This window comes from Oncorhynchus tshawytscha, linkage group LG12 (genome assembly GCF_018296145.1).
Source record: "Oncorhynchus tshawytscha isolate Ot180627B linkage group LG12, Otsh_v2.0, whole genome shotgun sequence".
Classification (NCBI taxonomy): Eukaryota; Metazoa; Chordata; class Actinopteri; order Salmoniformes; family Salmonidae; genus Oncorhynchus; species Oncorhynchus tshawytscha.
Window position 1 is genome coordinate 66,601,293 of NC_056440.1, and position 552,619 is coordinate 67,153,911.

At 43.1% G+C, this 552,619-nt stretch overlaps 15 protein-coding genes, 16 non-coding genes and 2 pseudogenes across 51 annotated transcripts; 22 read left to right on the forward strand and 11 right to left on the reverse strand.

The window, feature by feature from the left end:
- Nucleotides 1-497: 497 nt before the first annotated feature.
- Nucleotides 498-27,899, reverse strand: LOC112263707 (AP-1 complex subunit gamma-1). 6 transcript variants are annotated; one of them, XM_024440235.2, is made up of 24 exons: nucleotides 27,792-27,883; nucleotides 27,588-27,671; nucleotides 17,906-18,109; nucleotides 16,440-16,564; nucleotides 15,580-15,721; nucleotides 13,875-13,971; nucleotides 13,093-13,169; nucleotides 12,625-12,633; nucleotides 11,791-11,886; nucleotides 11,615-11,695; nucleotides 10,350-10,504; nucleotides 10,125-10,238; nucleotides 9,806-9,946; nucleotides 9,219-9,273; nucleotides 8,814-8,936; nucleotides 8,489-8,578; nucleotides 8,236-8,360; nucleotides 8,004-8,108; nucleotides 7,749-7,890; nucleotides 6,982-7,108; nucleotides 6,545-6,640; nucleotides 6,164-6,324; nucleotides 5,880-5,978; nucleotides 498-5,714 (listed from the first exon to the last, which is right to left on the reverse strand). In XM_024440235.2, the coding sequence occupies exons 3-24, from the start codon at nucleotides 18,104-18,106 to the stop codon at nucleotides 5,613-5,615; spliced, it is 2,463 nt and encodes an 820-aa protein (XP_024296003.1). In that variant the 5' UTR covers nucleotides 18,107-18,109; nucleotides 27,588-27,671; nucleotides 27,792-27,883; the 3' UTR covers nucleotides 498-5,612. The 6 variants fall into 6 exon arrangements, with proteins under 6 accessions (XP_024296003.1, XP_024296001.1, XP_024296004.1 ...); XM_024440233.2 differs by lacking the exon at nucleotides 27,588-27,671 and having other exon boundaries at nucleotides 27,792-27,899; XM_024440236.2 differs by lacking the exon at nucleotides 27,588-27,671 and having other exon boundaries at nucleotides 17,906-18,127; nucleotides 27,792-27,897.
- Nucleotides 27,900-27,928: 29 nt separating this feature from the next.
- On the forward strand, nucleotides 27,929-41,776 carry LOC112263708 (zinc finger protein 821). Of its 8 annotated transcripts, none has more exons than XM_042330948.1 (6): nucleotides 27,929-28,053; nucleotides 37,865-37,984; nucleotides 38,082-38,205; nucleotides 38,953-39,051; nucleotides 39,582-39,748; nucleotides 39,904-41,776. In XM_042330948.1, the coding sequence occupies exons 2-6, from the start codon at nucleotides 37,947-37,949 to the stop codon at nucleotides 40,835-40,837; spliced, it is 1,362 nt and encodes a 453-aa protein (XP_042186882.1). In that variant the 5' UTR covers nucleotides 27,929-28,053; nucleotides 37,865-37,946; the 3' UTR covers nucleotides 40,838-41,776. The 8 variants fall into 8 exon arrangements, with proteins under 8 accessions (XP_042186882.1, XP_024296010.1, XP_042186880.1 ...); XM_024440242.2 differs by having other exon boundaries at nucleotides 27,931-28,053; nucleotides 38,102-38,205; XM_042330946.1 differs by having other exon boundaries at nucleotides 27,939-28,073.
- Nucleotides 41,777-45,409: 3,633 nt separating this feature from the next.
- On the reverse strand, nucleotides 45,410-56,821 carry LOC112264201 (ataxin-1-like; the record flags this gene model as incomplete). The annotated part of the gene is made up of 2 exons (XM_024440765.2): nucleotides 45,410-52,985; nucleotides 55,904-56,821. Coding segments are annotated over 2 exons (2,328 nt in total), but the record flags the coding sequence as incomplete, so codon positions are not given.
- A 4,533-nt stretch (nucleotides 56,822-61,354) lies between these two features.
- Nucleotides 61,355-91,279, reverse strand: mtmr10 (myotubularin related protein 10). Its single transcript, XM_024440244.2, has 16 exons — nucleotides 90,658-91,279; nucleotides 90,422-90,482; nucleotides 82,076-82,212; nucleotides 81,022-81,094; nucleotides 75,421-75,563; nucleotides 67,539-67,632; nucleotides 67,054-67,201; nucleotides 66,557-66,644; nucleotides 66,237-66,325; nucleotides 65,833-65,963; nucleotides 65,608-65,677; nucleotides 65,006-65,076; nucleotides 64,707-64,879; nucleotides 64,232-64,402; nucleotides 63,895-64,077; nucleotides 61,355-63,614 (listed from the first exon to the last, which is right to left on the reverse strand). The coding sequence occupies exons 1-16, from the start codon at nucleotides 90,712-90,714 to the stop codon at nucleotides 62,991-62,993; spliced, it is 2,313 nt and encodes a 770-aa protein (XP_024296012.1). The 5' UTR covers nucleotides 90,715-91,279; the 3' UTR covers nucleotides 61,355-62,990.
- Nucleotides 91,280-103,924: 12,645 nt separating this feature from the next.
- On the forward strand, nucleotides 103,925-162,456 carry myo1ea (myosin IEa). Of its 2 annotated transcripts, XM_024440245.2 has the most exons (29): nucleotides 103,925-104,251; nucleotides 123,331-123,474; nucleotides 124,672-124,761; nucleotides 125,307-125,401; nucleotides 128,964-129,051; nucleotides 133,790-133,879; nucleotides 135,063-135,194; nucleotides 138,519-138,653; nucleotides 140,262-140,394; nucleotides 141,692-141,888; nucleotides 141,990-142,070; nucleotides 142,817-142,903; nucleotides 143,018-143,104; nucleotides 143,982-144,149; nucleotides 144,756-144,841; nucleotides 146,196-146,277; nucleotides 146,693-146,799; nucleotides 147,486-147,584; nucleotides 153,076-153,220; nucleotides 155,673-155,787; nucleotides 155,963-156,132; nucleotides 156,229-156,374; nucleotides 157,901-158,047; nucleotides 158,274-158,431; nucleotides 158,545-158,634; nucleotides 158,743-158,956; nucleotides 159,196-159,231; nucleotides 160,530-160,699; nucleotides 160,837-162,456. In XM_024440245.2, the coding sequence occupies exons 1-29, from the start codon at nucleotides 104,249-104,251 to the stop codon at nucleotides 160,911-160,913; spliced, it is 3,372 nt and encodes a 1,123-aa protein (XP_024296013.1). In that variant the 5' UTR covers nucleotides 103,925-104,248; the 3' UTR covers nucleotides 160,914-162,456. The 2 variants fall into 2 exon arrangements, with proteins under 2 accessions (XP_024296013.1, XP_024296014.1); XM_024440246.2 differs by lacking the exon at nucleotides 159,196-159,231.
- Nucleotides 162,457-162,532: 76 nt separating this feature from the next.
- ccnb2 (cyclin B2) lies at nucleotides 162,533-165,477 on the reverse strand. 2 transcript variants are annotated; one of them, XM_024440247.2, is made up of 8 exons: nucleotides 165,085-165,477; nucleotides 164,609-164,725; nucleotides 163,985-164,230; nucleotides 163,737-163,895; nucleotides 163,423-163,659; nucleotides 163,120-163,260; nucleotides 162,881-162,991; nucleotides 162,533-162,774 (listed from the first exon to the last, which is right to left on the reverse strand). In XM_024440247.2, the coding sequence occupies exons 1-8, from the start codon at nucleotides 165,106-165,108 to the stop codon at nucleotides 162,670-162,672; spliced, it is 1,140 nt and encodes a 379-aa protein (XP_024296015.1). In that variant the 5' UTR covers nucleotides 165,109-165,477; the 3' UTR covers nucleotides 162,533-162,669. The 2 variants fall into 2 exon arrangements, with proteins under 2 accessions (XP_024296015.1, XP_024296017.1); XM_024440249.2 differs by having other exon boundaries at nucleotides 164,876-165,477.
- A 3,761-nt stretch (nucleotides 165,478-169,238) lies between these two features.
- rnf111 (ring finger protein 111) lies at nucleotides 169,239-220,391 on the reverse strand. Its single transcript, XM_024440251.2, is given in 17 exon segments — nucleotides 169,239-170,799; nucleotides 171,206-171,309; nucleotides 171,853-171,945; nucleotides 172,264-172,359; nucleotides 172,542-172,622; nucleotides 173,096-173,213; nucleotides 173,422-173,547; nucleotides 173,705-173,891; nucleotides 173,894-173,911; nucleotides 173,914-174,063; nucleotides 174,680-174,932; nucleotides 176,266-176,618; nucleotides 176,780-176,974; nucleotides 184,300-184,457; nucleotides 194,924-195,050; nucleotides 210,133-211,118; nucleotides 219,963-220,391. Coding segments are annotated over 16 exon segments (3,081 nt in total). The 5' UTR covers nucleotides 211,034-211,118; nucleotides 219,963-220,391; the 3' UTR covers nucleotides 169,239-170,678.
- Nucleotides 220,392-229,673: 9,282 nt separating this feature from the next.
- Nucleotides 229,674-241,287, forward strand: sltm (SAFB-like, transcription modulator). The gene is made up of 19 exons (XM_024440254.2): nucleotides 229,674-229,854; nucleotides 232,108-232,195; nucleotides 232,279-232,403; nucleotides 232,608-232,635; nucleotides 233,749-234,226; nucleotides 234,846-234,889; nucleotides 235,292-235,398; nucleotides 235,656-235,805; nucleotides 236,150-236,259; nucleotides 236,349-236,500; nucleotides 236,590-236,750; nucleotides 236,836-236,975; nucleotides 237,071-237,251; nucleotides 237,470-237,594; nucleotides 237,952-238,128; nucleotides 238,316-238,660; nucleotides 238,762-238,909; nucleotides 239,021-239,181; nucleotides 240,867-241,287. The coding sequence occupies exons 1-19, from the start codon at nucleotides 229,720-229,722 to the stop codon at nucleotides 240,967-240,969; spliced, it is 2,958 nt and encodes a 985-aa protein (XP_024296022.2). The 5' UTR covers nucleotides 229,674-229,719; the 3' UTR covers nucleotides 240,970-241,287.
- Nucleotides 241,288-241,342: 55 nt separating this feature from the next.
- Nucleotides 241,343-267,553, reverse strand: LOC112263715 (ubiquitin carboxyl-terminal hydrolase MINDY-2). Of its 3 annotated transcripts, none has more exons than XM_024440256.2 (9): nucleotides 266,533-267,553; nucleotides 265,549-265,606; nucleotides 256,805-256,869; nucleotides 251,164-251,322; nucleotides 250,355-250,457; nucleotides 249,395-249,537; nucleotides 248,335-248,508; nucleotides 246,128-246,304; nucleotides 241,343-245,455 (listed from the first exon to the last, which is right to left on the reverse strand). In XM_024440256.2, the coding sequence occupies exons 1-9, from the start codon at nucleotides 267,430-267,432 to the stop codon at nucleotides 245,282-245,284; spliced, it is 1,953 nt and encodes a 650-aa protein (XP_024296024.1). In that variant the 5' UTR covers nucleotides 267,433-267,553; the 3' UTR covers nucleotides 241,343-245,281. The 3 variants fall into 3 exon arrangements, with proteins under 3 accessions (XP_024296024.1, XP_024296023.1, XP_042186883.1); XM_024440255.2 differs by having other exon boundaries at nucleotides 241,343-245,458; nucleotides 266,533-267,552; XM_042330949.1 differs by lacking the exons at nucleotides 265,549-265,606; nucleotides 266,533-267,553 and adding an exon at nucleotides 259,428-259,734 and having other exon boundaries at nucleotides 241,343-245,458.
- A 2,886-nt stretch (nucleotides 267,554-270,439) lies between these two features.
- Nucleotides 270,440-351,394, forward strand: adam10a (ADAM metallopeptidase domain 10a). Its single transcript, XM_024440257.2, has 16 exons — nucleotides 270,440-270,585; nucleotides 288,526-288,676; nucleotides 320,666-320,784; nucleotides 329,806-329,964; nucleotides 337,854-337,954; nucleotides 338,606-338,773; nucleotides 340,880-340,972; nucleotides 341,342-341,525; nucleotides 344,277-344,440; nucleotides 346,262-346,445; nucleotides 346,603-346,753; nucleotides 346,900-347,083; nucleotides 347,199-347,307; nucleotides 347,471-347,691; nucleotides 347,909-348,035; nucleotides 348,198-351,394. Exons 1-16 carry the CDS (start codon nucleotides 270,519-270,521, stop codon nucleotides 348,305-348,307), a joined length of 2,292 nt encoding a protein of 763 aa, XP_024296025.2. The 5' UTR covers nucleotides 270,440-270,518; the 3' UTR covers nucleotides 348,308-351,394.
- On the forward strand, nucleotides 299,877-302,459 carry LOC112264258 (annotated as a pseudogene).
- Nucleotides 351,395-354,458: 3,064 nt separating the features above from the next.
- trnar-acg lies at nucleotides 354,459-354,531 on the forward strand. Its single transcript has one exon. It is a non-coding gene; the product is annotated as a tRNA-Arg (tRNA).
- A 1,619-nt stretch (nucleotides 354,532-356,150) lies between these two features.
- Nucleotides 356,151-356,223, forward strand: trnar-acg. Its single transcript has one exon. It is a non-coding gene; the product is annotated as a tRNA-Arg (tRNA).
- A 1,615-nt stretch (nucleotides 356,224-357,838) lies between these two features.
- On the forward strand, nucleotides 357,839-357,911 carry trnar-acg. The gene has a single exon. It is a non-coding gene; the product is annotated as a tRNA-Arg (tRNA).
- A 1,614-nt stretch (nucleotides 357,912-359,525) lies between these two features.
- trnar-acg lies at nucleotides 359,526-359,598 on the forward strand. The gene has a single exon. It is a non-coding gene; the product is annotated as a tRNA-Arg (tRNA).
- Nucleotides 359,599-361,211: 1,613 nt separating this feature from the next.
- Nucleotides 361,212-361,284, forward strand: trnar-acg. The gene has a single exon. It is a non-coding gene; the product is annotated as a tRNA-Arg (tRNA).
- Nucleotides 361,285-362,898: 1,614 nt separating this feature from the next.
- Nucleotides 362,899-362,971, forward strand: trnar-acg. The gene has a single exon. It is a non-coding gene; the product is annotated as a tRNA-Arg (tRNA).
- A 1,614-nt stretch (nucleotides 362,972-364,585) lies between these two features.
- Nucleotides 364,586-364,658, forward strand: trnar-acg. The gene has a single exon. It is a non-coding gene; the product is annotated as a tRNA-Arg (tRNA).
- Nucleotides 364,659-366,272: 1,614 nt separating this feature from the next.
- Nucleotides 366,273-366,345, forward strand: trnar-acg. The gene has a single exon. It is a non-coding gene; the product is annotated as a tRNA-Arg (tRNA).
- Nucleotides 366,346-367,960: 1,615 nt separating this feature from the next.
- Nucleotides 367,961-368,033, forward strand: trnar-acg. The gene has a single exon. It is a non-coding gene; the product is annotated as a tRNA-Arg (tRNA).
- A 1,614-nt stretch (nucleotides 368,034-369,647) lies between these two features.
- Nucleotides 369,648-369,720, forward strand: trnar-acg. The gene has a single exon. It is a non-coding gene; the product is annotated as a tRNA-Arg (tRNA).
- Nucleotides 369,721-371,334: 1,614 nt separating this feature from the next.
- On the forward strand, nucleotides 371,335-371,407 carry trnar-acg. The gene has a single exon. It is a non-coding gene; the product is annotated as a tRNA-Arg (tRNA).
- Nucleotides 371,408-373,021: 1,614 nt separating this feature from the next.
- Nucleotides 373,022-373,094, forward strand: trnar-acg. Its single transcript has one exon. It is a non-coding gene; the product is annotated as a tRNA-Arg (tRNA).
- Nucleotides 373,095-374,708: 1,614 nt separating this feature from the next.
- On the forward strand, nucleotides 374,709-374,781 carry trnar-acg. The gene has a single exon. It is a non-coding gene; the product is annotated as a tRNA-Arg (tRNA).
- A 1,615-nt stretch (nucleotides 374,782-376,396) lies between these two features.
- trnar-acg lies at nucleotides 376,397-376,469 on the forward strand. The gene has a single exon. It is a non-coding gene; the product is annotated as a tRNA-Arg (tRNA).
- A 3,324-nt stretch (nucleotides 376,470-379,793) lies between these two features.
- trnar-acg lies at nucleotides 379,794-379,866 on the forward strand. The gene has a single exon. It is a non-coding gene; the product is annotated as a tRNA-Arg (tRNA).
- Nucleotides 379,867-381,458: 1,592 nt separating this feature from the next.
- On the forward strand, nucleotides 381,459-381,531 carry trnar-acg. The gene has a single exon. It is a non-coding gene; the product is annotated as a tRNA-Arg (tRNA).
- A 636-nt stretch (nucleotides 381,532-382,167) lies between these two features.
- LOC112264202 lies at nucleotides 382,168-391,269 on the reverse strand (annotated as a pseudogene).
- Nucleotides 391,270-394,706: 3,437 nt separating this feature from the next.
- Nucleotides 394,707-414,784, reverse strand: aqp9b (aquaporin 9b). Of its 2 annotated transcripts, XM_042330950.1 has the most exons (7): nucleotides 414,518-414,784; nucleotides 412,984-413,110; nucleotides 410,176-410,313; nucleotides 409,826-409,944; nucleotides 406,188-406,405; nucleotides 401,671-401,857; nucleotides 394,707-394,868 (listed from the first exon to the last, which is right to left on the reverse strand). In XM_042330950.1, exons 1-6 carry the CDS (start codon nucleotides 414,632-414,634, stop codon nucleotides 401,695-401,697), a joined length of 882 nt encoding a protein of 293 aa, XP_042186884.1. In that variant the 5' UTR covers nucleotides 414,635-414,784; the 3' UTR covers nucleotides 394,707-394,868; nucleotides 401,671-401,694. The 2 variants fall into 2 exon arrangements, with proteins under 2 accessions (XP_042186884.1, XP_024296026.1); XM_024440258.2 differs by lacking the exon at nucleotides 394,707-394,868 and having other exon boundaries at nucleotides 399,025-401,857; nucleotides 414,518-414,782.
- A 4,687-nt stretch (nucleotides 414,785-419,471) lies between these two features.
- On the forward strand, nucleotides 419,472-444,921 carry aldh1a2 (aldehyde dehydrogenase 1 family, member A2). Its single transcript, XM_042330951.1, has 13 exons — nucleotides 419,472-419,691; nucleotides 431,206-431,310; nucleotides 432,075-432,215; nucleotides 435,182-435,311; nucleotides 436,712-436,773; nucleotides 437,523-437,651; nucleotides 437,920-438,033; nucleotides 441,279-441,381; nucleotides 442,377-442,561; nucleotides 442,890-443,054; nucleotides 443,304-443,461; nucleotides 443,699-443,773; nucleotides 443,971-444,921. The coding sequence occupies exons 1-13, from the start codon at nucleotides 419,569-419,571 to the stop codon at nucleotides 444,041-444,043; spliced, it is 1,563 nt and encodes a 520-aa protein (XP_042186885.1). The 5' UTR covers nucleotides 419,472-419,568; the 3' UTR covers nucleotides 444,044-444,921.
- A 33,245-nt stretch (nucleotides 444,922-478,166) lies between these two features.
- polr2m (RNA polymerase II subunit M) lies at nucleotides 478,167-481,279 on the reverse strand. Its single transcript, XM_024440260.1, is given in 8 exon segments — nucleotides 478,167-478,783; nucleotides 478,785-478,855; nucleotides 479,198-479,429; nucleotides 479,558-479,771; nucleotides 479,774-479,842; nucleotides 479,845-480,075; nucleotides 480,545-480,627; nucleotides 480,940-481,279. Coding segments are annotated over 8 exon segments (1,083 nt in total). The 5' UTR covers nucleotides 481,062-481,279; the 3' UTR covers nucleotides 478,167-478,722.
- Nucleotides 481,280-483,715: 2,436 nt separating this feature from the next.
- Nucleotides 483,716-518,267, reverse strand: LOC112263721 (myocardial zonula adherens protein). Of its 4 annotated transcripts, none has more exons than XM_042330952.1 (14): nucleotides 517,793-518,267; nucleotides 516,670-516,750; nucleotides 495,100-495,186; nucleotides 493,964-494,131; nucleotides 493,662-493,754; nucleotides 493,418-493,531; nucleotides 492,703-492,777; nucleotides 486,509-486,634; nucleotides 485,879-486,007; nucleotides 485,661-485,755; nucleotides 485,464-485,569; nucleotides 485,243-485,326; nucleotides 484,851-484,957; nucleotides 483,716-484,752 (listed from the first exon to the last, which is right to left on the reverse strand). In XM_042330952.1, the coding sequence occupies exons 1-14, from the start codon at nucleotides 517,856-517,858 to the stop codon at nucleotides 484,338-484,340; spliced, it is 1,746 nt and encodes a 581-aa protein (XP_042186886.1). In that variant the 5' UTR covers nucleotides 517,859-518,267; the 3' UTR covers nucleotides 483,716-484,337. The 4 variants fall into 4 exon arrangements, with proteins under 4 accessions (XP_042186886.1, XP_024296032.1, XP_024296031.1 ...); XM_024440264.2 differs by having other exon boundaries at nucleotides 484,851-484,912; nucleotides 492,703-492,855; XM_024440263.2 differs by having other exon boundaries at nucleotides 492,703-492,855; nucleotides 493,964-494,128; nucleotides 517,793-518,266.
- Nucleotides 518,268-525,215: 6,948 nt separating this feature from the next.
- Nucleotides 525,216-545,281, reverse strand: LOC112263722 (cingulin-like protein 1; the record flags this gene model as incomplete). Its single annotated transcript, XM_042330953.1, is given in 11 exon segments — nucleotides 525,216-526,953; nucleotides 527,350-527,513; nucleotides 527,622-527,730; nucleotides 528,072-528,196; nucleotides 528,455-528,538; nucleotides 530,763-530,852; nucleotides 537,819-537,980; nucleotides 539,461-539,631; nucleotides 539,769-539,921; nucleotides 542,425-542,529; nucleotides 545,075-545,281. Coding segments are annotated over 11 exon segments (1,512 nt in total), but the record flags the coding sequence as incomplete, so codon positions are not given.
- Between the last annotated feature and the right edge of the window lie 7,338 nt (nucleotides 545,282-552,619).

The following is a 552,619-nucleotide window of genomic DNA, read 5'->3' on the forward strand; positions in this document are numbered from 1 at the left end:
CATGGAAGAACTGGGATATTTTCACCTCCCAGGAATTGTGTACAGATCCTTGTGACATGGGGCTGTGCATTATCATGCTGAAACATGAGGTGACAGCGGTGGATTAATGGTACGACAATGGGCCTTAGGATTGTGTCAGTCCATTCAAATTGTCATCAATAAAGTTTGTTGTGTGCAGCTTATGCCTGCCCATACCATAACCCCACCATTGGGCATTCTGTTCACAACGTTGAAATCAGAAAACCACTTGCCCACACAACACCATACACGTGGTCTGCGGTTGTGAGGCCGGTTGGACTAATTCTCTAAAACAGCGTTGGCTTATGGTATAGAAATGAACATTCAATTCTCTGGCAACAGCTCTGGTTGGCATTCCTGCAGTCAGTATGCCAATTGCGCCCCCTCAAAACATGAGATTTCATCTCCTGAAACCAACACTTTACATGTTGTGTTTATTTTTGTTCAGTGTATAAGAGTTGATAAATGAATGAGTCCGGTCAAAATTTTGTTTGACTTTATTTATACTCTTGATCATCATTTCCTCCAACCCAAAGACAATAATACACAGCATAAGTCTAAAATATCCCATGTAGTTTACAGCCTCTCAGCTTTAATCATCATTATTATTCATATTTTCAGTCCATTCACACCCACCTTGAAGACATAGGACTCTGATTCAGTTCAAAATGTTTAACCTGTCTAGAAAAGGGAATTTCAAAAAATGTTTTTTCCTCCCCTTCTCAAATCAGATATGTTGTCGTATAGTCGGGATAAATCTGAGGGTTACATATTCAGATTCTTTCAAAAGTACAATGGACGCTTTATGATTTCACAGGGAACGGGATAAGTGGCTAAAGTCAAATGCGCCTTCAAACCCCTTTACACACGGAGAATTCACCTGGCCAAATATAGAAGTAAAAAACAATTACATCCGAATGAGTGGTGTGCACTTTTAACCCCTTCCACCACCAAAAAAAAAAAAAACAATTTTTCAAATGTACAACCCAACAAGGTGGTGTGTTGTATTTGTTGAAAAATGGGACCTTTTCTTGCATTTCAAAAAGAGGATTACTTAGAGTAGAAATGACACTATTTACATTGGTTCTCACATGCAGCTCTGAAGTTGTGAATTAAAATCCTTGCAGCCAATTTCACATCCTTACTAGGTGACTGTAGCAAGACATGCCAACACACTCATATTTACACACACACACACACACACACACACACACACAGGCTGATTAGACAAACAAAACGCTTCAAAAGCTGCTCAGACCTCTGAAGGGTTCTTGACTTTACAAATGTCCTTTTTAAAGATGCAGTGTCCAAACCAATGGGATTTCACCTTCATATGCATTTCTCATTTTCTCATATATGGGGGTACTGTATCCTTAAAAGCGTTAACTGGTCAAACATGATTGATGGAATCGATAAAAACAACATTCAAGACAAGGTACAAGTATGAGATCTTTCCCTTCCCTATAGCCTTCTATCTTGACCAGCTCCCCCTTGTGGAAATGAGCTCACAGCACAGCTAACATGCAGCTTCAGCTCAGTGTTCTAGTTGTGTACTATCACAAGAACAGGTTAAGCAGCACTGCATTAAGATCACAGGTCTCCTGAAAAGAATGTAGACAAAGGCCATACACACAGCAGAGAGATCAGCCTCACACTTCAGTCCTGATTTTTGAATTGGATTTCAATAAATAGAAAGGATCATATTTCCTCTAAAAGAGCCTGAACTTCAACTGCCCCGCTGGCCCGGTCCCTGTAACAGAACCAGGCCTATTCTCTGCTCTCTTTGAGCCGTACAAACCAGTCCATAAGACAGGTTCCTTAATGCAGTCATCAGGAGCGATGAACAGACCCAGTAAGAGTGGATGATGACAGGCAGCCAAGAGCACATTGTATCTGTCAACCACATGAGGGAACAAGGCCTTACGACTTAATGAACCATATCCACCACACAGATTAAACTTCTCATAGCCTGAAAACTCAGGATATTCAATCCCCATCTTACAATAAAGGTACGTGCAACAGCATCACAAGAGTAAAAAAATAAGACCTCACTCAACACTTCAGAGAAACTCTGGGCCCATTCTCACATCTCTGAAATCCAATACAATTAATGTGGGGAGGTGAGATGCCAGATGAATGGGGAGAAAATCTATAGGACTGGAGAAAAACACAGAGAATGAGACTTAAAAGGGGGCCAACAATGAGAATTGCTCTCTTAGAAGGACCATGTGCACTGTAGGTAGGTCATCCGTCATTTAATTAGCTTGCATGTCTGACAACATTAAATTCTCCAATTACTTTTGCTGGGGAGAGAAAAAAAACAATAAAGCACATTACAGGCCAAGGGAGGCATTACAGCATCTTAGCAAGAGGCCTACTCCTCTTAAGGGGCATATGAAAACAGATTAGGCCTTTCTGGGGACCCCGAATACCGACAAGGTGCCACCTCGGTGCTCAGCTCAAAGACCTCTCAGTAGTACAGTACATCACTCACAGACAACACCAGTTCTGCCCAACCAAACCTTAAGAGGACATGTATAAAAACCAATAGCAGCCTAATCACCCACTAAAATCTGCAGGAAAAAAAGATGCATCCAAACTTATGAAGAGGATGCAGCTCATTTGCATCGTTTCAAGATGATTCTTTTTTACATACATGAATACAATTATAGTCCTTAGCTAATCTGTGTAAGTCTTCAAATGGGGTTTTATTTCATTTGATCATCTTCTGTGTTGTTTCGTTTTACAATAATATACAATGTACAGGCAGCCGATTATATATCTTTTGTGATGACTGATGGAATAGGGAAGTCTTTTCTTTAGACCATATTTTAGACTAAGATCTATTAAGACAATATACACCGTGAGTAATTGGAAGTCTTAGAAAATGGTTGGTATCTAAAAATAAAAAGGGATGAAAGAAAGGATATTTGACTAACCTTAAAAGCCCTCAATATATACAGAAAAACCCAATATAGCATTTAGTCAAAAACAGAAAAAAAAGATGACTAATAGAATGAAAAATCATTTTCTCCATATACACATATCAATGCTCAAAAATATTTCCAAAGCTTATTTCCAACGCTAATAGCATCTCCAATTTGGTCACAAAAGTTTGATAGTGTAGCATAGTGAATATCAATAAGCATATAGTGCGATTGAACATCTGAAGGTCTGAACACACAGCATCATGGGGCAGCTAAGTGTGTTAGTAATGAGATGTCCTACAGGTGCCCACTTGATTGCAGATCATACAGAAGACTAAATGCAGCTATCCAGATACTGTGCTGTTGATAGTTAAACAGGAAGAGAAAACATTGTGAGGTATTCAGGTTCATGTTTCCGACAGCTTGGTCGGGATTCTGATTTGGAGAAGTATGACAGCCAAGGAATCACACCAAGCTACACTGATATCTGACTACATCATTTCCACTCTAAATGCTAGAAACTCAGTGTGAGATGTCAATAAAATAAAAAGGGCACATTCTTCTTCGACTCCTACCTTCCATCCAGCCTGTCCGTCTTGCCTGCTCTCTAGTCAGGATATAACCCACAATAAGCACTCCCTGACACACAAACCCTCGTCACACAGATCAAATGAGACCAGTTTAGGGACTTCCCATCTAGTTATGTCAAAAGGCACATAATTTTGATATCAGACAATAATGTTTAAGACAAATCACTGCAAAAAAAAGAAAAAGACTACCACAAAAATAGTGCCAACAAAATGGCCAGCGCCCTCAGAGAGGACAGCCACAGAAAAAGCCTGCAAAGAAAAAGCATTCAGTGCATATAACTACATTCAAAATAGACTTAATGTACATGTCGTCTCTAGGCTGGCTATGTCCAGCCAGGTTAATAGTCTTAAGAGAGATATTTTGACGACTCAAAGCTGTAAATCTTACATTTCCGGCTGTTTGTTCAGATGCGTGGAAGATTCAGTACTTCCAAAGTTAATGTATTCAATGAAACTGTTTAAGGATTTTCCTTTAACTAAGATGTGTCTCAGACCTGCACTGATACACAATATCCATATTGCTTCAATAACCTCAGCTTGATCTAAGCAATTAACCGTTGAATTTAACAAGATGGATGGAAGAAACTGTAAATAGTGCCCATCTAGGTGGGGGAAACGGTGCTATACAGGGCAGTCAAACAAAGTAGAAATGTCCATCCTCTGGATTCCACCTCAGAAAATAAACTTTTACAAGATGCGCCGTGCTATGGCTACCACACTGCTGACCAAACGAAAGAAAATGGAACCATACTCTGTGTTAGCCAGCCCATGACAAACAAATACACTCCAGCTTTCGAAATATGCACTTTAGCCATTTACAGTATCTCAACCCTGCCGAGAGGCCTCTCTGGCAAAACCAAGGTGAATGGGATTCAAACAACTCTCAAACTGATGTAATTCAAAATGACTCCACACATCTTTTGCCTTTTAAATCACTCATGAGATGGAGGGTCAAATTAAGTTAACCCCAAAATGAATGAGTGCTCTGCGTCTTTAAAATCCTTCTGCTGCCAAAGTTAATGGATGTAAAAGAGCAGACCAGGTACAACTGGGAAAAGTCATCATGTGAATGTTTGTATAATCTCGGTTAACGCAGGACTAAAATCTGGCATGATTTGTTCAGCTGCGTGATGTAGTTGTGAGTCCACACGTATTAGAACTTGGGAGTTGCGGTTTGCGAAGTCTCCACCCTCGCAAAAGGAAACCCTTAACCAAAGCCCCCCACTTCCCCCACACAAGCGAAGCAGTCGAAGTTTAAGCACCGCCTTTGGCCAATCCTGATACATCCAAATAATCAGTGACGAAAACTGATTCTACGCATTCCATCCCAACAGATTCTTCGGTTTACACCCAGAATCTGTTCATGAGAGATTAACCTTTGTATTGCAACCCAAAGACCTTGCATTTGAAGCATAGAGCTGGAGATCTTTATAATAGAACGTGTTATAGTCACTTTAGAGAACAAACTAGATAAAATACTGAGAGCCAAAGTACTCCAAGTTTCCAAACCCAATTCGGGAAAGTGGTGAATGGACAGTATGCAAATTTCATAGAGTTAATTAAGTTGCACCTCATTCAGACTTGAAAAAAGGTACAAAAAATATATATATACCCATGTTAAATTCCTGTAAGATTAAAAACATGAAACAAGGAAAAACAGACTGCTTAATCAAGTGCTCATTGTCAACAGCTCTTTTCTATGGCGGCTTAGAGGGGTGGGCGTACCACAGAGAGTGCAATGTGGGCGTACGTGCATTGAGAGGGCAAGGAGATGGAAATAGTGGCAACTGCAAAGCAGACAGATTGAGGTGAAACCAATCAAGGAAAAGGGTTAGTAAATTAATATGTTTTCACATATTTCTGGTGATGTCTATCGTCATTGCTGTCGTTGTTGTCGTCATCATGGTCTTCATACCATCGTTTTTTTGTGTGTTTGACATTCCGCTGCTTCCCATGCCACCCCAGGGCAGCAGTCTGCAGTGATGTCACAGGGGATCAGTCTGGGTAAGGGGGGGGGAGAATCTTTCCCATAGTTAGTTCCATTGGTGGGGTCTTTAAGCGCGAGAGGGCACGGTCATCATTGCCAGGACTGAGGAGGGAAGTTGTTGACCTCGGCCAGATCTTGGACAGGTGAGCCTTTGTGGGTGTACGTCAGCTTGACCCTCATGCGGAGTTGTTGCTGTAAACCATGAGAAAGACATGTTTATTAAAGCAATATGAACTACTCAATGTAGAGCTGAACTCTATAGGAGCCCTCTGCACTAAATTCCTCTGATAGCACCAATAGATCAGGAAACTGAATAAGAATGTGAGGAAGATGAGGACAGACAGGAACATCTCATACCTTCTGTGGGTTGAGAACTCTGATGACCTGTGTGACGCTTCCCTGGTTGAGTGCTGGGACAATATTACTGCTAGGGGACAAGAGCTGCAGCTGGAATGTCTGAAGGAGAGGGACACACAGAGCGTAAAAGACTGCTCCTGCCAAGTCTGCTTCGTAGGACATACGCCTGCATATTCACAACTTTGACTAAGCTGTACAATGCTACAGAGGTCAATCATAGAACCACACATATTTTTCTTAATATTACATAGTCATACACATGTGACTGTCCAGTCATGGCTCACCTTTGGAACTGCAGCCTGGAAAACAAACTCTGTCATGTCAGCCTCAGTGGTGTTGGTGGCGTGGATAGTGATGACTGCTATGTTCGGGTTCGGATTGGCCCTCTCAAAGGTGAACTCTATTTTCAGGCCATTCTTGCTATACGCTGTCATGGGGGGAATAGCTAAAGACAAGAACGCACAAGTCAATACAATTCAGAGTGAAAAAGTAGTACCAAACATGATAACCCCCAAAAAACATTATAGAAACATGTATACGGTCACATTGTTTTAGAAGGGATACATAATGACACAGTACTCTACTTGCTAAACAACATGGGAGAGTGGTTGGCTTTGGTTCAAATTAGAAATTTGAAAACTTCACTGATAAGTGCTAGCTCTCACCTGCTGAAATATCATTAAACAGGGGCTGTGAGGAGAGGCCATCCAGGAGGAAGGGGGGCTGGGAGATGGGCACAGAGGGGGCAGGAGCTGGACCACCTAGGGAGGGGGACAACAACACAGGGGGTTCCAACAGGGTACAGGGAACCACACACAGATAACAGTGATACCACTGGTGATAGTTCACAAGACAAGTTGATTCCTGACCAAGTCAAGCAGGATGTGGAGTGACTAATGTGGTTTCTTTATGAAGGAAGGTGCAGGCAGAGGTGACAGAGAGAATAGGTGGTGAACAGTCACACTGCAATGAAAGAAAAGAAACCAATCAAGTTGCCCTGACCAAGGTTGGGTCCACCTGTGCTTGGGGCTAAAGAGAAAGAAAGTGAATGAGTGAGTGAGTGAGAGAAAGAAAAGGAGAGAGAGAGAAAGACTGGTCCTACTAGACAGTGAGAGGTCCCCCAATAGGTCGAGCAGCTCTCCTCCAGCCGAGGCAGGCTTGGTGGGCAGGGTGGTTTGGATCACAGGCACCACATCATTACCTCCCAGCAGGTCTAACAAGTCATTAGCCTGGAACAGAAGAGAAACCAAATAATAAAGCACATGTAGATTGAACCTGTAAAACAGGGAGGATTTGGACAAAACAACAGTGCTCTGAATAACATCTCATTTATACTTTGTTTTAAAACATGACAGATGGTAAAATATTTTGTAACTCAAATCAGAACTCTACAAAGGAAAATGTAGACTGCTTCATATTAATTTGCAGATTGATATGCCACAGTTTAATTTTCCTACCAGCAGGGGTCCTTGTTTGAACAGTGTGTAAAAAAGCATTAGCAGACTCACTGATTTTTGGACTTTCACCACATGAATAGAAATCAAAACTTAAAAGAATGTGTGTGAGTGTACGTGCATTTGTGCGTTTTAAAGAGCTTAAGGGCTCGATTCAATCTGTATCGCTGAAGATCTGAGCTACAGCTCAATATACATTTAAAAAAAATATATATATTCACGCATCAGCAAAGATTGCATTCACAGTAAAAGCTGCTGCATTTGTCAGCTCAAATGTAAATTAATTTTACATTTCAATTGAGTCTAACGCTGAACTGAATCAAATGTTGATCCACTGATTCAGCAACACGTCGTCTGTGACAGAAAACCTTCCATCAATGGTAAATACAGATTTGTCATGTGACCTTGCCCTCACCTGGTTGGCTGGCTGGGTGACTAGGGGCGGGTGTTTTGTGTCAGGCACCGAGGGCTCTGTCTCCCCATTGGTCTGCACAATCTCTGTAGGGCCATTGGAGGCTGTTTTCTCCATGATGGGCATTCGCTCTAGTAAGGCAGGCCTTCAGAGAGGAAGAGAATAAGATAGGTCAATTTCCTTGACAAGGAGAAGCACCAATCATTTCTACAGAAAAGTGCTTGTAATGAATGGGAATACATTTGGAGGCATACTCACCTCATGTGATCATATTTCTTGAAAAGTGCATTGTACTCCACAGCTCTCTGTTGCAGCTCCACGTCGATGCTGCTGCCGTATATTGACACCACCTTCTTGATTCGGCTGGAGATTTTAAGACACAAATGTTAACCTTGAGTGTGCGTCCTGCCATCCATTCATTTCAAAGCTAAGGGATAAAAATCATCATAACCTGTTGGATATTCTCTCTGCTCAACACAGATGGACTTACTTGACACTGCTGAAGCGAGTAGACAGCTTCATGATGGCAGTGAGGGAGTAACCACGGGTTACAGGGGTGGACAAGTTGGACACAAGAAGACCTTCCAAAACATCCAGGACTTCATCCTCTGTCACCTGGTGCAAACAAAGGGGGAGAAAATCTATACATTTCGACTTCTTGAGGTCGGCAGTGCACATAGATGTGTTGTGTGTAACGTTCTAGATGAAATAGTTGAGGTGATTGAGTGCTTCAGGAGGTCTACCTGGATGGGCTCCTCCTCCTCACACTGTCCAGATACCAGCAGGTCTCCATACTCCCCTATACACCAGGAGGACACCTGGACCAGTGGTTGCTATGGGAGACAAACACTAATAGATCAGATTCACTGTAACCAGTCCTCATCAGAGAGGAAGGGAAACATCCGCACACTGTTTGCTACTTCCAAATGTGATCTTTAGTGATCCAATAACATTTCAATCAACATATTCATTGTCAGGTTCCTCTTATTTGTCTGGTTACTGGGCTGTTTCAATGTGTGTTTTCCTCTTATCATACAAGACGTGTGTGTGACCAGAGATGTCACGGACCTGTGAGATGTCATCCAGCAGGGCTTTGTAGAGTCTCTGCACCGTGTAGGCATGCATCTCCACACTGTTGGTGATGAGCTGGATGAGGTTGGGGACAGAGTCGTCTCGGACATAGCTCCCCGCCTGGACACAAACAGGTGTTAAAAGAAACCCGTCTCAAAATGGACAATGAGGCAGATGATCATTTTGTTTAAGTCCAGCGACAAAAACACTTTCAAGACAAGACACCAAGAGCCTTGGTCACCATGGTAAAAAAAAGCAGCGGTTGTCAGATATGATGAGATCATCATTTGTAGTTTTCAGTCGATGGATCACTCAAGGATTCGTCACGCAACAGTCAAGCATAATGACTTATTTCACCATCGTCTGTGCAAAGAAAAGTATTTGATGAAATTATACATATACCGTTGTCAGGACTCTCATGATGGTGTCAATGTGCCATCTTTTTGAAGGAGCATATCTGTGAAACAGAACACGCATCAGTCACATCTGCATTACCCTGAGTGAAGGATCATATAACCATGAACTGAAAAACAATTGGCCTGCTGTCAGAAAATATATGGTATCAACAACGTCATGTTCTGACGATGGATCACTCATTTATCATCATACAGCATTTTAGTAAGTAAGCCACACACATTAACCGGAGGTTGCGGAAACAATAGTTAATCATTGGAGGTGCATGAGGCCACTGGCTGTAATCTATTCTCGAAGCCTACATTCCTAATGCAAGTAAACTGAGGCAAAAACTACTGCTGCCATGGCCTCTCATGCAATCACTACTAATCCTTCTCGAACCACTACTACAACTGCTGAGCAAAGGCCAATACTAACAAAATGAGGTGGTAAAGAACTACAAGCCGGGATAATGTTGAGAACGGTTTCGCATGGTGCAACTACTTAATGTTGCTATGGATCTAGCAAGAGCCTTCAGATTGGCAAAGCCTGATTTCTACAGATCTTCCTAACTGGACCACACCCATGAGCCTTACTTCTCTGCAGCCAGGAAGACTCCGGATGCACAGTCTGCTTTGAATTCTGGGTCACAGGAGTCCAGGAAGTAGAGCAGCTCCTTCATCATGCCTCGGATGTTGTTCCCATTCACCAGGGCGAAGCTCAGCTCCATCGCACGCCTAGCGAGGAGAATGGGACGATAAGACAAGGAAATCTCTACATCTGACCCATATCTTGTGCAGATATGTACTTGTGCAGACATGTACAGTGACGAGCAATGTGTTGTACTAGTGTGTTATGTACTAATGTCTATACTGTATGTCACTCATGTTCTCCTCATTTAGGTGTAGGTCTCACCTCTTGATGGACACATCCAAGTCTTTTAGACAGTCCACAATGGTGCTCCGATGCCTCTGCACTGCATTGTGGTCCGTCTGTACAGTCTTCAGTAAGGACGTCAGTGCCACATATCTTGAGGGTGGACAGAAAGACACCACAAAGTCACATTAAGTGTTATATTACCTGGGACTATGATGACCTATGTTCAGATCATTCAATGAATTAGTTCCCCAAGTGTGTTACCTAATATTTTTGTCATTGTTGAGAAGGAAGCGTCCCAGTATGTTGATGGCCAACACCCTCAATCCACTTTCTGATTTGATGTCCATTATGGTCAGTACTGTCTCATAGAGGATTGCATTGCCTACATTTTTACTGGTCTCGGTGTTGGTTGCCACCTACAAGGGCGAAGAAACCATTAGTCTGATTAGTCATATCTCTAGGGCAGTAAGCCTCGAGTACTCTTGGAACTCTAGGGGCAGTATTGTCATTTTTGGGGAAAAAACGTTCCCGTTTTAAATGGGATATTTTGTCAGGAAAAGATGCTAGAATATGCATATAATTGACAGCTTTCGATAGAAAACACTAACGTTTCCAAAACTGTAAAGATATTGTCTGCGAGTATAACAGAACTGATGTTGCAAGCGAAAGCCTGAGAAAAATCCAATCCGGAAGTGCCCCAGGTTTTGAAAGCGCTGCGTTCCAATGACTCCCTATATGGCTGTGAATGTACCATCAACAAGCTTACGTATTCCCCAAGGTGTCTACAGCATTGTGACGTAGTGTTACGCATTTCTGCTGAAGAATAGCCGTATGGGGGCACATTGCGTAAGTGGTCTCATGGTGGCTCCGAGAGAGATTCTCACGTAAAGTGCAGAGGTAGCCATTACTCCAATCGGTCCTAGAGAAAAAGGAATTGTCCCGACGGACATATTATCAAATAGATATTAGAAAAACACCTTGAGGATGGATTCTAAACAACGTTTGCCATGTTTCTGTCGATATTATGGAGCTAATTTGGAAAAAAATTAGGCGTTGTGGTGACCGCAATTTCTGGGCGATTTCTCAGCCAAACGTGATGAACAAACAGAGCTGTTTCGCCTACAAAAATAATATTTTGGGAAAAATGAACTTTGGCTATCTACCTGGGAGTCTCGTGAGTGAAAACATCCAAAGTTCAAAGGTAAACAACTTAATTTGATTGCTTTTCTGATTTCCGTGACAAGGTTGCTTGCTGCTAGCAAGGCATAATGCTATGCTAGGCTATTATAAACTTACACAAATGCTTGTCTAGCGTTGGCTGTAAAGCATATTTTGAAAATCTGAGATGACAGGGTGATTAACAAAAGGCTAAGCTGTGTTCCAATATATTTCACTTGTGATTTTCATGAATAGGAATATTTTCTAGGAAGATTTATGTCCGTTGCGTTATGCTAATTAGTGTCAGATGACGACAACGGTCCTGTTCACGGGATGGGGTGTCACTAGAGTATAACCGCTCTTCTCACCTGTGCAAGAATGTCATTCATTGCTTCACTTGAGTCGTCATCACTCCTGCCCAGAATTCGCAATAGTCTCAATATCCGCACCTGCAATGAGGTCAAGGGGCATCACTGACTGGCCTAGCCAAGTTTGTTACAGAAGATCAAATGATTGGCACAAAACACAAGGTCAAAGGTCTCACTTGCAGGAAGGGGTCACTGATGCCAGACACATCATGCTCAGGAGAGTATCCAGACATGATCAGGTTCTTCAGGATTCTCACCAGCTGTGGAACCAACTACAAAAGACCAACAACAGGAGAGGAGGGGTACCATCAAGGGTCAAGGTCTTTATTTCTGAAGAATCAGTGTCCTACCTTGTTAATGAAATAACTGGACAAAGTATTGTGTAGAATGTGCAGTTATTCTTTACATTCTCTCAATTTAAATCATCAATGTAACTTACATTTCTGGGTTATGGTAATCAAGACAACATTGATTGTATGAAAACATTGGGTTAGGATGTTGAGTTTTGAAAAGCTAATCGAACCGTGATGTCACATTCAATCACACCTGGATGAAATAGAACCCTCATCATAATTCTTACCAGGAATGCTAGGCAAGAGTATTCATAAACAAATATATTCGCATTGGTGCAAATTTTCTGAAATATATATTTGTACGTATACAGACACATACCTCCCTTTTAACAAACATAAAACCATCAGTGTCTAGTGAAAACACCTGAGGTGATCAATTGAAAACAGACCCATGTTGTTTTCAACATACGGTGATCAAATGAGTTACACATTAGGTTAATGATGACACATTGATAATAGTGAGAGATGTCTAAGAAACATTTTTAAAAATCCTGTCATGAATTCAAAAGAGAACACCAACATATGACCGCTGTCAACGAAATCAAAAAGACAAAAAGGAACTTGACAGAACATAGATTTGATTACATCTACGGTGACCGTGTGAAGTGATTACTAGTTACAGCATGCACCAGCTATGAAACCAGAATGTACTCTTACCTTCTCATTCTAACACAATGCAGGAATTGTAACAAAGACAAATGACAGAAAAAATATGAGGTAGATGTTAGGGAAGATTCACTTTTAGAGAGCTCAAAGTCATGTTCTGATCATGAACATGAGGGGTGGGAGACTGGCTCAAGGTTGTTATGGCTAAGGGAAAGAGGTACAGAGCCACTAGAGATACAGCGAGGAAATAAGCGAGGCAAGGAGATACGACTGAGACATAGGCCTACTTTTAATGTAGAGCAAACCCTATGGGAAAATGTAATCCAAGGTTTCAAAATGCAAGATATGTTTGAAGTATATCCAAAACAGTCATAGTGAAAGGAAAATGAATACTAAGGGAGAATGAAATGTAGAGTGAGCTAAGGACAAATGCTTAATTAACTCCCTGAAGACTTGCGCTGTAACCCAAAAACTCTTTGATAGTAGAAATTTCACTAATTAGATGGTGGCTATCCATACCTTTCTGAAGTGTAAGAGCATGTCAGGACTTCTTTCACACATTTCAGTGAGGAGGACAACAGAAGTGTGGAGAACACCTTAAGGAGACAAAGAGAAACTAGTTTGAAAACAGCATCCCTGGTGAACCGTAGTAGTTAACAAATTTGCACAAATTTCCTTGCCAATTCCCTGTGAGTGAACGTTTTAACAATGTCACAGCATTGTTTCTAAAATAAGGAACAGTCTATGGGGGAAGCTGTTTGCTGGTTCCGTTGTGGTGGTTTATAGTCTGGATTCTCACTCTTAGTAAGTTCCAGTTTAATGCCATTAAGCCCTATTTTAGCACTACAAAAACGACTACAGGTATATATCTAGCATCAACTCCCCAAATCCTTACCTTGACCATTGAGGGGAAAACACAAAACTGACCTTACAATTTCTAGGGGCAACTTCATCTATCAAACTCGTTTAGAAACATATTCGAAGTGATAACACTGGTTCTGACAAGAGCGCCGCTTTATAAAGCTGTCAGAACATCAGCCATTGTACTATGACAACCATCAGTGTCTAGTGAAAACACCCGAGGTGATCAATTGAAAACTGTGAAGGACGCAGCAGCTCCACAGCTCATCAGGACACAGTCATTAATCTAACTCTCGTCACTGAAGGACATTTCAACTGTATAGAGGGCACCAGCTCAATTATCCGTTTGAAGGACACAGCATCCCCATTTTACCTGTGAGTGACCAAACCCAATGCTCTCTGTGCAGGACACAGTTGCCCCCAGCCCCCGGTTGTCTTACCGTGGTTCTTCTCACTCAGCAGGTTCTTTGTGGCTGGGAGGAACATCTCCATCAGCTCTGGGACCTTCCTGATGACGTGGACTGCACACAACGCCGCCTGGGGAGAAAATTCTAAATGTTTTCGAAGTCCTCAACTATGACGTGCAAGCGCAGACATGCCAACTTTAAATCATTTTTATGACTATGGCTTTAGCGTGGCGGCACCCCCGGCTCCCACGACGGTGCACGCGCAACACCCACACTGCTCAAATCATAGGCAAATGCACTTTACCATATAGGGCCATCTACTGAATACCAACCATACCTTATCACAACACAACTGATTGTCTCAAAATGCACCAAGGAAAGAAAGGAATACCACAAATTAACTTAAGGCACATCTCTAATTGAAATGTATTCCAGGTGACTACCTAATGAAGCTGGTTGAGAGAATGTCAGGAGTGTGCAAAGCTGTCATCAAGGCAAAGGAAGGCTATTTGAAGAATATCAAATATATTTAGATTTGTTTAACACTTTTTTGGTTACTACATGATTCCATATCTATTATTTCATAGTTTTGATGTCTTCACTATTATTCTACAATGTAGAAAATAGTAAAAAATTTGAAGCAGTAGGCGTTCTAAAACTTTTGAGCGAGAGAGAAATTAATGATCTCAATGACACTCACATTTTTCTAGGTTACATTTAGGGTTTTTTGATTTTTCAAATTAATAGGTGAATGTATGTGGATAGTCTAGTAAAAACAAACTGGATCCTTAATTTTGTTTGGGGAGAACATTTAGGATAATTCAATTACAGGATGGAATGTAGTGGTTTAGCTTACTGTAGGCTGTTTGGAATATGAAACAACGGAACTAGGCCTATATCAGTTTGTTTCAGATCTTCATCCCTGACCTCATCCATCAAGGTCTGACTACTAGGCTACCATCAATCAACATGCCTTGTCATTGGTGAACTGATTATTATCACAACATTACCTACTGTTGACATACAGCTGGATCAAGAGGCCAGATCAACTGATTATTATCACAACATTACCTACTGTTGACATACAGCTGGATCAAGATGCCAGATCAACAACTGATTATCACAACATTACCTACTGTTGACATACAGCTGGATCAAGACACCAGATCAACAACTGATTAAATCAACATAGGCGTACTAATCTTAACACAGTCTAATATAACTTTCTGTGAAGGACAGTATTAGCAGAACAGCTCTCTGCCATGTCTGTTGACTTAACACTAGCTAACTACATTTGTCTTAATGGCGAAGGAGCTAACTACGAAATAATGGTGGCCACGTGCTTGATTAACACATACAATTTTGGAAAATGTATTCACCAAATAGTTCATTATCCATTTTCACTACCCTTATTCGTCACACATCAGCGGTATCAACGGACAAAGTGGAGAGCTGCCATTCAGCTCGAGGGAGGAAATTAGTAGACTACTACGACTACAGGGGGCGTGCCGGAGTGGAGAGCTAGAGATGTTTTATCCTCGCCAAAGTTCTGATTGGCTCAGCTCCAACTTCAGACGGTTATGCCAATAGAAGCGTATTTTAGGGTAGTTTTTCATACCAGCATACTTTGACCTCAAATTGTGTGCAGGTTGGTAGGTCTGCTGACACACATCAAACTAACCACCTGACTAACACTACTTTGTAAAGAGTGAATGTGGGCTAGGTGAGAATGAGGTACCTTTTTCCTCAGGTAGGAGTTGGATGTTTTGAGCAGCTTCTCCACCTCTCCAGCCAGGTCTCGACACATCTCTGAGGAGCCCATGCAGCCCAGGGTGCACAAGGCCAGGCCCTGGACATACTGTGTGCTGTGATTCAGATCACTGAGGAAGGACAGGGGGAAGAATGAGTGGATAGCAGATAATAATAACTTTATATAGTGTATAAAGTAAGAGCTTCACATCATAAAATAAAAGTACTAGCAAAGAAATAAAGACTGGAGGAAGGAGAATGAAAAAAGAGAACTAATTAAAAATCATACATTAAAAGCATCTCTAAAGTGTGTCTTCAACAGGGATTTAAAAATAGGCACTGAATCTGAAAGCCTGATCTCTGGCAGACCATTCCAAAGTCTAAGGGTCTTAATGGCAAATGCCGGTCTCCTTTCGTTTTCAACTTAGACTTTGGAATGTGGCTGTGTCTCTGTTCATAGGGAGATAACAGATCAGAGATATAGGATGGCGCTGAGATGTAGAAGAGAAAAAGGAAAGACGGAGAGAAGAAAATATAAGATAGACAGGGAGAGGTGGGTAAAAGGGAAGACTAAGGATAGAGCAGGGGAGACAGGAAAGAAGAAAAATGTGCATGAGAGCAAGAGATCGAGAAAAAGACGGAACAGCTGATCCGGCAGGTTATGGGGCTGTTTCCATATCCAACATCAGAAGCGCACACTGCTGACGAGAGCACCACTCATGAGTAACAATTCTGGCAGTAACAGAATACTGCCATTGGTGCACATCACCACCTCCTGCAGCACAGCTCTCATCTCTACACTACAAATAATTGTATGCATGTAGCCAATGCGGTTCTGGCCTGCCTTACTTCTTGATGCAGTTTGTCATTAGTAGATGGACGTCCTGCCTCTCGTCCAACAGTAGCATGGCTCCCAGGTACCCTATCCGCTTGTCAGTGAACTTCTGGGACGCAATCAACTTCAGGCACTCAAGCTGGAAAACAAAACTCAAATCAATTTGAATGTCACACGCACCAAATACAACAGTCCAACAAGTTTTTATTTTTCCCCTAAAAGCATTAAGTAGAAAATGTAAAATAAAAGTAACAAATTATTAAACGGCAGCAGTAAAATAACAAGCGCGCCTATATACAGAGGGTACCGGTACAGAGTCAATGTGTGGGAGCACCGGTTAGTCGAGGTAATATGTACATGTAGGTAGAGTTAAAGTGACTATGCATAGATTATAAACAGACAGTAGCAGCAGCGTAAAAGAGGGGTATGGGTAGCCCTTAGATTAGCTGTTCAGGAGTCTCAAGAGGCTTGGAGGTAGAAGCTGTTAAAAAGCCTTTAGGACCTCGACTTGGCGCTCCGGTACTGCTTGCCATGCGGTAGTAGAGAGAACAGTCTATGACAAGGGTGACTGGAGTCTTGGGACAATTTATAGGGCCTTCCTCTGACACCGCCTGGTATAGAGGTATTGGATGGCAGGAAGCTTGGCCCCAGTGATGTACTGGGCCGTACGCACTACCCTCTGTAGTGCCTTGAGGTCGGAGGCCGAGCAGTTGCCACACCAGGCAGTGATGCAACCCGTCTGGATGCTCTCGATGGTGCAGCTGTAGAACCTTTTGAGGATCTGAGGACCCATGCCAAATCTTTCCAGTCTCCTGAGGGGAAAAGGCTTTGTTGTGCCCTCTTCATGACTGCCTTAGTGTGTGTTTGGACAATGATAGTTTGTTGGTGATGTGGACACCAAGGAACTTCAAGCGCTCAGCCTGTTCCACTACAGCCCTGTCGATGAGAATGGGGGCGTGCTCGGTCCTCCTTTTCCTGTAGTCCACAATTTGTCTTGATCACTTTAAGGGAGAGGTTGTTGTCCTGGCGCCACACAACCAGGTCTCGGACCTCCTCCCTATAGGCTGTCTCATCGTTGTTGGTGACCACTGTTGTGTCATCGGCAAAATTGATGATGGTGTTGGAGTCGTGCCTGGCCATGCAGTCATGAGTGACCAGGGAGCACAGGAGGGGACTGAGCACGCACCCCTGAAGGGCCCCCGTGTTGAAGATCAGTGTGGCGGATGTTTTGTTCCCTACCATTGCCACCTGTGGGTGGGCCGTCAAGAAGTCCGGGATCCAGTTGCAGAGGGAGGCGTTTTGTTCTAGAGTCCTTAGCTTTGTGATGAGCTTTGAGGGCACTATGGTGTTTAACGCTGAGCCGTAGTAATCCATTCACAAAACTGCTCTCTTCAGCAAGAGACACATTCACTGCCAGAAACAACAAGACACTCACAGATGTAGGTTAATAAATTAAGAACAGTGTTCTTTTTAAACATACCTGCCCAAAGTGCGCTGGGTAGCCCAGCATGTGCATGTAGAGTAGCTTAGCCACATTTCTACAGCGGTAAGTGTTGTCTTCCTCTCTGAAGGACGAGCGTATGGCAGCACACTCTTTCTGGATCATCTCACGCTCCTCTGCCTGGGTCCGAGCCGTCCGGATGGTCCGGATCAGCTCCCGCAGTCTGATCGGCGCTGGCATCCTCTGGAAAACACGGAGAAACTAAACATGTTGGAACAGGTGGCCTTGGTGAAGGGAAGGCACTGGCTGGGCGAGAGCCAACTGCTGCACTTTAATTTTTTTTAAACAAGGGCCATACTGCAAAATCACATTCTAATCTGACAACCAGTAGATGAAAGTAGACCTGTCATTTTGAAAGTATGGAAAAAAATGACAGTAAGATCAGTAACTTTGTTTCTCAAACATTTGTATTGCTTATGGCGTTACTACAGACGTAAAATGTAAATAAAGAGCACAAATCCATTAACATGTATGCCTGGGCTGATGTGGGTCCACAGAGTGTCTGTCTTCATGCATTTCTGAGTTAAAGTGAAATTAGCTGGGGGGCTAGTAAAATCACCTGACCACCACTTCTGTCTAGCTCATTATAGTTATCATTAGGAAGCCATGGGTGCTCACTCATTCTATAAGATAGATGCATACTCTTGTAATGGTATTTTTGGCAGCCTATGTGATTATAAATATTTGAATAGCAAATTAGCATTGTTCTGTGAGTACAGCCTCAAATGTGACAAGGAAATGGAGAATTCCTTGCTCAGAAGCTTGTGAAGAGAGCTCTAAGGTTTCAAACCAGTGGAGGGTGATTAAATATTGAAGGGGCACATGCTTGGAGGTGAGATAACATTCTCCAGTATGTACATCCAGTACATTCTCCAGTATGCAGAATAATAACAGGAGCACAGTGCACCAGTTCTAAAACATCAGCCAGGTACAGACCTGGCAAACACAAGAGAACTCACAGTACCGTGCCTCTACGATGTTACTAATGTACTCCCATTCTAACAAGAACGCTGCTCCATGAGAGGATGCATTCAGAATTAAATGATTAGACAAGCATATAATCTCTCACCCCATTAATGATATGTGTCCAACTCAGAGATAGAGGAATTTGATTTGTTTTTTTATAGGTAGGCGGCAAGATGATAATGACAAATACACTGTACTACTTCCTATTTGATAAGTAGATTTCCTGTGTGTTCTAACACTCACCATCAATCGAGTTCACATTGGTCGTCCCAAAGCCTGTGGTCTCAGAGGCCGGCAAGGTACAGCAGGTTGCTTGTCCTGCGCATTGACCACCTAGTCTGTATGTGCACACTACCACAATCCAGTGACCTCTGGTCAAGAAGAAGCAGCCCACATGTTGGATCTGTGCACTAGTTGACTAAATTGGTCTCATGCCCATTTCAGAGGATCAAATATACAAACAGGTAAATGAGACCTCGACTGTAAGTCAAGAGTACAGTATGAAGATTGGAGAAGCAGTTTTAGCCTTTAGAAATCCCCGATCACACTTGTAGGCGATGTCATGAAAAATCTGGCTAGCTAAGCTCATGAGCAGAAATGCATCGTCGGGTCTAACAGTCATCTCGCGCCGAACTGCGCATGTGCAGGCCGGCAATTCAAAGTCACCCCTTCGATATAAAAGCAGTTTGATGAAAATGATGTCAGTTTCATGAGATTGGAGTAACAACATGTTCAACTACTTAAGACATTTACTAGAATCTAGGTTGCCTTTAGACTTCGAGAAAATTAACAACCAAGGAAGATTCACTTCTCTCATTGAATTTTCAAACCATCGCCTGGTCTGTTTGGTCCGTTTTGCAAGCGTTCCCGAAGTCTCACGATGTTGCGCCTCTGGGTTTAGAAACTCTACGTTTAAACCCTGCGGGAATTAGTTGGGTAAATGGTGCATGAGCACTGAGCTGCATCACAATCCTTCATGAATTGTCTGCTAGTGAGGATGAGCCCAGCGGTGGTGTGAGAGCAATCCGGAAACAGAGAGAAAGGATTGCTCTCTTGGCACTTAAGAGAGCGAGACAAAATTGCTCAATAGGCTTTTGGCCTTAAAGATTCAGTAAAAAGAAAGTAGTAATACCAACTGTCACAATGAGAGACCGTGGAAGGGGAAACTATGAATGTGTAATAACTGCACATGAAACACAGACGCCAAGTCATAGGAAGTGATTCGTACGACAAGAGACCAACAGATCTCAGCATTCCAAAGGCACAATGTCATTGGGTGTGCTAAACAAACTCTACTTCCTGCTTTTAGAAACCCCTATAGCACTGACACGTTTGACTTTCAACACCTGAGTTAAAGCAATGAACACTGCAGCCTACCCTCTATTGTAGTGCATTCAGGAAGTGTACACTTACAGTACTACAGCAGAGTGACAGAGGATGTAAGAGAAACCCTGGGCAGGCTGGAGTGGGCAGAACAAGGTCAAGGGCCTGGCACCAGCAGTGGGTCTGGAGGAGGCCTTGTTTATTGCAGTGAAGGGCCTGGTGAGAGGGGTGTGTGTTAATGCACCACCACCACAACAGGGGATCCATCACGTGCCACTATGCCAGGAACAAAGAGAGTAAGTTATTTCCGCTGGCTCCTGCGTGCGGAAAAGAGGTGCTTTATGACTTCCCATCTCAAAAGATGCATGGCTCTTATCGGTTAGCATGGATAGCATAATTGAGACGTTACAGCAAGAGGGACAACAGTAATTAGTTGCTGAACAAAGCCATTTTCTGCATCAAGCCACCTCAGAGCTGATGCTGTTGCTGGAAAAAATAATGCACTTGCTAAATGGACAGAGCAGAGGCTCTCTTAGAACTAGGGAAATATAAAGGCTGGTGTTGTAGACACAAAAAGGTCCAACAGAGGACAATCCAATTAATAACACCAGTTATGTTATCACCACATCAAAGACTTTTTCCAATACCACGGTATACAGTATGACTTTGAGTGCACACAAGTGGTGGTATTTCTATTTTTTTTTTTTTTAAATATAATTTAGGCAACATGGATCTTAATCCAGGAGGGGATTGTTTGTCCCTGCTGTAACCAAGAAGCTTGATCTTGACATCTAGCCACTTAGAAAACCAAATGCATAGCTGGAGCTCTGAGCTGGATATAACCTCGATTTGGCACGTCTTAGATAATTAATTTACACTCACTGGACAGTTTATTCCAGAACAGCCTGAATTATTTGGGGTATTCGACAAGGTGTCAAACGTTCCACAGGGATGTTGGTCCATGCTAACGCATGGCATCACGCAGATGCTGCAGATTGGATGACGGTCCAGTCATGCTGCGAACAGCCAGTTCAAAATCTCCCCAAAGATGCTCTATTGGGTTGAGGTCTGGGGACTGTGCAGGACACTCAAGTAAACTGAAATTTTACTGCTTTCCGAGATGCCGTTCTGAACACCACTGTTGTACTGCGCTGCTATTTGTCCGTTTGTGGCCCACCTGCCAGCTTGCATGATTGTCATTCTCCTTCGACCTCATCAACAAGAGGTTTTCCCCCACAGGGCTGCCGCTGACTGGATGTTTTTTTGTTTGTCACAATGAGACACTACCGTGTGTGAAAAGCCCAGGAGGATAACCATTTCTGGATACTGAATCGGGCCCATCTGGCACCATTGATCACACAATGCTCAATGTTGCTAAAGTCACTTGTTTTGCCCATTCTAACATTCAATCGAACAGTAACTGAATGCCTCCTTTATATAGGAAGCCACATGACTCACTGTCTGTAGGATCAATCCAGTTTCGGGAACAGGGTGGTGTACCTAATAAAAACTGGCAGGTACTATATTTGTGTGTGAGATATAGAGAAAAATGTCAGGTCGAGTTAGCCGCACCGTGGCGTAAGGCTGGGCGATCAAATTCATTTGCATGTACAGTAAAGGTCTATGGTTTACATACACCTTAGTCAAATACATTTAAACTCAGTTTTTCACAATTGCTGACATTTGCAATAAAACGCAAGAGAAGTGACGCAATTTCCCTAGTTAATATTGCCTGCTAACTTGAATTTCTTTTAACTAAATATGCAGGTTTAAAAATATATATTTCTGTGTATTGATTTTAAGAAAAGGCATTGATGTTTATGGTTAGGTACATTCGTGCAACGATTATGCTTTTTTTTTCTCGCAAATGCCCTTTTGTTAAATCATCCCCCGTTTGGCGAAGTTGGCTGTCATTGTTAGGAAGAAATAGTCTTCACACAGTTCGCAACGAGCCAGGCGGCCCAAACTGCTGCATATACCCCGAATGTTACACAGAATGCAAGAGAAGTGACAATTTCCCTAGTTAAAAGAAATTCATGTTAGCAGGCAATATTAACTAAATGTGCAGGTTTAAAAAATATATACTTGTGAATTGATTTTAAGAAAGGTGTTGATGTTTATGGTTAGGTACACATTGGTGCAACGGCCGTGCTTTTTTCACGAATGCGCTTGTTAAATTCAATGATTCAATGATAAATTAACAGGCACCGCATCGATTATATGCAACGCAGGACAAGCTAATAAACTAGTAATATCCTCAACCAGGTGTAGTTAACTAGTGATTATGGTAAGTTTGCTTTTTAATTTTTAATTTTTTTTTACAAGATATGTTTAATGCTAGCTAGCACCTTACCTTGCCTCCTTGCTGCACTTGCATAACAGGTAGTCAGCAAGGCATGCAGTCTCCTCGTGGAGTGCAATGTAATCGGCCATGATCGATGTCCAAAAATACCGATTACCGATTGTTATGAAAATTTGAAATCGGCCCTAATTAAAATCGGCCATTCCATTTAAATCGGTCGACCTCTAGACCATATGAACTTTTTCCCCAATGTGCAAACCGTAGGTTGTTTTTTTAAATGGCGGTTTTGGAGTAGTGGCTTCTTCCTTGCTGAGCGGCCTTTCAAGATATGTCGATATAGGATTAGTTTTACTGTGGATATAGATACGTTGTGCCCGTTTCCTCCAGCATCTTCACAAGGTTCTTTGCTGTTGTTCTGGGATTGATTTGCCCATTTCGCACCAAAGTACATTCATCTCTAGGAGAGAGAACACTTCTCCTTCCTGAGCGGTATGACGGCTGTGTGGTCCCATGGTGTTTATACTTGCATACTATTGTTTGTACAGATGAAAGTGGTACCTTCAGGCATTTGGAAATTGCTCCCAAGGATGAACCAGACTTGTGGAGGTCTACAATTTTATTTCTGGAGTCTTGGCTGATTTCTCCCATGATGTCAAGCAAAGAGGCAACGAGTTTGAAGGTAGGCCTTGAAATACATCCACAGGTACACTTCCAATTGACTCAAATGATGTCAATTAGCCTTTCAGGAGCTTCTAAAGCCATGAAATCATTTTCTGGAATTTTCCAAGCTGTTTAAAAGGCACAGTCAACTTAGTGCATGTACACTTCTGACCCACTGGAATTGTGATTTCCCTTATAATTCCCCTTATAATTCACTGTCTGTAAACAATAGTCGGAAAAATGACTTGTGTCATTCACAAAATAGATGCCCTAACCGACTTGCCGAAACTATAGTTTGTTAACAAGAAATTTGTGGAGTGGTTGAAAAAACTAGTTTTAATGACTCCAACCTAAAAGTCTGTAAACTTCTAACTTGAATTGTACATTATATACATGATTCATATTCAATTTCTAATTTTAAAAATGTAATGGCATTTTCATAGACCTGAAAGCCTCTTTAGTGATGGCAAAAAAGCAGGTTAAACTATTGTTGTTATAAAATGTGGGTCTTATGGTCGTGGAAGGCTTAAATTTAGCCTTGGTAGAACTTCACAAGCCCTCAATTCATTAGATTAATCGCTGAATGTTTGACCTTTAATTGTATAACAAAAGCGTATTTAGATTTGAAAAAAAATGGTTGTTCAAAATAAAGGATTTGGCTATACACCCATTGTTGACAGGTGTATAAATACGGGTTGTTTTTCATGATTTGGGCTAGGCCCCTTAGTTCCAGTGAAGGGAAATCTTAAAGCTACAGCGACATTCTAGACGATTCTGTGCTTCAAATTTTGTGGCAACAGTTTGGGGAAGGCCCTGTCCTGTTTTAGCATCACAATGGCCCCGTGCACAAAGCAAGGTCCATACAGCAAAGGTTTGTCGAGATCAATGTGGAAGAACTTGACTGGCCTGCAGAGAGCCCTAACCTCAACCCCATCGAACATCTTTGGAATGAATTGGAACGCCACCGACGAGACAGGCCTAATTGCCCAACCTCACTAATTCTTGTGGCTGAATGGAAGCAAGTCCCCGCATCAATGTTCCAACATCTAGTAGAAAGCCTTCCCAGAAGAGTGAAGGATGTTACAGCAGCAAAAGGGGGACCAACTCCAAATGAATGCCCATGATTTTGAAATGAGATGTTTGACGAGCAGGTGTCCACATACTTTGTCATATAAATGTACACATTGTGAATATCCATATGTTTAAGAAAAACAATATATAAGATTTTTAGGCCATATCGCCCAGTCCTACCGTGGAGTCTGGAGGAAGTTAAATAGATCAAGGAAGGTGCAGAGAAAGGCGCATAGTTGAACGAGACAGTATGTTGATAATGTAAGAATTCGCTGTGATCAAAGTGCAACGGAAGGTCAGTGCACATTCCAGAAGAGCAGGGGGACTCAGACTCCCTCCCTTCCATTAACATTCAAACGGAAACTGGTCAGCATAGATGAGAACCCATGGTAAACCGTCATGGCTAAGAGGTGTTCTTCTTAGGCACAACGCATTAGCAACCTCCGTCACTCCCAGATAGCACAAGAAAGTACAATTAACTGCAACAAGTAATTCACACCCTATAGTCCAGCAATCTGTTTTAATGCATGAATCATAACACACATTCAGGCCTGTCACCTAGGCTTAATGACTCGAGCAAAACAAAGGCTTATATTTCCTGTGAAGAGTAACCAAAGGCCCCAATCAGCCTATGTGCTCCTAAGTGTGCACACACAACGAATACGGAAAATCCAGTCTCTGCTAGACTAACAAAGACTTATGAAATGTCTGTTCTACTACAACGTTGCAATAACTTTTAAGCACACATTATTTGTAAGACATGATAATTTCTTTATTATGTCCCCAAAAGCTGGCACAAAAGACACGTTTAGTCTCGACAGAGGACAGGTTGAGCACAATAGGTGGATTAGGAAGACCATAGGTGGAGAAAGTTTGCACTTGCTGAACTGTTGAGCAGCAACCACCAAAGACACACTCACCAACATCAGTTTTGCTCAGCCTTACTCTCCCAGGACAAAAACAGTACTGTTTAGCTGTGTGGCCACGCTACAGATTTTTAGCCCCGCTATATTTCACAGGAGCTTGAACAGCCAACAAGCCAAAAACATTTCTGTCAAATGGAATGACTGACGTGAGACATTATCCTGATCAATTAGAGGGGGAGGATCTCAAACTCCCCTGAACTTATTCCTGTTCCAGTTGAATTAGGCTATTGTCCTCCACATGCATACTGATGCATTGGATCATGTTATTTAAGACAGCTTTGGGAACAAAATGGCCATAAAGGAAGACATAATAATGATATATTGAATGTTATCAACACCCTCATATAGCCACAGAAGGGATCATATCTGACACCAACTGTGGCAGATTTCCTGTGTGAATGGAATTGCCCATTCCTCTCCTGAGACTCTGCAAGATACACAAGCCTGCAGAGCCTAGCAACTAGTGGCAAGAGAAAACAACCTCACACAGAAGAGTCCACTGGGGACATAGGCTACTAAATTTCCAATGTCCAGAATCCAGAGACAACGCACACCATCAATGAGGCTATTTCCAATTGAGATCCCAGACACTACTCAATAATACAGCAACTGGAGTATGTGCCACAATTTACTTCCTCCTTAACCAAAGTTGTGCAGATGAAGTTCATTAAGCTACAGAAACAATTCTGAAGAAACCATTGTAGAGGGACCGCTCCTTTCAACACAATATCCCAGCATATTGTCCTCTTTGCCACTCATTTTGCTGTCACTGCTCAGCCAAGCTCTCAACGAGATATTTAATTGGTTGTGTTTTTATTTTACTAGGCAAGTCAGTTAAGAACAAATTCTTATTTACAATGACGGCCTACCAAAAGATATCCTGCGGGGACAGGGGCCTTAGATTAAAAATATATATAATATAAGGACAAAACACGCATCACAACACTACATAAAGAGACCTGTGACAACAACACAACATAACAGCACAAAACATGGTACAAACATAATTGGGCACAAACAACAGCAAAAGGCAAGAAGCTGGAGACAACAATACATCACACAAAGCAGCCACAACTGTCAGTAAGAGTGTCCATGATTGAGTCTGAATGAAAAGATCGAGATACAGCAGGCTGCTACCTCCATTCCAATAAAAAAACAATTCTGCAAGTAGTATGACAGAACATTTATACAAAACATTGGACCTACATGGTTTAGCCAAGTATTGGCCTACCAATACATGTGTGTACTGTAGACAGAAAGCTTTCATTGAATAGGCTTAACATTCAGGTACAAACATGGGCACTTTTCAGCTGGTTTAATGCAAATACAAAGAACATGCAATGAAAAAAGCAAGTCTGAGTATATGACACTGATGTTGACTTCAGGAGAATCGACTGACAGAAGAGGTGTCAAAAGGGAACTAGGAAATCACAATTTTAAAGGATACAAATATTTTAAGAAATTGCAGCAAGCTCAAATAAAACAACCCAATGGCTGTAATGGCACATAAATAGCCTAATAAATCACAACCAGTATGTGAGTATTGTAGCTAACGTTAGCTAGTTAACGTTAAGTGGCAACAATACTATAGTTGCTAGCTAGCTTAAGTAACCTTGACTTCATTGCAACCACGTAGAAACATTTACACCCAAGCTAGGTATAACACACACCTTATTTGAAGCGTGGGTATACGTTACAGTTCAACTTGAACACATAATGGTATTGCTCTCGCTAAGTTAGCTAGCTACTTAGCTAACGTAATTGGCTAGCTAAAGTAGTTAGCTAGTTAACTTACACGTCGGTACCAATGGTCGGTATTTAGCTACATTCCGCATACCGAGTAGCTGGCTAGCTAGTAACGCGTTAGCTGGGTAGGGTGGTTAGCTTGCTACGGTAGATCACAAGCCCACGGAAAGAGAGTTAAATTGCTAGTCATCTCTTGAACACAATAGTTTACGAACATTTAACCACACCTGTCAAATTTATTATGCATTGTCACGTTACCACTAGTTAGCATTAGCACTAACAAGCTAGCAATCTAACGTCCGAGCAGAGGCCATTTCAGAACGAGCATGGCACAATTACAGCTTTCTAATTTCTCAGAAATAAGTAAACCCTTTTAGCAAGTGGACATACAGAGCATAGCTAGATAGCTAGCTACGCAATAACGAAGAGGCCTTCATCGCACTGACTTAGCTAGCAGGTTAGCTAGCTCGTAGGATTAGCTAACTAACAACTAGATAACGTTAGTTACCTTGCCCTACATACCTACCGGTACATCTCGTTTCAGTTACACAGCAAATAACCAAATGCAATGTTGACATACATTGAAGGCGTGTAGGCAAGTAAAAGTTCAGTAAAAAACAGATTTCTAAGGTTAAAGATCGCACAAGTACAGATCAGGTAAGCATACCAGCTAGCCGACACCAGGCTAACGCTCCTCTGACAGACAACCCCCCCGGTACACTGGCTGGTTAGCGCAGCCTCACTTCCGATCCTGTAGCGCCAACATGGATTATTGTCACCGCGGTTTAAGACAAGGTCGTGCTGATTTTTCAGCTATAATCAAAATAAACAACTCTGTTTAACTGACATAGTTGTATAAAGTTATACTCACTAGCCGTATTGATACCAGAAAATAGCTGGAATCTTCTCTATTTGCGACGGAGGGAGGAACAGACCAGACATTCAAAATGGTGGCTCTCCTAGCCTCAGCACTTCTACCGCAGGCGGAGGGTTACACCGAAAAAAACTAAACTTCAACGTTTGTGGAATGAGAAAGGAATGAAGACCTCAAACAGGCGAGCGCGCAAATTATTTACAGAACTCTCAATTAGCTAGCAAATCCACCAGCCTCGACACTGCTATGTGATATTTGAGTGAGTAACATGGGTTGCTGGTATGTATGTAAGCATTTTGGTTAATACGAACATGTTTATTTTATCACTGCAATAATGCTATAGCTAGTAGTAGCTAGCTAAATAACCCATTAGCTAGCATATGCCTGCCTTTCTAGCTGCACTTGTGAGACGTTTAGAGATATTAATGCACGCTTCGAGTATTGGTATTATAGCACGCAACAGTCTGATTATTTTGCTTGGCTGGTGTTCTACCTAGCTAGGTAGCTATTTGTTGTATCGTATTTTGTTGTATTTAGATGTGTCCGAAATGTGCGGATGAGTAATATTGTCTTTCAACGTCGTGCTGCGGTTCGCACACCTCACCTCGTGGCGGACAGTGATGACGTCGACATGTAATGTTATGACATTTGTAATTTTGTGAGGTGTGTGGGCTCCATCTAGTGTACTTTACTGACAATTCCGCTCTAAGTTCAATCAGGACATGGGCTTCATCGTAGCTTCTTTTTTTTAATGAAGTATACATTTCTTTCTGCCATCTGAAAATATACTGTACATAGATTGAATAGGAACAACTGGAGGGTTGTTTGAACCAGCGTCACCAGGTTTCAGACTAGCGAGCACACTACTACATGTGCCATAGAGGTCCAGACCGCTTGGCAGAAGCAATAGTACACTCCCATACTTGGAGGCACTATATTCTCCAGAAAATATAGTATCCCATGCACAAACCAGAATGTGAACAGGGGAAAACTTCCATCAAAGGCCAGAGAAATCATGGGTTTCCCACTGCTGGTACTAGTAGTGTAGGTGCCCTAACCCAACACCTAGCAACCTCATCAAAAGAGTTTAGGATCTCTTGGCCTAATGGCAAGGTCCCAGGTACCACTCCGACTTTGCTACACTGGTGTCAGAAATGGGATGTCCCCGATTGCACCTGTGCCCCAAGGGTGCAGGCACGGGGAACTAGAAAAGTGCAAGCCAGACTATTCAAAGGAAGGGTGTAGCTACCTTACGATTCTGATCTCTTAGTGTAACAGCTAAGGTGTTTGACAGTCGCAAACCACCCAGCTGCAAGCCCGGCCAGTTGGGACTTCCCTTCTCCAAAATCGGAGCAAACAGCTGGAGCAGGTTTTGAACCAGCAATGCTGTGGTTATGGGGTGAATCGAGTGTAGTACCACCTGTAAAGACCACTTGGTAGAGGCTGAAGTGCACGACATGCCATGTAATGTTGAAGATAGCGCAGACTGAATTTTGCAACAGGCATTGATTCAGTTGGTGTAAATTGTGTTACTTTTGAGGGGCTTTGTGTATATAGGCCTATTTAAAATTCACAATATTAAAATTGTCGGTGTGTTTTAAAATCACCTAACATACAGCCTAAAATCCTTAAAAAATATGTAATATTCAAATATTATGATATACGAAATGAGTGAAAGAAGTAGGCTCAATGTATTATTGTTGGCAGTTGACAGAAGTTCACTGCTCTTATGTCATTACAGGTTATCTACCCTCAAATGTTTTGAACATCCCACAATGCGGTGCACATTTTGTGAGCATAGATAACAGCTGTGCCTGTGGGATGAAAATCAAGACCATACCAAGGTCAGGGAGGCAGTCCGAGATGGTTTGCTAAGATGGATGATGAGGAGACCTGGCTGACGATTGTGGCACATTTTGGGAGCATGGAGAGGCCGGAGATAGCCAGACTACTAAATTGGGCTAAGGAACAGAAGATGGGTATTGGGAAAAAGGCCATTAGTGCGTGTTCTGCAAGCAGTACTGTGGCGTTGTGAACGAATTGACAGAGTGATTTGAATGTGTGCTTCAGTAAGGTTGGCTTCTTAGCATTCATTGCCATGGTTATACATTCCATTTCTGCAGTACAATGTATATCACAGAAAGTAGATGTTGTGGTGGCAGTACTTGGGTGTATAAGGTTTTACTGTGGAAGAGATACAAGGTGTGTTGAACGAGAGTCCTGTCCTCCCAAGCCGTCAAACTATTTGATGGAGGTTTTCCCCTGTTCACATTCTGGTTTGTGTATGGGATCCTGGTGTAGGATCAGTTAGGGTCAAAGTAGTGGAATGGGGTGGTGACTTTTAAAAAAATGAAATGGGTGTAGGGTTAGTTGGTGGTTCATTTTTATTTACCCCCCCAACCCTTTTTTGTATCACAAAAATGTACATGATCGACCACACACTACCGCACAGTAGATGGCGGCATGCGCAAACAAAATGTGCGAACTTCATTATAACCGAAGAAGAAGCTGTGCCTAAGTATCGTTGCAGTGCATTGGCAAAGCTACAGCAACGTAGGATTGTAGCTGCTTGGGGCTGCTGAGCAAATAACATCTCAGTCCGGGTTGGATAGGACCCTATCGCAGTTTCTATCATTTGAAAAATATATTTAGATTGACTGGAGAGTGCTTTAAATTGAAGTGAATCAGATTGTATAACCAGGCCATTTGTGCTTTTATTTTTTTTTGTTTAGGCTATTTGTTTTGTATTCATTTAAATGACCCTGGTGTAAGCACCAATGGTGTAAGCTGTGTTCATCTCTGCCTGGGTAGACCATTTTGATCAACTGGTATTTATTTTAAATAATTTAAGTGATATTGTTGTACTCTCGGAAGGGAGTCCCTTTACGGAATACAGCTGGATTGCTTAGGGGAATCTTCAAATCTGTCTGGGCTAGGAGGAGATTCCATTTTCCCATCCGGGAGTGGGGGATAATATGTCCAGGCGAAAACAGAACAACCCCTTCAAAGTTCATTGTAGGTATCTAAGATATTGTAACTGCCATTTTTACTTGTTGAAAAGTAGTGAGGAGGATAATTTCCATCCATCGAACTAGTCGATTGTTTTTGCCACGGTTGCAATTGTGAATTGCAAGACAATGTGTCAATCACCATCGTTGATACAAGCGCCTGATACAATGTTTTAGTTCAACCTATGTGGCGCGACGGCAATATTTTAATAATTTTGATGATACATTGAATCAACGCGCGTGACACTGACGACTGTCTGTATCTTTGAGCCAAACAAATGATCATTAACCATTATTAGGCTACTAATACTATGATATTTGTATGGAGATGACAACCTCACAATTGCGTGCGCAGGTCGTTTTCTCTGAGGGAAACTATTCAGATAGTTATTTCCATGTGTTTACCGGAGCTTATGTTGGTGGGTTTTAAGAAGATTCTTTGATTGAGACGGCATGCACACCTGCTGTGGCATGCTGGTCCCTGTTTTCAACTCTTGTTTTGAGAGTATGATATAGCCTACCAATGCAAATAATGTTAGTCTTGAGAGTAGGACAGATTTCACCCTTATTGGTCTCAGAATCCATTTAAGATCCCTCATAAAATGTCAGTTTAAACTAGGTACAACATGCTTTTGCTTTGAGTGTACTTTCTGTTTCTCTGGATAAGCGCTCCACATTGACATCTTAGATTTAAATACAGAACCAGTACAGCCAGTGGAGAATAGCAATGTTGGTTACACTACTGGCACTGTCAATGCCTGTGGCCACTAAAACACGTTTTATTTCTCTATTTTTAAGTTTATGTTCCATGAGTGTTGTTGTCTCTGTCATAGTCACCAGCTTAGGGGAGGGTGTTTTTCAGTGTCACTGACTACTTTAGCTACTCTGGCTATCTGCAAGCACCATTCCTCTAATTCCAATGGGAGACTACTCCAGAGCTGGTATAGTGTAGGTACCACAGGTTTGGTAGCTGTGTAGTTGCCTGACAAACATTTCTACTGATCGTAATGATGATGTCCTTTTCCTATGCATGTTAAAAGGCCAAACTGAGAGCATGATGTATTGGCCTGCTGATCCTTCATAGTGTAGGCTACTGGATGCCTGAGGACGCATAAGTCCACCCAAGGAGATCGAACCCAACGATACAGTGAGGTCCTTTAGGGTCCTTTTCAAAATAAAATAAAATTTTATTGGTTACATACACATTGTTAGCCGATGTTAATGTGAGTGTAGCGAAATGCTTGTGCTTTTAGTTCCAGACAATGCAGTATATCTAACAAGTTATCTAACAAATTCACAACTACCTTATACGCACAAATGTAAAGGGATGCATATGAATATGTACATATATATATATGGATGAGCGATGGCCTTGCGGCACAGGCAAGATGCAGTAGATGGTATAGAATAAAGTATATACATATGAGATGAGTAATGTAGGATAACATTATTCAAGTTGTGTTATTTAAAGTGACTAGTGATACATTTATTAAGTCCATTTATTAAAGTGGCCAGAGATTTGAGTCAGTATGTTGGCAGCAGCCTCTCTGTTAGAGATAGAAGCTGTTTTTCAGTCTATTGGTCCCAGCTTTGATGCACCTGTACTGACCTCGCCTTCTGGATGATAGAGGGGTGAACAGGCAGTGGCTCAGGTGGTTGTTTTCCTTGATGATCTTTTTGGCCTTCCTGTGACATCGGGTGCTGTAGGTAGGTAGGCGTGTCGAAATACGTATTGCTCTAATGGCCTCAATAATCCCTATGTGCTAATAACATCATCTGTCACGGGAAACCGTAACACAGTAAGGATGCATTGTGTTTCTTGACTTATTGGTCCATAGAACTCTGTTGTTCAAACACAGTATAGTACAACACACATTATCAATCTTAAGGTGTTTTTTGGGGGGCTTCTACAGTGATGTCTACAAGCTTCACGTACTACTTCTGACTGATAGTTATGAAATAACAACTGTCTTTTTATTATCCTCAGAATGAACCAGACCTTCACACTTTCCTATGACCACATATAGTTGGTGCAAGACAAATTCACACACATACCACAGTTTATAAAATGATAATTGGCCATTTTCTTAACCCACCATCAAATTAAACATTATTATAATCCTTAAAGTGTGTGTGTGTGTGTGTGTGTGTGTGTGTGTGTGTGTGTGTGTGTGTGTGTGTGTCGTGAACTGATGTGAAATGTCCCTCGATGTAGAGCACAGACATTACCAGCATGGGAAAACTAATCAGATAGCCTGTCTGAGCCAATCATGGCTGGGGTAGCGGGAAAGCATAGCAGCTCTGTTAGAAGTCTCATTAGCCCTGAAAGGGTTGGTGATGATAAACAGGTCCGTTTTGATAGCATGCGTTGATAGTCAGGTTGTATCAGAATAGTCTTCATTGTGGATCTATAATGTATCATCTTTACAACACACATACTTGAGGAAGCCATACAGATGGGTCATTTTGTGTTGATTTCTCGGAGAGCAGAGTTGGGATCATTTCAGACACTTCACTGGGGAGAAGGGCTCCATAGAGAGGGAGGGATTCTGGAGAAAAGGGGTGATGGTGGTGTCCTCCTTGCCTTAATTAAATACCAGGCTGTCAATTAGGCGACGTGAGAAATGATCTGGGAGTCTGGGATTAGCTGATGTCTGTGTTTCACCATTCCCATGGTCCTGAACACCATAGTGCCTGTACACAGATGGAAGGCAGGGGCCCCAGCACTTCCTGGAGACTCAGACAGTATTGTGTGACTGTGTGTGTTGGAGCAGAGGGTGGGTAAAAAAGAGGGGAGCTTGAATTCAACAGGAGCCCCATTGCTTAGTGTTTGAGTAGAGTTTTGGCATTCTCTCTTTTGTCTGTTTTGTTTTGTCCCCCCTTCCTCCTCCTCCTCTCTCCCTCTGTGTCTGTTGGCTGATGAGTTTGTCTTTGTCTGGATTCAGTCAGACACTGCGTCACCTCCTGCCTACAGACACGCAGACTCAGAGATAACATCAGAGTGGCAGAGACATGGGGACGGCGGGAGGGAGGGAGGGAGAAGAGAGACAGATGTACAGACAGACCCTAGCAGTGGGGGATGGGTAGCTCTCACACATCAATCATTCGCTGTGTGCTGTGGAGCCAGTCTGTAGCAGTTCATAGTTCAACAATCAGACCCACTCTACCAATGCTAATGAGTGCCTGGATCACTATGGGGATTGTGCCCAAACTATTTTCACATACCATACTCCGGCAAAAAGTTAATGCAGGTATGACAGCCCTGTGAAGATTAGAGGGGAGTTTAAAAAAAAAAAGATAGCTGAAGATTAATCCTCAACCCTCTCACACACAGACCATGCTCCTCAGTGGTGTGTTGCTCCAGGATTAGAACAGAGGCTGTAATTACCTCTGCCAGCCTCAGGTAACTGGATGAGAGATGTTCCTTCCATCACACTGAATGGAAAGACTGGACAGGAAGGGGAGGGGGAATTCATTGCATTCAGAAGCAGAGGGTGATAACTGGAGGGCTATGGAACCTAAACTGTTGCAGTTTAAATATATATTTTTACCCTCGAGATATCTAAAAAGGATCCAAATGAAATCCCCATTTAATGTATTCTGATACTGTTTTGATACTGATGACAGGAGAGGTCCTCAGGAATGAGTACTGTCACTAACAACTGAAGAGGTTCTGTGCTCCCATCCCAACCGTGTCAAGCTTGGGTGTAGATAGGAGGGGAAATGGGATACGAATGCAATGAGCAGAGATGCTGTAAAATGTTAAGTACCATGTGAGGGGGTTAAGCAGACACACATGGGCTCCACTGGTATGAGGCATTGGCCTTCCCCTCAGAGCTGCTGGTATGGATATAGAACAGTCAGAGCTGCGTATGAGCAGGGAGGACAGAGGGTGAGCCAGGCTGTGCAGTGTGTGGGTGGTACTGAGAGAGAGGGAGAAACACTGCCTTGCAGGCTGCTACTGGAAAGGAGTGCAGGCTGCTTCCCCCTGGGAGGACTGCAGCATGCCTGGATAAGCGTGTGTGTGTGTGTGTGTGTGTTCGTTCTGCTTCTGTGTAAAGTGGGGGTCTGGTTATGTGTGCATGTGTCAACGTGCGCTACTGCGATGTGTTGATGCAGCATTATATTGGCATGTCAGTGAATATGAACGCATCCTTGTCAACTGCATATAGGCTAGGTGAATGATTGTGTTTTAAAGGTTCAGGTCTTTCATGTATTCTGTTGTGTTTCTATAACCGTCTTGTACTAGTGTATTATAGCAGCTATGCTGGGTTTATGTGTGTAGCTACTGCTCCTTTAATGCTGGATAGGCTTGCTATTCTAATCTGAAGCACTTTCTTCAGTAGACTATGTGTGATAGATTGCTTGGATTTTTGTGGCTAGTCAGCACCTACACCAGGTAACTGAAGTACAGACTACACACCAGGCTCTCTGGTGTTTGTTATGCCCTCCTTGTTGAATATTACAGGTCTGTGCTCTAGAAATGTCTTCCCCTGACTTCATGATCACGCTCCGCCTTGCACTACTGACCTGTCAATCTTCTGTTCCAGGGCTGTCATTCCTATGCCTAGCACGTTTTACCTCAAGGCTTTGTCTACTGGTTGTATTTTCCTGCATTGCCTTGTAATATATATTATACACACCTGACTCTATATCAAATGAATACAAATCTTTTTTTCCTGTCATTGAGGATTGCCTCAATCAAGAATACGATGGGAAAGTGACCGCCCATTTTGCCTTGGTTCCTCGATCTTCCGGTTTTTGAATGCGCTTCAAGGTTATATAACCAAATTCCCAAACTCTGTCATTTAAGATATACAATTATATTCTTATTTGTGTATTAATTTACTTCTACCCGATGCCTTTTAAGATGTTCATTTGCGTCCTGTTTGCATCTGTGTCTGTTGCGTTTCAAGAACATTTTTAAAAAAGAATGAAAGTCGACATGTAGTGGTCACACTTTCCCATTCTATCCACCGTTATTTTTGAAACGTTATGGGCACAGCCAATCAACGGAAGTGATGGATTCGACTTTCGCTTTACTTCTCTACTGCAGTTCGCCGGTGGCAAATTAGCCAGAGTCAATTATTTGGAGTCATTTTATAGTATACAGTTTAAAAGTCAAGTAAACGAGTATATAAGCGTAATTTTACATTTATTTCATTCAAGTTCTCTGTTTGCTAGACCTACTAGGCTAGTTCTGTTGTGATAATAACATTAGTTGTGTTGTCAGAGTTACAGGCCAGGCACCAAGCCAATAACTATAATGATAAACTATAGGCTACATAACTATAACACGTTGGTGAGCATCCACACTAGAGGAACGTTTATTGTTCTGAAGTCCTACACCTGTCAATAAACCGATCAACGCATCCTACTGCACGCTGCCTATTAATAAGGTCACCATGCGTTCTCTAACACACAGATACTGGTTCAGACCATTCGGTACTTTCAGGGTCTGTTCATTGTCATAGTGACAACTGCAACTAAATCGTCAATGTAGGCCTAATGTAAAGCAATATAGTAACTCCTACTGTATTTAAATGTAGCTATTCAATAACAAACACCATATTGCCTGCCCATCTATTACAGCATGTCATTGCCTCATTGCTCAAGTGGTTTGCAAGTGATTTCCATTTTTCTAATGGTTGTCAATTTCTTTGGGTCTTATTTTTCACTGTGCTCATCTCTCTGTCCTGTGCAACTATTTGCAATGCATCAGTGCAACAGTGTTATCATAATAACCGGCCAAAAGTGATCACACCAATGCACTTTCTCTCCTCAACAATCCGCAGGTACTACAGGACTTTGTTCAAACTAGGCATCACACCTGACCAACTGAGCTTATTGATCAGTTTAATGATTGCCTAAATTCAACACACCTGATCCTCCAGGTCGATTAAATAATAAACATGAAGTGCCTGCTGCACTCCAGCACCAGTGTTGTCTACCCCTGCTATAGCCTATTGTGAATGAGAACAGCTGGAGAGAGGCTAGTAATGTGTAGCTGAAGTAAGAAGCTCAATATTGACCAGTCAAAGTGCAAGAAAAGTTTTACTGTAATCAATTGCGTACACAATTATTGTCCATGTTATGTAGGCTAATTTGAATAATCTCTCAAATGCCCTATTTTGTAAAAAAACAAAAAACAACAACAACTGCATATTTCTACAGCCTAGGCTTTGATTTTGCTACCATTTGGATCGGTTTGGGACTATTCTCAACAGTTTAGAAAGTCCAGAAAGGTACATATGCAGGCCACTCATGTTTTGTCAGGATGTAGCCCAGTGTTAAGATAGGCCTACTATAGGAAAATATGGGCTTCTCCTTTCCAACTCCCTGCCCGTTCTTAATGCTGTAGCATATTTTACATTCAGCAGGTAAGAGCAAGCAGGTATATCTCCTCTAATAGGCTAATTTAGTAGGTTAAAGAAAATAAGTGTCCAGCAAGCTTTTGTAGTCTGGCTTTTTCTGGGACAGGCTTGGGATGTAGATCTCCTAAATTAGAAACGTATGCATATTAGCTCATAATTCATAAGCTCAATGTTAGACTTAATACTGCAGTGAATATATCCAGTCAATTTACGAAAGGAAAAACAAGTTTATTCGATCAGGAAATCATAGGTAGCCTACACTGTGTGCTCCTGAGGCTATGCTGAGTGCTCTCCCTCCCAGTCCCCTGGTACCAGAAATGTTTTCAATTGAGTACAAAACTCTAGTCTAGGGTGTAGGCTATTCACTGTAGTTTATGTCATTTGAATAACGCTCAAAAGCCTAGCGTTTTTAAATGTTCATTTAGAAATGGCTGCATGTAGCCTGCCTGATTGGGCAACCATTTGGATCAGTTCTGGGGTTTTCTCAGCTGTTAGCCTACAAGGTCCAGGCACATTAGCAGGCTAGTGATATGGTGTATTTTTCAGGATTTATCAGCGAAAGGAAGTTGTATCCATAGTTTCTGCATTTGGCTTCCGTGTTTTAAGTGTTTGAAAATCAGGTGGATATGCCTAGTTCACCCCTCCCTCTGATGGTCCTATCATCTCCCTGTGACTCCTCTGTTCACAGGGCCCTTCCACAGCACCGGCTTTGCAGGCCCCCTTCACACTATTAACATGGATGGCAGGGACGATTTCATTGAGGACAGCGAATGCCACAGCAACAATTCCCAACAGGACAGCATTTCAGGTAGGCATTTAGGGCATTTCCCTGACCCTAATGTGACACTCTCTGTAGGGGGTGTCGTGAGAGAATGACTAGCTCTGTTGTCTGTCTATATTGATAGGGCTGTGTTTGCCTCCATAGAAGACAGTGATAGCGACCTGGACAACCACGACTCATCCTCCAACACCTCAGCTGACGACCACATGACCTCCACCAAGAGAACACACCACAGGGGAGTTAAAGAAGTGAGTGTCACTGTCAGGGTTACCCATGGAGGGGTGTTCTCTCCTCCTAGCACTGTGTGGTCACTGAGTGCAGGCCTGCGTGGTTGCTGATTCACACGTGTTTCCTTCCTGATTTGATAGTGTTCTACAGATCTCAGGGTCATCTGGCCCTCTAGACTTTTGTGGAAAGGTTATTGCCCCACCCCGCACTGTCCATTTTCCAGAATTATGTTATTCGATAATCGTACAAAAAGAGAGATGCAGTACAAGAAAATGTCTGAATAAATTGCGTTAGTCAATTGTAAACTGGCGATTCACAGAATATCCTCACACCTTCAGACCCCAGAAACAGAAAGCATCTCAGGTTGTGTGGTGTGATTCACACCCATGGCAGAGTCATACAGTGTGTCATAGTGACAGTCAATGAGTCACTGGGGGCCTGAGGGTAATTCTCTCTCTCACCCTCAACCCACCCAACATACACACACAACCTTTTGACCTACCCTTCAGGATTCCTGCTCCCTGGACCAGCCATAGAGGTACTGTAGAGAGGATGAGCATATCCACCCTTTAGATGTACACATGAAATCCTCTTCTAATATTTGCCCTACATTCTCAGTGTAGGCAGAACCACCATTACATAACCTACTGTATTATTACACAATCATTAGCATACATATTACTGATGAAACATATCTGTATGGTAGCTCCACATAGCATCCACAGTATCTGAGGGTACAGTAGTACTGACGCCTCTGTGTTTCTCAGGAGAGCGAGGAGGGGGCCGACCTGATGAACAGCTGTGTTTGTCCTCTGTGCACCCTGGAGTTCAGCAGCCCCGAGCAGCTCATCACACACGTCTACCAGGTGAGGACAGTACAGTACAGTACCAGACAGCCCACCTTGGCACCAAGTATTCAGACAGGGCCAAAGCCTCCTTAGCCTCAACGGTTGGATTGGGGGGATAATGGGCTAGGGTTAGATAATCACCTTTAAACCTCCTACTGTCATCACTACACTAAAGAGGGAAGCATAATTATGATCCAGTCATGTGATCATCTCTGGGTTATGTGTCAAACCTAAGGTTTGGATGTTTCATCCAGTTTGAAGTTATGCCAGTGTTTTGTAACTGAGACAGAATTAAACGTTTACCAGCAACCACTTCCTCCTCCTTCCATTTGTGTACTTTCTCACATGATGGTGTAGTGTTAACACAATTGTAGATATGTGTATTTTTAGATATGCACTGTTGGGGTTTGCCCTCACTTTTTTATGTCGCTTATAAAACACACTGACAAAGAAAACGATTGTGGTCTACCTAATTAAATGACTATAAATGTCCATCGCTCTCCCTTTTGCTCCCTCTTTCTCTGTCCCCCTGTCTCTCTGTGGAGCAGCACACATCATTGATGGGCAGCAGTAAGAACTACGTGTGCCCAGTGTGTGGGCGCGCGCTCAGCTCGCCAGGCTCCCTGGGGCGCCACCTTCTCATCCACTCTGAGGACCGCCTCTCCAACTGTGCTGTGTGTGGGACACGCTTCACCGACACCAACAACTTCAACAGGTCTGTGCCTCCTCCACCACTACTACCTAATTTCAGCCTTTCACACACACAATGACATGGGTTATCTACAGAGTTTAGAGAGTTAGGCTGTCTGTCTGCGCTAGCCTGTAACAGCTGTGTCCTGTAACTACTCACGTCTCTGCCCCCCTACACAGGGAGAAGCTCAGAGAGGTCCTGAACACAGGCAGCAGTATGGAATGCAGCAGTGGAGATGAGAACTGTTCCATGTCCCGGTCTCTCTCCGGCAGCCCCATGGGCAACACCGGTCATGGCCTGATACACGGCCACGGGCTCGGCCACAACCAAGGACACGGCCCAAACCAAGGCCCAGGACACAACCCTGGCCGTGGCACAGGCCACATCCCGGGACAGAACCACGGCCTGGGATACAGCCCCGGACACAACCAGGGACACAACCATGGCCAAGGTCCCGGACACCTCCCAGGCCACCCACTCCCCTCACTGCACCACAGCCTTCTCTCTTCGCCCCCCTCCTTCCCTGACACCCTCAGCCCCTCTCCAGGCCTACCCCTGCTGCCAGACATCCTGAGCCCCATGCCTGTGCACCCGGCCGGAGTGCTGCTGGTGTGCAACAGCTGTGTGGCCTACCAGCAGCTGGTGGACGCCCAGTCTCCCATGAGGAAGTGGGCCATGCGCAGGAAGAACGAGCCGGTGGAGGCACGCATGCACCGTCTAGAGCGTGAGCGTTCCGCCAAGAAGACCAAGCGGGAGCACGAGTCGCCCGAGGAGCGGGAGCTACGGAGGCTGCGGGACCGCGAAGCCAAGCGGATGCAGAGGCTGCAGGAGACAGAGGAGCAACGGACACGGAGGCTTCTGCGCGACAGGGAGGCCATGCGGATGAAGAGGGCCAATGAGACTCCAGATAAGAGGCAGGCTAGGCTGATCCGTGAGAGAGAGGCCAAGAGACTGAAACGGCGGCTGGAGAAGATTGACCCCTCTCTGAGAGGTCAGATAGAGCATGACCCAGCTGCTATGGCCGCCCTGACGGCAGACATGAGCCTGTTCCAGTTCCCCTGCCCCATGCCTGTCCCCTCTCTGGACAACGGCCTCTTCATGAAGCTGCCCTAGCAGGACCAGGTCACTGGGGGCAGCACACTGGACCACTAACAGTTACAATGACTTACTCCACTACGCCTATGGGTTGCCATGGTCACAGATGGAACCATTCTATGCTGGTTGAAATTCCAGCAGCTTCTGTGTCCAACGACTTGATACCCAAACTCCTGTGTCAACAAATAACATTAATTTATTACAGACTAGCAGGAAAGTAGAGCAGGGTCAAGAATGTTTCACTTAATGATATTGATAAAGCATGTTGTCAAGAGATTTTCTGTTCTGGGGGCTAGCAGACTTTGACTTAGCAGCCCATTGTGACAGGAGGAGTTACACCCTTCCATCTTTTGCACATGGACCTTCAGTGGTGGGAGTGAGTCACGTAGCCCATAGCTCTTTCCCTCGCCTCGGGTCCCTTCTGCTAGCCCAGTCGCTGGAGTTTACCGGTAGCTACACCTCTCTCTGTCTCATGCTGCCAACGTGGGTCTCTGCTCTGGCTAGCTCATATCCACCCAATCAACTACCTCAGTAAGGGGCTGAGGCCGAGCCCTCTGGTCTACGTTCTGACTCCAAGCTTCTTTACACGTACACTACAGAAGAGAATGCGGGTTGTTTCCTTAGTTTGAGGGTTTGTTTATATCTTTAGGATGTGCTTACTGGGGGAATATTCAACAGGACAGAACATTCAGAAAGACAGTCAGACATGTATTGTATAAAACAGGAACGAAAGAAAACGTGCCTGTTCTATACATCACAATTCTATCTGCTATGCTCAGAATATTCTGTACTATTTAGTGAGCCCTGTTTTGAGCAACATTCTCCTTCATTCCAGCATGTCCTTTTCAACTCAATATACAGTTGAAGTCGGGAAGTTTACATAGACTTAGGTTGGAGTCAAACCTATTGTTTTGGCAAGTCGGTTAGGACTATCTACTTTGTGCACGACAAGTAATTTTTCCAACAATTGTTTACAGAAAGTTTACTTCACTTGTAATTCACTGTATCACAATTCCAATGGGTCAGAAGTTTACATACATGAAGTTGACTGTGCCTTTAATTTTCTGGAATATTCAAAGCTGTTTATGTCATGGCTTTAGAAGCTTCTGATAGGCAAATTGACATCATTTGAGTCAATTGGAGGTGTACCTGTGGATGTATTTCAAGGCCTACCTTCAAACTCAGTGCCTCTTTGCTTGATATCATGGGAAAATCTAAAGAAATCAGCAAAGTCTTCAGAAAAAAAAGTTTGGGTCATCCTTGGGAACAATTTCCAAACGCCTGAAGGTACCACGTTCATCTGTACAAACAATAGTAAGCAAGTTTAAACACCTTGGGACCATGCAGCCATCATATCGCTCAGGAAGGAGACACTTTGTCTCCTAGAGATGAATGTACTTTGGTGCGAAATGGGGAAATCAGTCCCAGAACAACAGCATAGGACCTTGTGAAGATGCTGGAGGAAACGGGTACAAAAGTATCTATATCCACAGTAAAACGAGTCCTATATCGACATAACCTGAAAGGCCGCACAGCAAGGAAGAAGCCACTGCCCCTAAACTGCCATTCAAAAAACCAGACTACAGATCGTACTTTTTGGAGAAATGTCTTCTGGTCTGATGAAACAAAAATAGAACTGTTTGGCCATAATGACCATCTTTATGTTTGGAGGAAAAAGGGGGAGGCTTGCAAGCCAAAGAACACCATCCCAACCGTGAAGCACGGGGGTGGCAGCATCATGTTGTGAGGGTGCTTTGCTGCAGGAGGGACTGGTGCACTTCACAAAATAGATGGCATCATGAGGCAGGAAAATGGTGTATATTGAAGCAACATCTCAAGACATCAGTCAAGAAGTTAAAGCTTGGTCGCAAACGGGTCTTCCAACTGGACAGTGACCCCAAGCATACTTCCAAAGTTGTGGCAAAATGGCTTATTAAGAACAACAAAGTCAAGGTATTAGAGTGACCATCACAAAGCCCTGACCTCAATCCTACAGAAAATTTGCAGGCAGAACTGAAAAGCGTGTGCGAGCAAGGAGGCCTACAAACCTGACTCAGTTACACCAGCTCTGTCAGGAGGAATGGGCCAAAATTCACCCAACTTATTGTGGGAAGCTTATGGAAGGCTACCCAAAACGTTTGACCTAAGTTAAACAATTTAAAGGTAATGCTACCAAATACTAATTGAGTGCATGTAAACTTCTGACCCACTGGGAATCTAATGAAAGAAATAAAATCTGAAATAAGTCATTCTACTATTTCCTGACATTTCACATTCTTAAGATAAAGTGGTGATCCTAACTGACCTAAGACAGGGAATTTTTACTAGGATTAAATGTCAGGAATTGTGAAACTGAGTTTAAATGTATTTGGCTAAGATGTATGTAAACTTCCGACTTCAACTGTATACTGCCACTACTGTAGGTCTCTTTGCCTTTTATTAGTCACATTGACCTTCCTCAATCTGTTTTTCCCTCGTACCTTCTCAACACTCCAAGTAGTTGGTAATAATTTCATTTTTACTTTATGCATCTTCTGTTGCATTGACATTTTTGGCTCATCAAACCACAATCTTTGCTGCTGTTATTGTTCTGTATATGTTAGTTACCTCTAGGACATTTAAGACTCAACATGTGAACTGAGAATGCTATTTTATTAGCATTTTTCTAAATGCCCCAAATTGTCATATTTCCTTCCTCACCCAGCCAAGGTATTTAAAAATGCTCATGTGTCAGGGTAAATGCTATATTTTAAGTAACGAATCTCTGCATTTTTCAAGTGATCTCACTTTGCAGAGTTCTCCAATGAGCATGTTCTAGACTCATTATTAGACCTGTTGACCCTTGACTAGTTGGGAGAGATCTCTGGTCTTATCTGTTTCATTGACCTCATTCCAATTGATATTTATGCAACATGATGTGAATATATATATATATATATATTTTGTAAAAAAAAAAGAAATTGGGGATATTTTGTTTGTTGGTGTATATAATAGCTGCAATTACACATTTTGCCATGTTTGGTTCTGTACTGTATGTATTTGTTTTTTCCTTCTCTTTGGTCATTTGTTCTCAATTTCTTTCCTCAAAAGGTTACCTCTGATACACTGTTTCACAACTGAGCTCTGCAGACACATTGACAACATTACATGATTAGTTTTCTGGAGTATTCCTCAAGACAGGAACTAAGATGGGTTCTCAGTTTGAGCCACTACCAGGCTAAAGCCCACAACAGAATAGTATCCCGCTCAACAGGGAAAAGCTATTATATTCTAATTGTCCTTAAGAGTCTAGGAGCGGTTCAAACCTCTATGCAACAGTGCTGTTTATTCCAAGGGAAATTTTACTCTTAAAACTATGCAGAGTGCAGGAAAAAACAAATGGACTCAAATGTATAGAATTGTGCAACTCAGGCAATGCAACTCAGTGAGGCCTCTTTGGCCATAGATTCAGCGCCCTGGACCATTAACTTATTTTCAGTAGGGTCATATCACTATCCTAATTTAACATACACAGAGAGCAGAGCCATGCTGCAGACAGTGTTGTCACACACGGTCATTATCTTTGCTACAAAATCTGTATCATTTTTGCCAAGTACTAAACGTATGGACACCTTTTCAATAATGAATACTGGGTATTCTGACTGATTTGAACTGGCAGCAGTGTCATCATCCTCACACAGTGGAATAATGCTATGGAAAATGTGGAGTATGCTCTTCAAACATTAAAATACTACAAAGGAAATGGTATTGACAGTTTCCCAGGTTCTGTTTGTGCTTTTGAACAGCACTGTAAAGCTCTGCCTAGCGTGACAGTCTGGATTAGCACTGCATGTCGTGAAACTGCATTTGTATTCTACTGTTATTCTATGCCTGCCTGTTTTTGTTCAATTTAATCAAGACTGTTCTTTGAACTTTGGCCTTTTTACTAGTCTATCAGGATATTCTCTTGATGTCCATGTTTACAAAGGAAATCCTTTTAAGAAGGCCAAAATCAATGAGGGTAAACAAAAGTGAAAAGGAGAACACTATGCTAGTTCTGTTGTCACAATTCTCAGAATGGTACTTTTACGGCAGCTGTTCTGCTACTGGATTAACAGATGTACAGATCATATTAGAAAGCAGGAATAGAATGTGGAAATAAACATTGACACCCGCGCTGTGTGTAAATTCAATCTCTCTTCTCTTTCAGTTCACCCTATGCTCCAGTCAGCAAATAAAGCATGCCACTCAAATGGACTGGCTCTTTCCAGGCCACAGTGGCCTCTCTATTCATGGCAGACACAGACAGTGTAATAAACCTCTATAACACCTAGACAGTAGTGCTGTCCAATGCTAACTCTGGGGTGTGAACAGAGCAGGAACATGGAATGAAAGGAATATCACTGGTGTATTGTTCTGTAGTTAAAAAACTCTATAGGTAATTCAGACAATCCTGAAACTCAAGTTTGACCTCTGTGGTAATTAAATAATTGATAACCCAAAGCTGCAGATGAGATGGTTTATGACCCTGGAACTAGCTCCAGAACCCACATATCACCTCTCCATGTGGACCAGTCAAAGAAGAGACCAAATAAAACACAACTCTGGACATAGGGTAATAGTAAGTATATATATATATATTATTGTGTTTACTTAACAAACATGATAAATGCAATGTCTCCAAGAAGTTAGCTGTAACAATAAAAATACAATATCTTTGTGTCCTTAAGTACATAGAATTAAAACAGCAAAACAAAAACAAAACAGCCTTAAGTAGTTCACAGCGGTACAAATATACAGTACAAATCTATTTTTATTCAAAAAGGGTACAAATAAAAAAACGCAACAAAATATAGTTATTAATGCTTTGTAAAGTTCAGGTAGGTGTAGGGTACTGTATTCTAAGGGAGCACTTTGGATAGACAACTAAGGCTTTTGATACGAATCAATACATATTGGTACGGCCATACGATATTAAAACTCACTATACAAAAGTTTATACAACCTGGATTATATTTGAGGATTGAATATTACATACATCATTGCATATATTTAGCAGATTTTATACTTTAAAAAAAGATGCTGTTTCTTTTAAAACTAGTCAAATGTCACGTAAAAAGCAGTAACTTTAGTGCCAAAATACAAATGTAAAATCTGAAAATACCCAACGACTCCATTAACTTTTAACCATTCATCTTCCTGATTTAATTCTATTCTGCATCTCTAGTGCCTGGCAACAACACCATCCCATCCAGTCTATTTACCTCAGTCATACAAGATCAGACCAACAGGGCTACTTTATACAGGGGTCATAAAGCCTTTTTCCATAATCACAAAACAAAAACAGACCATACAGTTACCAATAAAGGAAAGTTGTCACTGGTTTGAAAAGCCTCACATTCTCTCCCAAATAGATCAGACAGGACCAGAACAAAAATACATTGAGCACAACCTCTCACCTTCAGGGACCTACTCCCAACATGCACTCACATTAACAGAGGGTGGTGTGTGTGTGTAAAAAAAACAACAGTGAGTCAGTTACTGGTCCAGCTTTCAAGCAGCGATAGGGACTCACCCTAACATGATCCCTCACTGTAACCTCTCCCTATCTGGAGATACAGTCCATTTCCAAATGCCTTTCTGCTTATGAATAAAACACCAGGAGAGTGCCAAGAGGGGTCAATACAACAAGAGTGAACTGATCCACCTTTGCAGCTACAGAAAAACAGGGAAACTGGGTCACTTATAAGCATCATTCCATTAACACATTGTACAGATCTTAAGGCATTATTGACAAGCTTGATAATAGCCATACAAAACATTATCTCTACAAACATGCACAACTGACAAGTGATTGTTTCATTGGGTTTTGTGTTTAGCGCTAATAATTAAAAACTTCAATTAACTAACCGTTAATTTTATAATACTATAAAGGATGGCAAATTAGTGCAATTTTCTTTGACTCTGTAATAAGAGTGAGGTCAAAAACGTACAGGTCAAATGTTTCCCCTTTCTTACGATGGTTAGAGTCAAGAGAAGAACCTAAAAAACGGCTGAAGTAGCTCTTTCACGCTCCGAGCAGAAGTCTGAGAACGATGCTAGTCTGAGTGTAACAGATGGCGTGCTGCTAATGTGCCTGTCCACCTGACTGTCTGCTGAGAGTCAGAGTGGTCATACAGCCACTGCCTCATACCGTGTTCAAGACAGAGAGGAAGAGGTAAATAAACAGGAGGCACTGCTTTGCACCTAGAATGGTTGTCCCAGACCAGAATACTGTGTTTGATCCACATGGTGTGTGGCAAGGCAAGGGGAGGAGAGGACGTGGTAAGACACAGAAGTGCTGTTTGTTAATAATATTTTACTGAAGTAAGAATATCTGGCGGAAAGAGTGTGTTGATGAGCTGTGGGGTGTTCCAGGAAGCAGGATCATTACCGTAGCCAGGTAACTTTGATAAACAGTCAAATACATCTCTTGATTTTTATTTAGAAAACTAAACCCGAATATGGATTGTTGGTTGTCAAGTCAATTATACCATTACAAATGTCAAAGTTCATATATCTAGAAAAAAATGCAGTTCTTCCTGTTTTTTGGGGGACTGTTCGCTGGCTAACTCATTGATCCTACTTTCTAGAAGAGCCCCCAGGGAGGTGGGACATGAGATGCAACCCATTCACAAAACATTTGACAACAGTGCACAGACACAGGCAGGCTGTTTACAGCATCCTTTTTCAGAACATCTGCACTCTCCACACCATCTCCTATAAAATGTGAGACAGGCCCAGCTGAGAGCCCTTGGTAAGGCAGTACATTTTGGAGAGTAAAAGTTCACCAAAGAGAAGACTCTGACCCTACAGGGCTGAAATACACACCGTAACATTCATACCATATCTAACCAATGGATTGCTACACGTGACCAAGAGAGATCGTAAGGCCAAAATCTAACTGGATATCCATGCACATAATTTGAATTTCAGCACAAATCCATAGACGTCAATGACAAATTTACATAAAAATTTGAGTTACACATGCATACCCTTCTCTGGTCACGATTTGGCCTGTACTACCTGGCAGCGTAAGGTGGAGGTAATAGGCTGAGCTGACTGGAACAAAACACTGTGCTGAACTTAGGTTAGTGACAACTAAGGGTCTGAACAAAAACAAAATAAATCCACTATATTCAGACACCCAATGGTGGGCAATGATAAGCTATAGTACTCAGAGAGATCAGTGTACAATGACTGCATCAGCCACCTTCTTATATACACATTACAAACCTGTCCTACCCCGTAGTAGGTACACTTGGTCACTGAAGAGCAGAATACTTCAGAGTTTACTGCATAGCACACCCTTAAACTACATGACATTTTCAGGTATTCTGTTTAACTGTATTGCTTATAGCATAAAAAATGTAACAAACGTAAATTACTGTAAAAAATAAATTAATAAGTATTGAGCGGTTTATGGCTAAATGTCTACTGCTCCACTGTGGAAAATCATCCAGCTCATCTCTATATGGCATTTAACCACTACCGTATTTAAAAACATTTATATTTCAACAAAATGTCAAATTGGTTGTTATGACTGCATCAAATGGCATGTGACTCTGCCCTGATCAGGCCTAACGGACCGCCCCTCTCCTTCAGGAACATTCTCTCATGGCTTGTTGTCAAAGACTGTCTGAGGTTTTATCCTCAGTGAACCGTGTGTCCTTGGAGGCTCCACTCAACAGAAATGTTCTGGAGGCAGTAGGGTGGTGGGGTTGGAAGGGGTGTATGAACTAGATTTGACACAGCCGTCTATAAATAGCGTGGATGAGGGACTCAAGTCCGTTAGAAGGCATTGGATGTCACCACACACAATCACCAGTCTTCACCTCAGAGCTCAAAGCCCAGGATACAAGGACAGACAGGCCAGCAGATAGATGCTCTAACACACAGTTACCTCACACAGTATCGGTGAGCCTGGGATATTAATGCTTGGATCTGTGTTGGAGCACATCATGTGACATCAAAAACAAATACACAACATTTGCAGACAAGGACTATCGGTTCAGAAGTGACCAGAGACATTAAAACTAGACAAAACTGAGGTGAAATGTCTTTCTGACAAGAGGATTAACAGTGAAGACATTTTAAAAGAAAAACGTAATTACCATAAGCTAAGTGGAATGTCTGTCTGCTTTATGGAATGACATATCAAACTAAATGTCTTTCTGCTTTATGGAATGACATATCAAACTAAATGTCTGTCTGCTTTGTGGAATGACATATCAAACTAAATGTCTTTCTGCTTTATGGAATGACATATCAAACTAAATGTCTTTCTGCTTTATGGAATGACATATCAAACTAAATGTCTTTCTGCTTTATGGAATGACATATCAAACTAAATGTCTAATTGCACTTCATCTTGATTTCATCCACTTGAAGTTTCTGTGACTAAAATCTGTGTCCGAAAAAGGAAACAGCAGCATTTTTTCTTGGCTAATTTGTAAACAGTGTCAACCATGCAAGTCAGTTTCTCTATTGCCAAAACTACCTTAAGAACACTTCAAAAAAATGTAATAGCTACAAAAACATTTTCCCTTCATAAAAAAAAAAAAAAAAACTATTTGTGATTCCCATTACAAGGTCAGTGTGAATCAACAGGTGAAGTTTTCTATGTGCAATACAAGACAATCTTAAGGTCCACTGGAAATAATATTGCCATGGACAGAATAAAACAATTCGACATGTACACAAGTAGATTAAAAGACAAAGGAGAGGACGAAACAGAGGACAGTTAAGATGCTCACCACTGATTTGGAGTCAAGCCTCTCTTGGAGATGCACTTGAATAAAACCATATAGAGTAACTATATAGGGTAACCATATAAAACAATAATGAATATTATCAGTGAGGACCAGAGCCCGAACCTCCAGTCCATCAAAAAGGAGACTATTCTCTTCAGAATAAATGCCTGGTTTTTGAAATAAAAATCATTTCAAAAGGCATGCTTTGATTGTGAATCTGTAATAACAAAGATCAAAACATTTCAGAGCCAAATTGTGCATCACCTTGAAAAGCAGGAACGTTTCAGGTCAGGGTTAAAGATAGTATTAGGTCTGATACACAAGCTGTATATTTATATAAAAACAATAACAAAATATACAGAAAACCCCAAATAAACAGAAAATACACTATTGCTTTGATTTTGGTAACTGAGCAAGGATTGACTGGTCTCATATACCCATTTCACACAGTCGCGTAAGCTGACCTGGCCAGATAACATATGTAGTGCCATCCTGCTTTTAAAACAAACAGAGGCACATAGTTAGCTAGCCATGAACAACCCAAAACAGGCTGGAAAATGGCAGGATAACCTTAAACCAATTATATTCACTGGAAAGCAAGCCAAAAGATCCCCCCAGTTTGTGTTGGGACAATAGTGTGAAAAGGGTATGAAGCAGGGCCAACTCAATCCCCTCCAACACACACAGGATTCCCCCTCATAAGCCCAGGGGCTGCTGTACTGAGAGAGCCAACATGGCTCTATGGGGAGGTTTCACTCTCTCAGCCAGTACTGCTCCATGCAGGCATCATTCCCACAAGTGACATTGGTGGAGACCAGCCCGTGCCTCCAGTAGTGGTGTCTACTAATATAATGACAGTAAACAGTCACCAGCCAGAGGAATGCTGAGAGGTGTAGCAGGCAGGGAGGGCTGCATTCGGGATGATGAGTGTTGTGGTCACTATGATAATCACTATGATACTGGAATGCATGATCTCTTTTGGTTTCTTTCGAAAGGAAAACTGACATGTAACCGTGGCACAAAGTGGGGTTGGGGTGTAAAATTAAAAACGGGGAAGCGTGGTTTGTGCATTACGAAAGGAGTGAGCGGTTTCCTAGGTTCTGATTGGTTGATTGAAGGAGCTGATTGAAAGACCTCTAAGGCTGCCTACCCTCCTCTCAGACCCTCTCTCAGCAGAGTGGGCCCTACAAGGAGAGGCAGGGAGACGAGGGAGAGTGTCTGTGCCTTGGTAGAAGTCCTCTGCTCCTACTAGAGAAGCACACTAAGTGACGATGACACGTCAAGAGTCTGCATCAAGAGAACCAACATCATTGGAGGGAAAAGCATCTATGTGCCGATGCCAGCAATTCAGCTCCGCAAGTGTGCCTTTAGTCTTTTTTTCTTTTTGGGAGAAAGCTTTTGAAGGTAACAGACCAAAATAGAAATGTGGGGGAGACAGAGCATAATAGGATAGCTATGTTCTTGTCACTGTCAGACCCTATGTCTGTCTACCAGACATGGGCTACCTATTCTCCCCAGTCTTGGGTTTCCAGAGATGGTTTGGTCAAAGAAGAGAGAACGTCCAATGAATGCGATCACCTGTGATAAGGATGGTTCTGAGGGTTGGTTCACCTCTGATAAGGATGGTTCTGAGGGGTTGGTAGGGATGAAGGAAGATGCAGTTTGAGGACTTTGGTAGGCGATTCACCAGCTACATACACTCCCTGCTTCTGCATCCGCTCCCTGTCAGCCTGGGAGAACAGAGACCCAATCTCCTGATCACTGGACCAGGAGCTGTCCTGACTGACTGACTACCAAATAGAGCGGACCTGACCAGCCACAAGACCAGGTAGTTCCTCTGAAAACAAAGAGCTTGTAATCTTATTAGGTGTGCAAAATATTAAACATTCTGAGGCTACATTTCCACTATTTATCCCCTTTCTCCCTCTCTGATGCTTTCGCTCCTCTGACAGTCTCTTCTGTGGTGTGGACTGCTGTGGTTGGTGCTACTTCCCAGCGTTAGAGCGCCCCTCAATGGACAGTTTGACCTCCTGTGGGATGAAGGAGGGTCGAGAGGAGCCCAGCTGAGGGTGCCCCCCTTCCTCCACCTTCATGCATCTCTGAAGGCCGGGGGCGGACCAGCGCCTCTGAGACGCGCTCGACACTGTCGACACCACTCCCACCCCCGCCCCTGGACGAACAGAACCCTCCGTGTGCAAATAGTAACTGCTCTGGCTCCTAGTGTGCTCTGCTGAAGTCCTATTTGGTCTGGTAGGCATCTCACTCTGCCCAACACCCCCTAGTTGCATGGGCTCCTCTTTATCCCCCCTCTCCCTCTCTCTGTGGACGCGTTCCATCCTGAAGTGAGGCTGTGGCCTGGGCTGCTGGGGGGCAGGGGGACCCATGGGCTGGCCGATTGCCCCTGATGTGGAGTTGGCTTTGGTGGAAGTCCTGGCTTGGGTCTGCTGCTGCTGCTGCTGTTGTGGTTGTTGCTGCTGCTGCAGGGGCTGTTTCTGTTGCTGGGACGGCTGCTGCAGAGTGATGGACACACACACGTCTCCTACCTGCAGGTGGTGGCAGGCCAGGCCATAGAGCTGGGCCGTGCGCTCTGGGCTGCAGGAGGACCAGCCCTGGCCAAACACAAAGAAGGGGTGCTCCGGGGGCACGTCGATGGTCACCTTGCTCTGCTGCTCGCCAACTGTGAAGTGCAGCACCACCAGGCCGGGTCTCTGCTGGCTGGTCCTGATGTCCACCACCATGCTGGAGTCGATCTTCAGCCCCCCGCTCACCTCAGCACTCCGCACAAAGTCCTGAGTCTGCAGGTCCTCCACACGCTTCAACTCCCCCGTGGCCAGCTGGATGATGGCCCCCTTCATGAAATGGGAGGGATTGGAGGGGGTAGGGGTGGGCGCCGGGGCCTGCGTGAGGGCTGCTGTGACTGGGACAGAAAAAGGCTGCTGGGGGTGCTGCTCCACGGTGGCCAGCTCCACCACAGCCCTGTCTGGGAGGCACACTCTGGCTGGAGATTCAGAGGCTTTAGAGTAGGGGGTGGGGGAGGCCATGGTGACAGCAGAGGTGTCATCATTGGTTTGGCTGGGGTAGTGCTGGGGTGGCTGTTGATGTTGGTGGGGGAGGTGGTGATAGTCTAAGGGGACCAGGACTGTCTGTCCATTGGCCAAGATGACAGCGTGGCCTGGCTGCCCTGCCTGCTGTTGATGGGCCATCACTCGGGGGTCTCCATACACCGCAGGGTGGATCGCGTACCCTGTCCGGCCAGCACTCTCCCCTGCCTCCCCATGAGCCTCTCTGCCTCTCTGAGAGCCCTGGGATAGGTTCAGGGGACCAAAGGACACCTCTTTGCGGCCTCCACTCACACCTTGGACAGGAGAGGCTAGGCAACCAACGACCTGCTGAACCTTGAGGATGACAAAAGATTAATCTTATTAACACATTTCAATCAACCTTTTTAACTTTAAATGTAATAAAATTGTTGTGTCTGAGAAAAAGAGAAAAAAAAGACTTAAGTTTTGTCCTCTTGTACCTCCTCTCAACCACCATTATTAAGCCTCAGAAAGCAGTGGTTTCCTATCAACTCTAATCGAGACCACAAACCAGAGCATTTTTAGACTTTCCTAGAAGCAGCAGGCAGTGTGTGGATGTGACTGATTGCCCAATGATCAGCACACCCTCAACAAAGTAATAAAGGAAGGAAGTGGAGGGGAACATGAATATTGTGCCACAGCAGACACTATAAAAAGTCAAGTGCACTAAATAAAGTCAGAATTTTGGACAATTCATATCAAAACTCCTTATTCGAAAATTGAAAATAAAACATTTATTTGACTTATGGAGTAGATTTAAAATAAATTAAAATAAGTAAATACATGCATGAAAGTAACAAATCAAATCAAATTTTATTTGTCACATACACATGGTTAGCAGATGTTAATGCGAGTGTAGCGAAATGCTTGTGCTTCTAGTTCCGTCAATGCAGTAATAACGAACAAGTAATCTAACTAACAATTCCAAAAAAACTACTGTCTTATACACAGTGTAAGGGGATAAAGAATATGTACATAAGGATATATGAATCAGTGATGGTACAGAGCAGCATAGGCAAGACACAGTAGATGATATCGAGTACAGTATATACATATGAGATGAGTATGTAAACCAAGTGGCATAGTTAAAGTGGCTAGTGATACATGTATTACATAAGGATGCAGTCGATGATATAGAGTACAGTATCTACGTATGCATATGAGATGAATAATCAAATCAAATCAAATCAAATTTTATTTGTCACATACACATGGTTAGCAGATGTTAATGCGAGTGTAGCGAAATGCTTGTGCTTCTAGTTCCGACAATGCAGTAATAACGAGCAAGTAATCTAACTAACAATTCCAAAAAAAACTACTGTCTTATACACAGTGTAAGGGGATAAAGAATATGTACATGAGGATATATGAATGAGTGATGGTACAGAGCAGCATAGGCAAGATACAGTAGATGATATCGAGTACAGTATATACATATGAGATAAGTATGTAAACCAAGTGGCATAGTTAAAGTGGCTAGTGATACATGTATTACATAAGGATGCAGTCGATGATATAGAGTACAGTATCAACGTATGCATATGAGATGAACAATGTAGGGTAAGTAACATTATATAAGGTAGCATTGTTTAAAGTGGCTAGTGATATATTTACATCATTTCCCATCAATTCCCATTATTAAAGTGGCTGGAGTAGAGTCAGTGTCATTGACAGTGTGTTGGCAGTAGCCACTCAATGTTAGTGGTGGCTGTTTAACAGTCTGATGGCCTTGAGATAGAAGCTGTTTTTCAGTCTCTCGGTCCCAGCTTTGATGCACCTGTACTGACCTCGCCTTCTGGATGACAGCGGGGTGAACAGGCAGTGGCTCGGGTGGTTGATGTCCTTGATGATCTTTATGGCCTTCCTGTAGCATCGGGTGGTGTAGGTGTCCTGGAGGGCAGGTAGTTTGCCCCGGTGATGCGTTGTGCAGACCTCACTACCCTCTGGAGAGCCTTACGGTTGAGGGCGGTGCAGTTGCCATACCAGGCGGTGATACAGCCCGCCAGGATGCTCTCGATTGTGCATCTGTAGAAGTTTGTGAGTGCTTTTGGTGACAAGCCGAATTTCTTCAGCCTCCTGAGGTTGAAGAGGCGCTCCTGCGCCTTCCTCACGATGCTGTCTGTGTGAGTGCACCAATTCAGTTTGTCTGTGATGTGTATGCCGAGGAACTTAAAACTTGCTACCCTCTCCACTACTGTTCCATCGATGTGGATGGGGGTGTTCCCTCTGCTGTTTCCTGAAGTCCACAATCATCTCCTTAGTTTTGTTGACGTTGAGTGTGAGGTTATTTTCCTGACACCACACTCCGAGGGCCCTCACCTCCTCCCTGTAGGCCGTCTCGTCGTTGTTGGTAATCAAGCCTACCACTGTTGTGTCGTCCGCAAACTTGATGATTGAGTTGGAGGCGTGCGTGGCCACGCAGTCGTGGGTGAACAGGGAGTACAGGAGAGGGCTCAGAACGCACCCTTGTGGGGCCCCAGTGTTGAGGATCAGCGGGGAGGAGATGTTGTTGCCTACCCTCACCACCTGGGGGCGGCCCGTCAGGAAGTCCAGAACCCAGTTGCACAGGGCGGGGTCGAGACCCAGGGTCTCGAGCTTGATGACGAGCTTGGAGGGTACTATGGTGTTGAATGCAGAGCTGTAGTCGATGAACAGCATTCTCACATAGGTATTCCTCTTGTCCAGATGGGTTAGGGCAGTGTGCAGTGTGGTTGAGATTGCATCGTCTGTGGACCTATTTGGGCGGTAAGCAAATTGGAGTGGGTCTAGGGTGTCAGGTAGGGTGGAGGTGATATGGTCCTTGACTAGTCTCTCAAAGCACTTCATGATGACGGATGTAAGTGCTACGGGGCGGTAGTCGTTTAGCTCAGTTACCTTAGCTTTCTTGGGAACAGGAACAATGGTGGCCCTCTTGAAGCATGTGGGAACAGCAGACTGGTATAGGGATTGATTGAATATGTCCGTAAACACACCGGCCAGCTGGTCTGCGCATGCTCTGAGGGCGCGGCTGGGGATGCCGTCTGGGCCTGCAACCTTGCGAGGGTTAACACGTTTAAATGTCTTACTCACCTCGGCTGCAGTGAAGGAGAGTCCGCATGTTTTCGTTGCAGGCCGTGTCAGTGGCACTGTATTGTCCTCAAAGCGGGCAAAAAAGTTATTTAATCTGCCTGGGAGCAAGATCCCATGTAAGTAATGTAAGTAACAAATGTAAGTAACAAAACCTCAAGTCTTACCTCCAGGTCAGTGTCTGGGGTGCTGCGCTGCCCAGGCGAAGCCCTCTCGTCCAGCCTGCGGCTCTTCAGGCTTCTGTCCTGTGCGTGCTCCAGTGCTGCAGAGGCAGATGCTGCCTGCAGCAGCCGTGCATTCCTGGCATTGTAGACTGAGTCCTGGAGCATCTCCCTGGCTGCCTGCTCCCTCTCCCCTCCATTCACCTCCCTATCCCCGTCTGTCTCCTGCTCCCCGCTGTAGGGGTCCCAGGGGGCAGGTGCAGCCCTGGTTCCCCGAGAGTGGTAAAAGACTGGCACTCCCCGAGGACTGAGCTCTGCAGCGGGCAGCGCACCCAGGTGCTGCTGGTGCTGGGCAGCCTGCTCCGAGGTCAGCATCAGCGGGACACCTCCGGACGACCCCACTTTGGCAAAGGCATGGGCAGATACATGGGTCTGGGTAGGAGGGGAGACCACCCCCTCCTGGATGACTGACTGGTAGGGGACCAGGTGGGGCTGGGAGAGGGTGCCCGAGGGAGAGATCAGGGAGCTGGGGACAAAGCCAGGGGGGACTGCATAAGGGACTGCACCATATGGGGAGACAAACTGGAAAGAGGAGTGGGGGATCTGGGCATAGCCTAGAGGGGGATAGGAGATCCCTGGATGATGCTGTAGGAGAGATGAGGGGACAGTGTAAGCTGGAGAGATATGGCTTAACACTGGGTGTAGACTGGTCTGGGAGTAGGAGACAGAGGGGAGAGCCACCCTATAGAGCATGCTGTACTGGTCAACGGGCAGACCTTGGAGGCCCTCAGCACTCTCTACTCCATAGTGTAGACCAGGCTGGGCACGCAGCCACTCTTCTGCTGTGCCTCCTCCCTGAGTGTCACTACTGACCCCTGAGCTCTGAGTGGCCACTTCCCCACCCCCTCCTCCCCCCACCCCACTTCCTGCCCCTCCTCCCGCACTACTACTACTGGTGCTGTTGTTGAGATCCCTCTTCTTGGGAGGCAGGCACTCCTGATTGCGCTCGTGACCTGGCTTCATGGTGGTGCCCTGTAGTCTTGTCTGGGCTTGAAAGGCTCTTTATTGTGCAGCACGGGGAGTGGAGCCTGTCAGCCAGGCAATCAGCACCACAGGAACCAGCTCTGAGAACCTGAAGCTGACCTCGTCCACCGTCTCACCTAGAAACACAGAGAGAGACTGTGTGACCAGCCGTCAGACGACCCCAAGGATTCACCTTAACATACTACATCAACACATACTGGACCCACGTCACAAGCCAGGCTTAGAGAGCCAAGATGTTTGAGAGAGAAAGTAGATGAAAGGAAACTTGTGTTTTCAGACCTAGGCACAGGAGATCCACAAAATGGGCACAAACAAACCAAATTAACTGAATTTCAGTTAAAGATGCACCATGCGGAAATCGCGCCGCCACTTCCTGGTTGCTAAAATTAATAGTCTGCCTGATTTCAGTTTGGTGACATAACATGCAAGTATAGTTTAGAGAATCACTATCTTCTAATCGCTTTGAAGTATAGTTTCTATAACCAAAAGTAAAATATGCTAAAACAAAACTTTAGGGACGAATAAGCATTACAAGCATTTCTCTATACTTGCAATAACATCTGCTAACCATGTGTATGTGACCAATAACATTGGATTTCACTAGAAATAGCACACATAGAACACATCTACCACCTCTTAGACTTGCTTTCAATGAGAATCACAGATCTATATCACACTTCTGTGAATTTGGTCAGGTCGCCCAAAAAGTTACATATTGCAGCTTTTAACTCTGGATATTATTTCCTTGAATAATTAGGCCTCCGTGTGATGACAGGAGGTGAGAAAACCAACAGCACCATAAAGATTAGGCACACACTTCAGCTCATTTTATGGTCTGTGCCATATTGCTTTCTCCCCATGGCAACAAGTTGTTACTTGCTGAACTGTATGGTATAGTGAATCACAGCACACAAGAGATAGGGAGAGTGAGAAAGAGAGTAATGGAGAGACTTCTATACACCTCAGCTGCTGCAACCAGAAATTCTTTCAGATTATTCAGAACCCTTTTTTTCAGCATGCCTAATTATATTGTCTCGTCCCATGACACTGCTGTGTATTTTCTCCACAGTCAATTGGATTATTAGTTGGAAGCCATGGGAGGGAAACGTAGGGGTGAAGACAGATTTGAGGCTGTTAAAACACCCAGGCATGCACAAACACAACAACCCTCTTCCACCCACACATATCCTCCCATTCTTTATAAAACCTTATATAAACGTCTTAAATGACCCACATTCACATCACATGGCTCACTTTCTACGTGCAGAGGAGCGAAAGACAGCAGGGTGCTTGATATTTTCATAAATTTAGTGCTAATTTCCCCCGAATATAGCCTATTTTTGGCATGTCCATTAAGAAATGTTGCGTTATTCGCTACAGTAGGCCTATTTGGTGAAATATTCTGTTTTCATCTTCTTTGAATAGGAGCAATGCTCCTAAGCATAGATCATTTTTTTGTTATTCGCAACGTAGAACATTGGACAAACTGCACTATCTGATATCAAATTGATTAAACTCTCTTGCTAGTTCTCTGGCTAAAACTGAAATTTGAATTTGGATGGGAGTCAAAAGTAGCAATCTGGTTGGGTGTTTCCTCATGTCATTCATACAAGATTGAGAATACTCATTATCAAATAATTGGATGACAATTACCTACGGTTGTGGGCATAGTTAGAAAAGTTAACTTTCGTGGAATCAAAATAATAGTGAAGTGAGAAGGCCAGGCAACGTCAGAATTTATGGCTGGACGTTTATCAGCGAACACTAGTAATGGCTAGCTAGTTAGCTGAATAGCCATTTATCACCTGTTATTATCGTTCAAATATAGTATCTCCAAACGCCACTACTTCCTGTCTTCTCGTGCACTTACCTCCAAATATCATTGTGGATATGCCTCAATTGCCTTACGCTTTCGGAACAGTTAATATGATAAGGAAATGTGGATGAAATCAATGCTGATTAGTCGAGCTCATATCGGAGGCCAGCAGACGAAAACCCAGTGGCGCTCCTAGATGACGTCACACACAGTAAATTCAATTTCCTGGATGATTTTGAGGCATATAAATCCTATCATTTTCATAAATTTGAGCTTCATGGCCAATAAAAAACATACACACGTTTACCTTCTGCTAGGAATACCTGAATTGCCATTTTTCCCCGAATGTCTGTATGCACAAATGAGGGAATTATCTATTTCCCTTCGGAACACACATTGCCTTGTTCCTCTCTAAATGGCAATCCCCTGGCAATGAAAACAAGTGGTATTTTAGCCCATTATGGGTCTCTCCTTGGGATACTTTAGGAGGTTCTTGAATTACAAATGCAGTCCTTTCTCAGATTTACAGTACCGGTATGTTATTGTGACGAGTTGTTTTTGCAATTTTCCCGGTTGATGCTCCAGTATTACAGCAGGGGGTGCTGGTGACCTTATTGATATACGTTAGAGTGTACAGTAGCTTTGCATTTTATTATACATACACTGACTGTAGTGTGACCTGATTTGACTAATATCAGACCTGCATATAGCATGGTTAATATATTAATTTGCTGAGAGAAAACACACAGAGGCAGAACTCCACTCCTTCCTAGAGGGAATCTCGCTACTTAAACGATCAGAGGCCGACCAAGAAGATCTCAACTCCCCCTTCACTCTTGAGGAGATCCTGGAGGCAATTACCTCCATGCCACCTAATAAGTCCCCAGGCCCAGATGGATTCCCCAGAGAGTTCTACAAAGCTTTTTGGCCCCAGCTTAGCCCTATTTTCAAGCCAATGCTGGAGGATTTTTGAAAAAACAGAGTTCTCCCAGACTCAATACACATACAGTGGGGCAAAAAAGTATTTAGTCAGCCACCAATTGTGAAAGTTCTCCCACTTAAAAAGATGAGGCCTGTTTTTCATCATAGGTACACCAACTATGACAGACAAAATGAGAAAAAAAAATCCAGAAAATCACATTGTAGGATTTTTAATGAATTTATTTGCAAATTATGGTGGAAAATAAGTATTTGGTCAAATACCTGGGCATTTCATCCCAAATATGTTCTCACTCGCCTATAGTAGGCAACCCAGACTTGCCAAAAGCCCTGAGGGATGCCAATTTTAATCTTTGGCATACTCTAGGAATCAGGACCTTTTCAGACCTATTTCAGCAGAAAACCACTGAAATCCTTTCAAGAGCTCTGCAGTGAATTCAATGTGCATAGATCCCATTTTTTTGTATTATCTTCAAATTAGACATGTCATTTCCTCATTTACTTCCAAGAGAAGGTTTAGAACTCAGTTGAATGAAGTTGAAACCCTTCTTGTCACAGCACAATCCATTAAAGGCTAAATATCTTACATCTATAGACTCCTTTCTGAGAAAGGAGGCTCCTCCTTTACTCCTTTGAAAATAATCTGGGAAAAGGACCTTGGTCTGACTATCAGTGATGAGTTATGGGCAGATGTTTGTGACAGGGTATACTGCTCCTCTACTAATGTAAAAATGAATATAATTACACATTTTATTACACTCCTTTGACTCCATAGAATGAAAACAGACATTTCTCCTAACTGTAAATGTACCTCTGAAAGTGGAACCTATATGCATGCATTTTAGAGTTGTAGATTGCCAAAATCTGGCAATCTATACATACTGCTGCACAGAAAATACTAGATGTACAGTAGATATGACCCCGTGTATCCATCTTCTTAATGACCAGCAGGACTTTGTTCTTGATCCTGACAGAAAATTTGCTTATGACGATGACATACTTTGCTAAGAAATGTATTCTTCTATTGTGAGCCTCTAATACCTCTCCTACATTTCAAATGTGGATTGACCAGATTGTTGACTTTCTCCCTCTTGAAAAGCTCACTTATGACCTCCGCAAGAGACAGCCCAAGTTTGATAGACTCTCCTCCACTACTCAACTATATTTCAAATTGGACAGAGTGAATGGGGTGATAAGGGAAATGAGCAGATACATGTGTAAGGTGCTGTAAAATCTAAAAACGAATCATTTGCGCATCATCTCAGCGAAGGCTGGAAATAGCGAGTAAGAACCTTGATAGTGCTGCTGCAAGTTTTATATACATATTTATTTTTTTATAATTACTGTTTGTGTGTGTGTATATATTTTTATTTTATATATTTTTTAAAGTCTGTCACATCTGTGAATGTGGAATGCGTTTTGTTGGTTGATTGAAAAACAAGAAAAGTTAAAACAAATTGAAAAAAATAATGGAATATCATGTGAAATATCTTCAGTTTCCCTCATTAATCTGTGTTGCAGACATTGCTCATAGTCTTATTTTGACAGCTTTCCAATCCAGACCAGTCACAAGCATTGCAGCTACCCTATTGGGTGTCAAATACCGAGTCGAAGAATATTCACACATCTACCCCCACCAATAACAAAAAACAACTTCAGACATTTGACATTTTTATTTGCTCTATATTCCTTTACATTGACATTTTGCCTTACAGCTGTGATCCCCTGTGGTCAGTGTTGACAGTGCTTTTGAAGGGGGGGGGGGGAGAGGGTCAACATTGCACTACAGACCACTCAATTGTCCAACAAGTGCTCTGCAATGCCATAAATGTGTATCTCCAAACTTGATCTAACACAGTGACACTCCACAGAGCAAAGGTAAAACATAACATTAATCCCAACATGGTGTTCCTTCAGATCAAGCACTTCAAATTGGCATCCAGGTGCAGCTTTTGAAGTACTCGGTCTCTCCTAATGTCATTACTCTGGGTGTAACATGCATAATAGAATAAGTGATAGAAGTGAACCGGTACATTGAACACAGTAAGTAAAGCCACATTTCCATCTAAAAAGGCACTGAGAATTTCCTACATCCCTGTATTTGAACATTTGCATAACTGAATAAATATGTGCACTGTTGATCAATATCAAATGGTGTCAAATGAGGAGCACAATTGTTATACAATAACAGTGCTGAGTGCACCAATGGTGTGAATTAGTGGTAAACTAAAACAAGGGCGGTGCATTAATGGTATAACTAAAAGTTGGGTCTAAAAAACAGTAAGTACCATAATTAGAATAGAAATAAAAACAGTATATTATTTTCACCTTCTCATAAAACCACCACCATTAACAGTAGTTATTTCATTCAGCTTCACTTCTTATTTGGGATTTGTCTTGTTAATATCAGGTGAAGGAGCAATGAGGGCTCATTAGAGAAAACAGATTCCAACTGTTTACATGTCTCCACTTCAAACCCACTCTGAAACACATCACCTGACTATGGTGAATAGACATGATGATTGTCTGAGCATCAGTTCAGGCAGCGTCCAGCCATTAGCAGCATCAGTTCAGGCTGTGTGGGTGTACAGTAATGATAAGACTGGTATCCAGCCTGCCCAGTGGTTCTTTACTGCCCACAGCGCCAAAACATACATGTCCAGATACTGATGCATTTCAATGCCAAAGCCAACAAGGAAAAAGTTAATTGATGAATGTCCACAAATTTCTTGTCTCAAACGGTGAATTTTTCAGTGCCGGTTCGCTGGCATTTTATTGGTGCACTACGTGATTGATGATCATTTCCTGCAAGAAGGCCTAATAGTAGATAGCCCCGTCTGTCCTTCGCCTTTCACTATTCATGATTTGGTTTATCTTCATTCTAGAATTAATGCAGTACCTTACCAGAAGGTCTCTAGAAATACAACTAAACTATATTAAGTGATACAAATAAAGCGATAAGTGTCTACCACAGATTTAACTCCTCACAGCTCCTTTTTCCCTTCGCAAAGTGTCATCAGCACTACATCCATGTCACTACAAAATCATATTCCATTAACATTCTACGTACTGAATCTAAAACTATGAAAATTGAAACCGAAAGTGACTTCCAACAGAGAGCAACCCTGACAAAACCCTGAAGAAATGTTCGATTTAAGCAAAGACAAATAATCTTGTGCAAAAACAAAACAGCCACATCATATTCAACTGAGCTAGCCTCCAGCCTCTAGCATGATAGGACATCCCTTCTGGACTCTAAGCACTGATTTGAGTGAGAACTTTAGCCACGGGACCTCAGAGTGCCTCATTGGCCAGAGTTTCAGTGGAGAGCCATATCTTTGCCCCGTTCAGGAACTTGCTGAGAGGAGTGCCCAGGATGCTGCGGCGGCACATGTTCCCCACGGGAGAGAAGGGGAAGGAGGAGCTAAGGTACTCTGGAGTTGAAGAGGACGCGTGGGTGGAACCGGCCTTAAAGTACATCCTGCTGTGGTCTGATGGGGGGGCGCTGGGGGTGGAGGTCTTTGTGCTGGCCGGAGTGGCCCCCTTGTACTGGCGTAGCTGGCTCTGCAGCTTCTCTACTTCATCAGCCAGCTGGGAGAGCTTGTGATATGCGGTAACAGGGCCGCCCTTAGGGATGCTGGCTTCAGGGACCCAGCGCAGGAAGTAGAGCCTCCACAGGGCCAGGTGTGAAGGCAGGAGCTGGGGGATGAGCATCCCCTGTAGGTCTGCGGGCCGGGAGACCCAGTCCCTGAAGAAGCGCTCTGTTGGGCTCTCCACCACCTCTCTGATCTGGGAGAAGTCTGGTTTGAGCCGCGACACCAGGGAGTTCCGTCTGGTCAGGGTGAGGCTGTCATGGCCGTCCATCAGGATGTTCCTCAGGGAAGAGGGCATCCCACGGAGTGTAGAACTGTAGTTTTTCTGGGAGATAAGGAACACACACTCATTAACAAGTTATTTCATTTAGAATGTACATGCATGTAGATGGTGTTGATTTTACTTTGAGGAACATGACATTTTGATCTTCATGAATTCAGGTTATTTCCAGGCATCTGGGACTGTCCCTGGATAGTCTTGCATAGCTTTTCTTGCAAAGCTCCTTAATTTACCCATCTAGAATTTAAATGTACTTATCCTGTTATGGGGTGGTTGAGAACTCTTTGTATTCATTTGCATTCTCAAACAAAGAGCGCAAACTGACCTTGGTGCGTCTGAAGGACTTCACTGCTCCATTCTGAACACAGGTGGCACCTTTTCCAACATACATGGGGTTGTTGAAAAGGGCCTGGTCTTTGGGGGTGAACTGCTGTGACCAGTCCCAGACAGGGGGGAAACGCAGGGCCTTCTCCCCCCCCACAGGGATGCACTTACTCTTAGCAAAGTCCTGTGGAGGAGGACAGGTAAGGTCACTAATACTGCACACAGCTACACACAGTTCTGAGGTGCGTTGACGGAGTTGAATACAACCGCAACTATGTTGTGAGGGTTGAGGGGGAAATTCCTGTGTTTGTCGCTTTTTGTGTGTGAGAGCTCCTCACCATGCTGTTCTCAGTGCGTTGCTGGGGACAGTTGAAGAGAAAGGTGCTGAAGACAGGGATCCACATGCTGTCACTGAGCACAGTCAGGTACATCTCAGTGAACTCAAAGGCTGCTGGGTACTGATTTATAATCTGCCACACACAGTCCAGGAACAGCTGGAACAGAGGAGACTGAGGGGATGGAGGAGGGGAAGAGCGGAAAGGGAAAGAATATTGTGATTAAGGGCGGCAGGTAGTCTAGTGATTAAAAGCGGTCGGCCAGTAATTGAAAGGTTGCTGGTTTGACTCCCTGAGCCGACTAGGTGAACAATCGGTTGATGTGCCCTTGAGCAAGAAAGTTATCCAGCGTGGCTTACAGGATGAATTAAGGTTAAGAGTGTTTGCTAAATGACTAAAATCACAAAACAATGACAACATTTCAAAGTACAACTCCATGTCAAGCTCCATTTCAAGTATGCAAATAGACAGAGCCTACCTCCTCTTTGTCATTCTTCTTCAAATGGTTGCACCGGTCGAGGAAGCGATGGCCAGCCATCACCCACTCCTTCTGCACCAGGCTCTGGAAGCCAGTGAGGCTCCGGAAGTGAGGGTCTAGCATCAGTTGTACCAGAGAGGACACCACACAGCTCAGGTCCCGGTCTTCTTCCTCTGGAGAGAGAAGAGAGAGACAGAACAGAAGAAAGAGAAATACAGGTAGTAAGACCGACAAGACACAGACAGGAAACATACAGAGAGAGAGAGACAACTAAAAGACAAAACCATGTATTTCGTTACCTTGCAGAATGACAGACACATGTTTTCCCTCCAGCAAGTAGACTACCTCGGCTGAATGCTTCAGGAAGGCCCTGGAGACAGGAATAGGAAACGATACAGTTGACTTTCCTCTAGGTACAAATATGTAACATTTATACATACAGCTTAAGTACAACATTCATTAACTCTGACCAAAACTTGAGTCCAACCAAAATGATCCTGTAGTTGCACCGTAAATATTACCACCATTAAAAAGTGGAAATAAAATGACTAATATATTTTTTTATTTGACCTATATTTAACTAGGCAAGTCCGTTAAGAACAAATTATTATTTTCAATGACGGCCTAGGAACAAACGGTGGGTTAACTGCCTGATCAGGGGCAGAACGACAGCTCGGGGATTTGAAACTGCAACCTTCCGGTTACTAGTCCAACGCTCTAACCACTAGGCTACCCTGCCACCCCTACCAGCTGGTAGAGAGAGAGAACCAGCAGGAGCGTCTGTCAATGCTAGTACTTTTCTAAATGAAACTTCATGCAGGACAAGACAGCAGCACTACCCGTGTAAACAACAAGGTGAGCCAGCCTGCTGAGCCAGTGGCGTCTAAGTATTTGTACATACCTGACATACTCCAGCCATCGAGAGCTTTCCATGGACGACAGCCACTTCTCCTCAGACTCCTCAAAGGGCTCTGCACACAAACACAATTAAATATCCCAAGCACTTTCAGAATGCCTAAGAGCAGCAATAAAAGCCTAAGAACAACAAAGTGCCTTCATAAAAAACAAATTAACAAATAGATCACAACATTCATTTGATTGATTGATTTCAATTCCCCCGACTTACCGATGACACAGATCTGCCGCACTTTGACAAAGGCAGCCTGGATGTCCTGGATGTTGGGCAGGTTCTTGTCCAGGTCGGACTTGAGGACGTCACTGCGCTGTGGGTGGCTCTTTGTTATGGCACTACAGATCCTACCACAACACAAGGCAGGAAAAGACTGTTGGAAATAGTCTTAACAGCACTACTTATTTCATAAGCAGTTCATTTATTTCTTTGCCAAACTATTCTGTCCAGACTCGCAGTACCAATCTCACTTGTCAGTTATGCCAAAACAACAAATCACAGTGCTGACATGATAAGCACACCATTTGAAAGAAAATTGAAAACAGATGGTTGTAGTGAACAATATGAAAACATCAACAAATAAAATGTTTTCATTGACATTCTATTCAGTCTTATTGTACCTCTGGTCCAGCTTCCTCTGCTGCAGTGGGTCACTGATGCTGGCCATGCGCACCAGGGCACTCCCGTTGGGGTGATTCCAGCACCACAACTAAGGGAAACACACACCACCTTGTCATGGTTCAGCAGTCACACACAAACAGTCTCCCTCGTTCTCTCACATACACTCAAAATGCAGTCACTCCTCTCAAAGCACTTAAAAAAAATAAATCGGCATCATTAATGCTTGATAGAAACAGTCTGTCTAGGGAATTGTCTAAAACAGCGAGAAAGGCTTTTATTAAGCAAAAGCTGTTTCTGAGATGAGAGGCTGGCCACTCACAGGGATGCGGTGAGCAGTGAAAAAACATAAGTACTGCTTCAGGTCTTGATCCGCCAGGGACACTGGGACCACAAAGTACTCTGGGAGACTGGAGAGAGAAAGATAAGGAGGGAAATATGCATTACAGATGCTCCAAATGGCAAGAGGTTAACATTTCATGCCATTGAGTCAGGTGCCATATTAGCCACAGCAGATTCTGAATGGTTGATCACAATATGAAAAGAAATAACTCAAAATCTATGGCAGCAAGTGAAGCAATTACTACATTTCCATCTCAACAAAGATTATATTACATAACGTGTCAATGTAAGCCATTACCTAAGTGTGTTACATAAAGTATTACCATTCTGCCTGATGAGGATTATGACACTAATGAGCTATGTTAATCATAATCCAAATCTGGTAATAATCCATGTTATCATTTAGAAAATGAGCTCAGGCCTGCAGTAACCCTCCCTCCCCCTCATCCCCACTCCCCTATACTATGTGGGCCCCACCTGGGTGAGACGACGTAGCCCTCGTTGATGGAGCACACCCTCCACTCTGCTGCACCTGTTCTCTTGATCTCTCTGTCCCATTCAGAGGGCCGGTCAAACAGGGGCATCTGCAGTCCTCCACCGGGATCTACTCCATTAACTCGCTCCCCTGAACATGTAGCAGTGAGTGCTTGCTAATTAAAGACACACACCTGCTTGCTGTGTTTCCTTCAACTCAAAACATTGCAACTGTAAATATATGTTCTTTATTGAAGATCCACATTTGACACAACCAATGCCCCGGTGTTCCAACAAAACTCAATTGATCACATTGTTCTGTTAACAGTGTATTCAGCATGTTTTCCTTTAGGTTCCTCACATGTCAAGACATGTACAGTGGGGATGCTATTGATAGCTAGAACAGTTTGGCAGGCCACAGGGAATAAGGGTGTGTCAAAGCCTTTTCAGTCAGAACCAGATGATTAAGCAGTGTACTGTATACCTACCCAAGGATCCATAGTATTGCTTCCCTACGTACTCAAAGCCAAACAGCAGCTGGGGATCAGCGGGCTGGGAGTAGTGAGCGATGGCCAGGCAAACCTTAAATCACAGGGTGGGGCAAACACATGACGTCAAAAGGAAGGAACTGAACAGGTCCAGCAAATATACAGTGTCTTTGGAAAGTGTTCAGACCCCTTCCACATTTTGTTATGTTACAGCCTTATTCTAAAATGGACAACATTCATTTTTTCCTCAGCAATCGACACAAACCTCAAAGACAAAGCAAAAACAGGTTTTGATTTCTTTTCAAATGTATTAAAAATAAAACAAATAGATTTTTAATACATTTGTAAAGATTTCTAAAAACCTGTTTTTGCTTTGTCATTATGGGGCATTGTGTGTAGTTTAATGAGAAAAAAAAACTCAGCCATTTTAGAATAAGGCTGTAACGTACCAAAATGTAGAAAAAGTCAAGGGGTCTGAACACTTTCCAAATGCACTGTAGGGCCTAGTTATACGAGCCTGAAAGTCAAAAAGCAGCAAAGGAAAACTAACACCACTGTATACACCTTTATATTATACTAGGGAAATTGTTTCCATAGCTAGGGCTGGCAGTGAGGACTAGTGAAGAGCAGAATCAACAACCTCTGAAGAAGCAAAACAATCAAACAAGTGAAATGCAAGTACAGGGACAAGGTGGAAACGCAATTCAACGGATCAGACACGAGACGTATGCATTTATTATGGATCCCCATTAGCTGCTTTTCCTCTGTCCTTTTTTGTGGCACCTGACCACACGACTCACGGTGCGACAAAACTAGGGCCTGTAGGACCTGCCTATTGATAGTGTTGTTAAGAAGGCAGAGCATCGCTTTATTTTGGACAGACTTCTCCCCATCTTAGCTACTATTGCATCAATACATTTTGACCATGATAGTTTACAATCTAGGGTTACTCCAAGCAGTTGTCATCTCAACTTGCTCAATTTCCACATTATTTATTACAAGATTTAGTTGAGGTTTAGGGTTTAATGAGTGTTTTGCTCCAAATAATGCTTTTAGGCTAACATTCCTTTCCACCCACTCAAACTAACTGCAGCTCTTTGTTAAGTGTTGCAGTCATTTCAGATGCTGTAGTAGCTGATATGTATGTGGATGACCCCCACACTATACAGACACTCTGGCTTTACTCAAAGTCAGTGGCATTTCATTGGTAAAAATGGAAAAAAGCAAGGGGCCTAAACAGCTACCCTGGGGAATTCCTGATTCTAACTGGATTATGTTTGAGAGGCTTCCATTAAAAGAACACCCTCTGTTCTGTTAGACAAGTAACTCTTTATCCACATTACAGCAGGGGGTGTAAAGCCATAACACATACGTTTCTCCAGCAGCAGACTATGATCGATAATGTCAAAAGCTGCACTGAAGTCTAACAAGACAGCCCCCCCCAATCATTTTGTCATCAGCTTCTCTCAGCCAATCATCAGTCATTTGTGTAAGTGCTGTGCTCCTTCCCTATAAGAATGCTGAAATTCCATTGTCAATTTGTTTACTGTGAAATAGCATTGTATCTGGTCAAACATAATTTTTTGCAGACGTTTACCAATGGTTGGTAACAGGCTGATTGGTCTTCTATTTGAGCCAGTAAAGGGGGCTTTACTATTCTTGTGTAGCAGAATGACACTAGCTTCCCTCCAGGCCTGAGGTCACACACTTTCTAGTTAAATTGAAGATGTGGCAAATGGGAGTGGCAATATAGTCTGCTATTATCCTCAGTAATTGTCTATCCAGATTGTCAGACCCCGGTGGCTTGTCATTGTTGATAGACAATTTTTTCACCGCTTCCACACGGACTTTACAGAATTCGAAAGTACAATTCTTGTCTTTCATAAATTTGGTCTGATATACTTGGATGTGTAGTGTCAGCGTTTGTTCCTGGCATGTCATCCCTAAGTTTGCTTATCTTGCCAATGAAAAAGTAACTCAAGTAGTTGGCAATATCAGTGGGCTGTGTGATGAATGAGCCATTTGATTCAATGAATGTGGCAGGGTCTACAGGAAATCACGGACACCGACGTCACACTTCCAGACAAACTAAACACCTTCTGTGCCCGGTTTGAGGATAACAGTACCGTCGTGGCCTGCTAACAAGGACTGCGCCCCCCTCCCTCTCCTTCTCTGTGGACAATGTGAGTAAAACATTTAAACGTGTAACCCTCGCAAGGCTGCTGGCCCAGACGACATCACTAGCCATGTCCTCAGAGCATGCGCAGACCAGCTGGCTGGTGTGTTTACGGATATATTCAATCATTCCCTATCCCAGTCTATTATCCCCACATGCTTCAAGATGGCTACCATTGTTCCTGTACCCATGAAGGCAAAGATTACTGAACTAAATGACTACCTCCACCTAGCACTCACTTGTCACCATGAAGTGCTTTGAGAGACTAGTCAAGGATCATATCATCTCCACCTTACCGGCCACCCTAGATCCACTTCAGTTTGGATATTGCCCCAACAGGTCCACAGACGACGCAAATCACCATAACACTGCCCTATCCCATCTGGACAAAAGGAATACCTATGTAAGAATGCTGTTCATTGACTCCAGCTCAACATTCAACACCATAATCCCCTCCAAACTCATCATCAAGCTGGAGGCCCTGGGTCTCAACCCCGCCCTGTACAATTGGGTCCATGACTTTGACGGGCCGCCACCAGGTGGTGAAGGTAGGAAACAACATCTCCACTTCGCTGACCTTCAACACGTGCTCAGCCCCCCACGTGCTCACCTATGACTGCGTGGCCAAGCACGCCGCCAACTCAATCATCAAGTTTGCAGACGACAACAGAAGTAGGCTTGATTACCAACAACGACAAGACAGCCTACAGGGAGGAGGTGAGGGCACTCGGAGTGTGGTGTCAGGAAAACAACCTCTCACTCAACGTAAACAAAACAAAATGATTGTGGACTTCAGGAAACAGCAGAGGGAGCACCCCCTATCCACATCGAAGTGACAGCAGTGGAGAAGGTGGAACGTTTTACACTTTTCTGCATACACATCACGGACAAGCTGAAATGGTCTACCCATGCAGACAGTGTGGTGAAGAAGGCACAACAGCGCCTTTAAAATTGTTAAACATTTTGGGTAGCCTACCACAAGCTTCCCACAATAAGTTGGGTGAATTTTAGCCCATTCCTCCTGACAGAGCTGGTGTAACTGAGTCAGGTTTATAGGCCTCCTTGTTAGCACACACTTTACCAGTTCTGGAAACAAATTTTCTGAGGTCAGAAAACAAAATTTACAAAGCACTGACCACAAATTTATTGAGGTCAGGGCTTTCTGATGGCCACTCCAAAACATTGAATTTGTTGTCCTTAAGCCATTTTGCCACAACTTTGGAAGTATGCTTAGGGTCATTGTACATTTGGAAGACCCATTTGCGACCAAGCTTTAACTTCCTGACTGATGTCTTGAGATGTTGCTTCAATAAATCCACATGATTTTCCTCCCACTTGATGCCATCTATTTTGTGAAGTGCACCAGTCCCTCCTGCAGTAAAGCACCCACACAACATGATGCTGCCACCCCCGTGCTTCACGGTTGGGATGGCGTTGGTCGGCTTGCAAGCCTCCCACTTTTTCTTCCAACATAAAGATGGTCATTATGGCCAAGCAGTTCTATTTTTGTTTCATCAGACCAGAGGACATTTCTCCAAAAAGTACGATCTTTGTCCCCACGTGCAGTTGCAAACCATAGTCTGGATTTTTTAAATGGCAGTTTTGGAGCAGTAGCTTCTTCCTTACTGAGCGGCCTTTCGGGTTATGTTGATATAGGACTCGTTTTACTGTGGATATAGATACTTTTGTACCCGTTTCCTCCAGCATCTTCACAAGGTCCTTTGCTGTTGTTCTGGGATTGATTTGCACATTTCGCATCAAAGTACATTAATCTCTAGGAGACGGTATGACAGCTGCGTGGTCCCATGGTGTTTATGCTTGCATACTATTGTTTGTACAGAAGAACGTGGTACCTTCAGGCATTTGGAAATTGCTCCCAAGGATGAACCAGACTTGTCGTCTCCAATGTTTGAGGTCTTGGCTGATTTCTTTTGATTTTCCCATGATGTCAAGCAAAGGAGGCACAGAGTTTGAAGGTAGGCCTTAAAAATGCATCCACAGGTACACCCCCAATTGACTCAAAATTATGTCAATTAGCCTATCAGAAGCTTCTAAAGCCATGACATCATTTTCTGGAATTTTCCAAGCAGTTTAAAAGGCACAGTCAACTTAGTGCATGTAAACTTCTGACCCACTGGAATTGTGATACCGTAAATTATCAGTGAAATAAATCTGTAAACAATTGTTGGAAAAATTACATGTCATGCACAAACTGGATGTCCTAACCGACTTGCCAAAACTATAGTTTGTTAAGGAGACATTTGTGGAGTGGTTGAAAAAAATAGTTTTAATGACTCCAACCTAAGTCTCTCTCTCTCTCTCTGAGCCCTAGGACCATGCCTTAGGACTACCTGGCACGATGACTCCTTGTTGTCCCCAGTCCACCTGGCTGTGCTGCTGCTCCAGTTTCAACTGTTCTGCCTGCGGCTATGGAACCCTGACCTGTTCACTGTGATTACTGTTATTTTACCATGCTGGTCATTTTTGAACATATTGGCTGATGTAAGAAGGGATATATATATATATATATATATATATATATATATTCGATTTGAGATAAATTTGATGCAAACTTCCGACTTCAACTGTAGATGGAAACAGAAAAGTCTGAGACTTTTGGGTAAAACACTGGGGTAAACCATGTATGGAAATGTACCACTTGTCAGGTCAGGGAGTCTGGAAAAACTCCTGGCCCCAACAATACAATCTAAGGGAGATGGTCTGCTAAAATCTTTAAGATGTGACACCAGATTATTCTGTATTGTGAATGGAGAGAGGTGTCGGTGACTCCATAGGATATGATGTCCTCTTTCAATGGAGTTGTGTCTTTGAAATGGGTCTTTGAAATGAGTCTCAACCCCGCCCTGTACAATTGGGTCCATGACTTTGACGGGCCGCCACCAAATGCACTTTGAGGCACGTTCTGGCTGCCCTCGGAGTCTACTGACCACAGTGTTTTTTCTGTTCACATTTTACAGGAGTTGTTTTTATTGGCTAAAGACTCAGGAACCTGCATGGAAACTTTCAATAACACTTCAAGCTGTGCCTTGGCTACAAGGGGCCTCTACCTTTACTACAAGATTCCACCATTTAAACAGCTGAAAGTATTATTTAGCCCAGACATCCTCAACAGCTGAGGCACTAAGTCATGTTGTCTGCACCTTGAAGGGTAGATTGAACTCACACAGGAATACGATGAAGAATAAAATAGATTGTCAACCTTGAATTTGACCATTAAAAAAAACCAAGTATATTCACCACGTGATGCATTTCATTTTAAGTGAGTGACGAAGACATTCAATTTGTGTCTCACTATTTCTAATGAAAGGCAAACTTTGAGAAGCAAAGTTCAACCATTGAACCATACTCATGCATTTGTAATTGTGCCTTGGGACTATCTGGGTAGCTAAGTTGCACCAAGAATTCAGACTTAAGCGTGGCTGCCAGGATCTCATTTAAGTGAAACCTAGGAAGGCAAACCTTAGCAGAACGCCTATTTCTATTGGGATAGAGGGCTGAGTCTGGCGTTTGGAGTTTTCCATCAGTGGCAGTGGCATAGAATTACACAATGCTGTCCATTCATTGGAGGAGCAGCAACCAAAACACAGGATGCAAGGAAGGAACTTTTGTGTTCATGTATGTGTGTGTGCGTGCACACAAGCGTCTCCGTGTGTATTTGAGAGAGAATGCTCGCAACTCTGTAATTTCCTTCGGTATAATAAGCCATTATAGAATGGCTTCATTCCATATGTCACAAAAGAAAAACAAGGACCGAGCCCTGGTTTAGCTCCCCACAGTAATTACACTGTGTGTCCCCATATAGAAATAGACACAGGGAGCGCAGTTAAATCCCACTATGTACCATTACAATACTTACAGCAGAAACACCCATTCATAAAAAACACCATGTGTAATCAGAAACAACCAGGAGTTACCATTGGACTTCAAAACAGCAGTCATAACAATGCCCAAGACACAACAAATCAAATTGTCATGGGTTCCCCTCCCTGAAGGTAGAGTAGCCAGGTAATGTTGATAGTTACTTCTTAGTTCAATATCTTTCAGGTGTGTGTTGAGGCGCTTCAAGTGCTAGCTCCCCCCTTCTCTGACAAACTGCTCCCATGTGGCATGCGCTCTGGCTGGAGATCTAAGGTTACGTGTGTACATAGAAGCAGGCTGTCAGGAAGATATGAGGTCTGCAGACTCCCTGCCATGGCCATGCAGAGGACTCAGGGCTGCTGCTAAGAACTCTTGGAGGCCTTCCTCCGCATAACACATTAGAATGAACTTACAGCCCCCTGGCTTCTGAGACCTTGGACCAGAACCCGGGGTGCAACATGTGTGTTTACAGAGTGATCAGAAACTAGAGGGCTGAATGGATGTTTTGTTCCCTGGTTATTTTTTGTGGTGACTTTAAAAAACACCTCTATCCAGGCTTCACATGTTCCAAGGGGCTTGCAGGTTATACACAGGGTGGCTCCTTCTCCCTGCACACAGCCTCACATTGTCCAGCATGAGCTCAACAGGCCCACAGGGCTCAGTAACTCCAGGTGAATGCGCTTACCAGGCCTGTTAGTTTGTTGGCTTTGCTGTCAGAAATTAGGGAAGTCATTGTTTCACACCAAACCAAAACAAACAGTGAGTAAAACAATCCAACACACCTCTCCCACAACTCTTCACATGGGGGTCCTGGGGCCCTTTGAGCAGTGCTTTGGTTCCACTCTAAAGACATGATACATCTGTGACTATAATCCACCACTCGCTCAGAGAGATGAGTCAGAGTCAATGTGGAATGTTCATTTGACACTCATTTCTACATAGGTTGCCTAGCAACAACAGCTGTTGTGCAGCACTCCGTGACATGTGTATCAAGTCATCCTGTACACATATCTAAGCATAATCTCATTGACTTTGTTTTCTTACTTGAAAAGAAAAGTACCATAAAAAGGCAATACAAATGTAAAGCAATACATGCTGATAATAACATGCTGACAATGCCACCCTGACTCCTCCTGAGTCAGGCTGAGCTAATTCTGGCCAATCTCAGGCTCTCAGCCAGCCAGATGGAAGGGAGGATGAAAGAAACACCGACAAGAGGGAGACAGACTAATCCCCTCATCAGAGAGCAGCTCAACAGGGTGGAGAGAAGAGGGGTGGAGAGAGGAGGAGGGGTGGAGAGGGGAGGAAAGACAGAGGAGGATACAGGGCAGCCTACATGGCCCCAGAAGGCTCCAAGGAGACGCTCTCCAAAAGCCTCCTTGGTGTGTTTGTCAATGGTGTTACCATACACACGCTGTTTGGTTTTCTGGGAGAGGACATGCTACATGGCATTTTTACTCATCCAAAATAAAGGATTAACTAGTGTCATTGCCAGCATGTTTGCTCTCATACTCACATAATGGGATTGAACTATGATAATCATGTAGACTAACAAGAGATGATTAAAAAATATTTAAAATCTAACAGTGGCAGTCTTTTAGGAACAGCTATACTGACAGCAGAGGCATTCCACAGTGAATTACCAGTGAAATCCTCTTAGAAACTAATCCACTGTAGTGGTGAAGCAGAGTTGAGTTGGAGGATTACCATGCTAGATTGCTGGTAACTCGCCTCAGGTTCAATTCAAGAGTCAACACCATGTCAATTTATATAGTGTTCATACATCAAAACAGTGTCCATTTTGTTCAGAAAGCTTATATCACAAACCTTCTTGGCGCTCTGGGGCCCAGCCTCGTCGAAGCGGAACCTGATGATTCGGAAATCCTTGCAGTAAAGGATGAGCTCGGTGGGATTAAACTTCAGCTTTTGGTTGGAACACAGAACCTTCTGCTTCCCCTTAGCATCGTTCACTGAGAGGAACAAACACAAAACAAAGACCAGGGGCGAGACAGTGCTTATTAGGGCTAATGGATAGTCAAATAGTAACAGTAGTAGCCTGGTCCCAGGTCTGTAGGACTAATGTTTTTTCTTTAGAAGAGTTGGGATAAAGCACAAACAGTAAAGATCTGGGACAACGCTAGTATAGTGAGGGGTAATGTATATGTGGGAAGTGGGAAACTGAGTGACCAAAGATTCCACAGAAAAATTGATTATCTATGTCACCACAGAGCTTCAGAGAAATTCAACCAAGTAGGAACTTAAATTGATCCACCAGACCTCAGCTGTCTAAAAACAAATGAGGAACTTCATTCTTCATGTTCAGATGATACAGAATAATCTTTTGAGGTTCCTCGAGTATTACATATGGTAAAACATCTTCCACAAGACTCAACTGTTTATTTCAGTTATAATATAGTGAACAAAACTATAAAACGCAACATGTAAAGTGTTGGTCCCATTTTTCATGAGATTAAATAAAAGATCCTAGAGATTTTTCATACGCACAAAAAGCTTTTCTCAAATTCGTTTACATCCCTGTTAGTGAGTTTTTCTCCTTTGCCAAGATAATCCATCCACTTTATAGGTGTGGCATATCAAGAAGCTGATTAAACAGCATGATTGATACACAGGTGCACCTTGTGCTGGGGGCAATAAAAGGCCACTCTAAAATGTGCAGTTTTGTCACAACACCACAGATGTTTCAAGTTGACAGTGTGTACAATTGGCATGCTGACTGTAGTAATGTTGTAGTGGAAAATTACTAAATTAGACATACTATGCCGTTTTTACTTAGATAATTGTCCATTGTTATATGCTCGTGTTTTTTTTCTCCTGATGCAGGCTTGTTGTCTTGTGGGACAGTTATAAGTCTGGGCGTGCAGATAAGAGCTGGGTGCGACCGCAGTATGTAACATCCCGTTTGTACTATCTGTAGGAACTCCTCTGTATGGAAACATGCAGGAAGGAACAGACAATAGTGGTAACGTCAGCTATCTACAGAGACAAACTAAACACCTTTTATACACTGTTACGCACCCCTGTTTGCACACATCTGCTAACTGCCACAAACAATGAGGTTGGACTTTTCTATAAAAGCTGAGGGCCAACTCGGTGTGTAGAGCTTTCAACTCTGACTATTCTTAGTGATGGTTGATTGCTTCATTTCTGAAAATCTAAGAATAAAATTGTTGTTTGAAAGAATCTGCAGTCTCTTCCTATAGAATTTCTGACAATTTGGCGACACGGATGTGATGGCTAACTCCGTTTCCTGATTGCTCCCGAGGAGACCGAGGTTGCGTTAGACATGGCAGGGAGCCCCACACTCCGACTAAGCAGAGCAGAAAAGGGACACTCTCAGACCGGCAGGGAGAGTCAGTGAGTGGATTTGCAATTCCAAACAGACTAAATAAATTAAGGGTGAGACTGATTTTCTTAAATGCAACCTCCAATAGGGGAAAGTTCTGGGAACTTGTAAAAACCTGTTCTAAGAACACTTTGAAAATCCTGTTCTCTGAAGGACGTAGATTTTTATTTATATATATATTTTTAAAAAGGTCATACCAGCTATAACTTTAAACTTTACACTGAAATGTGCATAGGAGAAACTACCAAGTTGCTACAAAATGTAAAATTACATATAGTAATTAAAAAAATAGATGAAGAAATAACTCATTTTTAAAATTATATCAAAGGAAGACGTTCCTAACCAAATACTGTTTGTTTTGTGTGTTTATGTTTCCTGTGTGTGTGTGTATTGACGAGAGATTTATATGATGATTACCCTAATTTTGGTAATATGTGTTGTCAACAACAGTTATATTTGAAGTGGGACACTGGTGTAAGACATTAGGTCTTCCATATTCTCCAGTAGAACATTGGCAGACGCTTCACTATTAGTTCTAATGCAAAGGAATCAAGTGCCGTGACCAACTGAAAGGCACAAATACCATAACTTCTCTCCTGGGAAGTGGGTAACACTATCTTGGATTTTGTTTTTTTAATTGGCACATATTAAAACCTGTGAGTGAGAAAATCTAAACTCTTGACACCATTGAGAGAAGTGCAGAAATAACCATCATAGAAAAGGTAAACTATAGCAAAGCAATAGAGGCACTAAAAGAAGCACAAGAGCATTCTACCAATTCGGCTCAAATATGGGAAAAACATTAATCATGGATAAAACTGGGTAGCATTTCCCTGCTGACGGCAAATTTCAAATCTAATAAAGAATTCAGATATGCTATTGTGAACTGGCACATTTTAATTTTAGCCTAGGCAGTATATTAACTATAATCTAACTACCCAACGTTTATTAACTTGATTATTCACGTCATTCTTAGTTAAATGGTATAGTCGTTGTGCGTTCTCAACGGACATTTAATTCTGGCTATTGTTGCCAGCAGCACAGTTACAGTCACCAACACTTTGGATAACCAGCTCTGCTAGGGAGAGTAAAATGGTTAGAGTGAGGTGATCTCTTATGTGTGTCTGGAAGTAGCTAACAAGCTAGCCAACTTTAGACAGTTAGCTTGGGTGCTTGACTACGGTTGTGAGGCCAGAACGCTCAGATCAAACCTGCTCTTAGTCGAGAGCGGGTAGGGTGCGCTCTGAACAGTCTGAATCCAAACACCTGAAGTTGTAAAATAACAAAGCTAGTAATTTGTTATGCTAACAAGCTAGCAAGAGGCTGCATAGCAACAGCATCAACGTCCGGTAGACATGCTAAGCTCAACTGAAAGGTTACGGTTTGTTTACAACGTACTAAAATGAACTAATAGCATATAGTATGAAGTATATAAAAATCAAGTATGTAGTATACAGTATATTATTATGGGTATTTGAACACAGTTTGGGTATGTGAGTATATTGAGCAAATGTGTACATATTTTGGTGTCCCGGGTGGCGCAGTGGTCTAAGGCACTGCATCGCGATGCAGAGCCCAGGCTCTGTCGCAGCCGGCCGCGACCGGGAGGAATATGGGGCAGCGCACAATTGGCCTAGCGTCGTCCGGATTAGGGAGGGTTTGGCCGGTAGGGATATCCTTGTCTCATCGCGCACTAGTGACTCCTGTGGCGGGCCGGGCGCAGTGCACGCTAACCAGGTCACTAGGTGTACGGTGTTTCCTCCGACACATTGGTGCGGCTGGCTTCCGGGTTGGATGGCGCTGTGTTAAGAAGCAGTGCGGCTTGGTTGGGTTGTGTTTTGGCGGACGCATGGCTCTCGACCTTCGCCTCTCCCGAGTCTGTGCGGGAGTTGTTATCATATGAATATTGCGGTGGTAGCGGAAAAATCTCAAAGTGTAGTGTGTGGGGCCTTTGGTCATTGGAAAAGAAAGTGTGGGGGCAATAGAGCTTGAAATTGGCAAACATTACACAAGAAAAGTATTATATTTAGTGGGGTAACGGGAAGAATCGAAAGCTGATTTTGGGGTTGGATAATCCCTGCAATAATTTTTTTTAAACTGTGGCTATTGGGTAACATTGAATTTGGCAGTATGTCTGAACGAGAGCACGAATGATGTTTACAAATAGTCCAACTTTGTATCACGCCACATTTAAAGAATCCCTAAAGGGTGTCAATTTGAGGGTTCTGTGTTGATACAGTATATGGATTTGTTATTGGCATAAAAAGATGAAGAAACTCAATGTCCACCAGCGTTGTTGCCAGAGAATTGAACGTTAACTTCTCTACCATTCTCTGACAATGTCCACCAATGTCGTTTAGAGAATGCAGTATGTCCAACCACACGAAATACAATAGACCAGTGTAACCACGCCAGCCCCTCCACATCCGGCTTCTTCACCTGCGGGATTGTCTAAGGCCAGCCACCCGGACAGCTGATGAAACTGAGGAGCATTTCTGTCTGTAAAAAAGCCTTTTTGTGGGGAAAAACTCATTCTGATTGACTGGGCCTGGCACCCCAGTGAGTGGGCCTATGCTCTCCCACCCGTGGCTGTGCCCCTGCCCAGAAATCCAGTGGTGTAAAGTACTTAAGTAAAAACACTTAAGTCATTTTTGGGGGTATTTTTTTCAACTTTTACTTCACTACATTCCTAAACAAAAGTATAGGAAAATGGTCTAATTCACACGCTTATCGAGGCAACATCCCTGGTCATCCCTACTGCCCCTGATCTGGAGGACTCACTAAACACATGCTTTATTTGTAAATTATGTCTAAGGGTTAGAGCGTGCTCCTGGCTATCCGTAAATACATAAAAAAACAAGGATGTGCTATCTGGTTTGCTTAATATAAGGAATTACATTTACTTTTGATACTTAAGTATATTGAAAACCAAATACTTTTACTAAAGTAGTATTTTACTGGGTGACTTTCTCTTTTACTTGAGGAAAAGTAAAGCTACCTTAATAGAAAATTACCCAAGTACGACAATTGGGCCTAATGAATTTATTTCAATTCATTGATTTCCTTATATGAACTGTAATTGTTGCCTGTTGAGTTTATATTTTTGTTCAGTATTTAATGATCTTACAACAGGAAGAGGAAGATATGCATGTTTCCATGGTACACCAGGAATCCAGTCTTGGCCTGTGTACCACCACCTGCACACACTTTCAACCTTACAAGACAAGGATAAGACCTATGCCTCGTCTCGGTTTGTGGTGGGTGGAGCATTGGGTCAGTGTTTTTGCCAAGCCAAGGCTCTCATAAAAGGACCTTTGTTGAGGGCGTACTGAGTAAAAAAAAAAAACTTTGCTTCATGCTCTATCAGCTCAGCACAAGAGCCCCACGCTCCCAGCCATGTCAGCAGAGAGTGAGGCTAGGAGTTACACAAACAAGATTAATCCGGAACAGGCTTTTCAGCCAGGGCCCTCTGTCTGGGCTATGACCTCATCTATGGAGATACTAAAAACAGATCGGTGACCAGGGGGAGCAGGCAGGCAGTCACCAAAACTGGTTTAAGTCAATGGTGTGTATCTAAAATCAGCCCGGTAGAGGACAGTCAAATAAAACCTAAACACAGAAACTGAGGTCAGCCAGATGGGATGTGATTGAATCTGAGAGATGCGACTGGTCCCTCAGCCAACAGAAAAAAAAACATTCAAGGGGATTTCAAAGGAGGAGAGCACAACCTGCCCATTGTGCATTCATAATTTAACAGCTGGGTGTAGATGAAGCATTATAGCTGTAGCGGTCCAAGTGTGGGGTGTCTGACAAAATCCACTATATTGGTCAGAGACAGATTCGTGAGGGGCAATGCGTTTCATAGGTAATTTCTTTTACACAGGCGTTGAAAAAATAATAACATTACCTGTCAGGAACCTAACCTGCTCTTTTTTTCTGGACTAAAAGGACTGTCAGTGTCATATGTAGGCTACTTTCCACTGAGTTCTATTTTGGTGGAGAATTCTGTTTGAGTTTGTTTGCCATCTTGTCACCATGGTTACCATAATGGCACATGGTCTTACCTGTCACCACTTGCTCCACACACGCCAGGGGAACATCGTGCTCTCCAAGCAGCCGGTTGGCAACCTGGAACCTCTGAGAGAACACAACAGAGATGAACATGGTGAGGAGAGGAGGTACCTGGGGAAAAAGCACACAATAGTTCCAGGGAGACAAGAGGTTTTAACTGCAGCGGAGTGAGACTGCACCACGTTATCAACAGCTGAGGGGAAAACATTTGAACCATCTGGAATTGCTCTGCCAGGAACACTGATGATACTGTCGTTTTTGCATTTCAGTGAAATTTAAATGATTAACATGGAATCAGCTGATGAATGGAGATCATTGACAACTTTTGAGCAAATGTGTGAATCTAAAAGTTAACCCATTTGAACTGAAAGGCAAATCCACAACTTTGCAATCAATGACAATCAAGGTTAAATTTCTAAGAGTAGTGCAATCCTTCCATGAGTCCTATAAACTTCTGTTTTTCAAGTAAACAGATCTGGGATGACTCACTTAAGTTGTTTAAGAGGTGAAGGCATCAAAATAAGCTTAACACAAAACAGGCAGTCTAAAAGCACAGGGTGGGAGGTTACATAAAACATCTGACACTGGAAGAAAGACAGCAGTGTCCTAGAAACCTTTTTGTTGATGGGTATTTTGCAACAGACAACAGGCCTATCCCACATGTTGCTTATCGTGTGACAACCTTGACCACACTTTCTCCAATAAACTCAGGTGTGATCATGTAGGGTCAGTCTCCCGGGACACAGATTAAGACTAGTCGTGGAATAAAAATACATTTTAAATGGAGATTGTCTCGGATTAATCTGGGTAACCAGCCCATAGAGCTACGGTCATTTTTGGGAGAGGGGCACACAGAGTGCACCACAGGAGGTTGGTGGCACCTTAATTAGGGAGTACGGGCTCATGGTAATGGCTGGAGCGGATTCAGTGGAATGGTATCAAATACATCAAACACACGGTTTTCATGCGTCTGATGCCATTCCATTCGCGCCGTTCCAGTTATTTTTATGAGCCGCCCTCCCTTCAGCAGCCTTCTTGAAAACATACCTGCATGGGGAGGGCATCATGGGTGATGAAGGAAACCTTGAAGTTGGTGCATATCAGCTTCCCCCACAGGTCACCATGGCTGCTATCTGCTCCAATGCACTTCCTCACAAAGCTCACTTCGTTCACCACAATCTCCCCTGAGGATGACAAACAGGAAGTAACATGAACTATGACATTTAGGTTTCAAAGAAAAGCGGTAGAAAACATAGGCCTAAAAGGGACATAAATAGAAGGTGAGTGTTAACCACACAGTTATTTTAAGTCTTATAGCGATGAAACAGGGACTGATGGCTGAGTAATATGACATGAATGAACCTGGGGGAAATATGCTATGGAAGTGGAATGATCACGTACTAAAATGTCTTTCTCCTAGTCTCATTCATGCTTCTGCCATCCAGCCAGAGGCATCCTGTTACACTGCTGGAGAGTGATCTGTGCATTTCTCCTCTCAGGCCCTCGAATTGGCTCTAATGATCCCACATTCCAGTCTGAGGCATTGGGTCAGGGTGATGGAAATACCTGTCAGAGAATAGCTAGACCGCTTCATGACAGAGGAGGTCAACACAACACTCTGTTACCTAACTTATAGGCCTTATAGCCCGTTGTGACCTCTACACTTTAACCCCTCTTTGGTTTCAGTGGCATCTCAAATCAAATTTTATTTGTCACATACACATGGTTAACAGATGTTAATGCGAGTGTAGCGAAATGCTTGTGCTTCTAGTTCCGACAATGCAGTAATAACCAACGAGTAATCTAACAATTCCAGAACTACTACCTTATACACACACAAGTGTAAAGGGATAAAGAATATGTACATAAAGATATATGAATGAGTGATGGTACAGAGCGGCATAGGCAAGATACAGTAGATGGTATCGAGTACAGTATATACATATGAGATGAGTATGTAAACAAAGTGGCAAAGTTAAAGTGGCTAGTGATACATGTATTACATAAAGATGCAGTAGATAGAGTACAGTATATACGTATACATATGAGATGAATAATGTAGGGTAAGTAAACATTATATTAGGTAGCATTGTTTAAAGTGGCTAGTGATATATTTTACATAATTTCCCATCAATTCCCATTATTAATGTGGCTGGAGTTGAGTCTGTGTTGGCAGCAGCCACTCAATGTTAGTGGTGGCTGTTTAACAGTCTGATGGCCTTGAGATAGAAGCTGTTTTTCAGTCTCTCGGTCCCAGCTTTGATGCACCTGTACTGACCTCTCCTTCTGGATGATAGCGGGGTGAACAGGCAGTGGCTCGGGTGGTTGTTGTCCTTGATGATCTTTATGGCCTTCCTGTGACATCGGGTGGTGTAGGTGTCCTTGGAGGGCAGGTAGTTTGCCCCGGTGATGCGTTGTGCAGACCTCACTACCCTCTGGAGAGCCTTACGGTTGTGGGCGGAGCAGTTGCCGTACCAGGCGGTGATACAGCCCGACAGGATGCTCTCGATTGTGCATCTGTAGAAGTTTGTGAGTGCTTTTGGTGACAAGCCGAATTTCTTCAGCCTCCTGAGGTTGAAGAGGCGCTGCTGCGCCTTCTTCATGATGCTGTCTGTGTGGGTGGACCAATTCAGTTTGTCTGTGATGTGTACGCCGAGGAACTTAAAACTTACTACCCTCTCCACTACTGTTCCATCGATGTGGATAGGGGGTGTTCCCTCTGCTGTTTCCTGAAGTCCACAATCATCTTCTTAGTTTTGTTGACGTTGAGTGTGAGGTTATTTTCCTGACACCATACTCCGAGGGCCCTCACCTCCTCCCTGTAGGCCGTCTCGTTGTTGTTGGTAATCAAGCCTACCACTGTTGTGTCGTCCGCAAACTTGATGATTGAGTTGGAGGCGTGCGTGGCCACGCAGTTGTGGGTGAACAGGGAGTACAGGAGAGGGCTCAGAACGCACCCTTGTGGGGCCCCAGTGTTGAGGATCAGCGGGGTGGAGATGTTGTTGCCTACCCTCACCACCTGGGGGCGGCCCGTCAGGAAGTCCAGTACCCAGTTGCACAGGGCGGGGTCGAGACCCAGGGTCTCGAGCTTGATGACGAGCTTGGAGGGCACTATGGTGTTAAATGCCGAGCTGTAGTCGATGAACAGCATTCTCACATAGGTATTCCTCTTGTCCAGATGGGTTAGGGCAGTGTGCAGTGTGGTTGAGATTGCATAGTCTGTGGACCTATTTGGGCAGTAAGCAAATTGTAGTGGGTCTAGGGTGTCAGGTAGGGTGGAGGTGATATGGTCCTTGACTCTCAAAGCACTTCATGATGACGGAAGTGAGTGCTACGGGGCGGTAGTCGTTTAGCTCAGTTACCTTAGCTTTCTTGGGAACAGGAACAATGGTGGCCCTCTTGAAGCATGTGGGAACAACAGACTGGGATAGGGATCGCAGGACACAACACAAAAACCCACAGCCTGACAACCTGGTGTCTGAACTGAAGAGGATTCCCTCCATTTACACGACTTCTCTCTCCTCCTCACAAACAGATGTTTTGTAATTACCTCCATAGCCCAGATGCACACAGCTCCAAGAGGTATTTATTTTTCAATATAAAAAAAGAGCTTGTGAGTCACATACACTGCTGACTGTTTCTACTCCAGGATCCTTCTCGCTCTCTGGCCATTCAGTGGGAGTTCACAGACTCAGCCCATGCACTACAGGCTTGCCAGGGAAACCCCATGCGCCAGAGAATGGGGATCAGGTGGGCCTAGCTGTCCTCCTCCCGGGAAAATGATCTGAGGAGAACTGAGAACCCAGCATAAACTTTTAACTGAGCACAGCCTCAAACGGACAGAGACTGCTTTGGTTAGTAAGGCTGCTTGATGGATCGAGGTCCTCCTCAAATTTTACATCCAGATCAAAACCCCTCATCAAAGACCGGCATACCCAGTCCTAAACTAGACCGTAACTTTCTAGACTAAACCATGAATGTTGTTTTTATTGATGTTGCCGCTGCCTGTGTCACTGAACCTAAGAGGTCTGACAGTAACGAGCTCGCAAACTCACTGGCAACTTGGATGGACATGAATGTTTATGACAAACCGTTGTCTCTCAAACATTTGAAATCTAAACCATGACCAGTTCAATGAATGCAGCTGATACCGTCGCATAGCGCAAAGTTCCTGGCATTTCATGATTGGTAAATTCATGCTTAATCTATGTATGAAGTGAAGACCTAAAGTAGAAGAGACTATGATAGACTAGTACATTACATGAATGCAGTGCAGTTGTGATTCCCTCTCGTTTTATATCGTGGCAGTATGGTTGTGAGCGACACTGCAGCGTCACTAGGCTATAGGCCAGCCCATCCATAACAGCTGGAGCTGCTTTGCAGAGGGTTACCGTAGGACAGGCAGGGAACAGCCAAAGAGAACCAGGCCCAGCACTGCAAACAGGATCCTCACATGTCAAAATGACAGTTTTTCCTCAGTCAGCGTGAGCTTAACCCATTCAGCCCAACAGTAATCTGTCACTTTCCATTTAGCTGGTTTCTTTTGATGCATTCATTATATACACTGCATTGTCTATGAGCAAATTAGAGCCTGACCGTATATCCAAGTTAGAGCCTGACCGTACATCCAAATTACAGCCTGACCGTAAATTGATATAAAGACAGCGTACAAAGTGGAATGAAATGCTGACTTCCAGGTGAATCTTGCACTGTGTAGGCACTGTGTACGCTACTCCTTGTATAGGACATTTCACCCAAGGCTAGGCTTATTTGTTCTTGCCTGTAATCCATGTAAAACATTGTTTACAAGCTACATTATATGACCCGTGTCACTGCATTACAAGTTATTTGATGTAACAATAAAACGTTACAGCCTGTGAGTCTTATTGAAGATAGTGGGGATAGTAAAGGTGGAGATCTAGGGTCATGTTTCTCAGCTTGGATTAAAGATCAGACAAGGAACAGAGAGAGAGAGAGAGAGAGAGAGAGAGAGAGAGAGAGAGAGAGAGAGAGAGAGAGAGAGAGACTGAAGAAATAGGTTGCCGCTCTTGTAATTGTGGGACAAGTCAGCAAGCGCCCACCATCAAACACTACCATGTTCACTTCCAAAGCGGCAAGGTAGCCTAGTGGTTAGAGTGTTGGACTAGTAACTGGAAGGTTGCAGGTTCAAATCCCCGAGCTGCCTGTTCAAGGTTCTGCCCCTGAACAGGCAGTTAACCCACTGTTCCTAGGCCGTCATTGAATTAATCTGCAGGCTTGATGAGTTAACAACTCTTTTGTGGAGGCAGAATGCTGACGGGTCTGACACAAGAGTACAGTACAGCCACACACAGCCTGGACTGCAGCCTTGAACCCCCACTGGACAGCAACTCTGCCAGTAAGTAACCTGGGTTACCACAACATCTAACAAACAGTACTGTGGTCATGTCATCAACCGCTTACATCATAACACTCGCTGTTTATCACAGAGTTTGTTACTTTCAGTGCCTATTCAGATAAATGTCAGTTGGCCACGGTCATGGTAACACAGATCCAGAAGAATCACAAGGCCTATCCTGTGTGTGATTGGCAAGTCAAAAACATGTATATCATGTAACCATACTGGAGGGAACAAACGCTTCCAAGGATGAGATTCTCCTTTTTGACTAAGTCCACAAACCCCTAAATCCAATAGGGCTATTAATGTGATCAGACCTGCCAACTGACCAAACTAGCCACAACCTGGCTTTGCTTCCTGGGGTTTTGTAGCTTTCAAAGCAGGCCGCCTGTGTTTATGTACAGCACCTAGCAGACCAGATCACAGTTTGGACAGCTGGTGGCGAGGGACACAGGCTCAGACGCAACACGGTCTCTGTATACAGTGATTATCACAATCCCCTCTGAGTCACACGAGACTAGTGAGAAATGCCTCAGTTACAACAAAGATGGCAGTTAAAAGGGACAGATATACGTCAGCATTCCACCTGTACAATAGTAGAGTACAGTGCGCCAGTAACACCATCACATACCATCTACTGCATCTTGATGTAATTAAATGTTTCACTAGCCATTTTAAACAATGTCACTTTATAATGTTCTCATACCCTAAATTACTCATCTCCCCATTATTTTTATTTCTACTTTGCACATTCTTCCACTGCAAATCTACCATTCCAGTGTTTTACTTGCTATATTGTATTTACATCGCCACCATGGCCTTTTTTATGCCTTTACCTCCCTTAACTCACCTCATTTGCTCACATCGTATATAGACTTGTTTCGACTGTATTATTGACTATGTTTGTTTTACTCCATGTGGAACTCTGTTGTTGTATGTGTCGAACTGCTTTGCTTTGTCTTGGCAAGGTCGCAATTGTAAATGAGAACTTGTTCTCAACTTGCCTACCTGGTTAAATAAAGGTGAAATAAAAAATGTATATACTGTACTCTATACCATCTACTGAATCTTGCTATCTTGATGTAATGTATCACTAGCCACTTTAAACAATACCACTTCATATAATGTTTTCATACCCTACAGCACTCATCTCATATGTATATACTGTACTCTATATCACCTATTGCATCTTGCCTATGCATTCCTTTACACTTGTGTGTATAAGGTGGTTGTTGTGAAATTGTTAGGTTATATTACTAAGCATTTCGCTACACTTGCATTAACACCTGCTAACCATGTGTATGTGACAAATACATTTGATTTGACATTGTTGATGGATAGCGATAAGACATGTCATTCTGAGAAACTCATGACTTTGCCCATATTAGCCTAGGTTGTGTGATTATCGGAGCAGAACTCCCATGCTGACAAACTACGTGGTGAAGAGAGACGGAGGACAGCATTAGTATGTGGCCAGAGAGGTGAGAATGTGTTTGGGAGTACAGAGAGTTAGCTTTGCCTCATGCAAACACCACTGCCAGGCACATTTTTTCACCACCTCAGGAGAGGCCTCAGCTCACATTCTCCTACTGAGAAAACAACAGCGGGACATCTATTACAGTACCTGTCTAACTATCATTACAGATGCCTACAGTTGAGATGATCATGTGTCATAAAGGTGACAGTGTGTCAGCGAGGAGCCTAAACAAGACAGTCAATGTTGGTCGTCTATGTTTGGACACCCACACACTCCAGAAACACAAGTCACATACAAAGTGAGAGTAGGAGAGAGAGAAAGAGAGTGGGGGATGAGAGAGAGAACTAGGCCTAGAGGAGGAAAAAAATAAAAATATTCAGAGAAGAGGGAGAATCTCAACCAGACAGTTCACTAATTAGAGGTGGGCAGCCAGCAAAGGACCAGCCAGGGATGGAGAGAATCTGAGGAGGACAGAGAGATAAACAGAGAGCTCCAGAAATTAAAGGGGTAGGACAGATTAACAGAGAGAGAGAGGGGAAGATAGAAGAGAGGCACAGTTGAGATGATTTGTTGATATGAGTTAGCCCCACTGTGGTCCTCTGTCTGGTCAGTTTGGTGTGGACTTGAATGGCTCCTTCAATCAGAGACCCCTTTGAATGGGTCACATTCAAGTTGCATAGCAACACTGCCAAGGAGCTGGGAAGCCCACAAACAAAGCCAAAGTCTCCCCATTCAAGGCTACCTTCACAGTGCCATGAACTAAAGATCAGAACATAGGCCATGGTGTAAAATCAAACCTGAGATTCAATGTAGGCTAAATTGTTTGTAGTCCAGTTGAGGGAGAGGAGGTAACTACCTTATTTTGTAAAGCAAGGCCAGGTGGCACTGCGTGAGGGCCTAATGTTTACTTTCACTGCCAGCATTCATTTAAAGACACTGGCAGAACCCAGAAATAACACTAGCTAAACCTCCAGTCAAAGAACAGCGGCCATCCCTCTATAAAAAATACCAGCATCTTAAAATGATCAGCTGAAATAGAGCAGCGAAATAGAGAAGAGTAGAAGTATACAACCAAAGCAGGGCTATACAGTACACCTGTTTTACTCACATATGCGCCTAAATATTTTACTGTGCGATCCTAAAAATTAAGGATTCTAGCATTATTACATCAAATATTTTTTCCCTGCGCTCCTAAATTTCTTTGTGTACGCAAACATTTTACAACTTAGGCGCACATGTGTTCCTTGTAAAAAATATTTTAAAAAGGTCAGCGTAGAGCCCTGCAAAGCAGAGAAAATAACAATAAAGTACAACATTTTGGTTTTATTTCAGAAGCGTAAAAAAAAACATGCTAATTGCTTCTAGAATGAGGGAAGGTCTATCCTCTGTTGCTTAATTATAAGGAGTGAACGCCTCAAAGGGAAATTAGTCCCACAGCACAACCTCTGGTTCATTACTTGTCCTCAGACTCAGATATAGGCCTAATGACACTTCAAGGTTATATGGTCAAGTGTTTCTCAATCTTGCTCCATTATATCAGTGAGATTCTGCCTCCATAACAGCCATGAATGAACCGAAATGCCAAAGAATGTTGTTACACATCCTGGCTTTTTTGGAACAATAGTTTATGGGGGGAGCAACATGAATTGAGTGAGAGGGTCATGGCCCCTCCCTGTACACAGTTTGATAAGTGATGGTTAGATATATACACAGAATTTTCATTTTATTTCTAATGTCTCCTTGTATATCTTAATATACTGGAGCAAAATGTAATATGGAGAGGTTGGGTGTCAGTTTAGCTCACACAAACACTGCCAACTTAATGTAAAAAAAAATAAAAAGTAAACAAACCTGAGGTCCTGCCACACATTAAAAACTCATTGGTGGAGAAAAACACACTAAATGTGGTAAATAGCTTTTAGTGACTGATGCCCTGTGAACAGGAAATACCCATGTGAATCTCTTATTGTATTCTCCTTAAGACAGTCATTAACCAACTCGCATCCTCTCTGAGCTGGAATTTGACTGCAAAGGCAGGAAGGAATATATGAACCAGCCCATTGTTAACTAAGGCTAAATTATGCACCGTTAGTTGCAGTGATGAAAAGGAGGCCAGGCAGGCACTGCATTGCCATGGTGACTTGAAACAGCCCAGAGAAAGAAAAAAAAAAAGAGATTTAGTTGGATTAGATTACCACAGCCTAATGTGACAATTAGGGATGCAAATGACCTGTGGGCAAAACCACAAGTGAGGTGCACTGACAGAGTACACATTCAAAACAACCAATTACATTTAGCTGAAGAGATACAGGAGTTCACTGGCTGGTCATTGAAATATCAGTTATCTTCTACCTTAGCATGAGAAGAAAGAGTATAACTGGATGAGATCAGCCTTTACTGGTTATTTTTCAGGAGTGAAATATTTTGATGGGTGGTTTAATAATTTTTGTAGCCTCTACGTACTCATCACATAGTTGTTAGTTAAATAGAACAGGCAGAGGCAACAGGTTAGCTGTGGCAGAGGGAACTGTAAACTCACCTGGAAGTAACCTGGCCTCTAACTTCTTGATGGGTGGCTGTGGGCATTTTTTCAGATCAGTCTGCATGAAAGGTAAAACAGAGACAGTTTGTTAGTCTATAATAAGCTAACTAAATGCACAACATATACAGTAGCTAGGGATTTAACAAGTAATCCTACCTAGCTAACTACTCAGTAGTACAAGTTATAGTATACTGAGGACAAAGTAAAGTAGCTAGTAAAGTAAGGTTACTCACCTGTAAAGGCGGAAGGTAGGATTTAAAGGTTGGTTTCATGGGCTTCACAGAAAACATTATTAATAGCTCGAGTCCAACAACTAAAGTTGATCAATGGATACTTCCAAGACTTCAGTGAGAAAATAATGTCAAAACGTAGCTAACGTGTAAGCGCGATAGCACAACAGCTCAAAAATAAACTGCTGAATATGTCAAGTAGTCAAATACAATCCATTTTTCGAGATAGATTTCTCCATTTGGATCAGGCTGAGAAGGCTGGCTGGCGATCCCCTTTCGTGTCAACACACAGCTGTTGTGCTGTGCTGGCGAGCTGTGGGTGTCCTAGCGAGCTAGTAAGCTAGCATTGCAGTTCGCAGCTAGCAAGCAAGTTTTAGTTCGTGAAACAACTTGGTAGAGAAAGCTATCTAGCAAGCATTCCATTTGCAGAACTTTGCAAACGCCTTGCTGCAGAACGTTGGTCCATTCATTAGCTTGCTGGAGAAGAACTCCACAACGTAAACCCTGATGGCATACCGCAGTGATACTTTGGTATTTAGCTAGCTAGCAGCATTATATCCAAAGCTTTGCTATCGTTTCGCTTTATAGGCACAGCGGCCATGTTTACCTTCGGGAGGAGACAGAGACAGACAGGGGAGGAGTTTCGGGGCGGGCTATGTTGCACCCCCAAGTACAGACCTGGGACCAGTTTTAACTGACTGTTATCCAGACTATATAAAACGTAGGGGCCTTTTGACCTACAACTGGGGTCAAAAAGTGATTGACCTACAACTGGGGCCCCATAAAGTGATTTCTTTCAAGCTCTTGATTCCTCAAGCATCGTCTGATCCATTCATATGTCGACTTAGGGCTCATTATACACTATCCCCAATTGATAATCAAATTGATATTGCAAAGATTGCATATCAAAATAAAAACTGTAGGACTGAGCACTACCACCATTTAATGAAAATGTTCAATCCAGCATGAGTGGATCCAACATCATCATTAAATTTGCCGATGACGCAACAGTGGTAGGCCTGAACACCGACAACGACGGAAAAGGACTACAGGAAAAAGAGTACCGATCACGCCTCCCATTCTCATCGGCGGGGCTGTAGTGGAGCAGGTTGAGAGCTTCAAGTTCCTTGGTGTCCACATCACCAACAAACTAACATGGTCCAAGCACACCAAGACAAGAGAGCACGAAGAGGGCACAACAAAACCTATTCCCCCTCAGGAGACTGAAAAGATTTGGCATGGGTCCTCAGATCCTCAAAAAGGTTCTACAGCTGCACCATCGAGAGCATCCTGACTGGTTGCATCACTGCCTGGTATGGCAACTGCTCGGCCCCCGACCACAAGGCACTACAGAGGGTAGTGTGTATGGCCCAGTACATCACTGGGGCTAAGCTTCCTGACATCCAGGACCTCTATACCAGGCGGTGTCAGAGGAAGGACCTAAAAATTGTCAAAGACTCCAGCCACCCTAGTCGTAGACTGTTCTCTCTGCTACCGCACGGCAAGTGGTACTGGAGTGCCAAGTCTAGGTCCAAGAGGATTCTAAACAGATTCTACCCCCAAGCCATAAGACTCCAGAACATCTAATCAAATGGCTACCCGGACTATTTGCATTGCAGACTGATCCTAGCCCCCCAACACATAAACAATTGCAGCATATTATCTATGCATAGTCACTTTAATAACTCTACCTAAATGTACATATTACCTCAATTACTTAAGACTAACCGGTGCCCCCGCATATTGACTCTTTACCAGTACCCCTTGTATATAGCCTCGCAATTGTAATTTTACTGCTGCTCTTTAATTATGTTACTTTTATTTCTTTATTTTTTTTAGGTATTTTTTCTTAAAACTGCATTGTTGGTTAAGGGCTTGTAAGTAAGCATTTCACTGTAAGGTCTACACCTGTTGTATTCGGTGCATGTGACAAATAACATTGATTTGATTTGACCCCCATCCCAAACAAACCCATGGTGGCCCCACCCCAACCCCAGTCTAAACACAATATCTACATGATATGAGTAACTATTGGTTGTTAATAATTCATACTTTCGTTCCAATCCTGAGGTGGTCAGGTGCATGACGTCTGTGTGGCCTAGGGGTCAAAGGCCTCATATTCAGTATTGAGCACGACCACAGAATAGGGCTCAGCAGCAACATCCGCATGTTCCTCAGCCCTGTTCTGTGCAGTGTTCCTCGGCCCTGTTCTGTGCAGTAATAGGATCTCTCACTTCAGTCATCTTCAGAAGTGATTAGGGACCCTCCTCCTCTCTTCTGCTCACAGCATATGGGGAGCCTACACCCAGAAAGAGGAAGTAGTGGGACTAGATGGGTTTGAGCTGCAGTCAGCAGCACTGTATTTCTATGAACAAATTCACACATTCCTATTATGGAATAAACATGCACAATGCACACTCACAGTCTGAGTCATGCGTCTCCTCTCCATCTTGATCTCTGTAATAGATCAATAATAAGTATTATCATTCTAGAATAAATATGAATTGCATTAAATCATTAGTAGCATGTTTTTTAAATGTTTATTTCACCTGTATTTAACCAGGTTGTAACGATCTTCTTCATCTGAGGAACAGGAAAGATCGGACCAAAACGCAGCGTGGTAAGTGTCCATTTTAATGTAATATAACTGAACACGAAATACAAAATAACTAAGTGACACAATGAAAAGTCCTGAAAGGTGACAGTCCTGAAACAGTCCTGAAAGGTGACACAACACAAAACAACTACCCACAAACACTAGGTAGGAACAGGCTACCTAAGTATGGTTCTCAATCAGAGACAACGAAAGACAGCTGCCTCTGATTGGGAACCATACCAGGCCAAACACATAGAAAACATAGAAAAACAACATAGAATGCCCACCCCAACTCACGCCCCGACCAAACCAAAATAGAGACATAAAAAGGAACTAAGGTCAGGGCTTGACACAAGTAGGCCAGTTGAGAACGCGTTCTCATTTACAACTGCGACCTGGCCAAGATAAAGCAAAGCAGTGTGACAAAAACAACAACACAGAGTTACACACGGGATAAATGAATGTAGTCAATAACACAATAGAAAAATCTATGTACAGTTTGTGCAAATGTCGTAAGGTTATGGAGGTAAGGCAATAAATAGGCCATAGCCGAAAAATAATTACAATTTAGCATTAACACTGGAGTGATAGATGTGCAGAGGATGATGTGCAAGTAGAGATACTGGGGTGCAAAAGAGCAAACAAAAAAATAAAATTATGGGGATGAGGTAGTTGGGTGTGCTATTTAAAGATGGGCTATATACAGGTACAGTGATCGTTAAGCTGCTCTGACAGCTGATTCTGAAAGTTAGTGAGGGAGATATAAGTCTACAGCTTCAGTGATTTTTGCAATTCGTTCCAGTCATTGGCAGCAGAGAACTGGAAGGAAAGGCGGTCAAAGGAGGAATTGGCTTTGGGGACGACCAGGAGTTTATCCAAACTCCCTGGCCTGACAAGTGGTGCATTTCCATACAGGATTTACCCCAGTGTTTTACCCAGAAGTCTCAGACTTTTCTGTTTCCATCTATAGTTGAAGTCAGAAGTTTACATACACTTAGGTTGGAGTCATTAAAACTCGTTTTTTCAACCACTCCAGATATTTTCTGTTAGCAAACTATAGTTTTGGCAAGTCGGTTAGGATCTACTTTGTGCATGACACAAGTCATTTTTCCAAAAATGGTTTACAAACAGATTATTTCACTTATAATTCACTGTATCACAATTCCAGTGGGTCAGAAGTTTACATACACTAAATTGACTGTGCTTTTAAACAGCTTGGCAAATTCCAGAAAATTATGTCATGGCTTTAAAAGCTTCTGATAGGCAAATTGACATAATTTGAGTCAATTGGAGGTGTACCTGTGGATGTATTTCAAGGCCTACCTTCAAACGCAGTGCCTCTTTGCCTGACATCATGGGAAAATCAAAAGAAATCAGCCAAGACCTCAGAAAAAAAATTGGAGATCTCCACAAGTCTGCTTCATCCTTGGGAGCAATTTCCCAAGGATGAACCAGAGATGAACGTACTTTGATGCTAAAAGTGCAAATCAATCCCAGAACAACAGCAAAGGACCATGTGAAGATGCTGAAGGAAACAGGTACAAAAGTATCTATATCCACAGTTAAACGAGTCCGATATCGACATAACCTGAAAGGCCGCTCAGCAAAGAAGAAACCACTGCCCCAAAACCGCCATAAAACAGCCAGACTCCGGTTTGCAACTGCACATGGGGACAAAGATCGTACTTTTTGGAGAAATGTCCTCTGGTCTGATGAAACAAAAATAGAACTGCTTGGCCATAATGACCATCATCATGTTTGGAAGAAAAAGGGGAGGCTTGCAAGCCGAAGAACACCATCCCAACCGTGAAGCACAGGGGTGGCAGCATCATGTTGTGGGGGTGCTTTGCTGGAGGAGGGACTGGTGCATTTCACAAAATAGATGGCATTATGAGGCAGGAAAATGATCTGGATTTATTGAAGCAACATCTCAAGACATCAGTCAGGGTTGTTAAAGCTTGGTCGCAAATGGGTCTTCCAAATGTACAATGACCCCAAGCATACTTCCAAAGTTGTGACAAAATGGCTTAAGGACAACAAAGTCAAGGTATTGGAGTGGCCATCACAAAGCCCTGACCTCAATCCTATAGAACATTTTTGGGCAGAACTGAAAAAGCGTGTGTGAGCAAGGAGGCCTACAAACCTGACTCCGTTATACTAGCTCTGTCAAGAGGAATGGGCCAAAATTCACCTAACTTAATGTGGGAAGCTTGTGGAAGGCTATCTGAAACATTTGACCCACAATTTAAAGGCAATGCTACCAAAAACGAATTGAGTGTATGTAACTTCTGACCCACAGCGAATATGATGAAAGAAATAAAAGCTGAAATAAATCATTCTCTCTACTATTATTCTGACATTTCACATTCTTAAAATAAAGTGGTGATCCTAACTGACCTAAGACAGGGCATTTTTACTCGGATTAAATGTCAGGAATTGTGAAAAACTGACTTTAAATGTATTTGGCTAAGGTGTATGTAAACTTACAACTTCAACTGTAGATGACCTGGAGCCGGTGGGTTTGGCGACGAATATGTAGTGAGGGCCAGCCAACGAAACCATACAGGTCGCAGTGGTGGGTAGTATATGGGGCTTTGATGACAAAACAGATGGCACAGTCATAGACTACATCCAATTTGCTGAGTAGAGTGTTGGAGGCTATTTTGTAAATAACATCGCCAAAGTCAAGGATCGGTAGGATAGTCAGTTTTACGAGGGTATGTTCGGCAGCATGAGTGAAGGAGACTTTGTTGTGAAATAGGAAGCCAATTCTAGATTTAACTTTGGATTGGAGATGCTTAATGTGAGTCTGGAAGGGGAGTTTACAGTCTAACCAAACACCTATGTATTTGTAGTTGTCCACATATTCTAAGTCAGAACCGTCCAGAGTAGTGATGCTAGGCGGGCAGATCACCAGCAGCAAGAGCGACATCATTGATATATACAGAGAAAAGAGTCGGCCCGAGAACTGAACCCTGTGGCACCCCCATAGAGACTGCCAGAGGTCCGGACAACAGGCCCTCCAATTTGACATACTGAACTCTATCTGAGAAGTAGTTGGTGAACCAGGCAAGGCAGTCATTTGAGAAACCAAGGCTGTTGAGTCTGATGATAAGAATGCAGTGATTGACAGAGTCGAAAGCCTTGGCCAGGTCGATGAAAACGGCTGCACAGTGCTGTCTTTTATCTATGGTGGTTATGATGTCGTATAGGACCTTGAGCGTGGCTGAGGTGCACCCATGACCAGCTCGGAAACCAGATTGCATTTTGGAGAAGGTGTGGTGGGATTCGAAATGGTCGGTGATATGTTAGTTAACTTGGCTTTCGAAGACTTCAGAAAAGCAGGGCAGGATATATTGGATATATTGGATATAGGTCTGTAACAGTTTGGGTCTTGTGTCACAATGATAAGAGGTTTATAGGAAATGGTTTTTTAAAAACTTAAACATACCTTTTCATCCTCAGAGTGTGAGATTTTGCTGGAGAGGAAAAAGAGAAAAAGAGAAGGCCAATAACAATGACTATGATTGAAAAAATACATACTTCATGATAGTACATACAGTAGGTTGTTTTTTACACACGTTGGGAAATCTTGGTATTTTTCCTCATGACAATAACAATGGTAGTAACAAATAAGCAGAAGTAAAGGGCTCCCACCACATAGTGGTATGAAAGGATCTAAAACACAAAGCATTTAGAATGAAGATCAATTAGGTATTATTCACTCATGAGCATAAGATTGTTTAGTGTTAACAATGTACTGTAACTCACTATTTTACAGAGCTATTTCATTATTGGAGGTGTGGTTGTTGAATTCTTCATTCTCTTTCACAGTGACTGTCATATTAGTGATTACCTGACTACCATTTTTCACCTTGTACTTGTACTTTTAAGGCACGCACATACTGTCCGTGATTCCAAATATTCTCAAAGTAAATATGTAACAATAAAAACATCTCTAAATCTCCTGTTCCCTTATCATTTAGCAGCCTCAAATTTCTCTGGGCAAAGTTTGTGCTTAAAACTTTTTCCCTGCAGATGGCGATACTTACCTTTATTCCTGTAATTGCCATGCACCCAGCTCTTCAGAAGGGCCCAACTGCGGAAAATCAGTCTCCCACCAACGGGTGACGTTTTTTGTTGTTTCGTCCACCAAGCAATGAGTTTTTGTGGAGGTCAATGTTTCGAATTGACAACAAAAAATGTATGGCTTATTTTCTACGTGAGGTTATTTGATGGAAGAGAAGTTTCGTAATGCTTAAGTTGTTACGAGTGTACTGGTAAGTAGGACGTGACATCCCGGCAACTTTGAGAAAAAACAATCAGTTGTCGGTATGAGGCTAGTATGTTTTTTTGTTGTGTAATTTATAAATATTTATTATTATTACATTTTAAATTACTATATAATACAAACATAGGACATCCCTACACGTATATTTTCTCTGAAGAAACATTAAAAGTAAAAAATGAACATCACAAGAATTGACTTTCGAAAGTTATTAAGGTACCTAAAATAAAATGTTATTAAATATTGGATTTCAAGTAAAAATATTTAGCATTTTCGGACAGATTTCAAATATTTGTTTTTGTGTATATAAAATTTAACAGAGACTGAGGAAATTAGTGACTAATTCAGTAGTTTTGTTTTCATTTAAATAATAACATATTACATCTTTCGTTGTAAATACATTGGACTTATTGATGAAATTAAAAATGTAAATAATTAACTCCGCCAAAATAACTTCACAGAGTCACACTCATAAAACATGTGTAATATAGATTCTACTTCTTTATCACAGAAAAGGCTAATGACCTAAGTCCATGAATTCAGACAAGTTATTGCAAGGGTATATTTTGTGCAAGATTTTAAAGTGAATTTCCTTTCTTTTATTTGATATACAAAATTTGTGACGGAGCAACAAAGCTTTCCTCCATTCAATTTCAGTAATGTTTGCATTCCAGAAGAATTGCCCTCTAAGAGAGATCTTGTTCTTTGAGTTAAAAAGTTCTTATGAATGTATTATTACATTTATTTTCCAACAGGGGGCAACCTTCTAACATAAATTGTGCCTCTATCTTGACACGTTCTCCAAAACACAAATTAGATTTCATTAATTGAGTAAGTCCTGAAGGTATTGCTTTACATATATTACATTCTTTATAATGTATTGGGCAGTTATATGTTTAAGAACTTTCTATAAGAGAGTATATTTCTTTCTTTATCAAATAAATCAAACACAAATATACTATTTCTTTCAAAACACTTAGAAAAGAACAGACTTGTTTTTAACAACAATATATTTGATGTCCCGCATAAGTGGTTTGAGGCTAGTAGTGTCCCTATTGAAATACAGGTGGTTGATGTCAACAACACTCATCGAATATTTAAAAAATATATTACATAATGAGATGTATCCACCTATCCAAAGAAAGGATAGGCGGGAGCTAAACAGCCCACCGTGCTCCTTTGTGGACATTGACTCCCATAGTTGGGGTGAAGAGATATGCATCTTCTCAGTATATATACACTGCTCAAAAAAATTAAGGGAACACTTAAACAACACAATGTAACTCCAAGTCAATCACACTTCTGTGAAATCAAACTGTCCACATAGGCAGCAACACTGATTGACAATACATTTCACATGCTGTTGTGCAAATGGAGTAGACAACAGGTGGAAATTATAGGCAATTAGCAAGACACCCCCAATAAAGGAGTGGTTCTGCAGGTGGTGACCACAGACCACTTCTCAGTTCCTATGCTTCCTGGCTGATGTTTTGGTCACTTTTGTATGCTGGCGGTGCTTTCACTCTAGTGGTAGCATGATACAGAGTCTACAACCCACACAAGTGGCTCAGGTAGTGCAGCTCATCCAGGATGACACATCAATGCGAGCTGTGGCAAGAAGGTTTGCTGTGTCTGTCAGCGTAGTGTCCAGAGCATGGAGGCGCCACCAGGAGACAGGCCAGTACATCAGGAGACGTGAAGGAGGCCGTAGGAGGGCACCCACCCAGCAGCAGGACCGCTACCTCCGCCTTTGTGCAAGGAGGAGCACTGCCAGAGCCCTGCAAAATGACCTCCAGCAGGCCACAAATGTGCATGTGTCTGCTCAAATGGTCAGAAACAGACTCATGAGGGCCCGACGTCCACAGGTGGGGGTTGTGCTTACAGCCCAACACCGTGCAGGACGTTTGGCATTTGCCAGAGAACACCAAGATTGGCAAATTCGCCACTGGCGCCCTGTGCTCTTCACAGATGAAAGCAGGTTCACACTGAGCACGTGAAAGACGTGACAGTCTGGAGACGCCGTGGAGAACGTTCTGCTGCCTGCAACATCCTCCAGCATGACCGGTTTGGCGGTGGGTCAGTCATGGTGTGGGGTGGCATTTCTTTGGAGGGCCGCACAGCCCTCCATGTGCTCGCCAAAGGTAGCCTGACTGCCATTAGGTACCGAGATGAGATCCTCAGACCCCTTGTGAGACCATATGCTGGTGCGGTTGGCCCTGGGTTCCTCCTAATGCAAGACAATGCTAGACCTCATGTGGCTGGAGTGTGTCAGCAGTTCCTACAAGAGGAAGGCATTGATGCTATGGACTGGCCCGCCCGTTCCCCAGACCTGAATCCAATTGAGCACATCTGGGACATCATGTCTCGCTCCATCTACCAACGCCACATTGCACCACAGACTGTCCAGGAGTTAGCGGATGCTTTAGTCCAGGTCTGGGAGGAGATCCCTCAGGAGCCCATCTGCCACCTCATCAGGAGCATGCCCAGGCATTGTAGGGAGGTCATACAGGCACGTGGAGGCCACACACACTACTGAGCCTCATTTTGACTTGTTTTAAGGACATTACATCAAAGTTGGATCAGCCTGTAGTGTGGTTTTCCACTTTAATTTTGAGTGTGACTCCAAATCCAGACCTCCATGGGTTGATACATTTGATTTCCATTGATAATTTGTGTGATTTTGTAGTCAGCACATTCAACTATGTGAAGAAAAAAAGTATTTCATAAGAATATTTCATTCATTCAGTTCTAGGATGTGTTATTTTAGTGTTCCTTTTTGAGCAGTGTATAATCTTTGCTCTTCATAAGCGATTGTTGTCTTTCACCAATGAGGTTCTACAGGTTTTTGACACGCACACGTGTCTGACAAGGATGTTGGAAATGCAGCATGACCTGTTACAGATTGGCCATGTTTAAGAGAATCAAAATGACTGCAGGCAACTGCCTGATCTATAAATCACCTTGCACTATAAATAACTACTTATTTATATATCAGTCAGTTACAATTTACCCATGATACATTGCAGTTTTGATCCTCTCAAAAACAGCCAATGTCATGGGCAGCCTGCATTCCATTGTTAAGCCTGTCAGACAGGTTACAGAGCGAGCAGTCTGACCACACCCCTCCCTGCACCCTCATTTACATTTTAGAAATTTAGCAGACACCCTTATCCAGAGCGACTTACAGGACGAATAAGGGCACATCAACAGATTGTTCACAGTCGGCTCAGGGAGTCAAATCTGATGCTTTTAATTGCTAGGCTACCTGTCGCCTCACCTCACTTCCCACATTGCCGACCGTAGATGAGCAGACACGGAGTGGACTTGCAAAAGCTTTACAAATATCCATCAACCAAATTACATTAGAAATGTGGCTGTGAGAAACTGTGTGCAATCATATGATCAGGGACAAGAACAAGACAACATTTTATATCCACAATTCAATAAAGGCCTGAGCCATGACACCCACAGAACTGATCAATATTACGCCAGCAGACTACCATCCTGCATCCCACTGCTGGCTTGCTTCTGAAGCTAAGCAGAGTTGGTCCTGGATGGGAGACCAGATGCTGCTGGAAGTGATGTTGGAGGACCAGTAGGAAACACCCTTTCCTCTGGTCTAAATGTTTTTATTAATAAATATCCCAATGCCCCAGGGCAGTGACTTGGGACAATGCCCTGTGTAGGGTGCCGTCTTTTGGATGGGACGTTAAAGGTTAAACGGGTGTCCTGATTCTGTGGTAACTAAAAATCCCATGGCACTTATCGTAAGAGTAGGGGTCTTAACCCCGGTGTCCTGGCTAAATTCTCAATCTGGCCCTCATACCATCCCGGTCACCTAGTCATCCCCAGCTTACAATTGGTAACTTCATCCCCACTCCTCTCCCCGTAACTGTTCCCCAGGTTGTTGCTGTAAATGAGAATGTGTTCTCAGTCAACTTACCTGGTAAAATAAGGGTTAAATAAGTGAAAAATAAAATACTTTGCGCAACACCTCAGAGGGGCATGCCCAGGGAGAAGGAGAGCAGGCAACCTTGCCATAACCACACGTATTTATGTATTTTATGTAACCAGGTAGGCCAGCTGAGAACAAGTTCTAATTTACAACTGCGACCTGGCCAAGATAAAGCAAAGCAGTGCGACACAAACAACACCGAGTTACACATGGAATAAACAAACGTACAGTCAATAACACAATAGAAAATCTATATACAGTGTGTGCAAATGAAGTAAGATTAGGGAGGTAAGTCAATAAATAGGCCGTAGTGGCAAAATAATTAGAATTTAGAAATTTAACACTGGAGTGATAGATGTGCAGAAGATAAAAGTAGAGATACTGGGGTGCAAAGGGGCAAAAAATAATAATATGGGGATGAGGTAGTTGGGTGGGCTATTTACAGATGGGCTATGTACTGGTGCAATGATCTGTAAGCTGCTCTGACAGCTGATGCTTAAAGTTAGTGAGGGAGATATGAGTCTCCAGCTTCAGTGATTTTTGCCGTTCGTTCCAGTCATTAGCAGCAGAGAACTGGAAGGAAAGGCGGCCAAAGGAGGAATTGGCTTTAGGGGTGAACAGTGAAATATACCTTCTGGAGCGCGTGCTACGGGTGGTGCTGGAATGGTGACCAGTGAGCTGAGATAAGGTGGGGCTTTACCTAGCAAAGACTTATAGATGACCTGAGCAGCACCCCTTCTGAATTTGGACAATCTCATCTTCCCTATGCACTCCAACCGTCTCATGGTAATTGCTGTGTTCAACCACTCAAGGCTGTGTTCAACCTCTCCACAGGTCCACCATGTTAGACTGCATTTCCCCAGGAAGCCCAATTCTGATATTTTGACCAGTTAGATTAGCTCTGAACTGGCGCTGATATGAAAAGGTCTGATGTGATTGGTTAAAAGAACAATTAGTGGAAAAATATCAGAATTGAGATGCCTGTGTAATCGCACCCTATATAATGGTTTATATTCAATACTTGGAATAAATTAATTGGGTGAACTCTTTCTATATTTGACACAGTGAAAAATTAGTGCTTTGTCTTCATCCCGCTGCTCCAGTTATTTGTGTTCACACAGTTGTCTTATCTGTCACATGAGAACTCATTAAATGTCATTCACATTATTATTATTTGGGTTATGTTACTTACAGTGCCTTCAGAAAGTTTTCACACCCCTTTACTTTTTCCACATTTAGTTGTGTTACAGCTTGGATTTAAAATGGATAAAATGTAGATTTTTTTGTCACTGACCTACACTCAATACCCCATAATGTCAAAGTGGAATTGTGTTTTTTGACATTTTTACAAATTAATTACAAATCTTGAGTCAAGTATTCAACCCCTTTGTTATGGCAAGCCTAAAGAAGTTCAGGAGTAGAAATGTGCTTAACAAGTCACACAATAAGTTGCATGGACTCACTCTGTGTGCAATAATAGTGTTTAACATTATTTTTTACGACTCTCTCATTTCTTACCTGTAAGGTCCCTCAGTCGTGCAGTGAATTTCAAACACAGATTCAACCACAAAGACCAGGGGTTTTCCAATTCCTTCACAAAGAAGGGAACCTATTGGTAGATGGGTACAAAAAAAGTAATTGAATATCCCTTTGAGCATGGTGAAATTATTAATTACACTTTGGATGGTGTATCAATACACCCAGTCACTACAAAGATACAAGCATCCTTCCCAACTCAGTTTCTGGAGAGAAAGGAAGCCGCTCAGGGATTTCACCATGAGGCCAATGGTGACTTTAAAACAGTTTCAGAGTTTAATGGCTGTGATAGGAGAAAACTGAGGATGGCTCCACAACATTGTAGTTACTTCACAATACTAACCTAATAGACAGAGTGAAAAGAAGGACGCTTGTTATATTCCAAAACATGCATCCTGTTTGCAACAAGGCTCTAAAGTAATACTGCAAAAAAAAATTGTCCTCAATACAACACATCATTGAGTACCACTCTCCACATTTTCAAGCATAGTGGTGGCTGCATGATGTTATGAGTATGCTTTTAATCGTTAAAGAATGGGGAGTTTTTCAGGATTAAAAATAAACGGAATGGCAACGTCAAAGGAACATGACATTTTTTTCTGCTCAATTTAGAGGGAAAGATACACTTGTAAAAGCTTTCCCATAAGTGACCTAAAAGTATTAGACCGTGTATAATGCTTGTACAATATGGTCCTCTGACAGAATACATTCTTATCAAATTCAAAACTCCTTGTCTGATTTGATATCGCTACAATTTTTAGCCACAGCAAATGCGTTCTCCAACGTACCCAAAATCATCTGGTGTGATTCCCTCTGGAGTGACGCTTCCAGACCCCTCTCCTATTGGCTGAGGGCTAAAGACGAATTTTCCATTTATGGATTGTTTGGTCAGGCTGTTCAGTCAGCTACCAGCCTCGAAGTTGAACTTTACCTCTCAAACATACAACAGCAGCATTCGGGAGCCTGAGTTCAGTTCCTATGTCTATTCATGTTTAGACTATCGCTACAGAATGGACAGAGGAAGCTGGTCCTGAGGAGAATCTGTGTGTTCCTGCTTGGAAGGCGTCTGCGATCCTATTTTTTATTTTGACTTTGTCTTGTTGGCCAACTGCAAAACAACGTTTTACATTTTTTAATAATAGACGACTACTGAGACAGCCAGCCCCTGTTCAATACGGAATACAAGGATACATTGTAACTGTCTGGGGAAGGAGAAAGAATGGTAAGATAACTTAGCTTTTACAGACCATGTTTTTCTGGATCACATATTCATATGGATATGAAGGAACACGATAATGTCTCTTCTTGAAAGGGACGTGAAAGTAATTTATAGATAGTTAAATATATGGAGGTCTGATGGATTCGTGACACGATGACGTTAAATATCATGTCAACAGTTTTATAAATCGCAAGATCAGCATATTCCTATTTCACAGATGAAATGGTCAATGCAAGGGGACAATGTACTTTTATTAAATATATTCTTAGGTTTTAGTCTAATGACCATATCATTTGTCTAAATTGTCAAATAAGGTTGAAATTGCATCCTGTAAATTGTCACCAGAATATTTTAAGAAATGTTTAGCTAGTCATTCAACAAGGTAATGTCGTCATGAGTCATAGCCTACTGAGGTGCTGCAAGAGTCATTTTTACAGGCTGATGTGAAGTTGCCTATTTTTGCAACCAATAGCCTTTATGGTATTAATTGTCATAGAGAATAATAACATAACGAGATGTATGAGTGCCTATTTCACAGAATTATATATTTAAGTAGACAGGAATTGAAATCATTAGATTTTGTTTTGCTACAGTGTAAAGTTAAATTCAAAGAACAACTTGGACTAAATGCCTCTTCTAGTCTCAATCTGATCTAGCAGGTTGTATGGAATGTTGATAAGAATGCAACAACAATCCAATCCACTATTTTCCCTGTCCTATTTTGAGGAGTAACCTACCTACCATATGTTTATGATAAAAGTGCTCTCTCACACTCTCTCTCGTCCTCCCTCTCTAACTGAGCAGGATTTTGTATGTGGACAGAGATATGGTAAAACATTAAACCAAAATGTTTTTGACAACAGTGTGTATCTGATATCAAAGCCTTAGTGAGCCATGCTAAAGATGAAAACTGGATATTGGATCTCTTGAGATCTAGAGGGCCCAGTGGAAACAGTCTGCCCAGTTTGTTGTTAAACTTGTTTGTTTACTGTCTGTGATACAGGTGGTTTACACTGCTCACAACTAAGCCAATATTGCATAATGGAAAAAAACTTCACATTTTTTAATTGTTGTCTACTCAACAACTTTAATCTCACTTACCATAAAAGTAAGTGGGGGGTGGGGGGTGGGGGGGGTGTTGTAAAAGAAAGGTGGCCTGCAGATACAGTCCCTATAGCAACCACCTATACTGACAGAGTCACATGCAGCTCCCACTTCCTAGGTACAGTGTTGGCACAGCCCTACTTTGAATAAAACAGGTTGGTCATGGAAGAGGAGACAAGAGAGCAGCCTGTGTGATATCCACATGGAGATCGGTTTCTCCTGCTTACTGAATGTCATCCCAACAGCTTAAGCGTACCGGAGAGAGTTATGGAGAAAGTTGTCCCTGTTGCGTGGCCTCTTCCTTTGTGTTTAGATCACAGATCATGAGGCCATTGCCATTGTGACAGATATCCCACTGTGGGTATCAGCTAAAGTACTGTTTATTGAATCCAACAAGTCAACTGCCGTATTTTGATTTAATTAAGGAGAAATCTTTTTTTTAAATCATTTGTTCTGCTTGAATTGCCCAAATCCACGGAATGTCTTTGCTTGACTTGTAATGTCATGTACTGTACACTGAGTGTACAAAACATTAGGAACACCTGCTCTTTCCATGACAGACTGACCAGTCGAATCCAGGTGAAAGCTATGATCCCTTATTGATCCACTTAAATCAGTGTATATGAAGGGGAGAAGACAGGTTAAATTATGATTTTTAAGCCTTGAGACAACTAAGACATGGATTGTGTATGTGTGCCATTAAGAGAGTGAATGGGAAAGACAAAAGATTTAAGTGCCTTTGAACAGAGTATGTCAGTAGGTGCCAGGCGCACCGGTTTGAGTGTGTCAAGAACTGCAACACTGCTGGGTGCTTCAAAATCAACAGTTTCCCGTGTGTACCAAGAATGGTCCACCATCAAAAGGACATCCAGCCAACGTGACACAACTGTGGGAAATATTGGAGTCAATATGGGCCAGCATCCCTGTGGAATGCTTTCGACACCTTGTGAAGTCCATGCCCCGGTGAATTGAGGCTGTTCTGAGGGCAAAACTGGGGGGGGGGTTTACTGAGGGTTTGTTCCTTGGATTCCTTTGTGGGAAACCAGATCTACAGCCTCCATACACTGCTCTGCGCCCAGTGCACAGACTGCATAACAGGGTTGACCTGTTCTAGAGTGACAACACGTGGGATATGGACATAGGGCGGGGTTGGTAATGACAGTATATACACAGTGTACAAAACATTAGGAAGGTGTTAGGAAGGTCCATATCCCACGTGTTGTCTCTCTAGAACAGGTTAACCCTGTTATGCAGTCTGCTCTGCTCCCAGTGCTCAGTGTATGGAGCCTGTAGATCTGGTTTCCCACAAAGGAATCCAAGGAACAAACCCTCAGTACCACGTAACTGAGCTCTGTACCTTGGCTAGCAGTCGAGCTGAAAACGTAAAGTTATACAGTGCATTCGGGAAAGTATTCAGACCCATTGACTTTTTCCACGTTTTGTTACGTTACAGGCTTATTCTAAAATTGATTAAATTGTTTTCTTTCCCTCAATGATCTACACACAATACCCCATAATGACAAAGCAAAAACAGTTTTTTAGAACATTTAGAAAATGTATTAATTATTATTATTTTTTAATCAATCACATTTACATAAGTATTCAGACCCTTTACTCACGACTTTGTTAAAGCACCTTTGGCAGTGATTACAGCCTCGAGTCTTCTTGGGTATAATGCTACAAGCTTGGCACACCTGTATTTGGGGAGTTCCTCACATTCTTCTCTACAGATCCTCTCAAGCTCTGTCAGGTTGGATGGGGAGTGTCGCTGCACAGCCTTTATCAGGTCTCTCCAGAGATGTTCAAGTCCGAGCTCTGGCTGGGCCACTCAAGGACGTTGAGACCTTTAGCCACTCCTGTGTTGTTTTGGCTGTGTGCTTAGGGTTGTTGTTCTGTTGGAAGGTGAACCTTCTCCCCAGTCTGAGGTCCGAAGCGCTCTGGAGCAGGTTTTCATCAAGGATCTCTCTGTACTTTGCTCCATTCATCTTTCCCTCGATCCTGACTAGTCTTCCAGGCCCTGTCACTGAGAAACATCCCCACAGCATGATGCTGCCACCACCATGCTTCACCATTGGGATGGTGCCAGGTTTCCTCCAGATGTGACGCTTGGCCAAAGAGTTCAATCTTGGTTTCATCAGACCAGAGAGTCTTATTTCTCATGGTCTGAGAGTCTTTAGGTGCCTTTTGGCAAACTCCAAGCGGGCTGTCATGTGCTTTTTACTGAGGACTGGCCACTCTACCATAAAGGCCTGATTGATGGAGTGCTGCAGAGATGGTTGTCCTTCTGGAAGGTTCTCCCATCTCCACAGAGGAACTCTGGAGCTCTGTCAAATTGACCATCAATTTTTTTGTCACCTCCCTGACCAAGGCCCTTCTCCCCCGATTGCTCAGTTTGGCCGGGCGGTCAGCTCTAGGAAGAGACTTGGTGGTTCCAAACATCTTCCATTTAAGAATGATATAGGCCACTGTGTTCTTAGGGACATTCAATGCTGCAGACATTTTTTTGGTACCCTTCCCCAGATCTGTGCCTCAACACAATCCTATTTCGGAGCTCTACAGACAATTCCTTCGACCTCAGGGCTTGGTTTTTGCTCTGACATGCACTGTCAACTGTGGGACCTTGTATAGACAGGTGTGTGCCTTTCTAAATCATGTCCAATCAATTGAATTTAACACAGGTGGACTCCAATCAAGTTGTAGAAACATCTCAAGGATGATCAATGGAAACAGGATGCACCTGAGGTCAACTTTGAGTCTCATAGAAAATGGTCTGAATACTTATGTAAATGAGGTATTTCTGTTTTTTAATAAATTTGCAAAAATGTCTAAACCTGTTTTCACTTTGTCTTTATGGGGTATTGTGTGTAGATTCATGAGAAAAAAAAATGGAATCCATTTTAGAATAAATCTGTAATGTAACAAAGTGGAAAAAGTCAAGGTGTCTGAATATTTTCCTAATGCACTGTATTAGAACAATGTTACAATTACAGGAGTTCCAATATAACTATTTTACGTGACCTTCCATTGGGGTAAATCCATATGAATTCAATCACTTTTTGACAGTATCCCTTTTGATTTAAACAAAACTTTCCATACATGTTTGCCCATGGAAGAAGTGGTCAGAAAGTTACTTTTTGGACCTGAATGATAAAACATTTGGGTGATAGAGGTGCTCAGATTTGACCCATTTTCCATACCCCACCATACCATGTGACGTCCATGTCTTCATCACTGGAAAAGATAAAACGGTTTAGTTTGATATAATTTAAAAACGTACGAACGGGGTTGTCAAACTATTTGATAATTTCTTAGACCCTACATCATCGGATATTTTTTTGTGTTGTGCTCGATCATGGAAATATCAATCTTATCCCTTCAGATAACTGCAATTTAACTGGTACACCGTTGAAATTTGAATTGAAATTTTTACTTCTAATTACTACCACAAAGAGGACCGCCGGTCCACGCACCATTTTAATATATTACCATTTTAATATATTACCATTTTAAGTCAACGTTGTCTGATTTGTGGACCTCCAACCATCTTTGTGATACCATTTGAAAGTCGCATTTTTAAAAATTGTATTCCCATTTTAGTACGTTTATTAACCACAACATGACATCCTGTATTCAAGAGCATGTTGTGTGTCTCAACTGATGGCACAACACAAAAAACCCTGTTTGCAAGATTTTAAATTCTATACATTTCAACTGTATAATTTCCAGTGATGAAGACATGGATAGCTAATAGTATGGTGGGGTATGCAAAAAAGGTCAACTTTGAACACCTTTTATCTTTTGAAGCACACTTTCTCTGTCAGACCATTTCTACAATGGGCAAATAAGTATGGAAGGTTAAGTTCAAATCAAAAGAGGTGCTGTCAAAATTGATTGAATTCAAATGGTTTACCCATTGTCCTCCTGTATGAGGGTACCATAAAATGCATGCATATACATTGTTTGATGACTGGACGACCCCCTCTCTGTAGGCTCATGATGGTTTTAAAAACATTATCTTCATCCTTCTGTAGTAGATTCCAACGATTAAACCCAGATATGAGGATGGATAGATAGATTTAGCATGCTGTGCACACATCTAGATGAACCAACATTAGACAACTTTTAGCCTTGAGGCACATTCTGACTCACTTCAGAGGTAATATGCTGCGGTGAACCCAAGTCCCCTAGATATGCTGAAGTTAGAGATATTCTTATTTAGACTAGCGGGCGGTGTGGGCGGTTCCCTGGCATGGGTGCTGAATTTCATGCTGAATGACCAGAAGGAAATGGACTGGTTTTCTTCTGGTGAGGTAGCTTTAATGACAGTAGAACATATGTGCTGTATATACAGATCCTTTCATCAGTGACAGGTTTATTGAGCATAATATTCAGTAAGCAGAGAATGGAAAGGTTGAATTCAAAACAATATGAAACTGTTGGACACAACTGAATGTATCCTTTCAATGAACCAGGTGGAAAACATTTAATACGTCTTGCATCTTAACATTTTGCAGCACTGGAATAATTGGACATGAAAGGAGCAATTGTTTTTCCAGGTTTGCTCCAAAAGTAGGTAGCTGTTTTGCGTGCAAGATCAGTACGTCATCTGGATGTGTCAGAATCTGGCTCGTCATAAACAGACTTCCTGTCAAATAATAAACCTTCCCCAGATATTCTCCTCTCTTTAGTCTGATGTCAGAGATAAAGAATGAAACGCACCGCAGTTACTCAGTGCACAACTCTTTCTTTAAAAAAAGAACAGCTTTTTGGGGTCACATTGAGGGAACTCTAATATTTGGCTTGTGTGGAGAGAAGCAGTCTGTCACTCTGACTGTCTGGAGCACCAGGCGGTAGCATCACTCACAGTCCCCACTCTGCCAGATGCTGAATACTAGGTTTGTATGACAGCATATGGTTTTTATCAGCTTTTTCTGCAGGGAGGTGAATGCTCAGTAATATCCCCCCATTTCAAAGCCTGTGCTCCATTTTTTTCCACCCTGCAATGCTGAAAAGAGTTTTGCAGGAATTCGAGCCCTTCTCTAGAACAGGGCGAACACCCCTTCTGGGGAACTTGTTCAATTTGTTCACAGAGATCCAGTAAACCTACACTCTCCTCTTTATCAATCCCACGCATATTGGTCTTTGTTACAAAGCTCCATCTTCATGTTCGTGGCGTTCCATAAGCCATCACACAGGTTCTAAGTTCCGACTCACTGACTTCCAGAACAGATGGCAGAATCAGACTGGATCAAGAATCAGATTTATTCATGGATGTTAAACGCTTGTCTTAGCCTTACTATTCTGACAATGTTCTCACAGAAGCTCCTCTGAATGATTTTTACTCATTGGTTGTAACCACTTGTGGTTTGTTTGTGCAAAATGAAAAGTTAAAAGGATGAATTAAACATAAAACTGGTTAAAATGAGCATTTCTTTAATTGAGCTTTTTGTTGAAGGTTTAACATTTGCATTAGTTTTATAAAGAGCTGCTGTTGACCTTTGTCTTCAAACAGATATGCTGTCTGATGTGATGCCACATCCTGCCATGTCTTTTAAAGTGCATCAGATTAGAGAATACCGCTTCATGGTGACCATTCATGATGCCATTAACACAGCAACTTCCTCTGTTTGGCACTTACTTAGTATTCCTCAGTAGTTGATCATGGTGGCAGTTTGTTCTCCAAACCAAAACCCCATTGTTCTTCACTGACAAGTAAATGTTACCTTTGTCCAAACTAATACCACCTGCTAACTGTGGCCATTCACAGGTAACCCTACATTATAAAATGTGTCAATCTATTGGTTTTGGAGCAAGCAAAAATATAGAGGATTCTCCTTTTAGATCCAATTGTATACCCATTTTCTGCCTCACCTTTTGTGTAGTGAACGTTTCCATAAATCATTATTTTATGCTTTCCTCAGTCGGTTCAGTGATGGCACAGTGGGCCAGTAACTGGAAGGTTGCTGGATCGAATCCCCAAGCTAACAAGGTAAAAAATATGTCGTTCTGCCCCTGAGTAAGGCAGATAACCCACTGATTACCGGGCGCCGAAGACGTGGATGTCGATTATGGCAGCCCCCCACACTTCTCTGATTCACAGGGGTTGGGTTAAATGTGGAATACGCATTTCAGTTGAATACATTGTTGGACAACTGACTAGGTATCCCCCTTTCCCTAATGCAGGCCTTTAATGTCTTTGAAATTTGAAACACATCCCTCAGCAACCTGGGCCAGCTGTGAATGTGGTGGTCAGGTGAGGAACAGCCAGCTGCATTTTCCCCTCTGTAAAGTGATCTGGGTCTGTGTGTCCCAGCCAGCTCACTGTCAGCTCCCGTCTTCTCTTTTGGCTTGCCCACGTTTACTGATGCCCAGCCCATGGTACAGCATACCATTTGTGAGCCTGGCTCTCGCACCACTACCCACAGGACTGGGCGCCCACTGGGGTGAGGGTAGCCTGCAGGCTACCCCCAAAGGAGAGCACAGACTGTTCTCACAGCAAATGTCTCCCATTACCCCAGTGAGGGATGGGGAGGACTGTGCCAGGCAGCTCTTTGGTCCCATGCAGAGGAGGCCACTTTTGATCAGACTTCTAGGCTGATGTGATATCTTCTCTCGCTCAGACAATACCCACCTGTTCTAGTCTGGGCCACAATTAAACGGCTGCTAAGTTTTTATAGGTGTCATGTGTAGTAAATGGAAACTCATGTTTTTCCTTAAAGTATGTAGGTTTGACATATATTTTAGGCAATTTCATGCTGTGAGACAAAGATTTCACAACATTTGTCACTATAATTTTCATATTTTCCAAAAGTAAGTTACCATGATATCAGCCCCATTGAGCACAGCTGGAGTCTTCTGTCTGCCTCTGGATCTTTTCTGTCTTGTCTGTGGATCTGAGCAGGGTTCTGAGAGGGTTCTGTTTGCATACAGACAAACATGCCCTGAATTCCATGGGGGATGCCTGCATTCCAGTAAAAGGATAGCTCATCTCCCAGGTCTATCCATCTCTTTCCTGGGTACACATTATTAATCATCAGTCGCATGTAAATGTCACTTTAGTGTTACAGGTTCATAACTAATAATTCTTATTATTAAATGGTTTGTTTGAGCCCTGAATGCTTATTGGCTGACAGATGTGGTATATTATGCCGTATACTACAGGTATTACAAAAAAATGATTTACTGCATTGGTAACCAGTTTCTATTATCAGTAAGGCACCTCGGGGGGGTTGTGGTATTTGGCCAACTAACCAAGGCTAAGGGCTGTATCCAGGCACTCTGAATTCTTTAGTTGGAAAGAACAGCCCTTAGCCATGGTATATTGGCTATATACCACACCCCCTCGGGCCTTATTGCTTAATTATAAACAAGTAACACCATAGTGAGAGACAAGTACATGCTCTAGATGTCCTCATTTGCATAATCTGTTTTTCCTTATTTTGTGGTTGGTTGCTTTACTTTTGTAATTTTCAACAGATATCCACTGTCTACAGTCTCCCACACTAAGGAGGTGGAACTCTGTTCAGCAAACTCTGACCTAACAAAAAAGTAAACAAAGTCCTATCTGAAACTTCTATTTGCATGTGTTTTCTCACCCGTTAGGACAGCTGTGGAAATGGAAAAATGTCACGCTCTGTCAGAGCTGAGTTCCATTTATCTGTTCAGCTTGTTTCCTATCCACTGTTGCATTATGTCAAAAGATCATAGGCCTCTGATTCAGTGTTTGGGCTCCAGCACTGCCCCATGGAGACTTTATCAACCCATCTCCGTCTGTTACCGTGCCCTAGGTCACCATTGTTTTCACCCTGCATCACTTCTTAGATTAAGTCTAATGGCTCATTATGGCTTTCCTATAATCATAAATTGTATACTATTGTGCCACACAGTTTCCCACTGTATTGTGCCAGTAATACCCATAATCTCATTAGCTACAGTACCAGTCAAAAGTTTGGGGACACCTACTCATTCCAGGGTTTTTCTTTATTTGTTGCTATTGTCTACATTGTAGAATAATAGTGAGGACATCAAAAACTATGAAATAACACATGGAATCATGTAGTAACCAAAAAAGTGTTAAACAATTCAAAATATTTTATATTTGAGATTATTCAAAATAGCCACCCTTTTGACCTTGATGACAGCTTTGCACACTTTTGGCATTCTCTCAACCAGCTTCATGAGGTAATCACCTGGAATGCATTTAAATTAACAGGTGCCTTGTTAATTTGTGCAATTTCTTTCCTTCTTAATGTGTTTTTAGCCAATCAGTTGTGTTGTGACAGAAGATAATATAGACTTGGTATTTTACCAAATGTGGCTATGGCAAGAACAGCTCAAATAATCAAAGAGAAACGACAGTCCATCATTACTTTAAGACATGAAGGTCAGTCAATCTGGGAAATTTCTAAAACTTTGAAAGTTTCTTCAAGTGCAGTTGCAAAACCCATCAAGCGCTATGATAACTGGCTCTCATGAGGACCGCCACAGTAAAGGAAGACCCAGAGTTACCTCTGCTGTAGAGTTCATTAGTGTTACCAGCCTCAGAAATTGTAGACCAAATAAATGCTTCACACAGTTCAAGTAACAGACACATCTCAACATCAACTGTTTAGAGGATACATGGTTGAATTGCTGCAAAGAAACCACTACTAAAGGACACAAATAATAAGAGACTTGCTTAGGCCAAGAAACACGAGCAATGGACATTAGACCGGTGGAAATCTGTTGGTCTGATGAGTCCAAATGGGATAATTTTGGTTCCAACCGCCATGTCTTTGTGAGACGCAGAATAGGTGAACGGATGATCTTGGCATGTGTGGTTCCCAACCGTGAAGCATGGGGAGGAGTTGTGATGGTGTTGGGGTGCTTTGCCGGTGACACTCTGTGATTTATTTACAATTCTAGGCACACTTAACCAGCATGGCTACCACAGCATTCTGCAGCGATACGCCATCCCATCTGGTTTGCGCTTAGTCCTACTATCATTTGTTCTTCAACAGGACAATGACCCAAAACACACCTCCAGGCTGTGTAAGGGCTATTTGACTAAGGAGAGTGATGGAATGCTGCATCAGATGACTTGGCCTCCACAATCACCTGACCTCAGTTTGGGATGAGTTGAACCACAGAGTGAAGGAAAAGCAGCCAACAAGTGCTCATCATATTTGGGAACTCTGTTGGAAAAGCAATCCTCATGAAGCTGGTTGAGAGAATGCCAAAAGTGTGCAAAGCTGTCATCAAGGCAAAGGGGGGCTACTTTGAAGAATATAAAATATATTTTGATTTGTTTAACACTCTTTTTGGTTACTACATGATTCCATATGTGTTATTTCATATTTTTAATGTCTTCGCTATTATTCTACAATATAGAAAATAGTACAAATAAAGAAAAATACTTGAATGAGTAGGTGTGTCCAAACTTTTGATACGTACTGTGTGTATATGTCTTAACTGTCCATATCACTGAACCAAACATCAACTGTAACCCTCAATGAAAATATCTAAATGGTGTGATGTAGCTCTGCAATACTATAGTGATCAACACAATATAAGATTAATATCAGAGAATCAAGAGATCGTCAGCTGGAAATCATTGGAACTGTGTTATATTATTCCCTTCAAAGCTGGAGAGGACTACAAACAGCCTACTGCAACATCTATCATTTTTTATTATTTTCACATTTTTACTGCACCAAAACCCTTTGAAAGAACATTTTATGAGAAATGTGTCTAAAGGATTGCAGTGAAATCTGGTATGTGATTTTGTGACAGTGAAGCTGATTGTGATTCATTAAGGTTGTCTTTGTGGAATGTAAATGTTTGTCATTGGATTCATTGTGTATATTCAGAACAGTAAGTCATGAAGCTGTATTTGGGATCACTTTTCTGTGTGTGTCTGTAGCAGTGACTGAGTTTGAGCTCTCTTCCATTTCTTTTTTTTAGACCTGGTCAGCTGCTTGGGCTGTTCAGACACAAAGTAAGTCAGTGACAAAACAAAGTATTCCAAAAATAAGTATTTTATATTAGTTCTCTCTGGGCATGTGGTGTGGAAACACAGTGATAGACATCAGCCTCATACCCAGTCCCAGACAGACTGTAAATGGATGGGTGTGTAAAGTAAAGGTCTGTGCTGGTGTTCTGTTGGGTGAGCCAGGTTATTACCAGTGTTCTGTTGGGTGAGCCACGTTATTACCAGTGTTGTGTTGGTTGAGCCACGTTATTACCAGTGTTGTGTTGGTTGAGCCACGTTATTACCAGTGTTGTGTTGGGTGAGCCACGTTATTACCAGTGTTGTGTTGGGTGAGCCACGTTATTACCAGTGTTGTGTTGGGTGAGCCACGTTATTACCAGTGTTGTGTTGGGTGAGCCACGTTATTACCAGTGTTGTGTTGGGTGAGCCACGTTATTACCAGTGTTGTGTTGGGTGAGCCACGTTATTACCAGTGTTGTGTTGGGTGAGCCACGTTATTACCAGTGTTCTGTTGGGTGAGCCACGTTATTACCAGTGTTCTGTTGGGTGAGCCACGTTATTACCAGTGTTGTGTTGGGTCTGTTATTACCAGTGTTGTGTTGGGTGAGCCACGTTATTACCAGTGTTCTGTTGGGTGAGCCACGTTATTACCAGTGTTGTGTTGGGTGAGCCACGTTATTACCAGTGTTGTGTTGGGTGAGCCACGTTATTACCAGTGTTGTGTTGGGTGAGCCACGTTATTACCAGTGTTGTGTTGGGTGAGCCACGTTATTAGGCCATACTTGGGGAGGGTGGAATGCTTTCTGGGGAGAGGCCGTTGTTGATGACTTCCTGAGTGTTTAACGTCAGCTCAGATGGGAGTTGTGCTGCTCTTGGTTGTCAGCCAGCACCCATTTCCCTGAGTGGCTTGGAGTAAGATGCTCTAGCCAGCATCGTTAGTCTGCCTATTTTCTATACCATCAGGTGTACACACGGCCTTTCATCTCTCTGATGCTACTGTCCTGGGAGCCATGCTAGATGTAAATTATCACCCAATCTGGCTCTACGGGTCCCAGGACATCTGTTTTTTTTTTCATGCACCCAGTTGATTTTGAGTTTGACTATGGTGAATAATCACTTTTTTTTTTAAATTCATGCCAAAAATTGATGGCAGAATATTTAATAAAGCTCCCACATGTCTGGCTTTGATTAACTTCTCAGTTATGCTTCCCTTTTGTGGGCTGCTATCTCTTAAAAGCCGTTGTGCTTCTGTATGAATCTGTCAAACTTGGTTTAGGCAGATCAGTTTTATGGCAGGCTGTAATTTGTGCACTCTAGTAGTGGACTTACTATACAGATTTTGCACGTAGTGTGGCTTCCTCTCTGTATACGTACACAGCAGCAGCAGGGCCCAAAAAACAAATATTGATTTGTATAGAAGTCGCTTTGTGTTAGTTCACCTCTGTCGGACAGCTTATTACACAGCTGATGTTATTGACACAGGCGGTTTATGTGTCTTTGTGTCCTCTTAGTGAAATGAATGCGTTCTCTGCTGTTGCCCTGTTGGAGTGCTTACTACGTCAGGTAGAGGTTGACCGAATTAATCTGCATTGTCGATTTTTCAAGTTTTTATAACAATTGGTAATCGCCATTTTTTTGGACGCTGATTATGGCCGATTACATTGCAATCCACGAGGAAACTACGTGGCAGGCTTGACCACCTGTTGTGCGAGTGCAGCAAGGAGCCAAGGTAAGTAGCTAGCTAGCATTAAACTTATAAAAACAATCAATCTTCACATAATCACTAGTTAACTACACGTGGTTGATGATATTACTAGGTTAACTAGTTAGTCCTGTGTTGCATATAATCAATGCTGTGCCTGTTAATTTATCATCGAATCACAGCCTACTTCGCCAAACGGGGGATGATTTAACAAAAGGGCATTTGCAAAAAAAGCATAATCTTTGCACGAATGTACCTAACCATAATATATTCAATATTCCCAGTTTTCATATGTTCTGAGCAAGGAACTTAAACTTTTTTACATGGCACATATTGCACTTTTACTTTCTTCTCCAACACTATGTTTTTGCATTATTTAAACCAAATTGAGCATGTTCCATTATTTATTTGAGACTAAATAGATTTTATTTATGTATTTATATTAAGTGAAAATAAAATTGTTAATTGTTCATTCAGTATTGTTGTAATTGTCATTATTACAATCTAAATGGGCCGATTTAAAAAAAAAAAAAAATTGGTATCGGCTTTTTTTGGTCCTCCAATAATCTGGATCGCCGTTGAAAAATCATAATCGGTCAACCTCTATTGTCAGACATCTATTTTCCCCCTGAAAGGACTGGTTCATAAGCGGAGGAATGAACTTGGTGGAGCCAAAGGAGGAAAATGAACCATACATCCAATGTATAAACTGGGCCCTTATTCTATTTATACCATGAACAAGCACAAGGCATGCTTTTCTACACACCCAGCCAGCCACACCCCTTATGACAAGATTCTCTTTCACATTTCTTTCTGACGCGTCGCACCACCACCGCCTTTATCCCTCCTGTTCTGTCACTGTCGAAGATATCTCTCTCACTCTCTGTTGCGATGATAAAAATCCAGACGCTGAAAGCACTCAACGTGTCTAAGAGAATATACATCCACCTATCTTTGCTCCAGCCACACCATTTAACAGTGTCTGACCTTCACAGACCTATCCCACAGTAACTTGAGGCATCTGTGCTCATTTCAGCCGTGTTATGCCACAGCAGTACTGGGCCCAGGACCCAGACAGTTTTGGTACACATTGTAAAAACAACTCCTGCTGCATTGATGTGTTTTCCAGTGAGTGGCCCTCCTCCTATTCAGGAGTTCTCCTGTCTAGGCCTGGGAGGTACTTTGTCATATATCTGTTTCAATGGGCCAATTAGTTCAGGCCATAACCCATGACTGCTTCTGGGCTAAAGCCTCACTAATTCAGAGGATGTTTTTTCTGTTTATGGCAATTGACTCTCCTCCTGGCAACAGTCTTATCACAAGAGGAGATACCAAACTTCTTACTGATACAGGAGGTGTCTCAGACCCTGAGGATGGAGGCTTTACCATGTCATGAAGGATTTCTAAGGTCTATCTTCAAGCTACCCAGTGGATATTGAAGGGTGTTTTGCATTTATGAGAAGTGGTTGGCTCCTGACTAGCAGGTGATTTCACAGCTGAGAAACAGTATTTGGTATAATCCTTCAGTCATAGGGGTTTTCTTTTGAGAAAACATAATTTAGAGTGGTAATTTATACTATAAAAACACTGCTAACTGGCAGTGTTGTAGCTTGACATTTTATTCCAATACTGACTCCTAGAGAGTTCTACCCATATCCCTTATGAATGAGTATGAATGTCAGACCACCCAGATGTGTTCCACAGTAAAGGGATATTGAATGACCGTATAGCAGGGGTCCCCAATTACATTCAGCTGTGGGCCAATTTATCCTTGAGTGGATGATCGGGGGGCCTGAACACCGCAAGAATCCCAAACAGATAGTATTTGACAAAAACAAAAAGATTTCAAACCTTGATTACATTGGGATAAAACCACATATGCCTCTCTATTTATGCGTAGGAAACCTGGGAACAGATATCCTACATTTTAAAATGACTTTGAGCTGATTTCCTGGTGATTTGTATTTTTTATTTTTACAGTCTTTTATGTCCAACAACAAATGTTTTTTTGGGGGGGGCAAACTAAAATCCCCCAGGGGCCGAATTTGGCCCACGAGGTGCCTAATGGGGAACTCTGCAGTATGGTATTACTTATTGGGAATGGGAGGGTATCCCTGCAGGTGTCACACCTCACACAATGGCATTTTCTTATCAGCCATGTTTACAAGAGATAATTGGGGTCTACCTGATTTTAGAGAGAGTGAAGGTTGTTGCCACGGCAATGTTAGGCAGTGCCATGGGACCCACTTAGCAGATCTAGTTCAGGGAAATTCTATGTGTGGCACTCATCTACCCGGTAATGTATGGAAAGCTGAAAAAGAAGGATGGAAGGTTCTCTTTGACAGAGAGAGCAAACCGCCATACAAAACTGAGACCAGGGAGATATTGTCTTTGCAAAAATGTATCATTTCTATTATAGGCGCTGAACATTTGCAAAAATTCCCTTCCTATAGGAGGGCTCCTAGCTGGAAGCTGTGTAACTGAAACCTGAGACTGGTCTGGACAAATAGCAGCCACTGTGTGGCACAGAAAATCATTGGTACGAATGAGAGCCTGCTGCAAATGGTTTGTTTACGTTCAAGCTGCAAGAAAAATAGTGTGGCTGTTCTTAAAAGAGTAGGCCTACCCACAGTGACGTCTAGCCACCCTATACCATAGCATGTGATATTACATTTAATTATTATTTTTGTGTGGCTAGAAGTGAATCTTATCATAAACATTGTCATGTATTTAAGGGGGATTTATAAACCATAGATGTATTGTCATGAAATATGACATTTCACATGAGTTTCTATGGATTCATACATAGGAGGATTCTCTCTTTTGAAACCTCTCCTCCTGTCTCAGCTTACACCTCTCCTTACCTCTCTGTTTGTTCTCCCTGGGGAGGACACAGGCACCCAGCTACCCAGCCCTACCTAGCTCTGCCCTGCAGGCTACAGCTCTCTCCAGTTCACACTACCCTCAGCTACTATCTAGAGTTGATTTAGTACAATTGTGTAACAAGCTCTTTGAAAAATAGGGCATGAATCAAACCCAGCCATTTCTCGACCTCAGCTCTGCTCAGCACTATCCATATATGGTAATGGTATTTGCATGAACAAAAGCCTGACATTATGAATCTGGGGCTGGTGCAGAAATTCCTCAACTGCTGTCAGGGTAACTTTAAGGAAAAGGTCTGGTCCCAAACCTGGGAGACTATAAGGAGTTGATTGTTATTTCAGAGAGTGAAGGAGATCAAGTCATGAATCAGGTTAATCCTAGATCGCTTTGGACAGAGGTTCCAATCATACTTCCTGGGATCAAGGTTGTTTTGACATCTGTGAAACACATAATATGTGACTGGAATTGTACAGAAGCAAAGATCATTAGTTATGACTGATGCTCTGTATTATGCTGTTACTAAGGGCGGTCTGTGTGTAGAAGGTGGTTGTTAAGATGTGCTCAAAGTGAAGTCAGATATTATTGGTAGCTCCCAGTTCCATCTGTCCCCCTAAGGGACTGTATGCTCTCCGACCTCCAGCACTGACTGACTCACCTCAACTTTTCCACTAACCTGGGGAATCACTTACCAGAGAGAACAGCATCCTGCTCTAGGCTAGATCTCAGTCAAAACACATAGGTAGGTTTCAACCAGAGCCATACATTAGCAGTTTATAGCACAGCATCCAACAAGCAGTCAGTGATTTGCTTTATAACCACTGTCATCAATAAGCCATTATACATTCTTATCAATGTTTATAAACAATTTTATTGGTGTGTTAGCAAATTATTGAAAACATCTCAAAGTACTCAATGTTCTCCTCTAACCCCAATGGAAAATACCCTGAACTTTTGGCTCCTGTGTTTCCAGCTTATGTCCTCTCCCTCTTCAAGTAGAACATTATCATTCCCAACAAAGCAGCAACAGGATAAATATAGCACTCTAAATAGCTTAGGGTGGTACTTCATTTTCATTTGTGGATGTAGGGTTGTGTCCTACAGCATACATGGTGTAGGATTTGCCTGGGGTTGTGCTATAGATCTGGGCTGTTTTTATGCGTATTTGTGGTGGGCTCAACTGCGACATCTGTAGTAGATTCCAAGCTCAATGCAGTTAATGTCATTGCTACTGCATTAGAGCATGACAATGAGATGAAGCTGATGTGTTGAGTTTCAGATGAGTATGGAAATATAACAGAGAAGCTCAGTATAATATGACATTATTACATGTTATTGATCAACTAGTCCTTTTTTTCTGAATGTTTAGGATTGCTGCCTGGAAGACTGGACTGTTTCTCCTGTGTAAAGGGCTCTGTGATCCTCTGACTTGGCTCATGCTTTATCAAGAGTCTGACTCACCCTTACTCAGACGGACTCACATACTTTGATTGTGATGTACTCAAACATGGAAATGCAGTAAAACAAATCAGCTGTCTGTGACTAGGTGAAAAAATCTTTCTAAGCCCAACCTTCATATCATAATCGCTACACACAGCCTACATCATTGTCACCATATTAGCTAACGTCATAGTCAACATAGCTACTAGAACTAACATGTTAATAATCATGCAGTATATTCAGCAAGCAGTTACACCGGTGGGCCTCGTGGTAATAAATTAATAAAACCAGAAGTTTACCTTGACTTGGAAGCAGGGACTAAAATTAACACCTGCCTCGTGCCGAATGCGGGTAGATTTAGGCATTGGCTGGTAAGTCTATTTCAACTATTTAAAAAAAATGATTTAATCTATTTTAGAACAAGGCTGTAACATAATAAAATGTGGAAAAGGGGAAGGGGTCTGAATACTTTCCGAATGCACTGTTTATCTTCAAATTCCTGAGACACCAATTTCCCAGTGTCCCATCAATATTCTCTTCATTCACACATCTCCAGCGAGGTGTTTATGAGCTCCCAGGGTATGGAATCACATGTAATGCACCCTGCTTAGCGCACCAATGAGAGGAGAAATCAGCCTTTTCTTCTTCTGTTTAAAAAAAAGTAGTAAAACATGATAATGGGAACCGTCTGGGAAAATTAATGGAGCAGTAATTTATGTCTTGGCTCCTGAGTGAAAATGCACATAGAAATAGTCTGAGAAGCTATTAACATTACTCACTATGTTCCATGCTAAGAGTGAGTCTGTAAAGAGAGGTTGTGGTATTTATTTTGTTGGTGTAAAAATGAATTGAGCTACCCCTGAGAACGTTAAGGGTTCATTTGAGCAGTCTCTCTGCTTGACTTTGTACAAGTTAATTATTGAGAGTTGCCATGGCTTTCCATTGGTGTATTAAATCTACTGTGGTGTTACTTTATTTTACTGTAATGTCACCATGGTTTTGCTCTGTGTTGCTTTGGTAGAGAAAGTACATCTTAGTGCAACTGTACTTTTTGTCTTTAACCTCAAATTGACATTTAACAATGAATGGTGCAATGTGACAATCACGTCTGTTGTAGCCTATGGAATCTGAAATATGGAAGTGTTGCTGCCATCTAATCTATGCACCAGCCCTTTCCAATCTGAACCACTTCAAAAGTTGAAACAAAGCATTCCAGAACCAGGAAGAAAAAACAGGCATAGAAATACAAATCGTTCAGTCGTATGTAAAGCTGCCCTCCAGTTCAAAGGTAAACTAAAATAGAATGCTCTTTCTCAGTGGAATCAGGAGGCAAACAGGGCGTTAAATGGCATTGAGATGTGTCCAGTGTTGACTAATGTTCTGGATCTGGTCTGTGGCTTTGATTGGTTCTCCATCCAGGAGAATAAGACTCACTCCTCACAGCACATTGTAATCCTTTCCTCAGTAGCCAAATGACATTGACTCACAGCACATGATGAATGGCCTAAGCTTTCTGGAGACCTGCTCTCAGAAAAAAAAATCCAACTGGAACGGAGGAAGAGAGGGGGAGGTAAAGGGAAAGGTCTGACAGCAGTCAGAACACAACATCAAAGACCCAAAAACACACTGAAAGCACTTTTAGGAATCTTGACCTTGCACCTATTAGAAGTAAAATAAAAACTCTGCATGGGTGAAAATGAGTTACTCAGGGGGAAGCCCAAGTTCATTTCAGTTGTTGGACAGTTTTCTGCTAAAAGTTTTGGCTGCCTACTCCAGTACTCTCACCAAATGTGATGATTTCAGTCCTAGGTAAAGGTAAGCTTCTGATAATGAAGTTTCTATGAGACTATAGAGCCATCGGTTTTTTTCCTGGTCAGGTCACGCGGTCATAGTTTTATAGTTTTATAGTTTGATGCGGCTGCAAGCAATCTGAAGGCAACAGTCTGATGGCACTAACAGATGTGTATTGTGTTCTGTGTGTTCCAGGGGAGCCGGGGCCACTACCGGTACCACTGGCAGAGCCACAATGTCAAGCAGAGTGGAGTGGACGACATGGTGCTCCTCTCCAAGATCAACGAGGACGCCATTGTGGACAACCTCAAGAAGAGATACATGGACGACTACATCTTTGTATCCTTCACATTCACACACCGTTCACACCTCGATGAAGAATGGCTAAGCCCTGCCGTAGACACACTCCCACCGTTCCCAGAATAGCTGAGTGACCATTCCCAGTGCTGTAATAACTCAGATTAATGATCTAGTGTTTGAGGCTCCAGACACTGGGCTACTCCCACCATGTACCGCCAGTGGCGAGGGGGAGACGGGCCTCTTTGCGCCCCTATCTGGACCCCTGACTTCAGCTTCCTTCACCTCCAGGCTGGAATGGATCTTAATCAGGTTTACTCTAGTTTAATTTCACCATGCAGCAATATGGAAAGAGGTCGGGTGAAGGGTTGCTGAGAAATGCATGGTGAATGTGAGCAGTGCAGCTACTTTCCTACAACAGTAATGGTTTTGTTTGGCTGTGCTGAGAGCATTCCGGGCCAGATCTGTAAATGCCCCAGGCCTATACAATCCATAAGAAGAGTATTCAGCTTCACTCTTACAGACCTCAAGAATATATTGAGGTTTAAAGTTTTGTTCTCGTGCCCATATAATATATCCAAGTAGTGTTGAAATGTTTGGGTCTCTGAATGACCCTTTTGATGGAAGATGTTGAAAGTTCTCGAAGGAGCTCATTAATTAAAACCTCATCTGTGTCCTGGCAGTCTTTAGGATTATAGAGTTGAGCGGATGCTGGCCATTTTAGATTGAAAACTCAATCCTCTGTGGTCAGAAAATAGCATCAACACAGAGTGTTCCAGCCAGTGGCGTACTGGGGCTGGGGTCACTGCAGGGCGCCCTCAATACCAGCTTTATGTGCCGGGAGCTGCTTTGGGCTACAGGGCCTAAACCTCACATCACTACACTGCTGGGCTGTTCACTCTGATGTGTGAACACTGTCTTTACAAGGCTTGTGTCCAATCACCACACACTCCAGTGCTACCACACAGATGCACATTGCAATGACATCATGGGCCCAATTACTCAGTTAGGTCATTTTTCTCCAAGAGGGACTACGTCAAGATTTATAAATATGTTCTGAAACCGCATTGTCTTAAAGAGTAAAATGAGGGGAGGGTTGTCATTGGTGCTCGATGCAGATGACTAGTGAGCTCTGGGAATTCTTAGTGTTGTTTTTTACCTTTGACCATGTAAGTCACAGGGACCTGAACGGTTGATTATTACTGGTACACATGTTAGTATGATCCTTAACCTCTACAGACTTACATTGGCCCTGTGCTCATCTCTGTTAACCCGTTCAAGCAGATGCCATACTTTGGGGACAAGGAAGTGGAGATGTATCAGGGCGCGGTGAGCAGCCTTTTCTCTTTAGACAGGAGTATGAGACAGGGTACCAATAGGTTTTTCTATTTGGGTAAAAAATAAAACTCTGCTATCAATGTATCCTAATTGTTTGCACAACGTCACCTCATACTTGGAAAAGTTAAGAGAAGTCATGTTTTTAAGATGATGTTATCAGTAGAAAGAACAAAGTTTTAAATTAACTGGGTTAGGTGTGCTTCGAATACCTTTTCCAGCAGCACCCCTCAGTTGGAGCAGATTTAGAAACGTGCCCGTTGAAAAGGCCTGGCAATACCTTCAGTACAGCCTGTTCAAGTCTGTATTGTTTAAAGTGTTCTTGGCCAGCGTACTAGAAGTGGCCTTGGCTGCCAAATCAGACGTTTAACTATGCTTGATAAAAACAGCCCTCTGACGTTATGACTTCATTACATGAATTACTCCTAATTCTTTAGTCTTGCCTTTACAGTCAGTTTTCCACTTAGGACCAAGAAATTGGACCCACCCAGTTTTTTTAACGAGATATTCTTAGATCATAATCTCTGTTGAACCCCCAGGCCCAGTATGAGAACCCACCTCACATCTACGCCCTGGCAGACAACATGTACAGAAACATGATGATCGACAGGGAGAACCAGTGTGTCATCATCAGGTGAGTCTGCCTGCCTGCTTTTCTCGTTATTATGTCTCAGGCACCTCCCCTCCCTTTCAGTGTTTGAATCGGGAGAAAGGGTGACAACCATAACAACAGAGCTGGTATGTGGGAAATGCCTGTGAATGAGGCAGAAGTCAAGAGGCAGGGAGGGATATGAGGAGACTGCATGGTGACATGGGTAGAAGAGTGCTACTGTTGAATGTGATGATAATAGATGGGAAGGGAACCAACAGATCCAACAGGATCCACCACCTGACTGGGAGGAGTGCTGGTGTAACAGTGCCCTGCTCAGTCTGGGTTCTTCAACCAGTCTTAATCCACCCTCTTCATATCACAGCCTGCTGGGAAAGGCACACTGGGAAAATACACCATCAAGTCTAAATATATGGCCTCAAGGCTCTTTTCTTGTGGCAAATGGTTGATTTTAAAAACATTTCTCAGGATGTAGAATGAAAACAAAACACAGTGTCTATTAATGCATTAGCTTCCTGCTTTTATAAAACAGGAATTGCACCTGCATAGTACTTTGTTGCTCATGCATGAGTCTTCTCTCACGGCACAGGAAGGGACTGTTCCTCTGCTGTTATGGATTGAGAGCGGATGAGTAGTGACAATTAACACACTTGGGAGTATGCTGTATATTACACTCGGATACGGATTATTCGCCTCAGACAGACAGATGATCACAGAGAAAATGTAATGGACTCTTTGGCTATGCCCCAAATACAGCTTCCTTTCCTCTTTAGACCGCTCAGCTGAAAAGACTTGACATTTGAAAGCAATATGATTGAACCAAACCAAAGTCGGTCTTACCAAGCAGTGGTCAAGAAGGAAATGTAAAATGGGCAAACTGGCCATTAAAATGTGTTTGGTCACAGCCCTGGATTCCTGGAAGCTAGTGGTAGTCCAGAGATCCTTCCCTAGTGTTGTGAAGCCTATAGTGGATAACATGACTGTACAATGGGTTCCCATGGGAGGGGGGCTCCCAAGGGAAAAGTGTTGTCTCATAGTTGAGGCTTTATGTTGTGGGCCAGTCACCTGGGGCCCGGGGCCCGGACGGTTACTGTAGTGCTTACCTCATGGCGAATGTCGCCTGGATCAGCACTTTCCTCCCGTTGTTTAGACAGCTGCCAGTACAGACACCCACATAAAAGGAATGGAAGTGGATTTGTGATGCACCAGGTCAGCAAACAAAGCCCTTCATGAAATTGCTGTCCAGGCAGTGTGGTCAGCACTGTACTGTGTTGGACCTTTTTTCTTTCCCACTTATTAAAGAAGTCATTCAACATGACATGAGTCATCTGACGTGGTCAAGTGGTGTTGACTGGGCTATTTGTCAATGTCTGACTTCACTGATTTTTCTGCACTCAAATTCTTGGGAGAGGAAAGCTAAGTTACAAAGGGCAGTAAAGATGTAGAGTATTATCATAAAATAGTTATAAAAAATGTATTAACTATCTTCCTGAGTGGTTAAAACACAAATTATGCCATATGAAATATAGAAGTGCTTGCGCTTCTACAAACACTGATGCTGCAATATTTAAAATCACATGGCACCATTTGTGTTGTGCACAGTTCTTGCCATCCTTCTTTACCAAGACTCTGGCCAATGAGTTTACAGCTCTATCCCGCAAAGGGTGGCCTGAAATGTAGTGTCTGATGACACACTATATTCTACCCTCTGTTCATATAACAGTTTTCTTCTGCTTATTAGTTCTGTAGGGAAGGATCTTTTCTCCCCCATTGATATGAAAGGCTTGGTAATGGGTCATTGTTGAAACAATGACATGGGAAATGGAGAATCCATCTAAGTTTGTTTGTCATTGTTAATGGAAGGACCCTTCAGTTGCAGGAAATGATGCTATCCAACACGTTGAAATGAAGCCAGACTTCAGTCACACCTCGTGTGTGCGTGTGTGCGTGTGTGGTGTGTGGTGTGTGTGCGCGAGAGACAGTCAGTCAGTCGTGGCTTGGGAACACAATGTGCCTAATCATACAAATCTGCCGTAACTGGTATCCATCGTTCCACATTATACTCAGCATGCATTCCGTTTCACTCATAGCTGGCGTCTGTAATGATCACTTCAGGTGCTTTCTTTGTCAAGCTGAGCTGTGAGTGACATCAGTGATTCAGCGCTGAATGTAGTACTTTACAGTAAGCTGTCTATAACGACATGACTCTCCTTCTGTCCTTGTTTGGCCAATAAATGGGAGAGGCAGTCAACAATGTGTTAAGCATCTACGTGCTGTGTAATTACAACAATGGGCACACCCCTCAGGAGGGTAAAAATAGGATGTGATTCAAACTCCAGCCCCTAGCCTGCTCCAGCTGAAAAGAACATGCCCATAAGTCCACGTGTGCAGATGGGTTCTCTTAAGGGTGAAGGTCCTCCAAATGCTTTTTGGCAAAGATTAGAGGGAACATTGAATCACATTTGGTCACTAGTCAGTGTACTGACTGTTTTTGAGTGCATTGTAGTGACCACTATATCTAGAACTGTTATAGTGGTTTTGAATAGCTGTGTAACAAGCTAGACTGAATACTATAGAGGAGCAGAGTCCAGTATTGGCCTTAGTGAGATGAATAAGCATATAGAGTTGCTTTGATGACTTCTTATGGCTTCCTCTAACGGTCTGCAGCTGGGTCGTCTCAGAAGGGCATTACCGACATGACTCCCCTTCAAAAATGAAATAAAAAAACAGACTCCTCTGTCATCCACTGCCAAACCACATATGTCTAAATAAGTATGACCCTGGTGAAGTGAAAGGACAGGAGGAAAAATACAAGGAGAGGTTGAGGAAAGAGAAGGAAGAAAAGAAACTGGGCAAATGTGACAAAACAGGATTCATGTTAATAGCCCCTTCTAGAGTGGGAGGTTTACTGCTGAGATGAGTCTGATTTTGGTTGGCATCAACCACAGAGAAGGAGAGCTGAGTGAACATAGGAAGTGGAGTCTCTGTGGACAGGAAGTCCAGAGATGGCGTTTCACCTGGTAATTCTGGATGTTTGAAAAAAGTTTATTTGAAGTGAAGGGTTTGGCTCAGCTGGGAGAATTGGAGGAAGAGCATTTTGACTGGCTCAACTTCTGTTCCTACATCGCACATTGAAGAGAAGAGAAAAGAGCCATGGGTCAAATTGAGAAATCCCCTCCTTCAATAGTAGGCCACCTTCATGCTAATTGGGGATAAGAAGAGACAATAAAGGAGCATTTGGGTGAACCCCTACTGACCCTCTTAAAACCAGGCTTAGAGGAGATTTTCATGGAGTGTTATTTGACATGCAACTGTCTGGTACCATACATCTACAACTGCTTTTTCAGCTTTGGGGTTCAGTTGAATTTCCACAGAGAAAGTGTATACACTCATTTACTTGTTATTTCCAGAACTGTGTGTTGCTAAGAGGGACGTCCTCTTGAATAGCAAGGCAAGCAGAGTAATTACAGCATCTGGTTACTGACAGCCTTTAACTAACAACGTGGGCATCCTTGAATTGTACCTTGTGTTTCAGAGGACTGCCATGTTATATGGACCGTTCTAACCTCTCTACTCTGTGTTTCAGTGGAGAGAGTGGTGCAGGGAAGACGGTAGCAGCCAAATACATCATGGGCTACATCTCCAGAGTATCTGGAGGAGGACCCAAAGTGCAGGTGAGCCCAGAGAAGCTACTTCCATTTTACACCGTGAAACACAGCTCAACTACAGTTGTGAAAATGTGATTCATCTCAGACGATCACACACACATCCACTGTCATTTACAATGTACCTTATGACGCCAGTCCATCCTAATGACCGGTTGCTGTTTCCTGTCTAAACCTCCCTTTTCCGCACCACCCAAACCATCTCCTGCCATCCCTCCCTCCAATCTCCCATTTATCATTATCAGTCCATCAGCAGCCCATCCAACCCCCAAATACCCTCGTTCCCAACCCCCCAGCAGCCATCTGGCCCCTACACTACTCAGCAGATGTCCTGTCCACAAGACACCCCTCTCCACCAGCCTCCCTGGTATTATTGGCCCACTCAAAAGGGCTTGGAATTTCCAGTCTGTAGGAATATAAACTGGATCACAAGATGCTTCCACTCAGACGCAATTGTGATGGTAGTCATTTTTTCAGTCTGATGAGTATAGTGCTTTTTCCACCCTGGAATTATTGTACTTCAGTCAAGGTTTCAAGTTCAAAGCTAATGTTAGCTATCACGCTCTGAGTCATGTGGGAAAGGGTGTATGACTAATTACTGTACATTTTCAATGTACAGTGCATTCAGAAAATATTCAGACATTTTGTTACATTACAGCCTTTTTCTGAAATGGATTAAATTGTTTGTTTTTCTCATCAATCTACATAATACCACATAATGACAAAGCAAAAACAGGTTTCTTGATTTTTTTGCAAATGTATTACAATTTTAAAAAATGTATTACATTTGCATAAGTATTCAGAACCTTTACTCAGTACTTTGTTGAAAAACCTTTGACAGCGAGTATGATGCTACAAGCTTGGTACACCTGTTATCCCTTGGGAGTTTCTCCCATTCTTCTCTGCAGATCCTCTAAAGCTCTGTCAAGTTGGAAGGGAAGCGTCGCTGCACGGCTATTTTCAGGTCTCTCCAGAGATGTTCGATCGGTCTCTGGCTGAGCCACTCCAGGACATTCCGAGGCTTGTCCCGAAGCCACTCCTGCATTGTCTTGGCTGTGTGCTTAGTGTCGTTGTCCTGTTGGAAGGTGAACCTTCGCCTTCAGTCTGAGGTCCTGAGCGCTCTGGAGCAGGTTTTCATCAAGGATCTCTCAGCACTTTGCTCCGTTAATCTTTCCCTCGACCCTGACTAGTCTCCCAGTCTCAGCTGCTGAAAAACATCCCCACGGCATGATGTTGCCACCACCATGCTTCACCGTAGGGATCGTAGTGGCCAGGTGATGAGCGATGCATGGTTTCCTCCAGAAGTGACACTTGGCATTCAAACCAAAGAGTTCCATCTTGGTTTCATCAGACCATGAGAATCTTGTTTCTCATGGTCTGAGAGTCCTTTTGGTGCCTTTTAGCAAACTCCAAGCAGGCTGTAATGTGCTTTTTACTGAGGAGTGGCTTCCATCTGGCCACTACCATAAAAGCCTGATTGGTGGAGGGCTGCAGAGATGGTTGTCCTTCTGGAAGGTTCTCCTATCTCCACAGAGGAACTCTGGAGCTCTGTCAGAGTGACCATTGGGCTCTTGGTCACCTCCTTGACCAAGGCCCTTCTCCCCTGATTGCTCAGTTTGGCCGGGCGGCCAGCTCTAGGAAGAGGCTTGGTGGTTCCAAACTTCTTTCATTTAAGAATGATGGAGGCCACGGTGTTCTTGGAGCTTCAATGCTGCAGAATCTTTTTAGGTAACCTTCCCCAGATCTGTGCCTCGACACAATCGTGTCTCGGCGCTCTACGGGCAATTCCTTTGTGACCTCAGGGCTTGGTTTTTTCTCTGACATGCACTGTCAACTGTGGGACCTTATATAGACAGGTGTGTGCCTTTCCAAATCATGTCCAATCATTTGAATTTACCACAGGTGGACTCCAAACAAGTTGTAGAAACATCTCAAAGATGATCAATGGAAATAGGATGCACCTGAACTAAATTTCAAGTTTCATAGCAATGGGTCTGAATACTTATGTAAATGAGGTATTTCTGTTTTTTAATTTTGTAAATATTTCTAAAAACGTGTTTTCTCTTTGTCATTATGGGGTATTGTGTGTAGATTGATGAGGGGGGGAAAATGATTTAATCCATTTTAGAATAATGTAACAAAATGGGGAAAAAGTAAGGGTTCTGAATACTTTTTGAATGTACTATACATGGTTCTGCATTGTTACTGGCTATGAGTCTTATGTGCCTTGCATCTTTTAAATCATGTCAAGATGTATTAAAAAGTGTGCTTGTAACTTTTGTTGAAGAATGTATTTAAAATAAGTCTGTGCGGTCTATGTAGTATATTACAGACATTGTCCTTGGAATTTCTATTGTTTTATTGAATAAGGTCTCCATTGTGTTGGAAACCCCTACCTCTCTCAATACCCTTCCTGCCTAATTTAGCTTTGTCAATCCCTCTGTCCACATGTCTCATTCACATGGTCTCCCCAAGTCCTGTGTGCATGTGCTTGTGGAAGGCGTGCTTTGTGTGTGTGTGTATGTCGGGGGGGGGGGACAGACTGAACAGCAGAGTTGTTGTATCTGATTATCATCACCCTGTATCGGTTTCTGACTGAAGGATGCATATCAGATTACCATGCCCCTGAATCATATGCATGCAAATCGATGTGAGTGTCAGATACAGCATGTGTTTTTAACCTGGGAATTGTATGTGTTTTGAAGTCTCAGGTGGCTCTCACAGAGCAGTTTGATTAGTTCCATACAGTTAAAGTCGGAATTTAACATACACCTTAGTCAAATACATTTAAACTCAGTTTTTCACAAATACTGACATTTAATCCTAGTAAAATGTCCCCGTCTTAGGTCAGTTAGGATCACCACTTTATTTTAAGAATGTGAAATGTCAGAATAATAGTAGGAGAATGATTAATTTCAGTTTTTATTTCTTTCATCACATTCCCAGTGGGTCAGAAGTTTACATACACTCAATTAGTATTTGGTAGCATTGCCTTTAAATTGTTTAACTCGGGTCAAACGTTTCAGGTAGCCTTCCACAACCTTCCAACACTAAGTTGGGTGAATTGTGGTCCATTCCTCCTGACAGAGCAGGTGTAACTGAGTCAGGTTTGTAGGCCTCCTTGCTCACACACGCTTTTTCAGTTCTGCCCACAAATCTTCTGTAGGATTGAGATCAGGGCTTTGTGATGGCCACTCCAATACCTTGACTTTGTAGTCCTTAAGCCATTTTGCCACAACTTTGGAAGTATGCTTGGGGCTATTGTCCATTTGGAAGACCCATTTGCGACTGATGTCTTGAGATATTGCTTCAATATATCCACATAATTTTCCTTCCTCATGAGGCCATCTATTTTGTGAAGTGCACCAGTCCCTCCTCCAGCAAAGCACCCCCACAACATGATGCTGCCAGCCCTGTGCTTCACGGTTGGGATGGTGTTCTTCGGCTTGCAAGCCTCCCCCTTTTTCCTCCAAACATAAAGATGGTCATTATGGCCAAGCAGTTCTATTTTTGTTTCATCAGACCAGAGGACATTTCTCCAAAAAGTACGATCTTTGTCCCCATGTGCAGTTGCAAACCGTAGTCTGGCTGTTTTATGGCGGTTTTGAAGCAGTGTCTTCTTCCTTGCTGATCTGCCTTTCTTGTTATGTCGATATAGGCCTCGTTTTACTGTGGATATAGATATGTTTGTACCTGTTTCCTCCAGCATCTTCACAAGGTTCTTTGCTGTTGTTCTAGGATTGATTTGCACTTTTCACACCAAAATACATTCATTTCTAGGAGACAGAACGTGTCTCCTTCCTGAGCGGTATGACGGCTGCATGGTCCCATGGTGTTTATACTTGCGTACTATTGTTTGTACAGAAGAATGTGGTACCTTCAGGCATTTGGAAATTGCTCCTTGTGGAGGTCTCCAATTTTTATCTGAAGTCCTGGCTGATTTCTTTGGATTTTTCCATGATGTCAAGCCAAGAGGCACTGATTTTGAAGGTAGGTCTTGAAATACATCCACAGGTACACCTCCAATTGACTCAAATGATGTCAATTAGCCTGTCAGAAGCTTCTAAAGCCATTACATAATTTTCTGGAATTTTCCAAGCTGTTTAAAGGCACAGTCAACTTAGTGTATGTAAACGTCTGACCCACTGGAATTGTGATAAAGTGAAATAATCTGTCTGTTAACAATTTTTGGAAAAATTGCTTGTGTCATGCACAAAGTAGATGTTCTAACCAACTTGGCAAAACTATAGTTTGTTAACAAGAAATTTGTGGAGTGGTGGAATACACTTTGGTTGGGGTCATTAAAACTCGTATGTAAACCTCCGACTTCAACTGTATGTAAGGTTTAACTGAGCCCTGGGGTAAGTTCAAAAATCTGTTACACTCGAACCATGCCACTAAAGTTTTTTTCTTCATAGAGGACAATAGTTCAGGGACGCAAAAGGATTCAAAGAAATGCTACCATTTCACATTGAATAATAGAGAGGATAATAGTTTGGCCTCCACAACGCTGTGCTGATTTTAAAACTCATGGGCTCCTGATATGCAGATGGCTCATGGGAAAGATAATGTGCTTCAGACGCTATGAGAGCAGAGCGACGGTGGAAAGTTCCAGAGACGGTGCATGTTGATCTGCCAGCAGGGATGTGCATCACTGCAGAGTGTAGTAGTGTCTCCCTCCCCACTGTCTCTATACCCTACCTGTCAGTCACTAAAACGAGCCTACTGTCTGTCTGCTCCCTCACAGCACGTCAAAGACATCATCCTCCAGTCCAACCCCCTCCTGGAGGCCTTCGGGAACGCCAAGACAGTGAGGAACAACAACTCCAGCAGATTTGTAAGGGTCCCACGTCTTTCCAAATCTCTCTTTTAAAAAAAGCAATCTTCCCGAATGGGGGCGCCTAACATCATCTGGTTGGCACTGTGTTTTTCCCTGGAATGGGGGCGCCTAACATCACCTGGTTGGCACTGTGTTTTTCCCTGGAATGGGGGTGCCTAACATCACCTGGTTGGCACTGTGTTTTGCCCTGGAATGGGGGTGCCTAACATCACCTGGTTGGCACTGTGTTTTGCCCTGGAATGGGGGGCCTAACATCACCTGGTTGGCACTGTGTTTTGCCCTGGAATGGGGGCGCCTAACATCACCTGGTTGGCACTGTGTTTTGCCCTGGAATGGGGGCGCCTAACATCACCTGGTTGGCACTGTGTTTTGCCCTGAAATGGGGGCGCCTAACATCACCTGGTTGGCACTGTGTTTTGCCCTGGAATGATTTGAAGCTGCTTCATGGTTGTTTCTGGAACCAAAGCAAACACAAGGACGTCCAGTGCAAATAGAGAAGAGAAAAAAAGGAGATAGTGAATTAGTGTGCTCTTTTTATAAGCTGTTGTACTGTCTTCTCCCGTCTCCTCTTGGCTGGGGCTGCTAGCCTCGTGTGGCCTGGTTTACCAGGGCTGTGGGGACACACTGTCCAAAAAGAGTGGGCACTCCACTGCTAGTAAATATGCACATAGAAAAAAAAACATACTATACTTTTAAAGACAGTTAGCTTGGAGAGAGGTTTTAAAGGCAGACTTTAGTGTCCTCTAAAGCCAGTTTACCCACTTATAGCATTCACAACAGAGCTTAGTGGTAAGTATTGTATTCAGGTTGACAGACAAGGCAGTATTGTCTCTGTTCTTAGTTTTCCTGGTTTAGTTTGGGGAAAGTAAATTAGGTTTGACTCATGGTCTAAGAAATGGTTGAGGAAGTCTCCCTGTATGAATAGTGTCTCAGTGCACTCTGGGGCTTCAGACTGGTTGGGAATGGGATAGACATTACAGAGGACAGACCTGTCTGGAGGAAAGAAGGAAAGGGAGAGAGGGAAAGGGTTCAAGCCTTAGTACACACACACCACTGGGCTGCAGGTGTGCACCTGAAGTACAACTCATGTGATGGTTGTTATTTCCTGCTCTGGGAAGTCTGGGTTTTAGCTTTAGCAAGGCCTTCGCTGATACTAAAGCGCCACACTCTCCTCCTTCAGGGGAAATACTTTGAGATCCAGTTCAGCTCCGGCGGCGAGCCAGATGGAGGGAAAATCTCCAACTTCCTGTTGGAGAAATCACGCGTCGTCATGAGGAATCCTGGAGAGAGGAGCTTCCATATATTCTATCAGGTGAGGGACTCCAGTAACATGATGTTTTGATCATTTTCCTGTTTAATAATAGTGTTTATGCACATTTTAGAACTGGGGAAATGTGTACAGGAATTGCCTCGCAGTGTCCATGAGTGAAATTCGGCTTTCAGGACACTGACAGTAACAAGTACACTCCGTTAAAACTGGTGCACGAAATATAAGGAAGTCTCTAGATTTTGCTCGCCTGAAGTAGAGTATATTGTGATAAATTGCAGGCCACACTACTTGCCTAGAGAGTTTTCAGCTATACTTTTCGTGGCTGTTTATTTACCACCACAGACAGATGCTGGCATTAAGACCACAGTCAGTCAGCTGTATAAGGAAATAAGCAAACAGGAAACCCCTCAACCAGAGCCAGCTCTCCTACTGGCCGGAGACTTTAATGCAGGGAAACATAAATCAGTTCTACCAAATGTGCAACCAGAGGGGAAAAAATTCTAGATCACCTGTACTCCACACACAGAGACTCGTACAAAGCTCTCCCTCGCCCTCCATTTTGGTAAATCCGACCACAACTCTATCCTCCTGATTCCTACTTACAAGCAACAATTAAAGCAGGAAGCACCAGTGACTCGGTCTATAATAAAGCAGATGCTAAACTACAGGACTGTTTTGCTATCACAGACTGGAACATGTTCCGGGATTCTTCTGATGGCATTGAGGAGCACACCACATCAGTCACTAGCTTTCTCAATAATTGCATCGAGGACGTCGTCTCCACAGTGACTGTACGTACATACCCCAACTAGAAGCCATGGATTACAGGCAACATTCGCACTGAGCTAAAGGGTAGAGCTACCGCTTTCAAGGTGCTGGACTCTAACCCGGAAGCTTACAAGAAATCCTGCTATGCCCTGCGACGAACCATCAAACAGGCAAAGCGTCAATACAGGACTAAGATTGAATCATACTACACCAGCTCCGACGCTCGTCTTATGTGGCAGGGCTTGCAAACTATTACAGACTACAAAGGGAAGCGCAGCCGCGAGCTGCCCAGTGACACGAGCCTACCAGACGAGCTAAATCACTTCTATGCTGGCTTCGAAGCAAGCAACACTGAGGCATGCATGAGAGCATCAGTTGTTCTGGATGACTGTGATCACGCTCTCCGTAGCCCACGTGAGTAAGACCTTTTAAACAGATCAACATACACAAGGCTGCGGGGCTAGTCGGTTTACCAGGATGTGTGCTCCAAGCATGTGCTGACCAAGGCCTTCGCTTGTGTCTTCACATTTTCAACATGTCCCTGGTTGAGTCTGTAATACCAGCATGTTTCAAGCAGACCACCATAGTCCCTGTGCCCAAGAACACAAAGGCAACCTGCCTAAATGACTACAGACCCGTAGCACTCACGTCCGTAGCCCTGAAGTGCTTTGAAAGGTTGGTGATGGCTCACATCAACACCATTATCCCAGAAAGCCTAGACCCACTCCAATTTGCATACCGCCCAAACAGATCCACAGATTATGCCATCTCTATTGCACTCCACACTGCCCTTTCCCACCTGGACAAAAGGAACACTTATGTGAGAATGCTATTCATTGACTACAGCTCAGCGTTCAACACCATAGTACCCTCAAAGCTCATCACTAAGCTAAGGATCCTGGGACTAAACACCTCCCTCTGCAACTGGATCCTGGACTTCCTGGTGGGCCGCCCCCAGGTGGTGAGGGTAGGTAGCAACACATCTGCCACGCTGATCCTCAACACTGGAGCTCCCCAGGGGTGCGTGCTCAGTCCCCTCCTGTACTCCCTGTTCACCCATGACTGCATGGCCAGGCATGACTCCAACAGCATCATTACGTTTGTAGACGACACAACAGTGGAAGGCCTGATCACCGACAACGACGAGACAGCCTATTGGGAGGAAGTCAGAGACCTGGCCGGGAGGTGCCAGAATAACAACCTATCCCTCAACGTGACCAAGATTAAGGAGATTATTGGTGACTACAGGAAAAGGAGGACCAAGCACGCCCCCCATTCTCATCGACGGGGCTGTAGTGGAGCAGGTTGAGAGCTTCAAGTTCCTTGGTGTCCGCATCAACAACAAACTAGAATGGTCCAAACAATTGTGAAGAGGGCACGACAAAGCCTATTCTCCCTCAGGAAACTAAAAAGATTTGGCATGGGTCCTGAGATCCTCAAATGGTTCTACAGCTGCAACATCGAGAGCACTGGTTGCATCACTGCCTGGTACGGCAATTGCTCGGCCTCTGACCGCAAGGCACTACCAAGGGTAGTGCGTATGGCCCAGTACATCACTGGGGCTAAGCTGCCTGCCATCTAGGACCTATACACCAGACGGTGTTAGAGGAAGGCCCTAAAAATTGTCAAAGACCCCAGCCACCCCAGTCATAGACTCTCTACTACCGCATGGCAAGCGGTACCGGAGTGCCAAGTCTAGGACAAAAAGGATTCTCAACAGTTTTTAACATCAAGCCATAAGACTCCTGAACAGGTGATCAAATTGCTACCCGGACTATTTGCATTGTGCGCCTCCCCCAACTCCTCTTTTTACGCTGCTGCTACTCTCTGTTTATCATATATGTATAGTCACTTTATAGTCACACTACTTCAATTGGGCCGACCAACCAGTGCTCCCGCACATTGGCTAACCGGGCTATCTGCATTGTGTCCCACCCACCACCCGCCATCCACTCTTTTACGCTACTGCTACTCTGTTCATCATATATGCATAGTCACTTTAACCATATCTACATGTACATACTACCTCAATCAGCCTGACTAACCGGTGTCTGTATGTAGCCTCCCTACTTCTACAGCCTCGCTACTGTATATAGCCTGTCTTTTTACTGTTGTTTTATTTCTTTACCTACCTATTGTTCACCTAATACCTTTTTTGCACTCTTGGTTAGAGCCTGTAAGTAAGCATTTCACTGTAAGTTATGCACCTGTTGTATTCAGCGCACGTGACAAATAAATTTGATTTGATGTGCTATTTGGCTCCTGAAAGCTGGTCGAGTTGTTCTCACTGTGTACCACTTGAGGTCTCTGGAAGAGAGGTGGCGCTCAAACTCCCATAATGCAACTTTTTGACACGTGAAGGGAGAATAAAGCATACAACTCTAAATTGGGTGTAAAACGTGTGGTGCTGATCACTTAATGAGCATGTGCGTATGGTGCTGCCTGTCTAAAATACTTCTGTCATGTAGAAATGTGAGGGAAGACAATGTGAGTTCACAGGTTGAAAGCTCCTGTTGACCTTTTGAGTCTAGAATTACTGTATACAGGTTCTTACTTGACAGAAGTATAATCATCTTACACTGTCTTCTGTTTGTGCAGTTGATAGAGGGAGCCACTGGAGAACAGAAGAGCAGCCTCGGAATCACAAGCCTGGATTACTACAATTACCTCAATCAGTCTGGATCCTACAAAGTGGATGACATCAACGACAAAAGTGATTTTCAGGAAACTGTGGTACGTTTTACTTGATATCTTTCCATTGTTATTGTTCTCTCTCTCTCTGCCTTTCTCTTCTTCACGGCCTCTCTTCCATTCTCCTCCCTGTACTGCACCTGTTTTTATTTTACCAGTGAAACCACAACAGGAGTAATTAGAGGACATAGTTTAGGTACCACAGCAGTAAGTACAGTGTCTTGCAAAAGTATTCACCCCCCTTGGTGTTTTTCCTATTTTGTTCCATTACAACCTGTAATTTAAATGGATTTTTATTTGGATTTCATGTAATGGACATACACAAAATAGTCCAAATTGGTTAAGTGAAATGAAAAAAAATAGCTTGTTTCTAAATTTAAAAAAAACTGAAAAGTTGTGCATGCATATGTATTCACCTACTTTGCTATGAAGCCCCTAAATAAGATCTGGTGCAACCAATTGCCTTCAGAAGTCACATAATTAGTTAGATTGCACACAGGTTGACTTTATTTAACTGTCACACGATCTGTCACATGATAGGTCACGTGATCTCAGTATATTTACACCTGGTCTGAAAGGCCCCAGAGTCTGCAACACCACTAAGCAAGGGGCACCACCAAACAAGCGGCGCTATGAAGACCAAGGAGCTCTCCAAACAGGTCAGGGACAAAGTTGTGGAGAAGTACAGATCAAGGTTGGGTTATAAAAAATATCCAAAACTTTGAACATCCCACAGAGACTCATTTTAAACCCATTATTAAAAAAATTTAAGAATATGGAACCACAACACATTTCGTGTTCGCTAAAAAGCACGTGGGAGACTCCCCAAACATATGGAAGAAGGTACTCTGGTCAGATGAGACTAAAATGTAGCTTTTTGGCCATCATGGGAAACCGCTATGTCTGGTGCAAACCCAACACCTCTCATCACCCCGAGAATACTATTCCCACAGTGAAGCATGGTGGTGGCAGCATCATGCCGGGGGGGGATGTTTTTCATCGGCAGCTGACTTGGAAACTGGTCAGAATTGAAGGAATGATGGATGGCGCTAAATACAGGGAAATTCTTGAGGGAAACCTGTTTCCGTCTTCCAGAGATTTGAGACTGGGACGGAGGTTCACCTTCCAGCAGGACAATGACCCTAAGCATACTGCTAAAGCAACAGTCGAGTGGTTTAAGGGGAAACATTTAAATGTCTTGTAATGGCCTAGTCAAAGCCCAGACCTCAATCCAATTGAGAATCTCTGGTATGACTTAAAGATTGCTGTATACCAGCGGAACCCATCCAACTTGATGAAGCTGGAGCAGTTTTGCCTTGAAGAATGGGCAAAAATCCCAGTGGCTAGATGTGCCAAGCTAATAGAGACATACCCCAAGAGACTTGCAGCTGTAATTGCTGCAAAAGGTGGCTCTACAAAGTATTGACTTAGGGGGGGGTGAATAGTTATGTATCTTCAAAGTGGTAGGCATATTGTGTAAATCAAATGATACACCCCCCCCCAACAAAAAAAAACATCTATTTTAATTCCAGGTTGTAAGGTAACAAAATAGGAGAAATGCCAAGGGGGGTGAATACTTTTGCAAGCCACTGTAAACCTGTTTTTCAACCCTGGGTTCATGCCTCCTGTTCTGTCTCTGTCCTCTACCAGCATGCCATGGAGGTGATTGGCATCTCAGGGGAGGACCGTGGCCTGGTGCTGCAGATCGTAGCCGGAGTCCTGCACCTTGGGAACATCAACTTCAGGGAAGCAGGGAACTACGCCGCTGTTGAGAGCGAGGAGTGTACGTACCAACCCTTGTAACTTTGTTTATGTAGAGGGGTAGGTAGAGCTTGTTACTTGCACCAATCCAGTCCTTTCACATCTGAGGGGAGTCAACAGGGTGTGGGATGGGAGAAAGGGGTCAGACTGTCTCTCTGTCTCCAACCTGCAGACTGGCATGTCCCCCTGGCGTTCCTCTCCAGTGTCCTGGGCTGCCCTTTATGGGACGGGTTAGGAAGCACATTTCTCAGCATGCTGCACTGACTGTTTTCACTCCCCAAAGCTTCATTGTGTTAATGCAGGGCTGCAGCCAAGATCCAGGCCACGCTGAATTACCAGAGAAAATAAAAAAACATTTTCAATGTCTGAGCACATAACATCACAGACTAAAATTACTCAGAGAAATGCAGCCTTTTCCTGCCCCACTCCTACTCTCCCCCCGCCCCTCTCTTCCCCTTCCTCCCTCCTTCCCTCCCTTCTTCTCTACTTCCTTGCCCGCCTCACAGCCACCCATCCAGGCTGAATTATGCAATATAGCACCTCTGGTTAGCCAGGGTACAAAGCGCCGTTGTGTAGAGTCTCTGCATTTCCTCTCCCCCCTATCTCACTTCCTGTCTGACTGCAATGTGTTTCACATATCAAGAACCCTGGTGCTCCATATAAAACCACACCAACACAAGTCGACATAAACATCTGCTCACGCTCAGCCAATCAAATCCCTGCCTCAGATCCACTAGAAAAAAACACTCCCTTGTACTGTACATATAAACCTATAACCATCCATCAGACTGGTATGGATCATTCTTTTGGGTATAGATGAACTGGCTGCTCGTCATTGATACTATCTATATCCTCTTTGAGGGAGAGGGCTACAGTAGGAGATGCAGCATGGTCCTGAGGATAGACTTGGCCTGTGCTGTGGTATGGAGTACAGTCGGTCACACTCTCATTTCCCAAACGGGGGCTATATGATCCATCTGATGCATTCTCAGACACTGTCAGACCCAGAGACTGAGAGCAGTTTCCTTCTGGGGGAAGTGACTCAGTGTAATGAGGCAGGGAGGGGCTCTCAGGAGAGTCCTAATGGCCCTCCACATGCTCAGGCCTCTGCTAGGAGAACCCAGTTGTTGTGGCTATGGCAGGGAGGAGGGAGCAATGAGTCATCACCAGACTTGATTGCATTCTGTTTTGTTGTTGAACCCTTTGTTTCATTGTATCCAACATATTCAGAATGTACTGATGTTTTGTCTCATGAGGGTGTGTGCCACACATCTGTAGAATGTCTCTTTCTTCATTCTCTCTCGTCTCTCTCTCTACAGTCCTGGCCTTCCCTGCGTTTCTGCTGGGGATTGACCAGAAGCGGCTGAAGGAGAAGTTGACCAGCAGGAAGATGGACAGCAAGTGGGGCAGTTCTATGGAGTCCATCGATGTGACACTGAATGTGGAGCAGGCGTGTTACACACGGGACGCCCTGTCCAAGGCCCTGCACTCACGTGTTTTTGACTTCCTAGTAGAGGTATGAATGGACACTCCTTGACCTGTTGACCTTTAGAATAATACCTGGTCCTCTCCCATCTTAAATGGGCAAATGTAACAAAGCATTTTTTTCTGTTTCAGTCCATCAACAAAGCCATCGTGAAGGTTCATCAAGAGTTTAATATTGGTGTGTTGGATATCTATGGATTTGAAATATTCCAAGTAAGTTTTCTGTAGATTTGCCCTTTTTATGTTATGATTTACATATGGAAATCTTAGCATAAGGTGATACATGGTCACTACATCTCAATAATCATAATAAAGTTTGGGTAGTTAAACAGCTTAAAGACACAGGATCAAACCAATTTTGTAAAGTGTCCGGATTATGTCCCATCTCTTGATTGGGACAGCATTCTTTAATGGACTTTTCTAATCTGATTAGCTGTTTGTTTAGGTTGCATTATTGGGGGTCTCACAGATGCCCCCTGAAAAGGACTGGCCTTGATTAAATAATGAAACGGGACAGCTTCAGTGTCGTAGCGTGGCGACAGCCTCAAACCATGATGTACCTGTCCTATGATAACTAACATGAGCTAATGTTAAGCTGTATGTTTAGATAGCATACAACTGTTATCTAAACAGTGGTTGGGTCCCGTCCACTGTCCTTATGTTAATACACAGGCCTATTACTAACAAAGCACAAAGAAAATAAACCTCAGTGCTCAGAGGGCCTGAGAAGGGAAATATCGGGTTTCTTTAGATAAAACATTTGTCTCAGGTCCCAGGTCTATTGTGGTGTAAAGTACTGTGTAGATGTTTTCCTCCAGCCACTCCAGGCTGACTGGTAGATAACCTCACCTCATAAACGGGGCCCATTCAGGAAGCCCAGAGGAGTTCCCCAGCTCTCTGTGTCCGTACTCTCACAGCCTCTCTGGTTTATCACTAATGCATCATCTCTTTCTGTGTAGAAAAATGGCTTTGAGCAGTTCTGCATCAACTTTGTGAATGAGAAACTGCAACAGATCTTCATTGAGCTCACGCTTAAAGCTGAGCAGGTAATGTTTTGGGCTTTTCACTCATTGTTCTTACACCAGCAGAAGTTACTTGTCTCATGTTTAAGTAGAGAATCATCGTCAGACCAATCACTCTTCTCCCCCCTCTCTCTCTAGGAGGAGTATGTACAAGAAGGCATCCGGTGGACTCCTATCGAATACTTTAACAATAAGATTGTCTGTGATCTCATTGAGAGCAAACTGGTAAGTAGAGTCCCCAGTGCCCACTATTAATTTAATGCACACCTTGAAGTCACATATACATCGGATAACAGGAAACAGTTGTGAAACTGCTTTAGATAGTTGTGTAGTTTGTTATGCCTGCTGTCAAAATGCTCCACATAAGAGCAAACACTCTGCCAATTGAGTTACAGTAGGGCCACTGAAGCCTCCCCACTCTTCCCATGACCGGCAGTCTAACATCCTCAAACGTGCCGACATGCCTCTTAATTTGATTTATCCGTCCCGCTGAGAGGCTTAATCCATGAAATCCACAACAAGGGCGACCCTTAAACAAGCTGAGATCTGAGGCAGCCAAGCAGGGAGTCTGTGTCCAGTCTCTGACTCCTCTGTTTTAGACCAGGCCCAGTTGGCTACATCTGTGACTGTGGTAACTTCACCACAGCTGCATTTCCACTAGTGACAAAAAACCTGTGTTCTCTGTTTGTGACTTTGCCACAACTAAAGAGCCAGAGACACTGCAATGACTGCTACCAGTGAAGGCCACTGGCCGCCGTGTCCATGGACACCGTGTGGAGCCAGATAGGGCAGCAGTGTTGTGATGATATCATTCAGTGTGATGTTCTGGGATGCAAGGCAGTAGCTAATTGTGAATTGGCTCTGCTGTTATGCTTTGAGCTGGTGGAGTACACAATGAATACTGTAACCCATGTTTATCACTTTAGTCTATCCCTGACATTGATGTATTTATGTGGAATTCAGAAAGAGTGTCTAGTGTGTGAAGAAAGTTGGCATTGTCAGTTATAATCAAGATGGTCATGGGGGATATGTTAATGTTTTAGATCTGATGTGTTGTGGCTGAGGTTATTCTCTGTGCTCATCTCTTTGGTCCTCCTCCCAGAACCCCCCTGGCATCATGAGTATCCTGGATGACGTGTGTGCCACCATGCACGCGGTGGGCGAGGGGGCAGACCAGACCATGCTGCAGAAGCTGAGGGTGGCCATCAACTCCCATGAACACTTCAACAGCTGGAACCAAGGCTTCATCATCCACCACTACGCTGGCAAGGTCTGCAACACTGCAGTATACCGTTTCTCCTCTCCTCTCCTTATTCCCCTCTCCTCTCATCTCTCCCCCTATCTTTCTTTCATTCTGTCTTTCATATTGTTGTGCTCTTTCTTCTTCTCACGTCGTCTCTTACTCTTCTTCCAGTCCTTTTCTCACTCTTTCTCCATTTCTCTCACCCTTTCATTCTCTTGGTCTGTGCTGTTTGCTTCAAATGTGTTTGGTTCTCAGTCTGGTACACTCTGCAAGCCACAAGTCCTAATTAACCATGTCATAACGGCTTGGAGGGGTCCTGGTCCTAAGTCATCATGGCTTCTTACATTAATACAGTACCACCCCAGACTATAGTGGCTATACCAATGATCTATACACACTCTATGTATATGAAGCTGGAGTTGGGAAGCAAGCTTAAAAATGTAACATTTGTGGTCTTGCAGAGAACCTGTCATCAATCGATTCTCTTTTGTCAATTAATTTTTTGTTGTTGCTCTTAACATTCTCTGTTAATTTTGATAGTACCGTCAGCTCAGTCCAGGTACCCTAACTGCTGTCTGAATGGGTTAACTGTGTGCTGTGATCGTCACTAACCCTCTAACATCTCTCCCCCAGGTGTCCTACGACGCAGAGGGCTTCTGTGAGAGGAACCGCGATGTCCTCTTCAGTGACCTCATCGAGTTGATGCAAAGCAGCGAAATGTAAGTCACTCATCACTTATGCGAGCATTAGAGAGCATATGCAGCTAGCTGTTCTTTCTGAGACCGGGCCGAGCATTTTGTTTAAGTCCACAAAGAGACATCTTCTTTTATGATCTATATGAATGGATGCATCTGAAGGAGACTTGCAGATGACTAGTGCAGCTGGAAAAGGCAGATCAATAGGCGTGTGCAGGGCTGGAGGTGCTCTCCCCTCTTGGGGGTTTGCTCAGGACTTCTAAGGTCTGGCGAGTGTCTCACTGTCTCCCTAGGGAGCTACATTGAGGAGTAGACTCCCCTGACCGTCTTGTGCGTTCCTGGGCCTCCTTTGAGCCGCCAGTGGCCATCTGTGCAAACAGCCCTCACAGCCTCTAAAGCCCTTTTGTGTGTAGCCTGCAGGGGGGCCTGCAGGGTGGGCCATGCCAAGACCCCCAAACCCCATTCAGACCCCAAAACTCCAACCCCCCCACCCACCCACCCACCCCACACACACACACACACAGACACAAATGTGTGGAGGGAAAGGAGCCTCATTCCTTAGCGCAGCAGGTCTGCTCAGAGAAGAAAGAAAATATCATTATAGTCAGCTGGACATTGTTAGTGTGCTGCTGGTCCATCTGCACACACAAAGCCCACTGATCCTCCCTTATGTCCACATGGCCTTGATTAAAAAGTTTAAGACCAGACAAATACTCATGCAGGGAAAGATGGTAGCTCTCATGCGTAAACGTTTGCACATTTTGTGTCCTGACAGTCCTTGTATTTGTTTTTCGTGACTAATATGTTTGTCAACAACAAATAAATAATTCCTTAAGCAGTAGATTTCTTGAACTTGAACCTTGTTAGTTATTATTTACAGCAGGTTTATTTGAGGGCTGCAAAATGAGCACTTTGAGCACTTCAAGTGATAAACAGAAAGGTTGAGATCAGAACTATTGAGAGGTTCTGGAATCCCAGCAGCTATGTGCTACATTCTGACCAGCACACATCCATTATGGGTTTAGAGACCATGTTGTGAGTGAGGACATTCTGACTGTAGCATGATTACAAGGATTGAGTATGAAGAAAATACCATATTTGCTGGTATAACTTTCCAGTCAGTGCAATAAAAATGCACATTTCGAGGAAGTGAAAGTCAGTTTGGCAGGAGAGCAGCTAAAAACCACAGTTATTCAAACTTCAGCTCAGTTCCCCGAAGCTAAACAACAATGTGAGCTGAGCCACTGGCAGCCAGCGCAGAGATTCCACAGACCTGAGTTTGCTGCTTCTAAGAAAACTCAAGTGGAAAAAAGTCTTAGCCTGGTGTTCTATATACTTTGCCAATCAGTCCTTATTACACCCTGGTTCTCCTCTACAGAGCTTTCATCAGGGCCCTGTTTCCAGATAACCTCAACGCCGAAAAGAAAGGCAGGCCAACAACAGCGGGCAGTAAAATCAAGGTGTGTTGAGCTGCTGTGAGACGTGTGCTTGTACATCGTACATCAGTGACATGGGTGTATCTGTGGGCCACGCCCCTACCTGACCTTATCACTCTCTGTCAGGTGCAAATCCAGAGCCTGCAGATTAAAAGCAAATTCACTCCAGTGTTGTTTTAGTGTCGTCTCTGTGTTCCAGTGATGACAGTTTTAATCAGGGATGTGGTGCCATGTTCTCTCTCTAACACTCATCAGTATCTCTTAAGCACAAAGATACCACCTTGTAATCAGTCATGTCAGTGCTGTGTCCCTGAACACTACAGCTTGGAGTACAAACAGTGATTCAGCAACAACCTGTAGATACAGTTTATATGTTTTAAACACAAACTATTCTTCATCCTCTCCCTCCTCCTCTTCTTCCTCCTACTTCTCCGTTCAGAAACAAGCGAATGACCTGGTCCAGACACTGATGAAGTGCACCCCTCACTACATCCGCTGCATCAAACCCAATGAGACCAAGAAGCCCAAGGACTGGGAGGAGAGCCGGTGAGTGTCTGAACACTGAAATGTCAGGGAACTGCAAAACACACACGTCTTTGAGATGTGTGTGAAAGTGTCAAACTAAACCGGTTTTTATTACATCATTTACAGTCCGTTCTGGAGATTGTCAATTGATATTGAGCAGGATATCACATTACTCAACTCAATGTTGTTAGGTCTGCTTGTTGAATCACTCACTGGTATTGTATTTCCCTGTACGGGCCTCTTTAAGACTGAGGGAGTTGGAGTGTCTTAGAGACTTCCTCCATCACCCAGTTTTTCCTTCCCGCTCTTCCTTCCCTGGCTGGGTACAAGATGTACTGATGCAGGGTGCTGTGTTGTTGGGGCCTAATGGTCTTCCTGTTGTGAGCAGCAGTGAGCTGGGCTCAGGCTCAGGTCGGACTGCCTAATTAGCACCAGAACTGCTGTTTTCACAGGAAGCCTGGGTGCATTCTTTAGTTCCTTACAGTATCCTTAGTGTTGGAACATATCAATTATGTTATAGCCCCATCATGAGGTTCAACATAAAATAGAATTGATCTATCTTAGAAATGGAGGTAGGTAGATGCTAACAGATGAACGTCTTTACTGCTATATATTTGTGGTGAAGGGTTGGTTGAAGCATCTGACCAACCTCCTTCATACATCCCAGCCAGACTGACACTGTATTCCCCTCTCTCTTCTTTCTTCAGGGTAAAGCACCAAGTGGAGTACCTGGGCCTGAAGGAGAACATCAGGGTGAGGCGTGCTGGCTATGCCTACCGCAGAGTCTTCAGGAAGTTCCTCAACAGGTAAGGCCCTTCCTTCTGGGGGAGAGTGGCATAACGGAATTGATGAATTCTACACTTTCAGTGTATATCAAATCAAATTGTATTGGTCATATACACGTGTTTAGCAGATGTTATTGCGAGTGTAGCGAAATGCTTGTGCTTCTAGTTTCGACAGTGCAGCAATATCTAGCAAGTAATATCTAACAATTTCATAACATATACAGTGCCTTGCGAAAGTATTCGGCCCCCTTGAACTTTGCGACCTTTTGCAACATTTCAGGCTTCAAACATAAAGATATAAAACTGTATTTTTTTGGTGAAGAATCAACAACAAGTGGGACACAATCATGAAATGGAACGACATTTATTGGATATTTCAAACTTTTTTCAACAAATCAAAAACTGAAAAATTGGGCGTGCAAAATTATTCAGCCCCTTTACTTTCAGTGCAGCAAACTGTCTCCAGAAGTTCAGTGAGGATCTCTGAATGATCCAATGTTGACCTAAATGACTAATGATGATAAATACAATCCACCTGTGTGTAATCAAGTCTCCGTATAAATGCACCTGCACTGTGATAGTCTCAGAGGTCTGTTAAAAGCGCAGAGAGCATCATGAAGAACAAGGAACACACCAGGCAGGTCCGAGATACTGTTGTGAAGAAGTTTAAAGCCGGATTTGGATACAAAAAGATTTCCCAAGCTTTAAACATCCCAGGGAGCACTGTGCAAGCGATAATATTGAAATGGAAGGAGTATCAGACCACTGCAAATCTACCAAGACCTGGCCGTCCCTCTAAACTTTCAGCTCATACAAGGAGAAGACTGATCAGAGATGCAGCCAAGAGGCCCATGATCACTCTGGATGAACTGCAGAGATCTACAGCTGAGGTGGGAGACTCTGTCCATAGGACAACAATCAGTCGTATATTGCACAAATCTGGCCTTTATGGAAGAGTGGCAAGAAGAAAGCCATTTCTTAAAGATATCCATAAAAAGTGTTGTTTAAAGTTTGCCACAAGCCACCTGGGAGACACACCAAACATGTGGAAGAAGGTGCTCTGGTCAGATGAAACCAAAATTTAACTTTTTGGCAACAATGCAAAACGTTATGTTTGGCGTAAAAGCAACACAGCTCATCACCCTGAACATACCATCCCCACTGTCAAACATGGTGGTGGCAGCATCATGGTTTGGGCCTGCTTTTCTTCAGCAGGGACAGGGAAGATGGTTAAAATTGATGGGAAGATGGATGGAGCCAAATACAGGACCATTCTGGAAGAAAACCTGATGGAGTCTGCAACAGACCTGAGACTGGGACGGAGATTTGTCTTCCAACAAGACAATGATCCAAAACATGAAGCAAAATCTACAATGGAATGGTTAAAAAATAAACATAACCAGGTGTTAGAATGGCCAAGTCAAAGTCCAGACCTGAATCCAATTGAGAATCTGTGGAAAGAACTGAAAACTGCTGTTCACAAAGGCTCTCCATCCAACCTCACTGAGCTCGAGCTGTTTTGCAAGGAGGAATGGGAAAAAATTTCAGTCTCTCGATGTGCAAAACTGATAGAGACATACCCCAAGTGACTTACAGCTGTAATCGCAGCAAAAGGTGGCGCTACAAAGTATTAACTTAAGGGGGCTGAATAATTTTGCACGTCCAATTTTTCAGTTTCTGATTTGTTAAAAAAGTTTGAAATATCCAATAAATGTCGTTCCACTTCATGATTGTGTCCCACTTGTTGTTGATTCTTCACAAAAAAATACAGTTTTATATCTTTATGTTTGAAGCCTGAAATGTGGCAAAAGGTTGCAAAGTTCAAGGGGGCCGAATACTTTCGCAAGGCACTGTACCCAATACACACAAATCTAAGAAAAGGAATGGAACTAAGAATATATAAACTCAACAAAAAAAGGAACGTCCCTTTTTCAGGACCCTGTCTTTCAAAGATTATTTGTAAAAATCCAAATAACTTCACAGATCTTCATTGTAAAGGGTTTAAACACTGTTTCCCATGCTTGTTCAATGAACCATAAACACTTAATGAACATGCACCTGTGGAACGGTCATTAAGACACTAACAGCTTACAGATGGTAGGCAATTAAGGTCACAGTAATGAAAACTTAGGACACTAAAGAGGCCTTTCTACTGACTCTGAAAAACACAAAGAAAGATGCCCAAGGTCCCTGCTCATCTGCGTGAACGTGCCTTAGGCATGCTGCAAGGAGGCATGAGGACTGCAGATGTACTGTGAGACGCCTAAGACGGCACTACAGGGAGACAGGATGGACAGCTGTGATTGTCCACAGTGGCAGACCACATGTAACAACACCTGCACAGGATCGGTACATCTGAACATCACACCTGCGGGACAGGTACAGGATGGCAACAACAACTGCCCGAGTTACACCAGGAACGCACAATCCCTCCATCAGTGCTCAGACTGTCTGCAATAGGCTGAGAGAGGCTGGACTGAGGGCTTGTTGACCTGTTGTAAGGCAGGTCCTCACCAGAAATCACTGGCAACAACGTCGCCTATGGGCACAAACCCCCTGTCGATGGACCAGACAGGACTGTCAAAAAGTGCTCTTCACTGACGAGTTGCAGTTTTGTCTCACCAGGGGTGATGGTCGGATTCGCGTTTATTGTCGAAGGAATGAGCGTTACACCGAGGCCTGTGCTCTGGAGAGGGATCGATTTGGAGGTGGAGGGTACGTCCTGGTCCTGGTCTGAGGGGCAGGGTGTGTCAGGAAGCATCACCCTTCCGGACAATGCCAGCTTGTGTGTGCAAGACAGGAATGTCAGTGTTCTGCCAGGCAATCCCGGATCTCACGCTGGGACCTGCGCCTCTTCAACCTCAGGAGGCATTCGGCTTGTCACCAAAAGACAGATCCTCGAGAGCATCCCGGGCTCATGTGGTACCCTTCCTGGTCTGACAATGCCACTGCTCCAGGACACCTACACCACCCGTTCTGATCATGTGTGATTTTCTGCAAGACAGGAATGCATCAGTGGGTTCTGCCATGGCCCAGACTGTTAAACAGCCACCACTAACATTGAGTGGCTAGCCCGGATCTCACGCCACTTTAATCTGGGACCTGTTGGATCAGAGGGTGATCAGGCTATGGGAGGTATATACTGGAGATGCACTGCAGTACATATTCTTTACTTAATAAGACAGCTGGTGGCAACAAATAAAATTTGATTTGATTTGATTTGGATCAGAGGGTGAAGGCTAGGGAGGAGGAGATGCACTGCAGTACTTAATGCAGCTGGTGGCAACACCAGATACTGACTGTAACTTTTGATTTTGACCCCCCTTTGTTCAGGGACACATTATTCAATTTCTGTCTGTGGAACTTGTTCAGTTTATGTCTGAGTTGTTGAATCTTATGTTCATACAAATACAAATAAACGCAGTTGACAGCGAGAGGACGTTTCTTTTTCTGCTGAGTTTATATGTACCGTTGAAGTCGGAAGTTTACATACACTTAGGTTGGAGTCATTTAAAACTAGTTTTTCAACCACTCCACAAATTTCTTGTTAACAAACTATAGTTTTGGCAAGTCGGTTAGGACATCTACTTTGTGCATGACGCAAGTAATTTTTCTAACAATTGTTTACAGACAGATTATTTCACTTATAATTCACTATCACAATTCCAGTGGGTCAGAAGTATACATACACAAAGTTGACTGTGCCTTTTTAAACAGCTTGGAAAATTCCAGAAAATGTCATGGCTTTCAAAGCTTCTCATATGCTAATTGACATAATTTGAGTCAATTGGAGGTGTACCTGTGGATGTACTTTAAGGCCTACCTTCAAACTCAGTACCTCTTTGTTTGACATCATGGGAAAATCAAAAGAAATCAGCCAAGACCTCAGAAAAAAAATTGTAGATCTCCACAAGTCTGGTTCATCCTTGAGAGCCATTTCCAAATGCCTGAAGGTACCATGTTCATCTGTACAAACAATAGTACGCAAATATAAACACCAGGGGACCACGCAGCCATCATACCGCTCAGGAAGAAGACGCGGTCGGTCTCCTATAGATGAACATACTTTTTTAACGAAAAGTGCAAATCAATCCCAGAATAACAGCAAAGGACCTTGTGAAGATGCTGGAGAAAACGGGTACAAAAGTATCTATATCCACAGTAAAACGAGTCCTATATCAACATAACCTGAAAGGCCGCTCAGCAACGAAGAAGCCACTGCTTCAAAACAGCCATAAAAAAGCCAGACTACGGTTTGCAACTGCACATGGGGACAAAGATCATACTTTTTGTCCTCTGGTCTGATGAAACAAAAATAGAACTGTTTGGTCATAATGACCATCATTATGTTTGGTGGAAAAAGGGGGAGGCTTGCAAGCAGAGGAACACCATCCCAATTGTGAAGCACAGGGGTGGCAGCATCATGTTGTGGGGGTGCTTTGCTGCAGGAGGGACTGGTGCACTTCACAAAATAGATGGCCTCATGAGGAAGGGAAATGATGTGGATATATTGAAGCAACATCTCAAGACATCAGGCAGGAAGTTAAAAGCTTGGTTGCAAATGGGTCTTCCAAATGGACAATGACCCCAAGCATACTTTGTGACAAAATGTCTTAAGGGGAACAAAGTCAAGATATTGGAGTAGCCATCACAAATCCCTGACCTCAATCCTATAGTAAATTTGTGGGCAGAACTGAAAAAGCATGTGTGAGCAAGGCCTACGAACCTGACTCAGTTACACCAGCTCTGTCAAGAGGAATTGTCTGAGAATAAATCATTCTCTCTACTATTATTCTGACATTTCACATTCTTAAAATAAAGTGGTGATCCTAACTGACCTAAGACAGGGAATGTTTACTAGGATTAAATGTCAGGGATTGTGAAGAACTGAGTTTAAATGAATTTGGCTAAGGTGTATGTAAACTTCTGACTTGAACTGTATGAGTCTCTTTCGTGTGACACTATCTTCCCTGCCCTCCCAGAATAAGAACAGCGGTTGGTTTTTGTATGCCCCTATCCCAGTCAGCAGCATAGGGTAGGGCGGTCTCTCTCTCATCTCTCTCAGGAAAAGGACACAGGGTCGGGATTTGCAGGCAGTCGGGAAGTGTTCACTTTGCTAATGTTAGTGTTGGCAGGCTCAAAGGAACAGGCTGTGGGGTGTGCTGAGCCTGCTGATGAGAACCACTGCTACAGAACACCGGGAGAGCTCAGGGCTTCTGTTGTCAGATTTATACACATACTCTATAAGAGTCATCGTGAAAAAGCCCTGCTGAGTTTTGAGTTTGGTTACTGTATTGTTAGACTTGTGGTGTGGTGAATGTATTTTCTTAATATGCCCCAGGCCTCTTTCTTCTCCCTTTCATCATCTAGAACAAGGATAGCAATAGTATATGCTTAATCTCTCGCAAATGCTGCAACATGTCCAAATTTTTTAAATTAGGGTTTAGTTGTGGATTTTTCTCTCAATTTTTCTCCATCTAATTATCTCTCTCTCACTCATTATGTTCCTCAGGTATGCCATCCTGACTAAGGAGTCGTGGCCTACATGGCGTGGAGATGAGAAGCAGGGTGTTCTTCATCTCCTACGTGCAGTCAACATGGACCAGGACCAGTTCCAGCTTGGACGCACAAAGGTCTTCATCAAAGCACCTGAGTCGGTAAGACCACCCCTCTCTGACCTGCACCGCCCGTCTCTGACCTGCCTACATACAGTTAGACCACCCCTCTCTGACCTGCCTACATACAGTTAGACTACTCCTCTCTCTGACATGCCTACATACAGTTAGACTACTCCTCTCTCTGATATGCCTACATACAGTTAGACTACTCCTCTCTCTGACCTGCCTACATACAGTTAGACTACTCCTCTCTCTGACCTGCCTTTTATACAGTTAGACTACTCCTCTCTCTGACCTGCCTTTTATACAGTTAGACTACTCCTCTCTCTGACATGCCTACATACAGTTAGACTACTCCTCTCTCTGATATGCCTACATACAGTTAGACTACTCCTCTCTCTGACCTGTCTACATACAGTTAGACTACTCCTCTCTCTGACCTGCCTACATACAGTTAGACTACTCCTCTCTCTGACCTGCCTTTTATACAGTTAGACTACTCCTCTCTCTGACCTGCCTACATACAGTTAGACTACTCCTCTCTCTGACCTGCCTTTTATACAGTTAGACTACTCCTCTCTCTGACATGCCTTTTATACAGTTAGACTACTCCTCTCTGACCTGCCAACACACAGGGAATATGTATAGTGAATATGTACTGTAAACTGGCCTCTTCCAGTAAGTATACCCATTCCATGAAACTGTACCACCAACCTGCCTTCGTCCAATGAAAATACCACCTACCTAACTTTCTTCTAATAGGTTAGAACAGGCGTAGAATTAGACCTCTCATAGGCTGCAGGCTGCCATGGTGTTGTTGACATGTGCGTTGGTATGCAATAATTCTGTTGTCAGGGAGAGAAATCCAAGACTCAAGAGTTTTTAGACTGCACACCATAAAAGGTAGTAAAGTAGTATGCAGGAACATGTCAGTATATCTGTGATTGGGGAGTGGGTTAGACACCGCTCTGGTGCCCACGTCAGAGCTGTTGAGTCAACACTACACTGGAACTCATACACAAGTGCGAGTCTGTGGTCAAAGAGGTGGTGGGACATTGGAGGCAGTTTTTTCCACCGTAACTGCACTTTTTCCCACTGCTCCAATGAAAGCTGTGCTTGTGGCTAGCCTGTGAGATCACTTATTGACATCTGTACACACATGCGTGAAGATGCATTACATAGTCCTGAATCAGGCCTTGTGTGATTTCAGCAGCAGACTGCCAAGTTCCCCATCCCCCCTCCCCCTCATTGCCCTCCTGAGCCGATGTGACTGATGTGTGCTTATGAAACACAAATATCACACAGGGGCGGACCCTGCGATTACCCAGCTGCCAGGCTTCTCAAAACAAACCTCCCTCTGATAAGATGCTGACACAAAGTCATTAGTGCATGGCTAAATCATTTTTTTTTTCTCTTCATACAATTAGATGACATAGTTTAAGTCCAGGCCAAGAGTAGAATCACTCTCTCTTCAGAATAGACCATCTCACAAGGTGCTAATGGATAACCCTGTGAGACACTGTCAGGTGCTGCTCAGAGTTAAAGGTCTGGGTGGCTTAAACACACCCCCAGCCCAGATTAAACACTGGCTCCACAGTCTCTTTAACAGTCATCTCCTTCCTTTCATAGTCATTTTTATCCTCACTTTTGTTTTTTCCCCATTTTATTTTAACATGTATAAAGCAGTCTTAATTTTTATAAATCAATCATACTTTATATTCTATTATGAACTCATACTTGTTTTTATTACTCTTTTTTAAAATTAAATGTTTACATTTTTGATTGTTATTTTACTGCCTTGTTGAGGAGCATTAACAAGCAGGCATTTCACTGTTCTGTGTGCATGTGACCAATAAACTTCAATTTGATTTGACATTCGGATCTAGTTTGAATGTGTTTAGTAACTAAAGGGTAATTTGATGTAAAGTTATAGGACAAGACTGAGCCTGTCTGGCCTGTGCCAGCGGTGTGGCCTGTGCCAGGGGAGTGGCAGTGCCAGGGCTGCATTGGGCACGTGTGAGTGGGCATGGTGTTTAGTCTGGGACAGGGCAGGGGGAGATTTGATGCTGGGTGTCTGGGGGGGCCATCAGGAAATGAGAAGGAGGGAGCAGAGCCAGGGTGGGCTTAGGACTTGATAGCCCACCCACCCATAGCACTGTTACTAATGTATATGGGTCTGGACATTGGAGAAAATAGTGTATTAGGCAAGGCTCCTTTCACTGGATGGCTTATCTATCCATAACCCATTTAGTCAAAGTGTTATTATACATTATAGTTTTATGCTATTATATACTGATAGGAATTTGAAAAAACCTGACAACTTGGAATTGTGTTTGTCTATTCAGATTTCTTCAAGCATTACCAGTATGTCTGTTCAGTCATCCCTGTCATTGTATTTGGGTGGGTCTGTACACTGAGGTAGGCACAGTATGTTTTGCTGTCACAGGTTGTTCAGGTATAAATGTTTTAATATCTGTGCCTCTTTCTACAGCTCTTCCTGTTGGAGGAAACGAGGGAACGTAAGTTTGACAGCCACGCCAGGGCCATCCAGAAAGCCTGGCGCAAGTATGTGGCCCGTAAGAAATACGTTCAGATGAGGGAAGAAGGTGAGTGACAATCACGTTTTGAAAAAACTAAATAGTCTAATTATCATGACTAATATTCAAACTTAGATGTCAAACAGTGTCAAGGTTTTGGTCTAATGCTTCTAAAAATGAACTGAATTGAGACTGTATGTATGCATTCTTGTCTGACTGCCTGTCCCTGTGTGTCCATCCCCAGCCTCTGACCTGCTGGTGAACAGGAAGGAGAGGAGGAGACACAGCCTCAACAGGAACTTTGTGGGGGACTACCTCGGTATGGACGACAGGCCTGAGCTACGACAGTTCCTGGCCAAGAGGGAAAAGATTGACTTCGCTGATAAAGTCACAAAATACGACCGTCGCTTCAAAGTAGGTGTCTTGAACAGCAGAATTCTCAGTTTGTTTGTTTCCGATATTGTTAGTCCAATGACCATTTGTCTCCTCTCTGTCCATATGTGTTTCCAGGGCATTAAGAGAGACTTGATCCTGACCCCGAAGTGTATGTACCTGATTGGGAGAGAAAAGGTGAAGCAGGGCCCTGAGAAAGGTCAGGTGACTGAGGTGCTGAAGAGGCGGATTGATGTGGAGAAGATCCTGGCTGTGTCTCTCAGGTATTATGACGCAGGTCCTAGGCACCAGGAGATGTTGGCAGGGTCTGCCTAGCCTCATACTGACTGTTTAGTGTTTATTCCCCTTAGGCAGTAAGAACACACAGGACCAGCAGAATCCAGGCCTCGCAAAGTCAGCTAGTTAAAGTGTAACACTTTTCACCAGCGGTCACAAATAGATAGTTGCACAATGTACTGTACATAGAGACTATTGGTCTTTTCTGTGATGTCATCCAAACGGTTGTACATTCATGGTATCTGGGTTTCGGTATTTTCAAGTACAAAAGATAATAATCACTGGGTCTCAATAGGGAAGTTGATAAACAGCTCAGGAATCAGCCCCCCATTACACATGAGATTGTTCTGTCAGCTCACAGAAACCCACCATGTTAAGCTACAGCTATCTGCAGAAGCTACACTGTCTGGATGTACGGTCACTCAAGTCCCCATGTTCCTTTAAATGTCACACATGGGGTATTACAAACATGGAAAAGATTCAAACCCCCTTCTTTTATATGTCTGCTCTTGTGGGTGTGTAAAGGCTATATGAATATGAACACAACTACAAAGTACGCTTCAGAGTAATTATTTTATTCTACCTTTATTTTACCAGGCCGGTCCATTAAGAACAAATTCTTATTTACAATGACGGCCATTTGTTTTGTTGAAGTTACCAGTAAAGACAAATAATACCGACAGCATCAGCCCAGAGGTCAGGTCAATTATTACGACCCACATTACTCTGTGACCCACTAAGCTTGACATTTGCATATAACCAGTGAGAGAAAAAATACAAAAACTTGACTGGTCAAAGCCGTGTTTAACACTCAACTAGATTATGAGTGTAACTGTGGGACTTGTATGATCATATAGCTTGTTGAATGTTGCACATGATTTGCATGGGGCTTTGTTTTTGGTGGGGACATTATAGAAGACTTTGTAGAGGCTTTTGAGTCTGTGAGTGATTGGGGGGTTGTGGGTAATATGAACCAGGTGGTGCTGGGAGGGAAAGCAAGCATTGTAAAAAGCTTATTGGAGAACACTTTAGTTCATTGGGGGAAACAGTGCATCGCTGTGTCAGTTGCAGGAACAGGTTTCCCTCTCTCCTTAGTTACCTGCTGCTTTGTCTCTCGCTGGTTATATGCAAATGTCAAGCTTAGTGGCTCATGAAGTAATGTGGGTCGTAATAATTTTAGCTGACCTGACCTCTGGGCTGATGCTGTCAGTATTATTTGTCTTTACTGGTGACTTCAACAAAACAAATGGCTGTCATTGTAAATAAGAATTTGTTCTTAATTGACTTGCCTGGTAAAATAAAAATAATTCATCTGGAGCGTTTACATGCAAATGTACTATATTTACCTGACGAGAGAATCTGTGTTCTGACAATAGAAACGAATGTCGAATTCACAATCACTCTCCTCCAACATATCAGTTCAAATCAAACTTTATTCATATCTGTCACATTACAGTGCATGTCACAAAGTTGCTTCCCAGTCCCAACTGATTGGTCTGTCCCTGTCCCTCAGCACGATGCAGGACGACCTGCTGATCCTGCATGAGCAGGAGTATGACAGCCTGCTGGAGTGTACCTTTAAGACCGAGTTCATCAGCCTGCTGGCCCGCAGGTTCGAGGAGAGGACCCAGAGGAAGCTGCCGCTCAAGTTTGGCACCACGTACGTGCTGTAAACACAAACATGCCTTTAAACAGACAGTGTGATATATGGGTGGAGTGGAAGTTGACAAAGCTTTGGTCAACATGATTTACAATACTCTGGAGTAGTTCTGGAAATACTGCTTTTGATTTGGTACTGAGATAACAGATTACATTTCTCTGGCAGTTTCCAGTGGGTGGTTTGAGTCAGTGGTTGTAAGGGAGATGCTCTCTGCTCTGTCTCTCAGACTGGAGCTGAAGCTGAAGAAGGAGAACTGGGGTTTCCTGAGTGGAGGCGGCTCCAGACAGGTGATGTTTGTCCAGGGCCAGGGGGACGTGGCTGTCACAAAGCCCTCCAGTAAGACGCTGCAGGTCAGCATTGGAGCCGGTCTGCCCAAGAACACACGTGAGTATTACAGGAGTAGTGTGTACCATCCCTCCACATCAGGATTCAATAGACATGGTGTTTTCTTAGTGTTGTCTGAAATATGCTGTTTACTGACTTAGTCCTCTTTGTAGGTCCCACCAAGAAAAGCTTCACTCAGAGTCGCTCCAACGTGTCCAGAACCCATCAGAACACTCCCACACGGGCTCCCCCTGGGCCTCCAGGTAGAATAATCATTAGCTGATGTAGGCCCTCACACCTGTACATAATAAAGCAGTTAGCAACAGTTAGCTGTTTCCACTTGATGACAACCATCCTCCTCTTTGTCACAGTTGCCCATCAGAATGGTGGTCTGAAAAACACCAACCACATAGCCAATCAGAGGAACGCCTCACAGCATTCCAATCAGAGGCCTCCGTCAACAGGCAATGGGTCCTTCCCCTTCCTGCCCAACAACGTCATTCTGAGGGAGAAAGGCAGCAGCCATCCTAAGCCCAACCAGCCAAACCTGGACTGTCTGAAGGTCCCTGACCAGGGGGCGGCAGGGTGAGTACTGGCACCAACAGCCCTGATTACCTCCCAATACAGAGCCCTAAGAACTGATAACTATAATGACTTACTATACAGATACGTTTGCTCTTACATAAACATGTAAATACTGAGGATGAGTATGGTGTGTAACATGGTTTGTGTCAGTATTGTGCAGTGCTGTTTCAGTGTGTGAGCGCACAAGAACGCACACACACACAGTCCTGCTGTAACTTGGATGATGTATTCCTTTATAGTAACGGAGGCGCCCGGACAGCTTCGAATGGAGGAATGTGAGTCTGAGTGTTTGGGTGATGGTTCAGACCTTAGCCAAGCCTTAGCCATGCAGCTCACTGGCATGATGTGTATATCTCTCCCTGGCTCTCCTGTAGCTAGATGCTCTCCTTCTTGCTTGTAGACATCTCTCTAACAGCTGATGTTGAATCAGAAGAAAAACCTATCATCTGATTGAACGAAACTGCAGAAAAAAGTCTGAGCCCAGTAATATGCTATCAATCATTCTGTTGTTGAAGAGTCATAATTGCTCCAGAATTATACCTTCAAAGGCATGATATGGAATCTATTCTCATATAATATCGCTAGATCCCGCTGCTTGCAAATTACTGGGCTTACTTTTTTCTCCTAAAATTAGCTTTGGTGTAAGCTGATTGGGTATGTCTCAATGATTTTGAGATATCCTGGATACAAATTTTGGGGAAGCAATAACTTTTTTTATTGGTGATTAATTTGGTGTGATAGTTTGCTTGTTGGTTGACTTTGTGAAGGTGTGTGTATTTTTCATCTCTAGCTTTCTCAAGTTAATTCACTGTATATACAAACAACTTTCCAGTGTTTTACACTCCATAATACCATGTGGTGATTTCCAATGAGACTTACCCCCACACCATGGGCTTACCAGTGTGTTATGCTAATGTGAGCTCTAATGTTGTGTTTCCACAATAACTAGCCTTTAGTATGACACTTAAGACTTGTGGTGCGCATAATCAACCACCTCTGCGTCTTTCAAAACTATTGCTTTGTGAGAAGGTGTTAAAGTTCACTGTTAGCCATTGTTATGTACTGTAAGTACCAGCTGAAAAGCACCCAGGGCCTTGCCTTGGCTCCCATGCAGAGCAGGTCTGCCAGAGCCATGGCCCAGTGAGACATGGGTGCCGGCCCACGTAGATGGAAACAGAAAAGTCTGAGCCTTCTGGGTAAAACACTGGAGTAAATCCTAATTGGAAAGGCACTAATAGTGTTGGTACTGAGACAAATTTATGGGATGGCTCGCCATCTTGTGGTAGAACTGAGTATATCAACTTCTATTTAGTTATGTGTCTTTGAAAGAAACAATGGAGTAAGCACCAATCCAATAATAATTACCACAAACTCACATGGTATGTTCTTTTATCCCAATATCGATAACTTCACATCCTTTGCTAAAGCCACACAATAGCCAGAAGCTTTCCTAATGACTGACTGTAGTGTTCCAGTCGGCCAGTAGAATAGTGTCACACTAATGAAGGATAGAAGACTTTATTTTCTTTGATAACTAAAGCTCGCTACTGTTGTCTTTCTCTTTATTCCTCAGTGTCCAAAGACAGTCGGTCAGTAGACCACCCCCAGGAGGGGGGCGACCCAAACCTGCCCCCAAACCCAAGCCCCAGGTGCCCCAGTGCAAAGCCCTTTATGCCTATGATGCTCAGGACACAGATGAGCTCAGCTTCAATGCAGACGATGTCATCGACATCATCAAGGAAGGTAATACACAGGAGGCAGAAATCACATCATCGCACAAAGGGACAGTTATTGGATTTGGGGTGCACAAAACATTTGCAATTTAACTCTTTAACACTTAAAAATGTCCCACTGTAAACTAAGTCTTCTTTCTTGATCAGATGCTTCTGGCTGGTGGACGGGGAGGCTACGGGCAAAGCAAGGCCTGTTCCCCAACAATTACGTCAGCAAGATCTAGGAGCTGCATGTCAATCACCAGGAGAGAAGTACACACCTCTACAGACCGGAGATATCAAACAGAAGAGACAGACATTTTCTCCACTCCTGCATTGTAGCCTTCTTCTGGATGTAACTTCCTGTTATCCTGGACAGGCAAGAGGAGCGTCAGGCTTGCAATGAAGTTCTATTTTTATGGGGATCAGAGGACAATACTTTTGTCCAGGGGCAAATCGCTACGCAATCCCTGTGAGCACTGAACAACTATTTATTGTATTTATATAACTTTCTACAGTCTCCCTTCCCCTTTTTCACTTCACTATGGTTTTATGGTGATATTTTGGATGCATGATATGTGGAACCAGGTTGTAATTACATTTCGGAAATGAATGGTTTTAACATGAGTTCGGGGTTGTTTCCAAGAAGCCACTGTCTCTGTTCAATATTGTTTTCAATGGGGATTTGTGCTGCTAAGATGAATTTACAGATGGTATTGGCAAATTTTTACATAAAATGGACATTAATAGTTCATTGCACTGTGATTTTATTAACTTGGGCAATGCATTTCCCTAGAAAAACAATGATCGAATGTGTTTGCATCCGTTTAGTTGACCAAGAATTGGTTATCAAACACATTCGGGAAAAGGAAATGCAGTGTGACAAAGGTTGTCTTCAGGAATCCCCCTGCTCTTATTTCCAAAATCCAAGTGATATCCCCAGAACTCTAGGGCCACACTGTGCATTGTCTGGTTTATAAGTAGCTACAGGTACTAACTTGGACAGACTGGTAACTCCTGCCACAGCTAGTAATCCTTGGATATTTTGAAAGATTGCCAAACTAGAGGATAATTTGTTTACATAGATATACTGTATGTGCATCTCGACATTTAGGAATTAAGTCAATACTTTAAGTGTTTCACTGCAGGATTTAATTCAAAGTTCTCTGCTTTTGATATTGTATTCCATGTAGATTTAAGTGCACAGTATGGGTGAATGGTGTTCTTTCAAATTCCACTGACTTCACATGCTTATGGCACTGAACAATATTCTTTCTGGTTTCCAATGTTTATCACTGTGCATAATCATTTAGGTCTGGATTCAATCCATAAGCATTGGATGCTCTGAAATAATGGTAAATTGAGCTGACATGACGCATTTACCATGGTTGTCTAATTGCCAATCTTTAGCGCTATGGATTGAAGAGAGCCCTAAAAAAAGCTCTTGCAGAGTTGTAATGTAGTGCATCTGCATCAATGTTAATGCTTTAACTGGCCTCTATCCTAGCTGGTCAGAACTCCTTTCCTAATTATCGCCTGGTCCCAGATGTTTGTAGCTTTGGCAACTTAAGTGTCGACAACTGTACATGCAAACAGATCTGTGACTATGCTACATTACAAGCTGCAACATCCTGGTGCAGCTGTATTCAGGAACACTGGGCTATAAATCCTGTATGTAGGATCAAGCTGTACTAAAGTTAAATGTCTGAATAAAAATGGCAGGCCCATAAAGTTATACTTCTGTAGGTGGTGTTTTACCCATCGATACTAATAAAATTGTAACCACCAGGCTGCGTGGCTTTTAATGTTCATTTAACAGCGACTAAAACATTGTGTAGCAATTAAAACCATAACACATTTAGATTATTTAAAAGGGTTCAAAACAAGGTTTATTTGTAAAAAGTTAAATATTTACATGTACTTAAAAGCAGCAGTCCAAAAGACCATCTCACAATGGATTTTCTTAAAAATAAAGTGCAGCAGACTTAGTCGGCATTCACGTTATTGGAGCAGAGCAGCAGCCATGTAATTTACAAAGGTAGACTTCAGCTGAGGGATGAGGCTGATCCTCATAAGTCGGCTGCTTGAATACTTGTTCTTGACAGCCTGGAACACAATTACTCAATGGTTTTTTCCAAGAGGTGACAGGTATCAATTTACCCAAATTGTAGAAGATTAGATCACAACAAGGTCAAGCCAGAGGACCACTTACCTGAAGCTTTGTTCGCCCTTCATTGACAGAAACTATGTTTTTGGCAATGTGCTCCATGATTGGCTTGAGGTGGTTCTCATTATAGGTAGAGTAGTGCTCCTGTGTTGGTGTCTGCACATTGAGTGGACACAATAGTAAAAACAGACCATATCTGTTGCTAGCACCAAACCAGGTTGAATTCTGTCATTTATTTCTGATACACTGAGTGGACCATCCCAATAATTGCCACAAAACCTTACCCAGTTGAGCTCATCAAGCAGCAGCTGGGAGAGGCACAAGGCAGCAGCAGCAATCTCAGAAGGATGGTAGTGCACCATGTCATAGTCCAGGAGGGTCAGTTCCATGAGGTACTTGGCTAATGTGTGCTTCTCAATGTCAGCCTGAAAAGACAACGACTGGTATTACTGTAACCTTCTGGTAACCCGTCAGTGGTTGGCTTTTCCACCTCTAACAAATAGTTGCAGTTAATGTTGATGGGGCGATTTGAATAACCACACCCATAAAGAATTGTATGAAAACATGCATGTCATTGAGTAGCCTACATTGCCAGCCTTGGAGGCTCTCCTGAGGAAGTGCAGGGGTAGAGGCCGTCCAAGCTCAAAGTTCAGACTTCGCAGAATCAGCTGCTCCATCTCCCGAATATGGGCCTTGGTGAATGCATTGTCTGTGATGTAAACAAAATCACCTATCTCCGGGGAATACATCTCTTCATACTTGGACGCCAACAACATGGCAGTCACACCAACCAGCTGGAGCTTCTCGCGGCCAATAGTTTGCACCTAGATAGTAGAGGGGGTATAAAAAAAAAGAAGTGTATGACACACGGATACACCATTTTATTTTTTACAAGGCTTACCTGAAGAAAGCGATCCAGGATGGCCACCGTCAGATAGAGAGTCTCCTGCAATAGCTGGAACCTGGAGTGCACCTGAATCAGCCAGTCAATCAGGAGAGCACGCATGCGTCCATTGATCTCATAGCCACTCATGTACTTGGCCCGAACAGACTGCTGGGTCTGTTGAGAGACATTTCAAGATTGTCAGAGACCAGTACAAAATATTTAACGAGTCATCACCATGTTAGCCTAGAGAAAACACAAGTTACCTCAAGGCGCTGCAGATATCCATAGATATCCTTTATATATTCAGAGCACAGTTGTGGCAGGTCTGAATCCCCTTCATCAATGTCTTCTACAGCAAGCAGAGCTTCTGAGAACGCCTGGCACAATTCTTCTTCCTTCATGGACACGTTAGCATACACTTCAGGCTGAGGAACTTGAGGCCAAACAGCTGCTGGCTGGTCTTGTTGGTTCATAGATTGTTTGGTTGAGGCCTTGGCAGGAACGGTCTTCTGTAGAGAGTATAGAGAAGCATGTTTGAGAACTTTATTTTTATTTCACCTTTATGTAACCAGGTAGGCCAGTTCAGAACAAGTTCTCATTTACAACTGCGACCTGGCCAAGATAAAGCAAAGCAGTGTGACAAAACAGAGTTACACATGGAATAAACAAACGTACAGTCAACACCACAATAGAAAAAGTCTATATACTGTGTGTGCAAATAGCGCAAGGAGAGAATGCAATAAATAGGCCATAGTAGCGAAGTAATTACAGTTCAGCAAACTAACACTGGAGTGATAGATGTGCAAGTAGAAATATTAGTGTGCAAAAGAGTAACTAGTGAAATCAGACAGACAATGGACCAAACAACGCCGGGTAAGACAACATACCTTGAACGGCACCGCTTTGCAAGCATTGGGAAAGTTGGACAGCTCTCCAAGCACAGCCCTTCCTGCTCCAGCTACGTTTGCTTTTCCCATTAGTGTTGGGTTGTCTGCGTTCCTTAACTGTTGAAGACCCCCAAAAAAGTGAACATAAAACATATCTAATTAAAAGTCTGCAGTTCTGTCATGTTAGTTAGCAAGCGAAGGCTAACGTCGTCAGCGAATGACACATTATTTAACCATGCGCAATTACACTAGGTAACCTTAGCTTACCTAGCTAAATGTTTTGCCCGGTTACGTAACTTTATTTTAGGCAAAGCATACGCTCGTTTTCCAGCATTTATTTCCTAGTTGCTTAACGTTACCTACTAGATAGCAAATTGGCAAGCTAACTAAAAGATACCTACATATCGCCAGTAACGTTAGCTGTGAGTAACATGCACACAAAAACACATTAGCTAGTCCAGATTGTAAAAAGTTACCGCAGAACGAACTTCTAATGACATCGTCACGCTTGGTTAAAACCAAGGCCGCTAGATAGCCAGCTATAATCGGCAAAAAGCCCAAGTGAGAAGTGTCAAAGAACCATTCCACAGTCATTCAAATACCGCTCTGTTGATTCTAATTGGATTCCGCATCATAGAATGCATCTCTTTCATTGGTTGCCAAAGAGGAATCACGAATGACGTCGCACAGTCACAATCAGAATGGATATCTATGATAAAGAACCAGAAAAACGTTCCTCTCGGTGTAAATTGGTTTTGTGAATGAAGAATTTGTCTTATATATTTATTACAACAAGATATCTCAAGTAAGCCCACGCCTTCCAATCTGAGTAATGGATAAACCTTGTGATCATTCCCAAAACTAAGATGAGTTTTCATTAGTGTAGTTAGACCACTGGGAACGGCTTTGATCACAGAAATAAAGTCTCTGAAAGGTATTGGAAACTCCTTCAATGTTATAAATTGTTCAAAAGTGAGAATATTACCCTTGTTGTCGAAAATATCAAGAACAAAGTCAATATTCCTCTCATGCCAGCTGGTGTAGAACAATGACTTATTCCTTATAGTTATGTCTGAATTATTCCCCAAAGGAGCTTTATGTGGGGAAAAATTGTGCAGGAAACATATTTTCCAGGCCATTAAAGCTTGTTGGTGAAACCTAGCCAATTTAGCAGGTAATCTTTCAGGAATATAATTACATTTCAGTAAAAATTGAAGACCTCCCAACTTACAAAAAACATTATTTGGAATGAAATACCATATTGAATCAGTATTGATCAAACATCTTTTCATCCAGTTTATCTTGAAAGTGTTATGTTATGTCAACAAAATCCAACACATGCTTATTCCTGACATTGTCTGGAAAAATGCATGGTTAAGGCCTTACAAATACTGTATACCAAACAAAGTTAAGGAAGTGCACTTCAAAATTTTACATAAAATATATCCATATGATATCCAAATTTGTGGCTATTGATGATATCTGCGTTTTCTGTGAAAAAGAAGGTGAGAATCTGTCTCACTTGTTCTTTGAATGTAAATTTGTGTCAGAATTTTGGGAAAACCTTGCCAAATACTTATTTACCATTATGAACACTGCCTATGTTTTTGACATGAAATATATAATATGTTACTATTGCAATGATAACAAGACCACTGAAATGATTGTTATTTTTTTATTCTTGTTGCCAAATACTTCATACACAAACAAAAATTCCAAAATTCTATACCAAAACTACAGATTTTTCTGATTGAATTCAACTATTTTATTAAAACATTAGCCCTAGTGAATAACAACAATAATAACATCGTCCTGAATCATTATAATAAGATTTTTTCAGAGTGAATACAATTGCACTAAAATGGTTTATTTTTTGTATTGTTTTATTGATTTTTTTTTGTATGTTTGAGTATTTTCATGTTAAAATACCTGTGTTTTGTTTTGTTAGACATGTTTGATGTAGCAATGTAAGTAGATTTTTATATTATGAATTAAAAAAAAACAAATCTTAAAAAATAAAAAAAAAGGAAAAAATAAAAAATAAAATCTATGATAAGAACAAAAATATTTTTTATTAAATGTAACTATCTTATTAAAACATTATCCCTAGTGAACAACAAGAATAACATTTCCTGAATCATAATTATATTTTTTCAGAGTGATTACAATTGCACTAGAAGTGTATTTTTTTTGTTATTATTTCACTGATATTTTTTGTATGTTTTAGTATTTTATTGTTAATACCTGCGTTCTGTTTTGTGTGATGTAGCAATGTAAGTTGTTGATCTGTATTATGAATAAAAAAAATAAAAAAATCTATGATAAGAACCCTCACCCGATTAGACAACGATCACCCCTATAAAAGGGTTTCCACTAGTTACCACAGCTACAAGTTCACAATTGGCTATACAGTCAAAATTCATGAATACAAATGGTTAGGTTTAGGCATACGGTTAGCAGTGTGTTTAAAGTTAAGGTTAAGGTTATGTTTCAAATGACATTTTAAGAAGATCAATTGTAAGAAATAGGCGGGTTTTATGACTTTGTGGCTGGGGTAGCTAGCTAGTAACGACCCAATCAAAGAGAAATTGACACAACTCATCCAAAAACGACACTTTGCTTTTAAATTACAAAAAGCAATGCCATTTGAAGAAAAGAGAGAAAATAGTTGCATTAATGTTTGCAACGTTGCAAACTTTAATGCAACTATTTTCTCTTTTCTCTCCATTTCTCTCTTTTTTTACCATTTGCACAACCTTAGGCCCCAGGTATCCTAGAGCGTTGGGTCAGGAACCGAAAGGTTGCAGATCGAATCCCCCGAGGTGACAAGGTAAAATTCTGTCTTCTGCCCCTGAACAAGGCAGTAACCCACTGTTTCTAGGCCGTCATTGTAAATAAGAATTTGTTCTTAACTGCCTTGCCTAGTTAAATAAAGGAAACAAAAAAAAATGTCTGCAGCATGGATTTATTGCTCAGCAGAGGCCACATCTCAATATTGCTGATAAATCCACTTGGCCAAAATAACATTCTATGAATTGACCAAAATGCTAATCTTGGCTACTCTAATTAAGAAACACTACACATGGTCTTCCCTGATTGATGAGTAGTAATAAGTAAGGGGAATCTACATACAATGCATAAAATATATATATTTATATTCTTGCTGCAGGCTCTTTGGATACATGGATGGATACTTCAGTTAATCTTTACTTGATGAGGATTATAAACAGATTATATGCATGTTCTTTGTCATGGCACAATCCATTTTTTTGGACGGGGGGGGGTGAATTGAATAGGCATTGTTAGTACTGCTATATTACATCCACAGTACCTTCAGAAAGTATTCATACCGCTTGACCCATTCGACATTTTGTGTTACAGCCTGATTTCCAAATGGATTAAATATGTTTTTCTCTCACCCATCTGAAAACATGTTTTTATAATTTTTTGCTAGTTTACTGTAAACAAAATGCATAAATATCTATCAATACATGTTACAATCACCTTTGGCAGCCTTTAAGGCAGCAATTACAGAGTATTTCTGCTAAGTCTTTAAAAGCTTTGCACAACTGGATTGTTCAATATTTGCACATTATTTTTTTCTAAATTCTTCAAGCTCTGTCAAATTCGATGTTGACCAATGCTAGACAACCATTTTCAAATATTGCCATAGATTTTCAAGCAGAATTAAGTCAAAACTGTGACTCAGCCACTCAGAAACATATACTGTCTTCTTTGTAAGCAACTGTGTTTTAGGTTATTGTCTTGCTGAAAGGTGAATCAATCTCTGTGTCTGGTGGAAAGCAGACTGAGCCAGGTTTTCCTGTAGGATTTTGCCTGTGCTTAGCTCCATTCCATTTAAAAAAAAATCCTGAACCCCCCCCAGTCCTTAATGATTACAAGCATACCCTTAACATGATGCAGCCACCACTATTCTTGAAAATATGGAGAGTGGTATTCAGTGATGTGTTGTATTGGATTTGCCCCAAACATACCACTTTTGTATTCAGGACAAGTAGTTCATTACTTTGTCACATCTTTTGCAGTATTAATTTAGTACCTTGTTGCAAACATGATGCATGTTTTGGAATATTTTTTATTCTGTACAGACTTCTTTTCACTCAGTCAACCTCCCTGGTCTTTGTGGTTGAAATTCACTCTCAATTAAGGGACCTTACAGATAATTGTATGTGTGGAGTACAGAGATGAGGTAGTCATTCAAAAATCACATTAACACTAGAATTGCACACAGAGTCCATGCAACTTATGTCCACTTAAGCACATTTTTACTCCTGAAATTTAGGCTTTCCATAACAAAATGGTAGAATACTTATTGACTCAAGACACTTCAGCTTTTCATTTTTAATTCATTCGTAAAAAAAAAAGTAAAACTTTATTCATTCCACTTTAACATAACATTATGGGGTATTGTGTGGAGGCCAATGGCAAGCAAATCTAAATGTAATACATTTTAAATTCAAGCTATAACACATTTGGAAAACGTCTAGGGGTGTGAATACCAAGGTTTAACAATATTTTTGTCAGTAGTAGATCCCTCTGAATGTGCAGTTGTGAAATATGGACAAACATGCATAGGTGAATGGTAAGGCACAAATAAACAGACACAGGAAAGAGTTCTAACTTTATTAATATTATTTTAAAACTAATATAAATCCCATGGAATATCATCCTGGTGCCATTAAGTCTATGAATGCATGGATACCTGCCATAAGTACTGCATTCCAACACTCCATTCAAAATTATTTATTTTTCTCCAAAACTCAGCAATCAGAGTGGAAATACATGGCCTCAGCGCACTCTCTTTACAACACTCCTGTCTGTTCTCTCTTGTGCAAGTATATGCAAGTTAGCAAGTCGAGAATAATATTAGTGTTATCTTTTCAATGGCAGCAAAGAGAGATTGCTGCTGCACAGCTACAGAGCGAGAGAGAGAGAGAGAGAGAGAGAGAGAAAGTGTGGGTAAGAACAATGATCTGGGACATAAGAATATTCAGCTACTTATTTATTATTCTGAGCTGAGCGGTGTATTTCCCTCTGAAAAAAGAAACGGAGGATAAACGAAAAGCAAGGATAAACCAACGCCATTCCCAGTTTCCAAACAACAGATATCCCCAGGTTGTAGGCTCATGTGAAACTGGTTGCATCTGTGGGCCTGAGATCCCCTTATAGAACCCAGTTTTCCATCTGGGGCCTGTCTGAGGGAGAAATCCAAACAGAACACAGACTGTATCCTCAGCAGACCTCAACAATCATTCCATTGAAAAAGAACAGTCAAGAACAGATGTGACATTCATTTTCTTTTTCTCTAAAATACATTAGATGACTTGTGAATGGTGTTTAGTCAAATCAAGGCGGTGCAGGGGAGGTGTAAGACACGCATGTGCATTTTCTGGGAGATGAGGTGAAGTTTATTCCCACTCTAGAAATACTGGGTGAACATGAATACAGCAGCTGATCAGTTTAACATGATATTTTCCTAATTAAGGAATGTCTTGATTTACCTTCTTAGAAATAAAACGTCTTCCACTAGCAAACCACATTGTCTAAACATAAACTAATCAATACAATGATCGGTAAAATGAGTCCTGCAATGTTTTTAAATGGAGGTTAACTTCCTACTCCAGTAAAGCAAGGCATTAGGTATATAGAAATGCTTCTTTACTAGAGCAGCTATCCTCACCTGCAAGTTGTTAGGCCGTGAGAAGCCCACAATATATGTGCAAAGAAATGCATTGCGAGGAGCCATGCAAAAAAAATAAAAAATAAAATATGACACGAGGAAACAATCAAAAGCTACATAAAAGCTTTATAAATACAATAACATTTTAAATCCTTAATGGAGATGTCAATTCGATCAGTATTGTACTGTGTGATAGATAGCTGGCACTCTAGGCTCAACACTTCTTTAGCCTGAAGTTTTTTTATTTTCTCATAGTGGATCTGCGCAGGTAATTCATGCCCTCTTTGGTTGACTGCAGTACTGAAGAAAAATTCAAAACAAAACAACAAATAAAGAAAATTCCAACAAAGAGTTGTTAGAAAAACAGCATCAACTCTCAACGGCAGACAACTGCGCCTCGATGTCCACTCTGCAGATGGGGCACTTCTTATTGGTAAGGAGCCATTGGTCCACACACAGTTGATGGAAGAGATGCATACAAGGTAGGCGTCTGTGGAAGAGAGAATATATTGTTAGACATAGACTTTGAATTCCATCTTCATAATGAAAAAATCCTGTAAAGTTGGAAGGAAATGACAATGAATCAATTTTTTAATTTGGTTTGCTGAAAGATGGAAAATGATCATTCATACATTACAGTTCTTACATTACACCAACAGAGGGCAGAAACTCTTAAACTCGCTTGATCACATGAGCACATATGTTGAGCTCCAGAAATGTCCTCTGAGACCAGTCATTTTCAGGCACTCAAAGGATTGGCTTTTCTGCTGATTACTATACTTTTGGGTGTTGAGAAAATCTCCACGGCATATCAAGAGAAAATGTGGGAAAGGAGTGTTCGTTCTCACACAAAAACAGCCCCGCATTAAAACACACACGCTACATTATAACTGTACCTGACGTCCTCCCCTTCCTCCAGTATTGACAGACAGATGGTGCATTTCTCCTCTGTGTCTTCGTCCGCCCCCTCATCTTCTTCTTGCTTACCATGCAGCTTTCTCTGTTAATGGAAACATTGGAAAACACCATTATAGATACACAGCATCACTGTTTCCACAAAGACATTGTACTGTATACAGTTAGCCCTCTATCAGTCATAAAGGATAGTTTATTCACATTATAAAGACGCATTACAAACAGGGAAGGCTGAGACCATTCTATGAGGGTTACAGTCAAACACAATAAATGTATTCAGGGTTCACAGGCTGTAAACATTACAGGTACAGACCAACTTGCGAATAAACTATCCTTTATGACTGATAGAGGGCTAACTGTATACAGTACAAGCATTATGAGGGTGAACACATATCCCTATGAGGACAGAGAATGGTCATTTTGTCCTGGCTACAAAACATGTCATGTCATCCCTATGGATCAAGGTAAATATGGATTTTTTTTTAAATATATTGAGATAAATATATATTTTTAAAATCTATCAAATGTTTCTACTGCCGAATCCCCTTGCCCCCAAACCTACTACCATTAACAACTATAAATGAGCAGAGACATGTTTCCAAATTGAATTTGTTCATTTTTTTCTCACCGAGTCTGAGGTTGCGTGCATATTTTTCCCAATAGTTGCCCATGCTTCAGGGGTTAACTGTTCGTCAATGTCTCGCTCAGTCTCCAACACCTTCTGTATTGGGCAGCAGGTTATTAGGTTACTTATTTAAATGCATTTGGAAAACTAGATGGAATCTTTCCCTACAATGTTTTCTAAGGCTGCAACTTTGGTTGAAAGGGACACCTTCTAGTTTCTACAGCATCTGACTTAACATTAGCAATACATTCATATTTTGAAAGGAGCACAAAATAACCACTGTGAGTGTGCACTCTGTCCCAGAATAAAATCTTGTGCAGACTTGCACAAAATGCATCACAGCAAACTACATTAAACAGGATATGTTCTGAAACACACACACACAGACACACACTTTTATAGGAGTGCTCTCACCTTTTTGTACTTGTGTGGGTAAGTGCACCTCTCTATAGTTCCCTGAGAGGCCCCTCGGTTCACAGTCCCCAATCTCTCCTCTAAATGCAGCAGATCCTGAGGAAATAGGGCAGGAAAACAACCCAACGTGAGACTGTGCCAACTCAGTTCCACACAGCTCATAAGCCCTCAGCTCCTTCATAACTAATTACCAGGGCCAGGAGAGTTTCCTCACCTCTTGACATGTGCAGGAAAAACTCCAGGCCCTAGTTACTATATCTTCACTAATTGAGTGTTACCTCATAAGTTCGTCCAAATCCAGTCATTCTGGATGAGATGTAGCGAATGTGCGGGTAGGTTACTTCAGACATGCCAGTGTGCTGTGAGGGAGGCAAAACAATTCCATGGAAATATGTTCACTTCAGTGGAGTACAGTCATTTGTTTCTATAGGCTACAGTTCATGAAGCACATATAGGGATATATAGCATTATCAACTAAGTCTGCTGACACTACTTAACTTGGGTATGAAGTCCGGTTAGCATTGCCAAAAACTGCATTTTTAATAACCACAGTCTCACAATTTCATATCTTCTGACATTGTGCATTAAATTTTAACATCTTTTCAAAGGGGCATCCATTAATTTCAGGCTGCTGGTTATGTTGAATATGCACTTGAAATGCCTTACGGGCCACCATTAATTGCCAATGCATTATTCATGTGGCCCAACAAACCATCCCTGAAATAACAGATGTTATAAATAGAGGGCTAGCATCATTCATCTAAGCCATACTTCTCATGTATTCTAACGTAGGCACATGTGCTTAGAGTGAGGGTGCCAGTCGTGCACTCACCATGAAGGGGATGGGGAAGTGGTGCAGTCTTGGGGGAGGGTGGTAGTGGGGCAGGTGAGGGTGCAGGTGTCCTGAAGGATATGGCGCCACGGTCACTCCAGCCTCGATACCCAGCTCCCTACAGAAGAAAACCAGACCAACAACAGTCCTCATCAACTCATAGATATTGACATCACGGGGGCCATTTTAACAGTGAAGATGAGGGCATGCATGACTGACAATATCCTTTGCGCACAGCAGGCCACACATACATTGGTTTTTCTTTTTAAAGACTCTCGGCCAAACACGCAAGGCACTGGCCCTCCACTGCTCTAAATGGTACTAACCATGCAGTCCTCTGCTCAGATTGGCGTGGGTGGGACGACATGGTCTGGGGCACGTGGATGTGGTGGCCATGGCCGTAGTTGGGGTGCATTCTGTGGGGGTGTGGAGGGGGGCGCTCATGTGCTCGTCTGGAGAAAGGAGAAGAAAGAGAGGTGTATCAGAAACATGAGATGGAAAATACCATAATATCGTCACTGTAATCAGACAATTGGAAGCTACTGTCTGTGCTAGCAGTTGTGTTGCTGCCATCAGACGGGTTGGACCGGGGCCAGAGGCTACACTCACGTGGGGTGTTGCATCATCCTGCGTCTCTGAACCTCCATCCTCTGCAGCATCTCGTGCTGGTGCAGCCTCTGCACAGAGGTCCCCAGCGCGGGCATGTGGTGCTGCAGGGCCTGGTGCTCTGCGGGCAGGTGTTGGGGTGCACTGGAGCCTGTGAGGTGGTGGGCGGGCAGAGGGGCAGGGGGGGTGGGGGCACAGCGTGGCCAGGGGGTGGGAAGGCAGGGGCGTGTGGAAGGGATGGACGGGGTGGGGGATGACGTAGTCACCCTGTGGAGTGGGCTGAGGAGGGGGAGGAGGGTTACCATGGGAATGGGGGCAGGTGTTAGAGGGCTGGTGGTGCAGGGAGCGTGCCAGGGGAGCGTCTGGGTGTCAGAGAGAGAGTGAGAATGGTGGGAGAAAGTTGAGAAGTAGTTAGTAACACCTTATCAGATCGCCTTTAAGTCCCCTTCCTAATGATGACACCTGATCATCATCAGTTTTGACTCTCCTCACTGAAACATGCTGCCTGGCTGTTCCCTGTGCTGAGCAGGTCTCCCACCTGAGACCCCGGACAGACCCAGCCCCTCCCTCCCTCCCTCCCTCCCTACTGGAGCCCCGCTACACTCCTTCTCATTCCACACAGAGCTATTCTGAGGAGAACCAGCAATTAACAAGGCCTGTTTGGTAGCACACCCGCAGCACTTAGCACATTAAACATCAGGTGTTTCTCTTAATTACTATTAGCACTGGGTTTCAAGAGTGCTGTTGTCGGCATAATCTTTCAAGGTCTGGTGGTAATAGTTACTGTATAAATCCTAAAGGTTAACGTGTTTAGTACAGTAGTATGCAGGTTCTGCATGGGAATAATACACTATAGTTACTACTGCAGCATTTCATTTTCCTATCAAATCAACACTTAAACAAAAGACACCATAAAATAATATCACCTCCCAAAATAAAAGGCCATTTCCCTTTTGGTGCAGATGTAGCTCTACTCACAGGAGGGGTGCATGAAGTGCCTGCAGGTGGATAGCTGTGACTGTGGCTGAGGCTGGGCCACCATGGCTGAGCTGAAGGAGTCCACCACTGTGCTGGGCTGGCTGGGCCCTGTTGCATTCTGGGAGTTGTAGGCAGCGGGCCGCGACGTGGAGCCTGGGCAGCACGGGTCAAAGGCTGAGGTGCCATGGAAACTACCGGCCCCGCTGCCCCCGCCGCTCCGCAAGCCACTGTTGCTCAGGTCGACCGGCAGAGTCTGCTTGGGAGGGGAGAGAGAGACAGGAGGGTTGGAGAGGAGGGGAATGAAAAGGAAAGAATAGGGGTGAGAGATACAGGGAGGGGAGGTATGGAGAGAGTAGAACCAGACGATGACGTTATGGTGCTACTGTCTGACTTTGACCTCTGTAGTGGCAGAATATATAACTAACTAGTAAAACACTAAACTAAAACCACAGGGCTTCATGGTCCAGCCAGCACAAAGTACAAGATACAAGTACAAGACAATGGGCTTCACAGTTTAGACTGCAGTAAACCGGCTGAGAAAATTCAATCTAAGTGATGGAGTTTCAAATCATAGTAGCAGCCATCCCTCGTTGAATTATTCGAATAAATAATCATATTTAGACTGATGCATAAAACATGACTTATTCACCTTATGCAGGCAGTATGTCTCCTTTCTCTGAGCTGTAGCTGAGGGCGCTACCTACATGTAGGCCAAGCGCATCAAAGGGCATAGTATTTTGCCTCACCCATGCAACTACTTCCTCCTTTTCATGGTAGAGACCTGACGGCCCAGTTTTGAATACTTGCACCAGCCCTGCATGAATTATGTAGGAATCAGAGAGTATCAAGACAGAGAGACGGAGGTCTATGGAGGGAGCCCCTAACCTGACCTGCAGACACAGCCCTCTCAACCCCAACCCAACTCATTACACTCTAACCACACACTGCTCCTCTTTGATGGTAAATAATACAATTCAGCAGCTCCTAACAATTAGCAGAATTTTAACTATTCAGCGGTGAATCTGGCTTCAAGGGAGGTTGCCAGCTAGATCCTTTGTAACGTTTTTGTTAAGATACCAGTTATTTGTCTGTTTCAGTTCCTATTCTGTTTTTTCCTTCTTAATCCTTTTTAAAATCACCTTGAATCTGATTCATTGACTAGTGCAGATATTGACGGAGCCTTTTGTTTAGATTACACAAAGACTTGGTCAAAGATACATTTGGATGCGATGGTGCCATTTGCCAGGGAGAACATGGCTTACATAGTTTACTAAAACTATAAATTATTTCTAATTGATCTCCAGCTATTGTGGGGGGAAAAGGCAGCCTTTTATCTCTTCAAATTCTATTCATTTTGCCTACTTTTATAGATTTGGGGCAAAAAAGAAAATACTTTCAAGATTTAAGAAAACAACATTTTTAATATGGACTATATTTATAAAATGTTACTGCTATAAGAAATGCATAAATTCTCTGGTTGAAATATTAAAGTTGGGGAAACCAAAACAGGAAGCAGAAGTAACAGCCAAACCTCCAACAATGCTACAATGTAAAAAACATAACAGGGTGTTGATGCTCAGGCCTACCTGGTCGTGGTATTGGGTGGAGCTGCTGCTGCTGATCCCTCCCCCTCTGCATGGTGCAGGCAGGGCAGTGGGCCTCTCTAGGGGGCAGCTGGGCTCAGGAAAGGGCAGAGTGGGTGGAGGTTGGTGCTGAGGCATGTGGTGATGGTGGTGGTGGAAGTGGTGGGCGTGGCTGTGCTGCTGGGAGCCTGGCTGCTGGGAGGGCTGGGCCTGCAGGCAGCTGGAATGGCCCAGGGTCATGTGACCAGGGGAGGGCCCTCCGCAGGGAGAGTGCTGCGGGCAGCAGGAGGGTAACCTGGGCATGGCCGCGCCCCCACTCTCTCCTGCCACGCCGGATGAGGCTCTTCTAATCTCATCTGATAGAGAGATGGAAAACACCTTTAAGCTTCACTCATTATTCATAGATGACCACAGGGATGATTACTAAACTTATAAAGGCACACATCCTAATCCTTATAAAGGCACACTTATAAAGGTTGACATCATGGCTTTCTGGAGAGTCTATGGTCTGACTTACCCTCTGTGCCTGCGGTACCCCTTGGCCCCTGTGCCAGCGTGCTGTCTGGGGCTGGGCCTTGACCAGGGCAGTTGGTGGAGGAGCCCGGAGCATCATGGGGCTCTGAGGTAGAGGTACGATGAGAGGAGGATGAAGACGAGGAGCTGACAGTCTGAGGGTGAATGCTGTCAGAGGTGGATGGCACGACAGAGAGATCTGAGGTAGGGAAGACAGACAAGTAAACAGAGTAAATAGGTGGGAATTTATTTTGTAGCACACATATGTGTGTGTGTAGCAGCGTTTCCGTCAGGAAAATGTGGCGCCGGACAATTGACAGGCAGCATTTTAATTTACCGGACCCATACGCATTGGATGCATAACCTATTATGGCATCCACCCAAAGTGCTCAGAGTGACAGAAATCACATGTATATTATGGTAATTCATAAAAACTAAACATGCAAGTCAAGGACACAATGATGTGCAGTCCTTCTTACCAAACTCAAACGCACTTTAAAGAGGTTAGAATAACTGTCCACATTTCATTTTCCTCAGCTAACAAGACAAGTAAAGAACAGCAAACTCACGAGCCTGTCAATCTACTATCCCCCATAGAAGAACATTGACCTATTCTATTGGTCAGCTTGTCGAGAAAGAAATAGCCTATTCCAAAAACTCTGGGACAATTGAGAACGATAGATCCCAAATTCATATAACCAGTATGCCTTGGCTACATAAAACAAACGTTACAAAGCAATGAGTCTGATGCAACAGATTAGAACGTTTAGCTTAAAATGTTGATAAACTATTATTTGCGCAGCAAAGCGCACAAGGCAGTAAGCTACGATCACATTTTTGTTCCATAACCCAATTAGCGGGAAAACACTTGTTAAAAGGGCACGTGATGGCAGAAATGTACTAAGATCTAATATGCAACAACCTGAATGGTTTGCTAATATGACTAGGATTGTGCCTTCGGCTACCGGACAATGAAAGAAAGTTTATATCAAATGATTGCCTTCACGGATTTGGTCTGAATTTGGACAGGCTACTTTGAAGCAAATTAAGACATGCCTCATACAATGGCTTGCAAAAGTATTCACCCCCCATTGCATTTTTGCTATTTTGTTGCCTTACAACCTGGAATTAAAATAGATTTTTTTTGTGCCTACTACTTTGAAGATGCAAAATATTTTTTTATTGTGAAACAAACAAGAAATAAGACAAAAAAACAGAAAAATTGAGGGTGCATAACTATTCAACCCCCGAAAGTCAATACTTTGTAGAGACACCGTTTGCAGCCATTACAGCTGCAAGACTCTTGGGGTATGTCTCTATAAGCTTGGCACATCTAGCCACTGGGATTTTTGCCCATTCTTCAAGGCAAAACTGCTCCAGCTCCATCAAGTTGGATGGGTTCCGCTGGTGTACAGCAATCTTTAGGTCATACCACAGATTCTCAGTTGGATTGAGGTCTGGGCTTTGACTAGGCCATTACAAAACATTTAAATGTTTCCCCTTTAAACCACATGACTGTTGCTTTAGCAGTATGCTTAGGGTCATTGTCCTGCTGGAAGGTGAACCTCCGTCCCAGTCTCAAATCTCTGGAAGACTGAAACAGGTTTCCCTCAAGAATTTCCCTTTATTTAGCGCCATCCATCATTCCTTCAATTCTGACCAGTTTCACAGTCCCTGACGATGAAAAACATCCCCCCCCAGCATGATGCTGCCACCACCATGCTTCACTGTGGGAATAGTATACTCGGGGTGATGAGAGGTGTTGAGTTTGCGCCAGACATAGAGCTGTCCTTGATGGCCAAACAGCTATATTTTAGTCTCATCTGAACAGAGTACCTTCTTCCATATGTTTGGGGAGTCTCCCACATGCTTTTTGGCGAACATGTAACATATTTGCGTATTCATTTTCTTTAACCTCTTGAGCTTACTTGAGACGCAGACGTCTCACCTAGAGCTCTAGAAATGCACATGCGCGACGCTATATGCTAATGGTATTAGTTAAAACGCAAACGTTCATTAAAATACACATGTTTGGTATTAAAATAAAGCTACAGTCATTGTGAATCTAGCCACCGTTTCAGATTTTTAAAATGCTTTTCGGCGAAAGCATGAGAAGCTATTATCTGATAGCATGCAACACCCCAAAAGACCCGTAGGGCATGTAAACAAAAGAATTAGCATAGTCGGCGCTACACAAACTGCACAATAAAATATAAAACATTAATTACCTTTGACCATCTTCTTTCTTTGCACACCTTGATGTCCCATAATCAATACTGGGTCTTTTTTGGATTAAATCGGTCCATATATAGCCTAGATATCGATCTATGAAGACTGTGTGGAAAACGGAAAAAAGAGCGTTTCATAACGTAACGTCATTTTTTAAAAGTTAAAAATTCGACGATAAACTTTTACAAAACACTTCGAAATACCTTTCTAATGCAACTTTAGGTATAACTACACGTTAATAAGCTATAAAAATCATCAGGAGGCGATGTAAATTCGATAGCCTGCCGTGTGGAAAAATGTCCGGAGAAAAAGGCAGACAATGCCTCGGGTCGGTGGTCGGAGAGAATCGGTTCCCTTTGGGCGGATCTACCAAGAATCAATTCAGATTCAAATGAGGAGACTCTATAGATCCTGTGGTAGCTGTAGGTACTGCAAGCTTGGCCAAATATATTACGGTTCACCTTTAACAATTCATGGGAGTGGCGCATGGATACTTTTTTCCATCTCCAGTGATCAGATTTTCCTGCGCTTTTCGATGTTCTGTTATAGTCACAGCCGTGATTTAAACAGTTTTGGAAACGTCTGAGTGTTTTCTATCCACACATACTAATCATATGCATATACTATATTCCTGGCCTGAGTAGCAGGACGCCAAAATGTTGCGCGATTTTTAACAGAATTTCAGAAAAAGTAGGGGGAAGCTTAAGAAGTTAAGCAATGGCTTTTTCTTGCCACTCTTCCGTAAAGCCCAGCTCTGTGGAGCGTACAGCTTAAAGTGGTCCTATGGACAGATACTCCGATGTTCAATTTCTGTTTTGTTTTTTTTATAACCCAACCTTGATCTGTACTTCTCCACAACTTTGTCCCTGACCTGTTTGGAGAGCTCATTGGTCTTCATGGTGCCGCTTGTTTGGTGGTGCCCCTTGCTTGGTGGTGTTGCAGACTCTGGGGCCTTTCAGAACAGGTGTAAATATACTAAGATCACGTGACCGATCATGAGACACTTAGTTAAATAAAGTCTACCTGTGTGAAATCTAATTATGTGACTTCTGAAGGTAATTGGTTGCACCAGATCTTATTTAGGGGCTTCATAGGAAAGGGGGTGAATACATATGCATGCACCACTTTTCCTTTTATACATTTTTTGAAACAATTAATTTTTTTCATTTCACCAATTTCATGTCACCAATCCAAATAAAAATCCATTTAACTTACAGGTTGTAATGCAACAAAATAGGAAAAACCCTAGGGGGACGAATACTTTTGCAAGGCACTGTATGTATTAAAATGTTCAGGTTTCAAACAATTAAGTATATATTTTCAAAATGCATACCACCTCTAGCTAATTGCAAAGTGGTGTGTGACCTCCGTTGCCTTTGCTTCTGCTGTTTAAGATGCTGTAGCAGCAGCTCTTGCGCTCGGACAGATTTTCCACTCAAAGGCTCTGTATCTGTATGCTGTAGGCGTGTGATAAATAAGATATGCCTCCATAACGAATATACACAGAGTGAACAAAACATGCTCCTTCCATGAAAGACTGGCCAGGTGAATCCAGGTGAAAACTATGATGTCTGAAATATTTAAGAGGCTTTGAACGGGGTATAGGAGGAGGAGCCAGGCACACCGGTTTGTGTCAAGAACCGCAACGCTGGTGGGTTTTTCACGATCAACAGTCTCCAGTGTGTATCAAGAATGGTCCACCACCCAAAAGACATCCGGCCAACTCGACAACTGTGGGAAGCATTGGAGTGAACATGGGCCAGCATCATTGTGGAACGCTTTCGACACCTTGTAGAGGCCATGCCCAGACGAATTGAGGCTGTTCTGATGGCAAAAGAGGTTGCAACTGAATATTAAGAAGGTGTTGCTAACGTTTTGGACACTCAGTGTAAGCCTACTATACACACGGCAATTTTATCTGCTTTCTATTTATTTATTTTTCAAATCGGCCAAAAGCTGTCTGTTACCGGTGAACGGAAACCCTGGTGTGTAGACTGGCTGCAGTGGCTTGGCAGCCAGGGAGAAGAGACCTCATTAGCATTCCACAGTGTGCGCTCCATCTGCTTTTCATACTCACAAATTAATTTCTCCTCCTCCTCCAAAGAAATGCAAATAGGCTCATATCTCACACTGCTCTGTTATTCTGTTATCAGTCACACAGTGCGAGACCATAAAGAGAATGCACCAAATTGGACTTAAGTCACACTAATGCTTTGGTCTGGTTTGCTAATGCCTCAGGTTTAGAGGGCAAACTGGTCTGGGAAAACATAGCCATTAGCCAGAGATATGCAGGATGTTGGAATGGTAAAGCCATTACAAAAACAGTCATTCGACACCTGATATATAATAACAATAAATTGAATGTATAATTTGATTTTCATTGGAATAAATAAAAACAATAAACAACTAGACAGAGAAACTGAAACAAAGAACCCAGATGACACTACAAGGGACATGGAACACAGCTATATCTAATGGAGGACCTTCCTAAAGAGGAGGGATTTCAGGTCATTTTTAAAAGGTGTATATGTAATGGCTTGGGGCTGTCATGAATGTATGAACTGAAGTAAGCCTATACATCTGGTGAGAATAATGTATGTACAGTTGAAGTCGGAAGTTTATGTACACCTTAGCCAAATACATTTAAACTGTTTTTCACAATTCCTGACATTTAATTAAAGTACAAATTCCCTCTCTTAGGTCAGTTAAGATCACCACTTAATTTTAAGAATGTGAAATGTAAGAATAATAGTAGAGAGAATGATTTATTTCAGCTTTAATTTCTTTCATCACATTCCCAGTGGGTCAGAAGTTTACATACACTCAGTTAGTATGTGGTAGCATTGCCTTCAAGTTGTTTAACTTGGGTCAAACATTTTGGGTAGCCTTCCAATAGCTTCCACAATAACTTGGGTGAATTTTGGCCCATTCCTCCTGACAGAGCTGGTGTAACCGAGTCAGGTTTGTAGGCCTCCTTGCCTACACACCTTTTTCAGTTCTGCCCACAAATTGTCTATGGGATTGAGGTCAGGGCTTTGTGTTGGCCACTCCAATACCTTGACTTTGTAGTCCTTAAGCCATTTTGCCACAACTTTGGAAGTATGCTTGGGGTTATTGTCCATTTGGAAGACCCATTTGCGACCAAGCTTTAACTTCCTGACTGATGTCTTGAGATGTTGCTTCAATAAATCCACATGATTTTCCTCCCACTTGATGCCATCTATTTTGTGAAGTGCACCAGTCCCTGCTGCAGCAAAGCACCCCCACAACATGATGCTGCCACCCCTGTGCTTCATGGTTGGGATGGTGGTCCTCGGCTTGCAAGCCTCCCCCTCTTTCCTCCAAACATAACGATGGTTATTATGGCCAAACAGTTCTATTTTTGTTTCATCAGACCAGAGGACATTTCTCCAAAAAGTACGATCTTTGTTCCCATGTGCAGTTACAAACTGTAGTCTGGCTTTTTTATGGCGGTTTTGGAGCAGTGGCTTCTTCCTTGCTGAGCGGCTTTTCAGGTTATGTCGATATAGGGCACGTTTTACTGTGGAGATACTATACTATACTATATAGATACTTTTGTACCTGTTTCCTCCAGCATCTTCACAAGAACCTTTGCTGTTGTTCTGGGATTGATTTGCACTTTTTGCATCAAAGTACGTTGATCTCTAGGAGACCCGACCGCGTTTCCTTCCTGATCGGTATGTCGGCTGCGTGGTCCCATGATGTTTATACTTGCGTACTATTGTTTGTACAGATGAACGTGGTACCTTCAGGCGTTTGGAAATTGCTCCCAAGGATGAACCAGACTTGTGGAGGTCTACAATTTTTTTCTGAGGTCTTGGCTGATTTCTTTTGATTTTCCCATGATGTCAAACAAAGAGGCGCTGAGTTTGAAGGTAGGCCTTGAAATACATCCACAGGTACACCTCCAATTGACTCAAATTATGTCTATTAGCCTATCAGAAGCTTCTAAAGCCATGACATCCTTTTCTGGAATTTTCCAAGCTGTTTAAAGGCACAGTCAACTTAGTGTATGTGAACTTCTGACCCACTGGAATAGTGATACAGTGAAACAATCTGTCTGTCAACAATTGTTGGAAAAATTACTTCTGTCATGCACAAAGTAGATGTCCTAACCGACTTACCAAAACTATAGTTTGTTAAAAAGACATTTGTGGAGTGGTTGAAAAACGAGTTTTAATGACTCCAACCTAAGTGCATGTAAACTTTCAACTTCAACTGTATATGAATTGGGGATGATTAAATGATTAAATGGACTTTGTAATTAAATGTAGGCTATACTCATCAGGAGTCGGCTGTATGTCCCCTAAATCCAGAGTGAAACCCTTTACACACATAAGCTTTAATACCGCCAGGTGTATTTCATTCATTGTGCCTAACGCATCCACATTAACAATGAAGAGCATGCTTCTGGCTACTGCTGGCATAACTGTGACATTTAACATGTTACAAACATGATAGGATTGACAGTACAAAACAACATGCATCAGAAATGCATTGGGTTGATGTGTAAAAGCCAACCAATGAAAGAGCAGACACTCTCAGGGGCACGGTCGCTATTAATATCCCTCCATTTGATGAAAAAATACAGATGAATCATTATTAAAACAGTGCTCGCTTACGGGAACATTTCAAATTGAATTGTGATGACAGGACAATTCTTATTTGAAGTTAGCGACACCCACTCGCTCCCAGGTTTGGAGAGATGTGTGGAAGAAGCTAGCTAATCCTATTAAACAATAGAGTGTAAATGAGAGTATTTAATTTGACATGTAATATTTCCCAACCCCCTACGCAGTGGAAAAAGAAAGCATGAAACTCATCTAAATCCAAGTATTGGACGCCCACATTCACATGCTGTGCGACAGTCCAGCTATCGTAAGCAGCATCTATGAAAAAGCTGTTCCCCAACGTAATTGATTTTTACACATATAATCACCAGATCTATTTTGTTTCTGCCTCAAGAGTAAACTTGCTTCTCTCTGTGTGTGTGTGTGACACTGACACACACACACACACACACACACACACACACACACACACACACACAGAGACAGAGAACGTGCAACCATTTGTATGTTGCTCATGTAAAAATGACTGTCCTTAAGAGGACTACTGTCACCTTTGTGTTGAAAGACGAATGAGCCTAGCTTTGAAAGAATAGACAGTGGAAAAACAGAGGCCTGAGTCTTAAGTCTAGGACGTCTATGTGACTGTTACATCATATAGTTCATCTCAGAGTGGTATTGGGGGTCGGCACGTCCTCATGCTCACCATCCTCGTCCACTGTGAGGTCCACCACCTCTCCGGCGCTCTGGCGCAGCGGCTGGATGACAGTAGAGAGGCGGTGGCGGCTGCGCGGCTCCTGGGGTCGGTTCTGGGAGCAGCTGGGGCCCCAGTACATCCTGCCGTGGCCCCCCACCGAGCGAGGCCTGTGGGCACAAACACACAGCCAGTTAGAGAGGAAGGAAAGGAGAGGGGGGTAAACAACCAGATTAAACAAGGCTTCAGATCAGACTGACTGGGACCACTCTGATAATGCCAGGTTATCTGGACCCTGGGCTACGGTATTGTAACATTGTAATAATTCTATGAGATTGCTGATCACACAGCCCTCTCACTGGAGACCGGTGGTCAGTGGATGAGACTTCATGGAGAAGTGAGAAAATCCAGACAATTCAGCCCATTTTTCTTCCCAAAGCAAATCTCTTGCTTTCCCAGCCTGATTGTCCTTTAAATAAATATATGAACAACAGTTCATTTTCAGATGTCATTTATGTAGTAAAAGGGAAATTTGAAACGTCGTCATTTGGAGGCAGGAGATGGTCCACACGGCTTTTTCTGTGTGATGAGCACAAATCGGGCTCACTTTGGGAGCTGCTGGAACGCCTGGCTGGAAAGTAAATAAGAGCCAGCTGACATGAGTGCTAGCGCTGCAGCTAATTCAAAAAGACAGTCTACTCACAGCCGTGCGCATGAGAGACACACACAGCTGTGCAAACCTTTGAGAACCATATATAAAGATCACGTTTGTTTTACACACATGGTTTCTTCCACCACACCCACTAACAAACTCCAAAACAACCCTGTGGAAAACACAATTCAACATCCAACACACAGAAACATCTCTACCTCATTTGGCCTCAGCTACCACACACATTTTCTCAAGTCACAAGCATTGTGCATCATTGACTGTGCTCTCTTTCCTCTCCCTTTCGCAGTCTTCCTCTTTCCCCATCTCACTGCCCCACTCTTTCCTCCTGCCTTCCGCTATCTCGTGTGATGTGGGAGTCCAGAGAGTGTCAGTGTGCCGTAAAGCAGGATGAGAGGGGGGAGCCTAGGGGATAGAGTGCCTGCCGTAAAGCAGCCTGTCATGGAGAGATGGGGCTGTGGAAGAGAGGGAGAGCAGTGAACCACGCCTGAGGGCCAAGACCAGGCTGAGGGAAGGGGAGAGCCAGGAGCAGAGAGACTCTTGCTCCTCTCAACACAGGGCTGCTGCTGGAACCTCTAAACCACAGGATGCATCATTAAAACAATAAGATTACAGACAAGCATGGTGGGCTGCTGCTTTTCCAGTGAGACCAGTGTGTGTGTGCACAACAATAGCAACGCCACACACACACACCTAAGAAGTACTTCTAATAACCAGGCGTGTGAGAGAGTGTGTCCACTCACACTCTGTCTTCTCACACAATTCAGCAGAGGAAATGCCTAACTGCATTGGTGCTGTGATGTGTGTGTGTGTGTGTGTGTGTGTGTGTGTGTGTGTGTGTGTGTGGGGGGGTTCCCATTAGCTCTAACAGCAGTCCATTCCATTCCATTCCATTTCCTGTCAGATGGACACACTTCAAAACAAACAAAAAAGAACGGAAGGCAACAAAAACCTATTAGTGCAACTTCTGATGTTGGCAATGCAGAATAGAGGAAGAAAAGCCTCCATGGCATGTCCCATGGGGCAGTACACACACACACCATGTGGAGCAGTGAAGGTGGTACACACAGAGAGCCAGTACAGGAGGTGTGGCTTGATTGCACTGTAATTGGCACCTGTTCCTCCTCTCTCCCACCTCGGGGCCCAGGGAGCAGGCTAGCTCACCTCGGGGCCCAGGGAACAGGCTATCCGACCTCGGGGCCCAGGGAACAGGCTAGCCCACCAGGGACAAGCACATAATTACCCACAACGTAGACCTGGGATTATTTTGTAAATACCTGTTTACCACAGTGGCCTCTGAGGGGTGGAGGCGAGGGGAAAACAGAACACAGTAAACATGAACACTGTGGGAACTGGGGGCTTGGCAGGACCAGGGTTTTGCCATCTCCACGCAGATCTGCCAAATGCCTAAGGGCTTAGAGAGGGCTCGACAGTGGGGTAGTGTGGGGCTAACTGCAGGGACAGGATCTATGGACTGTGTATAAAGGCTATGGTACTGGGGAGGGCGACACAATTAAGGGTCTCAATAGAATGTGTGTGGAAACAAACAATATGAAGCACCTGGTACTACATTAACAGCAAGACAGAAGCGCAAGCTGCATGTTCTGCACCAAAATCCAAAGCCTTCACTGATACTGAATATGGCACTTATGCATACTCACACCCTCTATCCCAACCATTATCCTCTCTGCACAGTAAACAAAGGATATTTCAGCAGAAAACCGGTATTGCTCATCCTGCTGCCCTTTAACCTCCACATCCAGTACTCCTCGCTACACCTCCCCCTTCAGAAACAGCCCTTCTCTGCATTCTCCTGCAAGCCATGGCAGCTCTGGGAGGTGCAGGCAGAGATGGGGAAATAAAACATACACACACACACCCTCCCGTAACTAACTACTCTGCTCATTCACTTCCCGGAAATACCTAGGGAGAATATGGTCAACCTAGCATGAAGAGAGAGGGAGAGAAGGAAGATAGAGGAGGGAGGGAGAGAGATAAGGGGAGAGAGAGATAAGGGGAGAGAGAGTGAAGGGAGTGAGGGATATCTACAGGGAGAGAGAGGGAGCGATACAGTAAGAGAGCGGAGGGAGGGAGATTAAGGAAGAGAGCGAGGGGGTGGGAGGAAGAGTGATAGAGCAAGTGAGGGAGCGCCAGAGAGGGAGGAGGGAGATGGAGAGCAAGGGCTGGGGTGAGGGAGAGAGCAATGCTTATGTAAACCCATCTGTATCACACTCCAAATATTTACAAGCTCTCTGAAAAAGACAGCCCTTTTCTATTTCTTAGAGGGCACTTACTGATCTCTCCCCCCTTACTGATCTCTTTCCCCTTACTGATATCTCTCCCTCCCCCTTACTGATCTCTTTCCCTTACTGATATCTCCCCCCCTTACCGATCTCCCCCCCTTACTGATCTCACCCCCTGAATATTTCTGAAAAGGCCAGGCACGTTTAGCCTTATCAACTCCTGGATAACACCGTTTAAAATAAGTCACACTGCACAGCCTGAATAAATCTACAGAGGAGCACCGTCAGGGAACAATCAATCACGGGCAAGCTAATCGCGTGTCTGTGGGACAGATGGAACATGGGAGAAATTAACAGGGCCACTGAAGCTCCAGTCAGTCAAGCCAAGTGGGTGAAATCCTCCATTGGGGTTCCAGACCTGAAGAATGGGCTCACTGAGATGGTGAGCCCAGAGAGAGTGGTCAGATGAGCTGGCCAATGGAAGGGGGGCTTGGCTTCACTGCTAAAAACAACCGGAGGCATGTGGCCTGATCCCCAGTGCAGCTCTTCTCTGGGTATGCTATACACTATGCAGAGCTATAGAGAGACTCTGCCTGCTCCCCTGCTATTCCACTCCACAGCAGCCTGAACTGGTCTCTAAACCGGTTCTTTAAATGCTCATCCACGCTACTAAACAACAGTATGTTATTACTCTTCTTGTTCCTGCTCTGGTTCCTCTTCGCACACCACACACACACACACACAGCATTTTCCTGAGATGTGAAGACTTGCTGCTATTAACCCGCTCCCCCTGCCTAGAAAACCCCCCCGGTTTTCCCCCACTCCCCGCATTCCACTCATAGCACACAGCACATACACACAGAGAACTGGGAGCCTGGAGATGAGTCACGTCAACGGTCAGAGCCTGAGAGAGGGAGCGCCACCAACTGACCTTAGGTTTCACACAGAGGGTCCCATTCTGGGAACAGCCAGACACGACTCAACATTTCATTGCACTGCCCTACATACAGAACAAATATCCTTCATCTAAAAACCTACACTTGAAAACAACATGATCACAATTAGAGGTCGACCGATTAATCAGAATTTATTTAATCTTTATTTAACTAGGAAAGTCAGTTAAGAACACATTCTTATTTTCAATGACAGCCTAGGAACGATGGGTTAACTGCCTTGTTCAGGGGCAGAACGACAGATTTTTACCTTGTCAGCTTGGGGATTCAATCTTGCAACCTTGCAGTTAACTAGTCCAACCACCTGATTACATTGCACTCCACGAGGAGCCTGCCTGTTACGTGAATGTAGTAAGCCAAGGTAAATTGCTACCTAGCATTAAACGTATCTTATAAAAAACAATCACTCAATCATAATCACTAGTTAACTACACATGGTTGATGATATTACTAGTTTATCTTGCGGTGCGTATTCACAAAAAAAGGTCTGTCCTTGCTCCAATGTGTACCTAACCATAAACATCAATGGCTTTCTTAAAATCAGTACACAGAAGTATATATTTTTAAACCTGCATATTTAGCTAAAAGAAATCCAGGTTAGCAGGCAATATTAACCAGGTGAAATTGTGTTACTTCTCTTGCATTCATTGGACGCAGAGTCAGGGTATATGCAACAGTTTGGGCCACCTAATTTGCCAGAATTTTACGTAACTATGACATAACATTAAAGGTTGTACAATGTAACAGGAATATTTAGACTTATGGATGCCACCCATTAGATAAAATACGGAACGGTTCCGTATTTCACTGAAAGAATAAACGTCTTGTTTTCGAGATGATAGTTTCCGGATTCTACCATTATAATGACCTAAGGCTCATATTTCTGTGTGTTATTATGTTATAACTAAGTCTATGATTTGATAGAGTAGTCTGAGAGGTGGTAGGCACCAGCAGGCTCGTAAGCGTTCATTCAAACAGCACTTTCGTGGGTTTTGCCAGCAGCTCTTCGCAATGCTTAAAGCATTGCGCTGTTTATGACTTCAAGCTTATCAACTCCTGAGATTAGGCTGGTGTAACCGATGTGAAATTGCTAGCTAGTTAGCGGGGTGCACGCTAATAGCGTTTCAAACGTAACTCGCTCTGAGACTTGGAGTAGTTATTCACCTTGATCTTCATGGGTAACGCTGCTTCGAGGGTGGCTGTTGTCAATGTGTTCCTGGTTCGAGTCCAGGTAGCGGCGAGGAGAGGGATGGAAGCTATACTGTTACACTGGCAATACTAAAGTGCTTATAAGAACATCCAATAGTCAAAGGTATATGAAATACAAATGGTAGAGAGAGAAATAGTCCTAGAATTCCTATAATAACTACAATCTAAAACTTCTTATATTGAAAACTCATGTTAAAAGGAACCACCAGCTTTCATGTTCTCATGTTCTGAGCAAGGAACTTAAACGTTAGCTTTCTTACATGGCACATATTGCACTTTTACTTTCTTCTCACACTTTGTTTTTGCATTATTTAAACCAAATTGAACATGTTTCATTATTTATTTGAGGATAAATTGATTTTATTGATGTATTATATTAACTTAAAATAAGTGTTCATTCAGTATTGTTGTAATAGTTACTATAAACCCCCCCCCCCCAAAAAAAGCAGATTAATCGGTATCAGCTTTTTTTGGTCCTCCAATAATCGGTGTCGGCATTAAAAAAATCATAATCGGTCGACCTCTAATCACAATCCTTGTAGGCACTAAATCTATTATACGATAGGTACTGTAGGCCAATATCATAGGACTCTAACTGGGCAGATATGGAGGAGAGACAGGAGGCTTCTAGAACCTTCTCTGGCCCCAAAGGGCCTGTTTAGACAGAACACTCCATGACATGGCTGTGCTGTGTACCTCCTCTCTAGCCATCATAGAGGCGGCCATATTTGGCTGATTATCTTCCTGAAAGCATAATGACCGGTTTTAACAAACCATAAACTTATCAATAACAATGCTAGCATGCTATGCCAAGGATTATATTAGTAAGGAGCATAATTACACAAGGTGGATTAGCTAGCTAGTTAACACACTATACAGCGACAGGAACCAACCAATCCACTAACATGCAAGTGAATGACACGGCCTCATTAAGTTTGCACTTAGCTAGCTGAGTATTAACTGAAGCAAATTAGTGGCTCATTCAAGGACACAGCAGCTGGGAGGCTCACCTGTGATTACAAGCAAACTATCTCCTCTCTAGTCAGCCATCCATTCCCCTGATCAATAGGCCTTACTTACTGCCACCCTGAACATCTGCATGTCATTCAGATGAAATGGAAAAAAACATGAAAATGCACTGGGGTCATTGGGCTGGCCACTCCTGATATCTTTAGACCTATGGTATGCTTTGTGCACATCTAGAGATTGGTGACAGGCACAGGGTTGAGAGAATTTGCCTATTCAGAAAACCTGCGGTAAACCTTGAAGTATTTTTAAGTGTCAGAACAGTGTTTCGACCTGCAATGGGATAAAAAGGATACATAAAATCACTGATGTAGGTTTATTTTCTTTACTCCCCAGATACCTAAGCCATTCATTCCATACAAGCAGGGGTGACCAGTCATTCAGGGCTGTTTTGAGCCCCACCTGTTTAGCTTTTTTTGTTTCCTGTTTTTCACGTTATTTTGGCATTAATACGTGTCACACATCTGTTCGCAAACAATGTAATTTTTTTTTTTTTAAATTAAGTAAAAAAATAAATATCACTGAGTTAATAAAGCCACATAACAAGTTGGTCTCTTCTTTGCTTTCTTGAGAAGGGCAGCTCCAAAATGCAGGTGTTTCAGCCTAGCTCAGTGCTTTCGTGGAGGTGGGGCAGCCAGCAGAACATACGGAGCGTAGGGGTTGGTAGTGTTCTCCAGTTGCGCCGTTATTGGCTCAGTGTTGTGTCACGCATGGGAACATTACATTTTTTAGATAAAAAAAAAAATGTAACCTTTATTTACCTAGGCAAGTTAGTTAAAATTCTTAATTACAATGACAGTGTCAGAACAGTGTCAGCGGTGAACTACATCACCGCAAAATCTACAGGTAGAGCTCGAAAATTCAAGCCCCTTGGGTGCTGCCATAAAATGACATTAGAAGTGTCCATCCAAGAAGGCTTAAGGTCATTGGCCACAGATAAAACGACATCAAATCACGTTAGATCTACAGTAGCTTTGATTGGAATGAAAATCTTAGCTTGCAGTTATCATGATTCAAGTCAAATAGACAATAAATAGACAATCAAATAGACAATAAATAGACAATCTACTGGTAGATCATTTTCAATCCCTGTCATATGTAGATAAATAATCATGAGAAATTATAGATAAAAAGTATCGGTGCTCATCGGCCATTGGTCATAAACACTACACAACAAGTTGGAAATCGTAAATTCAACAATGAGTAGTTTGAAAGGAATCAACAACAAGCATTGCAAAGCAATCACTAGCCTGCTATTCTGGTAGAGTTGGTGTGTGGTCCAACTCTGCGTTTAAGGGTCTCTTTTCCAAGATTAAAAAGGATAAACATTCAACTGCCGTGCTCAAAACTGGGAACTCTTAACTGGGAAATCTCAGACTTCAGTGAGTTCAAGACATCTGGGAACTCGGACGAAAACAAGCTCCAAATGGGAATATACATTTTGAATGGTAATCCAACGCACAATTGCAAGTTGGGAACTCGGGCCTATTTCTAGAGCTCCGACCTCAAGATCACGGACGTCATCATGATTCGCCATTGTTTTTTTTTTTGTTTTTGTTTTTTAGAGTTCCCAGTTGTCTTGAAAGCACCATAAATCCAGAGAATGCCAGACTGATGATAGAGTTTGATGCCAAAATTTGCCTACGAAGGACCGCCGCGCCACCTTCCTGTTCAAGTGAGTCAGACTGTGTGAGTGAGACTGAGTCCAAAAATATATTGTATGCTGCTGCATAAATGTAATATGCCATGTAGATATGTATACTGTAGCTAAGAAAGTAATACTAAATGTATGTTGTGTAGTAAGCTGTTCGTAGCCCATGTGCCTCACTCTAATAATATATATATATATATTATCTAATTTCACCTCTTAATTTAACCTACTGTTCTGACTTGGTGGTGCTGTTTTAGAGAAATGCAATCATTGAATATTGTAAGAGCTTTCATTGTCTGCCTATATGCCGCCTTTATTTATCCTATGGTTCTGAATTGGTGTACAGGGAGAATACTGTAAGAACAGCCCATTTCAAAAGTGCTAAACAAATAGTTATATTGAAAACATCTGTCCTAACTCGCTCATTAATTGAATGTCTTAATCAAAATAACAGATTGCCTCATCCTCACGTCGTCCCCTTACGCCATAGTTGGAACAACAATTGTCAGTAGAAACCACATTTCTTTAAGCAGTCAGCCATATCAGCTGTTTTTTAAAGTCCGTAAATTAGGCTGAATGAAATGTTTCGCTGCCAGACAAGGTTCCGCTGATAGCCAGGACTAGCAGTGGTAAGGTGTTGGGACTGCTGTTGGGACAGCTTTATGTACAGTGCATTTGTAAACTAAGATCGAACTCTTTGGCCTGAATGCCAAGCGGCACGTCTAGAGGAAACCTGGCACGATCCCTACGGTGAAGCATGGTGGTATCAGCATCATGCTGTGGGGATGTGGATGAAAACATGCTCCTGTTCCAACAGGACAGCAGACCAGAGAATCTTGTTTCTCATGTTCTGAGTCCTTTAGGTGCCTTTTGGCAAACTCCAAGTCGGCGGTCATGTGCCTTTTACTGAGGAGTGGCTTCTGTCTGGCCAATCTACCATAAAGCCCTGATTGGTGGAGTGCTGCAGAGATGGTTGTCCTTCTGGAAGGTTCTCCCATCTCCACAGAGGAACTCAGGAGCTATGTCAGAGTGACCATCAGGTCTATGGTCACTTCCCTGACCAAGGCCCTTCTCCAATCAATTGAAGTTACCACAAGTGGAAAGTTGTGGAAACATCTCAATGATGATCAATGGAAATAGGATGCACCAGAGCTCAATTTGGGCTCTCATAGTAATGGGTCTGAATACTTATGTAAATAAGACATTTGTTTTTTTATTTTTAATAATTAAAAAAAAAAATCTAAAACCCCTGTTTTTGCTTTGTCATTATGGGGTATTGTGTGTAGATAAATAAATAAAATGTTTTAGCGATTTTAAAATAAGGCTCTAATATAAAAACATTTGGAAAAAGTCAAGGGGTCTGAATACTTTCCGAAAGCACTAACAGTTTGTGGGCACCGTTTGTCACCGTTATAGTGCAATAAATGTATTGTTTAGTGTTGTGTTGTGGCTTTGCTGGCATGTATAAAAGTTTTCTACAAGATAAACGCTACAGTAACTGAAACTGACCATTTGATTGCCGGAGCAGAATTTCTGCTGGAATTCTGCTCATTTGTCTCACAAGAGACAATGCATATCACAAACAGAGAGCAATTCATTTGGGTTGACAGAGTGACTTTGCTGGCAGGAGTGAAATTCACAGGCCTTGCTATTTCTGGCAGCAGAGGGTGAGATAATGGAATCAAGCTGGTGGAAATGATTCTCAGCGCTATGCACCAATACACCTCAATAACAATTAAAGAGAGGAGAGGGGTTCAAGGAGAGAAAGACGAGGGGAGACAACTAGAAACAAATCCGAGAGGAACACCACTATAACAGTACCGATATACTGTAACATAGCGCTCTCACACTGGCACTGCTTTAAAATCCCAATGAATGAGATCAACTTTCCTCAGGTCATGGCAGAGAGGATTTTCAGAAGACATCCCACATGAGTCAGATAGAGAAATCATGTAGGCCTAGGTCTATGGAGAAAGACTACGCTCTGGGTACCCACTTCACAAAGCCTGCCAAAAGCCTTGGTAACCTGTAACCAGCTGGCATTTATTTCCCATGTTTAAGTAATCATATCGTTTCAGGAGATCGTGCCGCGAGAAGAAAAGCAAATCCACCTGGTTCTAATGTCCTGGTTCTCTAGATCAGAGACTGTACCAGAGAAACCCTCAAACTAGACCTGGAGTTATCTGACAGGGGGATCAGAAGTAACTAGACCTGGATCAGAGAGAACTGAGGGTCAGATGAGAATGCCCTGGGGGAAGAGAGGGTCTCTCGTTAGATTGTTCATGGAGAGTGGTGAGAGAGCTTGGGTATTACTGTATGGAAGCCTTGCCCTTGAAGAAGACAGAGATAGCAACAGCTGGGAGAGCTGTGGAATGCCAGTGCAATGCTGCAGCCTGCCAGCTTCACGGCCAATCCCAGATGTGCATTATCTCCCATGCCATAGCGATACCAGCAACTTCTCCATAGGGGCCAAATAGCACTCCCAAGGGCCAACACTGCATTTCTGGGGTATCCTGGAAAAACACTACCCCAGCACAATGTGACAGTCTCAGTAAATGTTATGACACTTGATGAGAAACCAGTGCCCAGCGAGCCTCTATTAGACACACCACAGTTGACTGTGATTATATTGACAGAGCCACGAGGATAAAGTACTGTCAGTACTGCAGGGCCAGGCTGTCTCAGGACACAAATGAAGGCCGGTGCCATTTAGATTGCTTTCACAGCTTGAAGATGGGGGGAAATATTGAGATGGATGTTTTTTCTCCCGAATGAGAGAATTTCACAGCCAAAGTACTTTACCATGTCACTTCATTCGATTTTACACTGTGGTTCATTAGCTCAGTACAGCATTGATCTCCTCAGAGAGGAGAAAGGTGCTCACCTGAAGCCATCTCCCACGTTGACTATCTCCACCTCGCTGTCGGTGGAGGTGACGTTGATCTCCTCGCTGGCTGGGACAGGGGGTGCAGGGGTCGCCTCGATCACCACCACGTCTTCATCCAGAGAACCTGGAACACAACACAGTCAAATCAAAGTTATTCATCACATGCGCCGAATCAAATCAAATTTTATTTATTTGTCACATGCGCCGGATACAACGTGTAGACCTTACAGTGAAATGCTTACTTACAAGCCCTTAACCATACGTGCAGTTAAGAAAATAACTTAAAAAATTAAGAAAAAAGGTAAGAGATAAGAAAAACAAATCATTAAAGAGCATCAGTGAACAACAATAGCGGGGCTATATACAGGGGGTACCAGTACAGAGTAAATGTGTCAATGCACGAGGGCACCGGTGTCGAGGTAATTGAGATAATTATGTACATGCAGGTAGGGTTGTTAAATGAATACAACTGGTATAGACTATATAGTGAAATGCTTGCTTACGAACCTTTCCAATTTATGCAGAGTAAAAAAATTGTTTTTTTAACACAAGAGGAATAAAATAAAATACACAAGAATGGAGCTATGTACAGGGAGTACCAGTACCAGATCAATATGGAGCTATATACAGGGAGTACCAGTACCAGATCAATGTGGAGCTACAGTGGGGCAAAAAAGTATTTAGTCAGCCACCAATTGTGCAAGTTCTCCCACTTAAAAAGATGAGACACTTCAACTATGACAGACAAAATGAGGGAAAAAAAAACTGAAAATCACACTGTAGGACTTTTAATGAATTTATTTGCAAATTATGTTGGAAAATAAAGTATTTGGTCACCTACAAACAACAAAGATTTCTGGCTCTCACAGACCTGTAACAACTTCTTTAAGGAGGCTCCTCGGTCCTCCACTCATTACCTGTATTAATGGCACCTGTTTGAACTTGTTATCAGTATAAAAGACACCTGTCCACAACCTCAAACAGTCACACTCCAAACTCCACTATGGCCAAGACCAAAGAGCTGTCAAAGGACACCAGAAACAAAATTGTAGACCTGCACCAGGCTGGGAAGACTGAATCTGCAATAGGTAAGCAACTTGGTTTGAAGAAATCAACTGTGGGAGCAATTATTAGGAAATGGAAGACATACAAGACCACTGATAATCTCCCTCGATCTGGGGCTCCACACAAGATCTCACCCCGTGGGGTTAAAATGATCACAAGAACGATGAGCAAAAATCCCAGAACCACACGGGGGGACCTAGAGAATGACCTGCAGAGAGCTGGGACCAAAGTAGCAAAGCCTACCATCAGTAACACACCACGCCGCCAGGGACTCAAATCCTGCAGTGCTAGACGTGTCCCCCTGCTTAAGCCAGTACATGTCCAGGCCCGTCTGAAGTTTGCTAGAGAGCATTTGGATGATCCAGAAGAAGATTGGGAGAATGTCATATGGTCAGATGAAACCAAAATATAACTTTTTGGTAAAAACTCAACTCGTCGTGTTTGGAGGACAAAGAATGCTGAGTTGCATCCAAAGAACACCATATCTACTGTGAAGCATGGGGTGGAACATCATGCTTTGGGGCTGTTTTTCTGCAAAGGGACCAGGACGACTGATCCGTGTAAAGGAAAGAATGAATGGGGCCATGTATCGTGAGATTTTGAGTGAAAACCTCCTTCCATCAGCAAGGGCATTGAAGATGAAACGTGGCTGGGTCTTTCAGCATGACAATGATCCCAAACACACCGCCCGAGCAACGATGGAGTGGCTTCGTAAGAAGCATTTCAAGGTCCTGGAGTGGCCTAGCCAGTCTCCAGCTCTCAACCCCATATAAAATCTTTGGAGGGAGTTGAAAGTCCATGTTGCCCAGCAACAGCCCCAAAACATCACTGCTCTAGAGGAGATCTGCATGGAGGAATGGGCCAAAATACCAGCAACAGTGTGTGAAAACCTTGTGAAGACTTACAGAAAACATTTGACCTCTGTTATACCCTTTGTTGGCAATGACAAAGTAGTCAGATAAAGTTTTGTTATTGACCAAATACTTATTTTTTTCCACCATAATTTGCAAATAAATTCATTAAAAATCCTACAATGTGATTTTCTGGATTTTTTTTCTTCGTCATAGTTGAAGTGTACCTATGATGAAAATTACAGGCCTCTCATCTTTTTAAGTGGGAGAATTTGCACAATTGGTGGCTGACTAAATACTTTCTTGCCCCACTGTATATACAGGGAGTACCAGATCAATGTGGAGCTATATACAGGGAGTACCAGTACCATATCAATGTGGAGCTATATACAGGGAGTACCAGATCAATGTGGAGCTATATACAGGGAGTACCATATCAATGTGGAGCTATATACAGGGAGTACCAGATAAACTTTTTATACATACAAAAGTATATGTGGACACCCCTTCAAATTAGTGGATTCTGCCATTTCAGCCACACTGGTTGCTAACAGTTGTATAAAATTGAGCATACATCTATGCAATCTTTTAATTTATTTAACTAGACAAGTCAGTTAAGAACAAATTCTTATTTACAATGACGGCCTACCCCGGCCAAACCCTAACGACGCTGGGCCAATTGTGCGCCGCCCTGTGGGACTCCCAATCACGGCCGGTTGTGATACAGCCTGGAATCGAACCAGGGTCTGCAGTGACGACTCTAGCACTAAGATGCAGTGTCTTAGACTGCTGCGCCACTCGGGAGCCAAAAGCTTAGTGACTTTCAACATGGCACAGTCATAGGATGCCACCTTCCCAAACAAGTCAGCTCGTCAAATATCTGCCCTGCTAGAGCTGCCCCGGTCAACTGTAAGTGCTGTTATTGTGGAAATGTTTATGCGCAGCAATGGCTCAGCCGCGAAGTGGTAGGCCACACAAGCCACAGAACAAGATAGCAAAGTGCCGAAGCGCATACAAAAATAGTCTGTCCTTGGTTGCAACACTCACTACGGAGTTCCAAACTGCCTCTGGAAGCAAAATCAGCACAAGAACTGTTAGTCGGGAGCTTCACAAATTGGGTTTCCATGGCCGAACAGCCTCACACTAGACTAAGATCACCATGAGCAATGCCAAGCGTCGGCTGGAGTGGTGTAACACCCATCACCATTGGACTCTGGAGCAGCGGAAACGCGATCTCTGGAGTAGAGGTTGACGGATTAATCGGAATGGCAGATTAATTAGGGCCGATATTTTTGGACACCTATTTGACCGTTTTTTCCCCCACCTTTATTTAACTAGTCAAGTCTGTTAAGAACACATTCATATTTTCAATGACGGCCTAGGAACGGTGGGTTAACTGCCTTGTTCAGGGACAGCATGACAGATGTTTACCTTGTCAGCTCTGGGATTCAATCTTGCAACCTTACAGTTAACTAGTCCAACGCTCTAACCACCTGCCTCATATTGCACTCCACGAGGAGCCTGCCTGTTACGCGAATGCAGTAAGAAGCCAAGGTAAGTTGCTAGTCAGGGTATATGCAACAGTTTGGGCAGCCTGGCTCAATGCGAACTCATTTGCCAGAATTTTCGTAATTATGACATAACATTGAAGGTTGTGCAATGTAACAAGAATATATAGACTTAGGGATGCCAGCAGTTAGATAAAATACGGAAAGGTTCCATATTTCACTGAAAGAATAAACGTTTTGTTTTCGAAATGATAGTTTCCAGATTCGACCATATTAATGACCAATGGCTCGTATTTCTGTGTGTTATTATGTTATAATTAAGTTTATGATTTGATAGAGCAGTCTGACTGAGCGATGGTAGGCAGCAGCAGGCTCATAAGCATTCCTTCAAACAGCACTTTTGTGTGTTTTGCCAGCAGCCCTTCAAAAGCACAGCGTTGTTTATGACTTCAAGCCTACCAACCTAATGGCTGGTGTAACCGATGTGAAATGGCTAGCTAGTTAGCTGGGTGTGCGCTAATAGCGTTTCAAACGTCACTCGCTCTGAGACTTGGAGTAGTTGTTCCCCTTGCTCTGCAAGGGCCGCGGCTTTTGTGGAGCGATGGGTAATGCTGCTTCGAGTGTGGCTGTTGTCGATGTGTTCCTGGTTCGAGCCCAGGTAGGGGCGAGGAGAGGGACGGAAGCTATACTGTTACACTGGCAATACTATAGTGCCTATAAGAACATCCAATAGTCAAAGGTATATGAAATACAAATGGTAGAGAGAGAAATAGTCCTATAAATACTATGTTAACTACAACCTAAAACCTCTTACCTTGGAATGTTAAAAGGAACCACCAACTTTCATATGTTCTCATGTTCTGAGCAAGGAACTCAAACGTTAGCTTTTTTACATGGCACATATTGCACTTTTACTTTCTTCTCAAACACTTTGTTTTTGCATTATTTAAACCAAATTGAATATGTTTCATTACTTATTTGAGGCTACATTTATCTTCATTGATGTATTATATTAAGTTAAAATAAGTGTTCATTCAGTATTGTTGTAATTGTCATTATTACAAATAAATAAATAAAAATCGGCCAGGTTAATCGGTATCGGCTTTTGGGTCCTCCAATAATCGGTATCGGCGTTGAAAAAACAACAAACATAATCGGTCGACATCTACTCTGGAGTAATGAATCACGCTTCACCATCTGTCAGTCCGACAGACAAATGTGGGTTTGGCGAATGCCAGGAGAACGCTACCTGCCTGAATGCATAATGCCAACTGTAAAGTTTGGTGGAGGAGAAATAATGATCTGGAGCTGTTTCACGGTTTGGTCTAGGCCCCTTAGTTCCAGTGAAGGGAAATATTAACGCTACGGCATAAAATGACTTGCTAGACGATTCTGTGTTTCCAATTTTGTGGCAGTAGTTTGGGGAAGGCCCTTACAAAGCGAGGTACAAACAGAAATGGTTTGTCGAGATCGGTGTCGAGAAACTTGACTCGCCTGAACAGAGCCCTGACCTCAACCCCATCGTCCACCTTTGGGATGAATTGGAACACCGATTACGAGCCATGCATAATCGCCAAACATCAATGCCTGACCTCACTAATACTTATATGGCTGAATGGAAGCAAGTCCCCACAGCAATGTTCTAACATCTAGTGGAAAGCCTTCACAGAGGAATGGAGGCTGTTCTAGCAGCAAAGAGGGGACCAACTTTATATTAATAACCAATGATTTTGAAATGAGATGTTCGACGATCAGGCGTCCACATACTTTTGGTAATGTAGTATATGTCCATGAAGGCAGGGTAAAGTGACTAGGCATCCGAAAAGATAAGAGTATAATGGGGGGAGAGACTTCCAGCAATTTGACCTGTAAGTCCTGATGTAAACCTTGTTGAATTGATAATGATCAAATGAGACTCTTTGCTACGTGAGAACCTTGGACTGTAGTCATATAAAGTGGCCAGAAATTCTCTTTACGTAAATAAAATTGCAGCCATTTTAGTATGCAGTTAATTCCAGAGAGGTTATACTGTACATGTCTGTTGCTGTATATAGCAGGCTCTGTTGCTAAGATGGCTGGTTGACAACACATCAGCTCATGTGTGTTACGCAGCAACATAAACAACCTCCACCAGCATCTGCTGGTGGTTCTTCCTCACCAGGGGATAAACACACACAAAGCTAAATAGGAGTATTAGTATCAGTATAAATGAATAGTGATTGTGGTGTGGGTGTGCAGGCTAACAGTCTGTGTACTGGGCCTGTGTGAAATGTAGGTCAGTAAATGCTGCTCTGCTCTTCACTGTCTGCAGGATTTGCAGTGCAATCTCTGCATCTGCACTCTGATTGGTCCCCTGTCCACGGTCTCTCGTTCCAGTTCTCATTTCAGCCATGCCTGACCTGGCCTCACTGTCAGGAAGAGGCCTGGAGTGTGTTCAATACACTTAACATTTCATCACATCGCAACCAGGAAGGCAAGAGGGGTGTTGTTTTTGTCACACCACCCCAAACAGCTTGTTCTAAATGTGGCCCTTAAACTCACTGTCTGTTTAATCTACAGACATATCTTACAATATTAAAACTTACAGTTCAAAAACTAAACTCATTCTAGTCCAGTGTATTATTACTATACTGAAATTATTTTCTAACATTAGGTTCAACTGTGCCATGTGTTGCCTCATAGATGCTGTGTTGTTTGTGTGTTTCTGTGTAGTGAGCAGTGGCTTGTTGCTCTCGTGAACATCAGCACTCCCGAGTGAGTTCTATTGCAGTGGTCCATTGGGTGCTGCTGCTAAGCACCCTCTCCTAACCTAGCTACCTCTCTCCCTCATGATACATACTGCTCTACACAAACACTTCCTGGTTTAGGGAATGTAAATAAGAAGACTATATGACCTCACATCTAAACTGTGAACAATGGCCGATGTGACGATTGACATGGACAAATAAGGGAAATGTCCTGGCTGCTAGCTTTGAATAGAGATCTATTTCAGTGTGTAATGTCTGCATTCTCCATTTTGCAGTTGAGAGAAGGCAGATTGTGACCTCAGGGGTGTATGCAGCTTGGCCTAACACACAGTATGGTCAGTTGCAGATAGAAATGTAATATATAGAACTGTCATGATTGTCATACCCTACTGCATGGCATATGTCTATATTGTGACATGAATACAGGAATTACAGTACTAAAACACTCCTGTCATGTCCATGTATTTAAAGTCTTGTGAATAGGCAGCTTTGTGATTGGGCCTTTTTATGTCCATTACATTCATCCCCTCCTCTGGCCAATATAGATCCATCTCTACTGACTGCCTCCCCCCCGCCTCTCATCTGCTGAACGATGGCATAGTTTCTCCTCAGAGCCCTTGTTGTTAGTAGGCTACAGTGGGGATTAGAGCTCAGTACTTGAGTCAGTCCTCTCCACCCACCTACTTCCCATAGCAAAAGACACAGAGAGAGGCAGCCTTGCCCCATGACCCCCTCGATCCTTCCCCAGGGCCACTGAGTGGAAACACTATTACAACTTAGCTACATGAAGACATTAAACTGAGAGAGGTGAAAAAGGGTCAGGCAGGAATGGAAAATTAAGAGTTCCTTGAAAAATTGTGTTCTTTGGCTTGTGTTGTAGAGGTGCAGCTCGGGAAACAGCAGGTGGTTGTCAGGCGTTTTGTGCTGCTCTACCCTGCTTTACTGTGGTGTGTTGTGGGAGGACAAGCAGGGTGCATAAACCCAGACACCTGCAGCTCAGACCGAGGAAGAGGCCAGGTTTCTGGGCTGCCAGGTTTGGCGCTCCTGGTAGCAGATGCCCTTTTGGTGTGAGGTCGGTTAGCTCCCCCCATCAGCAGTACCTACCCACCTTGCGTGCAAAGTCTATTTTTCACACATATTCACAGATCAGGGTGACTCAGGGGTGTGAGAGAGGAGCCAGTGAGTGACCTCGGTAGAACAAAGAGAATGTGCTTCATAATAATGACCGTGCACAAGACTGAGATATGTGGGAGGGAAGATGCTATTGCTACTCAACAGGAAATTTAAATGTGCATATATAGTCGAACTTGAAATGTGTGTGTTCAGCACCGGGCCATTCTATAGCGCCTTTTATAGCGAGCGACGCACGCCCTCATTTGGATGTCTCAAAGTGAAACACATACATTAGAGCTCCATCAAAGCATTTATATTCATGGTAACTGCAGAAGAGCTGGCCTCAGAGGTTCCTAAAGAGGCGTATGAATATGAGAGGAAAGAAACTGAAATGTCTCTTGAACATAGGCTGAAAATGCCTGAAACAAAGAGGGCTATGTATAAAAATCCTAACAGGCGTGGCCATGCCCAGGGGTCATATTCCAGCACACCCTTGGGCTTAACTTCATTGTGTGTATTCCACTACACAAGAGCTATGTCAAAATAATGGAAAATGCTGGACTTCTCACTGCATCTACCCCTGGCACCTTCAAAGATGCAGAGCTTAAACACTGAAGATTAAAACAAAATAATTAAACTGAGTCTTCAATACCCACAGATACATCCACAGAGATGGTCGCCTCGCTTCGAGTCTTTAGGAAACTATGCAGTTTTTAAATGACTATCACCACCTGTAGCACTCACTTGTCATCATGAAGTGCTTTGAGAGGCTAGTCAAGGATCATATCACCTCCACCTTACCTGCCACCCTAGGCACACTTCAATTTGCATACAGCCCCAATAGGTCCACAGATGATGCAATTGCCATCACACTGCCCTATCCCATCTGGACAAGAGGAATACCTACGTAAGAAAGCTGTTCATTGACTACAGCTCAGCATTCAACACCATAATACCCTCCAAACTCATCATTAAGCTTGAGGCCCTGGGTCTCAACCCCGCCCTGTGCAATTGGGTCCAGGACTTCCTGACGGGCCGCCCCCAGATGGTGACGGTAGGAAACATCATCTCCGCTTCGCTGACCCTCAACACTGGGGCCCCACAAGGGTGCATGCTCAGCCCCCTCCTGTATTCCCTGTTTACCCATGACTGCGCAGCCAAGCACGCCTCCAACTAAATCATAAAGTTTGCAGACGCACAACAGTAGTGGGCTTGTTGGCGTCCCCCCTTGGTTTGTGCCGTGTCGGAATTCTTTGTGGGCTATACTTGGCCTTGTCTCAGGATGGTAAGTTGGTGGTTGAAGATATCCCTCTAGTGGTGGGGGGGCTGTGCTTTGGCAAAGTGGGTGGGGTTATATCCTGCCTGTTCAGGGGTATCGTCGGACGGGGCCACAGTGTCTCCCGACACCTATCTCAGCAGCCAGTATTTATGCTGCAGTAGTTTGTGTCAGGGGGCTAGGGTCAGTCTGTTATATCTGGAGTATTTCTGCTGTCCTGTGTGAATTTAAGTATGCTCTCTCTTTTTCTCTCTCTCGGAGGACCTGAGCCCTAGGACCATGCCTCAGGACTACCTGGCCTGATGACTCCTTGCTGTCCCCAGTCCACCTGGTCGTGCTGTTGCTCCAGTTTCAACTGTTCTGCCTGCGTCTATGGAACACTGACCTGTTCACCGGACGTGCTACCTGTTCCAGACCTAATGTATTCAACTCTAGAGAAACAGCAGGAGCGGTAGAGATACTCTGAATGATCGGCTATGAAAAGCCAACTGACATTTACTCCTGTGGTGCTGACCTGTTGCACCCTCGACAACCATTGTGATTATTATTATTTGAACCTGCTAGTCATCTATGAACATTTGAACATCTTGGCCATGTTCTGTAATAATCTCCACCCGGCACAGCCAGAAGAGGACTGGCCACCCCTCATAGCCTGGTTCCTCTCTAGATTTCTTCCTAGGGAGTTTTTTCTAGCCACCGTGCTTCTACACCTGCATTACTTGCTGTTTGGGGTTTTAGGCTGGGTTTCTGTACAGCACTTTGAGATATCAGCTGATGTAAGAAGGGCTTTATAAATACATTTGATTGATTGATTTATGAGACAGCCTACAGGAAGGAGGTGAGGGTACTCAGAGTGTGGTGTCAGGACAACTACCTCTCACTCAAAGTCAACAAAAGAGAAGATTGTGGACTTCAGGAAACAGCACAGGGAGCCCCCTATCCACATCGAAGGGACAGTAGTGGAGAAGCTAGAAAGTTAAGTTCCTCCGCGTACACATTTCACGGACAAACTGAAATGGTCCACCCAGACAGACAGTGTGGTGAAGAAGGCGCAACAGTGCCTCTTCAACCTCAGGAGGCTGAAGAAATGTGGCTTGTCACCCAAAACTCTGACAAACTTTTACAGATGCACAATCGAGAGAATCCTATCAGGCTGCATCACAGCCTGGTACAGCAACTGCACCACCCACAACCGCTAGGCTCTCCAGAGGGTGGTGCGGTCTGCACAATGCATCACCGGGGGCAAACTATCTGCCCTCCAGGAAACATACAGCACCCGATGTCACAGGAAAGCCAAAAAGATTGTCATGGACAACAACCACCCGAGCCACTGCTTGTTCACCCCACTACCATCCAGAAGACGAGGTCAGTACAGGTGCATCAAAGCTGGGACCGAGAGACTGAAAAACAGCTTCTATCTCAAGGTCATCAGGCTGTTAACCTCTCTAGGGTACGGTAGCGTCCCACCTCGTCAACAGCCAGTGAAACTGCAGGACGACAAATTCAAAACAACAGAAATCCAATAATTTTACACCATTTTAAAGATACACTTGTTGTAAATCCAGCCACAGTGTCCGATTTCAAAAAGGCTTTACGACGAAAGCAAACCAAACTATTATGTTAGGTCAGAGCCAAGTCACAGAAAAACACAGCCATTTTTGATGATCTTCATCAGATGACACTCATAGGACTTCATGTTACACAATACATGTATGTTTTGTTCGATAAAGTTCATATTTATATAAAAACAATCTGAGTTTACATTGGCGCCTTACGTTCAGAAGTTCCAAAACATCCTTTGATTTTGCAGAGCGCCACATCAATTTACAGGAATACTCATAATACACATTGCTAAAAGATACAACTGTTATGCATGTAATTTACATGCACTTCTCCTTAATGCAACCGCTGTGTCAGATTTCAAACAACCCAAACAGATATCCTCCATGTTGTGGAGTCAACAGAAGTCAGAAATAGCATTATAAATATGCACTTACCTTTGATGATCTTCATCAGAATACACTCCCGGGAATCCCAGTCCCACAATAAATGTTTGACTTTTTTTTCGAAAATGTCCATCATTTATGTCCAAATACCTCCTTTTGTTAACGCGTTCAGTACACAATCCAAACACACGACGCGCGATCACTGGGAGCAGATGAAAAGTCTAAAAGTTCCGTTACAGTCCATAGAAACATGAAAAATGATGTATAGAATCAATCTTTAGGATGTTTTTAACATAAACCTTCAATAATGTTCCAACCGGAGAAATCCTTTGTCTGTAGAATTGCAATGGAACAGAGCTAACTATCACGTGAACGTGTGAGACTGAGCTTGTGGCTCTCTGGCAGACCTCTGCCTCATTCCCCTCTCATTCGCCCCTACTTCACAGTAGAAGCATCAAACAAGGTTCTAAAGATTGTTGACATCTAGTGGAAGCCTTAGGAAGTGCAATATGACCAATATCCCACTCTATATTCGATAGGCAATGAGTTGAAAACCTACAAACCTCAGATTTTCCACTTCCTGGTTGGATTTTTTCTCAGGTTTTTGCCTGCAATATGAGTTCTGTTATACTAATATACATCATTCAAACAGTTTTAGAAACTTCTGAGTGTTTTCTATCCTAATTATATGCATATTCTAGCCTTTATGGCTGAGTAGCAGGCAGTTTAATTTGGGCACGCTTTTCATCCGCTTTTAACAGACCTCTGAGACTATCACAGTGCAGGTGCATTTATACGGAGACTTGATTACACACAGGTGGATTGTATTTATCATCATTAGTAATTTAGGTCAACATTGGATCATTCAGTGACCCTCACTGAACTTCTGGAGAGAGTTTGCTGCACTGAAAATAAAGGGGCTGAATAATTTTGCACACCCTATTTTTCAGTTTTTGATTTGTTAAAAAAAGTTTGAAATATCCAATAAATGTCGTTCCACTTCATGATTGTGTTCCACTTGTTGATTCTTCACAAAAAAATACAGTTTTATATCTTTATGTTTGAAGCCTGAAATGTGGCAAAAGGTCACAAAGTTCAAGGGGGCCGAATACTTTCGTAAGGCACTTCAAGGCCTACCTTCAAACTCAGTGCCTCTTTGCTTGACATCATGGGGAAATCAAAAGAAATCAGCCAAGACCTCAGAAAAGAAATTGGAGACCTCCACAAGTCTGGTTCATCCTTGGGAGCAATTTCCCAAGGATGAACCAGAGATGAACGTACTTCGATGCAAAAAGTGCAAATCAAGCCCAGAACAACAGCAAGGACGTTGTGAAGATGCTGGTATCTATATAAATGATCTATATCCTCAGTAAAACGAGTCCTATAAATCCAGATTACCTGAAAGGCCACTCAGCAAGGAAGAAACCACTGCTTCAAAAACAGCCATAAAAAAGCCAGACTACGGTTTGCAACTGCACATGGGGACAAAGATAATACTTTTTGTCCTCTGGTCTGATGAAACAAAAATAGAACTGTTTGGTCATAATGACCATCATTATGTTTGGAGGAAAAAGGTGGAGGCTTGCAAGCAGAGGAACACCATCCCAATTGTGAAGCACAGGGGTGGCAGCATCATGTTGTAGGGGTGCTTTGCTGCAGGATGGACTGGTGCACTTCACAAACTTCACAAAATATATGGCCTCATGAGGAAGGGAAATTATGTGGATATATTGAAGCAACATCTCAAGACATCAGTCAAGAAGTTAAAGCTTGGTCGCAAATGGATCTTCCAAATGGGCAATGACCCCAAGCATACTTCCAAAGTTGTGTCAAAATGGCTTAAGGACAACAAAGTCAAGGTATTGGAGTGGCCATCACAAAGCCCTAACCTCAATCCTATAGAACATTTGTGGGCAGAACTGAAAAAGCGTGTGTGAGCAAGGAGGCCTACAAACCTGACTCAGTTACACCAGCTCGGTCAAGAGGAATGGGCCAACATTTACCTAACTTATTGTGGGAAGCTTGTGGAAGGCTACCCGAAATGTTTGACCCAAGTTAAACAACTTAAAGGCTATGCTACCAAATACTAATCGAGTGTATGTAAACTTCTGACCCACTGGGAATGTGATGAAAGAAATAAAAAGCTAAAATAAATCATTCTCTGTGCTATTATTTTGACATTTCACATTCTTAAAATAAAGTGGTGATCCAAACTGACCTAAGACAGAGAATTTTTACTTGGATTAAATGTCAGGAATTGTGAAAAACAGAGTTTAAATGTATTTGGCTAAGATGTACGTAAACCTACGACTTCAACTGTATTTTCTACCATGTCTTGCATATATATATATATATAATTTAATTTTTTTGCCTATGCCACCTGACCATCGCTCATCTATATCTCATATATATATACACATATATATGCAAGACATATATATATATACATACACATATATATGCAAGACATATATACATATATATATATATATATATATATATATACACATATATATGCAAGACATACATATATATATATATATATACACATATATATGCAAGACATACACATATATACATATATATACACATACATACATATATATATATATTTTACCTTTATTTAACTTGGCAAGTCAGTTAAGAACACATTCTTATTTTCAATGATGGTCTAGGAACAGTGGGCTAACTGCCTTATTCAGGGGTAGAACGACAGAGTTGAACCTTGTCAGCTTGGGGATTCGATCTTGCAACCTTTCGGTTACTAGTCTAACGCTTTAACCACAAGGCTACCTTCCGCCCCATATATTTATGTACATATTCTTTGCCATCCCTTTACGTGTGTGTATTAGGTAGTTGTAAGTAATCTAACAATTTCACAAGATATTTCTATTACTGCACTGTCAGAAATAGAAGCACAAGCATTGCTAACACTCGCATTAACATCCGCTAACCATGTGTATGTGACCAATAAAATTTGATACACCCACAGACACACCCACACCCATCCTAGTCCTGTGATTTGTGCTTTGTTCATAAAATAGCCTAGCTCTGACTGTGAGCTAATTCATCAATCAATATATGGGCAGCTTTTCTCATTGCTATTGAGCACACAGAGCAGGCAAGGTCCGACACAAACCAAACCTGGCTCAGGGATTAAAATGGTCTCTTCCACGATCAGAGTAGTAATGTACAAGAGCTTTATTTGGATAATTTTCTCTGAATAAAATAACATTTTACTGGAGTCATGTGTTTGAGAGTGTAACGAGCACTCGGTTGATGTTCACTTTCAAATCAAGTGTCTTTCCAAATAAAGGGGAGAGGGAGACAGTAAACAAAACACAGTTCTGGCTAGAGTGAGAGAGAAAGAGCTGCTGGCCTGGTGAAAGAAATCCCAATTCTGAGTGTCTTCAAATAGCCCTGGTAGGACATCTTTCAGCAAGATGGAACAAAACCAGTGTAATGGTTGCTTGGCCTCTAGGCTACACATCCCATTTCCAGAGAACAACACCACAGAGGCCAAATATATTCCTCCCAATACAGTTACAGTGAGACTGGATAAAACTGTAGGAATAGGCTGTGTACATACACACTGTAAATGTACATTCTGAAAGCCATTCATGCATTCCTTCTTTTCTCGGTGGCTAAAAATATAAATTGGTCTCAATTCTGAGCAAAGCGGATTCACAGAAATTAGCTTGCATTACATTCATATGACAACATATTTCTGGGGTGTGATGCAACACAGACTTTGACTTTGGCTAATGTGGACAAAAGTATGACATGTTTGGCTCTGCAACATCATGAAGTCCATGACCCCCCCCACTCCATACTATCAAGGCCTGCAAAGCAGACAGCTGGGAAACAGAGCAGTTGGACACGAGTGAACAGTGCTACGGACAGAGTCTATCTGTGATTTGACTCTGGTCTGACTTGTGGGTTGGCAGGTAGACTAGTAGTTAAGAACATTGTGCTAGTAACCGAAAGATCGCTGGTTTGAATCCCCGAGTTGACAAAGTAAAAACTCTGTCAGTGTCCTTGAGCAAGAAACTTAACCCTAATTGCTCCTGTAAGTTGCTCTGAATAAGAGAGTCTGCTAAATTTAAGCGTAAGGACCAGTACAATTTACCCTGGTCAGAGCAGCTTCATGTCATAAGTCATTGCAAGCTCCGTGTCAGAGGAGTGAGGAAGATGTTCCGCTCTATGGGGATTGTGTGTGTGTTTTTTTCTCACAAAATGCCAGCTACTGTTGTTGTGGGGGCGGGGGTGCTCATTTAGGAAGTGGGTTACTCTTTTGACTCCTAGATGGAGCAGACCTTTACTGACAAGTTGCTGAAATACCAGCCCCTTGTGTCACGTCTAAACAGCCTTGGCTATTAGTGCAAACTTTGTAGTGCTGATATTTGGGATCTTCGGCCATGTACATAGGCTGACAGTACGTGGCCTTGCAGACCTGCGTAGAACAAAGGCAAAGCAGCTAGCGAGGTACTCCTCTGTCAGCAGTCATGGGCAGCTTAGCTGCATGGAGAAGGATGTGTTTTCTGTATCCATAAGTGTTAATTTTTCCATGACCTATGAAATGTTTGAATCCTTCTCGACTGTAATGTGTAATTCAGAAAAAGTTTTTAAAATGTGTGTGCCTGTGCGCAAGAGAAAAGGTCTGAAGCACGCACCAGAGTGCATAAGGAGGGTGAGTTTACCTGTGGCCACAGCTGCGCTGCTTGGCTGGCTGCTACTGCTGCTGACGTCGACATACAGCTCATCCTCTGCCTCTGTGGACGAGGGTGAGGATGACTCGCTGGTCAGCTCCTCACTGGAGCTGCTGGTGCTGTGGAGCAGCGCGTATTTCCTGCGAGCGATTACCTCCCGCTTCTTCCTCTGGAGAAGTAGGCGCTCTTTCTGCTTCTGAGTCCGCTGGATGGCGCCGGACCCAGGCTTCACAAACCGCTTCCTATGCAGTGACCGCCGCCCGCTCAGACACGGCCGCTTCAGCACCGGCACCGGCTCCATCTCCAACCGTGCCCACTTATGAGAGCGGCTTCCCCGAGTCCGACCCAGAATGGTGCGCAGACCCACCCCTGTCCCGCCCCCTGTGGTGGAGACCGGCGCCTGCTGTGTTGGCTGCGGTCCCCCTGCTGCTCCCGTCCCTCCAGCCTCCACCTCTTCCTCTGAGCTCAGAGTGTCCGAGTCCCCGAAGCGCAGGCTGGAGGAGGGAGAGGAGGCACAGTCACTGAACGAGGACTCTGGGTTGCGTTCGTCCATGCTGCGACGCTCCAAGAGATCTGGCTGGTGGCGCTGAAGGGGAAGAGAGCCCTCACTGACACGACCCTCCTTCAGGGAGCAGTCCGACGGCCCTGGCTGTTGGCTCTTGCGCTTTTTGCGTCCAGGCAGGCCCCTGTCTGGGTCTCTGCGGGCCCCTGTGTGGCTCAGGGGCCGGTGCCTAGTCTCGGCACACAGCTGTGCAAACTCGCTGCCTGCCTTGCCGATCACCTCCATGTTGGCAGGGAAGCTCTTGGCTGTCTCCATGGGCTCTGGGTTGGCCAGCGGACCCTTCAGGTGCTCCTGTCTACCCTGGGCCTCAGAGGGCACCTCGCTCTTCATGCTGCCTGGTCCACGCAGAGGCAATGCCAACTACACTTCCACCAGCTCCTATAGGTCCATTGGCGGCACCGCAACTAACCTAGTTCTGTGAAACAAGAGAAGATAAACGTTAGACACTAACAAATTGCGATCATTATTTTTCAATGGAGTTTATGAACAGAAATATGGGCTAAATGTATTATAATAATATTTACATGTGGTGGTAGTATAGGGGCACTCGCTATCTGGTTGTGTAGGCAAAAACAGTGCACCATGGTTTGTTTTTTGAGAGCAAATTAATTGAGGCCTTGGGCTGAGTCAATTGTGTAGCATTTGTTTTATTATCCATTCCTGGCAGTGCATGACTCAGACTGGGTGGTAATCTGGGACTAATCTCAGTATGCTGGCTAGGCTTGATGCTGTAATGAAGGAAACTGATGAGCAAAGTAAGGTCATGCAGCCTGGTAATATGGAAAAGGTGGAAACAAACACTGGAGCATCTCTTTGACCAGTTGAATGTCTCCAGCTCAATTCTCTATTGTAGAGTTATAAAACCATGGAAAGGCTACGTGGGGAGATTAGGAGACATCTTTGTAATGGCATTACAGGAACAGAATGGACTGGAGAACTCGCTTATCGATATCTTCAGAAGGTACCAGGCTACAAGCAACCAATGCTAAGCATGCATCCCTTTGATATAGATCTTGTAAATAAAAACAAGCATGCTGGCATCAAAACACTAGCCTAGCAGAAACTCTTACCGAAATAAAAGCTTCTAGGCCTTCATAGGCCTAATCTCACCACTTTCCTCCTTCCCCTCTCCATCCCTCTTCATTTATCACACTTCCCCTCTCCATTTATCACACTTCCCCTCTCCATCCCTCTTCATTTATCACACTTCCCCTCTCCATCCCTCTTCATTTATCACACTTCCCCTCTCCATCCCTCTTCATTTATCACACTTCCCCTCTCCATCCCTCTTCATTTATCACACTTCCTCCTTTCCTAAAATGGTCTAGTCTAATCACACAGTTTCTATTTAAAAAAAGAAGCCTTTCACCAAGGGGAGGACAGAGTAAAATGTCTTCTGCTTCAGTGCAGTCACCTCAAGTCCTTTCCTTTGAATTATGAAAGCAGCCATCTGTTTAAGAAGGCATGTTAGCTCCATTCATTGGCCTACTTCTTGGTGTGGTGGAGTGGTATAACGTGCACACACAGCTGGCAGGGTGGTGTTTTCCTATACTTGATCCACCAGTAAAACACCTCAAATTAAGATTCAGAATAAAATCCCACTTTATGAGATGTTTTATTTAACGACACAAGTGAACTGGACATTGTAAACTATCCTTTAGAAGCCTTATAATGGTTGGCCTAATGAAGCCGTACTGATTAAACAGTAATGTGTAAAAGACATACTAATTGCCAATCTCCAGCCTGCAATATCCTGTGTATTGACAAGGCTCAGTTTGAAAACAATGAAGTCTATGGTACAAAGCATTGTTCACACTACAGGCTTTAAATCTCAAAACTGCTTTGGAATACTGACTGTCCAAACAGCAAGTTACAAGTGACCAAATCAGATGTGTGGGAGTTCAGTCAAAATTATTTTGCTGACATGGCTATGCTAGTTGTCATTGTAACAATAGGTGTTTGCTCAGTAGTGGAGGCTGATTGGTAGTGGTGCTCCTGCTTCCTATCACTCAGAAGTTATGTAGCAAGCTGAGGTGACAACAATGGCTGCCATGGACATTTCCCAGTCACTTTGAATGTTCAAAATCCTCATGTAATAAGACTGAGCCTCAAACGATAAGATAGTAGCATAGGCTATAACAATGCACCCACAAGACACAAGCACACATTATAGTAAGTGAAGGTTCTGTTCTGTCTAAGCATCAAAAACGTGTATTTACTGTTAGATGGGCCCTATAAAATCCGCAATGTGGAGAATGATGGCAGAGTCACCGAATCCAGACATTAAAACGGAATTCAACAATATTCAAAAACATATTGAACTTAGTAGGGAATCAAGTAAATGTATTGAAAAGTAATACATTTCTCTAAGTTTATCATAAGACAAGAACAGAAAGCATCAGTCATTTGTATTTCCTGCAACTTTCTGAAGAGGCAATGAGAATACCACTTTGTGTAGCTGTTAGCGATGATGCTAACTCAAACCTGTCTGATAGATGGAAAGGTCTCCCAAACTTTCTCAATTAATGTTAACTACTAAGTAGCCTATGCTTACCTGGCAGAATGATATCATGAGTATTTGGTTAGAAAACTCGGCCATCATGTCTGCTCCAAAAACAGCACTTTCTCTTGCTAGGTGCTCACTTGTATTAAAAGGGTAATTACATTCCAAAATATAAACATCTTACATTTTTCCCCAGACTCAAATAATTGTCTCCTGGTGTGCTTTAAGCATTTTTGGGTTCTTAAAACATCAAATATTGTTGTTTTTCTATTAAAACGTCTGGTTGAGAGTAGAGGTTGACCGATTAATTGGAATGGCCGATTAATTAGGGCCGATTTGAAGTTTTCATAACAATCGGAAATCTGTATTTTTGGGCGCCGATTTTGCTGATTTTTTTTTTTATACCTTTATTTAATTAGGCAAGTCAGTTAAGAACACATTCTTATTTTCAATGACGGCCTAGGAACGGTGGGTTAACTGCATTGTTCAGGGGCAGAACAGATTTTCACATTGTCAGCTCAGGGGATTCAATCTTGCAACCTTACAGGTAACTTGTCCAACACTCAAACCACCTGCCTCTCATTGCACTCCATGAGGAGCCTGCCTGTTTCACAAATGCAGTAGAAGCCAAGGTAAGACGCTAGCTAGCATTAAACTTGTAAAAAACAATCAATCATAATCACTAGTTACAACTACACATGGCTGATGATATTACTAGTTAATCTAGCGTGTCCTGCGTTGCATATAATCAATGCAACGCTGGGGGATGATTTAACAAAAGCGTATTTGCAAAAAAAGCACAATCGTTGGACGACTGTACCTAACCATAAACACCAATGACTTTCTTAAAATCAATACACAGAAGTATATATTTTTAAACCAGCATATTTAGCTAAAAGAAATCCAGGTTAGCAGGCAATATTAACCAGGTGAAATTGTGTCATTTCTCTTGCGTTCATTGCACGCAGAGTCAGGGTATATGCAACAGTTTGGGCAGCCTGGATCATTGCGAACTAATTTACCAGAATTTTACATAATTGTGACATAACATTGAAGGTTGTGCAATGTAACAGGAATATTTAGACTTAGGGATGCCAGCCGTTAGATAAAATACCGAAAGGTTCAGTATTTCACGGAAAGAATAAACGTTTTGTTTTCGAAATGATAGTTTCCGGATTCAACCATATTAATGACCAAAGGCTTGTATTTCTGTGTGTTATTATGTGTGTTATAATTAAGTCTATCATTTGATAGAGCAGTTTGACTGAGCGATGGTAGGCAGCAGCAGGCTCGTAAGCATTCATTCAAACAGCACTTTTGTGCGTTTTGCCAGCAGCTCTTCGCAAGCACAGCACTGTTCATGACTTCAAGCCTACCAACCTAATGGCTGTTGTAAAAATGTGAAATGGCTAGCTAGTTAGCTGGGTGTGCGCTAATAGCGTTTCAAACGTCACTCGCTCTGAGACTTTTATGGAGCGATGGGTAACGCTGCTTCGAGTGTGGCTGTTGTCGATGTGTTCCTGGTTCGAGCCCAGGTAGGGGCGAGGAGAGGGACGGAAGCTATACTGTTACACTGGCAATACTATAGTGCCTATAAGAACATCCAATAGTAAAAGGTATATGAAATACAAATGGTAGAGAGAGAGAAATAGTCCTATAAATAATATATTAACTACAACCTAAAACCTCTTACCTTGTAATGTTAAAAGGAACCACCAACTTTCATATGTTCTCATGTTCTGAGCAAGGAACTCAAACGTTAGCTTTTTTACATGGCACATATTGCACTTTTACTTCTCCAACACTTTGTTTTTGCATTATTTAAACCAAATTGAACATGTTTCATTATTTATTTGAGGCTAAATTGATTTTTATTAATGTGTTATATTAAGTTCAAATAAGTGTTCATTCAGTATTGTTGTAATTGTCAATATTACAAAAAATAATAATAATAAAAAATAAAAAAATTGAGAAGAAAAAATAAAATAAGTCCGATAAATCGGTATCGGCATTTTTTGGTCCTCCAATAATCGGTATCGGCGTTGAAAAATCATAATCGGTCGACCTCTAGTTGAGAGCGAAAACCTGACAAAAACTGGAACATTTCAGAAACCTGGGAAAACTAAGAGAAAAGAATTTGAGAGAGAAAAGGAATTAACAAAAAATTATAACAGATTTTATAGGGCCCTATGTTAGCACATCTCAGGCAAAGAAAAAGAAAAGCACCCAGCAACTGTGGTCAGGTCAGTGTTTTTGCCGTAGCTACAGCAAATACTGCAATACAATCCGGTCTGTTGCATTCCATTCGCTGAACCTGAGGTCTTGATGTTACACAACACCAGACATGAGCATGCAGCACTACTAGCTTATTTAATGATCATAGTGTATGAAAACCTGCACCTGGAAAGTAGTGCAGAGTGTAATTTGGTGTGTTCATGAGCATACACTAGAATGCAAACCTACTGCAAAACCCAGTCAGTCAGTGAGTGCCTGGGGTGGAAGCCACTTCCTCCACCCATTATTTGGACAAGAGTATAATTCCATAGTTATGGATGTTACATTTGCATGCAAAACCACAACTTAAAATGTCACAGAATGGACAAACAAAATCTAAATTAAAAGTTTGATGTGTTTGTCTATAGAACCCCTTGGGGGGAGTTTATACAATATTGGCATGTTGGTTTCACTTTAAAATGACAAAATTACTTTCTCAGGTTGACCTTCTGCTGGAATTCTCCATATGCATATTAAACCCCAGTGACCCATAAGTAGATTGAGGCATGCAGGAAACATAAGGATTGTGTGGGTGCTGGTCTTCAAACTGCAACGAAACCCTGAGTGGGTCAACCACTAGGTAGGGATCATCAAATCATCATGAATCCTCCACATCTCGAAGGTTTGTGTAGCCCTGAGTTGACTACCATTAAAGCATGATATCCACCTCACAAACTAGACAACAGGAGAGGGTATCTGGCCAGGAGCCCTCAATGTGTAGCCTAGCCTACTAAAGAAAACAAACATTGAGAGTAGCACTGAACAAATACCTGATACAGTATTCATGAAAACACTTGTGAATCATGATTGTGTTTCCATCTCATGAGCAAAGAGAAGGAAGAGGATGCCGCAGGTGGAGACTTCTGGGAACTGGGGCTAGGGGGGGGGGCATCCTGAGATGCCCCCTCCCTAGGTTCCAAAATATAACTGCTGCCAGGGAACCAAAGCCCCGACCCATAATCCTCTGAGGCTCCCCCTGTGAGCCACTGATGAGTCCCTGTGCCACAGAGCGAGCAGCGCCATGACACACAGCAGCCTTAGAGGACAGCCACCTTGGCAATCAATCCCCCCTGGCACCAAGGTGGAGACATTTCAGAGGAGAGGGCGTTTATGGGAAACTGCTTTAATTCATTCCTTGAGCAGCACAACGCAGACCTATCTTGAGCTTCTCGGCAAACAGTTTCAGCAATGGCTGCTGAAAAACCCAATCTAACACCTACGCAAGGACACAAATTATTAAACCTATCCCAAACCTTTACCTAATTTAGCTTTTTCTATTTTGAGTGCAGGTCTGTCAATGTGTTCTGTGCAAGGTGTGACTCAAATTGTGGGGTGAATCGGAACTCATTATGCAGTACTTCTACCAGTCAATAATAGTAGATAACAGTGCAATGAACTGCAGAACGGGAAGTTACACATTCATGTCTCTACAAAAAAAGGTTGCCAACATGTTAGCCAAGAAACAAAAAGCGGACAGCTTTGAGTAAGCGGGCACAGTGCTTCATACATTGCCGCTATGATTGGCCCTCCCTGAGAAGCTAAGATGTCATCCTCATCCCAATCACAGGGGTTCTTCTAATGCCGTATGAATCAACCAGCACTGCTAACATTGACAGCATTACATACTCCAAATGGGATGAAAATCCCCTAATGTGCTGACAAGAATGGCCATTTGTATAAACATGTAAAAAATCATTCAAATAATGAACACCTAGAGAACCTTTGAGTGATTAAGAATCGATTTCCTATTAGTGAATGGTACTATATATCCTACAAGGTTTTGACATCTCAAATACAGGCTTGAGAGAATAGTGCCATGATGTAGGCGTATTTCAATACTACAACAATTCTGTGGGCAGAACAGATGTGATTACTTCTGATGAACAGTCATATCACTGTTTTTATCAAGTCAAACTAAAACTGACAAATAAATAAATAACCATGCTGATGTGCTTAGGGGAAAATGCTGAAATAGGCCCCACTATTATCATTAGATAACTGTGTCACTGCTCTGCAATATGGCATCCAGTGGGTTTTAGAAACTGCCATAGTAACAAGGGAATGTGTGTAGCTACAATTAAGTTTATTTCTAGCTCATATCATTTAAGGTGCTCTGCCATTTCCTAAAATTATAACAGTTTGCCTCATTGCAGTTTATGTGACAAAATAAGCAAGAATAGTGTAGAGAATCATTGTACCATCTAAACCGCTGTGAAATATATTTTCCATAACCAAAAATATAGTATTTTCAGCTGCTTGAAGCTGGTGTACAAAACCGAAAGTAAAAGACGCAACAACTAACTTTAATAACGTAAGCATAGAAATAGAACACAGAACAGAGCTACCGCTTCCAAAGCCCCGTTTCCACTGGCACTTAAAATTTGGGGCAGATTCGACTTGGGTCGATGGAAACCCGGGCCAGCGCAGCCCAGTTTCACAACTGGCGCCAGCTCGATTCGAATTCGGGTTGGTGACGCCATTACTATGCCAGCACCAAGTGGATCACTGCTGGATGCCGATACGTTTAGCTGGCTTGTCTGGGCTTGTTTCTGTTAGCTAGCACATGAACAAGCGGTACTGCAGTAGCTAGACATAACACAAATTACAACCAAAGCTGGATCCTTTATTCATTTTTACACTACACAATAAACTTTTATGAGAACTATCACCCCTCAACTGCTAGCTACCAAATCAGAGTTGAAACACGCTAGCAGGAATTTTAGCGGGACATGTCGTATTTAAGCTAGCTACATCATATCAAACCGGTCGCCTGGTTTGCTAGCTAGTTAATAGCCAACACCATGGCAAGCAAGGTAGGAATTATTAGTTATGCTAACAACGCTAACGTTTAGTTTGCGAACGTCAGCAAGCTAAATACATGGTTGACTGGCACTTCAACATCTTGCTAGCTAGCAACATCAGCGAAGCCAGCTGCATTCACATATTGCCTACCTTGCAACATGACATCATTTATCATTCTGGGGGGAGTGGAAACGTAATTTGAGCTATCCCACCAAGGCCAGCCCAGCCTGGGTTGAATTCAAAGTGCCAATGGAAACGCGGCTTTGGTGTTGCGTTCAATTGTTCTGGTCACCCAAAAAGTTACATATTGCAGCTTTAACTCAATCCAGTGATGCGTTATTGTTCTCCAAATTGTGACCATGAGATTAGGTGTCTTCTATCATAGATAAAGAGTGGCATCAACGCAAAAAGAATGGCATCAACATCGTGAACATAAACCAAAACATGTCATGAGGGAATAAGTATTGGTGCTTCTTATACTGGAACAGTGCAGAGAATGTAGGGCAGGATAATTAACGATTGACTGGTCCCAAGTGTACACATCAAGTTTTCTAATAATGAGTCATTCGGTTGACAATGTTCTCCTTTATGCAAAAAAACAACGACATTTAAACCATTGTGACAGTATTTGCCTAATGTTTTCTGGCGTGTACTAGGCCTCAGTCAGAGATATTTCGTCATTTGGTCTCTGGCTCTTTAGGTACATAACCCTACTAATTGTCCAAGCCTGTCTATTTATTTAATCTTTATTTTTAAAAAGCATATTTATTTCATGTTTACTTTTATTTAACTAGTCAAGTCAGTTAAGAATACATTCTTATTTTCAATGACAGCCTAGGAACAGTGGGTTAACTGCCTTGTTCTGGGGCAGAACAACAGATTTGTACCTTGTCAGCTCGGGGATTTGATCTTGCCACCTTTCGGTTACTGGTCCAACGCTCAAACCACTAGGTTACCTGCCACATAAATATTACAACCAAAGCCATACCAAATATGAAATAGACTGCTGCAAGTGTCTTCAGCGTTTTGTTTTCTTTTCTAGCCATATTAACGTCAGTCAACAAACATAACACGCTACCAGGCTAATTTGACAGCGCAGTTTCATTACTTGTAAATATTGTGATATACATTTCGACATCATCCTCCTCATCCTGTCAGTCCCAGATACAACATATTTTGATGTTGCCCAACTTTAGCCAGCACTAGTAAGCTAACGTTTAATTAAGTCAGTTCTACACGGAGTGGTCTTATTTGGTTAACTTAACGTTCGCTATTTGGGTTACGTCCGAGTTCATCGTAAAATGTAATAAAGAAATGGCTATAGCTACATGGCCTTGGCTTACTAGTTTATTTAGTTAGCAAGATGGCAAGGCTGCAAATCTTCACATTCAAAGGTTGGGTTTATCATGAACTCGCTGATAAGATCCTATTTGCTAATAACCAATGTAGCTAGCTACCTAACTCGTTAGCTAGCCAACCCCAAATGGCTCACAACGAGACATTTTAGCTACTACCGTAACAAGCTAACATTAACTACTGAATCTTGAAGAGCAAACAAAAGCTTGTTAGCTAGCTACAGTACGCTGGCTACTGTCTGGTCGTGTTAGCCAGCTAACGTTGAGAGAAAAACAAAGACAGTTATCTATCTAGCTAACATATATTGATTGACTCAACACATACCTGTACTCTCTTGAAAGTGGGCTTCTGTGTTATTTCGTGGCTCCCTTTGAATTACATATGCCCTGGATGAACTTAAATAAGGGACACAAGTAAATCGCGACCGAACTACAGTCACCGGGTTGTGAAACTGACAACAGGAACAAAATCGAAGTGGGCCCGTGGCAATACCAACGTCGTTACAAATCAGCGCCTGGATGAAGACCCGAGAGAAAAATACTTATTATTTTTCCTGGCTTTATGTGGCATATTAACACAGTACGCAATACATACTGTTTTTTCTTAGAAAAAACAGAAATTCCATTCCATTTGCCACCAGGGCCCTCGATGAAGTCCCCATTCCTGCCTCTTCGAGGCGACCACTGTTGTTTACCCAGCTCGACTCGTCCGTTTACTCTCGATGGCACCAAGGTTGGGTTGCTGGACTTGTGTGAAGCTAGCCACAATAAGGATTCGCCACAAAAGTGTCTGGAATTTGCAATTCGCCTTCAAAATAAAAGGCTCCCATTGAAACATGCAAACGGATACAAATAGTGGAATAATGCCGTATTTGGAATAGATCCTGCTTAACAAGGTTGAAATGTTGATAATTAAATTCAACAAAATACAGTAGTAGTTAATTTGACCAAAAAATTATTGGAGTCGCACTGTGGATGTATTAGATTTCAGAACTGTGTTGGGTCCATGAACTGGGGTATCAGCCTACTTGTGACACCCACACAACACAACTGTGAAGAGTCTAAGCTCACCAGTCAAACTACTGTATATTGACATTCACATTTCAATGTACAGCCTTACCCATGGCTCTTTGGTCCATGAAATTCTACGTCGCTAATTTTTAGGCTGATACCCCATTTCATGGAGCCAAGAGCCATAGGTAAGGCATATATCAAATCTAACTTTTTGTCACATGCGCCGAATACAACAAGTGTAGTAGACCTTACCGTGAAATGCTTACTTACAAGCCCTTAACTTGAACTGCACTGTTGGTTAAGAAAATATGTACCAAATAAACGAAAGTCAAAAATTATAAAAAGTAACACGGCTATATACAGGGGATACCGGTACCGACTCAGTGTGTGGGGGATGCATAGATAATAAACAGCGAGTTGAAGCAGTGTAGAAAACAAATGGGTGGGGGGATCAATGTAATAGTCCGGTGACCATTTGATTAGTTGTCCAGCAGTCTTATGGCTTGGGGGTAGAAGCTGTTAAGGAGCCTTTTGGTCCTAGACTTGGCATTCTGGTACTGCTTGCCGTGTGGTAGCAGAGAAAACTGTCTATGACTTGGGTGACTGGAGTCTCTGACACTTTTATGGGCTTTCCTCTGACACCGCCTATTATATAGGTCCTGGATTGCAAGAAGCTTGGCCCCAGTAATGTACTGGGCCGTACGCACTACCCTCTGTTGTGCCTTGCAGTCGGAGACCAAGCATTTGCCATACCAGGCAGTGATGCAACCGGTCAGGATGCTCTCGACGGTGCAGCTGTAAACTTTGAGGATCTGGGGACCCATGCCAAATCTTTTCAGTGTCCTGAGGGGGAAAAGGTTTTGTCGTGCCCTCTTCACGGCTGTCTTGGTATGTTTGGACCACGATAGATTGTTGGTGATGTGGATACCAAGGAACTTGAAACTCTCGACCCGCTCCACTACAGCCCTGTTAATGTTAATGGGGACCTGTTTGTCCCGCCTTTTCCTGTAGTCCACAATCAGCTCCTTTGTCTTGCTCACACTGTACATTGCAATATGCATGTCAATATGCACAATAGGCTGGATAGTGAGGTGATTTCCCAGTTAGTCCCACAAGAAGAGCAACAACGCTAATATATGTGTAAACTTTTCAGAGTTCTGGATGTCACAAGTAGACTGATACCCCAGTTCATGGACCCAACATCAATAGGTAAGGCTGTACAGGGCATATACGTAAGTATGTCCACAACACAGTTCTGAAATCTAATACATCCACAGTGCGGATTCCACTTTTTTTCTGTTTGTCAAATTAACTACTTATTGACTTTTGTAGACTGATACCTATGGATCAGGCAAATTTTTAGGGTCCATGAAATGGGGTAAGGGGGTAGAGTGCAATATGAATGCCAATACACATATGCTCAGCAAAAACAGAAACGTACTCTCACTATCAACTGTGTTTATTTTCAGCAAACTTAACATTTGTAAATAGTTGTATGAACATAAGATTCAACAACTGAAGCATAAACTGAACAAGTGCCACAGACATGTGACCAACATAAATTTAATAATGTGTCCCTGAACAAAGGGGGGGTCAAAATCAAAAGTTACAATCAGTATCTGGTGTGGCCACCAGCTGCAATAAGTACTGCAGTGCATCTCATCCTCATGGCCTGCACCAGATTTGCCAGTTCTTGCTGTGAGATGTTACCCCACTCTTCCACCAAGTCACCTGCAAGTTCCCAGACGTTTCTGGAGGGGAATGGCCCTAGCCCTCCGATCCAACAGGTCCCAGACATGCTCAATGGAATTGAGATCAGGCCTCGGTGTAACGCTCATTCCTTCGGCGATAATCGCGAATCCGACTATCATGCCTGGTGAGACAAAACCGCAACTCGTCAGTGAAGAGCACTTTTGACAGTCCTGTCTGGTCCAGCGACGGTGGGTTTGTGCCCATAGGCGACGTTGTTGCCGGTGATGTCTGGTGAGGATCTGCCTTACAACAGGCCTACAAGCCCTCAGTCCAGCCTCTCTCAGCCCATTGCAGACAGTCTGAGCACTGATGGAGGGATTGTGCGTTCCTGGTGTAACTCGGGCAGTTGTTGTTGCCATCCTGTACCTGTCCCACAGGTGTGATGTTTGGATGTACCGATCCTGTGCAGGTGTTGTTACACGTGGTCTGCCACTGCGAGGATGATCAGCTGTCCGGCCTGTCTCCATGTAGCGCTGTCTTAGGTATCTCACAGTACCGGACATTGCAATTTATTTTCCTGGCCACATCTGCGGTTCTCATGCCTCCTTGCAGCATGCCTAAGGCACGTTCACACAGATGAGCAGGGACCCTGGGCATCTTTCTTTTGGTGTTTTTCAGAGTCAGTAGAAAGGCCTCTGTAGTGTCCTAAGTTTTCATAATGGTGACCTTAATTGCCTACAGTCTGTAAGCTGTTAGTGTCTTAACAACCGTTCCACAGGTGCATGTTCATTAATTGTTTATGGTTCATTGAACAAGCATCGGAAAGTGTTTAAACCCTTTACAATGAAGATCTTTACAATCCAATTTTTGGGGGTATTTTTACGAATTATCTTTGAAAGACAGGGTCCTGAAAAAGGGATGTTTTTTTTTTTTTTTTTTTTTTTTTAGTTTAGGAGGTTGACTAGTGAGCTAATGTGGCTCAGTTCATACTGGTGTCAAAGTCCCGCAATAAGTGCTATGATGCTAATATTTGTGTACACTCTTTACAGTGGTGTTATGTTGGTGTCACAGAGTAGGCTGATATCTATGGATCTTGGGTCCATGAAATGGGGTAAGGCTACATTGCAATATGAATGACCAATATGCACAATAGACTGACCTGGGGGGGATTTCCCACAGTCAAAGTCCTGCAATAAGAGCTATGACTTTAATATGTGTAAACTCTTCACACTTGTGTTCTGTGGGCGTCACTGAGAAGGCTGATACCTCATTTCATGGACCCAAGATGATGATCCATAGGTAAGGCATAGCAATATGAATGTCAATACACAGTAGGTTGACTGGTGATCAAAGTCCCGGTATATACAGATATTGGTGATAATGCACAATAGCTACATCAATATGCGGTTGGTAGAGATTATTGAGTCGACGCAACAAGGCGGCAAATTCAAGATAGAAGAACCATTTAAACAGTTTGCTATTACAGCGGGTTTAAGAGTGGAAAAAGCGTGGAGATGTGGAAATTGACCGCAAGGAAGAAAGAAAGCAGTTGAGTGTAGAGGGAAGCTGTGTTTTGAGGAAGATTGGCGTGAAGTACAAAAATAATAAAACGCAACCTGTAGCTCTAAAATTTTACCTGACGAGAGTGAGGATGAATTACCTGCGGTGGCAGGTGCAGTCAAGATGTCGAGTACGAGCCTTGTCTCGATGATGACAAGGATGATTCTGGCCCAGTGGTAGTGAGATTTTTGGAGAGAATGGATACTTGCCTTCTGACTGAACCATATGTGGTGCCAGGATGGGTTGAGAGGAAGTTGGAAACTGTTGAATCAGTGAAAGTAACTCGAAATGGACTGGTGATGATTTTCTGTGTGTCTTCCGTCCAAGGGGTGCGGGCCATCCACACCACGTGCCTCAGGACAAGACCTGTGACTTGCTTTGTTCTCTGGAGTAGGGTACCGTGGAAAGGAGTGCTAACTCCTATGGATCCAGGGCGAGAAATCCTAAGTGGCTCCCTGTGAGTAGGCCGACCCCAATAGAGAGTGATAGGCACAACCCCCACTCCTACACTCACCCAAGCCCCATCCTGTGACCTAAGAAGCATGTATCAGATGCTCAGCATGCTCTGCTCACAACTATTGGTCCAAGCCCAAACCACACAAATAACACAGCACTATGGACCACAAAGATTTTGCTATCTCATCCTGGAAAATACAAGGTCTGAGGTAATCTGCTTTCAGCCTAAAGATCAGGTACCCAGACATCACCAGAGTAATCAGAAATTCGGACATTGTCATCCTGCAAGAAACATGGAACAGAGAAAATGGACCCACTGGTTGCCCTCTAGGTTACAGGGAGCTTGTAGTCCCAGCCACCAAATTACCAGGTGTTACACAGACTTAACCTACTCTATTAAATTAATCAAAGCAGGAACATTTTACATTTGGCTAGAAATTACCTCAACAGAGTAAAATGTCCTCCTGTGTGCTAACTCCCCCCACTTGAATCTCCATACTTTAATGAAGACAGCTTTTCCAGCAAATCAAATCTAAGTTTATTTGTCATGTGCGCCGAATACAACAGGTGCATAACTTACAGTGAAATACTTACTTACAGGCTCTAACCAAGAGTGCAAAAAAGGTATTAGGTGAACAATAGGTAGGTAAAGAAATAAAACAACAGTAAAAAGACAGGCTATATACAGTAGAGAGGCTGTAGAAGTAGCGAGGCTACATACAGACACCGGTTAGTCTGGCTGATTGAGGTAGTATGTACATGTAGATATGGTTGAAGTGCCTATGCATATATGATGAACAGAGAGTAGCAGTAGCATAAAAGAGGGGTTGGTGGGTGGGACACAATGCAGATAGCCCATATGCCAATATGTGGGAGCACTGGTTGGTCGGCCCAATTGAGGTAGTATGTACATGCATGTATAGTTAAAGTGACTATGCATATATGATAAACAGAGAGTAGCAGTAGCGTAAAAAGAGGGGTTAGGGGGGTACACAATGCAAATAGTCCGGGTAGCAATTTGATCACCTGTTCATGAGTCTTATGGCTTGGTGGTAAAAACTGTTGAGAATCCTTTTTGTCCTAGACTTGGCACTCCGGTACCGCTTGCCATGCGGTAGTAGAGAGAACAGTCTATGACTGGGGTGGCTGGGGTCTTTGACCATTTTTAGGGCCTTCCTCTGACACTGCCTGGTGTAGAGGTCCTGGATAACAGGCAGCTTAGCTCAAGTGATGTACTGGGCAGTACGCACTACTCTCTGTAGTGCCTTGCGGTCAGAGGCTGAGCAATTGCCGTACCGGGCAGTGATGCAACCAGTCCGGATGCTCTTGATGTTGCAGCTGTAGAACCTTTTGAGGATCTCAGGACCCATGCCAAATCTTTTTAGTTTGCTGAGGGGGAATAGGCTTTGTCGTGCCCTCTTCACGACTGTCTTGGTGTGTTTGGACCATTCTAGTTTGTTGTTGATGTGGACACCAAGGAACTTGAAGCTCTCAACCTGCTCCACTACAGCCCCGTCGATGAGAATGGGGTCGTGCTCGGTCCTCCTTTTCCTGTAGTCCACAATCATCTCCTTAGTCTTGGTTACGTTGAGGGATAGGTTGTTATTCTGGCACCACCCGGCCAGGTCTCTGACCTCCTCCCTATAGGTTGTCTTGTCGTTGTCGGTGATCAGGCCTACCACTGTTGTGTCATCTGCAAACTAAATGATGGTGTTGGAGTCGTGCCTGGCCATGCAGTCGTGGGTGAATAGGGAGTACAGGACGGGACTGAGCACACACCCCTGGGGAACTCCAGTGTTGAGGATCAGCGTAGCCGATGTGTTGCTACCTACCCTCACCACCTGGGGGCGGCCCGCCAGGAAGTCCAGGATCCAGTTGCAGAGGGAGGTGTTTAGTCCCAGGATCCTTAGCTTAGTGATGAGCTGAGGGTACTATGGTGTTGAACGCTGAGCTGTAGTCAATGAATAGTAGTCTCACATAAGTGTTCATTTTGTCCAGGTGGGAAAGGGCAGTGTGGAGTGCAATAGCGATTGCATCATCTGTGGATCTGTTTGGGCGGTATGCAAATTGGAGTGGGTCTAGGGTTTCTGGGATAATGGTGTTGATGTGAGCCATTACCAACCTTTCAAAGCACTTCAGGGCTACGGACGTGAGTGCTACGGGTCTGTAGTCATTTAGGCAGGTTGCCTTTGTGTTCTTGGGCACAGGGACTATGGTGGTCTGCTTGAAACATGTTGGTATTACAGACTCAATCAGGGACATGTTGAAAATGTCAGTGAAGACACCTGCCAGTTGGTCAGCACATGGTAATCCATCTGGCCCCGCAGCCTTGTGTATGTTGACCTGTTTAAAGGAGAGCTTTGTATGCGTCTCTGTGTGTGGAGTACAGTTGATCTAGAATTGTTTTCCCTCTGGTTGCACATTTAACATGCTGATGGAAATTTGGTAGAACTGATTTTAGTTTCCCTGCATTAAAGTCTCCGGCCACTAGGAGCGCCGCCTCTGGGTGAGTGGTTTCCCGTTTACTTATTTCCTTATACAGCGGTCTTAGTGCCAGCACCTGTCTGTGCTTCTACACCTGCATTGCTTGCTGTTTGGGGTTTTAGGCTGGGTTTCTGTACAGCACTTTGAGATATCAGCTGATGTACAAAGGGCTATATAAATAAATTTGATTTGATTTTGGTGAGGTAGATGTCATAAATTTCCAGGCCATGGACACATACTAGTCTGTGATGACCTAAATGCCAGAACTGGACAAGAACCTGACATTCTCAGCACACAGGGGGACAAACACCTACCTGGAGGTGACAGTATTCCCTCCCAAATATGCCCCCCTAGACACAACTATGACAAAACAACCAACAAAAATGGGTCACAAGTCTTGCAGCTCTGTTGCACGCTGGGTCTGTACATTGTCAATGGTAGGCTTCGAGAGGACTTCTATGGTAGGTACACCTACAGCTCATCCCTTGGCTGTAGTACTTTAGATTGATTTATCACAAACCTCTCTCAGAGCATTCACAGTCAGACCAATGACACCCCTATCAGATCACATCAACATCACAGCCTACTTTAACAAAGTAATACTATCATGAGGCATCAAAGCCAACCAAACTGCATACTATTAAGAAACCCTATAGATGGAAGGAAAGTAGTGGAAATCTACCAAAAAAACTGTTGGGCAACAACAAATCTAATCCCATTTAGACAACTTCCTGGACAAAACATTTCACTGCAATAGTGAAACTATAAACTTGGTAGTAAAAAGACTAAACTGTACATTTGACCTTTCAGCTTCTCTATCAAGTCTGAAAGTGTCAAGCAGACAACCTAACAAAATGAACAACAATGACAAATGGTTTGATGAAGAATGCAAAACCCAGAGAAAGAAATTGAGAAACATGTCCAACCAAAAGCACAGAGACCCAGAAAACCACATCAGAATTAGGACTATACCAACTAGTTGTCAAAATTCAGAATAGAGCTGTTAAAATCTACAACCACCTAAAAGGAATCAATGCGCACACATTCCACCACAACGCCATCACCTACAGAGAGATTAACCTAAAGAAGAGTCCCCTCGGTCAGCTCATTCTGGGGTTCTGTTCCAACACAAACAGACCACACAGAGTCCCAGGATAGCAACACAATTAGACCCAATCAAATTATGAGAAAGCAAAAAGATAACTATTTGACACACTGGAAATAATTACTAAAAACTGCTCAAATTAGAATGCCCTAAACAGAAAATACCTGACAACTTTGACTGACCCAAAATTAAGAAAATCCTTGATTATGTAAAGACTCAGTGATCATAGACTTGCTATCAAGAGAGGCCGCCATAGGCAGACCTGGCTCTCGGGAGGTTGGTGGCACCTTAATTGGGGAGAATGGGCTCATGGTAATGACTGGAGCGGAATCAGTGGAATGGTATCAAATACATCAAACATATGGTTTCCAGTTTTTTTTATGCCATTCCATTTGCGCCGTTCCGGCCATTATTATGAGCCGTTGTCCCCTCAGCAGCCTCTAATGCTGAGGGGAGAGAGAAGACAGACAATGAACCCACAACTCACAAAATGAGGTGGACACTGAGTGGCACATCCTAACCTCCTGGCAAATGTATAGATATACATATTTCCCACAGATCCACAAAGAATTTGAAAACAAACCAAACATCGATAAACTCCCATATCTGTTCGGCGAAATTCTGCAGTGTGCAATCATAGCAGCAATATTTGTGGCCTGTTGCCAAGAGAAAAGGGTAACCATGTGAAGCATATATGTTTTAAATACCCCCAATAGTTATGTTTATCTTTACCTATTAGTCGTACTATAACTATTTGAACATTGCTAAAACACTGTGCATGGCTGATAATATATACTAACACTTGAAATCACAGGAGGTTGGTGGCACCTTAATTAGGGAGGATGGGCTCGTGGTAATGACTGGAACGGAATACCATCAAATACATCAAACACATGGTTTGATGCTATTCTATTTGGTCTGTTCCAGCCATTATTATGAGCTGTCCTCCCCTCAACAGCCTCCACTACATAATGTCTTTATCTTTTTAAAACCTTTTTGAATGCAATATTGACTGTAAAATTCAAATCGTTTTTGTTGTTGTTTTGTGTCTTCTCACTTTTGTTTATTTTACTTGCTTTGGCAATGGAATACATGTTTTCCATGCCAATAAAGCCTTTTTGAATTGAATTGATAGGAATAACATAGGTTTCAGTAAGGTTGGGTGCTTAGCATTCATAGCCATGGTTGTCAACTGTACCGCAGAAATGTAACGTAAATCACAGAAAATAGATGTTGGGGTGACAGCTGCAGAGAAGTACTTGGGTGTACAAGATTTTGTTGCAGAGGAGTTACAAGGTGTGTTGAACGATAGTGTCCAGTCCTCCCAGGCTGCCAGCCTGGTGTAGGATCAGATAGGGCTACATTGTGGAATAAGGGTGAGGTTTTAATGGATGTAGGGTTAGTTGGTAGTGATTTATCTTCCCTTTTGTGTCACACAGTGTAATGAATTTACACTCCAGAACAGTAGGTGGAAACATAAGAGAAATATATTAATAACAAAGATGTGCTACTATCTGTGTTAATAAGGTGGCGGCATGCGCTTTATACGTTTGTTTGCGGACCGCCATGATGTCATAGAAGAAGATAGACGAATAAGGACGCCGTGACCAGCGTTCCACTCCAGTACAGTAGTTGGCAGTGTATGCATATTTCAGTTGGTTGCGATCCGCCAATACACATTTTGAGAAGAATAACTTTGGGGCCATTGCGTGAGCATGCGTGCTTCCCTTCTGCACACACAATTTTACAACAACACATCCAGCGAGGTAAAATGGCGTCGGGTGCCATTTCAACGGAGTCAAAGAAAATAACAGATTTACGAGTTATAGATCTCAAATCTGAACTCAAGCGAAGGAATTTAGATGTCACAGGTGTGAAGAATGTTCTAATTGCCAGGCTGAAACAGGTAACGAGCTCAATTTATTTGTACATGGCGAACGCAAAGCTAACGGACGCTAGCTAATGTTAGCTACCAAACAGTTGTGGTACGAATTTGATTGAGTCCGCCCTCAACTGCTGCCAGCTAGTTTAGCTACTGGTTTGCTATCCAACTTGTTATGGGATGAATGTCTATCTATGTACAGCTTGCTTTTTTTCGTAGTTGCCAACTAAGATGTTTAGCCTGCTGGCTAACGTTACCGTTGGATGCTGTCTTGTTTTCCAACTGCGGTACTGCGTGCTCGCGGCCTGGCTTTTCAGCGTCAGGTTGACAAGGTAGCCCACCGTCCTGCATCGATGCAGTCCGTGTGGGGGCGTTAGTAACGAATGTTAGCTGGCCATGACATCTATCGCATTCAGCATGTGCATAGCTACCTAGCAAGTTACACGTCTCCTTTAGAAAACTAGGTTGATTTAAGCCCACAGCACATCCACACGTTAACTAGCTAACTCATTTCGCGAAATACCTTGGTCAGAGTTAACTAACGTCTATAATAAAAAAATAACAAAACGTATTTTTCACGGGCGCAGAATAAAACCAATGTAGACCTTACCGTGAAATGCTTACTTACAATACCTTAACAAACAAAGCACTTTTAATAAGAGTTAAGCTACTACTTGAATATCCCCTATAGTAAATATAATGTAGTAGCTAAACCTATCAATGTTACATTGAGCTGGGTGAATGGAATATGAATGACAGTCATCAAATATGCTGTAATAGAAATAAGGCCATGCTCATAAAAATAATAATAATAATAATTGCCCTCCATCACCTTAAACTGCACCGTTAACCACTAAATTGGGGTTAGGGTTAGCTGCTATGTTTAAAATGAGATTTTAAGTTAAATTGTAGAAATGGGCGGGGCTTATGACTTTGTCTGTGGTAACTAGTGACAACCCGGTATGTAGGAATAATGCCTATTCGGCAACTGCAATCTATTGAGCTGTAGACTTCCGACTTGTCCATGGCAGTAAGGTTAGTGCTATCAGGGATCCTTGGGATGTGAGTGATTTACATTGGCGGTGCGGAATAGGCGTTTTTTTCTTCAGTTGCTTGTACATTTATATTTAGACCGTTTTTGGACGTACATCCTGGCGGTGACTGCAGTAAACGACGATAGTTGTAAATCAAAACTCATATTTGATGACTAACAAATTATATATGTTTTTTAACCCAATGAGTAACGTGCGTTTTAAACGTAGTGTGTTTGAACTACATACTTCTGTGTGATTAAGAGTGGCTGAGCTAGAGTGGCGTTTGAGACAAGGGGATCCCGAAGGGCCCCAGGGCTGTGTCTTTTTACTAAAATGTCTGTAGAGTCCGAATGGTTTGTGCTACAAACTATTATCTAGAAGAGTTGTTGGAAGGCTAAGGGTTACTTCTACCGAGAAGAGCATAGTGACATTTTTTATTTAACCTTTATTTAACTAGGCAAGTCAGTTAAGAACAAATTCTTATTCACAATGACTGCCTACCAAAAGGCCTCCCGCGGTGACTGAGCCTGGGATTAAAAAATACAGAAATAGAATATAAATATAGGACAAAACACAACAAGAGAGTCAACACTACATAAAGAGAGACCTCAGACAACAACATAGCAAGGCAGCAACACCTGAAAACAGCATGGTGGCAACACAACATAACATGGTAGCAACACAACGTAGTAGCAGCACAAAACATGGTACCAACATTCTTGGGCGCAGTCAACAGCACAAAGGTCAAGAAGGTAGGGACAACAATACATCACACAAAGCAGCCACAACTGTCAGTACGTGTCCATGATTGAGTCTTTGAATGAAGAGATTGAGATACAACTGTCCAGTTTGGGTCTTTGCAGCTTGTTCCATGGTGTCTATAATACTGTAATAAGCTCACATAGTTGTTGTCACAAACTCCAGTTGTCACTGACTAGTTTGATATTAATATCACAGCGGGCGAACAATTTCTGTACTTACAGCATTCATATAAATTAATTTCTATCACGTTTATGCTTTAGTGGACCAATTTAAAAAAAATTTTTTTTTTTAGATCTGTCATTAAAACTCATGAATGCAGTTGTTTTGTGTTCTACTTGTAGCCCTGGTTGTCCTGAAAAGAAAATGGTTAAACACTTCATTGTGAGGCTAAATATAAGGGTGGGACATGCAGCTAAATTAATATCAGATAAACGACTAGTAATTACAATAGTGTTTTTATTTAAAAAAAAAACTTTCTCAGGCCATTGAGGAGGAAGGTGGAGATGCAGAGACAATTGAAATTCCACTCCCAGCAGACACGCCTAATAGAAAAAATGCAAAAGCTAAAGGTAATTTGACATTCCTAATATTTAAATTACTGTTCAATATTTCTGTTTTCATTTTGATTGATATGACTCCATTACTTCTTTAGGAAAGAAAGTGGACTCTGACACTGACAATCCAATGGAAGAGGAATCCTTCTCCAAGGAAGAGGAATACTTCTCCTTCTCCAAGGAAGATGAATCTCCTACCAAGGAAAACAAATCTTTTTCCAAGGTTAGTGTCACATGAATATGTTTACGTTTGTGGTATGTTTGTGTTTACCCCACTCTCACAGTAGACTAGAGATTATTGGGTTACCATACCCAGATCAGATAATAAAAAATGCTGGTATTCAGATTGGTTAACCCGGTTTTAGTAAGGCAGTAGACTGAAACTGTCTTTATGTGTATTTACCTTTCACATTTGTCTTTTTATCAGGAGGGAGATGAGGATGACATTGAAGAAGGTATGTTTGTTTTTACACCCTATTGAATAGATTACTTTTTTTGGGGGGGGGGGGTGCAGGTAGCTCCCTTTGCGTGAAGGTAAGAATCTGCTATGCCCCCTCTCTCCTTTATGCCTTCCATTTCTTTTGTCTGCTGGCTGGATACTCAGCAAGCCTGTTTGTGGAGGACTTGCTTATTTTTGTCACAGTACTTTTTTTGAAGGTGGGATGTTACCTACTCTTCCAGGCCTGAGATGCAATGGGGCTCCAACAACCATACAGACTGCATAGTACATTCTCTCAAGATAAAAAGCTCAGGAATCAACAGGCTTCTTCAAGGTGAGGGGAAAGGTATGCCGGAAGAAGTCAAGCTGAGTTAGAGGGAGATCCAGTGTGCAATGATGATACCATGGGGGACTCCTGCCCATTGGGGCCCATCCTCCTGTAGCACCCAACTGCAGTACAGATGTCTCAGACGGAGAGAAGAAATCATCACTGAGAATGCTCAAAGACCAACCAGGACATGATGTACAGTCTTGAGGACACATTTGCTAAGGACTTGAGCCAGTCACTACAGTCACAAGGACAATTAAAGATGACATCTATTTTTTTTGTCAACCATCCCAAGTCACTTAATAAGACAGACTTTTATGAGGGAAAGAAGACATGGGAGATGACCATAAAGACTATGATGGGAGAGCCCTCGGCAGTAGAACGGTCATCAAATGAGACTGAATTTGACCTCCATGGCTTTGGGCACATATTTTTTGAGGGGTTACGGAAGAAGTTGGACAGATGCTCTTTTCATTTCATTTGTTCAAATGCCCTCTACAAACTGATGAACGGGAATGGAGCTCCTAATGACAGGAGCATTGAAGAGTAATTTCACTGTACAGTGCTCATAACTGTAAGGATCGCAAAAGAAGTATTGGTGGTGAAAATGACATGAAGATTATTGATCCGCACAACCATTTTTCAATGAGGAATGTATGTTTTGTTGTTCCTGTGGTCTTCTACCCTTCGATGACCACTAATACTAAACTTGCTTTCTATTCTACTTTCTAGGTCAAGTAACAGACATGTCAATGTTAAACATTGTTTTTTGCCATGTTTTATCCTTATTAAATCCCTCAGATGTAACTGATACAGATGATGGTACTCGCGAAAATTCTAAACCTCCACCCAGTGAGGACGTTGAGGCAGAAGCCGAGGCGGAGGCTGAACAAGTGGAGGAGATCGAAACTGAAGTTGCCGTCTCCGCTAAAGAAGACGAGGACGATAACATATCCGTCACACTCCAGAATGAAGATGCCATCACGCTGGATGTTGATGGTGATGACCTCCTGGAAACAGGTAAACATGTGAAACTTCCAGATTCAGAGGCAGACAAGGGCTGTGACGAGCCAGAGGCCTCTGCTGAGACGAGCCCCAAGGATGCCATGAAGATGGAAGTGGAAGGAAATAAAGATGGTAAGAAGGATGACGGGACGAAGGTTGACTCCTCTAAGAAGGAAAGCAGAGAGGCCTCGAAGAAAGCTGAAATGGGAGACAAAGACAAGGATTCTGGGAAGAAAGGCCCCTCGTCTACTGGGGCATCAGGTCAAGGAAAGAGGTTTGTCTTTCTAGCTATGTCAGTTCTTTAAGATACTACTACCAAGTTCCAGCTCACTGTGAACGCAGCATTGTGGGTAGCCTCAAGATTTTTATAACTTTTTTTCCTAATGAGAAATGTTCATTGATGTACCTAATGAGCCTCCCATTTGTTACTTTCATTTGGTTGTTTTTCTGAATTTGTGTCATTAACCAGGAGCTGAAAACAGATGTTACTTTCACCTTTCCAGCACGTTTGCCTTTTCCAGTTCCCACGTAGGGCTTTTTTAAAGGGGCAGTAGTCCCTGTGATGTCAGTTTGTCAGAAACATATGAAATGATTCGCTGTGAAGTCGAACGCAATACTGAAGATTTCATTGGTCCAGGGAGTAAATTGGCTGAGAGAGAACATGACCCATATCACCCGTGGAAAAGCAATGAAAAAGGCCATTATGGGAGTTTTGTCCAAATGCAAGCCTTGCCCGTGGGGATAAAAAAATACATCCATACAGGAAAAAAGTGTTTTTCTTTTTTGACAAAAAAAAGTTGTTTGCTCTGGTGTACGTCATATTCCGCAGGGGATTTCATATACTGGCACTCATCTCTTGTTTCTTTTTATTTGTTGTGAAATCTGCTTTGTAGTTCTTCAAAGGACAGAGATGGAAAGGCCATAAAAGATGACAAAGGTAAGCATTTTACAGATACATTTCTCAAGACGTCACTACTAATGATCAGACGATGGTCAAGCATAGGTCTTTATGTAGTGCATGTAATCAATGTACAGTATTGACTGGACAGCCAAAATGGCATTATTTTCTCAAGCGTCAGAACAAACAATTGATCTGTGAATTTTAGTACCACTGGTGTAATGTGCCGTATTACCCAGTTTTCTTGACATATCTAAAAAGTGCATTTTAAAGGTGTCTGAAATGATTTATTTTTGTCAAAAGCACCTGCATTTAAACATTTAATTCTTACCGGTAAGTAACATTAGGCTCTTATAGATTAGTTTGTACAATGTGTAGACATTTTACATGTAAAAGCCTCTACAGTGCATGCATGTATGTTTTTAAACAACCATATTTCAGGAAGCAGTAGCAGTGCAAGCAGCTCCACTCGAAACATATGGGTGAGCGGCCTGTCCTCCAACACCAAAGCAGCTGATTTGAAAAATCTCTTTGGCAAATATGGGAAGGTAAGGCTAGAGCTTAAAATGTCCGTAAACGGTTTCTTGTGGTGGGGTACTGGGGTTGGATGTTTCTTACTGTATGGGTGTCCTGGTTTTGCTTTGACTTATTGGAAACTATTTACTGTTTTACTAAGGGAAAGGGGGATACCTAGTCAGTTGAACAACTGAATGCATTCAACTGAAATGTGTCTAACGCATTTAACCCAACCCTCTACAAGCAGCATGTATTTGCTCCGCCCCTAAACAAATTCCTGTCTCCGCAGGTTTTTAGTGCCAAAGTGGTTACTAATGCTCGCAGTCCTGGAGCCAAATGTTATGGCTTGGTGACAATGTCTTCCAGTGCAGAGGTGGGAAGGTGCATCTCCCACCTGGACCGCACAGAACTCCACGGCCAGCAGATATCTGTTGAAAGGGTAAGCTGACAAACAGTTGTTTTGCACCTTGTTCAGCTAGAATGTTCAGAGAACGATTTCAATTTTACAGTTCAGAATCTTTTCTCTGACTTCTATCTTTTGTGACGTCATAGAAACGTCAAGAGTTCTGAAGGTTTTAAGATGCCATTTTGAGAGTTTTCTGCAGAACAACATTGGCTGACATTCTCTTCTGAGCCATTGAGCCAACATGCATTCTGTCATTTTTCGTTGTAGGGAGAAAAAAGGTTCATGGTCCTTTGTTCTTCAATTAATTAAAATGACATTGCTTCAGAATTGTGACGTAGCCTTTAAATACTGTGACGGAGTATTTGTTGTCTTTTCAGGTTAAAAGTGATCCCTTCAAGAAAGAACCTTCGAAGAAGGAATCAGATGACAAAACCAGCTCAATCAAATCGAGTGACAAACGTAGTGCGTCGACAGGCAAGACTAGCAAGTAAGTGAGGAAGAAACACAATCTGTCTTTTTCAGAATGGGGAAATTTGAAAGAAATCTTAATTTGTCTGCTCTTTTTCCCCCCTAAAGAACTCAGCCATCCTCCAAAAAAGAGGAGAAGAAGTCCGACAAGCCATCAGACAAAGACGGCAAGGATTCATCCAAGAAGCAGGAGTCCAAAAGCACAACATCCAGCTCAGGCCCAGATGCCTCCAAGAAAGATGATAAAAAGCATGGTGGAAGTATGTATGCTCCCTATCTCAGGTTCCTTTTTATGTATTGTGTTGATGGGTAGAGTAGTAAAAATGAACCTCTGTCCTGTATTGTGTAGGGACCAAGAGCCCTGGCAAGATGGTGGTGATTGATCATGCCAAAGGAGACCTCAACAAAGTGAGACCACCGTTCAGGAGGGGGAGATTTGACAAGCCGGGTTTCACCACCAACAACAACATGATGCAGCGGAGACCCAGATATTTCATGCCTCCCGAAGAGGTTTGTCGCAGTTTTTTTCTATCCGACAGTTTGATCATGGAACTTTCTTTTTCATAGTTCACCTCTACGTGCTTGTCTTTCCTAGATGGAGATGAATAGAGTTAGAGTTTTCCCCAACAAGGGAGGCAGCAAAGACATCCTCCCCTTTGAGAAGATGAAAGAGCAGAGGTTGCGCGAGCGTATGGTCAGGCTGGAGCGCGTCCGCAGGGCTGTGGAGCTTCGTAGGTCAGCCTGAAACAAACTCCTACTCTAATTGTTGTACTCTGTAGTACTGTAAGGATGCTGGGTACTAATGCTTCTGTGACATCCTGTCCCGTCAGGCGGCGTGAGATAGCGGAGCGGGAACGCCGAGAGCGTGAGCGTATCAGTCTGATAAGGGAGCGGGAGGAGAGAGAGAACCTGCTCCGGGAACGCCAGAGGCTTGAGGTGGAGAGGCAGAAACTGGAGAGGGAGCGCATGGAGAGGGAAAGGCTGGAGAGGGAAAGGATCCGCATAGAGCAGGTGCTTGGACTCAAATGTTTAAGGATGTTTAATCTTCAAGGCTGTCTGTACCTTAGTTGATTGTTGTAAAAAACGACAGGAGGAAGGTGAGTTGTTTACTCATTGTTCATTCTGGTGCTCTTTCAAAGGCTCTTAGGAGCATTTTTGAGCAGCTAATTGTGAGCAAACCATTTAGTGGATTGATGATGTAATGCTGACGTTATCTCGCTGTGATGCAGGAGCGGCGAAAAGAGGCGGAGCGTATGGTTCGTGAGCGGGAGGAGCTGAGGAGGCAGCAGGAGCAGCTTCGCTACGAGCAGGAGAAGAGAAACAACCTGAAGAGAGGCCGCGATGTGGACCACAGGTACACAAGGCCACACTGTAGTTGGGGATGGGATGTTTGTCCGGGGTTTGCTCTGTGTAGTTGATTCTCTGATCATGGACAACCAGATTCCACCATTATCTCCATGAAGTTGCAGGATAGGTTACAGAGCAGCTTGTGCAGTACTGCTTTGTCGTCGTCCCCCTGCACACAGACTCCTGGTCTGTCTACATCCCACGGCAGACAGGGATGCTTGGTCTCAGACATGACCAGCAGATGTCAATTTGACCATCAAGTGAAAGATACATTTTGGTATCATATCTGACCAAGCTCAAAAAGTGGCATTCCACACCAGTTTACTTGTCGCCCAGTTAAAACATTCTCCATTGACTGTTTCAGCCGGAGGAATGATCCCTACTGGAATGGCAACAAGAAGATCCAGCCAGAGTCCGAGGGCCGTGTCAACCAGGGCTCGGACTACAACCGCCAGCAGAACCGCTTTACTGAGTTCAGCCCCCGGGAGAGAGGCAGAGGCTTCCCTGAGGCTGCAGCTGTTGAGCCCAACACCATTGAGAGGTAGGCCCTCTTTGATAAGCCCTCTTATTTATATAGTGCTTTTTGCAAATAAAGCAACCTGAACCTAAGCTGGCAAAGAGCAAGCTACACACAGCCCACATAGCAGTTTAGCATGTCTATCCCCCTCCAGTAACAGTCAGCTCTTGACAGAATCTGACAATCCATTTTGGGTGTGGGGTTTTTCCAGACGTAACCGCTTCAACAGTGAGCCTGAGGCCAAGAAGTCCCGCCCGGCTGCTCGCAGGGACAGCTCTGGGTTTGAGCGCTACCCCAAGAACTTTGAGACTGTCCGCAGGGCCGAGCCTCCTCCAACTCCACGCGCAGACATTCGTGACACAGACCGCAGAGAGATCCGAGACAGGGACGAGCGCCGGGCCGCGCCCATGCCGGAGCGGCCAGCAGGGGGCAGAGCACCCATGCCTGGCATGTCTCATACCAGCCGCTCCCCCAGAGGCACCGGGCACGCTACTCATACTGGGCATGCAGGATGGAAGAATGACGGCGGCATGAGTGCACCTAAGGGGGACATACGGTCAGAATGGATGGATGCCTAGTGTGCTTGTTTAAGTTTGTAGACAATTACCTTTTTGTTGTAATCCGTGTGGTAATCGTCCTGTCTCTGTGGTTATGTAGTGGAGCTGTGCGTACCGGAGGTATGCGGCCAGAGCGTTCAGGCAGAGATGGCCAGGGGCCTGCTCTCAGAGGAGCCTCCTCAGTTAGCAGAGGAAGATCCAACTTCAGTGGCCGGGATGGAGGAAGACCCATGGTCATGGCAGACCAGGTCAGCACCTCACAAATCCCCCATATCTAAATCTACACATTCAATACCCTCTATTTTAGTTACATTTCAGATAGGGAATTCATAACTACAATCTCCCCTTTCTCTACCCAGCATTTCAGCTCTAGCCGCCAGGTGGTGGTGGAGCGGCATGGCCGGGACCAGCCGGCCCCCAGGAAGGAGTGGCATGGTGGGGCTGGATCGCAGGGAGGGGGCTTCCCAGACAGCCGCAGGATGGGAGACAGCCGTAGCAGCATGATGGCCCCACACTCAAGGTATTCACTGCCGTTGCATTAAGACTGTACTTTTCCCTTTATCCAGATTACAACCTCTCACTTTTAGTTCATTGAAATTGGAACCTTTTTTTGTAAATATCACTCTTTCTGAAACGAGCTTTGCAAAGCTGGTTGCAATTCCAGTTTCATCCCCCAGAAAAGACAGAACAAATATGGTTAAACTCAAATATACTAATTGATTAAAAAAACATTTATGGGAAAAAATTATTATGAATAGGAAAGGTGGAGTTATGTCACATGTGGAATTGTTAGCTCTATCTAAAATTACAACCAACTGATTGGTGCATTACTGCAAAAATGGAGGTGGCAAGTGGAAGGGGGAGAAGGGGAGCTTGTTAGTCTGGCCTTTATTAGAGACCAAAATTAGAGAGAAATTGTCATGAATAGAAAAATATACCAGTTTTATTTGAGGACCAAAATGTTGACCATGGCACCATACAGGTTGTAAAATACTTGAAGAGATTTCTAATGTGCTGATTCCATGGCACATGGTTTATAAACTGATACTCAACTAAGTTTTTCTATTTAAATGATTATACAATATTCTTGCCACCAAAAGAAGAGAATGTTATGTATATTGGGCATACAACCAATTCGACCACTTATTCTGGTATTGTCCTGTGTAGCCTGTTTCTGGCCACAGGTTCAGGGAGTGGTTAAACAGTCATAACATTGTTCCAAAATGAGCCCTACAAATAGCACTGTTGGGTGATCAGGAAAGCCATAGTCAATCAATCAACAACAAAAATATATATTTTTAATATCCCATTTTAGAAAGGTTTGAGAATCTGTGTAAGACATCAGCAGAACAGCTGGTCTATGGAGATAGGAGGGGTGGATTTAATCTGTAATAGTTGTGGCTGAAATGAATGTCGTGTACTGGACTTGTCTGAGCACTATGAATTAGACTTGGGTGACATCCATGTTTCCATACCGTAATTTTGCCATGCTGGGATATGCTGTAATACCTACATGGAACACAAGGAGTGCTATTTTCAAACCCCACTGCACCTCTGGAATATTCCATAAATACAATTTCTACAGTCTCTGACCTAAAGTATTTGCAGGACAGACATCCCAGCTCAAAGTTATACAAGTAACTAAAAATGCTCAACAGTTTGCTACATCTACAAAGCAAATATTAGACAGCAAGGCTCTTGATCCAGGAGGAGGGGGATTCTCTGCTGTTACCAAGCAAAGCTTGGTTTTGAAAGAGGCTAACTAGCAAACCAAATGCACAACTACAGAGGATTTATCACATTTTATACAGTTCTAGGTATAAGAACCAGATCACCTGGCGTCTGCTACAAGTGAGTGACTCACAAGGCTCCGGTCTCTTGTTGTGTGCTTGTAAACAAACACTGTGACTAGGGACTACCAGTACGCTTCATGACAGGTGAAATGACCACGTGCTCCTAACTGATTGCACAAGTTGACTGGAGGTATTTACTTCAAGTAGATTCAAATTCACCGGTATTAGCCATGGTTTTTCCATACCGCCATTTCCAAATACCCCAGTAAACTAAGAAAAATGTACAAAATTCCAATGAATCCAAATGTGATATGTATAAAAGTATTCTGGTAGAAGCCATATTTGAGCTATGTATTTACTCATTACTGTATGCGACACTGTTTTAGGCAGAACTGTATTTTTGTTTCTCCAGCCACTCTTCCTCTGCAATGAACAGAATGGTGCAGATCACCAACAGTTCCATGTCCAGTGTTGGTGGCTTCAAGCCCTTCAAAGGAGCACCCCGACGGTTCTAACTGCCTCTTCCCAGATCAGCTTGTTTTTCAAGAGGCTGGTTTCTAGCCATAAGGTTGATATAGAAATGTTTTGTTCTGTATAGGTTACCTCAATGTATGGTTTCTTAACAGTTGTGCTGTGACTTAAACAACCCTGTGCACATAATGTTCAACTTACCTTTTAGAATAGAATTGTACAGCTTTAGTTATTTGTAAGTTTGACATTAACTCCTCTTCCCCTAACTGAAACTATGTAAAAGGTAAGCAGATCAATGTATTCTTTAACCATTTTTAGTAATGCCCCTGGTGCTTCTGAAGGTTATTAAAAGATTAATTTTGTCTTCGCTCCTACATTTGACTCATGAAGTGCACATACAAGACATCACACATTGAATGGTTGTGAAAAGAGAACATACGTTTTGTCCATGTACTTTAATAATCAGGCTGAATGTCCCTCGTCTAAGGCATTTTGTTACAGAAGAAACACCATCTACATTTTGCAACGGTACTGTGATAGGCTATACATTATTTTGTCATATGTATATAAACATTTGAACTTTCCATTATGAGGATTGACCTTTTCATATTCACAAGGTGTTAAACATAAGTGAAAATATTAACATAATACATTGAAATTAAGACTCCACTGAATGTCATTAAGCAATTGTTGCATTACATGCATCAGAATAACATTGGGATTATTACAATTGCATTTAAATCAACAGAACAAGTTAAATCAACATGGGGGATTGTGCTCATGAAACTACTAGGGAAATAACCATTTTCTCCACTCTATATGTCAAAATAGTCAAATTAACTTTTAAAATCCATTCCCTCTAGATGACCAGCCAGTGGCATTTTTATTAGTGTGAAAAGCTACAAAACAATTCTGGCCTTAACAGGTTTACAGCTACCTGATGTTCAAGTTGCATCAACACAGTACTTTAAACCGAAATATTTAACCAGCCCTTTCATACCTTTTGTCAAAGGAGCATTTCATATTCAACTGACTGTTGTAGCAATTCCAGACACTTCCATTTTTACAAGGTACCCAAAGAACAATAGCACTCGTACAATTTCTAATTCTGTATAAAATGAGGTATTTTCTCTCTTAGGTTGCGTTTACACAGGCAGACCAATTCTGATCTTTTTTCTCGAATATGCCTGTCCGAACGCAGCCTATAGTGCATATCAATGTAACAGTGCAAAACCAATTACAATGACTATATGTTCAAGGACTACCTTGTACAGTATTTACCCCCCAAACACTATAACAAGGCTTACACATCTTCACTTGAGACATTCCACTAACAAAATCCTTATCAATTATTTTCAAGAACAACATTGAAGCTATAACACAAAACAATATCTAGATACTGTTAAATAATGCAATGTAAATGACCTCAAAAGCAAGCTTACGCACAATACACTTTTTTTTTTGTGTGTGTGTTTGAGGCATCCGTGAAACATCTTGTTGCTCCCCCCAAAACCTCAAAGTAATTAGATAAAGTGGTTCTTTGAGGTTCTCATCATAATGCTCAGTACTAGTTGCCTTTTGAATGTCGTTACAAATGGGTTGAGGCCATTGGGAAGGTTGACCACATTAACAAGTATAATTCAAGCTGCAGTGTGACGGTAACTTTAAAATGTTAATTTTATGAAAGAAACAAGAATATGGATTGTGGTTCTTCACCCATCCCCCAACCTTTCACAAAATCACTAGTCAATAATGTAAAGGACATACTGTAGCATACCATAAACAGGATGTACACACACGCTTCAACATAGGTGTTTCTCTTTAAGTCCTCTATTCAATCAGATGACTTTTTGGGTAGTCAGTCATTGTGAATAAACGCAGCAGCAGTTTAATTCACTTTCTAATAGCAGCCTCGACTTCCATCACAAATGGCAAACCTATTCTAGTGTAAAGTCAGTGAATTCCTTTGACGAGATAGGCCCGAGAGAAGCTCAGAAACCCATCGTGTTATGCCATTTCTGAGAGGGAATTATATCCATGAACATAACTAGCAATAATTATGAACAGCCTAATAATATGAAGTTGACCGAATTAGATACCATGTGTTGAAATAATTTGTTACCGATACGTGGTTACACATTTACATTACAACACGGTATATTAAATACTTTACAATGGTATATATGAATCATTGCTGTTGCCAAGGCAGCTAATACAAACAATTTACAAAAGACACTCAAGGATATGTCCCTTCAGAGAAGGCCTGAGAGTATTTCTGATGTCTAGTTTTACATGTACAGATTGTCTCATTCTGGTAATACACCTGTTTCCGTTTATTCTTATAAAATATATTGTAAATGTTGTAAGGCATTTTCTATACAGAGTAAGTGTGGCCTCGTGAGGACCGTATAGACAGGCTGAGCTAACCCCGGTCCTCAAATCCAGCCTACAGATAAGCCTTACTACCGGTTAGTCAGGTAGCCTACTCCTACAAGATGCAGCCAGTCGCCAGGCAAAAATAAATACTAAGTACTGGACTTGTCCTTGAAGGCTGGGGTTGTCCATTTCTGAACAATGAGAACAAAATGTAACAGCCAAAAACAGGAGACCCCTTAACGAACAGCACTGCGAGGAGTCTCCCCTATAACTGTGTTTCTAGGTCTGACGTACAACACAAGGCTTATGTCAAGGCATCCAGCTGGAATGTGTAGATAGAAAACAGTAAATCTCTCAGGAGGCAGTACCATAGTAGGACAATGGCACAAACTACTAGCTAGCTCTGTCATAAATGTGCATTAGGTATGTACACAATGTATATCATTTTGTCTGAAAGTCAGATGTTGTAGGAGCACATGGATTCAAACATGGCTACAGTAGAAAATCCTACTTCCATAACTCAACTAGGTCATGAGGCTTCCCATATTGACAACATCTGTGTCAGCTTTTTACGGCGTGACCAACAGTTGTAACTGCCGGCAAATCTGTGTGACATTGGGCACTTCAGATTATTAGTGTAGGATACTACTATTGCTCTGCCTCTGCAGCCAATAACCAGCCAAGTCTCTCAGGGACAGCATAAGAGTGAGCGACAGTAGTCAAATTAGGTGCACCGTCCTGTTTCTCCATGGTTTTGTCTGTGTGATTGTCCAGACTATTAGATGTGAATCATAGAAAGCAAATATGAGAAATTAAATACATGGCATATCTTTCAATCCAACTGCTCATATACAAAATGTATACATCGTAACATTTTTTGTTGTTGACGTTAAGGTTATTTCCAAGTTGAAATTAAGAGCATAAATCAATGCAGCCAAGCATATCAGCCATACATACACACTGTAGACACCAATACCATACACACACACACACCAGAATTCAACACTGCCATACTCTGGTAAGGCCAATCTGGATAGGGCGAGTCTTAAATGGCAGATGAGGGTTGGTAGAGACGGAACTTACCAGAGTATGGCACTGAATTCCAGGCCTCTCAGGAAGAACAGGGATGTGGGTAGTGAAAGAGATATACAAAAGGCTCGTCACAACAGGGTCTTACATTAATTTCTAACCTGCAAAAACAAATTAATCCCTTTCAATTTATGTATATACCAAAATAAAATAGTTCTCTAAAATACTCTCTCACACATGCATACAAACACACATGCAAACACGCACACTTAAAGTAGTAATTTGGCATCCATTAACGTGGCAAAGAGACAGGAGTGCTTAGATATTACACTCACTGATGTCACTATCATCTCATCTCTATCCCAATTAGACTCTGAACAAACTCTTGATTATCTCCAATTGGAAGGAGCTAGCAAACGAAGGTTGTGTTTTCAGTGAAAAGTCTAACGCTCAAAAACGGAACTGAATCAAAGCAGGCATATCTACACGTGCAGTAAAAAAAAAAAAAAAATAGCTTATCAACTGCAATAATGAAAATGAATGAAAATGATTTCCTTGAAAAAAAGGTGGTGCCATGAGAGGAGATATTTCAGATTCTGAATTCTTTCCCTCCCAATGTCCTGTTTCTGGGATTTTTCTAATTTTGCTATAAAAATCACCCCCATTAACCTGAACCCCAGATCACAAATATAGTGCACTGTGCGACTTGTAACAAAGTTTGGCCAACTGTACGAAAGATTAGTGGTAGCTGTCATAGCGTCCCTTCCTCAGTTGTCCGGGCCCACTGAGGGTAGAGGATGGCAGGCACCAGTGGCTTGGGAACGGCAACGCCTCACTGTCTCATCGCTCTTCAAAAAAAGGGGCTGTGTGTAGGGTGTCAGGTCAATGTGAAAAAAAATTCTGCCCCCCTCTTTCTCTTTGTCTCTCACACAAACACAGAACCATCCTCTGTTACAATAAAACACATTTGTCTTTATCCTTGGGCTCTTTTTTGGGTTTGCGCTCCCCGGTAGAGGGCTGCTTCCCTGGGGTGGGTGTGGTTCCAGCTGCTGTTGATGATGCTGCTGCTGATGCAGCTGCTGCTGCTGCTTCTGCTCTGTCTGCTTCGTCACTGCCCCCTGCTGGCTGCTGCACAACACAGACAGGATGGAACAGGAGAGTCAACCATATTACCTACCTGTGGCTCATTCAAGCGGATGAATAAGCAACATTATAAACTGGGTGGTTCGAGCCCTGAATGCTGATTGTCTGACAGCCGTGGTATATCAGACCGTATACCACGGGAATAACAAAACGTTTATTTTTCCTGCTCTAATTACGTTGGTAACCAGTTTATAATAGCAGTAAAGGCACCTCGGGGGTTTGTGGGACATGGCCAATATACCACGGCTAAGGGCTGTATCCAAAAGAGCAGACCTGAGCCGTGCTTTATAGCTTAATTACATCACAATTACATTGAACATACATTCAAACAGAACATGTATTGTGTACAACAGATTCATGTCAGCTATATATTTAATTTCTATCTGACTAAGCCCCTGACTCTGCTATATCTATATAAACTGGCAACCCTTACCCTTTTTCTCATCCTCATTACTCATTTTTCCCTATGCACCTTTCTCATCATATTCCTCATTCAATTCCACTCCTCACATCTTCCCTCCCCCCTTCTCACAAGCTCCCCTCCTGCTCAGAGGGGTTGGGTTAAATGCGGAAGACACATTTCAGTTGAAGGCATTCAGTTGTACAACTGACTAGGTATCCCCCTTTCCCTCCCTCCCAGGCTCCTTCCCCGACCTGTGCTTGTGCTGCGGCAGCCTGCTCCTGCTCCTGGTAGTACTGGGAGGCTCGTCGGTCCTCCTCCTCCTGCAGCTTCTTGGCCAGCTCCAGGTCACTGATGCCCTCGGGGAGCTGCTCCCACTGCAGGTCCTGACAGTGCTGCTCCTGCTGCAGCGACAACGCCATCAGGTAGTCCTGCATACAGAGAGGAGAGGGGGTAAAGAGAGAGAGATCGAAAGAAAGAAGGAAAGAAAGAAAGGAGAAAGAGAATAGGACCAGGTCAATGCGTTTCACGTCATGGTGTTTTACCAGAGTGATGTGCCACTGCCAAGAGCTGAAGTATTTAAAAACATTTTTTTTTTTTAAAGTAAGCCTAGTTGTAAGCTACAAAACACCAGCCATTTTAAAGTCAGGGCTACACACCTCCTTATTCATTCATAACCCTCATGTAGAGTGAAACCAAATATTTTCCAGAGTGCAGCATCAGTCTTAATTGTTGGCTATAATATTTATTTATTTATTTCACCTTTATTTAACCAGTTAGGCAAGTTGAGAACAAGCTCTCATTTACAATTGCGACCTGGCCAAGATAAAGATAAGCAGTTCGACACATACAACAACACAGGAGTAAAACAAACATACAGTCAATAATACAGTAGAAAAATAAGTCTATATACGATGTGAGCAAATGAGGTGATGTAAGGGAGGTGGAGGCAAAAAAAAGGCCATTGGGGCAAAGTAAATACAATATAGCAAGTAAAACACTGGAATGGTTGATTTGCAGTGGAAGAATGTGCAAAATTGAAATAAAAATAATGGGGTGCAAAGGAGCAAGATAAATAAATACAGTAGGGGAAGAGGTAGTTGTTTGGGCTAAATTATAGATGGGCTATGTACAGGTGCAGTAATCTGTGAGCTGCTCTGATAGCTGGTGCTTAAAGCTAGTGAGGGAGATGTGTTTGCAGTTTCAGAGATTTTTGTAGTTCGTTCCAGTCATTGGCAGCAGAGAACTGGAAGGAGAGGCGGCCAAAGGAAGAATTGGTTTTGGGGGTGACCAGAGAGATATAACTGCTGGAGTGCGTGCTACAGGTGGGTGCTGATATGGTGACCAGCGAGCTGAGATAAGGGGGGACTTTACCTAGCAGGGTCTTGTAGATGACCTGGAGCCAGTGGATTTGGCGACGAGTATGAAGCGAGGGCCAACCAACGAGAGCGTGTACAGGTTGCAGTGGTGGGTAGTATATGGGGCTTTGGTGACAAAACGGATGGCACTGTGATAGACTGCATCCAATTTATTGAGGAGTGTATTGGAGGCTATTTTGTAAATTACATCGCTGAAGTCGAGGATTGGTCGGATGGTCAGTTTTACAAGGGTATGTTTGGCAGCATGAGTGAAGGATGCTTTGTTGCAAAATAGGAAGTAAATTCTAGATTTAACTTTGGATTGGAGATGTTTGATGTGAGTCTGGAAGGAGAGTTCACAGTCTAACCAGACACCTAGGTATTTGTAGTTATATGACCCCTCAAGCATAATAGTGTCTGGGTGGATGAGAGCGTGAGCAGAGATGATCCCTCCCTCTCTCTCTGTACTGGGTGAGGGTGGTGAATATGGACCCTGGCAGATGGACAAGCTGCTGGGCAGGCCTAACGGGCCAGCCAATCAGCTGTTGTCACAAACGGACACAAACCACATCATGCATTATTAAACAGCCAATCGAAGCGCAGCGTGATGCAAAGCAGTACAGAGGGAGGCGCCACATGTCACGGTCATCTCCTGATCAGGCATTAAAACCCTGAGTGGGGGGAGGGGTTTAACAGGAGAGCTTTTAACATCTATTATTGGGGAACTCTTCCCCGCTACTTCTCCAGAGTAGAGCTGAGTGCAGATGGAGCAGGCAAGGAAGCCATGGGGATAACAGAGCCCAGATAGAAGGGGATGGGTAATACTTTTAATGTACCTTTAATACCATCCACTCTGTTTCTCTTCAGGTAAACTCGGATTGTGACTCACCCTGACCTAGTATGTTTGTAATGCTGCACTTTGACTGTGCACCTTGTTCTCCATGGTATACATCCTTTGCAAGAGGTATGTGGTGCACCCAACAGTGTGAAATGGCTGCCATGTTTCAGCTAGATGGGTGTTCAGCATTGTTTATCGTTGCTCCCATTAATGAAGTGGCACTGGATCAGAGGGCCCAATTGGCGTAGCGGTCTAGTGGTCTGACCTGGTCTATCTGGTCCTGCTGTCCGCGGTACACCGTCTCTGGGTCTGACGGGGGTCGCAGGCGGAACTCAGAGTCACAGAAGTTGCCATCCCCGTCCACATTGTGCAGGCTCTCCCACACCACCTTCTCCTCCGTCAGGAAGCCCTGGTCTGTCACCAGGAGGTACAGCTGGCCCTGATCACACAAAGACACACGTTATACACTCACACACATCTTATCACAGCCAGAAATCACATCTACACACTTTCACACCCTCTTATTCCTGTAGTAGATAACCTGGATAACAGGTCTGTGTGTTTGTTTAAATGAGGGGGGCTTTGGTACTGGTAAGCATTTATCTTGGGGTCATGCGTGCTACACACACACACAAACACTCGCTCGCTCCCTCTCACACAGACAGGCCTGCTCCACTTCCCCTGCTATAGATAACAGGAAGAGCCTGTCCCAGCAGCAGTGATAAGGGGAGGGAGCACAAGGCGGGTGAAACCATTGTAGATAGCATTCAGACTCTAGGTGCTGAATAGGTCCCCATCACGTGTCTACCATGCTCTAAGGGGCATTTGTATTTATGCCCTCGCACCAGCCTAAGAACCCTGTGTACTGAACATTACATCACCTGGGACTGGGGTGTGGGGAGATCTATTGGGAGGGGGAGGACAGGGAGAAGGGGAACACACTAACAGTGCTCAGCTGTTAACAGATGGTTGTAAAGACCTTGGATGAAAGAAAGTTCCCATGTGTCAACAACCTACAATACATACAAAGGGGTGATCTGATCCGGAAGTTAGCAATACGTTTGAAATAAAGGTTTATCTGGGACTGAGTGATATGAATTCGGTAACATTATGCAATTCATTTATATAACACCCTTTCCCACTACTAAGAGGACAAGGCAGACTTGACTTGTTTTTGTTCATAATGGATGGTGGTTTGGGGACGCTGTAGCAGAGGAAAGTAAAGAAGACCCATTCACAGTAAACAGTACTGCAAGGCCCCATTTGTCATAACCACAGGGCATGAAACAGTGGATAAAGGCTCACTCATTTGAGTGGTCATTCACCTTGAACTTGATCATGGTGCTGAAGTGGTTGTTCCTGAAGAACACACAGAGCTCTCCTTCCTGCACGGTGGACGTGAGCTCACACAGACCGGGGTACGTCAGCTGGGTGGCCGTGCTGTGCAGAAACTGCTCGGCTACAAAGCCTGCAGGTAGAGAGAGAGGGAGAAAGAAAGAGGGAGAAAGAGAGAGGGAAGGGGAGAGAGAAGGCGAGTCAGTGAGAGAGACACACACAAGACTGACAATGACCGACAGGCTGACAGAGACAAAGACTTATGGACTGATAGAGATATAAAGTGATGTACAGACAGACAAGGATATAGACACACTGACCTATAGAATGAGAGACAGAGAGCGCAAGAGATAGAGTTGTATTGAGTGATAGTTAGGGAGAGAGAGGGTGATAATCTAAGACAAGGAGAAACTAGAAAGACAGTGGAGAAGCACTGGAGAGGTTGGGAGAAACAGACGCAGCTCTTCACCCCGCTAACTGACTCGCTCTGTCATTATTTATTTATGTGATGTTAAAATGTTTATTCGGTTCTACTGAGCCATTTACTTTGTTTGTATTCTTATCTTTTATTCTTTCTTATTGTTGTTGCATTGTCAAGGAACCTGCAAGTAAGCATTTCGTTGGACGATGTATACCATGCGTATCCCATATATATGACTAATAAAACTTAAACTTGATGCTAAAAGCATAAAACACTCAGCCCAGAAGCAAACGTGCCTATGACAGGAATACATCTGAACTGCCCTGGGTGAACAATACGAGCAACGTGAGAGAGGGAAAGGAATCGAGCTCAACTAAAGTCAGTCAGTCCACAGGAATGTTTAGGCCAGGCCTCCGTATATCTGCTCAGGGCAATAGGAGGAAATGCCGGCCTTATCAAGCAGCCTGGGATGTGTAGTCGGGGGGGGGTGAAGGGAGGAGGCAGCAGCCCAGTCGGTCGGTCCACCCACCTTCCCCAGCCAGCTCGCTGCTGTCTGACTGTTTGCAGGAGATTATCTTCTCCACCAGCTGGTTGTAGCTGCAGTTACCCACTGCCTTCACAGTGTCGCCCATCTGGAGGAACATAAAAGAGGAGAGCATTCATCCACTGTTGCACTGTTGTTGTGTTCTATTATGCAGTGAAGAACAAGTGACAAGAGCGTATTGTCATGTTTTCAAAAGAAAAATACTCAAGAGGAGCTGTACACTAACCAGTCATTTCTTTCATAAATAATGTGTGGAGTTGGTTGATTGTCTATTTGACAAACGCCTATAGAGTACCACAGTATGAGTCATAATACCCATAAAACCTAGTGGTCAATCAGGGAAATGGTTCTAATCGTTTTTTCACCATTCATTTTTCCTATAGGGGATTTTAGAAACCCTTCAAATAAGCGCTGTGTTTCGTGTAGGCTTACCCTGGCGTGACGCTTTGAAAACCGTGTAAATCTCTCTAGGACAAGGTGACTTTTAACAATATATTTGCCTGTATATCATAGTAATAGCTACATGGGTTTAAAGGTAGACTTATGATGTTGCCGTGAGCAGTACCATAGTTACTTCCTTGAGCGCGATGCAATACTTTGCTCTCACAGTCACACAGAGTATCTGGGCATGTGCACGGGTTTGTTTCACACTGCTACAACGTGGTAGCTACAGGCCCAAAAACAGCAGAGAAGTTCAGCCTCAGGCTTCAACGTTCTGTTATTGCGGATATTGCATTTACGTCAACTCGCTCAGTCTACTTTTGAAGGGGGCTCAGAGAGGGAAGGGTTCTCACCTGCAGGTCCACCAGCCAGCCATGGTAGAGAGGGATGTCCAGCAGGTCAAAGACAATGCACTCTGGGGTGTACTCAAAGACCCGCACCCCTGTGAACTTCACGTTGACATCCAGCCCTGTCTGCAGCTTGTGAAGCACCGCCATGGCATCACTCATATTCTGGGAGACAACAAATAGAAAGTCATGTTCCTTTTCAAGGTCTTTAGCCAGGGATGTTAGTCTTTGTAGAATTCTTGTTGACTACGGCATTGAAATAGGATTTGACATTGGAATAAATGTTGAGGACAGTGAACCAACTACTGTCACATACTACAGCAGTTTCAGCTAGAAAAACAGCAGACTCACCCACAGAAACCTGCTAGTTTGTACTATCAGTCAAGTGTACAAACTGAACAAATCAGAAAGTGTTCCGACCAAGGAACTTCCTGTCTACCGTACTCATCACGCCCTCCTGTCGTTCGCCACTCAGACACACAGAAGGCTAACAAGACCCGTCTGTAGCAACGCGCATGCCCCGCCCACCCATCTGTCTTTTTCAGTCATCTATTTCCTGTGTTTGAGGGATGTGACAAGCACTTGTCACCTAAATCTTCCTGAATTTATTGCTTTCACTTGACTTCTGTGACTCCATCATACGTTTCCTTGTGCCTGTCGTTTTTCCCCGTTAACGTTGCGACCGTGGAAATGTTTGTAATGACCTGTCAAACACACCCCGGTAGCGTCTGAAATGGAATACATAGTCTTTCAGTTGCATCTATAAGAACACTAAAGCTTCTTCAGGGATGTAACATCATTCCAACACAACACAAGAAAGAGAGGAAAGATGGGTGCACTTTTTTTGTGGAATTGAAAAAAGTTAAATTGCTACAGTTGAAATGTTGACAAATTAAATGCACTGAAATGAAAGCAACTTCTGAAAATGAACACTCGGGTTAGTGATATTATGTCTGAACTCACAAACAATTCAAAGTATGTATGGGTGTAATCTAGAGCCAAGCGTGTTGAGGGTATCCTGCTATTGGCACAATTGTTGAATTATGAAACAGAATGTGACAACAACAGTCATTAATTAGGCAGTCTAGACAGCACAGGTGAATGCAGGTAGGCCTAGACAGAGTAGATGAGTACAGGTAGACCTAGAGTCCTAGACAGAGGAGGTGAGTGCAGGCAGACCTAGAGTCCTAGACAGAGCAGGTGAGTGCAGGTAGACCTAGAGTCCTAGACAGAGCAGGTGATTGCAGGTAGACCTAGAGTCCTAGACAGAGCAGGTGAGTGCAGGTAGACCTAGAGTCCTAGACAGAGCAGGTGAGTGCAGGTAGACCTAGAGTCCTAGACAGAGCAGGTAGACAGAGTCCTAGACAGAGCAGGTGAGTGCAGGTAGACCTAGAGTCCTAGACAGAGCAGGTGAGTGATGGTAGGGTAGACAGAGCAAGTGTTTGTTGTTGCAGCCCTGTTCCACCCCTTTATGTTAATGCTTTCATTTATGCAAATACACCCATTGTATTTCTGTAAAATGTTGCACATACACATTTTCTTTATTTTAACACAAAATATAAAATAAATACCTAATACCATTATAAAATGTATGAGTGCACCCCCTCCCAAAAAAACCCCACCCGAATTCCCAACAAAATCCTTGAACGCCATTCATTATTTTTCCATGCCAGTAAAATGTTTAATGTGCTATATATAATTCAGTCAATCCTGATTGATAAAAAAAATCTCAAAGTTTGGAGTATCTTCATCTATTGTCCAACTGTTGCATTTATTAGAATTGTTTTTAAAACCTTTTAACAATTTTGATGACCGTCTGTGTCACAGGGAGCCTCTGCAGCTGTCCCCCCACCCCACACAGAGAGGTGAGCATGGGTGACTGTGTGTGTTTTCTTAATTTTCTAAGAGGATAACCTGTCAATAAGAGGGAAAATAAATCCCCAAAAGCAGGGAGATTCACCAACTTTCGTACTTAGCGGTGTGGCTCATTGAAAAGCCTTTCGCTGGACAATCTGTGTGTGTGTGTGGGGGGGGGATTAGGACTCCTGTGGACAGTTGTGGGGAGGATTAGTATGGTCCATGTAACAGACCATGCAGCTGCTCCACTCCAAGGGCAGAGGGCTTCAGTCACATGACATCAGATGAACCCCCTGGGAGCTACTGATTAGCGCCTCACTAAGCAGGGTGGGGCTTCATCCACTTCCACAGTGCTTTGCTGTTTACACTATATATACACAAAATTGTGGACACCGCTTCAAATTAGTGGATTCGGCTATTTCAGCCACACATATTGCTGACAGGTGTATAAAATTGAGCACAGCCATGCAATCTCCATAGACAAACATTGGCAGTAGAAAGGCCTTACTGAAGAGCTCAGTGACTTTCAACGTCATAGGATGCCACCTTTCCAACAAGTCAGTTCGTCGGATTTCTGCCCTGAAAACGTTTAGGAGCAACAACAGCTCAGACGCGAAGTGGTAGGCCAAACAAGCAAGCAGAATTGTCTGTCCTCTGTTGCAACACTCACTACCGAGTTCCAAACTGCCTCTGGAAGCAACATCAGCACAAGAACTGTTCGCAGGGAGCTTCATGAAATAGGTTTCCATGGCCGAGCAGCCGCACACAAGCCTAAGATCACCACGCGCAATGCCAAGGGTCGGCTGTAGTGGTGTACAGCTCGCTGCAATTGGATTCTGGAACAGTGGAAACGCATTCTCTGGAGTGATGAATAATGATTCACCATCTTCAACAGTCCGACAGTCAAATCTGGGTTTGGCGGATGTCATGAGAACTCTGCCTGCCCCAATACATAGTGCCGACTGTAAAGTTTGGTGGAGAAGGAATAATGGTCTCAATATTTTTTGGGGTCATGTAGTCCATCATTGAGACACACAGTGAGGATTCTCTGCTTTATCCTCCTTGTTTTCCTACTTGTATTCTTGAGGACAGGTGCTAAAGCTGACGTGAGTCAGCGCTGTGCATACAAAATGTGCCTACAAGCAAAAACACACACTGACAAGTGCACACACAACTGTGTGGGCACTGCGTCTCTGTCTGGTGGGTGGCGAAGCTGGCAGCACAGTAAGAGATCAGGAACGTGCTCGCCCACTGCTCCCGCTCTGCCCAACATTCTGCCTGCTCTGCACACCCACGCCCTCCTGCTGAGTGGCCAAGCCCTGCTCCTCTCGGCTCTAGCCGCTCACAGACTACAGATTACGACCAGACTACATTAAGTAAAGCCACCCTAACCACACTAATCATAAATGCTGTGCTGAATATGGGATCCACATAGAGCCTGTGGTATTTGCATGTGATGATGTACAATAGACAATTCTGTGGGCACTGGACAATGAAGGCCAGTATTCAATGGTTCCACTCCAGCTTTTACGGAAGAGGGAGACTGATTGGATAAACAGGCCGACCTTCCTGTCACATGTTCCACTAGCAGGCTGGGAGCCAGATCAATATTTAAGTCCCACAACCCTGTGGCAGAGCCACACACACCCACGCTCATCCGCCAGCTCAAACCAGCTGGCCTCACACACACACACACACGCTCTGCTTCCACTGGGGACTGGGGAGTGACTCCAGACCTCCATCCGCTGGCAAATCAGGCTGATAGGACCACGAGGCTGACTGATTGACAGACACAGGCAAGAGCTTTGCTTCAGTTTTCATGTCAAAGGCACACTGGACAGCTCCCCAGGTATTATGGAGATCTGGCACAAAACTTTATTAGGTAGCCCATGTCCATTTTTAAGTCTGCATTTTAGTCTACAACTGTGCACTCTTAAAATCCACAATCATGTATATATACAGCGACACACTCCCATCCTGCTACATTATTTTTTTAGGAGCATCTCTATCTCAATAAAATAGAATATTCTATATCATATAACCACGAAAACACTGTCAAGTGAATAGTGCTACAGCGTGCAATCTCTCAGGAGTGCCCTTTATCAGGGGAACATGACCATGACCAGTCTTTACAGAATAAACCTTCACTAAGCTCTCCAGTCTCTGAGTTACTGTTTAACAACAGCCAAGCAATCGCTATTTTAATCCTCATATCCTCCTCCGACAGATGATGTTGAAGCCAGAGTTTATAAATAGAACTCTGTTATGAACTCGTTCAACGCTCTTCAAAATCATAAAAGGAGCTTGACTATTCAAATATGCAGCAGACAATATTAAACAAAGGCAAGAACAAGATTATATATAGATATATATTTATTTTTGAATCTTTTTCAAATGTATTATAATTTGGTCTGGCATGCACATTGGCATGCTAAAGACTCCCTAGTGACAGACAGCCTCCCTAACACTCTCTCTACACTATTTCTATTCATGGTGTGAGGCTCCTTCCGTTCCTGGTCGAGTGCTCTCCTGCCGTGTTAAGGCAGGGCTTACACAGCCAAATCTAACAGGAACCAACAACTGTTTCTGCCCCAGCTAACAGCACAGAGCCTGCCCTAAACTCCACCACATGGCATATCCTCACACGGACACACACAGTACACACACACACAGACACGCCACAGAGCCTGGTGTTCTGGACCATAGTCCAAGATTAGACCACCATAATTACAATGAGTCCAACACTTTCATTTGAGTGTTGCTAGCTTTTTTATCTTAAATTCCCACAACGTACCAGGAGCTTGGAGATCTAGGACTGTACAGCAGTCAGAACATTCTCCTCGGACAGTAATCCAGACTCTGGTATGTACACACGCACACATTACTTCTCTCCTTCCCGGGCGATGACGTCCGTGAAAAGAATAACATTCACAGATGTGCTGGTTCTTTGCCACAGCAGAGTGGAGAGGAAGAGGAGAGGAAGAGAGGCCGTGCCCTTCCCACATTCCAGGCAGGCAGCAGGGATAGGAACGTGGATGGGAGTGTGGATGAGAAAGCCATCCCTGCCAGGCCATGTGAACCACTCAGAGCCCCAGTGCTGGCCTCGATCTGAACTCAGCCATGCATGCCTGAGCACCCTCCCGCAGCGATGTGAAGAGACATGATCTGCCCCTCATGACCCGTGCTGTGCCGTAGGCCTGGCAAGACGCGGCTTATATAACCTATATAGGGGCTAAAAGCAGCTCTGGGGCAGTGGGCCGTTTTCCATATAACCATAATCATCACGCCACTTATTTTCATCTTACATAAATATACATTCATTGGCCTTTCTGGAGATTCATTCCCAATGCAAATGTTGTGCAAATGCACTGACGCAGATGCACATGACTGTATAAATACTCAGCATTACATCGTTGCCCATTAGAATATGATATATTTCTGGATAGAAGAGGACAGGAACTGCAGTCACTAAACGGCAGGCAGGGATATTTTAGGCTGGGAAGTGAGAACAAGTGAGCCCCCCTGGCGTGGTGCGAGTTAATAGTGTGATGCTGCGGACTTGTTTTTTGGCTGCTGCTCTGCCATCAGAGATCTAAGTGGAAGAGGGAGGTACTCAACAGCCTAAAGCCTGCCTGCCTCTCCCTCTCAGCCTCCTCACTCATCCTGCACGCCTGTCTGATTCTCCAACATGAGCCACAGACAGACAAAAAGAGAGATGGACCGGCAGACATGCGTATGATCAGTGAATAACTGCCCTTATTGATTGTGTTTAAGCAACAACAGTCCTTACCTGCTCATAGTTTAGCCGCTGGGCTTCAGAGATCTCTTTCGGCTTGGCATCGAGGATGTAGTCTCCTGCAGGGGAGCGAGAGCGAGGGAGAGAGGAAGCAACATCAGAAGACCTGGGGATACAGGCTAATTAAAGCAACCATAGACACACAGGGGAGCTGAGAGAGAAAATATAATCAGGGTAGAGCCCTACCCGCTCACCAGTGACATCACAAGGCTTACGGACCGCCTGCTTACGTCAATCCCATGTGAAGAGGTGATATTATCTACTACGTTCTGATTCCATAATAAGTGTCTAATCCTCAGTGAGAAGCGGGATGTTGAGTGTTAAGCGCTGGCCAGCTGTTTTTCCAGGAAGGGCTCGGCCAGGCATGCAGGGTCAGTCGAGCCCTGGCCAGTGGGGAGCCGCTAGAGAGGTGTTAAGGGCTTAGTGTAGGACCTAGGAAGAGCAGCCACTAGGGCAGGCAGGGAGAGCCTTGTAAAGTCAGTCAACCACCACAGAAACTGAAAGCCCTGTGGTGCTAATCACAGTGCACCTGTCATCCATCCATTAACATCGCACCCAACTCCACCCTCCCCTCTGAGCAACACACAGCGGCAGTGTCCAGCTGTCGAAAACATACCCTCTCGCAAGATATTTGATGTTACAAGATGATTCTGTGAGACTTATATCTGGAAACCAAAAAAATAGGCCTACTTTTCCTCATAATCCAACGATTGCTTTCTTACTTTAACAAAGTGGGCCAGTGGTCAGTGTATTTGAGAGCCCTGGAGCTACTCTGATTCAATCTCCATTTCCTCTCCTCAGACACAGGCTTCCTCAGCCCTGGCCATGAATGCACCCAGCTGAGGCCAGTCAACTGACTGACATTTCTATGCCCTGGGAAACCCCCGGCCATCCCCCCCTTACCTCCCTCCGCCTGCCCCGTTCCCTGCCAGCTGACTGTAGACGGTGCCCTCCCTGCCCGGGCCTCTACTGCTGCTGTTGATGATTCACTGGCATGCTCCACAGAGTACTAAATCCCAACATCGACCAGCAGCCTCTAATACAACATACATCTCCTTCACTTCTGCCCTTATGGGCCTCACAGTAGTTATTAATACAGCGTCTGAATCAGCCCACGTTAAATGGGGCTCTTTGTGAGCAGCACTTTTTCACAAGCTATTATTTTTTTGTCTGGGCATGAAACAGTAACTGTGCGTAATGAAGTGCAATGGTGAGGCTAGGAGACAGGCCTATCTGCCTGTTCCTGGACATTACACAAGATGAACGGTTTGACCAGGGCCCAAACCATTCACTATGAGCTCTCAGCCACTAGCTGGAGTAAAGACAAAGCCGTCTCCACAAACACAGAGCCGCAATTTATGGGCACTTGTGAAAGAAGAGTAGAGACGACTCAGAGGCATATCTGGGATGATACGCGCACACAGCCTGCATAACGCAGTTAAAGGTCGGCAATGTACAGAAGAGGGATGGCTACAACCATGAGCATTCCTCCGAGGAAATATACCACGACACAGTCGGAAAAACAGGAGTTGCGTGAAATGAAAACGCTGTGCTTCATTACTGCTTGTCACCTGTGATTTGCAGAAGGGTTGAAGTGCTCACTGAGTCAGGGTGCTCAAAAGAGACAGGGAATGTTTTTACACTGAGAACCAGGAATCAACCATGGGTATCTGTAGGAGCAGATAAGCAAAGTGTAGAGAGGCAGACAGAGGGAGCAATCAGGTGATTCCATCAGGGGCACAATGGGGGAGAGGGCCCTGAGTGGTTGGGAGAGGGGGTAAAGACCTCTCTGTGGCTTCTCACTGGTATTGAACATAGAGCTATGGGATTGGAGTGAGTACTGTGTTCCATCAGACCCACACACTAGGCTACCTCTAAAATATCTAAAGATGGGCAACTATGTCGCTCAATGTGCTAATGTTTTGGGTCAGTCTGAATGGTCTCCTCTCTCAGAGTTTCATGTCAGTTGACCAGCAGGGTAGTTTACAGTTTCTTGCTTTCCTCCTCTCTTATAAAAAAAGTATTTGGAGAAGGTCAAATTAGATTTGCCTGGTCATAACGTAGTCTGATAATGAAATGCACACACTGTAGATGATACTTTTTCTTCCAGCAAAATTAACCAAACTCCAATTGGAATTGAATTGCATGCATTAATCAGTCACGGACACCAAGCGCTATGGACTCAGAGGCAGATTCTGTGGGGAGGAAACATAAGGCTATCCCATTAACAGAGTTCAACAACAGACAATTACTAATTCTAAATGTTATTTTCCTAGCCCATGCATCCAAAAAAAGTCACATCTAACCAAAAGGTAACAATGTTATTGCTTACAATCATTATTACCCCTGGTACAAAACACACTAATGAGAAGTCAAGTCAACATTTGCGTTAGACCTAATGAAAAATACTTGAAGAGAAGCGGCAAACTGAGAAATCTAAAGAACATTCCCATGACTGACATCAAAAATATATTTCCTGACAATGAAGAATCATCCCTCTGTTTCCCAATCACATTTTGCTGTTATATTCTATCTTGGTAGCTAACTAACTAATCTGTCCCCCAATGAAGCACTACAGTGTAAACTGTAATTAAACCATGGTGAGAAATATCCTTACCCATAAATTAACGACAGTCTGTGTCTTGGCCCATAATGACTAATACAGATTAAATCAAAACCAGTTGAATCTGCTAATCACATGCAGAATGTAGGACAATGTAGCACAAACAGTCAGGAGTCTTTGGTACAAACTGACCTCTATACCGAACCCCCAAATGATCATATGAAAGTAAACAACTCCCATGGCATGACTAATGTGGATACATTTCAGGACTTCTGGCATCTCTCAGAACACAGCAGCTGGTGACTCCATTTCTCTTATAGTTAGAGTTGTTATTGACGCCTAACAGTCATTATATGATGCATTTAGCTAGAACACACTCAAAAATGGTACACTAGTCATAGCACCAGTCAAAGAATTATAGCGCTTGTAAAATTGAAGCCAAACTGACCAATGCCATGAAAAGAGGGCTTGGCTATAGTAACAGTGATTTTTTTTCTCTATAGCTTAGATGAGAATGCCTTTTGTAACAGGACACCCCTGGTTCTACATCATAACAGCACCCAGCTATGGAGGGAGGCAGTGGGGTCAGCGTGCCACGCATTGAGAAAGAACACAGCTCCTGTTTCCCTGACGTTAGCAGGGCTTGGTCCACAGGGATTCTTCAGTCCTCCTGGTCAATCTATACTGGACCTTACCACCTGACCTCACATGGGTATTAGCGATGTGTGGTTGAGCTGTTTGTTCATCCGCAGCCTCCCGCAATTGCTAATAACTCATCCGCAAGCGCTGATGAAAAAACAAAAGCCCTCACCCGACCCACAAACATAGAAAAAGCATTGTACAGTCTGAGATGGAAAACATTTTTGACGGGCATTTTTAGGTAGGCCTGCTTATAATTTCCAACATTTTGGTAGGCTATGTTATTCAACTTGTCTATAATTAGATACAGGCAACTTCTCTTCTGTAATTACTTCTTATCCTAGAAGACTAAATAAACCTTTGCTCACCAGAATAATGTTAGAAATCAACAGTATTAATGTTTTAACATTAACAAAAATATGTACGGTGTTGGTCCCATGTTTCATGAGCTGAAATAAAAGATCCCAGAAATGTTCCATACGCACAAAAAGCTTACTTCCCTAAAATGAGTTTATTTCCCCGTTAGTGAGAATTTCTCCCTTGCCGAGATAATCCATCCACCAGACAGGTGTGGCATATCAAGAAGCTAAAGAAATGGCATGATCATTACGCAGGTGAACCTTGTGCGGGGGACAATAAAAGGCCACTCTAAAATGTACAGTTTTGTCACATAACACAATGCCACAGTGTGCAATTGGCATGCTGACTTAAGCGATATCCACCAGAGCTGTTGCCAGAGAATGTAATGTTAATTTTCTCTATCATAAGCCGCTACCAACATTGTTTTAGAGAATTTGGCAGTACGTCCAACCGGCCTCACAACCGCACACCACGTGTAACCACGCCAGCCCAGGACCTCCACATCTGGCTTCTTCACCTGCGGGATCATCTGAGGCCAGCCATGCGGACAGCTGATGAAACTGAGGAGTATTTATTTCTGTAATAAAGCTGTTTTATGGGGAAAAACTCATACTGATTGGCTGGGCCTGGCTCCCCTGTGGGCCTGCCCTCCCAGGCCCACCCATGGCTGCACACCCTGCCCAGTCATGTGAAATCCATAGATTAGGGCCTAATGAATTAATTTCAATTGAACGATTTCCTTATATGAACTGTAACTCAGTAAAATCATTGAAATTGTTGCATGTTGTGTTTATATTTTTGTTCAGTATAGTTGAAATTGTTAAGGTGTGTTTTCTTTCCGCTTTCATCTCTGCTTCTCTCACACAGCAAATACGCTTAGGGACCAAGGAGAAAATTGAATAACTTTTTAAAAAAGATGAACGATTTGACATGCAAAATGTCCAAATGACATCAGTTTCACCGGTTAGGGAAATTAAAAGCTGTTAAAACGACACGTGTTTGATAAGATCTCAGTTCGTCTTGTCAGTTCGCATATTTTATGTGGTTTAAATAATAAGATAATCATAATAATAAGGTGATGGCTTCCATTTGTCCTATTTTACACTTTTATGATGCTGATAAAGATTATAGATGGTCCCTAACCGTGCATTCATTCTCTCAAGATGCTGAAAGAAATGAATAATATTTCTCCACTTCTGTTCAACTTTCAAAATGTATATTTGGTGTATAATTTCACTGCAAGAAATGCTTAATTCTGCTAGAGTTATATTAGGCGATGTGAGAGGTTATAGACCTACAGTCAGTCCAGATTTCATTTAACCCATCTGAACAGTACAGTTCCCTTGATGTGCCATTTTGAATTCCCCGTCTTGAGACTGTTGAATCATCACACATGACAGAACTGCCATCCTCCTTTTTTACTACATTTTCCCCAAACATCAACGCTCCATTTCACAGCTTTTCTACTATTGAATTAAACTCCGACATTGTCCTTTTTGCCTCAGTGGAACGATTTTAACTTTTTCTGCCCAAGTACCCAAATGCATTTGGCAATTGGAGTGTATTTAGGGTAGTTAGGCTACACACTAACGCTAGATAGAAATAATGAAAGGAAAACCTCAATGTAGTCTATAGATATGAATTGCACAAGAATTATACCTTTATAGATTTTTTTATGCATTGTTTTCTCTTTATTCAACCCGCCGGCACTTCATCCATACAATATTTTATGACCCTAAACCCAGGCTCCAGGCTTATCACTAATGGGTATACAAGTCCATATGCACTCTTCTGAGGGCAGGTCCAGCAGATAGGTTACAACCAGAATGCGTATAATGACCCAGGTAGAGTATTGAATTTATTAAAGAATCTTCCAAAATACTGTAAATCCAATTCATTTATTGGGTGCGTTCGTAAATTCAACCTGGCAATCTACTCCGATTTCAAAGCACTCTAGTTTGAAAGTGTAAAGTATAATTGAGGAATTTACGAACGCACTAAACTCGGTTGTTAGGACAGTTGTAAATAAACATTGGCTAAAACTTTTTATTAAATTCTTGACAGTGACACAGATGAAGTCACTAACCCTCCTGATAACATGAAAACACTAACCAGCTCTGCTAGGGCGAGTAAAATGTTCAGAGGGAGGTGCCCTCTTATTTGTGTCTGGAAGAAGCTAGCAAGCTAGCCAACTTTAGTAATTTATCTTGGGTGCTTCGCTGCGGTTCTGAACTCAGAATGCTTGGATCAACCCTACTCGTCAGTCAAAGTGTAGAATCTGACAACGCTCTGAATTTACAAACGGCCCAGAGAACACTGACACTCTAGAGTGAATTTACAAACGCACCCATTGTATTCACTGGCTAAAAATTAAGTGGAGGTTTCGTTTATTTAGAAGGAAAACTCAGGTAATAATGGCATATGGGTGATTTCACAGCAGCTATGCAATTACTGTGTGCCATTGCTTAAACACTGTGAAGTCCATGGAGAACAAGAGCACCTCCTCCCAGCTGCCCACTGCACTGAGGCTAGGTAACACGGTCACCACCGATAAATCCATGATTATCGAAAACTTCAACAAGCATTTCTCAACGGCTGGCCATGCCTTCCGCCTGGCTACTCCAACCTCAGCCAACAGCTCCGCCCCCCCGCAGCTACTCGCCCAAGCCTCTCCAGGTTCTCCTTTACCCAAATCCAGATAGCAGATGTTCTGAAAGAGCTGCAAAACCTGGACCCGTACAGATCAGCTGGGCTTGACAATCTGGACCCTCTATTCCTGAAACTATCCGCCGCCATTGTCGCAACCCCTATTACCAGCCTGTTCAACCTCTCTTTCATATCGTCTGAGATCCCCAAGGATTGGAAAGCTGCCGCAGTCATCCCCCTCTTCAAAGGGGGAGACACCCTGGACCCAAACTGTTACAGACCTATATCCATCCTGCCCTGCCTATCTAAGGTCTTCGAAAGCCAAGTCAACAAACAGGTCACTGACCATCTCGAATCCCACCGTACCTTCTCCGCTGTGAAATCTGGTTTCCGAGCCGGTCACGGGTGCACCTCAGCCACACTCAAGGTACTAAACGATATCATAACCGCCATTGATAAAAGACAGTACTGTGCAGCCGTCTTCATCGACCTTGCCAAGGCTTTCGACTCTGTCAATCACCATATTCTTATCGGCAGACTCAGTAGCCTCGGTTTTTCGGATGACTGCCTTGCCTGGTTCACCAATTACTTTGCAGACAGAGTTCAGTGTGTCAAATCAGAGGGCATGCTTTCCGGTCCTCTGGCAGTCTATATGGGGGTGCCACAGGGTTCAATTCTCGGGCCGACTCTTTTCTCTGTATATATCAATGATGTTGCTCTTGCTGCGGGCGATTCCCTGATCCACCTCTACGCAGACGACACCATTCTATATACTTCCGGCCCGTCCTTGGACACTGTGCTATCTAACCTCCAAACGAGCTTCAATGCCATACAACACTCCTTCCATGGCCTCCAACTGCTCTTAAACGCTAGTAAAACCAAATGCATGCTTTTCAACCGATCGCTGCCTGCACCCACATGCCCGACTAGCATCACCACCCTGGATGGTTCCGACCTTGAATATGTGGACATCTATAAGTACCTAGGTGTCTGGCTAGACTGTAAACTCTCCTTCCAGACTCATATCAAACATCTCCAATCGAAAATCAAATCAAGAGTCGGCTTTCTATTCCGCAACAAAGCCTCCTTCACTCACGCCGCCAAACTTACCCTAGTAAAACTGACTATCCTACCGATCCTCGACTTTGGCGACGTCATCTACAAAATTGCTTCCAACACTCTACTCAGCAAACTGGATGCAGTTTATCACAGTGCCATCCGCTTTGTCACTAAAGCACCTTATACCACCCACCACTGCGACTTGTATGCTCTAGTCGGCTGGCCCTCGCTACATACTCGTCGCCAGACCCACTGGCTCCAGGTCATCTACAAGTCCATGCTAGGTAAAGCTCCGCCTTATCTCAGTTCACTGGTCACGATGGCAATACCCATCCGTAGCACGCGCTCCAGCAGGTGTATCTCACTGATCATCCCTAAAGCCAACACCTCATTTGGCCGCCTTTCGTTCCAGTACTCTGCTGCCTGTGACTGGAACGAATTGCAAAAAATCGCTGAAGTTGGAGACTTTTATCTCCCTCACCAACTTCAAACATCTGCTATCTGAGCAGCTAACCGATCGCTGCAGCTGTACATAGTCTATTGGTAAATAGTCCACCCATTTTCACCTACCTCATCCCCATACTGTTTTTATTTATTTACTTTTCTGCTCTTTTGCACACCAATATCTCTACCTGTACATGACCATCTGATCATTTATCACTCCAGTGTTAATCTGCAAAATTGTAATTATTCGCCTACCTCCTCATGCCTTTTTGCACACAATGTATATAGACTCCCCTTTTTTTCTACTGTGTTATTGACTTGTTAATTGTTTACTCCATGTGTAACTCTGTGTTGTCTGTTCACACTGCTATGCTTTATCTTGGCCAGGTCGCAGTTGCAAATGAGAACTTGTTCTCAACTAGCCTACCTGGTTAAATAAAGGTGAAATTTAAAAAAATAATAATAAAATAAAATAATATGAAATCCATATTATATAGCAATTTATCTTAAAGCTAGGAGGCAGCAAATCCACAGTCTACTGAAGGGAGGTGAGGAAATTAGTAAAATAAGACTGAGGGGCCAGGCAGGCAGTGAGGCAGGCCCTGTGATTATTCATACAGTAATGCCTTCTCAGGCAGTGGGACATAATTACAGCCCTCCAGTACTCTATCATTAAGGTCACATTGCACTTCCCAGGCTAGTTTCTACTACAGCTCAATGCTCCACTGCACTGGTGTACTAAATGTACAGCCAGACTAGCATTTTGTGACATGGACCTTCTAGACAGGTACAAAACCAAAGAAAAATACAGTATTGTCCATTGCCTTCGGGCACTGTCAAGGTGGCTTGTATTTTTATCAGGCTTAAAATACAGGTCACAAATACAGGTCCGTAAACTTAGAGAAATACTAGAGACAGGTAATAAACTGTACACGTCACCCTCCAGGAGGACAACTAAAGAACAGGTCGCTGATTTAAATGACATCCGGGTCTTTGGTTTGGTAAACAGATTCTCACTTATACTCACCAAGATATTCCATCAACTGTTCAGCAGTTATGATCTCCATCATTGGTGGCATCTTCACCTGTAACGGAACCACATACATTACTTAACAAACCAAGCAACATGACTAAAGTTAGTCAGGCCAATAGAACCTGGCTGACAGGCTTCTCCCTCCCCCATGATTATGGTTCACAGTAAATACACCCACACCTGGGAAGTGGAAAGCTGTGTTTAAAGTCACCAGAAGTGCACTGTCAGCGGTTGCACGACTGTCAGCACACAGGCGTTTGAAGCAAAGAATTCTGTTTTCAGTCACTTTCATGTCACCCATTTTCACAGTAGGTAGTGAGGTTTTAGGGAATGTTTCAGACACCTGAGACACAGAGCTGCAGTTTAAGTTGTGAAGACACATACTGAATCAGAATCTCCACTGCCTGCCAACCAACCATCACTGACAGTAATTAAACGTTATCTTTATGATGTAAATGAAACCAGAAGCTTAAAAAGGACTCAATTGGAAGCTCTCAGAGACTACTCATAAGAGAGGGACTGAGCTGCCAAGGCCGCAGCATGGGGAAAATATATACAACTGGGTATATGGTATAATTGGTCAATGTGACCTGTCAACAAACTCGATCATAAAATTACAATAATTAAGTATTAAGAAAAAATAAAGATGAGTGCATATGAGTGGTATAATTTGAACTTTAACTTAAATTCTGCCCAAATGAAAGAATTTATTATAATTTAATATTTATGAATCTTCAACTTTTCATGGTATTCTATATTCTGGCAGGTGACAATAGTTTATTTTACAACTGATCATTCAATTTTTAATTTATTTTGATAATACATCAGATAGCGTAGTTATGATGACCAGCTTCATAATTACTTCTCTATTAGTAATCTAGTATTGACAAATAATAGATGTGTAAACGTTCCAAATGGCATCATGCACACCACATGTAAACTTGTCTCAGAGGTCTGGTTATGATGTCAGTCATTTACCTTCCATGCCAGCAATAGGACATTCATAATTGCCAGCAATGGGCATGGACCGTTCTCATTCTGGGTAATGATAGGCGTTTTTTCCTCCTTCCATTTGATCCACTTGATGTGGTATATGGACTGGCCAGCGCCCCGGTCCTTGGTGCACGGGATCTTAGTTCCATCAGCCCCATACTCGCTCTGTAGTGTTATTGCCAACACCTTGTCTTCCACCCCTTCACTGTTGAGATAGGAACTGGGACAGGAGTTAAGGTTCGAGAAAGACACAAGTGAGTCGACGCTCCTAGATTCTGCCGCGATGCACGGGTCACTCCCACTCGGCAAACCCTCGCATATGGTTTTGTCAATCGCAACTCCACATTTAACGTTTCCCGTATTTGTTTTGTCCGGACATAGGTGTGTCGGTTTTGCCAGCATCACTAGTTCAACTGACTCACAACCCAACACCTCAGCTTGACCATCTGTAATCCTTGACCCCATCGAGGAGGGCTCGCCATCCGTTTTGTTGTTTACTAACTTTGAGGTGGCACCCTCGCTATTTCCTGTAGCCAGCTGCGTGCCATATCCCATCCCGTTACTCAAATGATCTCCAGATCCAGAGGACAATGTCTCCGACCAACCACTCGATTGAATGTTCTTCTCTTGCACCGGGAGAGACTCGATCATTTTTGCCATATCTAATTTCTCAACACTGGAGATAGCATTACTAGCAGTGCTAGGGGCACTACTGGAGCTAGTAGTACAACTAACCAAAGTACTGCGAGAATGATCACTAATCTTGCACGTATCGGTCGCTACCTTCATTCCGCCAACTGTTTTAATATCGCCAATTTCTCCTGCAATAGTAGCACATAGAGTACTTCCTCCAACATCTCGATGCAGGTTTGCATTTTTCTCCATTTCGATTTACACACTGTCGACAGCTTTTAGCTAGCTTAATTGCAGCTCCAGCTTCAGCCCCACAGACGCCATGACATATCTGCCAGTGACGTCACTGTAGAAGAGCCCACAGAGTTCTGGAAGAAATGCCTCTTCAGGCCAAAGAGAGGCAGTAGAGAATAACGGGAGATTTGAGTGCTGTTTTTCATCATTTGTACATTTTGTACATTTTTTAAAATCCGTTTGCAACAAATTGCACGTGCTTTCTTGTCATGGTTTCCTGTAATTTTACGTTAATATTCATTATCCCCCACGATTAAATCGGGGAGGGGACTGTGGATCTGTCTCCATCATTTCGTTTATATGTTCATTCATACCTTAATCACATGCGATTTCTCAGAAAGCACTGGGCCGAATTGGACGAAATTTGGGTGAATAATGAGTCTTGCCATAGAGAGCAGGCATTTACAAAATTACTCTGATTGGCCAGATGGTGGTTATTACAAGAGATTGAAAATGCACATTTTGAAGGTCACGCTCCTCATCCCATTTGACCTAGTCATGAAATTCGGTACAATTTGTTGCACTTAAAATGCTACTCTGTTGGCACTGAATGGCCGATCTGCATGAAACTTTATATGTGGCTTTTATGGACAAAGGTCTCTTAATGCAATATTTTCCAGACTAGTACCTAAAACAACATGGTCACTATTGACCAATAAACATTCCCCTGTGCATGGTCTGGCACATAAATGCATATACATAAATCAGTCAAGGATATTCACATTGTAACACAATTTGTTGCACATGTTGCAGACACTGTCAAGACTCAACATATGCAAACACATTCATATCGACTACACAGTGGTGCTACAATGGCACATGTTTATCTCTTGATCTGTTTGACTCAGAGCGCTGAAATGTGGCACACATGCTCAGGGATGTGAGTCTAGCTAACCCACATGATTTCTCAGACACCACCTGCCCAATTTTGAGATATTTGGGTGAATGATGCGTCTAGCCGTAGAGATCCAGCATTTACAAAATTACTCTGATTGGTCCAAGGGAGGCGCTGTAGTAATCAACTGTACGTACGTTAGTCACACGGAACCTCTCAGACACCACTGACCCGATTTGTAAGAAACTTTGGCGAATGATGCATCTTGCCATATAGAGCCGTCATTTACAATACTAGATTGATTGGCCCAAGGGGGGTGCTGCATTATTCGTGGGGGATTACATGTTTACTGTACCTCATACCTCTGCATTTTAATCTGGTACTGGTACTCCCTTGATATAACTCCATAATTGTGTAAGATGCATCTTGCCATATAGAGCCGTCATTTACAATACTAGATTGATTGGCCCAAGGGGGGTGCTGCATTATTCGTGGGGGATTACATGTTTACTGTACCTCATACCTCTGCATTTTAATCTGGTACTGGTACTCCCTTGATATAACTCCATAATTGTGTATTTTATTGTCCCCCACGATGAAATTGGGGAAGGGACTGTGTGGATCTGTCTCCGTCTGTAAATTCGGATGTTCGTCAAACGCTATATCTCAGACAGCACTGGCCCGATTTTTGACAAAACTTGGATTAATGGTGCATCTTGCCATAGAGATCTGGTATTTACAAAATTACACCGATTGGCCCAATGCAGGAGTTTATAGTAATTAACTGAATTGTTAGTCACACACAATATCTCAATTGGCCCAAGGGGGGGCACTGCATAATTCGTGGGAACGACATGTTTACCGTTGCCTTGTTAATTTATTTTAATTTTTATATGGATAGAATCCTAATGGCTGAAGTAATATTATCTTCACAAAATGTGTGTGTGTGTGTGTGTGTGTATGTGTGCGTGCGTGCGTGCATGCACAGGGAAGGAAGAGGTGCGTGGGTCTTCATCACCTTGTATCTGGTAGCAGCAGCAGACTGACAAGTTGAGGTTTCCAGTTCAGTCAGTGTAGTGTTTTTTTTTAGCCACACAGTGGCAGAAGCTACACAGTGAAAAGATCAATGCTGTATGTCTGATGTACAGTATGTCTAATGGGAAATAAGAGATACACATTTTTTGCAGTCAATAGTTGGTGTTACAAAGAGAGCATTTTCTCTAACCTTGACCCTTTCCTAACCTTAACCTAATTATTCTAACATGCTACGTTAATTCTCCTAAACTGCTGCATAAGTTCTCCTTACCTGTTACAAAACAGTCACATTCAACAAATTCACTATAAATTCAACACAAATAGCTGTCCCTGAGCAGTGCAACTGCTTGTGGGGCCACACACCTCTATATCGATTGTTCCTTGAATTTAAAAAAAAATGTTTCCCCCCAATTCATATATTCATTGACATTTCACAGTGGAATCTACTGTAGTGATGTACTGTATTCAGTACTGAAATCATATAATATTAAATCAGGGTACAGGGATATTTCTAAAACTCTGTCCAAGACAAATGTATTATTGTCAATACATGGTATTGTATTGTACAAAGCCATGAGTGCATGGAACTCCCTTCCATCTTATATATCGCAAGTGAACAACAAACCTGGTTTCAAAAAAACAAATTAAGCAACACCTTACGGCACAACGCCTCTCCCCCAAGTGACCTACTTGTTGTTTGTATGTACTGACATGTATGTGTAACTGATAGATGCACACACACAACATGTTAATGTTTTCAAATGTATGTAAATTGTAAAGTATTTTGTCTGTAATGTCTTTTTCGTTATATGTCGGACCCCAGTAAGACTAGCTGCCGCCATTGGCGTCATCTAATGGGATCCTAATAAATAAAACATATTCACTTATAGGCTAACTTGATATTGAAAAGTGGCTTTGTTTGTCGCTGTTGAATTTAATTGCACTTTAATTGTTGTTTTCAACATATTTAAGCGGCCCTATCAAATAAAAGCAAACCGGATTTGTTGCGCTAGTGAGGTAGGAGGGACTAGTACTTGCCTGCGCCTGACGTAAGCGGTTGTAGACAAGCGGTGAAAGGCGGTTGTGAAGGTACTGCCATAAACAGAGCGCAGACTGCGCCTTTAAGAAGTGCAAATCGAAACAGTAAAGCATTCGCGGTGTCAATGTACTAACAATGAATTTAATCGATATGGTCTTGATACAACTCTTGCTGTTGTTTAATTGCTTATGGAATATTAAAGGTAAGTTTTGGCATTCTGATTCATACAGCAAGGGAAGTGGTTCATCGCTAGCTAGCTCGCTAATCGGATTGAGAAAATGGTAGCAAGCGAGCTAGGCTAGCAGCGTTAACGTTACCTAGCTGGGAGGGGTGCAGCTCCTGTTTTTGTACATTTATGGTTCCGCTAGGACTACATCGAGAGAGCGAGCCTACGAAAGGTCCACCGAAGTGAAATAAGAATGTAACTGTGGTGGATATTTTTCTTAAGACATTCTCAACTATCTAGACTAATGTTTACCAAAAGTTATATAGTATCAACATACTAGTCCCCATTACTGCAGTTTCAGTCACGCACTGTTAGTTCTGAGAATCAAGTACAGTGGTTCCCAAACTTGAAATGGGGTCCCCTGAGAATATGTGATGTTAACAAACAAATGAACTTTTTATTTGATCTTCAACTGGGTATAGAAGATAACTTGTTAGTGTCGACTAAGACCTATTACACTATTAGAATATGCTTTCATAGTTCTGGACATCCGGCAGAACCTACAGCCGAGTAAATATGAACACACAGCATTAACTAATGTTAAGGATATACTTTTTCCAAATGGGGTCCTCTGTATTAGAGATCGACCGATTATGATTTCTCAATGCCGATGCCGGTTATTGGAGGACCAAAAAAAGCAGATGTTGATTTTTATATATTTGTAACAATGACAATTACAACAATACTGAATGAACGATGAACACTTTTATTTTAACTTAATATAATGCATCAATAAACTCTATTTAGTAACAAATAAATAATGAAACATGTTCAATTTTGTTTAAATAATGCAAAAACAAAGTGTTGAAGAAGAAAGTAAAAGTGCAATATGTGCCATGTAAAAAAAGCTAACGTTTAAAATCCTTGCTCAGAACATGAGAATATATGAAAGCTGGTGGTTCCTTTTAACATGAGTCTTCAATATTCCCAGGTAAGAAGTTTTACGTTGTAGTTATTATAGGACTATTTCTCTCTATACCATTTGTATTTCATATACCTTCGACTACTGGATGTTCTAATAGGTACTTTAGTATTGCCAGCCTAATCTCGGGAGCTGATAGGCTTGAAGTCATAAACAGCGCAATGCTTGAAGCATTGCGAAGAGCTGCTGGCACACGCAGTAAAGTGCTGTTTGAATGAATGCTTACGAGCCTGCCGCTGCTTACCATCGCTCAGTCAGACTGCTCTATCAAATCATAGACTTAGTTATAACATAATAACACACAGAAATACGAGCCTTACGTCATATGGTAAAATCCAGAAACGATCATTTTGAAAACAAAAGTTTTTTTCTTTCAGTGAAATACAGAACCGTTCTGTGTTTTATCTAATGGGTGGCATCCATAAGTCTAAATATTGTTGTTATATTGCACAACCTTCAATGTTATGTCATAATTACGTAAAATTCTGGCAAATTAGTTCGCAATGAGCCAGGCTGCCCAAACTGTTGCATATACCCTGACTCTACGTGCAATGAACGCAAGAGAAGTGACACAATTTCCCTAGTTAATATTGCCTGCTAACATGAATTTCTTTTAACTAAATATGCAGGTTTAAAAATATATATTTCTGTGTATTGATTTTAAGAAAAGGCATTGATGTTTATGGTAGGTACATTCGTGCAACGATTGTGCTTTTTTCGCAAATGCGCTTTTGTTAAATCATCCCCCGTTTGACGAAGTTGGCTGTCTTTGTTAGGAAGAAATAGTCTTCACACAGTTTGCAACGAGCCAGGTGGCCCAAACTGCTGCATATACATTGACTGTTGCACAGAACGCAAGAGAAGTGACACAATTTCCCTAGTTAAAAGAAATGCATGTTAGCAGGCAATATTAACTAAATATGCAGGTTTAAAAATATATACTTATGTATTGATTTTAAGAAAGGTGTTGATGTTTATGGTTAAGTACACATTGCTTTTTTTCCGCGAATGGGCTTGTTAAATCACCCGTTTGGCAAAGTAGGCTGTGATTCAATGATAAATTAACAGGCACCGCATCGATTATATGCAACGCAGGACAAGCTAGATAAACTACACATGGTTGATGATATTACTAGTTTATCTAGTGATTATGTTTGATGGTTTTTTATAAGATACATTTACATTTTAAGCACCTTACCTTGGCTCCTTGCTACACTCGCATAACAGTCAGCCTGCCACGCAGTCTCCTCATGGAGTGCAATGTAATCGGCCATGATCGGTGTCCAAAAATGCATCTGGCAGGCTGACTCATATGAAAATTTGAAACTGGCCCTAATTAATCGGCTATTACGATTAATCGGTCGACCTCTACTATGTATATTCTAGTGTCAATTTAGGGTCTTGTGCAGTAAACGTTTGGGAACCCCTGGTCTAGTAGCAAGTTGATTTGTGTAGATTTTTGCTGCCAAAGTGATTACATGCTAATGTACAGAATTTGCAAGCTATTTTGACAGAAAGGAAAAAGCTAATCATACATTGTGACTTGGTAAATTACATTTGTCATTCTCATGATGTGCCCAACTCACTGACTTTTCTTTCTGTATTTTATATGTACACAGCCTAGCTAGAGCTCTATGGCTCTGATGCAAATATGACTTTATTTCTATGGTAGACTATAATTAGTTAGTGATCTGTATTTTAAAAATTCTAAGCTAATTTTGAATTCATTCAGCACTTAAGACGACCTGAAAACATGACACATGGACAGGATGTCCCCTGTGATGCAGTAGCATGCATTAGAATAGACTTTCACTGACCCATGTAGGCTATTTCATAAACATGCCATCAAACATTTGACTTCATCATTATTCTTCACACTGTTAAGGTCCCACTCCATCTGGGTCTGACTACTGCTGAGTTGACTATACGCCTCATCTGTCTGACATCGAATGCATTTTTCATTTCCCTCTCCTGTTTGCCATGGGCTAAAATACATATGCAGGGTCTGTTTTTTTTCTTACCTGCTCTGACAGTCTGTTTTTTCGTGTATGTGAACAAAGTGAGTAATTGATATGCCTGAAGCTGCTGTGGGCCTTGTGTTCCCCTGAGCATTGAGCTCCTCTGCAATTCCTAACTGGTGTCCTGTTTGTTTGTTCAACGATGGAAACAGAAACATTCCACTGCAGATTAAGTGTTTCAGAGACTGCTCGGTCTGATTTAAATGATCAGGACTTGGATTTAATTTGAGCCTCAAATTGTTATTGTGTTGTAAAATCCCCATATTGAAATTACTAGTGCATAATTTATCATCCTAATTAATTATTTTGTTTGTTGATTCCACTTGAGAACTCTCATTAGCTGATAAAGTAGAATGAACCATGTTTCATGGCTCTCCTCGGTGAGCTAATATTCCCACTCATTTGCATTAATCATGGGTGTTTGTTGACTTATATTATTCATGATGGCCAAGTTTGAGCCTTTCATTTGCCTATTTGACTTTTAGTGCAGTAATGACTCCAATCCATTCAAGGGACTGGGACATATGCTCAAATTCTAATACTTTAAAGTACATCCTTCCTCCCTGTCTTCAGCTGACCTTAGGATGATAACTCTTCTGATGTGGATTGATTCGTGAAGCAACTCAATGTTAGCCATATTGGTTTTACCTACCATGTCTGGTCACGGTTCACTTGAAGGGCGTAAAGAATAAATAAATAAATGCTTTAAACAATGCCTTCAGCATCGAATTGGTTCATCCGACATGGGCCAGATGTTGAGTTGGGTCAGATAGTCATTTTGATGTCAGAGCTGTCAGACTAATTGCAGAACTAAACAGAGCAGCTGCAGAGCTCTGTGTGAGGCACATGTTCCCTCCCTGGTGTGTCCTTGAGAGCGTTTGCTGCCAACTGAGAGCGTGTGAGCAGAGAGGATGCCACCTAGACTCCGTGATGGCTCACCACGATGTTTGCTGTCTGTGGAAAAGGGGATATGAGCCAGCCAGACTGGAACTCAAAGGTTTACTGAGGAAACAGAGTTCTCTTAGAGGACCATGACAATGTTCTTTCATAAACTAAGAAGATAAGTCCGCCAATGTCCAATCCAAATGCAATTTTAAAAGTACAGATTTGTATTCAAAGGAAGAGTTTGGGATTAAATTGGTCACCACTATAGCAATTCATGTCCTCTAGGCTTAGGCTATATGCTCAGAACCTCAGATCGTTGTACACTGAGTGTACAAAACATTAGGAACACCCTCATAATATTGTGTTGCATGGACTTTTATAAGGTGTCAAGCTTTCCACAGGGATGCTTTCCACAGTGGCTGGGTGGCCTTTGGGGGGTGGACCATTCTTGATACACGCGTGACAACCCTTAACACACTCGAACCAGTGCGTGCGCCTGCACCTACTACCATACCCCGTTCAAATGCACTTAAATCCCTCTGAATAGCATACATACACAATCCTTGTCTCAAGGCTTAAAAATCCTTCTTCATCCGGTGTCCTCCCCTTCATCAACACCGATTTGAAGTGGATTTAACAAGTGACATCAATAAGGGATCATAACTTTCAGCTAGATTCACCTGGTCGTTCTATGTCATGGAAAGAGCAAGTGTTCCTAATGTTTTGTACACTGTGTATAATCTTATACATTTTACTGGGAAGGCAAATTATATTATCAGGATTTGGGTTCTAATCTATAATTCAATGCTAGATGCCACATGCAGATTAGTAATGAATGTAAGAGATGTTGTCTTAACCATAGATTTGATTCATGGGTGGATATTAATGATTTGTTAGGGTTTGTGGTAACAGATTCTTCCCTTTTGACTCATGTTTCCAGAGTTGAACATTAATTATTCATAGAGGGAAAGCAGGAGATCTGACTAATCTGTTCAGTACCAGCTAAACATTTTTAGCTGGTACTGATCCAAAAGCCATAATTTCTAAAGAGGAAGTAGAGAAGGCAACCATGTTAATTAAACTAGTAACATCCCTATGTTCCAACGGATCATATTCTCTTCACCTGTTGAGATGCTGTCTTTTCACTTGCGCTGTGGGACTCCACACACCGGCTTCATTATCTCCCATTCTGCTGTTTCACACAGACATTACATGGGGTGTGTGACTTCCCCGTACATGTGAATGTATTGGAGAGCATTTGCCAAGAGAAGATTAGAAGATGTCAGTGAGACTCTGAGAGAGAGACTAAAAGAATAGAGAATAGAGAATAAAAGAGTGTTTTAGAGCCATCAGGAGTCCTGTGCTTTGGTAGTACACAGTGGCTTGTCAGGGAGGCATAGCAAAGCCTTTCAGAATGTGGGGTTGTGGGAAAATATGTAATCCTGAATTCTATTTCCCCTCACATATCCAAACAATTTCAATGAGTCTCCACGATTGACATTGTTATAAAAACACTTGATATTGTGTTTTGTTAGTTTGAAGCATACAGAGCAGCATTCTAGTATATTCACATTCAGAAAGCCAAATATTATTGACCATATTCAAGATGTGCAATGTCAGTGTCAGAAATGCAGAGGGGCTTTGTGCATTTTTGCCCCTAGATTTTCCAAATTTGCCCCTGAGAGCTCTTGATGGAAAAAGCTGCTGCAATCTTTTCAAAACAAGTCAACAGGGGCAAAATATGCCCCTAACTTTAGATTTTTTTTTCTCCATTGGTACCACACTTCATACAGAATGTGTCCACAAAGGATTCTCCTTGACTCATCCAATCAGATAAAGTGCACTCTGCTGGCAACTATCCTTTTCCATGGAACATCCATTTCCATGTTCCAGGTGTTGCCTAATATCCAGGCTATAAACAAATAGGCCCTATGTACGAAATGCAGGGAAGTTTGTCTAGTGGTGGTATAGTATTGATACCCAAGGCAATATGACACTTCTTCACCTTAGAGGAAATGTGATTCACACAATAGATTTTTTTTGCTCAACTAATTTAAACCTCTGAATAAGGCACGATTAACCCACAGCTGTATGTTATCATACTCCTACTGTAGTGCATGTAGGGTTAGAACATTCAATAAAGACACTCCCGCTCTCAGCTGTTAATAGTGTGTGGTTCTGCAATAGTGTAAACTCAGTGACATGATGGGCGGAGCTGTTTCCGTTCTGTTCCATCCCAGGGTGAGCAGACAGAGTCGTGTGTGTGTGCACCACAAACATTCACTGTAATATTAAAACATTGGTCATGACAGGAAATGGATGCTTGTCTGTGTTTGTGAAAGGTTGAAAAACACAGGGAGGGAGTAAAGAGAAGAAAAACAAGACCTTTTGATGTAATGTCACTGCTATTGTGATGTCATAGGGTTCCTGGTTGACATGTTGACCTCAGCAATATTGATACTGAATGGTTTTTGTGTTGAGGTATTTGTGTTTATTTTGTTAATGTCTTCACATTTTCAAACAGTCCATTTAGTAAGGCCCGCGTCCATAGAGACACATACCAGCTCTATTGGTAGTACAGTACTGCACCTGTCGACGACACAAGTTGTTCAGCTCACACTCCATTCTTACATGTATTAAACATATCGTAAGCGTGTGTGGCAAGCTTACAATGATGGCAAAAAAACATTTGAGAGTGCGCTGACCCTGGTGCTAGAGGGGGTATGCAGCTGGAGGTTGAATGTTTTGAAGGTGTACTTGACTATAAAATGTTTGGGAACCACTGTACTAGTCAAATTAGGCCTAGGCCCTCTGAAGACAGCATCAAGCAACGATTCAGGAAGCTGAAACATGTAGCCAAGCCTGAACAATCAATAAGGATTACCAGTGATGTTTTACTGACAGGGACCTACCTACTTACCAGTCATTGCTTATCGGACTCACCACATTGGTTTGTTGAAGCACCATTTCCTCTGTTGTTTTCTTTTGTAGGGAAACTGTGAAATGGTTGGCTAGTTTGTTCATTCTGATACTTGTGACATGGTGCCTGACATTTGTATTTCTATAATGACTGTGTTCTCACATTCCCTGTCAGTTTGTTTTTCTGGCTTTATTCAGAGTGCATGGTTCTACCGCTAGTGTTTTGACTTGCCAATCAGTTTCCTGAAAGACTATAGTAAACTAACATTGACCTGAAAATGGTTCCTGTGTTAAATCGTGTTCCAGTGTCAAATCACTATTCCTTTCACAGCGATATCTCTTTCAGCTGGGAGCTGTAAGCAAGCATCACATTCAGTTCTGACTTCATTATCAGTAGGCTCTTTGCTTGTTAACACAGACTACTAACTTGCCCTGCCTCTTGTTTCTTTGCTCTCTGCATCATATTCAAGTGGATGTTGAGCAGTAAGACTAGAATGAAGAAATCTACTCAAAACCGCAATGTTTTTGTGTGTGTGGGCCTAGTCTAGTTATAATTTTGTGCTAAGCCCTCAGCACAGAAACATGCCTTCGCATCACAATCTCCTTTGGCCGTGACTTTCCACAGTAGGCTAACCTAGTTCTATGTGCAGACATTGTGCTGCGTGAGCCATACATAATATCTGCTTCGTAATTATTTTAGCATTACATGAGCAATGGACCCCACACCCTGTACAGTAGTTCAGAGGAACTTATTCTAAGCATGCATGGAATGAGGAGGAACATTGTACCTAGCTACTAATGATGAGGGAAAAATACATAGTTACAATTGTGCTTTGTTTTCCTCCTGCGGGCAGCGTTAGCTAGAGACAGCTGGCTGTCCCTGCTCCAAAACTCAGGTATTTTCCATCCCATCTTTAAAATAAGAAATGGTGAGCCAACATGTTTTCAGCACTTTTTTTATTTCCCCGACTGATCAAAACTAATTTTCTCGTGTTCTGTCTATCTGAAGCAGACATAATGTGAGCAATATGTTTGGAACATGAAATCACAGTATAGAATCGCAATCCATATCGTATCGGCACCAAAGTATCGCGCTAATATCATATTGTGTGGTCCCTGGCAATTCCCAGCCTTACTAGCTACATGATGCTTTTGTATTTCAGACCGCTGCCTTGACAATTGCCCATACAGGACTGCGGCTCCCAGACCCAAAAGCGTGTTTCTCCAAAAACATCTGCTGTCACCACTACCCATCGGATTAGTAGCTTCTCAGCGGTTAAAGGCTGCAGCTAGCCACAGGGACCACTGGACAGTGGACATGGCATTGGTCCACACCACAACAGTACCCACCAATGCCATGTTATTTGCATCCCTCGGTAGTCAATGGCTGGATGTCTTGTCAGGGATGTAGACTAGTGGTTTACCCATCACTCAGTGTTGTGGTATGGTGCAATAGCAACCAGGAGAACAGGTGGTGGAGCCCTGAGCTCTCTAGCCTGTCAAACAACCTGCCTTTACACAGCATGCTAATGTACGTGGAGGGTGACTCATCATGACCCAAGCTGTTTCCACTTCCTCTGTTCCTTTCAATGGGTTCTATCTGGCCTGTCAAACTTGGCACCTCTGTGAGTGAGGATGAAGACTTCACTTAAATACTATTGACTAAGCCTACAGTATGAAGCCCACAGGCACTACTTGTCATTGACTGCTCTGGCAATTTGGACTAGCAGGTGCATTCCAGCAGGATACAAATAAGGAGTAGCCAACATTTTCTCTTGCAAATTTGTGTTAGTCCTTTACCCTGCCAACTAATTCAAAGTCAGTGACTACTTGCAACACTTCAAATGGATTGACTAGGCAAACAACATTATTGTATCCGCTAGGCATAGGCCTATATTGTTTGGGGCAGCAGGTAAGCTAGTCGTTAGAGCGTTGGGCCAGTAACCGAAAGGTTGCTAGATCAAATCCCCGAGCTGACGAGGTAAAAATCTGTCGTTCTGCCCCTGAACAAGGCAGTTAATCCACTGTTCATAGGCCGTCTTTGTAAATAAGAATTTGTTCTTAACTGACTTGCCTAGTTAAATAAAGGTAAAATAAAAAATGTAAATTAAAAAAAACATCTCGATTTGAATATTCCAGAGTGTTTTACATGAACTTTTTGTGGCTAGATAAGGGAGGAAATTATGTTAATGATTGACTTGCTAGTTATCACTTCAAATTTTTTTTTTTATGTAATGAAAACACTTCCTTATGCTGCCATATAGAGCACTGGGGTCACAGTCCTCACATGCCTGCAGTGACCCTGCACACAGATGTGGTGTGATAGGGAAAGGAAAATACGAGGCAAGGCTTGTGCCATAGAAACAGTCGTACATTCCTCCAATGGGTTTTCTCAATGAAAAAATCCATGGATCCACTGGAGTCGTATGTGGTCTGACAACTGAAGGGACTGTGTTGTGCCTGCCATACTCCATCTCCAACCAACAGCCTTCGAGTTGACCTTTACCCCGTTGATTCAGTTTGTCGTGGGCAGCTTTGGCTGCTGTAGGCTGGGTTAGTGGGTTTGTACATAACATTCTAAATATTTCCCTTTTAGGACAGAGGTTTAACAACAGATGATGAGTATCACTGAAAGGCATATCCCCTGAAACTACATTGTACCAATAGAGGGAAAAATACATCCCATTGTCATGAAGTTTAAGATATCTGGGTTTTGTTGAACTGTGACTAAATCTACTTTGTTGCAACTTCGGTTCTTAAACTTTCAGTGTTGCAAATACTAGGGCTGTGATACCAATATTTTTCCCATGACAAAAATGAAAACACACGAAGCAGACAAACCTCTTTGGTCTTTTAACAATCTGCTGTGTTTAAGATGTGTGCTACAGTTTGGAAATTAAATAAATGTGACTCTGGATGATAACCTAATGATGTTTGTTTCCAACATTTAGGGCTGTTATCCTAAAGTTCAACCCTCATGTTTTTGTTTACTTGCCATGGTACTAACAAGTATCACCATACTGGTATCATGCCGGCCCTAGCAATTATTCAGAACAAATATTCAAACGAGAACTAACCTTGTTCTTTTAACCAAACATTTCAATTCAACTAAAGGCTGTTTTGCATAATAGTGTTGTCAATATTTTGTGTATCACTTCTCAAACACCAGCCCTTGCCAAATTGAGCCATATATAATGAACTGTCTCTTTAGTCAAATAATTGCATTTCTCTCTTGTCTATTCTGCTTTATTCCACTGGTGTTGCATGTTAATAGGCTGTATGGGACAATGCATAGGCGATGTAATGCCCATGTATGGGGGTTGATGGAGCCAATCTGAGCGTGCTCTATTTTATTTCATACAAGGCCCCTCTGTTTCCTGATTGATTAATCTTCTTCCCTTATTCTCACATTAAAAAGCCCACCAGCTCCTGTGTTTCTGTCCATCAGTGTGCCACACTAGACTGCTACTGTCATTAGTCTATTTGTTGGGGGAGGGCTAAGAAAAGCTAGTGTAAATCTCTGAATATTTTCTCCCTGACTCATTCATGAACATGTCATGGTAGGCCGGGTGTGGCCCCTGCTTGTTGAAGAGTTTTTACTCCCACACACTAGGGCCACCAGGACAATACAATTGCTGTGTTTTACTGTGAGACCATTACCCCAGCAGCACTGTATGAGCTCCTCTCTTTAGGTAAGCACGGAGTGTCCCCTTCATATCAAACACAGCATTCGCTGATGACCATACATTTGTAATGGTGTTTTTAAACTAGCGTCTCAGGTAGTAGGCTAACGCATCAACAGCTGTGAGAATCTCAATATCTTTTAAACTTGTTTTTTTGTATGGCGATTAAGTAGTCTCCCTGCTCATGACGTTATAGACGGGTTGGTTGTTTAGCAACACAACCGACGCTTGGGCAACTGTGGGGAAAGACCGACAGGGTTGGCTTAGATTGTTAACAGCATATAAACTATATTTAGTCTCCAAGGAAAAACAGGAAGCAAGGAAAGCACTGGGGATATACAGAGAGGCTGGTACAAAAATGGTATTAGTTTACTGTATGTGTTAAAAGAAATTTAGTCTGTGTCCGTTAAGACACAGACTACATTTATTTTAACACGTACAGTAAGCTAATACAATTTTTACATAAATTAAAACAAACACCTTTGCACAATTGTTTCTCAAATACATTGTTACAGTTGTTGGTTAGCTAGCAAATTTGAGCTATATTAGCATAGACGTGACATCAGTAAAAACACCTCAAAACAAGACATGGTATCAAGATAAAACTAGCTTGAAAGAGCAAACTATGATTCCCACTCGGCAGCTTCTTGTCATTTTTGCTAGCTATCTGGCCGTCCAGAAAAACAACATGGCCTTCTGCCCCATTGAAGCGTGCCCATTATTTGCATGACGTTGCCAGCTAACCAGTCTACAACCAGCTAGCAGGTGGACTGCTAAAACAGCAACTCATTTGGCTCTTATCCTCAGGTGTGTTCGACTGTTCGCATCTGACCGTTCTTTTAAAGCGTTTGTTGACTAGGAGTGGACTAATGATAACGCTTGGCGGATGAGCTGTTCTGAGCGGCGGTGTCTCGCGCTCCAGCTTGTGTGTAAGCCTGTTTAGCGTGGTAGAGAATTGAGCCGCTGCTCTGGTGTCGCTGTAAGAGCCAGTCCCTCCCTGGCCGTGCTCCGTCTTCATTACCCAGAGTTGTGTGGAGGCACACTGTCAGAGAGTGCTCTTTAGCATCTGTGTCACAGCGCTTTAATGAAATTGATGGCCTATGTCTAAATCTGAGCCGGTCTTCATGCAGCTGAGCTCTCCTCTCAGGATTATGCTTTGCCTCCACAGTTCTCTCCACTGTCACACTTAGCCATACTCTTGACTTCCTGCAAACTGAGGGCTTCATCAGCGGAGAGCTTGGAGACTGGGTAGATGTGCTCATTAAACTTTTTTAGGCACTGTCTTGACATTCTCTTGTGTTAATGTTAGGCATTTCTCTTTCACAAAAGGCATTTGTTTTTCACAAGTGGCAACATCCCTCCTTTTTAAGAATAATCTTTTTGCTGTTTTGCCTTCAGCTGTATATTCATCTAATCTCCTCAGATCCTCTTCTAGTCTACAGACGCATTCTGGAGGTAGGAGGAAAATCGAATGTGGAAAAAGGATTATTCTTCCCAGATGAAATGGTCTGCTGTCAACACTCTCCCTTCATAGAAAAGCATTGTTCCTTTGCCACACTGTTGTGCTTAAAGTGTTTTTGTGTTCTAGTCTAGCAGATGTGAATATTCTTTTTTTTCTCCCTCAATATTTCTTGAGCCCTTTTCAAATGTTTTAAACGTTCTCAACTCTAGTACACAGCTGTCAGGGAAGAGGCTGTATTTTCCACCTAAGGAGCCCCTCGGTGTGAAGTGGGATCATGTTCCCACCAATGGGAAGCTCTGGAGACACCAGACTGGACACACAGTCTAGCCCTACTGTCCGGACTGACTAGTGAGAGGAGCAGTTTGAACATTTGCCCAGTGTTGCCAAGCTGTCTGGGCAGAGGAATATTCTCAGCTAGCATCAGCCAGTATAGTAGACAGTCTCAATAAGGCTCTAACACTGCAACCAGCCAGCATAGCATCAGTCAGCCAACAGCTGAGCTACATATGAGCAGGAGCCAGTGTGCTGTCACTATGGGACTAGCTTTAATTTGAACCTGAAAAAGAACTGAATGAATAAGTGATGGCTGCTTCCATCCCGTGCTGATTGCTAAAAGTGTGACCGTTGCATCTAAAAGCTCTTTAAAAGCCTCCTGTTTCTACATTAATGTCCCCTCACTTTCCTGAAAAAGTAACAGCACAGTGACAGACCCCCAGGAGAGAGGGGTAGCCTCATGTGGAATCGCAATGCATGTCAGTGTCCCTCGCTTAACGAGCAGCATTTATCCCCTAGCCAGAACTAGATAAGTGGAGAGTTTTATCACAGCCAAGCAGGTGGAGGCAGGGGCTGTGCCGCTGCTGCCTCCGGGAGAAAACTCCTAACGCCGCTGATGACTACAAAGTTTTTAGTGATTCCTCCTTTCTTTTCTCTGTGCAGGTTTGCTTTGCTCAAACCGTGAAGGAGTTTTTCTCAATCATTTCAACCACAATCACTAAGGAGAATTCAAAGGAACGGGAAATCTCTAGCTTCTGATCTAGGCTATATGCCTATAGGCTAAACATACACATACTTAGGTAGTACAACTGTTGGTGTGCACAAAGTCTTTGTCAAGGTTGCTCATAAGGCAAGGCAATCTAGAAAGTAAACTCCCTTACCTCAGAGTGGAAGATAGCTTTTTGTTCTAGTGGTATGGTTTACTCTGGAGTAGGGCTGTCCCTGACTTAAAAAAAGAAAATGTGTCTAAAACTTGAAATGGTGCCATGTTTACTGGTTGCTCAGGACATAAAGGGGAAGTTGGATGAGTGGAATACATTTGATTAGTTGTGGAAAATACTGCAAATAAAGAAACAGAAGGTAAGGAGCAAGCCCTGCATGCATATTATGTGTGCCAAACAGGTGCTGTTAGATAGCTTTCTGACTGTTTGGAACAATGTAAACACTAATTAAATGATAAGCATAGTCAATTTGGTATATATATTTTTAAGCCTTTTATTCCAGCGGTCGACTAAATTGGGTCAGCCGTACTCTGGAGCATGGTGTACTAATGACCAGGTTTTGATAGCAGTTGGTTACATAATGGTGCTACTCCTCAGCTTTATTGAAGAGTATGTAAGCCTTTTTCATGTCTTAGTCGTGACAGACTTTCAGCATGCTTATAGAGAAGACCACTCAACATGTACTGCAATGACACAAATGACTGATGATTGGTGGAAATAAATTGATAAGAATGTCAAATCAAATGGATTGGTCACGTACCCATGGTTAGCAGATGTTGTGAGTGTAGTGAAATGTTTGTGCATCAAGTTCTGACAGTGCAGTAATATCTAACATCTAATATCTATCTGACCTATTGGGGCGGTATGTAAATTGAAGTGGGTCTAGGGTGACAGGTAAGGTGGAGGTGATATGATCCTTGACTAGTCTCTCAAAGCACTTGTGACAGAAGTGAGTGCTATGGGGCGATAGTCATTTAGTTCAGTTACCTTTGCCTTCTTGGTTACAGGAACAATGGTGGTCATCTTGAAGCATGTGGGGACAGCAGACTGGGATAGGGAGATATTGAATATGTCCCTATCTGGTCTGTGCATGCTCTGAGGACGCGGCTAGGGATGCCATCTGGGCCGGGGCCCTGCGAGGGTTAACACGTTTTAAATGTCTTACTCACATCGGAGAAGGAGAGCCCACAGTCCTTGGTAGCCGGCCGTGTCTGTGGCACTGTATAAAAATGATTTTGTTGGCATTTACATATATCCCCATTACCAGTAAAACATCATCAAAACCTATTTCTTTCACTTACTTGCTGTGCTGTTTTCGTTGTTCAGTAGTTAAATTCTCAACCAGGATTTCATCATACGTGTCAAGCAGTGAAGTTTCAGCTCTGTCTGTCCGTGGCCTCTCTTGCTCAGTGCGCACTGTCACTGTGTCCATTTCCATCTTGTCCAGCTGTGTATGTAACATTTCACGTAAACCCTGTTTCTTGTCTGCATCGAAGTTGCAGGCCCTATGCCTAGCATCGAGCATGGTGGCGACACAGTAAAGAGGCTCAGAGAGAATGCCACTGAATTGCTTGTTCACAGCCTCGAGTACTTTTGTAAGTTTTAACCCCACGGTCTGTGTTGGCAGTTTTGTTGAGCAGGAGTTTCAATGCCATGACAGAGGGGTATCACGTCTGCTGCAGACACGGTTGATGAGATTATTTATCCAGTCAGTTGTTCGAATGGAGCTAGCTAGTGTGTTCATGTTTCAAACATGTGCTGGTTGTCCTACCGCTGATGCCATTTGAGAACATTCTTGAGCATGTGCTGTCAGGCTCATGAGGCTGACATCGCTGGTCCAAATGTCAGTCGTGAAGCAAATGGCAGTGACGCCCATAGCAAGTAGCTCATGGATGTGCGTTTCAACAATACTGTGTAACTCCGGTAGGGCAACACCTGAAGAATACTGTCTACTTGATAGTGTGTACCAGGGCTCAAGGTGCTCGACCAATCGGTGAAAGACAACCGAGAACGGTTGCTTGTCAAGGGCAATGAATTCCATTATCTTGGTGTTTAATGGATTTCCTCTTTCGAGTTGTCTCGCTGAAATGTTCTTCCTCTTTCAAATGACTGCTCCACTTGAACGTGTTTTGTAGTTGGAAGTGTGCGCTTAGTATTTTTCTGCTTTTGTTCTGTGTAGCACTGTATTTTTCATGTCGTCATGTCATCTAGCTACGTTATATAGGTATGCACGTCATCTAGCTACGTTATATAGGTATGCACGTCATCTAGCTACGTTATATAGGTATGCACGTCATCTAGCTACGTTATATAGCTATGCACGTCATCTAGCTACGTTATATAGCTATGCACGTCATCTAGCTACGTTATATAGCTATGCACGTCATCTAGCTACGTTATATAGCTATGCATGTCATCTAGCTACGTTATATAGCTATGCACGTCATCTAGCTACGTTATATAGGTAGGGCATGTCAGCTTTGACATCGGTTTGCACATCGGTGTTAAACTAGACATCGGGCCGACGCTGGCATTTTTAGCTAATATTGTCCGATTTCCAATATGCTCACCGATATATATCGTGCATCCCTACCTCTCCCACGTGACCTACTTGTGTGTTTGTACTGACATATGTAACTGATAATGCGCACACACACTACATGTTAATGTTCTTAAATTTATGTAAATTGTGAAGTCTTTTTCCTGTAATGTATTTTTTGTTATGCATCGGACCCCAGTAAGACTAGCTGTCACCATTGGCGACTGATAACGGGGATCCTAATAAATCAAATCAAGTTACTAATCTCTGCTTAATCACCTTTGAGGGTTTTCACACTCTCAGGTTGACTTTTTGTGAGAAGTGTTTCCCACAGTTCACAGCTCAAATTGCAGTGTTTTACAGTACAAAGAAGGAAGGAAACTTTAAGAAATCTAGCTGTTCATTTGGTTTGCTAACTTTCTAGCTACGTGGCTATATTTCAATATCAAGCTTATTTTCTTACAGCAGAGATATTCATACAGCCCAACCCTACGCATGGCATACATCGTCCAATGAAATGCTTACTTGCAGGTTCCTTCTTGACAATGCAAAAACAATTAGGAATAATAACAGATAAAAAGACGAAGATAAAGTAAATGGCTCAGCAGAATACATATTTTAGCATAAGTATAATACAGGAAGGCACAATTTTATAGTCCAATATTTACACGTGTTATGGGTAAGGTGGTCCGTGTATAAACTGAACAGTATAATAAGAGTCTGCAGCAGCCGTTGTGATGTTTGTGGCATGAATGTGTATGTGTGATAAGGTGCGGAGAATTGGGGCAGGTGGTAGGTCCAGTTCAAGTGCTGAGCAGTCTGATGGCTTGTAGATACCAACAGTCTCAAGGACAGTTTCTATCAGACCTCATGCTCCAATACTGTCTGCCCGGTGATGAGGGAGAGAGCAGCTCGTGGCTGAGGTGTGTGATGTTGCATGTCTTACTCAGGCACGTTTTTTTATGTAGATGTCCTGGAGCATAGTCCCAGTGACGTACTCATCCATCTTCACCACCCGCTGGAGGGCCTTGTGGACGGAGCAATTCGTGTACCTGGCCGTGATGCAAACGGTCCGGATGCTCTCAATGGTGCAGCGGTAGTATTTGGAGATGACCCAGGGCAGCATGCCAAATTTCTTCAGCCCCTTAGGAATCAGAGACTCTGTTATGCCCTCTTGACATGAATGGTGTTGGTCCGTGACAAGTCCTCAGTGATGTGGAAGCCAAGGAACATAAAAATCCTGACTCTCTACTGCAGTCCCGTTGATTTGGATTGGGGTATGTTCCCTCCTCTGCTTCCTGAAGTTAACAATCAGCTCTTTTGTTTTGCTGATGTGGAGGGAGAGGTTGTTGTCATGACACCACAATGCTAGGTCACTTACCTCCTCCCTATAGGCTGACTCATCGTTGTTGTTTATCAGGCCTACAACCGTGGTGTAGTCAGCAAACTTTATGATGGAGTTTGTGTCGTGTAAAGCCAACATGAATGAGGCTATGTAATGTTTTTGAACCTTTTTTCACAGTACATCACATTTAAAGTGCTCTGGTGATTACATTTTTTATTTTTTTGTAAACTTCTGGAATTGGAAGGGAAACAAAAAATCTCTGAAGTTTGACAAATGGCAATTTTTCTGTGTTGGCGGAGTTTCTCTGCTGTAATGTGTTTCTGGGAGCAGGGGGAGGGAAGATGAGACTGGGGCTGGGGATTGGATCACATCAGTGTAGAGATGCCTGGAACCCCTGCTAGGAGCTGGAAATGATAAGAATGGTGTTTGTCAGATAATAAAGTGGTCTGAGTCAGCAGGAGGCAGACTAAAGTGTGTCTAGCTAGCTGCTCTTGATGGGAATCACTCTAGGTCCCTATGATGGGAATCACTCTAGGTCCCTATGATGGGAAGGAGAATGGGGATATATTTTGCAGCACACTGCAGTCTTTTGCTTATCATCTACTCAACTTGTGGAAGGTTTTTTTTTTTTCTTTTTTCTCCCCAGCATTTCAACACAATCTCTTATGTTGGAATGGGAAAAGTGAATGAAGCAAATATATACCATTTGGCCTCTATAGTATTATAGTATCTTGTGGGCCCAGGTGTCCTTCAAAAGTGAAGCTATTCTTAGTCCCAAAAACAGTGCTTGAGGAAGTAACATCTTTATCCAAGGAAGGATGAAATGGAAAACACACACACACACACACACACACACACACACACACAGTAAGTCTAAATCAATGGTGAGAATGAGAGAAATACACACAGCCTGCTGTTGTATTATTCATAAGATACTTGTGAATCTAGTCAAGGCTAAAGTTTCATAATGAGGGATTATGTGTCATGGTCTCGGGTTAAAAATAATTCCTAATAGACTAGCTACGTTTTGAGGTAGTGCTATTCTGAAGTTTTGTCACTGCACCCCATGCCTACCTGCCGGTGAGGAATGAGTTGTTTTGACTTTTTAATTGGCCATTAAAAGTCTGTTTTCACCTCTGTTCCTGCAGGTCAGTATGGAAACCCTCTGAACAAGTACATCCACCACTATGAGGGCCTGTCCTACGACACCGAGGCCCTGCACAGCAACCACCAGAGAGCCAAGAGGGCCGTCTCCCATGAGGACAAGGTCCTGCAGCTTGACTTCCACGCACATGGAAGGTACGTCACACTCTTTAGTCTAGTGTACATTTTAAAGTTCATAAGAGATCTAGCGTTAGCCTGCTTGCCAAATCTGTAGTGCTTTAGCCAACTCATCTGATTTATTGTTGTCATGCCATTCATTTACCAATTATTGACTGACGTGACAATGTCAGTCAGAGGAGTTGGATAGAATACTAACAGATTTGGCTTCTGCTTTCCAGGCAAGTCGAGCGTCACGCCCAACTCAACAAACCTGTCGATGCTCGTAGTAAATAACTGACCTGTGACGTGTTTGACTGCATGAGCAAAAGCTTCTTTATTTTATCAAGGGAGGAATATCCCAATGAAGTCTGTGTGGGGTTTTGGATTACAGGGGTATCTTAACATGGGATCAGGAGCAATTCTGAGCCCTGGACTCTTGTGAGCCAATATTGTCTTTCCCACACTGGCTGGGACTCTGAGAGAGTGGTGTGGTAGTCTGGCTTCGCATTGTGCACCAGCGTGATACAGGGATAGCCTACTGGAAGGCAGAGGGTGTTGACTGGTAACCAGGCCTAAAGTGTTGTTATATCAGCCTGCAGCAAGCTACTTCTTCTCACAGGCACCCACCTATTCCTACCAAATGTTTAGTATTCTGTCCTAGGCTGACTCTGTGCCTGTCTGTATGTGGGATGGGTTTGTGGTTATTGGGTTATTAAATCCAGCTGATTGTAGTCTCCAGCTATCTCTGACCTTGACTGATATGGTCACCAAGCCAAACAGAAACCTAGAGGTTAATGTGAAGAGATAGAAAAGATGTACATGCATCTAAGAGAAGTGCTGCTGTCTGGATTTTGGTTAATCCAGAATGCTTTGTTTGAGGAATGATGGCCAGGAGCTCGCTCCCTCCCTTCCCCCACACATAATCTACTGTTTGTATTTCAGATGGTGGATAAAGTCTTACCGATTTGGGGACTAGCAGTCCATGTTAACACCTGTCTCTTAACTAAGATGACCCTCACCCTCCCAACAGGGCAAAATCCTCTCTGTCCTCCTCTGACAGTTCACAAACCGTCAGTACAGGACTGTGTTTTATTCTGCCAGCTCTGTTCTCTCTCCTCTCTCTCTCCTCTTTGCCACGGGAGCGGTACTGAGTCCTGACCTTGACGTGTGGATTCACTCCCAGTGGAGGGAAGAGGGTATCGTCCTCTTGTGTAACAGCCAACAGCAGCAGTGCAGACTGGCAGTGCAGACTGGCAGTGCAGACTGGCAGTGCAGACTGGCAGTGCAGACTGGCAGTGCAGACTGGCAGTGCAGAGGTTCCTTTGGGAGCTGCAATACAGCTAGACCTATCTCTGCTATAGTGTTACCTACCTTCTAATCCCAAAGCTACTGGGCAGAGGACTCTTGTCACTGGGAAGTTTTTGTGTCTGTACAATGTGCATTTCACTTTCCCGTCATTATGATATTCATGCCAGTTTTAACCCATCCCCGGCTTAAATCACATCAGTCCTATTCTGTTCAAGTAGGCCCTAGTTCATCTCTTTCATAATGGCACCATTTTATGTTTTGGAAACATTTACTTTGGGTGATAACACAGTGTAGAGTTCCTGCTATCTGTATTTCCAGCTAGCAGTGTTGTGGTCTCCCAGGGATGGTGAGAATAGGCTGCAGTGGTCACTTCCTGCTTGTCTGTTTCAGAGGACCGTTTCATTCACTACTTGTTCTGGAGATAGCCCTGCAGATGTTCACATGGTCTCCCAGTAACTACACCAGATGGGTTGAATGTGCTAGTGTGCCAGTTAAGCAGTCATAAAACACTGCCTATTCTCTTTGTAGAACAGAGCTCATAATTATTCAGTGCCTGGACTGAAGGGGAAAATGCAGCTTTTCTGGAGATGGCACGTCTTGTATACCTCCCCCCTTCGCTGTGCCTCGAACGATCTCATCAACCAACCAACACTTTCAAACTGGGACACACGCACTTGTTTCGTACATTCATTCGTTAATGCGTACATTCGTACATATATACAGTTGAAGTCGGAAGTTTACATACACCTTAGTTTTTTACAATTCCTGACATTTAATCCAAGTAAAAATCCCCTGTCTTAGGTCAGTTAGGATCACCTCTTTTGTTTTAAGAATGTGAAATGTCAGAATAATAGTAGAGAGAATGATTTATTTCAGCTTTTATTTCTTTCATCACATTCCTAGTGGGTCAGAAGATTACCTACACTCAATTAGTATTTGGTAGCATTGCCTTTAAATCGTTTAACTTGGGTCAAACGTTTTGGGTAGCCTTCCATAAGCTTCCCACAATAAGTTGGGTGAATTTTGGCCCATTCCTCTTGACCGAGCTGGTGTAACTGAGTGAGGTTTGTAGGCCTCCTTCCTCACATATGCTTTTTCAGTTCTGCCCACAAATGTTCTATAGGATTGAGGTCAGGGCTTTGTGATGGCCACTCCAATACCTTGACTTTGTTGTCCTTAAGCCATTTTGCCACAACTTTGGAAGTATGCTTGTGGTCATTGTCCATTTGGAAGACCCATTTGCGACCAAGCTTTAACTTCCTGACTGATGTCTTGAGATATTGCGTCAATATATCCACATAATTTTCCTCCCTCGTGATGCCATCAATTTTTGTGAAGTGCACCAGTCCCTCCTGCAGCAAAGCACCCCTACAACATGATGCTGCCACCCCTGTGTTTCACGGTTGTGATGGTGTTCTTCGGCTTGCAAGCCTCTCCATTTTTCATCCGAACATAACGATGGTCATTATGGCCAAACAGTTCTATTCTTGTTTCATCAGACCAGAGGACATTTCTCCAAAAGTACGATCTTTGTCCCCATGTGCAGTTGAAAACAGTTGTCTGGCTTTTTTATGGCGGTTTTGGAGCAGTGGCTTCTTCCTTGCTGAGTGGCTTTTCAGGTATGTCGATATAGGACTCGTTTTACTGTGGATATAGATACTTTTGTACCGGTTTCCTCCAGCATCTTCACAAGAACCTTTGCTGTTGTTCTGGGATTGATTTGCACTTTTCGTTAAAAAAAAGTATGTTCATCTATAGGAGACCGACCGCATCTCCTTTCTGAGCGATATGACGGCTGCGTGGTCCCATGATGTTTATACTTGCGTACTATTGCTTGTACAGATGAACGTGGTACCTTCAGGCGTTTGGAAATTGCTCCCAAGGATGAACCAGACTTGTGGAGGTCTCCAATTTTTTTTGTCTGATTTCTTGTGGCGGTCTTGTCTGATTTCTTTTGATTTCCCCATGATGTCAAGCAAAGAGGCACTGAGTTTGAAGGTAGGCCTTGAAATACATCCACAGGTACACCTCCAATTGACTCAAATGATGTCAATTAGCCTATCAGAAGCTTCTAAAGCCATGACATCATTTTCTGGAATTTTCCAAGCTGTTTAAAGGCACAGTCAATTTAGTGCATGTAAACTTCTGACCCACTGGAATTGTGATACAGTGAAATAATCTGTCTGTAAACAATTGTTGGAAAAATTACTTGTGTCATGCACAAAGTAGATGTCCTAACTGACTTGCCAAAACTATAGTTTGTTAACAAGAAATTTGTGGAGTGTGTGAAAAACAAGTTTTATTGACTCCAACCTAGGTGTATGTAAACTTCCGACTTCAACTGTACATACATGCATACATACTCTTGCACATTAAAACACACACATTCTTTCTTATTGTGCGTGGTTGCGTCACTGTCCAAGCTATTAGAAAAGGTGTTTCCCCCTCTCTCTCATTCTCTCTCTCCTTTGCCGTGGCCTGCTGTGTGTGAAGGGTGTTGTGAGACATAAAAAGAATCTATCCCAGGAGCCCTGTCATTTTCAACAGTCCTCCTTTGCTCCTTTCTTCACCACTGTCTTCTGAAGGTTTTGTGTGGGGGACTGATCACAATACCCCCTCCTGTACTGCTTACACTCTGCAGCATGACATCATTAGCCCCTTGGAAACAGCAGGAGCTGCTTGTGTGGGCGGCAGTCACAGCTAACGTTTACTTCATGTGAACGTTTTCCTCAGCTATGTCTTTTCTGCAAGCCCTGTGCTCTCTGGTGTGATGTTCACCCTGGAGTGTAGTGTGATACTCACCTGGCCTGTTATACCACCTGATGTATCTGTTGTGAAGAAAAATGATTGAGAGGATGGTGCACAACAGTACATGTCTTCATTCATTCACCCTGTTTGGACAGCCCATCTAACATTCTCCTGAATTGCCAACATTCCAATAATGGTCGTGGAATGATTGAATGTTTGGGTTGGATAGTTCTGAGGGCTTTTCAGATCTCCATTCCAGCCGCCGAGCACCGCCCTTATGACTGAGAACATGTGATGAGGGTAACGTCTGAGCTAGCACACCAAGGGCGGCATTCCGACTCCGAATCCCACCCCCAATTTTTTTGTGTGCACTTTCTCTCTCTGTCTAGCATGAGCTGGAGGGAGTTACTTAAATTGACTTTCACCAGTCTTTCTTTTTACATCCAGTGTGAACGAGTGCAGCCTCGAGTAGAAGGGTTAAGAATCAGACTGCCCAGCTGATATTGACTTCTGTAAGTGAAGACTGAACTGCTGACTGTTTCCTCCTCCCTGTGTGACCTTTGTATTGTGATGAGCATGCAGTCTTACTCCACGCCTCCGTCACAGCCAAGGCAGTGGTGTCTGGTGATTAGGAGGCACAGAAAAGCCCTTTTGTTTGCCCACACTCACATCACTACCACTCCCCTCCTCCCACTCCAACACTATGAGCAGCTAGATCAAGGTACCCGATAGGGCAATCCTGAGGCTTTGTACAGTGTAGGATCACATGCCAGGGTACAGAACAGTACAGAATACTAAAGGGTTCAGTGCCAGGGTACAGTACGATACAGAATACTAAAAGGGTTCAGTGCCAGGGTACAGTACAATACAGAATACTAAAAGGGTTCAGTGCCAGGGTACAGTACAATACAGAATACTAAAAGGGTTCAGTGCCAGGGTACAGTACAATACAGAATACTAAAGGGTTCAGTGCCAGGGTACAGTATAATACAGAATACTAAAAGGGTTCAGTGCCAGGGTACAGTATAATACAGAATACTAAAGGGTTCAGTGCCAGGGTACAGTATAATACAGAATACTAAAAGGGTTCAGTGCCAGGGTACAGTATAATACAGAATACTAAAAGGGTTCAGTGCCAGGGTACAGTATAATACAGAATACTAAAAGGGTTCAGTGCCAGGGTACAGTATAATACAGAATACTAAAAGGGTTCAGTGCCAGGGTACAGTATAATACAGAATACTAAAGGGTTCAGTGCCAGGGTACAGTATAATACAGAATACTAAAAGGGTTCAGTGCCAGGGTACAGTATAATACAGAATACTAAAGGGTTCAGTGCCAGGGTACAGTATAATACAGAATACTAAAAGGGTTCAGTGCCAGGGTACAGTATAATACAGAATACTAAAAGGGTTCAGTGCCAGGGTACAGTATAATACAGAATACTAAAAGGGTTCAGTGCCAGGGTACAGTACAATACAGAATACTAAAAGGGTTCAGTGCCAGGGTACAGTACAATACAGAATACTAAAAGGGTTCAGTGCCAGGGTACAGAATACTAAAAGGGTTCAGTGCCAGGGTACAATACAGAATACTAAAAGGGTTCAGTGCCAGGGTACAGTACAGAATACTAAAAGGCTTCAGTGCCAGGGTACAGAACAGTAAAAGGGTTCAGTGCCAGGGTACAGTACAGAATAGTAAAAGGGTTCAGTGTCAGGGGAGAGACTAAGGGAATTAGTGGGCACCTGCTTCTCTCTTAGAAGAGATTTCACCTCACTAGGACAAATGGGATCCAGTAAAGGTTCCTAGCTAACTGAAGCAAACAACCGCTACAGTAGAGCATTCCTTTTAGTAAGGGGACAGGACAGCACGGTTCAGAGAGAGGCCTACACCTTTACGTCACCTCGCAAACCGTCAACACACCAGTGGTCTGGTTGAGGTGAACCCCCTACATGAGTTATTCCAGGCCACCATTCAGCCAGGGTGCCCGTTTGTTTGTGTGAGTGTGTGTTCAGCGTGATTGTCCTGCTCATCTATCTACCCCAGACTGGGGTTAACATGTTAAGCCACAGTGAATTTGCATGCCACAGGTCAACTAACATGAACCCTGCCACTGTAATCTCTCTAATGTGAGTTTGGCCTTGCAATGAACTGCCTACCATGACTGGATTGGCCAGGAGGATGGACGATTCTGCTGCTGCATATATAGCTTGTAGTGTTTTGTAGGTGTGGGTTCTCATTTGTGTGTGCTTGTCTTTGGGCCTATACCTGTTTGTGTGATAATGCATTATCTCATGCCTGGTTAGTTGGAGTCTTTCCTTTATCCAGTTCCCCGGTCTGTTTTTGGGGGTTTGGACAGGAGATAAGGGAGTGTGAAAGTCAGTCCCACTGACTGTGGGCCCGAGGCTGTGCTGGATACAGAGAGAGGCCAGCCGTATGACTGTCAGACTGAATCATTTAACAGTCAGCTGCTACCCTTAGTCTAACTGCACCTCTATTGGTTATAAAAACCTCCTCTATCACTGTGAAACACGGCCCTGTTTGGTAAGTCATGGACGCCACTGTGTGTGTACACGTTGTGTTTTTCATAGCCTTGGCTGTTCCGTGGTACACAGGAACCAGTTTCTCTGCCCTTGGATGAATGTTTCATGGAGCGCTAATGATGTCAGAGCAACCTAGACAGAGCGTGGCAGAGATGGAACGCAGTGCTGTGCCGGCCCCAGCCACAGCTACCCACAATGCTCTATGGCTCCCATGAGCCCTCTGCGAGGTCAGGCTGTTGTGAGGAGAGTTTGGTGCTAGATCAAGAACAAGCATTTCTCTCTCTCACGTGGACCTCCAGTGCACAGCTAGTGGTACTCAGTACTGCTCCTCTCAGTCCACACTGTCTCCCAGTGCCTTGTTTACTTCATGAATAATCAGGAAGTTGTTCAGAACCTTTCCTGAGAACCAGCAGCAGGAAGGAAGATCTGTTATTCTGTATTGTCGTTTTGTTTATTTATTTTCTAGATGTTTCGTTTCTAGGTTGAAACCCCCTGTGAACCATTTAGTCATTTTTGGCAGTGTCCGTGAAGTTCTGTGTTGGTATGCTTACAATTTGATGGGAAGACTCAAAGTGGCTCTTAAACATAAACACATTTACACAAAGTCAAACGCTTAAAATTAGTCTGTTTAGAGCTCAACATTTTAACGCTTGACAAGTAAAAACAATCACCCACAAATCACAATATTGATGATGCAATGTTTTGCGCACTGTTCTCACAATTTCTGCAGAGCTCATCGGAGTGGAATTGGATTGCGTTGACTGCCACAATCAAACCGTGTAGCCTCGTGTGCACATTTTGTTGATATTCCTTGCTAGTTTGTGTTATTTGCCCAATTTTATAGCTCATTTTTGGTCACGAACATGGTTTGTACGTTCATGAAAAGTAATGTGTGAATCACATGCTTGTAGGCCCGAGGAGCGCGAGAGAAACATTGCAGCTGCAGGTAGCCTATAATAATGATGGTAACTAGCCTGGCTAGTTAGCTATTGGCATGTTTTGATGTCACGTCCATTGTCCTAAAAATATGTTTCACCGGCACTCCCACAAATGGCCGCCGCGCAGTTGATGAACGGGGTGTGTTAATAAACCATTGCTGCATACAATCTGACACCGTGGGAGAGCTGGAATTTCCTTCTTCATCATTGACCATGTAATTCATACAACATAAAAAATATTATACAGTGCTCAAAAAAATAAAGGGAACACTAAAATAACACATCCTAGATCTGAATGAATGAAATATTCTTATTAAATACTTTTTTCTTTACATAGTTGAATGTGCTGACTACAAAATCACACAAAAATGATCAATGGAAATCAAATTTATCAACCCATGGAGGTCTGGATTTGGAGTCAGACTCAAAATTAAAGTGGAAAACCACACTACAGGCTGATCCAACTTTGATGTAATGTCCTTAAAACAAGTCAAAATGAGGCTCCGTAGTGTGTGTGGCCTCCACGTGCCTGTATGACCTCCCTACAACGCCTGGGCATGCTCCTGATGAGGTGGCGGATGGTCTCCTGAGGGATCTCCTCCCAGACCTGGACAAAAGCATCCGCCAACTCCTGGACAGTCTGTGGTGCAACGTGGCGTTGGTGGATGGAGCGAGACATGATATCCCAGATGTGCTCAATTGGATTCAGGTCTGGGGAACGGGTGGGCCGGTCCATAGCATCAATGCCTTCCTCTTGCAGGAACTGCTGACACACTACAGCCACATGAGGTCTAGCATTGTCTTGCATTAGGAGGAACCCAGGGCCAACCGCACCAGCATATGGTCTCACAAGGGGTCTGAGGATCTCATCTCGGTACCTAATGGCAGTCAGGCTACCTCTGGCGAGCACATGGAGGGCTGTGCGGCCCCCCCCCAAAGAAATGCCACCCCACACCATGACTGACCCACCGCCAAACCGCTCATGCTGGAGGATGTTGCAGGCAGCAGAACGTTCTCCACGGCGTCTCCAGACTGTCACGTCTGTCACATGTGCTCAGTGTGAACCTGCTTTCATCTGTGAAGAGCACAGGGCGCAGTGGCGAATTTGCCAATCTTGGTGTTCTCTGGCAAATGCCAAACGTTCTGCACGGTGTTGGGCTGTAAGCACAACCCCCACCTGTGGACGTCAGGCCCTAATACCATGGAGTCTGTTTCTGACCGTTTGAGCAGACACATGCACATTTGTGGCCTGCTGGAGGTCATTTTGCAGGGCTCTGGCAGTGCTCCTCCTTGCACAAAGGCGGAGGTAGTGGTCCTGCTGCTGGGTTGGTGCCCTCCTACGGCCTCCTTCTCGTATCCTGATGTACTGGCCTGTCTCCTGGTAGCGCCTCCATGCTCTGAACACTACAGATAGACACAGCAAACCTTCTTGCCACAGCTCGCATTGATGTGCCATCCTGGATGAGCTGCACTACCTGAGCCACTTGTGTGGGTTGTAGACTCCGTCTCATGCTACCACTAGAGTGAAAGCACCGCCAGCATTCAAAAGTGACCAAAACATCAGCCAGGAAGCATAGGAACTGAGAAGTGATCTGTGGTCCCCACCTGCAGAACCACTCCTTTATTGGGGGTGTCTTGCTAATTGCCTATAATTTCCACCTGTTGTCTATCCACCTGTTGTCTATTCCAAGTCTATTGACTTGGAGTTACATTGTGTTGTTTAAGTGTTCCCTTTATTTTTTTGAGCAGTGTAGTTGGTCTAATTGACAAACTCGCATGCTGTCAGTAGATCTCCCCTGAAACCTGAATATTTTAGCCTTTCAAGGTTATGAATAAACATGCCTTAGTTAGATACCTTCATTTGGAGTAGCCTACCTTAGCCATTTGATGGCTGATTTATTGAATGAGGGAATTATTTAATTGCAATGTTTTAGAGGCTACTGAAGGGGTCCGCATGCTTCCTGTTCGGGAACAGTTCATGCATATATTATGATGTTTGTGTTAGAACCTTGCCGAAGCCCAAAACCTTCTGGCTATTCATGCACACACACAAAAATCTTGAGGCATGCCGAAGTCTACGCCTCTTGGTCTGTGATTGGTCAACAGTAGGGATTCTTCAATTTAAGTGTTTGTCAACGATAGACAACTAATTTTCATGCACATTTTTCACTTGAGAAATACTGCACCAAACATCTTAGATGTAAAATTTCAAAGCTAAGATCTACTCTGTAAAAATGTATCTTCGATTAAGTCTGACTATTTTGTGGAGGTGTATACTGGCTATGGCGCCTAAGCTGGACAAACAGTATTGCTGCTTTTTTTCTAGTTTTTCAAGTGAAGGTCTTTTTAAGGTTGTATGCAGCACACGTGTTTGGTTCATCTAGCTGCCAGTCAAACTGAAGCAAGCAGAAGCCTTAAGGGTGGTCAACTGTCCTCCAGGAGAGCCTTAAAGGGGCAGTGTTATATTTTGAGAAAGAAGACAATAGGCAGAGTGTAGCCTAGCCTATATATTTTTGTCCTATTCTCTATGGTAATGATAATGTATTTGTTTTGTAAATTGGTTACTTGCATCACACAATGATGTAAAAATGGTGTTACAGACCATATTTGATTTTTCTCTTAAACTTTCGTACAAGTAACATGTCTGTCATACTTGTCTGAAGGACACGTGGCTTAAAAAGTTGTCAAGCCCTGCTGTTTGTAAATGTAAGCAATATTTTTAAGAGATTAAATCACAAGCTAATGTTTTTATTCTTTAATCAACAAAATTGTAAGCCTATACTTTTGAGAGTTTGAAAAAGCACAAATTTGGCAAGCCGTTGTAAATAAGCGCTTTCATTATCCGGTGTTGCTCTACATGCAATCCACCCACAACATCTATAATGACATTTATCAAAGAAAAATTTGCTGAACTTAGATGACATCCATCTGTTGCTGACAGTTGTTACTGATGTTTCTACAAGACAGGCTTTGTAGTGCTTCTTGACTACCTGTAACACTAGCTCTGCTGAACATTGAGGGGAAATGACTTCACATAATGGTGCAGAAAACTCCACTATATGTTTCATCAAGAGGGTTAAGACCAGCTTTCACAACTCATCCTCACTTTCACTGGAGTGGAGAGATTATTATGTGGGTCAAATGAATGTCTCTTTCTCTCTCGCTCGCTTTGTCCCCCCTGTCTTCAACGTATCTACACAACGCCCTCTACACACTATCACGGGTCTCTTTCTCTCTCCTCTGTGTCTCCTCTCCCACCCATCCCTGGGAGGGTGCAGACAGCCATGGGCCCTTTGAGACCTCTGACAGTCTCCTGAAATCCTGGAGGATTGTCACTGCTACATTAGTTTAGAGTTGCAGCAGTCTGATAACCTCTGACTGCAACTCTACGAGAGAGAGAGGCTATCCCAGCTGGCAGCAGCTGAGTGCAGGCAAGCTGGCCGTGTGGTGGGGTTGGTTTGGGTCTCTGGTACCCAGTGGCCCAGCACTTATCTCTCGTTTGAGCACCAAGTCCTAAGGTGTATGGGTGTCTGATCCCACCCCACTGACGCTGTTGAAGGATGACATGCCCCTGCCTCTGCTCCATCGATGACACCAAGGTCAAACAGATCAATCTGAACAGTGTAATTGCGTCTGCTCTTTATCAGTGCAGTTTGTCTAAAGGCCAGTGATCCATGAGATTTGGGAGTCATGGGAACGATGGTGTGGAGGGAGACAGAGGTGGTGGTGGAGCTCATGCTACTGTCCTGCACCATGTAAAGATGATCACATTTTTACAAAAAATAACATTTTGCACCAGGTTTTTGTGTGAACTGAGTCATCAACATTGCACTGACAACTATCATCATAGTAGTTTTAATTCTTACTGCTCTTCAGGTAAGGCTTCCCTGTAAAACCCTCTACAGTAATAGTTAAGATATTTTCTCCAGCTTGCCGTGTTCATCCTTGTGAACGAACCGTGGCTGTGACCAGGCCACCCCGTGGTCGATACAAAAGGCACTGGCTCTAGTTATGAGGAGGAAATGGCTCAAATGATGAGGCCGTATTGATTTGTTAGATTGTCCATTAATAATCAGCTGGCTGCTGCGTACGTCACTGCAAGCACAGGAGCTGTAGTCACAGCCCTGGGACTCGAGTCTCTAGCCAAACGCCTTCCAGCTGTCATGAGCCGGTTCGTCCCCTTCTTTGCTGTAGCGGCTGTCAACTAGAGGTCGACGGATTCATCGGAATGGCCGATTTAATTAGGGCCGATTTCAAGTTTTCATAACAATTGGAAATCTGTATTTTTATGCGCCGTTTTTTATATTTTTTTATACCTTTTTATTCAACTAGGAAAGTCAGTTAAGAACACATTCTTATTGTCAATGACGGCCTAGGAACGGTGGGTTAACTGCCTTGTTCAGGGGCAGAACGACAGATTTTCACCTTGTCAACTCGGGGGATCCAATCTTGCAACCTTACAGTTAACTAGTTAACTAGTCCAACGCAGTAACGGAAATCTTTTTGTATCTAAATCCGGCTTTAAACTTCTTCACAACAGTATCTCGGACCTGCCTGGTGTGTTCCTTGTTCTTCATGATGCTCTCTGCGCTTTTAACGGACCTCTGAGACTATCACAGTGCAGGTGCATTTATACGGAGACTTGATTACACACAGGTGGATTGTATTTATCATCATTAGTCATTTAGGTCAACATTGGATCATTCAGAGATCCTCACTGAACTTCTGGAGAGAGTTTGCTGCACTGAAAGTAAAGGGGCTGAATAATTTTGCACGCCCAATTTTTCAGTTTTTGATTTGTTAAAAAAGTTAGAAATATCCAATAAATGTCGTTCCACTTCATGATTGTGTCCCACTTGTTGTTGATTCTTCACAAAAAAATACAGTTTTATATCTTTATGTTTGAAGCCTGAAATTTGGCAAAAGGTCGCAAAGTTCAAGGGGGCCGAATACTTTCGCAAGGCACTGTACATCCAATAGTCAAAGGTTAATGAAATACAAATGGTATAGAGGGAAATAGTCCAATAATAACTACAACCTAAAACATCTTACCTGGGAATATTGAAGACTCATGTTAAAAGGAACCACCAGCTTTCATATGTTCTCATGTTCTGAGCAAGGAACTGAAACGTTAGCTTTCTTACATAGCACATATTGCACTTTTACTTTCTTCTCCAACACTTTTGTTTTTGCATTATTTAAACAAATTGAACATGTTTCATTATTTACTTGAGGCGAAATTGATTTTATTGATGTATTATATTAAGTTAAAATATAAAAAAATCTTTTTATTTTATTTTTTTAATTGGTCTCGGCTTTTTTGGTCCTCCAATAATCGGTATCGGCGTTGAAAAATCATAATCGGTCGACCTCTACTGTCAACTGTATCAACATCCCCTTCATGAGGCAGAGAGCTGAACTACGGCATCCCAGTGACCAATGAGAACTGGTTAGGAGAGTCAGTCACCGCTGCCAAGTCAGGCATCATCCAGGCGGTGGAGTCCACGATTGGCATGGCTGTGCCCCCTGTGGTAATGAAAACACCTGGGGAAGAAAGCCTTCCCAGTCCTAAACGCCTCAGTACTGGTGGGTCTGTGCTTGGTGTTTGCCACTCCTCTGTGCTGTGCCCTGTTCCCACAGATGAGTTCTATGGCAGTGAGCAGCCTGGAGCCAGATCTTCAGGAGAGGATACGACAGAGCAGTCCTTACACGTCTACCGTCTTCTTCAACAAAGGCTTTAGGACCACACAATAACACGCACACCACAGACCAGCCCCCTCTGCTGGCTGGACCCCTCTTGTCCCATCGCTGCAACTCCAGTACGGACTCGAGAGGCAAAGGTCCGTGCATCCTCCAAAACACAACCCAGCCAAGCTGCACTGCTTCTTGACACAGTGCCTGCTTAACCTGGCGCACCAATGTGTCATAGACACTGTACATCTGGCGACTGTGTCAGCGTGCATTGCACCCGGCCCGCCACAGGAATAGCTAGTGCGCGATGGGACAAGTAAATCCCTGCTAGCCAAACCCTTCCCTAACCCGGACGACGCTGGGCGACGCCAATAGTGCGCTGGTCTACCGGTCGCGGCTGGCTGTGACAGCCTGGACTCAAACCAGGATCTCTAGTGGCACAGCTAGCACTGCGATGCAGTGCCTTAGACCACTGCGCCACTCGGGAGGCCCAGGGTTTTGTTTTTCATTGCAAAACATTTTGCTACAGTGTGCCCTAATGAACATTACCCAGTTGACTAGCACAGTGTACTTACACACACACACTGTCCCACCAGATAACCTTATCAACCCCTCTTATCTTAGTGCACTGGGTAACCCTGTGTGTTTTTGTAATCCTTTTGTGTTACCAAGAAAACCTTTGCCCTGCATGGACACTCCTAACTGATTTCAGTAAGCACATTCCTAGTAGCGTTGATGAGGATGATATGCCAGAAAGCTTTATGTAGGACAGAATCTAGGCCTAATGTTTCAGTCCCATATCAAGACCTTGTGTCTTAGAACGTTGGGCCAGTAACCGAAAGGTCGCTGTTTCTAATCACCGGGCTGAATAGGTGAAAACATCTGCCAATGTGCCATTGAGCAAGGCACGTAACCCTAATTGCTTCTGTAAATTGTTCTGGATGAAAGTGTCTGGGTGTGCCAGGGGGAATAACAAACAGTAAATCTAACCTCAGCTTATCTCTGGAGGGCTGCTGCTGCTGGGTGGGTACATAGGTGTTCTCCTTCCTCTTTCTCACTCCTTCTCTCTGGATTCTCTCATTCCTCACTCACTCACTCTCCCTCTCTCAGCCCTTCCCACCCTGACTCTCTCTCTACACACACTCTCACATAACATCCCGGGCTGCGGGTGATATTAATAGTATGCTGAGTCCCTGAGAAGCTCAGGAAGAATTACCTCTCCTATCCAGGCTCCCCTCACATATTTCACCTGGTCGGCTGTGACAGACAGGGCAGGTTGGAGAGGCCCACCACAGGGCTGACTGACTGACGGAAGACCAGGGGCAGGTGGGAGAAGATGTATATGGTAGATGCTAAGGGATTCCATTGGCAGACAATGAGAAGCTAGTTTTGAGGCATTTCAGTCCACATGTAGCCTAATCATCACACAATTAGGTGAGAGGAGAGGCTCAGGCTAGATGTTGAGGCTGACCCCACTGGGGTGTCACATGTTCCTGTCTGATCTCCAATCATTGTGACAGGATGGACGGCCCGTCACTTCAGCTTTAAAAGAGAACTGCCAGCCAGGGAGATTGTGTAGGACAGACAGGCACACACAGCGGGAAGTAGGGGGACAGTTTGGTCAGTGTCTGTAACAGGAATAACAAGGTGTGTGTTGTGGCTGTGTCCCCAAATGTCAGTGCTCCTCAGGCCTCAGGGCAGACTCATGGAGGGGGTGTGACAAACAGATAATGGAGGATTAGTGGGGCTGCATTGCAGGGGCATTATGGAAAGGTGACAGGGGTCTGTCTGTAAGCACATCATGGCCAATGAAATCAAACACTTCTGTATTTGTAAGGAAATGATCCTGTACCTTGCTTGTCAACTGTTTAAGTACAGTGTGGATTACAAATTGGTTGTAGTGAATCAAAAGATAAACAGCAATGTGTGTTCCTCTGTAGATGTATAGACAGCCACTTCAGTGATGTAATCAGTAAGTGACTCATCTTTTGTTGGCTGGAGGGCAGTGGCCCATGTGAGAGTCATGTCTGACGAATGGAATGTCTCTAGGATTGTTGGGAAGGAGCCTTTAGTGAACAGAACGATTCAGTCTTCTGGGAAGTGACTAGGTCATATGCAGCTCATGTGGTGCTAGGTCGCCCTTTCAGAATTTGAGAGCAGGAGCATGAGGAGGGAATGCAACAAACCCACTGTATGCTCCTACAGCCTTTACTTATACCACGTTTGAGAGACAGGCATTATTATTATTATTATCCCTATGGGAATCCTTCAGTGTAGTGATTAGCCTGTTCAGTGAAGTGAGTTTGGAGTCCACCCCACAGGGTGGGGCCCTCAGTATAGAGGTCTGGGTGGGACTGATTTCTTCATCCCGCCCGCACCCGCAGCTTTTCATACCTGTAGCCGCCCCCTCCCGCCGTTTCTGTCCGACTCCCACCCAGCTGCAGTCCTGCAATGTTATTTTAGGCATAGGTTATTTGACGCAGATCGCTTGCACGCCATGGTCCCAGCAATTTTGCGCGCTGTAGGCAATATCAAAATGCACAAAAATAACCCACAAAATAAATTACATTTCCAGAGATTCTCACATTCTCCATTTTATGTTAGGCTATCAATATTACTGGGTTATATCAGCCAATAGGTTAGACATAGTTTGAAGAGTGCAGATTAGGACAGAGAGCGGACACTTGCACTTTCTATTGAGCTACGTTTACCCTTGTGCTTTGCTGGGGAAAAAATGGCATCCATTGTGGTATGGGTCAGATTGACCTGCACGTTTAAACACACTAAAGACAAAGAATCAAGTAAAAACAGCCCAACTTTATTTTGTCTTTTCAGACCTTTTCAGAATGAAGAAATACAATAACACTTGATTTCAAAAACTATATTTAAGAACTAGTTGTTAAACATATTTCCTTTCTCACAAACAAGCAGAGATCTTGTGATAAAAGTGCAACCAGAAGCAAAAACAAAATATTGTACTTTTTTTATTGAACCTTTTTATTTAACTAGGCAAGTCAGTTAGGAACATTGTTCTTTACAATTAGGGCCGATGCTGGGCCAATTGTGCTCCGCCCTATGGGACTCCCAATACTGGCCGGTTGTGATACAGCCTGGAATCGAACCAGGGTCTGTAGTGACTCCTCTAGCACTGAGATGCAGTGCCTTAGACCGCTGCGTCACTCAGACACTTGTTTATTTTGGACCTGTGCAAATATCTATACAGATGAAAGCTTCCGGGTCAAATTGACCAACATCATGTTTGTATACAAAATCTACACAGACATTCCAGAACACATCAACGTGTCCACATTTTGAAGTTAGGTTCATGACCCTAAATGAGGAAAAGTCATTTAATTTCATGGAGAAAAAGAGGTTAACTAGTATTTTAGACAACTCAAAAGTGGAATTTGGTCAAATTGACACGCAACAGAATAGGTTTAATAGCCTACCTTTTTTAGGAGCGGGAAGATTTTCTGACATAGACCAATATGGGTCATCAATATTTATTTTGAGGCAGTGTAGTAAACTATAAGCTAATTAGATTTAATAAGTTAATTTCCTTGGCAAGAGAACTGCCCCTTCCTTCTCCGCCCATTGATAGCCAACAGGCTACTCTATTAAATTGAGACCAAACGCGCACCTGATCTCACTCATATGGCTACTGAACTTGAAACAGCAAGAATGATGACAGCTGACACTTGCACTTTCTCTTGAGCTACGTTTTGCATATAGGATATAGCCTACCTTTTTAAAGGAGCGTGACGATTTGCAGGCAGAGACAAATGGGTAATCAATACTTATTGAAAATGAAAAGGTGGTATTCGCCATGGTATTCACTCGTTGCGCTCTTTTCCTTCTCAAATCATTTTTTCAAAATTGCTTTTCAACTCATGTTGGTTGAGCTCCCTCCACTTATTTCCATTATCAATATTTATTTACAGACACTGGTCAACTATCGCCTAATCCAATTTTAGTAAACTTTCTTGGAAAGATAACTGCCCCTTGATTCTCCGCCCATTTATAGGCAGGCCACTCTATTTCATTGAGTCATATATTGTAGGCTCTTGATCTTGCACGCCCATCTAGGAGAGAAGAGGTAGGCTATTGAACTTGCACGCCCATCTAGGAGAGAAGAGGTAGGCTATTGAACTTGCACGCCCATCTAGGAGAGAAGAGGTAGGCTATTGAACCTGCATGCCCATCTAGGAGAGAAGAGGTAGGCTATTGAACCTGCACGCCCATCTAGGAGAGAAGAGGTAGGCTATTGAACCTGTACGCCCATCTAGGAGAGAAGAGGTAGGCTATTGAACCTGTACGCCCATCTAGGAGAGAAGAGGTAGGCTATTGAACCTGTACGCCCATCTAGGAGAGAAGAGGTAGGCTATTGAACCTGTACGCCCATCTAGGAGAGAAGAGGTAGGCTATTGAACCTGTACGCCCATCTAGGAGAGAAGAGGTAGGCTATTGAACTTGAATCAGCTAATTCTGAGATTGTGGGTGAATAATGCAACACAGAGGTGCTGTTAATACAATAGGTAGGCTAACGCATACAAAGCAGAAAGACGACCATTTCCAAATCATCTGCGGGACCCTCAAAACAATTTTCAGCCCTCTTCCGCTTATAGCATGAAAAATGTTGACTGCCACAGTGATCCCTGTTGGGACCTGCAGCCCTCTACCTTCCTCCGCCCTATATAATGTGTGGTTTGAAATGGCACACTGCCTGTACCGCTGCATGTTCCCGTCTGTTGGTTTTAAATCTGCCATGCTCAACCTGAGGTGGTTGGCTGGCAGTGGATCCATACAAAGAGAGAAATATTTGAGGGAAATGTTTTTTTTTAGATGAATCCCACTTCATTGTTCATAGTGTTTAATGCTCCTCTCTTGTAGGCTAGTAAAGCACACCTACTCTGACAAGTTGACAGTAGTCAGCAGAGTTGATCTGCTGTCCTCCTACTATGTTAAGACAAGCATGCCTTTAGGCTCAGTTTACTGTATTAAAAATTCGAATCATTCTCGCTTCCCTGATCAATCTGATTTGAGGATTATGTAAGTAAATCAATTGTTTAATTCCTTCCAATGGCCTAGTATTTTGCCATTGGCCGCATGTGTGCCACATTATAATAAAGGTCAGCCTGAAATATTACAACAAGTAGATCGTAATCTGATTTATCAGCTTGATCTATCACCAGTAGCCTGTAGCCTGAACACAGTCTTGGATAGCCATCAGACACCATGTGAGAGATACAATGTTGATGAACTGCAGTGACCCAGATCTGTCCCATGGAGTAGGGCTGTATAATCAGACTTGACTGTCAAGTGCCTGTTTCCTTCTTAGTCCCATTTTAGTTAATGTGCTGATACGACTCCACTGGGCAAGTAGAGACATGTACCATGGTTGGAGCGAGAAGGTTTTTGTTGGGGTTTTGAAAGAATGGGGCTGTTAGCCTGTCGTGTTGAGAGAAGCACAGGTGTTTACATGGTGCAACTATATGATCAACCCTCTGTCTCTGGAGTTTGGTTTGGAAATTGTCATAAATATAGTTTTTTGTTTACATGAACGGTCAGTTTTTAGGTCTAGTTGTGTCCCCTGGAGTAGTAGGTATGTATTTTAATAATGTATAAACTCCATTAGGGACTATTTAGAAGTCTCTAATACACCTAGTTTTCACTTTTCACTTTCTGTAAGACAGGCAGATGGTGTCAGCATTATTTTAGCATTACTTTGAGCACTATTATATTAGCATTATATAAAGACCTGCCTGTCACATCACCTCTACTCCTGGAGTGCTGACAAAAGCTGAGGCGTTAGAATTTACTTTGAGATGTGGTGCTAGCGCCAGACAGTTTTATGGAGGAGTTGACTGGTCGCTTGTTTTTATTCTATATTCAAATGCCTTCTCTGATCAGATTCTACATAATGAAACTTTAAGCACTTTCTGTTCCCTTCTGACTGAGATATACAGATTGTTCTCCAGAGCTCAGGATTACACAAACTCTGTCTATGAATAATACAGAGATGTATTCCATTCAGTGACAAGTAGAGGGAAGAATGGCTATATTTGATATGGGAGCACACTGCACTCTGGGAAGCAGTAAGCCGTCTCCGGTGTTCGGGTTGCAACTAATCAGGATGTTTAAAGCGTGAGCTGAGTGGCTATGGAACTCTGAGCTCTAAATAATATGATCAGCCCACAGACATTTGGGTGTTTGATGTTTCATTGAGGTGCGTTTGGGATGTTGGTAGTATATTAGAGGAATTAATGCCATCTTGAATTGAGAGAAGATCATTTCCTGTCAGAAGTCAGATCCTTCACAGCCGCCCTGCAGACTCCACCGTTAATGAGTTTTTAATAGAGGTTTATCATCTTGCTGCACTTGAACTCACAACATCATGAACATCAGGCTTGAAAACAAATGCATCGGTAATGTGTATTTATGTTCCCATCACTGTTCCAGACACAGATTATATCAGCTGTGGACTGACTCTTCTGTTGTTGTGTTTGTGAAGTTCAAAGTGACAAAATGCTGGTTAAGGGTGTCCCTGCAGCAACGTCTCTCTCCATATCCCCCTCTCCCTCTCTGCCCGATAAATGTTTTCGCCCACTGATGTGCAGCATGTCACGATAATGTCTTTGGTTAGCGTTTCTCTCAAAGGCGATGGTTAAGCACAGAGACTCCATGTTTGTCCCATCTGTCTGTCATCTCAGGGAAGTGGAGCTGAAAGGGACTGGTACTGACTAGGCTCGATATGGTAAGCTTCAGGAGTTATTCTAACTGCTGAACCCTAGCTCAGAGCCTGCTGCGCTATTTAAAGATCATATTCTGTCCCCCACATCCACATAGAGACTGGGATAAACTTCTCTCTACTTGGACATGCAGCAGGATTGGAGTGGTTCAATTGATTCTGGAGTTGAACAGGGTTCCATTTAGCCACACAGATGTGTGAAAACACAACACTGCTTTTAGTCAAATTCTCTGTAGGATTCTCTCTCACCTCTGCTTTACAACGTCTATCTGTCTGATCTGATATGGAATCCATGAATAGCCTGAGTGTACAAAACATTAGGAACACCTTCCTAATATTGCGTTGCACCCCCCTTTGCCCTTAGAACAGCCTCAATTCGTTGGTGCATGGACTATAAGGTGCCAAGTGTTCCATAGGGAGTCCATTTTCTTGCAGAAACAGACTAAACCGCACGAATGCGCGGCCATCCCGTTTTCAGTCAGCTGTTCATTCCCCAAAAAATAACGCATACAATTCTACGGATACGAATGTTATTTTAATTTCATGCCGATGTTCATCCGTAACAGTTGTGCCAGCCCTACTCATCTGTAATGAAATAACTGCTATGAAAGTTACAATCTCCAGCCCTGTTTCAGCCAGCATCTGATTGCTGTGGCTCACTGAAGCCGAGAGAAATAGAGCGCATCCACTTTTTAAATAGTCTGACGGATCATTTCACACCAGCCTCCCCCGGCACCTGAGTTTCAGAAAGGAAGCAGCCTAGATAGAACTGTTGTTTTTGTTGGTGTACCAGGACTATAGTATTTACCGGAATCCATCTCCACCCACACTTCTAACAAGTCTGACTGAGACTGGAGAAAGGAGGGGATGTTCTGTAACTCACTGACACGTGAAAAGGAGGTGTAGGTAGAGAGAACATGAAAGGAAAGATGTTACTAGTATTGCGGTTGGTCATGTTGCTGGTGATATGCTTGTGTAGAGAAAGGCCTTGTGTTTGGCTAACCTCCTTAAGAGGGTTTAATGAGTAAGTGGCTGCTAGAGGTCAGGGAGACATGCTGATCTACACACCCACAGACTGGTTAGGTGGGAGAAACAGGGAGGCTGGTTGGTGGGACTTTGATAAACTCAGAGGACCTTGACAATGTTTTCCCATGGCAACAGGATCCATTAGAGCCATTCCCTATCAACAGCAGGGAGGATCCGAGCAGAATTTAACCAGAGTGTATCCTGCCAGCCCAGAAGTTAAGCCAGGAGAGATAACACAAATACTTGCTCACAACACACACACTCATCACAAGCTGCTGTGCTGGAAAGTTACATGCAGTGTGACTTGCTGGGCACCACACCTGCTGGGTGTCAATGGAGGCGGAGTAACCACCTGTCTCTGGCTGTCTCAGGGTAGACAATCCCCCTCGCCTGCCTGGCACATGCATATGCCAGTCAGCCAGCCAGCGATACTGCTCAGGTGAGGAGGAGTTGTGTAATATGCGGATCTGTTCAGTCCCTGATAGCGTTCCTCCAGTGTGGTGATTTACTTCGCCTGACATTATAGGGGACATTACTGGGATCATCTTGCTCTCTCCTCCTTTCATTCCCTAACACACACTCCCTTCCCCCCTCACCATCACCACGCCCCCCCCTACTCCCCCCTCCTAGTGCAGAGATTTGCTGCATTAACTACATAGTCTTATGACTATGAAGTCATGTTGCTGGAAATAGTTTTTCTTATTGTAATACATTTGTGGCTTTTCAGTTTATTTAAAAAGTGTTGATTGAAAAATAAATTATGTCTGGCAAGATGCATGATAATACTCCTACAGGCATAATTACATTGTATAAGAATTTCTCCTATTTCATAGAGACAGAAGGCATGAGGATGCATTCATTTAGTGGGATTATTATAGTTGAATGTCCTGAGTACATCATAATTAGATTGTTTTAGGTTCCAGTAACTGACAAGGAGCCTGCTGTACAGTGTGTGTGTGATGATGATGATGGAGGGAGGGAGGGTTGTCTATACCCTGTGGCTCTACTGAGCAGTGGCACTGAATGACTGACACAATGGGGAGGCTGCCCAGTCTGACAGCCAGACTGCGCTCAAGAAGGTGTATTACTGTGTTGATAATGTAGTCCTCGGGAAACCAAACAACTTACATATAGAAATGGGGTAATTTCAGTCATTCACAGTCACTGCACTTCATCACATCGCTATCAGTATCTCCCCTGCCTGCTTGTCAAATAGAAACAGATCCATTTTCCTGCTCCACAATGTAACACTGATAGTCTGACTTTTACCAGCAGAATGCTTCAGTATAGTTGTAGATATAGCCTAGCTGTTTCCCCTGGCCCTTTATTTGAGATGTTGTAACAGTCATTGTCAGTTCATGCACAGACCTGCTACAGCATTCTGTGGCCATAGATGTAGGTCCATGGCCTATGCACGGTTTTGAGAGGAACAGCCCTAACCTATGGGAGTAAAATCTTTCCTGGAAGTAGAGGGTTGACTCATCTCTCACCCCCTCCTGGCACCCCTCTGCTCTGCAGCCCACACCCCTTCTCTCCCAGTATTCAGTATGCCTGTGTGCTCTGTCTGGTTGCTGAGGCTGGCAGTAAAGGCTCACTACACACACAGCTGTCCTCTTTTCTGCCATTACCACTCTAAAAATAATGCTCCACATTTTAGAAAATGAAAGTCCAAAAAGCTGGCTAATTTTGTGCAACCATGCTCTGGTGGCCGTCCGTCTGCTGTCTGCTTGGGTGCGTGCTGAGTAGGGAATCTGGAGGCCAATACCTGGCTGTACTGTAGGGCATGTTCTACCAGTGGTGCACAGTGCTGAAGAAAGGCATCCTATAGAATATAGAACATTGTATCTACAGTGGTACAGGTCACATAGTCGACATTCAGCAGTCAACTCTCCAGTGCATTCTCTCCTGAATAGATTAGACAAGGGGCATAATAAGGAAGGCCTGTAAAGTGAAATCTTCCTGACTGAAATTAAATACACCTGTCCCTGTGCCACTGCTTGTTTGATTGCACTGTGGAGTGTGTCTCCGGTTGGTGTGCCAAGGTTAAGTGTTGTGTGGTAATTGAGTGTGTTCTCCCAGTGGGGTCTGGTGGAGGTGGCTGTCTGTCTAATGGCTGGCTGAGTCACTCACTAACAGACATTCGCATAATGCTTTGCTATCTGAAGGGTCTCAGAGCCAACCGCTTCACCTGTCTAACATCGCCGTCTTATTTTGGACTGCGTATTGTCTGTCCTTGTGTGTGTTTGAGCGAGCGTTTTTGGCACAACGTCAGTTAGGCTGAACTCTGTGTTGATGGTAGTTATTGGTCTAGTTAAGTAGTGTTCTAAGTGCTGGACTGAAAGGAAATGAAAGCAACCTCAGGCTGCTCCATCTGACAGCACTTTATGGACGTACATGTGTTTAACTCTGTTCCCCCATACATTCTGTTGTCTCAAGTACCACTATCATAAGACAGGCTGCATCTTCTTGCACTAAGCAGTAAGGCTGACCCCATTTAGTCGACTGCTCGATTGTTTGATCGTTAGGCTGTTGGTCGACCAAGATTTCTTTACTCGAACAGTTGCAAAAACATATTTATTTTTTCATGCTGTACAAGACTCCTGTCTGATTTGCGCCTGCTCGAACCAGGAACACATAGACAACAGCCTCACTCGAAGCATCGTTACCCATCGCTCCACAAAAGCCGCGGCCCTTGCAGCGCAAGGGGAATATCTACTCCAAATCTAAAAACGAGTGACTTTTGAAACAGTATTAGCGCACACCCAGCTAACTAGCTAGCTATTTCACATTGGTTACACCAGCCATTAGGCTGATAGGCTTGAAGTCATAAACAGCGCTGTGCTTGTGAAGAGCTGCTGGGAAAATGCACAAAAGTGCTGTTTGAATGAATGATTACAGGCCTGCTGCTGCTCAGTCAGACTGCTCTATCAAATCAGACTTAATTATAACATAATAACACACATTTGGTCATTTATGATCGAATCCGGAAACTATCATTTCGAGAAAAAATAAGTTTATTATTTCAGTGAAATACGGAACCGTTCTGTATTTTATCTAACGGGTGGCATCCCTAAGTCTAAATATTCTTGTTACATTGCACAACCTTCAATGTATGTCATAATTACATACAAATTAGTTTGCAAATTAGTTTGCAATGAGCCAGGCAGCCCAAACGTTTGCATATACCCTGACTCTGTGTGCAATGAATGCAAGAGAAATGGCACAATTTCACCTGGTTAATATTGCCTGCTAAACTGGATCAGTAGTTATAACTAGTAATTGTTTTTTATAAGATAAGTTTAATGCTAGCTAGCAATTTACCTTGGCTTCTATTACATTCGCGTAACAGGCAGGCTGCTCGTGGAGTGCAATGGTTAGAGAGTTGGACTAGTGCTGTTGCAAGATTGGAACCCCTGAGCTGAAAAGGTGAAAATCTGTCATTCTGCCCCTGAACAAGGCAGTTAACCCACAGTTCCTAGGCTGTCATTGAAAATAAGAATGTGTTATTAACTGACTTGCCTAGTTAAATAAAAGGTATAAAATAAATAAAAAATAATCGGAAATCGGCGCCCAAAAATACAGATTTCCGATTGTTATAACGTGAAATCGGCCCTAATTAATCGGCCATTCCGATTAATCGGTAGACCTCTAGTATATACTGTACTCGATACCTTCTACTGCATCTTGCCTATGCCGTTCTGTACCATCACTCATTCATAACTCTATGTACATATTCTTCATCCCTTTACGTGTGTGTGTGTGTGTGTGTGTATATAAGGTAGTTGTTGTGAAATTGTTAGGTTAGATTACTCGTTGGTTATTACTGCATTGTCGGAACTAGAAGCACAAGCATTTCGCTACACTCGCATTAACATCTGCTAACCATGTGAGACAAATAAAAAATAGTTTGATTTGATCACTGCGTATAGTTGATTTGATTAAAATATGTAGTGTCTATATATAGAAAAATACACATTTTTAATTTGTGAAATATGGTTGAAAGAACAGACTCGGTCGACAGATTTTTTTTTGGGGGGTGGGTACAGCCCTACTAAGCAGGAACTAAGACTGTCTTAGGGTGTGGTTTAGGGGAAGTGGTTATGAGTGGTATGAGTCGAGTGAGTTTCTATGACAAAAACAAACATTGCTGAAATTTGTTTGTTGGCAATATTGTGTGACTCACTGACTATGAATGTCAACAGATTAGTCTATACATTTTCTTTGACCGGCCAAGTTAGTAGTCACAAGATAAGCTTTTCAGTTTTATATACATGTGGATTCTTTCTTCCTTTACACTCCTATTGTTTTCAGCGTTGTGTGTGTGTGTGTGTGAGTCACGTCGTCCTCTCCTGACTGGGTTAGTGTTGTGTAACCAACCATGTGTCCACTAACACCCCAGCAGCCCGGAGGGGAGTCTTAATCAGAGTGCTGCTCTGAGCAGGGATGCCCACGTCAATTACAGCTGTCATTTGTTACCCAGTGAGAGGGCCTGGGCCTCTCTCTGTTATCAACAAAGCAAATTAGGAGGGCTGTTGTTGTGAAGTGCTGTAGCTGTGATTAACCTGAGATGGCCCTCTGTTCCTTATTAGTTTTGGATGTACTGAGGGGAAATGGTCAGTATTTAAAAAATGTTTTGCCTTGTTCTCAGTGTTTACAAATCCAAAGAGAAATATGACTAGATACATTTTCACTGTCCAATCGTTGCAGTCTCAATGGGTTACTTTTATTGACTAATGACACATGTTGTCAAAATGTGAGATTGTGAGATTTTCTCTGTTCCCCATGTCATTGGGAAATACAATGTGTTGCCTTTTATTTAACTAGGCAAGTCCGTTAAGGACAAATTCTTATTTACAATGACGGCCTACACTGGTCAAACCCGGACAACGCTGGGCCAATTGTGAGCTGCCCTATGGGACTCCCCAATCATGGACGGTTGTAATTAGGGTTGCAAAGAGTCTGAAACTTTCCGTTAAATTTCCGTACATTTTCCAAAGGAAGTTAAGCCCTGGAATCTTACTTAAATTGCTCATAAAAGTTAGCTTATAACAGTGAAGTTTTTTTTTTTGTGGGATACACAAGGCAAATCTAGGTCTTGTGGCATATTTTGGTTAAACTATCCCCAATTCAATGGAATTGCAACCCTCTACATGCACAGTGCATTCTTCCATCACATGTGCAGTGCACTCTTCCATCACACCTACAGCTGATTCTCAAGATCTTGCACACTCATGAGATGCTATTGAGCCCACACTACTACACTGTCTGAGCCCAGGACTACATGTTTTCTGCTAAGATTTGATTACAATACTGGGTGGGGTGAATATTTTATATGACATAAACTTCCCTTTTTTAGGACCCTGTCTTTCAAAGATAATTTGTTAAAATCAAAATAACTTCACAGATCTTCATTGTAAAGGGTTTAAAACTGTTTTGCATGCTTGTTCAATGAACCATAATTAATCAACATGCACCTGTGGAGCGGTTGTTAAGACACTAACAGCTTACAGACGGTAGGAAATTAAGGTCACAGTAATGAAAACTTAGGACACTAAAGAGGCCTTTCTACTGACTCTGGAAAAACACCAAAAGAAAGATGCCCAGGGTCCCTGCTCATCTGCGTTTATGTGCCTTAGGCATGCTGCAAGGAGGCATGAGGACTGAAGATGTGGCCAGTTCAATAAATTGCTATGTCCGTACTGTGACACGCCTAAGACAGCGCTACAGGGAGACAGGATGGACAGCTGATCGTCCTCGCAGTGGCAGACCACGTGCAACAACACCTGCACCGGATCGGTACATCCGAACATCACACCTGCGGGACAGGTACAGGATGGCAGCAACAACTGCCTGAGTTACACCAGGAATGCACAATCCTTCCATCAGTGCTCAGACTTTCCGCAATAGGCTGAGAGTGGCTGGACTGAGGGCTTGTAGGCCTGTTGTAAGGCAGGTCCTCACCAGACATCACCGGCAACAATGTCGCCTATGGGCACAAACCCACCATCGCTGAACCAGACAGGACTGGCAAAAAGTGCTCTTCACTGACAAGTCGCGGTTTTGTCTCACCAGGGGTGATGGTCAGATTCGCGTTTATTGTCGAAGGAATGAGTGTTACACCGAGGCCTGTACTCTGGAGCGGGATTGATTTGGAGGTGGAGGGTCCGTCATGGTCTGGGGCGGTGTTTCACAGCATCATCGGACTGAGCTTGTTGTCATAGCAGGCAATCTCAACGCTGTGCGTTACAGGAAAGACATCCTCCTCCCTCAAGTGGTACCCTTCCTGCAGGCTCATCCTGACATGACCCTCCAGCATGACAATGCCACCAGCCATACTGCTCATTTTGTTTGTGATTTCATGCAAGACAGGAATGTCAGTGTGCCCTGGCCAGCGAAGAGCCCAGATCTCAATCCCATTGAGCACGTCTGGGACCTGTTGGATCGGAGGGTGGAGGCTAGGGCCATTCTCTCCCCCCTGAAATGTCTGGGAACTTGCAGGTGCCTTGGTGGAAGAGTGGGGTAACATCTCACAGCAAATCTGGTGCAGTCCATGAGGAGGAGATGGACTGCAGTACTTAATGCAGCTGGTGGCCACACCAGATACTGACTGTTAATTTGCCCCCCCCCCCCTTTGTTCAGGGACACATTATTCCATTTCTGTTAGTCACATGTCTGTGGAACTTGTTCAGTTTGTCTTGTTGAATCTCATGTTCAAACAAATATTTACACATGTTAAGTTTGCTGAAAATAAACGTAGTTGACACTGAGAGGATGTTTCTTTTTTTTGCTGAGTTGACATGATTTTTTAACTAGTAAATAGTAGCATACAGCAAAGTGTGTTTAATAATTTATAACTTGTTAACAATTTCGGATAGATTGTTTTTGCTACCATGTGGGTTTTAGCTTTCTTGAGCCTGCTAACTGAGTATTAATTCACCTGTATCCATACATGTTTCATTTTAAAACATTTATCTTATAAAGGAGTTGTTTTAATCTAACTGCTTAAATATTTATCTGTACATGGAATTGTATTAGGCTTTTTTACTTTTATAATTTTTACTTTAATCATACTTTAATAATTTGGCCAAGTGCGTCAAGTTCCCTCAGCGCTCACAACAAGCAACGTCTGACAAAAATCCCTCTACTTCTATTCAAGGTGAAAAGGATTAATCAGACACCTTATCGATAGCAACAGCTCATGGTCCTCCTGGAATTTTTTTTTTTTTTTTGACTCAATGGAGGAACATAGTCAGTCAGAGAAATGCTGATGAATGTCTTGCTCGAGCTGTGTATGCAACTGGTTCACCTCTGATGCTCGCAGGCAATGTGTATTGGAAGAGATTTCTGAATGTTCTTTGCCCAGCATACACCCCTCCAACCAGACATGCTTTATCTACTCAATTGCTGGATGCAAAGTTCAAGTGAAGGTCAAGCAAATCATAAAGAAAGCAGACTGTATTGCAATCATCTCTGATGGGTGGTCGAATGTTCATGGGCAAGGAATAATTAACATCTCCACCCCTCAACCAGTATTCTAGAAGAGCACAGACACAAGGGACCACAGACACACCGGTCTCTACATTGCAGATGAGCTGAAGGCAGTCATCAATGACCTTGGACCACAGAAGATATTTGCACTGGTGACCAACAATGCTGCGAACATGACGGTTGCTTGGTCTAAAGTGGAGGGCTCCTACCCTCCCATCACACACATTGGCTGTGCTGCTCATGCATTGAATCTGCTCCTCAAGGACATCATGGCACTGAAAACAATGGATACACTCTACAAGAGAGCCAAGGAAATGGTTAGGTATGTGAAGGGTCTTTAAGTTATAGCAGCAATCTAAATTTGGTTGTCATCCAGGCAAATTTTAGGCTTTTTGAGCCTGACAACAAGCCATCCTCAACAAGGTTGGAACGTGACAGTGTAGATGATGCCTCAGTCTGATGTTCAAGAGGTGGACATTGAGGAAGTCCAGGGAGAACACATGGAAGCCTGAGAGGAAGACAACCAAAGCTTTAGTTTCTAGACTATAATTTTACATATGTTTTGGGGAGATGCAATGGATCATTCAATATTCCCTTTTATTTTTTTGTTCAGTGAAATCATCTCGAAGATTTAACTCATTTAATTAAAGTTCAAGTCGTAACTAAATAGTTTTTTCTATTGAAAGGATTTAATAATTTGCAATTGTCTACTTATGACAAGGTGAAAGTTTTGTTTGTCTCCATATGATATGGTAAATATATCCAATGTAATAAACATCTACATTTAAATTAAATGTATATTAATTTGCATATATTCCCATTAATTCCCATGGAAAGTTTCCACCTCTGAATATTCCCCAAAGTGTGCAACCCTAGTTGTGATGCAGCCTGGATTTGAACCAGGGTGTCTGTAGTGACGCCTCTAGCACTGAGATGCAGTAACGTCGACCACGGCGCCACCCGGGAGCTCAAATTACAATCCTTTTATGCATTCATTTCATTTGTTGATAGTCAATAGGCTCATCTTCATGGACTCACACAGATGTAACCTACGAGTCTGTTCCATTTCATATCCTATTCACATGGATTAAGAGCCAAGATATTAATATTATGATTCATGACTCATTCTGAATAATGGTTGATGAAACGGAGCAATAATGTCAAAGGCCTTCCCACACTGTATGTGCGATGTGTATTTTTTTTTTTTTAAGAAAGCAACCTGGCTAGATTTTATGATTTGCTTCAGTTCTGTCGTCACATTCTGCGATTGGCTTGCGAGGCTGTCAGCCTACAGTGGTGTATTTGATCTGCGCATATACCAGCACCAGCATCGCAGGACTCACTCTTATGTTTATGCGTGAGTGAAGTATGCATCTTTGAAATAGTTTTCGCATACGAACTTTATATGTCTGAACCTTCCCCAATATAACATGGTCGCTGCGAGAGCGTTTATTTTGATTGGGGATTTTGTGCATTTATCAAAATTCCATCATGTAGCTTGATTTTCATGTGTCAACAAGATTATTAGGGAAATCGTTCTTCTTGCAAAGCATATAAACGTTTTAAATCAAACTATTATATTAATGTGACTTCACAATAGTTGTGTTTTTGTGTGCATATTGTGTGGCTGACCATAACACCAGCCACACTATACGATAAAGGCTCAATTTCTGCCTCTGCGAGAACTTTGTCAGAGCCTACGACACATACATATGAAAACCAGTAGATAGTGCTGATGACATCATCCACGTATTCCTATGGAAAACTCCTAATGGCGCATGAAGCGGGAAGTATTTGAATTTGAATTGCACTAGGGGGCTGAATGGCACCAAAACATTGTTAAGGATCATGTTGAAAGTGGCCATAACAGGCATCATGGTCGACGTAGTCATTTTCATCCAGCTTGAGAGAGTCGACCTTAATGTCTATGGCATGATGGCGCAAGCCTCCTCATAGCCTGCCAGCCCGTGATTGGTCTGTGTCAACATGGGGTCCTGTGTGATGACAAAATTTTGTCAGAATGGATTACTATTTAATAAATCTCGATTTGTTTTGAACTTTCACGTAATTTGTATGGGATCGAACTTAATCATAATAAACTCATTTTAGAGCCCAAAACACTCCAGACCTGACACTGGGGGGCTGCTATGTCTGCACGTCGTGGTAATTAATCGGCAGACCTAGACCCTGTCACACTGAACGAGCCAAGACGTCCGACAATCATTTGCAACCTAAGAATTTGCTTCAATGCCCTAGCTGGCCCGAGAGGTTTCCTTGCCCCTGTTAGCTCGGAAGGCACCCATCCCACGTTGAGCCTCAGCCGGATCATCGGGTCTTGTTCGCCCAGCCGGCCCAGGAGTTTTCATGTTTCTTTGGTGACGTCAGGGTGGATTCCGCCACCGATGGAACTGGGGCTTCCACGTCCTAGCTGGCTCGAGAGGTTTCCTTGACTCGGTTGGCCCGGCAGGTTTCCATCCCACAGCTTACTCCACCGGATCAACGGGCTTCCACGCCACAGCGGTATCGACAGGCGTGCTTGTCTCAGCCGGCTTGAATTTATTTGCAAATGATGGTGGAAAATAAACTTTTGTTATTGACCAAATACTTATCTCAATACTTTGTTATATACCCTTTGTTGGCATTGACAGAGGTCAAACGTTTTCTGTAAGTCTTCTGTAAGAACTTGCACAATTGGTGGCTGACTAAATACTTTTTTGCCCCACTGTATTTGTCAGTTCCCCAGCTCTGTTCCCGGCTGCTGCATTGATTGTCATTTTTCTATGTTACCCGTGTGCTGACGCTGTTCCTGTCTCATTCTATGTCCGTTCCCTATTAAATGTTCGACTCCCCATACCTGCTTCTCTCCAGCGTCATCCCTTGACAGTAAAGAGAGGGATTTGCGCAAACAGAAAGAATTCAGAGTGATATGACTATATCACAACCAGCTGTGATTGAGAGTCCCATAGGGCGGCATACAATTGGCCCTGTGTCGTCCAGGTTTGGCCGGTGTAGGCTGTCATTGTAAATAATAATTTGTTCTTAACTGACTTGACTAGTTAAATAAATGTTTTTTTTTAAATGGAGTAATGATTTACTTGACCTGTGTTCTGATAAGAGACGAGTGTGACTCTCTTGAGCTCCCAGCCCAGGCATCTGAGTCATCACGACTTTATAGGAAATATTATTCCTGAACAATAGATGTGCTGCTGAATGATCTAAAGCATTTGTCCATCCATTAAGATGTTTCTCAAATAACAACCACTTTCTATTGTCTCCCCTGAGAGAAGTTGATGAAGGCCCTATATGTCGGTCTTTATTGTCATTTGCTGTAGGCCTATGTGAAATTAAGTGTCTTCCAGTCTAGTCTGTAGTCTTCTGTCAGTGTTGGGAGACAATGGTTTGCCATTGTTACTTGCCCTAATCCTTCTGTCATTCTGGCTGCATAGATGTTTACTGAACCATGAGCAAGAATGTTGGAGGTTCTAAACGGGGTCTGGGTAGTGTAGTAATGCATTTTCATGTTCCTCTCTTGCAGGCATTTCAATCTGCGGATGAAGAGGGACACCAGCCTGTTCTCTCCAGACCTCATGGTAGAGGTATCAGGAGTGGAGGCACCCTACGATCCCTCCCACATTTACACTGGAGAAATCTTCGGTAAGTCCAGGAATTATGTCTTTGAGCGACAAAGTCCTTGTGCACACAGGCACAATTACGATAGTTACCACGGAAACGCTTCCTGCATCCAATTTGCTTTTGCGTTCATGTGTGGGTGTGTGCCAGTGTGTTGTTGTGGGATTGTTAGCATTGGTAGTTTGGAGTTCATTGTAAAAGTCCAGCCACCATGAAGCTGTGGTTTTAAACGTTGTTCATGGATATCAGTCTCCTCTCTTTGTCTGTCTGTCTGTCTGTCTGTGTGTGTGTGTGTGTGTTTGTGTGTGTATACGTGTGGAGAATGTGTTAGTCACGTTCCAGTCTTACATCCTCAGGATCCTCCCCATGCCTGCAGCAGTGCTCACATGTAACACAAGGGAAAAACAGGCTAAGGTGTGTCTATCCGGTCATGTGACATGGTGTGTTTGTGTGGAGCTCTCAGATCCCAGCAGGCTCATCTCCACTCGACAGCATCTGGAAATGATGAGGTGATCTCTCTTCTCCTCTGCTGAACAGACTGTAATTCAAATCAGACTCCACTGGAGCACTTCCCATCTCTATCAAATGGAAATCTTGATCAGTTTCCTTTTAGAGAAGCAGCACTGCGTTGTTCCAAGGACGACGATGTTGTAGCCTATTTCTCAGATGTGATTTGTAATGCAATGGAAAGGTTTGTCCAGACCAGAAATCCAGCAAGCTTTTTCTTGTCAATAATAAAGGTGGACATTCAAAGGTGGAATTTAGATTGTCAGAATAACTGTGCATTTACACACTGATGTATTCATTTATTTGCACAATTTCAGAATCAGAAATCTAGACTTTGAACTTCTGTAGTTGTGCTCTGCTGTGAAGGCCATACTCTTTGTCACCTTTAATATCTCCAAATCATATTTTTTTTGTATTTTGTTTTTAACCCACTTTCCCCTCCAATTTTCGTGATATTCAATTGTTAGGTAGTCTTGTCCCATCGCTGCAACTCTCCTACGGAGAGGCGAAGGTCAAGAGCCATTCATCTTCCGAAACACGACCCTGCAAAGTCGCACTGCTTCTTTTTAGAACCTCCCCTTCTCCTGTTTTTCAGACATTAACATGTCTACCAAGATCCTATTACAGCGATGCCACACATTTGCTGTGCGCTAGCTAGGTTTCCATCCAATTGGAATATTTCATGCAAATATTCAAAAATCTCTGAAAATATGCGCATTTTCCCAACAGTGGTGTGTTTCCACCAAACATACTCGTTGCAGATAAAAATCTGTGAATTTAACTTTTCATGTACCAAATAAAAATCTAAAGTTCATTGTGTTTCCAGTGTATTTTAGATTCTAGCAATCGTTTTGTCACAAACTGGTGCGTTTAAATAGTAAATGTGCAGATAGTCTACAATGCGGGTAGGCTAGTCCACATGAGATGATTAAGAGTAAGAGCTAGAATATATTTTTTTTGTCAAGTATTGATCATCATGTCACCAGAATAAAACCCTTGATATTTATTGGAAAGGAGCATCAAACTCATCACTGCGGTTTCAGCACGCTGTGAAGTTCATCAGAACTGATTTCATTTGTAGCCTAATAAACTGCATGGTTTCCCAAGTCATAGTGGGAGGACCACATATCATATCATCGCGTGACACCAAGTTTACTTCGATATGATGGTTATTATATCAATATTTGTGCATAAAGGCCACCGCCTTTTCTTGCATAGTTAATTTTACAGACACAAAGATCCCACTTGTCAAACAAACAAATGATTGTAGGCATTTATTAACTTGTATCAAAACTTCCAGTTTCCATCACAGCTGTCGTGATTTTTATTTTTTTAAATAGACATGGTATGCCTTTACTCGCATAAAATTGTGGATCGAAACGTAGTTACTGATATGTTTAATTGCCAGACTCACTCTGGCTTACTTAGGGAATAATTAGAATAGTCAGAAGATGATGTTCATGTCTACAGAGGCCTTGATGTATGACAGAGAACCTTTTTAGGCTTTACAAAATCAAATTTAAAACCTTGCTTTTCCCCCCATTCTTTTTGTAAGTGGACAGTTTCCATATGAGAGATGAAACGCTGCAAGGAACACTTAATATTGTCCTCAAAGACTTAATAGATTTTTCCACATTCCCCAAGCTTGATGAGCTTTTTGGCAGTTGTTAATCTTCAGAGAAATAGTGGTCGGGTAATCATCATGCAATCACGCTTCAGCAAGCAAGGCCGCTTGCCAAAGGCATAATTGCTGCAATAACGAAGTGTTACAAAAATGGAATACTCTAGAATACTGCAATTAGGGATAAAGATTGCACTCAGAGTTGAATTGCAGTAAGTGGCAACATCTTTCTCTCCTCAACCCTTTTCTGTGTAATACAGTGCCTTCTGAATGTATTCATATCTTTTGACTCATTCTACGTTTTGTCGTGTTCCAGCCTGAATTAAAAATGTATTAAATATTTTTTCTCACCCATCTACTACATACAATACCCCATAATGACAAAGTGAAAACATGTTTTTACATTTTTTTGCAAATGTATTAAATGAAATAAACATTTCAATACATGTTATAACCACCTTTTGGCAGTGCTTACAGCTGGGAGTCTTTTAAGAGCTTTTGGATTGTACAATATTTGCACATTATTCTGTTTAAAATTCTTCAGACTCTGTAAAATTGGTTGCTGATCTTTGCTAGACAGCCATTTTCAAGTCTTGCCATAGATCCTTAAGTCAAATCTGTGACTAGGCCACTCAGGAACATTCAATGTAGTGTTGGTAAGAAAACAACCAGTGTATATTTGGTCTTGTGTGAATTTGTCTCCCTGTGTCTATTGGGAAGCAGACTGAACCAGGTTTTCGTCTAGGATTTTGCCTGTGCTTAGCTCTATTCCTTTTCTTTTTATCCTAAATAACTCCTTCGTCCTTGCCGATGCATAGCATACCTATAACATGATGCAGCCACCACCATGCTTGAAAATATATAGAGTGGTACTCTGAGTTGTGTTGGATATGCCCCAAACATAACGCTTTGTATTCCGGACATGAAGTTAATTTTTTTGCCACATTGTTTGCAGTTTTACTTAATTGCCTTATTGTAAACAGGATATGTGTTTTGGAATATTGGTATTCCATACAGGCTTCCTTCGCTTCACTCTCATTTAGGTTAGTATTGTGGAGTAACTAAAATGTTGACCCATCTTCAGTTTTTGCCTATCACAGCCATTAAACTCACTGTTTTAAAGTCATCATTGGCCTCATTGTGAAATGCCTGAGTGGTTTCCTTCCTCTCTGGCAACTGAGTTAGGAAGGATGCCTGTATCTTTGTAGTGGCTCGGTGTATTGATACTAGTGATGCACCGAAATGACATTTTTGACATCCGTTATTTTCCTTGCAAATATCGATACCGATAACCAATATTAAAAAATGTTACGTCCTTTTAAGCATTCTAGTACAGTTAAATAGTTAACACACACACACACATGGATGCAGCGGTCTAAGGCACTGCATCTCAGTGCAAGAGGCATCTCTACAGTAAAATCCAGGCTGTATCACATCTGGGCCGTGATTGGGAGTCCCATAGGGTGGCGCACAATTTGGCCCAGCATCATCCGGGTTTGGCCGACGTAGGTCATTGTGTATATAAGAATTTGTTCTTAACTGACTTGCCTAGTTAAATTAAGGTTACACACACACACCACACGGATCAAAAAGTTCTCATACTTGTCACGCAGTGAAGTTTCATCTGTCTGTCTGTGGCCTCTCTTCCTCCGCACGGTCACTGTGTCAGTTTCCATCTTGTCCAGATGTGTATGTAACATTTCACGTAAACGCTGTTTCTTGTCTGCATCGAAGTAGGTATCCTTGCACACAGCATCGAGCATGGTGGCGACACAGTAAAGAGAGAATGCCTGTTGAGCAGGCATTCAACGCTATGACAGAGGGTATCACATCTGATGCCTGCGCAGTTGATGAGCTTATTTCTTGAGTCGGTTGTTCAAATGGAGCTAACTAGTGTGTTCATGTTTCAAACTACATGTTCTCAAATGGCATCAGCGGTATGACAACCAGCACATTCATGAGCATGAAATGACTTTCCTCAGTAGGAAATCCTCGACGACCCACTGTGTTGTCAAACTCAGCATGCTCATGGGGCTGTTATCGCTGGTCCAAATGTCAGTTGTGAAGTTAATAGCAGTGATGCTATTACTGTGTAACTCCGGTAGGGCAACATCTGAAAAATAGCGCACTTGGTAGTAGATGTCGACCGATTATTCGCAATGGCCGATTTAATTAGGGACGATTTCAAGTTTTCATATATCGGAATATATCGGAATTTTTGGAAGCCGATTTTATTATTATTATTTTTTTTTATATATATATATATATTTTTACAACTTTATTTAACGAGGCAAGTAAGTTAAGAACACATTCTTATTTTCATTGATGGCCTAGGAACGGTGGGTTAACTGCCTTGTTCAGGGGCAGAACGACAGATTTTTACCTTGTCAGCTCGGGGATTCGATCTTGCAACCTTACGGTTAACTAGTCCAACGCTCTAACTACCTGCAGGCAATATTAACCAGGTGAAATTGTGTCATTTCTCTTGCGTTCATTGCACGCAGAGTCAGGGTATATGCAACAGTTTGGGCCACCTGGCTCATTGCGAACTAATTTGCCAGAATTGTACGTAATTATGACATAACATTGAGGGTTGTGCAATGTAACAGCAATATTTAGACTTAGGGATGGCATCCGTTAGATAAAATACGGAACGGTTCCTTATTTCACTGAAAGAATAAATGTTTCATTTTCAAAATGATAGTTTCCGGATTCGACCATATTAATGACCTACGGTTCGTATTTCTGTGTGTTATTATGTTATAATTAAGTCTATGATTTGATAGAGCAGTCGGACAGAGCGGTGGTAGGCAGCAGCAGGCTCGTAAGCATTCATTCAAACAGCACTTTCATGTGTTTTGCCAGCAGCTCTTCGCAATGCTTTAAGCATTGCGCTGTTTATGACTTCAAGCCTATCAACTCCCGAGATTAGGCTGGTGTAACCGATGTGAAATGGCTAGCTAGTGAGCGCTAATAGCGTTTCAAACGTCACTCTCTCTGAGACTTGGAGTAGTTGTTCCCCTTGCTCTGCATGGGTAATGCTGCTTCGAGGGTGGCTGTTGTCGATGTGTTCCTGGTTCGAGCCCAGGTAGGAGCGAGGAGAGGGACGGAAGCTATACTGTTACACTGGCAATAATAAAATGCCTATAAGAACATCCAATAGTCAAAGGTTAATGAAATACAAATGGTATAGAGAGAAATAGTCCTATAATAACTACAACCAAAAACTTCTTACCTGGGAATATTGACTCATGTTAAAAGGAACCACCAGCTTTCATATGTTCTCATGTTCTGAGCAAGGAACTTAAACGTTAGCTTTCTTACATGGCACATATTGCACTTTTACTTTCTTCTTCAACACTTTGTTTTTGCATTATTTAAACAAAATTGAACGTTTCATTTATTTATGAGGCTAAATTGATTTTATTGATGTGTTATATTAAGTTAAAATAAGTGTTCATTCAGTATTGTTGTAATTGTCATTATTACAAATACATTTTTTTATTTTAATCGGTATTGGATTTTTTTGGTCCTCCAATAATCGGTATCGGCGTTGAAAAATCATAATCAGTCAACCTCTACTTTGTAGTGTGTACCGGTGCTCGGCCAGTTGGCGAAAGCCAACATCACCCACGACAGAGAACGGTTGATTGTCAAGGGCAATGAATTCCATTATCTTGGTGTTAATGGATTTCGCCTTTGAGTTGTCTCACTGAAATGTTCTTACTCTTTCGAATGACTGCTCGACTTGTTGACTGCTCGATCCACACAGCAGACATTGTGGGCTAGGTTAGAAATGCTGTGTTGCATGTGTAACGCTACATTTTACGTGGCGTCATTACGTCATGTATCTTCGTTATTAGTTTGCACGTCAGCTTTGACATCGGTTTTGCACTTCGGCATTAAATTAAACATCATGTCGATGTTGGCATTTTTAGCTAATATTGACCGATTCCGATATATGCACCGATATATCCTGCATCCCTAATTGATACACAATCCAAAGTGTAATTTAATATATATATATTTTTTTTAACCAATCTACTAATCGGTGCCCTTCTTTGCGAGGCATTGGAAAACCTCCCTGGTCTATGTGGATGAATGTGTGTTTGAAATTCACTGCTTGATTGAGGGACCTTACAGATAGTTGTGTGTGTGTGTGGGGGGGTACAGAGATGAAGGAGTCGTTCAAAAATCATGTTAAACACTTATTGGTTCATGCAACTTAGTATGTGACTTGTTAAGCAAATGTTTACTCCTGAACTTATTTAGGCTTGCCATAACAAAGAGGGTGAATACTTATTGACACTTCAGCTTTTCATTTTTAATTAATTAACAAACCTTTCTAAAAACATTTACAAAATTCCACTTTTACATTGAGGTATTGTGTGTGTAGGCCAGTGACCCAAAATATAAATTGAATCAAACATAAATTCAGGCTGTAACACGACCAAATGAGGGAAAAGTCCAGGGGTGTGAATACTTTCTGAAGGCGCTGTACATCTCTGGCATTGTGTGTTGTTAAATTCAGTGGCTCATCAGTTGGCCTCTGCCTGATATTCGAAGAACCGTGAACTGGCAATAAATCGGTAATATCCCCAGTCCCATTCTCCCTTGAGTCCCTCTCTCCTCCACCTGTAGCTAATAGCTGTCTGTACTGGGAATAGAACCCATCTGCTAGTGAAGTACTGTGAGCTAGAAGAGAGCCAGAGACCAGACCTCTCTGTTATGTGTGATCAGATGGGCCTATACATTCATTTTCTCGTTTGCCCCTCATGAAGACCAGCAGACTCCACTCTCCTTACTTTACATTAGCCCACTTAGCACTTTGGGGACCAGGCATTTTCATGAACTAAATTAGGTGGTTACATTGGTCCCAGTCTACTGGAATTCCCATAATTGGAGTGAAGCTGCTTGTATCTGGACTGCAGTAGGGTTTCTGATTAGGTTCAGGGGTAAAGAATATTCCATTTCCACTGTCTATACGGCCACATTAACCCAGCTCTCATTAGTGTAGCGTGTTCTTTTCTCTACTTCTCTGACATAAGTCTTGTCAGTTGCCCTTGGGACGCACCGTATTCTCCTGACTTAAACTGAGAATTATTAGTGCTCCCTTTGCTGAGGCTGTGAGGGTTTCCGTGTCTGAGTTCTGAGCTCTCCTTGGCACAATAATCAGACTTGATCCATATGTGCGCAGAGGATTGGTCTAAACCCCGACGGCACTGGCCTTTCATGCCCAGATAAAGGGCTTCCTCTCTGGGAAAATGCGCTGTGCCTTCTGGAGATCAGAAGGGGAATCTGTCCCTGAAATGATATCAAAACCATAGGGCCCTCTTTAATGTTACCAAGTGCTGCCCAGTATAAGACAACAGATTCAATTGGTCCTCCCTCTGATCTCCAAGCTGTAAGTGGGGAAAGTATTATTCATGTATTATTATGAAGGAAATGGGACAGCAGAAGTTGTCTAAAGTGACAGTTATTACTGTTAATGAATGGTCTCAAGATAGCTCAACATTCCTTTCCCTAGTATTTTGCTAATTTTGTTTAGATGCAGGTAATCTCACTTTCATTATCAAAACTGCTACCAATACCAGTTAGTGTCCCAGTGTTTTCTGACGAACTGCATTGCTAGGGCCTGGAAAAACCAGAGAGGACTCTGGGCCCTTGGAACACACAGACAGAGATTTAGGGAGAAAGAGTTGGATGCTCCGTGGGACAGCTATGTGTTCTGCTGTTCTCGTTATCTCCAGCAGGAGAGCAGAGCATGTGGGCCTACTTGGCCTCTTTCCTCTGGAAACACAAACCTAACTGGGGAGAGAGGCAGGCTGGCTGGCTGTGTTTCTCTGTCTACGCTAAACTGCAATGGTCCCTCAGAATAGCTATGAGACAAACATTTTCGCAACAATACAGAACTGAAGAGAGCAGCAGATTTAAATGAAGTTGGGCTTCCCTATCCTGAGGAAAACAAGTCTTATTCTCTCCCTGATTTAGTTATCTTCTCACATTGAGTTGCCAGTCATCTTTGTCCTTTTCAGTTATAGCCCTCCAGAGTCTGCTGTTTTTATAACACAGGTTAATTGGGAGTGGGAGTTTTTCTTCCAACCTGCATAGCTGCTGATGGAAAAGGTTTTTCAAGGTGCTTTCTCTTGACAAACACTGAATTAAAAACCATTCCTTTTCGTCAGCCAGACTTTCTCTGTCTGGTTCAAAGGTGGATGATGTTTAATAGACTGCTATGCCCTGACAGCATTTTGTTTTATTCCCACTTCTTTCTCACTGGTTCCTTGATTCTTCAAGCATTAGTTTTTTATTTATTTTATTTATTTTTATTTCACCTTTTATTTAACCAGGTAGGCAAGTTGAGAACAAGTTCACATTTACAATTGCGACCTGGCCAAGATAAAGCAAAGCAGTTCGACACATACAACGACACAGAGTTACACATGGAGTAAAACAAACATACAGTCATTAATACAGTATAAACAAGTCTATATACGATGTGAGCAAGTTGTGCCTTTTGCGTAAGAAACTATTCTTTGATTTCCCCTGACACTAACCAGAGTCCAAGCTCTTATTACTAAAGTCATTATTTGTCTGATTTGAAGGTGAGATGAGAGAAGCAGAGATGAGTCTTTATGATCCAGACAGACAGGGATATGCTGCGTCCCACCCTGACTCTGTCCAAGACTGTGTTCCCCCCAGGAACGGCTCACTGTCTACCATCTGCTCAATGTCTAGAGCTGTGCGTGTGTGTGTCTGCATTATGTTCTGTTAGTTTGTGTCAGCTTAAATTGGTCCATACGTTTTGTGTGTGTTCCTCTCACACGTTGAGCGTTGACTTTCTTCCTACCCCAAACAGAATAGAGTTGAGTTGACCACCCTTCTTCAGCCACCTGACCTCAGTCATTCTCCTCCAGGTGAGAAGGGCACTCTGACCCACGGCTCGGTGGTGGACGGCAGGTTTGAAGGCTTCATCCAGACCCACCAGGGCATGTACTACGTGGAGCCTTCGGAGAGGTACCTCAGAGACAAGGACGTGCCCTACCACTCAGTCATCTACCACGAGGGGGACATTAGTGAGTATACTTGATTCACTGCTCTCCTCTGTCACCCTGCAGTCCTGCTGAAGTAATGGTGCCAACATCACAGCACTAAAATGAGTTATGGCTGTTGTTAATGTAATAGGTATATTTTATAGACTTAAAGGACATGTTCTTTAATGCTTTTGCTATATTGATTCAGACGATGTTGCCTTTACAGTATGACTCTGGGTGTGTGTGTGTAAGTGTTGATTTGTTTTTTAAAGATCTAGCTTTAGAAATTAGGGGTTCATTATCCTATTCAGCAGTGGGAATACAGTTTCGTTCCAAATAACACATATATTTTGTGCAGGCAAAGATGGTTAATATTGGATACACAGTGGATGGCTTATTAACTCCACAGTATTCTGTCAGTGTTATTCGCTTTGAAAAGCCATTTTTTCCATCATGAGCATGAAATGGATTGAATTGGCTGTAGCAACTCTAAATAGCAGTACCATGGCTGTGCTCTTTTTTAATTACAGTTGTCAGCCATTGACAGCAGTGACTAATCCATGCTGGCTCGTCTGTCCCAGCTTTTCTCTCTCCACCTCTGCTACACACACACACATCCCTCCCTATCAGAGAACTGTAGGCGTCACATTGTGACAGGACAAGGACTTTAGATAGACAGTGACACCGAAAGGCAATTCTCTGCTGGAGGTGTTTCTTGTAAGCAGAGATATGGACGATGATGGATTGATGAATGTGTGCCTAAATGAACTGAAGGGTGTGGGGTGGGACAGGACAGGTTTCTCTAGGCTTGGAGGTAAGGTCTTAAAGGCTGTGGAGTGCATACTGAGCAGAGTGGAGGTATACTGTTCAAATACAATGCAGAGCTGTCAGAGGAGAGGTATATCCAAGGGGAGTTTACTTTGGGCATTTAACAATACATAAGGTCAAGTCAAGGTCATGTCAGATGAGCTGTGGAATGGGCCAGAGGAAGGGGAGCTGAGGAAGGTTGCACTGGGACACTGCGGCAAGACACACACACACAGGGTTAGGCTGAGCCCTGATGATTGATTGATGCGAAGTCAGGATCAGAGCCAGTGGCAGGGAGTGAATCATCTTCCTTAGCATCCAGGCCACCAATTATAAGTCGATCTGAGGTGTGGGCTAAGCTCCAGAGACCACTGACCCCACTCATCCCAATACAGGCCAGAGAGCAGCCCTCTCAGGCAGGGAGAAAGCAGGGTGGAGGCCCACCCTGTGTTACTTGGCCCTCTCTTCCTCGGGTGGGTCTGATTCACAGCCAGCCTGCCTACTGACACACAGACACAACCAGCCCAGCATGAGCCTGCAATCAGAGAACATTTCTCTTACGCTTCTTCTCCACAATGTAGGCTTACTCGCTCTTTCTCCTTTCCCTCTATTTCTTCCCGCTCTCCCATTCTTTGTAATTTTCTGTCTGTATGAGGTGTCAAGAAAGCTCTCACCCTCTATTCCTCCTCCCGCCCCTTTCTCTTTCTGTGTCTGTTTATCTGAGGGTGTGAACAGAGCCGTTCTGTTCCTCATCCCTTTCTCTGTTCCTCAGTGTCATATCCAATGACAGGCTGTCATCAGAACCCCTCAATAGTACTGCAGGGCTTGGCGACTGCCACAGTACCGGATTTGAGGTAGTTATGCCCTACCCATTATTTGTGCTCTTCACATTTATCTTCGTTCCTTAGCAGATCGTATTGCCTGAGACATTACATGAAGGGCCCCATTTCATATTTTTTCCTTCACTAATCTATGAAGCGAATGCCGCTGCCCCAAACAGATAATTTCTGTCAAGTCATGCTGCCGTGTGAAGTCCGGTCATAGCACTAATGGCAGCTTTCTTGTAAAGACACTCTTATCTCCTTTGTGCAATCACTATTGGTTAACATGCTCCACACTCCTTGCTGTACATCATATTTATATTTGCATAGCCTGTGATGTTATCAGCAGTACATTAACACATACAGTGGGGCAAAAAAGTATTTAGTCAGCCACCAATTGTGCAAGTTCTCCCACTTAAAAAGATGAGAGGCCTGTAATTTTCATCATAGGTGGGGAAAAAAATCCAGAAAATCACATTGTAGGATTTTTTATGAATTTATTTGCAACTTATGGTGGAAAATAAGTATTTTGGTTACCTACAAACAAGCAAGATTTCTGGCTCTCACAGACCTGTAACTTCTTCTTTGAGAGGCTCCTCTGTCCTCCACTCATTACCTGTATTAATGGCACCTGTTTGAACTTGTTATCAGTATAAAAGACACCTGTCCACAACCTCAAACAGTCACACTCCAAACTCCACTATGGCCAAGACCAAAGAGCTGTCAAAGGACACCAGAAACAAAATTGTAGACCTGCACCAGGCTGGGAAGACTGAATCTGCAATAGGTAAGCAGCTCGGTTTGAAGAAATCAACTGTGGGAGCAATTATTAGGAAATGGAAGACATACAAGACCACTGATAATCTCCCTCGATCTGGGGCTCCACGCAAGATCTCACCCCGTGGGGTCAAAATGATCACAAGAACCGTGAGCAAATATCCCAGAACCACACGGTGGGACCTAGTGAATGACCTGCAGAGAGCTGGGACCAAAGTAACAAAGCCTACCATCAGTAACACACTACGCCGCCAGGAACTCAAATCCTGCTGTGCCAGACGTGTCCCCCTGCTTAAGCCAGTATATTTTCAGGCCCGTCTGAAGTTTGCTAGAGATCATTTGGATGATCCAGAAGAAGATTGGGAGAATGTCATATGGTCAGATGAAACCAAAATAGAACTTTTTGGAACTCAACTCGTCGTGTTTGGAGGACAAAGAATGCGGAGTTGCATCCAAAGAACACCATACCTACTGTGAAGCATGGGGGTGGAAACATCATGCTTTGGGGCTGTTTTTCTGCAAAGGGACCAGGACGACTGATCCGTGTAAAGGAAAGAATGAATGGGGCCATGTATCGTGATATTTTGAGTGAAAACCTCCTTCCATCAGCAAGGGCATTGAAGATGAAACGTGGCTGGGTCTTTCAGCATGACAATGATCCCAAACACACCGCCCGGGCAACGAAGGAGTGGCTTCGTAAGAAGCATTTCAAGGTCCTGGAGTGGCCTAGCCAGTCTCCAGATCTCAACCCCATAGAAAATCTTTGGAGGGAGTTGAAAGTCCGTGTTGCCCAGCAACAGCCCCAAAACATCACTGCTCTAGAGGAGATCTGCAGGAATGGGCCAAAATACCAGCAACAGTGTGTGTGAACCTTGTGAAGACTTAGAGAAAACATTTGACCTCTGTCATTGCCAACAAAGGGTATATAACAAAGTATTGAGAAACTTTTGTTATTGACCAAATACTTATTTTCCACCATAATTTGCAAATAAATTCATTAAAAATCCTACAATGTGATTATCTGGAATTTTTTTCGTCTAATTTTGTCTGTTATAGTTGAAGTGTACCTATGATGAAAATTACAGGCCTCTCTCATCTTTTTAAGTGGGAGAACTTGCACAATTGGTGGCTGACTAAATACTTTTTGCCCCACTGTAGTTGAGTAATTTATTCATTTAACTTTGGCTATATTCCTATAACCCAATGAAGTATCAAATCCTTATTGATACAAGGGGACTGAGTAAAGACAATCTTCCATTAGACCTGTTTGAGATCTTCATTCCATTTACGTTTTTGTCATTTAGCAGATGCTCTTATCCAGAGCGACCTATGGGAGCAAGTAGGGTTAAGTGCCTTGCTCAAGGGCACGTCATCAGATGTTTCACCTTGTTAGGTCGGGGATTTGAACCAGCGACCTTTCGGTAACTGGCCCAAATCTCTAAATGCTAGGCTACCTGCCGCCGCATTCCGTTCAGTGTAACATTCAGGTTTCAGCAGTTGTTTTAGTCAAACTGCTGTTCCTAGGAATGTGTCTTTATCAACCCATTAATGAGTCTCCCCTCACAGATATCCAGTCTGCACTTGAATGGTTTTCAGACATCAAAGACGCACTTCAAACAGGTTCATTTTGTGGCGGAGGCTTTTTTTTTTCCTTGAAGAAACTGTAGCACCTAATTTTAGAATTCTCTTTCCTGTTGAAGTCTGTGTTAGTGAGAGAGAGGAAGGACACATGGTGGAGGGATGGAATAAAGAATGAAAAGGCGTGAATGACTCGGACTCCCAGTTCCCCCGGCTTTTACAACTTTGTCTTCGCTTCTCGTTCGCAAAGGATTTTTGATTAGCATCTGAATGAGAGGTCATTCACTGCAGGGATAATGACAAATGACAGCTTTCTGTCTGGAAAAAGAGAACACATTGTCAGGGCAGAATGTTTTGTTGTTCGGTCAATCCAGTCGGTCCAGTACAGAGCCATTCTCCTCAACTGACAACGGGGGGACAGGTTGACCCTGAGCCCACTCTCTCCCTCTCCAACCCGTTGACCAGACTGCCCACGAGTGGCGCTTTGTGGTGACTCATATGAGCAGAATGCAAATGATCTGCGGTCAGTCAATAGTGCTGTAAGTACAGCCAGGCTTTTGAGGAACACCATCCTGACCCTGCAGCACTTATCCTGACTTAGATTTTTTTTCAACGGCTATAAATAAAATATAAGTGCCAAAATAATTCCTCTGGCACTTTTCTGCCATCGGAGTGTGAATTGAAATGCCAAATTTGTCTGAGGAGTGGAGGTTAGGAAGGTTGAGGGAGTGTGAAACACTGGCTGAGTGTAGTGTTAACTTGTAGGTCGCAGAGCTGAGTGTGGTTTTGTCAGGACTGAGTTTGTGTTCTTTGGGACTGAGTGTGTTTTCCTCGAGTTTTGAGGTGTATTCGTCTGCACTGTGTTCTCATTACGGAGACTGTGTTTGTTTCTGGGAGCTGAGTGTGTGTGTTCCTTGAATTTCCTTGGGGAGAGAGCGTGTGTTCCTGTGCGCTGGTGTGCGATAAAAGGTGACGACGGCGTCGCTGGCAGAGGAATTTCTGTTCCTGCCATGCAGGCTGGTGACTGACAAGATCATTTGGGAGGCTTTTTAAAAAATATTATTATTTGTATTTTTTTCTCCCCAATTTCGTGATATTCAATATGGAGTTATGATCTTGTCTCATCGCTGCAACTCCCCAACGGGTTCGGGAGAGGCGACAGTCGAGTCATACGTCTTCCGAAACATGACCCGCCATGGCGCGCTGCTTCTTAACACTCGCTCGCTTAACCTGGAAGCCAGCCGCACCAATGTGTCGCAGGAAACAACGTTCAACTGAAGTCAGCTAGAGTCGCTAGAGTGTGATGAGCCAAGGAAAGCCCCTCGGCCAAACCCTCCCCTAACCTGGAAGACACTGGGCCAATTGTGTGCCGCCCACGGCCGGCTGGCTGTGACACAGCCTGAGATCGAACCCCAGGCTGAAGGGATGCCTCAACACTGTGATGCAGTGCCATGGACTGCTGCGCCACTCTGGAGGCCATTTGGAGTCCATTTATATGCCAGTATGTTGTGATGGATGTATTAGTACTGATTGCTGTAGACTAAATGAGACGCATGCATGTACTGTAATTACATGATCCTAGTTGTAGGATTGATTGTTTACTGGTGTGTGTTTTTGCTGTGATTAGGGGGGCTTTCGCTATTGACTAGAGCTGTGCCATTGACTGTGCGTTGTGTACATTAGGGAAAAGATGCAGTGGAGAGAGGAGACCTCTATTGAAGCGTGCAGTCAGCGTTATTGACTCCATTTCACTGCATGTTACTATCTGGGGATGACTGGGGGAGTGAATAATCTCTCTGCTTGGAACTGAGCACAGAGCAGTCTGACCTGACCTTGTTTTATTATCAGCACAGTGTACAGTAACGGCCTGATTGATTGATGGCATATGCATTCAGTTATTCTGTGTATTCAGGGTTGTTGTATTGCGGTGTATAGGTTAAAACATTCAAAGTGCTGAGTGTGGGATTGTGCTGGCCTGTTTTTTGAAGTCCTGTCTCAGGTATCTGAAGCAGAGTAGGGAGGGCATGTTGCCCAGGAGAGGGAGAGATGGCTCTGTTATCCCAGAGTCCTCATTAGTGACACACACACACCGCCTCTTCCTCCTCACCCTGCTTGCTCTGTTATGCAGCCCGCTTAGACAGAAACAGAGCTGTCAGGCCTGGTTGACACTGCACCATTCCCCAGTCCCAGAGAGCCCCGGCTGAGGCCGCTGAGTTCACCTCGCTCTGCCCAAACCCAAAACAGCATATCCATATGTTACTCTGCCTACCTCCGTCTCCCGCATAATAAGGGTCAGAAGTTTTCCATGGTCACGTAACCTAACCAGGACAGAGTAACTGCCTACCTCCGTCTCCCGCATAATAAGGGTCAGAAGTTTTCCATGGTCACGTAACCTAACCAGGACAGAGTAACTGCCTACCTCCGTCTCCCGCATAATAAGGGTCAGAAGTTTTCCATGGTCATGTAGCCTAACCAGGACAAAAGTAGCTGCCTGCCTCCCAGTGTGTCCTCCATACCTGTTCCCAACCCTGCGTCTTCGTCCTGGAACAAATGGCTTTGTTCTGTAGAGACTGACATCAGACCGAGATGGCAGAAGTAGTTTGCTGTGAATAGATAAAGCCAACTAGAGAAGAAGTAGAAAGCCCTGTGTTATCCTGTTGACTAAACACACAGCCGTAATTGGAGTTCGTTAGCATTCACGCCTGCTGTGAAGGTAAAGAGTGTATATTACAAAAACCCATTATAAGAGTTTTCAGATTTCCACAGGCAATTATGGCTCTCTGCTAAGAGTTCTGTGTCACGATGGTTTACTCGTTTTCATTAGTGTTTCACTGTGCACTTCTGTGTTCTGCATAGTGATCGCTGAGCTCATTCTACAGGGGAGCTCTGTACTATGGTGAGACTGCTTGTTTATTGGCTCATTTAGGAACAGGATGGTGATGACAGGGAGGGTGCTCTCCAACTTGATTGCTGTCTGCTCTTCAATGGGTGACATCAGACCAGAGTCAATAGATTTGAATTGGATACGTTAATCAAAATGATGTTCCGTTTTGTGAGAAAATTGGATCTGTGCACCTGCTTTAGGCAGATGCCCGTGAAAAAATGGTGTTCTTGATGATCACCATTTTAGCTGGGTTGTAAAGTACTCAGCTCTGTGTCTGTTTTTACTGATTTGGTCCTATGGGGAATGCTCCAGCAGCCAGCCAGTACACAGAGGGACACAGCACCACATGTTGTTTTGGGCAATGGCATTATTTGTCAGCAGAGGGCACGGACACGGTCACTGCTTAGATGTAGGTTTAAATCTGGACTCTGTGGTATCTCAGACCGTTCTTTGACATTGATCTGTGTTAGTAATTGTGAAGGTGTATTGCTGAATACTGGACTTTTCTGGATACTGTAGTTGCATGTAGTAGTGTTGCTCCTTATTGAGTCTGGTGTTTTTCAGAGCCTCTGGCAGAGGAAGGTAGAGGAAAGTCGAGCGGTGAGTGAGTCAGTGACATGTAATTTTAGAGGAAGACTGCTTTGTTATTCTCCAGCCTGGAGAAGGAGACACCAGCGGTGAACAGAGGCTTATTCTTTCAGTTAGCGTAGACGGTCTGTGTGTTAGGCCTTGTTACACACACACAGAGAGAGAGATATTAACTACAGCTTCTTTCTGTCCTAATGAACAGATATCTCCACCCTCAGATGAATGTTGCTGCTAGAGATAGTAAGTCTATTATACTGGTATGTTTTAGAGGGCTTTGGATAGAGTAGATGAGGTTATACTAGTATGTTTTAGAGGGCCTTACATAGAGTAGTTGAGACCACACTATGGCCTATGGCTACTATTGTGTACAACCTTTTTCATTCCCCTTCTAAGCCGGTTTAGTCTGAAGCTGAGAGAACCAATATTACTGGTAATATGGTTGAGTTCATATTGATGGTTTCCTCTTCTCCTCCCAGATTACCCTCATAAGTATGGCTCAGAGGGGGGCTGTGCTGACCACTCAGTGTTTGAAAGGATGAAGAAGTACCAGGCCTCGGCTATGGAGGAGCCTCTCAAGGTGAGCTGATAATACCCCCCTGTGAAACCAACCCTATATCTATACAGCACTCACCAATACTGTACAACCACGTACACATTCTGGACACAGTACTGGAGGACCATACAAATCACCTCGCATCTTCTTGCTCCATGGTAGAAAAACACTTAGCATGATAAGGAAACATGGAAGTGATTAAGTCAAACTTGTTATTGGAGCTGTAACGAGAGCCAGATTCTTCTTATTGTTCCTGAGTTCTTATCCCTTTCAGCTCTGTGGATGACTTAGTAGAGTGATGTCACAGATCATCTGGCAGGGTGAGGAGTTAGTGTTCTCTCTCCCCAGGGATGAGTCAGAACAGACCAGGGGTGTGTCAGGGAATGTTTCCCCATGTTCTGGAACACCTCTCCCTCCTCCCTTCAGAAGCCAGGGCCCTCATTCTCCACATTTGAAGACATGGGATTTTTCCTGACCAAAATGGCTAAAATCCTTACACATTCCTGTTGGTCACCTTGTCATGTCATTTCTTAGTCTTGGGATCTTTTTTTCTACCTCCCCTCTCTCACTCTATCTCCCCTCTTCCAGCTCCCCTCGTTCCACCTCACTCTCCCTCACATCCATCTCTCCCTCCTAGTTGACTAATGGTAGTCTTTCCTCTGGTTGTCTCTGCAGGAGCCCAGCAGTGTGGTGGAGGAAGCAGAGAGGTCCCATGGACATGGTCCGGTGATCCTGAGGAAGAAGAGAGCAGCTCAGATAGAGAAGAACACCTGCCAGCTCTTCATCCAGACTGACCACCTCTTCTTCAAGTACTACGGCACCAGAGAGGCTGTCATCGCACAGGTACTGAGGCTGTACACACACTAGGGCTGTCCCAGACTAAAAAAAAATATTGGTTGACCGAGAGTCATCTGTTCTTTCAACTATTCTATTGGTCTACATTTTAAGTGTATTTTTCCATATATAGAAACACCTGAAGTTTGAATAAAATCAACAATATGCACTGAGCTTGTCTGATGCTTTAAGCTCACTGATTGATTAAATAAGACACAAATGATTCAAGAAGGGAGCCCGATGGCCACACTGTTAAAATTTAATGACAGTGAGAGCCTGTGTGACTGGTGCACGTTGTCTCTCTCTCCTCCCTGCTGCAGCGAACAGGCACCACAGCAAGTGTTTATTGCCGCTGTCTGTGCTGAAGCTGCAACATAATTACAGCCATTTTGTTTCTGACTGAAACGTTCTTACCGAAATACCTCATTTGTTTAGGAAAAACCTATTCCCTAGAACATTTGCTCTCTTTACGTAAAACATGTATGCAGTGCATGCACCTGACCAATAGGGTCTGACCTATAACCTATCATAATCACATCAATAAAATGGTTGTAGCAAACTCTGAACACTGTAACACGTGACAGCAAAATGGATGAGGAGGACGCGGAAAATAAACTCGAAATGGGGGAATGTTTACTGCTTGCGCAGGAGGGAAAGGGGAAGTTAGATGTGTGTAAGACATTTGACTTAGTTGTGGAAACTATTGAAGAGAAAGGAGGAGAAAGGAGCAAGCTCTGAATGAGTATTGTGTAGCAAACAGTTGCTGTTAGATTACAATATTATACTTTTTTCTGCCCGTTTGGAAGTGTAAACAACACTATATAAAATAGAACAGACTCTGGTATTACTTATAATGAAAAACATTTGCAAAAGCCTTTAAAACATAGCAAAGATTTATAAACAGACGGATTTGTGAAATTGCTTTATACAACATTTTGCATGAGGATTGGTGCTCACGGAATCAGTAGGCTATTAAACAAACACTCAAACTGTCAATAGAAGTAGGATCTGTCTTATTTCTGTAGATGTATATGGACGATTTATACAGCCAGGCATGTTTAACAGTTTGGTTATAGACCTAATTAAGTTGGTTTACTCACTCCGCTACTGCCTCTGTCGCATTGTTCTCAACACCATTATTATGCACATAGCAACATATAGGGAAAGGCACCAATTCAACGGCGCACTGAAGATTACGTTTCAGAACCGTGGACAGCGCCCGTTATCCATCGCGGGAGAAAGCACTTTTGTTATATAATATTATTTAGTTTATCAGTGTTGCACAATTATTCTTATGTAATATATTATTTTTACAATTTCAGTAGCACATCTTAGAGGGATGTACTGTGCCATCACAGTGGCCTCCAATGGATTAGTCCACTGAGACGAGCACGAATCAGACAGGTGTGTTATACGCCATGAATTATTTGTATCAATTTGCAACTGCTCGACTAATGAAATCTTGACCAACAGCATATCTACCAAACAATCGACTAAATAAGGTCAACCCTAATACACACACACACACTCTGAATCATTCGGCAGGGGGAAACCAGGGCCTGCCCTTTAATTCTGCCAGGAGAAATGGATTACAAACAGAATAGTGTTTGTCTGTGGGTCTGATCAGTTGTTGTTGGCTGGCTTCCTTCAGCCAGCCTGCCCAGCATCGCAGACTTGTTCCTCCTGACTGAGTTCTATAGCCTAACAAATGAGATGCAGAGGAAATGCTGCCTTTCACAGTTGGGGGTCCAGTTAAAGGAGAGACTAGCTGATTAAAATGTCATTTCTGTGGACACTCACTCTCTCCATAGGTGAGATAAAGAAAAGAGGTTAATTGTGATGAAGTAAATGTGTTTGTTAGGATTGTGGTTTAGCTCTGAGACTAGAGGCTTGTTTATAGGATGGGATGGACAGTGTGGAGCAAGTCATCAACAGATTGATTCCAATTGGCTGAACACAGTGATTCTGTAGTTAGAGATATTATTCATGTGTTCATTGGTGGGCTAACAGACATGTCATGTCTTTAATGCCATGCTATGATTTATCTGATGTTCTCTCTGCAGTGCAGTTGTTCCAGACTTCTCATAATATAATGGTGACTGTTTTATTCTCTAGATCTCCAGCCATGTAAAGGCCATTGACTCCATCTACCAGGGTACTGACTTCCTGGGCATCCGTAACATCAGCTTCATGGTCAAAAGGATCAGGGTGAGTTTGTGTTCAGGGTTGGGGGGGGTGAGCACCACCATTTGCCTCACTCATCAGTATTCCACCACACTCCAAGACCTAATAAATCCTTAAAATCCTCAGGTGAACACCAGTTGCCATTTAAAGTAGGGAGCTCAGGGCTGCATTCCAACATTCAAAACAACTCTCACAAAAGGTTTCTCTGGGGCCAAGGAGCTGGCAACTTTAAGTAGAATAATTTCTCTCTGACTCTCTCTTCAAACACACATTAGAATAGTTACCTTTAGCAATGATGATTGTGATGAAGACACAGTGGCCTTTGTGTGAAGTCTCTTCTCCAATACCTACTCATTACCTATTCAACGAGCCCATTCCTTTCAATCTCTTCAGATAAACACGACCAGTGATGAGCGGGACATCACCAATCCGTTCCGCTTCGCTAACATCGGGGTGGAGAAGTTCCTGGAGCTCAACTCAGAGCAGAACCATGATGACTATTGCCTGGCCTACGTCTTCAGCGACAGGGACTTTGACGACGGGGTGCTGGGCCTGGCCTGGGTCGGAGCTCCTGCAGGTACACACACACCAATTGAACTTTTGTACTGTACTCATTTGCATAATGGCTCTCAGGGTAGGAATTTAGTGGAGAATTAAAACAGAAAACTGAGAATAGTGGACATTTATGCCTACTTAAAGAGTAGGAAGGTATAGCATCCATGAAGTCACCCAAGTGACCAGTGGTCTGTGAGAGACTCCCTGGCTCCAGTATCTCTAATGGGATCACTCCATTCTAAAGAGGAGAAGAAGCTAAAGCTGTGCTGCAGGTTTCCTGCTCTGCCCTCTGAGTCCTGCACTCTATCAGAACACTCAATGATCCTCCATTAACCCCCCCCTCCACCCTCTCGTTCCACTAGCATGTCTAAATTAATTTTCAAGGCCGAGGAGGACTGGATTTGCTAAGGCATCGTCTCCACGCTGTTTCCACTTGAAATGCATTTTTAAGTTGTTTAATTTTTGCCTACTCAGTATATTTGTGTGTTCCACTTTCTCCCTCCCTGTATGTTTGTCAAAACTGCAGCGCTCTCCAAACAAGGTTCACTCAAGGACAAAGGAGTTACATTCAGAGTCCTTCTCCTGAAGGAAGTTCTTAGATGTTTGTAGAATGTGAAACAGTCCATGGAGACGATCGCACACCCCTTTCTATAGCCTGCATCTGGGTCTCCCTCTGGTCTCCACCAACCCCATAGTGGTGACAGGCAGTCAGTCAGTAGTGTGGACTGTGAGAAGGGAGAAATCAATGAGACAGCCACAGCACACAGACAGAAATGGCCCTGTCACACACACACATACAAGTAGGCTAAACAAGTACGGGCTCAACATCTCTGAATGAATGATTCACACTAGAATAATATGAAGTTGTTGAGTGTGACTGGCCCAGAGCCCTCCAGCGACAGGGGTGGCCCAGAGCCCTCCAGCGACAGGGGTGGCCCAGAGCCCTCCAGCGACAGGGGTGGCCCAGAGCCCTCCAGCGACAGGGGTGGCCCAGAGCCCTCCAGCGACAGGGGTGGCCCAGAGCCCTCCAGCGACAGGGGTGGCCCAGAGCCCTCCAGCGACAGGGGTGGCCCAGAGCCCTCCAGCGACAGGGGTGGCCCAGAGCCCTCCAGCGACAGGGGTGGCCCAGAGCCCTCCTGTGCTGGCTGACGGGTCATAATCAGATAGAACAGGAGTCCATACAGATGCAGGCTGTGCCTGGTTCAGGATATCCTCACAGTAATAATCAAGAGGTAGAGAGAGTGGACAGTACTGTAGTTGAACCCCACATTCGCATGTTACTGCTATAAGTTTATTTCAATGCGCAGCAGCCCCAGAGGTCAGAGTTCAGGCTTTGTTTTCCTTCATGAGGTTTAAATGAAGGGTCGGTGTCAGTTGGTCCAGGTATCGTCAACATATCTTGATTAACTTCTGACTCACAGAACCCAAGATGAAAAACAACAACAAACACTAGGAATCAATACAGGCAAATAAGCAATGTTCTAAGCAGGCTGAATCGATCTGGGTCTGTAGAGCTGTAGAGGGAGGCTGTGGGCTTGTAGAGAAGAGATCTGCCTTGAACGCTCCAGTGGAGTGGACTGAGAACAGACGGCTACTAGAGACACCAGTCAGGCCTGGGTAATGGGCTTTTTAATGGATTTGAACCATTACCACACTCATAAGTGACTTCAATGGAGGCATTCCTCCTACTCTTACCACACACCATTTTCCACACACATACCACGTACCACACTACACACACACACAAATATGTGCCTATGTTGTAAAGTGCTTAGGTTTCACGTTTCTGTGTGTCTAAAAGCTGTTGTAGTCAAAGGTGTGGCCTCCTTATGACTAAGCACACAGGCTATTCTCAGATAAAGATGTCGCCACTGCCTGGCATTCCAGCAGAGCCCCAGTCTTCCTAGCCTGACTGGTTAGAAAATAGAAATCCTCCATGGTCCACAGTCGTAGGCGAGATTGGACCTTCCCCCCCCTCCCCAACACACACAAACTGGGATATAAGATAGGGCAGTGTTGAGTGTGTAGTGCAGGGGGAGCCTAGAGGCAGACCGGCAATGTGCCAGCTGAATCTGATAGTACTGTAGGGTGGGACAGAGAATCTGTTCTGACTCAGCTCTGTCTGCCACTGCTCACTCCCACTATCTGAGCTGACTTTAAACACTCCTTTTAAACACAATATGAAACGGGGGCCCTATTCAATCCAAACCAGGTTTCCCAAATTGATTGCTAAAAATCTAAGTGTGTGAATATGCTCCACACTCGCACTATACAGCTGACTGGCCATGTCTGTCAATGTGTGTGTTCCAGACAGTGCGTTTCTCTCTTTGAAAATGGGTAAGTGAGCGAGTTTAAATTGGCATTCTCAGCGGCTGTGGAGCAGCGCCCTTCAGCTCGGGCACAGCAGGGAGCTGCCACTCTCCCCCTGCGGGCATATTCAGCACCACCTGGATGCTCTGCTCTCATCTTCCTGCTGCTGTCTTGTATCACCTACAAGGGTGGACGCTGGGCCCAAAATACCCTCTGCTCCCCTACAGTAGCAAAGACTTCTGCTTATTCACTCCAGGCAGAGTATCAGGTTTAATTTACTCCAATAAGAGTGTCACTTCATTTCACTGTCACTTGTGTCAGAGTTGGAAACAGTACATCATCAGTGCCATGGAAATCTTCCTATAGTCCTGTTAGTTTGTTGGGTGGGATACAGTATGAAAGAGAATCCTCCTCCTCCATGGTGTGTACAGTATAATCTTGAGTGGTTTTACTGTGTTCTTAGGGAGCTCCGGAGGTATCTGTGAGAAGAGTAAGTTGTACTCTGATGGGAAGAAGAAGTCTCTGAACACCGGCATCATCACGGTGCAGAACTACGCCTCCCATGTCCCCCCCAAGGTCTCCCACATCACCTTCGCACACGAGGTTGGACACAACTTTGGCTCTCCGGTGAGCATTCTGTCCTGGGCCTTGTCTGGTTCTAGTCTGGTCTTTTATCTGCACATGCTAATCAGTTGTATAGTGGGGCAAAAAAGTATTTAGTCAGCCACCAATTGTGCAAGTTCTCCCACTTAAAAAGATGAGAGAGGCCTGTAATTTTCATCATAGGTACACTTCAACTATGACAGACAAAATGAGAAAAAAAATCCAGAAAATCACATTGTAGGATTTCTAATGAATTTATTTGCAAATTATGGTAGAAAATAAGTATTTGGTCAATAACAAAAGTTTCTCAATACTTTGTTATGTACCCTTTGTTGGCAATGACAGAGGTCAAACGTTTTCTGTAAGTCTTCACAAGGTTTTCACACACTGTTGCTGGTATTTTGGCCCATTCCTCCATGCAGATCTCCTCTAGAGCAGTGATGTTTTGGGGCTGTTGCTGGGCAATACGGACTTTCAACTCCCTCCAAAGATTTTCTATGGGGTTGAGATCTGGAGACTGGCTAGGCCACTCCAGGACCTTGAAATGCTTCTTACCAAGCCACTCCTTTGTTGCCCGGGCGGTGTGTTTGGGATCATTGTCATGCTGAAAGACCCAGCCACGTTTCATCTTCAATGTCCTTGCTGATGGAAGGAGGTTTTCACTCAAAATCTCACGATACATGGCCCCATTCATTCATTCCTTTACATGGATCAGTCGTCCTGGTCCCTTTGCAGAAAAACAGCCCCAAAGCATGATGTTTCCACCCCCATGCTTCACAGTAGGTATGGTGTTCTTTGGATGCAACTCAGCATTCTTTGTCCTCCAAACACGACGAGTTGAGTTTTTACCAAAAAGTTCTATTTTGGTTTCATCTGACCATATGACATTCTCCCAATCTTCTTCTGGATCATCCAAATGCTCTCTAGCAAACTTCAGACGGGCCTGGACATGTACTGGCTTAAGCAGGGGGACACGTCTGGCACTGCAGGATTTGAGTCCCTGGCGGCGTAGTGTGTTACTGATGGTAGGCTTTGTTACTTTGGTCCCAGCTCTCTGCAGGTCATTCACTAGGTCCCCCCGTGTGGTTCTGGGATTTTTGCTCACGGTTCTTGTGATCATTTTGACCCCACTGGGTGAGATCTTGCGTGGAGCCCCAGATCAAGGGAGATTATCAGTGGTCTTGTATGTCTTCCATTTCCTAATAATTGCTCTCACAGTTGATTTCTTCAAACCAAGCTGCTTACCTATTGCAGATTCAGTCTTCCCAGCCTGGTGCAGGTCTACAATTTTGTTTCTGGTGTCCTTTGACAGCTCTTTGGTCTTGGCCATAGTGGAGTTTGGAGTGTGACTGTTTGAGGTTGTGGACAGGTGTCTTTTATACTGATAACAAGTTCAAACAGGTGCCATTAATATAGGTAACGAGTGGAGGACAGAGGAGCCTCTCAAAGAAGTTACAGGTCTGTGAGAGCCAGAAATCTTGCTTGTTTGTTATTGACCAAATACTTATTTTCCACCATCATTTGCAAATAAATTCATTAAAAATCCTACAATGAGATTTTCTGGATTTTCTTTCTCATTTTGTCTGTCATAGTTGAAGTGTACCTATGATGAAAATTACAGGCCTCTCTCATCTTTTTAAGAAGGAGAACTTGCACAATTGGTGGCTGACTAAATACTTTTTTGCCCCACTGTATATGCTTGAGTACCACTTTGTTGAGATACTCACCATAGGATCTGTCTTGGTTTAAAGTCCCAGTAGTGGAGGAGTCTATGTTAATGCCCTCCTGAAGGAGGAGAGGGATGCTCATTGGCTCCCTATGAACCTCTTCCTTGTGGTTTAACAGCATGACTCTGGGACAGAGTGCACCCCAGGAGAGTCCAAGGCACAGGAGAAGAAGGAGCAGGGGAACTACATAATGTACGCCCGGGCCACGTCAGGGGACAAGCTCAACAACAACAAGTTCTCCATCTGCAGCGTGAGGAACATCAGTCAGGTCCTGGAGAAGAAGAGGGGCAACTGCTTTGTGGGTAAGTGCCGTCTTTCTGAGGTTGTGTGTGTGTCCGCACATGCACTTGCGGGCGTCCATCTTTGCATGTGCATAGGAAGTGTGGGTGCGCTTGTCATTGGAATGGACATCCAAGGTTATGTGTCCTCTTGCATCTCATCACTCCTGTTTTTGTACAGAGTCTGGCCAGCCCATCTGTGGTAATGGTCTGGTGGAGGCAGGGGAGCAGTGTGATTGTGGTTACAGTGACCAGTGTAAAGACGAGTGCTGCTACAACGCCAACGAGGCCGACGGCAACAAGTGCAAACTTAAGCCCGGCAAAATCTGCAGGTAGGTGGCCAATAATGTACGACAAAATGTTGTTGATTTTATGGTTAGTACTGTTGTAGTATTTATTGAATATAGTATTCAACTTGTTTCTGCCTTAGTAAAAAGGAAGTTGAAGATGACTTGGTGTGTGTGTTCTGTGTTGTCAGTCCCAGCCAGGGTCCGTGCTGTACACGGACGTGCAACTTCAAGGGCTCCAATGATACGTGTAGGGAGGAGTCAGAATGTGCTGAACAGGGCATGTGTAACGGAGGCACTGCCCAGTGCCCCACCTCTGAACCCAAAGCCAACTTCACCGTCTGCCATGGAGAGACACAAGTCTGCCTCAACGGGGTATGGTCTAGCTCTCTGACCAAATGTGTGTTGAAGTGCTTTAAATCATGACAATGGAGCATAGCTGACCCTCACCCTGTTTTTCCCTTTCCCTCTCCACGTCTCTGTCGACCAGGGCTGCTCTGGCTCCATCTGTGAAAAGTATGATCTGGAGGTGTGTACCTGTGCCAGTATTGAGGGAACAGACGAGACTGAGCTGTGCCACGTCTGCTGTCAGGAGAGAAGTAAGTGTCTGTTATTTACCTGTTACCACTATGGCCGGCTCATTATTGGCCATCCGTCCCAATATGACATGCATCTTAAACCACCAAGACCCTGCAAAGACTGGGACTGTCCTGTTAGCAGTGACCTCACAGTGGTTGCCCCGTCTCCTCCCCCACCCTGCAGTGAAACCCGACACCTGCAGCAGCACAGGCTCTGAGAAGTGGGCCCGCTTCTTCAGCAAGAAGATCACCACGCTGCAGCCAGGCTCCCCCTGCAATGACTTCAAGGGTTACTGCGACGTGTTCATGAGGTGCCGGCTGGTGGACGCAGATGGCCCCCTGGCCAGGCTAAAGAAAGCCATCTTCAACGCAGAGCTCTACGAGAACATTGCGGAGTGGATAGTGGTTAGTGTCCCAGGCCCAGCCAATGTCCTAGTTCTACTGTAGTTACCTGTGTTGTTCAGAATATTAGTTCACCCTACTGCTGAAACTGTCACTCCCGTTGGCATAAAAACAATTTCAAGGCCTAAATACATCTCAATTTATAAAATGTTCTTACCAGTTTCAATATGAAAGTTGTCAGACACTGAGAAAATATGACTTGGCATAATCTGTGTTCCAGGCTCACTGGTGGGCAGTGTTGCTGATGGGCATTGCTCTCATCATGCTGATGGCTGGTTTCATCAAGATTTGCAGTGTTCACACACCCAGCAGCAACCCCAAACTGCCCCCACCCAAGCCACTGCCAGGTACGTTACGCCTCAACACTGGGGGGGAACCTTATCCCCCAGCTAGACTGACAAAATAATCATAGTGTATGGAAGAAGTGTAACTCTAGTTCATTTTATGCAAACAGGTATGTGTGTGAGTGTTATGATGTTGAGAGCAGTGTGTTCGTGTCTCCCATGCAGGCACGTTGAAGAGGAGGAGACAGCAGCAATCGAATGGCCAGCAGCCCCAGCAGCAGCGCAACCAACGCCAGCCCAGAGAGAACTATCAGTTGGGTCAGATGAGACGCTGAGACACTGGGCCCCTCTTTGCCTTGGTTCTTCCTAGTGCCTACAGTGGGAACACTTCCCTCCAAAGAGTTACCTGTACCATTCATTGAAACCACCCATCTGCAAAGCTAAAACTGTCAACAGAACTGATTTCAATAGACAAGACGTACAGTTCCAGGACCTAACGGACCATATCAACACCACTGCTCTGGGAGCCAGCCGAGCTGTCCTTCACACAGCTGTAAGCAGAGAATATTATAGGAAAGCTCTTGGCAATGACGGGAAGAGAAAATGACTGATTTCTGTTTCTTTATTTTTTTCCTGGAGTGCAGAGGAGAGCAGCAGCATTGTGGTCATGCAGCCTCTCCTCACCTTCTTTTTAGCTACTTTCATCTGTTTGTCCTTTCTGAAGTGCTGCCCTCCTGAGCAGGAAAACAGGACTGCAGGTCACATGGGTTTTTGCTGCCATGCAAAACCAGGATGTGAGACATTGTCGCAGAAGAGACTAATTTGCCAATGTAATTATTATTTTTTAAATCAAAACATGATAAGAAAAAATGCACAGGCTTTTATTTCCAAAGCATACATGTTCTTTCTGCGTGCAATTGTACAGGTATTGAGATGTAGATTTTTTTTCTTTGTATCATATGTAATCGATTGTTTTCCTGCTGTCTGATAAAGATTATTTACTGTTTTAATTCACTCTCTCAGGATTAATAAAACAAAAAACAGCGCTGTCTGTCACATTTAGAAGCTCATGTGGGGTGGATCAGAACAGACCTCGGTTATCAGAACATGGAGGGAATGTAAACATAAAGCTGAATAAGATTAAAGCAGTATAGAGGCGACAGAGTTGTAGAGACTGTTGTGATGTCGTGGGATATCATTGGGCTGGTGGAAGGTGTCATATTCAGACAGGTTTGCTTTTACATTTTTTACGTAATTATGACATGTTGTTCTCTTCAGCTATTTTTTTCTGACTCAATGCATTGATGTGAATCACTGAACCGCTAAATGCAGCAGATACTTGTCTATTGATCATTCCATGTGAGATTTTTGATTTGGATCTCTTTTAGTCCTCATTTGGACTAATCTTCCAATTGTCCTTAAACATTAAAATACAATTTATAATGCTAGAGATGGGTAGGATGGAGGGAGAAAGGAGAGAATCTTCAATGCTTTAGCATACAAGGCTGTCCGAGGGCTGGCTGGTGCTACACCTCATGACTATGCCACTGAACGTTGTCACATCATATCATCCAAGTCACAGGGCCTTGGCCAGAGCCTGCGAACACAGGCCAGGGTCCATAGGGGGCAATATTACAGAGGGCATCACAGACGGTCACTGTACTGGTCTGGACATGCTCTCGCCTAGCTCGGCTGCCCTCACCAATGTTGTTACCTTAATAAACGCACAGTCTTTAAGAGCTGACCTGGGAACAACGGAATGCCCTGTTACATACCAGTTTGAAGGCAGCTTGAGGAATCTTCTTCTCTTATGGCATGCATTAGGAATGTGAATGGTTTGCCAGATGAAGATCCTGGATGGCTTTAATGTGATTGTTGTTTTTTTCTTTTTTTTCTTATTTTAGCAATTCAGATATTTGTATATGTGGAGGAATTGTATCGATAAAGTCCTACAGTGGCTTAATGTCTGAGTGTCCAGCTATACCAAGCTGTTTCATATGAACTGAGATTGATAAGGCTACCAATTACCTCTAACTTTTCTCCCTTTGGCTATTATTTCCATGTTGTGTCTCTCTCTCCTATGATGCATATCTGTGTTGCATGTCCTGTCTCTCTCCCTAACCCCACATCCCTATTGGAAGTACGTAGCTCTGCTCTGGGGATGATCTCCACCAAAATAAACCTGTATGTCATAGTCTGTGGTTTGTGTAAAAACAATGTGTCTAAATTGAGTTGAGTCTGATTCTCCTGAGCCCATTGCAACTCCAAAGTCTGTCTGGAGGTCAGTGGGGTTTGTAATGTACTGCCGGCTCAGAGCCACGGACCAGGACAAAGACAGGATATCCAAAGAGAGACTGTTTATCAGCTTGGAGTGCTGAAGTCTCAGGAGGCTTGAGGAAACAGATTGCAATAGTGACACTGCTTGACTTCAGGTGTCTTTTAGAAGGTCAACTTGACTGACTGACTAGGGAGAGGAGAGGACGTGGGATAAATGTACCGTCCTGTTTGTTGTCCTGTATTTGTGTGGCAGGTGTTGAAAGTCTTTCAAAGCTTGTTACCAAGGTCTCTCAAATAAGTTTCTCAGAATAAACATAGACTAGTACTCAAGTTCAGGACGTAACCCTAAGTCCTTTTATTTTTTGATGACTTTGTTTATCCCATTTAAATGATATGTGACTATATTGATATTTAATGACTGATTCTGGCCCGTTATGCCTTATCAGGTAGGTAGACCCGAGGAAGAGTGTCCTGGAGCTTAATTAACGGCAAACAGGCCTCTTCACATATTAATGCCTTGATTGTTTCCTCCCAAAACTGGTCATTATCGAGGAAAAATGGCTCTTATCTATGTAGCCACATACAATGTCTACAAGAGAGCCTCTGAAATGGAAACAAACCTGATCCTCACTTGATTCTAACATGTCATTCTCTGTTCTTTCTGTTTGGTGCTGGTGGGTATGGGTTTGTGCTGGATAGTAAAATTATTGTTGCTCATTACCTTTTGGCATTTAGTAAGGCTCATCGGAGTGTGGTCGTCTTAAATCATTCTTCTCATTGTCTTTTTATTCCTGTGGTAAGGTAATAGGTGGGTGTATAGAGGGCGGTGCCTGGGATTTACATTTCTGTCTTTAATTTGTCTTGCTAAAAGTATTTTGAGAAAAGCGGGCTCTGAAATGTAAGTGATGTAAACCGAGAGAATCCAGAATGGAAAAGTCTAGTACTACTGTCTGATTTTAATGTCTGCTGTGTTTTATACAGTATCTTCAATATTCTTTACGATTTACTTTTCTTTTCTTGGCTCTGTTTCCTGTTCTGCTCACTTTGAAAAGTTTTACTAAAATTGCTAAAAGTACTGTGCAAATATGTTTATTAATTTTTTTGAACTACTTGAAATGCTTTAATAAAAATAGATTTGATCAACATAATTTTGTTCTGAGAATGGAAAAAGAATGTCTGAGAAATCATTCCATGGTTGGTTTGTTCTATGTCACTTTCAGAGGATGAGCAAACCAAAAGGTCCACTTCAAGATATCACACAGCTTGACTGGGCTAGCGTCCAAGGAAATCAAGCTCATAAACTCAGAATAAAAATAAAAGTTTTACATCTCCCGCAATCTGAGGGTGGTTTTAACCTCCCAGACTTGGAATTGCATCAACTCTCCACCCAAGGCTTTTACTTGAGACATTGTTAAATGCACTCAAAAGGAACAATGGGTACATAATGAAGATGTGCATGCTCACCCCCAGAATCTTTTCACATGTCTATTTTTCAAAGGATAGAGCTAAGAACATGAACAACTTCATAGTTAAGAACACTATAACAATATGGAAGAAACTGAAATGGATTCTACAAGAACCACTTTCACTAGCAAAAAATACATCTTATTGAACAATCCTTGAATAGCTTTTCAGAATGCACTGATAATAACATGGAAACCTAAAATGTATAGAAACAGTCAATTATTTGGTAGTAGGACATATGTACTTCCATGACACAATTAAAAAGCTATTTTGCACTGACCAATGTAGAAAAAAATCAAATCCATGCAATTTGTAAACTAATATATTATACAAGAGACAAAATTCACTAATTATACAGCAGAAGGAGAGTCATGTCTTAAGTGTAAAACTAACAATTGCTCAATAATCCACACCTTTTGGGAATGCAATCCAGTCCAGAAGTAATGGGCGGAGTTAGAAAGTTGGCTGTCAAAAGTATTAATGTAAATGTACTTTTAATCAGTTTGATCATATTTCAAGACCTGTCATGAGGTTGCAGTGAGATACCCAATGGGTTGGACGATAGTCTTCTCCTTAATTATCTTGAAATAAACCAATCCTCCATTAAGACGATAGAAAAAGCATATGGTTCATTATCTAAATATTGACAGAGCTGTTCGGGCTGGGCAGGTGTGATGTCAGTGATGTTCATGTGCGTCTAAATGTTGTCTTTCGTATGTTAATGTTTTGTATTGTAAAACAAATATGAAAAATCAAGCTAATTTCCTTACATTGGCAGTGGTTTCTGTGGATAATTTAGTCTCTCTAGTTTGGATTGTTTGAAGTGATGGGAACATTTCTCAGCAGCATCCAATAGAGGAGATACTATTATATTATCTCCCAAGGTTTTTTCCTTACAGCTAATGACATATTTCTCATTATGTTGGAACACTATTTTCTATATCACACAGCCCAAAGGTAGCCACGGCTCTAGTAAAATCGTAGACCCGTCTACCTTTGTACTTCCTCAGCACTGAGAGCAGAGGTAATTGCCTGCAGCCTCCCTGACACTGCTCTCTGCATTCCAATCTTCACAATGACTTCTCACTATTTCTGCCACACCAGTTATGCGCTGAAACTCCCAATTAAAATATGTAAGTAGCTGTAATCAGGGTATCAGTATACAGGGCTGTGAGGGCCATGTGAAGTGTAACCATGGTCCCTGTCTAATCAGTGTCCTGTTCTGCAGATTGGTCTTATGCCTGAACACTGCATCCGATAATGGGGTAGGTAGGCTGTTTTGTTTGGGGCCTGCTTCAGATGCACAGTCGCTTCATAGCACCGAGCTATCTCTGGGACAAAGCTCTCTGGGGAAACCAGGGGGACAGTTTGTCCAGGATAGGATCTAATTTCCCTCAGACACAACTGGGACAGGCGGAGCAGTCCTGCTGTGTGCTGGGCCATCTGATCCAGTCTGGTGTCAGACAAATAGCAGGGGTCTCATTAAAGAGGGAGAGGGAGGCCTGTGAATGAATCCTGGGGACAGAGGATGATGCTCAAACACTGTCGGCTCTGCTGTAGTTTTAGCACCCAGTCTGCTTACCAATGCTATGGCTGTTGTGTGGAGCTCAGTGTGTGAAAATACTGTGTGGCCAACAAATTCTTGGGATGCTGCAAATTCTTAATATCTCTGATGCAGTGTGCCCATCAATTCCCATGCCTATTGGGAGTCAGTAAGAATTTAGATGGAAAAGGCTCCAGTTAGATGTTAGGCATAACAGGACAAATGAAAAGTGGCCCCGGGGCAGAATATTTTTCTAAAATGTATGAATATGACTTTGTTTACACATGTTGTGAATCCTAATTTGTACAAAATGTTATATTTATAATTACATATTTGCAACCATTTGACAATATCTGTATAACATTTGAATCTTAGTAAAAATTCATGATTGTCAAGATTTTTTTATACATCTTTTTATATAAATTAGGTTGGAAAACAGATACTGTAGTTGGAGAAAATTGAAAGATACAAACCAATGTTTTATTTATTTAGTCAGGGTCTCAACTTACTATTGAGAGTAAGAATAGTAGAATACACCAGTTGATTGTGCATCAGCAGTTTTTATCTTATGTCAGTCACTGGATTGGCTGACAATTACCCATGTCAATTCTTAGATTAGTAGTTAGTCTAGCCAGCTATCTAAACCTGTAGTAATCGAATACCGACCGGTCATTCAGGGGACCCTCTAGGGGACCCCCATTGATTTTGTTCGTCATTCTCACTTAGATATCATATTAACATGAAATACGTAATGGCAAAATGTGTAGAATTGTAGGAAATTATCTTTAAAATGGCAAAAATGTCTCTCCATCCTATAGCAAAATAGGTATCATTGCATGAAATTAGCTCTGAATCTGCTATAAAAAAAATGTATCTCTGCCCCATGAAAAAAATCTAGAATTGCGTTATATTTGTTATAAAATGTCAACATTTTCTTTCTGCCCCAAGGCAAAATGTGTAGAACTGCAGACAATGAACATGAAAAGATCAAATGTCCTCTCAGCTGTCACGGGGGAAAGGAAAGGGGGCCGACGCGCTGGAATGTTTTGCGGTGAGGTGGGGAGACCCCAACCAAATCTAGTTTAAAAAGATAGAGCCGCCCCTGCCGATTGAAGTGTCCGACTCAAGACAAATGCGCATTTCTTCTGTTCCTTTCTTCATAGCGCAGGAGGAGAGGTACGGTGGCTCTACTGGAAATAAACGGGCTTGTGGCGCAATGGATAACGCGTCTGACTACGGATCAGAAGATTCTAGGTTCGACTCCTGGCAAGCTCGTGCATTTTGTCTATGTCTGAGTGAGATTTGGAAATGAGCGTTATCTTTTCAATTTGTGCTGAGTGTCTTTGCCTACATGCGCCATTAATGTATACCTCATACAACCATCAAAAAATGAACTTCCCTTTTTAAGGACCTTGTCTTTCAAAGATAATTCGTAAAAATACAAATAACTTCACAGATCTTCATTTTAATGGGATTAAACACTGTTTCCCATGCGTGTTCAATGAACCATAAACAATTAATGAACATGCATATGTGGAACATCATTAAGACACTAACAGCTTACAGATGGTAGGCAATTAAGAAGTTTTGAAAACTTAGGACACTAAAGAGGCCTTTCTACTGACTCGGAAAAACACCAAAAGAAAGATGCCCAGGGTCCCTGCTCATCTGCGTGGGCACAAACCCACCTTTGCTGGACCAGACAGGACTGTCAAAAAGTGCTCTTCATTGATGAGTTGCGGTTTTGTCTCACCAGGGGTGATGGTCGGATATGCGTTTATTGTCGAAGGAATGAGGCCTGTACTCTGGAGCGGGATGGAGGTGGAGGGTACGTCCTGGTCGGGGGCGGTGTGTCACAAGCATCATCAGACTGAACTTGTCATTGCAGGCAATCTCAATGCTGTGTGTTACAAGGAAGACATCCTCCCCCTCATGTGGTACCCTTCCTGCAGGCTCATCCTGACGTGACCCTCCAGCATGACAATGCCACCAGCCATACTGCTCGTTCTGTGTGTGATTTCCTGCAAGACAGGAATGTCAGTGTTCTGCCATGGCCAGCGAAGAACCCGCATCTCAATCCCATTGAGCACGTCTGGGACCTGTTGGATCGGAGGGTGAGGGCTAGGGCCATTCTCCCCAGAAATGTCCGGGAACTTGCAGTTGCCTTGGTGGAAGAGTGGGGTAACATCTCATAGCAAGAACTGGCAAATCTGGTGCAGTCCATGAGGAGGAGATGCACTGCAGTTCTTAATGCAGCTGGTGGCCACACCAGATACTGACTGTTACTTTAGATTTTGACCCCCCTTTGTTCAGGGACACGTTATTCCATTTATGTTAGTCACATGTGTGTGGAACTTGTTCAGTTTATGTCTCAGTTGTTCAATCTTGGCATGTTCATACAAATATTTATAAATGTTAAGTTTGTTACGCTTTATCGGCGAGGAGGGTCCTCACCGCTCGATCATGTTGTCAACAAGGCAGCATAGTGCGTGTTCCAGAAACATTCAACATAACTTTTCCATGAAATATATGTTCGAATTTTCTAAGTCGTTTTCATTGGGAAGGCCGATAACGCGTTTTCAACAAATAAAACAATCACTTTTGCAGGTGAAAACACTGAATCCTACTCATTACTCGACATAATTACATCACTTTTGTTTTGAGACGACTTTCGCCGTGGGCTTTGAACGGTGCTCACGCCCGGGAAGCAGTTCGATTCCAAATTTCACCCTGTGCCAAACACCCTAACCGGGCGCCTGGCCCAGATGATTTGAATCCCCTCAATGTCCGCAAATCTGATGCGCCTAATAACCATAATAACCAATCATATTACCGTCCGCTACCAAGTATCAAGAATTGACCAATTGGAGCAGAGTTAGGGTGAATTTAGTATCGGGCTTGTGGCGCAATGGATAACGCGTCTGACTACGGATCAGAAGATTCTAGGTTCGACTCCTGGCAAGCTCGGGCATTTTGTCTATGTCTGAGTGAGATTTGGAAATGAGCGATATCTTTTCAATTTGTGCTGAGTGTCTTTGCCTACATGCGCCATTAATGTATACCTCATAAAACCATCAAAAAAATGAACTTGCCATTTTCAGGACCTTGTCTTTCAAAGATAATTTGTAAAAATACAAATAACTTCACAGATCTTCATTTTAATGGGATTAAACACTGTTTCCCATGCGTGTTCAATGAACCATAAACAATTAAAGAACATGCATATGTGGAACATCATTAAGACACTAACAGCTTACAGATGGTAGGCAATTAAGAAGTTTTGAAAACTTAGGACACTAAAGAGGCCTTTCTACTGACTCGGAAAAACACCAAAAGAAAGATGCCCAGGGTCCCTGCTCATCTGCGTGGGCACAAACCCACCTTTGCTGGACCAGACAGGACTGTCAAAAAGTGCTCTTCATTGACGAGTTGCGGTTTTGTCTCAACAGGGGTGATGGTCGGATATGCGTTTATTGTCGAAAGAATGAGGCCTGTACTCTGGAGCGGGATGGAGGTGGAGGGTGCGTCCTGGTCTGGGGCGGTGTGTCACAAGCATCATCAGACTGAGCTTGTCATTGCAGGCAATCTCAATGCTGTGTGTTACAAGGAAGACATCCTCCCCCCTCATGTGGTACCCTTCCTGCAGGCTCATCCTGACGTGACCCTCCAGCATGACAATGCCACCAGCCATACTGCTCGTTCTGTGTGTGATTTCCTGCAAGACAGGAATGTCAGTGTTCTGCCATGGCCAGCGAAGAACCCGCATCTCAATCCCATTGAGCACGTCTGGGACCTGTTGGATCGGAGGGTGAGGGCTAGGGCCATTCTCCCCAGAAATGTCCGGGAACTTGCAGTTGCCTTGGTGGAAGAGTGGGGTAACATCTCATAGCAAGAACTGGCAAATCTGGTGCAGTCCATGAGGAGGAGATGCACTGAAGTTCTTAATGCAGCTGGTGAACACACCAGATACTGACTTTTGATATTGACCCCCCTTTGTTCAGGGACACGTTATTCCATTTATGTTAGTCACATGTGTGTGGAACTTGTTCAGTTTATGTCTCAGTTGTTCAATCTTGGCATGTTCATACAAATATTTATAAATGTTAAGTTTGTTACGCTTTATCGGCGAGGAGGGTCCTCACCGCTCGATCATGTTGTCAACAAGGCAGCATAGTGCGTGTTCCAGAAACATTCAACATAACTTTTCCATGAAATATATGTTCGAATTTTCTAAGTCGTTTTCATTGGGAAGGCCGATAACGCGTTTTCAACAAATAAAACAATCACTTTTGCAGGTGAAAACACTGAATCCTACTCATTACTCGACATAATTACATCACTTTTGTTTTGAGACGACTTTCGCCGTGGGCTTTGAACGGTGCTCACGCCCGGGAAGCAGTTCGATTCCAAATTTCACCCTGTGCCAAACACCCTAACCGGGCGCCTGGCCCAGATGATTTGAATCCCCTCAATGTCCGCAAATCTGATGCGCCTAATAACCATAATAACCAATCATATTACCGTCCGCTACCAAGTATCAAGAATTGACCAATTGGAGCAGAGTTAGGGTGAATTTAGTATCGGGCTTGTGGCGCAATGGATAACGCGTCTGACTACGGATCAGAAGATTCTAGGTTCGACTCCTGGCAAGCTCGGGCATTTTGTCTATGTCTGAGTGAGATTTGGAAATGAGCGATATCTTTTCAATTTGTGCTGAGTGTCTTTGCCTACATGCGCCATTAATGTATACCTCATAAAACCATCAAAAAAATGAACTTGCCATTTTCAGGACCTTGTCTTTCAAAGATAATTTGTAAAAATACAAATAACTTCACAGATCTTCATTTTAATGGGATTAAACACTGTTTCCCATGCGTGTTCAATGAACCATAAACAATTAAAGAACATGCATATGTGGAACATCATTAAGACACTAACAGCTTACAGATGGTAGGCAATTAAGAAGTTTTGAAAACTTAGGACACTAAAGAGGCCTTTCTACTGACTCGGAAAAACACCAAAAGAAAGAAGCCCAGGGTCCCTGCTCATCTGCGTGGGCACAAACCCACCTTTGCTGGACCAGACAGGACTGTCAAAAAGTGCTCTTCATTGACGAGTTGCGGTTTTGTCTCAACAGGGGTGATGGTCGGATATGCGTTTATTGTCGAAGGAATGAGGCCTGTACTCTGGAGCGGGATGGAGGTGGAGGGTACGTCCTGGTCTGGGGCGGTGTGTCACAAGCATCATCAGACTGAGCTTGTCATTGCAGGCAATCTCAATGCTGTGTGTTACAAGGAAGACATCCTCCCCCCTCATGTGGTACCCTTCCTGCAGGCTCATCCTGACGTGACCCTCCAGCATGACAATGCCACCAGCCATACTGCTCGTTCTGTGTGTGATTTCCTGCAAGACAGGAATGTCAGTGTTCTGCCATGGCCAGCGAAGAACCCGCATCTCAATCCCATTGAGCACGTCTGGGACCTGTTGGATCGGAGGGTGAGGGCTAGGGCCATTCTCCCCAGAAATGTCCGGGAACTTGCAGTTGCCTTGGTGGAAGAGTGGGGTAACATCTCATAGCAAGAACTGGCAAATCTGGTGCAGTCCATGAGGAGGAGATGCACTGAAGTTCTTAATGCAGCTGGTGAACACACCAGATACTGACTTTTGATATTGACCCCCTTTGTTCAGGGACACGTTATTCCATTTATGTTAGTCACATGTGTGTGGAACTTGTTCAGTTTATGTCTCAGTTGTTCAATCTTGGCATGTTCATACAAATATTTATAAATGTTAAGTTTGTTACGCTTTATCGGCGAGGAGGGTCCTCACCGCTCGATCATGTTGTCAACAAGGCAGCATAGTGCGTGTTCCAGAAACATTCAACATAACTTTTCCATGAAATATATGTTCGAATTTTCTAAGTCGTTTTCATTGGGAAGGCCGATAACGCGTTTTCAACAAATAAAACAATCACTTTTGCAGGTGAAAACACTGAATCCTACTCATTACTCGATATAATTACATCACTTTTGTTTTGAGACGACTTTCGCCGTGGGCTTTGAACGGTGCTCACGCCCGGGAAGCAGTTCGATTCCAAATTTCACCCTGTGCCAAACACCCTAACCGGGCGCCTGGCCCAGATGATTTGAATCCCCTCAATGTCCGCAAATCTGATGCGCCTAATAACCATAATAACCAATCATATTACCGTCCGCTACCAAGTATCAAGAATTGACCAATTAGAGCAGAGTTAGGGTGAATTTAGTATCGGGCTTGTGGCGCAATGGATAACGCGTCTGACTACGGATCAGAAGATTCTAGGTTCGACTCCTGGCAAGCTCGGGCATTTTGTCTATGTCTGAGTGAGATTTGGAAATGAGCGATATCTTTTCAATTTGTGCTGAGTGTCTTTGCCTACATGCGCCATTAATGTATACCTCATAAAACCATCAAAAAAATGAACTTGCCATTTTCAGGACCTTGTCTTTCAAAGATAATTTGTAAAAATACAAATAACTTCACAGATCTTCATTTTAATGGGATTAAACACTGTTTCCCATGCGTGTTCAATGAACCATAAACAATTAAAGAACATGCATATGTGGAACATCATTAAGACACTAACAGCTTACAGATGGTAGGCAATTAAGAAGTTTTGAAAACTTAGGACACTAAAGAGGCCTTTCTACTGACTCGGAAAAACACCAAAAGAAAGATGCCCAGGGTCCCTGCTCATCTGCGTGGGCACAAACCCACCTTTGCTGGACCAGACAGGACTGTCAAAAAGTGCTCTTCATTGACGAGTTGCGGTTTTGTCTCAACAGGGGTGATGGTCGGATATGCGTTTATTGTAGAAGGAATGAGGCCTGTACTCTGGAGCGGGATGGAGGTGGAGGGTACGTCCTGGTCTGGGGCTGTGTGTCACAAGCATCATCAGACTGAGCTTGTCATTGCAGGCAATCTCAATGCTGTGTGTTACAAGGAAGACATCCTCCCCCCTCATGTGGTACCCTTCCTGCAGGCTCATCCTGACGTGACCCTCCAGCATGACAATGCCACCAGCCATACTGCTCGTTCTGTGTGTGATTTCCTGCAAGACAGGAATGTCAGTGTTCTGCCATGGCCAGCGAAGAACCCGCATCTCAATCCCATTGAGCACGTCTGGGACCTGTTGGATCGGAGGGTGAGGGCTAGGGCCATTCTCCCCAGAAATGTCCGGGAACTTGCAGTTGCCTTGGTGGAAGAGTGGGGTAACATCTCATAGCAAGAACTGGCAAATCTGGTGCAGTCCATGAGGAGGAGATGCACTGAAGTTCTTAATGCAGCTGGTGAACACACCAGATACTGACTTTTGATATTGACCCCCTTGTTCAGGGACACGTTATTCCATTTATGTTAGTCACATGTGTGTGGAACTTGTTCAGTTTATGTCTCAGTTGTTCAATCTTGGCATGTTCATACAAATATTTATAAATGTTAAGTTTGTTACGCTTTATCGGCGAGGAGGGTCCTCACCGCTCGATCATGTTGTCAACAAGGCAGCATAGTGCGTGTTCCAGAAACATTCAACATAACTTTTCCATGAAATATATGTTCGAATTTTCTAAGTCGTTTTCATTGGGAAGGCCGATAACGCGTTTTCAACAAATAAAACAATCACTTTTGCAGGTGAAAACACTGAATCCTACTCATTACTCGACATAATTACGTCACTTTTGTTTTGAGACGACTTTCGCCGTGGGCTTTGAACGGTGCTCACGCCCGGGAAGCAGTTCGATTCCAAATTTCACCCTGTGCCAAACACCCTAACCGGGCGCCTGGCCCAGATGATTTGAATCCCCTCAATGTCCGCAAATCTGATGCGCCTAATAACCATAATAACCAATCATATTACCGTCCGCTACCAAGTATCAAGAATTGACCAATTAGAGCAGAGTTAGGGTGAATTTAGTATCGGGCTTGTGGCGCAATGGATAACGCGTCTGACTACGGATCAGAAGATTCTAGGTTCGACTCCTGGCAAGCTCGGGCATTTTGTCTATGTCTGAGTGAGATTTGGAAATGAGCGATATCTTTTCAATTTGTGCTGAGTGTCTTTGCCTACATGCGCCATTAATGTATACCTCATAAAACCATCAAAAAAATGAACTTGCCATTTTCAGGACCTTGTCTTTCAAAGATAATTTGTAAAAATACAAATAACTTCACAGATCTTCATTTTAATGGGATTAAACACTGTTTCCCATGCGTGTTCAATGAACCATAAACAATTAAAGAACATGCATATGTGGAACATCATTAAGACACTAACAGCTTACAGATGGTAGGCAATTAAGAAGTTTTGAAAACTTAGGACACTAAAGAGGCCTTTCTACTGACTCGGAAAAACACCAAAAGAAAGATGCCCAGGGTCCCTGCTCATCTGCGTGGGCACAAACCCACCTTTGCTGGACCAGACAGGACTGTCAAAAAGTGCTCTTCATTGACGAGTTGCGGTTTTGTCTCACCAGGGGTGATGGTCGGATATGCGTTTATTGTCGAAGGAATGAGGCCTGTACTCTGGAGCGGGATGGAGGTGGAGGGTACGTCCTGGTCTGGGGCTGTGTGTCACAAGCATCATCAGACTGAGCTTGTCATTGCAGGCAATCTCAATGCTGTGTGTTACAAGGAAGACATCCTCCCCCCTCATGTGGTACCCTTCCTGCAGGCTCATCCTGACGTGACCCTCCAGCATGACAATGCCACCAGCCATACTGCTCGTTCTGTGTGTGATTTCCTGCAAGACAGGAATGTCAGTGTTCTGCCATGGCCAGCGAAGAACCCGCATCTCAATCCCATTGAGCACGTCTGGGACCTGTTGGATCGGAGGGTGAGGGCTAGGGCCATTCTCCCCAGAAATGTCCGGGAACTTGCAGTTGCCTTGGTGGAAGAGTGGGGTAACATCTCATAGCAAGAACTGGCAAATCTGGTGCAGTCCATGAGGAGGAGATGCACTGAAGTTCTTAATGCAGCTGGTGAACACACCAGATACTGACTTTTGATATTGACCCCCTTTGTTCAGGGACACGTTATTCCATTTATGTTAGTCACATGTGTGTGGAACTTGTTCAGTTTATGTCTCAGTTGTTCAATCTTGGCATGTTCATACAAATATTTATAAATGTTAAGTTTGTTACGCTTTATCGGCGAGGAGGGTCCTCACCGCTCGATCATGTTGTCAACAAGGCAGCATAGTGCGTGTTCCAGAAACATTCAACATAACTTTTCCATGAAATATATGTTCGAATTTTCTAAGTCGTTTTCATTGGGAAGGCCGATAACGCGTTTTCAACAAATAAAACAATCACTTTTGCAGGTGAAAACACTGAATCCTACTCATTACTCGACATAATTACGTCACTTTTGTTTTGAGACGACTTTCGCCGTGGGCTTTGAACGGTGCTCACGCCCGGGAAGCAGTTCGATTCCAAATTTCACCCTGTGCCAAACACCCTAACCGGGCGCCTGGCCCAGATGATTTGAATCCCCTCAATGTCCGCAAATCTGATGCGCCTAATAACCATAATAACCAATCATATTACCGTCCGCTACCAAGTATCAAGAATTGACCAATTAGAGCAGAGTTAGGGTGAATTTAGTATCGGGCTTGTGGCGCAATGGATAACGCGTCTGACTACGGATCAGAAGATTCTAGGTTCGACTCCTGGCAAGCTCGGGCATTTTGTCTATGTCTGAGTGAGATTTGGAAATGAGCGATATCTTTTCAATTTGTGCTGAGTGTCTTTGCCTACATGCGCCATTAATGTATACCTCATAAAACCATCAAAAAAATGAACTTGCCATTTTCAGGACCTTGTCTTTCAAAGATAATTTGTAAAAATACAAATAACTTCACAGATCTTCATTTTAATGGGATTAAACACTGTTTCCCATGCGTGTTCAATGAACCATAAACAATTAAAGAACATGCATATGTGGAACATCATTAAGACACTAACAGCTTACAGATGGTAGGCAATTAAGAAGTTTTGAAAACTTAGGACACTAAAGAGGCCTTTCTACTGACTCGGAAAAACACCAAAAGAAAGATGCCCAGGGTCCCTGCTCATCTGCGTGGGCACAAACCCACCTTTGCTGGACCAGACAGGACTGTCAAAAAGTGCTCTTCATTGACGAGTTGCGGTTTTGTCTCACCAGGGGTGATGGTCGGATATGCGTTTATTGTAGAAGGAATGAGGCCTGTACTCTGGAGCGGGATGGAGGTGGAGGGTACGTCCTGGTCTGGGGCTGTGTGTCACAAGCATCATCAGACTGAGCTTGTCATTGCAGGCAATCTCAATGCTGTGTGTTACAAGGGAAGACATCCTCCCCCTCATGTGGTACCCTTCCTGCAGGCTCATCCTGACGTGACCCTCCAGCATGACAATGCCACCAGCCATACTGCTCGTTCTGTGTGTGATTTCCTGCAAGACAGGAATGTCAGTGTTCTGCCATGGCCAGCGAAGAACCCGCATCTCAATCCCATTGAGCACGTCTGGGACCTGTTGGATCGGAGGGTGAGGGCTAGGGCCATTCTCCCCAGAAATGTCCGGGAACTTGCAGTTGCCTTGGTGGAAGAGTGGGGTAACATCTCATAGCAAGAACTGGCAAATCTGGTGCAGTCCATGAGGAGGAGATGCACTGAAGTTCTTAATGCAGCTGGTGAACACACCAGATACTGACTTTTGATATTGACCCCCTTTGTTCAGGGACACGTTATTCCATTTATGTTAGTCACATGTGTGTGGAACTTGTTCAGTTTATGTCTCAGTTGTTCAATCTTGGCATGTTCATACAAATATTTATAAATGTTAAGTTTGTTACGCTTTATCGGCGAGGAGGGTCCTCACCGCTCGATCATGTTGTCAACAAGGCAGCATAGTGCGTGTTCCAGAAACATTCAACATAACTTTTCCATGAAATATATGTTCGAATTTTCTAAGTCGTTTTCATTGGGAAGGCCGATAACGCGTTTTCAACAAATAAAACAATCACTTTTGCAGGTGAAAACACTGAATCCTACTCATTACTCGACATAATTACGTCACTTTTGTTTTGAGACGACTTTCGCCGTGGGCTTTGAACGGTGCTCACGCCCGGGAAGCAGTTCGATTCCAAATTTCACCCTGTGCCAAACACCCTAACCGGGCGCCTGGCCCAGATGATTTGAATCCCCTCAATGTCCGCAAATCTGATGCGCCTAATAACCATAATAACCAATCATATTACCGTCCGCTACCAAGTATCAAGAATTGACCAATTAGAGCAGAGTTAGGGTGAATTTAGTATCGGGCTTGTGGCGCAATGGATAACGCGTCTGACTACGGATCAGAAGATTCTAGGTTCGACTCCTGGCAAGCTCGGGCATTTTGTCTATGTCTGAGTGAGATTTGGAAATGAGCGATATCTTTTCAATTTGTGCTGAGTGTCTTTGCCTACATGCGCCATTAATGTATACCTCATAAAACCATCAAAAAAATGAACTTGCCATTTTCAGGACCTTGTCTTTCAAAGATAATTTGTAAAAATACAAATAACTTCACAGATCTTCATTTTAATGGGATTAAACACTGTTTCCCATGCGTGTTCAATGAACCATAAACAATTAAAGAACATGCATATGTGGAACATCATTAAGACACTAACAGCTTACAGATGGTAGGCAATTAAGAAGTTTTGAAAACTTAGGACACTAAAGAGGCCTTTCTACTGACTCGGAAAAACACCAAAAGAAAGATGCCCAGGGTCCCTGCTCATCTGCGTGGGCACAAACCCACCTTTGCTGGACCAGACAGGACTGTCAAAAAGTGCTCTTCATTGACGAGTTGCGGTTTTGTCTCACCAGGGGTGATGGTCGGATATGCGTTTATTGTAGAAGGAATGAGGCCTGTACTCTGGAGCGGGATGGAGGTGGAGGGTACGTCCTGGTCTGGGGCTGTGTGTCACAAGCATCATCAGACTGAGCTTGTCATTGCAGGCAATCTCAATGCTGTGTGTTACAAGGAAGACATCCTCCCCCCTCATGTGGTACCCTTCCTGCAGGCTCATCCTGACGTGACCCTCCAGCATGACAATGCCACCAGCCATACTGCTCGTTCTGTGTGTGATTTCCTGCAAGACAGGAATGTCAGTGTTCTGCCATGGCCAGCGAAGAACCCGCATCTCAATCCCATTGAGCACGTCTGGGACCTGTTGGATCGGAGGGTGAGGGCTAGGGCCATTCTCCCCAGAAATGTCCGGGAACTTGCAGTTGCCTTGGTGGAAGAGTGGGGTAACATCTCATAGCAAGAACTGGCAAATCTGGTGCAGTCCATGAGGAGGAGATGCACTGAAGTTCTTAATGCAGCTGGTGAACACACCAGATACTGACTTTTGATATTGACCCCCTTTGTTCAGGGACACGTTATTCCATTTATGTTAGTCACATGTGTGTGGAACTTGTTCAGTTTATGTCTCAGTTGTTCAATCTTGGCATGTTCATACAAATATTTATAAATGTTAAGTTTGTTACGCTTTATCGGCGAGGAGGGTCCTCACCGCTCGATCATGTTGTCAACAAGGCAGCATAGTGCGTGTTCCAGAAACATTCAACATAACTTTTCCATGAAATATATGTTCGAATTTTCTAAGTCGTTTTCATTGGGAAGGCCGATAACGCGTTTTCAACAAATAAAACAATCACTTTTGCAGGTGAAAACACTGAATCCTACTCATTACTCGACATAATTACGTCACTTTTGTTTTGAGACGACTTTCGCCGTGGGCTTTGAACGGTGCTCACGCCCGGGAAGCAGTTCGATTCCAAATTTCACCCTGTGCCAAACACCCTAACCGGGCGCCTGGCCCAGATGATTTGAATCCCCTCAATGTCCGCAAATCTGATGCGCCTAATAACCATAATAACCAATCATATTACCGTCCGCTACCAAGTATCAAGAATTGACCAATTAGAGCAGAGTTAGGGTGAATTTAGTATCGGGCTTGTGGCGCAATGGATAACGCGTCTGACTACGGATCAGAAGATTCTAGGTTCGACTCCTGGCAAGCTCGGGCATTTTGTCTATGTCTGAGTGAGATTTGGAAATGAGCGATATCTTTTCAATTTGTGCTGAGTGTCTTTGCCTACATGCGCCATTAATGTATACCTCATAAAACCATCAAAAAAATGAACTTGCCATTTTCAGGACCTTGTCTTTCAAAGATAATTTGTAAAAATACAAATAACTTCACAGATCTTCATTTTAATGGGATTAAACACTGTTTCCCATGCGTGTTCAATGAACCATAAACAATTAAAGAACATGCATATGTGGAACATCATTAAGACACTAACAGCTTACAGATGGTAGGCAATTAAGAAGTTTTGAAAACTTAGGACACTAAAGAGGCCTTTCTACTGACTCGGAAAAACACCAAAAAAAAGATGCCCAGGGTCCCTGCTCATCTGCGTGGGCACAAACCCACCTTTGCTGGACCAGACAGGACTGTCAAAAAGTGCTCTTCATTGACGAGTTGCGGTTTTGTCTCACCAGGGGTGATGGTCGGATATGCGTTTATTGTCGAAGGAATGAGGCCTGTACTCTGGAGCGGGATGGAGGTGGAGGGTACGTCCTGGTCTGGGGCTGTGTGTCACAAGCATCATCAGACTGAGCTTGTCATTGCAGGCAATCTCAATGCTGTGTGTTACAAGGAAGACATCCTCCCCCCTCATGTGGTACCCTTCCTGCAGGCTCATCCTGACGTGACCCTCCAGCATGACAATGCCACCAGCCATACTGCTCGTTCTGTGTGTGATTTCCTGCAAGACAGGAATGTCAGTGTTCTGCCATGGCCAGCGAAGAACCCGCATCTCAATCCCATTGAGCACGTCTGGGACCTGTTGGATCGGAGGGTGAGGGCTAGGGCCATTCTCCCCAGAAATGTCCGGGAACTTGCAGTTGCCTTGGTGGAAGAGTGGGGTAACATCTCATAGCAAGAACTGGCAAATCTGGTGCAGTCCATGAGGAGGAGATGCACTGAAGTTCTTAATGCAGCTGGTGAACACACCAGATACTGACTTTTGATATTGACCCCCCTTTGTTCAGGGACACGTTATTCCATTTATGTTAGTCACATGTGTGTGGAACTTGTTCAGTTTATGTCTCAGTTGTTCAATCTTGGCATGTTCATACAAATATTTATAAATGTTAAGTTTGTTACGCTTTATCGGCGAGGAGGGTCCTCACCGCTCGATCATGTTGTCAACAAGGCAGCATAGTGCGTGTTCCAGAAACATTCAACATAACTTTTCCATGAAATATATGTTCGAATTTTCTAAGTCGTTTTCATTGGGAAGGCCGATAACGCGTTTTCAACAAATAAAACAATCACTTTTGCAGGTGAAAACACTGAATCCTACTCATTACTCGACATAATTACGTCACTTTTGTTTTGAGACGACTTTCGCCGTGGGCTTTGAACGGTGCTCACGCCCGGGAAGCAGTTCGATTCCAAATTTCACCCTGTGCCAAACACCCTAACCGGGCGCCTGGCCCAGATGATTTGAATCCCCTCAATGTCCGCAAATCTGATGCGCCTAATAACCATAATAACCAATCATATTACCGTCCGCTACCAAGTATCAAGAATTGACCAATTAGAGCAGAGTTAGGGTGAATTTAGTATCGGGCTTGTGGCGCAATGGATAACGCGTCTGACTACGGATCAGAAGATTCTAGGTTCGACTCCTGGCAAGCTCGGGCATTTTGTCTATGTCTGAGTGAGATTTGGAAATGAGCGATATCTTTTCAATTTGTGCTGAGTGTCTTTGCCTACATGCGCCATTAATGTATACCTCATAAAACCATCAAAAAAATGAACTTGCCATTTTCAGGACCTTGTCTTTCAAAGATAATTTGTAAAAATACAAATAACTTCACAGATCTTCATTTTAATGGGATTAAACACTGTTTCCCATGCGTGTTCAATGAACCATAAACAATTAAAGAACATTCATATGTGGAACATCATTAAGACACTAACAGCTTACAGATGGTAGGCAATTAAGAAGTTTTGAAAACTTAGGACACTAAAGAGGCCTTTCTACTGACTCGGAAAAACACCAAAAGAAAGATGCCCAGGGTCCCTGCTCATCTGCGTGGGCACAAACCCACCTTTGCTGGACCAGACAGGACTGTCAAAAAGTGCTCTTCATTGACGAGTTGCGGTTTTGTCTCACCAGGGGTGATGGTCGGATATGCGTTTATTGTAGAAGGAATGAGGCCTGTACTCTGGAGCGGGATGGAGGTGGAGGGTACGTCCTGGTCTGGGGCTGTGTGTCACAAGCATCATCAGACTGAGCTTGTCATTGCAGGCAATCTCAATGCTGTGTGTTACAAGGAAGACATCCTCCCCCCTCATGTGGTACCCTTCCTGCAGGCTCATCCTGACGTGACCCTCCAGCATGACAATGCCACCAGCCATACTGCTCGTTCTGTGTGTGATTTCCTGCAAGACAGGAATGTCAGTGTTCTGCCATGGCCAGCGAAGAACCCGCATCTCAATCCCATTGAGCACGTCTGGGACCTGTTGGATCGGAGGGTGAGGGCTAGGGCCATTCTCCCCAGAAATGTCCGGGAACTTGCAGTTGCCTTGGTGGAAGAGTGGGGTAACATCTCATAGCAAGAACTGGCAAATCTGGTGCAGTCCATGAGGAGGAGATGCACTGAAGTTCTTAATGCAGCTGGTGAACACACCAGATACTGACTTTTGATATTGACCCCCTTTGTTCAGGGACACGTTATTCCATTTATGTTAGTCACATGTGTGTGGAACTTGTTCAGTTTATGTCTCAGTTGTTCAATCTTGGCATGTTCATACAAATATTTATAAATGTTAAGTTTGTTACGCTTTATCGGCGAGGAGGGTCCTCACCGCTCGATCATGTTGTCAACAAGGCAGCATAGTGCGTGTTCCAGAAACATTCAACATAACTTTTCCATGAAATATATGTTCGAATTTTCTAAGTCGTTTTCATTGGGAAGGCCGATAACGCGTTTTCAACAAATAAAACAATCACTTTTGCAGGTGAAAACACTGAATCCTACTCATTACTCGACATAATTACGTCACTTTTGTTTTGAGACGACTTTCGCCGTGGGCTTTGAACGGTGCTCACGCCCGGGAAGCAGTTCGATTCCAAATTTCACCCTGTGCCAAACACCCTAACCGGGCGCCTGGCCCAGATGATTTGAATCCCCTCAATGTCCGCAAATCTGATGCGCCTAATAACCATAATAACCAATCATATTACCGTCCGCTACCAAGTATCAAGAATTGACCAATTAGAGCAGAGTTAGGGTGAATTTAGTATCGGGCTTGTGGCGCAATGGATAACGCGTCTGACTACGGATCAGAAGATTCTAGGTTCGACTCCTGGCAAGCTCGGGCATTTTGTCTATGTCTGAGTGAGATTTGGAAATGAGCGATATCTTTTCAATTTGTGCTGAGTGTCTTTGCCTACATGCGCCATTAATGTATACCTCATAAAACCATCAAAAAAATGAACTTGCCATTTTCAGGACCTTGTCTTTCAAAGATAATTTGTAAAAATACAAATAACTTCACAGATCTTCATTTTAATGGGATTAAACACTGTTTCCCATGCGTGTTCAATGAACCATAAACAATTAAAGAACATCATATGTGGAACATCATTAAGACACTAACAGCTTACAGATGGTAGGCAATTAAGAAGTTTTGAAAACTTAGGACACTAAAGAGGCCTTTCTACTGACTCGGAAAAACACCAAAAGAAAGATGCCCAGGGTCCCTGCTCATCTGCGTGGGCACAAACCCACCTTTGCTGGACCAGACAGGACTGTCAAAAAGTGCTCTTCATTGACGAGTTGCGGTTTTGTCTCACCAGGGGTGATGGTCGGATATGCGTTTATTGTCGAAGGAATGAGGCCTGTACTCTGGAGCGGGATGGAGGTGGAGGGTACGTCCTGGTCTGGGGCTGTGTGTCACAAGCATCATCAGACTGAGCTTGTCATTGCAGGCAATCTCAATGCTGTGTGTTACAAGGAAGACATCCTCCCCCCTCATGTGGTACCCTTCCTGCAGGCTCATCCTGACGTGACCCTCCAGCATGACAATGCCACCAGCCATACTGCTCGTTCTGTGTGTGATTTCCTGCAAGACAGGAATGTCAGTGTTCTGCCATGGCCAGCGAAGAACCCGCATCTCAATCCCATTGAGCACGTCTGGGACCTGTTGGATCGGAGGGTGAGGGCTAGGGCCATTCTCCCCAGAAATGTCCGGGAACTTGCAGTTGCCTTGGTGGAAGAGTGGGGTAACATCTCATAGCAAGAACTGGCAAATCTGGTGCAGTCCATGAGGAGGAGATGCACTGAAGTTCTTAATGCAGCTGGTGAACACACCAGATACTGACTTTTGATATTGACCCCCCTTTGTTCAGGGACACGTTATTCCATTTATGTTAGTCACATGTGTGTGGAACTTGTTCAGTTTATGTCTCAGTTGTTCAATCTTGGCATGTTCATACAAATATTTATAAATGTTAAGTTTGTTACGCTTTATCGGCGAGGAGGGTCCTCACCGCTCGATCATGTTGTCAACAAGGCAGCATAGTGCGTGTTCCAGAAACATTCAACATAACTTTTCCATGAAATATATGTTCGAATTTTCTAAGTCGTTTTCATTGGGAAGGCCGATAACGCGTTTTCAACAAATAAAACAATCACTTTTGCAGGTGAAAACACTGAATCCTACTCATTACTCGACATAATTACGTCACTTTTGTTTTGAGACGACTTTCGCCGTGGGCTTTGAACGGTGCTCACGCCCGGGAAGCAGTTCGATTCCAAATTTCACCCTGTGCCAAACACCCTAACCGGGCGCCTGGCCCAGATGATTTGAATCCCCTCAATGTCCGCAAATCTGATGCGCCTAATAACCATAATAACCAATCATATTACCGTCCGCTACCAAGTATCAAGAATTGACCAATTAGAGCAGAGTTAGGGTGAATTTAGTATCGGGCTTGTGGCGCAATGGATAACGCGTCTGACTACGGATCAGAAGATTCTAGGTTCGACTCCTGGCAAGCTCGGGCATTTTGTCTATGTCTGAGTGAGATTTGGAAATGAGCGATATCTTTTCAATTTGTGCTGAGTGTCTTTGCCTACATGCGCCATTAATGTATACCTCATAAAACCATCAAAAAAATGAACTTGCCATTTTCAGGACCTTGTCTTTCAAAGATAATTTGTAAAAATACAAATAACTTCACAGATCTTCATTTTAATGGGATTAAACACTGTTTCCCATGCGTGTTCAATGAACCATAAACAATTAAAGAACATTCATATGTGGAACATCATTAAGACACTAACAGCTTACAGATGGTAGGCAATTAAGAAGTTTTGAAAACTTAGGACACTAAAGAGGCCTTTCTACTGACTCGGAAAAACACCAAAAGAAAGATGCCCAGGGTCCCTGCTCATCTGCGTGGGCACAAACCCACCTTTGCTGGACCAGACAGGACTGTCAAAAAGTGCTCTTCATTGACGAGTTGCGGTTTTGTCTCACCAGGGGTGATGGTCGGATATGCGTTTATTGTAGAAGGAATGAGGCCTGTACTCTGGAGCGGGATGGAGGTGGAGGGTACGTCCTGGTCTGGGGCTGTGTGTCACAAGCATCATCAGACTGAGCTTGTCATTGCAGGCAATCTCAATGCTGTGTGTTACAAGGAAGACATCCTCCCCCCTCATGTGGTACCCTTCCTGCAGGCTCATCCTGACGTGACCCTCCAGCATGACAATGCCACCAGCCATACTGCTCGTTCTGTGTGTGATTTCCTGCAAGACAGGAATGTCAGTGTTCTGCCATGGCCAGCGAAGAACCCGCATCTCAATCCCATTGAGCACGTCTGGGACCTGTTGGATCGGAGGGTGAGGGCTAGGGCCATTCTCCCCAGAAATGTCCGGGAACTTGCAGTTGCCTTGGTGGAAGAGTGGGGTAACATCTCATAGCAAGAACTGGCAAATCTGGTGCAGTCCATGAGGAGGAGATGCACTGAAGTTCTTAATGCAGCTGGTGAACACACCAGATACTGACTTTTGATATTGACCCCCTTTGTTCAGGGACACGTTATTCCATTTATGTTAGTCACATGTGTGTGGAACTTGTTCAGTTTATGTCTCAGTTGTTCAATCTTGGCATGTTCATACAAATATTTATAAATGTTAAGTTTGTTACGCTTTATCGGCGAGGAGGGTCCTCACCGCTCGATCATGTTGTCAACAAGGCAGCATAGTGCGTGTTCCAGAAACATTCAACATAACTTTTCCATGAAATATATGTTCGAATTTTCTAAGTCGTTTTCATTGGGAAGGCCGATAACGCGTTTTCAACAAATAAAACAATCACTTTTGCAGGTGAAAACACTGAATCCTACTCATTACTCGACATAATTACGTCACTTTTGTTTTGAGACGACTTTCGCCGTGGGCTTTGAACGGTGCTCACGCCCGGGAAGCAGTTCGATTCCAAATTTCACCCTGTGCCAAACACCCTAACCGGGCGCCTGGCCCAGATGATTTGAATCCCCTCAATGTCCGCAAATCTGATGCGCCTAATAACCATAATAACCAATCATATTACCGTCCGCTACCAAGTATCAAGAATTGACCAATTAGAGCAGAGTTAGGGTGAATTTAGTATCGGGCTTGTGGCGCAATGGATAACGCGTCTGACTACGGATCAGAAGATTCTAGGTTCGACTCCTGGCAAGCTCGGGCATTTTGTCTATGTCTGAGTGAGATTTGGAAATGAGCGATATCTTTTCAATTTGTGCTGAGTGTCTTTGCCTACATGCGCCATTAATGTATACCTCATAAAACCATCAAAAAAATGAACTTGCCATTTTCAGGACCTTGTCTTTCAAAGATAATTTGTAAAAATACAAATAACTTCACAGATCTTCATTTTAATGGGATTAAACACTGTTTCCCATGCGTGTTCAATGAACCATAAACAATTAAAGAACATGCATATGTGGAACATCATTAAGACACTAACAGCTTACAGATGGTAGGCAATTAAGAAGTTTTGAAAACTTAGGACACTAAAGAGGCCTTTCTACTGACTCGGAAAAACACCAAAAGAAAGATGCCCAGGGTCCCTGCTCATCTGCGTGGGCACAAACCCACCTTTGCTGGACCAGACAGGACTGTCAAAAAGTGCTCTTCATTGACGAGTTGCGGTTTTGTCTCACCAGGGGTGATGGTCGGATATGCGTTTATTGTCGAAGGAATGAGGCCTGTACTCTGGAGCGGGATGGAGGTGGAGGGTACGTCCTGGTCTGGGGCTGTGTGTCACAAGCATCATCAGACTGAGCTTGTCATTGCAGGCAATCTCAATGCTGTGTGTTACAAGGAAGACATCCTCCCCCCTCATGTGGTACCCTTCCTGCAGGCTCATCCTGACGTGACCCTCCAGCATGACAATGCCACCAGCCATACTGCTCGTTCTGTGTGTGATTTCCTGCAAGACAGGAATGTCAGTGTTCTGCCATGGCCAGCGAAGAACCCGCATCTCAATCCCATTGAGCACGTCTGGGACCTGTTGGATCGGAGGGTGAGGGCTAGGGCCATTCTCCCCAGAAATGTCCGGGAACTTGCAGTTGCCTTGGTGGAAGAGTGGGGTAACATCTCATAGCAAGAACTGGCAAATCTGGTGCAGTCCATGAGGAGGAGATGCACTGAAGTTCTTAATGCAGCTGGTGAACACACCAGATACTGACTTTTGATATTGACCCCCTTTGTTCAGGGACACGTTATTCCATTTATGTTAGTCACATGTGTGTGGAACTTGTTCAGTTTATGTCTCAGTTGTTCAATCTTGGCATGTTCATACAAATATTTATAAATGTTAAGTTTGTTACGCTTTATCGGCGAGGAGGGTCCTCACCGCTCGATCATGTTGTCAACAAGGCAGCATAGTGCGTGTTCCAGAAACATTCAACATAACTTTTCCATGAAATATATGTTCGAATTTTCTAAGTCGTTTTCATTGGGAAGGCCGATAACGCGTTTTCAACAAATAAAACAATCACTTTTGCAGGTGAAAACACTGAATCCTACTCATTACTCGACATAATTACGTCACTTTTGTTTTGAGACGACTTTCGCCGTGGGCTTTGAACGGTGCTCACGCCCGGGAAGCAGTTCGATTCCAAATTTCACCCTGTGCCAAACACCCTAACCGGGCGCCTGGCCCAGATGATTTGAATCCCCTCAATGTCCGCAAATCTGATGCGCCTAATAACCATAATAACCAATCATATTACCGTCCGCTACCAAGTATCAAGAATTGACCAATTAGAGCAGAGTTAGGGTGAATTTAGTATCGGGCTTGTGGCGCAATGGATAACGCGTCTGACTACGGATCAGAAGATTCTAGGTTCGACTCCTGGCAAGCTCGGGCATTTTGTCTATGTCTGAGTGAGATTTGGAAATGAGCGATATCTTTTCAATTTGTGCTGAGTGTCTTTGCCTACATGCGCCATTAATGTATACCTCATAAAACCATCAAAAAAATGAACTTGCCATTTTCAGGACCTTGTCTTTCAAAGATAATTTGTAAAAATACAAATAACTTCACAGATCTTCATTTTAATGGGATTAAACACTGTTTCCCATGCGTGTTCAATGAACCATAAACAATTAAAGAACATGCATATGTGGAACATCATTAAGACACTAACAGCTTACAGATGGTAGGCAATTAAGAAGTTTTGAAAACTTAGGACACTAAAGAGGCCTTTCTACTGACTCGGAAAAACACCAAAAGAAAGATGCCCAGGGTCCCTGCTCATCTGCGTGGGCACAAACCCACCTTTGCTGGACCAGACAGGACTGTCAAAAAGTGCTCTTCATTGACGAGTTGCGGTTTTGTCTCACCAGGGGTGATGGTCGGATATGCGTTTATTGTCGAAGGAATGAGGCCTGTACTCTGGAGCGGGATGGAGGTGGAGGGTACGTCCTGGTCTGGGGCTGTGTGTCACAAGCATCATCAGACTGAGCTTGTCATTGCAGGCAATCTCAATGCTGTGTGTTACAAGGAAGACATCCTCCCCCCTCATGTGGTACCCTTCCTGCAGGCTCATCCTGACGTGACCCTCCAGCATGACAATGCCACCAGCCATACTGCTCGTTCTGTGTGTGATTTCCTGCAAGACAGGAATGTCAGTGTTCTGCCATGGCCAGCGAAGAACCCGCATCTCAATCCCATTGAGCACGTCTGGGACCTGTTGGATCGGAGGGTGAGGGCTAGGGCCATTCTCCCCAGAAATGTCCGGGAACTTGCAGTTGCCTTGGTGGAAGAGTGGGGTAACATCTCATAGCAAGAACTGGCAAATCTGGTGCAGTCCATGAGGAGGAGATGCACTGAAGTTCTTAATGCAGCTGGTGAACACACCAGATACTGACTTTTGATATTGACCCCCCTTTGTTCAGGGACACGTTATTCCATTTATGTTAGTCACATGTGTGTGGAACTTGTTCAGTTTATGTCTCAGTTGTTCAATCTTGGCATGTTCATACAAATATTTATAAATGTTAAGTTTGTTACGCTTTATCGGCGAGGAGGGTCCTCACCGCTCGATCATGTTGTCAACAAGGCAGCATAGTGCGTGTTCCAGAAACATTCAACATAACTTTTCCATGAAATATATGTTCGAATTTTCTAAGTCGTTTTCATTGGGAAGGCCGATAACGCGTTTTCAACAAATAAAACAATCACTTTTGCAGGTGAAAACACTGAATCCTACTCATTACTCGACATAATTACGTCACTTTTGTTTTGAGACGACTTTCGCCGTGGGCTTTGAACGGTGCTCACGCCCGGGAAGCAGTTCGATTCCAAATTTCACCCTGTGCCAAACACCCTAACCGGGCGCCTGGCCCAGATGATTTGAATCCCCTCAATGTCCGCAAATCTGATGCGCCTAATAACCATAATAACCAATCATATTACCGTCCGCTACCAAGTATCAAGAATTGACCAATTAGAGCAGAGTTAGGGTGAATTTAGTATCGGGCTTGTGGCGCAATGGATAACGCGTCTGACTACGGATCAGAAGATTCTAGGTTCGACTCCTGGCAAGCTCGGGCATTTTGTCTATGTCTGAGTGAGATTTGGAAATGAGTGATATCTTTTCAATTTGTGCTGAGTGTCTTTGCCTACATGCGCCATTAATGTATACCTCATAAAACCATCAAAAAAATGAACTTCCCATTTTCAGGACCTTGTCTTTCAAAGATAATTTGTAAAAATACAAATAACTTCACAGATCTTCATTTTAATGGGATTAAACACTGTTTCCCATGCGTGTTCAATGAACCATAAACAATTAAAGAACATGCATATGTGGAACATCATTAAGACACTAACAGCTTACAGATGGTAGGCAATTAAGAAGTTTTGAAAACTTAGGACACTAAAGAGGCCTTTCTAATGACTCGGAAAAACACCACAAGAAAGATGCCCAGGGTCCCTGCTCATCTGCGTGGGCACAAACCCACCTTTGCTGGACCAGACAGGACTGTCAAAAGTGCTCTTCATTGACGAGTTGCGGTTTTGTCTCACCAGGGGTGATGGTCGGATATGCGTTTATTGTCGAAGGAATGAGTGTTACACCGAGGCCTGTACTCTGGAGCGGGATGGAGGTGGAGGGTACGTCCTGGTCTGGGGGCGGTGTGTCACAAGCATCATCAGACTGAGCTTGTCATTGCAGGCAATCTCAATGCTGTGTGTTACAAGGAAGACATCCTCCCCCTCATGTGGTACCCTTCCTGCAGGCTCATCCTGACGTGACCCTCCAGCATGACAATGCCACCAGCCATACTGCTCGTTCTGTGTGTTATTTCCTGCAAGACAGGAATGTCAGTGTTCTGCCATGGCCAGCGAAGAACCCGCATCTCAATCCCATTGAGCACGTCTGGGACCTGTTGGATCGGAGGGTGAGGGCTAGGGCCATTCTCCCCAGAAATGTCCGGGAACTTGCAGTTGCCTTGGTGGAAGAGTGGGGTAACATCTCATAGCAAGAACTGGCAAATCTGGTGCAGTCCATGAGGAGGAGATGCACTGAAGTTCTTAATGCAGCTGGTGAACACACCAGATACTGACTTTTGATATTGACCCCCTTTGTTCAGGGACACGTTATTCCATTTATGTTAGTCACATGTGTGTGGAACTTGTTCAGTTTATGTCTCAGTTGTTCAATCTTGGCATGTTCATACAAATATTTATAAATGTTAAGTTTGTTACGCTTTATCGGCGAGGAGGGTCCTCACCGCTCGATCATGTTGTCAACAAGGCAGCATAGTGCGTGTTCCAGAAACATTCAACATAACTTTTCCATGAAATATATGTTCGAATTTTCTAAGTCGTTTTCATTGGGAAGGCCGATAACGCGTTTTCAACAAATAAAACAATCACTTTTGCAGGTGAAAACACTGAATCCTACTCATTACTAGACATAATTACGTCACTTTTGTTTTGAGCCAACTTTCGCCGTGGGCTTTGAACGGTGCTCACGCCCGGGAAGCAGTTTGATTCCAAATTTCACCCTGTGCCAAACACCCTAACCGGGCGCCTGGCCCAGATTATTTGAATCCCCTCAATGTCCGCAAATCTGATGCGCCTAATAACCATAATAACCAATCATATTACCGTCCGCTACCAAGTATCAAGAATTGACCAATTAGAGCAGAGTTAGGGTGAATTTAGTATCGGGCTTGTGGCGCAATGGATAACGCGTCTGAATACAGATCAGAAGATTCTAGGTTCGACTCCTGACAAGCTCGTTCATGTTGTCTATGTCTGAGTGAGATTTGGAAATGAGTGTTATCTTTTCAATTTGTGCTGAGTGTCTTTGCCTACATGAGCCATTAATGTATACCTCATAAAACCATCAAAAAAATGAACTTGCCATTTTCAGGACCTTGTCTTTCAAAGATAATTTGTAAAAATACAAATAACTTCACAGATCTTCATTTTAATGGGATTAAACACTGTTTCCCATGCGTGTTCAATGAACCATAAACAATTAAAGAACATGCATATGTGGAACATCATTAAGACACTAACAGCTTACAGATGGTAGGCAATTAAGAAGTTTTGAAAACTTAGGACACTAAAGAGGCCTTTCTAATGACTCGGAAAAACACCACAAGAAAGATGCCCAGGGTCCCTGCTCATCTGCGTGGGCACAAACCCACCTTTGCTGGACCAGACAGGACTGTCAAAAAGTGCTCTTCATTGACGAGTTGCGGTTTTGTCTCACCAGGGGTGATGGTCGGATATGCGTTTATTGTCGAAGGAATGAGTGTTACACCGAGGCCTGTACTCTGGAGCGGGATGGAGGTGGAGGGTGCGTCCTGGTCTGGGGCGGTGTGTCACAAGCATCATCAGACTGAGCTTGTCATTGCAGGCAATCTCAATGCTGTGTGTTACAAGGAAGACATCCTCCCCCCTCATGTGGTACCCTTCCTGCAGGCTCATCCTGACGTGACCCTCCAGCATGACAATGCCACCAGCCATACTGCTCGTTCTGTGTGTGATTTCCTGCAAGACAGGAATGTCAGTGTTCTGCCATGGCCAGCGAAGAACCCGCATCTCAATCCCATTGAGCACGTCTGGGACCTGTTGGATCGGAGGGTGAGGGCTAGGGCCATTCTCCCCAGAAATGTCCGGGAACTTGCAGTTGCCTTGGTGGAAGAGTGGGGTAACATCTCATAGCAAGAACTGGCAAATCTGGTGCAGTCCATGAGGAGGAGATGCACTGAAGTTCTTAATGCAGCTGGTGAACACACCAGATACTGACTTTGATATTGACCCCCCTTTGTTCAGGGACACGTTATTCCATTTATGTTAGTCACATGTGTGTGGAACTTGTTCAGTTTATGTCTCAGTTGTTCAATCTTGGCATGTTCATACAAATATTTATAAATGTTAAGTTTGTTACGCTTTATCGGCGAGGAGGGTCCTCACCGCTCGATCATGTTGTCAACAAGGCAGCATAGTGCGTGTTCCAGAAACATTCAACATAACTTTTCCATGAAATATATGTTCGAATTTTCTAGGTCGTTTTCATTGGGAAGGCCGATAACGCGTTTTCAACAAATAAAACAATCACTTTTGCAGGTGAAAACACTGAATCCTACTCATTACTCGACATAATTACGTCACTTTTGTTTTGAGACGACTTTCGCCGTGGGCTTTGAACGGTGCTCACGCCCGGGAAGCAGTTCGATTCCAAATTTCACCCTGTGCCAAACACCCTAACCGGGCGCCTGGCCCAGATGATTTGAATCCCCTCAATGTCCGCAAATCTGATGCGCCTAATAACCATAATAACCAATCATATTCGCGCTCGCTACCAAGTATCAAGAATTGACCAATTAGAGCAGAGTTAGGGTGAATTTAGTATCGGGCTTGTGGCGCAATGGATAACGCGTCTGACTACGGATCAGAAGATTCTAGGTTCTACTCCTGGCAAGCTCGTTCATTTTGTCTATGTCCGAGTGAGATTTGGAAATGAGCGATATCTTTTCAATTTGTGCTGAGTGTCTTTGCCTACATGCGCCATTAATGTATACCTCATAAAACCATCAAAAAAATGAACTTCCCATTTTCAGGACCTTGTCTTTCAAAGATAATTCGTAAAAATACAAATAACTTCACAGATCTTCATTTTAATGGGATTAAACACTGTTTCCCATGCGTGTTCAATGAACCATAAACAATTAATGAACATGCATATGTGGAACATCATTAAGACACTAACAGCTTACAGATGGTAGGCAATTAAGAAGTTTTGAAAACTTAGGACACTAAAGAGGCCTTTCTACTGACTCGGAAAAACACCAAAAGAAAGATGCCCAGGGTCCCTGCTCATCTGCGTGGGCACAAACCCACCTTTGCTGGACCAGACAGGACTGTCAAAAAGTGCTCTTCATTGACGAGTTGCGGTTTTGTCTCACCAGGGGTGATGGTCGGATATGCGTTTATTGTCGAAGGAATGAGTGTTACACCGAGGCCTGTACTCTGGAGCGGGATGGAGGTGGAGGGTGCGTCCTGGTCTGGGGCGGTGTGTCACAAGCATCATCAGACTGAGCTTGTCATTGCAGGCAATCTCAATGCTGTGTGTTACAAGGAAGACATCCTCCCCCCTCATGTGGTACCCTTCCTGCAGGCTCATCCTGACGTGACCCTCCAGCATGACAATGCCACCAGCCATACTGCTCGTTCTGTGTGTGATTTCCTGCAAGACAGGAATGTCAGTGTTCTGCCATGGCCAGCGAAGAACCCGCATCTCAATCCCATTGAGCACGTCTGGGACCTGTTGGATCGGAGGGTGAGGGCTAGGGCCATTCCCCCAGAAATGTCAGGGAACTTGCAGTTGCCTTGGTGGAAGAGTGGGGTAACATCTCATAGCAAGAACTGGCAAATCTGGTGCAGTCCATGAGGAGGAGATGCACTGCAGTTCTTAATGCAGCTGGTGGCCAGACACCAGATACTTTTGTTACTTTAGATTTTGACCCCCTTTGTTCAGGGACACGTTATTCCATTTATGTTAGTCACATGTGTGTGGAACTTGTTCAGTTTATGTCTCAGTTGTTCAATCTTGGCATGTTCATACAAATATTTATAAATGTTAAGTTTGTTACGCTTTATCGCAAATCGAGGAGGGTCCTCACCGCTCGTCATCATTGTTGTCAACAAGGGGTGCATAGTATCGGGCTTGTGGCGCAATGGATAACGCGTCATTCAGAAGATTCTAGGTTAACTTTTCCATTTTGAAATATGAGTGATTTGGAAATGAGCGAATTTTCAATTTGTGCTTTTCATTTGATCGTTTTCAACAAATAAAACAATCACATCAGAATCCTACTCATTACTAGACATAATTACGCTTTTGTTTTGAGCCAACTTTCGCCGTGGGCTTTGAACGGTGCTCAGAAAATAATATCCTAACCGGGCGCCTGGCCCAGATGATTTGAATCCCCTCAAGGCAAATCTGATCATAATAACCAATCATATTACCGTTTTCAAGAATTGACCAATTAGAGCAGAGTTAGGGTGAAATTAGTATCGGGCTTGTGGCGCAATGGATAACGCGTCTGACTACGGATCAGAAGATTCTAGGTTCGACTCCTGGCAAGCTCGTGCATTTTGTCTATGTCTGAGTGAGATTTGGAAATGAGCGATATCTTTTCAATTTGTGCTGAGTGTCTTTTTGTCTTTTAAAAAAAAACATCAGCAGAAGCTGAGAAGAAAATAATATCCACTATAGGTATCTTTCATATTTTAGACACTAGAGGGCGTCAATTGCCTTTGAAATAGTACTTTTTGGAAGTACTGTACTGTAGGCCTCAAACAGACAAAAATGCTTGTACTGTGTGGTTCAGTACACTGCTGATATTGATCAACTCATAGTATACATGATTATTGTGGTATTTTGTATATTGTGCTTGTTCAAAAGATTTATATTGATAGCACAGCATCTGAGGGGTGGAATGGATACTGCACATACAGTGGTGCCTATACAGCCTTAACCTTTAACATTTATAATGTGCTCTTGCATGAGTTACAATGTAACATGACATGGATATTCTCTCTCATGTATTATACAGTGTATTTTCCAGAACGGCGGCACTATGACAAGACTCCACTATGTCCCACAAGCCTGTCTCTGCCTGTGTATACCCATTAGGAATACTTGCCTTTCACTAATTATCTATTTCATTCTTTATTTATCTTTAATCGTGTTATATAACGAGGGCTGCCATCAGCGTGCCTTATCACAATTAGTGTTCGATAACCTTGCCACACAGAGAAAGTTGAGCCCCTCTGGTAGTTCATAGCTGGGTGACTAACGAGCCAAATGGGCACGTTAGCAGACAGAGCTCTCAGTGTGTGTCAGTTCCCTTCTCACCTACCCACCCCCACACCCATTCCTCAACTTTATTGATCTTTATTAATGCAATTCAATCTCACACCCTCCTTGCCCCCCAGAGGAATGGATACCCACTTATTTTGTGTCTCGCCTGCTTTGACACGGATTTTGCCCACAGTGAACTTGGGTCTCATTCCCCCACTGCTCCAGGTCTGCATCTTGCTCCACATATTGTTCACAACACTCCCCTCCCAGCGGAACATCAGCATCATCAGGTCCCCAATGTCTGAGTCCAGGGTGATCAGAAAGGTGAATGTCTTATTGCCTGAGATCTCCTCGATGCTGAGAGAAAGAGAGAGAGGTTAGAGAGAGGTACATTCACCTTGATGCACTTCCTCAGGTTTTTTTCCCCAGGTTTCTTTCACACATGGGCTGCAAGTAATGAACCTGAAAAGCAGAAAAAAGGTTTGACAATTAAATTGTTATTTGTTAGCTGAAACTGCTGTGGATGTGAAATAACCATAGTCTTGGGTAGCCTCTTTTATAAGGACATTCAGGGGTGGGAGTGAGGAAGTACAGTATTTTCATCTCCCTCCAGAAGTGTAGCGGCTATGACAGTAGGGAGGAACAAGAATGTGACTCTACTCTTAGTGTAGATGCACGTTAATCATTCATAAGGCGATATACAGCAGAATGGGATCAAAATGTACAGTGGGTTGGCAGGGAGAGTGTTCCTTTGTGATGCACACACATCAATTATTGATATCTCCCTCTCCATTTATAGTCCTATTTCATTCAGAGGTATGAGCTGTTTCCATGTACTTCCATTACTGCTACCCTACTGCTATTTAAAAATATATATTTTTACCCCTTTTTCGTGGTGTCCAATTGTTGTAGTAGCTACTATCTTGTCTCATCGCTACAACTCCCGTAAGGGCTCGGGAGAGACGAAGGTTGAAAGTCATGCGTCCTCCGATACACAACCCAACCTAGCCGCACTGCTTCTTAACACAGCGCACATCCAACCCGGAAGCCAGCCACACCAATGTGTCAGAGTAAACACAGTGCACCTGGCAACCTTGGTTAGCGCACACTGCACCCGGCCCGCCACAGGACAAGGACACAGGACAAGGACATCCCTACCGACCAAGCCCTCCCTAACCCGGACGACGCTAGGCCAATTGTGCGTCGCCCCATGGATCTCCCGGTCGCGTCCGGTTACGACAGAGCCTGGGCGCGAACCCAGAGTCTCTGATGGCACAGCTGGCCCTTAACCACTGCGCCACCCGGGAGGCCCTACCCTACTGCTATTACTGCTATTACTGCAACTGACTGACTGGATGCAGTCTCTAGTGAACGTCTACAGACCCCTTGCACAGTCTTCACATTTAACAGACTTAAAATTCAATCTAAAAAGGGATTCAATTAGATGGAACTACACAATCTAATTCTAGAAAATCTTATAAATTAGTAAAACAAAATTAAGATGCATCGATTGTCTTCACACCCCAGAGTTATTACTTGGTTGAAGCACCTTTGACAGCCGCTACAGCTGTGAATAATTTTAATAAGATTCTACCAACCTTGCACAGCTCCTATGGCATCATATAGTTATTCTGTCAAAATTGCTCAAGCTCAGTAAATTAGGATGGGAAATATTCAAACCTTGTCTCTGATTTTCAAGCAGATTTAAGTCAGGGCTGAGACAGGACCATTCAGGAACACCCAATATATATTTGGCAGCATCATGTTATGGGTATGTTTGTCACCTGCAGGGACTGGGGAGTTTGTCAGGATCAAAAGACATATGAAAGCAGCAAAGCCCAGATAAAAAGTTAGCGGAAACCCTGTGTCAGTTTTCTGAATATATAACACACAAATGTTACACAAATGTTAATGCCAAAGACACACCAGAATGGATTTTCCAGAGGTGTTGAACGTTCCTTGTCCAGTCTACATTCTAACTTAAATTTGCTTGAAAATCAGAGACAAAGTTGAAATATTTCTGTCCATCAATGATTTCCAAACAAGTTTACTGAGTTTGAGCAGTTCTGTCAAAAACAATGGATGTATGTTGCCCTAAGAGTTGTGCGAAGTTGGTAGAATCTTATTCAAAATTATTAACAGCTGTGATGGCTGCCAAAGGTGTTTCCACCAAGTATAACTCTGGGATGTGAAGACATACACAATCAAGACATCTTCATTTTTTACATTTTTTTATTAATTTGGAAAATGTTCTTAAATATTCTTTCACTTTGAAAATGTGGTGTACATCTTTAGGGAAAAAATCTAATTTAATCATTTTTTAGATGTAATTTTAAGGCAGCAAAATTTGAAGACTGTGCAAGGGGTGTGTAGACATTCACTTGGCACTGCATGTAGAGACTTGAACACTTTAGCCCCAGTGTACTGTCTGCATGAAAACTCAGCTCATATCAGGGCCACAGCTACAATACTTAAAGACGCACTCCAGATATTTTTAAACTTTTCCTGTTGAAAAATAATATCCCACTTATAAGGGTAAACAAATGATGTTTTAAGCCAAATAGTGTTTTCTAGACAAAACTGCAAACTTCAAGGAGTAGGCCATTCAAGGAGTTGGTCTGATGGTGCCCGCTGGTGTCATCGGCCTCCCCCTTACTTGAGGGAACATAGAGGAGTAATAGAGAACAAAATACGAAAGGCCCACACCCCAACTTTTGCCATGTCATGAGGATACTTGGACCACATATTAAGATGTGCCTTTTGTTAAGTAAATCAGGTGATAAATGAAGCGCATTCTGGGAGGACACACACTGACCTACCACATACCTGCTGAACTATCACATTACATACATAGGGATTTTCTCTCCTCTAGTTCTAATCATCCCGTCAGGTTGGTTCAGGACTTTCTGGTTCAGGCCCTGGAGAGGGAGTGGCCTGTCTCCATGGTTACATAGCCCCTCCCCCTGCTCATACACACCTCCCCCCAGAGACTAAATGCCTGTTGCCCTGAGATACAAGACACACACACACATTGCTACTGGCTACACCCCACACACACACACCACACACACACCCCCGGATGATCACGAACACATAGACACTAGTGGACTTACTGGCAGACACACACATAACCTACGACTCAGAGGATGAGGGAAGGGAGAGAGACTGTAGCACCCGTGGAAAGGAGTGTGTCGGTGAGGGAGAGGAGTGTGTAGGTGTTGGGGGATCCACGTTCTGCGTCCTTCTCTACTGCCTCAGATGGAGATACTGAGAGAGGAGAGAGAATACAGAGAGAGGAGGTTCTGCATGGTGTGAGCGGCCTTGTCTTTCAGAGAGTTCACATCAGTCCCTGGTCCCCGCCTGCCTTCCACCAGCTCCTCCTCTGGGGAGCATGGCTCAAAGCCTGTCAGTCAATCCCTGACCTGGGGTGGAGTCTGGAGCATCTGCTGAACCTCTACGGGCTTTCCCTGGCTGAGGAGCAGGGGTCTCTGTGGCTGGCGGCCGAGCCAATGAGACAGCTAGACTGGCTGTGGGCTGATGACCTCACTGATGATGTCAGTGTGTGTCTGAACCTTGACCTCCTGGCGTCACTGGTCTACTCCCTGCCTGACTGGCGCCTGCTCTGGTCACCTGACCCCCGCTTCCTCAACCCCTTCCTGCCCATTGCCAGAGCAACCGTTCCATCCATTCTCCCTGTTTCCACAGAGCTTCGTTTATGAAATCAGCTTCTGGGTGGGGCCAGACTGGCAGGAGGCAGAGTTTCATGCTCTAATCAGAGAGGCCAGTAGAGAGACGGTAGAGAATGTTACACTTATAGACACCTACACACCCTACACACACACTGACACACCACCCAACACACACACCTACACACAGACCGACACACACCCTGACATAACACACACCAGCTACTGTTACAGACTCACCTACTGCTCACACACACATGTCCTCTCTCACACACACACACACACACACACACACACACACACACAAACTCCACACATACCTGCAAAGCCTGCTGTACACACGCATGCATCTCACCGTTAGGTAGTGTCTGTCTATGTGTGTGATAGAGATGAGTGCAGTGTTGTAATATGCTGTAGCAACACTTTCCAGACCCGGAAGCTTGTGGTTGGTGTCAGGATGGTGTTGTTGTCAGGATGGTGTTGTTGTCCGGTCGGTGTTGATGTCAGGATGGTGTTGTGTGTCAGGATGGTGTTGTTGTCAGGATGGTGTTGTTGTCCGGTCGGTGTTGATGTCAGGTTGGTGTTGTTGTCAGGACGGTGTTGTTGTCAGGTTGGTGTTGATGTCAGGATGTTGTTGGTGTCAGAATGTTGTTGGTGTCAGGATGGTGTTGTTGTCAGGATGGTGTTGTTGTCAGGATGGTGTTGTCGTCAGGTTGGTGTTGATGTCAGGATGTTGTTTGTGTCAGGATGGTGTTGTTGTCAGAATGGTGTTGTTGTCAGGATGGTGTTGTCGTCAGGTTGGTGTTGATGTCAGGATGTTGTTGGTGTCAGGATGGTGTTGTTGTCAGGATGGTGTTGTTGTCAGGTTGGTGTTAATGTCAGGATGGTGTTGTTGTCAGGATGGTGTTGTCGTCAGGTTGGTGTTGATGTCAGGATGGTGTTGGTGTCAGGATGGTGTTGGTGTCAGGATGTTGTTGGTGTCAGGATGGTGTTGATGTCAGCGGCAGGTTGCCTAGTAGTTCGAGCGTTGGGCCAGTAACCAAAAGGTTGTTGGATCGAATCACCGAGCTGATAAGGTAAACATTTGTCGTTCTGCTCCTGAACAAGATAGTTAACCCACTGTTCTCTGGTAGGCTGTCATTGTAAATAAGAATTTCATCTTAACTAACTTGCCTAGTTAAATAAAGGTTGAAAAGGAGACTGGGATAGGACTTTAACTGCCTCATTGGCTTCAGAGGAGAAACTTTAAAGTGGCTCTTATTGGCTGTGCTTCACAGCAGATTAAGTCTTTTTCAATAAAGCCACAGTCTCAGATTTCTAAGCTCCTGTCACTACACACTTACCAAAGTTCCAGAGACTTTACCTCATCATATCAATCAATCAAGTGTATTTTATAAAGCCCTTTTTACATCAGCAGATGTCACAAAGTGCTTATACAGATACCAAAAACTGTCCCCTTGATCTGAAATAGACCCTAGAACCTTATTTCCTAGTGAGACCTTGTCATGGCATATATTGACCAAAGTGTGTTCCAACTAATATGGTCTTTGCATCAAACTAATATGGTCTTGCATCAAACAATGTAACATGCCTACAATTCCCTGCTTGTCTCTTCCCATGAGACTTTAAAAGTTATTGACCAAGGACTCGTGTTCCAGAAAGCTCTTATGCAAAATGTTATTCCTGGTTTTGTACAGTACAGTACAATGCCATGAATTTAACATGTATTACTCTAGGCTCCTGCCTGTGCCAACTACACGCTTTCCTGCTTGTTAAGTACTGACATTCTACAGTATTTCCTAAGTACATGGAAGAGTGGGTTTTGTCTGTAAGGGACATGGGACACCATTGTGTGCACTTACGTTTGTAGGGCATGTGAGAGCGGGTCTTGTGGTAGAGCTTCTTGCCGGTGACACTGCGCACCCTCCTGACGTTATAGCCCAGCGTGTTGCATTTGTTCTTGAGGCAGTCCAGGCAGGTACCCTTCTCAAAGGCATTGTCATCACTGCATCTGTAGGCCATGATCTGCTTGTCTTTGTTCAGAAGGGAGTCGATGAACAGGTAGACTGAACGCTCATGGGCACATTTCACTGTCTGCTCAAAATCTAGGAGAAAGAGTGGAAATGTGAGTGGAATTTTAAAAGGGGCAGGTAATACGACTGTAACACATATGAATTGTGCATTCAAACTTTCGACTCAAATGTTTCCCTTTGTGATCAGGTCACTGCATCATTCTAGCCCTGGTTAAACGAACTGGGACTGAGGCTATTCAGAACTGTATCTGTTCCAGCCTTCAATCTTTTCCTCTCCTCAGAATACAGACTATGCCTTAACAAGATCCTGATTATACTTTTTAGTTGGTCATTATTTGGGGATTGGTCATTATCCTGAAAGCAGATGATGTCCTGTCACTTCTCTGGGTAAAAAGGCCTGTCTACCTCTTTATGTCTGTGAGCAGACTGATCTGAGACCTGTCTTCGGGCCTGCTTCTCCTGAGGAGTTCTCATCATAGCCTGGAGGCAGAATGCAGAGTGGACAGACAGGGCTGAGGGAGACGTATTTGGCTAATTAACTCATGAGGATGACAGGTAATGTGCTTCTGTCTTTCATGTAAGAAAAAAAATAGTTTTTGATTGAATCCCCTGAAATCCCACCACCACTTATTTCTGACTATTGGGAATTCTATTCATATTCAGCAGAGCAGCGTGAATATAAGATGAGGCACTGCTTTCACACGATACTGCTTTATTATTTTAGTTTGTGCCTCTCTGCAAGGTAAATGGTAATGGTTTACTTTGATCAAAAATAGCTCTTCTCCTTAATATACCCTACCAATATTTTTCTATATGCCAAATGACTCTCCCTTCCCCACTCCACCACTGTGACAGACTCACCATTGATTCCATGCAAGGCGATGTGTTCCATTAAGCTCTGGAAAGGGTGGCATCCTGGTTGGAATTCACCACCGTTGGGGTAGAAGTCAACATGTGCCACAGGCTGCTTGATTCCCACACTCAGCCCCATGCGTTCTTGAGTGTAGGTCTGTCTGATGCTGCCATGCCCTCAAACAGGGGACCTGCTGGATCCAGACCTGGACAAAGAAACACAAAGGATCTCAGGCTTTTCACCAGAGTGCCATTAGACTTGGATACTTCTATAAGAATTGTACTCTAATGCATTATTTAGCCAGGAAATGGTGTGACAAAATATTTACAGAGAGTAGAAAGTCTCACCAGTGATTCGTCCAATCTTTCCAGGTCTTCCCAGGTAGCTTCCAGCAAATCCAGAGATGTGAGCACCAAGACTGTATCCAATCAGATGAACTTTCTCTGCAGGAAACTGGTAAAACTCCTGACACACAAAGATCACTATTTTAGTGTTGATGTGAAAAGGAGGTGATGTGGCATTATTGTCTTTATATATATAGACATTATATCTCCTAAAGAACTTGTCTTCACATTTCTGTCACACAAACAGTACTTTGCAATGACAGTCCTTGTTGAACACGTTGAACACTTTTCTGACTCTCACCTGCAGCCACTGTAGCAGGAATGCTATGTCTTTCCTCACTGCCCTAGTGTTCTTGGCTGCATTAGAGTAGACTGGTCTTCAGAGCAGAAGCAAGAACGGGCACCCAGCTCTCCATCAGAGAGCATTTATCTTGGAAAAGGAGAAATGGGTTTTAGTCTCATTTGTAGGGTTGCAAAGGGAGGGTATCTTACTGGAATCCTTCTACGTTTACCAGTAAACTCACAGAATTTTGGTAACTTTCAAGGTTTTGGGGGGGAATATTATCAGATGACATCTAGACTGGTAGTGGCCTTTTTGGGTACTCCAGATTATCACAGGTGTACATAATTATTTATGTCCCTCTATGTGGCCTTATCACATGTCAAATATATCAACTAATCAAATAACATAGTTTTAAAATACAAACCTGTTAAACATTATCATACATTTAAACCATCAACTTAGTGAATACCATTGGTGTTTAATATGAGGATTTCAGCATGAAATATCATTTTATTTATGTTTTTACACGCTTTTATTTACTTAAATATGTCAATATGTATTTTGTCGCCAAACTGGTAGCAGTTGTGAAAAAATAAATAGTTGGAAGAGTTGCAGAGTTAATTGAAAAATAATGTCATTGCTGATTAGATGCTTTTTTCATATTTTTATTTTTATTTTTTATAATTTTTGAAACTCATGGATAATATGGACACAAATATAAAACATGTATTCTATATATGAATACATTTATAAAAGTTATTAATGTATAAATTACAAAAGTTACTATATATTACCTATTCATTACCAAAATGATAGAAGATTCCAGTAACTTTGTAATTCACCTGTAGCTTTGCAACCCTACTCATTTGGCTCATGTTTTGTTGTAAGGGACCATAGCAAATCTATATAACTTCATTACCCCCAACTTACTACAGTTTCCATCACATTTACCGGCCTGCATCTGAAGTGCAGAACAACAACTGAGTAAAATAAGGAGAACTGCCACCATATTATATCTGGCCCTCCACTGTATAACATTGGGGGCCTCTACCGTCCATTTGTGATGTGTTTTACATAGGAGCCAATGGCCATGTTGTGTACGCGTCATCACTAGTTGAGCCAGGAGGAGTGGAGAGAACAGGCCGTACCGACCATCCGTGGGTGATGATAATGAGTGGATGACTGCTGTTGAAACCACAGGAGGTCTGAGTATGAGGTCTGAAAGCCTCCACCGTGCACCGGTCCTCCATGTCTTTAGCACCATCAGAGTAGAGCTTGAAGACTGTACTGGTAATGTGAGGCATCTTCATTCTCAGGACAGGCTTCGGGTCCTCTACAAATGTTTAAAAAATACAAACATGGTCAATGCAGAGTAATAACAGAGGAAAAAAGGTCTAATGTTTTAGGATTTTATATTTGACATTAATGTGTTTTGAAGTACAACAGCAGATTATTGTGTATAGAGTGGTAGAACAAGCATTGTCATGCATGTGCATTTCATACATACCTGATTATTGAACAGCACAGGGTGCAAACTCATTGATTTAGGAATTGATTCCCCTGTCCACTCACCCACTGCATTGATTTTTTGTTCTGGTAAGTGTTAACTTGTGACTAGAATCTGTGTATTCCTTGTCCAGTTTAACCATGAGTGGACACTAGACTAGAAACACTGCCCAATATACAGTATAACCTTTTGTGGTGATGATGTAATCCATCTTTCATTTGTGATTGCTAGAAATATGAGTTGGGAAACAGCCCTTAGAGATGGTAGATTTGTTTTGTTCATACAACTTACTGTATTTTTTGTATATTTTATATTAATATTTTATATTAACATTAATCTTTTATACCTATTTTTTTAAACATTTGTTTATATTTTATATGCACAGTGTTTGTTTTATTTTCGCCAAACTCTCCCTCCACATTGTTGTCATTTCAGCCACAACAATGATAGTATTGTAGTAGATCCTTCACAACAGTAATCTATTTTACATCTAACTAGCACTGTTAGTATCTTTACTATCAGAATTGGTCATTTTACAGTCACCATTTTGACCCAAATAGGAGAGTTATTACTTGAACAACATGCACTCGGGCATTCAGAAAATAAGCACAGCCCCTATAAATAGATATTAACCAATTGAATTAATCTCTGGTGGATTTCCACCAATGATTGAAATATACACTACCGTTCAAAAGTTTGGGGTCACTTACAAATGTCCTTGTTTTTTAAAGAAAAGCACATTAATTGTCCATTAAAAATAACATCAAATTGATCAGAAATGCAGGGTAGACATTGTTAATGTTGTAAATGACTATTGTAGCTGGAAACGGCAGATTTATTATGGAATATCTACATAGGCGAACAGAGGCCCATTATCAGCAACCATCACTTCTGTGTTCCAATGGCATGTTGTGTTAGCTAATTTGTGTTAGTGTTGTATTAGTTAAACAACAATCTCAACATCAACAGTGAAGACGCTACCCCCGGGATGCTGGCCTTCTAGGCAGAGTTGCAAAGAAAAAGCCATATCTCAGACTGGCCAATAAAAAGGAAAGATTAAGATAGGCAAAAGAACACAGACACTGGACAGAGGAAATCTGCCTAGAAGGCCAGCATCCCAGAGTCGCCTCTTAGCTGTTGACGTTGAGACTGGTGTTTTGCTATTTAATGAAGCTGCCAGTTGAGGACTTGTGAGGCGTCTGTTTCTCAAACTAGACACCTCCCACTCCTCTTTCTATTCTGGTTAGGGCCAGTTTGCTCTGTTCTGTGAACGGAGTAGTACACAGCGTTGTTCGAGATCTTCAGTTTCTTGGCAATTTCTCGCATGGAATAGCCTTCATTTCTAAGAACAAGAATAGACTGACGAGTTTCAGAATAAAGTTATTTGTTTCTGGCCATTTTGAGCCTGTAATCGAAACCACAAATGCTGATGCTCCAGGTACTCAACTAGTCTAAAGTTGACCAGTTTAAAAAACAATCAGCACAACAGTTTTCAGCTGTTGTAATTGTAAAAAACAGTTTTCAGCTGTTGTAAAACATAATTGCAAAAGGGTTTTCTAATGATCAATTAGCCTTTTAAAATGATTAACTTGGATTAGCTAACACAACGTGCCAACACAGGAGTGATGGTTGCTGATAATGGGCCTCTGTACGCCTATGTAGATATTCAATAAAAAATCAGCCATTTCCAACTACAGTAGTCATTTACAACATGATGCTGCCACCCACGTGATTCACATTTGGGATGGTGTTCTTCGGCTTGCAAGCCTCCCCATTTTTCCTCCAAACATAACGATGGTCATTATGGCCAAACAGTTCTATTTTTGTTTCATCAGACCAGAGGAAATTTTTCCAAAAAGTATGGTCTTTGTCCCCATGTGCAGTTGCAAACCGTAGTCTGGCTTTTTTTATGGCGGTTTTGGAGCAGTGGCTTCTTCCTTGCTGAGCGGCCTTTCAGGTTATGTTGACATACGACTCGTTTTTACTGTGGATATAGATACTTTTGTACCTGTTTCCTCCAGCATCTTCACACGGTTCTTTGCTGTTGTTCTGGGATTGATTTGCAATTTTTGCACCAAAGTACGTTCATCTCTAGGAGACAGAACGCATCTCCTTCCTGAGTGGTATGTCGGTTACGTGGTCCCATGGTGTTTATACACTGCTCAAAAAATAATGGGAACACTTAAACAACACAATGTAACTCCAAGTCAATCACACTTCTGTGAAATCAAACTGTCCACTTAGGAAGCAACACTGATTGACAATACATTTCACATGCTGTTGTGCAGATGGAATAGACAACAGGTGGAAATTATAGGCAATTAGCAAGATACCCCCAATAAAGGAGTGGTTCTGCAGGTGGGGACCACAGACCACTTCTCAGTTCCTATGCTTCCTGGCTGATGTTTTGGTCACTTTTGAATGCTGGCGGTGCTTTCACTCTAGTGGTAGCATGAGACGGAGTCTACAACCCACACAAGTGGCTCAGGTAGTGCAGCTCATCCAGGATGGCACATCAATGAGAGCTGTGGCAAGAAGGTTTGCTGTGTCTGTCTGTAGTGTCCAGTGCATGGAGGCGCTACCAGGAGACAGGCAAGTACATCAGGAGACGTGGAGGAGGCCGTAGGAGGGCAACTACCCAGCAGCAGCCTTTGTGCAAGGAAGAGCACTGCCAGAGACCTGCAAAATGACCTCCAGCAGGCCACAAATGTGCTTGTGTCTGCTCAAACAGTCAGAAACAGACTCCATGAGGGTGGTATGAGGGCCCGACGTCCACAGGTGGGGGTTGTGCTTACAGCCCAATACCGTGCAGGACGTTTGGCATTTGCCAGAGAACACCAAGATTGGCAAATTCGCCACTGGCGCCCTGTGCTCTTCACAGATGAAAGCAGGTTCACACTGAGCACATGTAACAAACGTGACAGAGTCTGGAGACGGCGTAGAGAACGTTCTGCTGCCTGCAACATCCTCCCGCATGACCGGTTTGGCGGTGGGTCAGTCATGGTGTGGGGTGGCATTTCTTTGGGGGGCCGCACAGCCCTCCATGTGCTCGCCAGAGGTAGCCTGACTGCCATTAGGTACCAAGATGAGATCCTCAGACCCCTTGTGAGACCTTATGCTGGTGCGGTTAGCCCTGGGTTCCTCCTAATACAAGACAATGCTAGACCTCATGTGGCTGGAGTGGGTCAGCAGTTCCTGCAAGAGGAAGGCATTGATGCTATGGACTGGCCCGCCCGTTCCCCAGACCTGAATCCAATTGAGCACATCTGGGACATCATGTCTCGCTCCATCCACCAACGCCACGTTGCACCACAGACTGTCCAGGAGTTGGCGGATGCGTTAGTCCAGGTCTGGGAGGAGATCCCTCTGGAGACCATCCGCCACCTCATGAAAGAGCAGCATGCCCAGGCATTGTAGGGAGGTCATACAGGCACGTGGAGGCCACAAACACTACTGAGCCTCATTTCGACTTGTTTTAAGGACATTACATCAAAGTTGGACCAGCCTGTAGTGTGGTTTTCCACATTAATTTTGAGTGTGACTCCAAATCCAGACCTCCATGGGTTGATAAATTTGATATCCATTGATAATTTTTGTGTGATTTTGTTGTCAGCACATTCAACTATGTAAAGAAAAAAGTATTTAATAAGAATATTTCATTCATTCAGATCTAGGATGTGTTATTTTAGTGTTCCCTTTATTTTTGAGCAGTGTACTTGCGTACTATTGTTTGTACAGATGAACATGGTACCTTCAGGTATTTGGAAATTGCTCCCAAGGCTGAACCAGACATGTGGAGGTCTCCAATTTTCTATCTGAGGTCTGAGCTCACATCTTTAGATTAGATGACTAGCGGCAGATCCCAAAGAGTTAAAGAAACGTCCTGTGTCATCTGTGATGTCAGCTGCAGGTAAACCTATGGTAAGAGAGAGAATGAACATTTTCTTTTTCAAACACAGGCAGTGCTTGTTTTTTGTTTGCTGTCACCTGACCCATGCCAACCTACAGTTTTACCACCTATAAAAGAGGGGAAGTGGACCCCTGTCCCCCTCACTGACCGTGACTACATACAGTCAGTCACCTGTCTGGTCAAGGATGCGCAGGTCTTTGTTCCCTGTTTTGTCAGCTCTGTGACCAACAGTACACTGAACCGTGGGATATAAAGTACAGTGGGGCAAAAAAGTATTTAGTCAGCCACCAATTGTGCAAGTTCTCCCACTTAAAAAGATGAGAGAGGCCTGTAATTGTCATCATAGGTAAACTTCAACTATGACAGACAAAATGAGAAGAAACAAATCCAGAAAATCACATTGTAGGATTTTTTATGAATTTATTTGCAAATTATGGTGGAAAATAAGTATTTGGTCAATAACAAAAGTTTATCTCAATACTTTGTTATATACCCTTTGTTGGCAATGACAGAGGTCAAATGTTTTCTGTAAGTCTTCACAAGGTTTTCACACACTGTTGCTGGTATTTTGGCCCATTCCTCCATGCAGATCTTCTCTAGAGCAGTGATGTTTTGGGGCTGTTGCTGGGCAACACGGACTTTCAACTCCCTCCAAAGATTTTCTATGGGGTTGAGATCTGGAGACTGGTTAGGCCACTCCAGGACCTTGAAATGCTTCTTCCGAAGCCACTCCTTCGTTGCCCGGGCAGTGTGTTTGGGATCATTGTCATGCTGAAAGACCCAGCCACGTTTCATCTTCAATGCCCTTGCTGATGGAAGGAGGTTTTCACTCAAAATCTCACTATACATGGCCCCATTCATTCTTTCCTTTACACGGATCAGTCGTCCTGGTCTCTTTGCAGAAAAACAGCCCCAAAGCATGATGTTTCCACCCCATGCTTCACAGTAGATATGGTGTTCTTTGGATGCAACTCAGCATTCTTTGTCCTCCAAACACGACGAGTTGAGTTTTTACCAAAAAGTTATATTTTGGTTTCATCTGACCATATGACATTCTCCCAATCTTCTTCTGGATCATCCAAATGCTCTCCAGCAAATGTCAGACGGGCCTGGACATCTACTGGCTTAAGCAGGGGGACACGTCTGGCACTGCAGGATTTGAGTCCCTGGTGGCGTAGTGAGTTACTGATGGTAGGCTTTGCTACTTTGGTCCCAGCTCTCTGCAGGTATTTCACTAGGTCCCCTCGCGTGGTTCTGGGATTTTTGCTCACCGTTCTTGTGATCATTTTGACCCCACAGGGTGAGATCTTGCGTGGAGCCCCAGATCGAGGGAGATTATCAGTGGTCTTGTATGTCTTCCATTTCCTAATAATTGCTCCCACAGTTGATTTCTTCAAACCAAGCTGCTTACCTATTGCAGATTCAGTCTTCCCAGCCTGGTGCAGGTCTACAATTTTGTTTCTGGTGTCCTTTGACAGCTCTTTGGTCTTGGCCATAGTGGAGTTTGGAGTGTGACTGTTTGAGGTTGTGGACAGGTGTTTTTTATACTGATAACAAGTTCAAACAGGTTCCATTAATAAAGGTAACGAGTGGAGGACAGAGGAGCCTCTCAAAGAAGAAGTTACAGGTCTGTGAGAGCCAGAAATCTTGCTTGTTTGTAGGTGACCAAATACTTATTTTCCACCATAATTTGCAAATAAATTCATTAAAAATCCTACAATGTGATTATCTGGATTTTTTTTCTTCTAATTTTGTCTGTTATAGTTGAAGTGTACCTATGATGAAAATTACAGGCCTCTCTCATCTTTTTAAGTGGGAGAACTTGCACAATTGGTGGCTGACTAAATACTTTTTTGCCCCACTGTATATTGTACCGGAAACTGCCAAAATAAAGTAAAAAATGAGTAAAATGAGTAAATGAGGGATACAAAGTATATTGCTGAGCTGACATATGGAATTGTTCTAAGATGGTCATACTATGAATCATTTAGCTATTTGATTTTGAATTTTAGGAACCCTTTAGATATATATATATTTTTACAAGTATTTCATAAAATATTGCATTTGGCTTTTACTACTATAGCCCAGAGAAACACATTCAATAGCATATTCATAAACACATATTTAACCCCTTGTTGTGGATAGTCACAAAACTACCTTCATACTTCCCTTAATTTGTTTAAACCAGTTACCTTCAGACCAGTCCTGTGGCACTGGTGGGGGTCATAGAGCACAACTGGCATTCGTCTTAAGTCGGTACAGTGGATGTGCCAACTTTGTGTTTGTGACAATCTCCCCTTTCCACAGTGGGGTCACATTAGTTTGTAGCCCAAACGGTTTGGACACTACAAACAGAAGTTGACACATCGATGGTACTGAAAATGATGAAAATTACAGGCCTCTCTCATCTTTTTAAGTGGGAGAACTTGCACAATTGGTGGCTGACTAAATACTTTTTTGCCCCACTGTATGTGCATGCAAAGAGCAAACAACAAGCTGCACAAGAACTCACTACTGTAAATGGTCCAGGTTACAAAGTGGCTCAGTGACTCGTGTTTCCAACTCAATGTGAAAAAACTGTTTGCATGTTCATCACAAAGAGGGCAACAGATGCCAGATGTTTCTGCGTCAGGGGAGAAGCTCCAGGTGGTATCTGATTTTAAGTACCTTGGCATCATACTGGATTCCAACCTCTCTTTTAAAAAGCATGTGAAAAATGTAATTCAAATAACCAAATTCAACCTAGCTAATTTCCGATTTATACGAAATTGTTTGACGACAGAGGTAGCAAAACTGTACTTCAAATCTATGATACTCCCTCACTTAACATACTGCTTGACTAGTTGGGCCCAAGCTTGCTGTACAACATTAAGACCTTTTCAGTCTGTCTACAAACAGGCTCTCAAAGTGCTTTATAGGAAGCCCAATAGCCACCATCACTGTTACATCCTCAGAAAGCAAGAGCTCCTGGGTTGGGAAAATCTTGTGCAATCCATCGACGCATGTCTTGTATTCAAGATCCTAAATGGCCTGGCTCCCCCTCCACTCAGTATTTTTGTTAAACAGAAAACCCAAACATATGGCAGCAGATCCACAAGGTCTGCCATGAGAGGTGACTGTATAGTTCCCTTAAGGAAAAGCACCTTTAGTAAATCTGTTTTCTCTGTGAGAGCTTCCCATGTCTGAAATACACTGCCATCAGACACACATAACTGCACCACATATAACACTTTCACAAAATGCTTGAAGACATGGCTAAAGGTCAATCAGATTTGTGAACATGGTCCCTAGCTGTGTGTTGCCGACTTTCCATGTTGTCTGTTGTCTGTAGCTTGTGAGGTGTGGAAAACCCTTTGTTGCTTTTATGAATTTTGTCTTGCTGCTTTTTGTTCTATGTTGCTACGTCTGTATGCTACGTCTTGCTTGTCCTATGTTGCTCTGTCTGTATTCTATGTCTTGTTTGTCCTATGTTGCTATTGTCTATATTGTAATTGTTTTTAATAACCTGCCCAGGGACTGCGGTTGAAAATTAGCCGGCTGGCTAAAACCGGCATTTTTACTGAAAAGTTGATTAATGTGCACTGTCCCTGTAAAAATAAAATAAACTCAAACTAAGCTCAAACCTGTATTTGTGATTTAAAGGGAGATGTATAGGTAGGGAAGGATGCTGCCAGTTGAAACTGAATTTAAAGAGTTATTTGCTCTGTGAGTACAGTATGTGAGCTGGCATGATCCACTGTGAGTGTCCTAGTGCTCTGTCTGTTATTCACACATACAGTGAGATGAACTCTGCAGAGGGGAGGCAACAAACCAGGCCTAAAGAGATAGATAGAGAGAGAGAGAGAAATCATGCCTCATCTATTCTTCATGACATTACATAAGCATTTCCGATTGCTGCCTTTTTAAAATGTTTTATTCACTCCACACTGGAGTGACTAAGTGGCTGTAGTCAGTGATCGTGACCGGTTTTCTGGCCTGTTATTTTTAGGATTGCATACACGGGTAATATTGAATACCTTCCAGTTACTACCAATGCACTTATTCAGTGCTAGTGGACCACAGTGGTTAGTGACAGTTTCTCATTGAATGTCTGTTACTTCCCTTAATCAGTAGACCATTAATCGTGTGGATTGATTGATCAAGACAGTAAGTAAGAAAGAAATACACATGAAATATGCATTTTTGTCAAATCTACATTACAGTTGTATAAATTACAAAATGACCTTCACAAACAAGTAACTTTTATCAAATAGCATCTGAGAAAAATTGTGTGAGGAAAAGTGCCTTTTATCTTTTCTTAAGCCAAGTGAAGCAACAAAAAAACAACAGCCATAAAACATTGTACTCCTCCAATGGTTGAATCTCAGGAGAATCAAGCTAGCATCATGTAGTCATCCAATGGTTGAATCTCAGGAGAATCAAGCTAGCATCATGTACTCCTCCAATGGTTGAATCTCAGGAGAATCAAGCTAGCATCATGTAGTCATCCAATGGTTGAATCTCAGGAGAATCAAGCTAGCATCATGTAGTCATCCAAAGGTTGAATCTCAGGAGAATCAAGCTAGCATCATGTAGTCATCCAATGGTTGAATCTCAGGAGAATCAAGCTAGCATCATGTAGTCATCCAATGGTTGAATCTCAGGAGAATCAAGCTAGCATCATGTAGTCATCCAATGGTTGAATCTCAGGAGAATCAAGCTAGCATCATGTAGTCATCCAATGGTTGAATCTCAGGAGAATCAAGCTAGCATCATGTAGTCATCCAAAGGTTGAATCTCAGGAGAATCAAGCTAGCATCATGTAGTCATCCAAAGGTTGAATCTCAGGAGAATCAAGCAAGCATCATGTAGTCATCCAAAGGTTGAATCTCAGGAGAATCAAGCTAGCATCATGTAGTCATCCAAAGGTTGAATCTCAGGAGAATCAAGCTAGCATCATGTAGTCATCCAAAGGTTGAATCTCAGGAGAATCAAGCTAGCATCATGTAGTCATCCAAAGGTTGAATCTCAGGAGAATCAAGCTAGCATCATGTAGTCATCCAAAGGTTGAATCTCAGGAGAATCAAGCTAGCATCATGTAGTCATCCAAAGGTTGAATCTCAGGAGAATCAAGCTAGCATCATGTAGTCATCCAAAGGTTGAATCTCAGGAGAATCAAGCTAGCATCATGTAGTCATCCAAAGTACATGTAGCAATTGTTTTAAACAAAAATGAACTACAATAAGAAACTACAGCAACTAACCACTAAGTAATATAGAAAATCATTTCTATAGAGCTTTATTATTCCTTACGAATTATATCTGGTTCAGTAGTAAGCCACATACAGGTTATAAAATGCTATGTGTTCCATTGGTGAGGGCTCTTCTGGGAATAGGGAACTAGTGTTCCTCTGCCCACCCATGTTCCTCTGCCCACCCATGTTCCTCTGCACACCCATGTTCCTCTGCACACCCATGTTCCTCTGCACACCCATGTTCCTCTGTCCACCCATGTTCCTCTGTCCACCCATGTTCCTCTGTCCACCCATGTTCCTCTGCCCATCCATGTTGCTCTGCCCACCCATGGCTAAATAACATCACTTTGTTCATTTGAGTGTTTTTGAGTTGAAGGGCTCTATTCTTGGAAGTTGCACTGATGTTATTCTGTTATTGTCCAGTTCACTATAGGTCATACTGTAGGAGTTCCTCCGTGGTTAAATCCTAGTCACATCATTGGAGGAATAACGTATTGATTACGATAAACAAACCATTTTTATACATTCCCATATGGCCATTAGCCAGTGGGGTAAACTATCTCTCATTGGACTCTTCATACAGTATTTTGTTTATTAAAACATGTCCAATGGTACTGTAGATACTAGGCTTCCCTACTCATGCTTCTATGAAAATGTGTGCACACGACAGCAGGAATGTTATGTAAGAGGAAATAAAAGTCAGATAAAAATAATTTAGAAGTGATGCCGTGTCACGATACACAGTTCTGTGCTCAACGAGAGAGAGAGAGTACAAACAGAACGGTGTGAGGCTCATTTCACACACATTAAGGCTGTTTTTTCTGCCCTCTAAAAATAAAAGCTAGGAAACAAGACTATGAGCTTTTCAAAGCACAAATTCATAGATGTGTGTTAGCTATAGCACACATGCAGTGATGAGGCTGTGTGTCACAGCAGGCAGAGCGATTCACATAACTGTAACAAATAGATGGATGAAGTGAAGCAGAAGACGGAAGACACTCCAGAGAGCATACCATTAAACTAGCTCAATGACAAAGAATATACACACTTCCTTCCTTCCATCACAGAAACTGTTACTGGCTATTTCCTATGTTGTTAATAACATTTACCATTGGTGTTGTTAATAACATTTACCATTGCCTCTGCCTGAAAGAGAAAATATTGAGACGGTTTCAAACTTGGAAAATTCCTCCTGCAATGAAAAATATCCCTATACAAGAAATGCAATATAAATTCTTAAAAATCACTGTACTCAGGAACTATCCTCAGAGTAGAATGGATAGTCTGAACACCTGATGATGATGTCATGGGCTAGTAAACATGCCTGAGATCTCAGCTTGTGATTGTGAATTTAACATTACATACTGTTTGTGTTTTTTATGTGTTGGCTCAACTGGCATTCTTTCAGCGGACCTGTCCATGAGAGTGCAGAGACTGAGACCTGACCTCAGGTCCCTTAGACAGAGGAAATTACTCTAGTGCAAGCGGAGAAGGTTGTGTCAAGTGTGGCCTCATTGAGGTGAATGTTTAGCCTGTTGAGGGTTAAAGGGGTAGGAAGCTGCCAAGCCTCAGTACCATTGGTGCTCATGGCCTCTCTGTCTAACTCAGGGTGACCATCTCGTATTTGTCCTTGATGTTGTTCTCCCTCTGTTTCTCAGGCTCGGCATGGTGCAGCTCGATGAACAGGAAGTAAATGGCGGCTCCCACCACTCCTCCCACCATGGGCCCCACTACTGGGATCCACCACCAGCAGCCTCCAGCACTGCACAGACCAGATGAGATATACATGCAGGGGTTTAGGATTTTACATTTGACTTTGTAGTGAGTAAGTTAAAATAAAACATTTAATACCAAATACACTGAGTGTACAAAACATTAGGAACACCTGCTTTATCCATGACACAGACTGACCAAGTGAATCCAAGTGAAAGCTATGATCCCTTATAATGTCACTTGTTAAATCCACTTCAATCAGTATAGATGAAGGGGAAGAGATAGGTTAAAGAAGGATTTTTAAGCCTTGAGAGAACATGGATTGTGTATGTGTGCCATTCAGAGGGTGAATGGGCAAGACAAAAGATTTAAGTCTCTTTGAACAGGGTATGGTAGTAGGTGCCAGGCGCACCAGTTTGAGTGTGTCAAGAACTGCAACGCTGCTGGGTTTTTCATGCTCAAAAGTTTCCCGTGTGAATCAAGAATGGTCCACCACTTAAAGGACATCCAACCAAGTTGACACAACTGTGGGAAGCATCGTCGTCAACATGGGCAAGCATCCCTGTGGAACGCTTTCGACACCTTGTAGAGTCCATGCCCCAATGAATTGAGGCTGTTCTGAGAGCCAAAGGAGGTGCAAACTCAGTAATGTTTTGCACACTATCTACAGGGTAAATAGTGGTCACCCGCGTTAAAGGGACAGTGCAGTCAAAAACATGATTTACCTGTTTATTTTATGATATCTCCACACTATGAGGTGTAAAAAAAACTCTGAAATTGTGAAAAATATTATAATGCCCTTTAAGAGTAAGAGATTATTGAAAAAATACTTGGAGTTTCAGCCTGTTCAGGTGGGATGCAGTTTTTGGCCAACAGCATTAAATCATAATCTGATCTAATTATTCGGACCAATGACCAGTTGTCTTGTATTTGCATATGTATCCTCCTAATTTGAAGGAGTAAGCAGGGATGATCCTATCCACCAATCAGGGATGTGTATGAAAATATATTTAAATTTGTATCAACACGCCCACACAATCAGACATCCTAATCGATAGCAAAAGGAGGCTCAGGGTAATAAATGATAAAAATATATTTGTCGTTATTTTCATGTGATACAGTGATGATTTAAAAATACATTGAAAAAGACACTGCATGGGGCTTTAAAGTGGCCCAGGAACGTGCCATGGTCTGGGGTACGCTACTGTACATTACACAGGTGGCACCTTAATTGGGGAGGATGGGCTTGTGGTAATGGCTGGAGCGGAATCAGTGGAATGGTATCAAATACATCAAACACACGGACCATTCCATTTGCTCCGTTCCAGCCATTAATATGAGCCGTCCTCCCCTCAGCAGCCTCCACTGGTACATTGGGAACAGATTCCACTACTACCTTTTGTTAATTTACACAGTAAGACTCCCTGGATAGGCTCTCTCTAATCTCCACCTCTCACTACTCCTCTACACTCTCTCACATCTTCGGGATCAGTGTTCCTTCCACGGGACGCTTGAGCTAATGTAGGCTAATGCGATTAGCATGAGGTTGTAAGTAATAGGAAAATTTCCCAGGACACAGACATATCTGATATTGGCAGAAAGCTTAAATTCTTGTTAATCTTTGTTAGTCAAATTTACAGTAGCTATTACAGTGAAATAATACCATGCTATTGTTTGAGGAGTGTGCACAATTTTGAACATGAAAAGTTATTGATAAACAAATTAGGCACATTTGGGCAGTCTTGATTCAACATTATTAACAGAAATGCAATGGTTCATCAGATCAGTCTAAACAGTGCACATAAACTGCTGCCATCTAATGGACAAAATCTAAATTGCACCTGGGCTGGAATAATACATTATGGCCTTTCTCTTGCATTTCAAAGATGATGGTACAAAAAAAAATACAAAAGAACGGTTAGCTTTTCTTTGTATTATCTTTTACAAGATCTATTGTGTTATAATCTCCTATATTCCTTTCACTTTTCCACAAACTATATCCTTGCTTCAGGGCCTGAGCTACAGGTAGATTTGGGTATGTCATTTTAGGTGAAAATGTAAAAAAATGGGCGGATCCTTAAGAGGTTTCGATCTGCCTGCTAATCTATTGATCCAACTATGCATAAAGTTGATCTGTTCCCACTCCCCACCAATCTGTTTCTATTAATGCTTAATTCTAATTGTGCTTTACAGATTTGCCAGTTATCTTAATAGCAGGTAATAGTAAAAGCCTAACAATTTCCAATGACCCCCAGATCACCCCTCAAATTCCCACCTAAACAGCTCTTTGCTACTGTAGCCTACGTAGTACATGTCCTGATTCTGTCCTGAACTGAGCGCTTGATCACCTCAGGGCAACTCCTTGATAGAGATTAGCCTCCCTCTGCTAGTGCTGACTATTTGGATCCTGTGGGTGAAAGGGACTGAATGACCAGCACTGACGTGACAAGGCCCAGGTAGGAAAACAGACAGTGTCTGAACAGGCTGTGTTTAGCTGCTAAACTACCAGGGGGTGGATACAGACTACATGGCTGGTGGATTAGGGTATGTAATCCATGGGCAGAGCCAGGGTGACTAACCATATCCCATGATCAGGCCTGATGACGGACAGACACACTGGGTCACACGATGACGTCTCGTAGACATGGCACCCTCTCAGCTCTTCCTACTGATGTCAAAGGAAAGTGGCACTGTACCTGGTCCTATTGCATTCAGTTTCCTTACAGAGATTCAGTGGATGTAATGTATGGTGGATGGAATGTACGCTATATATCCTACTATCACCCTTATACATCTCTATCTTAACATTGTGATTACAGCTGTGTGTGCTGCTAAAACATCTGAGATTTAAGGGATGTACTTAAACCTATATTTCAAATGGGCAGATTACGTCAAATTTGACAGTGTGATGTAAATCTCAGGGCCGCAGGTTTATGTGCGCATTAGCGAGAACTAATCTTAAATGTATACGTATATGGATAATTTCATATAGACATAGGATCTTAATTTGAGTCAGCTTGCTACAGCAGGAAAGGAATCCTGCAGCAACAGGAAATTATAATTCATGGACATTTTTGTAGGGGTTCATACATTTTTCGTAAGGGAAAATCAAGTCTTTAATCTCAAAGTGGAAATTACAAACTTTAGAAACCTTTTTAAACTTCAAATATACTACAAGTTTTTAATGTCCTGCATTGCAGGAGAGTTCTCCTATAACAGGGTGATCAAATTAAGATCCTACATCTGTATGCAGAACATCTCGTAAGATGTAGTGTGAACACGGTATAAAGTAGAGGGTCAAATACCGTACGTTAACGTTTCCCACCCCAGTAGGGGACCCCCAGCCATTGCACACAATTGTTCTATTCTAGCTCCAGCACTTCTGATTCAGCTTGTGATTTAATCGACCAGCCCATTCCGATGAATCAGGTGTACTGTGCTAGTGCTGGAATAGAACAAATATGTGCAATGGCGGGGCTCCCCAAAGTGCAGGTTGGGAAACTGTTGACTTTGGCCATTAGATCAGACAGCGCCCTCTTCTGAAGAGAAGTCTATAGTGCACTGGCAGAGAGGTCCCTCATATCCTTCACATTTATCTTATGTAACTCTTCTTTAGCCCAGCTCTCATTGTTGAATAACTGCTTGTGAATTGCTTCACCCAGCTTTCTCTAGGGACTATGGAAGTTTGCATGGCAAAGTACAGACATTGCAGCCGATGACCGCTTTGCTTATCTAGTGTAAATAAATACCCAAAGACCAGGGACAGCTTTGAGGAGTGATGGCAGAGAGAGAGAGTCTGCCTCTGACAGTAGGACACACAATGGTGCCATTTTTCTGTTATATGAAGCATGGAATATTTATGTGCGGAGAAATAATCTTACTGCCCGCTCACGTCTCCAAGCCTTTTTGAAAATGCAGGAGATACAAGAGGTTGCTGGAAATATTGATTGAGATTGTCAGAAGAGCAGAGATAGCGATAGAGCCGCATACTCCTGCTCTTCCTGAAGGAGAGAAGGAGGCCAGGCCACTGGCATTCACTCCCATGTTTCTCACACTGTGTGCCTAACTCCCAGCCACTGCTGGGGAGGAAGACTGAAAAGCAGCATAATGTGCCTGCAGCTCCGCTTGGCACGCTCAGATCAGAGAGGTGCTTCCCTGTCACACACACACATACTCTGTTTTTGTGTCTTCGTGAATCTTTCAATGTTCTACTGTAAAGTGATTTTTTTAGGAGACGGAAGCTCATTTTCAATTTCAAAGGGTTTCCGGGCAAAAGGCATCTAACAATGTTTGTGAAATGCTACTGTACGTATGGAGGTCATCCAGCTCTCATTTGTGGGACTTGTCTTCTCTCTATTATAAGAATTGTTGGAAATTACCGGAACACCTCCATGCCCCAACCGGCCACAGCAGTGAAGAGCCTTGGGCCCAGGTCTCTAGCAGGGTTGATGGGATAGCCACAGTTGAGTCCCATGGACACTCCGATGGCCATGATGATCAGGCCAATGCACAGTGGCTCCATCCCTTTGGGAGCTCCAATGTTCTTCCCATCAATAATGGCCAGAATGCACAGGATCAAGGCAGCTGTTCCTATTACCTGGAGACAAGGCATCAGCCATGAGTTTGCGATAGCAATGATCAAAACAGAAAATTGACAGACATACAGATGTAGGATCTTAATTTGAACCAGTTTGCTACAGCAGGAAAATAATCCTGCAGCATCAGGAAATATGAATTATAATGTAGATTATAATTAAAGGGATAGTTTGCTCAAATTACAAAATTACATATTGGGTTACTCAACCTGTAAGTAGTCAATGGACAAGGTATGACAGCAGTCCATGCTTTGGTTTAGATTCCCTGGCAGTGGCTGTCATTGTTTACAAGTGCTAACAGCCTAATTAAACATTGAATACACTGCAATACCCTTTCCTGCTGTGCAGAAAAATTTACAGTAACAAAAGAGTGATCAAATTAAGATCCTACATCTGTATTCAGTATATTCATCACCGCTACAAAATGAACCATCTGTAGCTACTGCTCATGCTGTCACTGTGATGCTTCCACCAATATAGAAAAGACAGCCTCTCATAATAGCATAACAGTGGTATTCTTTGTAGCTTTTTATGTAATGGTAGATGATAATAGGAGTTGGATACCAGACAGTGACAGAGGGAGAATGGCTTGTTGTTATGGTCTGGGTTTTATAATGACTGTCTGTGGCCAGCAGGACTAATTTGCTGTGATGACCTGTTGCCGTCTATTCTTTTGCCTAAGCCTATAATGGGGCTTCCCCTTTCCCCTGGATGATAGATGAGGCAGCTTTAAAGTCTTTTGAACAGTATCCATATGGTTAGATATTAGGAGCAAATGTTATCTTGGGATAAAAATAGTCAACAACTCAACATTTGCATTAATTACTGTTCATAGAGGGGAAAATGGCTGCTTGAATGTTTGCTTCTATTAGCCAGTTAATGATTGTTTTCTGATTATATTTTGACCCCCTACACACACCTAACCACATAACCACATAACCACACACATAACCACACACACACACACACACACACACACACACACACACACACGCACACGCACATACACACACACACACACACACAAACCCAACCACATAACCACACACACATATACACACACACACACACACACACACCAGGGTTGGGCTGAATTCGAATTGAAGGCAGTCAATTTAGGAAATAAACTACAATTAAAATAATTGAAAAAATTGCATTTATTTTCAAAGACTTCTCAATAAACTGAAAAGTAAAGCTATTTAAATCAAAAGTTTTTAAAAAATCCTTAATTTAATGTAAATTTCACTGCCTTCAATTCGAAACCAAACCTGTATGTGCACACTCAGCTCTTGGGTATTCAACACAGATGGTTGTTTTTGCTCAGCCAGTATTGTTCACAATATATGTATGAGAGCAACAGCTGTTCCGGACGACTGTGTGATCATGCTCTCCGTTGCCCGATTTGAGTAAGAACTTTAAAACAGGTTAACATTCACAAGGATTACCAGGATGCCTAGAGCATGAGCTGACCAGCTGGCAAGTGTCTTCACTGACATATTCAACCTCTCCCTGACACAGTTTGTAATACCTACATGTTTCAAGCAGCCCACCATAGTCCCTGTGTCCAAGAACGCCAAGGTAACCTGTAAATGACTATCACCCCATACCCCGTATCACATCTGTAGCCATGAAATGCTTTGAAATGCTGGTCATGGTTCAAATCAACAACATCATCCCAGACACCCTGGACTCACTCCAATTCGCATCCCGCCCCAACAGATCCACAGATGATGCAATCTCTATTGCATTCCACACTGCCCTCTCCCACCTGGACAAGAGGAACACCTATGTGAGAATGCTGTTCAATGACTCAGCTCAGCGTTCAACACCATAGTGCCCTCAAGCTCATCACTAAGCTAAGAACCCTGGGACTGAACACCTCCCTCTGAAACTGGATCCTGGACTTCCAGACGGCCAACCCTAGGTGGTGAGGGTAGGCAACAACACATCCGCCATGCTGACCCTCAACACGGGGGTCAGAGACCTGTCAGGACTTGGACAACAAACTCTCCTTCAACGTCAGCAAGACTAAGGAGCAGATCATGGACTACAGGAAACAGAGGGCCGAGCATTCTCCCATTCACTTTGACGGGGCTGTAGTGGAGGGGGTCGAGACTTTCAAGTTCATCAGTGTCTATATCACTAAGGATCTATCATGGTCCACACACACCAACACAGTCGTGAAGAGGGCACGACAACTCCTCTTCCCCTTCAGGAGGCTGAAAAGATTAGGCATGGGCCCTCAGATCCCCCAAAAGTTCTACTGTTGCACCACTGAGAGCACCTTGACTGGCTGCATCACCGCTTGGTATGGCAACTGCTTGGCATCAAACCACAAGGCGGTAAAGAGGGTAGTGCGTACGGCCCAGTACATCACTGGGGCCAATCTTCCTGACATCCAGGACTTCTACTCCAGACGGTGTCAGAAGAAGGCCCTGAAAAATGTCAAATATTCCAGACACCCAAGTCATAGACTGTTCTCTCTACTACTGCATGGCGAGCGGTACTGATGCACCAAGTCTGGAACCAACAGGACCCTGAACAGTTTCTACCCCCAAGCCACTAGACTGCTAAATAGTAAGATAAACAGTTAACCGATTAGCTACCCAGACAATCTGCATTGACCTTTTTTGCACTAACCTTCTTTACTCATGACATCTGCTGCTGCTACTGTTTATTATATATCTTGTTGCTTAGTCACTTTATTCCTAGCTATATGTACATATCTGCCTCAATTACCTCATACCTATCGACTCGGTACTGGTACCCCGTGTACATAGCCAAGTTATCGTTACTCATTGTGTATTTATTATTACTTCTATTATGTGTTATTACTTTTCTATTATTTCTCTATTTTCTCTCTCTCTGCGTTGTTGGGAAGGGCCCGTAAGTAAGCATTTCACTCTTCGTCTACACCTGTTGGTTACGAACCATGTGACAGCTAACATTTGATTTAATTTGACACATACTGTTCACCATGTCCGCTTAGTTACTTACACTTCACATGACTGATCTAAATGCATTTGGGGGACTGAGGGGCGCAGTGCTCTAAGGCACTGTATCGCAGTGCTAGAGGCGTAACTACAGACCCGGGTTCAATCTTGGGCAGTATCACAACAGGCCGTGATCAGGAGTCCCATAGGGCGGTGCACAATTGGCCCAGCATCGTCCATGTTAGGGTTAGTTTGGCCGGGATAGGCCGTCATTGTAAATAAAAATGTGTTCTTAACTGATTTGCCTGGTTAAATACATTAATGCTCATGTGCACATTCATTTATATACATACTATTACACATGTACTGACATGATCTAGCTCAGGGACTTCAAACATAAATCAGGGTGTGTGCCTGTGCGGCTCATATCATTCAGTAACAAAGAGTATTAGGATATGGTTAGATAACCATTGATGGTGCATCTCTCACCTGGTCTACGAATCCTCCAAGGACTGAGATGTGCTTGGCAGGGTAGGATGCCCATATATTAGCTGTGGCATTGATGCCAGTAACTTGCATAACTCCTCCTGTGTGTTCCATTAAGGCATCTATGGAAAAGAGAATAGTAGAATTAGCCATTGAGTTTTCCCAATAATGTTAGTGTTAGTAATAACCTATAATGTTCCCACTCCAATAATGATCAATACCTTTCCATTCAAATATCACACTGGCTAAATGCTATGAATATGGATTCCATTTAGAATCTCTGCATTAATGTGTATGATCATAATGATGATGATTATGATGATGGTGATGGACATGATCACAGTAACATCTACCATAATACAACCCATAGACAGCACAAGATCCAGCAAAGGCACCCAGGAACTGTGCTGCCACGTAGACAGGGAACTTCTTTATTGGCAGCTTGCCCAGGACCACCATGGCCAGGGAGACTGCTGGGTTCACATGGGCCCCTGGAACAAAGGTCAAAACTGGAATTCAAAACAAGGTTCAAGCTTTTGTAGGAAGTCTGAGATACAAATGAATGTAACCACTATCCTTATCTAGTGGATTCAGTCATAGACACAATTAATTACAGCACAACACTAGGCGGGGGCCAAGGTGGGGACTGAGGCTCTGGGTGACCTCAGCGGGGCAACACTGCTGGGGGTTTCAGAGCACCCCAAACACTAATCCCCAGCCCTGTTCCCTTACTGTGGCCACAACAGCCAGCTGAAACATCCGATCGGAATTGGGTCTGACATAATCTGCCTGAATCTGCTTAAGGCTCGCGGAAACTGCATGTCGTTGGAAGGACCCGGCCATGACACACCTCCGCTAACAAGGGTTCTGGTTTACTCTGCCTGTAAATTAGCATCGCCAACATAGGAGTGAAAAGGAGTGGGGGGAAACAGAAGTGTGTTGTGTTCCACTTGGAGAGGCTAGCCTGGCTGGGAGGCTGGAGACCCATGCCCCAGTAAAGCTCATTAGTCCAATACCTGTGATCATCATCAGAGATGTCACCTAACAGTGTGAAGGCTTCTCATCCACACATGGGCCCCAGGGTTGAATGGCCCAATCATGCAGTAAAGGTTCCTATACTGTAGCCTACTACACACTCCATTCTTCCTGAATTCATTTTCGCTCAAGGAAGCTCCTCAATTAATGATTCAACCACATTCATCCAAACATGGCATAAATGTTGGCTTCCCAACACTCTGGTCTGATGTGTTGTAGGTGTAAACCAGGCATTGAGGATGAGGGGTGGTCATGAGTTGAGCTTTAGAGATACAGTACAAAGACTAAGCTCACACTCTGCCAACACTGGATTTTCTAAGATGAAAGCACATTGAGTATGGCTCATATAACACTCATATTAGCTCATATGCTACAGTGTTCATATTATCCCGGGGGTGGGCATTAAAAGCTCTAATCACGTCGTTGCTCTTTTATGTCCCAATTGTGATGGAAATTACCACGGCAATTTCAAATTACAACTCATCATCCCCCATTACGTAAAGCCTCGCTGAGACATAATGAAACCCTTGATTGCTGATTAAAAAGCGCTCTCCACCTTGCTCAGCAAGCTCATCTAAGGCAGCGTGACTTTTAAAAAGTAATTCCCCCTAATGTTATCCCTCTGTGCCATTATTGCTGCCGAAGCGAGAAGGAGAGGGCGATCCTTGCTTTAATCTCTATGGAATGTACCCAATAACGTTTCCCTGGACATGAGGACACACAACTCCAGCCTTGTAAATCTAGCCGGCACACTTCATCCTCTGACACCAAGAAGCAGCCAGGCATTAGGAATGGGTATCTGTGCCTCTCTCCCGGTTAGGGTAATACTAAATGGTACCCACGTTGAGTCCAGACTGCTATGGAATACTAAGATGATGTTCTCTGCATCATTTCGCCATGTTGCTGAGTCTCTAGTGATGACCTAGGTCTCCACAGTCCATTTCTGTTACTGTGTGTGGACTTTTCCCCAGGACACAAGTCAGAGAGTGTTAGTGATCCATGGCTGTACACTTTACTTTCTCTCCTGTGATCTACCTGACAAAAGGGATGGACATCATCTCCTCCTTTCTCAAACAATGAACACGTGAACATGTGGATGTGAGGACATCCATGGAGCCATAACACACAGTTACCCAGACATGTGGGAAGTACATGTTGTCCTTTAAGAGTTTAGTACCTGAGAGCAAAGAGAGCCAGACATCGATGGTCAAAGTTCATGGCAAAGTAAAGCCTTCTCATCAAAGACAAACAACCATTGATGACCTTTGAGTCCTGCTCACATATTTTAACCTAAAACCCTTTTTAATATTAAGATCCTTTAATTTGTCAATTGCACAAAATTTGACTTCTGCTTTTAACCCCTCTGAGACACACATGAGCAGGTTTTTGGAGAGGTGCAGGAGGCTGCCACACTGGGCACCCAGGAAGCTGTTGTTGTGGGGGGTTAAGTGCCTTGCTCAAGGGCAACAGTACACACTTAGAAGAAAAGGTGCTATCTAGAACCTTAAAGGGTTCTTTGGCTGTCCCCATAGGAGTATGCTTTAAATAACTATTTCTTTGTACAGAAAGTTCTACATGGAACCCAAAAGGGTTCTACCTGGAAACAAAATGGGTTTGCCTATTGGGACAGCTGAAGAAACCTTTTGGAACCTTTTTTTTCTATGAGTGTAGGCAATGGAATTTAGGATTTGATACCACCAACCCTCCTGATGCTGGCTTGCCTCTCTAACCGCTAGGATACGTGCCACCACATTTGTAATTGGACAAGTTGTTTGTGGATATAGGTGACTGAGTGCAAAGTATCATTCTTTCTCTCAGTGTTCATCTTGTGTTTTTTATAGTAATGACACTATACTACATCTGTCAGTATCTCAGTCTCTCCTTTTGTAGTTTCATGTTACAAACAAAAGAGGATATAATGACATAAAAAGGCCTGATTTATAAAATGAGGTGCTGACCAACTGAAAAGTCTCAACACTAAACACACATGTTGTGTTGCATTTTCAATCATACTGCAAAATCAACTATTTGGGAAGTTAGAACAATGTATATTGGCTATGTGCCGAGTGGACTTTAGAAATTAATGTTGAGAATGCAAAGTTATGTAAAGTAGGCATGGTACTCACCTGAAACTCCCCCAGCTACGTAGACGGCCATCATCACCCCCAGAGTGAAGCCGATATGGATGGTCAGGGGTTCTCCCAGAGCTCCCTTACTCAGCACCGTCTGGGCCACAGAGCCACATCCAAATAGCTGGGACGGAGACAGAGACAAAAAAACACAAGCAAAAACATGTTGGCAGGAGGAAGTCGTTGTTTTTTAATTTCCAATTATGCACAAAAGACTAGTCCTCTTGTTCTACAGCCTTCATTTCTAATTAGATGGCCTTTTAGATCAGTGTGTTCCTCCTGAACTCTGTAAGAAGAATGCCATAGAAGATATCCCATTTGAAGCATGGGAAATTATCATTCATCCTTTCATTGATTAATTAGAAGGACAAGTAAATCAAAACAAAAGTGTTGAAAGAAGGATGCCGTCCAAAAATAGCTGTTTCTGTTGTGAGGAGTGGATTAGTCCATTGATGCTGTGCCGCTGACCTAGATGACCACTGACTCACTGAGCCCACTGAGACTGAGCCTCAGTAAGCCCAACCACTGAGCTGTGCCACTCAGACAGACAGGACAGGACGGGGAGGTGAACCCAGAGGGGACAGGTTGAAGGCAAAGGACAGGTCAGATTATTAAGGACCCCTGTAGATTTTACCACAGTAAAACAGTGTTTCCCTCCAAACTTGGTGATGATGGGGAAATGTGTGTGTTTTTACCGCAGTAATAATGCAGAGAGAAAGAGAGAGTGTGTATGTCTGTTAAGGGGGAAAAGGAACAGTGAATTGGACTAGGTGGTCTATCTTATGCTAATGTCTTCTCTGTATTCAGTGTAATATAGATCTATTCTCATTCCATTTCAAATCACTGTATTCATTTACAAGTTGATTGCAATTGATAGGGGGCTATGCTTTAAAAGTGTATTACTATTGATGCTGTCATATGATGATTTTCAGCCTACAAGCAACATATAAGGTAGCCTGGTTAATCAAATAATGAAGCTTTGTGGAAATATAAAGGTGTGCAGTATGCTACATAAATTGGGTCTATTCACAGATTAGATACATTCTAAAGAAACATGAATGTCAAATCACTGTGATGATCATACATCATATGGAATGGTGCATGGTGCATGGTGCATGGTGCATGGTGCATGGTGCATGGTGCATGGTGCATGGTGCATGGTGAATGGTGCATGTCAGTAAAGGTTTATTGTGTTTGATCATGTTTTTCTTTATGTCTGAAAATACCAAGCATCCCATTAATTCTCCCCCTCCTATTCTCCACCTGTCAAACGTACCATTACAACATTCTCTAGATGTGTTAATTATCTCCCAAGGAGTTTCTCAGACCAGAATTATGGATGAGCACATCAAAGAGAAGCCACATTATAAGGATATATTAGTCAGCACCTAAACATATCAAAACATGATATCCCTGTTGACAGATCAAGTCCCCTGAGGACAATTTGACACCTTATTACCATATTGTTGCAGCTTTAAAGCAGGCTATTAAATGACAGTCGGGTGATGAGGGAAAGTGTCAATGTACTTACTATTAATACGAATATCCCCAGAAATTCTGCCAGGAACTCTTTGATGATGTCCTTCCTCAGGGCACATTGCTCCTTCATTTTTCTTTTCCTCTCATGGTCCATATTTCCCGCGGACATCTGATGTCTCACTCTTGTCAGGACAGACAGTTGACGAGTAGTGTGAGCGTGAACATGAGCGTCTCTCCGGTAGTTCAGGATATAACCCCTCCTTCCCTTAGTAGCCTACTACGCGTGTTGACCTGTTAATCTTTTTCTTCCATGAAACTGTCCCCCATCACCACCGCTACCGCCAGGGATAGGTGCTAGGTGCTTTATTGGTCAATAAGTGTTTGATTGGTCAATAATGACTCCAACCGTCAGCAACTGACTGAACGTGGACAGTGCGCATTTATACGCGCGAATGTAGACAGTGTGCATTTACTCACTACTTGTCTATTTTCTATCAACAAAGTCATTCTTTTAAGTTTTAATTATATGGTTGATAATAATTAAATATTTAAAATGTGGAAAATATCCCACTGGGCACAAACTGGTTGAATCAACGTTTTAACGCAAATTTTCAAGTATTGTGGTGTGGAATCTATGTGGAAAATACATTGGATTTGACAAAAGTAATCAATGTAAACTGTTGTTTTAAGGGTGGAATTTCAACCACAGGATTTTGCCATCATTGTAACGAAGTTTCAACATATACAAACATTGTATTATATATGTTGAATTTGTACCTTTGAAACAAAGTCAGATCTTCAAAGTTATATCCACTATTATTTAAAAAACTATAGGCTGAGCAGCACTTCCTACTGGAGAGTTGATCTATCTACAGCTAGTCATTTGGTCTCCAATACTGGGTTTTAAATAAGTCCATTTTAGCATTGATATTTGTCAGTGACTACTAACAATATTCTATTGTGAGAATGATTATTGAGAGATCTCTTAATAACTCAATTCACTGTTGCTATCGAAATCATTCCAACGGGTAGGTTTAACAGAGTTACAGCTATTGTTTCAATTCAACCCAGGGTAAAACTTAAAATAGACAATGCACAATACTTATAGGCCTATGGTTTCAAGGTTTGGTTGATTTCAAACCTAATCTATTAAGTTAATCATTAATATGTTGAATTCACGTCTCCATCTCAACCAAACGTTAAAGAACAGGACTAAATCAAATCAAACTTTATTTCAAGTGCATTTCAAGTTAGATTTGATTAGATTTAGTCATATTCTTGAACTTAGATTTTTGGTTGAGATGGAGATGTGAATCCAACATATTTTAATTTGTAGACAAACTGAAATAAAATCCAGAGTAAGTTAGTGTCACAGATGGAACTATCCAAGCAGAATATACATTTCCTTCAAATTTAGATGTTTGGTTGCATTGACAACCAAACACAATTCAATATCACTTTTGAAATACAACAAATAGGCTATGAACGTGTCTACAAGTTAAAAAAATTATATATTGGATTCATATCTCCAACTCAACCAAAAATAAAAGTTAAAGAGTGGATTAAGCCAGTGGCTCAGATGGAGCTATCCAACAAAAATACATCTCAATTAAATGTTGGTTTTTGGTTGCTTATCAACCTAACACAATTCAATATAACTTTTGCAGTACAGTAAATAGACTAATGCTAAGGCTGTCTTACAAACAAATGTAGCATTCGACCTTAAAATTAGTAACACATCCATGGCCACATTTTGAGGTGACTATAACTATTAATGTCTTCTTATGTAATCATATAAAGCGTGCATGTTCAAGATAACATGCATAGGTCATCAGGGGTCTGTGAAGATCTTACAATTGCTGTAATAATCGGCACAATTTCTGGGACGTCATTGATCCTTTGCACTATGTATTTTAATGTAATCTCAACTGCAATCCATCAAGGTCATTTGGTTCTGCTATTAGATGAAGCACGGTGATAACACATTAATCTCTTGTATAAACCAAAAATCTGACATTGTTTTTGCATTGGAATTTGGTTGTGATTTTAGATGAAAGCATAGTGATAACACATTGGAAATTCAACAATCGTTTTGCTTCTCACTTATCCACGTTGAAATGACATGGTGTGTCCAGTGGGATGTTGAGCATAAAACTATTTGTGGATTTTTAGGGAATGTCATGGAATAGTAGTAGCCTAGCCTGTATGATGATATGACTCATTTGGCTATACATATGTTTTGTTATCTATTTATGTCTTATCATATTGACCCATGAATCCATTTGGTGTTCATGAGAACATTGTGTAGAGCCAACCACTGCCCTCTTCTGAGAGTGTTGGGTTAATGATGTGTGTTGAATGTGGCAATGTTGTAATGATATGCATGGTATCTCTTTGCCTTGAGGTCGGGTAGACCGTTGTCAAGAAGTTTGAAAAAACATAATTTATCATGCAACTCATTGAGTATTTAAAAGTGTCAGTTCCTGACTATGAGGAGTTATAAGTGCCTAGGCACTTTTCAACAAGCACTTACATTCTCATGTTTCTCAAACATCACATTTCGAAGTTGTTCCAAATGTCCAGTTTCGAAGTCTTTAAGGTTAAGTTTAGGCATTAACTCCGAATTCTTAAGGTTAGGCACTAACTCCAACTGGTTAAAGTAACTGTTATGGTTTGGGATAGGCGTAAAAAATATATATATCAACATAACTTTCTATACCGGGATTCGAACGTGCAACCTTTGAAACCAGTCGAGGATGCCTACGAAATCTACTTGAAGGTAACAGCGCTCTCTCTTGCCCCTAGTGGCCGGTTTCCAAGTCATCTCCCGACATCCTCAGATATGGATGGATGTTGAATACTGACTTGTATCACGGGTGACCTGCCTGCAATTATATCAGGGGTGACTGTCTGCACGTATATCTGACACCTTTCTTCAAACACCTATAAAGCAGTGCTATTCAGATCATTCAATCGCCATTTATTTCATAGGGAATATAAATCCCCCTTTGACCCTTTAAACATTGGTATCATATAGGCTACCTTCTGATCAATCAAGTTGCCACCAAATGAAATTATAACTAGGATCAGAGGGTGGCATGTTACTGTATTAGACCGAGTTCGAGTTGATGTTTTGTCCAACAGAGGGAGCTCAATGAACGGAGAAGGAGTGGAGTGGTAGCGGGGAAGGGACACTGTCTACATGTATGTCTTATCTTCTGCTCCATGTAGTCTTTTAAAAGGAGATGCGACATGTAGAGGATGGGATGTTTTGGTTGCATTAATCAATGTCACTTTTTCGTCTTTGTTGTCTTTGATGTGAAACAGACACGTTAAGAGTGTCGCCCATGCTGTGGAAAAAGGGAGCTGTGGTGATGAGAAAAAGCACCACTGCGGGGTATTTCCAAATGATACAACTCCGTCCACTTTTTTATTCTGTCAGCCGCTTCTTGGATTGTCAATATATTCAAGGCATATGGAAAGCCATGTCACAGTAAGAATGTATCTTCTCCACTAGATAGATGTCCACCAACAGTAGGCTATATTCTATTTTATGTATGTTCATCAATATGTAGCCATTAGATTGGAATAAATAAATAAAAAGTGGGATTATCCAATATGTTATTGTTTAAAAAAGCTATCAAGAACATTGTATTTTAAGAGAATGAAATACTGCATCTAGGCCCAGTAGGGTACCTTATTAAATAATTTAATGTAGCCTACATGTATTATCAAAACATGGAATCACATGAGAGAGTTCAAATAATCTCACCCAACCAACATTATAAAGGCTACACCTTATATATATATATACCTTATATATTTATTGATACATTTAAAATGTTTTTAAAAGGTTTGACCCAATAGAAATAATGCGATGTCAGTAATTTGTGGTTTTATTAGTTAACTATTATAGCCCAAAATTGTTATAGGCCTATCTTGAGATGTGAGCAATTGGCTAGTAGGTCTACCATCCCTCCCGAGGTGTAAAAATTCGTGTAACTCCTTTTATTTTTGAGACATCGCTTGAGCCGAATTAAATCGTTCAAATGTGTATTGGGAAGTTTGAAGTGAATGCTAACAGGGAATTATCACCACAGGAGAGATGCCTCTCATCAACAGACAAGGAAATAATAATGATGGCTTTAAGTCTACACTAAATTACATCTTAAGACCTTGTGAGGATGTTATAACAGGCAAGTTGATGAAATGTGTGGCAAACGGACCTTATTCATAGACATCACACTTAAATATGACAAGTGTAGCTAAAGAATAAATACATGATGTCATTCGGGTTTGTTCTAAGTAGTCCAGCAGTAGTCCAGCAGTAGTCCAGCAGTAGTCCAGCAGTAGTCCAGCAGTAGTCCAGCAGTAGTCCAGCATCAGGATGAATTATTATGCTTCTTACCACCTCTTATGGAAATAAGGCCACTGGTATTCATGAATAGACTAAGTTTTAGCTACAAAATAATTAGCTGAGTACTTAAAAATATTCTATACATTTGCCTATTATAGACACATATCTGGTGAGAAAAAAGTTCAGAATCTCTCTTTCACACAAGTCTCATATAAAGAAGGTTCGTTTACTTAAAGGCGCACGGTGGAGTCTTTACAGCAAAACGTCTGTAGCATGTTGTTTTTATTAAAGAGTCGTTTAAGGAATTGCTTTCACACTTACCGTTTACCAAGGTGTTTAATTCTCTCGTAAATACCACAAGCACCACTTCTCCAATATAACATCTTACTCTGATCCCATTTTGTTATAGTATATTCATTATAATATCTTAAATGTAAGTCAGTGTGTTTAAACTGGCACTATCTATTCAATACAGATAACATATCAATTTCAATGTGTTTGCTTTGACTTATAACGAGAGACACTGTGATAAGTACTTTCCCTCCCCAACATGGATGGCTGGGTTCGTTTATGTAAATTAAGCTAGATTTGAATTATATCAGGAGGACGGCCCTGTTCTCTACCCAATAAAAACGGACCGCCGCTGACACCTGGTTATAAACACAGGAAGGATTCCAAAGTCCTAATCAGAAATCAGTAGAAAAAAACGAAGACGCATCTGCAACAGACACACGGAGGCAGGCGCGATGACTTCCAGTAAAATCGAACTCCCTGGTGAAGTGAAGACCGACGCCGATGCCGCTGCGCTCATGGCATCTCTCCAGCTAATGCCCTCGCCGGTGCCCAACGCCGAGATCAAGTACACCAAGGTCTGTGAAACAACTTAAACTTTTACTCCGAGTCACATATTATGTTCAATGTATCATATCTCTTCTATTATGCAGAATATTTCCCCCCTAAAGGCATTTGTCTGTAGATGATAGACACAATTTTCAAAGTGTGTAACTGCCCAATTTAGCCAATGTCTTTGCGCACAGTACAGGTGATTGAGCCCGAAGGTCTGGATTTACCCTCGTAAAATTGGTTTCAGATCTTTTCTCGCATTCATTGCTCAACTCATAGCATAGAATACAGCTCATCAACATGTGTCGTACAGTATGTGTGAAACGTTTCTAAAAGTTATCACATACGGCCACATCGAGTGTTTTCCAAGGCATGTTTGAATGATTAACAGTGCTGCCAACATGATTATATTGCACAGGTGGTTTTTATTTCACTTTTATATTCACCATGACTCATATAGTCTGTATGTCATCTGCAGTGGCTACAATGAATAGTATTTATCACAGGTGACAGCAGTCATTTAGTGAAGGTCGGCATTTTTTCAGATAGAATGTTGTCGTTACGCAATTCTGTCCAGATAGAATAAACGTCCCGTAACCTACCGTTATGTGATTGATAATAAACGCATGTTATTAACTATTTATTGATTATAAACATGATTCCCAGGTATCTTATATCATTTGCATACAATTAGAAAAACTACCTTGTTGCTGTGATTCATTCACACCTGTAATTGCAAAAGACGATTGAATTGAAAATGTTCACTTTGGAAGATGTTTTTGTTGTAAAAATCCATGGTTTGGTCTGATATACATTTGATAGGTCTATTGTCATATTTTATCTTAAGTGTGCTTTTTTTCGTTTCAAAATATGTATTTAAACTAATTGTATTCAATCATATCAAAGCTTGAACATAAAATGAGGAGGGTCTTAGTTTCTTTGCCGTAAGAAGCAATTTCACTGGTTTTAGAACCCCTTACGCATGTTGTAAATTCTATTAATTTTACTATGATTTAGAATAAGTTATTAGATTCACGGAATTAATTGCAAAGTCGTGGTGTTCTAGTCCATTATTGTCCTTAGACGTCCGCATGACTCTTCTGACCTCATGCAAAATTACGCAAGAACACTTGATGAAATGTGAAGACTTATTTCAATCACAAGTCTCATGTTTCCTACATATTTTATTTGATGTGTACTCTATAGCCTAGACATTGTATTTGAATGGTATTTGAATAGATTTTTGTGCCGTTACACTTGTGGTTGGTTATTATGGGCTCCGTTGGCGTTTAAGTAGGCCTACACAGCAATAGCAGGAATCAGACTCCAAGGGCTTCCTCTGAAAGTGTCATATTTTTGGTCATTATTGTTTACACATTTTAGGCTTGCATTTTGAGGATTACATTAATGAGAATAATATAGGCCCTGTGATGTCAGTATAGGCCCAGTATAGGCTGTTTCTCAACTCCCCCTTTACTTAATGCTGGTATACATTTAATCAAATCACTAGGACCTGACTGTAGAGTCACCATCCAAACATGCATAATAATGTGGATGTTTGTCTGTTTGCTGTAGCATGGTTCCTCCTGCAGTTTGAAATCCTATGCTTTTATTGCCATGAGTGTGAGTAAAGGGCACTTCTTATTGAGGAGAGCTCCATAACAGCACAATATGAAGTACAGTGTTGTAATCGGTGTTAGCCTCACACCTTGTTGTTGTAAGTTCAAAGGGCACTTCGCTGAGGCAACAAGCAACTTACAGTGGTCTACTCGCCATAAGAGGAGAACTGGTTTAGCATGCCTGCCTTATGTGCACAGTCATGCTATCAGCTCTCCTTCCCTCTCTCCCTCTCTCTACCTCCCTCATGCTTAGTATTATTTAAAAGAATGCACGCAAAGGGTAGAATGTATAGGAGAACCTTTAGGGAGCGCAGGGCTTGGTGAATTAACCCCCAGGAATTTGAATCATCCAGTCCCTGTTGGTTTGGTGGACATGGGGGGCAGGAGATCACTGATTTATGGCCACCCCTGATGCAGGCGCTCCTCTCCTCACACCCTGTTCATGTTCTATCCACCCCACCGCCTGCCTGCCAGGGGGAGAATGAACACTGCGAGCAGGGTCCTTAGCTAGGAGAGAGCTGGCCTTCTGGACTGTGGGCGCATGCTCTCTGTGTAGCCCTATGCATTCTTCCACTCCTTGTAGGCCAGTTGTGTGATGTGCCTCTGCCTTTTGCAGCCAGACGTCCAGTAGAGAGCTGAGAATGAACATGCTTGTAACGCAGCTCCTTACACTCAGGGTTAGAATTGTTTCCTTGGTCTCACATGAGCTTGAGTATGTTGATGTTTTTTCTACTTACTGTAAAACATGATCATTGATAAGTGAATATGAATACAATTTGAGATAGTCACCATGACTGGGCATGCATTTTTTTCAGTCAACAGTTTTGTTTTGCAAATGGATGTTACCAATAGTGTGTCCCTGAAGATATGCCCATAGTATGTTTAGCACCAACAGTGACTGTAGAGAGGTGTGAGATAGAGAGGTGTCATCTCCATAGACGCTTTACCCTTGTCCCTTTCACTGAGCCATGAACTGTTTGGCGTCAAAGAGACATTTGTGTGAACGTGTCAGTTAAGCGATCTCCCTCCCTGCGTGGGATTGTGCAGATCAGTGAAACTTTGGAAGGTCTGCTCAGGTCTCCCTTTGCTTTGTTATAATAAAAAAATCTAACTTTTTCACACCCCGCTCTCCTGTAGCTACAGCCGTAAAAAGAGGGTGCTCGGGTCTCGGTTCCTCCATCCACCCTACCCCCACTTCACCATAGCTTGTGGCCTGAAACCAGCTGGGTAGTAAGAGTCTAAGCTAGTATAAAAACATAGCATTTGAATGGTCACAGGAGAGTCGGCTTTAGAGCTCTCCGTCTGTGAGGTAGTCCGCAGGGCTGATAGCACCACGAAGGAAGCCATAAATTAACCTACCCTGATGGGCATTTATTGATGATTTTAGCTTTTTGCAGAGCGGGGAGAGAGAGGAGAAGGATAAACTGTGTGGTGTATAGTTAATGAATGGAGACAGAGCCAGTGTTAGCAGGGTTTTAGGGGGTGATTTCTCTGGCCCGGGTGGCTTCTCACACCGCTCAATGATTAGGAGTCGTTAAACCAGACACCTAGAAGAATAAATCTTTAGAGATGGAGGGAAGGAGCATTTCTGGCACATTCTCCAAGTTGTTGAGAGCGACACCTGGAAATGCAAAGTTGAGGTCACAAAATGTGTTTGATTTGATACTTAGTGTGTATGATCCTGCATAATGTTTGAGCGGCCAAGGTATAGACATTTTTTCTGTCATTGTTTACTATAAAACTGTTATGCAGGGATTCCTCATTGTCAGTAGGACAGAAGTAGCTGAAGTTAATGGTAAACTGCAGTCACTGTAGCACGGTTGTAGTTTAGTGTACTTTTACAGATGTAGGATCTTGAGTTGAGAAAATAATCCTGCAGCAACAGGAGATGTGAATTATTATGTGGATTCTAATTCATGAACATTTTTGTTCGGGGTTGATACATTTTTCGTAAGGGATAATCAAGTCTGAAATTTCAAAGTGGATATTACAAACTTCAGAAGCCTTTCTAAACTTCAAATACACCACAAGTTGTACTGTTCCAGCATTGCAGTTATCCTGTAACAGGGTGCTCAAATTAACATCCTACACCTGTGAGCGTACATAGACTGTGGGGAATGAGGACTGTAAATCAGTGAATCCTGGCAGAGGAATTTGGGCCGTAATCCAAATAGGGTTTAATTTTCAACTGTGTCAAATGCAGTGAAACAGGAAGAGCTATGCGTATGCAACCTCCGCAATGTTCAAACATACCAGACTTTAACTAGACGCAGTTGCCATGCTCATTATATAGCTTCCCAATGTAAATAATGGCTTTTATTTTCCAGATTGGCTTACGTTAACTGTTTAAAAAAAACGAATTGTGCAATTGCTGACACTTTAGGCCCTAATAGGAATCTATAACCTGCATATTGAAGCGAGGAAGGGTTTTGTAAACTAATCTGTGAGAAATCCAGTCAGTCAGTCAATGTGGATGAATGAAAGAGGCCCCATCAATCCATCACTGATTGAGATAGTACAGATGAAGGCTGGGGCTCCCCAATGCTAGGTGCTGTCCACTGGGCTGTAAATTCTGGGCCTGTCTCACAGTGTGGGTCAGTGACCTGCCTTGCCAGAACCTGACCTGCACTTCTGGAGTTTTTCACTTCAAAACCACCATCTTACTGCGATGAACATCAAACAAACCCCAAGGTGGAGGACACTGGGAGACTGAATGATTTATCACAACTAGCACAGCTAGTGTTCACTTCTTCTCTCTCTCTCTCCGATTCCCTCTCTTTCTTGTTTCACACTCTCCCCCCTTCTTTCTCTCCGACGCACAGTCACAAACGCAGTTATACACATCCCTGGTTGTGACAGGGTGAGCTTGCGGTACCATGAATATGTCTGTCGTTGTGAAATGGCTGTTTGTGCAGTGAGTGTAAATTATCGTCTGAGCAGAGGCGTCAACATTGGGTCTCCTGTCTCTTAATCACTCTTTAAGGAAGCCCGGTGACAGGGAGGTTATCCCATTAACTTCTATACCTTAAGTCTTCAGGCCGGTTGACATGGAACATGTAAATCCTTATGGTGTCATTGTGAAAAACTGCTGGCTCCATAAATCCTCTGATATCCATATAAAACTCTCCCCTCTAGAGAGTCTTAGATACACAGAGAGCAGAAGTCTGCCAGACATGAAGTCATAGTCACCAGGCCCCAGTCACCCCTTATCACTAGTGGATCACTGTAGTTATATTCTACCCAGATGACATTTATTTGTGTTATTTCTCCCACTGACAGAAGGTAGTGGAAGCATAGAATATTCTATTCTTACATCAATGTAATATTTTGATCATTTGAACCCTTAGAAAAATATGGTTAAGTCTTTCAGTCTTAAAGGCTTATGCTCTTTATGAAAATCTGGGATTTGATATCCACAATATTATTTTATGAAATTAGGCTATTTCTTTAACGCAGATATTTATTTAATTAGGATAAATGTTATGTTTGAAATCTGCACAGATGATACAGCTGATTGAAAGACAAACTCAGTGTACCTCAGTGAAAGTGTCAATCTCAGACTCTGTAGACATTGACACCACATGGCGGCTTAGAAGAGGCTGTGCCGCCCAACTCCAACTCCCGCATGTTCCATCCATTTGAACAAATGACAATTCATATTCAAACACAGTTTCCTATTGAATTTCTGTTTCTTGCGTTAAGGAGTGAGGGGGAACAGATTCAACTTTCTCACCACACACACAGTCAAGACAAAGATGTTTGCCAGTCGGTGACAGCGGGGTCGTCCCCTCCACACCCAGGAGTGCAGGGTGGCATTGTCTCCGGGTGTGTGAATGGAAAACATGAAGGTTCTATGGTGTCAGGAGGACTGGGGAAAAAACACCAACTGGGCTCCAGTTTCACATGCCCTCCTCTCGCTTGTAACAGTAGTAATTATAAATGTCTTGAAACAGATCCAGAAAACAGAGCGGAAATAGAGGTCCTGTGATAGGAAAGGATATGAAACTTCCTGTGCAGACGAAAGCTGCAGGTGCCCTGATCAGGATCCGTCTGGCTGTGGAATCTTGGCCTGCTGTGTATAAACATATATGTATGTTTTTAACTCTCTCCTGCCTCCTAAAAATGGACGAGAAATGAGTCCCATTAAATATTCCTTAAGCGTGTGAGCCATGAGAAGACGCTAGAGGCCAAACAGATGTTTTGCTGGCTGCTGTGAGTACTTTGGCATCCCCTGCCTGCCCTCACTCCAAAGTGCAGTTGTGGAGCAGCCTCCAGAGAGAGCACAGTGGCAGATGAGAAATGGATCAGCAGGACTGCGCCTTGAATTCACTGAACTGATGGAACATTACTCTTTAGTTTCTCAATGTCTGCTGATTGCACATGTATTCTCAGGGGACTCCCAAATATATCTACCTTTTGCTTGGTCGAGGTGATAATCACCTAGTCCCATTGCAGTGAGAGCATGTTGTAGTTAAGCAGAGCATATTTTCATATTGACATTTGTGCCCTTTATAGTGAACAATAGAGCCACGCTGATGTGATCAGAAACATGTATTCTGTAAACCTTATGTTCATCGTTGGCTTCAGGCACGCATGTCTCATCATTTCATCAGCCAAACAGACAAGTACTGTCAGCAATGTGAGATTGACAGTTTTAACAGAAAAACATGGGGGTTGCTAAATGTTTGCAGCTGTCCTGTGGCCCATGCATAAAGTGTTGACCTATCTGCAGACTGTCCAGTTCCCATCCACGCCAGGCAGCTCTCTCTCTCTGTGTTGTAGGAGGATCAGATGTCACGGCTGCACCGGGAGCACAAACTCTGCCAACTTTCTGTAATACCAAAATGGCCTGCGTGTTTACCAAATAATAAGAAACCACACAGCTTGAAGCATTCCCTCATAAACACAAATCGATTGATTTCATTCAGTGTAAAGGTTCTATGCATTTTTAGCAGTTGTCTTCATGTTGGTGTACTGTGAGAGGTCTGGATCCCACCACTTGTTTTCTTTCCTATTTGTACAATACACACAACATATAACTTTCCCATATCAGTTATCATCTTAAAACAGGCTTTGGGACTGACATACAGTACCAGTAAAAAGTTTAGACACATCTACTCATTCTGGGGGTTTTCTTTATTTTCACTATTTTCTACATTGTAGAAAAGTAGTAAATACATCAAAACTATGAAATAACACATTTGAAACATGTCGTAACCAAAAAAGTGTTAAACAAATCAAAATATATTTTAGATTTTAGATTCTTTAAGGTAGCCACATTTTGCATTGATGACAGCTTTGCACACTCTTGGCATTCTCTCAACCAGCTTCCCCTAGAATGTCTTAAAGGAGTCTTAAAGGAGTTCCCACATATGCTGAGTACTTGTTGGCTTCTTTTCCTTCACTGTGCGGTCCAACTCATCCCAAACCATCTCAATTGGGTTGAGGTCTGGTGATTGTGGAGGCAAAGTCATCTGATACAGCACTCCATCACCATCCTTCTTGGTCAAATAGCCCTTACAGGTGTGTTGGGTCTTTGTCCTGTTGAAAAACACATGATAGTCCAACTAAGCGCAAACCAGAATGCCCACCCTAATCACACCCTGACCTAACCAAATAGAGAAATAAAAAGGCTCTCTAAGGTCAGGGCGTGACACAGATGGGATGGCGTATCGCTGCAGAATGCTTTGGTAGCCATGCTGGTTAAGTGTGCCTTGACAGTGTCACGAGCAAAGCACCCCCACACCATCACACCTCCTCCTCCATGCTCCACGGTGGGAACTACACCCGCGGAGATCATTCGTTCACCTACTCTGCGTCTTCCAAAGACACTACGGTTTGAACCAAAAATCTCAAATCACCGGTCTAATGTCCATTGCTCATGTTTCTTGGCCCAAGCAAGTCTCTTATTATTATTGGTGTCCTTTAGTAGCGGTTTCCTTGCAGTAATTCAATCATGAAGGTCTGATTCACACAGTCTCCTCTGAACAGTTTTGATGTTGAGATGTGTCTGTTGAACTCTGTGATGCATGTATTTGGACTGCAATTTCTGACACTGGTAATTTTGCAGCAGAGGTAACTCTGGGTCTTCCATTCCTGTGGCGGTCCTCATGAGAGCCAGTTTCATCATAGCGCTTGATGGTTTTTTGTGACTGCACTTGAAGAAACTTTCAAAGTTCTTGAAATGTTCCGGATTGACTGACCTTCATGTCTTAAAGTAATGATGGACTGTCATTTCTCTTTGCTTATCTGAGCTGTTCTTGCCATAATATGGACTTGGTCTTTTACCAAATAGGGCTATCTTCTGTATATTACCCCTACCATGTCACAACACAACTGATTGGCTCAAACGCATTAAGAAGGAAAAAAATTCCACAAATGAACTTTTAACAAGGCACACCTGTTAATTGAAATGCATTCCAGGTGACTACCTCATGAATCAGGTTGAGAGAATGCCAAGAGTATGCAAAGCTGTCATCAAGGCAAAGGGTTGCTACTTTGAATAATCTAAAATATATTTAGATTTGTTGAATTTTTGGGGGGTTACTACATGATTCCATATGTGTTATTTCATAGTTGTGATGTCTGCACTATTATTCTACAAAGTAGAAAATGGTCAAAATAAAGAAAACCTTGAATGAGTAGGTGTTTCCAAATTTTTGACTGGTACTGTAGCTGTTATTTTTTCATTTTGCTAGACTTGATTGGAGCTAAGACATGGTCAATTTATTTATAATGGCTCATTATCAAAGGCAGTGAGTACTTATATGGGGATAATGATTTGTATACAAATGAAACCGCCATGTGTGGTGAGAGCAAGGACACCACGGGGGGATGGGAAAAACAAAAAGAAAACACATCATTTCAAAATTTGCACTTTTGCTCTTGAGTTTCCATCTGAGTTTTTTCCCCCTTCGTTTCTAAATGAACCTAAAAGCAATTTTAAGAAACGTTGCGAGTTGATTTAGTGTGTAGCCTTGTCGTCTTAATCAACTCTCTGAATGGGACGAGACAAAAGTCTAACAGCCCCCTGAGCCCCGAGAGGGCCGAGCCAAACGGTGGCTGATGGTTGTCCTTTTCTAGCCATGATTTAGATGGCTGCCTGGTCCACTGTTCCCCTGTTTTATCCCCTCTCCTTCGGCGGTGCCTTGTGAGAGGGGTTACGCCGTGCATAAAGCTACCCACGGACTGCATTCTTGCTCAGACTATCGGGGCTGTCAGGGGGCTCCCCTGATTTAGGACGTTCCACTACAGTGGCCCCTATAAATTTTAAAACTAATTCCGTGCTCTATAGGGCTTTCTGTTTTTGTAGCAGGCCCTCAGCTCCTCGTCGTCACTGACACTTTTATGAAGTGCTCTTAATGAGAGTCAGATTAAAGGTGGCCCCCAATGGAAGGCGCCTGATAACACTCAGCTTGGATGAACTGGAAGAGAACTCACTGAGAAGGCTAGGCTGGGGCTGGGAGAGAACTCACTGAGAAGGCTAGGCTGGGGCTGGGAGAGAACTCACTGAGAAGGCTAGGCTGGGGCTGGGAGAGAACTCACTGAGAAGGCTAGGCTGGGGCTGGGAGAGAACTCACTGAAAAGGCTAGGCTGTGGCTGGGAGAGAACTCACTGAGAAGGCTAGGCTGGGGCTGGGAGAGAACTCACTGAGAAGGCTAGGCTGGGGCTGGGAGAGAACTCACTGAAAAGGCTAGGCTGTGGCTGGGAGAGAACTCACTGAGAAGGCTAGGCTGTGGCTGGGAGAGAACTCACTGAGAAGGCTAGGCTGTGGCTGGGAGAGAACTCAATGAGAAGGCTAGGCTGTGGCTGGGAGAGAACTCACTGAGAAGGCTAGGCTGGGGCTGGGAGAGAACTCACTGAGAAGGCTAGGCTGGGGCTGGGAGAGAACTCACTGAAAAGGCTAGGCTGTGGCTGGGAGAGAACTCACTGAGAAGGCTAGGCTGTGGCTGGGAGAGAACTCACTGAGAAGGCTAGGCTGTGGCTGGGAGAGAACTCACTGAGAAGGCTAGGCTGTGGCTGGGAGAGAACTCAGTGAGAAGGCAAGGCTGTGGCTGGGAGAGAACTTACTGAGAAGGCTAGGCTGTGGCTGGGAGATAACTCATTGAGAAGGCTGGGCTGTGGCTGGGAGAGAGCCCACTAATAAAGTCTGGGATGTGGTTGGGAGAGAGCCCACTGGGGGCCTGTGTCGATTCTGCTGTCTGAAATGACTGTGGGTCCACTTTGTGTGCTGTGCTGGGATGTGTTGGACGAGGACCCTCAGTGGGCCTGTTTCTATCTGTTGTGTGTGGGGGGAAGTGTTCAGGGCAGGCTAATACAGATTCATTGAAATTGTATACATGTTTGTATGGTATGGCCCACAGAGTGGTACAGGCAGATACCGAACACCTGAACACTCAAACATGAGTTATTCATGTGCAAGGTTCTTCTTGTAAAGCAGCCAACTGCAGGAGAGAGTGAGTGGGAGGGAGTGAGAGTGATGTCTGTGTGCTGAGTCTTCAATGGTTTCCAAGCGAGCTGGCATTTTATACCTGCCCTAAAGTAAACACTCCTCACAGTTTACAGCCAATTAAATTGTGCTTAAGCCTCTAAGTTTACGTTGGTAAACATGTTGGAGAGCTAGAGAGGCCTGGGCCAGCGGGACACTTGAACCCTGCTTTCAGTTCTGCTCTCAGTGTATCTTTTCTCCCTCTCAAATAAAAGTATGGTAAGAGCACATGTGTATACAGGAGGATTTAAGCCAGCAGATGTTTTCTTAACACCCCATCTATCAGACAGACTGACATCAATTAAAAACAGTGTCTGAGGAGGCGCTGTGATAGACCAAAACATGTCAATAAGCCAACGGGACAGAGACATCTTTAATTTACCTTACTCTTACATAAGACATCCGTCACATTTGTATAATCAAATCACACCAGTTTGTTAGGGGGCTTTTAAAATGAAGCTCAGAGGACTGTTATTAAACACTCAGGCCAATTCCTTGAGATATGTCCCATTTCTGTTATTTGTCTAAACATTTGTTTTTCTTTGGGTCTTTATTGAGCTTGAAAAGAGTCCGTTTGGAATCCCAGGTGGTTGTTTAACAGACGGCTTGCTTTAACGCATCACAGAAACCAAGTGTGGCCTGTGTTTTATGATCTCATAAACGAGCAGCGATGTTGTGAAACGTGTGTCTCTCTCTCTCTCTGTGTGTGTATATGTTTATGTATGTGTGTGCGCACGTGTGTGTGTGTATGAGAGAGTGAGGGGGTGTCTGGTGTCTGATAGGGATTTATCTCTCCCCCACCTCTTTGTCTAGATGTTGGAGTACTCCCCAGAGAGCCATGCGGGGCAGGCAGGAATCTCTGTCCACATTTCCACAGATTCTTCCCTTTCCCTCCCTCCCTCCCCCTCTCTCTCTCTCTCTCTCTCTCTCTCTCCCTCCCTGCCTGGCTCCCTGCCTCTCTGCCTCTCTCCCTCCCTTACACAAGAACTGAGAGGCACTTGTAGGAGCCAGGCTCACTCTCACTAGACTGTTTATCAGGAACTACCATTAGTTACGGAATAGGTTGTTTTTTTTGCACCACGGTAACAAAACAATACGTTTTTATTCAATAATATAACACACATTACCAATGATCCAACCTTACAATTATGCTCCCTCTCAAACTGATCCCAATAATCTAATCATGAAACACAGCACATTTTTAACAGCACATTTCTTATTTGATCAGGTAAATACTTCTGTCTTGATTCAGCATTTGTGTGTTGAGAAAACTGCACAAGTAAAATGTTATACCAGGGCCCCTGTGCCTCTTTAGAGCAGGAATGGCTGAATAGGCTCTGGAGAGAAACAGAGCTGCTCCTAGAACCAGATTTTCCCTCTCACATGGGCCTCTCCATCCTGTGCACTGAACGCTGCATCTTTTCTCCCTGCAGATTTTCATCAACAATGAGTGGCAAGACTCTGTGAGCGGAAAGACCTTCCCAGTCTACAACCCAGCCAGCGGAGAGCAGATCTGTGAGGTCCAAGAAGCAGAGAAGGTATTGTAAAAAATAAAAACAAATCTGTAGTTTCTGCATTCCCATATCTTATATTTTCAGAAATGAAAACACAGGTACTTTCCCTTGCAGTGTTTGAGGATGAGATGTTTGTTAGACAGAGCTACACTTGGGTTTTCCACACGTGTTTCCCACCACGTCTGCCCTGGCATCCTCTCCTTCATGCATTGTCCATGTGTGAGTTATGTGTCCAAAAAAACAAGGAAAGCAAACGGGCAGGGAGTTTAGTCTAATGTGGTTTGGTTCTCTGGCTCGGCTGTTCCTCCTCTCCTTTCCTAAATCAGCACCTCTGTGTGGAATAACTGAAGCAGAACAAGCCTTAAACATGCTAATGGAAGATCCATTAAGTATCATTCGGAAAAGACAGACACATTTTATTTGTCTCAATGGAGGTGGAGAAACACCTGTTAACTGGATAAGGTTCGATCATTAAACTGCGTACTGGATACGGTTTCTCTGTTTCTCTACCTCAGGCTGATTCAATCGGGGCAGCAGGGTAGCCTAGTGGTTAGAGCCTTGGACTAGTAACCAGAAGGTTGCAAGTTTAAACCCCCCAGCTGACAAGGTACAAATCTGTCATTCTGCCCCTGAACAGGCAGTTAACCCACTGTTCCTAGGCTGTCATTGAAAATAAGAATTTGTTCTTAACTGACTTGCCTAGTTAAATAAAGATTAAAAAAATAGAATCGTTTCTCTGTTTCTCTCCCTCAGGCTGATTCAATCATTAAACTGTTTCTCTTCTACAGGCTGATGTGGACAAGGCGGTGCAGGCGGCCCGGCTGGCCTTCACCCTTGGTTCAGTGTGGCGGAGGATGGACGCGTCAGAAAGGGGTAGACTGCTGGCTAAACTGGCTGACCTGGTGGAGAGGGACAGTGCCTATCTAGCAGTGAGTCTACCACAGTGCTCTAATTCCAGATCCTGGACTTCTTTGTTTTTGCAACATGCTCAAAGGAACATACACTATACAGTTCAGATTCCTTGACTTTTTCACATTTTGCCACGTTACAGGGTTATTCTAAAATTGATTAAATAAATAAAAAATCCTTAGCAATCTACACACAATACCCCATAATGACAAAGCGAAAACAGGTCATGAGACATTTTTACAAATTTAAAAAATAATAAAAATGTATGTACTTATTTACATAAGTATTCAGACCCTTTGCTATGAGACTCGAAATTGAGCTCAAGTGAATCCTGTTTCCATTGATCATCCTTGAGATGTTTGGATTCCACCTGTGGTAAATTCAATTGATGGAACATGATTTGGAAATGCACACAACTGTCTATATATGGTCCTATAGTTGACAGTGCATGTCAGCGCAAAAACCAAGCCATGAGTTCGAAGGAATTTTCTGTACAGCCCCGAGACAGGATTTTGTTGAGGCTCAGATCTGGGGAAGGGTACCAAAAGATTTCTGTAGCATTGAAGGTACTCAAGAACACAGTGGCCTCCATCATTCTTAATTTGAAAAAGTTTGGAAGCACCAAGACTCTTCCTAGAGCTGGCCACCCGGTCAAACTGAGCAATCAGGGGAGAAGGGCCTTGGTCAGGGAAGTGACCAAGAACCCGATGGTCACTCTGACAGACCTCTAGAGTTCCTCTGTGGAGATGGGAGAACCTTCCAGAAGGACAACTATCTCTGCAGCACTCCACCAATCAGGCCTTTATGGTAGAGTGGCCAGACGGAAGCCACTCCTCAGTAAAAGGCACATGACAGCCCGCTTGGAGTTTGCCAAAAGGCACCTAAAGGACTCTCAGACCATGAAAAGCCAGATTCTCTGGTCTGATGAAACCAAGATTAAACTCTTTGGCCTGAATACCAGGCATCACGTCTCGAGGAAACCTGGCACCATCCCTACGGTGAAGCACGGTGGTGGCAGCATCATGCTGTTGTAACAGTTTTGCTTCCGTCCCCCTCCTCGCCCCTACCTGCGCTCAAATCAGGGAGCCTCTGCACACATCGCTCTACTAAATCCGTGCCGTGGCCACTACTTCAAGGTCTCAGAGCACCGATTGAAAAGCTATTATCGCACACCCCGCTAACTAGCTATCCATTTCACACCGGTTACACTGTGGGGGTGTTTTTCAGCGGCCGGGACTGGGAGACTAGTCAGGATCGAGGCAAAGATGAACAGAGCAAAGTACAGAGATATCCTTGATAAAAACCTGCTCCAGAACGCTCAGGACCTCAGACTGGGGTGAACGTTCACCTTCCAACTAGACAAAGACCCTAAGCACGCAGCCAAGGCAATGCACGAGTGACTTTGGCGTAAGTCTCTGAATGTCCGTGAGTGGCCCGGCCAGAGCCCAGACTTGAACCCGATCAAATATCTCTGGAGATACTGAAAATAGCTGTGCAGCAATGCTCCCCATCCAACCTGACAGAGCTTGAGAGGATCTGCAGAGAAGAATGGGAGAAACTCCCCAAATAAAGGTGTGTCAAGCTTGTAGCGTCATACCCAAGAAGACACAAGGCTGTAATTGCTGCCAAAGGTGCTTCATCAAAGTACTTAGTAAAGGGTCTGAATGGTTATGTAAATTTTAAAACATTTCTAAAAACCAGTTTTTGCTTTGTCCTTATGGGGTATTGTGTGTAGATTACAGAATAAGTCTGTAACCTAACAAAATGTCAGCACAATAACAGTTAGTTGGGAGTTTCATGAAATGGGTTTCCATGGCCGAGCAGCCGCAGACAAGCCTAAGATCACCATGCGCAATGCCTAGTGTTGGTGGGACTGGTGTAAAGCTCGCCACCATTGGACTCTGGAGCAATGGAAATGCGTTCTCTGGAGTGATAAATCAAGCTTATCCATTTGGCAGTCCAACGGACAAATCTGTGTTTGGCGGATACCAGGAGAACGCTACCTGCTCGAATGCATAGTGCCAACTGTAACATTTGGTGGAGGAGGAATAATGGTCTGGGGCTGTTTTTCATGGTTCAGGCTATGCCCCTTAGTTCCATTGAAGGGAAATCTTAACTCTACAGCATACAATGACATTATGGACGATTCTGTGTTTCCAACTTTGTGGCAACAATTTGGGGAAGCCCCTTCCTGTTTCAGTATGACAATGTCCCCATGCACAAAGAAATGGTTTGTCAAGATTAGTGTGGAATAACTTGACTGGCCTGCATAGAGTCCTTACCTCAACCCCTCAACCCTATCGAACACCTTTGGGATGAATTGGAACGCCGACTGTGAGCCAGGCCGAATAGTCCAACATCAATGCCCAACCTCACTAATGCTTGTGTGGATGAATGGAAGCAAGTCCTGGCAGCAATGCTCCAACATCTAGTGGAAAGCCTTCCCAGAAGAGTGGAGGCTGTTATAGCACCAAAGGGGGGAGCAACTCCATATTAATGGCCATGTAATGTACCACGGAAGATCAGAGAAGGATCTTCATAAAACCCCCTTAAAATATAAATGTGTCCATTTTTTACTTGAGATAATAATAATAATAATAACTTGAATTTTTAAGGCATGTTTCTAGACATCCTATGTCACTTTACAATAACATAAATGTTTTCAATTTAAAGCATATTTTTTCAACAATTATTGTAAAAAAAGAACAGATTTAAAACAAACGTATTGTGACAGAGAGATGTCAGAACAAGGGGACTGTTTTAAAAGATGCCGGAGAAAAGCACTATGCTTTTGCCGATGTGGTTATAATAGTGTTAAATCAACCTAATAACCCTAAGACTTAAAGGTTGATTTATAACTGATAGGCACAGTAGCATGATGTTATTTTAGTATCACGTTTCCCCCCGGAGATAATGTTAAGACCCACTGTTTCTTGGAAAAAAACAAAAAGACAAAGATTGTGTTTTAATATATATTTCTCTCCAGACTATAGAGTCCATGGACAGTGGGAAGCCTTTCCTGCCCACCCTGTTTGTGGACCTCCAGGGAACCATAAAGACGCTCAGATACTATGCTGGATATGCAGACAAGATCCATGGAACGTCCATTCCAATGGGTAAGTCTATTCCAACTCAGGCTTTCTGACTGTACGTTATGTAGCCAAAAGCACATTGAATTCTTATTCTCTTCAATTTCAACGAACTAGAACCCAGGCAGAATGTTACAGGTCAGAGGTATGTGGTGGTTGCCAGTGCCAGGTGAAGATTACTAGTTAGCTAGCAACAGATAAGCGGAGCACCAGGCTTCTCTCTGGGGGCCTGCGGGACAGGAGATGAGCTGTGCTGAGGGCACAGAGGTGATGTGAGGGTAAATATGGCTGCTCCCTGGCCAGTTATAAATCTGAGCCTTAATGGTCGCCCTCCTGTTGAGACTGCCACCAGTGGAGCCCAGTGACAGGACTAAAGAGCGAGAGCCGCTGGCTGTTCTGGCTAATTTAAAGCATCGCAACGGGGAGTCTATAGGAGTTAGGACAGCCACTCCGCAGCTCTGTCATAGAGCAACTATTAGCTGGGCGAGGGGTTGGGTGGGTTGGGGTGGTGTTTGGGTAGTAGTTGGTTCTCAGGGACCCACCTGAGGACCAGATGGGGTCTGCTCACTGAGGGCCTGGCATTAGAGAGTCTATATAAGTCATCCACACTCTTTTAACAGGCATGTTAAGTTATTGTTTAGTAGCCAAGAAAATAGAGGACCTAAGAAAGCAGTACGAGTACTGACAACCTCATGAGACTAGCACTGTGGTCTGGTCGCTCTTCAAGCCCCTCCTGTGTTTCTTCACCAAACCCAGCCAGTCCTCAGCTTGTTCAGAGTTTGTCTTTAGCACTATTCCAATGTGCAGCAGTGTTACAGAGCAAACAAACAGAACTGTTTCTGTGGCCTGGATGATGTTGAGATGTCTTATCTTGGCCACCAGGGAAGATGAAGCAATTGGCCAGTCCACCCTTGGGCCTTAGTTCCAGGTCCAAGCTCCTCCTCCTCCTCCTCTCTGGAGCAATGCTTCATCAGCTGAAGCCTTAGCCATCCTGTTCTCATGAACATCACATAACTCTATTGTAATAAACACTGTTCAGTTTTCTACCACTCAATAGCGATTGTTATTACTACTGTTGTAGGGAACGAATAAACATGGCACACCCTCAACGAGTATCATCCTTTACTCTGGTAATGTAAGAGGAATGAAACTCTCCTTCCAACTTAACACCCACTGCTTTCTCCTGACTTTAAACAGAGTGACACGTATAATTTTGCTCAATGTAGCGTAACAAAAGAATGGTACTGTGTGATGTATTGCCTTTTTAGATCAAGATGAATTGTGTTGGTCAAAAGCACAACATGGACACCTGGTGTTTTGATTTGTCATCCGGTCACTGCTCTGCTAATGTCTCATACATGCTCATTTCCCAAACCCAGCTTGAGCAGAGGATAGTAAGAGCCTTGTTCTTGTGTGTTCCTCTACAGATGGAGACTATCTTACGTTCACTAGACACGAGCCCATAGGAGTGTGTGGACAGATCATCCCTGTGAGTGTGCCAGTTTGTTTTCTATTCAGATGTCTAGTCTCAGAGGACAAATCAAACAGTCAATCTCCCACATCTGCAAAGATTCCCACTCAATATGCAGAGAGAGGTGGATAGAAGGAAAGGTGTTGGGATGGTGGTGGTTGTGAGGTCTGGGACAGAGGCAGCCCTGTTGTTAAAACATATTGTGCAGGTTCCTGGAAGTCTCTGACGTGCTTATCAGTGAGTGTATATTTGGGTAAATCTGTTGGCAGGCTGAGAAAGAGACTGTGTCAGATCAGTATAAGCTCAGAGAGAGAGAGAGAGGGGAAGAGGAAGGGGGAGAGAGAGAAAGGGAGAGAGGGGGGGGCACTATGAAAGAGACAAGGGACAGGAGGACAGAAGTAAGAACAGAGCATTGATTGTGCAAGAGCTTGCGGAAGCGTGTGTGGGTCTGTGCTGAGGCCTACTGGGGTTCAGTGTAAAGTAGAAATAACACCCTCCTGTGTAGTACCATGACACGCTCTAAGTACTGCACATGTGTTGCAATTTCCTTGTTTTCTCAGTGATGTGGGAAGAGAATAGATAGGGCGGGAGAACATTTCCTGTCATGACTACGTTGGGCAAGTGAAAGTGAGAGTCTATGAGTGAGTAAGCGACGGAATGTGTGGGAGAGCAGGGAGAGCAGTGAAGAGTTATTGAGTATGAGTGAGCGCCCTTTGTCAAGAGTCTGATGTCCTGTGTGTGTGTGGGGGGGGTGTTTATGTCTACAGTGGAACTTCCCACTGATGATGACTGCATGGAAGCTAGGTCCAGCACTGGCCTGTGGGAACACGGTGGTCCTGAAGCCTGCTCAGCAGACACCCCTCACCTGCCTGTACATCGGATCTCTGGTCAAAGAGGTACAGTACAGCACAATCACCACAGTAACCCAATCCTTAGAGCCTCTTTATCCACATCCTCCATGTCTTCTCTCTGTGTTCGGCCTCTCCCATTCTCTGAGACAGTGTGTCTCTCTTGCCCCTTGTCTTTTTGATGTTCTGTCCATTCTCTCTGGTCTGCTGGTAGGGAGGTTGGGTTGGGTCCGGATTCCCCCACACTGCCTGTGGTTTTGCTTGGCTCTCCTGTCCTCTCCTCTAAAGCTTGTTTCCTCTCATATTGTTTTGACAGGCTGGGTTTCCACCGGGAGTCGTCAATATTTTGCCAGGATTCGGGCCAACGGCAGGAGCTGCGATTGCTTCGCACATGGGCATAGACAAAGTGGCTTTCACAGGATCAACTGAGGTAATTTCCATGAACAAAGTGATTGACGGATAATCCACTGTCCCTATTGCTTTTTTAGTGACACAGTGACCAACATGTGCAGAGCAGCAGAGATGAAGGGCTGGGTAATTAGGGGACATTGGGTTCCTGTATTGAAGTCTAAATAACAAACAAACAGGTGCTTACATAAGCTGTGTGCCCTGTCATTACTTCTCACCACAGGGGATCAGAGGTGAGCAGTCTGCTGCTGGACTTTACCACACACACACTAATGTACACGTACACACGTGCACACTAATGTACACACACACACACACACACACACACACACACACACACACACACACACACACACACACACACACACACACTAATGTACACATACACACGCGCACACTAATGTACACACACACACACACACACACACACACACTAATGTACACATTAAACACACACATCTACACTACACACACGCACATGCACACTCACACACACACACACACACACACACACACACACACACACACACACACACACACACACACACACACACACACACACTAATGTACACACTAACACACACATCTACACTATACACACACACACACACACACACACACACTAATGTACACATTAACACACACATCTACACTTCACACATGCACACACACACACACACACACATATTGTACATACACTGACATACATAGACCAGTCACAGACAAACTGGCTCATAAGTGTACCAGCCAGTGTAATGACAACCTGCTACTGTACCTTACAGAAATTGAGTTGTCTATCAGGTCCCTAGGAAAAACAGCCGCCTTCATAGACAGTGGAAAAATGTTGATGGAAACTAGGAATGATCAACCATGTTAGGCAGTGAGCATTAGGAGATGTTGTGGTTGGATTGCATTCCATTCCAAAAATGCCAATTCCATTCATTTAGATCATTTTATAAACATCTGTTATTGCTAACCACAAATGTACCCCCTCAGGCAGTAAGAGCACCTACAGTAATCTTAACATAATTATGAAGCGCCATAAATCGATGGATTTTATATGTTTTGAAATGACCTGCGTATATTTCACATGTATCTGTCGTAAATGAAACAGGGTTTTGTAGTGTTTAGAGAAGCCCTAGAGTTTATAGTAGCTTTGCTTTGACTCTGGGGATCTGTTTGGAGAGAAAGGGAGGAGAGTGACTGTTTGTGTGTGGTATTCAGCACCCACCAACACTGCTACGCATGTGCAGACATAATAGATTGCTCTTGGTGATAAGGGGACAAACAGAAACACTGTAACCAAAGCAAACTAACATAATATGGAGAAAAACATTTATTTAAATTGTGTGGTTGAATCAAATCCAGGCCTTTATTGAGAATATAAGGGATTTGTTTATTTATTTATTTTTGTTGCAACATCTCTGTCAAGCCCTGTACGGATGACAAAGACCCAGATGTCCACATCATCTGAACGGTTATTAATGAGAACCTGAATGCAGTAATAAAGTTAATGAGGGTGAATAGGGTTTCAATTGATCCTCAGAGTCCATTCATGCAGCCCGAACTTAAGTCATTTAATCATTTGATCAATGCTCCATTACCTAACCAATGAACATCCACAGGGCTTTCTCCACCATCACTGTACATGCTACCAGGCAGCACACACATACGAGCCTTCCTCTTTTTTTTTCTTTTTTTACCATCGGCGGTTACAGAACAATTCCCCAAAAAGTGGCCAGTTGTCTTTAACTGCTTTCTCTGTTGTTGTTTCCTGTGATCTGGAGTCAATTACAGAGTGGATGAAGCGCTGCTGTGAGAGAATGTAGATGCCCAGACTGTGAGTCACCTTGGGTTTCAGTCACACCGGGCGAGAGGGGACAGTGGACACAGCATCCTCTGAGAGGCTGGAGGGGGTAGAGGGGGTGGATGGGTAGAGGCTTGAAGGGGGGTGTGGTTTCAGGTGGCCATTGAGTCAGCGGTCCCTCATCCTTGTACTCACACACACTCAGGGCTATGACTCTCCACAGTAGCGGCGCAAGTGGGAGCCAGCCCACCGTGTCTCCTTTACACTTCAGTGTAACGTTATGCACCCCAGTCAGTTAGTCAGCACCCCTTGAGCCCTGCCATCAAAGAAAGCGACAGCCAGGACAGCTTTAGAGAGCGTGCTGCCTGCCTGCTGCCTGCCTGCCAGAGGAAGGGTTGTCCTGCTGTCCCTGTCACACAGCTGCTCTACCACTCCAACCAGAACACTCAGCAGGCTGCCCTGCTCATTTCCTAACACAGAGTAACGCAGTCTGGCAATATTGGGAAAGTGAGACATTCCAGTGTTAAACATTGTTCGTGCAAAGAGATGAGGCATCACTCTTTTCCACTGGGGGGACTCCCTCTATCTTCTCCCAGCGCTGGTCTTCTCTCTATCTCCTGGAAAATAAAATCATGTGTGTCAGTGACTCCTGGGTGGACAGGAAGTGTGCTTGTTGGTTTATGGTTATGAATGTTGCTCGCTCTCTTTCTCAGGCTTGTCTCTATTTAATAAGGGTGTATCTCATCTCGTGGTGTTGAGAAGTAATGTTGGGGTCAATACAATACATCAGTATAATAAGAGCAGCTGGGCAGACTCAAATACTTGCAAGCGATTCATTTTCACTGAGAGCTCACGCTATGCATTACTAGAGAACCACTGTTTTTACACGTCTCCACTGTGTGAGTCTGGAGGGAGATGGGAAAGGGCTGTGGAATTCAGCAGTATTTGGATAATGGTGAGAGCACTTTTGATGAGGGGAAATTGTGAACAGAGAAGTCGAAAGGAAAGCTCCTGCTGCTGTTTGATAAACACTCCCAACTCCTCAGATCATCCTCAGCATTCAGCGATGCCAGCCAGGGCAGTGTAGGCCCACGTTGCACCAAACAGGCATCACTTTACAACTTATCACAGTTAGGTGTTTCAATGTGCCACACGCCCAGGCTGCTGCTGCCACCCACACAACCTGTGGTTGCTTCTTCCTGCGCTTGATTTAAGAAGAGATGCTGTTCGCTGCTGAAACATCACTTTCTTTTTCTGCTGAAGCCTCCCAGAACCTGTAATAGATATTTTGGCTGTGTGTTTGGCACACTTGTGTTTCTGCGGGCCCAGTGGTGCATCCCTTGTTTTGGGCCTAACCAACCTGCTAAGCTATTTAATGGCTGCATCCATTTAGTGATCCGGCCACAGGTCTGCTTGTGTGTGCGTGAGTAAACTAAACCCAAGCCCTGGTTCCTCCCCAGGTCGGCAAGCTGATCCAAGAAGCAGCTGGGAAGAGTAATTTGAAGAGAGTAACCCTGGAGCTAGGAGGAAAGAATCCCAACATTATTTTTGCAGACGCTGATTGTAAGTTTGATGACATTGTTTTATTAGTTCCTCCCGTTTCCCCATAGGTGGTCGTCCAGATGGAAGCAGGGGTTCCCTATGTGGCATCGCCTGATTTGAAAATGGGGTCGCGAGAGAAAGGCTGAAATAAAATATTCTCTAGATTGGGATTGTAATAAACAGAGCCAAATCTGTTTTTTTCCCTGAAAATTTGGCTCTATCTTTTGAACTTTTTAAGCTTCAAAATATTATGAGCCCATCACTGTTTCCCTCTACAATGCCCACAAGCTGTGCAGGACTCATTAGAACAGAGTGGGCAAGACCAGGCAATAAATCAGACTGGAGGAAAATATTTTGATATTAAAATGGGGTCGCGGGACAAAAAAGTTTGGGATCCCCTGCCTTAAAGACATTGTCTTGATAGAGGGCCGAGGGGGATTATTTACAATGTTTTGTCCAATAATTTAGTCTGACATGCAAAATGAGACAGTGGATGTGTCCACATGGAGTGAGAGCTCTTGCATCTTCAAAAGCTTCCGCTGGGCTTCACAGGGCTGTGAAAACCAATGGATGGATGGCTCTCATGTAAGCTCTAAGTGTCTCACTGAACTGGGGGTGCCGGGGCTTTCAAATGCTTTCAGCAGCCGCGAGAGGGGCTCCCCAAGGCCCGTAAATCAGGAGAATGGAACCTGCCGCGGCCGCCTGCATCAGCCCGAGACCCATAAATCACTGGGCTCCGTTAACCCCTTGCGTGCCATGGCAGGGGCCTGTCTCTCAGGTGTCAGATAGCAAATGTGCAGCATAGAGAATAGCTGGACAGTGGTAGAAAACATTCTGACCATGATTGTGCATGTGTAGTGTATGTGCATTAATGATATTTGCTTTTAATTCATGTAATTTACAAGAACCATATGGAATTTCATCAACATTTTTCAATATGTAATAATATACTACCACATGCCGCTAAAATGAACTGTATACTGAGCCCCCCTCTTACTCTTCTTCCTCTTCCTCAGTGGATCTGGCTGTGGAGCAGGCCCACCAGGGGGTGTTCTTCAATGCAGGCCAGTGCTGCACTGCAGGCTCTCGTATCTTCGTGGAAGAGCCTATCTATGAGGAGTTTGTGCGCAGGAGTGTGGAGAGGGCCAAGAGGAGGACAGTAGGAAGCCCCTTCGATCCCACCACGGAGCAGGGTCCACAGGTGAGGATAGAGGACCATAGACCCTGCAAGGGAGGGAGTAGTCAAACAATACCCTCTATGTCAAAACATATCAGTTATCGACACAATATGTGCATGACCAAATATGATGTATTTTATTTACTGTATGTTAAATATGCTCTTTTGGCTTTCCTTCTTGCTTCCTCCTTTAACCCTCTCCTCTCCTCTCCTCTCCTCTCCTCTCCTCTCCTCTCCTCTCCTCTCCTCTCCTCTCCTCTCCTCTCCTCTCCTCTCCTCTCCTCTCCTCTCCTCTCCTCTCCTCTCCTCTCCTCTCCTCTCCTCTCCTCTCCTCATCTCTCTCTTAATCCAGATCAGCCAGGAGCAGCAGAGCCGCGTGCTGGAGTTTATTCGAAGTGGCATCAGTGAGGGAGCCAGGCTGGAGTGTGGAGGCAAAGCCCTGGGCCTGAAAGGATTCTTCATCGAGCCCACTGTCTTCTCCAATGTCAAAGATGACATGCGCATCGCAAAAGAGGAGGTACGGTGATACACTGACTGACTGGTACACTGAATGAATGATACAAAGTATGACTAAAACTCCCAGTATGACTGAAACACAGTATGACTTTCCATGCCCTATGATTTTACGGAAGGTGGTTTCCAAATAAGTTAAAATGTCTATTAATGGCCTTGCCCCCCACATACTTAATGGTGTGACTAAGCAAGGATGTCATCATGGAATGTTTCAACATGTCATCTTACACATACTACTAACTGTCTACTCCAGATCTTTGGACCAGTTCAGCAGATCATGAAGTTCAAGACTATTGATGAGGTGATTGAAAGGGCCAACAACACAGAGTACGGCCTGGTGGCAGCTGTGTTCACCAGCGATATCACCAAAGCCATGACCATCTCCACAGCCATGCAGGCTGGCACCGTCTGGTAAGACCCTCTCATCATCATAACTATCTATGTGTCCCTGGTTAACCCCATAGATCATATAAATGGTTGAGTCATATTACTGTAGTTTTTTAAACGATAGCTCATACAGTATTCAACTACACTCCACTCAGCATGCTCTTCATTTAACCAGTCTTGACTGCATTACCATTCAACACGATTATTAAACAATGCAGAAGAATCAAAAGCTGATGTTTGATGTATGTTTTGTGTATTTAGGATAAACTGTTTCAATGCCCTGAGCACGCAGTGTCCATTTGGAGGATATAAAATGTCTGGCAACGGGCGTGAATTGTAAGTATTCTTTTCTGTTTCCAAGCCCACTGTCTGAAAGTGTGTGACTAAAGCCAAGCAAGTATTCCTGTAAACTGTGTGTTTACAATAGAGAAAAGTTTGGTTGCAAAATATTCCCAAATTAAGCTTTGTACAATAAGCTTGCTACAGTTCATTAGAAATCTGTTTCATCTGACATTGTGTTTGTATGTTTGCAGGGGGGATTGTGGCCTGAAGGAATACTCAGAGGTGAAGACCATCACCATAAAGATCTCAGCTAAGAACTCCTAAGGCGGCCGGCCACACCACACGTAGTGGAGGAGGACTTCCTCTGAGGCGCACCACTGACCCTCTGGGTGTCTGTCTGTGGTGGTAAAACACACTGATCATCCCAACTAGCCATGACCATGGGCAACTAACTCTATTGGCTGTGAAAACTCCCTTCCCCCTACTCTCCCTCACCTCCCATGGGCATTCCTCACATCAACATCAGCTGTCTCCATCAGCCCGGTGTCCACCGGCGGTCTCAAGTTCACACCAAACCTCTTCTCAACCTACTGCCATCACCCACCTCCTCCACTAACCACACTAAAGCACTCGAAGAGACGATGGGAGAGGCTACTCTGTTCACGTCCCCCCCAAAACCCCCCTAACCCCCAGGAGTTGGACACTCACAGACTTAAGCACCGCACCTCCATCCCCGCTTTGCCCCATGTCAGCTAATCATTGTAGCGTGTTGGGAGGCAGTGTGGTCATGTTGTATCATTGTCAAACCTCACACTGTATGTCATTATGTATCATTGCTTTGGTTTGCCAGGTAACATTCATGGAAGCATATCAGCTCATTCCAAGACCACTGAAGCTCTCAACCTCAGAAATGAATGGATGAGTCCATTGAAACTGTTAATTAGAATTAGCAATTGTTGACATCTAATTGTTCATGTTTTTATTTGAACTTTTACCACTTAACACTGTATGTCAATGTATGACCAATGTAAACGTGAAAACAAAAATGGTTAACCAGGAGTAATGTATTTTAATCATAATGTAAGTTTCTTATCGATGTCCATCTATGTTCATGTTTATACAATTATGTACTATGAAATTATAAGATATAAAAAATGGACCATAGATTTTTTTAGTAAAAAACGTTTTTTTTCTCTCAAAAACCTGGCTCGGCTGTGTTTGTTTCAATGCCAAGGGAAGTAATATGTTGTGATATAGTGCAGTCACTTGCATCAAAGCTCCGTTTCCACATTCATGCCCCAGCTATCTCAGCTCTGACATATTGCTCAGATATTTCATGAGGTCGCACAATTTACAGTTCCGTTCTGGCCAGAGATCTGAAGAGGGTAGACAGGGTGGGCCCCAAGTCTCGTTTTAATATTTAAGTATCAGCAAGACGTAGTCGAGGCTGCTGTTGTAACTCATGGTGAAAAAGAAGAGGAGTTTACTCTCTTAACGAGGCATCTGGTGCAAGCCTTATGTTATGTCTGAGGAGGCACTAAACTGCAACTGCAGTAACAGAGTTAACAGAGATGCTCTTCTGGTGATTATTACAATGTCTTGAATATTAGTGTTAATCTTAACATTCATACCATGAAAGACAATTGTATATTTCTACAGTATGTAGGCCTGAGGATTAAACACAAACAATAACAGGCCTATACATCTGGTAGGTCCCTCCATGCAGCTCCTGCACAAGAGCATTATAAACACTATGCTCTCTGGACACATATACATTTGCAAACAGATTTACTATTTGATATGCCAAAGACAGAATGAAAATAAGAGAACTCGGGCCAAGGGACCAATGGAAGGGATTAAGAATCAGAGTGTGTGCGAGAGGCCGCCTTGGAGGAGAGGAGTTGTGCAGATGTGAGCACCCTTCACTGAAGCCTTCCCTTGGCAATGGTCTTTTGAAATGTCAGGGTGGATTTCCCACAATCCCCCTGCCTGTCGGTATCTGTAGTCATTCCAAAGGGATGATGAAAAAGTGATCGTCTTATTACGGCACTCTGTTATCTCAACAGGGAACGTCAGAGCAGGCCAGGGACACACATACATAACCTCCAGTTAAGGACATCTGCTTGGAAACAAACCACACTGACAGGGACGTTCATCCTGCTGTTCAGACAGCTCCTTATCTCTCAAGCACCACGTTTTGGACTTCTGTCATCCCTCACATAGTGGAGAAGCTATTCCTTTTATCAACTTCAACAAAAGGCTCCAATACCTAATCAATCCATTTTTGTCTCAGTGTTTGTCTCAGAGTCTGCTTCAGGATGGTCCTCTTCTATTTCTTTCCTCCTGAAAGGTTGTTTTTTGTTTTCAGCCCAGGCCTCTACTGTGTCATGGTATGCTTTAGCTTTAGTGAGATGGATTGCAGCACTGTGTGTGTAATGAACACTCACGAAGGAGGGAGGATTGTATGCGTAGAGCTAAGAGATTGCAGGAAAGGTCTGATCCTTCTCACTAGAATGTTGTGCAACAGTTTCTATACAAGCGTTTCCCTCCAGCAGAGTATGAGCCAAAGCTCAGTGAACAATCACTTCTCCAAAGCCTCATCATGTTTCAGGTGAACACAGCGAATTGAATTGATATGAATGGGAAAGTTGTATGGTACAGGTAGCGCTAATTACATAAAACCTCTGCAGTAGGGCGACATCATTTCCACAGGCATATTGAAGATAGACATCCACGTGGACATTATTTTGTGTGCACTGTAAAAACATACCAAAACATCAAAATAGAGGCCACACCCCACAAACCTACAATAGAAAGCATATACATGTTTAGAACAACATATTTTTTTTTTTTTACAAATTTGTAAAAGTAACAAAAATGTACTAAAAGCTTTCTTAAAAATGAGATGGCACTGTGATACCTTGTCAGGAATAGATGTTCATGATGAATGAATCCGTGACACCAGAAGTCTAATATGTAACATAAAATACATTTTCCATTAAGAAGTGTTATCCTCAAAGATTGGTCAAGCCTTTATGGGACAGATGATGTACAGGTTGATTTAAGCACTGTCTTGGAATCACTCCAAGGTGATGATCCTATATCCATCAGGACCTGAATCCCCATAAGAATGAACCGCTCTATCTATTTATTGGAAATAGCACTTATGGTGTCTGATAAGTATCATTCACTAACCATTACCCTTTGGTCCTTAAACTGATTTATGAAAACCATTTGCATATAACCTTAGCATCTATTGAATAGGGTGAAGGATTCAATATTGCTGTGAAAACTCTTAAATTCAACCAATGAGACATACTTTACAAAGAATGAAATTACGTCTATGGATCTATGGATCATTTACGTGGTTTGCCACGTTGCAGTCTTAAATGTTGTCATTTATATTCATTAAGCTTAGAGGAGACCTTACCCATGCTTGAGCTTGAGCACTTTCTTGTCCATAGTGATGGGACAGAGTTGACACCTAATGGACAGAGGTCGGAAGAAGCATTACCACTTTGTCCCTCTAGGGGGAGACACCTATTTCCATACCACTGCCTTCCTAGGGTCTCAATACAGATCAGGCCTGGCCTAATACCATAACAATTCAATGTAACATCAGCCCCATAACAGAGGGAAAATTAAACATATCTATCTCTACTAACAGTTTACGTTTTCTTTATGCATTTGGTAATTTGACCAGTACATTCGTCATTGGCCATCATGCTCATTAAAGGCTCAATGCAGCCATTTTTACATCAATATCAAATCATTTCTGGGTTACAATTAAGTACCTCACCATAATAAATTTCCATAAAAATTGTCAAAAATTTATTTTTAGAAAAAAACCTATCTTTCAGGCAAGAATTTTGCTAAGACTATCTGGGGGTGGTTTGAGTGGGGAGGGGGAAAATAAAAACTAGCTGTCATTGGCAGAAATTTTCAGAACTCTATTTGTTATTTGACTATAAACCGATGTCACCATGAAAAGCCGAAACTCCCGCCCATGCAAACCTGCTGATTAGAAGGTCCTGTGTAGATTGTATTTTCAACCAGCAACTATTAGGAAATAATAAAACATTTTCACACGTTTACAGTGTTAGTTTCATCAGCTGTTGTGCGATATGTCATAAAATAGAGAAAAACTGTATTTTGTACTGCACTGGGCCTTTAAATAATTGCAATAAAGTGATTTGTGAAAAATGTGTAAAGTTTGTAAATTTGTAAAAGATTTGTAAATTTGTAAAGTGATTACTATTTGGCATAAGAAACTGCATTACCTTGTGCCAATGAGATGATAGATTATATGTAATTACATAATTAGGCATATGGTGACTCATTTCAATTGTTGGAAAAGTTTCCATAATCCTATAAGGCCATTGATGACTCCAGAACAAACTGATGAAAAGGGTTTCATCATTTCATGATGCTCTAACAGTTACAGTGTTTCCCAGACTCGGGCGGTCCTGTCCTGTCCTGCCCACCCTCCCTCCTCCCCCGTTTTGGTTTGTAGGGATGTAGACTAATCATCTAGCTGGTTATGGGTGAGGGTCTGACCCTGGTTCATCACACAGGTGTGCCAATGCTGGCTTCATCACTCAAATAAATAGGGCAGGGCAATCCAATTACAGTTCTGGAGGTCCAAAACACTAATTCTGTTTCTACCTGGCAGGTACTCACCTGGTGTCCTAGGTCAAATGAGTTCCTGAGTAGAGAGGAAGAATGATGAGAGATAGACTGTAAACTAGGTGTGTAAAGGTGTGTAAACTACATACACCTTGTTAAATATCAAGTCTCCCTCTTGGCTAAATGCTGACAGGGTAGCCTAGTTAAGCCAAAGATAATAGATGGAACTTGTGCTGGCAGAAACCACAAGACCCGTCTGTGTTCTCCAACTCCCTCCAACATAAACGGTTTGCCTAATACCACCACGGGTAAGCTGTTTCCCTACCGGAGCTGCTCTTCTAATCTAAGCAACCACGACAGGTAGCAAAGCAACCGTAAATCATGGCAGCATTGAGCACCTGGAACGGAGGTTTTGATTCCTCATCTGTGGATTCTATTTACATGCCACTGGACAGCAGTGGAGATACAGTTTGGTAAGATTGAAATATGACCACATTCTATGCAATTCCATGGATCATGTTTCTGCTGTAGTGTTTTGTACATAGTGTAAGATCAAAGTGTTCTCATACAGCAGGCTTAAATCACTGCTCCTACAAGTACAAGGAAACGTGCACCGTAGACAATGAGGATTTAGGCAAATGTACTATCTCAGCTTTGGTTTTTCTTTTCAGGAAATCATATTGGAATATATCTGGAACACTGAAATGAACTTCCCCTTGATAGACTAGAAAAGTGTTGATTTTTCATTAGAGATGATGAAAGGCCAATGTTCATGTATAAATTAAATTAATTTAATCCATTCAGTCATTTGTCTCCATTTCATCCCTCTACTATGTTCCAGTTATGTTGGACATTTTCACAGGATGTTCCTTTTTGAAAAGCTGTTATCTCAAACCCCCTTGTGACGACAATTACTCAATGATAATAAATTACAGCTCATAATCAGATATGCCAAAGGAAGCAAACCGGGACGTCTTACTTTTTTAAGGAAAGAAAGGGGGAAGAGAGAAAGGAAAGTATTTAAGTCAATCAGGGTCTCTGCCAGTTCGACTGTAACCTTTGCTCTCTTGGTTTGGGAGTTAGCTAGTTTCCTCTGACATCACACTCCGGGATCCACACAATAATAATATGACCCCAATAACATGACATTACTGCTTCCTTAAATGTACATGGGAGAATTGTGTTAAAAATCCTTCACAACTGCAGGCTGACTGCAGTTCCCAGCAAGCACCAGCTGCACAGCTGGTGTCCATGGGAGAGGCAAAGTGGATACACAGATTCCAGTCTGGACGAGGGAAAAATATTTCATTGGGCAAGAGGACTGTACATTGGCAGACTACATATATAGGCTACATCCCTGCTATTATTATGACAGAGGAAGCTCCAATATCTCTTTCATATACTCACATGACACTTACATATTTACATCATATTTACACAACATGTACTGTACCTATGATAAAGTGCAGGTAGTTCCTAATGTACTCATGGGGAAGTGATTAGGGCTGGACATCTATTGATACATTGCAACCTTTCAATTTGACCTGGGGAAGAGTAAAAAGTGATATACAATTCATTTTAAGCACTGTAGTAGTAGTGACAGTCTATCTACTGTGATGTAGACCCTGTATTGGTATTAATTACTATATTACCATCATTTATGAGGCAGCACTACCTTCAAATTATTCAAACATAAGAGGGAATTCTGGTTAATTTACAAGCCAAATGGATTTAACTATGACAAAATTCTATCCGTTCTGTGCCAGCTTGATAAATTAAAAACCCTATTATCTTAGCATCCAGGCTCCAGTCCACACAGCAATAAACCTTAGTGAGCTCTTAAACTCCTGTGTCTAGTATATCAAACCCCCTGGAGAGTCTGGTTCTGAAATGTAAAGCAAATTGCTGTTTGAAATCAGTGCTTTTTTCTCCAAGCCTCAGATCTTAATTTGTTGTTGTAGCCTATTTTAGAAATATGAGTCAACTGCTAAAGTGCACACAAAAAGGGGCAGAAAAAAATGCACCTTGTGTGATTTTTTTTAATGCAAGCCAGATGTGAGCAAGATGCATGGAAACAGGTGATGATAGCATTAAGCTAGGATTGCACACAGATGGAAAAGGGCTTGAACCTATTCCTGTCTCGCTGTTGGGGTCATAAATAAATATTTTTTTGTCTCTTTCTGATGAAATGACTTCTATATGAATTGTGGCAGACCAACTCCTGTTGTTGTGTAAATGTGGAGAGCCAAAGGGCTGCTCTCAGGGCTAAAGTCTTCTCTCAGGCAAGACAAATAATTCATTTAGAGTTTTTTTGAGAATGCGATTTAGTATTGCCTAGAAAATCAGCACGTCCATGAAGCGATACCTCGCAGGTCTTCAGGAGCTGAAGATTAGCTCATCTACCCAAGGCCTAACAGACACGATATGGCATCATGCCTGGTGCAATTGCCATTGTGTATATTTTGCCATATTTGTGTGTGTCTGTGTGTGTTTGTGTGTATTTGCGTAAGTGCGTGCATGCGTGTGTTGGTGTGTATGTAAACGCTCCTGTACGCACATATAGGCCTATGGTTTCAAGCTTTGGTTGATTTCAAATAAAATCCTCAAGCTTATCATGCATATGTTAGAGTCATGTCTCCATCTCAACCAGAAATAAATCAAAGTTAAAGAATACAATAAAATCTAATCAAACTTAATTTAAAGTGCATTTAAAGTTTGATAACATTACATTTGAAGGAGATGTATTTTCAACTTGGATAGTTTCATCATGCCACTGACTTAGTCCGGCTTTAACTCCAGTTTGTCTACAAATGTATAATCGATACATCTTAAAAGTTAAAGAACAGGAAATTTTAAATGCAGTTTAAACAAAGTTTAATTTGAGTCCTATTCTTTACCTTTGATAATTGGTTGAGATGGAGACGTGAATCCAACATACACATTATTCATTTGTAGACAATCATGAATTTGTTGACAATCAAACACAATTCAATATCACTGGCCACATTTTGAGGTTAGCCTACTGTAACTATAAATGTCTTCTTATGTCATCATAGAAAGTGTGCATGTTCAAGATAGCATGCAAAGTTCGCAGGTCTGTTGAGATCTTCACAATTTTTAAAATAATCTGTGCAGAATCTTGAACAGCATTGATCACTTGCATTAGGCCTATGTACTTTTAATGTAATCTCAACTACAATCCAGGTCATTTGGTTGTGCTGTTAGATGAAGCACAGTGATAACACATTCATTAAGTTGCTGTATAAATACAACATCTCTGCCATTGTATTCCCATTTAAACTTTGTTGTGCTTTTAAATGGTTGAAAGCGCAGTGACTCTTTTCTCTGAATACATCAATGATGTCGCTCTTGCTGCTGGTGATTCTCTGATCCACCTCTACGCAGACGACACCATTCTGAACACTTCTGGCCCTTCTTTGGATACTGTGTTATTAACAAACCTCCAGACGAGCTTCAATGCCATTCAACTCGCCTCCAACTGCTCTTAAATGCAAGTAAAACTAAATGCATGCTCTTCAACCGATCACTGCCGTACCTGCCCACCCGTTTAGCATCACTACTCTGGACAGTTCTGACTTAGAATATGTGGACAACTACAAATACCTAGGTATCTGGTTAGACTGTAAACTCTCATTCCAGACTCACATCAAGCATCTCCAATCCAAAATTAAATCTAGAATCGGCTTCCTATTTCGCAACAAAGCATCCTTCACTCATGCTGCCAAACATACCCTCGTAAAACTGACTATCCTACCGATCCATGACTTCGGCGATGTCATTTACAAAATAGCCTCCACCACTCTACTCAGCAAATTGAATGCAGTCTATCACAGTGCCATCCATTTTGTCACCAAAGCCCCATATACTACCCACCACTGCGACCTGTATGCTCTCGTTGGCTGTCCCTCGCCTCATATTCGTCGCCAAACCCACTGGCTCCAGGTCATCTATAAGTCTTTGCTAGGTAAATCCCTGCCTTATCTCAGCTCACTGGTCACCATAGCAGCACCCACCCGTAGCATGCGCTCCAGAAGGTACAGTATATCTCACTGGTCACCCCCAAAGCCAACTCCTCCTTTGGCCGCCTTTCCTTCCAGTTCTCTGCTGCCAATGACTGGAACGAATTGCAAAATCACTGAAGCTGGAAACTCATATCTCCCTCCCTAACTTTAAGCATCAGCTGTCAGAGCAGCTTACAGATCATTGCACCTGTACATAGCCCATCTGTAAATAGCCCACCCAACTACCTCATCCCCATATTGTTATTTATTTTTTAGCTCCTTTGCACCCCAGTATCTCTACTTGCACATTCATCTTCTGCACATCTATCACTCCAGTATTTAATTGCTAAATTGTAATTATTTTGCCGCTATGGCCTATTTATTGCCTTACCTCCCTAATCTTACTACATTTGCACACACTGTATATAGACTTTTTTACTGTGTTATTGACTGTACGTTTGTTTATCCCATGTGTAACTTGTTTGTGTCGCATTGTTTTGCTTTATCTAGGCCAGGTCGCAGTTGTAAATGAGAACTTGTTCTCAACTGGCCTACTTGGTTAAATAAAGGATAAATAAAATATATTAATAAAAATAAGACATTTAGATGATAACTAAACCAGGAATATGACATTCTTTTTATATTGGAATTTGGTTGAGCCTTTAGATGGTTGAAAGCATAGTAATAACACATACGGAATTCAACAAACTTCAGCCTGTCTTTTTGAATGGGTAAATAAGGTTGAAATCTCATTGATCAACGTCTCAAGCAAATATTACCATCATTTCCATGTTGAAATGACTCGGTGTGCCCAGTGTGATGTTAGCATTAAACAAGGTAGTTTTATTTTGACTCCTGGGTATATCCACTCTCCACAGAGACATTCTCTCCTTCCTCAGTCATGCGGTACCAGCTTCACCAGGGGAGAGAAGTTCAGCCAGTCAGTCTTCCTGTTTCATAGTGCGGGTCTTTTATTTATTGTATTTTTCCTTTATTTAACTAGGCAAGTCAGTTAAGAACAAATTCTTATTTATAATGACGGCCTACTGAGGAACAGTGGGTTAACGGCCTTGTTCAGGGCCAGAACGACCGATTTTTACCTTGTCAGCTCAGGAAACGCTCTAACCACTAGGCTACCTGCCGGGTCTACAGGAGACAGGTCTGCTTCACGTCAGGTGAAATGACTGCTGGGAAAGGAGTGTCTCCAGCAATCAGCCTTGATGAGGCAGCCAGTGGAGCTGTACTGTGAGACAGAGGAAAGCCACTGAACGTGTCAGACATGTTGCAAATGCGATGGACATAGAGCAGACCTCTGCATTAAGGCAAGCTGGCCACCCCTGAGAGATGGGTATTTAGCCAGCAATTATGCATCTCACAGGACTGGGGCAGTCAACGAGAATGTCCCCCTCAACCCCAAAACTTGTGGAAATTTAATCTCGTGACCTCATCTCATGAGTTAAACGTTTGCATGCACAGCCTCTGAGAAACATGAACAGAACATAAGCAGGGAAATAAAGAAAATGTCTCAATGTAACATTGTAATTTCCTTAATCAGGGTGTTCACGTTGAGTCATAAGAACGTATGGTTTCAGAAGTTGTAGAAAACATTGTTCATTGTTTTAAAAATACTTAGGTGACTTACAGCAAAGGGATTTACAGTGAAGTGACACCTTCCAGGCAGGGAAGGTTATCCCTGGAGCTACCACAAGAGAGCACAGCTGGCCGGCCGCCTGGCCCCATGCATCCATCCCCTCTCACAGCGTAGCACCACCTTCCTGCTGTCACAGTCACACACAGGTTTAAAATCCCTGGCTTTGAACACAGAGCCAGACACAGGGAAAGTGACAAGCAGAAACCCCGCAAAGACAGACAGCCATCCAAATGGGGCCACCCTGTCCCCTCCATTGGCAAATTGCTGGCCAGCTAGCCATTTGGGAGAGTGGTCGTTCACGTCGATAGACTCATAAGAAAGCGACACTTTGGCTCAGTGTGATGCCACTGGACTACTTGACAAAGGGAGCTCCTAAATCATTACATTACAGTGTGAAATTATTGATTGGCACAGCAGACGGCCTGATCCAGGGAGAGTTAAAGATGCTCTCTGTTTTAGATCTCACCCGTTCTGTAACATGTTTATGCAGCTGGATAGTTTTATTGGAGCAATTGAATTAAGTTGTGATAATTGAGCTTAAGAACAATGCTCAAGGGTGCACTAGCAGTACCCATCTGTCAGGGTGCTGGGCTCTAGTGGGTGTTGCGTCACATTCTTATTCAGTCTATATTAAACTGTATCAGTGTCATTTAACTTTCAATTAAAATGGCTATAGACATTTATAGAGGCTGTATTAAAAGCTGAGCTTTCTACATAGTGGTTCAATTGGGCCGGAGCCAACCCACTGGACAAAAACTGGCTGAATCAATGTTGTTTCCACGTCATAAAAAATTTAAATTAAATAAATGTGATGACATTGAGTCAACTTGGAAGACAGATTGGATTTGCAAAAAGTCATCAACGTTAAGGATTTTTTAAAAACCTAAATCCCATGACATGGTGACATTTATTTTTCTTTCACGTTGAATTCATGTTAGATGACATATCAACCAAATGTAAATCAAAACTAGACGTTGAAATGAAGTCTCTGCCCAGTTGGAATCTTACTGTTAACTTACAGTAACCCTAAACCTAGCTTCATGTCCAAACCCCAGCTCAACCCTAACCCTAACCCTAACTTCATGTCCAAACCCCGGCTCAAACCTAACCCTAACCATAGCTGAATCTCCATGGCTTGGTCTATACCATTGAGACTCGAGGACAGACATGTTATTTAGATATTGAGCGTTCCCTCATTTTGGAACTGTAAATTAGGAGCTACTAGTGCTGTAAAGCTTAGTGACAGTCTGCACGAGAGGATCAACTCATTTCCTTTACCATGCAGCACAGCACAGTGTGGGGAGAACACAATTCACATTAATAGATCAAGGGCTTCTCTTTGTCCCTGCAGCCGCACGGCCTCTGTGACTCACAATGGCGTCAGCGAGGATGTTGGGCTGGCGTGACACTTGACTGGAGAGCCCAGCTGACCACCTGACCTCCCACTGGTGCCTGGGGAACACACACACAGCTGCCTGAAAACCACAAATTGTGCCTCTTCCCCCTGTAGTGACAGCAGATGCACTTGCGTGTAACTTAAATCCCAACCCGTTCTATATTTAATTAGTATTGTTCTGTTTTGATGCACACTGGGCATTCACACACACAAACAAATCTTAAATATATAGACATAAGTTTTTGTATCAATTCCCAGTTCATTGTTTCTTCCCAAATAGCTTTTGGAATAAGAGATCTATTTACTCATCCACTCACTCAACCATCCCTCCATTTATCGCTCCATTTATCTCTCCTTCGTATCTATATGCATGCCTGACTGACTTACATAGTTTCATAATTACTGTATATCTTTTACTTCCAAGTCTTTCTTACTCTTAACATTAAAATAGTTGTGAAACAAAAAAGAGATGCATTGTTGGACAGATATACTGTAGCAAGGGATTTAGATTGAGTAGATTGGATTTGAATGTTATGGCAATATTCTGGCAACTTAATGGAATTTTACATCAAAGCTGTTTATATATTCTGGACTTATGATTTACAGCGCTGTCCTTCAACCATTTCCCCCCCAGAAAATACAGCTGTGAAGCTATAAAAACCAGAGGAAATTGGATTTGACAGTGTTTTTCATTCTCTCATCCCCCCCCAAAATAACATTACCTCTGATTTCCCATCTCTGACAACCGATGAGAGGAGGAGGGCAAAAGCTACGTTTACAACTGCAGATCCTCATTTGGAAAGGTGGCCAAGACAAGATAGAGAAAAAAAATAAACAGTCGCCGGCTGTGGCCATTTTTCAGCGAGTGCTAGAATGTCCCAGCCCTCCTACCACTGGGATGGAGAGTCTTGGTTAGTGATGACAACTCTGATCTCTTCCCTCTGCAGGCACTCTCCTTTGACGAAGCCCAGCACATTTCTCTACTACTGGACAGAGCAATCAACCCTCTCTCTGTGTCACATGCACAAGTGCACACCCAGCGCACGCACACACACACACACACGCACGCACGTACGCACGCACACACACACACACACACACACACACACACACACACACACACACACACACACACACACACACACACACACACACCTACTATACCGTGGGCCATTTGTGTTGTTAAGTGTGTGCTAAATGCTACAAGGTGATTATCAGGGGGGGGGCAGCTAATTGCCCCCTGTCCTGTAAGAACACCCTGGCTGTTGTGACTCTCACAGTCCTCCTTGAACTTCAGTGGAGAGGCCTCACTGTGCTGAGAGTTCCAAAGGCCTGACAGTGAGCCTCAATACAGTCCGTAACTACAGGCAACAGACATCCAATTAAATATTTTGGACTGGAAATATAAACAATAAAAATATGATACTTTTTGATCAATGTATCTTGGAGACAGCTGAGCTCTAAGTCTTTATTGGGGATTGTTTGCCTTCACAACTTTGCTTTGATGCAAATCATGCAACATTTTCACTGCTTTGAAAACACATTATGTGTTTTTACAAGTTATGTCCAGAGTATGACAGCCTTCCCTTCCTAACAATGGAGGAGGAGAACAGGGCTGGTGGGATGAACATATTTCCATGATGCACTGTGGTCACTTCTTATCTATAATGTAATTATCAAGGTTATTATAGTTTTGTATCTTTATGTCCGTTTTTATTTCTATTCGTTTTTAGATTTTTGGGGGGAAATTCAGTTTAGTTTCAGTTAATTTTCTGACTTGATTTACTAGTTTTTATTCAGTTTTCATTTGATAAAACATTTATATTATATATTATATTATATTATATTATATTGTATATTATTCAGTTTCAGTTTTAGTGTTAGGGACATAAAGTAGCCTATGCATGGGAGGCTAGGAGCCATGTACAGCTAGTAGTCTCCAGTTAGCTAGTGATAGCTAGCATTCTCCTGTTAGCTAGTGATAGCTAGCAGTCTCCTGTTAGCTAGTGATATATATTAGTCTCCTGTTAGCTAGTGATAGCTAGCAGTCTCCAGTTAGCTAGTGATCGCTAGCAGTCTCCAGTTAGCTAGTGATAGCTAGCAGTCTCCTCTTAGCTAGTGATTTAAATTTGTCTCCTGTTAGCTAGTGATAGCTGGTAGTCTCGGAAATCCCAGACCTAGAGCAACAAATAAATAAAATAAAATGTTATTTGTCACATGCTTTGTAAACAACAGGTGTAAACTAACAGTGAAATACTTTCTAATGGGTACTTTTCCAACAATTTAAAGTTAAAGATAAAGATACAAAATAGAAAATAAAAATTGAAATAGTGACACGAAGAATAAATACACCGCGAATAACAAATAACAATAACAAGTAAAAAATAACATGGCTATAAACAGGGAGTACCAGTCCCGATGTGCAGTCAATGTGCAGGGGTAAGAGGTAACAGAGGTAGCTATATACATATCGGAGGTGGTAAAGTGACTAGGCAACAGGATAGATACAGTGCCTTCAGAAAGTATTCACAACCCTTGACCTTTTCCACATTTTGTTGTGTTACAGCCTGAATTTAAAATGGGTTAAATTGAGAGTTTATGTAACTGCCCTACCCACAATACCCCATAATGTCAAAGTCAAATTATGTTTTCAATTTTTTACAAATTAATTCAAAATGATAAGCTGAAATGTATCTAGTCAATAAGTATTCAACCCAATTTGCTTTCCAACAGACACTGGGAGACAAATTCACCTTTCAGCAGGACAATAACCTGAAACACAAGACTAAATATACAGTGGAGTTGCTTACCAAGACAACATTGAATGATCCTGAATGGCCTAGTTACAGTTTTGAATTAAATTGGCTTGAAAATCTATGGCAAGACTTGAAAATCTTGAAAGCTTGAATTATTATTTTGAGAATAATGTGCAAATATTATACAATCCAGGTGTGCAAAGCTCTTAGAGACTTACCCAGAATGTCACGTTCTGACCTTAGTTCCTTTGTTTTGTCTTTGTTTTAGTATGGTCAGGGCGTGAGTTGGGTGGGCAGTCTATGTGTGTTTTTCTATGTTGGTGTTTTGAGTTCGGCCTAGTATGGTTCTCAATAGAGGCAGCTGTCAATCGTTGTCCCTGATTGAGAATCATACTTAGGTAGCCTGGGTTTCACTTTTGAGTTGTGGGTGTTTGTTTCCGTGTGAGTGTTTGTTGCCACACTATACTGTTTCGGTTTTCGTTCATGTTCACGTTTTTAATGTTTTGTATTTCACAGTGTTCCGTTTATGTCTTAAAATAAACGTTATGGACACTTACCACACTGCGCATTGGTCCTCCGATCCTTCTCACTACTCCTCCTCAGAAGAGGAGGAAGAATGCCGTTACACAGAAATACGGCTGTAATCGCTGCCAAAGGTGATTCTAACGTCAAATCAAATCAAATGTATTTATATAGCCCTTCTTACATCAGCTGATATCTCAAAGTTCTGTACAGAAACCCAGCCTAAACCCCAAACAGCAAGCAATGCAGGTGTAGAAGCACGGTGGCTAGGAAAAAAAACCTAGAATGGTCAAAACCTAGGGAGGAACCAGGCTATGAGGGGTGGCCAGTCCTCTTCTGGCTGTGCCGGGTAGAGATTATAACAGAACATGGTCAAGATGTTCAAATGTTCATAAATGACCAGCATGGTCAAATAAAAATAATCACAGTATCACAGTTGTTGTCGAGTGTGCAACAGGTCAGCACCTCAGGAGTAAATGTCAGTTGGCCTTTTCATAGCATTGAGAGTATCTCTACCGCTCCTGCTGTCTCTAGAGAGTTGAAAACAGCAGGTCTGGTACAGGTAGCACGTCCGGTGAACAGGTCAGGGTTCCATAGCCGCAGGCAGAACAGTTGAAACTGCAGCAGCATCACGGCCAGGTGGACTGGGGACAGCAAAGAGTCATCATGCCAGGCAGTCCTGAGGCATGGTCCTTGGGCTCAGGTCCTCCAAGAGAGAAAGAAAGAAACAAAGAGAGAAAGAGAGAATTAGAGAGAGCGTACTTAAATTCACACAGGACACCGGATAAGACAGGAGAAATACTCCAGATATAACAGACTGACCCTAGCCCCCCGACACATAAACTACTGCAGCATAAATACTGGAGGCTGAGACAGGAGGGGTCAGGAGACACTGTGGCCCCATCCGATGATACCGCCAGACAGGGCCAAACAGGCAGGATATAACCCCACCCACTTTGCCAAAGCACAGTCCCCATACCTAGCACTGGAGTAATATGATCAAATTTTTTGGATTCTAGCAGCCGTATTTAGCACCAACTGAAATGTATTTAGTGCTTTATCCGGGTAGCCGGGAAGTAGAGCATTGCAGTAGTCTAACCTAGAAGTGAAAAAAGCATTGATACATTATTCTGCATCATTTTTGGACAGAAAATGTCAGATTTTTGCAATGTTACGTAGATGGAAAAAAGCTGTCCTTGAAACAGTCTTGATATGTTTGTCAAAAGAGAGATCAGGGTCCAGAGTAACGCCGAGGTCCTTCACAGTTTCATTTGAGATGTCTGTACAACCACCAAGATTAATTGTAAGATTCAACAGAAGATCTCTTTGTTTCTTGGGACAGAGACTAAGCATCTCTGTTTTGTCTGAGTTTAAAAGTAGAAAGTTTGCAGCCATCCACTTCCTTATGTCTGAAACACAGGCTTCGAGCAAGGGCAATTTTGGGACTCCACCATGTTTCATCGAAATGTACAGCTGTGTGTCAGCCGCATAGCAGTGAAAGTTAACATTATGTTTTCGAATGACATCCCCAAGAGGTTAAATATATAGTGAAAAGAATGGTGGTCCTAAAACGGAACCTTGAGGAACACCATCCACAGAGACAAACTGATATCTTTCTGACAGATAAGATCTAAACCAGGCCAGAACATGTTTTGACTCAGGGGTGTGAATACTTAAATAAATGAGATATTTCTCATTAGTGTGTGTGTGTGTGTGTGTGTGTCAGTGTGTGTGTGTGTGAGTGTGACTGTGTGTGGCGTCAGTACGCATGTTATATGTATATGTATCAAGCAAACTTGATGATGGTATTGGAGTCATGTGCGGCCATGCAGTCGTGGGTGAACATAGAGTACAGGAGGGGATTAAGCAAACACCCCTGAGGGGCCCATGTGTTGATGGTCAGCATGGCGGATGTGTTGTTGCTTACCCTCACCGCCTGGGGGCGGTCCATCAGGAAGTCCAGGATCCAGTTGCAGAGGGAGGGGTTCAGTCCCAGGGTCCTGAGCTTGGTGATGAGCTTGGAGGGGACTATGGTGTTGAATGCTGAGCTGTAGACAATGAACAGCATTCTGACACATGTATTTCTCTTGTCCAGGTGGTTGACTGCAGTGTGGAGTGCAATAGAGATTACGTCATCTGTGGATATGTTGGGGCACTATGCGAATTGGAGTGGGTCCAGTGGGTCTCGGATGATGGTGTTGAGGTGAACCATGTCAGATTCTCTTGGACATTTATAAAAACTTTGTTCTGGGGAGGGTCCTCTTCAGACAGACAACTCTGCCAACAAGTCATAAGTTTGTGTAGGCGGGCCAAGCCTGAAAAGCCAGAAATCTTGCTTGTTTGTAGGTGACCAAATACTTATTTTCCACCATAATTTGCAAATAAATTCATTAAAAATCCTACAATGTGATTTTCTGGATTTTTTTTCTTATTTTGTCTGTCATAGTTGAAGTGTACCTATGATGAAAATTACAGGCCTCTCTCATCTTTTTAAGTGGGAGAACTTGCACAATTGGTGGCTGACTAAATACTTTTTTGCCCCACTGTATTTACACATATTAAGTTTGCTGAAAATAAACTCAGTTGACAGTGAGAGGACGATTCTTTTTTTGCTGAGTTTACATATCCAATCCCTTGGTCGTATATTATATATTCTATTTAATTATTGCATGATAACCTTACATACACACTGGGTAGAAAAGGAAGACTGATTATTTATCTTTTTACGTCTTGCCTAATGTGTGAACCCATTAGTGAGTCCGGTGCATGGGAGTTAGTGCATGTGGCTCCAGCTGAAAAGAGTGCCAAAATACTCAGGTTTTTTAAATGTCCATTTATTCAGATTTGCTAGCGTTGTTTTCCTCTTTAGGTCTCTTAGAGACTGGTTTTACACTGTCTACACGCATTACTTCCATAGCCGGTTGAAGGCTGATCCTGTCACCCACATTTTGTGTGCAGCTGGGCCACCCAGTCTGGACGTGCCTCTAGCATGTCATCCCTCTGTGTGGTCCTCACAAAAGAGAAACAGATAGATGGAGGGAAATGTAGGGAAGTGCCAACAAAGAGAGAGATGTTTCAAAATCTGACACTGTCATTTCTGGGCAAGGAAGGGAGGGGAAAGGAAGGGAAGGAGAAGGACGGAAGAAAAAAGACAAAGCATAGGAAGAAACAGAAAGTGTTGTGAGTCATGCCATGGGAGGAAAGAACACAGTTGGAATGGTAGTGTGAGAGGTGTCAGAGGAGGAGTGAATTAAAGCATTCAATTGGATTTGCAGGGAAATAAATCTATATTATTCTAGGTACCTGTTGGTATGCCTGGATATATGTGAGAGGCAAAGTCTGCAATGCTGTCATGAAGGCAAAGGGTGGCTACCTCGAAGAATCTAAAATGTAAATTATCTTTTGATTTGTTTAACACTTTATTCCTTACTACATGATTCCATATGTGTTATTTCCTAGTTTTGATGTCTTCACTATTATTCTCCAATGTAAAAATAGTACAAATAAAGAAAAACCCTTGAGTAGCTGTGTCCAAACGTTTGACTGGTACTGTACATATATTGAACTATGCTTCCCTCCTGGAGTTGATAGTATGAGAGCCATTGAAACCATGGAGCCCAAATTAGAGCAATAACATTATTATACTGGAATATTTTATAGCTTTTAATAAGGGCATTTGTAGAGTAAACACAGGTGATATAATTTACTGACATTTGGACTTTTTTCACCATCACATACAGGCATCTCCTCATGTTTTGCAATAAAAACACAAGTAATGTAGACTATAAATACCATAAACCAGTTTGGATCTTCAAATGCGGGTTTGTGAAAATTCACCATAAAGAGCACAAAATTCCCCCGTAATCAGGTTTATTTGTGGCTTGCTGGATGGAGAGAAGAGAAAGGCCTTTTCCGGAGCACATGGTGCAGATCCAGTGCCCTGAAGGTGTTGTGTCAGTGAAACACAGGCAGCTGGGAGAGATTAATAAACGTCCGTGCATCGTAAATACTGCCGTGCTCCTGTGATTTATGTCACATCAGACAGCGGAGGGATGGGGAGATAAGGGCAGTGCAGAGACAAACGTTCTGTTCCAGCGCGGGAGGGAGGGGGACACATCTCCCCACCCTCCATCTGATGCGAGCTTGTGCTGTGCCAAAGGTATCTGAGGCTGGAGAGACTTGATGAGGAGTCTGGGAGTGACAGAGAGGAGAGGGGCATGAGAAAACCCAAAGCAGGTTTTACTGTTATCATATGGGTGAGTAACCTTGCATCCAAAGAGACTGCAAACTAACTTAGTCAGTCAAACAGAAATGTATGTTTCTTGAATCAGTCACTCGTATACATGCCATTGGATCACAGGTGATAAAGCACAGAAATACTGGTCTATATTTGAGAAGACAGCTGTGTCTGTGTTTAGTTTATTACTGCTATACAGTTGTTCCCTAACTCTAAATCAGTATTTTCCTATCTGGAATCAATCATATGCACATAAGATAGCCTCCAAAATGACCAGTTGACTTGCTTAATGAAAAGCCAACGGGTGCAAGTATTTACACTCACACAGATGGGAGTGATTTGTTGATATCCAAACTAATATATAATGTCTTGTTTTACCAGGGTTTGCAGAATGTTGCGGTCACAGAGGGGAGGAAAGGGTGAAATACAGCGCTCTCTGGCCAACAGGAGAGGAAGAAGGTGGTTAGAATCAGGTCTTTTGGCTGATCTTCCTCTGGGGAGGAAGGAGGTTTCCATGGCCAGAAAATTTAAGACATGTAAAACAGGATCTACAAACCAGAAACACACTCCAGGTTGACTCTCCACCCCAATGGGCGCAAACTGGTTGAATCAACGTTGTTTCAAAGTAATTTGTCAACGTATTGTGATGTTGAAAATACATTGGATTTGGAAAAAGTCATCAATGTGTTTGTTTTGAAGGTGAAATTTCAACCGCTGGATTATGTCATAATGGTAACCAAATTCAATATAAACCAACCTTGTATAAAATATGTTGATTTTGTACCTTTAAAATAACCTCAGCATTATATCCAATATCAGAAAAAACAAAAAGAATAGGCAGGGCAGCACCTCCTACTGGAGAATTGATATATCTACAGCTAACCTTTTATCTCCCATACAGTTTTAAACAAGCCAAACGCTGCTTAGCTTTGATATTTGTCAATGACTATTACCAATGTGCTTTTGAGAGATCTCCACTTAAAAATGCGTAGGTATAAGAGAGCAAATGAAACGTGACCATTCATTATCATTCATATCATCAATGGTGCTATTTAGCCCTACAGTATATGCATTTGCCAAGTTATCAACAGCTATCGTTTCGATTAAACCTAGAATTCAACAAAAATAGACAATACAATAGGCCTAGGGCAGGGTTCCCTAACTGGCAGTCAGAGGCCGAATTTGGCCCGTGGGTGATTTTATTTTCCTCCTCTCAATTGTTGGGCATAAAAGACTGTAAAAACACCAGCAAATCAGCTCCAAGTGATATTAATTTTGGAAATCTGCTCTAAAGTATTCCCACGTATAAGTATTCCCACGTATAATAGATATATGACACCATGAACCATCAGATCCTCCTCTCCACCCTCTCAGGGCTGGGCGTCTCAGGCTCTGCACACTCTTGGATCGCATCCTACTTGGCAGGCCGCTCCTTCCAGGAGACATGGAGAGGATCTGTGTCTGCACCACGTAATCGCACTACTGGTGTCCCCCAGGGCTCGGTTCTGGGCCCTCACCTCTTCTCTCTATACACCAAGTCAGTTGGCGCCGTCATATCCTCACATGGTCTCTCCTATCATTGCAATGCGGATGACACTCAACTACATTTCTCCTTCGACCGTTCTGACACCCAGTTGGAGACACACATCTCTGTGTGCCTGACAGATATCTCAGCTTGGATGCCAGCCCACCACCTCAAGCTCAACCTTGACAAGACAGAGATGTTCTTCCTCCCAGGGAAGGCCTGCCCACTCCAATAACTTTCCATCACTGTTGACAACTCCACAGTGTCCAATGATAGCACATAAATCTGTTGTATAAATAAACAAAATATCTGACATTGTATTCCCATTTGAACTTTGCTATGCTTTTAAATGGTTGAAATGGTTGTGGCGGCAGGTAGCCTAGCGGTTAAGAGCGTTCAAATCCCTGAGCTGACTAGGTGAAAATCTGACGATGTACTCTTGAGCCAGGCACTTAACTCTAATTGCTTCTATAAGTCGCTCTGGATAAGAGCGTCTGCTAAATGACTTAAAAGTAATGTAAAATGTTGAAAGCGCAGTGATAGACATTTGGGTGACAGCTAAATGAAGAATCTGACATTGTTTTTCACTGGAATTTGGTTGTGCTTTTAGATGCTTGAAAACATAATGATAACACATTGACAATTCAACTAACTTTTGGGTGAATATAGGTTGTAATCTTAATGATCAACGTCTAAACCAAATATTACCCAATTATCCACGTTGAAATGAAGTGTTGTGCCCAATGGGACTTTTAGAGCTTAGAAAGAGCTAGAGAGAGAGAGTTTGAGAGGAGAGAGACACTGGACCCTTGTGCCTTGTTAGTTGTTACTGTACCTGACAAAGGCAAAGGCCTATAAACAAATAGCAATATGGAGCACTACTGTGTACCTTTCTTTGCCAATGGGCCTTCCTCCCCACACAGACTGATGCCACTTCCACGCATCTCTCTCTCCCCTCTTCGGGAATTTGCGGTCATTTTGCAATCAGATCAACTTTAAATGTAGATACTTACAATAATCATCCCAAAGTAAAGTATACCAAACTATGAAGACATGAACATACTACAACCATGTGTGTTCCCTTCACTGTCATACAGTACAGTTCACTGAGGTGCAGCCAAGGAGAATGATTAATGACTCACATTTTCTCTTTTTTTAACAGAACATTATCAGATAATTGTGACAAAATGGAAGGGTGTGAGTTAAAGAGGGAAGAGCTGGCATGGCACAATGGATGAGAGCACTAAATATAGCTGCTGCAGGGAAGCGGCCAAGTGGGATAAGGTACTGGTATATCCTGTTAAACTCAAACAGTCTGTGGTATTATCAGACCGACGGTCTGGGATCTTAAATCCATCCACCTTGATGCCAAAACACAAAGGTGGAACACAAGCTGCTTGGCTGAGCCCTGTGAAACCGAGACCCTCGTGGAAGCGGATGGGGAAAGCGGACGGGGTGAATAATTGCTTTATGACAATGACATGGGTGATAATGAAAAGAAGATTTACGTAATCACAATAATCACAATGCTTCAGGGGTGATGTCATACAGAGCCCTTACGGTAGCAAACATCTCGATTACTGCACAGTATGGAGGCTGTCTTGCAACGTCACACAAATACCCCAGTGTTCAGGTGCAAGACCTCATAGTTATGGCCAATTACTGCTTAATATTTTGTTTATTTTGTCATTTGTATACCCAAGTTTTAACTGGCAAACCTCTTGTCAGTTGGAGAAAATACCAGATGACACTGAAGGTGCAGACTATAGGGCCACCTTCCAGTGTCTCCTAATACTTCAGAACTATACACACAGCACAAAGCACTGGAGATGAGTCAAACACATAGGATGGGGCCAGCAGGCTCAGCTCACCATGTTGAGCTGTCCAGCATAGATGATGTCACTCACAGCCCGCACTCTCGCCCCCTCCTCGCCACAGCCTCAGCAGTGGTGCAGGCAAGCTGAGTGGCGGCAGGATTTGTTTTTCTGGGCAGACTGCGAGGAGTCGGTTTATCGGTTGGGGATTATTATTTAACGGCGCTCCACATGGAGGCCTGCATCCCCGCTCCTGAGAGAGAAAGGTGTTAATTCCATTTCTCAATGTGGTTTTAGTTTGCCCCATCGCTGACATGTTTCTCAGCTCTAATGGGCACCAGTGACGGACAGCCCAAAGCTCGCACCACGTTTGGTGGGAGAGAGTGTGCAATTATGTGGATGGAAAATGCAAGGCAATTACCGAATTGAGCAATCCTTATATTTATATAATTGCATCCACTACCACACCCTTGGGATAATATAAATAAATAGTGAGGTTAGTGAACAATGACATAGTAGAGCGTTTCGACATCATTAACAAATAACGGCATTAACAAATAAGGCATGAAACACCCTAGCATGCATAGTGCTGTGGATGAAAACTGAGGGGCTCCTATTTAGCAACGGCAAACAAACAATTGCCTCATAGATGTAGATCAAGTCAATCCTTTTAGTTTGGCATCAGTTCTCTCAGATGTTCTTTCAGTCTGCTGTCTGGCAAGGTGAAGGTAAGAGAGGAAGATTGGCTTTTACTTAGCAGATCAGCAGTCCAACAATCCTCCCATCCACCCTGTGTGTAGTGGGACTGGACAGAATACACTTTAAACTGAATGGGTGGACAACTTAATCTTGTTTCATCATAGGAGGCATGTGAACAGTCAGTATATCAGCTAAACTGGCCAACAGACCACCATTCACATTTTTGAATTGCACAACACACTAGAAAACACATTTGATTCAATGTAATAATCCATCAACTAACGATTACATGAGAATGCATCTAAGTGTAAACCAGGCCCAAGTATGAAGGCATTCTGGGCCAGCAGCTGGGTGGGTTTCAGCAGCTAAGCGGTTCTGCTCTGGTCTGCTGAGATCCTGCTAATGACCATCCATGTGGACTCCATTTCCTTCCTGTCCCCAGCCCGCCCACCTATTTATCCTGACACACACCACACACACACACACACACACACACACACACACACACACACACACACACACACACACACACACACACACACACACACACACACACACACACACACACACACACACACACACACACAGAGAGAGAGAGAGAGAGAATGATATGGTGAGAGACTTGTCGTTTTTCTCTCGTATGCTTTTAAACAGCAGATCGGAGTTCCCAGTAGGTTAGAGGGCAACAAACTTCAAATGCCTGGACAACAACCGACAACAGTGCTTTCCCCGTCATTTGCTAGGAAAACACTTCCCGTCGTGGGCTCCCCGCCCCCAGCCTGCGTTCCCCCACTGTAAATCATGATGAAATGGCTTGCAGGTGTCAGGATTAAAGAATAGTCACACAGGACCTCCAGCCCCAGCTGGGTCCCTCCCTTTGCCAGGTCTTCTGTTGCTATTTGTTTTTGTGAGATCCTCTTGTATAGTACCAGGGACCGGCACCGAGGAAGGCAGGGCCGTTTGGGGAACGGGGGGGCTCTGGGCCTGCTCTGAGTTATGCACTCAGTTAGCCCAGTGAGTAAGAGAGCAGATGTCCCTCCTGCCCTCTCAGGGTGTTTAGCATACCTGCCTCCTCCAGTTAAACAACATAACCTTCACACATCTCTGGCTGTATGAGCCAACACCGGCCCCGTGCCAGAGACTCTGGGATCAATAAATCCTCCTGTCAACAGCCATGAGCAGCACAGAGAGAGGAGCTACGCAAAGAAGAGGATGCTTCAGAAATTTTATTTTACGTGACTGCGGTGTAAACCGTGGAAACTGTAAAACTGACAGCACAGCGCTAACAACACGCTCAAAGTATAAACCCAAATGGATCAACTTTAAAGCTATGTGTCTATAGGCTGAGCAAATCCTTCTGATAGTTTCACTCAGGGGTGATCCCAGATGGGCTGGTCCATTCATAGCCTAGTGGGCCTCTCTAACTTGGCATTATTGCACAAAATGAGAATTATCTGGCTAATAAAGGGCTAACAATAGGCCACGTGGGGGCCACGAGGAAAAAAATGGCCGGTGTGTTAAAAATGCCAGAGATGATATCTGGTCCCAGTCTGCCCCTGGTTTCACTCTGTTAAATTGACCAATTTTCCCCTGATATCATTTCCAAGAAACAGAGAGAAAGGGAAGAAAAAGATAGAACACCATTTTCTCTCTCCAATCTTTCTCTGAAGAACCTGGGTACCTGATTACCTGCTCTTTAAGTAGTTAAGTTCCTCCCCTGTGTTGTGCTGACTAGGCTGTTGTGAGAGAAGAGTGAGTGGTTCTGCCAGCTCTGTTCGCCAGCTGAGGAGAAACCACAGTATAAACCAAAGACAGCTTTGACAGTGTGGGAGCAGCCTCCATGGAGAGATGCAGTCCCTGGGCATTCTGAAGTGGTCCAGAAACCTTCTCACTGAAATTATCACTGACACATTGGTGAGTCTGCAGCTAACGGCTGGAGAGAATATGGAGATATGTTGATATATTGAGAAGGACTCTCAACTACTGAGCCCATTACTGTGAACCATCTATAATACTACACACTGTAGCTATGGGCTATACTCGTCATTATCATATCCTATATCTTGTGAAATGTCATATAATCTTTAGGTCTTTAACATCCTGCACCTGTCAAAAGACAGTATTATATTGGATTGTACAATACGGTCTGCGAGGAGCATGCCATGTTGATATATAACAACTTTAATAATTCTTAGCGATTTAAAGGAACACTGCCTTCAAACCCCCCTCTACCACAAAGCTGGGGGAAACTCAATGGTTTGGTGGGAAGTTGGGTGAGTTTACAAGTGCTTCAGTGAAAGGGGACCCCACAGAGCAGGCTTTATACAGCCAGCGTTATTTCACAGAACACAATCTCTTGGACCACTTGTACCCCCTTCTTGCGCTAAAGAGGAGAGCCAGTCGGGGGGAGGGGGAAGAAGAAAGCCCTCATGTGGCTGATTTGATAATGACTGTTCTGTTGAGAGCAGATTGATAGATGCTGTCAGAGAAACATAAGAACTCTCGAGAGCGTTGTCAGGGGCCTGCGCGAGCCGAAAGCCATAAGAGACGTGTGTAGCTCCTGCCAAAGGATGTGCACCAGTCCCCATCCACTGCCAGACGGGAAGAGGAGACCCACTCAGGTTGAATGGAGCGAGCCGCTGCTCAGCAGCAGATGTAAGGGTGGATTGTTCCCAGTAGAAATATTAATCCAGAAGGGTTTGAAGATTATGTTGTGTCGTTAAACGCATTTCAATAATTGTCAGAGTTGACATATTTATTTTGTTGAAAGGAGGAAGAGGAAGAGACATCTCTCCGGAAGATAAAACAAAACCCTTGAGACCTCACAGTGTAACACCATCTGAGACTGTTGTTCCTATGCAACATCTGAAACACACACTGTCTCTTCACACACAGAGACGGGAGATCAGTTGGTATGGTGGATGGCCTGTCTATGTCTTACGAGGGCTCTATTTCTCTGGGAGCCCACTGTATATCTGCAAGAAGTGAAAACGATATGAGAGGGTGGATACCTGCCTGCGGAGGCACCCCATGCTGCATGTAAAACATGTCAGAGAGGAGTGGAGCCCTCCCCTCTCCTTCCTTCCATCATCCCTCGCTCTGATCTGCTCTCCTCCTCCACAAACTCTGCTTTCTATTAGACAGCACTGTGGCACCTGTAGGGGCTCAGGCAGGGAGGTACAAACATGACCATCTGCAGCTCTGTGAGCGTTTGCCAGAGTGTGATACATTCTCCATTGGTCACGGTCCTCTGTGTAATTCTGTTTTGTTTTGTGCTGGCGAAGAACAAAGAAGAACAGGAAGACAAACAGCCTTTATGAATTTAGTTAAGTGGATGGGTGGATGACACTCCACCCATCATACGATTGAATCATAGGGCCGCCCTCCATAACAGGAAGACAGCACTTTCTTTCTGCCCCCTTTACCTTTCCATTTCATACTGTGATTATGTCAACAGAGATTGTTTATAGATAAAGGGATAGTTATTCTGGATTTTAACCATATGTTTATGGTTGGAGAATTCCATGTCATCATTTCCCATAGGATTTTGTTTGTGAGCCATTTCTAGACGTATATATAACATACATCTCAAAACCCACCAATAAACAATGGATCCAATAACAACAGCAGGAGAGTTTTACTCACAGTTACACTGTATGTACACTATATATACAAAAGTATGTGGACAACCCTTCAAATTAATGGGTTCTGCTATTGTTGTTGTTGACAGGTGTATAAAATCTAGTACACAGCCATGCAATCTCCATAGACAAACATTGTCAGTAGAACATGCACAGAGCCCTGACCGCAACACCATCGAACACCTTTGGGATGATGAATTGGACGGCCGACTGCGAGCCAGGCCTAATCGCCCAACATCAGTGCCCGACCTCACTAATGGTCTTGTGGCTGAATGGAAGCAAGTTATAGCAGTAAAGGGGGGCACCGACTCTGAGGAGTATTTCTGTCTGTAATAAAGCCCTTTTGTGGTCCTGGCTCCCAAGTGGGTGGGCCTGTACCCTTTCCAGGCCCACCATGGCTGCTTCCCTGCCCAGTCATGTGAAACCCATAGATTAGAGCCAAATGTATTTATTTCAACTGACTGATTTCCTTCTTCAAGTAAAATCTTTGAAATTGTTGCATGTTGCGTTTATATTTTTGTTCAGTATATGTATGTATGTAACACTAGAGGAGGATGAGTGTGTAAGGTTCATTTAAGACCATCCCTGCCCCTGTCTGCTGTAAAATATTTAATACAGGAACAGGAGACTGATCTCTCTGAACGGGCCATGGATACGGGAGTCTATACTATCCTGTAACACACTCACACTGCACAGTCACATGGCCCATGTTCCTGAACATGATTAAGGTGGCCAATCCAGACTCTCTCACCATTAAAAAGGGATTGGATTTCATGAGATTTTGACTAATAATAGAACCAAATCCTAATGACAATAGCAGTAACCCAGGCTGTAAATGGATATGAAGCAGTCCCAGTGCAGTGCAGTGAGAGCAGGGCCACACACTACAGTACTGCTCTCTCCTGTCACAACCAGTGGGAGGCTTCCTGTCATTACACCCAGGCACATTATGTCTTTCCTCAACCTCAACAACTTGTAGGATATCTTGTGTGGCAGTCATTCGAGGCACACAAGACCATCAAGAGGACTGTGAGAGGCTACAAACGGAGATATCAGACAGAGATGTAAGCATTCAGTCGTTCAGAAACTTGATCAGAAAAGTGCTGACTAAGCATCATTTGTGAATAGTATTAACGCTGACAGCCTGGAGCAGTTTAAGACAATTAACGTTTGGAATTGGACAGTGTCTTCCTCCTCATTGAACACAGATGTTTTGTTTTGGGGACGGAGAGATGGGACTGGAGTGAAAAAAAAGAAGGGGGCTTCCTGTTTTCCCTGACAGATTCAGTTTGTATCAAACAAACAAACAAACAAACAAACAAAGAAGAAAACAAACAGGGAAAAGCCTCCCACTCTCACTCTGTCTCCTCTGACGGATCACACCCTTCTGAAGCCGCCCCGCAGAGCCAGAACCATGCTGCAGACACAGCACTCCAACACACTCCCTGCAGCAATCAAAACCACAAGGCCCCAGGGCTCAGAACGAGCTTGGCGTGGACACAACATTACAGCATATAAACAAGCCTGCAGTTCCATATAGAGGCCCTGTAATTGTTATGAGCTGAGCTAAGGAGGATTGCCTCTTTTTTACAGCAGGGTTTTACTACTGTTGTAAGACACAGTGCCCAGATCAGAACTTTATTACACAATGCAGACTTCATAGAATACAAGACATTCTCACCAAAATGCATACAGTACAGAACCCCCCTCCACCTTCCCCAGCAACACCTCCTCATCTGTAGCCTACTCCATGACTGCAGCTTATGTTCATCATGTTAGAGGAACTGTCCTTCAGATTTGATCTAAAACCCCTTTCAACTCCCTGCCCTCATCCAACTTTTACACCTGCAACATTAAAAAGAATGTGGGAAATGATATTTGACATTTCAGAGGTTGTATTTCATGACCCTTTAAATGAAGTTAGTGCTCTCAATGTGTAATGTCTGGCACCATTCCCTGATTTGCTGCTAATTTGCACTCCTGGTGCTTGTCAATTGGTGCGTTCACAAATCAGGAGGCATGATTTCAGTTAAAAATAATGAAAATAATGAAAAACAGAATGACATTGTATTCATCACGCCTCTTTGCTGACAACTTTAGATTGACGTCACATGTAAATGCCCCGGCCAAGAAGTTATTACTTAAAACTGGTGTTTTACATTTTGAATGCCATAACTGACATCATCCAGTCATCAGAGCCTCATGACAACCTCTCTAATGCCATCTACCAGGCTACTAGCAAATATACCGAGACAACCAATGTTCTATCTGTCACTTTGAATGGAAACATGCTCACTTTGTACCACTATAAGACACCACATGAATTAAGTAACAATGTTACACAACGTCAGAGTTAGCAGTCTCATGCACCAGGATACAGTACAACTCCTCTAATAAGCCAGGCAGCTGGACTTGTGTAATGTGTTGGGAGGTTACCACATAACATAACTCCATTAGATATAAATAGGTGATACAGAAAATATAGGCCTACTAATCATAATTAATGCACTTGGTATAGCTGATGAGCAGAAATTAAGGAGGCAAAAAGGGTATTGAGTAAAAAAAAAAGAAAGGTTGGACAAAAGCAAATTGTTATTGTTACATTAATTTGGATACAAGAATGAGAATTTTCCTCCTCATTATGGCCAAGCTGCTGGACAAGACTCTGGTTTCTCTCCCCTACCGTGCCCTGGCACTCCCGCAGCATCCCCACGGAGACGGCTTCCTCGCCGTGATGAGCTTTTGACAGGCCTCGAAACAGCCCGCTTAATGCCGTGCCAGCCCAGACATGGGGCGGCTGGGACGCTGGCAGCTTCTTGGCCCTCTCCGCGCACCATGGGCCTCGGCCCATCTAGACCCTCTTTTCTCTGCTTTTCTTTCTGCAGCCTCATGATTGTTATGCAAAGTTCTCCAAGCAACAGTTGTTGGACTCTGCTTAGCCACAGATGTAGACAGGGATTTCAGACTGTTTCCCCTCTTGGTAGATTTGTAGATGTAGATCTGGGCTGATTGTTGGTGTTATCTGGACTAAGCAGATGCTGGGCTGTGGCCCATTGGGCCACACATGAGGGACATCCACCATACCTCAGAACAGAAGGTTCTGGAATTAAACACAATTATGTCAGCTCAGGACTGAAAATGAAAGCTGACAGCTGTTCAGTCGGATCCTTTCAGAAATGGTGACACTTGTTGCGTACTTTCGTTATGATGAGGTGTCTTCATAGCCGAGGCCTTGCTGGTGTGCTTGCTTTCCAACTCATACAAACAACACTGACTGTATGTTCATGAGAGCAGTTGCATGAAAACAGAACCTAGTTATTTTCTGCATGTATATCATTATCGTCAACTGGCCAATAAAAACCTTCCTATGTTTATCCAAAGTTTACTGTATGTTGGTGGTCTGTCCAGGTTCCAGGTACCGTAAGGAAGGGCACGAAGTGGTGCTACTGCCATCTAGTGTTATACTGTGGAAGCTACATACTGTAGGTAACACGTCTGTAGTCCCATCTGCTGGAGGAAGCTTGAAAATGTCATAGTAATTCATTACAGCCATGTAATGTTTATTTCCCCCATATGTGGTCAGGGATACAGCTACTGTAAGATAAATATTTTTGTTAGGGAAACTAACGTGACTTATTCTTGTAGGCCACAGGAGTGCAGAGCCTGGCATACTGTATTCCACATGGAACCTCGGTAGGATACAGTTCTGCATGCAATGTGTGACCTGGACATACAGTACAGTAGCCTATATCTTGACATAAATCACTCAGAATACTATATTAAAGATATCAAATGCTACTACTCATGGCCATTACTTGTCCATGTCACGATCAGCTTCTATCTAAATAATGTTTCCATGGTTAAGTGTTATTTTTGCATAACACATAACACCTTTTCAATTTATCCCTGCCTGTGCAAGGGCCTTCTCTAATGAATCTACACCTTCAGAAAATATTCACATCCCTTGACTTTTTTCACATTTCGTTGTGTTACATCCTACATTTAAAATGGATTAAATTGAGATTTTGTGTCACTAGCCCATCATTTCAAAGTGGAATGCTTGTCAGAAATGCTTGTCGGAACTAGAAGCACAAGCATTTCGCTACACTCGCATTAACATCTGCTAACCATGTGTATGTGACAAATAAAATTTGATTTGATTTGATAATGTTTACAAATGAATACAAAATAAAAAGCTGAAATGTATTGAGTCCAGAAGTATTCATCCTATTATGGCAAGCCTAAATGAGTTCAGGAGTAAAAATGTGCTTAACAAGACACATAAAAGTTGCATGGAATCACTCAGTGTGCAATAATAGTGGTTAACATGATTTTTGAATGACTACCTCATCTCTGTACCCCACACATATCTATAAGGTCCCTCAGTCGAGCAGTGAATTTCAGACACAGATTCAACCACAAAGACCAGGGAGGTTTTCCAATGCCTCACTAAGAAGGGCACCTATTGGTAGAAGGGTAAAAAAAAAATTAAAACTTTGAGCATGGTGAAGCTATACATTTTGGATGGTGTATTAATACACCCAGTCACTACAAAGATACAGGCGTCCTTCCTAACTCAGTTGCAGGAGAGGAAGGAAACCGCTCAGGGATGTCACCATGAGGCTAATGGTGAATTTAAAACAGTTATAGAGATGAGTAAACTGAGGATGGATCATCAACAATGTAGTTACTCCACAATTACTAACCTAATTGACAAAGTGAAAAGAAGGAAGACTGTACAGAATACAAATATAAAAGAATAGAGCTACGCACAAGCAAAATCCTAGAGGAAAGCCTGGTTCAGTCTCCTTTCCAACAGACACGGAGAGACAAATTCACCTTTCAGCAGGACAATAACCTAAAATACAAGACCAAATAAACACTGAAATTGCTTACCAAGACAACATTGAATGTTCCTGAATGGCCTAGTTACAGTTTTGACTTAAATTGACTTGAAATTCTATGACAAGATTTGAAAATGGCTGTCTAGCAATGATCAACAACCAACTTGACAGAGGTTGAAGAATTTAAAAAAGAATAATGTGCAAATATTGTACAATCCAGGTGTGCAAAAGTCTTATAGACTTACCCAGAAAAACTGCCAAATGTGATTATAACATGTACTTAGTCAGGGGTGTGAATACTTATGTCATTTAGATATTTCTGTATTTTAATCCATCTGCAAACATTCTAAAAACATGTTTTCACTTTGGCATTATGGAGTATTGTGTGGAGATGGGTGAGCGAAAAATCTATTTAATACATTTTCAATTCAGGCTGTAACAACAAAATGTGGAATAAGTCAAGGGGTATGAATACTTTCTGAAGGCACTGAATCACAATATGACAAAGAAAATGTACACAACCAAGCCTTTCGCTGTCTTCATACAAACCAGACATTAAAATCAACTTCAACTCATGGAAAAGTAAATGATGGTGTTCATCTAAAAATAGCAGCATTTTGAAGGGGATGTTTACTTCATGCATGATGAGACCCAGTTCCAGACAGCTGTAGTGCATCTCTAATGGACTGTTTTAATAGGAGTAACACCAGCCAGGGAATTCAGTGATCTTATCTGCATATGGTGTTGATGATGGGGCAGCTGCACACACTTTCAGGACTGTTGAGGCCACGTGCGATGTCTCTTCTGGAAGACATCAGGCATGACATAAACAACCCTTTTCCTTACTGCCGTCTGTCTCACACAACTTTCTCACAAAAGAAAAATCTGAGACAGAGGCTTGAGAAACCCACTGTTGTCTTGTTAAAGTTATGAGTAACCTGTTCTCATTGGACAGAACAGACTAGACTAATGAATAGCAGCGGAATTGGGTAAAATAATACTGAATATCTGCACTTACATGTACAACCATGAGAGACCACAGCAGGATACCAGTTCAATAGCACCCACTCCCTGAAAACAATTTTCTCTGTGTTATCAAAACACTAACCATTTTCTGACCTGCTTTGACGTATGTCTTCCACGCATCAGGATGATTGTGAAAACAGATTTCCGGTGAATACCATTGGTTGAAAAAAGCTCTACATCATAAATAGAAAATTAGACTGAAATGTACAATTGATCAACAATACACATATCAAAATACCAATGAATGAAACAAAAAAACCTGGAACACATAATTCAATCTGGTCCCAGTAAGAGGAGGCAGAGCTGGTTGTAATTGGGAAGGGGAAGATAAACTACCATTACAAAGCTGCTGACTGCTGCATTATTTCATATCCTTTGTGCCTTGAGAAAATTTTTTAAAAACATAAGAGGGGAGAGAATTGAATTTTTTTTTATGACCTCAGACTTTGTAACATGGCAAACGTAAGATAATGCAATCATTTAACTGAGATTGAGCTTAATGCCAGTCTATACATCACTGTTCACTGTACGGCCGAGCTGGCTGCTCTTTGAACAGGCAGTTTTAAAATCATATGCCATTTCCCCTTCCCAAGTCCGAATTATTCCAGCTCCCCAGAGATATGTGATTTCGGACACACAGTTGGAGCAAATCACTTGCAGACTAGCTGAGCAGTTTATTAATCTGAGGTAAGAAGTGTGGGATTCACCACAACTATAAGCAACCTCCCAAATGAACAACTTAAAGGCTCTGGCCATAGAACGCATACTTGGTTCCAGCTCAGACATATCAATGTACTTGTGAGTGATAGTGCAGGCCAGAAACCATGGAGCAAAGCTGTAGGAAAAATGCAACCCCGTAATTGGTAACAGTCTCCACATTTATGTAAGCAAGGTAGGCTTAATTAATACCAGTACGAGGAAGATCCTCTCCTGAGCTCGCTGACATATTTATTATTGGACGTCGGAGCAGAGCTTTCTGGAGTCCATCAGACCTGTGTCTAAACACACAGCAGCCAGATGGTGCTTTTTTCTATAGCAGCTCCCACCAATGGCTCAGCAGCAATTACCAGAGGTTATCAAGGGGCATCAACCATGGAGCTCAGACAGACCAACATGAATTCTCCCTCATTTCCCCTGAGCTCGCCTCAATCACTTCTCTTTCTCCTCATTAAAATTCCTGAATCATAATAAAGTTAAAATGGTTCTGTATAACTACTAGGGAGGATTGGACTGTAGGTGATGGGAATGGATGTTTGGGAAGAGTTTTTAATGTTGCTGGCACTCCTTATCAGCATTAGTAAGAAAAAAGCTGAAAAATGGTATGTCAGTCTGCTGCCATCCCATCATACCCTGCCACTCCAGGAAGTAACATGAGCCAAATGCAAGCCAGATGTATTTCAGCCATTGAGCCAGATTCCATCAAGCTGCAATATTTCACTAGACCATATATTAATCTTCTAAAGCGTGTCACAGATTTCTCCACTGATAACATCACATGGTTTAAATGACAGCGGAGTCATAGCTCTCATCAAACTGTGGCAGGGTTAAGAAAACATTCTGCTGGAAAATGTCAGCACGCTGCTCCGTCTTAGACCACAATTAACCACTACCACCTTTATTTTCAGAGCTCACAGAACTTAGGGCTATGATGATTTGTTCCCAGTTCAAGAATATGATCAACCAAAATATGGTAAGAACAGATTTTTATTTTCAATCAGAAACACTTTAGAAAAAGATCATACAAAAAATATTTTCTTTATATTTCTCACATGCATACACATGCAATACTTTTGTCTTTTGGAAATGCAACCACCATGGGAGTCAACAATACCAGACAATACTGTAGCAGCCTCATCACACAACTGATCTTTTACTCTCTGACAACATGGTGAGATAGCATACCTAATGCTCCCTGCAAGAGGCTAACACATCACCCAACGGGAGGCCTAAGGTTCTGTGGCAGCTCTGATAAACTGGACAGGATGCTGACTGGGTGACAACTCAGTGAATTACTGATGGTGAACCAAGAACCACACAATTCACCTCCCTGGATAGACAAGACAGGGACACCCACTGTGCCTTCAAAACCACCAGATGCCCATAACCCTTTCCATCTCCTCAGGCAGGCCTCTCGTCTTTGAATTGCCAATCCCCTTCCTTCCATAGGCCCTGATGCAGGGCACAGAGACTGTTGTCTCAGAGGTCAGGGGTCACCTGAGTTTCCTTGCTGCGGCCCCCCCCGGATTAGTCTTCCTCTGAGGAAAGCTGGGCTACGTTGTCATGAACCTCCCTGTAGGCGCCCAGCCACAACATAGCTCCCAGTGCTGAACCTCAGCCCCTCAGACAGCTTCTGGGCTGCCAGCTTGGCCTGCAAATCCTGAGGGAAACACACAATACAGGAGAGATGCTGACATTGATAGGGTAATTAACCTGAAAAATGAGCAAGTGCTTAGCAGTAAGTATTAGGCTGCTATACTATACCATGAATGGAAGTAGCATAGGGAGTGTTCATCATTAGATGAGCACAGTGCTTTTGTGGTGATAATGTAATAGGTAGGTAGACGTTGCCTCAACACTTATAACACATTTAATTCCCTCATGTAATCTGATCGTACACCTGATCAGGAGTAACTGTTACCTTGAGCAGTGAGCATTTTGGTGTTGTTGGACAGACCTTAATGTTCCTCTGTTGTGTCAGACAGACCCAGGGGCCACTCACCTGGTGTTTCCTGGTCTGCTCGAGTAGCAGGTCAGCTGACTGCTCCAGTGTCAGCAGCTGGGCAGGGCTGTAGTGGAGCAGTGGCAGCCTGGCCGCAGTGACGTCGTCAATGTGCTTCCTGTCTCGCTCCCCCCTGGCCTCAACGGAGAGCACTGGTGATGGTAATAAGCCTCCAGGGGATTGGCTGGGTGACAGAGACCCTGACGGGGAGCCATCTGTGTTGTGGGCAAACCTGCAAACATTACAAGAAGAGTTAATATAAGAGTTAGTTGGTGAGAATACAAGTGCATTGCCATAACTAAAGGCAGCATCACTGAACTATACAGTATTCTTAAATACTTTCATACAAAGTGGACATACAGATTAGGCTTATACTTCTGTCTCCTCATAGCCGGGTCCTTCTCAGTCCTCGCCAGGACTTCTATGTACTGTGGTTTCTTCTGTGGCTGCCTTCCAAGGAAGGGGTTGCTAGTAGCAGGTCTGTTGAATGTGTCTTTAGGGGATCCACTCGAGCCAGTTGAGTGATCAGACAGAGTGACCCTCTGCAAGGCCTCCGCTAGGTCGCTCTCTTTGTCCTGTCAGAGTCTAGAGAGGCCCCTGCATCACCACCAGCCTGGGCCACCTCCAAGGTTTCAGCACCAGATATTTGGACACACTGTCTTCTTGCAACGTGTCAACTATTTAGCTCTCCTGAACATTAGGTGACACGTCCAATCCTTGGACATTTCCAGGAGCTGTGTCCCCAGCTTGTCTCCTATGTTGGGAAGTTTCTGGTTTATTCTGGCTACCACGTTGTCTTTGTGTCAAAGTCTGCTGGTATTTAGACTGCAGCTCTGTCCTGACAGATGACAGCATATCTTGCTTCATCCCCTCTTCTTAATTTTTATTTATCCGTTATTTTACCATGTAAGTTGACTGAGAACACATTCTCATTTACAGCAACAACCTGGGGAATAGTTACAGGTGAGAGGAGGGGGATGAATGAGCCAATTGTAAACTGGGGTTTATTAGGTGACCGTGATGGTTTGAGGGTCAGATTGGGAATTTAGCCAGGACACTGGGGTTAACACCCCTACTCTTACGATAAGTGCCATGGGATCTTTAATGACCTCAGAGAGTCAGGACACCCGTTTAACGTCCCATCCGAGAGACGGCACCCTACACAGGGCAGTGTCCCCAATCACTACCCTGGGGCATTGGGATATTTTTTAGACCAGTGGAAAGAGTGCCTCCTACTGGCCCTCCAACACCACTTCCAGCAGCATCTGGTCTCCCATCCAAGGACTGACCAGGACCAACCCTGCTTAGCTTCAGAAGCAAGCCAGCAGTGGTATGTAGGGTGGTATGCATTGTGGGCAAGAGCAAGGCATAATCTCTCTAAAAAGTCTGAGATCTTCTTCCCTTTGTCTGAAAGGGTCTGTATGAACCCCCTGTTGACAACATATCAAATCAGTCTGTCAACAAGAAATAACGAATAACTAACCACTGCTTTCAGCTCAACTTTAAGAAAATGTAGTTGGCAGTGATAGTAAAAACAAAGGAATGTCAGGTTCAGGGTAAAACGCATTTCCCTAGTTGAAGTAACATCAGCTAGCCTACATTGAGGCATATACACACATGCGCCAAAACTGGCACCACTGTCTAGCCAACAGCTGGAAGTTTCTAGAAGAATGTAATGTTGTTGTAGCAGCTAATGAATCATGAGTTAGCTTCTGTCAGATGAATGATATGAAGTTACATACTTGTTAGATAATAATTTATCTTGTCGTGACAGTAATTCACCAAGTTCTTCTTTGCTCTTGGTTTTGAGAACCCCCACTTGCCCCTGGTGTTCTGATGGAGCTGCCCACGATGACGAGAACATTGTTAGCTAGCTAGTAGCTACTAGTCTAAAACCCGCCCAAATAAATTTACCGAATAGCTCAAATTACCCTATAAAAACATGACTTTGTTAGTCCATTAGCGTTACACTTAACGGGATTATGTTGTTCAATAAAATATACTTTCATCTTCAGCTGTCTGTTAGATTGAATTTGTATTTTGGTAGCTACGTAGCCGGCGCGCATTCATTGTAACCGGAAGTAGTACGGAAGTACGTTACCTTCAATATTCTTCTTCTTTTGCTTTAGGATTTGGTTGGCGGATCGCGTCCAACTTTTAGGTGCATACCCCGCCACCTATTGTACTGGTGTGTGAGGCCATTCACGGCCTACCTACAATAAATTATTTATACGGTAATTCAAAATTGGGGAAAATTAAAATTGCCCTGTCAACTATTTGCCCTCTATAAAAATAGAAAAAAACACACCACCCCATTCCACTTTTTAAACCTATCTAATCATATTACACTTCCTAACTTGACATTGTCGGGAAAAGACTACATCAAAACTCAGCAAGACAGACAAGTACCGACAATTATTATTAATTGTTTTTCCACCTTTATTTAGCCAGGTAGGCAAGTTTAGAACAAGTTCTCATTTACAACTGCGACCTGGCCAAGAATAAAGCAAAGCAGTTTTACACATACAACAACACAGAGTTACACATGGAATAAACAAAACATACAGTCAATAATACAGTTGAAGAAAATCTATATAGTGTGTGCAAATGAGGTAAGAAAAGGGAAGTGGGGCAATAAAGAGGTCATGGTGGCGAAGTAATTACAATATACCAATTAGACACTAGAGTGATTGATGTGCAAAAGATGAATGTGCAAGTAGAGATACAGGGGTGCAAAGGAGCAAGATAAATAAATAAATATAGTATGGGGATGAGGTAGTTGGATGGGCTATTTACAGATGGGCTATGTGCATTGATCTGTGAGCTGCTCAGACAGCTGGTGTTTAAAGCTAGTGAGGGAGGTAAGAGTCTCCGGCTCAGTGATTTTTGCATTTCATTCTAGTCATTGGCAGCAGAGAACTGGAAGGAAAGGCGGCCAAAGTAGGAATTGGCTTTGGGGGTGAACAGTGAAATATACCTTCTGGAGCGCATGCTACGGGTGGGTGCTGCTATGGTGACCAGTGACCTGAGATAAGACGGGGCTTTACCTAGCAGAGACTTGTAGATAACCTGTAACCAGTGGGTTTGGTGACGAGTATGAAGCTAGGGCCAGCCAACGAGATCATACAGGTCGCAGTGGTGGGTAGTATATGGGGCTTTGGTGACAAAATGGATGGCAATGTGATAGACGGCATCCAATTTGCTGAGTAGTGTTGGCGGCTGTTTTGTAAATGACAACGCCAAAGTCGAGGATCGGTAGGATTGTCCGTTTTACGAGGGTATGTTTGGCAGCATGAGTGAAGGATGCTTTGTTGCGAAATAGGAAGCCGATTCTAGATTTAATTTTGGATTGTAGATGCTTAATGTGAGTCTGGAAGGATAGTTTACAGTCTAACCAGACACCTAGGTATTTGTAGTTGTCCACATATTCTAAGTCAGAGCCGTCCAGAGTAGTGATGCTGGGCGGGCAGGCAGGTGTGGGCAGCGATCGGTTGAAGAGCATGCATTTGGTTTTACTTGCATTTAAGCGGAGTTGGAGGCCACGGAAGGAGAGTTGTATGGCATTGAAGCTCGTATGGAGGTTAGTTAACACAGTGTCCAATGATCATACCATAGAAGTTTGTTACATTTTAGGAATCTACAGTAAGTTACTGCTCCACACAAGCCTTCGTTTGTGTTTGAATATTTTCTTGGAGCTAGTAGTATGGCATAAACTACATGTTATTTACCTACATTCATGTATTTGCTTACCTTGCAGTAAAATACTTTCAAAGCTGCTTCATATCATATGGCATGTAAATAGAGATGAAACGCAGATAATTGATCAGATGGCGCCACCCAGCGTTGAGAAGTAAAGATTACACTGATGCGACCAATGACTTTATAAAACTTGGATTGCTGATGCTTGGCACTCCCCAATAGGAGCATTCCTCCATTTATTTGTTATTTTACCCTTATTTTACCAGGTAAATTGACTGAGAACACATTCACAGCAACAACCTGGGGAATAGTTACAGGGGGATGAATGAGCCAATTGTAAACGGGATGATTAGGTGACTGTGATGGTATTAGGGCCAGATTGGGAATTTAGCCAGGACACCAGGGGTAACACCCCTACTCTTACAATAAGTGCCATGGAGAGTCAGGACAACCATTTAACATCCCAGCCAAAAGATTGCACCCTACACAGGGAAATGTCCCCAATCATTGTGATATTTAGACAGGGTGCCACCTACTTGCCCTACAACACCACTTCCAGCAGCATCTGGTGTTTCATCTTGAGACCAACCTATGCATTAGTGTCACTAATAGAATAATTATGGCAACAACTAATGTAGACATTAATAAGTGCATTTCTATAGGTTCCAAAACGATTATTTTAAACGGTGGCAGAGTGGCAAGATTGAGTCATGTTGGCTTCAACACAGTGCCCCCTATAGTCATCTAGTGTATACATAAACCATTGTATGCTACATATAACCTACCTGAAAGCTTCACAAAATGAACAATCAGCCACTGGACAGTGAACATTTTCATGAATGATTATAAAAACACCACAATGGTAAAATGGCACATTTTCAAAACATACACTGATTTCATTAGTATGCACTGAATGAGTATCATTCAAGAAAGGCACATCATGATTATCATAACTTCTCATATACACAGTCTTGGCAGTGTAGACAAATTACTGATACCAGTGGCTCAGGGATGGCAATCAGTAGAAATACAGTTCTTCAGTTTGTCAGATATAGTTAAATATTATCCAATAGATAAAAAACAACCGATTATCATCACCGTTGTGGAGTATCAATGATTAAGCTGTTAATAAAGGCACAAAGTATATATATTTTACATATTTTGTACATCATTTGACTGATATTGCATCTCATTTATACAGTGCAATCTAAAAAATGTCAGAAAAAGATACAGTATAAATATAAACCTTCATACATGATAGTGAATTCAGAATTCCATAAACCATACAAGAACATTCACTGTAAACAAAACCAAACATAATTCTTCAAAAGGATACTTTCAAGTATTATTTACAGAACAGTACACTATTTACACAATATGCAACATTGTCCCTTATGCAGTATACGTGAATAGCCTTCATAAAAAATATTTCTTCATGTGATTACTCGATGTTAATCTTTGCTGTTATTTCTATAAGTTTCATGAAAGGTGTGTTAATTTTGGATGGGCTTGATCTTGCTCGAGAACAGGATGGGGCTGAAATGTCCACCTCTGGACTTGAGGCTGTATCTGTGATTTGAACTGAGGCAGACTCTTCTGTACTGGACTGATCAGGGCTTAGCGGGCCAGTCGAAGACAGCGTTGGACTGGTTAGTGTTCCAAAGGATCTTGAGTTGGTTGACAGATACCTACTGTACTCAGGAGGAGAGTACCTCAGTAAACTAGACTCCAGTCTGCTGGGTGGCGGTGGACCTGATCTGAATGTCCTAGACTGTCCTAGGTATTCTGTAGAAGAGGGACGGATTGGGGTTTGTCTGGGTTGGTTAGTTACAACCTCATACCCCTGTATTTCAGTTCTGTGGAAGTAAAATGAGAAAACAGAATGAGAAACTTAAAAGAGAAACCCAACTAGAGGAAATGAAGCCACATGTATAGTAGAAACGGTGGTTCATACCTTGGGAGCAGATGACAGGCCACTCCTATCTCTCTGGTTTGCACAACTTCCCTTGGCACACTCTGTACAGACATAAAATACTTCAGCTTGTCTTCTAACTCATTATTCTAGGAAGAAGAAAAGAGGAAGGAACAAAGTCAGATCCATGCAAATGAGGTGGATGTGATGTAATCCAAGTGGACCAGACAGAGACAGATGATGTCACAAAAGGTGCAACACTGAATTTAGAGGTAGAGTAATGTCAAAGCACAACAAACAGATTGACAATCTGAAACGTAGGAGAACGCTGGACATGAATGCACCCATAAAGTTAAAGTTTTGAAAACCACACCATACATTCATAATGGTTCGGGAAGTGGACAGTACATAGTGTGGTGGCAGTCCAGTCTCACCTCACACTCCACAATAGCAATTCTGTCCAGAAGCTCTGAGATGAACATGTCCTTCTGTGCCAATTTAGCTCGTAATGATTCAACCTTTACATTTTCAAGATGAAAAAAAGAAACAAACATTGCATATCAGTATAACATTTGTCAGTGTATGTTCTCATGTTTCCATTGACAGTGAGACAGAAAGAGTGTGTGAGAGAGACAGACTTTTCTTAGTCATTCACCTCCTCTATCATGCCTTTGACCTTCCTCTGCTGACAGAACACCATGTCATTCAGGTGTTTGATTCTCTCACGGAGCTCCCCTGCCTCCTCTTCCAACTTTTGAGAACTGTAATAATGAATTATAGTGTTATTACTTCAGTATATCATTTCAATGGGATGGAACATGTAAAATGCCATTTTTGTTTTGGCATTTGTACCTCTTTGCTACAGTTGCATCTGTTTTGTATGTCACCTCCATCAAGCGTAGACACTGTTCACATTCCTGCAGTTTATTCTGAAGATGGCCCCTTTCCTACAAAAAAGACATATTATAGTATTCTTGCCCAAAGGACTTGAAATATTACATCTACAGTAAATACTATAGATAAAAAGATAATGTTGCATGCATTATTGCATGCGTTATTCTGGGTCTTACCTGTCCCATACAGTCCAGCAGGCGCTCCACCTCACTGATCCTCTGGTCCCTTTCAGCAATCTTGGCCTCTGCAATCTTAGCATTCTTCTCTTCCTCCTCTAATCGCCTAATATACTCGTCAATTTGGGCCTAGTTGAAATATATTGATGGCAAACAAAATGTATTAAAAGCTTTAAGGCAGAGAACATACAATTTAATCTGGGCTCATTATCATATCAACACTTGGAAGTTAGACTACTCTACATTTAACAGTACCATAGTGAGTTACTTGTACCACTAGAGGGAGACTCATACCACTTGTATGAGCAGAGTGATACTGGAACCTTTTATACTGTTTACATCACAGGAGGTTGGTGGCACTTTCATTGGTGAGAACATGGTAATGGTGGGAGCAGAATCAATGGAATGGTATCAAACACATGGTTTCCCTTCCATTTGCTCCATTCCGGACATTATTATGAGCTGTTCTCCCCTCAGCAGCCTCCTGTGGTCTACATATACACTTTTCATGAACATGTAAGATGGTGAAAACATCACCATCCTTACTTTTCACATGATTAATCAATCACCACCCTTTCTCTTCAGGCAGGGGCTTGGGTGAAGTGATATCAGAAGGAGACTCAGCAGTACCTGTAGCTTCTCTATCTCCTCTCTGTGTTTCCTCTGCTCCTCCTGAAGTCTCTCCTCATACTGTCTCTGTAGCCTCGCTGTCACCTCCTGCACTGCATGGCTGTTGGCCTCCTGAGACGATTCCACCTGGACAACACAAGCACACATCGGTCAATTTCATACAACAATGGGACGATTCAAAGACTTGCTAAAGACAATGTAGAAATGTCTATTGATTCTGTATTTTTCTAGTGAGTCCGGCATGAATGTTAATAGTTCAAATCTGGAGGACTGGTTCTTTGAGCTTGAACTGTCTGTCAATAACCTGTTATTCATCATCACATAGAATTGAAGTTGAGTGTTCAGCGGTCAGAGCAGACAAACTAGGTCAGAGAAGGCAATCAGTCAAAGGATCGGGGGAGTCACATCGAACGTTGAATGAAATAACCAGAGGGTGAAGTGTGTGAAATCAAGCAGAGCATTCTGAGACTGAAGTAGAGAGGGAAATGAATTGAACAGAGTAAGCCAGAGAGAGATATCAATCATATTGCAAGCAAAACATTTTAGCAGCCCCTCTTGACAGTGGAGAGAAAAATTTTATGTTTTAGAGTTAATTTCATGCAATTCTACACATTTTGCAATGGAGCGTACAGCAAATTTATCAGTTTTAAAGCAAGTTTACTGCAATTCTTCACATTTTGTCGTAGGGCGGAGAGATTTTGTAATTGTACAACTAATTTCATGCAATTCTACTAATTTTTCCATAAAGTGGAGAGAAATATTTGCAGGTTTTATTAATATGATACTTGAGTGAGACTGACTAATTAAATCAATGGGGACCCCGGCCAGTAATTCAAAAATGATTACAATATGCCATACGTACAATATGCTATATGTGCTTAACTTTAACTGACTTGCCTAGTTAATAAAATCTAGTACACGGACGTCACGCAACATAGCCTAGATTTAGGTGTTTATTCATTCTAAACAATATAACTTTGGGGAGTTTTCATACGCTTACAATTATGCTTTGATTCTTACTTGAACAGACGCTAAGATTATATTTGGTTTTGATCTTTGCAAAATAACTATTTTGGATGCAGCAGTTGTTAGCTGGAATGATATATGGTGTAGCAAAAGCTAGCCAAATATATAGCCAAAAAGTGTTTTAAGTATAATGCAGTTGATTTGCGATGATGACACAAACATTACATTAAGCAGTACATTCATACGAGCCTTACAATCCAATTATAATCCAAAAGTAGTGTGAAATGCACTCATTAGCAACATGTAAATATAGGCTTTTTTTGTTGGCTCCCTCTTGTTCTGCCATCAATTTGCACGCATCGTCCTCGTCCAGCAATGTTTGCAAACACAGAAAGGGCTCTATCGCTCCGCATTGACATGATTGATTGACGGTAGGTGAGGGCGGAAGGTCCTGTATAAACACAAACTCACTTCCTTGACAACTTCCTTGACAACAGCTCTGCGCAAGAAGTGTGAATGCACTGACTGCTGCAGATGCCTTATCACCCAAAATTCTGCATGGCCAATGCAGACGTCCATGCAACTTTGTCATGGCTTTAACACGTCCTCTGGACTTTACACCAAAAGAAAGAGAAGAACGATAACTTTAAAATTGTGAATTTAATACAGTTAGATGCGCCGAAATAAAAGCAACTTTGGAAAATGAACACTTGGATTATGGTGATATGTCTGTCTGATATCGCAAATTGTTGATTTTTAATCCGAGGTTATTGACACACTTGTTGAATTATGCAACAGAACGTGACAACAACAGTCATTAATTAGGCAGTCTAGACAGCACAGGTAACTGCAGGTAGGCCTAGACAGAGTAAGTGTTTGGTTGTTGCAGCCCCGTTCCACCAATTTATGCAAGGGAATAATCAACCAGGGGCGATGTGTTATATGGAAAATAATCAAAGAAATGGAAGGTGTGTTCCACCACTCTAGGACATTCCAGAGTTGCATTATTGTCCAGAGAATGCATAGAGACCCAAATTGATTATCCTTTTTATACCATGGCTATTGCCGCTAGAAATGTGTTCAACATCCACTATAGCTAGCACGTTTACTAGATAGCTACAGTAGTTTCCTTGGTAATCAAACAAAACCGAGTTGTTCGTTTAGCCACAGATATAACAATGAGATAAGTTATTCAAATCTTTGGTTTAGCTAACCAAACCATCACAACTAGCTCAAACATAGAACATGTAAGAATGAACTATAGCCATTGAATTTTACCAAGCTGATGTACCATGCTTTATAGGAAAATAATACACGATCTAGAATGCCGTTCAAGCCAATCAGAAACGAGTATTCAACAATGCCACTTCTCAAGTGTTTTCAATTGTATTGTAGATAAATATGCTCCCTTTAAAAACGGATAATTAAAAATAGGTCTTGCCCTTGGTTCAGTCCAGAGCTATCTGAAGTCATACACAACATAGATGCTGCCTGGGCCAAAGCTAGATTCACAGACTCAGGCACAGACTGCCAGTCTTTCAGGGGGATTGAGAAATCTGTGTGTAAAATTTATGGGCAGGTGGGACGCTCCCACCTGGCCAACATCTGGTGAAGTTGCAGAGTGCCAAATTCAGAATACAGAAATAGTCAAATTAAACATTCATAAAAATACAAGTGTTATACATCGGTTTAAAGATTAACTTCTTGTTAATCCAGCCGCTGTGTCAGATTTCAGAAAGGCTTTACGGTGAAAGCATACCATGCGATTATCTGAGGACAGCACCCCGCTAACAAAAGCATACAAACATTTTCAAGCCAAGTAGAGGAGTCACGAAAGTCAAATATAGCGATAAAATTAATCACTTATCTTTGATGATCTTGATATGGTTGCAGTCACAAGAGTCCCTGTTACACAATAAATGTTTGTTTTGTTCGATAAAGTCCCTCTTTATGTCCCAAAAACTCAGTTTTGTTGGTGCGTTTTGTTCAGTAATCCACTGGCTCAAAGGTGGTCATAACATGCAGACGAATACATCCTAATAGTACCGGTAAAGTTCGTCGAAATATGTAAAACAATGTTTATAATTAATCCTCAAGTTGTCTATTGTCTAAATAATCAATCATATTTCAACTGGACAATAGCGTATTCAGTAGAAAGGAAAAACAACGAACAGCGTGCAAACGAGCTCTGCTTCATTCTGCATGCCACTTACAAAATGGTCTCATTCTTCCTAATTTTTCAGAATACAAGCCTGAAACAATGTTGACATCTAGTGGAAGCCATAGGAACTGCAATCTGGGTCCTAACCATTTAGATACTGTATAGGAATTCAATAGAAAAGTACCCACATCAAAAATATCTCACTTCCTGGATGGATTTTACTCAGGTTTTTGCCTGCCATATCAGCTCTGTTTTACTCACAGACATTATTTAACAGTTTTGGAAACTTTAGAGTGTTTTCTATCCAATACTACCATGCATATGCATATCCTAGCTTCTGGGCCTGAGTAACAGGCAGTTTACATTGGGCACCTCATTCATCCAAAATTCAAAATACTGCCCCCTACCCAAAAGAGGTTAAAAAAGCAAAATCGTATTATTATGTTAATACACTATCTGAATGTACGGGGAACCCAGCTACATTTTGGAAAGCGGTTGTGTCTCCTCTTCTCCCCAAATACATTCATTTAGATTCTGGCCCTATTACTGCCAAAATTGATATCATTAATGAATTTAATCACCATTTAATTTCTACAGGCTATATATTTAAATGTATTTCAAAGCCAACTCTTGAAAATAGTAGTTTGGATGTTGATGGTGAAAATCTATTGAATGATATTGAAAATGCTGGTCAGGAGTTTTATTTTCAAACATTCACTGATAAAGAAAGTCCTGGATGCTATGCTAACATTAGACAAAAATACATCCACAGGGGCTGATCATTTGGAGCCTGGTCTGCTTATGTGTGCAGATCCCTTCATTGCTGGCTCAGTAGCCCACATTTTTTATTTAACATTGTTATCAGGAAGTATTCCAGAAGCATGGAAATCTGCATATGTGCGGCCACTCCATTACGGTGGCGATACAAATGATCTTGACAACTATCGCCCCATTTCAAGACTACCTTGTTTAGCTAAGATTCTTGAATCCTTGATTAATGTACAACTTTGTTCCTCTTTATCTGATAATTGTATTCTTAATATAAACCAATCAGGGTTTAGGCCTGGGCATAGTACTACCACAGCAGCCATGCTAGTTATTAATGATATTGTCAATGCCTTGGATGCTAAAAAGAGCTGTGCCTCCTTGTTTATTGACCTGTCAAAGACGTTCGACACTGTTGATCATTCTGTTTTGCAGAAGAAGTTTATGGTTTCAGAGTTATCTTAGCGACAGAACTCAGGCCATATTAACAGATGCTCCAGATACTCAACTAGTCTAAAGAATGACAGTTGAATTGCTTCTTTAATCAGGACAAGAGTTTTCAGCTGTGCTAACATAATTGCAAAAGGGTTTTCTAATGATCAATTAGCCTTTTAATATGATAACTTGGATTAGCTAACACAACGTGCCATTGGAACCCAGGATTGATGGTTGCTGATAATGGTCCTCTGTACGCCTATGTAGATATTTCGGAAAAAAAACAGCCGTTTCCAGCTACAATAGTCATTTACAACATTAACAATGTCTACATTGTATTTCTGACCAATTTAATGTTATTTTAATGGACAAAAAAAACCTTTTCTTTAAAAACAAGGACATTTCTAAGTGACCCCAAACTTTTGAACGGTAGTGTATGTGTAACGATCGTCGTTGGAATGAGGTGAGGACTAAAGCGCAGCGTGGTATGTGTTCATGATGATTTTTATTTAAACTCAGAACACTAAACAAAATAACAAAGAGAAAGAAACGAAACCGAAACAGTTCTGTAAGGTGACAAAACACACTAAACAGAAAATAACCACCCACAAAACACAATCGAAAACAGGCTACCTAAATATGGTTCTCAATCAGGGACAACGATTGACAGCTGCCTCTGATTGAGAACCATACCAGGCCAAACACAAAAATAGAAAATCATAGAAAAACTAACATAGACAACCTACCCAACTCACGCCCTGACCATACTAAAACAAAAGACAAAACAAAGGAACTAAGGTCAGAACGTGACAGTATGTGCATGTTTTATTGTTCTGTTTTTTTGTAACGTATACAGGGCTCTCTTGTAAAAGACATTTTTAATCTCAATGTGACATTTTTAAATTAAGCAAACAGGCACGAGGGGGTTTGGTATATGGCCAATATACCAAGGTTAAGGGCTGTTCTAACGCACTAAGGAACTCGGGGTGCCTGGATACAGTCCTTAGCCGTGGTTAGTTGGCCAAATACCACAAACCCCCAAGGTGCCTTATGGCTATTATAAACTGGTTACCAATGTAATTAGAGCAGTAAAAATAAAGGTTTTGTCATACCCGTGGTATATGGTCTGATATACCACGGCTGTCAGCCAATCACCATTCAGGGCTCAAACCACCTAGTTTATAAGCACATTTATATATGCAAATACACCCAGTGTATTTACACAAATGAAGCACATATCATTTTCTTTATTTTAACACAACATTTTTTAGAAAATACCTGATACCATTACAAAATGTATGCATATATAAATATAACCGCAAATTTGACAAATTTAACAACTCAATTCCCACCAAGATCCCTGTATATTCATTATTTGTCCATTTTTTAATTTTTTTTATTTATTTAACTGGGCAATTGTTTGCCGCCCTATGGGACTCCCAAACATGGCCAGATGTGATACAACCTGGAATCAAACCAGGGACTGTAGTGACGCCTCTTGCACTGAGATGCAGTGCCTTAGACCGCGGCGCCACTCGGGAGCCAAATAGTATGTTCCCTGACTGGAAATCGAACAAAGGCCGCGGCGGTGAGAGCACTGAATCCTAACCATTAGACTAGACCATCCATCTAATTTATTTTAAAAATTCAGAAAGTTTTGAGTATCTTCATCCATTGTCCAACTTTTGCATTTATTGGAATTGTTTTTATAACCTTTTAACAATTGTGATGACTGTTGCTACTTCATGGAACTCGTTCAGGGTGAGGATGGTGTATCCTGTGCGCCATAAACAAAAAGCAAACACTTACCAGGCTTGTGCCATCCACTGTGTGGTGCTGGTGTGCTGTGTTTACAGTAGTACTCTACCTTCAGTTTGAGTGTGAGGTTCTCAGCCTGGGCAAGTTCCAGCTGCCTCTCCCTCTCCTTCAGCCTCTCCTCAGCCTGTTGAAAGGAGTTTATCAGACTCTTCATCTCATCCCGGGAGTCCACACGATTGTGACAGCTCTCTAGAAGAGATTTCTGCAAAGGAAGCTAGTTCTTTAATTCCTCAAACCAACCCTGGACATTATTGAATGCAGCAATCATGAGCAGAAGAGGTTGACTCATTCACTGAAACTAAGATTAACAGCTAAGAGCTACTTTATAAAACAAACATGTATAATGAACCAGAGAGGATATCTTTCACTCTCCACTGATCAGTAGAAGAAGGAAGTATAGTGCTGCACATCTCTGTTTGAGAGGATTAAGACTTTCCATGGGGGGGTTATGAGACATCCCACTGGGCAAAAACTGGTTCAATCAATGTTGTTTCCACATAATTTCAACCCCAAAATTCTATGTGATGATGTTGAATCAAAGTGGAAAACTGATTGGATTTGCAAAAAGCCATCAACTTAAGGTAATTTCATATTTTTTTAGCTAACTTTTAACTTAAATCCAATGACAGGGTGACATTTTTGGTTGATTTCACATTGAATTCACAAATGTAAATCAAAACTAGACATTGAACTGACATCTGTGCCCAGTGGGATGGCCGTGACGAGACAGTAACAGGCCTGTTTGACAGTCGTTGATCCTGTACCTGGAGGTCAATGTTGGCAGATATAAGGGAGTTGTTCATCTGGTCGAAGCTGTCCATGGCTGCAGTCCGAACCCTCACCTCTTTCTCCAGAGTCTTCCTCTGGGAGTTGGCAGTCTGGAGAGACACATAGCACACCCAATTCTCAGATTTTGTATCCATTTTGTGTTTATAAGAAATTGAAAGAGAAAGGATTTCCAGCTGTTAGCTGTCTTATTAGTCATGTGTGCCTCGTGTATTGTCTTACCCTGATGTCTTGTGATAGTTTCTGCATCGACTGTTGCATTCCTCCAACCTGGCCGTACATCCTCTCTCTGACCTTCTCCAGGGAATCTCTCACCTGTGCAGCACAGAGATAACACACGATTGAAGTAATCCTTCCTTATTGCTTGATTAGCAAATCCATAATGTTGTCCATGTTACAGAATCCTGGTGTTAGCTCTTGGATACCCTGCAGGCCTGTCAGGTGTACTGTACTGTAGGCCTCTGCTCTGTTTATACTCCTTAACTTGGATCAGCTTCATCGTTATCTTCTCCATCTCCACTCACCTCCTTGATGTACCTCATCTCATCCCTCAGGTGATTGACAGACCACTCGCACGCCATCACTTCCTGCTGTCTGTCCGAGCCTGTCCTCTGCAACACACCGTACACCTTGGGCCCGTGCTGCCGCTGCAGCGACGTCTCTAGCTCCCCATTGGTCGCTGCTCTGAGCTGCTGAGGGAGACAGGATCAACCCGGTCAGGTTTCTATCTAGGCACACTTTCTACCAGCCTGTAGATGTGTGTGTGTGTGTGTGTGTTCGCCTCTATGTGAGTGTTTGTGCGCTTGCATACTTGCGCATGCCCAGGTATTTCAAGTATTGCTGCTGAGCACTTGAATCTGGAGGTTGGGAAGCAGGGATGGAAACAGGGTGCAGTGAGGGTGTCATATTTCTGCAACCCAGTATATGAGCTCCCGCAGTCTCCCTGCTATTGTTCCTCTCCAACAGGGCTCTCAAGGAGCACAGGTGCACACTGACACAGGTCCTTTGTAGATCAGCAGTATCAGGAAGTGGCTCTAGCACCTTCATGTTATCTTACAGTAACATACAATATGAGAGGAATCCACTGAGTGACACAGATACAGAATCTTATCAAAGTCTCATAATAAATAACTTTACTGTGTGAAGAAGCAATATGTTTCCATTGTTATGATCAGACAGGCAGCCAGCCCGCATTTATCCACCCTACATTATTCAACAATAGAGGAGCCCAAACAATGGCCTGTCCTACTATGCCACAGATTCCAATATAAACCATGAAAGGTGAATCTGTTTTCCTTTGACGATAAATCCAGGACACTCAAATTAGTATGATAGACCTGGTTGTGCACACTGGTCCATGTGACCTCTGTTTCAACCAGAGGCAGAGGGTTGTACCCAATACTACATATCGACATAATCAATGCTTGGAATCATCTGAGGATAGGTTATATCAAGTATAGTACAAAAGGTTCTAAATGTTCTTGTTTATATACAGTGCATAGCTTGAATATTTGTGTTTCACACACCAATAGCAGAGTTGACCACAAATTCAGGAAGTTACTTCCCATATTCTCACCATAACATTCTGTAACTTTCCCTTTCAAAAGCCTCTATGTGGGAAACCATGATAGCTTTTTGTGGTGTGGTTGTGGTAGTTTACCTGTACAGGTGACTCACTGCCAGCTGGCCTCTCTCTCTGGATGAGTCTGTTCTTCTTCCATGTTCCATTGACAACCTTCTCCTCTTGCTGAGAAGACAAACAGAAACAAATGAACTGTGTGCTCACAATATCTGGAGATATTTCACAACCCTGTAACCTGATTGTTACTGAATGCTTGGAATTCCTGTTTTTCTAAAGCCACATATTTAGTTTGCAAATTATGTGCTTCAATGTACACAACGTATTCCCCTCTTTCAGAAAATGATATGGGCCAAGGGTACAGTTTAAATGCATGGATCCTGTACCTGTTCTCATCAAACTGTTGATGACAGATTACCATCTTTGTTGAACATAGTCTACTGTAGTTTTTATCACTGGGAATAGTCATTATACTCTTTTCTAGACCACATCTTAGTCATAACCCATACATGTTTTAAAAATACGGGTTTGGACTACTGCAATGCTTTGTGGGGATCGAGCTAGGAGGAGCCTAGTTTCTGAACCTGTTTGGGATAGGAGTCCCGCTAGCGGGACGGGCACGATAGGCGTCCCGCTACTGGAGGGCACGCAATTTAAAAAAATAATCATAAAAATGATGGATATTAAACATTTAGTTACATATAAGTGTCTTATATTGATTGAAAGCTTAATGTATTTTTAATCTAAATTGACTGTCCCGATTTACAGTAGCTATTACAGCAAAAACATGCCATGCGATTGTTTGAGGACGGCACCCAACATCAAAATATTTTTCCACCGGCACGGGTTTCATACATTCACATATAACGATTAAATATTCACTTACTTTTTGAAAATCTTCCTGTGATTTGTCATCCAAAGGGTCCCAGCTATAGCATGTAGTGTTGTTTTGTTAGATAAAATCCTTCTTTATATCCTAAAAAGTCAGTTTAGTTGGTGCCATTGATTTGAGTAGTCCACTCATTCAACATGCAGAGAAGGAATCCGAAAATCCACCCCTAAACTTTGTTTCAACAAGTCAAAACAAGTTTCTATTTACTCCTCAGATACCCTAAAATGTAATCAAACTATAATATTTCTTACGGTAAGAAGTATGTTCAATAGGAAACCGATTTTAGCAGGTGCGTCCTGTCTTCATGGCGGGCGCAAACGCGAATTTCCAAGACTGTGTCTCTGTACTAAAACTGATATTTATTATTTGCTTTTGAAGTTACAAGCCTGAAACCTTGAACATAGACTGGTGACACCCTGTGGAAGCCACAGGAATTGCATCCAGGGAGCTAATTTTCAATATGACCTTTTACTTGCCATTCTAAGAGGATGGTCTCTTAAAATAAAATTTCTGGTTGGTTTTTCTTTGGATTTCCTCCTACCGTATCTATTGTGTTATATTCTCCTACATTATTTTAACATTTCTACAAACCTCAAAGTGTTTTCTTTCCAATGGTACCAATTATATGCATATCCTAGCTTCAGGGCCTGAGCAACAGGCAGTTTACTTTGGGCACATCATTCAGGCGGAAATGAAGAAAAAAGGGGCCTAGCCCTAAGAAGAAGCACTTAATGACAGACTTCAACAACACAGGGGATGGTAATTGATATACAGTACCAATCAAAAGTTTGGACAAACCTACTCATTCAAAGCTTTTTCTTTATTTTACTTTCTTCTACGTTGTAAAATAATAGTGAAGACATCAAAACTATGAAATAATACATATGGAATCATGTAGTAACCAAAAAAGTGTTTTAATAAATATAATATATTTGAGATTTGAGATTTTTCAAAGTAGCCACCCTTTGCCTTGATGACAGCTTTGCACACTCTTGGCATTCTCTCAACAAGCTTCATGAGGGTTGTTTTTCCAACAGTCTTGAAGGAGTTGCCACATATACTGAGAACTTGTTGGCTACTTTTCCTTCACTCTGCGGCCCAACTCATCCCAAACCATCTCAATTGGGTTGATGCCGGGTAATTGTGGAGGCCAGGTCATCTGACACAGCACTCCATCACTCTCCTTCTTGGTCAAATAGCACTTACACAGCCTGGAGGTGTGTTTTGGGCCATTGTCCTCTTGAAAAACAAATGATAGTCCAACTAAGCGCAAACCAGATGGGATGGTGTATCATTGCAGAATGCTGTGGTAGCCATGCTGGTTAAGTGTGCCTTGAATTCTAAATAAATCACAGACAGTGTTACCAGCAAAGCACCACCACACCATCACACCTCCTCCTCCATGCTTCATGGTGGGAACCACACATGCGGAGATCATCCATTCACCTACTCTGCGTCTCAAAAAGAAGATTGGAACCAAAAATCGCAAATTTGGACTCATTAGACCAAAGAACAGATTTACACTGGTCTAATGTCCATTGCTCATGTTTCTTGGCCCAAGGAAGTCACTTATTCTTATTGGTGTCCTTTAGTAGTGGTTTCTTTGCAGCAATTTGACCATGAAGGCCTGATTCACACAGTCTCCTCTGAACAGTCGATGTTGACATGTGTCTGTTACTTGAACTATGTGAAGCATTTATTTGGGCCGCAATCTGAAGTTCAGTTAACTCTAATGAACTTATCCTCTGCAGCAGAGGTAACTCTGGGTCTTCCTTTTCTTTGGCAGTCCTCATGAGAGCCAATTTCATCATAGCTCTTGATTGTTTTTGCGACTGCACTTGAAGAAACCTTCAAAGTTCTTGAAATGTTCCGGATTGACTGACTTTCATGTCTTAAAGTAATGATGAACTTTCGGTTCTCTTTGCTTATTTTACCTGTTTTTGCCATAATATGGACTTGGTCTTTTACCAAATAGGGCTATCTTCTGTATACCACCCCTGTCACGTTCTGACCATCGTTCTTGTGTGTTTTCCTTATTTTAGTGTTGGTCAGGATGTGAGCTGGGTGGGCATTCTATGTTGTGTGTCTGGTTTGTCTATTTCTATGTTTGGCCTGATATGGTTCTCAATCAGAGGCAGGTGTTAGTCATTGTCTCTGATTGGGTACCATATTTAGGTAGCCTGTTTTGTGTTGGGTTTTGTGGGTGGTTGTCTCCTGTGTCAGTGTTTGTACCACACGGGACTGTTTCGGGTTTTAATGTTTCTTGTTTTGTAGTTTATTAATGTATAGTTTCGTTATTAAAGAACCATGTATTATAACCACGCTGCGTTTTTGTCCGCCTCTCTTACACCAGAAGAAAACCGTTACAGAACCACCCACCTACCAAGGACCAAGCGGCATGGTAAACAGAGGCAGCAGCAACAGCAGCAGCAGGAGAAGCGACAGGTGCAGCAGGGGCAACAGCAGCAGCAGGAGAAGCAACAGAGGCAGCAGCAGCAGCAGCAGTGGGAGAGGCTGCACTATTTGGAGAAATGGACTTTGGAGGAGATCCTTGACGGGAAAGGACACTGGGCAGAGCCAGGGGAATATTGCCGCCCCAAAGCCGAGCTGGAGGCAGCGAAAGCAGAGAGGCAGCATTATGAGGAGCTAGCACGGCAGAGCGGCTGGAAGCCCGAGAGGCAGCCCAAAAAATGTCTTGGGGGGAGGCACAGGGAGAGTGTGGCAGAGTCAGGAGCCAGACCTGAGCCAACTCCCCCTGTTTACCGTAAGGAGCCATGGATGTTATCTTCTTGGATATAGGGGGCGCTCTTTTAATTTATGGATAAAAAAACGTGCCCATTTTAAGCGCAATATTTTGTCACGAAAAGATGCTCGACTATGCATATAATTGGCATCTTAGGAAAGAAAACACTCTAAGGTTTCCAAACTGCAAAGATATTATCTGTGAGTGCCACAGAACTCATGCTACAGGCGAAACCAAGATGAAACTTCAACCAGGAAATGGGCAGAATTTTTGAAGCTCTGTTTTCCATTGTCTCCTTATATGGCTGTGAATGCGCCGGGAATGAGCCTGCCCTTTCTATCGTTTCTCCAAGGTGTCTGCAGCATTGTGACGTATTTCTAGGCATATCATTGGAAGATTGGCCATAAGAGACTACATTTACCAGGAGTCCGCCCGGTGTCCTTTGTCTAAATTGGTGCGTAACCTACAAGCTGCACGCAGTCATCCAGTGATTGAGAGGAGAGAGGAGGCTTTCAACAAACGATATATCATGAAGAGATATGTGAAAAACACCTTGAGGATTGATTCTAAACAACGTTTACCATGTTTCAGTCGATATTATGGAGTTAATTTGGAAAAAAGTTTGGCGTTTTGAAGACTGAATTTTCGGGGTTTTTTGGTAGCCAAACGTGACGCACCAAACGGAGCAATTTTTCCTAAACAAATAATCTTTCAGGAAAAACTGAGCATTTGCTATCTAACTGAGAGTTTCCTCATTGAAAACATCTGAAGTTCTTCAAAGGTAATGATTTTATTTGAATGATTTTCTGTTTTTTGTGAAAATGTTGTCTGCTGATGCTAACGCTAAATGCTACGCTAGCCGCGCTAGCTGTTACACACATGCTTATTTTGCAATGGTTGAGAAGCATATTTAGAAAATCTGAGATGACAGTGTTGTTAAGAAAAGGCTAAGCTTGAGAGCTAGCATATTAATTTCATTTCATTTGCGATTTTCATGAATAGTTAACGTTGCGTTATGGTAATGAGCTTGAGGCTGTATTCACGATCCCGGATCCGGGATGGCTCGACGCAAGAAGTTATCGGAGCTATCGGCGACCCTGAGAGGGTCGAGGAATTATTGGACAGAATGGAGGAGAGTGAACGGATGGGAGATGAGGAGACACTCGAGGAGGTGTTAATAGAATTGGGGGAGAGTGAAGAGAGAGAGCAGTTGATTTGGCGTAGTATGCAAGGCATTCGCCCTGAGGTGCGTGTCCCCAGCCCGGTACCACCAGTGCCGGCACCCCGCACCAGGCTGTCTCTCCGTCCCATCAACACAGGTGCTCCCGCCTGTCCGGCGCTACCAGAGTTTCCGCCCCTCAGTCCAGAGGCAACAGCGCTCCTCAGTCCAGAGGCGCCAGCGCCACTCAGTCCAGAGGCGCCAGAGCACCTCAGTCCAGAGGCGCCAGAGCACCTCAGTCCAGAGGCGCCAGAGCTTCTCTGTCCAGCGCTGCCAGAGCCTTCCTCCTCTCCAGCGCAGCCGGAGTCTCCCGCCTGTCCGGCGCTGTCAGAGCTTCCGCCCCTCAGTCCAGAGGCTCCAGAGCCCCTCAGTCCAGAGGCGCCAGAGCTCCTCTGTCCAGCGCTGCCAGAGCCTTCCTCCTCTCCAGCGCAGCCGGAGTCTCCCGCCTGTCCGGCGCTGCCAGAGCTTCCGCCCCTCAGTCCAGAGGCGCCAGAGCCCCTCATTCCAGAGGCGCCAGAGCTCCTCAGTCCAGCGCTGCCAGAGCCTTCCTCTCCAGCATTGCCGGAGCTTCCTGTCTGCCCAGCGCCAACAGTCGCCAGTCTGCCCAGCGCCATCAGAGTCGCTAGTCTGCCCAGCGCCGCCAGTGCCGCCAGTCTGCAAGGAGCCGCCAGGGGGTACTGCCGGGGGTACTGTCACGTTCTGACCATCGTTCTTGTGTGTTTTCCTCGTTTTAGTGTTAGTCAGGACGTGAGCTGGGTGGGCATTCTATGTTGTGTGTCTGGTTTGTCTATTTTTATGTTTGGCCTGATATGGTTCTCAGTCAGAGGCAGGTGTTAGTCATTGTCTCTGATTGGGAGCCTAGGTAGCCTGTTTTATGTTGGGTTTTGTGGGTGGTTGTCTCCTGTGTCAGTGTTTGTACCACACGGGACTGTTTCGGGTTTTCATGTTTCTTGTTTTGTAGTTTATTAATGTATAGTTTCGTTATTAAAGAACCATGAATTATAACCATGCTGCGTTTTGGTCCGCCTCTCTTTCACCAGAAGAAAACCGTTACAACCCCTACCTTGTCACAACACAACTTATTGGCTCAAATGCATTAAGAAGGAAAGAAATTCCACAAATTAACTTTTAAGAAGGCCCAACCGTTAATTGAAATGCAGGTGACTACCTCATGAAGCTGGTTGAGAGAATGCTAAGAGCGTGCAAAGCTGTCACCAAGGCAAATGGTGGGTACTTTGAAGAATCTCAAATATAAATATATTTTGATTTGTTTAACACTTTTTTGTGTTATTTCATAGTTTTGATGTCTTCACTATTATTCTACAATGTAGAAAATAGTATAAATAAAGAAAAACCCTGGAATGAGTGTGTGTCCAAACTTTTACTGGTACTGTATATTTTGGACAACAACTAAAAAGTTCTTGTTTCTTAGAAGAGAAAAGAGAAGCTTCCCTACTAAACAAATATTAGCTCAGAGGAACATCATCCAAGACCTCTGCTCTGCAGCCCATCCAGCCAGAGAGAGAAGGCGTCCTTCGCCCATCCAGCAGAGATAAGAGATGGGGAATAATGACGCCACTGTTGTTTCATGGCCTCCTGAGCTGGACGTTGCTTCACATTTCCACACCAGATAATCCACAGAGAGAGAGCAGGCTGACATTACGAGGGGCTCCAAATAGGCAATGTGAATTCCAACAGATGGGAGAGAAGAATGGCCGTCATTATGTTTTATGGCCGGTACTGTACACACCCTCTGAAAGAACTTCATGTCAGCCTCTATTGCGTTTTAAATATTACAATATAGGTGTTTCAGCATTTGAAGCTGAATTGTAACAGAAACTGATTTTTCTTCTTCTATCCAGTCAGATAAGGGGCTGTGAAAACAGCTTTAATGTCCTGCCAAAGGAATGTGACCCTCACTGAACTGACAGTGTTATTTATTCATGGAAAACCAGATGAGAGAGGCCTAGTCTGAAGAACTCAAAATCAAAAGCAATGGGTAATATTCTACACTCTTAGAAAAAAGGGTTCCAAAAGGGTTCTTCGGCTGTCCCCATAGGAATAACCCTTTTTGGTTCCAGGTAGAACTCTTGGGTTCCATGTCAAACCCTCTGTGGAAAGGGTTTTACATGGAACCCAAAAGGGTTCTACCTGGAACCAAAAGGATTCTACCCGGAACCAAAAAGTGTTCTTCAAAGGGTTCTCCTATTGAGACAGCCGAATAATCATTTTAGGTTCTAGATAGCGCCTTTTCTTCTAAGAGTTTACTATTCACTACTTTAATTGACAATGTTACCTAAGCTTGACTGTGTATCAAAATTGCTTGCATAATGAAAGACTCCACTGTGCTATATACAGTGCCTTGCGAAAGTATTCGCCCCCCTTGAACTTTGCGACCTTTTGCCACATTTCAGGCTTCAAACATAAAGATATAAAACTGTATTTTTTTGTGAAGAATCAACAACAAGTGGGACACAATCATGAAGTGGAATGACATTTATTGGATATTTCAAACTTTTTTAACAAATCAAAAACTGAAAAATTGGGCGTGCAAAATTATTCAGCCCCCTTAAGTTAATACTTTGTAGCGCCACCTTTTGCTGCGATTACAGCTGTAAGTCGCTTGGGGTATGTCTCTATCAGTTTTGCACATCGAGAGACTGACATTTTTTTCCCATTCCTCCTTGCAAAACAGCTCGAGCTCAGTGAGGTTGGATGGAGAGCATTTGTGAACAGCAGTTTTCAGTTCTTTCCACAGATTCTCGATTGGATTCAGGTCTGGACTTTGACTTGGCCATTCTAACACCTGGATATGTTTATTTTTGAACCATTCCATTGTAGATTTTGCTTTATGTTTTGGATCATTGTCTTGTTGGAAGACAAATCTCCGTCCCAGTCTCAGGTCTTTTGCAGACTCCATCAGGTTTTCTTCCAGAATGGTCCTGTATTTGGCTCCATCCATCTTCCCATCAATTTTAACCATCTTCCCTGTCCCTGCTGAAGAAAAGCAGGCCCAAACCATGATGCTGCCACCACCATGTTTGACAGTGGGGATGGTGTGTTCAGGGTGATGAGCTGTGTTGCTTTTACGCCAAACATAACGTTTTGCATTATTGCCAAAAAGTTCCATTTTGGTTTCATCTGACCAGAGCACCTTCTTCCACATGTTTGGTGTGTCTCCCAGGTGGCTTGTGGCAAACTTTAAACGACACTTTTTATGGATATCTTTAAGAAATGGCTTTCTTCTTGCCACTCTTCCATAAAGGCCAGATTTGTGCAATATACGACTGATTGTTGTCCTATGGACAGAGTCTCCCACCTCAGCTGTAGATCTCTGCAGTTCATCCAGAGTGATCATGGGCCTCTTGGCTGCATCTCTGATCAGTCTTCTCCTTGTATGAGCTGAAAGTTTAGAGGGACGGCCAGGTCTTGGTAGATTTGCAGTGGTCTGATACTCCTTCCATTTCAATATTATCGCTTGCACAGTGCTCCTTGGGACGTTTAAAGCTTGGGAAATCTTTTTGTATCCAAATCCGGCTTTAAAATCCGGCTTCTTCACAACAGTATCTCGGACCTGCCTGGTGTGTTCCTTGTTCTTCATGATGCTCTCTGCGCTTTTAACGGACCTCTGAGACTATCACAGTGCAGGTGCATTTATACGGAGACTTGATTACACACAGGTGGATTGTATTTATCATCATTAGTCATTTAGGTCAACATTGGATCATTCAGAGATCCTCACTGAACTTCTGGAGAGAGTTTGCTGCACTGAAAGTAAAGGGGCTGAATAATTTTGAACGCCCAATTTTTCAGTTTTTGATTTGTTAAAAAAGTTTGAAATATCCAATAAATGTTGTTCCACTTCATGATTGTGTCCCACTTGTTGTTGATTCTTCACAAAAAAAATACAGTTTTATATCTTTATGTTTGAAGCCTGAAATGTGGCAAAAGGTCGCAAAGTTCAAGGGGGCCGAATACTTTCGCAAGGCACTGTACCTCTAATACTGCTTTGTGCCCTGAGCTTTATTTCCTTTCTTTAGGACATGTATGTGGAACTTACTATACAGTACATGTCATGTAGAAGTAAAACGTTTTTCTAATGTGACCCATTTGATTGAATTGCCTTAACTTCGAAAACACCATCCTTTGACTCAAGTAAATGTAAACTTTCAGTCTAGCACCTCTGTGCCACAGTTCCAGGCAGTTCACAAGGAGCAGATGCATTACACCACATCCAGGTCAGAGTCACTGATAAGCCTGTCTCCCACAGGGTGTCGGGTTACAGGACACACCCTTTTTAATTTCATGGTAGATCACCACTTTCGTCATTGTCCTTTTCCCGAAACATAATATCTCCGATTTAAATGTAAGATGTTTCCTCCCTCCCTCCTTCACTTAACTATCTTGTCATGCGTGTTTTCTTTCTTCGTCCTCTCCATCTCTATGTGGCACCACAGTCTTGTTGTCTCCTGCTACCCAGGTTTCACTTCTAAGTGTTTGTTTTTTTTCTTCACCTTTATTTAACCAGGTAGGCCAGCTGAGAACAAGTTCTCAATTCTAACTTCGACCTGACCTAGATAATGCAAAGCAGTGCGACACAAACAAGTTACACATGGGATAAACAAACGTATAGTCAATAACACAATAGAAAAGTGTATATACAGTGTGTGCAAATGTAGTAAGATGACGGAGGTGTCGTGACGTTGTATTAGTTAATATGACGACTGTTGCTCATCAAATGATTAAAAGTTTCTAATTGCGTGATTAACTGAATCAAGCAATTATTAACTCATTAACCTGGGGCACCATGGGAAAACTAGTTTCATTGAGTTTCTATTTCCCAAATGAACTCAAAGAATATCAGAATATCGATTTTTACAACAGCCGCTAATTAACCAGTTCGTACCACACCAATCTTAGTTGAATATTTATTTACTAGAAAGCTAAAATGATGGTAAAAGATACACATAGACAAAACACATTATAGGCTATTTATTAGAACTTAGTATAACGGGCCAACACACTATGGCGCGTGTTACCCAAAATGGGGATTTCAAAGAGAGAGAGAAAAAAGAAAGTACACGAGAGAAATATACATTTGGGTGAATTTGTCAGCTATGCTATTCTAACCCTAGCCTTGCCCCAAACTGCCGCTCTTATGGGTCAGAATATAATGATGTAATTACGTGGGGAAGACCTCCGAGGATTCTCTGCGTGGACCGTTCAGGCTGCTCGATGACGCACTTCTCCGGCGCAACTTTTTGGTCATCCTCAAGATGTCAGTGTCCTTTTGGCTTAGGAGTCTGTTCCCTCACCCTTGCTCTGGAAAGGGTCTTCTGAGGACAGACAACTCTGTAGCTCAGAGCTCACAGCATAGGGATGAAACCGTTTAGATAGCACGATTCGCTGGGAATGGATGCTAGCGGGTCCGGCTTGATTTCACCCGCTTAGACACAGCTACTCATCCGTAGCTTGGGTAGAAAAAGATTTCTTTGTCTTCAAACTTGTGTTGCGTTCTGGGTTCGTTGACTTTTTAGACCTTGACTGCAGCTTGGGTCACGTAGTCTCTTCTGTAAATTCTTTACTCACAGGTTTTATACCCTTGGGTCAGAAGTGGGCGTAACCGCCTTTAGAGCAATTCTCTGGGCGTACCAAGTTAAGAGCAAGGTCTAGGTTTTTCTCAAATCCAATTTTAGACGACTAACTTCACATTTCATCTTTACCAAAACATTCCCTTTGATTTGGACATTTTCCACACAACGTACAATGTATAAACATCAAACATATACTAGGAAAACTCTTCACGTTACAATGTTTTCGTAATAACGTCATCTATTAACCTTTAAATAACAAAACAAAAATGACATACATTTTCATATTCCATCTATCGTCATGACCACCATTGTGGCTGACGGAAACCATTGTTCCAAAGTGCCTTTATTTGTTCTGAGGTTGGTTCTCCATAGTAACAGGACAAAGGAATTTGTCTGTGGCCTGAGATTTACCAGGGGCGTGAGGGGTCATAAAACCCCCACATCTTCAGACCCCTAGATCTCTCCTCCTCTGTTGGGGTTGAGAGATAATCTGTAGGGTTGTGGTCTCCTGTAACCTGACCTGATCAAATCAAATCAAATTTATTTATATAGCCCTTCGTAGATCAGCTGATATCTCAAAGTGCTGTACTGAAACCCAGCCTAAAACCCCAAACAGCAAGCAATGCAGGTGTAGAAGCACGGTGGCTAGGAAAAACTCCCTAGAAAGGCCAAAACCTAGGAAGAAACCTGGAGAGGAACCAGGCTATGTGGGGTGGCCAGTCCTCTTCTGGCTGTGCCGGGTGGAGATTATAACAGAACATGGCCAAGATGTTCAAATGTTCATAAATGACCAGCATGGTCGTATAATAATAAGGCAGAACAGTTGAAACTAGAGCAGCAGCATGGTCAGATGGACTGGGGACAGCAAGGAGTCATCATGTCAGGTAGTCCTGGGGCATGGTCCTGATCAGGACAGTCATGACAGAGGTAAGGCAATAAATAGGCCATAGTGGCGAAATAATTACAATTGATCAATTAAACACTGGAGTGTTAGATGTGCAGAAGATGAATGTGCAAGTAGAGATACTGGGGTGCAAAGGAGCTAAACATAAATAACAATACAGGGATGAGGTAGTTGGGTAGGCTATTTACAGATGGCCTGTGTACAGGTGCAATGATCAGTAAGCTGCTCTGACAGCTGATGCTTAAAGTTATTGAGGGAGATATAAGCTTCTGTGATTTTTGCAATTCGTTCCAGTCATTGGCATCAGAGAACTAGAAGGAAAGGCGGCCAAAGGAGGAGTTGGCTTTGGGGATGACCAGTGAAATATACCTGCTGGCGCGCATGCTATGGGAGGGTGCTGCTATGGTGACCAGGGAGCTGAGATAAGGCGGGGCTTTGCCTAACAAAGACTTATAGATGACTGGAGCCAGTGGGTTTGGCGACAAATATGAAGTGAGGGCCAGCCAACGAGAGCGTACAGTTCGCAGTGGTGGGTAGTATATGGGGCTTTGGTGACAAAACAGATGGCACTGTGATAGACTACATCCAATTTGCTGAGTAGAGTGTTGGAGGCTATTTTGTAAATGACATTGCCGAAGTCATGGATCGGTAGAAGAGTCAGTTTTACGAGGGTATGTTTGGCAGCATGAGTGAAGGATGTTTTGTTTTGTTGTGAAATAGGAAGCCGATTCTAGATTTAATTTTGGATTGGAGATGCTTCATATGAGTCTGGAAGGAGAGTTTATAGTCTAACCAGACACCTAGGTATTTGTAGTTGTCCACATATTCTAAGTCAGAACTGTCCAGATTAGTGATGCTAGACGGGCGAGCTGGTGTGGGCAGCGATCGGTTGAAGTGCATGCATTTGGTTTTACTTGCATTTAAGAGCAGTCGGAGGCCACAGAAGGAGTGTTGTATGTCATTGAAGCTCGTCTGGAAGTCTGTTAACACAATATCCCAAAAAGTGCCAGAAGTATACCGAATGGTGTTGTCTGCGTAGAGGTGGATCAGAGAATCACCAGCAGCAAGAGTGACATATTGATGTATACAGAGAAAAGAATCGGCCCGAGAATTGAACCCTGTGGCACCCCCATAGAGACTGCCAGAGGTCCAGACAACAGGCCCTCCGATTTGACACACTGAACTCTATCTGAGAAGTAGTTGGTGAACAAGGTGAGGCAGTCATTTGAGAAACCAAGGCTGTTGAATCTTCCGATAAGAATGCGGTGATTGAGAGAGTCGAAAGCCTTGGCCAGGTCGATGAAGACGTCTGCACAGTATTGTCTTTTATCGATGGCAGTTATCGTTTAGGACCTTGAGCGTGGCTGAGGTGCACCCATGACCAGCTCGGAAACCAGATTGCATAGCGGAGAAGGTACAGTGGGATTCGAAATGGTCGGTGATCTGTTTGTTAACTTTCAAAGACTTTAGAAAGGCAGGGTAGGATAGATATAGGTCTGTAACAGTTTGGGTCTAGAGTGTCTCCCCTTTGAAGAGAGGGGTGACCGAGAAAGTTTTCCAATCTTTAGGGATCTCAGACAATACGAAAGAGAGGTTGAACAGGCTAGTTATTGAGGCAGCAACAATTGCAGCGGATCATTTTAGAAAGAGAGGGTCCAGATTTTCTAGCCCAGCTGATTTGTGGGGGTCCAGATTTTGCAGCTCTTTAAGAACATCAGCTATCTGGATTTTGGTGAAGGAGAAATGGCTTGGGCAAGTTGCTGTGTGGGGTGCAGAGCTGTTTACCGGGGTAGGGGTAGCCAGGTGGAAAGCATGTAGAAAAATGCTTATTGAAATTCTCGATTATCGTAGATTTATCGGTGGTGACAGTGTTTCCTAGCCTCAGTGCAGTGGGCAGCTGGGGGGAGGTGCTCTTATTCTCCATGGACTTTACAGTGTCCCAGAACTTTTTGGAGTTTGTGCTACAGGATGCAAACTTCTGTTTGAAAAAGCTAGCCTTGGCTTTCCTAACTGCCTGTGTATATTGGTTTCTAACTTCCCTGAAAAGTTGCATATCGCGGGGTCTTTCGATGCTAATGCAGTACGCCACAGGATGTTTTTGTGCTGGTCAAGGGCAGTCAAATCTCTAGTGAACCAAGGGCAATGTCTGTTCTTATTTCTGCATTTTTTGAAGGGGAAATACTGAGTTAAGATGGTGAGGAAAGCACTTTTAAAGAATAACCAGGCATCCTCTACTGATGGCATAATGTCAATATCCTTCCAGGATACCCGGGCCAGGTGAATTAGAAAGGCCTGCTCGCTGAAGTGTTTTAGGGAGCGTTTGACAGTGATGAGGGGTGGTCGTTTGACCGTGGACCCATTACGGCCTCAGGCAATGAGGCAGTGATTGCTGAAATCCTGGTTGAAGACAGCAGAGGTGTATTTAAAGGGCAGGTTGGTCAGGATGATATCTATGAGGGTGCTCGTGTTTACGGATTTAGGATTGTACCTGGGTAGATTCCATGCTAATTTATGTGAGATTGAGGGCATCTAGCTTAGATTGTAGGATGGCCGGGGTGTTAAGAATATCCCAGTTTAGGTTGCCTAACAGTATAAACTCTGAAGATAAATGGGGGTCAATTCATTCACATATGATGTCCAGGTCACAGCTGGGGGCTGAGGGGGGTCTATAACAAGTGGCAACAGTGAGAGACTTATTTCTGGAAAGGTGGATTTTTAAAAGTAGAAGCTCGAACTGTTTGGGCACAGACCTGGATAGCATGACAGAACTCTGTAGGCTATCTCTGCAGTAGATTGCAACTCAACCCCTTTGGCAGTTCTATCTTGGCAGAAAATGTTGTAGTTGGGATGGAAATTTCAGAATTTTTGGTGGCTTTCCTAAGCCAGGATTCAGACACGGCTAGGAGATCAGGGTTGGCGGAGTGTGCTAAAGCAGTAAATAAAACAAACTTAGGGAGGAGGCTTCTGATGTTAAAACATCTTAGGGATAGACCAATTTTTTTTTTACATATTCACCTAAAATGACATACCCAAATCTAACTGCCTGTAGCTCAGACCCTAAAGCAAGGATATGCATATTCTTGGTACCATTTGAAAGGAAACACTTTGAAGTTTGTGGAAATGTGAATTAAATGTAGGAATGCTACAGAAAGGTCCCACATCTAGCCATCACTCTGGTTGTAATTCCTATGGTGTCCACAAGATGGCAGCAGTGTATGTGCAAAGTTGTAGACGGATAACATGAAGTATGAGAAAACTACATGACATTTAGTGTGAAGTCACCCAGGTACATTTGGGCAAATCGTGAAGGAGACATTTACATTCACATTACATTTTACTGCAAGAATATTGTCAAATCTGTATACTTGGATTTAGCTTTTCCAGTATTAGTAGCCATATAATAAGTTCAACATTTTCAAAACACCCAGTTTTCATAACTTCATAACTCTCCATATTCTTATAATTTTTGTCCAAAATGAAAAGGCTTGCTGTCACACAAGGTTAGCAGCTACATTTTGCGGCCTATACGGGGCTCATTGGCCTGCTCATTGGCTATCTAGCAAGCTTTGTTTGACCCCGATTGGTGCTTATTTTACAAAGTTACAGTCGATCAAGTGAAGACTGCCCGCGTCATCGGCGTGCCATGAAGGCTTCGCTCTCTGACCAAATTTGGTGTCCTATAGGATATACACTACACCCCTAATGATATAGTGAAGTCTGGTTACGTTCTAGGATCTCTGAGGAATAAATACGAATGTGATTTGACTGGTTGAAACAACGTTTAGGGTTAGATTTTCACAGATTCCTTTCTTTGCAAATTGAGCTAGTGGAAATACAAAATCGATTGTGCATGCTATATGGACCTTTTTAGGATATGAAAAAGGATTATCTAACAAAAAGAAATGTCATGTTATCTCTGGGACCCTTTGGATGATAAATCAGAGCAAGATTTCAGAATGTAAGTACACATTTCACCTTCAGAGGTGAATGTATCAAACCTATCGCTGTGAAAAACGTGCTTGTTGTTAGGAGCTCTCCTCAAACAATAGCATGGTATGCTTTTCTCAGTAATAGCTACTGTAAATTGGACAGTGCAGTTATATGAACAATAATTTAAGCTTTCAGCCAATATAAGACACTTACATGTGTATGTACCAACATTTGTTGTTTCTCTAAATTCTTTGATCGTGATTCATGCATGCTATTTAGGGATAGGCGTCCCGTCAACAGGGACACTGTCCCTGTTGATGGGACGCCTATCCCTAAATAGCATGCATGAATCCAAGGCTTTTACGGTTACAGAAGTCAACAAATGATAGTGCCTGGGGGAATAGAAGTGTGCCTGGGTTAACCTCTACATGACCAGAGGAATGGAGTAGGAGAAGGGTATGGCTAAAGGCTATAAGAACTGGTCATCTAGTGCGTTGGGGACAGAGAATAAAAAGGAGCAGATTTCTGGACATGGTAGAATAGATTCAAAGCAAAGGTATGGTAGGATGTGAGTACAGTGGAGGTAAACCTAGGCGTTGAGTGACGATGAGAGAGGTTTCGTCTCTGGAGGCACCAGTTAAGCCAGGTGAGGTCTCCACATGTGTGTGGGGTGGGACAAAAGAGATGTCTAAGGCATTTTGAGGGGACTAACAAACCAAGAATATGTACACAATATGGGAGTGTTACCTATAGTTACCTATATTTTCAATTCCTCTGAAGATAACATCTACATACAGCGAGTTCAACCATGAAAGAATCCAGTGTCAAGGACAGCCCACAGACTTTTACGATAGTCGCTCTCCATGTTGGATGCTGACCTTTAATATTGGATGTACACTACCGTTCAAAAGTTTGGGGTGTCCTTGTTTGTGAAAGAAAAGCACATCTTTTGTTCATTAAAATAACATCAAATTTATCAGAAATACAGTGTAGACATTGTTAATTAGCTGTAAACTAAAAAAAGCTGATTTTTAATGGAATATCTACATAGGCGTACAGAGGCCCATTATCAGCAACCATCACTCCTGTGTTCCAATGGCACGTTGTGTTAGCTAATCCAAGTTTATCATTTTAAAAGGCAAATTGATCATTAGAAAACCCTTTTGCAATTATGTTAGCACAGCTGAAAACTGTTGTGCTAATTAAAGAAGCAATTAAACTGTCCTTCTTTAGACCAGTTGAGTATCTGGAGCATCAGTATTTGTGGATTCAATTACAGGCTCAAAATGGCCAGTCTCAACGTCAACAGTTGTCACGCCCTGGCCATAGAGAGGCTTTTATTCTCTATTTTGGTTAGGTCAGGGTGTGACTAGGGTGGCATTCTATGTTCTTTTCAGCTCACGTCCTGACCAACACTAAAACAAGGAAACCCCCCCAAGGTGCGGACTCCGACCACACAACCTAAACCTATAGGGGTGGGTCTGTCCGCGGTGGCGGCTCTGGCGCTGGACGTGGACTCAACTCCCTCATTGTCTTAGTCCACCTACTTAGCATCCTTTGAGTGGCGACCCTCGCCGCCGACCTTGGCCTAGGAACCCTAACAAAGGGCCCCACTGGCCTGAGGGGTAGCTTAGGACTGAGGGGTAGCTCGGGACTGAAGGGTAGCTCAGGCCTGAGGGGTAGCTCAGGCCTGAGGGGTAGCTCAGGCCTGCGGGGTAGCTCAGGACTGAGGGGTAGCTCAGGACTGAGAGGTAGCTCAGGACTGAGAGATAGCTCAGGCTGGTTGATGGCTCTGGCAGCTTCTGGCTGACTGACAGCTCTGGCAGATCCTGGCTGACTGACGGCTCTGGAAGATCCTGGCTGACTGGCGGCTCTGGAAGATCCTGGCTGACTGGCGGCTCTGGAAGATCCTGGCTGACTGGCGGCTCTGGAAGATCCTGGCTGACTGGCGGCTCTGGAAGATCCTGGCTGACTGGCGGCTCTGGAAGATCCTGGCTGACTGGCGGCTCTGGAAGATCCTGGCTGACTGGCGGCCCTGGCGGATCCTGGCTGAATGGCGGCCCTGGAGGATCCTGGCTGAATGGCGGCTCTGGAGGATCCTGGCTGAATGGCGGCTCTGGAGGATCCTGGCTGAATGGTGGCTCTGGAGGATCCTGGCTGAATGGCGGCTCTGGAGGATCCTGGCTGAATGGCGGATCCTGGCTGACTGGCGGCTCTGGCGGCTCTGGCGGCTCCACGCTGACTGGTGGCTCTGGCGGATCCACGCTGACTGGCGGCTCTGGCGGCTCATGACAGACTGGAGACTCTGGCAGCTCTGGACAGACAGGAGACTCTAGCAGCTCTGGACAGACGGAAGACTCTAGCAGCTCTGGACAGACGGGAGACTCTAGCAGCTCTGGACAGACGGGAGACTCTAGCCGCTCTGGACAGACGGGAGACTCTAGCAGCTCTGGACAGACGGGAGACTCTAGCAGCTCTGGACAGACGGGAGACTCTAGCAGCTCTGGACAGACGGGAGACTCTAGCAGCTCTGGACAGACGGGAGACTCTAGCAGCTCTGGACAGACGGGAGACTCTAGCAGCTCTGGACAGAAGGGAGACTCTAGCAGCTCTGGACAGACGGGAGACTCTGATGGCGCTGGGCAGACGGCCAGCTCAGGCGGCGCTGGGCAGACGGCCAGCTCAGACGGCGCTGGGCAGACGGCCAGCTCAGGCGGCGCTGGGCAGACGGCCAGCTCAGGCGGCGCTGGGCAAACGGCCAGCTCAGGCGGCGCTGGGCAGACTGAGGGGCTCTGGCACCTCTGGACTGAGGGGCAAAAGCTCTGGTAGCGCCGGACAGGCGGGAGACTCCGGCAGCGCTGGAGAGGAGGAAGGCTCTGGCAGCGCTGGACTGAGGTGTTCTGGCGCCTCTGGACTGAGGGGCTCTGGCACCTCTGGACTGAGGGGAGGAAGCTCTGGCAGCGCCGGACAGGCGGGAGACTCCAGCAGCGCTGGAGAGGAAGGCTCTGGCAGCGCTGGACAGAGGGGCTCTGGCGCCTCTGGACTGAGGGGTTCTGGCGCCTCTGGACTGAGGGGTGGAAGCTCTGACAGCGCCGGACAGGCGGGAGACTCCGGCAGCGCTGGAGAGGAGGAAGGCTCTGGCCGCGCTGGACAGAGGAGCTCTGGCGCCTCTGGATTGAGGGGCTCTGGCGCCTCTGGACTGAGGGGCTGAAACTCTGGTAGCACCGGACAGGCGGGAGCACCTGTATTGATGGGACGGAGAGACAGCCTGGTGCGGGGTGCCGGCACTGGTGGTACCGGGCTGGGGACACGCACCTCAGGGCGAATGCCTTGCATACTACGCCAAATCAACTGCTCTCTCTCTTCACTCTCCCCCAATTCTATTAACACCTCCTCGAGTGTCTCCTCATCTCCCATCCGTTCACTCTCCTCCATTCTGTCCAATAACTCCTCGATCTTTTCAGACTCAGCTTCGCTGACAGCTCCAAGTGCCTCCCCCCAAGAAATTTTTGGGGCTGCCTCTCGGGCTTCCCTCTTATCGATGGCTCCTCTCTCCGGCTGCCTCTGCTCTCCTCAATGCCTCCACCTGTTCCCATGGTAGGCGATCCCTACCAGCCTGGATCTCCTCCCATGTGTAGCAACACTTGCCATCCAACACATCATCCCATGTACAGGAATCCTGACATTTCTGCTGCTGCTGCTGCTGTTGCTTCTTCTGCTACTTCTGTTGCTTCTCCTGCTGCTGCTTTTGCTGCTGCTGCTGCTTTTGCTGCTGCTGCTGCGGTTGCTTCTTCTGCTGCTTCTGTTGCTTCTCCTGCTGCTGCTTTTGCTGCTGCTGCCGCTTCCTCTGCTGCTTCTGTTGCTTCTTCTGCTGCTGCTTTTGCTGCTGCTGCCGCTTCCTCTGCTGCTTCTGTTGCTTCTTCTGCTGCTGCTTTTGCTGCTGCTGCTTCTCCTGCTGCACATTGGGACGGCGACACTCCCCTGGCTTGGCCTAGGGTCCTCCCCGTCGAGGATTTCTTCCCACGTCCAGGAGTCTTGTGTCTTCGGCCGCTGTTCCTGCTGCCCGTTACCACCGCTTGGTCCTGTTGTGGTGGGTGATTCTGTAAGGGTTTTCCTCCTCCTCTTCGTCTGAGGAGGAGAAGCGAGAAGGATCGGAGGACCAATGCGCAGCGTGGTAAGTGTCCATGGTTCTTTAATAACAGAAACTCAATATGAACACACTACAAAACAATAAACGTGGCAAAACCTGAAAACAGTCCTATCTGGTGCAGAGAACACAGAGACAGGAAACAATCACCCACAAACCCCAACACAAAACAAGCTACCTAAATATGGTTCCCAATCAAAGACAATGACTAACATCTGCCTCTGATTGAGAACCATATCAGGCCATACATAGAAACGGACAAACTAGACACACAACATAGAATGCCCACCCAGCTCACGTCCTGACCAACACTGACCAAAACAAGGAAAACACACAAGAACTATGGTCAGAACGTGACAGGTCCTCTGTACGCCTATGTAGATATTCCATTAAATATCAGCCTTCTCCAGCTGCAATAGTCATTTACAACATTAACAATGTCTACACTGTATTTCTGATCAATTCTATGTTATTTTAATGGAACACAAATGTGCTTTTCTTTCAAAAACAAGGACATTTCTAAGTGACCCCAAACTTTTGAACGGTAGTAGTGACGTCATCTGCTTACTGCTTTATTCACTCAAAGTACTGTACTGATGAATACTGAATTGGTATTACTGACTGAAACCCTGACAACAAGGGAAGAGTCATGTCAATTTCAGCTGCCTTCAACATGCCTGCTAAGTCAATAGATAAAGGTAAGCTAGAGGGGATGTGGTAGGAGGGGGGGCACTTTGATCATCCTTCTCTCCTCCTTTCCCACTGTGCGTCCTTACGTACTAATCCTCTGTTTATGTTCTATCTGTAAGGTCTCTGAAGTTAATGGGCTGGGATAATTATTAATGTGATGTGCAATATGTCCTTGCCGCTCCGGAGCGCTGCTCTCGTTAGCGCTGGTTGGCTCGTTAAGTGGGCCTAGCTTCAGCACAGACTGATACCACATTGCAGACTGGAGTGCACAGCTGGCCGTGGCAGTGTGGCACGGCCCCCATACGACTGGCACAGATGTGTTGTGTCATCAGCAGGGCCCTGAGTATTTCCAGACCACATAACTAGACCAGGAAAAACTCTGGGCCCTAATTAACTAGGGCCCAACGTTGTTCTCCTCTGTGCTGCTCTCTTGTCAACCCTGACCTGGCTGTCGTCTTTTATCAGTAGTAATGCTGTAAACATGCACAGCCTCCTGAAGGGAAACACCATCAGATTACACCATTAGTCACACTTCTATCAGCTGAACTGTGATGACAAAGGGGTGGGGCAGGTTATAGAAACAGTGTACAAGGTACAAAGAACAGCATGGATCTATCTCTCTGCTTTCTGTCACTATCTCAGTCTCTGTGGAGGAGCGACCGAAACCATACTTCCCCTAACCTCAATGTGATTCCAAGCAGCACACTGAGTGCTGTCAAACACTTAGATTACAAACTAGCTGATGTAACTTTGCCAGACCACAGCTTCTCAACACAAACAGAGCAAAATGGCAAACCACCTCTGGCAAACAACATGTCTGCCTTTATTATGGCGTAGGCTACCCATGTGTATTAAGTAGGTACCGTGTAATTAAAAAGAGTTCCATGATTGTTTAGTGATTGTTTATTGGCTAAACATTTGTATAAGACGACCTATACAATTTTACAGTAAGATGTCATCATGTGCCGTGTACATTATATATGATATATGGCATCTGAAAATAGACAACAGCATGCGGTTCTGTGTAATTCTGTCGTCAGCTAGGCTTGTGCATGCTGAAGAGAGTTCTACTGTAGATGAAAAGGGACACGCACCTTCTAAATTTGTGCAGAGTGCTGTGAAAATCAGACACAGCTGTGTATGTATGTGTGTGTGGTGTACACACCCCTGTGTGGATACAATTGCATAACCAACAGCCCAGATAACATAACAGCAGTAAATCTCAGTGGTTCCACCTTTCTCCGTCTCTGTATTGTGTAGACAGTCCATGGAATGTTTCTTAAACTGGATAAAAGCTGGTTCCTAGTTCACAAACATTCCCACCTGATTTGTGTGTGTTTGAGGGATAGAGAGGGCCGTGAAATAAGAAAGGGAGTGAGGCAGAGCGCACTGACTACAGGTTGAGGAAGCGACAATTAAGGGAGGGGAGAGAAGGAAAAGATAAGATCCAGGATCCATAGGGTGGTGAAGATGAAGACGTGTGAGGCTGACTGGGTGTGTGAGGCTGACTCGGTGTGTGTTTTGGGACTCACTGTGTCTGAGGTTGGTTTCTTGGTCTCATTCTGTCCATTGTCTCCTGTATGAAGAGTTAGTCTGAGTCGCCGGATCCTCCTCTGGGGGAATCAAAAACAGACAGAAACACACACAGACATAAAAAGAAAATGTCAAGGTCACTCAGTTCAAGCTCATGCACCAGTAGTCAATGTCATAGTTGGATGAAAACTCAAATGTGTTGTGTTCCCCAGTGTCACTCTTTATGACATAAAAATGGATTGGTTCATATGTAATGTGATAAGCATGTGAGCATAACATTTGTGTTGTAATGAGCCTGATTGTTGTGTTACAATAAGCAGTGGAATGTTTCTGATGGGGTCCAAATACAACAGGTCACCATCAGTATTTATAATTATAGACTGTGAAACCACAAACAAAAATGATGCAAATGTAACTGCAATGAGGTAACAGCATCAAAATGCCTTATACCACTTCATGCTAGCACTATCTTGTTTACAACACATCCCTTTTGAACCAAGGTGCCCTGATTAACATACTGTAAGTCATACATACTGTAAGTCAATGGGAATAATTAACTTTCTTAAAAGGTGTTAATTGCAAAAGCAATCTCTTGGTTGAGAGTGAAACATGACGCTGTAATCATCATAAGGATTAATCCAACTCCATGTTGGCTTTTATGTTGGCTATAAATCCTTTGGTGTCACTTCATTAGCTGTGAGAATGGCTTTTATTGGCAGTTTAAAGATGTGGTCTGCTAGGCGCGCTGGGCTGATCAAATAAACATGACAGCCCTGCCTCCCAGATACTCGGCTCTCATTACAAGCTCAAACAGATACACATATCCCTGAGCCACATGCAAAATTCCAACACACCGGCAACACTCAAAAAGTGAGAATGATTAGTTGTGATGTAGACATGCTACAAAAACTAGCTTTGAGCAGCCAGACGTGAGGAAAACAGATTGAGAGAGAGAAAAGCGAACGGGGAGTGGGGGGAGCGGAGACAAAAGCAAACAAACACCAGATAGTCTACAAACACACTGACTTACACAAACCAACACGCCATGCTACTCATCTGACAGGTGAATGAGTGATGTTTGGGTTCTATCCTGGGACAGAGTGGCCCCCTGGGGCTCCTTACCTCACTGGGCTGCTCTGGACTGTCCTCAGTGGTGGCGACCGATCCTGGTGAGCTGTAGCGTAGCATGTCTCCCCTGGCCTCTGTCTACTCCCCTGCTCTCTCTTTTCCTCTCTCCCTCCCTCTCCTCCTCTCACTCTCTTTCCAGACTACTGTACAAACTCTCACAGCCCCCAGCTCCAGCCCCTGGGAGAGAGACTAGAGAGTGAATGAACAAGACGGGAGGGGAAAGAAAGTTCCACTCTGACAAGTTTCTCTCTTCAGTGTTATGTAGAATTCATTTTCCAGTTGATAAACAAGGCCTGGTATTCCTGTTGAGTGCCAGTCAGTCAGTTAGGGGCTAGACTACAGCCCAGCTCCACACAGTCCCTACTGCTCTACTACTGTATAGAACTATGACACTGTTCCAGCCCAGACTGTAGACAGCACCTGACTCCACCTGGCTGACTGCCTCTCTCTCTTTCCCTGAGTCTCCCATCAGACCTGTCGGGCCACATTTCTCCCACTCTCTTGCTTTGCGCCACCCACCTGGGTTGGGCTGTCACAAACATGGACAGGTAGAGCTCTATGGCACATTGGGGATGGGCCTTCCATCAACAGAAGCCTCGTTTACACTTTGCCCCTACCTGTGGGTTTCGTGATCTGATCAATATGATCAAATCACTTTCTGATCAAGGTTTGTTGGTTCTACACATGGTTTTAAAATGTGGCTCTTATCCGTCCACTGTGTCCCCATTGTGACCAGATTTCCTGGGGTCTCCCTGTATGCAAATCACTCAAAGTATTGTCATATATTTAATTTCAGAATATGCCATTCTGTTCTTCAGAAGAAAAAAATAAGGAAAAAAAAGACGTTTCAAAATGTTGTTGAAGACCTGCCCCAAATTAATAATTACTGATCTTTATGATGGTGTTTTTAATGGATTTTACCACTTGAATTGTGGTGTTTTAGTGGTTTTTCGTTTGTACTTATTGTATGCAGTTACATGAAATTGTTTTATTTGAAATACATTTTCTTTCATATTCTATTGTTACCTAAGACCTTCATAAACACAACCAACGATTATTTTTGCAATGCCATATATGAAATGTATTTATTAGACTATTAGAATGTTTACGTCCAAAAGACTAATCACTGGCTCGAATGGGGGTCCCTCGAGGCCAGGCTTTTCTAGTGGTAAATGGTTTGACCATCCAGATCTGTTTACACTTGATTGATATCCAGATACAAGGGGTCCCTGACTACCTCCAAAGGTGGTCAGAAAGATCTGATTGCAATCAGATCACAATGCGTCCTTTAATCGTCTACACCTATCTTTAAAATGTGTGCACAATCAGAATGTGGACAAGATCAGGACAAAGGATGCATGTTAGCACCAGGTGTAAACTGGTAGCTAGGCAGGACTGCTTCTGGTACAGTAGCAGTATTGAGTGTATGCATTATAGACATTGAATGGTTTGTGGGAAATCATGTGTGAGTTGAATTACAGTAAGGTTGTATGGACAGATATCTGTTTGCTTATATTCAGGTTTCGATAGTGTTTTAAGGCTTGGGGTGAAATGTGTTGATGATATGGTAGGCTGCTCATTTAAAATGTGATAGTTGATATTTGATCATTATAGGAGGGGGTTTTGACAAAGAGGGGTTGCTGATCCTTCCAGAGTTTGCATTGAATGTGAAAATATAGATAAATATACTACTGTACCTTCCTTGAGAAAAATGCATGAAGTAGTTGACACATTTCTCCATGTCAAAATGGGGGATCACATTCCTGGCATTGGTATGGTTACAACTCTATGTCCTCCCTCAGCAGAAACAGACACATAGAAACTAAACTAATGTTCAGGGTATTGTCTTTGGTCTCATAGTAAAACCAATTGCGTAACAGGTCATGTTGTACATAGGCATTGAGTGGAGGCATAGAAAAGTTCAACTGAAATATATCATATGTTTCAACAAAAATGCGCCAATATGTAAAGTAAGTAAATTGTCTGAAAAATATGAGTGTTATTTCCACACCTTAAGGTTAACCATTAACCACCATGGTTTTGTTTACTTCTGAATCAGTCAGCCAGCCCCCTTTCATGCTATACCGATCACTTCTTAAAGTAACACAGGGATGTATCAAACTCAGATGCCATATTTCACTATCCCATGAGTACTATATGTCAGGTAAGGTGTGTTGATTGTGATCTTAGTGTCTTGCTCCTGGGAGGCACTTGATTCAACAGTGTTACTCTTGTTTCCACCTGGCTGGTCTTTCAAGAATGACTAGATTCATACTGGAGCCGATCTGATAGACGAGCTCAGACCTCAGCAGGCTTCCAGGGAGAAACAGTTCAAGCCCAGAATATTTAATTCCCTCATGACCTGGCATCCTCAGCACATCAAACTGCATACAATGACAACCACACGACCCTAAAGCTCACAGACAACTCAGACACAGATGACAAGTTCATATCCTTTCAATAACAAGGCAACATACAAAACATGTATGTATTCTACTGGCTTGTTAATTCAGTGTTTGATGTGTTTGAAGTTTGTGTTTGAAGGCTGGCTGTAGGTTGTCTGTTCCTTTCTGATGCTTTCTGTTTGTTTTGTAAGATAGAGGCTCAGTGAATTGGGTTCTCCTATCAACCATGGGCTGCATTAGACTCTCAGAAGACTGTCACTACACTTCTATGAGGATACTTACTGACGTGGTGAAGTGGCTGTTGTTGTTGTAACCAACAACAAAAGCTGTTGTCTGTCCTGCATCACTACAGCCGTGGAATTTCATAGACTTTTGTTTTGGCAACTACCTCACGGAAGAGCCAATCGTCACCCACTGACAGACAGTCTTATATCACAGATTGTCTGTCCCAATTGTACAATTATTCTGTCTGTTGTTGGAGTTCTCTGGAGTGAGTGAAGAGCAAACTGGTTGTTTGACATTCGTAATGTTATCTGATCCCACTGGGCACACAGTGGTTGAATCACCGCTGTTTCCTCCTCATTTCAATTAAATTACGTTGAACCAACTTGGAATATATGTTGAATTGATGTCTGTGCCAAGTGGGATGTTACTGTAAACCTTGAGGCATGATCTTGTGTTGGAAGCATTTTTTTTTTAAGGACTTAAAATGTCCTTCATATTGTTGAAAATATGTCTGAAACAAGCAGTCATTGTGGGGTTCAGAGTGACTCTGTGATGATGAGGTGTAAACTAAAATGACTGAAGATGAGGAAGTTTTTACTATATTTCAGGTTCATCATATAGGGTAACACTGACTAACACCGCTAAAGAGAGATAGGGAAATCTGACTCATGAAAAACTGAGGCATCTTTAAGATTTAGTCATCTTTGTAGTAAATGGTGGTTTTGGGGTGTGAATGGGGGCCAGTGGTTGTGGAAGGCAGCCACCCTCTCTCTCCCTCTGCGTCTATTAAGGCTCCTGACAGTCAGGCTGGGTGATTAAAGCCATCTGCCAGGGGACACAGCCCCCTATTGAGATTCATTAGCTACCTCATCATTAACGCTGTCACCCATAGAGATCATACATCAATCAGCATGCCTGCCCATTAACACTGTCTACAATTCATCTTCCAGCAGTGTTAGTCTCTCAATATGTATTCTGTAAAATGTTCTTTCTCTCCCATCATGAATAAGTAGTTGAGGTTTGTTATGAAACTTCATCAGAGGTGTCATGCCCATAGGGGGCACAAGGGCACTTGCCCCCTCAGATTTGTCATCTTAAATAAAATCATATTTGTTTTGTTTTGTTGAATTAATTACTAAACTTAAGAGGGGGCACACTGACTGGACCAGGCAAGGTGTACCCCACCCCCGTAGTAAGTGGTTCCTTCCAAGGTGCACCACAGAGAAAAGATATGCAAGGCAGGATGCTAGATACTCTAGCAGGATTTCCCAAACTCAGTCCTGCTTTTAGCTGCATGTGATGGGCAGGACTCACAGTCAAAAGTTTGGACACACCTACTCATTCAAGAGTTTTCCTTTATTTAGACTATTTTCTACATTGTACATAATAGTGAAGACATCAAAACTATGAAATAACACATATGGAGTCATGTAGTAACCAAAAAAGTGTTTTTGTAGATATAAATAGATTTTAGATTCTTTAAAGTAGCCACCCTTCGCCTTGATGACAGCTTTGCACACGCACACGCTTGGCATTCTCTCAACCATCTTCCTGAGGAATGCTTTTCCAACATTCTTGAAGGAGTTCCCACATATGCTAAGAACTTGTTGGTTGCTTTTCCTTCACTCTGCGGTCCAACTCATCCCAAACCATCTCAATTGGGTTGAGGTCAGGTGATTGTGGAGGCCAGGTCATCTGATGCAGCACTCCATCACCCTCCTTCTTGGTCAAATAGCCCTTACACAGCCTGGAGGTGTGTTTTGGGTCATTGTCCTCTTGAAAAACAAATGATAGTTCCATAATGTGCTAACCAGATGGGATGGCGTATCGCTGCAGAATGCTGTGGTAGCCATGCTGGTTAAGTGTGCCTTGAATTTTAAATAAATCACAGACAGTTCATTAAACAGTTTAAAATCACATTACATAAGTTCATAAATAGTTTCATCTTTACTCATTATTTTATACAAAAATTAGATGCAAGCCTCATAACTAAGACTCTTGTATAAACAGAGTTATGGTAATGTGGCTGTATTGTCTCTCATGAGTTTCACAAACATTAAACAAAATGGACCGGTCGTAGCTGGATTCTTCCCCGACCGTGTACACCTTCTCCAAAACATGTACATTGTTCAGTTCTCAAGTTCTATGCTGGAGAAGAGGTTCCTTTGTTCTCCTGTTGCCAAGATCCTTTTTATGTCTCTATTTTGGTTTGGTCAGGGAGTGAGTTGGGGTGGGCATTCTATGTTTGTGTTTCTATGATTTTCTATTTCTATGTTTTGGCCGAGTATGGTTCTCAATCAGGGACAGCTTTCTATCGTTGTCTCTGATTGGGAACCATACTTAGGTACCTTTTTTCCCACCTGTGTTTGTGGGAAGTTAACTTTGTTTGATGGCACATAGCCTTAAGCTTCACGGTTTGTTTTGTATTGTTCATTGTTTTGTTGGTGTCATTTAGAATAAAAGAGAAAATGTACGCTCACAACGCTGCACCTTGGTCCAGTTCTTTTAATGGCCGTGACACCTGTGAAACCTTCTCTCTCTCTATACTGTCTGGTCATGAGGAAGAGAGTCTCCTACAGGAATTTACGACCTGAGATAACAGCAGCCTGGCAGCGAGAGAGAGGGGGGGAGGCACGCTATACCCAAAGAGGGCCACGTCATGACAGTTGAATTGCTGCAAAGAAACCACTACTAAAGGACACCTATATTAAGAAGAGACTTGCTTGGGCCAAGAAACACGAGCAATGGACATTAGACCGGTGGAAATCTGTCCTTTTGTCTGATGAGTCCAAATTTGAGATTCTTGCATTCCAGGTGAAGCTGGTTGAGAGAATGCCAAGAGTATGCAAAGCTATTATCAAGGCAAAGGGTGTTTACTTTGAAGAATCTCAAATATAAAATATATTTTGATTTGTTTAACACTTTTTTTGGATACTACATGATTCCATATGTGTTATTTCATTGTTTTGACATCTTCACTGTTATTTTACAATGTAGAGAATAGTAAAACTAAAGAAAAACCCTGGAATGAGTAGGTGTGTCCAAACTTCTGACTGGTACTGTATGTCTGTAAATGAGTTTGATTCAGCTATGAAGCCTATTGATTCTTTTTTGATTAATAAATAAAACAAATGTTGTTTTTGTTTCTGTAATACTAGCCACCTGGCCATTTTATAAAGTTGGCTTTAGCTAGCCAGCTAGATAGGTTCCCAATCTCCCATCCTCATTACTCCTTACCAAGCCATTTCAGGCTATCAGTCAAGTTAGAGTAGCTTGTCTAACTATCTTAGCTGGCATGCCTGCTGGCAAGATTGTTTGACTTTAGAAGAGACAAAAATGTATTTAATTGTTGGGTTATGATACTACATCCCAGTGGCAGTTGTACTAAACTCCTAAGGCATCAAAGTTCTTAAAGAATCAATGTGGATTATTGGTTAAAATGTCAAGATTGCAGAGAAACACTCTTTCAGATGTTTGAAAAATGCAACATTTACTGATATTTGGACCTCCCTCCATCCTCATGTACTTCTTGCCCCTTCTAAAATAATGGGTGGATGACTCCCCTGTTCATCATCACCATGTCATGCTTCTTTCCCATCTCACCAACAGGCAAGCATGCATTTGACCAGCTTAGAGAAGAATATCAAGAGGACTTGAGAACACAATTTACAGCAGACAAAACAAAGCCAACATTCCAGATGTCTTTGAAATTCTTTCTCGTACCTTCTAACTTGTGCCTTTAGCATTTCTACAGCTAGAGGGCAGCAGAGTACCATGTACCGTTTTGAGAAAGTTCTCAATAGTTGGTCGGACTACTTATTTTCATTGTTCAATATTATCTTAAAGAACAAGATATTCTTCAATCTCAACTAAAACATTGTAAAAGTTATACAATTGAGACCTGAGGTAAAAAAAAATAGTGTCTGAGGCCATGGTCCACTACTTCCAACTTTACAGAAAATCACTACAGCCACCAACCATGACAGCTTAATATTTTGCAATTGTAAAGTTACTACCTCATGACCATTTCCTGCTCCCCACTCTCATCTTTCACCAGTTACTGCATGAGTTCACCCAAGCACGGGACAAGAATTTCAAGAATGGTCATTCTTTAAAGCCCTCACAAAAGCCCCACCCCGAGCAGTGCACTCCCAGTGTGTGTGTATGCTGCTTGGACTGACAGAGGGGCGAGAGATGATCCCCACGCATTTAAAAGGTTGATTTGTTTGTTCTCCACAGAATGGCGACAAATGCAGGTCACGACCTGGGAACAATGACCTGCCAGTCTTGCTGAGAGGATAAGAAAGCCTTGTCTCTACTCCCTTTCTGCTGTAGTCAACTGTAAAATACCTTTAAAAATAATGTAGTCATAACTCCTAATGAAGCCTGGATTGCACCTTCCCACATATGGTGTCATCTCTTTAACACAAGGGATCAATCATGTCCTTTCCCCCTGAGACCTTGGAGGACCTGTCCTGCGGTGCTTTGGTGTCAGGTGCTGGACACAGGATCAATAGGCTTCAGCAGGAAAATACTGGCCCACTCATCCCCCATTAAATATGGGGGGCTGATATTGACACAGCTGCTTTGGCCAGACAATAAAATAATAAGTAGGATGAATGAGGTCACACTAAGAGGATCATAAAGCATTCACGCACCACTGAGGTCAATCCTTTCAACTTCCTCATACAACTAAACACTCTCCAAAGTTGCTTATTTTGTGTACCTAAATAGATTAGAAGAGACAGATGTGATCAGCAGTATGATTTACAGAGACAATAAGCATGTGAGATTAACTAAGGATAACTTTATTTCATTTTAGCAGGGTTTTTAGTCTCAGCAAAGTACAGATGTGTACATACAGAGAGGTAGCGGCAGTATTTCTTCTCAACCCCCCCACTCCAAAACGCCCGGAGGAGGCACACAGCCAAAGGCCTCTTCTTCATTCCATATGGCAACAGCCTTGGACGCCTTCAGAAATAATCCCTCGGCCAGTGCAAATCATCACAGTGTAGCTAAACAGATCGATTGTCAATACAGCTCACCTGTAGAAAGTCCCTCATCATATAAACTTGCATAACAGAGGACAGTCCCCTCCAACAGATAATATATATGCACAACAGATGCTTATAACAGGTACTGACTGTATGGTCATATAGCATATTAATATGCTCCCACAGGTGCACATAGCAAATACAAAAGTAGGCAACACAAAAATAAATGTTAATTTTACATTAGATTGACTCGTTTGTCCAATATTAACACTGTTTAGTTCTTGGAGGATATACCATAAACATAAATAGCTTCTTCTCACATTGTAACATGTTTCTGGTAAAAGTCATATTTCTATGAAATACAGAGATGAATCACTTTTAAACAAAAGTAAGGAATGTGTTTGTTACTATAATGCAAAAAAAATTGATTATTGACGATTTAAACAATAATCTCAGGAGTAACAGAGCAGTCCCAGTAGTTAGTAGAAAAGCCCAACTAAAACCTTGATTTGAGAACAGTGATCTAACCAGTCTTTATAAAAGTTCTACTGTATCTTATTTTAATAATGGCAGGGTTGAATACTGGAATAAGTCAGGAGTCATAAACCTGAAAACAGAAGTGATAAAACAGAGATGTGTTCTGTAGACCACGCTAACATTATGGATGGATTACTATTCCTTATTCAGGTTTAAAAAATATACAAAAAAGCATCTGTATAAAGAAGAATCCCTCATACAAATTTCCCTAAAAACATATTGCCCTTCATTCAGCCATTTCTTCATATATTCAAAAGTAAATAAATAGCTAATATTTCACTCAAATCAATTTAAGGCCTTACACTCTGCCTGACTTCATTACAAAATTGAATTGATATTCTAATGCACAATACAAAAATGAATGTTTCAAATTAAATTTGTTGCTATCAGACTTGATAAGCGGCTTAACATATTTGATTAAAGATATAAAATCTAGTGTGGGATTAATACATTGATACATTTCAATAAGGCATAAGAGGTTACAGAATGCTGTCCTTTAGATTGCATTACAAGGTGAATAATTGGATTCCCTTTACATCTCTTTGCTGGATCATTTATAAGATGTAAGAAGACACATGCAATGATTCTCTACAAACGTAGAAATTGTGCTGATAATTCAACTATTGCTAAATTATAATCAATAATTTACAAGACATTGCAATTAATCAATAACTATTATCTAGCCATTCCCTCTCAATCTATGTACTGTAAAAGGAAAAGCAAACACACATCACTATGCTATTTGACCGGTTTTCCAAAAGCACGTCATGACCTGAAAGTGGTCTCTCTGAATAGGAGTCAGTCCACTTGGTCCTTCTGTAGTTTTAGTAACATTCTCTTTATTGTGTTGGTTCACAAAGAGAATGTTGACAGGATGTTGTCTTGGCTAGAGGAGCGTTTATAGCCAGATGAAGAGCGGAAGTAGGTCTCTCCGTCCGTGCTGATGTCATCCTCATCATCATCGTCGTCCAGAGGAGCAGAGTTGGTCTTACGCCTTCAGGGAGGGGAAACTAGTGTTATTCTGGGTGGAGGGCTGGGTGAGGTAGTTTACGCAGTATGAAAGAGTTACAGTTTGATAGAAAGTGGGCTAAAGCCTACACACATTGCATTTTACTATGTTCGTGTTAGACTACATTGCTCAGGAAGGTGTGATTAATACCCTAGGTCAGTGGTAGGGAATGTGTTCAGATCAATTATAGTGGGTTCACATAATGTGTGTGCAACTGTGAAACTTCATAAACATGTGCTTTACACTGTGGAATTTATTGGTGCATGCTGTTACCTTCAGCTGGCTAGAGCTGCATTATAATTAACTAGGTAAACAAATGCCAAAGCAGAATGAGCATGTTCTTAGCGTCTTCTGTTAGCCGTGTGTATTTAGCATTTTTACCTCATCTCGCTGCGTAGGGATTTGAGCTGGCTCTGGAGCTGCTCGTTGGCCTCCTGCTGTTCATCCAGGTCTCTCTGCAGCTTCTTCTTGCCGTGTTCCAGCCGGTCAATCTCCTCCTCCGCCTCGTCCATCTGCCTCTTCAGGGCCTTCAGACGCAGGTTCAGCTGCAAGAGGAACACCGAGGGTTAAAACAGCTTTTTTTTGTGTGTGTGTGTGTGTGTGTGTGTGTGTGTGTGTATATATATATATATATGTGTATGTTGCATCCTGACCTGGTCCTTCTGATCCTGCAGTGAGTGGTGCTCTTCATCAACTTGCATCATCATCTCCTTCACCTTCCTCTCCAGCCTCCGGTTCACCAGCTGCAGGTTGGCACGGTCCCTAGAAAACACAGCATCATGGGTAAGACTACCGATCTGCTACATGTCACATACTGTAGCAGTACATAAAACACTCTGGAAACCACAAGGTAATTGGCCATGTGCCACATACTACATGCATCTACACATAGTATGCAGTATAACCTAAAGAATGTAAAACTAAACTAACCAACCCAAAGAACCAAGGTTAAGTGCAATGTGACCTAATTAGAGCCAAACAGCTTCTGTAATGAGTCTGTAGGCAGCACTGGTCCCTATAGCAGGACCTCTCTTCTCCCTCCAACCCCTACCCCAATCCCACCTCTCCCTAGGAACCCAAACCAACCCCAACCCTAACCATACCGCTCCTCTCCCTCCAGCCTCTCCTCCAGCTCCTGGATCCGGCTCTCCAGCTGGCTCACCAGGCCCTCCTTGTTAGACTTCTGGGAGCCCTCCTGATGGGCTATTCTACTCTTCAGGTCCTTGTTCTGTTAGAAACAGTGTGAGAAACAACTTTGATACACAGTCTTAGTTCTACTTTATTAGGTCATGTTTTGGTCAACAAGAACATTTTCAGAGCAGGAGTATAGAGATGGAGACAGAGAAGGACAGATAGAAGATAGAGATGGATTAGATGAGTGCATGTTTTGAGATGTTTTGGTAAGGGACTTTTCACAGATAGACTGCTGTTGTTTCTCCCCAGACAGGAAGGTAAGAAGGAGCGGGAAGAACAGGGCCGTGTGTACCTGTCTCTCCAGAGTCATCTTGTCACATTCCAGGTCCTGTCTGCCTGCCCTCTCCTGCAGGAGTTCATTCCTCATCTGCTCCACCTGTCAATCAGAGCGGAGACCTTCATCTCAATAGTTACACAACCTGAGAACACAATTATTATGAGAGGCTGCTCATGTGTCTGTAGGAAGAACCCTTCCTGTATGTGTAGGTGTGCAGTTGTTGTAGTGTCTTACTCAAGGTGGAAGGAGCCTTCCTGTAGCTAATTGAGGGTTTGGATATTCTTATTTCGGTTGCATTCCCCTGAACTGATCTCACGTCAGCTCTCAGTAATCTACATTCAGATAGACTCAGAGTGATAAATCAGTCATATTTAGATTAACCTATCATAGCTAGTGATGGGAATGCACTGAAGCCTCTCAATTCCTCAGGGAGTTGAACTTCTTCCAAAAGCCAGACAGAGAAAAATGCAAATGTTATCTTTTAAGCTTGACTATTTCTGTGAAAGATTAGAAACTGAGAATAATAAACAACCTTTGACTCAAACTTACAAACTCAAACTGTCAAACTACTTCATTGTCTCAGAGAGAAAGAGAGAATGAGAGAGTGAGAGAGAGCAGGAGAGACAGACAGACTAGTTCAAGAGAAGGGAATACAGATGTGGATGGAAAAAAGACAACTAATCAACAATTGTTTTTGCGAGGGAAGCTTAGTATGGGTGATATTTTATGCCAATTAGTGTGTGAAGGTGGGCTGCTCTGATGAACGATGGGCCACATAACTGGTGTGCCCAGTTCAGTGCTTGAGGGAGCTGATTCAGCAGACTGGAACATACAGCAGAAACTAATCTGCTTTGTGAGAAACGGCGGGAGGAGAGATTACTCTCATTTAGACAGGAGAAGAGCACCTGGTGCCAGGAGAGACGCAGGTGTTCTTCCTGCTGCCCCTGCCCCCTCCCTCACTCCAAGCCATCATGGCCATGCAGACCCCACTCTCTCCTTCCCCCTATCCCCCTGACCACCACCACCACATCCTCCTATCCTAACCTCATCCACTTCACTAGGACTGTACACCACTCCACTGTTGCCTTGGCAACTCACCTTGGCCCAGTGTTGCGGTAATGCCACTTTGTCTAGTGCTACTCTTTTCTCTGTGCCAGGAGTTTCTTGCCTTTAAGGAAATGTAAGTACTTGTTCACTCCTTTTAGGCCTCTCATACTTTTGTTCAGGTCTTTACATTTTCATCCATTTCAATGTTGGAGGACTGTGCAGACTTAGCCCTTTAATCTTACCATAGCGGCACAATGAACCTGACTGTAAAATAACTAGTCCTATCTTTGATAGACATGAAAAATGCATCATGATTGCATTGGCAGTATGTAAATCAATGAGAGCACAGTGCATTGCAGAGGTATTGCAACAGGCTAGATCCTTGGAGGTAAATGCACTTAGCACGTGTTGAATAATACAAACACATCCTAGAAGAAAAAGCTTGTCCTGTACATGAATTGTATCTGGAATAATGTCACTTCCTCATTAAAAAGCACCGGTCCAACAGTCTCCTGATCTGAGTTAGCAACGCTTTCTGACAACAACTCTTTCTCCAGGAAGCATGTACTCTTATCTCAATCTGAGTTTATAATGGCAACATCAGCAGGTTTATCAGAGGGGAAGGAAAGCTGCAGTGTTTAGGTCTGACTCCCTCAGGATGTGAGAACTATGATCAGCCACAAGAAATGGATTTGTCCCTGAGACGCAGTCACAGCTAAGTGAACTCCATTGCCATAAACTTGATACATTTGGCAGTGTGCATATTTTGGCTGAGGTGGTGCATTAAAAGGGGTATTTTGTGACTGATGCATGGAAATTGGATTGGTGCTTTTACACCGAGCAGGCAGCCTGCCAAACTGAATGATTATGCAAGATCCTCTTACATGGCAATAACCCCTCTGCTCTCTCCAGAACACAAATTAACTTGGATAGTGGGATTTTTGGGTGGCTGTTCCACACACACACGCAATGAAGAATGGCTCGGTATGTAGGTCTGTGTGTGTGGGTATTTGAGCTGTCGATGGCGGGAAGGGATGGCAGACAAGCACAAAGAACTGATACGGGGTGTAAGCTTAGATGTCACATTATGCCAAGCTGCTCTGGAATGACTGTACTTGAAATGCTTTCTGTCTTTTGCAGATGATAATGAAGTTCATGAAGTTTAGGAGTGTGACTCCCGGTCACAATAGAGTCAGAGACAAAATGGTGAACCATGGTTAATGAATGTTAGAATGCCCCACTGACTGGAGGTCAGTTAGAGTGGTCAGGGACTCACCTGTTCTCTGCCTCGGTCTATCCTGACAATCAGCAGGTCTCCACTTTGCTTTTCCTCATCCAGATCCAGCTCCAGCTGATTGATCCTGTCCTGCAGTACACAGCATCAACATTGACATGGTAATACCAATGACATTATTATTTGACCTTGCTGTAAACATGGGGTTGCTTTTCTGAATGGCAGCTTTAGATTTCCTTCTGCCGTGTTTGCCATCACACCACTGTCAACACCAGAGGCCTGCAGTACACATGACTTGTGTCTATAACAAACTCAGGAAAGATCCCAGCTAGCACATTTGGTTCCTTGGAAGTTGTGGGATTGTATGTTTTTGATTTCACATTGGTTATGGGAAGCTATACATTTCCTGACCGATAAAACTGAATGTTTTATTTAAACGTTTTGAGAACAAAAGTAAAAAGGTTGCCTTTTCTGGGAATGTGCATTTTTTGGTTGCAGGGAGGTTCTGAGAATGTTTTATTCTGGTTCCTTGAATTTTTTCCTGGGAGGTTTTATTAACGGTCTGAGAACAGAATTTATAGGTTATTTGGAGGTTTTTAAATAATTTCATAACAATGTTCACTGAATCATTTAATAAGACTTTTAATAACATCTTATTTTGCTTTAACTCTTTAGCACAGATAGGACACATAGAAATTAATTTCCTGAGACGTTAATCATGCAAACACATTTATTTTTTATTGTGACACGGCATCAGTGAGATTCGAACCTATAAATTGTTGCATCCCCAGTTAAAGGAAGGAGGTTCTTTTTAGTTATTGCAAAGAGAAACTCGACAGTATAAAACATTAACATCATGGAAACGGTTTATTTCCAACATGACAACAGATACAACATAGCCAGTTGAGTGAGGGCCTGCCAATTAAGCTATGCGCATTCTGCAGTAGAGCGGTCACAGCCTTAACTATGGTAGACAGATTTTGAATTCATTTTCCATAATAGTTAAGTAACAAAAGAAAAGACCTGAGCTCAGTGGTGTTTGTAGGAATGGGAGCCTAATAGCTTCAGTTGTCTGTTTCATGGGGTGCATCCCCTCTGCATCTATCACATGACCTAGATAGGCTATGCTGTTCTGGAAGAAATAACATCTCTTTTAACCTTCAGATTTCAGTCTTTTTAGCACTTCTTCAAGATTTCTCATGTGCTCTACCGTGTTACGCCCTGTGATAAGTATATCATCAAGATAGTAGATTACCCCATTTATACCTTGTAGGATCAGATCCATTATTTTCTGAAAAATAGCTCGAGCACAGGCAACACCATAAGGAAGCCTGTTGACCTTAAACAACCACGTATGCATATTCATGGTGAGATAGTGCTTAGAGCTCTCCTCTAGTTGTACTGGCTGGTATGGCTGTGACAAATCAGCTTGGTGAACGAGTCCTGCGTTTTTGGTAACGGATACTGATCTACTTCCAGCCACGGATTGATAGTTACCTGTATTGACTGTTTTCGGTATACACACAATTGGAGCAGCCCATTCACTGTAGTTAACTAGAGTAAGGACCCCTTCTGACTCTAATTTGACAAGCTGTTTTTCAACAGCTTCTCTAAGTGCAGAGATTTTCCCTCTTAGAACTTGTGACTCTTTACTGTACGTTTTTAAACACAAAGTTTGCAGGTGTTATGTTCCCCAGTTTCCTTGTTGTTGTGTGTTTGTACAGTTGAAGTCAGAAGTTTACATACACTTAGGTTGGAGTCATTAAAACTAGTTTTTCAACAACTCCACAAATTTCTTGTTAACACACTATAGTTTTGGCAAGTCGGTTAGGACATCTACTTGTGCATGACACAAGTAATTTTTCCAACAATTGTTAACAGACAGATTATTTCACTTATAATTCACTGTATCACAATTCCAGTGGGTCAGAAGTTTACATACACTAAGTTGACTGTGCCTTTAAACAGCTTGTAAAATTCCATAAAATTATGCCATGGCTTTAGAAGCTTCTGGAAGGCTAATTGACATCATTTGAGTCAATTGGAGCTGTACCTGTGGATGTATTTCAAGGCCTACCTTCAAACTCAGTGCCTCTTTGCTTGACATCATGGGAAAATCAAATGAAAACAGCCAAGACCTCCACAAGTCTGGTTCATCCTTGGGAGCAATTTCCAAACGCCTGAAGGTACCACGTTCATCTGTACAAACAATAGTACACAAGTATAAACACCATGGGACCACGCAGCCGTCATACCGCTCAGGAAGGAGACGCGTTCTGTCTCCTAGAGAGTGCGAATCAATCCCAGAACCGCAGAACAACAGCAAAGGACCTTGTGAAGATGCTGGGGGAAACAGGTACAAAAGTATCTATATCCACAGTAAAACAAGTCCTATATCGACATAACCTGAAAGGCTGCTCAGTAAGGAAGAAGCCACTGCTCCAAAACCGCCATAAAAAAAGCCAGACTACAGTTTGCAACTGCACATGGGGACAAAGATCATACTTTTTGGAGAAATGTCCTCTGGTCTGATGTAACAAAAATATAACTGTTTGGCCATAATGACCATCGTTATGTTTGGAGGAAAGAGGGAGGCTTGCAAGCCAAGGAACACAATCCCAACCGTGAAGCACGGGGGTGGCAGCATGATGTTGTAGGGGTGCTTTGCTGCAGGAGGGAATGGTGCACTTCACAATAGATGGCCTCATGAGAAAGGAAAATGCTGTGGATATATTGAAGCAAAATCTCAAGACATCAGTCCGGAAGTTAGAGCTTAGTCGAAAATGGGTCTTCCAAATGGACAATGACCCCAAGCATACTTCCAAAGTTGTGATGGCTTTGTGGCCATCACAAAGCCCTGACCTCAATCCTATAGAACATTTGTGGGCAGAACTGAAAAGGCGTGTGTGAGCAAGGAGGATTACAAACCTGACTCAGTTACACCTGCTCTGTCAGGAGGAATGGGACAAAATTCACCCAACTTATTGTGGGAAGCTTGTGGAAGGCTACCTGAAACGTTTGACAAAAGGTAAACAATGTAAAGGCAATGCTACCAAATACTAACTGAGTGTATGTAAACTTCTGACCCACTGGGAATGCTATGAAAGAAATAAAAGCTGAAATAAATAACTTTCTACTATTATTCTGACTTTTCACATTCTTAAATAAAGTGATGATCCTAACTGACCTAAAACAGGGAATTTTTACTAGGATTAAATGTCAGGAATTGTGAAAAACTGAGTTAAAATGTATTTGGCTAAGGTGTATGCAAACTTCCGACTTCAACTGTATGTGTTTGTACGTGTGTGCATTTCAGGATGGCTTCCTGGATTCCAAAGCAGCTGATTGGTCGGCTCATCTCTAATTGGAGCTCTGACCCCGCCCTCTCGTCAGGGGAAACAGCTGAATGCAATTACCGACTCCTTCTGCAGCTTTAAAAGCCAGTGTTCCTTGTGTTAGGAGAGAGATGTCATGTGTTAGGAGAGAGATGTCATGTGTTAGGAGAGAGATGTCATGTGTTAGGAGAGAGATGTCATGTGTTAGGAGAGAGATGTCATGTGTTAGGAGAGAGATGTCATGTGTTAGGAGAGAGATGTCATGTGTTAGGAGAGAGATGTCATGTGTTAGGAGAGAGATGTCATGTGTTAGGAGAGAGATGTCATGTGTTAGGAGAGAGATGTCATGTGTTAGGAGAGAGATGTCATGTGTTAGGAGAGAGATGTCATGTGTTAGGAGAGAGATGTCTGGTGTTGGTCTGGTAAATTTGTTGAAAGTGGTTTTGAGCTGTTCCTGTAGAGGGATGTGTATACCATAGTACCTAGTGTTTTTGGTTTATTGAAATTGTTCAATAAGTTTTGAATTATTCTGTTCATTTGTTCCCAGGGGGGGAAGGGGAAGGCACCTTGGTAGTTTTTAGGCAAGAGGCCTGCAGGCATACATATACCCGTAGTATTTACTCTCTCTGCACACTAGGTAAGACCTGGGCGGACCACCCCGCTGTGTTTTGGTTAGTGCGCCAGGTGGTGCTAAGAATAGGTAACCAGTGGGTAGGCAGGTAAGGTAGGAGAGGGAACATTAACTTTTCTTTGGTTCATCCAGCCCCTTTTCCCCACCTTACCGTGTGAAGCAAGAATAAATTCCTTGTAAATGGTAATATTCTCTGCCTCTGTCCTCCTTACCCGCACCTACAATCACGTCCCTTTTTTCCCCACTCCACAGGGAGTTGAGTTGTAGCCGGGTGTTGCGTTCCCTGAGGTGTATGTAACAGCAGGGCTCAATTTCACCTTCTTGAACCTGCGGTTATACAACCTCTATCACAGAAACTGCTGCACCTGTATCAACTTCCATTTTGGGTCTCACATCTACCCTTACATATACAGTACGGTTTAGTAATGTCTTTACCTGTATTTAATGCAAACAGTTCAATTCCTTTTACGTTACCCAACTCAGTCAGTGGCAAACAGCCGATGTCCCTTTATCAGATGTCTGGCTCATGTGAGATGTAATGCTCATCTCTGTTGCAATGATGTTCTTGCCTCTCTCTCGCTGGTGTTCGTTGCCCTGGTGCTGATCATCTAGTCTTCCTGCAGTCGAAGTAAGGAGGCCTCTCTCTCCGTAGCATCCGGGTGCTTGTTCCATTTTGTTTGCTTCGTCATTATTTTTTCACTTGACACTCCCGACAGGCCCTGGCTGTGTATTCATCTTGCACTCCCGACAGGCCCTGGCTGTGTGTTCTTCTTGCACTCCCGACAGGCCCTGGCTGTGTGTTCTTCTTGCACTCCCGACAGGCCCTGGCTGTGTGTTCTTCTTGCACTCCCGACAGGCCCTGGCTGTGTGTTCTTCTTGCACTCCCGACAGGCCCTGGCTGTGTGTTCTTCTTGCACTCCCGACAGGCCCTGGCTGTGTGTTCTTCTTGCACTCCCGACAGGCCCTGGCTGTGTGTTCTTCTTGCACTCCCGACAGGCCCTGGCTGTGTGTTCTTCTTGCACTCCCGACAGGCCCTGGCTGTGTGTTCTTCTTGCACTCCCGACAGGCCCTGGCTGTGTGTTCTTCTTGCACTCCCGACAGGCCCTGGCTGTGTGTTCTTCTTGCACTCCCGACAGGCCCTGGCTGTGTGTTCTTCTTGCACTCCCGACAGGCCCTGGCTGTGTGTTCTTCTTGCACTCCCGACAGGCCCTGGCTGTGTGTTCTTCTTGCACTCCCGACAGGCCCTGGCTGTGTGTTCTTCTTGCACTCCCGACAGGCCCTGGCTGTGTGTTCTTCTTGCACTCCCGACAGGCCCTGGCTGTGTGTTCTTCTTGCACTCCCGACAGGCCCTGGCTGTGTGTTCTTCTTGCACTCCCGACAGGCCCTGGCTGTGTGTTCTTCTTGCACTCCCGACAGGCCCTGGCTGTGTGTTCTTCTTGCACTCCCGACAGGCCCTGGCTGTGTGTTCTTCTTGCAGCGGCACTCATTTGGCTTGTGCCCTTTTCCCGCGCAATGGTAACATGGTTTACCTGTTTTTCTTCACGACTGCATTTGGCTTTAAAAGTATTTTGTGAGAACTGCTGTGCACTCTTTATTCAAAAGTATTTTGTGAGAACTGCTGTGCACTCTTTAATTCAAAAGTATTTTGTGAGAACTGCTGTGCACTCTTTAATTCAAAAGTATTTTGTGAGAACTGCTGTGCACTCTTTAATTCAAAAGTATTTTGTGAGAACTGCTGTGCACTCTTTAATTCAAAAGTATTTTGTGTGATCTACGTTTAGTAAACGGTTTCTCAGCTCTGCACTTTAAACACTGCACACATTTATCACGTAATGACTCAAACTGACCAAATTTACATGTGGCTAATGCTTTTCTTAAACTAGCCAAGTACTCACTAATAGGCTCTCCCTTGAGTTGACTCCTTGACTGAAACTTTCATCTTTCAGTAATTAAATTTGTCCTCGGTACGTAGTGACTTTTTCAACAGTTTGACCGACAATCTTTTTTTTTTCACTTGGTTTCTGTGGAGCACAAGTCCATTAACAAATTGTGAGACTTTCTGCCAACAATAACAAAAATGGCTTTTGACTTATCCTCGTACTTCAAATCTTATCCTCGAACAAATCTATTCGACACTGTCCTCAGTGAAAATCCTCGGCCTTGCCGAACATCATCGTCGGTGCTAGCTTTTCTACACAGACTGTCTCGACGGAGCTTGCACTTTCTTGCTCGCTCTTGTTCTCCTTCAGACAAACTCGTACCTTGTGGCCAATCTGTTGCATCCCCGGTTAAAGGAAGCAGATTATTTTTAGTTATTGCAAAGAGAAACTTGACCGTATAAAACATTAACATCATGAAGACGGTTTATTTCTAACATGACAGCGGATACAACATAGCCGGTTCCATCTGCACCCGCTCAAAGGTTGCACACTTGAATACCCTGGCCAACAACCAATGAGGGCCTGCCAATTAAACTAGGCGCATCCAATCAGATCCATATTTCCTATATCACACACTGAACACGTGCACACCATTTTAACCAGATGTGCATAATAACATGCTCCTTATCTCTCAAACAATAATCTTATGTTCTCTATCCATGGAATTAGTCCACTCAACAAGTACTGACATTTCCACAGAATTTGTCTTAACGTTCTTTGAACTATTTAAGAACATGCCCAATGTCAAACCAGTTGGAGAATGTTCCTAGAACATTACAAACATTTTTATTGATTGTAACCATGTTTTAACTTTTAGGAAACATTCTGTTCAAGTAATGAAATACCAAGAAAATGTTATTTTGTCAAATTCCTTAAATATGCCAGGAATGTTCTAAAACCAAGTAACTATCTTGCACCATTCCCAGAAAGTTGTTGTATGAAGGTTGTATGCAAAATAAACATAGGACAACGCTGTTCTCACCAAGCTCTAAGAAACATATGGTTCTCAGAACGTTATGTGCTAGCTGGGAACTGTTCCTTTCTCAGGACTGGAGTACAAACAAACAGACTAAATGAAGGACTAGCATACACTGACTGAAGACTCAAAGATAACCAATTAATACAGCCCAAAAAGTCTCCATGAACACATGTATAGTTTAGAGACAATGTGAAATGAATAATTAAGATCTACCTCCATGAGTTTGACCTGTCGGATTTTGTCATCCTTGGAGTGGGCTTTGGTCTCTGCCTCCACCTCCAGGTCATAGACTTTCTGCTCCAGGGCCTTCTCCTTGAGCACCGAATCATCCCTCTCCCTCTTACACTGCCTCAGGTCTTCCTCCACATGGCTCAGCTGCAGGACACACACCACACATACTTTTAAAACAGAATGGGAATGGAAAACAAGTTTTGTGAATGCCTCCTACTCATTTACCAGTACACCACAGCGAACAAGAAACCACACGTATGTGTCATACTGTTACAGTAACATCCATACCTGTCATGTCTGCTTTAGCAATGCAATTTCAGCAGTGGCCACAAGATGCCATCTGTTCCTTTAACAATACTGACTTAAGAGAAACTTTCACAAACACTAGCCTGGTGAGTGAAGAAGATGAAAGAAGAAAACACAGTTGTCTTTAGCAGGTCTCAATGTGCATGCTTATAAGATATATGTGGGGGTTGGGACAGACTGGAGATCTGAAGCAGATGAAACAGTGACCTCATCACCAGGCTTTAGAGGAGTGTGTCAGTCGGGAGGAGGATGTGGGGTCAGACATTCCTGCTCTCACAACAATGACACTACATCCCCCTCTTCCTGTAGGCCAGCTGGACAAAGATACATCAGCCTATCCCATCTGTGCATATACATTACACTGGGTAGACTACAACACAAAGATGAACCATTAGCAGCAAGTCCTCTCTCTTCTGTAAAACGGACACATTTCTATGGAAAAAGTAAGCATGTTATGGCTCACAATTCCAATGGTGTTTGATCTGTGTTGGACTGAGTCTGGCCACCTGTCTTTAACCTACTGTAGGAAATAGGTTTTCTTTAATGACATTCTGCAGGGGTTAGTAACTCAGACACACAATGAGGGAGGACATTATTAGATCAAATAAACAATGCTTATCCCATATTCAACAAAAACATTCCAAAAATTCCAAAGTGTTTAGTAGGTCAAACCATACCCAATGAGCAGTGGCCCTGGGTTATAACAACATTATGTGGTGCAGATCACAGCTACTAAGGAGTTATAGCTAGATTGTGAAAATGAACCACAGTAATTGGAAAAATATTAGCTGGAGAATTCCTAAATGAGGCAAAATGCCATGAAGAACTTAACAGAGGCTCAATTGAAATTCCATAAGCTTACCTAGCTACAACTCCCTTAATGTATGAGAACAATGGATGTAATGTAAGATAGTCACAGCTAATAATTTGATATTGTTCAATTAAAAGAGGTTCATAAATTCATCCTAGTGTCTGAAGTTCTAGATTGCTAAAACATTCTGATGCTTCACCAATAGAAAAACAATGACTCAGATTTATTTTACCACCCTCCACAGCTCCACCTCTTCATGCTAAACCATAGATATCTATGAAAATATACATTATCTAACCTCTTTAACCCTGTAATACCACCAGGCCACCAGGCATCTACAGCTGTGACCTTCTGGTCCAGTTCAGGGCAAAGGGGAAGTATAAGAGGGGAGAGGACACATTCCAAAGCCATGACCTCACTGTACAGACCCTGAGTGGGGGTTTACAACACACTGAGACAGGACAATGGGTCATCCTCCATTGTCATGGGGAGCACTGACCAACCCACCTCCTCCTGTAGGGACTTAGCAGCCAGACGGGACTTGTCCAGCTCCACACCCCGTTCCCTCAGCTGTCTCTGAAGCTCAGCCAGCTCCCGACGGTTCTTCTCCTTGTACACGTCTATCTGCTCCTGCAGCTCCTGGGTGGAAGACTGAGAGGCCTCCACGATCTCACTCATCTACAGGGAGAGAGGGAGAAGGTATAGTTAGCCTTGCTAACAAACAGACATGCATGCACACATTGACACATGCATGTGGTGTGATATTTGATTGACTAAAACAAGGATGCCCGAAGGCCTTTAGTTGGTCCACTCACCTCCCTCTGTAGTTTCTCCACTGTGCGGTCCAGCAGACTCCTCTCATCCTCTATCTCATTCTTAGTGTTCTTGAACTGTTCTTTTTGACTCCTCTCCTCCTTCAGCCTCTCCTCCAGCTCTCTGTGGTCATGGTTCAGCTTGGTCAAGTTCCTCTGTAACAGAAAGAGTTTAGAAAGATGGGTCAGAATGGTAAGGATGATATGATAATGGTACTTATGCTTTATTATTCTCACCAGTAAATTCTCCCGAGCTTGTGGTCAAAGCCTGGTCAATCTTACCTGTACGTCCTCTAACCATGTGGTCAAAGCCTGGTCAATCTTACCTGTACATCCTCTAACAATGTGGTCAAAGCCTGGTCAATCTTACCTGTACGTCCTCTAACCATGTGGTCAAAGCCTGGTCAATCTTACCTGTACATCCTCTAACAATGTGGTCAAAGCCTGGTCAATCTTACCTGTACATCCTCTCTAACCATGTGGTCAAAGCCTGGTCAATCTTAGCTGTACATCCTCTAACCATGTGGTCAAAGCCTGGTCAAGCTTACCTGTACATCCTCTAACCATGTGGTCAAAGCCTGGTCAATCTTAGCTGTACATCCTCTAACCGTGTGGTCAAAGCCTGGTCAATCTTAGCTGTACATCCTCTAACCATGTGGTCAAAGCCTGGTCAATCTTACCTGTACATCCTCTAACCATGTGGTCAAAACCTGGTCAATCTTACCTGTACATCCTCTAACCATGTGGTCAAAACCTGGTCAATCTTAGCTGTACATCCTCTAACCGTGTGGTCAAAGCCTGGTCAATCTTACCTGTACATCCTCTAACCATGTGGTCAAAGCCTGGTCAATCTTACCTGTACGTCCTCTAACCATGTGGTCAAAGCCTGGTCAATCTTACCTGTACATCCTCTAACCATGTGGTCAAAGCCTGGTCAATCTTACCTGTACATCCTCTAACCGTGTGGTCAAAGCCTGGTCAATCTTACCTGTACATCCTCTAACCATGTGGTTAAAGCCTGGTCAATCTTACCTGTACGTCCTCTAACAATGTGGTCAAAGCCTGGTCAATCTTAGCTGTACATCCTCTAACCATGTGGTTAAAGCCTGGTCAATCTTACCTGTACATCCTCTAACCATGTGGTCAAAGCCTGGTCAATCTTACCTGTACGTCCTCTAACCATGTGGTCAAAGCCTGGTCAATCTTACCTGTACATCCTCTAACCGTGTGGTCAAAGCCTGATCAATCTTACCTGTACATCCTCTAACCATGTGGTCAAAGCCTGGTCAATCTTACCTGTACGTCCTCTAACCATGTGGTTAAAGCCTGGTCAATCTTACCTGTACATCCTCTAACCATGTGGTCAAAGCCTGGTCAATCTTAGCTGTACATCCTCTAACCATGTGGTCAAAGCCTGGTCAATCTTAGCTGTACATCCTCTAACCGTGTGGTCAAAGCCTGGTCAATCTTACCTGTACATCCTCTAACCATGTGGTCAAAGCCTGGTCAATCTTACCTGTACGTCCTCTAACCATGTGGTCAAAGCCTGGTCAATCTTACCTGTACATCCTCTAACCATGTGGTCAAAGCCTGGTCAATCTTACCTGTACGTCCTCTAACCATGTGGTCAAAGCCTGGTCAATCTTAGCTGTACATCCTCTAACCATGTGGTCAAAGCCTGGTCAATCTTACCTGTACATCCTCTAACCGTGTGGTCAAAGCCTGGTCAATCTTACCTGTACATCCTCTAACCATGTGGTCAAAGCCTGGTCAATCTTACCTGTACATCCTCTAACCGTGTGGTCAAAGCCTGGTCAATCTTACCTGTACGTCCTCTAACCATGTGGTCAAAGCCTGGTCAATCTTACCTGTACGTCCTCTAACCATGTGGTTAAAGCCTGGTCAATCTTACCTGTACGTCCTCTAACAATGTGGTCAAAGCCTGGTCAATCTTAGCTGTACATCCTCTAACCATGTGGTTAAAGCCTGGTCAATCTTAGCTGTACATCCTCTAACCGTGTGGTTAAAGCCTGGTCAATCTTACCTGTACATCCTCTAACCGTGTGGTCAAAGCCTGGTCAATCTTACCTGTACATCCTCTAACCATGTGGTCAAAGCCTGGTCAATCTTACCTGTACATCCTCTAACCGTGTGGTCAAAGCCTGGTCAATCTTACCTGTACATCCTCTAACCATGTGGTCAAAGCCTGGTCAATCTTACCTGTACATCCTCTAACCGTGTGGTCAAAGCCTGGTCAATCTTACCTGTACATCCTCTAACCATGTGGTCAAAGCCTGGTCAATCTTACCTGTACATCCTCTAACCGTGTGGTCAAAGCCTGGTCAATCTTACCTGTACATCCTCTAACCATGTGGTCAAAGCCTGATCAATCTTAGCTGTACATCCTCTAACCGTGTGGTCAAAGCCTGGTCAATCTTACCTGTACGTCCTCTAACCATGTGGTTAAAGCCGGTCAATCTTAGCTGTACATCCTCTAACCATGTGGTCAAAGCCTGATCAATCTTACCTGTACGTCCTCTAACAATGTGGTCAAAGCCTGGTCAATCTTAGCTGTACATCCTCTAACCATGTGGTTAAAGCCTGGTCAATCTTAGCTGTACATCCTCTAACCGTGTGGTTAAAGCCTGGTCAATCTTACCTGTACATCCTCTAACCGTGTGGTCAGAGCACGGTTGGCACGTGACATCTCCTCCTCCTGCTCCTTGATTTCTTCCAAAGACTCTTCCAGCTGCCTCTTCTCTATCTGTGAGTTTACACATACACATTAACATACACCAGCATAAGACAATAGGTAACAGATCTGATCTTCAATGTGAAAAGTTTTATTACTGTCAATCTGATTGACACTCCTGTGCAGTTTACAGTGGCTCTCCTTTATATAACTAGCAGCTCATGTTACACCCGAGGATCTGTCTTTTTCAGCCATCTATTTCATGTGTTTGAGGGATGCAAAATACACTTGTAACTTAAATCTTGCTGAATTGATTGCTTTCATTTTACTCCAGCGACTGTTTCGTGCCTGTCATTTTTATTTGTTAACATTACGACTGCGGAAATGCTTGTAATGACCTGTCAAACACACCCTGGTAACGGCTGAAATGGGCTCAATGGAATACAATGTCTTTCAGTTGAATCTATGATTATGCTAAAGCTTCATCAGGGATTTAATGCACCGCCTCGACACTTACATCACAAGAAAGAGAAGAAAGAAAGAATTGAATACAGTTGAAATGTTTACAAATTACATGCACTGAAATGATTATGGTGATATTATGTCTGATCTCATAAACAATGTAAAGTATCTTTAGATATGTTTAATCTAGAGCAAAGTGTGTTGATTTTTAATCCAAGGATATCCTGCTATTGATACACTTGTTTAATTATGCAAGAGAACTTGACAACAACAGTAATTAATGAGGCAGTCTAGACAGCGCATCAGAGTGAGGGTAGGGTAGACAGAGAAAGAATTTGGTAGTTGAAGCCCTGTTATGTTAATGTATCCATATATGCAAATACACCCTGTGTGTTTATGCAAATGAGGCACATACAATATAAATATATATATATATATATATATATATATATATATATATATATATATATATATATATATATACAGTTGAAGTCGGAAGTTTACATACACCTTAGCCAAATACATTTAAACTCTGTTTTTCACAATTCCTGACATTTAATCCTAGTAAAAATCCCCTGTTTTAGGTCAGCTAGGATCACCACTTTATTTTAAGAATGTGAAATGTCAGAACAATAGTAGAGATAATTATTTCTTTCAGATTTTATTTCTTTCATCACATTCCCAGTGGGTCAGAAGTTTACATACACTCAATTAGTATTTGGTAGGATTGCCTTTAAATTGTTTAACTTGGGTCAAACGTTTCAGGTAGCCTTCCACAAGCTTCCCACAATAAGTTGGATGAATTCTGTCCCATTCCTCCTGACAGAGCAGGTGTAACTGAGTCAGGTTTGTAGGCCTCCTTGCTTGCACACACTTTTTCAGTTCTGCCCACAAATGTTCTATAGGATTGAGGTCAGGGCTTTGTGATGGCCATTCCAATAGCTTGACTTTTTTGTCCTTAAGCCATTTTGACACAACTTTGGAAGTATGCTTGGGGTCATTTTCCATTTGGAAGACCCATTCGTGACCAAACTTTAACTTCCTGGCTGATGTCTTGGGATGTTGCTTCAATATATCCACATCATTTTCCTTTCTCATGAGGCCATCTATTTTATGAAGTGCACCAGTCCCACCTGCAGCAAAGCACCTCCACAACATGATGCTGCCACACCCGTGCTTCATGGTTGGGATGGTGTTCTTCGGCTTGCAAGACTCCCCCTTTTTCCTCCAAACATAACGATGGTCATTATGGCCAAACAGTTCTATTTTTGTTTCATCAGACCAGAAGATATTTCTCCAAAAAGTACAATCTTTGTCCCCATGTGCAGTTGCAAACTGTAATCTGGCTTTTTTATGGTGGTTTTGGAGCAGGGGCTTCTTCCTTGCTGAGCGGCCTTTCAGGTTATGTCGACATAGGACTTGTTTTACTGTGGATATAGATACTTTTGTACCTGTTTCCTCCAGCATCTTCACAAGGTCCTTTGTTGTTGTTCTGGGATTGATTTGCACTTTCGCACCAAAGTACGTTCATCTCTAGGAGACAGAACGCATCTCCTTCCTGAGCGGTATGACGGCTGCGTGGTCCCATGGTGTTTATACTTGTGTACTATTGTTTGTACAGATGAACATTTCACCTTCAGGCATTTGGAAATTGCTGCCAAGGATGAACCTTATAGGTGGAATAATCTGTCTGTAAACAATTGTTGGAAAAATTACTTGTGTCATGCACAAAGTAGATGTCCTAACCGATTTGCCAAAACTATAGTTTGTTAACAAGAAATTTGTGGAGTGGTTGAAAAATGAGTTTTAATGACTAAAACCTAAATGTTTGTAAACTTCCGACTTCAACTGTATATATCTACAAAAACTGATACAATAAGATAATGTATAAACAGTATGAGTGGATTTCTGTTTTTCTTTCTTTATTTGACAATAAATTGAATACCTGAATTCCCACCAAAATCCCTTTGTCCATGCCAGTAAATGTTTAATGCGCTGTAATTCATGTGATGGATTATACATATTCTAAAAGTTTGGAGTATCTTCATCCACTGTCCAACAGTTGCAATTATGCAAATTGTTTAAAAAACATTTGAACAATTTCTATGACCGTTGCTACAGTAGTTACAGTACATTAGGTTTCTCTGTTCCTCACCTCAAGCCGGCCGACTCTGTCCCCCAGCTTGCTCTCCTGTAGCTTGGCATCATCAATGATACGGTTGAGTTTGGCCACTTCGTTCTCCAGCTCCTGTGCCCGCTTTCTCAGCTTCTCGGCCTCCTGGCTAAGACGTCCCGCCTGGCCCTCCACTGCCCCCTTGGCTGCCTCCACTTCAGCCTTCTCCTTGCCCACTGCAGCACTGCTCTGGAGAGCAGACAGAAGGGTCAGTACAAAGTAAATACAGGGTAGAAAGATGCAACGTTGCACAGAAAAGGACACAATACTGGCTTGACAACTGGTTAAAAACAAAAGTCTACGGTCTTATTTACAAGGCAACTCAAATTCCTTCACAGCTCCTTCATGACAAGCTCAAGGGGATTTAAGAGGTGGATGCATGACAATAACTCTAAGCCTCCATTCACCTCCCATTGAACTGCCTCTACTGCTGTAGCTTGGCCCACACAAAGACAGCATGTCACCCGCAAAAGGCTGCGGAGATTGAGGTGAATGGTCCAGTCCAGTAAATCCGTCCACTTCATTCCCCTGAGTCCCCTGAGCATGACCAACATCAATGTCTCATTGGCTTTATCTGCCAGAGTTGTACAGTTGTGGGGCTGCTACTTAAACCTCATGGCTCTCGCTTGTTCACCGCTTGTCACTAAACAGGACCAAATTCCATAATTAGATGACCCACTGTTGGTGGCAGCCTGTCTTTGTATGAACTTGGCTGCTGTGGCAGGACAGTGTGAAAGGAGGTCCCTGTGTGCTTTGCCTCTGCCCAGTTTTATCAATGGAGAGCCTGCCCTGGCTAGCCTGTCTGGGTTGCTGCTGTCCTAAGGGAGAGCAGTCAATGCACTCGGGGAAACCTGAATTCTGTCTTCATGTAACCTCTTAGCTGACAACAACACACATCTAGGCCTGCATTAAGTTTTGCATAGAAAAACAGATAGCAGGTTTTGCTGTGATGACGCTGTCAGAGAGGGATTTACTTTATATCCTGAAAGTGACCGTTTAAGAAGATATTGTAGCAGCCAGGCTCCCAAATATTTGTTCAAAAACAAGAATATCTGGAAATGAGGCAATGCTTGACAGAATGCCAGATGACAGGTTTGACAGTTTCTTGTTCTGTTTACTAAAGTGAGGAATACCCATGCTGCACTGGTCCACAGAAACAACCAGGAACTGATGTTCATATGGGGTTGTCTACTGATACAAAGGGCCAGGAGTTTTCCCGAACCAGGATAAACTAGAAGCCCTAGATAAGTTATACCCAAGGCCTAGAGTTTTTCCTGGTTGGATCACATGGCTCCTGGCCATTCTCATTACAGTACTAGGCCTATATTTAATCGACTAAATATGATTATGTAAACACGTTTTATATTTAAGCAATAAGGCATGAGGGAGTTTGGTATATGGCCAATATACCACGGCTAAGGGCTGTTTTTAAGCACGAGGCAATGCAGAGTGCCTGGATACAGCCCCTAGTTATGGTTTATTGGCAATATTTATTTATTTTATTTTATTTTACCTTTATTTAACTAGGCAAGTCAATTCTTATTTTCATATATATATATATCCTATATCACAAACCCCAGAGGTTCCTTATTGCTATTGTAACGATGTGCGCTGAGAGTCGGGAAGCAAGTTCAGGGAGTGAATAAATTTACTAAATAATAAATAAATGAAAATATAATACAAAACAAGAAACACGAACAACTCACAGACATGAAACAGAAACAATGACACCTGGGGAAGGAACCAAAGGGAGTGACATATATAGAGAAGGTAATCAGGGAGGTGATGGGGTCTGGTTACCAACGTAATTAGAACAGTAAAAATACATGTTTTGTCATACCCGTGGTTTACGGTCTGATATACCACGGCTTACAGCCAATCAGCATTCAGGGCTCAAACCATCCAGTTTATAATGTAGGCTATCAGTTTTCTCCCCATTCATGTTATACAGTATGCAGGCAGGGAGGGACTTAGCAGGTTCATTATGAGGAGGAATGTCTGCTCCCAGGGGGATTAGAGGCAAATGGTGCAGATTAACACACTGTGGTTCAATTCCCCTTAGCCTCGCCTGGACAAGCAGGCAGGCAGACAGGCACCTCTCACTGGACAGGTCCAAGAAAAGCCTATGCCTACACACACTGCACACACCTGACGCACATACCCATCACATACTCCGCTCACACCTGAAGCACGCACACAGATGCATCTGTTTCACACACACACACACACACACACACACACACACACACACACACACACACACACACACACACACACACACACACACACACACACACACACACACACACACACACACACACACACACACACACACACACACACACACACTGTGCTCCAGGTGAGCACCAACGCTGACTCACCCAGTGGAGAGTGAAAAAACATTCACTAACGAAACAGCATGATAAATAGCAGACAGCTAATGTCATGAAACTACTTCAATTACAAGTCCTGTGATTATCAGTCATAGGTTTAGTTAGATACAGATGTCTTACTAAATGGGTGTCTTAAAAGGAATCTGACTTAGTGCTTGGGAATGTGTTTGAATCCCCTCTTCTGTCATTAGAACCACTGTACTATGGTCCCTTAGTGACTCATTATCTGTTCACAGAGCTGAAAGAGTCCAAAGTCCGACCACCTCGCCCCCTCAATCATCCCCTCACCACTGGGTGAGTTGGAGGACCCTCATTGGTCACTGAGGCTTGGTGTTCCAGTGTTTGAGCGGAGGGTGGTAGGCGAGGGGTTAAGGTCACCCAGTGGAGGGGAGAGCATAGAAGACAGATCATTAACCACCCCACCTCCAGGACCCACTGAGGTCTGTTGGGCCTGTTCCCCTCCCCGACACCCTTATCCCTGCATGGGTCAGCTGGGGCACAAGTACAGACTGACTGACTGATATGCAGGTGTCACTGGAATTACCTACATCCCAGACCAGGATATTCTCACACAAAAAAAAGTGCTTAAAATGTGTAAATGAAGGCAGTGTCATATTTTTCAAAACATTTTTTATCTTTATTTAACCAGGCAAGTCAGTTAAGAACAAATTCTTATTTTCAATGATGGCCTAGGAACAGTGGGTTAACTGCCTGTTCAGGGGCAGAACAACAGATTTGTACCTTGTCAGCTCGGGGATTCGAACTTGCACCCTTTCGGTTACTAGTCCAACGCTCTAACCACTAGATTACCTGCCACATAAATATTACAACCAAAGCCTGCCGCCCCAGGGTAGCCACATTGGGCATATCCCAAACATCTTTCACCTGTCTAGGACTGTACAGAATCCAAGGACAGCAGGGGGTAGAAGCTTGTGAAAAACCTCACTGTTTTACATGTCACTTCACCTACTTAGCTAGATTATGTGAAGATTGTAGTATCATCTCTGTATTCAAACTAATCAACTGGGGCTGTGGGTAGAGGGCAGGTTGAGGGGGAGGGGAGCATACAGAAAATGTAGACTCATTGAGTTCTCAGTTTTTTTTCTTATACAAACATCCCCTCACCCCCTCTTTCACTGTCCCATTTCCCATCCTGGGTTCTTTGAGAGTCCAGTCTGGGCACTACCACTCAGAGGGTGAGGGGGAGAAAGACCCATGGGTGGTGGAAATTCACAGGGTGCCCTGGTGATCATTGTTCCTTGTGTTTGTCATTTTTTACTCGCTCAGACTTTTACAAAGCCTTAAAATTAACAATTGGAGAGTTTAATTTCAAGGGCTCTCTTGTGTACTCTTAAACTGTGTGTCTATAGTCAGGCATTAACTACCATTGTGCGGCCAGTAAAAAGAGTGGCACTAACAATGCAGTGAAGTATGCATGGCCCAGTGTGCGAGCTCTGAGCTTTTACAGGGTGCTTTCAGGTTGCTGGGAACACACACAAACCCCTGCTGAATCTGCTTTTGAGCCCAGGGAACAAGCAATGGAGGGGTAATCCCACATCCAGCAGATCCCCACTTTATTCACATTTATAGGCACATACATATCCCTTTTTAAAATGACAAGAGTGTTAATCCATTCTAGATCCACTGTCAAGAGTCAGTGTGTAGCAGGTAGGACGGAGTCAGGCGCAGGACACAGAACTCAGTAATAACATACTTTACTTGGAAAATCACAAACAAATACCATACAGGGAAAAATATTCCAGCTCGACACAACAGAGCAACTACTTAACAAAGAACAAACACATACCAAACCATGAGGGAACCAGAGGGTTAAATAGGGAATACATTATAACGTAATGGAAACCAGGTGTGTTAAATCAAGACAAAACAAATGGAAAAAGAAACGTAGATCGGTGGCGGCTAGAAAGCCGGTGACGTCGACCACCGAACGCCGCCCGAACAAGGAGAGGCACCAACTTCGGCGGAAGTTGTGACTTCCACAATGCATCAAAATAGTATATTCTGACTTTTAACTGAATCAAAATGTTAATCTTTCAACAAATCCTGAAAATAAAGATTGTGGTGTACTCATGCCCTTGTCAGTGAGTAGCATACCCTCTGATTGGTTATCACAGACAAACTGGTGTCATCTATACTACAGAGATTAAAGTAAAAGTCCTGGCACACCCCTAAACACATTTTATGTGTTTACTATCACATGCATTCATAACACTGAACTCAACCTTTTATATGAGTGCACTGTTGTGGGCATACAGCATTCACAAGGTTTTATAAATAATACCTATTTCAGACAGTAACACTCACAGTGCAAGATTGCAGTATATCAAAAATAAGTAACTATAATGGAGCACAGTGTTCTGCTCCCTCTGCTCTACCATGGCCTTGGGAAAGGTACAAAGCAACACTTCTTTGATTGAGCTGACACATTGTCAAGTTGCTATAATGTCCCAGCAGCATCCCTGACAGAAAGGCTTTAGTTAGGAGCCGAAGGGCAGAGTGTTCCCCCTACATAATCCAGGACCTAGGCCAGGATGCAGAAAAACACAGGATATCCCTCTACCCCAGCTGTAACAACACACGGGTGGTGACATCGTTCAAACAGACACATACTGGCCACAACCACAAGTGAATAAAATCAACGCTCAACACCACATCCTTTATAATTATTTACTTCAGTCTACCTTAGTTAGAGGGTACTGTGAGCCAAGGTTGATGTGGCCTCATAGTTTTATGGTCCTGTTTTCAAATGACTTCCATTCATGTGTTCTCCCTGAGGGAAAAGTAAATATGGTATAAGAGGGGAAGTCGAGATAGGCAATCGGGACTAAATAGAAGCACAAAGATGACCAAGGTCCTTCCAGGAACAGGTCATATCCTGTGTGATATCAAGTTAATGGTATTCAACACCATGTATTCTGTCTTCAAGGAAAGTGAATAGCATCACAGGTCACTCAAGCTTTTCTCCGGCAATGAATAAGCCTTAGTTTGTTTCACCAGCAAGAAGGTATGCATTACAATAGAGACGCTCTCCAACAAAAGGCACATAGACTAGTGTCTGCCTAGTAAAGACAGGTTTGTGATGGCTTGGGAGAAAAGCTTGCAGTGGAAATTAAAACTTGCTGCTTGAGGAGCACTGGCATCTCTCCAGTCACCATAAGATGCCAGCAATCAAATCTTGTCTTGTCCTTCGGGACATGGAAACAGAAACCTTTTTAAATGGAGTCTCTATTGCCAAATGATAGGATTTCAGGGGTGTTTGGCTTTAATAGAGAATTAAATAGGCCAGTGCAGTGAGAAGGCAGTCACAGTAGAGCTTTGAGGGACACTGGCCCTTTGTGTCAAAAAAATGGAACCAGAGAATTAACATTTACTGTCACAAAACTCCAAGCCTCCCCAGAATGTGGCATTATTACAGTTTAGCACTTCGCCAGAAGGCCAGTGGCTTCAAAAGAAGGGAGTGGGATGACACAATGTCAAATTCCACACACAGTACTCTATTCTGATCTTAAATGGTTGATATGAGGCCAACCCAGAGTGATTATAATATCAAAAGACCCTTCAGAAACTCATTATAGTAGGACAAAACACTGACATTGAGCATAGTGCTTCTTTTAACTCTTGGACGAAAGCCAGACCTTGGGGAATCATGCTGCCTGGTCGGGCTGGAGGAAAATCACAGGCAAATGACTGGGCTTTGAATGTCAGAGCTGAGGTCAGATCCTGCTGGAGGGAGAGTGACCAGTGCCACTTGCAACCTGAGCAGACTACGCCACAGGAGAGTAAGTCCATGTTAAATACTTTGCCTGTACTTGCCAGTACTCCCTACTCTGTTGGATGTTGAAAAGCAATGTACCAACACAAAACAACCTATTGAGTGGAGAAACCACATATTTCCTAAGTCTCGGTGTGAGCGAGTTAGCTTTCTACCTCTGGTCTTAAAGCTGAGGTACATCACAGTCTTGAGCACACTGACCCTCTACTCCACACTCCTGGGGGTATTTGTTGGAATCCCCAAAGCCTTGCATGCATTTTGGCAAAGTAGGCTCCCTCCCCACCAGCTCAGCTCTGCAAGGCAGTGACGCAGCAGAGGAACAATAGGCCCATGAATTCAGGCTACAGCCTCACAGCAGAGCGCTATCATCAACTGAGGAAACACACTGCCTCCTGTGGGACTCTTTACCTTCAAACAGCCAACAGCCCTGAGGAGGTGCTCACCAGGCCACATGGCTTCAATGACTACACACAAAAAGAAGTCAGTCACAGAGAAAATAAATACAGGCAGGAATCACTCAAGTGGAGGGCTAGAAGCTGGGGGATGGAGCTGCCACAGTGTCTCCTGACCCCTCCTGTCTCAGCCTCCAGTATTTATGCTGCAGTAGTTTATGTGTCGGGGGCTAGGGTCAGTTTGTTATATCTGGAGTACTTCTCCTGTCCTATTCGGTGTCCTGTGTGAATCTAAGTGTGCGTTCTCTAATTCTCTGCTTCTCTCTTTCTTTCTATCTCTCGGAGGACCTGAGCCCTAGGACCATGCCCCAGGACTACCTGACATGATGACTCCTTGCTGTCCCTAGTCCATCTGACTGTGCTGCTGCTCCAGTTTCAACTGTTCTGCCTTATTATTATACGACCATGCTGGTCATTTATGAACATTTGAACATCTTGGCCATGTTCTGTTATAATCTCCACCCGGCACAGCCAGAAGAGGACTGGCCACCCCACATATGCTCTCTAATTCTCTCTTTCTTTCTCTCTCTCGGAGGACCTGAGCCCTAGGACCATGCCCCAGGACTACCTGACATGATGACTCCTTGCTGTCCCTAGTCCATCTGACCGTGCTGCTGCTCCAGTTTCAACTGTTCTGCCTTATTATTATACGACCATGCTGGTCATTTATGAACATTTGAACATCTTGGCCATGTTCTGTTATAATCTCCACCCGGCACAGCCAGAAGAGGACTGGCCACCCCACATAGCCTGGTTCCTCTCTAGGTTTCTTCCTAGGTTTTGGCCTTTCTAGGAGTTTTTCCTAGCCACCGTGCTTCTACACCTGCATTGGTTGCTGTTTGGGGTTTTAGGCTGGATTTCTGTACAGCACTTTGAGGTATCAGCTGAT

Coding starts and splice junctions, on each gene's coding strand:
- mtmr10 (XM_024440244.2), bottom strand. CDS start 90,714: ATGTTTTCTGTGAAGCCCATGAAACCAACCTTTAAATCCTACCTTCCG. Junction 75,564..81,021: donor TGTGGAGCAAGTGGTGACAG/GTAAGACCATGT, acceptor TGTTCCTCTCAG/TGAACGATGCTAAGGGGAAG. Junction 67,202..67,538: donor GCAATACTATGGATCCTTGG/GTAGGTATACAG, acceptor CTACATGTTCAG/GGGAGCGAGTTAATGGAGTA.
- LOC112263708 (XM_024440239.2), top strand. CDS start 30,770: ATGTCCAGGCGAAAACAGAACAACCCCTTCAAAGTTCATT. Junction 38,206..38,952: donor ACCACAGGGGAGTTAAAGAA/GTGAGTGTCACT, acceptor TGTGTTTCTCAG/GAGAGCGAGGAGGGGGCCGA. Junction 39,749..39,903: donor GACACCAACAACTTCAACAG/GTCTGTGCCTCC, acceptor CCCCCTACACAG/GGAGAAGCTCAGAGAGGTCC.
- LOC112263707 (XM_024440232.2), bottom strand. Junction 8,937..9,218: donor TCATGAGAGTCCTGACAACG/GTATATGTATAA, acceptor GTTTGTGTCCAG/GCGGGGAGCTATGTCCGAGA. Junction 8,579..8,813: donor TGCTGGATGACATCTCACAG/GTCCGTGACATC, acceptor TGTCTCCCATAG/CAACCACTGGTCCAGGTGTC.
- ccnb2 (XM_024440247.2), bottom strand. CDS start 165,108: ATGTCATTAGAAGTTCGTTCTGCG. Junction 164,231..164,608: donor GCAAAGCGGTGCCGTTCAAG/GTATGTTGTCTT, acceptor TACTCTCTACAG/AAGACCGTTCCTGCCAAGGC. Junction 163,660..163,736: donor TCCTGGATCGCTTTCTTCAG/GTAAGCCTTGTA, acceptor TCTACTATCTAG/GTGCAAACTATTGGCCGCGA.
- aqp9b (XM_042330950.1), bottom strand. CDS start 414,634: ATGTCCGCGGGAAATATGGACCATGAGAGGAAAAGAAAAATGAAGGAG. Junction 413,111..414,517: donor TGGGGATATTCGTATTAATA/GTAAGTACATTG, acceptor TCTCCGTCCCAG/CTATTTGGATGTGGCTCTGT. Junction 401,858..406,187: donor TGGGGCATGGAGGTGTTCCG/GTAATTTCCAAC, acceptor TGGTCTGTGCAG/TGCTGGAGGCTGCTGGTGGT.
- LOC112263721 (XM_024440262.2), bottom strand. CDS start 517,858: ATGCTACGCTACAGCTCACCAGGATCGGTCGCCACCACTGAGGACAGT. Junction 493,755..493,963: donor AGATGAGGTACATCAAGGAG/GTGAGTGGAGAT, acceptor TGTGCTGCACAG/GTGAGAGATTCCCTGGAGAA. Junction 493,532..493,661: donor AACTATCACAAGACATCAGG/GTAAGACAATAC, acceptor GTGTCTCTCCAG/ACTGCCAACTCCCAGAGGAA.
- myo1ea (XM_024440245.2), top strand. Junction 158,635..158,742: donor GGCTCCCCCTGGGCCTCCAG/GTAGAATAATCA, acceptor TCTTTGTCACAG/TTGCCCATCAGAATGGTGGT. Junction 159,232..160,529: donor ACAGCTTCGAATGGAGGAAT/GTGAGTCTGAGT, acceptor TTTATTCCTCAG/TGTCCAAAGACAGTCGGTCA.
- sltm (XM_024440254.2), top strand. CDS start 229,720: ATGGCGTCGGGTGCCATTTCAACGGAGTCAAAGAAAATAACAGATTTA. Junction 236,976..237,070: donor AGGGCTGTGGAGCTTCGTAG/GTCAGCCTGAAA, acceptor CTGTCCCGTCAG/GCGGCGTGAGATAGCGGAGC. Junction 238,910..239,020: donor CCATGGTCATGGCAGACCAG/GTCAGCACCTCA, acceptor TTCTCTACCCAG/CATTTCAGCTCTAGCCGCCA.
- aldh1a2 (XM_042330951.1), top strand. CDS start 419,569: ATGACTTCCAGTAAAATCGAACTCCCTGGTGAAGTGAAGACCGACGCC. Junction 443,462..443,698: donor ATGCAGGCTGGCACCGTCTG/GTAAGACCCTCT, acceptor TTGTGTATTTAG/GATAAACTGTTTCAATGCCC. Junction 443,774..443,970: donor TCTGGCAACGGGCGTGAATT/GTAAGTATTCTT, acceptor GTATGTTTGCAG/GGGGGATTGTGGCCTGAAGG.
- LOC112263715 (XM_024440255.2), bottom strand. CDS start 267,432: ATGGAGAAAAATGCAAACCTGCATCGAGATGTTGGAGGAAGTACTCTA. Junction 265,607..266,532: donor TCCTATTGCTGGCATGGAAG/GTAAATGACTGA, acceptor GTTCCGTTACAG/GTGAAGATGCCACCAATGAT. Junction 250,458..251,163: donor GCTGGCTGGTGGACCTGCAG/GTGAGAACCCTT, acceptor ATGTTCCTCCAG/ATGGGCGACACTGTGAAGGC.
- adam10a (XM_024440257.2), top strand. CDS start 270,519: ATGAATTTAATCGATATGGTCTTGATACAACTCTTGCTGTTGTTTAAT. Junction 344,441..346,261: donor GACACAACTTTGGCTCTCCG/GTGAGCATTCTG, acceptor GTGGTTTAACAG/CATGACTCTGGGACAGAGTG. Junction 346,446..346,602: donor GAGGGGCAACTGCTTTGTGG/GTAAGTGCCGTC, acceptor GTTTTTGTACAG/AGTCTGGCCAGCCCATCTGT.